The sequence below is a fragment of the Chlorocebus sabaeus genome, chromosome 16 (genome assembly GCF_047675955.1).
Source record: "Chlorocebus sabaeus isolate Y175 chromosome 16, mChlSab1.0.hap1, whole genome shotgun sequence".
Taxonomy (NCBI): Eukaryota; Metazoa; Chordata; class Mammalia; order Primates; family Cercopithecidae; genus Chlorocebus; species Chlorocebus sabaeus.
In genome coordinates, this window is record NC_132919.1 from 38,431,928 (window position 1) to 39,008,643 (window position 576,716).

The 576,716-nt window shown below is 41.4% G+C and overlaps 8 protein-coding genes, 2 non-coding genes and 4 pseudogenes across 25 annotated transcripts; 7 read left to right on the forward strand and 7 right to left on the reverse strand.

Annotated features, from left to right (window-relative positions):
* Positions 1–13,090: 13,090 nt before the first annotated feature.
* Positions 13,091–14,796, reverse strand: LOC103242816 (obg-like ATPase 1; annotated as a pseudogene).
* A 5,153-nt stretch (positions 14,797–19,949) lies between these two features.
* LOC119622147 (heterogeneous nuclear ribonucleoprotein A1-like) lies at positions 19,950–21,509 on the forward strand (annotated as a pseudogene).
* Positions 21,510–34,242: 12,733 nt separating this feature from the next.
* Positions 34,243–47,380, forward strand: RNFT1 (ring finger protein, transmembrane 1). 3 transcript variants are annotated; one of them, XM_008011230.3, is made up of 9 exons: positions 34,244–34,399; positions 35,725–36,182; positions 36,379–36,455; positions 38,820–38,920; positions 40,829–40,982; positions 41,917–42,075; positions 43,059–43,124; positions 45,484–45,585; positions 46,520–47,380. In XM_008011230.3, exons 1-9 carry the CDS (start codon positions 34,344–34,346, stop codon positions 46,652–46,654), a joined length of 1,308 nt encoding a protein of 435 aa, XP_008009421.1. In that variant the 5' UTR covers positions 34,244–34,343; the 3' UTR covers positions 46,655–47,380. The 3 variants fall into 3 exon arrangements, with proteins under 3 accessions (XP_008009423.1, XP_008009421.1, XP_008009422.1); XM_008011231.3 differs by having other exon boundaries at positions 35,725–36,077; XM_008011232.3 differs by lacking the exon at positions 41,917–42,075 and having other exon boundaries at positions 34,243–34,399.
* Positions 47,381–52,127: 4,747 nt separating this feature from the next.
* Positions 52,128–108,456, reverse strand: RPS6KB1 (ribosomal protein S6 kinase B1). Of its 5 annotated transcripts, XR_012088801.1 has the most exons (16): positions 108,235–108,456; positions 90,527–90,576; positions 88,415–88,535; positions 86,600–86,668; positions 73,481–73,628; positions 69,912–69,969; positions 69,654–69,728; positions 68,367–68,467; positions 65,844–65,934; positions 65,586–65,676; positions 64,808–64,915; positions 63,849–63,911; positions 63,586–63,663; positions 58,934–59,041; positions 54,080–54,192; positions 52,644–53,046 (listed from the first exon to the last, which is right to left on the reverse strand). XR_012088801.1 is itself a non-coding variant. In XM_008011238.3 (15 exons), exons 1-15 carry the CDS (start codon positions 108,373–108,375, stop codon positions 52,809–52,811), a joined length of 1,578 nt encoding a protein of 525 aa, XP_008009429.1. In that variant the 5' UTR covers positions 108,376–108,454; the 3' UTR covers positions 52,128–52,808. The 5 variants fall into 5 exon arrangements, 4 of the variants coding, with proteins under 4 accessions (XP_008009429.1, XP_072860985.1, XP_037849286.1 ...); XM_008011238.3 differs by lacking the exon at positions 69,654–69,728 and having other exon boundaries at positions 52,128–53,046; positions 108,235–108,454; XM_073004884.1 differs by lacking the exons at positions 69,654–69,728; positions 108,235–108,456 and adding an exon at positions 107,638–107,736 and having other exon boundaries at positions 52,128–53,046.
* LOC119622124 (small ribosomal subunit protein uS14-like) lies at positions 88,870–89,208 on the reverse strand (annotated as a pseudogene).
* A 190-nt stretch (positions 108,457–108,646) lies between the features above and the next one.
* TUBD1 (tubulin delta 1) lies at positions 108,647–140,439 on the forward strand. Of its 5 annotated transcripts, XM_037993363.2 has the most exons (9): positions 108,647–108,860; positions 110,531–110,741; positions 112,611–112,758; positions 117,467–117,683; positions 120,542–120,773; positions 124,314–124,478; positions 132,530–132,670; positions 135,735–135,918; positions 140,158–140,439. In XM_037993363.2, exons 2-9 carry the CDS (start codon positions 110,570–110,572, stop codon positions 140,258–140,260), a joined length of 1,362 nt encoding a protein of 453 aa, XP_037849291.1. In that variant the 5' UTR covers positions 108,647–108,860; positions 110,531–110,569; the 3' UTR covers positions 140,261–140,439. The 5 variants fall into 5 exon arrangements, with proteins under 5 accessions (XP_037849291.1, XP_072860986.1, XP_037849294.1 ...); XM_073004885.1 differs by lacking the exon at positions 135,735–135,918 and having other exon boundaries at positions 140,158–140,326; XM_037993366.2 differs by lacking the exon at positions 117,467–117,683 and having other exon boundaries at positions 108,704–108,860.
* LOC103242818 (NADH dehydrogenase [ubiquinone] 1 beta subcomplex subunit 8, mitochondrial pseudogene) lies at positions 113,205–113,956 on the reverse strand (annotated as a pseudogene).
* Positions 140,440–151,954: 11,515 nt separating the features above from the next.
* Positions 151,955–152,061, forward strand: LOC119622266 (U6 spliceosomal RNA). The gene has a single exon (XR_005238929.1). It is a non-coding gene; the product is annotated as a U6 spliceosomal RNA (small nuclear RNA).
* A 7,276-nt stretch (positions 152,062–159,337) lies between these two features.
* On the reverse strand, positions 159,338–294,721 carry VMP1 (vacuole membrane protein 1). Its single transcript, XM_008011244.3, has 12 exons — positions 294,578–294,721; positions 271,762–271,863; positions 267,505–267,640; positions 265,594–265,684; positions 264,243–264,353; positions 239,266–239,433; positions 229,054–229,185; positions 194,051–194,131; positions 191,386–191,502; positions 184,758–184,819; positions 161,541–161,643; positions 159,338–160,162 (listed from the first exon to the last, which is right to left on the reverse strand). The coding sequence occupies exons 2-12, from the start codon at positions 271,835–271,837 to the stop codon at positions 160,019–160,021; spliced, it is 1,221 nt and encodes a 406-aa protein (XP_008009435.1). The 5' UTR covers positions 271,838–271,863; positions 294,578–294,721; the 3' UTR covers positions 159,338–160,018.
* A 124-nt stretch (positions 294,722–294,845) lies between these two features.
* On the forward strand, positions 294,846–305,394 carry PTRH2 (peptidyl-tRNA hydrolase 2). 3 transcript variants are annotated; one of them, XM_037992999.2, is made up of 3 exons: positions 294,868–294,953; positions 302,840–303,836; positions 304,727–305,394. In XM_037992999.2, exons 2-3 carry the CDS (start codon positions 303,684–303,686, stop codon positions 305,264–305,266), a joined length of 693 nt encoding a protein of 230 aa, XP_037848927.2. In that variant the 5' UTR covers positions 294,868–294,953; positions 302,840–303,683; the 3' UTR covers positions 305,267–305,394. The 3 variants fall into 3 exon arrangements, with proteins under 3 accessions (XP_008009433.3, XP_037848927.2, XP_008009431.3); XM_008011240.3 differs by lacking the exon at positions 302,840–303,836 and adding an exon at positions 295,830–295,998 and having other exon boundaries at positions 294,891–294,953; XM_008011242.3 differs by lacking the exon at positions 302,840–303,836 and having other exon boundaries at positions 294,846–294,953.
* Positions 305,395–308,024: 2,630 nt separating this feature from the next.
* Positions 308,025–383,257, reverse strand: CLTC (clathrin heavy chain). 2 transcript variants are annotated; one of them, XM_008011246.3, is made up of 33 exons: positions 382,980–383,257; positions 358,747–358,954; positions 355,569–355,837; positions 354,828–354,989; positions 351,904–352,017; positions 346,916–347,089; positions 342,264–342,461; positions 341,294–341,494; positions 338,609–338,761; positions 337,707–337,829; positions 336,352–336,489; positions 335,946–336,110; positions 335,613–335,793; positions 333,362–333,525; positions 328,557–328,682; positions 327,523–327,665; positions 325,254–325,488; positions 322,922–323,044; positions 321,384–321,529; positions 320,965–321,148; positions 320,575–320,767; positions 319,973–320,130; positions 319,610–319,774; positions 319,390–319,497; positions 319,139–319,306; positions 318,867–319,016; positions 318,647–318,778; positions 318,418–318,528; positions 316,865–317,035; positions 316,284–316,505; positions 315,061–315,081; positions 311,380–311,455; positions 308,025–309,062 (listed from the first exon to the last, which is right to left on the reverse strand). In XM_008011246.3, exons 1-33 carry the CDS (start codon positions 383,019–383,021, stop codon positions 308,938–308,940), a joined length of 5,049 nt encoding a protein of 1,682 aa, XP_008009437.2. In that variant the 5' UTR covers positions 383,022–383,257; the 3' UTR covers positions 308,025–308,937. The 2 variants fall into 2 exon arrangements, with proteins under 2 accessions (XP_008009437.2, XP_008009438.2); XM_008011247.3 differs by lacking the exon at positions 315,061–315,081.
* A 6,163-nt stretch (positions 383,258–389,420) lies between these two features.
* Positions 389,421–390,028, forward strand: LOC119622083 (large ribosomal subunit protein eL21-like). The gene has a single exon (XM_037993001.2). The coding sequence runs from the start codon at positions 389,464–389,466 to the stop codon at positions 389,944–389,946; it is 483 nt and encodes a 160-aa protein (XP_037848929.1). The 5' UTR covers positions 389,421–389,463; the 3' UTR covers positions 389,947–390,028.
* Positions 390,029–395,889: 5,861 nt separating this feature from the next.
* DHX40 (DEAH-box helicase 40) lies at positions 395,890–441,327 on the reverse strand. 3 transcript variants are annotated; one of them, XM_037993002.2, is made up of 18 exons: positions 441,145–441,327; positions 440,151–440,318; positions 436,551–436,696; positions 433,949–434,068; positions 433,222–433,449; positions 432,935–433,001; positions 431,755–431,886; positions 429,937–430,036; positions 427,753–427,839; positions 427,439–427,621; positions 419,305–419,385; positions 417,218–417,375; positions 405,607–405,721; positions 404,984–405,092; positions 401,882–401,976; positions 398,715–398,784; positions 398,225–398,453; positions 395,890–397,191 (listed from the first exon to the last, which is right to left on the reverse strand). In XM_037993002.2, the coding sequence occupies exons 1-18, from the start codon at positions 441,254–441,256 to the stop codon at positions 397,052–397,054; spliced, it is 2,340 nt and encodes a 779-aa protein (XP_037848930.1). In that variant the 5' UTR covers positions 441,257–441,327; the 3' UTR covers positions 395,890–397,051. The 3 variants fall into 3 exon arrangements, with proteins under 3 accessions (XP_037848930.1, XP_037848932.1, XP_037848933.1); XM_037993004.2 differs by having other exon boundaries at positions 441,128–441,318; XM_037993005.2 differs by lacking the exon at positions 436,551–436,696 and having other exon boundaries at positions 441,145–441,318.
* A 28,995-nt stretch (positions 441,328–470,322) lies between these two features.
* LOC119622250 (U4 spliceosomal RNA) lies at positions 470,323–470,463 on the forward strand. The gene has a single exon (XR_005238914.1). It is a non-coding gene; the product is annotated as a U4 spliceosomal RNA (small nuclear RNA).
* Positions 470,464–576,716: the final 106,253 nt, after the last annotated feature.

A 576,716-nucleotide genomic window follows, 5' to 3' on the forward strand; every position in this document is an offset into this window, starting at 1 on the left:
AGAGGAGGGCACCCAGGCATTGCTTGGTCCTTGGATCAATACCACAGTATTAACCTCAGAACCTCATCCATGCCTTCTAATGTGAATGCTCATTCCCACTCGGAAGTAATGAAGACTACAAGCTGCTCTCCCTGGGGAAAGTACAAGAGGCCACATCCGAACGCACGAGAAAGAACTTACCTTGTCTCTCTCCCTCTCTCTTTTTTTTGTATTTTGTTTTTTGTTTTTTGAGACGGAGTTTCATTCTGTCGCCCAGGCTGGAGTGCAGCGGTGCGATCTTGGCTCAGTGCAAGCTCCGCCTCCCGGGTTCAAGCCATTCTCCTGCCTCAGCCTCCTGAGTAGCTGAGATTACAGATGTGCACCACTACACCCAGTTAATTTTTGTATTATTAGTAGAGATGGGGTTTCACCATCTTGGCCAGGCTGGTCTCGAACTCCCGGCCTCAGGCGATCCACCCACCTTGGCCTCCCGAAGTGCTGGGATTACAGGCGTGAGTCACCGTGTCCAACCAATTAACTTACCTTCTCTAGATTCACTTTCCTTATCTCAAAATGGAAGAAGAATGTGGAATTCACAGGGAATTGAACATTAAACATTTTGTTTTGTTTTGTTTTGTATTGTTTTGTTTTTGAGACGGAGTCTCGCTCTGTCGCCCAGACTGGAGTGCAGTGGCACAATCTCGGCTCACTGCAAGCCCCGCCTCCTGGGTTCACGCCATTCTCCTGCCTCAGCCTCTCGAGTATCTGGGACTACAGGTGCCCACCACCACGCCCGGCTAATTTTTTTTGTATTTTAGTAGAGACGGGGTTTCACCATGTTAGCCAGGATGGTCTCAATCTCCTGACCTCGTGATTCGCCCGTCTCGGCCTCCCAAAGTGCTGGGATTACAGGTGTGAGCCACTGTGCCCGGCCAACATTAAATGTTTTGATGAAATCACTTAGCACTCCAAAGAGGCTAAATGTTTATTGTATTAGTATAGAAACAGAACAACTTGCAAAAACAAAAACGTCCACTACACACTGAGTTCATGATATGATAAAACTAGCATTCTAGATCAGTGGGAGAAAGACGGTTTATGCATTAAATGTAATGAGACAACTGGTCTCATTAAAAAAAAACAAAACCCAAATCATTATGCCAAAATAAACTACATATGTATTAAAAATTAAAGATGAAATATGAAACCACAAAAGTACTAAGGGAAACATAGATAAATTTTTTCTAATTTTGGAGTGAAAAAGGCCTTTTAAAGCATGTGTTACCAAATTCAGAGGCTGTAAGGAAAAATTTTTTTATAAATTTGGCTACATAAAAATTCAAGACTTAGACCTTTTTAAAAGACATAAAAATCATACCTTTAAACGAAGGAAAAACATTCTATGTTTTTGAACAGGAAGAATTAGTATCATAAAGGTGCCAATTATTTTATTAACATATAAATGTAACATACAAATCCAAATTAGCATATAAGTGCAATCAGAATCAGAATACATCAATTTTTTTAAAAACTGGACAGTAATTTTAATATTCATATAGAAGAATAAAGGAGATGGTCAAGAATATTTGGAAAGGAAGACCAGCAAAGGGGACCTGTCTTATCATATATTAAACTTAAAATGAGGCTATGGTAAATAAAACAGTATGATATTGGCACAGGAATAGACATCTTGATCAGTGGCTCATACCTGTTCCAGAATTACAGTTCCAGAGCTTTGGGAGCCCAAGGCGGAAGGGTGGCTTGAGGCCAGGAATTTTTTTTTTTTTTGAGATGGAGTCACACTCTGTCACCCAAGCTGGCATGATCTTGGCTCACTGCAACCTCCACCTCCCAGGTTCAAGTGATTTCCTACCTCAGCCTCCCGAATAACTGGGACTACAGGCACCCGCCACCACGCCCAGGTAATTTTTGTATTTTTAGTAGAGACAGGGTTTCACCATGTTGGCCAGACTGGTCTGGAACTCCTGGCCTCTGCCCCGACTCATCCTCTCAAAGTGCTGGGATTACAGGCCACCACGCCCGGCCTGAGGCCAGGAATTCAAAACCAGCTTTAACAACAAAGTGAGACCCTGTGTCTATAAAAATGTTAAAAATTAGGCTGGGTGTGATGGCTCATGCCTGTAATTCCAGCATTTTGGGAGGCCGAGAGGGTAGATCACAGATCGCTTGAGGCCCAGAAGTTTGAGACCAGCCTGGACAACATGGCAAAACCCCATTTCTACAAAAAATAAAAATAAAACAGTTCCCTGGGTGTGCTGGCCTGTGCCTGTAGTCCCAGCTGCCCAGGAGGCTGAGGTGGGAGGATTGCTTGAGCCCAGAAGTTTAAGGCTGCAGTGAGTAATGATCATGCCTCTATATTTCCAGCCTGGGCAACAGAACGAGACTCCATCTCTATTTTTTAAAAAAAGAAAAATAGAACCCCAAAATTGATCAAACTACATGGCAACCTAATAAACGACTGATACGGTTTGGCTATGTCCCCACCCAAATCTCATCTTGAATTGTAGTTCCCATAATCCCCACATGTCGTGGGAAGGACCCAGTGGGAGGTAATTAAGTCATGGGGGCAGTTACCCCCATGCTGTTCTAGTGATAGTGAGTTCTCAAGAGATCTGATGGTTCTATAAGGGGCTTTTCCCCCTTCGCTCGGCATTTCTCCTTCCTGCCACCAGGTGAAGGAGGATGTGTTTGCCTCCCCTTCCACCATGATTGTAAGTCTCTTGAGGCCTCCCCATCCCTGTGCAACTGTGAGTTGATTAAACCTCTTTCCTTTATAAATTGCCCAGTCCTGGGCAGTCCTTTATAGCAGCATGAGAACAGACTAATACAAGGACCAAGATGACTTTTTATTTATTTATTTTATTTTATTTATTTTTTATTTTATTTTATTGTTTTATTTTATTTATTTTTTATTTTATTTATTTTATGGTGCTAGCATAATTGAGTATACAACTAGAATAAAATAAAGCTAGTTCCTATGGCAGACACCACTAGTTGCCTACCCAATTTTCATTCATAATCTTGATTTTGTTTAGGGCAGCAATGTGCCCAGACAAATCTATTTACCACCCTAGACTCTCTTGAAAATAAGAGTGGCCATGTCCCACTCAGTGAGACATAATTAGAAGTCTAACGGGTAGAGCTTCCAGGAAAGCTACTGTTTTATCGATAAAAAGAAAAGAAGGGTGTCCTTCACCCTATATTCTTCCTGCCCATAATGTGTAAATGTGACCCTTTTAGTACAGAAACTGGTTTGCCTGAAAAAGAAAATAATAGGCTGGGCATGGTGGCTCATGCCTATAATCTCAGCACTTTGGGAGGCCGAGGCAGGCAGATCACTTGAGGTCAGGAATTCGAGACCTGCCTGACCAACATGGCAAAACCCCCTCTCTACTAATAATACAAAAATTAGCTGGGCAAGGTACAGGTGCTTGTAATCCCAGCTACTCAGGAGGCTAAAGCAGAAGAATCACTTGAATCCGGGAGGCAGAGGTTGCAGCGAGCTGCACACCACTGCACTCCAGCCTGGGTGACACAGTGAGAGCGACCGAGCGAGACTCCATCTCAAAAAAAAAAAAAAAAGAAGAAGAAGAAGAATCTTATCTAATTATGTACTTATTTAGAAATTCCAGGGGCTAATTTTGAAACACATCAGGCATGAAGACCCAACCGCTAAATTCCAGAGATTACCTCAAGGCAGTTAATCTACAACCTGGCCATTGCTGAGATGACAGCAGCCCACGTGGGTGGACCGTAACTTAAGACAGCCCTGGAACCAGACACACAGACCTCGTACCCAGCACCACTCCTGCATGGCTCCCATTCCAAGTTCCCCTATTTATTTATTTATTTATTTACTTACTGAGACGGAGTCTTGCTCTGCCACCCAGGTTGGAGTGCAATGGTGCGATCTCGGTTCCCTGCAACCTCCAGCTCCCGGGTTCAAGCAATTCTCCTGCCCCAGCCTCCCAAGTAGCTGGGATTACAGGCGTCTACCACCAGGCCCAGCTAATGGTTTTGTATTTTTAGTAGACCAGGTTTCACCATGTTGGCCAGGCTGGTTTCGAACTCCTGACATCAAGTGATCTGCCTGCCTCGGCCTCCCAAAGTGCTGGGATTACGGGCGTGAGCCACAGTGCCCGGCCAAGTTCCCATAATTTCCTGGGTTTACAGGCTTGAGCCATTGTGCCAGGCCATATTATGTAATTTTTAAAGCCAGTGTTATGGTCCTCATCTGTTAGTTCAGAGCAGTGAGGTCCAATGGAAATATAATGTGTAGTTTAAAATTTTTAGCAGTCACATTAAAAACAGTAAAAGGAAACAGGAGCTCACATCCCAGATAAACACCCAGGTCTTTTTAAAAACTCGGGCGTGGCCGGGCATGGTGGCTCATGCCTGTAACCCCAGCATTTTGGGAGGCTATGGCAGGCAGATCATGAGGCCAGGAGTTTGAGATCAGCCAGCCTGGCCAACATGGTAAAACCCCATCTCTACTAAAAATACAAAAATTAGCCAGGTGTGGTGTTACGTGCCTGTAATCCTAGCTACGGGGATGCTGAGGCAGGAGAGTCGATTGAACCCAGAAGGTGGCAGTTGCAATGAGCTGAGATCACACCATTGCACTCCAGCCTGGGTGACAGAGTGAGACTCTATTTCAAAAAAAAAAAAATTCAGGCGTGCTAACAAGGGCTTGTAGTTCCAACTATTTGGGAGTCTGAAGAGGAGGATCATTTGAGCCTAGGAGTTACAGCCTGTAGCATGCCCTGAGTGTGCCTGTGAATACTGTGAATAGCTACTGCACTCCAGCCTGGGCAACATAGTTTTTTTTTTGTTGTTTTCTTTGTTTGTTTGTTTTTTTAAAGAGACAAGGTCTTGCTCTATTGCCCAGGCTGGAGTACAGTGAGTGGCATGATGATAGCTCACTGCACCTTGAACTCCTGGGCTCTAACAATCCTTAACACTCAGTTTGTTTGTTTGTTTGTTTAGACAGAGTTTCACTCTTGTTGCCCAGGCTGGAGTGCAATGGGTGATCTCGGCTCACTGCAATCTCTGCCTCCTGGGTTCAAGCGATTCTCCTGCCTCAGCCTCCAGAGCAGCTGGGATTACAGGTACGCACCACCATGCCTGGCGAATTTTTGTATTTTTAGTAGAGACGGGGTTTTACCATGTTGATCAGGCTGGTCTCAAACTCCTGACCTCAGGTGATCTACCCTCCTCAGTCTCCCAAAGTGCTGGGATTACAGGTGTGAGCCACTGCACCTGGCCAACACTTACTTTAAAAAATACCTCAGCCTCCCCAGCAACTGGGACTACAGGCATGTGCCACCATGCCCAACTAAAATTAATTTAATAACATGCTTTATTTAACCCAATATACCCCTAAATATTACCATTGCGACATGTGATCAATTAAAAAATTACTGGTGAGATCTTTTACGTTCTCTTTTATGTTCTAAGTCTTAGAAATCTGATGTGTATTTTACATTTACAGCATAATTCAATCCAGATTATCCACATTTCAAGGTTTTGTTTTATGGTTTTGTTTGTTTGTTTGTTTAAGACAGGGACTCACTCTATCACCCAGGCTGGAGTGTTGTGGTGCCATCATGGCTCACTGCAGCCTCGATCTTCCCAGGCTCAGATGATCCTGCCGCCTCACCCTTCCAAGTAGCTGGAACTACAGGTGCATGTCATCACACTTGGCTAATTTTAAAATTTTTTGCACAGATGGGGTCTGGCTATGTTGCCCAACCTGATCTTGAACTCCTGGGCTTAAGTGATCTCCTGCCTCAGCCTCCCAAAGTGCTGAGATAACAGGCATGAGCCACCATGCCCAGCCTCAAGTTTTCAATAGCTACTTGTGGCTAGCAGCTACTGCACTGGATGACACTAGTCTAGTCTAGGGCAGAGTCCATGATACATGGACATTACAGATGCAAACATATGATTTCCCCTGCCCTTTTTTTTTTTTTTTTTTTTTTTTTTTTTGAGACTGTCTCCCTCTGTCACCCAGGCTGGAGTGCAGTGACGCAATCTCGGTTCACTGTAACCTCTGCCTCCCATGTTCAAGCAATTCTCCAGGCTCAGCCTCCCGAGTAGCTGGGATTACAGGCACACGCCACCACACCTGGCTAATTTTTGTACTTTGAGTAGAGACGAGGTTCCACCATGTTGGTCAGGCTGGTCTCTTAACTCTTGGCCTCAAGTAATCTGCCTGCCTCAGCCTCCCAAAGTGTTGGGATTACAGGTGTGAGCCACCGTGCCCGACCTGATCAATCTCTTAAAGAGAATCCAGCTTTATTATTGCCAGTACATGACGAAACTGCTACTATATTTGCCCTGGGAAAAATGGACAAAGGGAAATACTGTTAATTCATGAATAAAAACTTTGCAGAAAATTAGCCAGTGTTTCGTTTTCAAAAACTTCCCTCTTTGTTCAGTAGATACCAGCTACTGATTACTACATATACTAGGGAAAGTTTAAAATTAGGAAATGCTGATTTCTCACATAGGAATTTCTAAATCCTGTGAAGAAAAGCTTAAAGAGCTTCTGAATATACAGAAGTTCCATTTAAGGACTAGGTCCTCCTTGTAGATGCATCAAAATATTACAAATTCCAAACTGAGACTTAATTCTCAAATGTGTTTTACTTGTTCTAAAACAATCCATCCACAAATATAAAACTATAAGTAATAGATTGTTATTTTCCCACTATGGGAATCTTTAGTGTGAAAAAGTATTCTACGAAAAGAATTTTTTAAAAAATAAATTAGGCCGGGTGCGGTGGCTCAAGCCTGTAATCCCAGCACTTTGGGAGGCCGAGACAGGCGGATCACGAGGTCAGGAGATCGAGATCATCCTGGCTAACACGGTGAAACCCCGTCTCTACTAAAAATACAAAAAACTAGCCGGGCGAGGTGACGGGCGCCTGTAGTCCCAGCTACTCCGGAGGCTGAGGCAGGAGAATGGCGTAAACCCGGGAGGCGGAGCTTGCAGTGAGCCCTCTCAAAAAAATAAATAAATAAATAAATAAATAAATAAATAAATAAATAATATAATAAAAAATACGTACAAAATGGGTTACAGAGGACAGATTTGTATATGCATAGATAAATATATGGAAGGTAACATACATAACTGTTAACAGGGCCAGGCACAGCAGCTCACGCCTGTTATCCCAGCACTTTGGGAGGCTGACGTGGGTGGATTGCTTGAGGTCAGGATTTCAAGACTGGTCTAGCCAACATGGCGAAATCCTGTCTCTACAAAAATATACAAAAAAAGGAAAAAAATTAGCCAGGCATGGTAGTGCACACCTGTAGTCTCAGCTACTTGGGAGGCTGAGGAACAAGAATCTCTTGAACCCAGGAGACAGAGGCTGCAAGACCGTGCCACTGCATTCCAGCTTGAGCGACAGAGTGAGACCCTGTCCCTTCCCTGCTCCAAAAAGTGTTCACAGTAGTTACTACTGAAAAATGGGATTTAGGATGAACAAGATAATTTTCCTTTTTTTAAAATTCCCTACTAATCTGAATATTTTTATAATAAACATGTATAACTTAAGAATAGAAGTAAAAAAAAGATAGATCATATGCAGATAGAATCTGAGTTTTCATTAAACTGTTTATAAGTTCAATATTTGTCTAAAAAAAGTCTCTAAAAGTATGCATCATAAGGTTGGATGCGGTGGCTCATGCCTGTAATCCCAGCATTTGGGAGGCCAAGGCAGGTGGCTCACTTGAGATCAGGAGTTCAAGACCAGCTGGCCAACATGGTAAAACCCCATCTCTACTAAAAATGAAAAATTAGCTGGGCTTGGTGGCCCACACCTGTAATTCCAGCTATTTGGGAGGCTGAGGCAGGAGAATTGGTTGAACCCAGGAGGCGAAGGTTGCAGTGAACCGAGATGGCACCACTGCACTCCAGTCTGGGTGACGGAGCAAGACTCTGTTTCTAAATAAATAAATAAATAAAATTATGCATCATAAAAGTAACTTTAGGTGTATCAATTAAAGACTTCAGGCTGGGCACAGACGCTCACAACTGTAATCTCAGCACTTTGGGAGGCCGAGGCAAGAGAGTCATGTGAGCTCAAGAGTTCAAGACTACCCTGGGCAACATAGCAAAATCTTGTCCCTAATAAAAATTTTTTTAAAATCAGCCAGGTGTGGTGCTGCCTGCCTGTAGTCCCAGCTACTCTGGAGGCTGAGGTGGGAGAATTGCTTGCACCTGGTGCCCAAGGCTGCAGCGAGCCATGGTTGCACCACTGCACTCCAACCTGGGCGACAGACCAAGACTGTGTCTCAAAAAAAAAAAAAAAAAAAAAAAGATTTCATAAACTTGCTGGTTAGACAGCATTAAAATTGTTAAAATTATTTTGTCAGGCTTTTAAATAACTACTTTCTATCAGTCCAGGAATTTTAAAAATCTTTGACTTTAACAGATTAAAACACAAAAAAGAAATATAAGCAATAAAAATATTAAATCAAAATAAAACAACGACGACAACAAAAAAATCCAAGAGTGCTTCCAAGTTTAGCTTGCCTTCCACTCAGGTGGGAGAAAGTTCAAATATTGCTGATCTATACAAAATATCAATAATTAGTATGTTTTTATAACTTACTCATTTAAATTCATAACTCAATGAGCAATAATAGAAGTTCATTTCCATTAATTGACTATGATTATTTAGCAGTCTGCAGTGCTAGAGAAAATATGAAAATCTAAAGCATATATATATATATATATATATATATATGTACAGTTTTTGAGACAGTGTCTTGCTCTGTCACCCAGCTGGAGTTCAGTGGTGTGATCACAGCTTACTGCAGCCTCAACCTCCCAGGCCCAAGCAGTCCTCCCACCTCAGCCTCCCAAAGTGCTATGATTACAGGTATGAGCCACCATCCCTGGCCAAAAGCATATTTCTTTAAAATGCTACTGCTACACTGGGTGCAGTGGCTCATGCCTATAATCCCAACACTTTGGGAGGCCGAGGAGGGAGGATCACCTGAGCCCAGGAGTTCCAGACCAGCCTGGGCAACATGGAGAAATCCCATCTCTACAAAACAACAACAACAACAACAAAAAGCCATAACAAACAAAAATTAGCCAGGCTTAATCTTGAGATGATTTAAAAGTATTATAGGAGGGCTGGCCATAGTGGCTCATGCCTGTAATACAGTCACTGGGGAGACTGAGTGGAAGATTCCTTGAGCCCAGGAGTTTATGATTAGACAGGGCAACATAGCGAGACAGCTCCCCCACTCCCCAGAAATAAAAAACTTACCTGGGCATGGTGGCACACACACCTGTAGTCCTAACTACTCGAGAAGCTGAGGCAGAAGGATCCCTTGCACCCGGGAGTTTAAGGATGGTCCATGCACACACTTCATCTGGGCCTGCAGTGAAATAGGCTGCTCCCTTCCTGACTGACTGGAGGGGCTGGGGGGAATCCCAGCAGGGAGAAAGCAATCCCTTCACCCCAGTTGCCAAACAGAACCTCCCACCCCCTGGATTTTCCTTCTCCCTCTATCTCTGATGGTTCTGGCTTTCCCAAACTGCTTTAGATCTTCTGATTCCTCTTGGGTTGAAGCAGACCAGTATTTTTTTTTTTAACAACATCCCCACTCCCCACCTGTTCCTCCCCGTTCCCATGCTGCCAACTTCTTCTTCCTCTTCTTTTATTTTTTTTAGTAGAGACGGGGTTTCATTGTGTTGACCAGGCTGGTCTTTAACTCCTGACCTCAAGTGATCCACCTGCCTCGGCCTCCCAAAGTGCTGGGATTACAGGCATGAGCCACCGCGCCTGGCCTCAGTGTGATGTTTTGATACATGTACTACATGAACATTTTCTTTTCTTTTTTTTTTTTTTTTTGAGACAGTCTTGCTCCATTACCCAGGCTGGAGTGCAGTGGCACGGCCGTGGCTCACTGCAACCTCCACCTCCCAGGTTCAAGTGATTCTCGTGCCTCAGCCTCCTGAGTAGCTGAGATTACAGACATGCGCCTCCATGCCCGGCTAATTTTTTGTATTTTTAGTAGAGATGGGGTTTCACCATGCTGGCCAGGCTGGTCTCAAACTCCCGGGCTTGTTGTACCACTGAGCCCAGCCACCACACCCAGCCAAAAATATGAGTGGTTTTTGTTTATTGATCTTGTACCCTACAATATTGCTGTACTTGTTTATTAGTTCTTATATAATTTTTTATTTTGACAAATAATAATCGTGCTTATTTATGGGGTACAATGTGATTTTTTTTTTTTTTTTTTTTTTTTGAGACGGAGTCTCATTCTGTCGCCTTGGCTGGAGTCCAGTGGTGCCATCTCAGCTCACTGCAACCTCCACCTCCTGGGTTCAAATGATTCTAGTGCCTTAGCCTCCCAAGTAGCTGGGATTACAGGTGTGTGCCACCACATCCAGCTAATTTTTGCATTTTTAGTAATGATGGAGTTTGACCATGTTGCCTAGGCTGGTCTCGAACTTCTGACCTCAGGTGATCTGCCCACCTAGCCCTCCGAAAGTGCTAGGATTACAGGCATAAGCCACCATGCCCAGCCTCAAGGCAATCCTATCAAAACCCCAGTTTTCTTTCTTACAGAAATTATCAAGCTGATCCTAAAATTCAGATTAAAATACAAGAGTTGGCCAGGCATGGTGGCTCATGCCTGTAATCCCAACACTTTGGGAAGCTGAGGTGGGAGAATTGCTTGAGGCCAGGAATTTGGGACCATACTGGGCAACATGGTGAGACTCTCTACCAAAAACTACTATAACAAAATTAGAGTGGTGTGGTGGCTGGTGCCTGTAATCCCACCTATCCGGGAGGCTGAGGTGGGAGGATTGCTTGAGCCTGGGAAGTAGAGGCTGCAGTGAACCATGTTCACACCTCTGCACTTGGGCCTGGGTATCACAGTGAGACCCTGTCTCTAAAAAAATACCAAAAAAAAAAAAAAACCCAAAAAAACAAAAAAAACAAGGGAACCTAGAGCAACCACTGAAAAAAGTTGTTAAAAAAAGTACAATGAATATACTAAGAAAAATATGAAATAAATAAAAAGAAAAAAATGAAGTCATATAAAATGGTCAGTTAAAACTACAAAAGGGGCCGGGCGCGGTGGCTCAAGCCTGTAATCCCAGCACTTTGGGAGGCCGAGACGGGCGGATCACAAGGTCAGAAGATCGAGACCATCCTGGCTAAACCGGTGAAACCCCGTCTCTACTAAAAAAATACAAAAAAACTAGCCGGGTGAGGTGGCGGCCGCCTGTAGTCCCAGCTACTCGGGAGGCTGAGGCAGGAGAATGGCGTGAACCCGGGAGGCGGAGCTTGCAGTGAGCTGAGATCCGGCCACTGCACTCCAGCCTGGGTGACAGAGCGAGACTCCGTCTCAAAAAAAAAAAAAAAAAAAAAACTACAAAAGGGAGAAAAATAGTGAAAGAAATACAAGGGACACAAAATAGACAAAACAACCCTGAGAAAGAACAAAGTTGAAGGACTGGCACTTCCTGATTTCAAAACAGCACCGTATTAGTCCGTTTTCATACCGCTATAAATAACTTCCTGAGACTAGGTAATTTGCAAAGGAAAGAGGTTTAATTGACTCACAGTTCAGCATGGCTAGGGAGGCCTCAGGAAACTTACAACCAAGGTGAAGGGGAAGCAAGGCACCCTCTTCACAAGGCAGCAGGAAGAAGTGCCAAGAAAAAGGGAAAAGAGCCCCTTATAAAACAATCAGATCTTATGAGAACTCACTGTCACGAGAAGAGCATGGGGAACTGCCTCCACGATTCAATTACCTCCACCTGGTCTCTCCCTTGACACATGGGGATTATGGCAATTAGGGGGATTACAATTCAAGATAAGATTTGGGTGGGGACACAAAGCCTAACCATATCAAGCACAAAGCTACAGCAATCAAGACAGTGTGGTACTGGTATAAGAACATTCAACATTCATATAGATCAATGCAATACAATTAGAGCCCAGAAATAAACCCTTACGTTCATGGTCAACTGATTTTTGACAAAGATGCTAAGAAAATTCAGTGAGAAAGAGCCTTTCAATATATGGTGCTGGGACATGTGAATTGCAAAAAAATTAATTTGGACTCCTATGTCACACCATACATAAAAATAAACTCAAAATGTAAGAAGTAAAACTATACAACTTATAGAAAAAACATATGTTTAAATTTCTTATTTATTTATTTTTGGAGACAGGGTCCCACTCTGTCACCCAGGCTAGAGTGCAGAGGTGTGAACATGGTCCACTATAGCCTTCACCTCCTGGGCTCAAGCAATCCTCCCACCTCAGCCTCCTGAGTAGCCGGGACCACAGAACTACGCCACCACACCTGGCTACTTTTTAATCTTTTTTTTTTTTTGAGACAGGGTCTCACTATTTTGCCCAGGCTAATCTTCAACTCCTGGTCTCAAGTCTCAACCTCCCAAAAGTGCTGAGATTATAGGTGTGAGCCACTATGACCCCCCAAAGTAAATTTTCTTGAGTTAGAGAATGGTTTCTTAGATATAACATTAAAAGCACAAGCAACCAAAGAAACAGATAGATAAACTGGTATTCATGAAAACTAAAAATTTTAGTGCTTCAAAAAATACCATCAAGAAAGGGCAAGTACCCACAGAATGAGAGAAAATACTTGCGAATCATATATCTGATATGGGACTTGTATTCAGAATATATTCTACAAAACTCTTACAACCCAATATTAAGATAAAACCCATAATTTTAAAAAAATGCATCTGAAAAGACATTTTTCAAAAGAAGGTATGCAAATGGACAATGAGCACATGAAAAGATTCTCAAATGTCACGAGCCACCAGAGAAATGCAAATCAAAATCATTCCCGGTAGAAAGGCTATAATCAAAAAGATAGATAGCAAGTGTTAGAATGTGGAGAAATCGGCACTCTCATGCACTGCAACTGGGAATGCTAAATGGTGCAATCACTTTGGAAAATAGTCTGGCAGTTCCTCAAAAGGTTATCATATGACCCAGCAACTTAATTCCTTGTACATATAATCATGAAAAATAAAAACATATATCCACATAAAAACTTGTACATAAATGTTAGTAACAGCATTGTTCTTAACAACACAAGGACAACCTAAATGTCCATCATCTGGGGAATGATTAAACAAAACGTAGTATATCCATACGATGGAATATTATTTGACCATAAAAAGGAATGAAGTACTGATACGTTCTGCAACAGGAATAAACCTTGAAAGCATTAAGCTAAGTGAAAAAAGCTGGCCGGGCATGGTGGCTCATGCCTGTAATCCCAGCACTTTGGGAGGCCGAGGCAGGAGGATTGCTTGAGCCCAGGAGTCTTTTTTTTTTTTTTTTTTTTTTTCCTCAAATGTTTTATTAAGTGTAGACGTCTGGAGTACTGTAAAACATGCATTATCTTTCTTCTTCGGTTGTTGAGGTGTGTTAAATTTGAAGAAGATCATATCTCCATCTTCAACAATATAATTTCTGCTTTGTCGTCTGTACTTTCCAGCAGCCTTGACTGCATTTTCAGAACCTTCCCATTTAAAATCTTCGTATTTCATTACTTCGGCCACAATGAATCCCTTTTCAAAATCTGTGTGAATATTTCCTGCAGTCTGATGATCCTTAGTCCCTTTCCTGATGGTCCATGCATGCACTTCATCTGGGCCTGCAGTGAAAATGTATTCTAGTTGGAATGCTGCAAACCCAGCCTTAATGATCTTTGGCAAAGCACTTTGTGTTGTGTTCGATTCCAGTTACTTCTGTCTCTCCTCAGCACTCAATTCTTGCCAAGGCCCCACTAAAAGGAGTGACAAAGGCACCTGGGTCATACTTGTCCACCCACTCTTTAATTTCCTTCCTTCCTTCCTCCCTCCCTCTTTCTTTTCCTTCCTTCCTTCCTTCCTTCCTTCCTTCCTTCCTTCCTTCCTTCCTTCCTTCCTCCCTCCCTCCCTCCCTCCCTGTCTCTCTCTCTCTTTCTTTCTTTCGACAGAGTCTTGCTCTGTCGCCCAGGGTGGAGTGCAGTGGCGCAATCTCGGCTCACTGTAACCTCCACCTCCTGGGTTCAAGCAATTCTCCTGCCTCAGCCTCCTGAGTAGCTGGGATTACAGGCATGCGCCACTATGCCCGGCTAATTTTTGTATTTTTGGTAGAGACGGGGTTTCACCATATTGACCAGGCTGGTCTCGAACTCCTGACCTTGTGATCCACCTTGGCCTCCCAAAGGTTTTACTTTTTTATCTCCTCCTCTCACAGACACCTTTTCTAGTTTGTCTAGTTTACCAATCATTTCCTCCTCTTTAAGCTGAAGCTCTTTATGTATAATTTCTATATCTCCAATAGGATCTACACTTCTTTCAACATGCATGATATCACCATCTTCAAAAGCACGTATTAGATGAAAGATGCCATCACAGGCATTAATATGGGATTAAAAAAGAGAGAGAAAAAAAAAAGCGTTCCCCAAGCCCTGCCCATTGTGAGCTCCTTTCACAAGGCCAGCAATATCCACTACATTTAGAAAGGCAGGAATTTTGCTTGCTGGTTTGTGGTACTGGCAAAGAAAGTCAAACCTTTCATCTGGCACAGGTACTCTGCTCTCATTAGGAGCAATGGTGCCGAAAGGGAAGTTTTCTGCTGAAGCCTGACTACTGGTTAATACATCGAAGAAAGTAGATTTCCCAGCATTTAGCAATCCACCAATACCAATTTTCAGTGGGGTTCCAAATCTTCCAATGATTGGGGGTGGTTTAATTCCATCACCTCCTTCTTTTCAGGGCATCGTGATTGGCCTTGGCGAAGACAGGGGTCCCAGCGGCTGCGAGAGGAAGGTCCTACCGGCAGCCGGAGGCGGGAAGAAGAGAATGCAGGCCCAGCACCTCTGCCAAGTACTATGCACTTCGGAGGCAGCGGCAGCGGAACAGGAGGGCCAGGCACCGAACGGCACCTCGAGCCCAGGAGTTTGAAACTAGCCTGGGCAACATAGCAAGACCCTGTCTCTAAAAGAAAAGAAAAGAAAAAAACAGGAAGAAGAAAAGGAAGAAAGAAGAAGAAGCCGCCAGTCACAAAGGCCACATAATTATGATTCCATTTATATGAAATGTCTGCAATAGGCAAGTCCACGGAGACAGAATGTAGATTAGTGATTGCCAGGTCCTGGGGGAATGAAGGAATGGGGAATGAATGCTAACGGGTATGGAGTTTTTGAGTTTTTTTTTTTTTTTTTTTTTTTTTAAGAGAAGAAAATGTTCTAAATGGACAATGGTAAATATTACACAACTCTGTGAATATACTAAAACCCACCAAATTGTGTACTTTAAAAGGGTGAAGTCTATGCTATGTGAATAATAAAGCTGTTATTTAAAAAACACACTTGGGGTTTGTTGTCTGGTACACAGAGGTGACTTTCAGATTTGTGCTGGTGACAAGAGGGGAAAACAACTGCAAGGGCAGCAACTGCTGCTAAAGAAACACCAGCAGTTTCTAATTTTACACTGTCCTATATTTTGCTGTGAGTTTCGTAGCTTTCGATAATGCTATACTAGAGGCCAAAACAGAAATGCCTTTTATATTTCATTATAACAGCTAAACTGGGAAATAAACTCACCAATTGGTTTTTTTAAAAAGGAAATGAGCTAAAAACAACATAGATGTAAGTGGAGCTTCAATAAACCTTTGCTTAGTAAGATGGATATTTCACAAGAGACGGAGAGTTTGGTAGTAAAAATAGTTTAAAGTGTTACATTATTTTAAAAAGCATTTTGTTTAATTTACTGTAGATGGCCAAACATCATTTTAAAACATATGGTAAATCTGTTGGGTAGTAAAAAGAAATGACATCTTGTTTCCATTTTCTTATTCTTTCCAGTTTATCTCTTTATTGTAAATCATCTTCCATTGTGGGAGGATATTAAATTTAAATCAAACTGAGGGGGAAAAAGCAGGACTTATGTTCATAAATTCATGTTTCTCTTAGTATTGCTGCCTCTTACAGCCATTTTATGAAGAATACTATGGCCTGAGTAGTTAATATTATTTAAGATTTTTCAAATTGGTCTATTCCTGGATCTAAACAAATTGGAAAATTGGAAGTTTCTTTTCTTTTCTGTCTCTTTTTTAGACAGAGTCTCCCTCTGTCGCCCAGGATGGAATGAGGTGGCACAACCTTGCCTCACTTCAACCTCCACCTCCCAGGTTCAAGGGATTCTCCTGCCTCAGCCTCCCCCGTAGCTGGGATTACAGGCGTGCACCACCATGCCTAGCTAATTTTATATTTTTAGTAGAGATGGGGTTTAGCCGTGTTGGCCAAGCTGGTCTCAAACTACTGACCTCAGGTGATCTGCCTGCCTCAGCCTCCCAAAGTGCCGGGATAATAGGCATGAGCCACCGTGCCTGGCTGGAAGTTTCTTCTCTTCAGCAAACAGCTCTTTTTATAGGTCAAGAAACCTATTTACAAAAAGAAACCAAAAAATTACGTAATTATGATATAAACATTTTAAATAAATTGTAATACTCTTTCATGATAAAAGATTCATGAACCAGAACTGGTAAAGATTTAAGGAATGATATTAAGGTCGATTTGTTTGTTTTTGAGATGAAGCCTCATTCTGTCACCCAGGATGCAGTGCAGTGGCACGATCTTGGCTCATTGCAACCTCTGCCTCCCAGGTTCAAGTGATTCTCCTGCCTCAGCCTCCCAAGTAGCTGGGATTACAGGCGCCCCCCACCAGGCCCAGCTGATTTTTGTATTTCTGGTAGAGTCGGGATTTCGTCACGTTGGCCAGGCTGGTCTCAAACTCCTGGCCGCAAGTGATCCACCCACCTCAGTCTCCCAAAGTGCTGGGATTACAGGCGTGAGCTACCGTGCCAGGACAATACTAAGGTTGATTTATAAAGATAAGTCATAATTAACATGTACAGTGCTTACCATGTCCTTAGACTATTCTAAATGCTCTGCATGTGAGTGTATGTGTTACCAAAACACCAGGGGTTCGTTCGGTCTAGGTCCTGCTGCTCTCTGCACAGAAAGCCAATCACTGAAACCACGATTACTGCCAAGGAAGAAGGCTTTAATTGGGTGCTGCAGCAGAGGAATTGGGAGCTCAGTCTGAAATCCAACTCCCTGACTAACTGTAACTAGGGGTTTATGTAGCAGAAAAGAAATGTAACAATGTATAAGAAAATGAGAGGCTAGGCACAGTGGTTTATGCCTATAATCCCAGCACTTTGGGAGGCCGAGGCAGGCACATCACCTGTGGTCTGGAGTTCAAGACCAGACTGGCCAACATAGTGAAACCCTGTCTTTACTAAAAATACAAAAATTAGGCCGGGCGCGGTGGCTCAAGCCTGTAATCCCAGCACTTTGGGAGGCCGAGGCAGGCGAATCACAAGGTCAGGAGATCGAGACCATCCTGGCTAACACAGTGAAACCCCGTCTCTACTAAAAAAAATACAAAAAACTAGCCGGGCGTGGTGGCGGCGCCTGTAGTCCCAGCTACTCGGGAGGCTGAGGCAGGAGAATGGCGTGAACCCGGGGGGCGGAGCTTGCAGTGAGCCGATATCGCGCCACTGCACTCCAGCCTGGGGCACAGAGCAAGACTCCGTCTCAAAAAAAAAAAAAAAAAAAAAAAAAAAAAAAAAAAAAAAAAAAAAAAATTAGCCGGGTGTGGCGGCACCTGTAATCCCAGCTACTCGGGAGGCTGAGGCAGGAGAATCACTTGAACCCGGGAGGCGGAGGTTGCAGTGAGCTGAGATTGCACCACTGTACTCCAGCCTGAGCAACAAGAGTGAGACTCTGTCTGAAAAAAAAAAGAAAAGAGAACAAGAACAAGAACAAGAACTAGGGAGGAGCAAGGCAGCAATCATGATGAATGACAGGTCCCTGAATCTCACCGTCTGGATGTGGTGACCTGGTGAGTTTCAGTTCTTTGATAATTTTTTCGAGAGGTCTAAAGGTAGTTTTTTGAGGAAAGAACTCAGATAAAACAAATGTGGCCAGGAGCGGTGGCTCACGCCTGTAATCCCAGTACTTTGGGAGGCTGAGGCAGGCGGATCACCTGAGGTCAGGAGTTCGAGACCAGCCTGGCCAACATGGCAAAACCCTGTCCCCACTAAAAAAAAATACAAAAAAAAAATTAGCCAGGCGTGGTGACGCACACCTGTAGTCCCAGCTATTTGGGAGGCTGAGGCAGGAGAATCACTTGAACCTGAGAGCCAGAGGTTGCAACCAGCCAAGGTGGCACCACTGTACTCCAGCCTGGGCGACAGAGTGAGACTCCATCTAAAAAAAGTTAAATAAATAAATAAATAAGTAAAATAAAACAAGTGTAAGTTTCAAATTTAAGACCAGAAGGTCAGTTTCTTTTTCTGTTGTTGTTCCAATTTCAGTATATGTGCTAAGCCAGCACAAGAAGGGTCAATTTCTATGTTTATCCCAAAAAACTTCTATGGGACTATGGGGTTGGTTTCATATATACATACATAAATACATGTATGTGCATATGAATGTGTATATTCCTCACAGTTATATAAATAAATAAAGTCTTCACCACCACAAACCCATTAAGATGAGGACACTGAGACCAAGCAAGGTTAAATAGTCTCTCCAAGCTAAACTCAAGGAAGTTTGGCATCAGAGTCCATGTTTTTAATAATTATGCTACATGAATATCAAGAGCTTGATATTCTTATGAATATCAAGAGAACATTAAGCCAACAAATCCTGTCTCCTTATCCGTGTTTTTTGTTTTTTGTTTTTTTGAGACAGAGTCTCACTCTGTCACCCGGGCTGGAGTGCAGTGGCACAATCTCAGCTCATTGCAAGCTCCGCCTCCCAGATTTATGCCATTCTCCTGCCTCAGTCTCCCAAGTAGCTGGGACTACAAGCGCTCGCCACCATGCCTGGCTAATTTTTTTGTATTTTTAGTAGAGATGGGGTTTCACTGTGTTAGCCAGGATGGTCTCGATCTCCTGACCTCCTGATCCACCCATCTCGGCCTCCCAAAGTGCTGGGATTACAGGCGTGAGCCACCACGCCTGGCCCCTTATCCGTGTTTTGATACTACACTGTATAAAACACCAAGTGCTTCCTTTGGACATAAGGTACATCTAAAGTTTATTATAAACTTCTTCTACAAGTAAAGGGGTGACTAATTTGTTTTGGAACCCTCTTTGATCTATGACAAAACTCTCTAGATTTAATGACTGATTTTAAGATTCCAAACAATTTGTCAATCTAAACTACATTACTTGTTGGATGCAGTGGTTTCACGCCTATAATCCCAGCACTTCGGGAGGCTGAGGCAGGTGAATCACCTGAGGTCAGGAGTTCGAGACCAGGCTGGTCAATATGGTGAAACATCGTCTCTACTAAAAATACAAAAATTAGCTGGGTGTGGTGGCACATGCCTGTAGTGCCAGCTACTCGGGAGGCTGAGGCAGGAGAATCGCTTGAACCCAGGAGGCAGAGGTTGCAGTGAGTTGAGATGGCGCCACTGCACTCCAGCCTGGACAACAGAGTGAGACTCCATCTCAAAAAAATTTAAAAATAGCTTTCTGCAGCCAGGCATGGTGGCTCACATCTGTAATCCCAGCACTTTGGGAGGCCAAGGCGGGCGGATCACGAGGTCAGGAGATTGAGACCATCCTGGCTAACACAGTGAAACCCCATCTCTACTAAAAAAAAATACATATATATATACACAAAAAAAATTAGCTGGATGTTGTGTTGGGCGCCTGTAGTACCAGCTACTCAGGAGGCTCAGGCAGGAGAATGGCGTGAACCCGGGAGGCGGAGCTTGCAGTGGGCCAAGATCGCGCCACTGCTCTCCAGCCTGGGCAACAGAGCAAGACTCTGTCTCAAAAAAAAAAAAATAGCTTTCTGCCTGTGGACACTGCCGAGGAAGCATCGTTAAAGTCTCTCTTCTGCTTACCATCATGTGTAAGTCAGAGTCTCCTAAAGAGCCCGAACAACTGAGGAAGCTCTTCATTAGGGGTTGAGCTTTGAAACAACTGATGAGAGCCTGAGGAGCCATTTTGAGCAATGGGAATGCTCACGGACTGTGTGGTCATGAGACATCCAAACACCAAGTGCTCCAGGGGCTGTGGGTTTGTCACATATGCCACTGTGGAGGAGGTGAATGCAGCCATGAATGAAAGGCCACACAAGGTGGATGGAAGAGTTGTGGAAACAAAGAGAGCTGTCTCAAGAGAAGATTCTCAAAGACCAGGTGCCCCCTTAACTGTGAAAAAGATATTTGTTGGTGGCACTAAAGACATTGAAGAACATCACCTAAGAGATTCTTTTTTTTTTTCAGATGGAGTCTTGCTCTGTTGCCAGGCTGGAGTGCAATGCTGCGATCTTGGCTCACTGCAACCTCCGCCTTCTGGGTTCAAGCGATTCTCCTGCCTCAGCATCCCAAGTAGCTGGGACTACAGGCACATACCACCACACCCAGCTAATTTTTGTATCTTTATTAGAGACAGGGTTTCACCATGTTGGCCAGGATGGTCTCGATCTCTTGACCTCATGATCCACCCGCCTCAGCCTCCCAAAGTGCTGAGATTACAGGCATGAGCCACTACGTCCGGCCAAGAGATTATTTTGAACAGTATGAAAAAATTAAAGTGATTGAAATCATGACTGACTGAGGCAGTGGCCAGAAAAGGGGCTTTGCCCCTGTAACCTTTGATAACCATGACTCCGTGGATAAAACTGTCATTCAGAAATACCATGCTATGAATGGCCACAACTGTGAAGTTAGGAAAGCCCTGTCAAAGCAAGAGATGGCTGGTGCTTCATCCAGTCAAAGAGGTCAAAGTTGTTCTGAAAACTTTGGTGGTGGTTGTGAAAGTGGTTTCAGAGGGAATGACAACTTTGGTCATGGAGGAAACTTCAGTGACCATGGTGGCTTTGGTGGCAGCTCTGGTGGTGGTGGATATGGTGGCAGTGGGAATGGCTATAATGGATTGGTAATGATGGAAGCAATTTTGGAGGTGTTGGAAGCTACAATTATTTTGGCAATTAAAACAATCAGTCTTCAAATTTGGGACCGATGAAGGGAGGAAACTTTGGAGGCAGAAGCTCTGGCCCCAATGGTGGTACAGGCCAATACTTTGCCAAACCATGAAACTAAGGTGGCTATGGAGGTTCCAGTAGCAGAAGTAGCTATGGCAGTGGCAGAAGATTTTAATTAGGAAACAAAGCTTAGTAGGAGAAGAGAGCCAGAGAAGGGACAGGGAAGCTACAGGTTATAACAGATTTGTGAACTCAGCCAAGCACAGTGGTGGCAGGGCATAACTGCTACAAAGAAGACATGTTTTAGAAAAATACTCATGTGTATGGGCAAAAAATTCGAGGACTGTATTTGTGACTAATTGTATAACAGGTTATTAGTTTCTCTTCTGTGGAAAGTGTAAAGCATTCCAACAAAGGGTTCTAATGTAGTTTTTTTTTTTTTTTTGCACCCATGCTGTTCATTGCTAAATGTAATAGTCTGATCGTAATGCTAAATGTCTTTTTTTTTTTTTTTTTTTTTTTTTTTTGAGATAGAATCTTGCTCTGTCACCCAGGCTGGAGTGCAGTGGCACAATCTCGGCTCACTGCAACCTCCGCCTCCTGGGTTCAAGAGATTCTTCTGCCTCAGCCTACTCAGTAGCTGGGACTACAGGGGCACACCACCATGCCCAGCCAATTTTTGTATTTTTAGTAGAGACGGGGTTTCACTGTACTGGCCAGGCTGGTCTCGAACTCCTAACCTGGTGATCCACCTGCCTCGGCCTCCCAAAGTGCTGGGATTACAGGTGTGAGCCACCACACCCAGCCATAAATGTCTTTTTTAAAAAATAATAATGACAATTTTTAAAAAATAAAGTACATTACTTTAGGATCAAATGTGGATATATTCAAAACAATGTACTGAAAATGGGTCTTTATTTTCCAGTGTCAGGCCTCTGAGTCCAAGCTAAGTCATCATATCCCCAGTGACCTGCACATATACATCCAGAGGGCCTGAAGCAACTGAAGATCCACAGAAGTGAAAATAGCTTAACTGATCTACAGAAGTGAAAATAGCTTAACATGTTGAACCCCATCTCTACTAAAAAAAAAAAAAAAAAAAAAAAAAATTAGCCAGGTACAGTGGCAGGCACCTGTAATCCCAGTTACACAGGAGGCTGAGGCAGAAGAATTGTTTGAACCAGGGAGGTGGAGGTTGCAGTGAGCCGAGGTCGTGCCACTGCACTTCAGCCTGGGTGACAGAGCAAGACTCTGTCTCAAAAAAAAAAAAAAGGCCAAAACACCAGTGGGCTATTTGTTAACTTCACAGTGGCTCTCCTTTGTCATTCTCCTGTTGCCTATTATTATTGAATCCAAAGTCTAGGTCCTCTTTTTACCTGCTTCTTAGCTAATCATTATATTCCTACACAAATTATTGTTAAGATAAAATTTTCATAAGTTAAAAACTTGTCCCTTACGCAAATATAAACAGAAAATAAGTCAGGCCAGGTGCAATGACTCACATCTGTAATCCCAGCACTTTGGGAGCCCAAGGCCAAAGGATCTGTTGAGTCCAGGAGTTTGAGACCACCCTGGCCAACATGGTTAAACTCCCGTCTCTACTAAAAATACAAAAATTAGCTGGGCGTGGTGGTGCACGCCTGTAATCCCAGCTACTTGGGAAGCTGAAGCAGGAGGATCACTTGAACTGGGGAGGGGGAGGTTGCAGTGAGCTACGGTCGCACCGCTACACTTCAGCCTGGGTGACAGAGCGAGACTCCGTCTCAAAAAAAAAAAGAAAATCAAATTACGATGCACACGCCTACATAATCAGATAATTCCCAGAGGGTCTAAACAACATCCTGCATTCCATGGAAAAGACTCAGTCATCTCTTCTGCTCATTTCCAAATTTTGAATATTATTTTCTTTCTTTTTTTTTTTTTTTTTTTTTTTTTGAGATGGAGTCTCTCTGTCGCCCAGGCTGGAGTGCAGTGGCCGGATCTCAGCTCACTGCAAGCTCCGCCTCCCGGGTTCACGCCATTCTCCTGCCTCAGCCTCCCAAGTAGCTGGGACTACAGGCGCCCGCCACCTCGCCCGGCTAGTTTTTTGTATTTTTTAGTAGAGATGGGGTTTCACCATGTTAGCCAGGATGGTCTCGATCTCCTGACCTCGTGATCCGCCCGTCTTGGCCTCCCAAAGTGCTGGGATTACAGGCTTGAGCCACCGCGCCCGGCCAAATATTATTTTCTTAATATTATTTTAAACTTTCATTATTATTATTATTATTATTATTTTGAGACAGGATCTCACTCTGTTGCCCAGGCTGGAGTGCAGTGGCATGATCATGGCTCACTACAGACTCAACCTCCAGGGCTCAAATGATCCTCCCACCTCAGCCTCCAAAGTAGCTGGCACCACAGGCGTGCACCACCATGCCTGGCTAATTTTTGATTTTTGTAGCTCAGGGTCTCCCTGTGTTGCCCCGGCTGGTCTCAAACTCCTAGGCTCACGTGATCCTCCTGCCTTGGCCTCCCAAAGTTCTAGGATTACAGGCGGGAGCCACAGCATGTGGCCAATTTTCTTAATATTCTTCACCCAGATAGGAAAATTTTACTTTCTCTTTTTCTTTGTACCAGTCTCTCTTTCCTCAGAATGTTTTTTCCTCTCTTCCTGCCCAGGTGTGTCCCTTACTTTCATTACATCTGGCCCCAGCTTGCTTCCTTTTAACACAAATTTCTGTTTCCTTCCTCTTTCATCCTTACATGAAACAGCTGATGGCTCAGGTATGCATTCCTGAAACATTTGAGGAGTAACTCGGAGTGTTAATTTTTCTTTTCTTTTCTTTTTTTCTTTGAGATGGAGTCTCGCTCTGTTGCCCAGGCTGGAGTGCAGTGGCATGATCTCTGCTTACTGCAACCTCCGCCTCCCAGATCGAAGTGATTCTCCTGCCTCAGCCTCCCAAGCAGCTGGGATTACAGGCACCTGGCACTCTGCCCAGCTAATTTTTGTGTTTTTGGTAGACGGTTACATCATGTTGGCCAGCCTGGTCTTGAACTCCTGACCTCGTGAATCCACCTGTCTTGGCCTCCCAAAGTGCTGGGATTACAGGCGTGAGCCACTGCGCCCAGCCTGGAGTGTTAATTTTTCATTTAGCGGATAATAAAATGGTATTATTTTTATTAAAAATGGCCTTCATTAGTTTGGCTTTTTTCCCCCCAGTTCTCATTTGGTTTAAATGGTTTGGCATACTTGTGTTATACTCCTAGTTTTGTTCTAACTTCCATGAGGGGAGAAAATAACATTTTTTTTTTGAGATGGAGTTTTCGTTTTTGTCGCCCAGGCTGGAGTGCAGTGATGCATATGTTGTTTCACATGTTCGTGTGAAGAGACCACCAAACAGGCTTTGTGTGAGCAACATGGCTGTTTATTTCACCTGGGTGCAGGCGGGCTGAGTCCAAAAAGAGAGTCAGCATGGGGGGTGGGATTATCATTAGTTCTTATAGGTTTTGGGATAGGCGGTGGAGTTAAGAGCAATGTTTTGGGGGCAGGGGGTGGATCTCACAAAGTACATTCTCAAGGGTGGGGAGAATTACAAAGAAGCTTCTTAACGGTAGGGGAGATTACAAAGTACATTGATCAGTTAGGGTGGGGTAGAAACAAATCACAATAGTGGAATGTCATCCCAAAGTGCTGGGATTACAGGTATAAGCCACCGCACTGCGCCACAAATAGCCCTTTGTATCCATGGGTTTCACATCTGTGGTTTCTGCATCTGTAGATTCAGCCAACCAAGGACTGAAAATATTTAGGGGCAGGCCTGGCATGGTGACTCACTTTGGGAGGCTGAGGTGAGCGGATCACTTGAGGTCAGGAGTTTGAGACCAGCCTGGCCAATATAGTGAAACCCAGTCTCTACTAAATATACAAAAATTAGCTGGGCATGGTGGCACACACCTGTAATCGCAGCTACTCGGGAGGCTGAGGCAGGAGAATCACTTGAACCCGGGAGGCAGAGGTTGTAGAGAGCCAAGATTGTGCCACTGCACTCCAGCCTATGTGACAGAGTGAGAATCCACCTCAAAAAAAAAAAAAAAAAAAAAAAAAAAAAAAATTTGGGTGGCGAAAAAAAGGATGGTTGTGTCTGAACTAAACATGTATAGACTTTTTTCCCTTATTATTCCCTAAGTAATAATAATATAATTACTATTTATATAGCAATTGCATTGTATTAAATATTTTAAGAAATCTAAGATGATTTAAAGCATATAGATGTGCATAGATTATATGCAAATACTGCATCATTGTATATAAGGGACCTGAGCATCCATGGATTTTGGTGTCCACATGGAGTCCTGGAACCAATTCCCTAGAGATACTGAGGGATGACTGTATCCACTCTCTTCTCGGATGAGGAAATGGTGACTGAACATTTATTATTCTCTAAGTTTGTACTTGTGCCTATGTGGGTGACTATGTAGGTGTCCCCATTTTCACAGCAATATCTGAAGCTGTAAGCTTAGGAAAGAAAGATTCTTTCCTAAACAATGACCTATAGTGTAGAATGCTACAAAACTGTCAAGCAGGACGAGGTTTGAAAAGTGTCCATTCATTGGTTTATTCCATAAATATTTATTGGCCACTTAGTATATGCCAAGAACTATATTAGGCATTAGATACAGTAATAAACAAAGCCAGGCCAGGTGCAGTGGCTCATGCCTGTAATCCTAGCACTTTGGGAGACTGAGGCGGGCAGATCACCTGACATTAGGAGTTGAGACCAGTCTGACCAATATAGCAAAACCCCGTCCCTACTAAAAATACAAAACTTAGCCAGGAGTGGTGGCGCATGCCCGTAATTCCAGCTACTTGGGAAGCTGAGACAGGAAAATCACTTGAACCCAGGAGGCAGAGGTTGCAGTGAGCCAAAATCATGCCACTGCACTCCAGCCTGGGTGACAAAGTGAGACTCCGTTTCAAAAATATAAAAATAAAAATAAAGCTGGGCTCGGTGGCTCATGCCTGTAATCCCAGCACTTTGGGAGGGCGAGGCAGGAGGATCACCTGAGGTCAGGAGTTCAAGACCAGCCTGGCCAACATGGTGGAACCACGTCTCTACAAAAATACAAAAATTTGCAGGACATGATGGTAGGTGCCTGTAATCCCAGCCACTAGGGAGGCTGAGGCAGGAGAATTGCTTGAAACTGGGAGGTGGAGGTTGCAGTGAGCTGAGCTCACACCACTGCACTCCAGCCTGGGCGACAGAGCAAGACTCTGTCTCAAAAAAATACAATACAATACAATATAAAATAAAATAAAATAAAATAGTTTAAAAAGTAAAATAAAATAGGCCAGGCACAGTGGCTCACGCCTGTAATCCCAGCACTCTGGGAGGCCGAGGAGGGCAGATCACTTGAGGCCAGAAGTTTGAGACCAGCCTGGCCAACATGGAGAAACCTCGTCTTTACAAAAAATACAAAAATTAGCTGGGCTTGGTGGCACACACCTGTAATCCCAGCTACTTGGGAGGCTGAGGCAGGAGAATCACTTGAACCAAGGAGGTGGAGATTGCAGTGAGCTGAGATCACGCCACTGCACTCCAGCCGAGGCTACAGAGTGAGACATCATAATACAATACAATACAATACAATACAATACAATACAATACAATACAATACAATACAACACAACACAACACAACACAACAAAATAAAATAAACAAAATCAGAATTGTTCCTGCTGACATTCAGTATAGTGAAAGAGACATACATTTAATGACTCATTTAAGAAATAAGCTGAATATGGTGGCTCACACTTGTAATCCTAACATTTTGGGAGGCCAAGATGAGTGGATAGCTTGAGGCCAGGAGTTCAAGAGCAGCCTGGGCAACAAAGCAAGACCCCGTCTCTATAAAAAATAAATTAGTGGGCCAGGCACAGTGGCTCACGCCTGTAATCCCAGCACTCTGGGAGGCCGAGGCTGGTGGATCACTTGAGGTCAGGAGTTCTAGACCAGCCTGGCCAACATGGTGAAACCCCATCTGTACTAAAAATACAAAAAATTAGCCAGGCATGGTGGCAGGGGCCTGTAATCCCAGCTACTCAGGAGGCTGAGGCAGGAGAATCACTTGAACCCAGGAGGCGGATGTTGCAGTGAGCCGAGATTGCAGCATTGCACTCCAACCTGGGCAACAAGAGCAAAACTCCGTCTCAAAAAAAAAAAAAAAATAGTAAACCAAAAATAAAAATAAATTAGTGGATGCAGTAGTGTGCACCTGTAGTCTCAGCTACTCAGGAGGCTGAGGCTAGAGGATCACTTGAGCCTGGGAGATTGAGGCTGCAGTGACAGTGCCACTGCATTGCAGCCTGGGGAAAAGAGTGAGACCCTGTCTCAAAAAAAAGACAAAAAAAAAAAAAAGAAGTATTAACATTTTAAGAGTCCAGTGGCAGTCGAGATGGAGTAGTCCACTATAGCTTATTTCTATTGCTGGTTGTAACTAAACACTCTGGAATAAATACAAAAAGCAACTACCTGTGCACTCTGAAAAGTAAACAAATGCAGAATCAAACTTGGAGAAAGGGGCCCACATGGGAGTGAGTTTCTGTGTGTGTGTGTATGTGTGTGTGTGATCTGAGGATACGCACGCAGTGAGCTGTGGCAGTGCAGTGTGGACAGCTAAAACTCCCAGAGAAGCCCTGTCTGTGTAGATCAAGGAACTCAGAAAGTGAGTCCCTAGGTCTCAGAGCTGGAAGGGAGAAATGTCCATTTATTCCCTCTCTCTCTTGCTGTGGCAGTGGCATGGGCAACTAACCCTCCTTGAGAAGCCCCATCATTCCGGCTCTAGGGCAGGCAGGAAGTTGAGAAGAATCCCAGAGAGGAGACCTAGAGAAGGGTTCTCCTGCTTCCGTGCACAAATAAGCATCTGTCCAGGGCTCATTCCTGAGGTGCATATACACAGAATACCCCAAAGCAGCACAGCAAAAGCCTCAAAAACTGAACAACAACACAAGGCACAAGTCCAAGTCTAACCCCCAAAGGGCACAGACAGATGTAGGATGATCTAAAGCAGCACAGGACAGGCTTTGAAAACTGTCTTGGCATTGGAATCCACAGGGAGAAAAAAAGGCAAGACAGACCTTGAAGTCTCAATCCAACCAGGATGACTGAATGCTGAAAACAACTAAAATCAGCATTCTCTGGAAGACTTTAATAGGACCTAGAGAGTCACAATGGAATATTCAAACTGTTCAGCATACAAACTGGTATTATTCAACATACAAAGAGTCGTGAAAAAGTGACCATTCTCAAGCGAAAAAGATAATCAACAGATACCAATGCCAAGATGATTGAATTATCAAAGACTTTAAGACAGCTATTATCATCTCATCATGCTCTATAAGATAAAAGTGAACATGCTTGAAGTAAATGTTGAGATAGAAGTTCTCAACAGAAGAAAAAACTGAAAAGGAACCAAACAGAAAGTTTACGACTGAAAAATATATCTGAAATAAAAAATTTCACTAGATGATATCAATAATAGGATAAAGATTACCAATAGAGGAAAGAGTTAGTGAAGATGGATCAAGAGAAATTGTCCAGGCCAGGCATGGCGGCTCACGCCTGTAATCCCAGCACTTTGGGAGGCCAAGGTGGGTGGATCTCCTGAGGTCAGGAGTTCGAGACCAGCCTGGTCAACATGTTGAAACCCGGTCTCTACTAAAAATACAAAAATTAGCCAGGCATGGTGGTAGGCTCCTGTAATCTCAGCTACTGGGGAGGCTGAGGCAGGAGAATCACTTGAAACTGGGAGGTGGAAATTGCAGTGAGCCGAGATCATACCAATGTACTCTGGCCTGTGCGACAGAGCGAGACTCCATCTCAAAAAAAAAGAAACAAACAGGCCGGGCGCGGTGGCTCACGCCTGTAATCCTAGCACTTTGGGAGGCCAAGGCGGGTAGATCACCTGAGGTCAGGAGTTTGAGACCAGCCTGGCCAACATGGAGAAACCCCGTTTCCACTAAAAATACAAAAGAATTTGCCAGGCATGGTGGCAGGCGCCTGTAATCCCAGCTACTCGGGAGGCTGAGCCAGAAGAATTGCTAGAACCCTGGGGGTGAGGGTTGCAGTGAGCTGAGATGGCACCACTGCACTCCAGCCTGGGCGACAAAGTAAGACTCCATCTCAAAAAAAAAAAAAAAAAAAAAAAAAAAGGAAACAAACAAATGAGCAAAACTTACAGCTGACATCCTGACATCCTTAATGGTAAAAGGTTGAATGTATTCCCCTTAAAATCAGGAGCATAGCACGGATGTCTACTGTCACCATTTCTATTTAATTTATTAATAACATCACATTGGCAGTTACAGTTAACACAATAAAGCAAGAAATAAAAGGCACAGGCATCAGAAAGGAAGAAGCTGTTTCTATTTGTAGACAACACAGTCTACAAAGAATCTACAAAAAAAGGCTCTGAAAATGCATAAATGAGAAATAGGCAATGTTATTCAAAGTCACAGCTTTTACTTCAAATTTTCTATCTCCAGATCCTTACATCAAATTGCCAACTGGATATCTTCACCTGTATGTTTCCCAGGAACTCCGAAGACTCAGTATTTCCAAGCCAAATTTATTGATATCTGTCCAAACTTGGTCTTTCAGAAAAATTCCCTATTCATCTGGTAATGCCACCAATTTACTAATTCTAATATAACTTCCCAATATTGATTTATCCATCTATCCATGCTAAAAAATGAAGATTTGTCTTAGACTATTCCTCTTACCTGCCCCATATACTTGGTTAGTTACGCTATCAGTTAATCCTGTTATGAAACCAACTGCCCCAAACCTAGAGGCTTAAAAGAAAATAATCTATAGGCCAGGGATGGTGGCTTATGCCCGTAATCCCAGCACTTTGGGAGGCTGAGGCGGGCAGATCGCAAGGTCAGGAGTTCAAGAAAAGCTTGGCCAATATAGTGAAACCCCGTCTCTACTAAAAATACAAAAATTAGCTGGGCATGGTGGCAGGTGCCTGTAGTTCCAACTACTCGGGAGGCTGAGGCAGCAGAATAGCTTGAACCCAGGAGACAGAGGTTGCAGTGAGCTGAGATCAGGCCACTGCCTTCCAGCCTGGGTGACAGAGCGAGACTCCATCTCAAAAAAAAAGAAAGGAAGAAAAAAAAAAAAAAGAAGAGAATCTATATTTCCTATAATTCTATGTGTAGACTGGCTCATTCTAGGATGGCCTCACACATATGTTTGGGGCTTCAACTGAGAATGTTGAGACAACTGGGAAGGCTGGGAGCACTAGGGACACTCTCAAAGTGGTCTTATCTTCTAGGAGGCTAGCCTTGATTTAATCAAATTGTGGCAAACGGTTGCCAGCAGTAAAAGTGTGAATCCCAATGTGGAAGAATTTTTCAAGTCTCTACTAACATTACAATTGCTATTGTCCCAAGGGTCAAAGCAAATCACTTAAATCAGTCTGGGAGGAGGCTACCCAAGGTTCTGGACATGGGTAGGTGTGAAAAATTGGTGTGGGTAGTGGAGGGGGCGACGGAGCTTAACTGCAACAATCTAGGACACTTAACCCTACTGATTCTATTTCATAACCTCTCCAATCTCATTCTTCCTCTTGAATCCCACTTCACTGACAAGTTAAAGACCTCATCTTGTACCTGAACTACTTACAATAGTCTCCTACTATTAGCATATGAATTTTCTGAAAAACACAAATCCAGTCACACAATTCTGTTGCTTAAAACTCAGTAGCTTCCCTTTGGCCATTAGAACAAACTACTAAGTGAGGCCCACAAGGTCATTTTCTAGCTCCTACTTACCTGACTTACCTCTTACTACTCTATGCACCCTACTCTTCCAAATATGAGAAACAGTCGTTAAAGGACCATGGTATTTCAATACCACCATTTTCCATATAATGTTTCTATCTACAATGCCCTACTACTGCTTGTGTCCTGGTAGATATCAACTTATTCTTAAGATTTCATCCAGGAGGCTGAGGCACTAGAATCACTTAAACCCAGGAGGCAGAGGCTGCAGTGAGCCAAGATTGCGCCACTGTACTCCAGCCTGGGCAACAAAGCAAAACTCTGTCTCGAAAAAAAAAAAAGATCTCGTCTTAAATATAACAAATTTAATAAAAGATTTCTTGCCTGACAAAGTTAAATGCTTCTACCTTTTGCTTCCATTGCATCTCACAGAAACTTCAATTATAGTGTTTTCTCCAAAATACTGTAATTATTTGTTTTCAGGTCTAACCATTTCCATCACCATGAGATGGAAACTGTTTTTTTTTTTTTTTTGAGATGGAGTCTTGCTCTGTCGCCCAGGATGGAGTGCAGTGGCACAATATTGGCTCACTGCAACCTCCGCCTCTGGGGTTCAAGTAATTCTCCTGCCTCAGCCTCCTGAGTAGCTGGATTACAGGCGCACACCACCAAGCCTGGCTAATTTTTGTATTTTTAGTAGAGATGAGGTTCCGCCATGTTGGCCAGGCTGGTCTTGAACTCCTGACCTCAGGTGATCCGCCTGCCTCACCCTCCCAAAGTGCTGGGATTACAGGCATGAGCCACTGCACTTGGCCCTAATTTTTATATTTTTAGCAGAAATGGAGTTTCACCATATTGGCCAGCCTGGTCTTGAACTGCTGACCTCAAGTGATCTACCTGCTCTGGCCTCCCAAAGTGCTGAGATTACAGGTGTGAGCCATCGTGCCTGGCCTGTGACTCTTTATTATGTCTCTCTCTGCAATATCTAGTATTATTCTTAACACTCAGTAAGTAATTGGCGAATGCTTTTTGAATTGGTTAATTAAAATTAAAATGTCTATTTCCAACAGTCCAGATGCCAGTGGAAAGAAAGTGGGAAGGGATATCATTAGGAGATATACCTAATGTAATGACGAGTTAATGGGTACAGCACACCAACATGGTACATGTGTACATATGTAACAAAACTGCACGTTGTGCACATGTACCCTAAAACTTAAATTAAAAAAAGAAAAGAAAATTTATCAGATAACGCCTGTCACCAGGTCAAATTTTATCAATTCAGTACTTTCTTTCTTCAAATATGTCACGTTTCAGTCAAGTTACTTAGGTGAAATGCAGCTCCAAGTGCACTAATAAACTTTTAATATACCTTCAGTGTTAGGAGTATGTTAACAGGAGAAATTTTTTTTTTTTTTTTTTGAGACAGGGTCTCACTCTATTCCCCAGACTGGAGCAATAACGGCTCATTGCAGCCTTGACCTCCCTGGCTCAAAGGATCCTCCCACCTCAGCCTCCTGAGTAGCTGGGACTACAGGCCCTTGTCACCATGCCCAGCTAATTTTAACATTTTTTTTTTCTAGCGACAGGGTCTCTCTATGTCGCCCAGGCTGCTCTCCACCTCCTGGGCTCAAGTGATCTTCTCACCTCAGCCTCCCAAAGTGCTAGGATTGTAGGAATGAACCACAGTGTCTCGCCAAGATGAGAATTTAAACACTACATTTGGTATTCTAAATTTACAAATGTACCAAACGTACCAAAATTATCAGTGTACTAATACATACTGGTGCTCCATTGTGGCTGTGGCTGAATTATATGATATTCTTTTTTTTTTTCCTGTTTCCTAAATTTTCACACATTTTAAAGTTTAAAAATATCCACGACATAGTTGAAACGTTAGAATACTTACACAAATCTCCTCGGAAAATTCACTATAGTTTGGAGCCTGGCTCTCACCCTTACTGACCCAGAAATCTGTCAGAAAGATTTAAATTAGTAAGCACAGAGAGACTTAAGTATGCCTTCCACCACTGCCGCCCATCCCCATCCCCAACAAAAAAAGAAAGCCAATTTTTTTCTTTTTTTTGAGACGGGGTCGCCTCTGTCACCTAGGCTGGAGTGCACTGCAACCTCCGCCTCCCGGGTTCAAGGGATTCTCCTGCCTCAGCCTCCCGAGTAGCTGGGATTACAGGCGACCGCCACCAAGCCCGGCTGATTTTTGCATTTTTGCATTTTTAGTAGAGACAGGGTTTTGCCATGTTGGCCAGGCTGCTCTCAAACTCCTGGCCTCAAGGGATCCTCCCGCCTCGGCCTCCCAGAGCGCTGGGATTACAGGGGTGAGCCACCACGCCAGGCCTCAACTTCACTTTTCTTTTTTTTTCTTTTTTCTTTTTTTTTTTTTGAGACGGAATCTGGCTCTGTTGCCAGGGTGGATAATTCCGGCTCACTGCAACCTCCGCCTCCCGCGTTCAAGTGATTCTCCTGCCTTAGCCTCCTGAGTAGCTGAAATTACAGGCCCTGGCCACCACGCCCGGCTAATTTTTGTATTTTTAGTAGAGACAGGGTTTCACCATATTGGCCAGGATGGTCTCGATCTCTTGACTCTGTGATCCACCTGCCTTGGCCTCCCAAAGTGCTGGGATTACAGGTGTGAGCCACCACGCCCAGCCTAAACTTCGTTTTCTTAATGATCTTTTAATTTTAGAACAGTTTTAGATTAACAGAATTTATTTATTTATGTATTTTATTTTTTGAGACCGAGTCTCACTCTGTTGCCCAGGCTGGAGTGCAGTGGCATGATCTTGGCTCACTACAACCTCCACCTCCCGGGTTCAATGCCTCAGCCTCCCAAGTAGCGGGGATTACAGGTGTGAGCCACTGCGCCCGACCTAAACTTCGTTTTCTTAATAACCTTTTAATTTTAGAACAGTTTTAGATTAACATAATTATTTTGAGGGCAGTAGTGTCCTCTATACCCCATACAAGACAGGTTTTTCAACTCTAACTTCTACTTCCACCCCACGCAGACTCCCTGCACCTCTAGCTTCTCATCTGTCTGGCGAGGCCTGATCCTCACAGACCAACTTCACGATTGTGAGGAAAGCTCAGCTCAGACCAAACGTCACCGCCCAGACAGACACAACTGGGTCAAGCGTCAAGCTCGCGCCCGAGCCCGGAAACCCTAACACTCCTCCAGGGGTTGGTTCTCGAAGCCTGAACATTTTTAACCTCAAAACGCCCAGGATCTCGGAGGCGTGTGGTGGATGCCACATAAATACATAACTCGTAACAACCACTTATTGTTTAGCGCCAGGCCTGCAGGTCTTTCTCCTGCGCAACTCGCTTGTTCTCGCAGCCAACAGACCCCTGCAGCCGCTAGCTCCCCTCTCGGCGCGGCGCGGGGGCGGGGCTAGGAGGCGAAGCAGGGGCAGGGTGCGCGCGCGTGAGAACGTCCGGGGAGCGCGCGCGCCGCCGCCGACGCTGCCGGGCTGAGAGAAGAGTTTGCGGGGTTTGCGGTTGATGGCTGCGACTGAAGGGCTGGAGGCGGCGTATGCCGCTGTTCTTGCTGTCGCTCCCGACACCTCCGTCAGCTTCTCGTCATGAGAGGTCAGGCCTGGGGGAAGCGGGCAGAGGAGGAGGCGGCGAGGGGCCGCGGCGCAGGGGGCTCTGGGGAGAATAGGCACTCGAGGCTCGGACGTGGGTGGAGAACTCTGCCCTCGGAGATTCCGGAAGAGTTGTGTTGACTTTTCTTCCCTTTTTTCTCCTCTTTCTTGTCTGTGCATGAAGGAAAGTGGGAGGGTTCTATGTTATTTGTAGAAAAGACACTGAAACCCTGCTGTCCAACGTCGCTCTTCAGAGTTTTGACGAAATAACACCCGTGGCGTCGGGGCCTCGGTGAAAGCCTTTAGTGAAAAGCACTGAAACCCAAACCGCCAGACACGGTGACTGCACCACTGTTCAGTCCTGGGAGTGAAATAGAATGACACAGAACATTCCCTGAAGTGAACTCTAGCCTACTCCTAGACAAACGGGAAAAGCACGGCGGCGTGGGATAGGCTCTGCGTATTGTCAGCTGGGATGCCCACTCTGTTCTTCTGGTTCCAGGAGGTCCACACTGGATCATTTGTTAGAGAGAGCTTTCTCTGCTAAGGCCCTCTTTCCTCACACCCCTCCCTCCGTAATACATACACCACCGACGGTGGCATTTTATTAGGTCGACTGTGTAACTGTGCTTATTCAGACTAAAGAGTTACCTAGCAATTACATGGTGACTCCCCACAGTATCTATGCTTTAAATGTATTTAGGTAACATTCTTTTGCGCGGGGAGGTAATATTCTTGGTAGCACTATTAATTATTGGAAACTTTATGAGCTTTGGGAAAGCTGCTTGAGCAGAAAATGTAATTTGTAGGTCACCTAAGTGCAGTGTTTATTATTAGTTACCTATGATGATAGTAAGGCATTAAGATTTAATGTCGTTTTTCTTCCTAACATTTCCAACCATTAAAAAATACTGACTCACTCTTCCTTATGAAACTTCTTTGATGTAGAAGCTACATCAGAGATGAAACTGCTCCAGTTGGGCAAAGTAAATGTACCAGAGTATCCAGTGAGGACTGATGCTTATTAACATCTGCTGGGCACCCATACTTCATGACTGTTTTGCGGATGCCTTCTGCCATTAGGGAACTGAAAGCATTTGCAGCTCAACTTTTTTTTTGGTAGCAAATGTTCCCTAAAAGATCATTTGTGTAGGGCAGCAGAGCCTTGGCATTAAGGGAGAAAGGAGGACTCCAGTGATAGATAACCTGAAAATTCATCTGCTGTGATTATTTGCTACTCCTGTAGTGAATAAAGGATACCCAGTGAGGAATATACTGACGGTATTTAACTGCCTGTTTACTTAGAGTATTTTCTATTTGATTTTTTAGGAGACAGAGCCCTGAAGCAAAGACATCTGGGTCAGAGAAAAAGTATTTAAGGGCCATGCAAGCCAATCGTAGCCAACTGCACAGTCCTCCAGGAACTGGAAGCAGTGAGGATGCTTCAACCCCTCAGTGTGTCCACACAAGATTGACAGGAGAAGGGTCTTGTCTTCATTCTGGAGATGTTCATATCCAGATAAACTCTATACCTAAAGAATGTGCAGAAAATACAGGCTCCAGAAATACAAGGTCAGGTGTCCATAGCTGTGCCCATGGATGCGTACACAGTCGCTTACGGGGTCACTCCCACAGTGAAGCAAGGCTGCCTGATGATACTGCCGCAGAATCTGGAGATCATGGTAGTAGCTCCTTCTCAGAATTCCGCTATCTCTTCAAGTGGTTGCAAAAAAGTCTTCCATATATTTTGATTCTGAGTGTCAAACTTGTTATGCAGCATATAACAGGTAGGGCATAATTGACTTGTTTTCATTCCTAAATTCAGTTAATTTTCTTTCATTATTGGTAATCTACTTAATGCATTCAGTTACTTATTTTCTGTTAGCTTTTATTATTGTGTATGTTTTTAATTTATGTTGTTAGTTTATATAATCCTCTTTGATTTTTTTTTCTTTCAATTAACTGGAACTTATTTTCTAACAGGAATTTCTCTTGGAATTGGGCTGCTAACAACTTTTATGTATGCAAACAAAAGCATTGTAAATCAGGTTTTTCTAAGAGTAAGTATAACAAGCAACTAAAAAATTATTAACTGTTTCTCTCCATAGATTTTAGAGAAATAATTTTGAGAGAAATAGGAAATAACTTTTGAAAGAAATAGGAAGTAATGGGATATATTGTAACATCCATGATATATTAAATTTGTTATCTAAATCCTGGAATAAATTATCTCTCCTAATGCTGAATTCCTTCACCTTACCTTCTTTGTAAGAAAAAAAAAATTGGTTACTGTTAAAGAAAAAGTAGTAAAAAGGATTAAAAGAGCTAGAACACACGATTTGATCTGATTTGGTAAGTCCTTTCATATTGTATGAGTTACTTTGACCATACTAAGTAATATCATCATTAAAAACTTTTAGTGGCTGGGCATGGTGGCTCACACCTGTAATCCCAGCACTTTGGGAGGCTGAGGTGGGCAGATCACAAGGTCAGGAGATCAAGACCATCCTGGCTAACACGTTGAAACCCTGTCCCCACTAAAAATACAACAAATTAGCCAGGCATGGTGGCATGTGCCTGTATTCCCAGCTACTCGGGAGGTTGAGGCAGGAGAATCACTTGAACCCGGGAGGTGGAGGTTGCAGTGAGCTGAGATCGCAACACTGCACTTCAGCCTGGGCTACACAGCAAGACTCCGTCTCAAAAAAAGAAAAAAAGACCTAGGCTGGGCGCAGGGGCTCATGCCTGTAATCCCAACATTTTGGGAGGCGCAGGTGGGCAGATCACCTGAGGTCAGAAGTTTGAGAACGGCCTGGCCAATGTGGTGAAACCCCATCTCTACTAAAAACACAAAAATTAGCTGGGCGTGGTGGTGCTTGCCTGTAGACCCACCTACTTGGGAGGCTGAGGCAGGAGAATTGCTTGAATCCAGGAGGCAGAGGTTGCAGTGAGCCAAGATCGTGCCACTGCAGCCTGGTGACAGAGTAAGACTCCGTCTCAAAAAAAAAAAGAAAAGAAAACTAAACCCAAGGAATTTTTCCGTAACATAAGTTACACGAGCCCTAGTCATATAAATCATTGGGAAAAATAGGATGAGTTTCTAAAATTTCACCTTTAAGCAACTTTAAATGGCTATGCCTGTGTAAAGTATGCATTCTGACCTGGAAATTTATAGTTAAACCTGTCAAACTAGAGAAATCTTAATGATCTGAAATTAGTAAACTTCATTAAACTTGACTTTAAAAGTGAGATTACAGGAAAGGCACAGTGGCTCGTGCCTGTAATCGCAGCACTTTGGGAGGCTGAGATGGGCAGATTGCTTGAGCCCAGGAATTGAAGACCAGCCTGGGCAACATGGCCAAAAATCCCCAATTCTACAAAAAATTAGCTGGGCGTGGTGGCATGTGCCTGTAATCTCTGCTATCTGGGAGGCTGAGGTGGGAGGATTGCCTGAGTCCAGGTGGTTGGGGCTGCAGTGAGTTGTGATCATGCCACTGCACTCCAGTCTGGGTGAAAGAGTGAGACCCTGTCTCAAAAAAAAAAAAAAAATAAAGGGAGATTACAGCTACTTGGGAGGCTGAGTTGGGAAGAATGCTTGCGCTTAGGAGTTTTGGGCAATATGTCGAGACCCCATATAAAAAAAGAAGTGAGATTAAAACATTAATTTATTAAATTCTTATAATCTGGGAATTTTTAAAATATAAAACCTTGACAAGTGAATCAAGGTTAAAATGCATTTTGAAATTTTCTTTTGTGGGTGGGTCCATTTTTTTTTCTGAGACGGAGTTTCACTCTGTCGCCCAGGCTGGAGTGCAGTGGCGTGATCTTGGCTCACTGCAACCTCTGCCTCCTGGGTTCAAGCGATTCTCATGCCTTAGCCTCCTGAGTAGCTGGGATTACAGGCATGTGCCACGGCGCCTGGCTAACTTATGTATTTTTTTTTAGTAGAGACGGGTTTCACCGTGTTGGGCAGGCTGGTCACAAACTCCTAACCTCAAACGATCCGCTGACTTCAGCCTCCCAAAGTGCTGGGATTACTGGTGTGAGCCACTGCCCTCGTCCTGGGTGGGTCCTTTATGTCAGCTTGTGGAAGACCTGGCTTCTTTTTTTTTAAAATTTAATTTAATTTTCATTTTTTTTTTTTTTTTTGAGAGAAGACTTGGCTTCTTTGAAACATAGGTAATGTTTTTCATACAGTGAAGAAACTTGTATTTTAAACATTTGTTTAATATATGAGTTGTGTTTGGTCACTAAAGTTGTATAAAACAGTAACTGTGATGATTATGTACAGTTTAACAGATACTCTATATTAAGATTAATTTAGAAAAATATTCTAAGTTAATAGTCATTAAAGTAAAACAGTTTAATGATATTTAAAATTCTGGCAAAATCAAAGTAACATTATAAAATTGTTTATCTTTCAGGAAAGGTCCTCAAAGATTCAGTGTGCTTGGTTACTGGTATTCTTAGCAGGATCTTCTGTTCTTTTATATTACACCTTTCATTCTCAGTCACTTTATTACAGGTAATTAGAGGTCCAAATACACAATTACATTTTTAATGTAATCATATATGTCATAGCAGTTTGTATCTTACTTCACATAGTACTTATTGTATTCAATTCAATTCGGTTTTTAACTGTCTCCTTTCACAAGTGAGAGCTTTTTTGAGGCGGAGTCTCACTCTGTCGCCCAGCCTGGAGTGCAGTGTCTTGATCTTGGCTCACTGCAACCTCTGCCTCTCAGGTTCAAGCAGTTCTCCCGTCTAAGCCTCCTGAGTAGCTGGCACCATGCCTGGCAAATTTTTGTATTTTTAGTAGAGATGGAGTTTCACCATGTTGGTCAGACTGGTCTTGAACTCCTGACCTCGTGAACCACCTGCCTCAACCTCCAAAGTGCTGGGATTACAGGTGTGAGCCACTGCGCCCAGCCTCATAAGAGAGAGCTTTAAGTGACTTACTCAGATTTTGTATCCCCAGTGCCTTGTCACATAGCAGATGCTCAATAAATATTTAATTTTTTGATACCTGAGTTTTTGTTTATATATTCCTTTTTTTTTTTTTTTTTTTTGAGACGGGAGTCTCGCTCTGTTGCCCAGGCTGGAGTGCAGTGGTGTGATCTCGCCTCACTGCAAGCTCTGCCTCCTGGCTTCACGCCATTCTCCTGCCTCAGCCTCCCGAGTAGCTGGAACTACAGGCGTCTGCCACCACGCCTGACTAATTTTTTGTATTTTTAGTAGAAACGGGGTTTCACCATGTTGGCCAGGATGGTCTCGATCTCCTGACCTTGTGATCCGCCCGCCTCAGCCTCCCAAAGTGCTGGGATTACACGCGCGAGCCACCGTGCCCAGCCATATATTCCATATTTTTAAAGTACCATTAGGTTGTTATTGTTGGTCTTTGTTTCTGAAAGTAACAACACTTACTAAATGACAGTAGCTGATAAGTTTCCATGTCAAATGGCAGTATTCTGAATTTTCAGCTTTTACTAGAATATTAGAAGACCTTGTTTCACTGGAGTTGGAGAGATGGGCAAATCTGGGATATAGTTTGGAGGTGGAGCCAGTATCCCTCAGATGGACTGGATTGGGTAGGTAGGTGGAGAGAAGCAAGAATGACCTCTGGGTTTTTAGTCTAAGCAGCTGGCTGGATGGTGGTGTCATTTCATTGGGTTGAGGAAGGAACTGATTTTGAGGAGAAAAATCAGTAATTTTGTTTTGAACATGTTAAGTTTGAGAGGCTAAGTAGAATTGATAAAAAAGTGGTACCAAATATATGTCATGAACTCAGGGTAGAGGTTAAGGCTATAAATTTTGGTATCAGGAGCATATGGTTATTTTAAAACCACAGGACTGGACAAAACTAACCCAGGAAAGAGAGAGTGTAGACAGAGAGCCCAGTACTGGACAGGACCACAATTAGAAGAGAAACAGCAAAGGAGACCAAGAAGAAACCAGCAGTGAAATATGAGAAATAGAAGAGTGTTGTGTTAAAAGTCTAGAAAGAAAATTATTCAGGGAGGGAAGACGGAAAAAGAGAAGTGACCTTGAAATTTAGCCATACAGAGGGAGTTGATGATCTTGACAAGCAATTCACTGAAAGGAAGAGATGGAATCTTAATTGGAATTGGTTAAGAAAAACATGACAGATGTTTGGTATTGATGAGTTTTTCTCGTTTACAGGCTAGAAAGGTGTCAACCAGGACAAACTGAAGACTTTTTCCTTATTCTATAAAGGGAAGATCTAAAATCCAAACATTCTAAAAGTCTCTCTAAAATAAGCAAAATGATCCTCCATTCCATTATTGTGAACTCTGACATCCTGCCAAATTCATATTTTTTACATATCAAAATATTTGTAGCAAATTAAAACCCTTTATTAATACTTTACCTTTGTATGTTGCTCTGGTAAATTCTGATGTTTTTCTTTTGGTAGCTTAATTTTTTTAAATCCTACTTTGGACCATTTGAGCTTCTGGGAAGTACTTTGGATTGTTGGAATTACAGACTTCATTCTGAAATTCTTTTTCATGGGCTTAAAATGCCTTATTTTATTGGTGCCTTCTTTCATCATGCCTTTTAAATCTAAGGTAAGAAACTAACTTATGCTTTATTGGAGTGATGTTAACGAATCACATTAATGCTATTTAGTCTTTGTTTAAATGAATCCTCCTTTTGGAATTTGTCAGTTTGCTAACTAGCTTTAATTATCTGTATTATTTCAGCTTGGCAACCATTTGTTGAGGCACTTGAACCTGATTATTAACCTATTTGGATAAAATCAGAATTATATTTGCTTCAGAATAATTTAAAAATCAGTCCCCACATCATATATGGGAAACTATTTAGATTTGTACTTCTGTTCTCCAAGGCATTATCAATTGACAGTTGACTATATACAATTATTCAGTGGTTTCCCATAGGCAGTTAAAACTGTTAAATTTTCATAGTCAGCAAAAACATACTCACATAGGTTTTATTTGCAATATACATAAAACATTTTCACTACATATATATATATGTGTGTGTGTGTATATATATATATATATATATTTTTTTTTTGAGACTGAGTCTCACTCCGTTGCCTAGGCTGGAGTGCAGTAGTGTGATCTTGGCTCACTGCAACCTCCCAGGTTCATGTAGTTCTCCTGCCTCAGCTTCCTGAGTAGCTGGGATTACAGGTGTCCACCACTACACCCAGCTAATTTTTGTATTTTTAGTAGAGTCGGGGTTTCACCATGTTGGCCAGGCTGGTCTCGAACTCCTGACCTTAGGTGATCCGCCTGTCTTGACCTCCCAAAGTGCTGGGAGCCACCATGTCCAGCCTAGAAATTCTTTCAAAGCAGACCACTCAGTGACTGCAATATGTGAGAACCAGCTTGAGGTTCAGTCATAATCATTATGAAGATTAATTTTATAGTTATTTATATTATTGTATCATATACTCAGTGTTCTCAGTCTAGTATTGTTTATGCTATGTAGTTAAGTAGTTTGGGTAGATCTATTTGTTTTCTTATTTTTTAGGGTTACTGGTACATGCTTTTAGAAGAATTATGTCAATACTACCGAACTTTTGTTCCCATACCAGTTTGGTTTCGCTATCTTATAAGCTATGGGGAGTTTGCTAACGTAACTAGATGGAGTCTTGGGATATTGCTGGCTTTACTCTACCTCATACTAAAAGTAGGTAACATTACAAATCTTGTCACTGCATGATTCATATTAATGATTACTGATACATACTACTGTTTTCCTCTTTAACAGTTTTATAGTTTATCTTTGTATCACTAGTTTGAAGTAATAGCAGGTTCTATTCTGTTTAGAAATGGAGAAACAGAAATAGACTATCTTAATCCAGCGGTCCTCAGTTTTCATTGGAGGGAACGGGAGTAGACTTTCACATAGCGTGGATTATCTAAGTAGGGAAAACAAGTGGAATAGAACATACCCATCCTCGGTAGTAACACTGTCATACACATAATTCTTAAACTAGTAGAGTACCTTGCCCTGTTCGCTCCATGCCTGTGCCCCTCAACCTAATAATCACTTTCTGAAACTTTAAAATCTAAATGTTGGCCAGACGCAGTGGCTCACGCCTGTAATCCCAGCACTTTGGGAGGCCGAGGTGGGCGAATCACGAGGTCAGGAGTTCAAGACCAGCCTGGCCAACATGGTGAAACCTCATCTCTCCTAAAAATACGAAAAAAAACTAGCCAGGCATGGTGGCAGGCGCCTGTAGTCCCACCTACTCAGGAGGCTGAGGCAGAAGAATTGCTTGAACCTGGGAAGCAGAGGTTGCAGTGAGCTGAAATCATGCCACTGCACTCCAGCCTGGGCGACAGAGTGAGACTCTGTCTCAAAAATAGTAATAAAATAAAATCTAAATGTTAAAAACGTGAATCAGATAAAATTACTTTGACTTTGACATAGTTGTTTGTATTTGTCTTGATCAAATTGTTACTCTAGGTTTTTAAATGTACTTCAGCTTGCTGAGATGGCTCAAATCTACAAATTGAATAAAATATTCAGCACAAAATGATTACTTGTGACATATATGAGCATTAAGTTAATATGAGGATTTGATGTTATGGGGTTTCAGCTTTGGTTTTTGGGTTTAGCAGATAGGACTGTTGAATTAATAAATGATCTCTTACTTCCCTTTTCAGCTTTTGGAATTTTTTGGGCATCTGAGAACTTTCAGACAGGTTTTACGAATATTTTTTACACAACCAGTAAGTACTTTTTATCAGTTAAGAAAAACACCTTCACCTTTCTTCATTGCTAAAATTTTTTTAGTTCAGCAGTTTTACAAGAATGGATTTCATAAATGGATGATCCTTTTCTTTTACTTTGATGATTTTCTAGTACTTTGGCACTTGGGGCTATAATAATTTAGGAATTTTAACTCTATGATCAGATTCTTGAATCACACATTGACAACCACCTGCTAATTGTTGGAGTGCTTATATATTTGAACTTGTCTCTTGCCCCTTCAATCCATTTGACATTTTTAAGGGCTTGTAAACCCTTAAAAATCTTATGAACTTTTGTTCCTCTTTTTTAATCCACAAATGGGGGCTTTGCGTGTTCCTATTGACTCCTTATTCACCTGTGAAAATCCTTTGACTATAATTTATTGTGTATGTTTAGAAAGCTCATTGCCAAAAATCATGTCTCTTGCAGTTTTCTTACTGGAGCAGATTTCCCCATTGCTCGATTATATGTGCACAAATAAGTTCATGGCATGAAATTTAACAATTAATTGAGACTCTGATGTCATTTATAATATGATTATGTGATTCTAATGATGTTGCAAATTGCAGTGAAAGGATGTCAATAGAGAACCCTAATTTACTACTTAGTAGCCTGAAAGGTTCCCAGTACCTACATGTGGTCACCAGATTTCAGGGTTTGATTCTCAACTTGGCAGTCATTTCACCAGGGCTCAAGGAGACTGACTTAAAAGAATGCCAACAGAGTAATATACTGTAAAAAAAAAAAAAAAATGTTTTATGTTTACAAAGTAAGCCAGACTAACTGGCCAGGGCATCTTTTCCCTAAGATAGAGCTAGCAATGTAGAAACAAACTTTGCTACATGCTATGTAAGCTTCTTTCTCTAGACAAGACATAATAAAATTCAGAGAGTTCAGCTTTGTCCAAGTCAGTTCAACTGATGATTATGTGAGCATCAACCATTTTACTATAATTGGTCTTGTAAGATTTGTGCCGAAATACTCTCAAGAAAATACCCTGATATTCTTTCTCTGAGACAAACTATAGAGAGGATATCAGTCATCAATACTTTGATTTGTTCAAGTCTCCTTTACCAGGGAAATGGCAGTTACTATCTGGAGAGGGAGTCTCCAAGATGCCAGATGAGTAATGTTTTAAAAGCTTGTCAGCATAATTATCTGCACATGTACTTTGCTAAATGATACTTTACTGAAGGGAAATTGACACCAAGATCATCTAACAGTATTCTGACTTGTTTCTGAAATCTTTATCACCAGTCTCAAAAAGACCTAACTTTTAATATCTTTTTCCTTTGAGTTTTACTTTGATTTTGATGTTGTTAGCCTGAGACGTTTAGTACAAGAAGTTTACGTAACTTCAGATATGTTAAGTCATGTTTTACCCTCATGACCGTGACTGAACTTGGGTGTTTTTACATCTCTTTAGTTACCTCTTCCCCATCATTTCTACAGAAAGCAGGTTTCATCTGTAACATTTTGATTTCTCCAAATTTCACTGAGGGTTATTAACGTCACATCTAGTTAATGACTAAGTTCTGAATCTGGTGAGGAATTTAAAATCTTAGAGATGAGAAACTTGTTATTAGGACATTAGAAGAGAAGAAAATTCAAATAATTGCATTTTTGTTCAGTTAGTTTTCACAGTAGTTATTCTACCCAAGCGACATTTACAGTTGCAGTTTCTCTGTAAAACTTTTTCATGTTTAGCACTAAATGCTTTTTATAATTTGGAATAATTTTTAGACCTAGCGGCAGAACACTCTTAAGTGGTCCCTAAGTCTTCTTCATATTGCAGTCACTTGGAGACCTTTCAAATAGTAGATTACTGGGTCACATCCCAATATGTCTGGTCCTACTGAATCAATATTGTGTGGAACAGAGGAATCTATTTTTAAAGCAAGCTTTCCACGTAGTTACCTTCAGCCAGCCAAGCTCTAGCTGGACTGATTTTATGAACCACTGCTGCAGGTAATAAGTGAGCTCCATTTGGCAGTCCAGGGTCAAATAATACATGGCTATAGATTTTATAATAGTTATGTTTCAGATTGCTTAGTCTCTTAAGCTAGTTATGTTGAATTTGAAGCACTGTCATCCTTTGGAAAGCTAGTAGATCTAACAATCTTCCAAAATCCTGTTATGTATTATCTAATGATTTCATCTTGGTACACTCAAGAGGTGGTTCTGTATATGTAGTTCAGTTTTGAAATGTTTGTATCCTTTGGGAAGGTTTTCAAATGCCTGGTTCCAGGGAGATTTGAGAAGTACAGCATCACTTATGTAATTTGAGAACAGGAAAGAAAGAAATTTGTAGATGAACAGAACTTACTATCTTCATAGAGTTATGGAGTGGCTGCCAGCAAGAGACAGTGTTCAGATGTGGATGATATTTGTTCAATATGTCAAGCTGAATTTCAGAAGCCAGTTCTTCTCATCTGTCAGGTAATTATATTTTTAAATTTAAAAACTTAAATACAACACTTTTCTGTGACTTGCAAAAGTCACATTTATGTTTGTTGTAAGGCAAAAAAAAATCTAGTGTTTAGTGGAAGGTAGCATTCAGTGTACATACTAGTCATTTATTCATTATCGGGGATTGGTGGATTGGCTTTGTCCCTTATATTCTGAAAATTTTTATGCAGAGGAGTGTTAGAAAGGGAAAAATAATTTAACCGGCAGATTGAATACCAAAGTGATTAAAAAACAGGCTATTTTTATAATTGGATACTAGCCATTTAGAACACCACCATTTGTTACTGGATTGTGGCCCTTTCCTACACTTTATGGCAGTTACTAGTAACTCCAAGACTTTAAGCTGTTATCACACTTAATCTTAAAGGTGTCACCTAAGTATAACTTTTATGGTTAAATGGATGGTACAGCCAGAACACTAGTGCCAATCATACTGCTCTTTGCTTCTTGAATGTCTCATACGTTCTCCATTTTCACAATTGTAAAATGAGGGGATTAGTGCTCTTCAAAATCCCTTTCAGGCTGGACACAGTGGCTCACACCTGTAATCCCAGCACTTTGGGTGGCCCAAGTGGGTGAATCACCTGAGGTCAGGAGTACGAGACCAGCCTGACCAACATGGTGAAACCCTGTCTCTACTAAAAATACAAAAATTAGCTGGGCATGGTGGTGGCAGGCACCTGTAATCCCGGCAAGTTGGGAGGCTGAGGCAGGAGAATCGCTTGAACCTGCGGGGGGCGGAGGTTGCAGTGAGCCGAGATGGCGCCATTGCACTCCGGCCTGGGTGACAGAGCAAGTCTCCAGTCTCCATCTCAAAAAAAAAAAGAATCCCTTTCATTCCCTACAATGTGATGGATTTAAAATTATCATCAAGTATAAAATCTAATTCTTAATTCCATTACAGCATGTATTTTGTGAAGAGTGCATTACCTTATGGTTTAACAGAGAGAAAACATGTCCACTCTGCAGAACTGTGATTTCAGACCATATAAACAAATGGAAAGATGGAGCCACTTCATCACACCTTCAAATATATTAAGTTGTATTAACTATTAAGGCCACAAAATACTAATGTCATTTGGTCATAACTTCTGATAAGGCATCAGAATGATTTTCAGGGCTGCAAGAAAAATGTTTCCAGATGGTTTTAGAATGTAAGACTTATGGTGCAATTCACCAAAAGATTAAATGAAAGAACCCTATTTTAAAATATATATAATGTTTAACCTAATGTGTATGCAACATTTATTCTATTCTAATTATTTGACAGGTAACTGCAGTGTTAAATTGTAAATGTGTTTTCTTAATGTTACCCAAAACAGCAATTTGAAATTAGAACTAGTGGATTTAGAGAACTCAGGTATTCTTTCCTGACATTGTTTTCAGAATAAAGAATATTTTTCATAATATTTTAAGATACATACTATCTAAAAGTAGAATTTTGTTCAGCATTGACTTTTATAATTCCCATCCTAAAAATTAATATTTTCATAAAATTTGTATTTTTAAATGAAAATTCTAAATGTTATATTTTATCAGTAACAGATTTTCTAAGTGAAGATTAATTTACTGAGGATGATACATTTTAGTACTGTATTATTCTCTGTAGTAAGACTAGTAATCAGTGAAAATAAATGGATTCATTTTGTCTGTGGACGTCATAAATTCTTCCTGCCATCAGCTTTAATGTTCATGATCATGCTTTTTGTATAGTACCATGGAGTATCTTGAAGTAACTATTAAAATAATTCATGTGGATTACAAACAGCTGGCTTACTTCATGATTTGAATAGTATAAAAAACATGGTGGCTCACACCTGTAATCCCAACACTTTGGGAGGCAGAGGCAGGAGGACTGCTTGAGCCCAGGAGTTCAAGACCAGCCTGAGCAACATCCCATCTCTATTTAAAAAAAAAAGAAAAAAGTTTCAAGGCAGATGCCCTAAAATCTTAGAAGAATTGCCCTTATAATTAGTCTTCTCCATAAAAGTTTTGGAATTTTATGCTTGCATCACCATCAATTGGAAGATTAAAGCTTGCACTGAGAGGTGGTCATGAGGTTTTATAGTGTGGTTTTTTTGCCTCTGGGTATTTGTGCAGGGTGTTAGAAAAGGGAATGAAGCACTTTCTCCCCTTGTTACCTCTAAGGAGGAATCTGAAATCTAAAACATGTCTGAAGGGCTGCTAGTGCTTATATCTAAGTTTAGAGTACATCTATCAGTTTGTAGTCGAGGAAAAGGTGGTAGAAAGGAGAACTTAGGAAGCAGAGATAGAAAACAAATTTGCTGTACCGGTAAGACAAAAGCTAAACCAGCACGTGGATTAATAAGGATACTGACCAACTGGTTATAGAAGGCACTTTCATGACTGTATGGCCATCGAAATTGACACATGAACATTAGCAAGCCTGTACCTTTTTTTCTCCAGGTAAATACTACCAGGTTGTAAGTACAACTGTATTCAATTATAGTATATTTCACTTTGTTATCTACTTTGAAACCCACTACAAATATTTAAATGGCTTTTTGGTGATGCTAATAGTTGTATTATTTAGGTATACAGCAGAGGATGGGTGAGAAAAACAATTTGGGATTACAATTCGGCTGTGACGGATAGCCAAGATGACTTCCTGTTCAAACACAAGAATAGCATTTTACTTCAGCCCTATTACAATGCCTATGTAATACATTTGTTTACCCTGTAACTATTCAGACAGTACTGTTTCTTAATGTGATTAAATAACCAAGGAGGTGCATGGTGGGTTTTTTATTTTTGGGGGAAATGCAGTTTACCTATAAATTGAAAAGGGAGAAAATCTAATGGAGCTATGCCATCCAATAACAATGCTGATGAACTGGAAGCATTTCTTCCATCCCTCTATTCCTTCACCTCAAAAAAAGGTAATATAGATTCAGAAACTCATTTATTCTGAATTCAAATCATGACTTCTAAAAGATTGTTTTACCAGTATTGGTATGCTACTATGTTGTATAGCAAGGTAAAATCAGTTTGAGAGCTTCTGTAGAGAAATTCCCTTGGCAAGTGTGGTATAATTACCTCACAGATAAGAAGTGGTTTGTGCAGAATACCCAGCTTACACTGGATATATTGAGACATTAAATTAAAACAGATTTGTTCACTACGTTATTTTGTGCATACACATCAAATTTTCAAATGTAGCTGACCAAGTATGGCTGAACAAATTGTTGATTGTTAGCACAAGAAGGTCTTCCTAGAGTTTTTTGTGAAGCTAGCTTTCACGTAGGTTGTTACATGTATTTTTTTTAAGTAAACAATTCATGTCTACTATCTGACATGAAAATCAAAGATGTGTAACATTTAACATAAAAATCAGTAAACTTGTTACATACTTAAATAGCTTCAATTTCTCAGCAGAACAGCTTTTAACCCATTCCTTACATAGTTTATTTATATGACAACTTGAACACATCTGACATGTTAATGAAAATAAATTTAAACCATTTATACACCTGATATATATACTAATTTCTTCCTATCGTAGGATAATAAAAAATAAATCACTTCTATTTTATGTTCATTCAAATTTGCATTTAATTTCTATTTACATTCATTCAATCCGAAATCAAATAATACAGTAAACTAAATACAAGATGAAAAGCAGAAAAGGTGTTACCCTCATAGCACTCCTAATAAGGCAGCTGAAGAATTTTATTTACTGATAGATGCAAAGCCAACTTGGGATAGGAGAAACAATAGTTTAAAGAGCAAACACAAACATAGACGAACCCATCTTTCAGATGTTATTCCAGATAATCCACTGAGATAATACTTGTGCTATAATGTTAAGAATCACACAAGAAAAAGTACTGTATTAATCAGCAACAGACCACAGGTTATGTGTGACAAATACTTTTGTGATAGTTTGTCCAGCTTGCTAGTGTCTACTCCTGTGAAAAAGGTAGATGTTTGGACATTGATGTTTTTGAAAAATTAACCATTTTCAAAGCCTTAAAATCTATTCTTCATAAATTCAACATTTCTCAAGGGAATAATCTTAGATCTAGCCCTTGTAAGCTAGGAACCATATGATTAACTGAATATTCAAAATAGGTCCTATATTAAATATATAATCCAAGGCTCAGTATATTAATACTATCTAAGATGCATCTTGTTTATAATCATTTATCACCTATAGTAAAGAATGTTGAATTTATGGAATATCATACATGCATCCTCCACCCCTCCCCTCAAATTATCCAAAAAATAGTATGGAAAAATCCTTCTTGAAGGATTCAAATTAGTTAAGACCATAAAAGGGGAAAAAGGAACATAATTTTCCTAAAAATCTGGTTCAAAGTTCAATAATTAATACTTTACATTGTTAATCACAGCTGGTTTATAAATCCCAGTTTAGTTACTCTGTAATGCTACAAACCTTATAAAATCAAATTAGTAAACTTCAATTCAGTGATTATATTTTAATTAAAAAACATCATGTATAAAATAAAAAAATATCCTGTAATAGCTGATTTTAAAGAAAATAATCAAGTGATGAAAAAAAAGCACTTAATCTCTTTTATACACTTACCTGGTATAATCATAAAGAACCCTCTTAGAAACTCAAGACTAGTAATATCGACATCATATTTTAAACTATGCTTGGATTTTTACAAATAAATATAGATAAGCCATATTGCATAGGTGTGTGCTTTCTGTCTGTGACACTAATGTGACACTTGACATGTTTTCACAGTCATAGTAGGGATATCCATTTATGAAACAAGTTCTCAATAAACTTTCCACAGCATGGGAAATAAATTTCACTTAATAAATGTGAAGTCAGAAAAACTATGTATTTGTGTGGATGATAGCTGTGCAATTAATGCTTTTTATGCAGAAAAGTTGCAGTGTTTGCCACTATTGCTGGCACTACTAATTATGAAAATGGTTTAACTGGGGTGGTTATAGCCAGCCAATCACAGTGCTCATGTTACTAGCAAATAGGACCTAGGAGGAATATTTTGGTGTATAAGTTTCACTGGAATTTGGTCAGGCAGTCAACACTACAGTTAGTAAACATATTTGAAAGTAAGTATTAAGAGTATCACAAGCCATTTACAGTCTGAAATAATGCCTGTACATATCACCATAGCTTTTCGGGTTCTGTTTTTTCAGATATCACAAATTGTCAGAGAACAAGGATCTGCACTTTAAAGTATAATTTCTGCCCTTAATTATTATTGTAGCTTCTAATTTACCAGCAACAGTCATAAAGTTCTCAGTAGGCTGCTGTAATAAGGGAGGAGGGGTAAGAGGGAGTGATTTTTTTTTAAAAAGGCTTTCTGTCCGAAGATGAGCTTTTATCTATTCTTTCAATTATTGCCACAATTGAAAAGGTATATTTCCAATCATTTTTCATGGTTCTGTTTTTGCTTACTGTCATAGGATTTCATCCCATCTCATTTGAGTTGCAATTTCAAAAAGCAAAGCCTTGCTCTTTTCTGACTGAATTCAACATGCATAAAGAATTTTATGGCTTGGATCCTATGGCTCAAAAAGGTTTGAAAACATAGCAAGCAGCATCTATTTAAAAAAATCCTAGGGTTGCAAAATACTACAAATTGACTTTGCACACTCAGACTGAAGACATTATAAAAGACAAACAAAAACAGGTGATAGAACTCAACTGCAACTGCATGATCATCTATTATACCAGTATGCACTGAAATATATTTTTATAAAGCTCTGCAGATATTAAACCCTTTCACCAGCTAAAGTCATGGAAATGCTCTCTTTAAGGCAGGAAATATTTAAGAAAGGTAAAGTTACCTTTATTTTTATTCTTTGTACCTGTAAATCATTTATGTAGATTTTGTTACAATTTCAAAAACATAGTGTCCTGTTAACATGTTTCCTAAATTAAGTCACTAAGTTTTCTTATTTACTGTGGAAGACATTCATCAAAAGGCCATCAAATATTTTTACAATCAAAAAATGTAGCCCCAGTATAGGAGAAAAAAAAATAGACCTTTTTTTCTTTTTAAAACTGTTGAGGAAAAAAATATAAGGAAAGTAGACAGCAGAAACAGTAGAAAGAAGTAAAACTGAAAATCTTACCAATTTGCTGTAAAGAGATTAGACAGAGAGTGGGCCACAGCAACACCCTCTTCCCCTGGATATCCCTATCTCCCTCACCTTGCCGACCGCAGTATGTATTTTTTATCCTGACTCTCTTGTTCTTCAGCCAAAGGCTGAGCACATTTGGCATCTTGAACCAAATACTGGTATAAGAACAGGTGGCGATTTTTTTTCCAGTGCAATGCAGGCCCGGGACAATGATGAAATGTAGGACATACAACTTATGCCCATTCCAAGGCTTCCAGTTAAGCTTAGCACATAGCAGTACTGCAAGTAGAAATGATTAAATAGATTCTTTTTTGTTTTCTCATATTACAGACAGGTATTGCAGCTGGGTTACTGAAAATAAACCCCAGGTCCACCCCAATCCCTCAAACGAGCCACAGCTGTGGTTAACAATGATTCATTTGCATTTTATTATTTCACCAAGAGAAGAAACAGAAGTTGTCTGGCTTTCTTCACACCAACCAATAATTTCGCATTTTAAAGTTTGGGATGTTTTTCATAATGAGCTGAATCAAAAATCTATTTGAAAAATATATATTTATATAAAAAAAAGATTCAGGTTGTTTGCACGTAAAACATCAATTGGTAAGTTTCTTTTGTCTTTGATTCCAAGTTGCTGGAAAAAGTTTGACCAAGCTTGCATGCTAATTTGTCCTTAGTTGCAAGTATTATAGGCAATTTTGTACTTTGCCTAATGAAAGGATAACCCTTCTTCGACACAATCAGAACTCAACAGTGATTCAGAAGCAACATCCTACCCTTAATACTGTCAGTTTCGAGTCATCAACATGAAAATCCTTGATAAGGTTGAGAAGATGTCGCGAGGAATCAATTACTTGATGTGCCTAAGAGTTCAGCAAATACTATTTTGCTTTAAGTTTTTTTTTCTTTTGCACCATTGATTGATTTTTTAAAATCCATGTTTATTTTTCCTCTGTCCAAAGTGTTCTATGTAATGACACTGACTGTCTGAAACTGCCATTTTGAGTCTTGTTTCACTTTGCAGGATGCTCACACATCGCCCTCTCCACCTTGTTTGCCTTAAATTCATTAAAAGCATTGCTCTGTCATAGATTCATACGCAGGTGCTCTGGCCGTTTGGAGATCATGGGAAAAGCTTGTTTTTTGTACGGCCCAGAGTTCGGCTGTCGTATTGGAAGTGGTGCCGATGCTTCCCCACTCATTGTCACATCCATCTGCTCTATGCCACTTGTTTCCATTGGGTATTCCACAGGTGTCTGAGGATTTGCTGTGCTGGCCGAAGCACCTCTTCCCCAGAAATCCCCAGGAGAAAATTTGACTGGGCTTTAAGACAAGGAAGAGCTATCATTCATTTGTTTAAGGGTCATCTCAACAAGACATATTTCCTTTACATTTAAAGGGAGTGGGGTAATATGACATTTATTTTCATTTAATTTTATTTTCATGTGGATTAGCACAAAGGCAAAAGTTGAACCATCTCTCGCCCGCCTAGATTAACTGCTAGAATTTCCTAACCAGTCTCTACCTCTACACCTGACCCCCAAACCCCTTAATGATATATATATTTAAATACATATTTTATATATATATATCATTTTACTCTCCCCTGCTCAAAACAGCTTTCTATTGCATTTAAAATAAAATCCTTTTCCAAACCTCTGCCCTTCTCCTCCTCACTCACCACACACTCCAGGAACAATGATCTCATTTCCAGGAAAAGGACAACTTTTCTCCTCCCTCAGGGCTTTTGCATTTGCTGTTCTTCTGCCTGCAACATTCTTAAACCTTCTATTTTTGTAGGGCTGGCTCTTTCTGTTCACTGCTAGATGTTACTACACCAGGGAGGCCTTTCTCTGACCACTGTGAGTAGAAGCCCCCTTGTTTTTCCTCTGCTGTCTACCACTACATTCCTTTTCCCCCCTTTTAAATTATAGCACTTAGCACTACTTATATTTTTGTATATTCTTTGTCTATTGTGACTCTCCCACTACATTGTAAGCCTCATCAGGACAGGGACAATTACTGTATTATAGTACTACACACACACACACACACACACAGAACATGCAGCATGCAGTGCTGGTGCTCTTGGTGCACAATAAATGCTGAGTGAATGGATAAAGAGAAACATTTGCCAGTGTGGCTGCTTGCTTTCAGGAGGGAAGGTAAACCATATAACATCACAGATTAGTCAGACTAGTCCTTTACAATGTGAGATACAGATGTTGTGCTTATGTCAACCAAAAAGAACATGACAGTCCTTCATTTATGTAACTTGGCATAAATTTCTTAAGCAAACACTCTCACTCATAGGTTGTAATAAAAAAAAAAAAGTGAAAATAAGAGTGTGAAATACCTGACAGGTGTTCGTGGGCTGCCAATAAATCTTCGAGGTGATCGGATTTTTGGTTCAAAGGAAAACTTTTCTTTTACACTTTCAAGTACAGATGGAGCCACATATGTAAAACCCTGAAAGACAGTAACAGTGGACTACAGAATGGCATTTTGCCATATATCTCAAGAAAATGGGGTTGTTCAGTCTGACATACCTACACGATGATGCACACCTAAAGCCACCAATGTGTACACTCTCCCACATCCTCAACCTCATTTTTAGACCTGTTAACTTCTTTCCAGCCATTTTGTGAGGCACACACTTCAAGAAAACAGAATTCTATTGAGCCTGATTGCTAGCAAACAAAATTCCACCCTACTGACAGGAACAGAAAAAAAAACAGGAAAATTCAGGCTCCATATGAAGATGTTAAATACGGCCAGGCACAGTGGGTCACGCCTGTCATCCCAGCACTTTGGGAGGCCAAGGCGGGCAGACCACCTGAGGTCAGGAGTTCAAACCAGCCTGGCCAATGTGGGGAAACACCGTCTCTACTAAAAATACAAAAATTAGCCATGCATGGTGGTGCACGCCTATAATCCCAGCTACTCAGGAGGCTGAGACAAGAGGATCACTTGAACCTGAGAGGCAGAGGTTGCAGTGAGCAGAGATCGCAACACTGCATTCTAGCCTGGGCAACAGAGCAAGACTCCATCTCAAAAATTAAAAAAAAAAAAAGATGTTAAATACTAGGAGAAATATAAAGAAACTTCTAGTGTTTCTAGCCACAGGCATGTAAGCAATTAAGTTTATCACCCCAAAACAGTTCCTCATAATTAGGCCAAAGTAAAAACAATTTTCTGACTTGGCATCAAAGTCAGATCTTGTGATCTTTCTGGTTTTATGCCAATGATTAGACAGAATTTGTGCTTTGTTTTGTTATAAGAGATGGGGTATCCCTATATTGCCCAGGCTGGAGTGCAGTGGTGATATCATAGCTCACTGCAGCCTCAAACTTCTGGAGCCAAGCTATTCTCCCACCTCAGCCCCTCAAGGAGCTGGGACTATATAGGCATGTGTGATCTCTGCCCAGCTAGAATTTGGTATTTTCTTGATGAATAAGTATCAACATTTCAAAACCTTTCAGTTGTAATAGGCAAAAATGCAGTTCTGTTCATTTTAGTTCTCTCTTGGACCTTACTATTAGGCTACCAGCTGTCATTTCTCTAGCTGTCAATGTTCATTCTTTTAACCGTCTTCACCTGTCTTCTATTTATCAAAATCTATGAGTAAGCATTATGTGTTACAATAAATAAGACTCAACAAAGCTCTGAGTGAAGGCCCAAAGAGTGAGGTGCAATTCTGAAGTGCATATGAATTGTGACAGTTATATGTGAACTTCAGAAAATAACTTTACAAACGTTCTAGTGAACTAAAGCTGTAACTATCATGAGGTACAGCCTGTGCCTTAATCATCTTTGAATTTCCTCTAATTATGTGATGGGGTCTTACAACAGGAATTGAATATTTGTTGAAATGAGGTTGCTAGAACCACATTATCCAGATAAGTGGGATATCACTATATATATATGTGTGTGTGTATGTGTGTGTGTGTGTGTGTGTGTGTATATATATATATGTATTTTTTTTTTTTTTTTGAGATGGAGTCTCGCTCTGTCGCCCAGGCTGGAGTGCAGTGAGGGGCATGATCTTGGCTCACTGTAACTTCCACCTCCCAGGTTCAAGCGATTCTCCTGCCTCAGCCTTCCCAGTAGCTGGGACTACAGCCATCATGCCTGGCTAATTTTTGTCTTTTTAGTACAGACGGGTTTTCACCATATTGGCCAGGCTGGTCTGGAACTCCTGACATTGTCATCCACTCACCTCAGCCTCCCAAAGTGCTGGGATTATAGGCGTGACCCACTGCGCCCAGCCTATTTTTTTATTAATGTTTAAAGAGATCTACTTTATGTACAGAATTCTGGCTACAACCTAACAAATGAATTGTTCTGTTCATCAGTTAGCCAATTTAAGTAATTATGAAAAGCTCAATAATACCGTAATTGGCAATGAAAGCTTCAATATCTCACTTTTACCGCCACAACTTTGGATTTCTTGGTAGCTAAATAAAATGCTTCTATTTTGTGGGTGAAAAACTGTCACATAAGTTGAAATTCTGCAATGTCCAATTGAGGAAAAGGTCTCTATTTTAAATCAAAGGTATAAATTCCACATCTGTAGTACATGAGAGAAAAAAAAAATGCCAAAATTAAAGTGATTCATGCCCACTTCCCTAACTGAACCTAAGATTTTACTAACAGAGATGCCGTAACTTTGATCATGCACCATCAAACTTGAATTTAAAACCATGCATGCACTCACTCATCTTATCTCTTATGTAATTAATACTGTAAGATTATATTTTTGCCTATGTGCTCTATATTACTAATTTATAGGACTATTACTATTCAGTGTTGTTTACTCAAACTATACTATACACAACTTTTGCATTCCATGCTAACTTTATTTTTTTATTTTTTTATTTTTTTGAGACAGAGTCTCTCTCTGTTGCCCAGGCTGGAGTGTAGTGGCCGGATCTCAGCTCACTGCAAGCTCCGCCTCCCGGGTCTACGCCATTCTCCTGCCTCAGCCTCCCGAGTAGTTGGGACTACAGGCGCCCGCCACCTTGCCCAGCTAGTTTTTTGTATTTTTTTAGTAGAGACGGGGTTTCACCACGTTAGCCAGGCTGGTCTCGATCTCCTGACCTCGTGATCTGCCCGTCTCGGCCTCCCAAAATGTTGGGATTACAGGCTTGAGCCACCGCACCCGGCAACTTTATTTTTTTTAATTATTTTTTTTTGATACGGAGTCTCACTATTGCTTAGGCTGGAGTGCAGTGGCATAATCTTGGCTCCTGCAAACCTCTGCCTTCCGGGTTCAGGTGATTCTCCAGCCTCAGCCTCCCAAGTAGTTGGTACCACAGGTGCATGCCACCACACCAGCTAATTTTTTTTTTTTTTTTGAGACGGAGTCTTGCTCTGTCACCCAGGCTGGAGTGCAGTGGCACGATCTCAGCTCACTGCAAGCTCTGCCTCCCGGGTTCACACCATTCTCCTGCCTCAGCCTCCCTAGAAGCTGGGACTACAGGCGCCCGCCACCACGCCCGGCTAATTTTTTTGTATTTTTTTAGTAGAGACGGGGTTTCACCGTGTTCGCCAGGATGGTCTTGATCTCCTGACCTCGTGATCCGCCTGTCTCAGCTTCCCAAAGTGCTGGGATTACAGGCGTGAGCCACCGCACCCGGCCACCCCCGGCTAATTTTTGTATTTTTAGTAGAGACAGGGTTTCACCATGTTGGCAAGGCTGGTCTCGAACTGCCGACCTCAAGGTTATCGGCGTGAGCCACCCTGCCCCAACTCCATGTGAACTTTAGAGCTTATTTCTCATCCCATAAGACACAACACTACTTCTATTACATAGTGAGCAGTGTGGGGAAGAAAAGCTTGAGAATTAAGTTAGTGACAAATCCAGCGAACTCAAAACAGGGAAAAAAACACTCCTAAACAATTATTTTACCCATATTCTGTTATCCCTAGAGGTAGTCCAAAAAGGAATGACAAAAGAAAAAAAAGGATACAAAATGAGATAGATGTTCATGTGACATATTAAGTACAGTAATAAAATCAACAAGCATGTGATATTTGAGCAAAATAGTATGCATTCATGGTCATCCGATATAAATCCATCATTTCTGTTGGCCAACATCAAAAACCTTTACTTTTCTGAGGAGACAAGCTATAAATCTATACAGGCATTTCTATGATGAGAATTCACTATTACATATGAACCAATATATTTTGATGTCAAATATTCACAATTAATGTTAAAAAATCCCCTACTTGGCCGGGCACGGTGACTCATGCCTGTAATCAGGCGGGTGGATCATGAGGTCAAGAAATCGAGATCATCCTGGCTCACATGGTGAAACCCTGTCTCTACTAAAAATACAAAAATTAACTGGGCGTGGTGACACGCGCCTTTAGTCCCAGCTACTCGGGAGGCTGAGACAGGAGAATCACTTGAACTCAGGAGGCAGAGGTTGCAGTGAGCTGAGATCGCACCACCGCACTCCAACCTGGTGACAGAGCAAGACTCTGTCTCAAAAAAAAAAAAAAAAAAAAAAAAAAATTCCCCTACTTACGTTAAGAGTACCAAAAATAGGGCCAGGAATGATGGTTCATGCCTATAACTGTGGCACTTTGGGAAGCCAAGGTGGGAAGATAGCTTGAGTCCAGGAGTAAAATAGTGAGACTCTGTCTCTACAGAAAAAAAAAACTTAACTGGATGTGGCACACACCTGTAGTCCAGGTACTCATGAGGCTGAAATGGGTGGATCACTTGAGCCTGGGAGGTCAAGGCTGCAGAGAACTGTGATCATACCACTACACCCTACACCCAGCCTGGGCTACTAGGTGAGACCCTGTCTAAAAAAAAAAAGGGATACCAAAAATCTACAGCTGTTTCAGGAATAAAATACATGTAGTTAGTGTGAGGTTTTTCTCCCCACTGCTATGACTAATTTTTGGTTGAGATGCTAAGCCAAACACCATTTTAAGTCTGTGGCCCAACCAAAAAAGGGAATCATACTCTCCAAAGAATTGTACATTCCCACTCTAATTGCTAAAATAAAATGTTGGATTATGAAAATCATTTTTGTAGGTATCAGTAAGTTACAAGGGCATCGCTAATGAAAAAAAAAAAAGTGGACCCAGTTACCTACATGAACTGCAAAGCAGGCAAACTGAATTTTCTTATCCAAGAGCCCATCCTCATACTTAAAATTTCCCATGACTACATGGAAATTGTTTCACTTACCAGAAAGACCTGATTGGCACTTTCACTGAGAGTTGAGTCATCTGGGCTGTCGACAGGTGTCTGACGTGTAAACTTGGAATCAAACTGACTTACATCCTCTTCAGATTGCTTTATACAAACAAAACAATTTAGAAAATAATAAATAGTCCATATTACATCAATCAAATGCACTGTAAGCTCTGGGAGCTCTTTTCGCAGGGGTGTTAGAATAGTCTTAGCAGGCACAGAATGAAGAAAAAAATGCAGGTGGAAAGTACTGAGTCAAATTACATCTTCAAATCTTAAATTTGCACTCTTGGCCGGGCGTGGTGGCTCAAGCCTGTAATCCCAGCACTTTGGGAGGCCGAGACGGGCGGATCACGAGGTCAGGAGATCGAGACCATCCTGGCTAACCCGGTGAAACCCTGTCTCTACTAAAAAATACAAAAAACTAGCCAGGCGAGGTGGCGGGCGCCCGTAGTCCCAGCTACTCGGGAAGCCGAGGCAGGAGAACGGCGTAAACCCGGGAGGCGGAGCTTGCAATGAGCTGAGATCTGGCCACTGCACTCCAGCCTGGGCGACAGAGCGAGACTCCGTCTCAAAAAAAAAAAAAAAAAAAAATTTGCACTCTAATAGATTTTAGTATAGAGTTATTCCCATTAAAAATGAGAATATATCAACTGCGCATGGTGGCTTACGCCTGTAATCCCAGCACTTTGGGAGGCTGAGGCAGGCGGATCACAAGGTCAGGAGTTCAAGACTAGCCTGGCCAACATAGCGAAACCCCGTCTCTACTAAAAATAAAAAAAATTAGCCAGGCATGGTGGCATGCTCCTGTAATCCTAGCTAGTTGGGAGGCTGAGGCAGGAACCTGGGAGGCAGAGGTTGCAGCAAGCAGAGATCCTGCCACTGCATACCAGCTCAGGCAACAGTGCAAGAGTATGTCTCAATTTAAAAAAAAAAGTGAATATATCGAGCTCAAAACAAGCTGGAAAAAATGTTAATATCAATTTCCCGTCTCACAAAGCTTCATTGTGCCTAGTCCACTGGCTAAATCCCTGTTTAGAGATAATTAGTTCAGTTGGCTACTGCAGGTTTGTAATGAACCTGAAAAACTCCTGAAGCAGAGTTAAAACATGAATAACACTGGTGAGATGCTCCAGTTGAAGTTTCTTCCCACAGCGTGTTTCATTCCTTTAGAAATCTAAAGGAGCAAAAATAATTTTCTATTCCACGTGGTTTGTAAGTTATATTTCCCTGTGAAAGTATAGTTATCACTTCAGTTCTAACCATGAGATCCATTTATTTAATTCCTTCTCTCCCAAAATATCTGGTTAGAGTCTTGGGCCAAATGTAGGAAGTAAATAATAATTTAGAATATCTGACTTAATACTGAAAGATGACCACACTGACCTTGTGATTCTCTCAGAGCCCAGACTGTGAACCTGCACTCCCTGGAGGAACGGCTGATTCCAAGTGTGGGGAAATGCACAAGATAAGCATAGAACACCAGTTTCCTTATTTTGCTCTCTGGTACAACACCAGCCCATGTGCTCATGTCAAAAGGACTCAGAAACCAACATGAAGATGCACCCAGCATTCACTGCACCCAGCATTCAACAAAGGGAAAAACTGAGCATCAATTATAACTGCCAGGCGTGGTGGCTCACGCCTATCATCCCAACATTTCGGGAGGCAGAGGCAGGTGGAGTGCTTTTGAGCTCAGGAGTTGATGACCAGCCTGGTGAACATGGCAAAATGCCGTCTCTACCAGAAACACAAAAATTAGCTGGGCATGGTGGTGTACCTGTGGTCCCCGCTACTCAAGAGGCTGAGGTGGGAGGATTGCTGGAGGCTGGGAAGTCAAGGCTGCAGTGGGCAGAGGTTATACCACTGCACTACGGCTTGGGTGACAGAGTAAGACCCTGCCTCAAAACAATAAATGAATAAATAAAATGAATAAATGAATCAATAAAAATAAAAATAACTGCAATGAAATGAAATACAAATATGTTAAAAGGTGTAAGTTCATAATATACTAAAAAAGAAAAAAAAATACACAAAGTTAATTGGTCAATTTTGGGAGATGCTAGGCAACTAATTCATTATTTTGAAAACTAGGAAAGAATCAAACATCCTGCCTTTCCTGTATGAACTATACCTTGAGTAACTAACTGATCAAAGAGTTTCTCTTTATGAAGAATTCGAGCTAACAAAGAAAGAAGAAATAACAGAATCAGACCATTTCACAAACACCTGATGAAATTATAAAAGTAGGCCAGAGTTTCTCAACCTCAGTGCTACTGACATTTCAGGCCTATTAATACTTTGCTGTGCTGACTCTTCCCCCTAAAAGTGCCTCAGCATTCCCTCCCCCACGCTGTGACAATCAGTGTATCTCCAGACATTGCCAAATTACCCTGGTAGTGAAATGCTGACACAGGCAATGATCAGTGACCACTAACATCACACACACACAGACACACACACACACAACTACACATTATGCCTCCTGATCAAAGCATGTAATACTGAGAGTTTAATCTGAATCAGATCAACCACCTAGATTTAACTACCAGTTTTTGGAAATTCAGGGAACAGATGAACATGGTCAGTGAAACTATGGGGATAATATCAGCAAAATCAAAATTTGAGAATTCTACAGGACAAATGACCCAGTTTCGTCAGTAAATCACAAGGGGAATCTGTAAATGACAAGAGACCTAAGAGACATAGTAACCAAGTTATATACAGACCTTGATTAAATCCTTACAAACAGGACGAGAAAAAAAAGAATGGAACAATAACAACAAAATTAGGTGGGGCAACACAGGAAAACCTCATCTCCAGAAAAATTCAAAACACTAGCTGGGTGTGGTGATACACCCCTGTGGTCCCAGCTATGCGGGAGGATCCCTTGAGCCTGGGAGGTTGAGGCGGCCACGAGCCATGATCATGCCACTGCACTCCAGCCTGGGCAACAGAGAAATAGCCTATCTCAAAAACAGAAAAAAAAAAAAACAAAAAAACCCGGCAAACTGTCAACTTCTGAGGTGTGATGCTGGGACGGCAGTTATGTTTAAACAAGGTGACCTCATCATGTTTTAAGCTGGGCGGTAGGTGTATGACAGTTCTCCTCCTTACAATTGTCTGTTGCTTTTTAAAGTGGGTCACATTAGCTCCATGACCAAAAATTAATCACCATCATCCTCCTCCTCCTTCTCCACCTACATCCCAAGGAATGGTAAAAGAAACTGTATTTTCTCAGATTCTGAGGTGGGAGAAAGACAATAACTAACATACTAACTCATTTACTCAAAAACATATTGCTATAGGTTGAAGAGTATGCCTTACCCACCCCCCAAAAAATTTCGTATGTTGAAATTCTAACCTCTAGTTCCTCAGAATGTGACCTTATTTGGAAAGGGTTATTGCAGATGTAATTAGTGAAGATGAGGTCCTACTGGAGTAGAGAGGAACCCTAATCCAATATGCCTGGTATCCTTATAAAAAGGGAAAATTTGGCCACAGATATGCACACAGGTAGAACACCATGTGAACATGAAGACAGAGATCCAGGTGATGCACCTACAAGCCAAAGAATGACAGAGATTACCAGCAAACCACCAGAAGCCAGGGGAGAGGCAGGGAACATACAGTTTCTCACAGTCGTCAAAGAAACCAACTCTAACAACGTGATCTAGAACTTCTAGTCTCCAGATCTATAAGATAATAAATTTCTATTGTCTAAGCCACCCGGTTTGTGGTACTTTGTTGCAGCAAGCCTAGCAAACTAATGCACATATATTCTATATTTTGAAGAAAAAATTCCCAGAGAATCGTATTTAAAATGGTTAAATTAAGCAAAATAAAACCAGAAAAAGAAAAGCACCAACTACCTGAAATATTTAATTGTCTTAGGTAACTGACTTAAAAATAGCTAATACAGTCAATTGCCACTGGCTTTAGTTCTTTAAAAGATAGTACAAAAATAAAAGATGCTTGGCTGGGTGCAGAAGCTCACACATGTAATCCCAGCACTTTGAGAGGCTGAGGTAAGTGGATCACTTGAGCCCAGGAGTTCGAGACCAGCCTGGGAGACATGGCAAAACCCTGTTTCTATAAAAAATACAAAAATATTAGCCAGACATGGTGACAGCTATAGTCACAGCTATTCGGGAAGCTGAGGTGGGAGAATCACGTGAGCCTGGGGAGGTCAAGGCTGCATTGAACTGTGATCGTGCTACTGCACTCCATCCTGGGTGACCGAGTGAGACTCCGTCTCAAAATAAAATAAAATAAATAAAAACAAAGATGCTAAAGAGAGGATAAACCAGAGATCTTTGCACTGCTAATAAAAATAATGTTTCTGTCTGCTCTGAGATTTTTCTTATTCTAAAAAAATACCAAGTGATCCTCCTGCCTCAGCCTCGAAAGTAGGATGGGACTTACAGGTACATGCCACCACACCCAGTAGAGTCTCTACTAAAAATTTTAAGTCTCTACTAAAAATACACACTTTTAAATGTTTTGTAGATATGGAGTCTTGTTATGTTGCCCATGCTGGTCTTGAACTCCTGGCCTCAAACAATCCTCCCACCTCGGCCCTTTAAAGTTTTGGGATTACAGGCATGAGTCACTGCACCCAATTATATGCTTTCATGTATACTTACCAACAGAGGTTTAAAGGGGGGCTCCACCTTTCGAGCCAGAAGTTCTTCCCAGTTAATATGTCTAAAGAATGGATGAGCCTAGGAAAAAAAAGCAGAAAGAAAAGTTGAGGGGAATAGACTTTGCTGGATTGATAAATTAATCACCTTTTTGAAGTTACAAGTCACAAAATAAGCTAAACTTATAAGCAACTACATATAACCCTCAGAAATACATAAAACTAGCATTATCTTCCCCACAAAACACCAAAGATGCCAAACCCTACCTGAACTTCTCCAGCGTCCCCAGGACCAGCTCCCAGACGAGAAGCAGCATTTCTTTTCAGCAGCTTGAAAGAGGGAAAAAAAGCCTGGGTAAAGAACCTTAGTCGAACTGATTTTTTTTTTTTCCTTTTTAGACTTTGCTTGTCTACTTTGCCTTGAGAAAATATAGTTTATTGGCCAGGCACAGTGGCTCATGCCTGTAATCCCAGCATTTTGGGAGGCTGAGGCAGGTGGATCACCAGAGGTTGGGAGTTCGAGATCAGCCTGGTCAACATGGTGAAACCCCTTCTCTACTAAAGATACAAAAACTAGCCTGGCGTGGTGGTACATGCCTGCAATCCCAGCTACTAGGGAGACTGAGGCAGGAGAATCACTTGAACCTGGGAGGCGGAGGTTGCAGTGAGCCAAGGTCATGCCATTGCACTCCAGCCTGGACAACAAAGCAAGACTCCATCTCAGAAAAAAAAGAAAATATAGTCTACTAATTACTACCGAATATTGTTTAAGGGTCTGTAATCCCAGCACTTTGGGAGGTCAAGGCAGGTGGATCACCTGAGGTCAGGAGTTCCAGACCAGTCTGACCAACATGGTGAAACCCTGTCTCTACTAAAAAGACAAAAATTAGCCGGGCATGGTGGCAGGTGCCTGTAATCTCAGCTACTCGAGAGGCTGAGGCAGGAGAATCGCTTGAACCTGGGAGACTGAGGTTGCAGTAAGCCAAGATCACACCACTGCACTCTAGCCTGGGTGACAGAGCAAGACTCTGTCTCAAAAAAAAGAACTAAAAAAAGAATATGAAAAGAAAGTCTTTAAACAAATCTGTACTTCGCGTTCAAAAATGAAAGACTTTTTTTGTTCAATATTTACATATGACTCTTTATTCAAAACATTCATTAAATTCTATCTAGTTAAATCCTAGTCATTGAATCTTACAGTGTCAGTGACTATTTAAGAACCTTACCTTTTTAAGCAGATCTCTGGCTTCTTGCGTGAGGTAGGGAGGCAAATTGAGTTTACATTTGAGGATTTTGTCAATTGTTTTCTTTCTGTTCTCCCCAGTGAACGGGGGCTAAGAGTAGAAGACAAGTGAAAAATATTAGCAGGGAGTGAAAAATATTAGTATATAAGAAATAAATTTTAAATAACAATATTATCCATTTCCTGAATTAGTTATGCATGGAGATCAGAAATGTATGCTGTGAAATAGGCTAACTGCTCAAGACCTTTATTTTGTTTTAGAGACAGGGTCTCGCTATGTTGTCAAGGCTAGATTCTATTAATAATCCTTAGCTCAAATGATCCTCCCGCCTCAGCCTCCTGAGTAGCTTGGGCTACAGGCGTGCACCACTGTGCCTGGCAGAAGTGCAGTTTTTAAGCAACAGGACAGAGGAAGTAGCAGTGTCCTGGAAGGAAGCCTGTGTTTCTGCCATTAACTTGCTGTGTGATAAGTGAGTTATGTGATTTTTATGCTTCAGTTTCTCCATTTATAAAATAAGGGCATTATCTGTTCAACATCTATTTCACAGGCCTGCCATGACATAGATCATTTAAATGAAAATGTTTCTGAAAGTATGGGATCCCATATAATCATAAAGCATTATTAGTGTTAAACTGCTAATAACAAATCTCTGGGCTTTGAAAACTCCACTGGTAACATTTTCCGAAAGCACAGGACAGGTCTCTTGCTACAGTGACTCAGCACAGACCATAATACATGCAGCTTTTAACTGTGCACCTACTGCTCCAGTCAGCATGTCATACATTAATGCTCCCAAACTCCACCAATCCACAGCACGATTGTGGCCACTTCTCATCAAGATTTCAGGGGCCCTACAATGAGAAAAATAATATGCTTAAAACTTCACCCATTTGCATATCATCTGAATTAGAATTTTAAAAACAATATACAGAGTCAATGAGGGTACAGAAAACAGATACTATTCCTTAAAAGAGGTAAAATTAGCTCCCAAACCAATTACGCTTAACATGCAGCTCACATGTATTCTATTGTTCCACAAAATGTGTGTGTGACTGTTCCATCATGAATAGATTCTTTGCATAGTCCAAAGTCTGTTAGTTTCACATGACCTACAATGAAAGATTACAGCATGATTATTCTCAGAATTCCAAGTATGGGCAGTGTTTGAACATGTCACATAACACCTTAATCTATCCTTCCATTTAACTTTTCTTGCCTCAAACTTTTCTCGCAGATGACAAGAACAAGGTACCATCCATAAAATGGGATGCTAACTGTTTAAGGCTAGGGCAAAGTCACCTTTTGCCAGTGATATAATCTAACTAGTAAAGAGAAAACATAGAGAAAAAAGTGAAATAACCTGTCTAAGGCTCTAGCTTTAAGTATACACAGAATCCTCTACCATCCCGAAAAAGAAAAATCCTGGGAAAACTGTTTTATGAAGTCTAGTTTAAGTACACAGATCCCAATAAACATATTCTATACCTTTGTGAGATAGTACTTCAAATATCTAGCTTTTATCACAGTGAACTGTGAAGAGTTCTGAAAATGGTCTCAGAAAGTCACTATAACAAGGTAGCTCACTCTGCCCAATGCTACCAATTAGGGGAAAGAAATAAAATTGCTAGATAGTACGAATCAATCATCACTGATCCAGAAAGTAAAAAACTTACCACCTCATACAAAGATCATTTCAGTTCAAGTTTAGCTTTCTTTATTGGACTGTCATAACAAGTGGTTCAACAACCTCAGGGACTCTAGTATTTGAGGTTCATTTCACAGAAAAGGCACAATGACCTATTGATTCAAATGTAAATATATACTACACTCTGATACAGAAGAAGTATGGCCTTTATTTTCACAGAACCATCTGATACACTCAACCTTATAAATCAAAGAAGTTAACTATTATATCGCTCCCCTTTTCTATCCTGTGACTTAGAATTCAGATCAGAATCCAGGTTTTGGGGAGTGAGGAGGTGTTGATGAGAGGAAGGAAGACACACTGATTCCTATGATATATTCAGTTAAGTATATAATTGCGCCTTAAAAAAAAAGGTGGGTGGAGGAGTATAATCTGGAATGTTTCTATGAGCCTCGGTTGTTCGCACATCATTTTCTAAGAGTCTGAACCAATTAACTACCTCATGGATTATTCTGTAGACATCTAAGATTAGCAGGGGCTACCACCTTCTAGATACCCTGGGTCAGCTGGTTGCTCCTCTGGGGTATGAATTGCCAAGTCTACCCACAGCCCAGATTAGCATAAGTTGAGCTGTCTGTAGCAGCATGCAGTTGTAGTCAAGGCTCACTGTGCTATATCTATAGCTGTATAGATTATCAGTCTCTCTGATGTTTATGTTTGTTGTTGCAAACAAACAGCAAGAATAAACTGATTCTGGCTGGGGGGAAGGGGGATTATGCCTGTAATCCCAGCAATTTGGGAGGCCAAGGCGGGCAGATCAATTGAGCTCAGGAGTTTGAGACCACCCTGGACAACATGATGAAACCCCATTTCTACAAAAAATACCAAAAATTAGCCAGGCATGGTGGTGTGCCACAGTGGCCCTAGCTACTTGAGGGCCTGGAGTGGAAGGTCACTTGAACCTAGGAGGCAGAGGTTGCAGTGAGCTGTAATCATGCCACTATACTCCAGCCTGGGTGACAGAGTGAAACCCCCATCTCAAAAAAAAAAAAAAAAAAAAAGAGTAACTTGATGCCTACTAAACATCATATTTCCAAAGTTTTATCAAATACTTTGATTCAATTTCAATCCTTTTTCCAGCATTAATAAAACCTACAGTAAGAAGCATAGCTTCTAATATTTACATATTTTCATTTTCTTTTTTCTTTTTTTTTTTTGAGACGGAGTCTTGCTGTCACCCAGGCTGGAGTACAATGTCACGATCTTGGCTCACTGCAACTTTCGCCGCCTGGGTTCAGGCGATTCTCCCACCTCAGCCTCCTGAGTAGCTGGGATTACAGGCACCCACCATCATGCCCAGCTAATTTTTTTTTTGTAGTTTTGTAGAGATGGGGTTTCACCATGTTGGCCAGGCATCTTGAACTCCTAACCTCAGGTGATCCACCCGCCTCAGCCTCCCAAAGTGCTGGGATTACAGGTGTGAGCCACTGCGCCCAGCCAATATTTACATATTTTCATTTTTAAAACTCGACTTATATAATTAATACTCACTTTTCAATTTAAGTAACAAGCCAAAATTAATGTTTAGACTGGCTTTTACAGTCTAAAACATTATACAACATTTTATGTAAGGATTTCAAAAATATGAAAAACTATGAGTAAGGATTAAACTAAAAAAGGCAGTTGAGCAACTATTATCCTCAACTTCTTTTACTCTCACCAAGCGTAATTACCTAAAGACTTAAAACATCAGCAAGTACTATGATGCCATAAATTCTGAGGGAGGAAATACACAAAATAGAGAGATGAATATGGGGCTTTGAAAATGGCCATGACCTGTGTGGGAGGATTTTAAGATGATTATTTACTATAGAATTGTTTACGGTATGTCTCCACCTTGGTGATTAAGCATGATATTCTCCGGCTTCAGGTCTCTGTAGATGATCCCCTTTTGATGTAAATGCCCCAAAGCCATGGAGATTTCTGCCAAGTAAAAGCTGGAAACAAAAGTGATTTAATAAAATTAAAAAAGAGTGTAATCTATCCAAAGCAGTTTATGTATGGAGCAAAATTCCTTGAAAGAAACAGACATGCACCGAAGACCAAATTAGTGGGGTAGGGAGATGTGTGGGAAAAAGAGATGGCATAGGATGCTGCCAAAAGGCATGGGGACATTTATGTTTCACTCATTTTAGTGAAACTATAAAGTGCTTTATTTTGCCATTAGAATATACTGCTAAAATTGCAAAGATGTCCAGAATATGCTAAACTGCCATTGGTCATGTTTTGTTCTGTCTGTGTAGGAATTAAGCTAATAGTCATTCATTTTAAAGCAAATTTCTCCCATCCACACCCAACTTTAAAATCCCACAGGAAATAGGAACTTCGTTATTCTCAGAGATCAAGTCTTGATTTCAAAAGGGATCTTATAACCTGACCCTTAGAAGCCCACTCATCCCTTACTTAATACAGCTACATATTTATAGACAGCTTAGGCCCACAGTATCTGCCCTCCCTCCTGCCAGCCAGCCCACAACTATAAACTGTGTGACACTCAAATTTATCTACCTCAAAAGAATAAAGGGCTGAATCAACCCTGTCTGGATTCGAAAAGCACAAGGCACTGCAATACTGGCTGCATAACAATGTTGCAATCCTGCAGATTACTCCAGGATGGAGAGGGTGTGTCCTAGAGGACTGAGGCAATTTCACAGCCAGCAGGACCACAAACAGCCTCCAACACGGCTCAGTGAGCCTCCTCCAAAAAAGGGCACTTCATCCCTAAGGCTCTTAAATGCAGCTTCTGTGTTAGAAAAGGCCTGAAATTAAACAATGGAATGCAGTTTTGGTAATCAAGGTAGGAAAAAACATTTAAGTGTTGTTTTCTATTAAATTAATGTGTAGGATAAACTGATTTATTGTGACCCAAGATTGTTGCTTCACAAAAGTATGTGCATATTTTTAATTTGAAGCAGATGACATGTTTAGAAATAGGAGGGTAAATCCCATCCTGACTATATAATCAATCCACAGATGATATGCCCAGGCTTATCACCTCCCTAAGACTGCACCTTGAGAAATAGCCTAAAAAAAAAGGAGATGATTTCTTATAATTTCCATTGTTCCACACATAAAGGTTCACTGGAAAACCACACTCACCCACAGCCAAGGCAGGCAGCTTACCAATTCAAGGAAAGAAAGCCGCAATGAGAATGGTTCTGTTAGGAACAACTGGTGTGAAGAGCGTTCCACTCAAGCCTAAGGGCAAAGGAATGATGTGACCTCCATAGCTGCCCAGTCCCAAAACTACTTCTCCCCCTTGAGGTCCTGAGTGACTGACTGGCTCCAGATCAATTTACTGAATCATGTGGATGCCCATAGTGGGAATGGGGCTTTGCTTGTAATTACCTGAATCTATGCAACCACAAAAAGTTCACTTACCAGGCAGTGTCTTCCATAAATATTCCCTCTCTTTCTAACTGCATAAATAGTTCTCCTCCTGTAAAGAAAAAGAAAAAACATTAGAAATAAAACAATATTTATTTCCAACCCACTTCTAATGAGAGAGTTTGTGCTTTCCTTCTAACCATAATTAAAAGACATCAGTTCCTTAAAAATGAAAAACAGATCCTAAAAATTATAGGTTTTAAAACTAAGTCCTCAGGATTCTATTTTTAGTAGCATTCTTATTCTTCTGTGACACACATATGTTTAAAAACTAGAACTGGCTTGGAATTCCAGGTTTTATATCTACAAACTTTAAAATATTTGTAGATTCCAGACCTGAGGTTAAAAAAAAAAATCTTGATTAAAGACTCTAACATTTTACCCATAAGTAGAAAAATGACAGTCTACAATTAAATCACTCTCACTAATTTTAGTGAATGCTCATATTTCATATTTTCAGAACCCTTAAATAAACAGAATGAACCTTGGCAGTGGCCTAGTAAAAAACATGGCACAATTTGAGTATCAAAATAAACAATGATAATAAAGGTTATATCACATTGAATGATATTAGAATACCTAAGTCCATAATAACATAAATAAAGGAATACATAAATTTTTATGGGGAAGAAGAATGCCAAGTAGAATTATAGTAGAATGCCAAGTAATAAATGAAGAAGGCATGATGGAATAAGAAAAATTACTTGCCAAACATCACAGTTAATTGTTGCAGGCAAGAATCAATGGATGTCAAAACTGAATGTGGGCCGAGTGCAGTGGCTCACGCCTGTAATCCCAGCAATTTGGGAGGCCAAGGTGGGCAGATCATCTGAGGTCAGGGGTCATCTCTACTAAAAATAAGAAAATTAGCTAGGTGTGGTGGTGCATGCCTATAATCCCAGTTACCCGGGAGGCTGAGGCAGGAGAATCACTTGAACCTGGGAGGTGGAGGTTGCAGTGAGCTGAGATCACGCCACTGCACTCCAGCCTGGGCAACAGAGTGAGTGAGACTCCGTCTCAAAAAACAACAACAACAACAAAAATGAACATGAAAGCTTGATGAAAGATATTTAAATCTCAAAGCATCTCCTCTAAAGATACTTATTAATTATAAAGGCAAAAATGTCACCAGGGAAAAAATCGGCAGACACCACTTTATATATGTGATCAAAGTTAACATCACAATTAATGGAACAAAGATATAAATATCATGTACCTCTTGATCTGAAGCATTAAGGAGGACACAATATCACTTCAATGGTCCTGCCAAAATTGCATAACCTGAATCTAATACTAAGGAAACATCAGCTAAACCCAAAGCATTCTACAAACTAACTGGCCTGTACTAATCAAAAATGTCAACATCATGAAAGTCAAAGAAAGACTGAGGAAATGTTCCAGATTAAAGGAAACTTTAAGTTATAATTGCATCAATGTTAATTTCCTATTTCTCATCATTTTAGTATAGTTATGTAAGATACTGTCCTTGTGTTTAGAAAATATACACTGAATAGGCTGGGCGCAGTGGCTCACACCTGTAATCCCAGCACTTTGGGAGGCCGAGGTGGGCGGATCACCTGAGGTCAGAAGTTTGAGACCAGCCTGGCCAACATGGTGAAACCCCATCTCTACTAAAAATTAGCCGGGCATGGTGGTGGGTGCCTGTAATCCCAGCTATTCGGGAGGCAGAGGTTGTAGTGAGCCCAAGATTGCGCCATTGCACTCCAGTCTGGGTGACAGAGTGAGACTCTATCTCAAAAAATAAAAAATAAATAAAACATACACTGAAATTTTAGGGGTAAAGGGAAATCATGTCTGTAACACTCTCTTAAACAGTTCAAAAAATTATGTATGCATGCATATATATATGTATACACATATATACATATCTATAGACAGATACAACAAAATAAATGTGGTGAAATGGTAACATTTGGGGAATCTAGGTGAGAAATATGTAGGAATTCTTTGAGAGAGAGTGTGTGTGTGTGACTGAGTCTTGCTGTGTTGCCCAGGTTGGAGTACAGTGGTGCGATCTCAGCTCACCACAACCTCTGCCTCCCAGGTTCAAGCAATTCTCCTGCCTCAGCCTCCCAAGTAGCTGGGATTACAGGAGCACACCACCATGCTGGCTAATTTTTCTATTTTTAGTAGAGACAGGGTTTCACTATGTTGGCCCGACTGGTCTCAAACTCCTGACCTCATTATCTGCCCTCCTTGGCCTCCCAAACTGCTAGGATTACAAGCATGAACCACTGAGCCTGGCATAGGAATTCTTTATACTACTCTTAAAACTTTTTGTGTTAAGTATGAAATTATGTCAAAATAAAGTTTTTCCAGGTGGGCATGGTGGCTCACACTTGTAATCCCAGCACTCTGGGAGGCCAAGGTGGGCAGATCACCTGAGATCAGGAGTTCAAAACCAGCCTGGCCAACATAGTGAACGCTTGGCTCTACTAAAAATACAAAAAAATAGCCAGGTGTGGTGGCGCATGCCTGTAGTCCCAGCTAATTGGGAGACTGAGGCAGGAGAATTGCTTGAACCTGGGAGGCGGAAGTTGCAGTGAGCTGAGATCACGCCTCTGCATTCCATCCTGGGCGAGAAGAGTGAAACTCCACCTTCAAAAAACAAACAAAAAAAGTTTTTCCAACAGCAATAGTCACAAAAAAGTTACTACATTCTGCAGCTTTCTGTTCCATGTTACATGTTACTGCAAAATATTTCTCAGAGAACTACACTGTGTTTGCTAGAAATAGATACCTGTGGCCAGGCGCAGGGGCTCACACCTGTAATCCCAGCACTTTGGGAGGCTAAGTCAGGTGGATCACCTGAAGTCGGGAGTTTGAGACCAGCCTGACCAACATGGCGAAACCCCATCTTTACTTAAAATTAGCCGGGCGTGGTGGCACATGCCTGCAATCCCAGCTACTCAGGAGGCTGAGGCAGGAGAATCGCTTGAACCCGGGAGGTGGAGGCTGCAGTGAGCCAAGATCACACCATTGCACTCCAGCCTGGGCAATAAGAGCAAAACTCCGTCTCAAAAAAAAAAAAAAAAAAAGAAATAGATACCTGTCATCTAGAAATGATACAGAAGCAACAAGTTCCTACGAGGTGGTAGGCCCTGGGAAATGTGGATGATCTCCATTGTAAGCTACATACCCCATCACTAAGGCTACATTAAACTAAAAGGTCTTGTTTAAAGACCCAATTCCAAAAATAGTCAGTATGTTAAATAATTCTCCCAATGATTTAAATTACAGTATCTTACCCCAGTACAATTTGATGGCTCTGCATCACTTAGGTATTTGTTTTTCTGTTAAGTGACTGATTACAAAGGAATTAAAATAAAATTTTACAGATGAGGGGAAAAAAAATCTTTAGTTTCCTCCATATTTGTCTGCCAATAGAAACGTGGTCACATCTGAATTTTGTCCTTCAGTGTACTCATCAATTTTAAGTACTATTTGATCATAATGGGAACAAGTATTTTTCCATTGAAAAATAACATTTTGACCCAGTTTCTGGAATCAATGCAAATAATTACACCAAACTGTGTACTGACCACTGAGATACTCAAGGATGAGGTAGAGTTTTCCACCAGTCTGAAAGGCATAAATTAAATCCACGATGAAGGGATGCTTTACTTCCTCCAGAATATTCCGTTCTGCTTTTGTATGAGCTGTATCTTTAGCATTTCTTACTATCATTGCCTAAAGGAAAAGACATGATCTATAAGAACAAAGTAGTGAACATTTTTATTCTATAGTAACTGGAAAATCTATTTTGTGTTTTTCTTGCCAATACTGAACTATTAACCATAGTTCCCACTAGAAACTGAGATGGGGTAATGGAAAATGTTCACTTTATATATGCTTCTGTGCACTTTGGATTTTTTGCAGTGAACATGTAAATGAATTACCTAAAAAGACTTTTTTAAAAAGAAATCTGTAATCAGATCAAGTTTGTTCATATATTCACAAACGACTAAGTATCTACCATGCTCCAGGCTGTGCCAAGAAAGCAGAATAGAAAGAATGCCCTGTCCATAGGAGCCCAAAAGTCAACAGGAGCCCAAAGTCTCAGGGAAAAAAAAAGGCAAGTCAATATAGGTAAGCGCAGGATGGTAAGGGTAAACAAGGGAACTACATCTGACCTACCAAAAAATCTTGCTTGAAAATTATTAAAATGAAATGTGGCGTGGACGCGGTGGCTCATGTCTATAATCCCAGCACTTAAGTGGGCAGAGGCAGGAGGATCGCTTGAGCCCAGGAGTTGAAGATCTGCCTGGTAACAAGCGTGACCCCATTCTCCACAAAAATGGTAAAAAAAAGTAGAAGGTAAAAAAAAGGCATTCCAGTGCAAAAGAGGCTTGATAGGACAGGATATGTGTGGGGAATCTACAAGTAGTTCAGTATGGTTAGAAGTAGTTAGCGATTAGGCTAGAGAAGTAGGTAGAGGCCAGGAAATGGAAGGTCTGGGCATAGGAAGGTCTGGGTGAAATGAACAAACCTTTGGCTTTATGAAAGACACATCTAGCAGCAGTAGGGAGTATTAGGAAAGAAATGAGACTAGTTAGGAGGCTAGTATAATAAACCAACTAAGAAGATCTGTAAGAAAATGAAGATAGAAAAAAATGAAAGGCTAATACATAATTTGCATTTGCTGACAAACTAGATACGAGAAGAAATGATGATACCTTTATTTCTGCATAATAGGATAGATAATGGTGCCATTCAGTATCGGCAAATGAAAGTGAAAAAGTTTTGGGAGAATGATGCCCTGTTTTAGACATGCCAGGTATAAGTTCCAGGAAGTTACCCCGATGGTACACCTCCATAAGTAATATGGAAAGCAAATACACAGGTTATTGGTTGCAACATTATCTGTGAAAGTGAAACACTGGAAACAGCCTAAATGCTCAGACATAGGATACTGGCCAAAAAACTATGGAATCTATACAACATGTAACAAAGCTATAAAAATAAGAAAAATCGGCCGGGCACGGTGGCTCATGCCTATAATCCCAGCACTTTGGGAGGCCGAGGCGGGCGGATCACAAGGTCAGGAGATCGAGACCATCCTGGATAACATGGTGAAACCCCCTCTCTAAAAAAAAAATTAGCCGGGCGTGGTGGCATGTGCCTGTAGTCCCAGCTACTCGGGAGGCTGAGGCAGGAGAATGGCATGAACCTGGGAGGTGGAGCTTGCAGTGAGCCGAGATCGCACCACTGCATTCCAGTCTGGGTGACAAAATAAATAAATAAATAAATAAATAAATAAAAATAAGAAAAATCTCTATAAAAACAAGATACAAAAGAGTATTTCAACATACAACAGCATGGATACTATGCTATCTACTGTACAAGAAAGGGGAAATGAGAATATATTTATAATATGTATCTGCTTATACCTGCAAAAATGAAGACAACTAAGACAAACTAAAAGCTAATGATAATGGAAGGGAAGGAAAAGAAATAAGACTTTTGAGTATACCTTCTGAGTAAAACCTCAATGGTTTTTTTTTTTTTTTTTTTTGAGACGGAGTCTTGCTCTGTATCCCGGGCTGGACTGCAGTGGCCGGATCTCAGCTCACTGCAAGCTCCGCCTCCCGGGTTTACACCATTCTCCTGCCTCAGCCTCCCGAGTAGCTGGGACTACAGGCGCCCGCCACCTCGCCCGGCTAGTTTTTTGTATTTTTAGTAGAGATGGGGTTTCACCGTGTTAGCCAGGATGGTCTCGATCTCCTGACCTCGTGATCCGCCCGTCTCGGCCTCCCAAAGTGCTGGGATTACAGGCTTGAGCCACCGCGCCCGGCCTCAATGGTTTTATCATACATTTTTTTCTTTCCTAAATCAATTACAGTAATTATAAAATGTAGATTTTTCTTTTTGAACCATATTAATGTTTAATATATTCCAAAAATAAAATCAACAAGGATGAGGGGTGGGAAGTACAACTGAATACAATAGGAATACATAAATTTAATTGACTATTACACCAACAACTTTACCACAGAAAGAGAAAGAGAAAAAAGACACAACAGAAAAATATTTTTTTCTTTTTTTAGATGATGGAGTCTCACTCTGTCACCCACACTGCAACCTCCGCCTCCTAGGTTCAAGTGATTCTCCTGCCTCAGCCTCCCGAGTAGCTGGGACTACAGGCACCCACCATCAAGCCTGGCTGATTTTTTTATTTTTAGTAGAGATGGGGTTTCACCATGTTGGCCAGGCTGGTTTCAAACTCCTGAGCTCATGATCCGCCTGCCTCGGCCTCCCAAAGTGCTGGGATTACAGGCGTGAGCCACTGCACCCAGTGAGAAAAAGATATTATTAAATCAAACTTAGTAGGTTTGTAGCTGGAAATACTATTGGTATTATAATTTTCATTATGCATATACTGTACAACTGAACAAATGACTGCATTTATGTTGTTACCAGAGATCCCACTGTAGAAAAAAGGAGATCCAAATATGAACTGAAAGAAGAATGTGGCAGGGCGCAGTGGCTCACACCTGTAATCCCAGCACTTTGGGAGGCTGGGGCGGATGGATCACAATGTCAGGAGTTCAAGACCAGCCTGGCCAAGATGATGAAACCCCGTCTCTAATAAAAATACAAAAATTAGCCGGGTGTGGTGGCAGCAGCCTATAATCCCAGCTACCCAGGAGGCGGAGGGAGAAACTTGCTTCAACCCAGGAGGTGGAGGCTGCAGTGAGCCGAGATCATACCACTGCACTCCAGCCTGGGGGACAGAGCAAGACTCCGTCTCAAAAATAAAAAAATAAAAATAAAGAAGAATGCTATGGAATTGGACTAGAATTAGGGCTAACAATATGAAGCACTTTGGGAAGCCAAGGTAGGCAGATCACCATGTTTGCCGGGAGTTTGAGACCAGCCTGCCCGACGTGGTGAAATCTCATCTCTACTAAAAATACAAGAATTAGCCAGGTGAGGTGGTACGCACCTGTACTCCCAGTTACTCCAAAGGCTGAGGCACGAGAATCACTGGAACCCGGGAGGTAGAGGTTGCAGTGAGCTGAGGCAGCCTGGGGTCCAGGGCTGTGGAGAGCCATGATCACGCCACTGCACTCAAGCCTGGGCAACAGAGGAAGACCCTGTCTCAAAAAAAAAAAAAAAAAAAAAAAAAAAAAAAAAAAAGGGGGCCAGGTGCAGTGGCTCACGCCTGTAATCCCAGCACTTTGGGAGGCTGAGGCGGGCAGATCATGAGGTCAGGAGTTCAAGACCAGCCTGGCCAACATAGTGAAACCCCATCTCTACTAAAAATACAAAAATCAGCTGGGTGTGGTGGCATGTGCCTGTAATCCTAGCTACTCAGGAGGCTGAGGCAGGAGAATTGCTTGAACCTGGGAGGTGGAGGTTGCAGTGAGCCAAGACCACATCATTACACTCCAGCCTGGGCAACAGAGTGAACCTCCATCTCAAAAAAAAGAAAAAAACATTTTAAAGGGAGTATAGGGCCAGGCACAGTGGCTCATGTCTCTAATCCTGGCACTTTGGGAGGCCAAGGTGGCTGGTCAAGAGATCAAGACCATCCTGGCCAACATGGTGAAACCTCGTCTCTACTAAAAATACAAAAAATTAGCTGGGCGTGGTGGCCCACGCCTGTAGTCCCAGTTACTCTGAAGGCTGAGGCAGGAGGATCGCTTGAACCTGGGAGGCAGAAGTTGCAGTGAGCTGAGGTCACACCACTGCACTCCAGCCTGGTGACAAAGCGAGACACTGTCTCAAAAAAAAAAACAAAAGAAAAAAAAAGGAGTATAAAAAAATCTTTACAGAAGAATGACAATATAGAAAAAAATACAGAAAAAATAGAAAAGTCTCCATTTTATAATCACTACAGTAATATTTGATTTGGGCAAGAAATAATCCAGATAAAACCATTAAGTAAAGATTATTATGGGACAGAATATTCACATTGTTTCTATCATTCCATAGATCACTTGTTAATTACAAAAGAAAAAAGAGGCCTGGAACGGAGGCTCACGTCTGTAATCCCAACACTTTGGGAGGCTGAGGAGGGCGGATCACCTGAGGTCAGGAGTTTGAGACCAGCCTGGCTAACATGGTGAAACACCATATCTACTACAATTACAAAAATTAGAGAATTTTTTTCTACGAGAATTGCTTGAACCTGGAAGGCAGAGACTGCAGTGAGCCGAGATAGGGCCACTGCACTCCAGCCTGGGTAAGAGGGCAAGGCTGGGTCTAAAAAACAAAAAATAAAATAAAATAGAATCAGGCATGGTGACATGTGCCTGTGGTCCCAGCTACTTGGGAGGCTGAGGTTGCAGGGTTGCTTGAACACAGGAGTTGGAGGCTGTAGTGTACTACAATCGTATCTGAGAACAGCCACTGCACTCCAACCTGGTCAAATAATGAGACTGTCTCTTTAAAAAAAAAAAAAAAAAGTAGAATCATAAATCAAAATATGGTAGTGAAAAAAGAATAATGCCTGTAATCCCAGCACTTTGGGAGGCCAAGGCGGGTGGACTGCTTGAGCTCAGGAGTTCGAGACCAGCCTGACCAACATGGTAAAACCCCGTCTCTACAAAAACAAAAATTAGTCGGGCATGGTAACACGCACCTGTGATCCCAGCCACTTGGGAGGCTAAGGCTGGAGAATTGCTTGAACCCAGGAGGCAGTGAGCCAAGATCACGCCACTGCACTCCAGCCTGGGTGACCGAGATTTCGCCTCAAAAATTAAAATTAAATTAAAAAAAACAAAAAAAACAAAAAAACAGGAAGTCAAAGGAAATCACGTCGGACATCCTTAAGTAGGAAGAGAGGCAGTTGGCTAAAAAGAGTAGAGGGGCTGATAGGAAAGGCTCCAAACAGTTGTAGAGAATGGAAGGATTTATCTAAGGATATGCAGAAAAATTGCTGGGAAGTGCTTAGGGTCGAGGTGAGTTGGGGTCATAGAGTTTTCCCAACAGCAATCTATAGGTTTGTGTGATTTCTGCTAGTAATGCTCAGTAGCTGAGATATAGCAATAAAGGCACACTGACAAGTGAGCTAATGCAGATTAGGGTTTTCCTGAGCAGAAGATCAATGGAGCTAGCAACTGATAAAGTGGCCGATTATGCCCATAAGGCTGGATTCAGAATAAAGTGAAATAAGAAGGGGTCTAAAAAGTTGAGGACAAAAACAGAAAAGTCAAAGAACTAAAGGGCTTAGGGCCAAAAAACAGGCATTGTAGGAATCAAGTAAGTCTAAAATGAGAAAGTTATTATTCTATGAAACCACAATATTTCAGAGGTGGAGAATATCTTTGGCCAAAGGTTCTAAAAGGTACAGTGGGAGGTGAACGAATGCTGTAGGCAATAGTATTTTGCTTCCACGTTATATTTTTGTTGCAACTGGTAGGGTCAGGTGATGACTGTTGATAGTCTTTTCCTCACTATTCCACTCTAAGCAAATACCTGAATGGTACATTCCTATAAGAAGTAAACAGTCCCAGGAAGACTAATAAATCCAGACAGAATGTCCAGATTGAAACAACTCACTTAAGGGGACATGTGGTTCTACTCTGATTTCATCTTAAAGGCTGGGGGAAGAGGTATACTCTTACCACACAGTCAGGTCAGAGGGGTTAGTACTCTGCCTCCAGGATAATTAAAATCAGAAAGAAGGAACTCAAAGGGAGCCTACAGTCATCTTACTTGAGGATTTAGGAAGGAAAGCCCTGAACTTAACCCTAATAACATCTTTATTTTCATTATTTTTGCTATAAGCTTGCTTTCAAGGACAAGGAAGGAGACAATATCAGATCCTCTAGCCAGGATTAAGAAAAGAACCCCAAGAATGGGAAACAATGGCAACCAAGCAAAACCAGAGGCAAACAGCTTAGGTCCTAGATCCCTGGGCCCCAAAATGAGGCCTGACACTTAGCAGTAATTAAGTCTATGGATTTACCAATATACCACCCCCACTTACCATGGATGGGGAAAAAAAAACCAATGCTCTTTTTTTCACTAGATGTGCCAAAAACATACTTCACCCAAGATCTAATTATGCCTAATATGGTCAGGCCTGATTATCCGATATAAATAACATATCACAAGGAATGAATCACTTAAGAATCTTGACCAGAGGCTGGGCACAGTGGCTCACACCCGTAATCCCAGGACTTTAGGAGGCCGAGGCAGGCGGATCACTTAAGGTCAGGAGTTTGAGACCAGCCTGGCCAACATGGTGAAACCCCGTCTCTACCAAAAGTACAAAAATTAGCCAGGCATGGTGGTATACACCTGTAGTCCCAGCTATTTGGGAGGCTGAGGCACGAGAATCACTGGAACCCAAGAGGCAAAGGTTGCAGTGAGCTGAGACTGCTCCACTGCACTCCAGCCTGGGTGACGGAGTGAGACTCTGTTTCAAATAAAAAAAGAAATCTTGACCAGTACTTCTTTCAGTATTTCTGGAACAAGCACTATTATGCTGCCTTCAATTCTATACCTAACATGTTTTACAGATTAAAAAATCATTAATCTAAAACAATTCCAACAGGAAAGTCAGATAGCAGGTATCAATGTCAACCCACTGAAGCAGAAACTGATGTTAAGAATAGCTAGATGGCTTTTTAAAGACAATTACCAAGAAAACTGTGGTAACAATATTTGTTCCTCAGCTTTCAAACTGAGGAGTCATTTATACTGCCTAAATAAAAATCAGCAAGAAGGACCAAAGTTTTACAAGTCTTATAATTTTTTAAAAAGTCATTTTGATTGTCTTTGAAAGTAGTTCTCCACCGGAAGTTTTGTTTTAAGTCAGTGGAGGCCGGGCGCAGTGACTCATGCCTGTAATCCCAGCAAAAGGAGGGTGGATCACCTGAGGTCAGGAGTTCGAGACCAGCCTGGCCAACATGGCAAAGCCCCGTCTCTACTAAAAATACAAAAATTAGCTGGGTGTGGTGGGTGCCTGTAATCTCAGCTACTCAAGAGGTTGAGGCAGAAGAATCACTTGAACCCGGGAAAAAAAAAAAAAGACAGTGGAATCTTTTCAGTAATCAATCCCAAACAAGAATAAGAAAACAAACACACACATAATCTATCAGTAATACTAGAAGACATGTGGAATCTCACACCTGAAAAGATAGAGTGGGGATAAAGCAATGGTCCATGATGTAGCAGAGTGGGGTAAGATCAAACCTAAGTGCCTGCAAAGGGGAATACACAAAAGAAGTTGAATCTATCTACAGAACCCCAGTAAAGCAAGGTTCAACATTAGAGGTAAAACTAGAAGAAAGGGAAAAAATTAGAGGAATTGGAGACTATAGAAGGCCGAAGATGGAGGGCTAAAAACAGGGAGATCATCTGCAACTCTGTATAAGGAACAGACAGACCAAAAAGACTCCCATCTCCACACTAAGTCGAAGAACTAACCCTAGGAGAGGTAAATTCTCCGAGACAAAAAAGAGTGAAAGATTAGATCCACAGAGTAAAGTGCTAATGTAAAAACTCGAGTTTGGCGAAAGCCCGCGTGTTGAGAGGTAAGATCTCCATCTTCTCTCACTCAGCTCCAGAATGCTTTTTCCAGGCAAAAGAACGGTGGGTCTTTCTTAGCACCAACTGATCCTCCCCAGAAAAAAGATCTACAGACAGTATTTATTTATTTATTTATTTATTTATTTGAAATTGAGTTTTGCTCTTGTTGTCCACGCTGGAGTGCAACGGTGCGATCTCTGCTCACTGCAACCTCTGCCTCCCAGGCTCAAGCGATTCTCCTGCCTCAGCACCCCCAAACCAGATGGCCAGGCTGGTTTTGAAGTCCTGACCTCAGGTGATCAACCTGCCTCAGCCTCCCAAAGTGCTGGGATTACAGGCGTGAGCCACGGCACCCAGCCCTACAGACACTATTATTTGAAGTTCTTGATGAAGTGCCAGCTAACCACTTGACTACCCTGCAGAGAAGCTTACACACACAGAACTTCTGATCAGCTTTTCAGAGTTCTACTCTGAAACATGAATAACTGGGCCAGGCACAGTGGATGGATTATTGAGGCCTAGGCGGACAGATCACTTGAGGTCAGGAGTTTGAGATAAGGCCGACAACATGGTGAAACCCTGTCACTACTAAAAATGCAAAAATTAGCCAGGCCTGGTGGCGCATGCCTGTAATCCCAGCTACTTGGGTGGCTGAGGCACAAGAATCGCTTGAACCCAGGAGGTGGAGATTGTAGTGAGCCAAGACTGTGTCACCACTACACTCCAGCCTAGACGACAGAGCAAGACTCCATCTCAAAAAAAGAAGAAAGAATAATCAATGAATGACACCAGACATCTAAAGAAGGCCTCTAACACGGAACAAAGTGACTAAAACTGACTAAATCAAAGTCAAAGAAAACAGAACTCAAAAAAGAACATGCATAAAACAAAAGAATATTTCAAATAATTATAATTAAAACTGAGGCAGGCCAGGTGTGGTGGCTCACACCTGCAATCTCAGCACTTTGGGAGGCCGAGGCGGATGGATTGCCTGAGGTCAGGAGTTCAAGACCAGTCTGGCCAACATGGTGAAAACCCATATCTGCTAAAAATACAAAAGTTAGCTGGGTGTGGTAGAAGGTGCCTATAATCCCAGCTACTCAGGAGGCTGAGGCAGGAGAACTGCTTGAACCCAGGAGGCAGGGGTTGCAGTGAGCCAAGATTGCACCACTGCACTCAAAATTGTGCAAGAGTGAGACTCTGTCTCAAAAAAGGTATTAAAATTAAAATTAAAAAAATAATAAAACTTTCAGAGGGATAAAAGAAGATATTATACTCGTAAAACAGGTTGCTATAAAACAAAAACAATACAAAGAATTCTGGAGAATCACAAATACAATAGCTTTAAAAAAAATTTAGTAGAATGGCTGGGCATGGTGGCTCACGCCTATAATCCCAGCACTTTGGGAGGCCAAGGCGGGCGGATCACCTAAGTCGGGAGTTTGTGACCAGCCTGACCAACATTGAGGAACCCTGTCTCTACTAAAAATACAAAATTAGCCGGGCGTGGTGGCGCATGCCTGTAATCCCAGCTACTCAGGAGGCTGAGGCAGGAGAATTGCTTGAACCCGGGAGGCGGAGGTTGCGATGAGCCAAGATAGCGCCATTGCACTCTAGCCTGGGCAACAAGAGCAAAACTTCATCTCAAAAAAAAAATTCAGTAGAAGAAAGTAAACAACAAGACAAAGAAATGGAAATGTGGAAAAGATAAGAAAAATTAGATGATCAGTTAAGGAGATCCAACATCCAACTAATTGCAATTCCAAGAAGAGAAGACAGTGGGAAGGAAATTATCAAATAAATCACCTAAGAAAATTTCCTAGAACTGAAAGACTAAAGCTTTAAGATTAAAAGAATAAAAATAGGCTGGGCACAGTGGCACACACCTGTAATCCCAACACTTTGGCAGCCAAAACAGAACAACTACTTGAGGCCAGGAGTTCCAGGTCAGCCTGGGAAACACAGGAAGACCTTGTCTCTATGAAACATTTTAAAAATGAACTGGGCATGGTGGCATGCGTCTGTAGTCCTGGCTACTCAGAAGTTGTGGCAGAAGGATTTCTTGAGCCCAGGAGTTACAGGTTACAGTGAGGTATGATCACACCACCTCACTCCAGCCTGGGAAACAGAGTGAGACTCTGTCTCTTAAAAATAAAAAAATTAATTAATTTAATTAATAGGCCGCTCACAGTGGGTCACACCTGTAATTCAATCCCAGCACTTTGGGTGGCCGAGGCAGGTGGATCACTTGAGCCCAGGAGTTCAACACCAGCCTGGGCAACATGGTGAGTGCCCATCTCTACATTTTTTTATTAGCCAGGCCTGGTGGTGTGTGCCTGTGGTCCCAGCTACTCAGGAGACTGAGGTGGGAGGATAGCTTGAGCCCAGGAGTTTGAGGTTGCACTTAGCTATGACTGGATCACTGCACTCCTGCCTAGGTGACAGGGCGAGACCCTATCAAAAACTAAATAAAAATAATAAAGTCAAAGCAAGACACATCACTATAAAAACTTAGATCAGAAATAAAGAGAAAATCTTAAATATTTCCACAGAAAAATAGGCCATGCGTAAAGGACTGGGAATCAGAATGCCAAAGCACTTCAACAGAAACTCTCGAGTACAGAAGAAAATTGAGCAAAATTCTAAGTGAAAATAATTTTCAACTCTAATAACATAATCAAGTAAATATAAACATAAAGAAATCTCAAATATACAATATGGATATTTTTTATTATAAATGTATCTTTATGTACCTTTTCTGAGGGAGTCACTAGTAGAGTGTCACCAAAACAAGGGCATAAACTAAGAAAAAGGAAAAGCTATGGGATCCAGGAAACAAAAGATTCAACACTGAAGGAGCCAAGAGGATTCCAGGGATTGTGGTGAAGAAAGAGTCCAGTCATAACAGTTGTGACTAAAGAGCTACGACTCCAGATGGGAACAGGTGGATAGAAACTTCCTAAGATATGCCTCTGGGAAATAAATGGAACTGATAGATTATCTTATAAGTCTGATCAAAGAACACTAGACTGAAAGGCATTTTACAAAATTGTTGAAAGGTATCAGAGGACAATAGTAGATTCAAAGAAAGCAAAACAAAATGAGAGGATGACATAAAGGAGGGTGAAGTAAACAAGATTGATATCCTTAACTCTCATAAAAGAAAGTTAATACAGCCAGGAGTGGTGGCTCACCCTGTAATCCCAACACTTTGGGAGGCCGAGGCAGGCCAATCCCCTGAGGTCAGGAGTTTGATACCAGCATGGCCAACATGGCGAAACCGCATCTCTACTAAAAATACAAAAATTAGCCAGGTGTGGTGGTGGGTGCCTGTAATCCCAGCCACTCAAGAAGCTGAAGCAGGAGAATTGCTTTAACCCGGGAGGTGGAGGTTGCAGTGAGTCGAGATCATGCCACTGCACTCCAGCCTGGGCAACAGAGTGAGGCTGTGTCTCTAAAAAAACAAAAAATTTGAAAACTGCTGAATTAAAAAGATAGCAGTTGGCCAGACGTGGTGGCTCATGCCTGTAATCCCAGCACTTTGGGAGGCGGAGGCAGGCGGATCACCTTAGGTCGGGAGTTCGAAACCAGCCTGACCAACATGGAGAAACCCCATGGAGAAACCACGTCTTTACTAAAAATGCAAAATTAGCTGGGCGTGGTGGCACATGCCTGTAATCCCACCTCCTAGGGAGACTGAGGCAGGAGAATCGCTTGCACCTGGGAGGCAGAGGTTGCGGTGAGCTGAGATCACGCCATTGCACTCCAGCCTGAGCAACATGAGTGAAACTCTGTTTCAAAAAAAAAAAAAAAAAGGTTGGCCGGGTGCGGTGGCTCACACCTGTAATCTCAGCACTTTGGGAGGCTGAGATGGGTGGATCACGAGGTCAGGAGATCGAGACCATCCTGGATAACATGGTGAAACCCAGTCTCTATTAAAAATACAAAAAATTAGCCAGGAGTGGTGGCAGGTGCCTGTAGTCCCAGCTACTTGGGAGGCTGAGGCAGGAGAATGGCGTGAACCTGGGAGGCGGAGCTTACAGTGAGCTGAGATCCTGCCACTACACTCCAGCCTGGATGACAGAGCGAGACTCTGTCTCCAAAAAAAAAAAAAAAAAAAGCAGTAGGCCAGGCACAGTGGCTCACGCCTGTAATCCCAGCAGTTTGGGAGGCTGAGACAGGTACATCACCTGAGGTCAGGAGTTCGAGACCAGCCTGGCCAGTATGGTGAAACCCCGTCTATACTAAAAATACAAAAATTAGCCAGGCATGGTGGTAGGCGCCTGTAATCCCAGCTACTAGGGAGGCTGGGGCAGGAGAATCACTTGAATCTGGGAGGCAGAGGTTGCAGTGAGCTGAGATTGCACCACTGCACTCCAGCCTGGACAACAGAGTGAGAGTTCATCTCAAAAAAAAAAAAAAGACAGAAAGAGAAATAGCAGTATATGCTTATTACTTAGAAATGAGACCAGAAACAGCAAAGAGTTACCTCAACAACTAATTGCAAGAGCTCTCTTTTCCACCCTCAACAAGCAGAAATAAAAATAGGAATAACAGTAATGAAACATACCTCACATTCTAAAAGGTATTGCAACTGTGTTAGAAATACATTTTTTGCTGGGTGCGGTGGCTCATGCCTGTAATCCCAGCACTTTGGGAGGCCGAGGCAGGCAGATCACCTGAGGTCAGGTGATCAAGACCATCCTGGCCAATACAGTGAAATCCCATTTCTACCAAAAATACAAAAAAGTAGCTGGGCATGGCGGTGTGTGCCTGTAGTCCCAGCTATTCCGGAGGCTGAGGCAGGAGAATTACTTGAACCTGGGAGATGGAGGTTGCAGTGAGCCGAGATCGCGCTACCGCACTCCAGCCTGGGCGACAGAGCGCGACTCCATCTCAAAAAAAAAGAAATACATTTTTTCTGTAAGACACTGGGTCTTGCCACATTGCTCAGGCTACCCTTGAACTCCTAGTTCAAGCAATCCTCCTGCCTCAGTCACCCAAGTATCCAGGTATGCATCACTGTACCTGGCTTGAGATACATTTTTTTGACTGCAAATTTTAGGCTAAAATGTTACAACAATTAAAAATATGAGGTGATTGCTTCTCAGCCTTTTGGCTAAGATCCAGTGTAAGAATACGGTGTGAGAGGACTAAAAACGGGGAGTGGAAATCACCTTTTTAAGCACCTTCATGGCAAATATTTTCCCAGTATTTGCTCCTGTTACTTTTCGTACTTGAAAAACCTGGATTAAAAAAAAGTGTGTGTTATTCAAAGGCAAACTATGTCAGGCATACTCCCTTAATTCCTAGTTATAAGAAACATACGCCACAGCAGTTTACATTATAAAAACTACGTGCAAAAATGATCAGCTAAAAGAACAGACCACATTAACGATCATGACTTTCCTGTTTGTTCTGCTGCCATCTGGTGGTAATGTTGGACAATGACCATCTAATAATAAACACTGTTACTTCATATTAATATATAAAATCCTACTTAGAACAAGCTATAACAGTGTTCCCAGAAGCATAATGCCACCTTAAAAATTATAAAATATTTCATAAATTTCTTTCAAGGTTGCCACTGCCTTTGCTTCACATAAAACTATTTAAAAATAGTTGACAAGAAATTACTGTTTACCTATTACTTAATATAGCTTGTACTTATACTTGGTCCTCTGAATCTATAGGTTCAGCAGCCGCGGATTCAACCAACCTCAGAATGAAAATATTTGCGGGGAAAAACAATAAACAATACAAATAATAAAAAATAATATAAATATGGCCAGGTGCGGCAGCTCACACCTGTAATCCCAGCACTTTGGGAGGCCGACTCAGGCGGATCACCTGAGGTCAGGAGTTCAAGACCAGCCTGGCCAACATGGTGAAACTTCGTCTCTACCAAAAATATAAAAATTAGCTGGATGTAGTGGCGCACACCTGTAATCCCAGCTACTCAGGAGACTGAGGCAGGAGAATCACTTGAATCCGGAAGGCAGAGGTTGCAGTGAGCTGAGATCGCGCCACTGCACTCCAGCCTATGGGAAAGAGTGAGACTCCGTCTCAAAAATCATAAAAAAGAAAATAAAAAACCAAGTATATGGGAGGATGCGTGTAGCTTATATGCAAATACTATGCCATTTTATATAAGGCACTTGAGCATTGGCAGATTTCATTATCTGCAAAGCTCTTGGAATCAGTCCCCCCTTATCCCTCCCCCATACTGAAAGACAACTATAAACATTTTCATGCAACACCTAAAGTATGTGAGATTCAAAGTGCATGTGTTGCACATTCAGGATGATTAGAAATTAGAATGTGTTCTTAAGCATAAGAATAGACTACAAATGTCTGCTTTGCAAAAATTAACACTACACAATAGCAAAAATAGTTCTTAAAACTTAATCCTAACCAAGTTGTTATCTAAATTATTTTGATAAGAGAATAGTTTGGTAAAAATTTTCATGGGCAGAACTCATAAAAGTGATGTCTTAAGTTATAAAGCCTTGGGCAAAACTGTGAAACTAAATAGTTTTCTTCAGTTTTCCTCCCCCTTTTTATATTCCTTCAGCTTCCTCAATTCTATTGTTCCAGATAACCAGCTGAGACTAAGGTCTCAGTAACAGATAACAACTTAGAGTGCCATGTCTCTTGTAAGCAAGGAGGAGTTTATTTTTAAAGAGGATACCATTTAACCAAAGTAAAGAATGAACCCTCTAATAATAGACTTTGCCTGGTATAGCTGCCTACTTATTTATTCCACAAATATTGACTGAGTACCTATTATGTGCCAGGCTTTTACATGTGTGGTGGTATGAAGGGAAGGGAAAACTGAACTTCTGTACATCCCTCAAACATACCAGCTAAGTGGTCATGATCATATCCTTTGCTGACAGCTGACAAAGATTAAAGATGACTGCTGGAACCAGGGCATAAAAATCAATCTATTCAAGACAGACAACAGCTCTCATTTCAAAAATATTGCCTACCTTTCCATAGCCCCCTTTACCAAGTACCCGAAGTAGCTCAAAACATTCTGGTCTGATTTTTTCTGGCCCTCTGTTCACACTAGTTTCTGAGATTTCAAATTTCTCACAATGTTCCATGCCACTGGGAAGAAAAGCAAAACCAAAAATAAATATGCAAAAAGTTAAATTACTTTCAGCATATAGTCAAGAAAAAGGAGAAAAAGAAATGTAATATAATTAAGTAAAAGGAAAAAAGTACATGACAGCAAATTATCTGTGCTCTAAACAAACAGAACAGCAGGTCAAGATGAGGGTGGCCCGATAATTGTTTACCTCCTTGTTCACAGAATGTGAATCAATTATTTACTTATTTTATAAATGTTTATTTTATGTACAAAGAGGTATTGTACAAAGAGGTATGTACAAAGAGGTTTTTCACTGGGTAGGTGCCTTGGATAATCCATTCAAGGAAGATCGCTTAGTCCAACTTAATGAAACCTATGTCCTTCGTGTACTGATGGAAACACTGGCGACACATATTGTGGCCGTATTTCTGGATCAGACCTTGCTGGTTTGAGCAGATGCAACAAGAGCAAGAACCCTGACTCAATTTTCACGGGTGACTCCAATACAGCTGCTGGTGACCCATCTTGCTCTTAGGAGTGCAACGATGTAAAAGAAGACAATTATTTATTTTCATAAGCATCAAGCACCCCAAAACTAAGGTAAATTAGAACAAGTTTATTAAATTGACAAAGAAAAAAAGTCTTCTAGTTATTCAAATTTACTTCATTCAAAATATCTATGAAATTAGGTATTATCCAACCTCATTTGGCAATGTCAGCAGAAAATCTGGGATCTTTCCAAAACTACCCAATTAGTTCACATCATGGTACAAAATTTCTTCTCTATATCTTTTTTTTTAAGTTATTAGCTTAATTTCAAGAATCCAACAGGCGTGGTGGCTTAATCCCAGCACTTTGGGAGGCTGAGGTGGGTGGACCACTTGAGGTCGGGAGTTCAAGACCAGCCTGGCCAACATGGTAAAACCCTGTCTTCACTAAAAATACAAAAATTCCAGCCTGGCCAACATGGGGAAATCCCGTCTCTATTAAAAATGCAAAAATTAGCTGGGCGTCGTGGCAGGAACCTATAATCCCAGCTACTCGGGAGGCTGGGGGACAAGAGCGAGACTTTGTCTCAAAATAAAAAAAAAAAAATTAGCCAGGTGTGGTGGTGCACGCCTGTAGTCCCAGCTACTTGGCAGGCTGCGGCAGGACAATCGCTTGAACCCAGGAGGTGGAGGTTGCGGTGAGCCAAGATCATGCCACTGTGCTCCAGCCTGGGTGACAGAGGGAGACTCCCTCTCCAAAAAAATAAAAATAAAGAATCCAAAAGGGGTAGCAATTGTCTCTGTCATTTAAATGTACATGAGTGATCTATCCTCTCACTCTCCTCCCACACCAAGGCTTTTTACTTGAGTGTACAATACAGAGCAGATTAACCACCATACTCATCTAATGGAGCTTGTCTAAAATGACTTTAAGATTATATGAATTTCATTTTTGTTGTCGTTGAGACCGAGTCTCGCTCTGTTGCCCAGCTAAATTTTGAATTTTTAGAAGAGACAGGGTTTCGCCGTGTTGGCCAGGCTGGTCTCGAACTCCTGACCTCAAATGACCCGCCCACGTCGGCCTCCCAAAGTGCTGGGATTACAGGTGTGAGTCACTGCCCAGCTGGATTGCATGAATTTCTGTTTGAATGACTGTATGAATTTGTTTGTATATTAAAGCAAAACAGAAAGCATTTGACTTTTTGAGGCATTTCTACAAATTTTTCTGTAAGAGAAGATTAAAACTGTGGCTCTCTATATTAAACTAACAACTCAGATTCATATTCAGTACTCTGAATCTGAATTAATATCTTTTCCTCAAAATTCATATATAATCTCAAAACTCTGATAGATTACAATATCGATCAGAGTTTGATGCCAAATTCAATACATCAAGTTGATAAATATGACTACATATTTAACAACAGGTTACTGGAATCACTTGATTGCTATGAAATAGAACTGATAAAACCTACTTGTAAGAAAGACAACACAATGAACATCTCTTCATATAAACTTACAGTTCATATGGTCCAACTCCCCCATGGTCCATGCTTTCATTTAACTGACCCTGAAAAATATGTTAAATTTCAGAAATAATCTCATAAACATAAAATTTAAAGGTTTAATTCTTTGTTTCATAACTGAAAGAGAATGAATGAAATAAACCAGTCTAAAAATTCTCTTATACTTCAACAACAGGCAAATATGGTAATGAATAAATATAGTACACAAACAACATTGTGTGAATTTCACTCTCAATTATTTTACAAATAGAGATGAGGTCTTTCTCCGTTGCCCAGACTGGAATGCAGTCAGTAGCTATTAAGGGGTATGATCATAGCATACCAGAGCCTTAAACTCCTCAAGTGATTCTTCTGCCTCAGTGTTCCAAGTAGCTGGGACTACAGGCACCCGTCTTTTTCTTTTTTTCTTTCCTTTTTTGAGATGGAGTCTCACTCTCTCACCCAGACTGGAGTGCAACAGTGCCATCTCGGCTCACTGCAACCTCTGCCTCCCAGGTTCCAGTGTTTCTCCCACCTTGGCCTCCCGAGTAGCTGGGAGTACAGGCATGTACCACCATGCCTGGCTAATTTTTGTATGTTTTTTTTTTTGAGATGGAGTCTTGCTCTGTCGCCCAGCTGGAGTGCAGTGGCGCAATCTTGACTCACTGCAACCTCCACCTCCCGGGTTCAAGCAATTCCCCTGTCTCAGCCTCCCAAGTAGCTGGGATTACAGGTGCCTGCCACCACACCCGGCTAATTTTTTGTATTTTTAGTAGAGACAGGGTTTCACCATGTTGGCCAGGATGGTCTCGAACTCCCAACCTCAGGTGATCCGCCCTCCTCGGCCTACCAAAGTGCTGGGATTACAGGCGTGAGCCACCACGCCCAGCCCCAGCTTTTGCTTTTAATTTTATATGACAGGCCAGGCGTGGTGGCTCACGCCTGTAATCCCAGCACTTTGGGAGGCCGACAGGGGCAGATCACGAGGTCAGGAGTTCGAGACCAGCCTGGCCTATATGGGGAAATCCCGTCTCTACTAAAAATACAAAAAGTAGCCAGGTGTGGTGGCACATGCCTGTAGTTCCAGCTACCTGGGAGGTTGAGGCAGGAGAATTGCTTGAACCCAGAAGGCAGAGGTTGCAGTGAGCCAAGATTGTGCCACTACACTCCAGCCTGGGCGACAGAGCAAGACTCCATCTCAAAAATACAAAAAACAAACAAACAAACAAACAAAAACAAAAGCTGGGTGTGGTGGCTCATGCCTGTCACCCCAGCACTTTGGGAGGCCAAGGCGGGCAGATCGCCTGAGGTTGAGGGTTCGAGACCAGCCTGACCAACATGAAGAAATCCCATCTCTACTAAAAAAATACAAAATTAGTCGGGCGTGGTAGCCCATGCCTGCAATGCCAGCTACTCGGGAGGGTGAGGCGGGAGACTCGCTTTAACCCAGAAGGCAGAGATGGCAATGAGCCGAGATTGCGCCATTGTACTCCAGTCTGGGCAACAAGAGCAAAACTGTCTCAAAAAAAAAAAAAAAAAAAAAAATTCTTTTACATGACAACTAAACTATAGAGGCTATTCATCACTAATCAAAAAATAAAACCAAGTGGATTATCCATCAAAATGTACATTTTATCTATTTGATTTATCTATATGAAAATGTGTATTTTCGGCCGGGTGCAGTGGCTCACGCCTGTAATCCCAGCACTTTGGGAGGCCAAGGAAGGTAGATCACCTGAGGTCAGAAGTTTGAGACCATCCTGGCCAACAAGGTGAAACCCCATCTCTACCAAAAATACAAAAATTAGCTGGGCGTGGTGGTGGGTGCCTGTAGTCTCAGCTACTGGGGAAGCTGAGGCAGGGGAATTGCTTGAATACGGGAAGCAAAGGTTGCAGTGAGCAGAGACTGTGCCACTGCACTCCAGCCTGAGTGACAGAGTGAGACTCTGCAACCCCCCCAAAAAAAGGAAAAAATATATGTATTTTGTGTATTAAGAAATTAAAGGCACTACATTCTGAGTATGACTTAACAAATCAAATGATTTACACACAGTGCTATTTTGATGTGCTTTTAACACACAGAGTAACATAATGCTATAAACTAAGCCTATGGTACCCACAACTAGTCCAGGGTATCTAGTGTAAAGTGCAGCCGATCAAGACAAAATAATTAAGCAACACTGTCAAACACTTAGAAGTCATGCTGGCCACACATTTAATCTGACCATAGAATAAATGGGTGCAAAATTTAAATAACCTTCTATATACTAGCAACGAACAACCCCAAAATGAAATGAAGATAACAATTCCATTCATAATACCATCACTAAGAAGTAGCTTAGAAAAAAATTTATGGCAGGTACAGTGACATAAATACGTCCGGAGGCCAAGGCAGGAGGATTACTTGGAGTTCAAGACCAGCCTGGCCAACCTAGTAAGATCCTGCCTCCACAAAAAATTTTTTAAAAATTAGCTGAATGTGGTGGCACATGCCTATAGTCCCAGCTACTTAGAAGATTGAGGTGGCAGGATTACTTGAGTCCAGGAGGTCATAGCTACAATGTGCCATGATTGTGCCACTGTATTCCAGCCTGCGCAACAGAGTGAGATTGTCTCAAAAAAAAAAAAAAACAAAAAACAAAAATCAACCAAAGTGTAAGACTTATATACTGAAAACAATGAAAACATAAAACATTGCTGAATAAAATTAAAGACAACCTAAATAAATGGAAAGGCATTCCATGTTTATGGATCAGAAGATTTAACATTGTTAAGATGGCAATACTAACCAAATTGGTCACAGATTCAACTGAATCCTATCAAAACCCCAGGTTCCTTTCTTGCAGAAATCGAAAAGCTGATCCTAAAATTCATATAGAAATGCAAGGGACAGTTGGGCATAGTGGCTCACACCTATAATCCCAGCACTTTGGGAGGCTGAGGTGGGCGGATCACGAGGTCAGGAGATCGAGACCATCCTGGCCAACATGGTGAAACCCCGTCTCTACTAAAAATACAAAAAAGTAGCCGGGCGTGGTGGCAGGCGCCTGTAGTCCCAGCTACTCGGGAGGCTGAGGCAGGAGAATGGTGTGAGCCCAGGAGGCGGAGCTTACAGTGAGCCGAGATCACGCCACTGCACTTCAGCCTGGGCGACAGAGCAAGACTCTGTCTCAAAAAAAAGAAAAAAAAAAAAAAGAAAAAGAAAGAAATGCAAGTGACCAGATGGGAAAGGTGGCTCACGTCTGTAATCCCAGCACTTTGTGGGGGGCCAAAGAACATGGATCACCTGAGGTCAGGAGTTTGAAACCAGCTTGGCCAACACAGCGAAACCCTGTCTCTACTAAAAATACAAAAATTAGCCAGGTGCGGTGGAGGGCACCTGTAATCTCAGCTACTCAGGAGGTTGAGGCAGGAGAATTGCTTGAACCCGTGAGGCAGAGGTTGCAGTGAGCGAGATCATTCCATTGCACTCCAGCCCAGGTGACAGAGTGAGACTCCATCTCAAAAAAAAAAAAAAAAGGAAGGAAGGAAGAAATGCAAGGGACGCAGGCCAGGTGTGGTGGCTCACACCTGTAATCCTAGCACTTTAGGAGGCTGAGATAGCTGGATCACTCGAGGTCAGGAGTTCAAGACCAGTCTGGCTAATATGGTGAAACCCCATGTCTACTAAAAATACAAAAATTAGCCAAAGTGGTGATATATGCTTGTAATCCCAGCTAATGAGGACTGAGGAGAAGAATGGCTTGAACCCAGGAGACAGAGGTTGCAGTGAGCTGAGATCGTGCCACTGCACACTCCAGCCTGGGCAACGAAGCTAGACTTTGTCTCAAAAAAAAAAAAAAAAGAAAGAAATGCAAGGGGCCCAAAATAACTGATACAATCTTGAAAAAACAAAGTTGGAGAACTGAAATGTCCCCATTTCAAAACATGTTACAAAGCTACAGCCATCAAGACAGTGTGGTAGTGGCATAAAGAAAGACATATAGATCAAGAGAACAGAACTGAGAGTCCAGAAATAAACTCTTATATTTATATTGTCAACTAATTTTTGATAAAACTTCCAAAAATATTCATTAGGCAAGAGGTAATCTTTCAATAAATGTGTTGGAACAACTGGATATCACATACAATTCAAATAATGATGCTAGGACAACTGGGTATCTATATGCTACTTCATACTCTACACAAAAATTAACTCAAAATGGAGCAAAGACCTAAATACAGGAGCTAAGACTATAAAACTCGAGCTGAGTGTGGTGTTGCGTGCCTGTAGTCCCAGCTATCAAGGAGGCTGAGGCAGGATGAACACCTGAGCCTGGGAGTTCCACTCCAGCCTGGGCAACATAGCGGGACCCCCGCCTCCAAAAAAAAATCCTCTCAAGGGCCAGGCGCAGTGGCTCACACCTGTAATCCCAACACTTTGGGAGGCTGAGGTGGGTGGATCACCTGAGGTCAGGAGTTCAAGACCATTCAGACCAATGTGGTGAAACCCCGTCTCTACTAAAAACACAAAAAATTAGCCGGGCATTGTGGCCGGAGCCTGTAATCCCAGCTACTCAGGAGGCTGAGGCAGGAGAATTGCTTGAACCCAGGAGGCGGAGGTTGTAGTGAGCTGAGATTGTGCCATCGCACTCCAGCCTGGGCAACAAGAACAAAACTCCATCTCAAAAAAAAAAAAAAATCCTTCCAAAACTTAACAAGAAAATAAAATTATTAGAAGAAGCATAAGAGGGGCCGGGCGCGGTGGCTCACACCTGTAATACCAGCACTTTGGGAGGCTGAGGTGGGCGGATCACGAGGTCAGGAGATCGAGACCATCTTGGCTAACATGGTGAAACCCCGTCTCTACTAAAAATACAAAAAATTAGCCGGGAGTGGTGGCAGGCGCCTGTAGTCCCAGCTACTCGGGAGGCTGAGGCAGGAGAATGGTGTGAACCCGGGAGGCGGAGCTTGCAGTGAATCGAGATTGCGCCACTGCACTCCAGCCTGGATGACAGAGCGAGACTCTGTCTCAAATTAAAAAAAAAAAAAAAAAGAAGAGGAGGAAGAAGCAGCAGCATAGGAGGGAGTAAATCTTCACGATCCTGGGGAAAGCAATAATACATGAAAGTTTCTTATATACATTACCCAAAGCACAAACAATTCAAAAAATCAATAAACTGATTTACTGAAAATGTAAAACCTTTGCATGTCAAAAGACACCAACACCATCAAGAAAGCTAAAAGAGACTGAGCACAGCGGCTCACACTTGTAATTCCAACACTTTGGGAGGCTGAGGTGGGCATATCACTTGAGCTCAGGAGTTTGAGACCAGCCTGGGCAACATGGTGAAACCTGGTCTCTACAAAATTAGCCAGGCATAGTGGCGCACATCTGTAGTCCCACCTACTCAGGAGGATGAGGTGGGAGGACTGCTTGAGTCCAAGAGGTCAAGGCTGCAGTGAGCCAAAATTGCGTCACTCCTGCCTGGGTGACAGACTGAGACCCTGTCTCAAAAAAGAAAATAAAAACCATAGAATAAGAGTATGTAAAGAATGTGGCCAGGTGCAGTGGCTCACGCCTGTAATCCTAGCACTTTGGGAGGCCGAGACAGACAGATCACAAGGTCAGGGGTTCGAGATCAGCCTGGCCAACATAGTGAAACCCCATCGCTACTAAAAATACAAAAATGAGCCAGACATGGTGGTGAGTGCGTGTAGTCCCAGCTACTCGGGAGGCTGAGGCAGGAGAATTGCTTGAAACTGGGAGGTGGAGGTTGCAGTGAGCTGAGATCGCAACACTGCACTCCAGCCTGGGCAACAGAGTGAGACTCCATCTCAAAAAAAAAAAAAAAAAAAAAGGAACACCAGGTGCAGTGGCTCACATCTGTAATCCCAGCATTTTGGGAGGCCAAGGCAGGCAGATAATTTGAGGTCAGGAATTTGACACCAGCCTGGCCAAAATGGCAAAACCCAATCTCTACTAAAACTATAAAAATTAGCTGGGCTTGGTGGTGGGCACCTGTAATCCCAGCTACTAGGGAGGCTGTGGCAGGAGAATTGCTTGAACCCAGGAGGCAGAGGTTGCAGTGAGCAGAGATGGCACCACAGCACTCCAGCCTGGGCAACAGAGCAGACTCCGTCTCAAAAAACAAAAATGATATATAAAGAATTACTCCGGGCTGGGCACAGTGATTCACGCCTGTAATCCCAACACTATGGGAGGCCGAGGAGGGCAGATCATGAGGTCAGGAGTTCGAGACCAGCCTGGCTAACACAGGGAAAACCCGTCTCTACTAATACAAAAAATTAGCCAGGCGTGGTGGCGGGTGCCTATAGTCCCAGCTACTCAGGAGGCTGAAGCAGGAGAATCACTTGAACCTGGGAGGTGGAGGTTGCAGTGAGCTGAGATCATGCCACTGCACTCCAGCCTGGGCAGCAAAATGAGACTCCATCTCAAAAAAAAAAAAAAAAAAAAAAAGAATTACTCCAACTCAATAATAAAAAGATAAATAGGCCAGACACAGTGGGTCACACCTGTAATCCCAGCACTTTGGGAAGCCCAGGTGGAAGACTGCTTGAGGCCAGGAGTTCGAGACCAGAACTTCAAAGTGAGATCTCATCTCTAAAATAAATAAATATATACACATAAATAAAATATATAAAGAAAAAGATGGCACACCCAATTTTTGAAAAATGAGCTAGGATCTGAATAGGTATTTCTCCAAAGAAAATATACAAATGAACAATAAGCAAATGAAAAGATGTTCAACATCATTAGCTGTTAGGGAAATGCAAATCAAAACCACACTAGGAAACTACTTCATACCCACTAGGATAACAATAGATAATAAAGAAGAAAAGTAAGTTGGGGAATGATGTAGAGAAACTGGAACCCGCATACAGTGCTAGTGAGAATGTAAAATGGTGCAACCATATTGGAAAAGTTAGTCTCTTAAAAAATTAAACATAGACTTACTACTGTATGACCTAACAAATCTACTCCAACATATCTACTCAAAAGAAATGAAAAGTATACGCTCCATAAAGATCTGGGCACAAATGTTCATAAATTTTTTTTTTTTTTTTTGAAACAAGGTGTCACTGTACCACCCAGGCTGGAGTGCAGTGGTGCGATCACGGCTCACTGCAGCCTCAACCTCCTGGGTTCAGGTGATCCTCCCACTTCAGCCTCCCAAACAGCTGGGACTACAAGTGCATACCACCATGCTCAGCTCATCTTTTTTTTTTTTTTTTTTTGAGATGGAGTCTCGTTCTGTTGCCCAGGCTGAAGTGCAGTGGTGCTATCTCAGGTCACTGCAACCTCCGCCTCCTGGGTTCAAGCAATTCTCTGCCTCAGCCTCCTAAGTAGCTGGGATTACAGGGACCCACCACCATGCCCAGCTAATTTTTGTATTTTTAGTAGAGACGGGGTTTCAGCATCTTGGCCAGGCTGGTCTTAAATTCCTGACTTCATGATCCACCCAGCTCGGCCTCCCAAAATGCTGGGATTACAGGCCACCGTGCCCAGTCTCAGCTCATTTTTTGTAGAGAATAGGTTTCGTCATGTTACCAGGCTGGTCAGGAACTCCTGGACTCCAGAGATCCACCGGCCTCAGCCTCCCAAAGTGCTGGGATTATAGGCACGAGCCCCACACCCAGCCTTCTAAAAGCTTTTTTCAGGCCAGGCGAGGTGGCTCATGCCTATAATCCCAACACTTTGGGAGGCAGAGGCAGAAGAACTGCTTGAGGCCAGGAGTTTAAAACCTACCTGGGGCTGGGCGTGGTGGCTCACGCCTGTAATCCCAGCACTTTGGGAGGCCAAGGCGGGCAGATCACGAGGTCAGGAGTTCGAGACCAGCCTGGCCAATGCGGTGAAACTCTGTCTCTACTAAAAATCCAAAAAATAGTTGGGCATGGTGGTACGCGCCTATAGTCCCAGCTCGGGAGCCTGAGGCAGAAGAATCGCTTGGACCCAGGAGGTGGAGGTTGCATTGAGCCGAGATCATGCCACTGCACTCCAATCTAGGCGACAGAGCAAGACTCCGTCTCCAAAAAAAAAAAACAACTTGGACAAAATCACGAGACCCCCAATTCTGCAACAAATCAAAAACTAGCTGGCAATGGTAGCACATGCCTGTGGTCCCAGCTACATGAGAGACTGAGGCAGGAGAATTACTTCAGCCCAGGAGGGCAAAGCTGCAGCGAGCTGTTTCACGCCACTGCACTAGAGCACGGGCAACAGAGCGAGATCCTATCTCCAAAAAAAAAAAGAAACAAAAAGTGCTTAATTCACAGTTCAAGTGAACATCTGAATAACTCAAATGAACATCAACTGGTGAATGGATAACCAAAATGCATTGTAGCCATACAATGGAATAACTATTTGGCCCTAAAAAGAAATGAAGTACTGATACATGTTACAACATAGATGATCTTCAAAAACATTATGTTAAGTGAAAGAAGCATCTGGGTGCTGTGGCTCATGCCTGTAATCCCAGCACTTTGGGAGGCCGAGGTAGGCAGATCACATGAGGTCAGGAGTTTCAGACCAGCCTGGCTAACACGGCAAAACCCCATCTCTACTAAAAATACAAAAATTAGCCAGGTGTGGTGATGCACGCCTGTAGTTCCAGCTACTCAGGAGGGTGAGGCAGGAGAATTACTTGAACCCGGGAGGCAGAGGTGGCAGTGAGCAGACATCACACTACTGCACTCCAGCGTAGGTGAAAAGTGAGACTCTGTCTCAAAAAAAAAAAAAAAACAAGGAAGGCCACCAAATATAAAAGGTCATACACTATGTGATTCCATTTTTCCATTTGTATGGAATGTCCAGAAAAAGATTTTTTTTTTTTTTTTAGAGACAGGGTCTCATTCTGTTGCCCAGGTTTTGAAAAGTGCAGTGGCAGGATCACCACAAACTCAACCTTGGAGACTCAAGCGATCATCCAACTTCAGCCTTCCAAGTAGCTGAGGCTACAGGCACGCACCAAGTTGGATAATTTTTTTCTATTTTTCATAGAGACGGGGTCTCACTATGTTGCCCAGGCTGGTCTCAAGTGATCCTCCTCCTGCCACGGCCTCCCAAAGTGTTGGGATCACAGGTATGAGCCACCATACTGGGCCTAGAAAAGCTAAATCTATAGAGATGAGAAATAGATTAGTTAGTTGGCTGGGGCTGAGGGTGAGGGTGAGAATCAGAAATAACAAAATTGGCCAAAAGTTTCTTTTTTTTTTTTTTTTTTTTCCTCCAGAGACAGAGTCTTGTTATGTTGCCCAGGCTGATTTCAAATTCCTAGGCTCATGGGATCCATCTGCCTTGGCCTCCCAAAGTGCTGGGATTACAGGCGTGAGCCACCACGCCCGGCCCCAAAATTTCTTTAGAAGGTGGTAAAATGTTTTTTTTTTTTAAAGATGGGGTCTCAGCCGGGCGTGGTGGCTCAGCCCGTAATCCCAGCACTTTGGGAGGCCGAGGTGGGCGGATCACGAGGTCAGAAAATTGAGACCATCCTGGCTAACACGGTGAAACCTCGTCTCTACTAAAAATACAAAAAAATTAGTCAGGTGTGGTAGCAGGCGCCTGTAGTCCCAGCTATGAGGCAGGAGAATGCGTGAACCCGGGAGGTGGAGCTTGCAATGAGCTGAGATCGTGCCACTGCACTCCAGCCTGGGTGACAGAGTGAGACTCTGTCTCAAAAAAAAAAAAAAAAAAAAAAAAAAAGACAGACAGGGTCTGACTCTGTCGCCCAGGCTGGAGTGCAGTGGCGCAATCTCGGCTCACGGGAACCTCCGCCTCCCGGGTTCAAACGATTATCCTGCCTAAGTCTCCCAAGTAGCTAGGATTACAGGCATGCACCACCACGTCTGGGTATTTTTGTATTATTAGTAGAGACGGGATTTTACCCTGTTGGCCAGGCTGGTCTCGAACTCCCAACCTCAGGTGATCCATCTGCCCTGGCCTCCCAAAGTGCTGGGATTACAGGCCTGAGCCACTGTGCCGGGCCGAGTGGTAAAAATTTCTAAAACCTAATCGTGGTGAGGGTTGCAAAACTCTGTAAATATACTCAAAGTCACTGAATTGTAGAAACAAAGAACAAGAAACTTGGCAGCAGAATTTCAGTTATTGACATTACAATATATAGCTTTAAAATGAATCTAACCTGATTATGAACTCTCAGTTTACACGAAAGGATACCAACTAATTGAAAACAGAATCTAGGCCAGGCGCGTGGCTCACGCCTGTAATCCCAACACTTTGGGGCTGAGGCGGGCGGATCACCTGAGGTCGGGAGTTCGAGATCAGCCTGGCCAACACGGAGAAACCCCGTCTCTACTAAAAATACAAAGATTAGCTGGGCCTGGTGGTGGGCACCCGTAATCCCAGCTACTCGGGAAGCTGAGGCAGGAGAATCGCTTGAACCCAGGAGGCGGAGGCTGCAGTGAGCCGAGATCGCGCCACCGCACTCCAGGCTGGGTGACAAAAGTGAGACTCCATCTCAAAAAAAGAAAATAGACTCTAAAAAATTACAAGTCTTTAAGCAACCGTGTCCAAATTTTAGAGTAATTAAGATATTAAAGTGAATAATCTTTCTTCAAAACTACCAGTACACAGCCAACATACACAACAAAAACAGGTGTGTGTGTGTGTGTGTGTGTGTGTGTGTGTGTGTAGCAACTAGATTTCTGTCACCCAGGCTGGAGTGCAGTGGTAGGATCACAGCTCATTGCATCCTCAAACTCCTGGGCTCAAGTGATCATCTCTTCTCAGCCTCTGGAGTCACTAGGGCCAAGTGTGTGCTACTATGCCCACTATTTATTTTTTTAATTTTCTGTACAGATGGGGTCTTGTTTTGTTGGCCAGTTTGGTCTCGAACTCTTGGCCTCAAATGATCCTTCCACCTTAGCTTCCCAAAGTTCTGGGACTACAGGCATGAGCCATCATACCCAGCCAAAAATTGATAGTATTCTTATAGAATAAATGTTCAAATGCCCCCAAAACACAAACTTTTAGTCATAACTCACTCACGGTGTGAACAAATGACAATAACATGTAATACCAGCAATGTACATTTCATGATTATACACAGGCAAAGAGATGGGGCAGTATCAAGAGGAATAAAACCAGTTCTCACCATTTTAACCAAATACAGTTTCTTTTGTGTGTGGGATATGGGGGTGGTCATGGTTAAAGGTTTTTTTTGTCTTTGTTGCCCTATATAATCACCTAGGATGGCTTCACTTTTATGACAAAAGACTAACTTCTTTCAGATGTGATAAAACTGGTATGACATAATTGTTTTTTCTTTAATGTTAGTTTTATTTAATTCTAAATTAAAGACTACAGAGTAGTTAAGACTGAACCATGATTTTGAAGCCACCTCACAAGACATGCCCTGTAGCTATGTTTCATTTCCTGAGCTGGCCAGACCTGTAATGCTGGCATCTGCATATTGTGCTAGTAACTTTTACCATTACCGTCTAGGACAGAAGCACTTGAGGCACAAATCTTTTCTGTTACTCAAATACCTTTAGAAATCTCACACAAGAAGTGTCAGCTGGCCGGGCGCGGTGGCTCACGCCTGTAATCCCAGCACTTTGGGAGGCCGAGGCGGGCGGATCACAAGGTCAGGAGATCGAGACCATGGTGAAACCCCGTCTCTACTAAAAAACAGAAAAAAATTAGCCGGGCGCAGTGGCGGGCGCCTGTAGTCCCAGCTACTCGGGAGGCTGAGGCAGGAGAATGGCGTGAACTCGGAAGGCGGAGCTTGCAGTGAGCCGAGATTGCGCCACTGCACTCCAGCCTGGGCAACAGAGCAAGACTCCGTCTCAAAAAAAAAAAAAAAAAAAAGAAGTGTCAGCTAACATTACGAAACACATACTGACAACTCTCTTTCACAGGAAACTCTTTACTCCTTTTTTTTTTTCTTGAGATGAAGTCTCGCTCTTGTCCCCCAGGCTGGAGTGCAATGGTGCGATCTTGGCTCACTGCAACCTCCGCCTCCTGGGTTCAAGTGATTCTCCTGCCTCAGCCTCCCGAGTAGCTGGGATTACAGGTGCCTGACACCAGGCCTGGCTGATTTTTTTTATTTTTAATAGAGAGGGGGTTTTCACCATGTTGGCCAGGCTGGTCTCAAACTCCTTACCTCAGGTGATCTACCTGCCTCGGCCTCCCAAAGTGCGCCCAGGGTGGCATGAGCCACCCTGCCCGGCCAGGAGACTCTTTACTCCTAATTTTTTTCTGCTGCCTTAAGCTTTATGGGCCTATCCAATGTCTTTGCTGTGTTCATTAGGATTGACAAGATTCAGTAACTTAGAGGAAATGGAAGAAAGGGTAGAACTTTGCCTAAACTCTTGGGTTATTTAAAAAATAGTTGCTGTGGCCAGGCACAGTGGCTCACACCTACAATCCCAGCACTTTGGGAGGCCGAGGCGGGTGTACCACCTGAGGCCAGGAGTTCGAGACCAGCCTGGCCAACATGGTGAAATCCTGTCTCTACCAAAAAAATACAAAAAATTAGCTGGGTATCATGGCGGGCACCTGTAATCCCAGCTACTCGGGAGGCTGAGGAAGGAGAATCGCCTGAATCTGGGAAGTGGAGGCTGCAGTGAGCCAAGATTGTGCCATTGCACTCCAGCCTGGGCGAATAGAACAAGAAGACTTCGTCTCAAAAAAAAAAAAAAAAGAGAATAAACCCATTCTGGAAATTCTATCAGTTCAACTAATGAAGATACAAAGCACCTTCCTATCCAGTTTTCTCCCATGCCCTGCTCCAAAGCCACTGTCATAGGGAACCAACATAACTGATGAGAGTATGGTATATGGTATACATAATGAAAGTAATCTCATATTTGAAGTAATCAAATATTTCAAATTCTGAATTACAGTACAAAGTGAGAATTTTTTAAATTGCATTACAGTTTTCTACTACTCTTAATGCTACAGAGAGCAGAGAAGATTCCAATATTTTTGCAATGTAATTAAATTATCTGAAGGAAAACTTCTCCTTAGTTTCAATTCACTGCCCCAAATGATATCATCAACAGTGAAACAAAAAAACAAACAAAAAGACACCCTCCCCCCAAAAACTCCCCTCTTACCAATAGGCTTTGATTATATTCCTCTGAGATATTTAAATAGAATCTTTTTTTTTTTTTCTGAGATGGAGTCTCACTCTGTCACCCAGGCTGGAGTGCAGTGGTGTGATCTCGGCTCACTGCAACCTCCACCTCCCGGGTTCAAGAGATTCTCCTGTCTCAGCCTCCTGAGTAGCTGGGACTAGAGGTGTGCACCACCATGACCAGCTAATTTTTGTATTTTTAGTAGAGACTGGGTTTCACCATATTGGCGAGGCTGGTCTCCAGCTCCTGACCTTGTGATCCACCTGCCTCGGCCTCCCAAAGTGCTGGGATTACAGGCGTGAGCCACTGAGCCCAGCCTTAAACAGGATCTTTTTTAAGTTAGGTAGCAGATATTCAACTTTGTCCATAAATGTATCAGTTTAGTCTCCTCATCTTTTAATCTCTGATGAATTAAATAAACTATGTAAATACCTATATTTACTAATGCATAGTCACTCTGTAATGTACCTTGAAAGGCACATCTCTCTAAATGGGATCAATTATTTAAAAAAAAAAATACACACTATGATACTACAGTTGTAAAACTACAGCACCTCTAGTTTAACTGCAATTATTAAGTCTCTAGGCATATGAGGGTAAATCCGAATGATTGGTTCCTTAGCGATAACAAGACAAGCTGTATTTCTGTGAACTAGCTAATTGCTTAATACACCAGGATATTTTGAGAGTACTGTACTTTATGTACTTATTTCATGTAACCCTCATGTTACAGAAAATGTCTGAGATTAAGGAATTTACTCCAGATCACAGAGTGAGTATGGCCAAAGGAATCCGAATTCACTTTTGACATACCACAAAGAGGAACTTTATAAACACGACTAGTAAATGCAGTGAAGAACCCGTGCAATGAAGCTTGCTGTCAGAAGACACTACCACTGTGCGATCTTTGGCTATCATCTGGCCCATGCCTCAGCTTCCTTACTATAAAATGAAGAAGACTACTCTGATATGCACCAATGGTTAAAAACTTTGTGTAATAAATAAAGGCTATAAATTCACAAATAGAACTATTAGAAGATTTTCTAAGAATCTAAACTTCTCTCATTTTCCAGATTTTTTTTTTTTTTTTAAATTTCAGGGTAATCTGGATGTCACTGAATCTCCTTGGATTGCCAACCCAATTCTACTCCAAATCTTCCATTATCCATCTTGAGGCACCTCTTAGAATAACACACTAAAAAGAAACATTTTCAACTCCAAAAAGTGTTGCTAAGACATATTTTACAGAAGTCTCTTCCTCAAAATCCTCTTTAATTGCCTTTGCTCTTTCCCCAAACTTTCTCTCCCCAAGGTCGGGTCTATATTTCTTTCTCTTTCCTATTTCCACCAATTTTTCTGACCTCCTCCTTGAACCCTCTCAAAATCCTACTTGCTTGTACCCAGCAGGAAAAAAGCCCTGGAACACCTACTGCTCTTGAAACACAACAAGAAAGTGAAAAGAAAAAGTCCCAGTTCATACAGGAATTTTAATGCAGTATTGTACTTTCAAAAACGAATAAACCTGGCCAGGCGTGGTGGCTCACACCAGTAATCCCAGCATTTTTGGAGGCTGAGGTGGGCAGATCACCTGAGGTTGGAAGTTCCGGACCAGCCTGACCAAAATGGAGAAACCCCGTCTCTACTAAAAATACAAAAATTAGCCGGGCCTGGTGGCGGGCACCTGTAATCCCAGCTACTCGGGAGGCTGAAGAAGGAGAATCGCTTGAATCTGGGAAGTGGAGGCTGCAGTGAGCCGAGATTGCACCATTGCACTCCAGCCTGGGCGAATAGAACAAGACGACTTCGTCTCAAAAAAAAAAAAAGAGAATAAACCCATTCTGGAAATTCTATCAGTTCAACTAATGAAGATATAAAGCACCTTCCTATCCAGTTTTCTCCTGTGCCCTGCTCCAAAGCCACTGTAATAGGGAACCAATATAACTGATAAGAGTATGGTATGTGGCATACATAATGAAAGTAATCTCATATTTGTTTCCCATTGTATTTAGTGTACCATTATGTTCGATTAAGAGGCTAACTGGAATTCCGTATGAAAACATCATTAAAAAAGCACACACCGGCCGGGCACAGTGGCTCACACCTCTAATCCCAGCACTTTGGGAGTCCAAGACGGGTGGATCACTGGAGCTCAGGAGTTCGGGACCACCCTGGGCAACATGGTGAAACCCCATCTCTACTAAAATACAAACAATTAGCCAGGCGTGGTGGTACGCGCCTGTAGTCCCAGCTACTCAGAAGGCTGAGGCACGAGAATCACTTGAGCCCGGGAGGCTGAGGCTGCAGTGAGCGGAGATCGGGCCACTGCACTCCAGCTTGGACTACACAGTGAGACTGTCTCAGAAAAAATTAAAATAAAATAAAATAAAATAAAAAGCCTGGTTGGGTGGCTCACACCTATAATCCCAGCACTTTGGGAGACCGAGGCAGGTGATCACCTGAGGTCAGAAGTTCAAGACCAGCCTGGGCCACATGGTGAAATCCCATCTCTACTAAAATACAAAAAATTAGCCGGGTGATGTGGCGTGCCCTTGTAATCCCAGCTGCCTCCTGAGACAGGAGAATCGCTTGAACCCGGGAGGCAGAGGCTGCAGCGAGCCAAGATCACGGCACTGCACTCTAGCCTGGGAGACAGAGGGAGACCCTGTCTCAAAAAAAAGCCAGGCGCGGTGGCTCACGCCTATAATCCCAGCACTTTGGGAGGCCAAGGTGGGTGGATCACAAGGTCAAGAGATCAAGACCATCCTGGCTAACAGTGAAACCCCATCTCTACTAAAAATACAAAAAATCAGCCAGGTGTGGTGGCATGCACCTGTAGTTCCAGCTACTCAGGAGGCTGAGGCAAGAGAATTGCTTGAACCCGGGAGGCAGAGGTTGCAGTGAGCCGAGATCACGCCACTGCACTCCAGCCTCGCTGACGGAGCAAGACTGTCTCAAAAAAAAAAAGAAAGAAAAGAAAAAGCACACACCTCAATATCCACTTTCTAAACCATGTGATTTTGATTTAGTCTCATTTGATTATGAAAAGAACAGTATTAGCCAGGTACGGTGATTTACACCTATAATCCCAGCATTTTGGGAGGCCAAGGCTGGTGGATCATTTGGGGTCAGGAGTTCAAGACCAGCCTGGCCAATACGGTGAAACCCCATCTCTACTAAAAATACAAAAATTAGCCAGGCGTGGTGGCACATGCCTGTAATCCCAGCTACTCGGGAGGCTGAGGCATGACAATCGCTTAACTGGGGAGGCTGGGATTGCAGTGAGCTGAGATCGCACCATTGCATTCCAGCCTGGGCAATAGAGTGAGACCTAGTCTCAAAACAAAACAAACAAACAAACATAACAGTATTATTTTAGGCCACTTAGTTTCTTAAAGTGTTCAAAGTTCTTTATATATACCATCTCAATCTTTTGTCAACAGTAGGGCAGGTGTCAGAGGAAAAAACCGAAGGTGAGGCAAGGGAAAGGAAGCCCCTATGTAATTAGAGCAAACATCTGACATCAGTCATTAACCCATGTATTCAACTAGACATTGGAATTCAGATGCTAAACTACCAAGAGGTTATCAACTGATGATCATTTGGTCCAGGATCAGTGGTTTAGTATGACAACATTTTTGAACTTAAAGTGCAATTTGTCATTTTTTGATAAATGTATCTAGGGAAAAAAAAAGATATTCCATAAAGATTAACAAACCACTAAGCCAGCCAAGGTAAAAGCAAGCTATGCATTAGGAATACAATTCTAAATTTAGTACCCTAAATTACAGCAAGGAAAGCCCTCATATCACCATTCACAAGTCTCTGTTCAGGCAACTTATTTCTGGCAAGCTAAATCAAGGCTGTCAACACTGTTTTTTTTTTCACCCCAAAATTACATTAATTATTCTGAAAAAAATATAGACATCTTCAACTTGGGGAAAGGTTACAAGTGCCGTGTGTCCTCATAAATGCTTGTTTTAAAAAGTCACACGGAAGGGGGTTTTAAAAAAAAAAGCAAACAAACAAACCCTGGAAGATTGGAAGATGCAGCAGAGCCCCCTTGCTCCCGAAATAAAACTCCTGGTGGCTGTAACAGCAGCGGCAGTGCTACTCCCGACAGAAGTTTTCAGCTGTCACTTCTAACAGCTGAGCGCTTCCTAGGAGAGAAGCGACAGGCCGAGAAGAGAGGTGGTTGTGGGAGGTCTGAAGATTTAATACTTGAAATTCTAGACTCGAAGGGAAACCCTCCACACTTCACCTGCACTTACGGGACACCCAGCAAGCGCAGCCCCCGTCTCCCCAACACACGCTCACGCCACCCGCGCCCCGCCACACTCAAGTCCAGCAGCTCGAGGAATCGACCACGCGTCCGTTCTCTTTCCCCCTTCGGACTGTTCGGGGCTGCGCTGACCTGGGGCTAAGGGTGCGACCTGCACCTGCGAGCCCCGCAGAGGCCTCACACCTAGGGCCATGTCCGCCCCGCCCGCTCCCCTGTCTCGGGCCGCGCGACCCTCAGCTCCTCAGGAGCCCCCCGAGTCTCCACGCTCTAGGACACACCGCGCTTCCTGCGCCCGCGCCGCCGCCCCGGCCCTGTCACCTCGGGCCCCCGGGGACCCGGGCCTCACCCCCTCCTCCAGCTCATCCTCTGAGCCCGCGTCCTCTGGCTGGTCCAGGTCTATGTCAAACACTCCTGCCATGTCCTCAGCTTCCCTGTCTCGGAAGTCCGGCGCTGGGTAAAAGCCGTCCCGCCTCCTTCGTCGCCTCATGGGCCCGGACCCGCCGCAGCCAACACCGCCGCTGCCGCCATCACCGGCTGCTTAGGCTCAGTGCGTCTGCGCCTAGGCCCTAGACTGGCTCCTAAAGTTCAGCGCAGGAACATGCGTACAGGGTTCCGTGAAGCCAAACTGTGGGCAGTAGACATGCGCAGAACTATCGCCAGGATCCAGGTGCTGGCAAAAACATGCGCAAAACACCAGCCGAAGCCGCGCATGGAGACTAGAGCACGCGCATTGTCAGCTAAAGCTTTCGGTGGACATTGAGCATGCGTACCATATCTGAAGTTCGTAAATTGAAATTGAACATGCGTAATTAATCTTTCTGAATAGGAAAAAATATATACACAACAAAAACTCTCCGTTTATGGAACATGCGCATTCGTTCTCAGGTGTTTCGTGTTGAAAGTGAGCATGCGCATGGTGAGTAGGTTGGTCCGAAGTTTGAACGGGACAGAAGTGCTTGTCCGCATCTGGCGGTGAGTGGTGTTACTTGTGGGGAACTCCTGGGGCCCGTGGGGAACGGGAGACCTTTTGGCTTTGCTGTTTACTAGTTCTGTGGCGTGGCCTTGGAAAAGTCAGTAACCTTTCAGAGCCTCAGTTTCTTTATCTGTAAAATGAGGATAATAAAATACCTACTTTGCCGTTTGACATTTTAAGCACAGAGTCTGTCTTCACAACCCACGGCTCATTTCCAGTGTTGCATAGACCTGATGTGAAGTCTTTATCAAAAATTATCTATTTTCCTAGGCAAAAATAATGAGGACCTGCTCTAATATTTCTTTTGCTTTCTTTCTTTTTAAAAAGGAGATAGGGTCTCGCTATGTTGCCCAGGCTGATCTGGAATCCCTGGGCTCAAGTGATCCTCCCGCCTTGGCCTCCCAAAGTACTGAGATTACGGCCATGAGCCATTGAGCCCGGTTAATATTTCATATGGTTTTCTTTCTCCAAGCTCCATCTTTCTTGCTGTCCTACCTGAGCTAAACACAAAATCTTTCTTACAGGTTTTACTAAAGTTACCAGGCTAGACTAGTGGAGAAAGCCTAAGTCATATTTAGAAGAGAGAAAATTAATGTTAATTGAATGTGCAATATTGAGCTCACTTCTGCGTTCTACATGTTCTTGTGGTGTGAAGGGTGGTACTACTAATTTCTTCAATCGACATCTGTTTTGTCTTGTTTTTATTTTTATTTTTTAATTTTTTTAATTTTTTTTTTTTTTGAGACAGGAGGATGTCACTCTGTCACCCAGGCTGGAGTGCAGTGGCAACATCTTGGCTCACTGCAGCCTTGACCTCCCAGGCTCAGGTGATCCTCCCACCTCAGCCTCCTGAGTAGCTTGGACTGCAGGCGCACACCACCACGCCCAGCTAATGTTTGTATTTTTTGTACAAACAGGGTTTTGCCATGTTGACTAGGTCTAGAACAGCCAGGCTAAGGTGATCCTCCCAACTCAGCCTCCCAAAATGCTGGCATTGCAGGTGTGAGCCACGGCACCCAGCCTCTTTTTTTCTTTTATCACACCTCAACTGAGGAGAATGTTTTGTTTTAAATGTATGCTTAGGAAAAAAGTGAGTATAAATCAGATTTTGGAAACTATTGAGCTGTGTATGAATGGATTCATGTACAGTAAATCACAAATCCCAAGACCATATAGAGAGTAAGATAACTTCCTTGAATGACTGGCTCCTTAGACAATGCAGCTGTTCCATCTCCAACATTATATATGTATGTGGCATTTTAAAATGACTTTTTGGGCCGGGTGCGGTGGCTCATGCCTGTAATCCCAGCACTTTGGGAGGCCGCGGTGGGCAGATCACGAGGTCAAGAGTTCAAGACCAACCTGGCCAACATGGTGAAACCCCATCTCTACTAAGAATACAAAAATTAGCCAGGCATGGGAGCACATGCCTGTAATCCCAGCTACTCAGGAGGCTGAGGCAGGAGAATCGCTTGAACCTGGGAGGTGGAGGTTGCAGTGAACCGAGAGTGTGCCACTACACTCTAGCCTGGGCGACAAAGCAAGACTCCATCTTGGGAAAAAAAAAAAAAAAAAGACTTTTTATTGATATATAATTAACACATATGGCATTTTATTTGTTCTTATTAGTAATGTAGTAGTTCTCAAAGCCTATTTTTTTCGATTACAGGTTGTTTTTAGAGGTAATACACCTAGTTTGTGGCTCAGCATGTCAATTGTAACAGTGCAACTTGGTCAGTGTGGCAATCAGATTGGTTTTGAAGTTTTTGATGCTTTGCTTAGTGACTCACACAGTTCCCAGGGACTCTGCTGTAAGAGAGAGAATGAGGCATATCAAGCATCTTGCAAAGAGAGATTCTTCAGTGAGGAGGAGAATGGAGGTAGGTGTGGCCCACAGTCCTCTCCTTTACTCTGATAGAACCAACCCCTTCAAAGCCAGGCCTTCCACATGGTTTTCAAACCCCATTCCTTTCCATCTCACTAGGGAATGACTTTCTTTTTGCTTTTCATTTCTATGTTAATAATCTTTGCTTTTCCAGTGGCATTTTCCCTTCCACATGCTCAGATCTCACCAATTTAAAACCAACCAAACAAAACTCATCTCTTGACTATAGCTTTCGTCTCCCTTGTTATCTCTTTGCCTTTCATCTAAGATTCTCAAAAGAGGACCCTGCTTAATCACCTATGATCCTGCTTCTGCCTCATAGCACCACTGAAGCTGCTCTAAAAAAGGTTTCCAGTGACCTCCGAATCACCAGATCCAACTACTGTTTTTCTTTTCTTTTTTTCTTTTTCTTGTAGAGACAGATTCTTGCTACACTATGTTACCCAGGTTGGAGTACAGTGACTATTCACAGGTCTCAGTCTCCTGAGTAGCTGGGACTACAGGTGCATGCTACCGTGCCTGGCTCTTTCTTTTCTCTCTCTCTCTTTTTTTTTTTTTTTTTTGAGAGAGTCTCGCTCTGTCACCCAGGCTGGAGTGCAGTGGCGTGATCTTGGTTCACTGTAACCTCCGTCTCCCGTGTTCAAGCAATTCTCCTGCCACAGCCTCCCAAGTAGCTGGAATTACAGGTGCCCACCACCATGTCTGGCTAATTTTTGTATTTTTAGTAGAGACAGGGTTTTGCCACGTTGGCCAGGCTGGTCTCGAACGCCTGATCTCAAGTGATCCGCCTGCCTTGGCCTCCCAAAGTGCTCGGATTACAGGCTCTCTTTCTTTTTTCTTTCTTTCTTTCTTTTATTTTTTTATTTTTATTATTTATTTATTTATTTATTTATTTATTTATTTTTGAGATGGAGTCTCGCTCTGCTGCCCAGGCTGGAGTGCAGTGGCCGGATCTCAGCTCACTGCAAGCTCCGCCTCCCGGGTTCACGCCATTCTCCTGCCTCGGCCTCCCGAGTAGCTGGGACTACAGGCGCCCGCCACCTCGCCCAGCTAGTTTTTTGTGTTTTTAAAGTAGAGACGGGGTTTCACCGTGTCAGCCAGGCTGGTCTCGATCTCCTGACCTCGTGATCCGCCCGCCTCAGCCTCCCAAAGTGCTGGGATTACAGGCATGTGCCACCATACCTGGCCAATTTTGTATTTTTAGTGGAGTCAGGGTTTCACTGTGATGGCCAGACTGGTCTCTAATTCCTGGCCTCAAATGATCCACCTGCCTCAGCCTCCCAAAATGCTGGGATTACAGGCATGAGCCACCACGCCCAGCCTCCCACCTGCCCTTTCTATGACTAGTTTGATGTCTTCATCTCCGTATTCCCAGCACAGTCTGTGGCACATCATAAGCATTCAGCATATGTTTGTAGTCTTGACCCAGGTACTCTTATTTATTTATTTATTTTTGAAACAGAGTCTCACTCTGTTGCCCATGCTGGAGTTCAGTGGTGCAACTTTGGCTCAGTGCAACCTCCATCTCCCAGTTTCAAGCGATTCTCCTGCCTCAACCTCCCAAGTAGCTGGGATTACAGTCACGTGCCACCACGCCCAGCTGATCTGATCCAGGTATTCTTTTAGGCCCGCACTGATTCAGCCTGCTTAGCAAATGCTGGGCTTGGTGGACATCTGCATATGCCTGCTGCTGCCCACTGGGATTTCTAAGCAGTATGGCAGATCTTTCTATCTCCAACCCCTGGGATTTTTTTTTTTTTTTTTTTTTTTTGGATTTGGACACTTAATGCTCTGAGTTACCCAAATAAGACATAAGAAATATTTTTTTCTTTTGATGTTTTTGTTTTTGTTTTTCCCCCTCTAGTTCCAATTGCCCGGGCTGTTCTTGTTGACATGGAACCCAAAGTTATCAATCAAACACTGGCAAAGGCTGCCCAGTCTGGCCGATGGAAATATGGTCAACATGCATGCTTCTGTCAAAAACAAGGTTCTGGAAACAACTGGGCATATGGGTAAGAATAATTCCTTGTGATTTTCAATTTAGTGACAGCTACACAGTCGGTTAATAGATAGCGAAGTTAGAACTGTACAGTTGATATACCAAGCACATAATCTTGAAATTGCTGTTTTAGATTTAGAATTTGATTTTACCCAGAAGAAACTCTCATTCCATGCCTATGTCTGTGCTTAAGGTACAGGTAATGTTGAACTCAAGGATCTCTTTCAGCAGGGTTTTCCATCTTCCTCACTGTCATGCTGCAAACTGACTTACCAAGATATAACAACTTACCAGATATAATATCCATATCTGGCAGATATCTCAATGATAGAAAATACTACAAGACAGTAGTTCCCAAACTATGCTGCATATTAGAATTTCCTGAGGTTCTTTGGAAAAGTCCTGATGCCTACGGTGCACTTCGAGAGATTCTGATTTTTTTTTTTTTTTTTTTTTTTTTAACCACAGCACTGAGTTTTATTAGGGATTCCATTCAGGTTAAATTTCTAGGAATGAGGGAGTCCTAGTTAGAGGACACAAAAGCCCACAAAGCCTCCTCAGATCTCATAGTGAACCACCGACTCAGGTTCTTTAGAGGGATCACTGCCTCGTTCCAGGTACAGATTATTGCAAGGATACTGCTTTGGTCCCACAGGCTGGTGGACAGGGTACATGTCCCCCACTCATAATGTGAATGTCATGAAAGCCATGAAGCCGAACAGCTGCATACACATGACATTCCAAGAAACAGGTGTGGGGGACATATCCACACGATTCCTGGTATACATGTCTAGGTGCCAGTGCGTTGGTTCACCCCAGTTCAACCTCAGGTCCGGCTGGTCCCAGCTATACCATGGATTCCTCTCATGCTGTGAGCGGTCAGGGAGCTTTGGGTAGTCGCCATACCGCATGCCATCATCCGGATAAGGCTCGTAGTCTCCCACACACATATTATACTTCTTGAGGGGGGCGGCCCGTCCTTCTGGGGTCCTAGGATAGGACGCTGGGAGCATGTCATTGGTCATGCGGGAGGCTGTCGGTGCGCCCAGTGGCACCACGTTCTGGGATGCCCTTTGTGGCCACTGGATTCCCAGGAACCCGGCCCTGGCCACCGCCATCTTCACCTTCATGTTTCCCTTCTGCCGAGATTCTGATTTAACTGATATGGGGTAAAGGCCTGATGTTGGGTTTTTGGTGTGTGTTTTTTTTTTTTTTTTGAGACGGAGTCTTGCTCAGTTGCCCAGGCTGGAGGGCGGTGGCGCGATCTCGGCTCACTCCAAGCTCTGCCTGCCAGGTTCACGCCATTCTCCTGCCTCAGCCTCCCGAGTAGCTGGGACTACAGGCATGCACCACTATGCCCAGCTAATTTTTGTATTTTTTTAGTAGAGGCGAGGATTCACCATGTTACCCAGGCTGGTCTGGAACTCCTGGCCTCCGGTGATCCACCTGCCCCCGCCTCCCAGAGTGCTGAGATGACAGGTGTGCACCACAGGCCCTGCCTGCTGTTGGGATTTTTTAAAGGTCCCTAGGCGACTTTAATGTGCAGCAAGTTTTTTGTTTGTTTGTTTGTTTGTTTTTTAAGACAAGAGTCTCGCTCTGTCGCCCAGGCTGGAGTGCAGTGGTGCGATCTCAGCTTACTGCAATCTCTGCCTCCCGGGTTCAAGTGGTTCTCCTGCCTCAGCCTCCCGAATAGCTGGTACTACAGGCACACGCCACCATGCCCGGCTAATTTTTGTACTTTTAGTAGATACTGTATTTCACTGTCTTGGCCAGGCTGCTATCAAACTCCTAACCTCAAGTGATCCACCCGCTTCCACCTCCCAAAGTGCTAGGATTACAGGCATGAGCCACTGCGCCCGGCCATGTGCAGCACAGTTTAAGAACCACTGCTTCAGGACCGTTGTTAGGAATATTAAATATTATACTGTATCATAAACTTGTAGAACTACCTGGTATTATTGAAAGCCCCAGGTAAAGGAATGGCCACTACTCACCCCTGTAATCCCAGCAATTTGGGAGGCCAAGGCAGGAGGATCACTTGAGCCCAGGAGTTCAAGTCTAGCCTAGGCAACAGAGGGAGGCCCTGTCACTACAAAAAAATTTTAAAAAGACATTAGCCAGGTGAGGCTAGGCACAGTGGTGCACGCCTGTAATCCCAACACTTTGGGAGGCCAAGGTGGTGGATCGCTTGAGGTCAGGAGTTTGAGACCAGCCTGGCCAACATGATGAAACCCTATCTCTACTAAAGATTAGGCCTGTCGCAATGGCTCACGCCTGTCATCCCAGCACTTTGCGAGGCCGAGGTGGGCAGATCATTGAGGAAAGGAGTTTGAGACCAGCCTGGCAACACGGTAAAACCCTGTCTCTACTGAAAAATGGAAAAAATTAGCTGGGCGTGGTGGTAGACGCCATCCCAGCTACTCAGGAGGCTGAGGCAGGAGAATCACTTGAACCCAGGAGGTGGAGGTTGTGGTGAGCCCAGGTCATGCCATTGCACTCCAGCCTGGGCAACAAGAACAAAACTCCATCTCAAAAAATAAAAAAAAAATTTTTTAATTAAAAAATTAGATGGGTGTGGTGGCCTGCGCCTATGGTCTTAGCTCCTTGGGAGGCTAAGGCAGAAGAATCACTTGAACCCGGGAGACAGAGGTTGCAGTGAGCCGAGATCACGCCACGGCACTCCAGCTTGGGCAACAGAGTGAGAATCTGCCTCAAAAAAAAAAAGAAATCAACCGGGCGGCTGGGTATGGTGGCTCTTGCCTGTGATCCCAGCAGTTTGGGTGGCCGAGGCGGGCGGATCACTTGAGGTCAGAAGTTTGAGACCAGCCTGGCCAACATGGTGAAACCATCTCTACTAAAAATATAAAAATTAGCTGGGCGTGCTGAACTGCATCTGTGGTCCCAGCTAATTGGGAAACTAAGGCAGGAGAATCACTTGAACCCAAGTGGCAGAGGTTTCAGTGAGCAGAGATCATGCCACAGCACTCCAGCCTGGCCAACAGGGCAAGACTGCATCTCAATAAAAAAAATTAGCCAGGGATGGTTGCATGCGCTTGTAGTTCTAGTTACTTAGGAGGCTGTGATGGGAGAATTTTTTGAGCCTGAGAGGTCAAGGCAAGGCTGCAGTAAGCTGTGATTGTGTCACTGCACTTCACATTTCACTCCAGGCTGGGTGATGGAAAAAGACCCTAACTCAAAAAGGAGAAAAGATGTGGGGTGAGGGGTGCCAGGCGCCATGGCTGATACCTGTAATCTCAACATTTTGGGAGGCTGAGGCAGGCAGATCACTTCAGGTCAGGGGTTTGCAACCAGCCTGGCCAACATGGTGAAACCCTCTCTGTACTAAAAATACAAAAATTAGCCAGGTGTGGTGGCGCTCGCCTGTAATCCCAGCTACTCAGGAGACTGAGGTGGGAGGATCACTTGAACCTGGGAGGCAGAGGTTGCAGTGAGCTGAAATGGTGCCACTGCACCCCAGCCTGGGCGACAGTGAGACTCCATCTCAAAAAACACAAAAACAAAATAAAAAAGGAGAAAAGGAATACCCTTAGCGTACAAAAGAGAACTTTTGGAGGAAGATTAAAAGAAGTTGCTCACTGGGCACAGTGGCTCATGCCTGTAATTCCAGCACTTTGGGAGACTGAGGCAGGAGAATTGCTTAAGGCCAGGAGTTCACAACCAGCCTGGGCAGCATAGTAAGACCCTGTTTTTTTTTGTTTTTTGTTTTTTTTTAAAAAAAAGTTGCTAATGGGTACAAAAATACAGTTAGATAGAAGCAATACACTCTAGTATTCAATAATACAGTAAGGAAATTATAGTTGATAATTTATTGTATATATCAAAATAGTAAAAGTAGCCAGGCGCAGTGGCTCACACCTGTAATCTTAGCACTTTGGGAGGTCGAGGCAGGCTGATCACCTGAGTTCAGGATTTTGAGACCAGCCTGGCCAACATGGTGAAACCCCGTCTCTACTAAAAATACAAAAATTATTATTTTTCTTTTGGTGTGGTTCGGGCACCTGTAATCCCAGCTATTCGGGAGGCTGAGACAGGAGAATCTCTTGAACCCAGGAGTGGGAGTGAGCCAAGATCGTGCCATTGTACTGCAGCCCCAGTGACAAGAGTGAAACTCTGTCTCAGAAAAAAAAAAAATAGCTAAAAGAGAAGAACTGTAATGTTCCCAACACGTAGAAAAGATAAATGTTTGAGGTGATAGATATCCCATTTACCCTTATTTGATCATTACACGTGTGTACACATACCCAAATATCACATGTACCCCCAAAATAAGTACAACTATGAAAACCCCAAATATTAAAGTATCTGATTAAAACCTCAAAAATAAAGAGAACTTTCTATACTCTGTAAATTCCCTCTGCTAGCAGTCCTGTTCACCTGTTAACCCATTTATGCCAGAGGTTGCAATTTTTTAAATTTTTGCATGAGTGAAAAATCAGACCTTAGTAATGGCCTTGAGCAATAGGTTATAAATAACTCCCACATGCTTAGCTTTCCAATAATGGAACACTAGGCATAAGTGGGTTAAATATATTCAACATATGTATTTAAAATTTTGTCAATCAGGATACCTGTACCTTTCATGATAGTTCTTCACTTCCATAGTTTTGAAAAAAACCTCTCTATTCTGTATCTCTCTCTGCATTACATATCTGTGGTTAAATTGAAAAGTGTTTGTGTTTGTTTCTTTTGCCATTGCATAGTTACTCTGTTCATGGACCCAGGCATGAAGAATCTATAATGAACCTAATCCGGAAGGAAGTGGAGAAATGTGACTCTTTCAGTGGTTTTTTCATCATAATGAGTATGGCTGGGGGCACAGGATCAGGAATAGGAGCTTTTGTTACACAGAATTTACAAGATCAGTACTCAAACTCATTGAAAATGAATCAGATTATTTGGCCTTATGGAACTGGTGAGGTATGGACATGTTAATTGAAAAGTTTATGTTTTATGTTCTTTGCAATAGAAATAAATGTGGGTAAAAGATTGCTCTCACCCTTTCATTGGAAATGTTAAGTTACAGCTTCCAGAATGTTTATATAATATGGTACTTTCATGAGTACCATATTATATGTGGTATATATGTATCTTCGCTTAAACTTTTCCAAACAGATGAAGTATCCTTGTTTTTAAAAATTTCAGAGAGGCCGGGCGTAGTGGCTCACACCTGTAATCCCAGCACTTTGGGAGGCCAAGGCGGGCAGATCAGGAAGTCAAGAGATTGAGACCATCCTGGCCAACATGGTGAAACCCTGTCTCTACTAAAAATACAAAACTTAGCTGGCCATGGTGGCACAGGCCTGTAGTCTCAGCTACTTTGGAGGTTGAGACAGGAGATTCGCTTGAACCTGGGAGGCAGAGGCTATAGTGAGCCGAGATCGTGCTATTGCACTCCAGCCTGACAACAGAATGAGACTCCATCTCAAAAAAAAATTTTTTTTAGAGAATGGCTGGACACAGTGGTTCACACTTGTAATCCCAGCACTTTGGGAGGCCAAGGTGGGTGGATCACCTGAGGTCAGGAGTTTGAAATCACTCTGGCCAACATGGAGAAACACCATCTCTACTAGAAGTCCAATAATTAGCTGGCTGTGGTGGCACACACCTGTAGTCCCAGGTACTCGGAGGCTGAGGCAGGAGAATCTCTTGAACCCGGGAGGCAGAGGTTCCAGTGAGCCAAGATCATGCCACTACACTCCAGCCTGAGTGACAAGAGCAAGACTTCTTAAAAAAAAATTTTTTTGGCCGGGCGTGGTGGCTCACACCTGTAATCCCAGCACTTTGGGAGGCCGAGGTGGGCGGATCATGAGGTCAGGAGATCGAGACCATCTTGGCTAACATGGTGAAACCCCGTCTCTACTAAAAATACAAAAAATTAGCCGGGCGTGCTGCAGGCGCCTGTAGTGCCAGCTACTTGGGAGGCTGAGGCAGGAGAATGGCGTGAACCCGGGAGGCGGAGCTTGCAGTGAGCCGAGATCACCCCACTGCACTCCAGCCTGGGCGACAGAGCGAGACTCTGTCTCAAAAAAAAAAAAAAAATTTTTTTTTTTTCAGAGAATGGCCAGGCCGGGGAGCTCATGTCTGTAATCCCAGCACTTTGGGAGGCTAAGGTAGGCAGATCATTTGAGGCCAGGAGTTCGAGACCAGCCTGGCCAACATGGCGAAACCCCGTCTCTACTACAAATACAAAACTTAGCCAGGCATTTTGGCTCCTGCCTATTGTCCCAGCTACTCGAGAGGCTGAGGCAGGAGAATCGCTTGAACCTGTGAAGCGGAGGTTGCATTGAGCCGAAATCATGTCACTGCACTCCAGCCTGGGCAACAGAGCAAGACTTTGTCTCAAATAAAAAGTCAGAGAAGGTGATTGTGCTTCTTCTCCCAGGAACCGATTCCTGAGAATGTCTCTCTTACTCCAGTATGTAAAGCAGACACCTTGACCTCATGTTGGGATTCATGGTGCCATTGCCACCTTCAAGTAATTTTTATTTCTTCACATTGGGAGAAAATGTCTTTTTTTTTTGAAACGGAGTTTTGCTCTTGTTGCCCAGGCTGGAGTGCAGTAGCGCGATCTCGGCTCACCACAACCTCCGCCTCCCCGGTTCAAGCGATTCTCCTGCATCGGCCTCCCGAGTAGGTGGGATTACAGGTGCCCACCACCACGCCCGGCTAATTTTGTCTTTTTAGTAGAGACGGGGGTTTTCAGTGTTGGTCAGGCTGGTCTCGAACTCTCGACGTCAGGTGATCCACCCACCTCAGCCTCCCAAAGTGCTGGGATTACAGGTGTGAGCCACTGTGCCTGGCTTGAAAATTTCTATATAAGCCAATTTCCTGTTGATCAACCTAGTTGAAGAAACAAATCAGGCGAGACAAGTCACTACAAGAAATGAAGTAGGAGGCCAGGCGTGGTGGCTCAAGCCTGTAATGCCAGCACTTTGGGAGGCCGAGACGGGCAGATCACGAGGTCAGGAGATCGAGACCATCCTGGCTGACACGGTGAAACCCCGTCTCTACTAAAAATACAAGAAAATTAGCCGGGCGAGGTGGCGGGCGCCTGTAGTCCCAGTTACTCAGGAGGCTGAGGCAGGAGAATGGCGTGAACCCGGGGGGGCGGAGCTTGCAGTGAGCCGAGATCGCACCACCGCACTCCAGCCTGGGGCACAGAGCAAGACTCCGTCTCAAAAAAAAAAAAAAGAAATGAAGTAGGAAATAAGTATGAAAATAATGGCCAATTTTTGTTGTGTCCATACAAGGTATTGTTCTAAGTGTTTAACTTGCATTGTGTCATTAATCCTTACAGTTCTAGGAAGCCATTACAAATGAGGAAACTGGCTGGGCACAGTGGCTCATGCCTATAATCCCAGCACTTTAGGAGGACAAGGCAGGTAGATCACTTGAGGTCAGGAGTTTGAGACCAGCCTGGCCAACATGGTGAAACACTGTCTCTACTAAAAACACAAAAATTAGCTGTGCATGGTGGCACAAGCCTGTAATTCCAGCTGCTCAGGGGGCTAAGACACAAGAATCTTGAACCGGGACGCCGAGGTTGCAGTGAGCAGAGATGGTGCCACTGTACTCCAGCCTGGGTGACAGAGCGAGTCTCTGTCTCAAAAAAAAAAAGGGAAACTGAGCATAGAGAGATGAAAAAACTTGTCCAAGATCATACAGCTAGAAAGTGACAGAGCCCGGATTTGAACCCAGCCAGGATGCCTTGAGAATCTGTAATCTTAACCATTATTCTCTCCTACCTTTCTTTTTTCTGACCTTTTCCTCTCCAGGTTATTGTTCAAAACTACAACTCCATTTTGACACTTTCTCACTTGTACCGATCTTCAGACGCCCTCCTTGTTCATGAGAATGATGCCGTCCATAAGATCTGTGCAAAACTGATGAATATCAAGCAGATCTCCTTTAGTGATATCAATCAAGTCCTCGCACATCAGCTGGGAAGTGTGTTCCAGCCTACTTATTCTGCAGAAAGCTCATTTCACTACAGACGAAATCCACTAGGTATTTGTCCCTCTATATGTTAATTATAGGAAAGCCTTATGTTCTGAAAGCTTCAAAGTTTATTCTTTCTGTCTCCTCCTCTACCTGAAGATACACTTAAGTCTTGCTTATCTCAAAACCCTTTCTTCACATCTGCTTAGTTCTCTGAACTGTCTTATTGAAAAACTGAGAAGTTGCTAAAGGGCAGTGGGTATCCACTGCTCTTCTTCAGGATTCTTTCTCTCTTTTTCTTTTTTTAATAGAAACCACATTGAGATATAACTCACCTAGCATGCAATTCACCCATTTAAAGTGTACAAGTCAGTGATTTTTCTTTTTTTTTTTTTGAGACAGAGTCTCGCTGTGTTGCCCAGGCTGGAGTGCAGTGGTGCAATCTTGACTCACTGCAACCTCCACCTCCTGGGTTCAAGCAATTTTCCTATCTTAGCCTCCTGAGTAGCTGGGACTACACTACAGGCACATGCTACCATGCCCAACTGATTTTTGTAGTTTTAATAGAGACGGAGTTTCACCATATTGGCCAGGCTGGTCTCGAATTCCTGATCTCAAATAATCCGCCCGTCTCGGCCTCCCAAAGTGCTAGGATTACAGGCGTGAGCCACTGCACCCAGCCCTAGCCTTTTCCTAAGTACGGCAGCCAGACTGAACTCTGGTTTTGCAGTTTTTAAAAGCGTAAGTCAGATCCTGTTGCTCCCCTTTTCAGAACCTTCCTGAGGTTTCCCGTCTCATCCAGAGTTGTCAATGTGGGCGTCACCATAGTGTGTGGAGATTGGGAATTCAAAGAGGTCTGAGTCTGCCATGTGGCGTGACTTTCCATAGTTGTGCTCTGACAGAAGGTGAGGAGTGGGGTTGGCCCAAGACTGGGATTTTGCCAGAAAGAGGAAGACTGATTGAAAGGCAGGCACTTCATGGATTAAGGTCTCAAGGAGGTTTAAGAATGGTTAAGGTGGCCAGGCGGGGTGGCTCACGCCTGTATCCCAGCACGTTGGGAGGCTGAGGTGGGTGGATCACCTGAGGTCAGAAGTTTGAGACCAGCCTGACCAATATGTTGAAACCCTGGCTCTACAAAACATACAAAAATTAGCCAGGTGTGGTGGCAGGTGCCTATAATGCCAGCTACTCAGAAGACTGAGGCAGGAGAATCTCTTGAACCTGGGAGGCAGAGGTTGCAGTCAGCTGAGATTGCACCACTGTACTCCAGCCTGGGCGACAGAGCAAGATTCCGTTTAAAAAAAAAAAAAAAACACACACACACACACACACAATGGTTAAGGTGTGTGTGTTGTAGCTACTCTTGTAGCTGAACAAGAAAGCTGGAAGGGAGAGCAGATTGCAACAATTAATAATTCATGCATTGGCTGGGCACCATGGCTCACTTCTGTAATCCCAGTGCTTTAGGAGGCCAGGGTGGGAAGATCACTTGAGGCCAGGAGTTCGAAGCCAGCCTGGGCAGTGTAGCAAGACCTTATCTCTACTAAGAATTTAAAAAGTGGCGGGATATGGTGGCTCATGCCTGTAATCCCAAAACTTTGGGAGGCCAAGACGGGCAGATCACCTGAGGTTGGGAGTTCGAGACCAGCCTAACCAACATGGAGAAACCTGTTTCTACTAAAAATAAAAAATTAGCTGAGTGTAGTGGCACATGCCTGTAATCCCAGCTACTTGGGAGGCTGAGGCAGGAGAATTGCTTGAACCTGGGAGGGGGAGGTTGCAGTGAGCCAAGATCACGCCACTGCACTCCAGCCTGAGCAATAAGAGCGAAACTCCGTTCCCCCAACAAAAAAAAAAACAGGCATTGTGGTGCGCACCTGTAATCTCAGCTACTCGGGAAGCTGAGATGGGGCTGTCACTTAAGCCCAGGAGTTCGAGGTTGCAGAGCTTTGATTGTGCCACTGCACTCCAGTCTGGACAACAGAACAAAACACTGTCTAAAAAGAAAAAAAAAGAATTCATGCCATAGTGCTCAGGAATTATTTTCTGACTACTGTATATTTACTTGTGCTATGCAGTAGAATTCAACTGTAGGTATTTTACAGAAAAGAATTCTACGTTTAGAGGACATTCCATTCGCACAAGCCCACCTGTGTAGCGTCTTATAGATGTTTGTGTCAAAATGTGTTGTTTCTTTAGGATGTATATTATGAGTTTGTACTCAATGGTATAAAGTTTGTTTCATATTATGGTAATATATTTTTCCCTATCCTCAAGGTATTTTCTATAAATATATGAGACAGCTGTGAATGTAAAGGAAATTAGCCTTTCTCCTTAATTCTATTTCATCGTAAATACAAGTTTCTAAAGATAGGCACATTCCTGTCTTAAGGAATATCTAATCTCGTCTTCTTTCCAAATAGAGTTTCATGTTAACTTTTGGTTTTTTTTGAGACAGAGTCTCACTTTGTCCCCCAGCCTGGAGCGCGATACACTGCAGCCTCCGCCTCCCAGGTTCAGGTGATTCTCCTGCTTCAGCCTCCCAAGTAGCTGGAATTACAGGTGCCCGCCACCATGCCTGGCTAATTTTCATATTTTTAGTAGAAACGGTGTTTCACCATGTCGGCCAGGCTGCCCTTAAACTCCTGACCTCATGATCTGCCCACCTCAGCCTCCAAAAGTGCTGGGATTACAGGCGTGAGCCACCACACCTGGCTTATATTAACTTTCCTATTAACAGGTTTTGATTTTCACCTAACCAGATACAATATGTAAAAATCTTGAGCCAGGCGCAGTGGCTCACATCTGTAATCCCAGCACTTTGGGAGGCCAAGGCGGGTGGATCACCTGAGGTCAGGAGTTCAAGAACAGCCCAGCCAACGTGGTGCAACCCTGTCTCTACTTAAAAAAAAAAAAAAAAATCTAGTAATATTCCTAAAAGAATATTTAGTGGGGTGGGTGCGGTGACTCACATCTGTAATCCCGGCACTTTGGGAGGCCGAGGCAAGTGGATCAGGGATTGAGACCATTCTGGCCACCATGGTGAAACCCCATCTCTACTAAAGTACAAAAAATTAGCTGGGCGTGGTGGTGGGTGCCTGTAGTCCCAGCTACTCAGGAGGCTGAGGCAGGAGAATGGCGTGAACCCAGGAGGCGGAGGTTGCAGTGAGCTGAGATCACGCCACTGCACTCCAGCCTGGCAACAGAATAAGACTCCGTCTCAAAAAAAAAGAAAGAATAGAACAATATTTAGTGAACATAGAATGACAGGAAAAGCGTATCAATTCTCATGTTTACTTTGTTTTCCTGGAGTTTACCTAAATATTTCATTCACATTTACAGTTATTCAGCTTCTAAATTGTAGTTTGCTTTTTGGCAAAGTGTATTTTCTCGCTCATGCTCAAGTCGGTGCTAAAATGAAGTGAAGAGGTGGTGTGTAATAGACGTTGTCTCTGAAATTGTATTCACATTAAAGATTAAATAATTCTGGTCTAAGAAGAGAAAAAAACATTTGGCCCAGAAAACCTTCAAATCATGGTTTTATGCAGACCATTGGCAACAATGTGGAATAAAAAAAAATTAGTTCAGATTTTTTTTTTTTCTTTACAGGAGACTTAATGGAGCATTTAGTTCCCCATCCTGAATTCAAGATGCTGAGTATTCGTAACGTGCCTCACATGTCTGAGAATTCATTGGCATACAGCACATTTACTTGGGCTGGCCTCCTCAAGCATTTGAGACAGATGCTCATTTCTAATGCAAGGATGGAAGAAGGTAAAGAGTAGTCCAAAATATGCAGCCCACAAACTGGAAAAAGTGTCCGTCCTGGAGTCTCTATATTTAGACTGTATACTGGCTTGGAGTAGTTGAGATAATGGACCTTTCTTCCGGCTAGGGAGACTCCAGCAGAAACTCACCAGGGCATCCTAGGAGGGTTTCTTAATCACTTCACAGTTTCATTACCAAAAGACATTTCAAATGAGTGCCAGATTTTTTTTTTTTTAATCAAAGTAATGAACATCGTTTAAAAAATCAAGTAGCCAAAACTCAAATATATACTTAAATCCATACATTGCACTGTATTTAAAGTATATCTTACTTTTTTTTTTTTTGAGACTGAGTCTCGCTCTGTCACCCAGGCTGTAGTGCAGTGGCGCCATCTTTGCTCACTGCAACCTCCACCTCCCGGGTTCAAGCCATACTCCTGCCTCAGCGTCCCGAGTAGCTGGGACTACAGGCCTCCGCCGCTGCACCCAGCTAATTTTTTATATTTTTAGTAGAGACGGGGTTTCACCATCTTAGCCAGGATGGTCTCTGTCTCCTGACCTCGTGATCCGCCCATCTCAGCCTCCCGGAGTGCTGGGATTACAGGCGTGAGCCACTGCACCCGACCAATTATATCTCAGTTTTTTAAAAGGTCAAGTAATGGGCCAGGTATGGTGGCTCATACCTGTAATCCTAGCACTTTGGGAGGCCAAGTCAGGAGAAGCGCTTGAGCCCAGGAGTTCGAGACCAGCCTGGGCGACATGGCAAAACCCCTCTACAAGAAATATAAAAAGTTATCTGGACACGGTGACATGGGCCTGTATTCCCAGCAACTTGGGAGACTGAGGTGGGAGAATCACCTGAGCCCGGGAGGTCAAGGCTGCAGTGAGCTGTGATCACACCACTGCACTTCAGCCTGGGTGACAGAGTGAGACCCTTTCTCAAAAAAAAAAAAAAGAAAAAAGTAATGTCTGGTATGATTTTATGACAAGGAAAACAGCAATCCTACACCTCCCCATTACACAGATGAAACTACTTTCAACGTCTTTAGCTATTTCATCTAGAATTTTCCTCCATAGTTATAAATGTTTTACTTATGTTGTTATCTCTTGCATTCCTAGTGTGAAAATTGAGAATTGGGCTGGGCATGGTAGCTAATGCCTGTAATCCCAGCACTTTGGGAGGCCGAGGTGGGTGGATCACCTGGGGTCAGGAGTTCAAGACCAGCCTGGCCAACATGGTGAAACCCCTTCTCTACTAAAAATACAAAAAATATTAGCCAGGCATAGTGGCAGGCACCCGTAATCCCAGCTACTTAGGAAGTTGAGGCAGGAGAATTGCTTGAACCTGGGAGGCAGAGGTTGCAGTGAGCCAAGATAGTGCCACTGCATTCCAGCCTGGGTGATAAGAGTGAAATTGCATCTCAAAAAAAAAAAGAAAATTGAGAATTGAATCATCTTACACTCCCTCTATATACACACACACACACACACACTCCCACATTCATATATATATACTGACACGTATGTGCACACTCACATACACACACTCATATTTACCTTCATCCTTCCTCCTAACATACTTGGGAGTTAGATCAGTTTTCAATGTTTGTATTACTTTTGCTATGTAAATATTAATTCATAGTAGAGCCTTGTACTGTGTACATAGATTATTTTTTTGTGTGTGTACAATTTATTTTTCCCTCCTGGAGTTGTTAATCATTATATTTATTTGGTTGATATTCCTTGTACCTATCACCAATTTATCCTCAAACTTTTCTGTAAAAAATGAATCCCTTCTCAGATGTGGTGGCTCACTCCTGTAAGCTCAGCACTTTGGGAGGCTGAGGCAGGAGGATCACTTGAGGCCAGGAGTTCAAAACCAGCTTGAGCAACAAAGCAAGACCCCATCTCTAAAAAAGTAATTTAAAAAAATTAGCCGGCCCATCACGGTGGCTCACGTTTGTTATCCCAGCACTTTGGGAGGCCGAGGCTGACAAGGTCAGGAGATCAAGACCATCCTGGCTAATGTGGATGTAGTAGAAACCCCATCTCTACTAAAAATACAAAAAATCAGCCAGGCATGATAGCACACACCTGTAATCCCAACTACCCAGGAGCTGAGGCAGGAGAATCTCTTGAACCCGGGAGGCAGAGTTTGCAGTGAGCTGAGATAGCACCCCTGCTCTCTAGCCTGGGCAACAGAGTGAGACTCTGTCTCAAAAAAAAAAAAAAAAAAAATTAGCTGGGCATAGTGGTATGCACCGTCCTAGCTACTTGGGACAGTGGGGCAGGAGAATCCCTTCAACCAAGGGGTTTGAGTTTAAAATGAGCCATGATCATGCCACTGCAGTCCAGCCTGGGCAACAGAGCAAAACCCTGTCTCAAAAACAAAAAAAAAGAACTCTTTCTCAATATTTTTAAACCCATCAGGTAATCGATTACTTCCATTATCTGCTTAGAGACATCCTTCTGGAAGGCCTTTATCTTCCCATTCCATTTTGGACTGACTGCTGTCCAGCTTGATAAGCAGCCAGCTCTGGCATCTCTGCTTGCCTCATCCTTATTTATACCTGTACCTCCTAGATTTCAAATCTGCTTTCTTGATTTATTCCCTCATATTGATGGACCATACCTTTCAGGAGCTCCCTAAGAAAGAATACAAGGAAAGTAAAGTGTTTGAGGCTACAAATATCATTCTGGCTGGGCGCGGTGGCTCACATCTGTAATCCCAGCACTTTGGGAGGCCAAGGCAGGCGGGTCATGAAGTCAGGAGATCGAGACTATCCTGGCTAACAAAGTGAAACCCTGTGTCTACTAAAAATACAAAAAAAAATTAGCCGGGCGTGGTGGCGGGCGTCTGTAGTCCCAGCTACTCAGGAGGCTAAGGCAGGAGAATCACTTGAACCTGGGAGGTGGAGGGAGGTTGCAGTGAGCCAAGATCGCGCCACTGCACTCCAGCCTTGGCGACAGAGTGAGACCCCATCTCAAAAATAAATAAATAAAAATAAATAAATATCATCATTCTGTTCTGCCGTTGTATTTGAATGATAGTTTGGCCAGGGATAGGATTCTAAGTTGGGAATCATTTTCCTTTCACTGAGTATTTCGAAGGCATTGCTCTATCATCTTCTTACTTGCAGCGTTGCTATTGGGAAGTCTCATGTTGTTCTGATTCCCAATCCTATTTTGTTATCTCTTGAAGCTTTTAGGATTTTCTCTTTGTCCCCAGCATTCTGAACGTACTTGACATGGGTCTTTGGTTTATCTCAATAGAAGGTAAGCTTTATTATCTACTTGGTTTACTGTTGCATCTTTGGAGCCTGGAACAGTAAACACTCAGTGATTATTTGCTGAGTTAGTTGCTCTGAGCACTGAATGGACCCTTATGGACGTTGCAGACTTGTGTGGGTTTCACAGTAAGGCGATCTGCCTGGCCATTTTATTGTTGGGCTTCCAAATATCATATTCAGCGTATCTTATCTCTTGATCAGTTGCTTCCTCCTCCATCTCTTTCCTGAACGCATGAGAAGCCTGGCTGCCAGCCTCTTCAGAGCTGGACGGGGAAGACATGGACTGTTAAGCTTTCCTGCGAAAGCTTCTACTTTGTGACCTGGTTTTCCAAAGGTTCTCTACAGAGCTGTGCCTGGTGTCACTGAGGCCAGAGCCTCCCAGATTTAGCCTTTTCACGGCAAAAACCTCCTTCTAGGGTAGAAGAGCGCACTCCCCCTGCCGCAGGGAGTGGGGAAGGGGCTCTCACTGCCTCTCAAACAGATTTTTAGTTAATCCTCCTGGTTTTTTTTCCCACTTTGATTTTCTTTTTTCTTTCTTTCTTTTTTTTTTTTTTTTTAGATGGAGTTGCACTCTGTCACCCAGGCTGGAGTACAGTGGCCTCATCTTGGCTCACTGCAACCTCCACCTCCCGGGTTCAGGTGATCCTCCCACCTTAGCCTTCCAAGTAGCTGGGATTACCAGTGTACCAATGTGTACCGCCACACCTAGCTAATTTTTGTATTTTTAGTAGAGATGGGGTTTTATCATGTCGGCCAGGCTGGTCTCAAACTCCTGACCTCAAGCGATCTGCCTGCCTCAAATTCCCAAAGTGCTGGGATTACAGACGTAAGCCATCGTGCCCAGCCTTTTTTCCGCTTTGAAAAGTGTCTGGTCTACTTCCAGGACCTCAACTGTGGGCAAACTTTTTAGCTTTTTCTTGTTGTGCAGTCAGTAACCAGTAGTTCATTTGCTCTCCAGCTTCCAAAATTTTGTTGCTGTTATATTCTCTCCTGTTCCCTTTTTTTCTTGTTTATGGTTATCCTTTTATTGATTAAGCAGGATCTGAGGAGAGAGTGGCAGGAAACTGACATGTTCAGTCTGTCATGTGTAACTAGAAATCACTACTAGGTGTTAATAGCATAGATTATACCACAAATTAAAATAAGTTAGGTTTTTATACTGAGAGTAGATTTTCTCAACATTTACTTGTAATATCTTACGGATTTTAGATTATAGTGCCAGAGGTTTGGAGATAAGTAAAAAGTTTACATGTAAAAATAGTGCTTCCTGAATTTTTTGGCCACAGTACCTGTTTTTCTAGCTATACCTGTTAATACGGCAAGGAACACAATGTTCCTTAGAGTCGTGTGAGACGTGCTGCTCTGAGCTCTCTTAGGTCAATAAACCACAGTTTGCTGAGTTCCCATGTGGAACTTCAGGGTGTCAACATTTTTTCTTTTCTTTTTTTTTTTTTTTTTGGCGGGGGGGATGGAGTCTCGCTCTGTCACCCAGGCCGGAGTGCAGTGGCTCTCAGCTCACTACAACCTCCGCCTCCCGGTTGAAGCGATTCTTTTGCCTCAGCATCCTAAATAGTTGGGACTACAGGTGCGCACCACCATGCCCGTCTAATTTTTGTATTTTTTTAGTACAGATGGAGTTTCACCATATTGGCCAGGCTGGTCTTAAACTCCTGACCTTGTGATTCGCCCGCCTTGGCCTCCCAAAGTGCTGGGATTATAGCCATGAGCCACCGCGCCCGGCCGGGTGTCAACATTTTTTCACAGTTGTATAGTTTGAACATATAAATGTTTTCATACACGTGTATGAATAGTATATGAATAAATATATATATGGCACAAGCCTGGTTGAAGGATCTAGTTTTATAACTCTTCATATATTCTCTGCTCTGTGGGAAGATTTTGTGCGTTTTGTTTTTGAGACAGGTTTCACTCTCACCTAGGGTGGAGTGTAGTGGCGCAATCATAGCTCAGCGCGGCCTCAAACTCCTGGGTTCAAGTGATCCTCCTGTTGCAGCTTCCTGTAGCTAGGACTACAGGTGTGTACCACCATAAGTGACTAATTTTGTTGTTTATTTATTTATTTTTTTTGAAACGGAGTCTCACTCTATCGCCAGGCTGGAGTGCAGTGACACAATCTTGGCTCACTGCAACCTCTGCCGCCCGGTTCAAACGATTCCCCTGCCTCAGCCTCCTGAACAGCTGGGACTACAGGCATGTACCACCTCGCCCAGCTAATTTTTGTATTTTTAGTAAAGACGAGGTTTCACCATGTTGGCCAGGATGGTCTCGATCTCTTGACCTCGTGATCTGCCCACCTTGGCCTCCCAAAGAGCTGGGATTACAGGCATGAGCCACCACACCCAGCCTAATTTTGTTATTTCTTTTATTTTTGTAGAGTTGGGGCCTCACTATGTTGCCCAGGCTAGTCTTGAACCCCTGGTTTCAAGTGATCCTTCCATCTCAGCCTCTCAAAGTGCTGGGATTACAGGCATGAGCCTCCGCGCCTGGCCTCTATGTAAAGATTTACCCCATTTCTATCGCCATCACTATCTGTTTCTACATGTTCTACCTTTAGGGAGAATGTGTGATCCAGGAAGGAGCAAGGCAGAAATTAATGACCCCCCCACCTTTTTTTCTTTTTGAGACGGAGTCTTGCTCTGTCGCCCAGGGTGGAGTGCAGTGGCACGATCTTGGCTCAGTGCAGCCTCTGCCTCCCAGGTTCAAATGATTCTCCTGCCTCAGCCTCGCAAGTAGCTAAGATTACAGGCACCTGTCACCACGCCCAGCTAAATTTTTTTTTTTTTTTTTTTGAGATGGAGTCTTGCTCTGTCGCCCAGACTGGAGTGCAGTGGCCGGATCTCAGCTCACTGCAAGCTCCGCCTCCCGGGTTTACGCCATTCTCCTGCCTCAGCCTCCCGAGTAGCTGGGACTACAGGAGCCCGCCACCTCACCCGGCTAGCTTTTTGTATTTTTTAGTAGAGATGGGGTTTCACCGTGTTAGCCAGGATGGTCTCGATCTCCTGACCTCATGATCCACCCGTCTCAGCCTCCCAAAGTGCTGGGATTACAGGCTTGAGCCACCGCGCCCAGCCGCTAAATTTTTTTTGTGTTTTTAGTGGAGATGGGGTTTCACCATGTTGGCCAGACTGGTCTCGAACTCCTCACCTCTAGTGATCCGCCTGCCTCAGCCTCCCAAAGTGCTAAAATTACAGGCATAAGCCACCATGCCTGGCCTTGAAGTTAATGCCTTTCGTGACCTAGCTTTGGAAGTTATTTCTGTAACATCCTTTTGGTTAAGGTCAGCCCTCTCCAGTGTGAGAGCATACTCCCCCAGGGCTTGAATACCAGGAAGCAAAGATGATTGGGGTCATGTTGGAGGCTGACTACTGTTCTCTGCGCTGTCCCTAAGTCATGTCCTCCCACATGCATGGTACATTCTTCCCCTCCCAAGGCCCCCAATAGTTACATACCATTAGCACATCGGTCCAAAATCTTATCCTCCAAAAGCAGCATGGATTCATACTCCTCAAGTGAGATTTCTCGCACTTTCACCCAGGCTGGAGTGCAGTGGCATGATCACGGCTCTCTGTAGCCTCGACCTCCTGGGCTTAGGCAATTCTCCCCACTCAGTTTCTCCGGTAGCTAGAACTATAGGTGCATGCCACAGATGCCAGACTAATTTTTGTATTTTTTTTTAGAAGAAGAGACCACTATTTTGTCCAGGTTGATCTTGAACTCCTGGGCTCAAGAGATCCTCCCACCATAGCGTACCAAAGTGCTAGGATTACAGGCATGAGCCATCACACCCATCCTAAGATATCTTGTACTCAAAGATAGCCCTTTGAGTACAATTTTTTGCCCCAACAAACTCTAGTGGAATAGGCATAGGAGAATTGATAGACCCTCCCTTTTAGACAGGAAAAATAATGCCTGTAGTCCCAGATACATGGGAGGACAAGGTGGGAGGATCATTGGAGCCCAGGAGTTCGAGGCTGCAGTGAGCTATGATCACACCTGTGAATAGCCACTGCACTCCAGCCTGGGTGGCATAGCGAGACCCTGTCCAAAAAAACTAACATACACATTCCACAAGACCATTTTCCTCCTCTCGTTCAGAGCCATTTATAAAATCTCTTGCTTTTGGGCTGGGTGCAGTGGCTCACGCCTGTAATCCCAGCACTTTGGGAGGCTGAGGCAGGTGGATCATTTGAGGTCAGGAGTTCGAGACCAGCCTGGCCAACATGGTGAAACACCGTCTCTACTAAAAATACAAAAAAATTAGCTGGGTGTGATGGCGCACACCTTTAATCCTGTCTCCCTGGCTACTAGGGGAGACTGAGGCAGGAGAATCGCTTGAACCCGGGAGATGGAGGTTGCAGTGAGCCAAGATCACGCCACTTCACTTCAGCCTAGGCAACAGAGTGAGACTCCATCTCAGAAAACTAAGTAAATAAATCCCAGCACTTTGGGAGGCCGAGGCGGGCGGATCACCTGAGGTCGGGAGTATGAGACCAGCCTGACCAACATGGAATAACCCCGTCTCTACTAAAAATACAACATTAGCCAGGCGTGGTGGCACATGCTTATAATCCCAGCTACTAGGGAGGCTGAGGCAGAATTGCTTGAACCTGGGAGGCAGAGGTTGCAGTGAACCAAGATAGCGCCATTGCACTCCAGCCTGGGCAACAAGAATGAAACTCTGTCTCAGAAAAAAAAAAAGAAAACTAAATAAAATAATATCTCTTGCTTTTTTTATTTCTTTTGGTAGGTATTGATTGGCATGTGCGGCCTCCTTTATCAGGACTTCCTTCTCTTGGTAAAATGTCTCTCAACAAGGACCTGCATTTTAACACTTCCATTGCTAACTTGGTCATTCTTCGTGGGAAAGATGTGCAAAGTGCAGATGTGGGTAAGAAATTCAGGTGAAAATTAAGATTTACATTTTGCACATGTACATGCTATATGGTACAAATGGTTTTTTAAAAGTCCTTGTATTCTTGGAGAAAGGAAAGTAATAACTATGTGTTTTAGTAGCAAAATTTGACCATGGTATCAGTTAGTATGTGGCTAGACACCAATATAGAAGTGGTTTAAACAAGATAAAAGTATAACTCCTGCCGGGCGCGGTGGCTCAAGCCTGTAATCCCAGCACTTTGGGAGGCCGAGACGGGCGGATCACGAGGTCAGGAGATCGAGACCATCCTGGCTAACACGGTGAAACCCCGTCTCTACTAAAAATACAAAAAACTAGCCGGGCGAGGTGGCAGGTGCCTGTAGTCCCAGCTACTCCGGAGGCTGAGGCAGGAGAATGGCGTAAACCCGGGAGGCGGAGCTTGCAGTGAGCTGAGATCCGGCCACTGCAGTCCAGCCCGGGCTACAGAGCAAGACTCCGTCTCAAAAAAAAAAAAAAAAAAAAAAAAAAGTATAACTCCTTTAGCCGGGTGTTGTAGCACATGCATGTGGTCTCAGTTACTTGGGAGGCTGAGGCAGAAGGATAGCTTGAACCTAGGAGGTCAAGGCTGCAGTGAGCCATCATTGTGGCACTGCCCTCCAGCCTAAGCAACAGAGCATGACCCTGTCTCTGTTTAAAAAAAAAGAATTGTATTCTGAACATCTGGCTGCCCTGTCACCCTTACTTTCCCATCTGGCTGCCTCCTTATAGAAATGAGCAGAGAAGGATCTGCCTCCTTTCCTGTTTTGTTTTTTTGTTTTTTTGTTTTTTTTTGAGACGGGTCTCACTCTGTTGCCCAGGCTGGAGTGCAGTGGTGTGATCTCGGCTCACTGCAACCTCCGCCTCCCAAGTTCAAGCAGTTCTACTGCCTCCGCCTCCTGAGTAGCTGAGATTACAAGTGTGTGCCACCACGCCTGGCTAATTTTTGTATTTTTACTAGAGACGGGGTTTCTCCACGTTGGCCTGACTGGTCTCAAACTCCTGACCTCAGGTGATCCACCCACCTCGGCCTCCCAAAGTGTTGGGATTATAGGCTTGAGCCACTGTGCCTGGCCAGGCATGCCTCCTTTTCTGAAAGTCCCATATCACACTTGAATTTCTGTCCCATTGACTGGGACTGAGTTCTGGGCCACACCTCACTGTAATTTCAGTTAAAGTTTAGGGGAATTGATACTAAGGAAGAAGGGGTGAACAGGAATTGCTAAGGAGCAGGAATTGCTGGACAACCAGTTGTATCTGTGACAAGCATTTTGTTACAAATTTTTCAGGAAGTTGAAAGAGCATTATTCTTTTTGTGTGTGTGTGAGACAGAGTCTCACTCTGTCACCCAGGCTGGAGTGCAGTGGTGCAATCTCAGCTCACTGCAACCTCTGCCTCAGCCTCCCGAGTAGCTGGGATTACAGGCGTGCGCCACCACACCTGATTGATTTTTGTATTTTTAGTACAGATGGAGTTTGACCATATTGACCAGGCTGGTCTCAAACTCCAGACCTCAAGTGATCCATCCGCCTCGGCCTCCCATAGTGCTGGGATTACAGGTGTGAGCCACTGTGCCTGGCTGAAAGGGCGTTATTCTTATTAGCTTTGTTTTTCTATGGCGATTTTCTGGGTTCATTTTATCATGACTTCAGCAAGTATCATGTTTGCTACTTCTTGTTGTGATACAAAGAAAACCAAGGCCTAGCATAGTGGCACGTATGTGTAATCCCAGCACTTTGGCAGGCTAAGTCAGGAGGATCACTTGAGGCTAGGAGTTCGAAACCAGCCTGGACAACATAGTGAGACCCCATCTCTACAAAGAATTTTAAACTTTAGCCAAGTATAGTGGTGCACACCTGTAGTCCCAACTACTAGGGAGACTGAGGCAGGAGGATCACTTGAACCCAGGAGTTTGAGGCTGCAGTGACCAATGACGGTGGTGCCACTGCACTCCAGCCTGGGTGACAGAGTGAGACCCATTATCAAAAAGAAAAAAGAAAACTGAACAATCTAGACCTTGTAATGTCCCTCAGAGAAAGAACAAATAATAGTATAAAATAGGGCCAGGCACAGTGGCTCTCACCTGTAATCCCAGCACTTTGGCAGAGGTGGGATGATTGCTTGGGCCCAGAAGTTTGAGACCAGCTTAGGCAACATAGTGAAATGCCATCTCTATAAAAAATAAAAATATTAGGCATGGTGGCATGGGCCTGTAGTCCCAGCTACTTGGGAGGCTGAGGTGGGAGGATCACTTAAGGGCAGGAGGTGAAGGCTGCAGTGAGAGCTGTGATAGTGCCTCTGCACACCAGCCTGGTGACAGACTAAGATCCTGTCTCAAAAAAAAAAAAAAAAATAGCATTATATTACTTGTATATATATACAATGAATATGGATAAATCATCCATATTCATTGTATAGAAAAAAAAGGGGGCCAGTGCAGTGGCTCATCCCTATAATCCCAGCACTTTGAGAGGCTGAGGCAGGTGGATCACTTGAGGCCAGGAGTTCAAGACCAGCCTGGCCAACATGGTGAAACCCCATCTCTACAAAAAGTACAAAAATTAGCTGGGCATGGTGGCAGGCACCTGTAATCCCAGCTACTTAGGAGGCTAAGGCGAGGGGATTGCTTGAGCCCAGGAAGTAGAGGTTGCAGTGAACCGACATCATGCCACTGTACCCCAGCCTGGGCAACAGAGTGAGACCCTGTCTCAAAAAAAAAAAAAAAAAAAAAAAGTAGTAATAATTCACACCTTTCAGAAAAGTGTTAAGAAGAATGCACACCACCATGTATAGCTAATTTTATTTTTAGTAGACACGGGGTTTTACTATGTTGCCCAAGCTGGTCTCGAACTCCTGAGCTCAAGTGATCCGCCCTCCTCCGCCTCCCAAAGTGCTGGGAGTCACCGCGCCAGCCAACACAAGTTTTAAAAGGCAAAATAAAAGATCTCTGATGAAGTAGACAAGAAAATATCTGTTTGTTTATTCGTTTTCACAATTACTAATTTATGCTATAAAAAGACGGCTTATCTTGTTTTTACTCTAGAGGGATTTAAAGATCCAGCTCTCTACACTTCCTGGTTAGTACCTGTTAATGCTTTCAACGTGTGGAAAACCCAGCGGGCCTTTAGCAAGTATGAGAAGTCTGCAGTGTTGGTCAGCAATAGCCAGTTCTTAGTAAAACCACTTGATATGATTGTCGGGAAGGCATGGAATATGTTTGCTTCAAAGTAAGTATAAAATAAGTCTACAAACTTTTCTTTTTTTTTTTTTTTTTAAACAGAGGCTCACTCTGTTGCCCAGGTTGGAGTGCAGTGGTATGACCTCGGCTCACTGCAAGCTCCGCCTCCCGGGTTTAAGCGATTCTCCTGCTGCAGCCTACTAAGTAGCTGGGATTACAGGCTCCCACTACCATCCCCAGCTAATTTTTGTATTTTTAGTAGAGGCAGGGTTTCACCATGTTGCTCAGGCTTGTCTCGAACTTCTTTTTTTTTTTTTTTTTTTTTTTTTTGAGACGGAGTCTCGCTCTATCGCCCAGGCTGGAGTGCAGTGGCGCAATCTCGGCTCACTGCAAGCTCCGCCTCCCGGGTTCACGCCATTCTCCTGCCTCAGCCTCCCGAGGAGCTGGTACTACAGGCGCCCGCCACTGCGCCCGGCTAATTTTTTTCTATTTTTAGTAGAGACGGGGTTTCGCCATGGTCTCGATCTCCTAACCTTGTGATCCGCCCGCCTCGGCCTCCCAAAGTGCTGGGATTACAGGCGTGAGCCACCGCGCCCGGCTGTCTCGAACTTCTGACCTCGGAATCCGCCTACCTCAGCCTCCGAAAGTGCTGGGATTACAGGCATGAGCCACCGCGCATGGCAGCCTTTCTAATCTTTAAGCAGATACTGTAGCGTTAAAGCATGAGGTATGATCTCGAGGAAGCATGGTTACCACTTTGTAGGTGTGAAGGTGTGAAGCCTTGGGCACGTGACTTCAGGCTTCATTGCCTCATCTGTGTAAGAGGATCCTAACTGAGGAAATTTCTGGTGAGGATTAGATAAGATAATCTTGTAAAACAGCTAGTACTGTGCCTGGCTAGTAAATGCTCAGTAATTGACATTATTAAAGTAGAATTTTATTATAAAGCAGGGACAATAAGATAGTTTTCAAAAATAAGATCTGGCCGGGCACAGTGGCTCACACCTGTAATCCCAGCACTGTGGGAGGCTGAGGCGAGCAGATCAGCTGAGGTCAGGAGTTCAAGACAAGCCTGGCCAACATGGTGAAATCCCATCTGTATTAAAAATACAAAAATTATCTTGGGATGGTGGTGGGTGCCTATAATCCCAGCTACTTGGGAGGTTGAGGCAGGAGAATCGCTTGAATCCAGAAGGTGGAGGTTGCAGAGAGCCAAAACTATGCCATTGCACTCCAGCCTGGGCAACAAGAGTGAGACTCCATCTAAAAAAAAAATGAAATTAAAAAAAAAAAGAGGCCGGGTGCAATGGCTCACGCCTGTAATCCCAGCACTTTGGGAGGCTGAGGTGGGCGGATCACAAGGTCAGGAGATTGAGACCATCCTGGCTAACACGGTGAAACCCCATCTCTACTACAAGTACAAAAAATTAGCTGGGTGTGGTGACAGGCACCTGTAGTCTCAGCTACTCGGGAGGCTGAGGCAGGAGAATGGCGTGAACCCAGGAGGCAGAGCTTGCAGTGAGCCGAGATCGTGCCACACTCCAGCCTGGGTGACAAGCGAGACTCCATCTAAAAATGAAAATAAAAAAATAAATAAATCCTTGGGAGACTGGAAGATCCTCATGTTCCTCAATAAGATATATGATTAAATTCAACTCAGTTTGATACTAAGAAATGTCTACTTCAAACTAACATGTTTTAGCAGATTTCTTGATCTCTACCAGTTACTTAAGTCAAAGCAAAATTCTTCAAATGACTGGACAAGGATTCTATCTATCTTTTTCTTTTATTTTTTTTTGAGATGGAGTTTTGCTCTTGTTGCACAGGCTGGAGTATAGTGGCGTGATCTCGGCTCACTGTGACCTCTGCTTCCTGGGTTCAAGCGATTCTCCTGCCTCAGCCTCCCAAGTAGCTGGGATTACAGGCATGCCCCACTACACTCAGCTAATTTTTTTGTTTTTAGTAGAGACAGGGTTTCTCCATGTTGGTCAGGCTGATCTCGAACTCCTGACCTCAGGTGATCCACCCGCCTTGGCCTCCAAAGGTGCTGGAATTACCAGCATGAGCTACTGTGCCCAGCCACCTATAATTTTCATTAGCTCGGATACCCCAGGGCCCAACCATCCTGCGTGTGACCAGTCCATAAAACCCCACTCGGGCTGGACATGGTGGCTCACGCCTGTAATCCCAGCACTTTGGGAGGCCAAGGCTGGTGAGTCACAAGATCAGGAGTTTGAGACCAGCCTGGCCAACATGGTGAAACCCCGTCTCTACTGAAAATACAAAAAGTAGTTGGGCATGGTGGCAGGCACCTGTAATCCCAGCTACTGGGGAGGCTGAGGCAGGAGAATGGCTTGAACCCAGGAGGTGGAGGTTGTGAGTAGAGATTGCGCCACTGCATTCCAGCCCAGGCAACACTGCGAGACTCTGTCTCAAAAAAAAAAAAAAACCCACTCCACAGGGCTGTGACCTCCGTCCTCTTTTGGTGTCATTCCCATCCTACTCTCATTAAATGGTAGCAGCCATTATTATGTCAATTTAATTCATATCTGCCCTTGATATTCTTTTTGCACATGATTTTTGTGCCTCAGAACATTTGCAGGGAGCAGTCAGGCGCGGTGGCTCACGCTTGTAATCCCAGCACTTTGGAAGGCCAAGGCAGGTGGATCACTTGAAGCCAGGAATTCAAGACCAGCCTGGCCAACATGGTGAAACCCCACCTCTACTAAAAATACAAAAATTAGCCTGGTGTGGTGGCGCACACCTGTAATCCCAGCTACTTGGGAGGCTGAGTCACAAGAATTGCTTCAACTCAGGAAGCAGAGGTTACAGTGAGCCGAGATCACACCACTGTACTCCATCCTGGGTGACAGAAACAGAGCAAAACCCTGTCTCAAAAAACAAACAAACAAAAAAGAAAGCATTTGTGGTGTGGGAGGGATCGAGAGGACCACCCTGGCATAACTACAAATTAAATGTCCTGAGAGCACCTGGGAGGCTTCACTCCATTCCTAGAACTGGATTGATGTGTTCTCTAGTTTCAAGCCTTATATGAAACTTCTCAGGTACTTTTCAGAGTTTATACTGAATATAGGGTGTTATATATATACTGAGTAGATAGCCAAATCTGAACATGCTGCTCTTTCCTGGGTGCCTCTTCTTTGCCAATTTTTTGGACACTAAAAAAACAGGGAGCTTGACATAAATTTTGAAAGTTCAGGCTGGGCACGGTGGCTTATACTTGTAGTCCCAGCAATTTAGGAGGCCAAGGCAGGTGGATCACCTGAGGTCAGGAGTTCGAGACCAGCCTAATTAACATGGAGAACATGGAGAAACCCTGTCTCTACTAAAAATACAAAAGCAGCTGGGTGTGGTGGTGCATTTCTGTAATCCCAGCTACTCGGGAGGCTGAGGCAGTCAAATCACTTGAACCCGGAAGGCAAAGGTTGCAGTGAGTGGAGATCACGCCATTGTACTCCAGCCTAAGCAACAAGAGCAAAACTCTGTCTCACACACACACACACACACAAGAAAAAAAGAAGGGCTGGGCACGGTGGCTCACATTTGTAATCTCGGCACTTTGGGAGGCTGAGGCAGGTGGATCACGAAGTCAAGAGTTTGAGACCAGCCTGGCCAATATGGTGAAACCCTGTCTCTACTAAAAATACAAAAATTAGCTGGGCGTCATGGCATGCGCCTGCAGTCCCAACTACTCAGGAGGCTGAGGCAGGAGAATTGCTTGAACCCGGAGGCAGAGGTTGTAGTGAGCCGAGATCATGCCACTGTACTCCAGCCTGGGCAACAGAGCGAGACTCAAAAAAAACAAAAACAAAAACAAAAAAAAAACGGGCCTGACGCAGTGACTCACGCCTATAATCCCAGCACTTTGGGAGGCTGAGTTGGGAGTTCAAGACTATCCTGGCTAACATGGCGAAACCCCATCTCTACTAAAAACAAAAAATTAGCCGGGTGTGGTGGCGGGCACCTGTAATCCTGGCTACTTGGTGGGGCTGAGGCAGGAGAATGGTGTGAACCCGGGAAGCGGAGCCTGCAGTGAGCTGAGATTTCTCCACTGTACTCCAGCCTGGGCAATAGTGCAAGACTCTGTCTCAAAAAAAAAGAAAAAAAAAAGGTTCACTAATCTTTGGAGTAAACAAAGCAAATGTAAGACTTCTGAAAGATGTGATCTTCAAATGTTCATGAGCTAGAAAAGGTCTGTTTATTGTTGAAGAGTTACTCATTTGCCTGACATTTTTTATTTTGTAATTTCTGGGTTTTTTTCCACCAGAGCCTACATTCATCAGTACACAAAATTTGGAATTGAAGAGGAGGACTTTTTAGACAGTTTCACGTCATTAGAGCAGGTTGTTGCCAGTTACTGTAACCTCTGATCGTGAACAATGGGAAAAGTACCTTAGGGCATTTTTGGACTAAAATATTTTCAATACCGTTTTCTCTGTAAAGTTTTCAAAGTTCCATTCTGTTAAAGTAACCACGTAGAATGCTGAGTCTGTTCTGCATACTATGCCCACAGAAAAGGAAGAAAACTTTTTAAATGGAGAATCACATGTTTTTCAATGAAAACATCCACTTGGTATTTCATTTGTAAGAAAAAAATGGTGCTTTTCTAAAGAACTTTGGGGAAACAATTTGCTGAGATGTTGGGACTCTGGAACTAGCCAAGAAAAGAGAATATTCTCTACATGTTCCTAAATCTTCCTTCTTTTTTTTTTTTTTTTTTTTTTTTTTTTTGAGATGGAGTCTTGCTCTGTAGCCTGGGCTGGACTGCAGTGGCCGGATCTCAGCTCACTGCAAGCTCCGCCTCCCGGGTTTACGCCATTCTCCTGCCTCAGCCTCCCGAGTAGCTGGGACTACAGGCGCCCGCCACCTCGCCCGGCTAGTTTTTTGTATTTTTAGTAGAGACGGGGTTTCACCGTGTTAGCCAGGATGGTCTCGATCTCCTGACCTCGTGATCCGCCCGTCTCGGCCTCCCAAAGTGCTGGGATTACAGGCTTGAGCCACCGCGCCCGGCCTAAATCTTCCTTCTTGACTCCAAAAACAACTCACAAAGCATGAACCAAACTTTCACAGCATAATTTCAAGCTAAGGAATTGTAATTCTGTACTTAATATATTCACGTTTGAAATGAATGCTTTGAACCACAGGAGGGAGATGTTGTCAAATGCTACACTGTGAACATGTATTTTGAATATTCTGTAACAGGGTAAGAGTTTCCACTCAAAGCAGCTATTTAAAAATAAATATGAGGATTTTGGTAATAAATGCTTATGCCTAACTACAAAAGTAAATAGGTAAATGTGTACTTAGTGTGCTTTTCTTAAACTTTTTGGGCATGAGAAAATTGGGTCAGATTTTGTTTTGGATCCTGGAATGCTAGAGCAGAAATTGATTTTATTCAATTATTGCTTTAAAATTACTTATAATGGGCTGGGCATGGTAGCTCACATCTGTAATCCCAACACTTTGGGAGGGCAAGGTGGGAGGATCACTTGAGGCCAAGAGTTTGAGACCAGCCTGAGCAATACAGTAAGACCCCCATCTCTACAAAACAAAAATTTTAATTAGCTGGGTGTGGTGGCAAACACTTGTGGTCTGAGCTACTCTGGAAGTTTGGGTGGGAGGATCACTTGAGCCCTGGGAGGTCGAGGCTGCAGTGAACTGATATCGTGCCTCTGCACTCCAGCCGGGGTGACAGAGTAAGGCTGTCTCAAAAAAAAAAAAAAAAAAAAAATGAAATTACTTACAGGTATTCAGCTAGTATGGATGATGGTTATATGCTTTTCAGTAAAAGGGATAAGAATTTTCACCTAAATTTTTCACTAAGTTAAGAAAATTATCACCAAGGAAATATAATTACTTGATGAAATTGACACACAAGATAATGGGTTTCACCCAAGACAAGACATGCTCGGAAATTGACAACTGAGTTTGAAGGGAATGTTGTATTTCCATAAAACACATCACATGCAATATATTAACGAATGTAAAATGAGAAACAAATAGGAACATTTGCCCTTTCTGCCAAATCTACCAGTAGTGACTTTTATATGGAAAAATGACAGTTCACAGCTTCACTGGTTCTTCCTTTTCTTTCCATATGGAAATGATTACCTTTTTGCTGTTTTTCTTATCAACTGTTGCTATGATTTAAAATACTGAACCATATCTTATTTCTAAGGAATGTAAAAAGTGGTCTGTTCTGCTGCTAAAAGGCACACCCCACTGCTGCATTTCGTTAACCCAAGTATACTTGAAAAATAATTAGATCATAATTTTTACAAAACAAGTTAAAGTAATTGTTTAAGCATTGAAGAGATCCACAGACTGAAACAATTTCCCAGACTAAACCAGCATTCATGAAGATCTGTAACTGAGTGTCTCACCCGGGGTCAATGCGATTCTGAGGAACCTTGCTAGAAGTTAACTTGAAAGAAAGAAGTTGAAATCATTTGATATTTGAGAAAATTCATGAGGTACCAATAGGGGCAAGTATATTTCTAATTTGGCAACTCATGGAATCATTAGCAGGTGAATATTAGAAGCAAATCCCAACTAGACAGAGCTCTGGGTCCATTTGCTTATGCTATTTGACCCTTTTTTATGATCCACAACTGCATTATTTGATATGTAAGGTTACCTATTATATATGTGTGTGTGTGTGTGTATATATATATATATATTTTTTTTTGGAGACAGGGTCTCGCTCTGTCACCCAGGCTGGAGTGCAGTAGCATGATCTCAGCTCACTGCAGCCTCAACCTCCCAGCTCACGCAATCCTCCCACCTTAGCCTCACTAATAACTGGGACTATCGGTGTGCACCACCATGCCCAGCTAATTTTTGTATTTTTGGTACAGATGAGGTTTCCCCATGTTGCCCAGGCTGGTTTCAAACTCCTGGGCTCAGGCCATCCACCTGCCTCAGCCTCCCAAAGTGCCAAGATTACAGGCATGAGACACCATACCTGGCCAATACCTAAATATTTTAAAGCTTGGGTTAAAACATTTACATGGAAAATAATTTTTTTCTTGTCTACTTGGAATAACAAAATTTTTGCTCTTAAAGTTGTGATTTTAAGTTAAAAATTAATACCAAGATGCTGATGTCAAAGCTTCCAAATGGGGTGGCATTGGAAATGTACTTTGATTTGTGTGGAGATAATGGCCAGTCAGCCAGGACAACATTGGCTGTCTTAGCTCCTGGGCACACAGATCCAGAAAACTTTGAAAGTGTAATTTCTTAGATTGTGAGGTAACTGGCATATTATGTTGTCAGACATGATCCTGCAGAGCCAGAATGCACCCCTATGGACAATGAGCACAGTGTGAATGCAAACTGCTTCTTATTGTCAAGCTCTTTCTCTCTTATCTTCCCCAATCTGTGCTTTTCTCAAGAGCTTACGCTGTAGAACCTGTTTTTTCCCATGAATTCGCCACTTCCAGCCCTGGGATGTCCCCGAAAACTCTCCTCCCCCATCAGCCGTTACTATTCAATCTACAACATCTTTCAACATCTTTCTCCTATATTTTACCCATCACTTAGAACTCACTAAGTATGCCAAAAATTCACTATTATCAGTCAGTTCATCCATTCCACCAGTATCCATTCAGTGCCAGGCACTGAGGAAGACGTTAGGGATACAGGGATCAGTGCTACCTTCTCTGAATGAAGAAGCTTCTTGGGATGTTTAGTGCTACAATTCTAGCGTCCTAATTATTGCTTGTTATCTTGCCTGTGTGCATATTCACATTTTTTCCAGGAAAGGATGTGGTCCAAGAAAGAACAATGAACTCAGAGCTCTGGTCTGGGCTAGACTTAAGTGTTGAAATGTCTCTTCACTGGCTCCGTAGGCTCTATAAACTCTGCTTTGCAGTGTACATACCAGTGATTCTTCTCCTGACCACCATGTGCATCACACTTGAATTCCTGTTCAAAATTTTCTTTTAAAAACGTACTGCATATGTCCCTAACCCACTGTCTTCTCTACTGAGCCCTAAGTTTGGCAGATACCCCTTTCTTGTTCTGCCACCTACCCACCAAATATGGCTTTAACCACTAGCTTGTCATTTTGGGCCAATAATCTTTTATTTTATTTTATTTTATTTATTTTATTTGTTTTTTTTGTGTGATAGGGTCTCACTCTCTTGCCCAAGCTGGAGTGCAGTGGTGCGATAATGGCTCACTGCAGCCTCAACCTCCGAAGCTCAAGTGATCCACCTGCCTCAGCCTCCTGAGTAGCTGGGGCTACAGTGATACACCACTACACTTGGCTAAATTTTTTATTTTTAGTAGAGACGAGGTCTGACTATGTTGCCCAGGCTGGTCTCAAACTTCAAGGCTCAAGTAATCCTCCTACCTTGGCCTCCCAATGGCCCTCCCTCCTGGGATTACAGGTGTGAGCCACCGTGCCTGGCCAACCAACAGTCATTTATGTGAAGAGATATTTCCTCAACTATATCAATCGTACTGTTTCCTATGGGTTTGAGGAATGTGAGCTAAAAGAAAACTGGCTTTAGCCAGGCACGGTGACTCATGCCTGTAATCCCAGCACTTTGGGAGGCTGAGGCAGGTGGATCACCTGAGATCCGGAGTTCGAGACCAGCCTGGCCAACATGGTGAAACCCCAGCTCTACTAAAAATACAAAAAATTTGCTGGGTGTGGTGATGCACATCTGTAATTCCAGCTACTCAGGAGGCTGAGGCAGGAAAATTGCTTGAACCCGGGAGGCAGAGGTTGCAGTGAGCTGAGATCGTGCCACTACATTCCAGCCTGGGTGACAGAGCAAGACTCCATCTCAAAAAAAAAAAAAAAAAAGCAAAAAACCGGCTTTATATTTTTAACTAAATAACTTCCTACTCCTACACCCTAAAATGTCTCAGATGATGCAATGTCAATCTTATTAATAGATGGAAAACCATTTCCGCAAGCAGGAATGCTTGCACAAGGAGTTAAGATAAACAACGTAAATATTTCAAGTTTCTGGGAAACATAATGTCAGGTCAGTGTATGGTGTTCCAGCTGTGGAAAAGGGGAAAAGATACAAAGTCCTAACCATTTAGACTCTAGGGAGCTAGTGAAACAGGAAGAGATGAAACGAAAGATCCGGGGAATTGATGATGCCCTCAAAGAACCGCTAAAAAAGAAACTTGATGGGTTTTAAATTATAAACTTTACCTAATATAAACCAAAAATAAAATTCTAAGCCTTCGAACATCTGAATGGATCCCTCATGTCGGCAAGGGCATTCCAAAGCTAACCTGAAAGGCCATGACGGAAAGGGGGTGGGATCCAAAATTCCCTTTTGGAATTCCTGATAGAACAGACTCTTAAGTCTGGTAACAAACATTTACACTCATTGTTCTCTCCTTCCAAAGCCTGCTACCTGGAGGCTTCATCTGCATAAAACCTTTGTCTCCACAACCCCTTATCTTAACCCAGACATTCCAAAGTTTTTACACAATAATGTAACTCTTTCAGCCCATTAACATTTTTTTTTTTTGAGACAATCTTGCTCTGTCACCCAGACTGGAGTGCAGTGGTGTAATCTCGGGTCACTGCAACCTCTGCCTCCCAGGTTCAAGCGATCCTCCTGCCTCAGCCTCCTGAGTAGCTGGGATTACAGGCCCATGCCAAAACACCCAGCTAATTTTTTTTTTTTTTTTAAGTAGAGATGAGGTTTAGTAGAGACGAGGTCTCCCAAAGTACTGGGATTATAGCCGTGAACCACCGTGCCTGGCCTTCATTATTATTATTTTTGAGACAGTCTCACTTTGTCACCCAGGCTGGAGTGCAGTGGCGCAATCATGGCTCACTGCAGCCTTGACCTCCTCCGGCTCCGGCCATCCTCTCACCTCTGTCTCCCGAGTAGCTGGGACCACAGCTGTGTGCCGCAATGCCGTGCTAATGTTTGTATTTTTTGCACAGACAGGGTTTTCTTCATTTTTACCAGGCTGGTCTCAAACTCCTGAGCTCAAGCAGGAGTCCTGAGCTCAAACTCCTGAGCTCCACCCGCCTCAGCCTCCCAAAGTGCTGGGATTACAGACATGAGCCACCGCACCTGACCTCACTTTTTCTTTCCTTTTTTTTTTTTTTTGAAACAGAGTCTCAGTCTGTCACCCAGGCTAGAATGCAGTGGCACAATCTTGGCTCACTGCAACCTCTACCTCCTGGGCTCAAGCAATCCTCCCACCTCAGCCTCCTGAGTAGCTGGGACTACAAGCAGGCACCACCATGCTTGGCTAATTTTTAAATATTTTGTAGAGACGAGGTTTCATTATATTGTCCGGGGTGGTCTCAAACTCCTGGGCTCAAGTGATCTTCCCACCTCAGCCTCCTAAAGTGTTGGGATGACAAGTGTGAGCAACTGTGTCCAGCCTTTTTTAATGCTTTTTGAAACATAGCAAGTAAATTGTTCGTTGTTACTGTTTTTGAGACAGAGTTTTGCTCTTGTTGTCCAAACTGGAGCACAATGGTGCAATCTCGGCTCACCGCAACCTCTGCCTCCTGGGCTCAAATGATTCTGCCACCTCAGCCTCCTAAGTAGCTAGGATTACAGGCATGCGCCACCATGCCCAGCTAATTTTGTATTTTTAGTAGAGATGGGGTTATTCCATATTGGTCAGGCTGGTCTCAAACTCCCAACCTCAGGTGATCCACCTGCCTCGGCCTCCAAAAGTGCTGGGATTATAGGCGTGAGCCACCGAGACTGGCAGTAAATTGTTTTAAAATTAGATATATGGGTTGCAGTATAGTTCTATGAGACACGCTGTTCTAAACATTTCAGGAGCAAACTGCTGGGAATTGTAGGAACTGGAGTTGAACAGAATTTGTCCTTACTAGGTGAGAGGTCATGGGAACATGATAGTAAGAAACATGACATAAGGCAAAAGATGGGAGTTTCCTTTCTGATGAAAAAAGGCCTTTGCTTAAGCTCGACTCTTGCGATGTGTATGAAAGAGGCAGGATGTGAGCTTAATTCAACAAACATCCACTGAACACCTGCAAGGAAGGACACTGTGCTAAGGCGGGGTAATAATGAGTTAGACCTGGCCTCCGGCCACTAGGAGGCCACCACTTGGCATATTCTTTGCTGCAGAGCATATACCTGACTCATGGTAAAGACTCCATGTTTACTGAACAGATTAACATCAACGTCTAAAAACTCTGGAAGAAATGTAAAGCAGCAACACTACAGGCACACAGTGAATTAAGCCCTTAAAGGCCCCATTATGAGACAATTTGAAGAGTAGAGGAATGTCTGGTAAATCAGAAGATGGTAATTAGTAGTAGTAGTAAGAGACATCTTTGGGCCAGTCACGGTGGCTCACGCCTATAATCCCAGCACTTTGAAGGGTTGAGGTGGGCAGATCACTTGAGGCAAGGAGTTTGAAACCAGCCTGGCCAACACGGTAAAACCCATCTGTACTAAAAATACAAAAATTAGCCTGGCATGGTGGCTCACGCGCCTGTAATCCCAGCACTTTGGGAGGCTGAGGTGGGCAGATAACTTGAGGTCAGGAGTTCGAGACCAGCCTGGCCAATATAATGAAACCCTGTCTCTACTAAAAATACAAAACTTAGCAAAGTGGTGGCGTGCACCTATAATCCAGCTACTCTGGAGGTGGAGGCATGAGAATTGCTTGAGCCTGGGGTGGCAGAGGTTGCAGTGAGCCAAGATCGCGCCAGTGCACTCCAGCCTGGACAACAGAGTGAGACTCTGTCTTTAAAAAAAAAAAATTATTCCGTAAATTGTCACATAGATGGGGTTTAGGAACTCCTGGACAATCCAGGTTCATCCAGGTGGCACAGGAAGAAGGAAGAAGTTAAAGATTAACTTTGGGGTCTTGACTATCTCAACATTTTCTTTTTTTTTTTTTTTTTTTGAGACGGAGTCTTGCTCTGTCGCCCAGGCTGGAGTGCAGTAGCGCGATCTCGGTTCACTGCAAGCTCCGCCTCCCGGGTTCACGCCATTCTCCTGCCTCAGCCTCCCCAGTAGCTGGGACTACAGGCGCCCGCCACCTCGCCCGGCTAGTTTTTTTTTTTCGTATTTTTTAGTAGAGACGGGGTTTCACCGTGTTAGCCAGGATGGTCTCGATCTCCTGACCTCGTGATCCGCCCGTCTCAGCCTCCCAAAGTGCTGGGATTACAGGCTTGAGCCACCGCGCCCGGCCAACTGTCTCAACATTTTCTAATGAACACTGCCTACTCCAGGGAAGACTAATAAATATACCACAAAAAATAAATGAAGTAGTCTAAAAAGAAGTATATAAAGTAGGAAAACTTTTGTGTATGAAAGAAGTTTTTACTTCTTCCTACAGGGACCAGGGAGTCTTTTATGCTCAGATGAATTCTTTATAATTGAAGAAGAAAATGCAGAACATCTGAAAACTCCTTTGATCTCTTACATTTTTGTAAAAGCAGTGCCCCCCCTTTTCCTTCTGAAATTGTGCAAAGTACTTTCATACACACTTTCTACCAGGAAGGCATCTCATTATGTCTGATTCCATCAGAAAGCCGGGAACAGTGACACCCCAGTCCTCCCAGGCTTTGAGAACGACGCACCCACGTGGGAGCGGACCATACAAGCAGATCTCTCCCTCTGAACTCTGGTGCTCCTGGAGAGTGGTGTCATTGTGGTCATATGTTGTTTATTCTGAGCTCCTAGCCAGCCAACTTCAATAAGCAATAACTCATTTACTGAAACATGTAAACAGCCTCAGCACCAAAGCAGCCAAATGGAAAGCCGCCTGGACCACATGCTCCAGAAGGTGTAACAAAGTCGTGATTCTGCCTTTTGGCTTGGCAAAGGCAGTTGGGAAGATGCCCTCACGCTGACTTAGGAGCACTCCTGACCTCTGGGTTCTAGGTGGCAGCCACTGCTGTCTAGGCTAGCACTGCTGGAATCTTGGACTCCAGTAGAAACATACAGGAAATCACATTGCCAAACTTTTCTCCTTATAAAGACAGATGATCTCTCCAGGAATTACCATCCTCTCAGTTCTAAAAGGGAGGGGTCATTGGTTAAGCCAGCAGGATACTGGGGAGAGGAATTTCAAAAGTTTACTGTGGCCCTAAGGTCCAGTCACAGTGCTAGCTCTTTAACAACAGCACCACATAACAAGGTTTAAGGACATATTACCCTGGAGAATTCTCTGAAGAAGTCCAGCTTATTCACTGACAGAAGTTACGGTGTGGTGTAAAGAACGGCTCATTCACTAGGAATTTAGGAGTTAGGAAACCTGAGATACAGACATATTACAGGCCCCACCATCCTTATTGGTCATTATCGCCCCTCCACATGTTCAAAACAGAGTAGTCTGTCTTCCTCAGACTTGCCTCCTTTATATTCCTGGCATGGGTGATGGGCACTGCTGTCTTTTCAGGGGCTCTTTGGATCCTTCTTCGCCTTCTTTTTTTTTCTCTCAGATGTAGTCTCTCTCTGTTACCCAGGCTGGAATACAGTGGCGCAATCTCGGCTCACTGCAACCTCTGCCTCCTGGGGTTCAAGTGATCCTCCCATCTCAACCCCCCAAGTAGCTGGAGCCACAGTAGGATTCCAACCTGCCCAGCTAATTTTTTTTTTTTTTTGAGATGGAGTCTCGCTCTTGTTGCCCAGGCTAGGGTGCAATGGCGCGATCTTGGCTTACCACAACCTCCGCCTCCTGGGTTCAAGCAATTCTCCTGCCTCAGCCTCCTGAGTAGCTGGGGTTACAGGCACCCGTCACCACCCCCAGGTAATTTTTGTATTTTTAGTAGAGATGGAGTTTCACCATGTTGGCCAGGCTGGTCTCGAACTCCTGACCTCAGGTTATCTGCCTGTCTCAGCCTGCCAAAGTGTTGGGATTACAGGCATGAGCCACCACGCCTGGCCAGTATGCAGTTTTGTTTTTTTTTTTTTTTTTTTTAAATCTTAGTAGCTGTCTTTTTAAGGAATAGAATGGGAGGCAGTTTTGCCCTAAGCAGTTCCCAGCTTGACTTTTCTTTGGCTTAGTGATTTTGGGGTCCCAAGATTTATTTTCTTTTTACCGGACTTATGTTCTAGTGTGGCAAGCAGCCCAAAGGCAAGAAAATAGACAAACTAGTTGTGAATTAGGTCGGTACTTTAAGGAAACTAAACAGCGAGCTAAGGCAGAGCTACAGAGGACTTGGGTGGAAAACCTGATCCTGTCTTTCTCCCCACCCTACACAGAGCCCTCTATTTGTTCTTTCCTGGTGTCTGAGTTTTTTTCTGGTTAGAATACCTTTTGTTTCACTACCCCTACCTTGTCAATTCAAATACTACTCCCTCAGGAAACTTTTTTTTGTTTGTTTGAGAGGGTCTCACTATGTCCCTGGTCAACCAGGCTGGAGTGCAGTGGTGCAATCTTGGCTCACTGCAACCTCTGCCTCCCGGGTTCAAGCGATCCTTATGCCTCAGCCTCCCGAGTAGCTGGGATTATAGACATGCACCACCAGTCCCAGCTAACTTGTATTTTTAGTAGAGACAGGGTTTTGCCATGTTGGGCCAGGCTGGTCTTGAACTCCTCATCCTCTTAAAGTGCTGGGATTATAGGCATGAGCCATGGTGCCCAGCCCTGTATTCACTTTTTAAATCCCCACTGGTGTGAGGTGCTGTGAAGAAGAGACAAAGGACGATACAGATCTCCCTCCAGGAGCCTGCAGTCTTCTTAGGGATTTTATGCCTGTATACAGATAACTATCATACAGAGTGAGGTGAGGGCCGTAAGAAAGGAAGTGTGACAAGATCATTGCTGATGAGGAAAGATCAGAACAGGGTTTCCTAGCCAAGTGCAGTGGCTCACACCTGTAATTCCAGTACTTTGGGAGGCCGAGGCAGGTGGATTGATTGAGCTCACGAGTTTAAAACCAGCGTGGCCAACGTGGTGAAACCCTCTCTCTACTAAAAAAAAAAAAATACAGAAATTAGCTGGCTGCGGGGGCGCAGTCCTGTAGTCCCAGCTACTGGCGGGGAGTGGGGCGACTGTGGTGGGAGGATTGCTTGAGCCTGGGAGGTGGAGGTTGCAGTCAGCTGTGGCTGTGATCGTACCACTGTACTTCATCTTGGGCAACTGAGTGAAACCCTGTCTCAAAACAAAACCCAAACTCAAGACATTAGTTTTTCTTTTTCATTGAAAAAGACAAAAAAGGACTGTAGAAATAGAAATTACTTTTACCCAAGTGTGGTGGTGAGTGCCTATAGTCCCAGCTACTCGGGAGACTGAGGCCGGAGGATGATTTGAGCCCAGGAGTTGGAGTCTGGCCTGGGCAACTTGGGAGACCCTATCTCCTTAAAACAAACAAACAAAAAACCTTGCTTTTAAATCATAATTAGAGTAAACACCACTCTGGGAATCTGCTGACATGGATGGCTAAGAATGGAGCTGGCTTTTTCCAACCCTGTGATACAGAGAAGTGTAAAGGCTGCTCATCTATTTAAATAGCAAAAATTCAGGTTGTGGCCTTGATTTTCTGTTATCTTCCTTTCTTCATCAACTACCTGTGATCACAAGATGAAACAAGTATGCTAAAGCTTGGACTTTTGCACTGATTTCTACAGAACAGAGTGGTTCAGAGCCAGAAGGCCTCTGCTGCCCGCTCTGCTTCCTTGTTTCCCTTGACAAATTACTGAACCACCCTGCCTTAATTTCCTCATGGGGTTGTTAAGTACAATACATGTGAAACAGGCCTGAAAATAATGCCTGGTACAAAGCAAACAATCATTATCAAAAGTTGTAGTAATCCACTGTGCTTCCTGGTACAGGGCATGCCAGAGTTCCTCGGAGCTAATCTTGATTGCTGGTGTTCCGTGTGGTTGTTGTGTACAAAGAAATTACCACAGAGGGAACATGGAGGTGGGAAAGGGCTGGTGCAATGGGCAGAATGAAGAGGTGTCTGAAGAACCAACAACATGACACTAGGCAGGAACATCTGGCAGCTCTGAGAGAGGTTTAGCAATCTTTACTCAAGTGCAAGTGACTGAGGTGCACTAAAAAGTGAAGGGCAGAGAAAGGCCTCCTTGCCTTAGTCTCAGCCTTCATCTTTTGAACTAATGAAAAGAAGCTGGGTGCTCGCTTTGGCAGCACATACACCAAAATTGGAACAATATACAGAAGATTAGCACGGCCCCTGCACAAGAATGACACTCAAATTCATGTTCTGGGCGCGGTGGTTCATGCTTGTAATCCCAGCACTTTGGGAGGCCGAGGTGGGTGGATCACCTGAGGTTAGGAGTTCGAGACCAGCCTGGCCAACACGATGAAACCCCGTCTCTACTGAAAAAAATTACAAAAAATTAACTGAGTGTGGGGGCATGCACCTGTAATACCAGCTACTCGAGAGGCTGAGGCAGGAGAATCGCTTTGAACCCGGGAGACGGAGGCTGTAGTGAGCCGAGATTGCGCCACTGCACTCCAGCTTCGACAACAAGAGTGAAACTCCATCTCAAAAGAAAAAAAAAAAGTTGGGAAAAACATGGTTCTCCAGGGCCGTGGCGAGCCAAGCTTCTGCACTACTGCCAAGAGGAGTGAACTTGAGCTGCTTTTTGTTTCCTCCACACAACATGGTGAGGAGCCAAAGGAAGACAGTGATCTAAGTCATTCCCCACCTTCAGGCGGCACCATCCCTGTTTTCAAATCCCTAACTGCCTCACTCCCCTACAGCATTTTTTCCCCACTAGAAACAGACAGGAACAAAATTAAGCAATGTTGATCACTGCTTCAGTCAAAAGTGGTCTGAAGGGAAAAGCTGATGTGTTTTGTCCCCCAAAGGGGATAGATGGCCTCGAAGGAAAATGCCACATTTGGATTAGATTTGTGGTAGGGGAGGAGTGACCTGCCAAGGGCTCCTTGAATAAACAAAACTGTTCCTCAAAGGGCTTTGGATGGAGGTCATCAAAGCAAGATGCACAGAAAGATCCTCCTCCCTGGTAACTCTCCAGGGATGGCTGACTGTGCGCTTACATAGGTAGCTCAGGGGTCCCACTTGAAGTCAGTTGCCCAGAATAAGCCAGAGCCTGCCCCCTCAAGAATTCAGGAATGTGGTTTCCAATGCAAATAAAGGCTAAATTGTAGAAACAGTGCTGGAGTGTGTTCAAGCCCTCCCTCTAGGTCCTCTGAGTCATTTGGAAATGGTTAACAAACAGGTCGGACACCTGGGTTGATTACTGCTGAAGGGGATTTCCACACAAACCCTATACTGTAAAATCATCCTCTTGCCTTCCCAAAGCAATTCGGTTCCACCTTCTAGACCGAATATGCCTTAAAGATTCCAAATGTCCTAAATCAGATCCTAGGGTTCCTAAATTAGAGCAGCAACTGCTGCTGACACAAAGAAACAAGGAGCCAAGCAACTTTGTGCTTTAAAAAAAAAAAAAAAAGTTTATTTTAAATTAAGAGGAACAGATGTCCAATGTTTCAAAAAGCCACACATTTGTGGATTTGGCTGACAAACCCTCTAAGCTGCATTTTATTTCTGTTCCCATAGAGTCAGCCAGCCACTTGCAACTGACTCACTTCTCTCTGGGTCACAGTTTGGGCCAGTCTCCTGACGACAGAATTAGAATCCAGATATCAAATGAATCCAGGGTGCTTGGGTGGAGAGCAGGTGTTAAAAGCCATCTAAAACCACCCCTTCCCTGCTTTAATTTAGGAGTATCAACACCCACACAGCAAACTGCAAGGCTAGTGGGTCAAAGAGAATGAGCAAACAGTTGGCACCTGCCAATCCCAGCACCATGCAATTTTAAAGGCAATGAGTAAGCAGCTGTCTGGAACAGGTTTTTGTATAACCCTTCTTAAGAGTACTGGTTAAATATGCAAATACATGTAGGTTATTTGCTGCAATTCAAGGCCTCACCCCCAAGGCAAACGCATTACCTCAGGTGAACTCTTGGCCTTGTTGGAAAGGGACATGATCCCTAGCTCCTGTCCACCAGACACAAATGACTCAATTGCTTCTCAAGTTTAAAGTACATGAGGTGCTTTTTTTTTGTTGTTGTCTTTGAGAATAAAGGAATTTATCTTCAGACACAAGGGTTTTGCGTGTAGTATCTCCTTTATATTGTGTAAATACTGGAGAGACTTCAATAAATGTTAGAGATGTTACTTGGCTTTCAAAAACTTTAAACTCCTGCTTAGTTTTAATTTTTTGTAGCACCTCGAACAATTATTTATGAATAAAATGAAGCAGTTTTTTTTTTTTTTTGTATTTTTTTAACAGAAATGAGATTCTCAGGTCTACTGAGGAAGATCTTGCATGCCATCAATTTTTTCATGGTTTAAAACCTATTTACCCAGCAAATCTCACTGGATTTTCTAGACTGACCTTGTAACAAGTGTTAAAAGCCGATACTCCCTTTTCTCCTCTTTACCTTCCAGATTCTTTAGTATTAATATATATATTTTTTGAGACAGGGTCTGTGTCACTCAGGCTGCAGTAGTGACACAATCACGGCTCACTAATGAGGTGATCCTCCCATCTCAGCCTGGGACTATAGGCACATGCTATCACACTTGGCTAACTTTTAAATATTTTGTAGAGAGGTCTCATTATATTGTCCAGGCTGGTCTCGAACTCCTGGGCTCAGGAGTGATTTGCCCGCCCTGGCCTCCCAAAGTGCTAGAATTACAGGCATGAGCAACCGTGATAACCAATATTCTTTATAATGAAAATAAATTAGTAAATGTCAATATTTTCAGGTGGGGAAGTTAAAAAACTTTTTTTGGTTTCTTCAGTAAATTTTTCACTTATCAAAAGTTTGATGGAGTATCTGCTAGAAAACAAAAGCGCATATGCTAAGAAAGCATCTTTTTTTTTTTTTTTTGAGACAGAGTCTCGCTCTGTCGCCCGGGCTGGAGTGCAGTGGCCAGATCTCAGCTCACTGCAAGCTCCGCCTCCCGGGTTTACGCCATTCTCCTGCCTCAGCCTCCTGAATAGCTGGGACTACAGGCGCCCGCCACCTCGCCCGGCTAGTTTTTTGTATTTTTTTAGTAGAGATGGGGTTTCACCGTGTTAGCCAGGATGGTCTCGATCTCCTGACCTCGTGACCAGAGTGCTGGGATTACAGGCTTGAGCCACCGCGCCCGGCCAAGAAAGCATTTTAAAATATATCTTTGTTTCTGGAGGAGTGAATGCAATGTCGTCAAATTCTTGCATGTATATCAGATGCTCAGTCTTTTTTTTTTTTGTGAGATGGTGTCTTGCTCTGTTGCCCAGACTGGAGTGCAGTGGCATGATCTCGGCTCACTGTAACCTCCACCTTCCGGGTTCAAGTGACTCTCCTATTTCCCAAGTAGTTGAGATTACAGGCATACGCCACCACAGCTGGCTAATTTTTGTATTTTTAGTAGAGATAGGATTTCACCATGCAGGCCAGGCAAGTCTTGAACTCTTGACCTCAAGTGATCCTGTCTTGGCCTCCCAAAAGGCTGGGATTACAGGCATGAGCCGCTGTGCCCCGCCTCAGTCTTTGGGAATGCCCAGCATGGTGGCTCACGCCCGTAATACCAGCACTTTGGGAGGCCGAGGCGGGATCGCTCAAGCCTGGGAATTTAAGACCGGCCTGGGCAAAATATTGAGACCGTCTTTAAAAATTTAAAAATTAGCCAGGTATGGTGGTTCATGCTGGTCCTTGCCAGGGAGGCTGAGGTGGGAGAATTGATTGAGCCTGGGAGGTCAAGGCTGTAAAGAGCCATGACTGGCTGGGTGCAGTGGCTCACGCTTGTAATCCCAGCACTTTGGGAGGCCGAGGCAGGCGGATCACCTGAGGTCGGGAGCTCGAGACCAGCCTGACCAACATGGAGAAACCCTGTCTTTACTAAAAATACAAAATTGGTCGGGCGTGGTGGCACAAGCCTATACTCCCAGCTACTAGAGAGGCTGAGGTAGAATTGCTTGAACCTGCGAGGTGGAGGTTGCGGTGAGCCGAGATCGTGCCATTGCACTCCAGCCCGGGCAACAAGAGTGAAACTCCATCTCAAAAAAAAAAAAAAAAAAAAAAGGAGCCATGACTGTGCCACCACACTCCAGTAGTAAAACCTCATTTCAAAAAAAAAAAAAAAAAAAAGCGTGGTGGGGGGAGGTGGTGGGTAACTTTTATTGCTGTACTTTTCTTTATTGAACTCTTGCTGGGATTATAGGCATGTGCCACCATGCCCGGCTACTTTTTTGTATTTTTAGTAGAGACGTGGTTTCTCCATGTTGGTCAGGCTGGTCTCGAACTCCCGATCTCAGGTGATCCGCTCGCCTCAGCCTCCCAAAGTGCTGAGATTACAGGTGTGAGCCATCATGCCCGGCCCTATTTATTGAACTCTTGGCCTCAAGGGATCCTCCTGCCTTGGCCTTCCCAAGTATTGGGATTATAAGCGTGAGCCACTGCACCCAGCCTATTTCAGTACTTTACATGTTACCGATTTATTCCTTAGATAAACTGTCCTTCTATCTCTTTTATTTTTATAAATGAAAAAAACCAAGGCTCTTTTAAACTTTCTCAGGTCACAAACTATGTGGAAGAAACCTGAACCACCATTAACACAGACTATTACACATGGGGGAAAATCGGTTTCAAAGTAATATATGGAAAAGCTTTTTGATACTAAAAGGTTGGGAAACTCTGTGACCTTCTTACACATGGGTCAGGCTAAACAATTCACCTCAGGGTACATAAGCCCAACTGGTTATTTTACTTAGCTAGTACATGATCCATACTCAAATTGAGTCATTGTTGAATGACTGCTGAAATGACAAAAAGCCTCATGTTGTCCTACTAAGGCTGTGGATAGCACAGAGCACACTGTGGGCAGAGACTGAGCTTGTTTGTTTAGGAGCACTCAATACTGCATATGTTTCAATAATTAACGAGTGTATTTAAGAAACTTCATTCTAGGTGGGCACGGTGGCTCACATCTGTGATCCCAGAACTTTGGGAAGCCGAGGCGGGTGGATCACCTGAGGTCAGGAATTCGAGACCAGCCTGACCAACATGGCGAAACCTCATCTCTACTAAAAATACAAAAACTAGCCTGGCGTGGTGGTGCGTGCCTGAAATCCCAACTACTCTGGAGGCTGAGGCAGGAGAATCGCTTGAACCTGGGAGGCGGAAGTTGCAGTGAGCCAAGATTGTACCATTGCACTCCAGCGTGGGTGATGGAGCGAGACTCTGTCTCAAAAAAACAAAAACAAAAACAAACAAAAAACCCAAAAACTTCATTCTAGCATTCGTAGGGAATGGAGAGGTGGCTACTATCCAAATGAAAGTAAAAACCTCTTCCTTCCCAGACTCATACTCCAGATTATGCATACACAGAGAATGCAGAAAACTATGGGAAAACTGGACATTGCACATTTTCATGTGACACGGTCTGTTTTTTTTTTTTTTGTCTTGCTCTGTCGCCCAGGCTGGAGTGCAGTGGTGCTATATCGGCTCACTGCAACCTCTGTCTCCTGGGTTCAAGCGATTCTCCTGCCTCAGCCTCCTGAATAGCTGGGATTATAGGCGTGTATCACCACGCCCGGCTAATTTTTTGTATTTTTAGTAGAGACAGGGTTTCTCCATGTTGGCCAGCCTGGTCTCAAACTCCTGACCTCAGGTGATCTGCCCGCCTCCGCCTCCCAAAGTGCTGGGATTACAGGCGTGAGCCACCGCACCCGGCTGACATTGTCTGTTTTAAGGGAGGTGCTCTTCAGCTCTTCAGTGATAAACTGCTAATGTATTGCACTGCTTGACAGTCACCAAGTTGGAACATGATAAGACACTGCAGATGTGTAAGGCACAAAATGGGACTTATACAAAGTAGAGATGGAATTGCAAGAATTCCCAGGCCCTATTTTTATTTACGGTGATACCAAACCATCCACTTGCAAATGCTCTGGTGTCTCATCAGCTGGAATTAAGTAGGTACTGTGTATCTTTGGGATCATGTAGTTGTCTCCACTTTGGTGGATATGAAAAAGGAAGGCACGAACAGCTGAAAAAGAAGGGTATCACACTGCCCCAGCTGGAATCCAGCAGGAACCTTTGGGCATGCCACAGCTGAACACTTAAAAGAGGAAAGAAGGAGAGCTGTTTTTCATTTATTTTGAAAGCAAATTCATTTGAAAGATAGTGCATAAACGGTCATCATAAGTCAAACGTATCAATTACACCTTCAACCTAGGGAACACGTATTTTTTTCTATTTAATAATACACCATACTGAAATTATTTGCCAACGAATCCCAAAGATTTGGTACAAATAGTACAATTCGTATTTGCTTTCCTCTTTCCTTTCAGACAAACACCAAATAAAATGCAGGTGAAAGAGATGAAACATGACTAGAGGCCGACTTAGAAATTTATGCTGACTTGATCTAAAAAAAATTATGTTGGTTAATGTTAATCTATCTAAAATAAAGCGTTTTGGGAATTCTTTTCGAAGAAGGTCAAGTAACAGTCATACTGCTAGAAAAGTCCCTGAAAAAAAAAATTGTTAAGAAGTATAATAACCTTTTCAAAACCCACAATGCAGCTTACTTTTCCTTATTTGTTTATTTGTGGTCATGAAAACTATCCCCATTTCCCCATAAAATCCTCCCTCCACACTGCTGCATTATGGCACAAAAGACTCAAAGTGCCACCAGACAGAAGGACCAGAGTTTCTGATTATATACAATGATGCTGGGTAATGTTTAAATGAGAACATTGGATATGGATGGTCAGATGAAAGATACCAAAATGTCAGACAGCCCATCGACTGGTGTTGCCATGAGATTCAACAGTCAACATCAGTCTGATAAGCTACCCGACAAGGTGGTACAGCCATGGAGATGTCACGATGGTAGGCAAAACAAGCAGACATTCAGGCAGGATTTGATAAAAAACAAAAACAAAAACAAACAAAAAAACCCAGGCATTTCCGGCCTGTTCAGATCGAACCCCAATTCTATTCTATTCTGACATAATGCTCATAATGCTCCTAAAGGAAAAAGTAAAATTGCTTATTTTCCTCCCAAGCAAAACAAAATGAACAAGTTCAATCAAAAACGTCCCAATGGAAAAAAATAACATTAAGAATAAAACACTTACAGAAAGGCAAGAAAACTAGGTTACATATAAATTTGTGTCTGTTGAAACCAGAGTACAGGCCAGAAAACATTAACACAGATACGACAGAGTGTGGTTCTTTTTAGAAATGGGTAATTTCTCTCTCCAGTATCCTTTCACTTGTATGAAATATCTCTCCTCTCCTATTTTCACAAACCAAGAAATTCCCAGGTAGGCCAATCCCAGAGGTACCATTTAGCAGTATGCAGCAGCCCAGTCTCAGCATAACAAAACATGCCTTGGTAGTGGCTCTCTCATGCAAATAAAAGAAGGCTTAAGAAATCTCGTTGTAGGTGGATTAGGCAAGGCTGCCATTCAGCTGGTATAAGCTAAAAGTAAAAAATCAAAACGCTCAAGAAAACGGACACAATTTTGGAATGATCAAAGATGTCTTTATAAAGTTTTTTTCAAGACTTCATTCTAAATATACAGAATAAAAAATGGTGTCAGCTCACTTGTAAGACACCAACCAGATTTTCCTTATACTGTCTCAAAATTTAAAGATCAATTTCCCCAGAGGGTGTGCAATGCATCATAAAATGGCCCTTTTTTGAGGGTGGGAGAGGAAGGTTGGGCAGGATGGAATATTAAATTGTAACATGATAAACATGCAAGACTGTTATCCAATCTAGATAATTTATATACATTTTGATGACTTAGGAAAACAAAGCAATCATTTGTGACAAGCCTAAAAAGCTTGACATATTTAACATACTTAGGAACTTTTTTTGTGTGGTGGGAATTCTCTAATTGTATCATGTGGGCCTTTTGAAAGTAACAAACAGAAGGCCAGTCTGTTGCAAGTTTGCTGCTGAACATCACATTCCACCCTAAGAACACACAAGGTGGACTGGATTGAGGGTGGATACCTTACCTTAGCACAGAAGGAAAAAGTATGTCAGTGCAAAGTATGGACTAAACTGCTTTCAGGAAAAAAGTTGTAAAAATTGATACAGGTTGGAAAAGGGAATTTTCCTTCCTGGCTTGGAGTCCTCCCAATTTAAGGCAGAACCCATCCACTCCAATTTCTGCAGTTTAAAACTTTCTCTGCTTATTTAGTTTTCTCCTCTGAGTTCAACCGCTGCTGGATTCGTTTGGCATAACTTTGTGCCATGGAGTTAATGATAGATAGGATGAAGTAACACACCATCACAACGACCAACTTTTCAAACATCCAGGACAACCAGTTTTCTCCCTGTAGAAATAAATGCAGAACAATGCAGTGAAAAAGGTTTCATTAGTTCAGTAGTAAAAAGAGGGTCATCTATAATGCTTTAAGGAAAATAATGAAAACTTGAAGTGTGTAACTTACAAAACCTGAAGAATTAAAACTGAAAAGTAAGCAACCCCAGCTACTCCAAAACACCCATTCCTCTCCTTTTCACACCCAACTAGCAAGATTTCACGTTGCTGGATATAAAATCAATGTTGATTCATATAGTTTAGAATGGGGTGAGTGTGAGGTTAGCTCTTCTACTAGGACCTAAGAAAAAACTCTTTGATTAAACTCAACTCCGTGCAGATATTTGTGAGTACTGTCAAGACAGTTAAATATTTTTGTTCTAGTATTAGGAGCTGTTTTTAAAACACATAAATGTATCTGTTTCTGATGTCATGTTTGGTCAATTGAGGGCAGCAAAGGTCCACACAAATAGTGCAAGGCCATTAAAAAAACGGTGCTTCTGGCCGGGCATGGTAGCTCACATCTGTAATCCCAGCACTTTGGGAGGCCAAGGCAGGCAGATCATCTGAGGTCAGGAGTTCGAGACCAGCCTGGCTAACAAGGTGAAACCCTATTTCTACTAAAATACAAAAAATTAGCTGGTGTGGTGGCGCGCGCCTGGAATCGCAGCTACTCGGGAGGCTGAGGCAGGAGAATCGCTTGAACCCGGGAGGCGGAGAATGCAGTGAGCGGAGATTGCACCATCGCACTCCAGCTTGGGCAACAAAAGCGAAACTCCTGTCTCAAAAAACAAACAAACAAACAAAAAATGAACCAAACCAAACCAAACAAAAAATACCGTGCTTCCCTCGAGTTTCCCATTTCAGGTTATTGCTTACTCATCCTCTTCTAGTCATTTCCCTTTGCCTCAGAATCGTTTACAGAAAAGACAGTCTAAGTTTTAAAGTTCAGCTATGGTAAGAACCTTGGTTTATTAAAAAATTATCATTTTCCCATGGGTGAAAAGAAAAACAGAGTGAAAATCAAAGGGAGATATTCAAGTCACCTCAGTAAGTCTAATACTTTGTTATGCTGTAAGTTTTAACTTTTTAATCCACCTGGGGAGTATATCTACTAATTTAAGATCAAGGCAACAACTCAGTCTATGTAACAGAACCATTGTTTTCCATTGGCTCCACCCTTGTTTTTGGGAGAAGATGTACAGAAGTACACTTTTTAGTTTAAGACAAAGACAAATTTCCCAGTAGAGCATACACAGATGCTCAGCTTCTGTCAAGGAACACTGGCAAACCAACCTCACTTATTTGCCTAAAAATGTGAGTGAGAGCTGTGAATGTAATTTCAGCCTGAAACTTCCCAGAGGGGAGAAGAAACCGGAATAAAGTCTTACCTGTGGTGTGCCCATTTCGCTTCTGTGGTGAAGCTTCTGCCGTTGAGCCTCCAGGTACTCCTGAAATGGCTTCTGCAGAGATGGACCTATGCCGGGGACAGCACTGGAAGCAGGCAGGGTACAGTAGCCCGAGGAAAAAGACACATTTGGGAAGAAAAGCAGGAAAAACGTTAAACAAAATGCACTTACCACCTGGACTCAAAAGGCAGGGATTGGATAGGAAGAGGAATAAAAATATAAAAATCAGAGAACTGCTGAAATTCTATGAGCTCTTTCTAGTAAAAAATAATAATAATAATAATAATTATTCCTTCTAACAACCCCTTAAAAAGCAAAATCTCTCCCACCAACACGTCTGGGAGAGACTAAGAGCTGTAAATCAGGAACCGCTCCCAGCAAAAGAGTTAGTCCCAGAGTAAGGCCAGCTCAGCTGATACTGTACTCTGGTGTGGCACAAAGAATAAAATGAATGACTTCTCAGAAGTCCCACATTTATCACCACCAGTTCCTGTAAGAACTGGTTTGAACCAATTAATAAGGAAATGACTTATGCTTGTGTCATCCCTAGTTAAAAAAGAAACTGCCCGCCCTCTCTCTGACTTGTCCCCTCTTCTCAGAGGGGGCGGTCTTTCTCAATCTAAGTCCTTATTAGGACAATCTGTGCGTCATCCTTATCCAAAAAGAATGCATTAGCAAACTTGGGAGGCACCTCCCACTAGTCAGAAGTCAGTGATTAACAAAGGAACAAAGAAGGAACTATGAACTTTGAATCATTTCATGGTTTATGGTAGACGGTTTGCACAGAAACTCCAGTACATTAGTAACAACTTGTTCTGAGATGACTGGGATAGTAATCTTTGATACATTTATGTACTCGGAGCTCCTTCTCACCCAGAATACATGGAGGCAGTGCTGTTAAACCGGTTTGGCAACTGCAGCTAACAGGCTCCTGTTTTAGACATGCTTGCAGGCGTTTTTAAAAATGGTAGCTTGGGGCAACTTAGAAAAATCAAACATCTCTATTTTCTGTACCTTTTAGTTTCTTATCTGTCACATAGGGCTAAGGACGTAAATAAGTTCAAACTCTTTCTTACAGCCAGCCAAAGAGATTCCAATATGTACTTGCAACACTGCCTAATGCTTGTCCTGTTAAGTATACTGACTCAAATTCACTTCACTTCTTTTTTTTTTTTTTTTTTGAGACTGAGTCTTGCTCTGTCGCCCACGCTGGAGTGCAATGGCGTGATCTCGACCCACTGCAACCTCCACCTCCCGGGTTCAAGTAATTCTCCTGCCTCAGACTCCTAAGTAGCTGGGATTAGAGGTGCCCTCCATGACACCCAGCTAATTTTTGTACAGACGGGGTTTCATCATGTTGGCCAGGCTGGTCTCGAACTCCTGACTTGAAGTAATCTGCCCACCTCAGCCTCCCAAAATGCTGGGATTACAGGTGTGAGCCATGACGCCTGGCCTTACTTCACTTTTTTTTTTTTTTTTGAGATGTAGTCTTGCTCTGTTGCCCAGGCTGGAGTGCAGTGGTGTGATCTTGGTTCACTGCAACCTCTGCCTACCGGGTTCAAGCAACTCTCTGCCTTAGCCTGCTGAGCAGCTGGGATTACAGGCGCTTGTCACCATGCCTGGATAATTTTTTTGTATTTTTAGTAGAGAAGGGGTTTCACCATCTCGGCCAGGCTGGTCTTGAACTCCTGACCTCGTGATCCCCCTGCCTTGGCTTCCCAAAGTGCTGGGATTACAGGTGTGAGCCACTGCACCTGGCCTTCACTTCTTTTCTAGAACAATTCCTTGCTACTTTTTATAACAAAAAGCAGGAGTAGAAGAGTTTTTGCTATTGTATTTTTATCAGATGCTAACACATCACTAAATTCTGGCTGAATTCTTTTCTTTAATCCTATTTATCTATCAGTCACCAAATACTTACTTGATTCCTTTTGTTGGGAAAAAAGCCAAAAAAACAAACTGCCCACAAGGAATTTAAAATCATTTATGGGGATTTGGATTCAAAACACAGGCAGATGCGCACGCGCATGCACATACACACACACACACACACACGAACTGATCTGGGAACAAAATAACGTACAATTCAATATTAAAGTTTTTGGTACAGAAGATATATACCAAAGGAATTGGAGGGAGAAAAGAGAGATCAGTGAGGGGTGAAGTTGTCAAAAAGGTCCTTTAGGCCATGTACGGTGGCTCGTGCTTGTAATCCCAGCACTTTGGGAGGCCAAGGTGGGAGGATGGTTTGAGCCCAGGAGTTCAATACCATCCTGGGAAACATGGTGAAACCCTGTCTCTACAAAAAATACAAAAATGAGTTGAGAATGGTGGCATGTGCCTGTAGTCCCAGCTACTCAGGAGGCTACAGTGAGAGCCCAGGAAGCTTAGGGCTGCAGTGAGCTGTGATCGCACCACTGTACTCTAGCCTGGGTGACAGAGACCCGGCCCCCCCCCCCAAAAAAAAAAAATTCTTTAGTGAATACTGAAGAAGTACAAAAGGCCTGAACAGACATAAATAATAAATGTGAATACTGCACTGATCAGATCAGAAGACCTGTGACAGACATCAAAGACAGTGTGAACAATCTAGAGAACTCATTACCTTCAGACTAGCCTCTCACTGAGCCACCGTGCCTGGCCCTGACTTTTAAGTGGCCTTATGTTAAGGAGGTAGACTAGTAATCTTTTCTTATATATTATGGGTGGGAATGCAAATAGCTCATCCATTTAGACTAGAAATAAATGACATGAATATAAAAAATATACAAAATATTTTAAACATATATAATTAAATATATGAATAAATATATGCACAAAAAAATTGACTTTGAAAACTGCAAATTTATGTGGCTGGGTGCGGTGGCTCCTGACTGTAATCCCAGCACTTTGGGAGGCCGAGGCGGGTGGATCACCTGAGCTCGGAAGTTCGAGACCAGCCTGACCAACATGGAGAAAGCATGTCTCTACTAAAAATACAAAAGTAGCCGGGCGTGGTGGCACATGCCTATAATCCCAGCTACTAGCGAGGCTGAGGCAGGAGAATTGCTTGAACCTGGGAGGCAGAGGTTGCGGTGAGCCGAGATCGTGCCATTGCACTCCAGCCTGGGCAACAAGAGTGAAACTACTTCTCAAAACAACAACAACAACATAAAGAAAACTGCAAATTTATAAGAAATTTCTTTTTCATAAATCAATTTTTTTCTCTTTAACAGTACTCTGGCCAGGCGCAGTGGCTCATGCCTGTAATCCCAACACTAGGGGAGGCCGAAGTGGGGAGATCACGAGGTCAGGAGTTCGAGATCAGCCTGGCCAACACAGTGAAACCCTGTCTCTACTAAAAACACAAAAATTAGCTGGGTGTGGTGGCACATGCCTGTAATCCCAGCTACTCAGGAGGCTGAGGCAGAAGAATCTCTTGAACCCAGGAGGTGGAGGTTGCAGCGAGCTGAGATCACGCCATTGCACTCCAGCCTGGGTGACAGAGTGAGACTCCGTCTCAAAAAACAAAAAACAAAACAAAACAAAAAACAAAAAACAACAGCCTGGCCAACATGGCGAAACCCTGTCTCCACCAAAAAGACAAAAATTAGGCCAGCTGCGATGATTCACGCCTGTAATCCTAGCACTCTGGGAGGCTGAAGTGGGTGGATCACCTGAGGTCAGGAGTTCAAGACCAGCCTGGCCAACATGGTGAAATTCTGTCTCTACTAAAATACAAAAATTAGCCGGGCATGATGGCGAGCGCCTGTAACCCCAGCTACTCAAGAGGCTGAGATGGGAGAATTGCTTGAACCCAGGAGATGGTGGTTGCAGTGAGCCCAGATCGCACCACTCCACTCCAGCCTGGGCGGCTGAACGAGACTCCGTCTCAAAAAAAAAAAAAAAAAAAAAAAAAAAAAAAAAAAATTAGCCGGGCATGGTGGCAGGTGTCTGTAATCCCAGCTACTTGGGAGGCTGAGATGGAAGAATTGCTTGAACCCGGGAGACAGTGGTTGCAGTGAGCCCACATTGCACCACTTCACTCCAGCCTGGGCAGCTGAGCGAGATTCCGTCTCAAAACAAAAAAACAAAAAACCCCCCCTGAAAACCAAAAGTAGCCAGGCATGGTGGCGCATGCCTGTAATCTCATCTACTAGTGGGGGCTGAGGCAGGAGGATCCGCTTGAACCTGGGAAGCGGAGACTGCAGTGAGCCAAGATTGTGCCACTGTACTCTACCCTGGGCAACAGAGTGAGACTCCATCTCAAACAAAAACAAAAACAAGGCTGGGCGCGGTGGTTCACACCTGTAATCCCAGCACTTTGGGAGACTGAGGCAGGTGGATCACTTGAGGTCAGGAGCTTGAGACCAACCTGGCCAACATGGCGAAACCCCATCTCTATTAAAAATACAAAAAATTAGCCAGGTGTGGTGGCACGCGCCTGTAATCCTAGCTAGTCGGGGGCTGAGGCGGAAGAATCGCTTGAACCCAGGAGGTGGCGGTTGCAGTGTGCCATTGTCCTCCAGCTTGGGGAAAAAGATGGAAACTCTGTCGCAAAGCAAAACAAAAACCAAAACCAAAATCAGTACTCTAAGTTGTAATTTAAATCTACCAGGGATAGCCATAGTCAAGCCATTATTTAAGAGAAAATTAAGAACCAAGACCCAAATGTTAGAAAGAGTAAAATGTTTTTGTTTTTTAGGAAAATGAGGAAGGGACTGGAAATAATAATTCTAGATTCCCTTCAAAATAATTTGAAAAGGTAAATAATTTGCCATTGTAAGTCCATTAAGAGATACACTTTTTGTACCCATAATTTAAAAAAGAGATATGCTTTAGCTGATAGATACATTGTAGCTGATAGAGTATATCACATGATGTGTATTCACATGATGTATAATTTATCTTGAGGATAATGCTGAGATTAATATATCAATTTGTTATGTGTCTCTATGTAGGTTTCCATGAAAGACTAGGAAAACAGCTGAAAACAGAGAAGAGGTTAAAAGTTTTATTTATTATTATTACTTTTTTCTTTTTTATATTTTATAGAGATGGAGTCTCACTATGTTGCCCAGGTTGGTCTCAAATTCCTGGCCTCAAAAGATCCTCCCACCTTAGTTTCCCAAATTGTCATCAAAATTTTAGTTACTTTTGTTTTCCATTTCTCTACCTCTACAAACAATGTCTTAGGCTACTGATGCCTCAGCTTCAACAAAGTACTCTTATACAATAGTTTGCTTAATTATCACTAAAGCTATTTTAGTAATGGACTAGATAAAAATAGAAATTACAGCTCTCACTCTTAACATGCATTTAAGGCAAACAATAATGCCAGCTCTAAATCTTATCCATCAAGTTATTCTCAAGCAGCAGACCAGAAGCAAGAGTCCATTCTGACGTTTAAGATTAACTTAAAGTGCACACATGGGGTGGGAGTAATAACTTGCAACACAGTTCAAAGGCTTTCCATAGTTGGTTTAGGAAATACCCTAAATGCCATTCTTCCCAAGCCATTACATTCTTGCAACCCTGTGCACCTTGCTAAAGACTCTAATCTCATCCCATAGTAAGTCGGGGAAGTCCTCCAATTTGCCCTTAAGCTCTGATTAAATTCAAATAATTACAATTTCGGCTGGGCGTGATGGCTCATGTCTGTAATCACAGCACTTTGGGAGGCTGAGGCGGGCAGATCACCTGAGGTCAGGAGTTCGAGACCAGCCTGGCCAGCATGGTGAAACCCTGTCTCTACTAAAAATACAAAAAAAAAAATAATAATAAATAAAAGTCAGGCACCATGGTGGGCGCCCGTAGTCCCAGCTACTCGGGAGGCTAAGGCAGGAGAATCGCTTGAACCTCGGAGGCGGTTGCAGTGAGCCTAGATTGTGTACTGCACTCCAGCCTAGGTGACAGAGCGAGACTGTCTCAAAACAAAATAAAACAAAGAATTACAATTTTGTGACACAGAAGAACACAAAGTAGGAGGAGAACAAACAGACACAGAACTATTTTTTCAGTCAACTGCACGACTAAAATATACCTAAACTAGCTATGTAAGTAGGTACTTGGCTCTAGGTGAGAAAGCTTTAGAAAAACAAAAAAAAAGGCTGGGTGCGGTGGCACACACCTGTTATCCCAGCACGTTGGGAGGCCGAGGTGGGCGGATCACAAGGTCAGGAAATCGAGACCATCCTGGCTAACATGGTGAAACCCTGTCTCTACTAAAAATACAAAAAAATTAGCTGGGTGTGGTGGCGGGCGCCTGTAGTCCCAGCTACTCGGGAGGCTGAGGCACGAGAATGGCGCGAACCCGAGAGGCGGAGCTTGCAGTGAGCTGAGATCGCACCACTGCACTCCAGCCAGGGCAACAGAGCGAGACTCCATCTCAAAAAAAAAAAAAAAAAAAAAAAAAAAAGAAAGAAAGAAATAAGGCCGGGCGCGGTGGCTCAAACCTGTAATCCCAGCACTTTGGGAGGCCGACACGGGCGGATCACGAGGTCAGGAGATCGAGATCATCCTGCCTAACCCGGTGAAACCCCGTCTCTACTAAAAAAATACAAAAAACTAGCCGGGCGAAGTGGCGGGTGCCTGTAGTCCCAGCTACTCGGGAGGCTGAGGCAGGAGAATGGCGTGAGGAGGACGCAGAGCTTGCAGTGAGCTGAGATCCGGCCACTGCACTCCAGCCTGGGGGACAGAGCGAGACTCCGTCTCAAAAAAAAAAAAAAAAGTAGTAGTTCTGGCACCATGACTCACGAGTTTGAGACCAGCCTGAGCAACATGGCGAAATCCTGTCTGTACTAAAAATACAAAAAAATTAGCCAGGCATGGTGGCACATGCCTGCAGTCCCAGCTACTCGGGAGGCTAAGGCACGAGAATTGCTTGAACCTGGGAGGTGGGGGTTGCAAATGAGCCGAGACTGCACTCCAGCCTAGGCGACAAAAAAAAAAAAAAAGTCGATCTCATTTGCTTTTCCTTGCTGTGAACCTTCAACACAGTGGGTAGAAAAATCTTAGTGGGTAGTAGTATCTTCATATTTTTATTCCTGGCACAAATATAACAGCATATATAAGATAAAAAAAAAAAAACTTTCCACTGGGCCTGGTGGCGCATGCCTGTAGTCCCAGCTAATTTGGAGGCTGAGCAGGAGGCTCTCTTGAGCCCAGGAGTTGGGATGGAGGCTTAGTGAGCTATAATCATGCCTGTGAATAGCCACTCCGTTCCAGCCTGGGTAAAACAGTGAGATCCTGTCTCCGAAACAAACAAACCCTTTTCCAACAAATGATGCTAGTGGCAATTTTTACACTTTTGTTATTGTTAACTTCTGTTAAAAAAAACTCAGGAATGCAAATAAAAGTTTTTTTTTTTATTTAAAGAAAAAAACATAGACTCGAAACCTACTCAGAGCTCAAAATTGGTTTCATGGGAACAATATTTTCCCATGCTTACATACCTAGAATCTGTTAAACAGACCTAAGACAAAGTTCTTGGCAAACTTAAATATCGTAAAAAAAAAAAATCGTAAAAAAAAAAAAAATATAGATATCCATTCAAAATAACATTTGGGCAAAATTCTGCCAAGAGCCCTAGCCAAATTGCAAACAAAATCTATTATTTTTCTATGGTTTTTAATGTATATGTTACTCTGCTTCTGGAAATCACTTATGTGACAAGAAATCTGTATTTTAGGCTGGGTGTGACGGGTCATGCTTGTAATCCCAGTACTTTGGGAGGTTGAGGCAGGAGGACTTGAGGACAAGAGTTTGAGACCAGCCTGGACAACATAGTGAGACCCCTGTCTCTACAAAAGTTTAAAAAAATAGCTGAGTGTAATGGCAAGTGCCTGTATTCCTAGCTATTCAAGAGGTTGAGATGGGAGGATCCTGTGAGCCTAGGAGTTCAAGGTTAAAGTAAGCTAGGACTGAACCACTGCACTCCAGCCTTAGTGAAAGAGCAAGACCCTGTCTCTCTCTCTCTCTCTCAATAAATCAATAGATTAGATAGATAATAAATAAATAAGATCTGAAATCTGGCCAGGCAGGATAGGGTGGCTCATGCCAGTAATCCAAGCACTTTGGGTGGCTGAGGTGGGAGGACTGCTTGAGTCTAAGAGTTCAAGATTGGCTTGGGCAACATAATAAGACTCCTGTCCCTACACCCACACACAAAATTAACCAGGTATGGGGCACACCTGTAGTCCTAGTTACTCAAGAGGCTGAGTGGGGAGGACTGCTTGAACCCAGGAGGTCAAGGCTGTAGTGATCTAAAATCACACCACTACTCTCCAGCCTGGGCTAGAGAGGAGAACCTGTCTCTTAAGAAACAAACAAAAAAGATTGATTCACCTTGTTGTTTAGTCCTATTTACAGAGTGTATACTTAAAGTCTAAGCAGTTGGCTGGGTGCGGTGGCTCACGCCTGTAATCCCAGCACTTTGGGAGGCCGAGGCAGGTGGATCACCTGAGGTTGGGAGTTTGAGACCAGCCTGACCAACATGGAGAAACCCCATCTCTACTAAAAATACAAATAAAACTAGCTGGGCATGGTGGTGCATGCCTGTAATCCCAGGTACTTGGGAGGCTGAGGCAGGAGAAGTGCTTGAACCCGGGAAGCGTAGGTTGCAGTGAGCTGAGATCGCGCCATTGCAGGCCGGCCTGGGCGACAGAGCGAGACTCCGTTTAAAAAAAAAAAAAAAAAGTCTAAGCAGTTGAAGTCTCTAAGCCTAAGAATATTTTACCAGCATTAATAAAGTAATTTTTTTTTTATTGAATGTAGGCTCTGCTCCTTTCTCAAATAATTTTTTGAGGATCTTAGCATTAATGTGAGCACATAGGTTACATTTACCCTTCTGAAAAACATTCTGACATAAATTCTAGTAAGGAGGCGACAGCCTCTTTACAAACAGTAATACGCCTTTTGTCTTAGAAAAAAGTCTGGGCACAACAGTTTCTTACCTTTATTCCATTGTTTGTGCTGGGTTAATATTCCCTCTAATGATTAATCACAAAGCCTAAAGAATCTCAGAGTGTCATAAGTCAGATGCCTGAAAGCTTATAAATGAAAAAAAAAATTTTTTTTTTTCAGGAGAAGATTCAGGTCAGGCTACTATAAAAAGTAAAGGGTGCTGGGCTTGGTGGTTCACTGTAATCCCAGCACTTTGGGAGGCCAAGGTGGGAGGATCACTTGAGCCTATGAGTTCAAGACCAGCCTGGGCAATATAGTGAGACCTCATCCCTACAAAAAATTTAAAAATTGGCTGGGCATGCTGGCATGCGACAGGAGGTGGGAGAATCACCTGGGCCTGGGAGGCAGAGGTTGCTCCAGCCTGGGCAACAGAGCTAGCCCCTGTCCCCGCCCCCACCAAATCTGAATAGCCCAACTTCAGGAGACTGAAAACCTGTGCCCTGAGTTATAAAATTTAATTATGTTCTAAATGAATATCAGGGTCTTTAGAATTTTCTTGATTGAATGACGACCACTGTATGTAAATCAATACATCAAATTTATCCTCTGACCCCAGAGAATTCTATCAATTGAGATTTGGCCCAGGAGCACAGGAGTAGACTCCTATATAGAAAATGGTTCTGTTCTAACTGAAGCCAACAACCGCCTCTTCTGCTGAAGAGACTGAATTTTACATTTAAGGCACTAGTAGGATACACTTTCAGGAATGAAATTAAAGTCCTTCCCTATCCTATTCTCATTACAAGCTGATCTGTTACATGTACAAAAGAGGCAAAAAGAGTGTATGGGAGAAGATGAGCAATAAGACAGCCTAGCAATTCCCTTTCTCGGTAACAGTCTTATAAATAATTCTCCGTCTTCAGAAATGTGCACATTTTAGTCAAACATTATAGAGTTAAATTTTCCTTCCTGCTCCCTAGGCAGTGATCTAAACAGGCTTAACGGCTAGTATTTTAATGAGTTGTCATTTCCTGTCTGATAAAGATTCTCACAGTATTTAACCACCAGTTTCCCTGGGGACCAACCAATACTAGAGCTCTATTCATAGTGACTCAGAATGGACCTCAGACTCTTGCCCTTATTCAAAAATGACAGATTGCCCTCCACATGAAACTGCCTTTCCTAGTAAGGTAGACTGCTCGGAAAAGGGTGGGGGAGTTTATCATGCAATCTTTCTGAAGAAGCCAAAGGCCATCATGCTGACTCATTAATATTTACAGCCTTTCAGCCCTTTATTAATCTAGAATAAGTAAATGAACAGGTGCTAACTGAAAATAAACTCATATTTAACCCAGTAAAAACAGGATCTAGTTATTCTGTGTGACTGGAATGAAAGTGTTATTATCTTTACCATTTAACTGAATAGAACACATGAATCTTTTTGTTTTGTTTTGTTTTTTGGAGACAGAGTCTGGCTCTATCACCCAGGCTGGAGTGCAGTGGTGCAATCTCGGCTCACTGCAACCTCCACCTCCCGGCTTCAAGCAATTCTCCTGCCTCAACCCTCTGAGTAGCTCGGATTACAGGCATACGCCACTACAACCGGCTAGTTTTTGTATTTTTAGTAGAGACAGGGTTTCACCATGTTGGCCAGGCTGCTCTCAAACTCCTGACCTCAAGGGATCCGCCTGTCTTGACCTCCCAAAATGCTGGGATTACAGGCATGAGCCACTGTGCCTGGCTGAGTATATGAATCTTTGAAGCTGATACTGTAAGAAAAAACTGGTAACTGATGTATTCTACTTGCTTTGGATCTGAAATGTGGTAGCCCCCTAATCATGTTTCTTTACATCCAGGATCTTGGAATGGCATCCCAGCATAAAATAAATTCAGGATGAAAATCACACACTATACTAGAAAATCTAGGGCTTTCTCATATATACAAGTTTGGACTGACAGTCTCTGGCACCTTCTAAAATTCATTGTGATTTGACACCAGGATTTGGGATTAAAACATCTTGAATTTCATTCACATCTGTGCCCTTTCAAATGATTAAAACCTCTTTTGTACTTAAGTTAGTCCACTGTACGTGGAGTGGTATTATGAACACATGACACCATGGGTTTCTTCCTGGCTATGTAGAAGGAAGACCATGCTTTCTCCAGGTGTATTTTATCAGGTATATTGTCTCTACTGCCTTACAGCATATTTTATCACAAAAGAATTTGCAATTGCCCTAGCTTTTGGAGATTTAGCATTATTTTCTGTAAGAATCAGATTGAAGGTTAGACCTCCTTACCATTAGCAGCTACTTTTTGAAATAAGCTAACATTAAAGAGAAGCTCTAGAAAACAAAACCTCATTTCAGAATGCAGACTTGAGCAGCGGGAGAAAAGCAGGCATTTGTGCTGGTGAATGTGGCCAGAGCTAAAGGAGTGGTCTGTAAGAACTAGGTAAAACTGATTGGTTGTCAAAACAAAACTCTGTTAAAAATCAACTGATTTCATTTATAGAAAATGACAGACTGGTGACAGCTTTTTTTTTTTTTCTTTCTGTGTTTTAAAGAGGTTGTGTTTCTTGCCTCAGTCTCCCAAGTAGCTGGAACTACAGACGAGTGGCACTGCACCTGGCCCCAGTGGCAGGATCTTGCTCTTTCGCCCACGCAAGAGTACAATGGCACAAACACGGCTCACTGCAGCCTTGACCTCCTGGGCTCAAGCAATCTTCCTGCCTCAACCTTCCGAGTAGCTGGGGCCACAGTAGCTAATTTTTAATTTTTTTTCTAGAGATGGGGTCTTGCCATGTTGCCCAGGCTGGTCTCAAACTTCTGGGCTCAAGCAATCTTGCCTCAGCCTCCCAAAGTTCTAGGATTACAGGTGTGAGTAGGTCTGGTGGCAGCTTTTTATACTGACAGATCTGCACTGGCTTGAAGACTCACTGAGTTCTAAAACTTAAAAATCAGGCCAGCACAGTGGCTCATGCCTGTAATCCCAGCATTTTGGGAGGCCGAGGTGGGTGGATCACGAGGTCGGGAGTTCGAGACCAGCCTGGCCAATATGGTGAAACCCCGTCTCTAGTAAAAATACAAAAGTTAGCTGGGTGTGGTAGTGCACACCTGTAGTCCCAGCTGCTTGGGAGGCTGAGGCAGATGAATTGCTTGAACCCAGGAGGCAGAGCTCGCAGTGAGCTGAGATCACGCCACAGCAGTCCAGGCTAGGCGACAGAGCAAGGCTTGGTCTCAAAAAACAAAAAACAAAAACAAACAAAAACCAAAAAAGTGACAGTATTGGCAGGACACAGTGGCTCATGCCTATAATCCCAGCATTTGGGGAGGCTGAGGCACGAGGATTGCTTGAGCCCAGGAGTTCAAGATCAGCCTGGGCAACACAGTGAGACCCTGTCTCAAAAAAGAAAAAAAAGTGACAGTATTGATTGAAATTCAATCTCATTTTAAAAAAGTTATGATCTCTGTCCTCAAGGAGCTCTATCTAGAAGAATGCTGGGAGAGGGGAAAAAATGCACTTAAATGTACACTACAGAAACACGTGAGTTTTTTTTTTTTTTTTCCCCGAGACGGAGTCTCGCTTTGTCGCCCAGGCTGGAGTGCAGTGGCCGGATCTCAGCTCACTGCAAGCTCCGCCTCCCGGGTTCACGCCATTCTCCTGCCTCAGCCTCCCGAGTAGCTGGGACTACAGGCGCCCGCCACCTCGCCCGGCTAGTTTTTTGTATTTTTTAGTAGAGACGGGGTTTCACCGTGCGAGCCAGGATGGTCTCGATCTCCTGACCTTGTGATCCGCCCGTCTCGGCCTCCCAAAGTGCTGGGATTACAGGCTTGAGCCACCGCGCCCGGCCGTGAGTTTTTCATTAAAAGTAACCACAGTAGTAACTACCTACAGCTGCACACAGGTGGATGCACGTGTGCACAGGCGAAGAGACAGAAAGAATTCATGCTGCATCCCTACCAAATTCACACAGCAGCTGTTTGAAACTGGTGCTCTAGTCTAAATTTCCAACTTCCAGCAAATGACCTCGCTGGCTTCCACAGTGCACCCTCAGTGTCCTCCTTCTCTGCCTCAAAACATCTTGGAGTCTTCACTCCAGTTTTCTTTTTTTTTTTTTTTTTGAGACGGAGTCTTGCTCTGTCGCCCGGGCTGGAGTGCAGTGGCCGGATCTCAGCTCACTGCAAGCTCCGCCTCCCGGGTTTACGCCATTCTCCCGCCTCAGCCTCCCGAGTAGCTGGGACTACAGGCGCCCGCCACTTCGCCCGGCTAGTTTTTTGTGTTTTTAGTAGAGACGGGGTTTCACCATGTTAGCCAGGATGGTCTCGATCTCCTGACCTCGTGATCCGCCCATCTCGGCCTCCCAAAGTGCTGGGATTACAGGCTTGAGCCACCGCGCCCGGCCTTCACTCCAGTTTTCAAGAAAGAACTGGTTCATGAGGATAATCAGTCCACCACAGATTGATCCTATCTCAATCATCTCTTATCATTTATATGAATTTAACTTATCTGTAATAGTACCTCATGGGTTTTGTTATGGATATGAAGTGAATATTTATGTAAAGTATCTGGCACAGTGGGTGCTTACTGAATGTTAGTTTCCTTCCCACATCCTTCCCTTTCTTCATTTGTATTTTCTATCTCTAGCATTTTACTAGTTTTCCCCTCAGCCTAAAATACACACTGGTCCCTCCTATTTAATGAATGAATGAATTCATCTGGTCAACAAATATTTACAGAACAATTAAAATGTGTCAGACATGACTTTGGCTTGACCTTTCCTCTAGCCCACAATTCCATGTAATCCAATATATTTGGGTTTTAATTTTCATCATGCTACTAAAATACTCCATTATGGTCAATAGTAACTTCCAAATACAATGCACACATTTCTCATCTAACAGTCTAACTCCAGAACTCCTGTTTTAACCTTTCTGCGGTCTCCCAATATCCATAACAAACATATAGAAAGGTGAAGTGCCGAAAGAGAAGGATATATTAACTACTATGGACATGAAGAGAAAGGGGTTTTCCCAAACTACAGAAAGAGGTTATGTTAGACTGTATAACTGAGTCTCAGCAGCTGGGGTTTAAACCCTATGTTAAGCCTTAAATTCTATCCTTTTGTCAGATAATACAAATGTTGGTGTCCCACACTTTCATAACTTTTTCTGATTGTTTTCAATGATCAGAGTCAAAGAGAAGCGAATACATGGATCATTTTATACTTTAAAATGAAAGGACAGATTTTCTTTCTGTAGAAGAAAAAGTCCAGGCTCACGTAGCTCATTCTGACCACTTTCCATAGAGTGAGGAATAAGAAACAACATTCGGATTCAAGCACTTAATTAGTCACTGGTTAAAATGATCTCTCTTGCCACAGGCAAGCCTGACTCTGAGGTCAAGCATCAAGTTAGCTCAGAAATCGGAGACAGCAAAGAAGAGCATGGAACATTCTGTATCTGGTAAAAAGTCCCTGTTCCAGCCAACACCATCCCCCAGCCCTCAAGTTCAATGATTGAGTTATGGAAACTTTTCTTGTGTGGTAAAACTGGGAACTTTGTCTTCCAATAAGACCCTGGCAACATGACAATCAGCCAATGTTCTGCATATGGTTTGCTGCTAGTCATATGCTTAATGTTATTTTCTGGGAATTCACATCCCCTATTTGGTGAGAATATGGGAACATGTCATTTTAATCATAACTTTAAAAGTTAGATTTGGTTATGCTCTTTAAGAAATATGTACAGGTCTCTCCCATTGGAGAAAGTCTAAAATTAAATAAAAATTAGTATTAAATCATAGAAAAAAAAAAAAAGGGCTGGGCACGGTGGCTCATGCCTGTAATACCAGCACTTTGGGAGGCAGAGGAGGGTGGATTACGAGTTCAAGAGTTTGAGACCAGCCTGACCAACATGGTGAAATCCTGTCTCTACTAAAGATAAAAAAATTAGTCAGGCATGGTGGCAGGTGCCTGTAATCCCAGCTACTCAGGAGAATCGCTTGAACATGGGAGGCAGAGGTTGCAGTGTGCTGAGATTGCACCACAGCGCTCAAGCCTGGGCAATAGAACAAAACTGTCTCAAAAACAAAACAAAACAAAACAAAACACAAGTAACGTAATGCCTTTTGAGCTAGAAAGTTCTCTAGTTCTTTGGTTCTATCACCTGACTTTGGGTCTTGCCATGTTGACCAGACTGGTCTTGAATTCCTGAGAATTCAACCGATCTATCTGCCTCGGCCCCCCAAAGTGCTGGGATTACAGGCGTGAGCCACCATGCTCAGGCAAAAAAAATATATATATATTTTTGAGACAGAGTCTTGCTCTGTCGCCCAGGCTGGAGTGCAGTGGTCAGCTCACTACAGCTCACTACAACGTCCACCTCCTGGGTTCAAGCAATTCTCCCACCCCAGCCTCTTGAGTAGCTGGGACTACAGGCACCCATCACCACACTTGGCTAGTTTTTGTATTTTTAGTAGAGGCAGGGTTTCACTATGTTGACCAGCCTGGTCTTGAACTCCTGACCTCAGGGGATCCGCCCACCTCAGCCTCCCAAAGTTCTGGGATTATAGGTGTGAACTACTGTGCCTGGTCTTTTTTTTTTTTTAAATTTTTATGTTTTATTTTATTTTTATTTATTTAGTTTTTTGAGACGGAGTCTCACTCTGTTGCCCAGGCTTGAGTGGAGTGGCGCGATCTTGGCTCACTGCAAGCTCCGCCTCCCAGGTTCACGCCATTCTCCTGCCTCAGCCTCCCGAGTAGCTGGGACTACAGGCGCCTGCCACCTCGCCCGGCTAGTTTTTTTTTTTTTTGTATTTTTTTAGTAGAGACGGGGTTTCACCATGTTAGCCAGGATGGTCTCAATCTCCTGACCTCGTGATCCGCCCGTCTCGGCCTCCCAAAGTGCTGGGATTCCAGGCTTGAGCCACCGCGCCCGGCCTATTTTTTATTTTTTAGAAGGAGTCTCCCTCTGTCACCGAGGCTGGAGTACGCTGGCACGATCTTGCCTCACTGCAATCTCCACCTCCAGGGTTCAAGTGATTCTCCTGTCTCAGTCTCCCAAGTAGCTGGGATTACAGGCGCCCACCCCCACACACGGCTAATTTTTTGTATTTTTAGTAGAGATGAGGTTTCATCATGTGGCCCAGGCTGGACTCCTGACCTCAGGTGATACACCTGCCTCGGCCTCCCAAAGTGCTGGGGTTATAGATGTGAGCCATCATGCCCGGCCCCAGCCAAAAGATTTTTGATACCCCCACCCCTTTTTTTTTGAGACGGAGTCTCGCTCTGTCACCCAGGCTGGAGTGCAGTGGCCTGAACTCGGCTCACTGCAAGCTCTGCCTCCTTGGTTCAAGCGATTCTCCTGCCTCAGCCTCCTGAGTAGCTGGGACGACAGGCACCTGCTACCATGTCCGGCTAATTTTTGTATGTTTAGTGGAGATGTGGTTTCACCATGTTGGCCAGACTGGTCTTGAATTCCTGACTTCAGGTGATCTGCCCAAAATGCTGGGATTACAGCCGTGAGCCTCTGCTCCCGGCCCGGGATTCATTTTTCATTCTTCCTTATTATCTCACAATTTTATTTTAAATTTGAACTGCTTCTGGCTTTTTTCTTGCTTGTCTTTTGATTTTGTTCTCTACCATGACAAGTTATCACTCCTTTATTTGTGACTGCAAGGTTTTAAATATCCTTCAAAAGACTGCATTCTGAAGTTTACTAATTTAATTTGATGATTTGCTATACCATTAAGGGACTTTTTTTTTTTTTTTTTGAGACAGAGTCTCACTGTCACCTAGGCTGGAGTGCATTGGTGCGATCTCGGCTCACTGCAACCTCTGCCTCCCAGGTTTGAGCAATTCTCCTACCTCAGCCTCCCAAGTAGCTGGGATTACAGGCATGTGGCACCATGCCCAGCTAATTTTTGTATTTTTAGTAGAGATGGGGGTCTTATCATGTTGGCCAGCCTGGTCTCAAACTCCTGATCTCAAATGATCTACCCGCCTCGGCCTCCCAAAGTGCTGGGATTACAGGCATAAGCCACCATGCCTGGCCCCATTCAGGGTTTTAGCAGTGTGAAGGGGAGAACTAACAATTAAAGGAGAATGTTTATTTTCTTTCTTCCTTTCTTTTTTTTCAAGAATCAGGGTCTCACTCTGTCGCCTAGGATGGAGTGCAATAGTATGATCATGGTTCACTGCAGCCGCAACCTCCTGCCTCAAACAATTTTTCCACCTCAGCCTCTTGGGTAGCAGGGACTACAGGCGGGTGCCACCACGCCCAACTAATTTGTTAGTGTGTTTTTTTGTAGAGACAGACAGGGTCTTACTATGTTTCCAGGCTGGTCCTGAATTCCTGGCCTCAAATGATCTAAAGGAGAATGTTTCTACAGCAGGTTAGAGACAGTATATCTAGTGAGGAAATCCAGCTGTTCACCTCCTCTTTTCTGAACTAAAGTACTAATCTATTAATTATGATATGAAATCATATATTTGGGTCTACTAAAAATTCGTTCTCTTTATTGAACTTAATCCCTATTTTAGCTTTGGTGAGGCTACCTATTAATTTTCATTTGAACACTTGTATTTAAAAACATTTCTGGCTGGGCATGGTGGCTCACACCTGTAATTCTAGCACTTTGGGAGGCTGAGGTGGGTGGATCACTTGAGGTCAGGAGTTTGAGACCAGCCTGACCAACATGATGAAATCCTATCTCTATGAAAAATACAAAAATTAGCCAGGTGTGGTGGTGCACACCTGTAATCCCAGCTACTCAGGAGGCTGAAGCAGGAGAATTGCTTGAACCTGGGAGGTGGAAGTTGCAGTAAGCCGAGATCACACCACTGCACTACAGCCTGGGCGACACAGCAAGACTCTGTCTCAAAAAAAAAAAAAAAAAGTATTTCCTACTTCAAAACATAAAAAAATCAATCATGTCATACTCAATTGGAGAATCTGATTAAAAGATAATGTTATTAATGACAAAGACTAAAAGGATACCCTTTGGGATCTGATAATAAAGCTTTACTAGCATCTGCTGAGTCTAATTATTTATACTGTTTAATACATTATCTAGAAAAGAATGGCTGGGCACGGTGGCTCACTCCTGTAATCCCAGCACTTTGGGAGGTCGAGGTGGGCGGATCACCTAAGGTCAGGAGCTTGAGATCAGCCTGGCCAACATGGTGGAACCCCGTCTCTACTAAAAATATAAAAATTAGCCAGGCCTGGTGGCGCACGCCTGTGATCCCAGTTACTCAGGAGGCTGAGGCAGGAAAATCGCTTGAACCCAGGAGGCAGAGGTGGCAGTGACCCGAGATTGTGCCACTGCACCCCAGCCTGGGCGACAGAGCAAAACTCCATCTCAAAAAAAAAAAAAAGGGCCAGGCGCAGTGGCTCACGCCTGTAATTCCAGCACTTTGGGAGGCCTAGGTGGGCGTATCACCTGAGGTCAGGAGTTAGAGACCAGCCCGACCAACATGGAGAAACCCCGTCCCTATTAAACATAAAAAATTAGCCGGGTGTGATGGCACATGCCTGTAATCCCAGCTACTCGGGAGGCTGAGTCAGGAGAACTGCTTGAATCCCAGAGGTGGAGGTTGGGGTGAGCCGAGATCCGAGATCCGAGATCGCACCATTGCACTCCAGCCTGGGCAACAAGAGTGAAACTCTGCCTCAAAAAAGAAAAGAAGAGAAAAGAAAACAGAAGTAGCTGAGGTAATCCCTGTAGACAGTGCTGGGAAAATGATAAGGACATCAAGACATTCCAACATCTGCTCCTGAAAATAATTTTTCAAATATGATACAACTCATTTAATTCAATACAAATCTGAATCCAGTAGGTCTTGAATATTTTAGCATAACTATATTCAAAACCATCTTATCTTTAAGAGTAAAGGATCACTGGAATTTTTTGAGGGGACACGCTAGTGGGGTTTAAAATAAATTACTGACTTTGAAAGACGTAAAATAGGTCAGGTGCAGTGGCTCACGCCTGTAATCCCAGCACTTTGGGAGGCCGAGGCAGGTGGATCACGAGGTCAGGAGATCAAGACCATCCTGGCTAACATGGTGAAACCCTGTCTCTCTTAAAAATACAAAAAATTAGCCGGGCGTGGAGGCGGGCGCCTGTAGTCCCAGCTACTTGGGAGGCTGAGGCAGGAGAATGGCGTGAACCCAGGAGGCGGAGCTTGAAGTGAGCTGAGATCGCGCCACTGCACTCCAGGCTGGGAGACAGAGTGAGACTCTGTCACGAAAAAAAAAAAAAAAAGGCATAAGATATTCTGACTTAACTACATTGGCCTAAGCTTAAAGGCATTTCTATTTACCATAGATAAATAATATAATTTCATAAAAACTCTAAAGGCTGGGGAAATAGAAGAATCTGGGCTATATCAATGATTTTCTAATTTGTACTGGTCATGTGTTCATTTATTCAGCAGATTTACAGAGCATCTGCTATATGTCATTCAAGATGCCAGGTTCGGTGGACATAACAGTAAACAAAAATAGACACAATCTTTTCCTTTGAGAAGCTTACAGGTTAACAGTAAAAAGACAGTAATCACACACTCCTACAAACATAAGTGTAACAATATAACTATAAGTGCATGTAGTATACTGTTGCTTTGAAGAAAGGCCCCTGGTAAAGATGGTATTAGATCAAGTCAGGGAAAGGTTTCTGAGAATGCAATGGCTAAAATCTAAAGGACATTGTTTAGGCCAGTGATTCTCAATGAGGGTGGTGGGTCTCTTCCCCATGTGACGTTTGGCAATGTCTGGAAACATTTGTGATTGTCATGATTGGAAGGTACTAGCAGCATGCAGTGAGCAGAGGAGAAAGATGGTGCTACATCTCTTATAATGCACAGGACAGTTCCCCATAACAAGTAATTATCTGGTCTTAAAAAAGTCAATAGTGCCAAGGCTGAGAAATCTTGAACTAGGCAAAGAGAAAAGCACAAGCAAAGACCAGTGGTGGGAGACTCAAATATGGACAAAGTGGTTTGAGCAGAGAAAACTAGGGGGGACAGATAACACAGGGAGGGCTTATAAACCCTGGTAAGGAGTTTTGGCTTTATCTAAAGAATGAAGGGGGCCGGGCGCAGTGGCTCAAGCCTGTAATTCCAGCACTTTGGGAGGCCGAGACGGGCGGATCACGAGGTCAGGAGATCGAAACCATCCTGGCTAACACAGTGAAACCCCGTCTCTACTAAAAAAAATACAAAACACTAGCCGGGCGAGGTGGCAGGCACCTGTAGTCCCAGCTACTCGGGAGGCTGAGGCAGGAGAATGGCGTAAACCCAGGAGGCGGAGCTTGCAGTGAGCTGAGATCCAGCCACTGCACTCCAGCCTGGGCGACAGAGCGAGACCCCATCTCAAAAAAAAAAAAAAAAAAAAAGAATGAAGGGAAAAACAAGTAAGTGAAGGGTTTCAAGAAGAGGAGGAGAAAGGGGGTGAAGACAGTGGTGATGATATGCTCAGATTAAAATTTCAAAAAGGTTAGTGACTGCAATATGGTGAATAGATTGGAAGAGAGTGAAACTGGATATATCGGTAGATGAAACAAGTAGCTAAGTAATTTAACTTCCTAGAAATTCCAAAGGCTGGGGAAACAGAAGGTGCTAGTGGTGAGGATGCAGGAGTAGCTGAAAAACTTCTTTCTACAAATGTTCAGTATAGGAAAAGAACAAATAATGCATGGTGTTATACGTACTGCGCTCTGCAGTCTCAAGGTAGAGCAGTAGTCTCTAAGAATAAATGAAATATTTTCCTTACATTTAAAAAATAAGGGGCTGGGAGCAGGGGCTTACGCCTGTAATCCCAGCACTTTGGGAGGCCAAGATGGGCGGATCACCGGGTCAGGAGTTTGAGACCAGCCTGACCAATGTGGTGAAACCCTATCTCCACTAAAAATACAAGAATTAGCTGGGCGTGGTGGCGTACGCTTGTAATCCCAGCTACTCAGGAGGCTGAGGCAGAAGAATTGCTTGAACCTGGGAGGCGGAGGTTGTAGTGAGCTGAGATCGCACCACTGCACTCCAGCCTGGAGCGAGACTCTGTCTCAAAAACAACAACAAAAAACAAAAACATAAGGGAAGGCCAGGCATGGTGGCTCATGCCTGTAATCCCAACACTTTGGGAGGCTGAGGTGGGAGGACTACTTGAAACCAGGAGTTTGACACTAGCCTGGGTAGCAAAGCGAGACCCCGTCTCTACAAAAATAAATAAACAAATAAATAAAAAATAAGGGACAAGAATATTTTTTGTCTTTATGTGATATATGGTGACATATAAAATACTTTATTTGTAAGGATTCAGGCAGCAAAAAACTAGAGTAAATTTAATTTTAAATGTAAATTTTAGTGTACAAGTTATAAATTCACACTGATAAGCTCAGGAATTAATGAAACTAATGACTGGCTCCACTGAGTACAATCTCAAGAATATATTTTTTCCTTATTAAAGCTGAACTAGCAAATATTAAAAACTATTTTATTACAAAACAAAGAAAAGAATGAATATATATATGACTAAAAAAACCAATAGTCACGAACTCAACACCAAGTGGCATTTTTTTTTAAATAGCAAAAATTTCCATAAATGTTTGCTCTGTAAGTGGCTTTTAAGATAAAGATTTACATTAAAACTAAACAAAGGGCACTTAAACTTGACACTTTTCCACCATGGGGCAGCTGTACTACTGAATGAAAAGAAAACCTCTCCCCTATAATAACAAATTAAAAACCTAACAACTTTTGGTCTTATTGCAATGTATTTTTTATTTCATTTGTTTTATTTTATTTTATTTTTTTGAGATGGAATTTCACTCTTGTTGCCCAGGCTGGAGTGCAATGGCACGATCTAGGCTCACCGTAACCTCTGCCTCCCAGGTTCAAGCAATTCTCCTGCCTCAGCCTCTCTAGTAGCTGGGATTACAGGCATGTGCCACCATGCCTGGCTAATTTTATTTTTAGTAGAGATGGGGTTTCTCCATGTTGGTCAGGCTAGTCTCGAACTCCCAACCTCAGGTGATTCCCCCGCCTCAGCCTCCCAAAGTGCTGGGATTAGAGGCATGAGCCCCTGTGCCCGGCCTTATTGCAATTTAATAGGCAACAGTGTTCATATTCCAGCTGAAAGTTAATCTGATTAATCCAACAAAATGTGCCTTTACTGTTTTATTAAACTGAACTCTATAATTTTGTGAGAATATCATTTAAATCTTATGTTAAAACTGGTCTTCATCACTTCTTAAAACTAAACACAAAAATAAAAGCTTTGGATAGTTTAGCCTTTTATTATTTATTTTTATATTTTATTTTTTGAGATGGAGCTCACTGTGTTGCCCAGGCTAGAGTGCAGTGGCAGGATCTCAGCTCACTGCAACCTCCGCCTCACGGGTTCAAGCGATTCTCTTACCTCAGCCTTCCAGTAGCTGGGACTACAGGCACCCGCCACCACCCCAGGCTAATATTTGTATTTTTAGTAGAGATGGGGTTTCACCATATTGGCCAGGCTGGTCTCGAACTCCTGACCTTGTGATCCACTTGCCTTGGCCTCCCAAAGTGCTGGGATTACAGACGTCAGTCACCGTGCCTGGCCAGTTTAACCTTTTAAAATAACCTAATTTTTCTCTAGTGAAGTAATAGAGACCTGACATATTTTGTTAATATTATGCCATCTAACATGACTTATTTAATGAAATGCTATTATTATTATTATTTTTTGAGATGGTGTCTTGTTCTGTCACCCAGGCTGGAGTGCAATGGCATGATCTTGGCTCACCGCAACCTCTGCCTCCCAGGTTCAAGCGATTCTCCTGCCGCAGCCTCCTGAGTAGCTGAGACTACAAGTGCCTGCCACCACGGCCAGCTAGGTTTTATATAAAATACTAAAATTTTATGTAAGATTTATATTTACATTAAATGTGGCTGTGTATCTGGCATCTAGTTTGGCCAAAAATCACAGCATTGTACTAAAGCACCACTAAACTGTAAGGATATACACATATCTTTTATATAAAGAGAGTTTCTTATTTCTTTGGTGGGGCTATAGATTCAAACCCCAAAGCTTCTTTTAAACCCAGAATTATATCACTTGATAGATGTTTGATTTACAATTAAACAGGGATAATGTGAGCTTTATCTTTCCCTACTACAGAACAAGAAAATCTTCATTTACTAATAACAGCAAGTTATTTTGGCTTCTCAAAAAATAAAGAACTATGTCAAAAATTCTATTTCAATTCAGTCTTGTACACATTTACTGCCATTTAAACAGTAATTATATTAATATTAGTCCTTAAAGAATTACTTACCCAATGAAAGCCACCATTTGCTCCACTATGTGCTTGCTGAATGTTATTATAACAAAAATTTTCTGTAAAGAAAACACCAGTTAAAATAAATTATTTAGTTATCAAAAAACCAACATAAATTCACAATTCTGGTAATAGTCGAAAGAGGTAAGATTGAGCCCCTAACTGCAATTTTAAAATTTCTTTAAAAATAAAATATAACATTTCCATCCTGGCCAACATGGTGAAACCCCGTCTCTACTAAAAATACAAAAATTAGCTGGGCATGGTGACATGTGCCTGTAGTCCCAGCTACTTGGGAGGCTGAGGCAGGAGAATTGCTTGAACCCAGGAGGTGGAGGTGGCAATGAGCTGGGATCGCACAACTGCACTCCAGCCTGACAACAGAGTGAGGAGACTCCATCTCAAAAAAAAAAAAATAATAATAAATAAATAAAATATTAATAAAAGATAACATTTAATTCAAACGTCATCAACTTTGTATTCCTTTTTTTTTTGAGACAGAGTTTCGCTCTTATTACCCAGGCTGGAGTGTAATGGCGTGATCTCAGCTCACTGCAACCTCCACCTTCCAGGTTCAAGTGATTCTCCTGCCTCAGCCTCCCAAGTAGCTGGGATTACAGGGATGCGCCACCAAGTCCAGTTAATTTTTTTTGTATTTTTAGTAGAGACGGTGTTTCTCTATGTTGGTCAGGCTGGTCTCGAACTCCCGACCTCAGGTGATCCGTCTGCCTCAGCCTCCCAAAGTGCTGGGATTACAGGCATGAATCATTGTACTCGGCCTTTTTTTTTTCTTCCTTCTTTTTTTTGAGACAGAGTCTCCCTCTGTTGCCCAGGCTGGAGTGCAGTGGTGCCATCTTGGCTTACTACAACCTCTGCCTCCCAGGGTCAAGTGATTCTCCTACCTCCAGCCTCCCAAGTAGCTGGGATTACAGGTGCACAACAACATGCCTGGAAAATTTTTGTGTTTTTAGTAGAGATGGGGTTTCACCATGCTGGCCAGGATGGTCTCGAACTCCTGACCTGGTGATCCACCTGCCTCAGTCTCCCAAAGTGCTGGGACTACAGGCGCCTGCCACCAAGCCTGGCTAATAACAGCAAGTTATTTTATTTTTTTATTTTATTTTATTTTTTTTTGAGACGGAGTCTCGCTCTGTAGCCCAGGCTGGAGTGCGGTGGCCGGATCTCAGCTCACTGCAAGCTCCGCCTCCTGGGCTTACGCCATTCTCCAGCCTCAGCCTCCCAAGTAGCTGGTACTACAGGCGCCCGCCACCTTGCCCGGCTAGGTTTTTTTTGTATTTTTTAGTAGAGACGGGGTTTCACCGTATTATCCAGGATGGTCTCGATCTCTTGACCTCGTGATCCGCCCGTCTCGGCCTCCCAAAGTGCTGGGATTACAGGCTTGAGCCACCGAGCCCGGCCTATTTTTTAACTAATTACAGCAAGTTATTAATTTTTTGAATTTTTAGTAGAGATGGGGTTCCCCCGTGTTAGCCAGGATGGTCTCGATCTCCTGACCTCGTGATCTGCCCACCTCGGCCTCAAAAAGTGCTGGGATTACAGGTGTGAGCCACTGCGCCCAGCCAACAGCAGTCTTCTTTTTATCCACTCACTATGAATCTCAGGAACCCGGACAGGTTAGACTAATGTACATTATTTCTGGCAAGAAGACTAATAAGGCAAAGGTATACAATTGGTGTGTGAGTATCATAAAGCTAACAAGGCAATTGTTACAGATAATTTGTGGAGAAAAGCAGGGGGTCTATACCAAAAACCAGTTATCTAGAGCTATAAATCTTCTATTAATCAACAGAGCTAGTAGTTGTTGCCTTTCAGTGATTTCATCACCATGAACTTTCCCTACCATCATTTCTTAACAATCAATGCCTAAATAATTGCACAATTTCAATGCAAACCAGCAAAACAAGATTTTCTTTTTGTATGTAGCAGCTTGCCAAGTCACTTCTGTGTAAGACAAAAAATGTGTCACACACCTAAGAACATATGTCTTAGCCTTTCAGGCTGGAGATCTGAGTGGGAATTCTACAAAATAAACAAAAGGCACAGACCACCAAAGAGCCCTCTTAACTACATGCATAGAATAAACAAAGGAAAGGGTAGAGGAGGAGAAAAAAGACATGGGAAGGAGGAACCAATTGTGCTAGAATGAACAAAGATGGAACCATCTGTAAAAGAAGTCCTTCATTGGAAAGAATAATTTTTTTTTTTTTTTGAGACGGAGTCTCGCTCTGTTGCCCAGGCTGGAGTGCAGTGGCTCGATCTGGGCGTGATCACTGCAAGCTCCACCTCCCGGGTTCACGCCATTCTCCTGCCTCAGCATCCCGAGTAGCTGGGACTACAGGCGCCCACCACCATGCCCAGCTAATTTTTTTAGTAGAGACAGGGTTTCACCATGTTAGCCAGGATGGTCTCGATCTCCTGACCTCGTGATCCGCCTGCCTCGGCCTCCCAAAGTGCTGGGATTACAGGCGTGAGCCACCGTGCCCGGCTGGAAAGAAGAATCTTAAGACAGATTCAGTTATTAAATATTTAGTGCCTACTATCTGACAGATGCTATTCTAGGCATTATAATACATCAGTGAACGAACAGACAAAAATATCTGCCCTCCTGGGAGTTTATAATACTGTGTGTGTGCTGGTGGGTGTGAACGTAGAGAGATAATAAAGAACACTGATGTATTTTAAGGGTACAGTAAGTAAATTAAATGGTACATGAAATAACATAAATGAGTATGTTGCCTTTCTTCATTATTTGGGACAAAGGTAATGTCTCTAAGGATACTACCTGTTTAAAACTTTTTTCTAAAAAGATACTCTTCTCGGCCGGGCGCGGTGGCTCAAGCCTGTAATCCTAGCACTTTGGGAGGCCGAGATGGGCGGATCACGAGGTCAGGAAATCGAGACTATCCTGGCTATCATGGTGAAACCCCGTCTCTACTAAATACAAAAAACTAGCCGGGCGAGGTGGCGGGCGCCTGTAGTCCCAGCTACTCGGGAGGCTGAGGCAGGAGAATGGCGTAAACCTGGGAGGCGGAGCTTGCAGTGAGCTGAGATCCGGCCACTGCACTCCAGCCAGGGCGACAGAGGGAGACTCCATCTCAAAAAAAAAAAAAAAAAAAAGATACTCTTCTCATGCCTTTTCCTATCTAAGGATACTTCTACAGACAGAGGACTTGACCCCATGCAGCGGAAGGGGAAATCTGATCTAACATTAAAGGTAGATTGATTTGAATCTTTTAGGGGAAGGTTAATAGGAAGACATCAATAAAAACAGCAATATTTATTAAAGAAGGTTGTCTAATTTTAAGCTGAGGAAAAAGGGAAGAAAGAAAAGCAGACAAGGAGACAGGTTTACTATTAGGGTAGAAAAAAATTGGTGTGTGTGTGTGTGGTTTTCCCACTATTATTTCAGAATGGCTAAAATGTTTATATTACTAATATTGTTTACCCATACAATGAGAAATGTTTGTTACCCTAAGCTACATCTGGATGTACATCAAGTGACATGCCTTTACAAAGTATGTCACCATGATACGATGGAACACAACAAACATATCCCATGGTCTTGGTTTAGTGAAGGAACTCAGATTCTTTCCTTTCAGAAACATAAATGGATTTTATCTTTCTTTTTCTTTTTTGCTTTCACATAGATACAGGGAATGAGCTTTATCTTGACAGAGCTTGGTTTGAATTCTAGGGCCTTAGGCAAGTATTTTACCTTCTCTAACACAGTTCCCTCATCTATGAAATGTGGTTAACAACGACCTCTCAGAATTGTCTGCCATGAGATAACCACTGCAAATTACCTTGCACAGGTCCTGATCAATAGCAGGCATTAAACAATTCAGTTTCCTTAATCATATCAATACATTAAAGTTAAGAAGGCAATGCAAAAGAATGGAAAGAACACTGAACCTGAAGTCAAAAGACTTGGGTTCAAATTCCAGCTGTTACTTACTCTTTTAAGCAACTATTACTTATTAACCTCCCTACCTCTGAGAATTACAGAATGGGTACAGTAATTCCTCTCTTCCAGGAGTGTAAGAATTAACTCATATAGATAAATGCTTTAAAGTGTGAAGTTCCATTAAAAAATTAATCATCAGCCAGGCGCAGTGGATCACGCCTGTAATCCCAGCATTTTGGGAGACCAAGGTGGGCGGATCACGAGGTCAGGAGTTTGCAACCAACCTGGCCAATATGGTGAACCCTGTCTCTACTAAAAATACAAAATTAGCTGGGTGTGGTGGCTTGTGCCCTGTAGTCCCACTTACTCTGGAGGCTGAGACAAAAGAATTGTTTGAACCTAGAAGGTGTAGGTTGCAGTGAGCTGAAATCGTGCCACCACACTCCAGCTTGGGTGACAGAGCGAGACTATGTCTCAAAAATAAATAAATAAATAAATAATCATAAATTGAAAAAATCTGAGTATGTTTAAAAATATACTAGTTTTAAATCTTTCTGAAATGAAAGGTCTGATAAGTTGCATATCTTACCACTACAGATAGGGTACTTATGGCATAATACGTTTTACCATAATTTATAGAAAGGCACTACATTCAAGAGGTATAAAGTAGGACACATAAAACATGGATTACTAGAGAAGTTCTTGTTATGAAATAAAATAATCCGTTATTTTTACTTAGGTATTAAGGACTCCAAGAAGCTAAATGACAGCTCTCTTCTAGAAACAACTCTAAAGATTAAAGAAAAACCTATTTTCAGATACATTGAAAAGAATGTATTATTGACCACATTTTATTATTTGAAAAAAATCCTGTATGGTATTAAATCTTTTTTTTTTTTTTTTGAGACAAAGTTTCACTTCTGTTGCCCAGGAGTGCAATGGCGTGAACTTGGCTCACCGCAACCTCTGCCTCCTGGGTTTAAGTGATTCTCCTGCCTCAGGCTCCTGAGTCCCTGAGCTGGGACTACAGGCATGCACCACCATGCTCAGCTAATTTTCGTATTTTTAGTAGAGACGGGGTTTCTCCATGTTGGTCAGGCTTGTCTGGAACTCCCGACCTCAGGTGATCCACCCGCCTTGGCCTCCCAAAGTGCTGGGATTACAGGCGTGAGCCACCGCATCTGGCCAGTATTAAATCCTAACCATAGTAACTAGCACTGTAATATTAAAAAAACTGTGTTCATTGATTGAACAAAATACTTAATTTAAATGGGAGGAAATATATTCCTTGAAGTAGGAAAAACATCCATGAAATTCTGAGTGGTTATGGCAGGAGAGTAGAGGACAGATTCAATAAACTTGACCCAAATGCCAAAATCTAAGATTATAAACTGGATAGGTAAGAAGCAGCTGAAGTTTTCCTGTTTCATTCTTCCCTTCTAAGAATTGGAAGTAGAGAGGTATGACATAGAAACTTTGGGGATAGACATACTTGCAATTATCATGGAATTATACAAGGGCAGAGAACTTCACTGTTCTTTCCTTTCTTTTTTTGAGACGGAGTCTCGCTCTGTTGCCCTGTTGGAGTGCAGTGGCGCAATCTTGGCTCACTGCAACCTCCGCCTCCCAGGTTCAAGAGATTCTCCTGCCTCAGCCTCCCAAGTAGCTGGGATTTCAAGCGCACGCCACCACACCCAGCTAATTTTTGCGTTTTCAGTAGAGACGGGGTTTCACCATGTTGGCCAGGATGGTCTCGATATCCTGACCTCACGATCTGCCTGTCTCAGCCTCCCAAAGTGCTGGGATTACAGGTGTGAGCCACCGCGCCTGGTTGTTCTTTCCTTTCTTTTGGTTAACACCGTTCTTTGTTACAAACCACACTGATTCAAAACACATTCTTTCCAGGTTAATTTCTATTTTATTCTATTGAGATCTGCCCTTAGAAGGAAGTAATTCATATCACAGTTCTAGAAGCACATATCCATTTTCCCTTCGTCTAAATTCTTAGCCTTTTCTCTCCTCTCTATTCATATATGCGTGCATACACACATACACACACACACACACACACACCCCCTCCATTCTAAAGATTTTGTTAAGAGTGGCTTTGAGGACTAGCAGATTCTCACTTCTCTGACCACAACCCACATCTCTTTGCCTCTTCAGAGACCCTCTTCTTCCCCATTCTCCTCCCACACTAACATCTGGCTGTTTTTCGGTAAAGGATGTTGGTGCCATGGGAGGAACTGCTTCACATACTCTCTATATATAGAGTATGTGAAAGAAAGTAAGAATTAGTGAATGGCAATATTCTCTCAGCTTCTGGTTGGTAAAACAAAACAAAACAAACAAAAAACTACATTTTTTGGGCTGTGTATATAAAAATGATGTGCATCTTTCTGCACACAAACACTATTTTTGTTTGGTAAAAGTCCTGGATAAATAGTTTCACAGGGCAAAAAATAAAGAAAGAGAGAAAAGAAGGAAAGAAGGAAGGAAGGGAAGGATGAAAAAAGAAGAAAAGAAAGAAAACAAGGAGATCGCTAATTCCAAACGACATTCTATGATTTATTACCTAAGTAAGCTACCAATCAAAAGAAGCAGAAACAGTAACTAAATAATTCACTTAGGAATGAGCATGTTTCATTGTCTTGTAATGGGTTCATCATCATTAGGCAGTTAATCAGGGGATATAATTACCTGGATATGCATTTTTATTATTGCTTTTCCAATTAGGGTTGCACCAAAGAAGGTCCAAAAAGGTACCAGAAAGTGTCCACATGTTATTCCAGCCAGATCAAATAGAGGATTTGGAATCTATAAAGAGAAAAAGAAGGACTTCCATATTATAATCCAAAGAACAATTTAATTTTATCATCCATTGATATGTGGTATTCTGCTTTTAGCCTGCTTACACTGCAAAGCAACATATGGGTTCCTTGATCAGTACTGGATTGTTCAAAAGGAGGTTAGGGAAACATCCTAAGGTATCTAGAAGCTGGGTCTCATATTCACCTTAGGTGTTCAATCTGCTCACAGCAAACCAAGGTGTCCTTTTGCTTATATTACTCATGGCTAAGGCACTGTGTGTGTGTTTGTGTGTGCACCCATCACATGAGAACTGGATGGATAAAGTAAGTGGACCTGCAGGAATTTAATCCCATTCAGTTGATTCCTAGCTATTTGGTGGCTGTTTTCTAAGGTGAGGTATGAGTGAAGAAAGAGCCTTAAGATTGTTTCAGCAGTGAGGGTTCTAAAATCTTTAGCTTGAAATGTGAACATTATCTGGAAAGCATTCATATCATTAACAAACATTCTAATAAATTCTCAAATACAGTTACGGGTAGATGTGCTGTTATTCTCAATGTAAAATATTAATAATTTGTATTTTATTTTATTTTATGGGACACCAAGTCTGAGGGCCATGTGATACAATTTAGAAAGAAGATCAAGTGTGGAAATATGAGAGTACACAGATTCAGATGTTTTGAATACTCAGTCCCAGACAAAGAAGTGATTCACAACAAATACCTTTTCCAAACATTCCCACATTTTAAGAATGCTAAAAGACATTTCATGTAAAAATGCAAAGAAGCCATAAGCTATTTCTGAGCACTTCATCCATTCTTCTCCTACAGAAAGTACTCTGACCTTGTGGCTGTTGGCTGAACCATTAATAAGACAATTAATTTATATAATTTCATTTTTGAACTTTGAAAGGCTAGTTATTTGAAAAATATTTGTCACATATGGTCTTTAAAAAACACATGATTAAATTAGAATTCAAGTATTCCTTTGTTAGCAACACTTGGATTCAATGACTCATTTTTGTTTTTCTCATCCAAATTCAAATGCTTTAGGATTATTTCATCTCTTACAATCATATAATAATATAATTTACACAGCACTACACCTGCCATTTCTTATATTTGCTCATGTGACTCTCATAACTCTATGAGTTATAACTTTTTTCCTTTATCATGAGGTTCCAACTCATGTTGAAATGAAAATGAATTTAAAGTATTTAAGATATGTAGGCTGGGCGCAGTGTCTCACGCCTATAATCCCAGCACTTCCGGAGGCCGAGGTGGGTGGATCACTTGAGGTCAGGAGTTCAAGACCAGCCTGGCCAACATGGTGAAACCTTGTCCCTACTAAAAATACAATAATTAGCTGGGTGTAGTGGCGCATGTAGCTACTGGGGAGCCTGAGGCAGGAGAATCACTTGAACCTGGGAGGTGGAGGTTGCAGTGAGCCGAGATTGCGCCATCGCACTCCAGCCTGGGCGACAGAGGGAGACTCTGTCTCAAAAAAAAAAAAAAAACAAACAAAACAAGGATTTAAGATACGTAAATCAGAGTAGCCATGAGCTAACATCACTTTACACAGGTTTTATATAAATTCTTCCTTGTAACTAATACTTGAAACTTTGGAAAAAGACTTCTTATCTATAAATTTGAGGAAAGAATGAAGTCATCCTTATTTGGTTAAATGTAGTTTGTTATATATTCTTTATGGGAAGAATGGATTTTCTCTCTTTTATTCTTACTGATTTAAACCATTTAGGTCTGAAGTCATCACTGCATGATGAAATACTTAAAAGCCAATAAACAAGATGTGAACCTATTCAACAGAAAACAGCTCATTTAATAAGTTGAATTGGGCTGGGTGCGGTGGCTCACCTGAGGTCAGGAGTTCAAGACCAGCCTGGTCAACATGGTGAAACCCCGTCTCAACTAAAAATACAAAAAAATTAGCTAGGCGTGGTGGTGGGCGTCTGTAATCCCAGCTACTTCGGGAGGCTGATGCAGGAGAATCGTTTGAACCCGGGAGGTGGAGGTTGTAATGAGCCGAGATTGTACCATTGTACTCCAGCCTGGGGCACAAGAGCAAAACTCTGTCTCAAAAAAAAAAAACAAAAAAAAAGTTGAATGGGCCAGGTGTGGTAGCTCATGCCTGTAATCCCAGCACTTTAGGAGGCCGAGGCAGGTGGATCACTTGAGCCCAGGAGTTTGAGACCAGCCTGGGCAACATGGTGAGATCCTGTCTCTACTAAAAATATAAAAATTAGACACGTGTGGGGGCACATGCCTGGAGTCCCAGCTACTAGGGAGACTGAGGCAGGAGAACTGCTTGAGCCTGGGAGACGGAGGTTGCAGTGAGCTGAGATCATGCCACTGCACTCCAGCCTGGATGACAAGAGGGAGACTCCGTCTTAAAAAAAAAAAAAAAAAAAAAAGTGAATGATTCACAAAATTACATACCCAATAAAAGTGACAGCATTTTTGCTAATTCAGGAGTATATATGGATCAAAATATAACACTACCACTTAGTAAAAGTTCTGTTTTAATACAATTCACTTACTGAAGCACAGGCCAAAATTCCAAAAAATCCAACTTTCTGTACTAGGTTCTGAACTGCCAGTTTGGCCCGGGAGGCAAAGTCCTGTAAAAAGGCAAATTTAGAAACATTAATGAAAAGTAGGAAAAGAAGGAAGATGGTTCTTTCCAGAGTTTATTAACAATCTCACAGTCTGATGACACTGATTAATAAGATGAATGATGAAAAAAATCACAGTAGGTTGTTCACTGAAACACAAGTAAAATAATGATAGAATATTATATCCTTAATGTTAAGCTCTTACCACATTTTAAGAATAAACCAAAACACTGTAACTTTAAATTTAGTATTCTCTCTGGATATTCTAGGGATTAACAAAATATTGTAAACTAACCATGAACCAATTTATTATTTTGGAAACACTGGCCTACAACATCTACCTTTTCCTCTCTTCTATAATTTGCCAGATTTCATATCTAATTGATAGCAGGGTAGAAAGTCATAGGAGTTTTCAAGATGGCCAATGAAGACATCTCTGCCGATCACGAGCCAGAAGATGGAAAAAACAGTTATATGGCAATAACTAAGCATTCATTATCCCAGAAACAAAAGAACATCCTACATTTGCACAGCTTGTGCTAGTTTTGTAAAACATTCTCACCATGTTTTTTTTTTTTTTTTTTGAGACAGTCTCACTCTGTCGCCCAGGCTGGAGTGCAGCGGCGCGATCTCGGCTCACTGCAAGCTCCGCCTCCCGGGTTCACGCCATCCTCCTGCCTCAGCCTTCCGAGTAGCTGGGACTACAGGCGCCCGCCACCGCGCCTGGCCAATTTTTTGTATTTTTAGTAGAGACGCGGTTTCACCGTGGTCTTGATCTCCTGACCTCGTGATCCGCCCGCCTCGGTCTCCCAAAGTGCTGGGATTACAGGCGTGAGCCACCCCGCCCGGCCTCTCACCATGATTTTATTTGAGCTTTCAACAATTCTGGTGTGTAGGTATAGTAGATATTATTATACCCAATCTATAGACCACAAAATTGCAACTCAGAAAGGGTAAGTGATCAAGATCATAATGTCAGTTAGGGACAAAGACAGGACATGATTCAATATTCAGACTGTGAAATCAGTGCTTTTTATTTCACTCTGTTACCTCCTCCCATGCTGAAACATGCATTCGGCTGGCTAGTTCTTTCAGTATGTTGATGCTACAAATATTTGAATTTAACTCTTTTCTGGTTTTGAAATGGCATATATTGGAATCCAAATTCCAATGAAAATAGTTTGTAAGACAAAAAATGAGCTAATGTGTAAACACTTTTTTTGTGTGTAAATGCTTTATTAAGAAGTCTTCATATCATAGAACCTCTTCCACACTCTTTAGTCCAACTTTCTTTTTTTTTTTAATTTTTTTGGGACAGAGTTTCACTCTTGTTGCCCAGGCTGGAGTACAATGGGACGATCTCGGCTCACTGGAACCTCTGCTTCCTGGGTTCAAGTGATTCTCTTGCCTTAGCCTTCCCAGTAGCTGGGATTATAGGCGCCTGCCACCACGCCTGGCTAATTTTCTATTTTTAGTAGAGTGGAGGTTTCACCATGTTGGTCAAGCTGGTCTTGAACTCCTGACCTCAGGTGATCTGCTTGCCTCGGCCTCCCAAAGTGCCGAGATTACAAGCGTGAGTCACCACACCCAGCCTTTAGTTCAACTTTCTAAAAGACAATAAAGAGAATATAGAAGCTGGACAGATCCATCATAGAGAGTAGAAACAAAGTTTAAAGTCAGAAAAGCAAACTAGTTGAAAAATATACTTCTCTAATTGGCACAGAATCTGTGTATCCCCACTTACAAAAACATTTTGACAAATAATACTGTGTAGAATAGTCCTACAAAGTTATCACAGTAGTTAATACTGAAATTAAAGCAAATAAACAAAAAACTTAACTCTACTTGTTGAAGATGATGAGAAAATCAAAGAAACCAAACCAATAAACTATATTTAAAAAAAAAAGATCAGTCAATATAAACACTTTCAAGTCCAAATACGTAGGCTTTCAAAGTTAACCATTAAATCCTACAACAAAATTTAGCAATTTTATAATCTATTTCCAAAGAGATAATTATTAATTTTTCTTTCTGGGATTAGACTTACTTTTTCACTAAGTCAATTACATCAGATTTAATTTTTTTTTTTTTTGAGACAAAGTTTCACTCTTGCTGCCTAGGTTGGAGTGCAATGGTGCGATCTCGGCTCACTGCAAACTCCGCCTCCCGGGTTCAAGCGATTCTCCTGTCTCAGCCTCCCGAGTAGCTGGGATTACAGGTTCATGCCACTACGTCCAGCTAATTTTTGTATTTTTAGTAGAGACAGGGTTTCATCATATTGGTCAGGCTAGTCTCGAACTCCTGACCTCCCACCTTGGTCTTCCAAAGTGCTGGGATTACAGGTGTTGAGTCACTGCCCCAGGCCTCAGATTTAATATTTTTAAACAACTGAACTACTGCAGCAAACGGCATTTTCTATTTTTATTTAGATTTCTAGCTGAAGGTTAATTTTTTTCTTAGCATCTATTGCATTAAGTGTGAAGTACTGAGTTTTATTGATTTAAAACCATATAAGAATATATAATCAAATCAGTTTTCCTATATAGCTTATTTTAAAAACAAATTAATTTCTACTTTTTATTACATTTTATTATTTACTGCTCCTCTTCACTAATCCTATCCTTCTGCAAAATCCATTTATTTTTAACAACTTACACAATTAGCCCCCAAATTACTAAGTTTATAATCCATTTGAAGCACTAAATAAAAACTGGTAAAAAGAAATGTTTTAATTGTCTAAAGTATCAACAGATACTATTAAATTAAAAACTAGTTATGAAATTTTAATTACTATAGCACAAGAATTAAATATATAAAATCAGAAAAATGCCTTCCTTTACAGTCCTTAAAATTTTCATAGCAAATCTGCTTTTAATGAGAGGGAAGATTGCATTCTTTCTTTTTTTTTTTTTGAAATGGAGTCTTGCTGGAGTACAGTGGAGTACAGTGGCATGACCTTGGTTCACTGCAAGCTCCGTCTCCCGGGTTCACGCCATTCTCCTGCCTCAGCATCCCAAATAGCTGGGACTACAGGTGCCTGCCACCACGCCCAGCTAATTTTTTGTATTTTTTTACAAAAATACAAAATACTGTGTTAGCCAGGATGGTCTCCATCTCCTGACCTTATAATCTGCCCGCCTCGGCTTCCCAAAGTGCTGGGATTACAGGCGTGAGCCACCGCGCCCGGCTGGGAAGATTGTATTCAATTGCTAAGAAAAGGTAAAGTAAACAACAACAAAAGCATACAAATTTTATTTTAAAGACAGCACAATTTTTATAAATAAGTTTTCTAAGTCAGATATATGTGGGAATATTTTTCTATCAGCATTAATGTCACCTTTAATAGATACAATTACAGAAAATTAGATTTCTCCATTAAATGGTATAGAAAAGATCTACAGGTATTGTATTTAGAAAGTCTCATGTCCTCCTTTCATTTATATTAATTTCCTTTCTTTTTTTGAGTTTGCCAAAGAGCATTATCTTAATTTTAAGGCTTTAGAATTTTCTATTTATTTAAATCAAGTGACTAAGATTGTGCTATCATTTCAAACTGATGGCATTTTTCTACTCTATAGAATCATACATACACGTACAAACTTAAATAGGAAAACAGGTGCAATTATACCAACTGGTTTATGTAAAGAAAAAAATGATTAAACATTATGCAGATCACCTAATAATATACAAAGATATTTAAGACTACAGAAGATCAAGAAAACCTGGTTTAAAAAACATCCTGAAAACAGGTCAAAACACAGTGATCATTACTAACAAAGACGAATAACAAGTAAGGAGCCATTTTCCCCTTTTAGGGAAGAGTATCTTTGCTTAACAGCAATTAGGCAAGAACAAAAAACAGACTTCTTGTTCTTTCAGATGCCTGGGTGCTCCTCATTAGTTATCTTTAAGGGAGCTCTAACAATCTTTATTTGAGCAAAAAGAGTTAATCTATCCAAACACGTGAAGCTGAAACCTCCTTTTACCTTTTTTATTTTTTAAATTTGAAGCTGGCATGTATTATAAGGAAAACAAGTAAAGCGTCTTTTTAATGGAGAGCTTTACTTTTTAAAAAGAATGAAAGTCATCTACTGAAAAAGGATTTCACAAATTTTATTATGTATTTAACATAAACAGTGACCATGCTACTTTCAGTTCCCATAATTTTTTTCCAGGTCTTTCACAATATTCTCAGAATTTAAATTACATTACATATCAAATAATCTACAAACATTTACTGAAATCATATTAATATGAAGTATGCACAGTTGTTTTTATTTCAAGAAAATAAACATTAGCATAATATGCAGCTTGATGGAGAGTATTTTCTTGATTTTTTTCCTTGCCAGTGTAATGAAAACAAAACCAGAAAAGCACTATATTGGTATTTTAGAATAGTAAAATAACTAATGTTTAGATTTCATAAACACGAACATATTTTATTGTTTCTTATTTTAAATTTATTATTATTTTTTAGTCGGAGTCTCGCTGTTGCCCAGGCTAGAGTGAAGTGGCGTGATCTTGGCTCACTGCAACATCTGGCTATCTGGTTCAAGCGATTCTCCTGCCTCAGCCTCCTGAGTAGCTGAGACTACAGGCACACACAGTCACATCTGGCTAATTTTTTTGTATTTTTAGTAGAGATGGAGTTTCACCATGTTGCCCAGGCTGGTGTCAAACTCCTGAGCTTAGAAGATCCGCCCTCCTCAGCTTCCCAAAGTGCTAGGATTACAGACTTGAGTCACTGCGCCAGGCCCAAATTTATTTCACTTTTAAAGTCACATATATAAAACTTACTTATATGCTTTTAACAGCTTTATGTAATAATTTTATTGAAAACATTATTCTTTTATTGTTCAAAATGTTTTACATGTTATGTGCAATTTTGCTTTCCTTGTTGCTCTGTAGTTTTAAAAGTTCTTTGCTTTTCTAAAAACAACTTCAGTATTTTTTCATTATTTGTATAATTTGGCAGCTCTTTCTTATGTTGATTTTAGAATAATATTGTCTATTAACTAAAATATGTATATTCTTACTTGCTTTTATAATGAGAATTTTATTCTATGTGTATTGTTAATAAAGTTGACTCTATTACTCACACACCTAACACCACCAAAAAGCTAAATCAAAACCAAAAAAATCCCTTTTATAAAATTAAAAACAAATTTTAAACAAATTTTGCTGTTCTTTTCAGTCCAAGTAAAATAAAAAAGCTAAGTAAAAATACACACTAATAATACACAATATTTTTAAGAAAAACTAAATAAAATATTACAAACAAATTTTGTTAGGTATTCAATGTTCCTGTTAAATGTTAAAAAAAATTAATATTTCACTTGAATAGTTTTGGAGTATTGTGGGAACAATGTAGCATGTCCAATTTGATTAGTTCCTCACATGTCATTTTTCACTTTTTCAAAAATACATCAACTAAAAACAAACTCCTTTTATCAGTTTCATTTCTCTGTATTTACATTTCACAACTTAAGTGCCTGAGATAACAGTTTCATTCTCTAAGTCTACCTAAATATGAAGCATGCATTTACAATTAGCAATTACAAATTATTTTCTACTTTTCTTCTTTCACAAAAATAAAACCAATTATAGGTAAATAAATTACCTTTTCTACCACCACCCATAGTGATTATATATGTAAACAATCATGCTTCTGAAACAAGAGATGCAAGAAACATTTTCCCAAGCACTACAAGACTAATACAAAAAGTCACAGCAATTTCTTACCACTGAATTTCAAGATTAAATACAGAAAGACAAAGCCTTAAACTATGAATATGCCTGTACCACTGTTGCTTCACACTTCTTTTTCTTAAGAAAGATATTTATGATTGAGAGAGAAGACAAACTACAAGGCTAATAATAATTAGTCTGCAAAATATTAATCTTTGAATCTAATGATGTCAACATGAATGTAAATATATGAAATAACTTTTATCTTCAAACGGTAACAGTAAACATTTTCATTTTCCTGAGGAAGCCATATGAAAAGATATCTTTAAAAACAACAGAAGGCCATATGCGGTGGCTCACACCTGTAATCCCAGCACTTTGGAGGCCAAGGTGGGCGGATCACCTGAGGTCAGGAGTTCCAGACCAGCCTGACCAACATGGAGAAACCTCATCTCTACTGAAAATACAAAATTAGCCGGGCGTGGTGGTGCAAGCCTGTAATCCCAGCTACTCAGGAGGCTGAGGTGGGAGAATCGCTTGAACACGGGAGGCAGAGGTTGTGGTGAGCCAAGATTGCGCCATTGCACTCCAGCCTGGGCAACAAGAGCTAAACTGTTTCTCAAAACAAAACAAAGCAAACCCAGAAAATCAGTCAGGCATGGTGGCTGGCGCCTGTAATCCCAGCTACTCTGGAGGCTGAGGCAAGAGAATCGCTTAAACCCGGGAGGAGGAGATTGCAGTGAGCCAAGATTGTGCCACTGTACTCCAGTCTGGGCAACAGAGTGAGACTCCGTCTTAAAATAAATAAATAAATAAATAAATAAATAAATAAATAAATAAATAAATAAAATTTAAAAATGAAATAAAAGTAACAGAAAATCCCTGAACATGTAAAACCAATGCAATGTTACTGAAGATAAATGTGTACTTGGTTAATATCTTATGGAAGTTAAATTACCTGCCTTTATAACCCATTGCAGTCACGTGTGGCTTATATGTTCTGAGAAATGGGTTGTTAGGCGATTTCATTGTTGTGTGAACACCATGCAGTGTATTTATACAAATCTAGATGTTATAGCCTACTACACACTTAGGCTATATAGTATAGCCTACTGCTCCTAGGCTACAAACCTATACAACATGTTACTGTACTAAATGCTGTAGGCAATTGTAACACAATGGTAAGTATATGTGTATCTAAACATGTTTTTATTTTATTTTATTTATTTTATTTTGAGACAGGGTCTCGCTCTGTCGCCCAGGCTGCAGTGCAGTGGTGTGATCTTGGCTCAGTGCAACCTCCACCTCCTGGGTTCAAGCGATTCTCACACCTCAAACTCTAGAGTACCTAGGACGACACGTGCGTGCCACCATGCCCAGTTAATTTTTGTATTTTTAGTAGAGATGGGATTTCGCGATGGTGGCCAGGCTGGTCTTGAACTCCTGACCTCAAGTGATCTGCCCACCTTGGCCTCCCAAATGCTGGGATTACAGGCGTGAGCCACTGCACCCAGGCTAAATATGTGGTTTTTTTTGGTTTTTTTTTTGTTTTTTTTTTTACAGAATTTAGCTCCTTGCCCAGGCTGGAGTACAATGGCGCAATCTTGGCTCAATGCAACCTCTGCCTCCTGGGTTCAAGCAATTCTCCTGCCTGAGCCTGCCAAGAAGCTGGGATTACAGGCGCCTGCCACCACATCCAGCTAATTTTTGTATTTTTAGTAGAGACGGGGTTTCATCACATTGGCCAGGCTGGTCTTGAACGCCTAAGTTCAGGTGATCCGGCTGCCTCGGCCTCCTAAAGTGCTGGGATTATAGGCGTGAGCCACTGCGCCCAGCCTAAATATGTTTTTAAATATAAAAAACATACAAATATAATATGGTATATAAGATATTTTGGGCCAGGCACAGTGGCTCATGCCTATAATTCCAATAATTTGAGAAGCCAAGGTGGGAGGATCACTTGAGCCCAGGACTTTGACAGCAGCCTGGGCAACATAAGGAGACCGAGTCTCTATAACTAATTAAAAAAACAAATTAGCTGGGTGTGGTGATGCATGTCTGTGTTCCCAGTTACTTGGGATGCTGAGGCAGGAGGATTGCCAGAGCCCAGGAAGTTGAAGCTGCAGTGGGTGGTGATCACATCCCTGTACTCTAGCCTGGACAACAGAGCAAGATGATCCTGCCCCTTCAACGTACACACACACACACAAAATAAAAGTATAGTACAGTAAATATATAAATCAATGACACAGTTCATTTACTGTCAAGTATTATGTACTATATACACTGTATGTATACACAATTCAAGCAATTCTCCAGCCTCACATTCCTGAGTAGCTGGAATTACAGATACGGCCCAGCTAATTTTTGTATTTTTAGTAGAGATGGGGTTTCACCATGCTGGCCAGGCTGGTTTTGAACTCCTGACCTTGTGATCCACCCACCTCAGGCTCCTAACATGCCGGGATTACAGGCATGAGCCACTGTGCCCAGCCTGTATGTGCTATAGTTTTATATGACTGGTAGCGTAATAAGTTTGTTTACACCAGCATTACCACAAACATGTGATAATGTGTTGTGCTACCTTACCATGTCACTAAGTGATGGGAATTTTTCAGCCCCATTATAAACTGTCAGACATGCAGTTCATCACTGACTGAAAGGCTGTTATGTGGTATATGACTGTATATATTAAAACTACTGAGCTAATAATGCTTTCTTTTGGATTTGGAGCTGAAGTGATTTAACAGCCTATATTAAAAGCCTCAGAGCAACTGTTTCAATACTGATTCCTCATGTGTAATGGAAATTTATGTTAAAATATAGTCTATTTGTGAAACTCTTGTGCCACCTAAAAATTAACTGCTGGTTTCTGCGTGCTAGTCAAATATGAACGCCAATCAATGAAAACTATAAAGCAGAAATGGAATGACTTGTCATGATGACATAATAATTTAGGTTTTTTCACCATAGCAGACAATGAGTCTGAAACAATAACTTGCTATTAAGACTCTAATAACCATGTCATTAAATATTTTCTAAAATGAAATACATTATACAATTAACTATTATCTTTATAGAAACTGCAATGTAAAATTTTCTGTAATGCAGTTATAACTTCAAATCTTTCTTGAACATAAACTAAAAAGTGTCTTAATCACTATTTTCTACCCATTATCAGGGCTCTACGAGTTATTTTCATTAAAAAATATAGAGCATTAATTTAATTCAAAGTGAACAAAATATTCTTACTGTTGACTTCCTCAACAATATCATTAAAGCAATTGCTTATATTTTAATATTGCATATTTGAGTAGGTCCTCTTTAAATAAGTGAAGCTTTTTTTTTTTTTTGAGATGAAGTCTCACTCTTATCCCCCAGGATCCCAGCTCACTGTAACCTCCGCCTCCTGGGTTCAAGCGATTCTCCTGCCTCAGCCTCCCGAGTAGCTGGGATTATAGGGGCCTGCCACCACACCAGGCTACTTTTTATATCTTTAGTAGAGACGGGGTTTTACCATGTTGGCCAGGCTGGTCTCAAACTCCTGACCTCAGGCGATCCTCCCGCTTTGGCCTCCCGAAGTACTGGGATTACAGGCGCAAGCCACTGTGCCCGGCCAGGTGAAGCATATTTTTAAGTCACACATTATTTATTGTTATTCAATTATAATAAAGTCACAGGATAAAGACTGTGGTTAGGAAATAAATTCTAGAATTACCAAAAAAGTAGCGATATTGTTGAAATAAAAGTGATTGTAAAAGTAAGAAAATAGTTAATAAATTTTAAATTATTACCTATAAGATGTTGGATAACAAAATGCACACCCATTTAAGAACAAAAAGTGGGCCGGGCGCGGTGGCTCAAGCCTGTTATCCCAGCACTTTGGGAGGCCGAGACGGGCGGATCACGAGGTCAGGAGATCAAGACCATCCTGGCTAACACGGTGAAACCCCGTCTCTACTAAAAAATACAAAAAAAACTAGCCAGGCGAGGTGGCGGGCGCGTGTAGTCCCAGCTAATAATGTAGTCCCAGCTACTCGGGAGGCTGAGGCAGGAGAATGGCTTAAACCCGGGAGGCGGAGCTTGCAGTGAGCTGAGATCAGGCCACTGCATTCCAGCCTGGGTGAGAGCGAGACTCCATCTCAAAAAAAAAAAAAAAGAAAAAAAAAAAAGAAAAAAAATTAATTAGAACTGAGTTGTGTAACTATTCCTGAAAATGAAACGTTTTAATATCCAGCTGATGCCTTACACAGTTAGATAAAGCCAACTGTAAAATCAGAGATGGTCACTGGTATTTCTATACATATCATAAATTAGGGTAAAACTCTACATAATACTCTAAGCAGAATACATCACATGAACACATTTCATAAAAGCAAGGACATTTTATTCGGAAAATAACTTAGAAATTTAGAAGTTTTGAAAAGAGACTATATATAAAACACGCAATATAAACATAAGTTCTCATATCTATCAAAATCAATGCAGGTATAACTAAAAACTACCAGAAGCAAAGAAGGATCTGACTGTTCTCTGAAACAGTAAGAAACATTTATTTTGTCAACTAGCTAAATTTATTAAGTATTCAAAAACTAGATGTAACTAGAAATCTGAAAACAAAATTCAGTCTGGGTTTCTGTTTATACTCGTATTTATATTATCTAGGGCAGTTTCATTAAATTAAAATGTGGTGTGAAAATTTAGTTGGTAACAAATTACATCTTGCTTTTTCTTTTCATTTTTTTCTTTTGAGACGGAGTTTTGCACTTGTTGCCCAGGCTGGAGTGCAATGGTGCAATCTCGGCTCACTGCAACCTCTGCATCCTGGGTTCAAGCAATTCTCCTGCCTCAGCCTCCTGAGTAGCTGGGATTACAGGCATGTGCCACCACGCCTGGCTAATTTTATATTTTTAGTGGAGACGGGGTTTCTCCAATGTTGGTCAGGCTGGTCTGGAACTCCCGACCTCAGGTGATCCGCCCACCTTGGCCTCCCAAAGTGCTGGGATTACAGGCATGAGCCACCATGCCCGGCCTTACATCTCGCGTTTTAATGAACAGAATAATATGGTGAGACCTCATAAGCAATGGAAGTAAATACTGTTTCACGAAACATTTATTCTAGTTACACACAAATTGGCCCTGGGTTGCTAAGCACAATGTATTTTGTACTATTGGCTACAGTTTAAAAAAAGAAGTAAAAAAGTCATTGATCTAGAGGCAGCTGTGCCTGTAGTAGGTCTCATGATGCTTTATCCAGATTATACCTTTCAGAAATTACGTGAGAACTGATCAACATAAATTGCTTTCACTTATACACACAGGAAATATATAATCCACTGTGAACACCACACATTTCAGAGTGTTGTGCCAAAAATAGGATGCTATCAACTAGTTCTGGGTTAAGATCAGGATTAAATGGATTTCTTGATGTATAGATGTATTTCTGTTACCAACTTTATGTGGGCAGGGTACAGGACAGAATAATATGAGTTTTTTAATCTAAGGCATAACATATACAGTAAAGCATACAAATCTAAAATATACATCTTAATGGAAATTTACAACACACCCATGTAACCACTACTGAGATCCAGATATAGAACATTACCAGAACTCCAGAAACCCTGCTGGTGGCACTTCTAGTAATTACTCCCTGCAAAATAACCACTAACATTGGCTTCCATTACCACAGATTTAGCTTTTCCTATTTTTGAACTTTATTTTTAAAATTTATTTTATCATATTTTATTTCATTTTTTTGAGATGGAGTTTTGCTCTTGTTGCCCAGGCTGCAATGGTGCAATCTTAGCTCACTGCAACCTCCTACTCCAGGGTTCAAGTGATTCTCCTGCCTCAGCCTCCTGAATAACTGGAACTACAGGCCTGTGCCACCACACCCAGCTAATTTTTGTATTTTTTTTAGTAGAGATAGGGTTTCACCACGTTGGTGAGGTTGGTCTTGAACTCCGGATCTCAGGTGATCTGCCTGCCTCGGCCTCTCAAGGTGCTGGGATTATAGGCGTGAGCCACTGCACCTGGCCTGAACTTTATATAAATGGAATCATACAGTATGTCCTCTTTTATGTCTGGCTTCTTTAGCTTAACATTATATTATGTCCAGGTGATTCATCCATGCTGTTGCATGTAGCAGTAATCAATTTGTTGCAGATGCTACATATTATTCCATTGTATAGGTATATCACAATTTATTCTATTGTTGTTGGACATTAGGGTTGCTTCCAGTTTTGAGCTATTATTTTAAAAAACCTTTTTATTTTTTATTTTTCTTTTCTTTTTTTTTGTTTTTGAGACAAAGTCTTGCTATGTCGCCAGACTGGAGTGCAGTGGTGTGATCTTGGTTCACCGCAACCTCTGCCTCCCGGATTAAAGCGATTCTCCTGCCTCAGCTTCCCCAGTAGCTCGGACTACAGGCGCGTGCCACCATGCCCGGCTAATTTTCGTATTTTAGTAGAGACGGGGTTTCATCATGCTGGCCAGGCTGGTCTGGAACTCCTGACCTCGTGATCTGCCTGCCTTGTTTTCCCAAAGTGGTAGGATTACAGGCGTAAGCAACAGCGCCAGGCCTTATTTTTCTTTTTTAAGCTATCTCCTACAGGAAGGAAATTTTGAGTTACTATAAATAACGCTGCTATGAACATGCTTGTACGTGTCTTCTGGCATATCCTTCTGGTAAGTATAGACTTATAAATGGAATTGCTGGATCATACAGTATGTGTATGCTTAACTGTAGTAGACGGTGCCAGTTCTCAAAAGTGACTATAAATCAAATTATTCTTAATATTGCTTCCATTTTGCCAACTGATAATAACTGTCAATTGAAAAAAATCTAAGTGATTTTCCTTTTGTACAGATGGTTCTAAAGAGTGTGTCTGTCGGAATTAGCATGAGGATTGAATAAGCTAAAGCAAGAAAATGAGGAATGAATAGCTTTAAATATTTTAAATGCTAAGTTTTAGAAAAACAACTTATAACATTTTGAAAGTTACTTCCAATTTCCTTAGGAAAAGAGAGATAATTACTTAGAAAAAATATGTACTTTTTTCTCACACTCAATTTGGGAAGACAAAATTCAAATCTTTTTCAGAAATCAGAATTCTTAGTTAAAAGCAATTAAATTTAACTGAATAAAGCTGATAACTACTATGTGCAAGGTAATAAGGAATCCAAAGATGAGAACATAGTGATTCTTCATACATTCATTCAGTATATGTTTAACAAGTGTTTACTACATGCCAAATGTTGTAGGAGCTGAGAAGTGGCGGGCGCCTGTAGTCCCAGCTACTTGGGAGGCTGAGGCAGGAGAATGGCGTAAACCCGGGAGGCGGAGCTTGCAGTGAGCTGAGATCCGGCCACTGCACTCCAGCCTGGGCGACAGAGCCAGACTCCATCTCAAAAAAAAAAAAAAAAAAAAAAAGAGAATACAACACTAAATCACACTGATAACAATCTGGAACCTCATGGAGTTTATATTCTAGTGGGAGGAGATGAAAACTAAATAGGACAGTCAGGAAAGGCTTCAGAGGAAAGGTAATCCAAAACATCAGAATTCTCAAGGAGGTGAGAGAGTAGGTCATGCTGACAATCTATGAGAAGAGGGTTCTGGCGAGTTTTTTCCCTTCAGAGATACCTAATCTAGGGTATGTGTATGGAAGCAGAGGGTGCAGTAAGTAAAAACGGAAGACGAAAGAAGGATGGATGAAACCTACAAAGCAAGGGAGAGCAAAACCAAGAAAGATAAAAAGTGCTATAGAGAGGAACAATACAAACACCAGCAATTACATGGTTTTTAATGATATCAAAATGACACAGCATTGATAAAAATCATGTGATAAAAAATGATTTTAAGTGATAAAAAATCTTCTATATCACTAAAAACGATTTAGTGATAACACTAAATCTTTTAGGTTCTCTGAATCACAGTTTGTTCATCTTTTCTGTAAAATGATGATAATAATATCTACCACCAAAACCAAAACTGATTATGAGACAAAATTGTTTAGATTGAAGTCATACTGCTTAGTAAATGTCAAGAGACAAAAAACACCTGATATTCAGTGAAGTAAAATATCTTGCCTGATTTATTTTATCTACCCAGTTGGACTTTATAATGAGCACAATTACTAGTGCAATCTTACAACGAAAATAAGAGATTTTTGTTTTGTTTTAAATTTTATTATTATTTTTTATTTTTATAATTTTTAAATAGTAGAGAGAGGGTTTCACCATGTTGCCCAGGCTGGTCTTGAACTCCCGAGCTCAGGTGATCCTTAGGGAGGCTTGGCCTCCCAAAGCGCTAGCATTACAGGCATGAGCCACCATGCCCGACCATTGTTTTTAATTTTAAAAAACATAAAAGAAACATGTTCATATCAAAGACATAAGGGCTCTGTAAAATGGAAGGGAGAGAAAGAAGGAAAATATATTAAGAATCAAAAAATGATTGGCCAGGCACAGTGGCTCCCACCTGTGATCCCAGCACTTTGGGAGGTTGAGGCGGGTGAATGACTTGAAGTCAGGAGTTCGAGACCAGCCTGACCAACACGGTGAAACCCCATCTCTATGAAAAACACAAAATTTAGCCGAGCATGGTGGCGCATGCCTGTAATCCCAGCTGCTCAGGAGGTGAGAGAGTATGTCAGAATTCTCAAGGAGGTGAGAGAGTAGGCATGCTGACAATCTATGAGAAGGGAGTTCCGGCTGAGGAAGAATCGCTTGAACCTGGGAGCTGGAGGTTGCAGTGACCCAAGATTGAGATCGTGCCACTGCACTCCAACCTGGGCAGCAAAGGTGAAACTCTGTCTGAAAGAAAAGAAAAAAAAAAAAGGCCGGGCGCAGCGGCTCACGCCTGTAATGCCAGCACTTTGGGAGGCTGAGGCGGGCAGATCACCCAAGGCTGGGAGTTCAAGACCAGCCCGACTAAAATGGAGAAACCTTGTCTCTACTAAAAATACAAAATTAGCTGGGCGTGGTGGCGCATGCCTGTAATCCCAGCTACCTGGGAGACTGAGGCAGGAGAAGGTTGTGGTGAGCCAAGATTACGGTATTGCATTCTAGCCTGGGAGACAAGGGCGAAACTCCATCTCAAAAAAAAAAAAAAATTATCAAATCTGCCTTGTAGTGCCAACGATGAGTTTACCAAATCCTCCAACACAAGAAAGTAGAAATGGGTGCTATTACTTCTCCTGAATGTTGGTCCTTTAGGAGGAAATTGTTTACTTATTTACACCTGTAATGATTATTTCACTATGATTACTAATCTTAAAACTCACAAATAACCTAGACATAAAACATTTCTTGTATAGTCTAGAAGGAAAGATGAGATGGAAGAAACACGGTTTCAGGAGGCCTTCTCGGGGGCTGGCTCTAGTATTTATTACCATGTTCAGATATAAAGTAAGTTATTCTTAGAAGTTCACACAAGCATACAGTGCTCTCTCTCCCTCCTTTTCTTATTCCAGCCCAGTTACCAGCATTAAAATTGGCCAGTATCTGCAGCTTCCTTTTCCTCTCTCTACTTAGACTTTTGTTCAAAAAAAAAAAAAAAAAAAATGCAGGGCACGGAGACTCACACCTGTAATCCCAGCACTTTGGGAGGTCGAGGCGGGCAGATCATGAGGTCAGGAGTTCAAGACCAGACTGACCAACATGGTGAAACCCCACCTCTACTAAAAACACAAAAAATAGCCAGGCGCGGTGGTGCGCGTTTGTAATCCCAGCTACTCAGGAGGCTGAGGCAGAACTGCTTGAACCCGGGAGGTGGAGGTTAGAGTGAGCTGAGATCTTGCCACTGCACTCCAGCCTGGGTGACAGAGTGAGACTCTGTCTCAAAAAAAAAAAAAAAAAAAGAAAAAAAGGCTGGGTGCGGTGACTCACGCCTGTAATCCCAGCACTTTGGGAGGCTGAGGTGGGTGGATCACGAGGTCAGGAGATCAAGACCATCCTGGCTAACACAGTGAAATCCCGTGTCTACTAAAAATACAAAAAATTAGCTGGGTGTGGTGGCAGGTGCCTGTAGTCGCAGTTACTCAGGAGGCTGAGGCAGGAGAATGGTGTGAACCCAGGAGGCGGAGCTTGCAGTGAGCCGAGATTGCGCCACTGCACTCCAGGTTGGGCAACAGAGCAAGACTTCGAGTCCAAACGCAGTAGCTCACGCCTGTAATTCCAGCACTTTGAGAGGCCCAGGCAGGCGGATCACGAGGTCAGGAGTTCAAGACCAGCCTGACCAACAAGGTGAAACCCTGTCTCTACTAAAAATACAAAAATTAAATGGGCGTGGTGGTGTGCGCCTGTAATCCCAGCTACTCAGGAGGCTGAGGCAGGAGAATCGCTTGAACCCGGGAGGTGGAGGCTGCAGTGAGCCAAGATCACGCCACTGCACTCCAGCCTGGGCGACAGAGCAAGACTCTATCTCAAACACAAACACACACACACACACACACACACACACACACACACACACACAAACACGGTAATTCTTAGGCAGCTGGCATCCACTCAAACTCAGATGGGTGCCTGCCTAACTTCTATTAGGAATAAGAATGGACTCTGTAGCCCAAGAAAGACAAGTGCTCTAGACACTCAGTGAAAATATCTGAGTATGCAAGATTTATTACTGCATAGAAATAAATAAAGGGATATATTACACAAGTAATTTCCTTTTTCTCTCTTTTTCCTGTCTGAAGCCAGTAATTCCTCATATAACAGTTTTCCAAAATTCTTTTTAAAAAAATTAATAGAGGCCAGGCGTGGTGGCTCATGCCTGTAATCCCAGCACTTTGGGAGGCCAAGACGGGCGGATCACCTGAGGTCGGGAGTTCAAGACCAGCCTGACCAATATGGAGAAACCCCATCTCTACTAAAAAAAAAATTACAAAATTATCTGGGCATGGTGGCGCATCCCTATAATACTAGCACTTTGGGAGGCCAAGGCAGGAGAATTGCTTGAACCCGGGAGGCAGAGGTTGTGGTAAGCCAAGATTGTGCCATTGCACTCCAGCCTGGGCAAGAAGAGTGAAACTCTGTCTCAAAAAAAAAAAAAAAAAGAGATGGGGGTGTTACTATTTTGCCCAGTCTGGTCTTGAACTCCTGGGCTCCAAGTTATTCTCCCACCTCAGCCTCCCAAAGTGCTGGGATTACAGGCATGAGCCACCATGCCCAGCCACTCATCTGATAATTATTTAGATCAAACTGAAATTAAAAAAAAACAGTAGAGGACAATCTGCTATGTATAAAACATAACAATAATACTAGTCTGTGGAGAAAAAAAGAAAAAAGTCAAAATAGTGAGGTAACTTGACTTAAACATGCAAAGCTATGAAAACTAAATCTGTATGGAATTCACAAAACGGTCAGAGACAGGAAACTTAAGAGACTGAAAACAAAGGAAAAAGATAAATGGGAACTTCTCTATTATGGGAAATGTCAACAGTGACATTCTTTTTTTTTTTTTTTTTTTTTTTTTTTGAGACGGAGTCTCGCTCTGTCACCCAGGCTGAAGTGCAGTGGCCCGCTCTCTGCTCACTGCAAGCTCCGCCTCCCGGGTTCACGCAATTCTCCTGCCTCAGCCTCCCGAGCAGCTGGGACTACAGGCGCCCGCCACCTCGCCCGGCTTATTTTTTTGTATTTTTAGTAGAGACGGGGTTTCACCATGTTAGCCAGGATGGTCTCGATCTCCTGACCTCGTGATCCGCCCGTCTCGGCCTCCCAAAGTGCTGGGATTACAGGCTTGAGCCACCGCGCCCGGCAACAGTGACATTCTTTTCTGAGGTAGAGCCAATCTTTCTTTTGGTTTTGAGACAGAGTCTTGCTCTGCCGTCTAGCTGGAGTACAGTGGTGCCATCATAGTTCACTCCAACCCTGACCTCTTGGGCTCAAGCAATCCTCCTGCCTCAGCCTCCTAAGTATCTGGGACTATAGGTGCATACCATCATGCCTGATTAATTTTTTAACTTTTTTTGTTTTTAGACATGGGGTCTCACTATGTTGCCCAGGTTGGCCTCGAACTCCTTGGCTCAAGCGATCCTCCTACCTCAGTATCCTGAAGTGCTGGGATTATAAGTATGAGCCACGGCACCCAGCCAATAGAACTAATCTTAACAAATTTATAAATGGCCCTGGAAAAAGAAATGTAGAGTTTAAGTTCCAAATCTACAGTTGAAATTATATCTAAAGTAGGAGATGCTAAATTCATGACAGTAAACTGAAAGACTTTGCACACTTCAGCAAACAAGTGGCAGGTCATCTTCAATACAGACAACGGTAAGATAACATGTTTAGGGAAAACTTATTTAAACATAAAACAATGGGGCCAGGCATGGTGACTCATGCCTGTAATCCCAGCATTTTGGGAGGCCAAGGTGGGCAGATCATTTGAGGTCAGGAGTTTGAGACCAGCTTGGCCAACATGGTGAAACCCTGTCTCTCCTAAAAATACAGAATTAGCTGGGTGTGGTGGCCTGTAATCCCAGTTACTAGGGAGGCAGAGGCAAGAGAATCACTTGAACCAGGGAGGTGGAGGAGTGAGCACTCCAGCTTGTGTGACAGAGTGAGACTCTGTTTCAAAAAAAAAAAAAAAGAGAAAAAAAAAAGGGAACTGGGAGCAATCTTAAATTGTTTATTAAAAATGTCAGCAAAATGCATTGCTAAACAGGCCCATGATTTTAGAAATATGAAAAATGAGTACAGTTATGTGGCAATTGCCTCTGGAAAATCATGTGCAGTTGTGGCTTTCATCATGTGCAGTTATGATTTCATGCTAGGAGAGATATAAACGGATTAGATAAAGGTCCATGGAAAAAATAATTGAGATTTGGGGGCTGTTGGACACAAACTGAATAATTACATTCTCTAGAAAGGCTGAAGAGGAAGCTAAGTGAACTCCATAAAGCTATGAAAAATATGAGAGGAAATGAGAAGTATCTGACAAATTTTACAATATCAGAATAACTGCGTGTAAACTTTATAACCTTTTTTTTTTTTCTTTTGAGACGGAGTCTTGCTCTGTCGCCCAGACTGGAGTTCAGTGGCGCGATTGTGGCTCACTGCAGCCTCTGCCCCCTGGGTTCAAGTGATTCTCTTGCCTCAGCCTCCCCAGTAGCTGGGATTACAGGCACATGCCACTACTGCCTGGCTAATTTTTGTATTTTTAGCAGAGACGGGGTTTTACCATGTTGGCCAGGGTAGTTTCAAACACCTGAACTCAAGTGATCTGCCCGCCTCGGCCTCCCAAAGTGCTGGAATTACAGGCATGAGCCACCCTGTGCCTGGCTAAACTTGATACCTTAAAAGAGGTAAATTTAAAACAAAATGGAAGCACTGCTTTATACGATGGGCTATCAACTTACTGAGTCTTTACTACAAGTAGTAAAAATATAAATTTTTAGAAATTTGGATAAGTTAATCGATGCAGACTCATGTCAGGGAATGGGACAAAAAAGTCTAAAATAGATCCTTACTTTTGAGGGGAACACTGAACGAATTATCATGCCCATTTCTTTAGATCTCTTCATAGGGCCTTAGTTTAAAAGCATGATAGTCATATTTTGAAGTTGTAAGATAGCAAAAAAGGGAAGGAGACTCTATTGAGAGAAATCTCCTTAAATACTAAGCAAGAAAGAACTGCAGATTGGAGCCAAGTACGGTGGCTCATGTCTGTAATCCCTGCACTTTGGGAGGCTGAGGTGGGTAGATCACCTGAGGTCAAGAGTTCCAGACCAGCCTGGTCAATATGGTGAAACCCTGTCTCTACTAGAAATACAAAAAAATAGCTGGGCGTGGTGGCGTGTGCTTGTAGTCCCAGCTACTTGGGAGGCTGAGGCAGGAGAATCGCTTGAACCCATGAGGTGGAGGTTGCAGTGAGCCAAGATCGCACCACTGTACTCTAGCCTGGGCGACAGAGCAAGACTCCGTCTCAAAAAAAAAAAAAAAAAAAAGACAGAAAGAACTGCAGATTGATCGTGACAAACCAAATATCTTGGCTAATTAGAAAGAAAGGCACTTTTGCAAGAGGAAATGAGCAAAATAGTTTTCTGCTGTCCAGGTCTCCCATTAAACTCTGATGTACCCCTCAAAGCACTCAGCAGTTATATAACAGGGTGAGTTTGTACTTAGCATGTTACTGATTTACAAACTCATAAAAAAGCAAAAATAAAGAAGTGTAAGTAGTCTGTTGGTCCAAGTTTCAATAAAGGGGCCTTTTTTTTTTTGAGACCTGTTTTGTCACCCACGCTGGAGTGCAGTGGCACAATCTTGGCTCACTGCAACCTCTGCCTTCCAGGTTCAAGCAATTCTCCTGCCTCAGCCTCCTGAGCAACTGGGACTACAGGTGTGCACCACCACGCCCAGCCAGTTTTTGTATTTTTAGTAGAGATGGGGTTTCACCATATTGGCCAGGCTAGTCTTGAACTCCTGACCTCGTGATCTGCCCACCTTGGCCTCCCAAAGTGCTGGGATTACAGGAATAAGCCACAGAGCTCAGCCAAAAGGGGCCTTTCTTTTTTTCTTTTTCTTTTTTTTTTTTTTGAGATGGAGTCTCGCGCTGTCGCCCGGGCTGGAGTGCAGTGGCCAGATCTCAGCTCACTGCAAGCTCCGCCTCCCGGGTTTGCGCCATTCTCCTGCCTCAGCCTCTGGAGTAGCTGGGACTACAGGCGCCCGCCACCTCGCCCGGCTAGTTTTTTTTTTTTTTTGTATTTTTTAGTAGAGACGGGGTTTCACTGTGTTAGCCAGGATGGTCTCAATCTCCTGACCTCGTGATCCACCCGCCTTGGCCTCCCAAAGTGCTAGGATTACAGGTGTGAGCCATGGTGCCCGGCCCAAAAGGGGCCTTTCTAAAGGCATTTTATAAAAGGTGTTTGAAACACAAAACTGAAAAAACAAAAAAACAAAAAAACAAAAAAAAAAACCTTTAGTTTAACAAAGGTAACCTAATGCTTATCCAGTGCTTTTTCCGCCCCCATATCTGCAAACAGGTGTGGAAGTGAAAAGAACACGCCAACATAACAGAAAATTATTTTCTTTCTTTCTTTCTTCTTTTTTAGATGGAGTCTAGTTCTGTTGCCCAGGCTGGAGTGCAGTGGCGTGATCGCAGCTCACTGCAACTTCTGCCTCTGGGTTCAAGCAATTCTCCTACCTCAGCCTCCCAAGTAGCTGGGACTATAGGCACCCACTAGCACACCCAGCTAATTTTTTTGTAGTTTTAGTAGAGACAGGGTTTCGCCATTATTGGCCAGGCTGGTCTGGAACTCCTGACCTCAGGTAATCCGCTTGCCTCGGCTTCCTTTCAAAGTGCTGGGAATACAGGCGTGAGCCACCATGCCTGGCCACGAAACAATTTTCTTTTCTCTTCTTTTTTTTTTTTGGAGAGTGAGTCTCTATCACCCAGGCTAGAGTGCAGTGGCGGGATCTCAGCTCTCTACAACCAACACCTCCTGCGTTCAAGTGATTCTCCTGCTTCAGCCTCCTGAGTAGTTGGGACTACCGGGGCCCTCCAACAACCTGAGTAATTTTTGTATTTTTAGTAGAGATGGTGTTTCACCATCTTGGCCAGGCTGGTCTGGAGCTCCTGACTTTGTGATCCGCCGCCTCAGCCTCCCAAAGTGCTGGGATTACGGGCCTGAGCCAATGCGCCCGGCCCAAAACTATTTTCTACTCCAATGTGCAAAGCAACCTAACAAGAAAAACCTTAAATATTTATTCTTACTTTCCTTGTTAATGATTAGGCTGTATTAACCTCTTATTTTCATTTGAAAGTCATCTGGTTTCAATGATAATTGCTTTGTCATCAAAACAAATAATTTTTTAAAAATTTAGTTTGATGACTGACAGCATGGTTAGAACATAAACAATTTTAAACTTCATTATTGTATATTTTTTTCCTGTGAGGAATAACTAGCTTCAACATTTTCTAGAATGTTTTTCCTATTTTGTTACAAAAGTGTAAGCAGAATAAAAGTAATTTTTAGGAGGTTGAGTTTAAAAGTTTTCACTAAATTAATTATTATTATTATTTTTTTGAGACAAAGTTCACTCTGTCACCCAGGCTGCAGTGTAGTGGCGCGATCTCAGCTCACTGCATCCTCTGCTTCCCTGGTTCAAGCGATTCTCATGCCTTGGCCTCCTGAGTAGCTAGGATTACAGGCGCCTGCCACCACGCCTGACTAATTTTTGTATTTTTAGTAGAGATGGGGTTTCACCATGTTGGCCAAGCTGGTCTCAAACTCCTGACCTCAGGTGATCCACCCGCCTTGACCCCCCAAAGTGCTGGGATTACAGGCATGAGCCATTGTGCCTGGCCTAAATTAATTTTTTAAATAAGTAAGTCCAGCTAAAGGTGACAAGGCTAAATACAGTAATGTGCATGTAAAAAGAAATGAACTCGGGAATGTATGGTGAGAAGACAAGTTTCCCATTGACCATTCAATTAACAGCTTGCATCACATTGCAACTGTCTTTCCTTGTTGATAATATGTGAATGAGTTAAAGAAATAGAAGAAATTAAAAGGGAGAAAGATTAAAGTCTGTGAGTGAGGTAGCAAGAGTTCAAAATAAAGTAAATGCTTCTAGAGAAAGCAAGTAAAAGGGGCATGAAGAATTCCACTATAAATCATGCTAAGTGTGCTCAGACACTACAACTCCAGAATTACTCTAAGTGCTACCTTTTCTTGATGAATAAAATGCAAGTAAGTTACCTTTGGTACCCACACCTAACTGCGTGAATAGTCAAAATATCCTGCAACAGAATCGATCAAGACCACTTAAAATTGCTTAATTTTGATGGTACTTTGTGATAAAATCATGAGCCAACTATGAAAGACTATCTACCAGGCCCGCCTTTTCAAAAACTAAACATTATTGGGGTGTGGTTGGTTGATTATGAAAAGAGAAACTACACTAATTCTTGGTAGTTTTGACAATGCCTTTAATGATAAAGAAGTGTGTTTAACATGTGTCTCTCATATTCACTACGGTAAAGTTTATCAGTTTAACTCTTTGCAAACAAGCAAGAGATCCTGCAAGCAGGAAGCTTTTCTGTGGAACTCCTGACGGAACACAAACCATAACAGTTACTGCAAAGCTTAATGCAAACCCTCTAGAGTCCACGTTGACAAATTCTTTAACAAGCCCTGTGGTTACAGGGAAGCTGGTTTCACTGTGACTCACTCCTGCTCAAACAGTTTACTGGAAATGAAGGGGAGGGGGAATTTTCAGAGAAGTCATGTGATGGCCAGATAAACCACAACCAGTAAAGGTTCATCAGAGTCAAAAACAGGTCCCAGCAACAATTGACACCCGGAGTGTTCAAATGGTACTAAAGTGTATGAAAATGTGTCCTGTTTAGTTTCAGATCATCTACACCATAAACTCTTTCATGAATCTGTATATGTAAAGGAAAAACTTCATAGCAGGAAAAACTGGCAGGCATTGACACAGTGTAGGCAACTGCAACTGCACACACTTCATAGGAAAATGTGCTTAAGAGAATAGCATTAGTGGAACGCCAAAGCACTTTTTCGTGAGTATGTAAATAATCTTATCAATTCCTTTCCCATAGTCTTTAAACTCAAATGATCAAACACATATTCTATCATTATCAAAAGAATCCTTCACTTTGACCCTATACTTTGGAAAGGGATGTTCACTAGATAAATGTCTATTTTATTTTACTACATTAAAAAAAAAGCATTGGTCATAAGAATGAGAACTACCATTACAATGGATAAACTGTTTTTTGGTTTCATATTTTCACTAGTAAAATAATGTAAATAGCTAGAAACTTCTGAAAAGGACAAAGATCCTATTAAGCTAAAAAATAAGACTTTTTTCAGCCTTAAATTTAATACAAATTAGTAAGGTAAAAGATGCTAGTATTAAAACTCAATTTGGGGATTTAGCTTCAATATACAGAGTAGGTAGCAATTATTGAGTATTAATTACTTTAATTACTATAGTCCTAAATAGAACCTAAAAATGTTCCCTTAAAATAAGATTAAATTCTGAAACTACAAAATAGCCTTTGGGGAAACATTCAGCCTAAAATGGTCTGCAGACTCATGAACAATACTCAACAGAAAGACAAGCTAATTGATAGGAAAATAGAGGAAAAAAAACTCATATTCTTTTTTCTTGAGATGGAATCTCACTCTGTCACCTAGGGTGGAGTGCAGTGGTGTGATCTCGGTTCACTGGAACCTCCGTCTCTCAGGTTCAAGCAATTCTCCTGCGTCAGCCTCCCAACTAGCTGGGATTACATGTGCCTGCCATCATGCCCAGCTAATTTTTGTATTTTTAGTAGATACAAGGTTTCACCATGTTGGCCAGGCTGGTCTTGAACCCCTGACCTCAAATGATTCACCTGCCTTGGCCTCCCAAAGTGCTGGGATTACAGGTATGAGCCTGAATATGTTTTCACGATATTCTTTGAAAACGTGAAGTTTTAAGACTTTTACGTTTCTGATTTAATTTTAAATTTCCTATTCTGATAGCAGTAAGAAGCAGCAGGAAATTTCACATAGTCAGCAACCTAACACTGTGAGAAAGAATCCAAGTAGCAGGTCATTAAAACAGATGGCATTTAGGAAAGTAAACTTATTCAAAACATATTCTTGTAAGTAAATATGTACAACAACATTTCTCCTCTATTGTGTAAGCTTTAAATACAAAACTACCACAACCACTCCCAGACTCCTCCATTATTTCAGTAATACTGGCTGCCCTAATTTTTCAGGACACATCATGCAAATAAGTTCTTTTATTTTTCAAATTCTTTTATTCCTAAAGTATCTTTAATTTTCCTTTTTGGTTATATAGCTTAGAGAATAAACAAATCACAAGAATCTTCATTTATTTCTAAAGTATAAAGTATATAATTTTACAAAAGTTGTTTTACTCAATGTGAATTAAAATTTCCAAGTCTAAAAAAATTTTAAAAATTAAAAAAATTTGCAAGTCATTTAACTTAGTGTCTTTTACATTATCTTCAGATGACAATTGCTCTCAGATGACTATTAAACTCAAAGATGCAAAACAGTTAAATCTTCCTTTCTTTGTAAAATTACTGGTGTTCAATTACATTTTACATTTTGCAGCAAAATAAGACTGAATATTAACGGACATGTTTCATGTAATGCTACACTTTTTTTTACTGTTATTTCATCATCTATTCAAAGTATCCACTGCATGAGTAGTATGTGCAAGAGTAGGCGGGCATTGTTGAAACTACATACATTTTTAAGCCCCCTTCTGAAGGACTTTATAGACTCCTAGAGAGATAAGAAAAGTCTATAAATAGTTTTAAAAGAAGGTAGAATGTGATAAGTGACACAAGAAAGACATAGCTGGGCTGAGATAGGAATTCAGAGACAATTTGAGAGGAGTGAAGGGGGTGAGGTAGGGGTAGGAAGGGAATCATAAAATAGTTCACAAAGAAGCCAGCAGCACATAAATCAAAAGGTAAGAAAATTAAAAAGTAGACATGCAGATGGGAAGAAATGACACACTAAGTAAAGTTATGAAAAAGAACAATACCGCATAGTGGTGGAGGAAAAAGTTAAATTATTGCAAATGATCAGGTCAGTAATTTTTAAACTTAAAAACTTCAGAGTTCTTTAATTAAAAGAAATCTCTCTCCCTCTTCCTCCCTCCCTCCTTCTCTCCTTCCCTCCTTCTAATTACACACACACACACACACACACACACACACACACACACACACACAATTTTTGATGTTGAATGGGTATTCTAGCAGCTTTTTAAAGTTCAGCTTGAAAACCATCAATGCAGAGGATAAAAAACTGTTAAAGGGAAATCAGAAATAGTTGTAGGTTGGGGCCAAGTAATGAAGAAAATTGGGTTAAATAGTTTAGATTTCACTCTATACACAATGGGAGCCATCACAGATTTTTGAGCAGCAACGTTCCACAAGTAGAGATATTTTTCAGAAAATTACTTTGGTTACTTTGTGTGGGAAAACATTGGGAGAAAAAAACTAGTAAAGAGTAGACCTACTAGGAAGCCGCTGGCAATACTTAGGTAAGGGTTGATAATAAAGGCCTGAACCAGTAGTGGGAAGGGAGAAGAGAGGGCATATAAGATACTATGGAGATAGAATCAACAGGCCTTAAAGAATTAATTACTGGGGATGGGAGGAAAGGCGGGAGTCAGATGACTCAGATTTTGACCCAAAGCGATTGTTAGGATGGTGATTAACATTAACAGAACACAGGAACCAAGAAGGAAAAGAAAATCATAAAGATAATAATTAAACCTTGCATAAAATAGTCAACAAAGCACATAAACAGCTATCTAGACCTAACTTTTATAAATGACGCTAAAATTGCTCAAGGTCAGAGGAAGCTACATTCATTCATGTCTGCCTCTCACAGACATCTAGTGGAAACATGATAGAAAGCCAAGAGCAAAAGGAAGTCAGCTTAGTGGAAAAATACTGCCTAATCTCAACATTGTACTCAGAAAAATACAGCAGGTATCATAATAAATCAGAATACAAATAAATGCTTTAATCATCTTTTTTTCCCCTTAAAACATCTATAGTATGACATCCAACCATTAGTCAACACTGGAATTTAAGCAAACAAAATTGTTTCATAACAACAATTTCTTTTTTCTTTTTTTTTTTTTGAGACGGAGTCTCACTGTGTCGCCCAGGCTGGAGTGCAGTGGGGCAATCTCGGCTCACTGCGAGCTCCGCCTCCCAAGTTCATGCCATTCTCCTGCCTCAGCCTCCAGAGTAGCTGGGACTACAGGCGCCCGCCACCACGCCCGGCTAATTTTTTGTATTTTTTAGTAGAGACAGGGTTTCACCGTGTTAGCCAGGATGGTCTCGATCTCCTGACCTGGTGATCCACCCGCGTGAGCCTCCCAGAGTGTTGGGATTACAGGCATGAGCCACCGCGCCCGGCCACAACAACTTCTTAGTAAAATCACATACACCATTTAACCTAGTTGGAGAGCACATGGCAAAGCAATGAGAGCCAAGTGTATTTTTTTTTTTTTTTTTTTACTTTTTTGGCTGATAAACTTATTCTACTAAAGGGTTTTCCTTTCAAGAATAAAAAACCATATTTTCTAACTCATTCTCATGCAATCTTAAAATTTAAATTTCCACTCATAGTTACTGATTTTACTTAATTTGCTGTTTTAGCTACAGTTGACCCAACTTTTCCATATTTTATTGCTTCTATCAAATTGGAGGTTTTACCAAGTACACGTTATCTATAACCAGATCCCAGCAACAAAGTCAGATAAACTCTGGATCTTTGCTAAACTGATTACTATAAGAATTTGTAAATGATAACCAATAAGCTGCGATTAGAAAGATGTCGGTAAAATTATAGCTTAGCAAATAAGAACCCAGTATCTTTTAAACTAAGATATTAAAATCACTTGGAAAACAGTGTTGGAACAATATACAGTTAGTTAATTACTTAAGAAAGAAAAAAGATTCCTACATCATATCATATGTAAAAATATTTTCATAGATTAAAGACTTAAAACATAAAAGAATAAAACCATAAAAGTATTAAAAGAAAATACAGGCCAGGCGTGGTGGCTCACGCCTGAAATCCCAAAACTTGGGGGGCCGAGGCTGGCAGATCACTTGAGGTTGGGAGCTCGAGACCAGCCTGGCCAACATGGTGAAACCCTGTCTCTACTAAAAATACAAAAATTAGCTGGGCGTGGTGGCATGTGCCTATAATCCCAGCTACTTGGGAGGCTGAGGCAGGAGAATCACTTGAACCTGGGAGGCGGAGGTTGCAGTGAGCCAAGATCACGCCACTGCACTTTAGCATAGCGACACAGGGAGATTCTGTCTCAAAAAAAGTAAAATATAACAAAACATACCCAGTAAATGACATGGAAATACTACTGGGAATAAGGAAAAATACTGGTAGCATATGACAAAGAGCATCTTCTTAAATATGTAAACCAGTAAGAAAATGAAAAATACGTTATAAAAAATAGATACATGCACCAGTTAGATGAACATTCTATTTCTTCTTTTTTATTTGTATTTTCAGCATTTCATTATAATAAACACACTTTGTAATAAGAAAAAAACTTGTTATAGCAAAGACGTAAAAATATTTGATGGAGTGGAAAAATGTTCACATTTTTAGATTCAAATCAAGTCACAAAACAACAAACAATATGATTTCACTCTTAGGTATATAAAAATTTATAGAGAAAAGACTAAAGGGCACTCACCAATTTTCTACAATGAGATGTATCACTTTGTAATAAAAAATAATTTTATAATAACATCGGTATCACATGTCTATGATACTGTGAAAAAGGAACTTGTGACTAAAATTTATGGTATGATTCTAATTTTTATAAAAAGTTATGTATGCAAAGAAAGCAGTCTGGAATACAGTGATTATTACCCTACTATGCTGGGGAGAAGGTATGTGAGCTTTCACTTTTTACTTTACAATACTTCTGGAATGTAAGAATTTTATTACTAAAAGCACTTGTATAATTAAGACATACGCAGATCTGTAAAATGTAATATAAGCAAAGGGACTAAGACAAATTCATGATTGAAAGCATTGAAAATCTTCTTTGCCAAGCCATAGCAAGAAACTCTCCTTTGAACAACAATTAAAACATTAGTACCCTTTCAGATAATTTATAACACAGAAAACCGCAACAGTCTCTTTCCACCTATTCTCCCTCACCCCTTCAACTGAAAAACAACTATAAACAAATAAATAAAAATTAAAAATCTTATACAACTTATCTGTAACTGGGAAAAAGTATGTAAGGAAAATTATATCCACATCCACTGAAATCTGTAATAAGCCACAAAATTGATGGAAACTGGTGAAAAAATCATGAAAAGGAATAAAGAAAAGAAAAATCAGGCTGGGCACAGGGGCTCACGCCTGTAATCCCAGTACTCTGGGAGGCCCAGGCCGGTGGATCACCTGAGGTCAGTAGTTCCAGACCAGCCTGGCCAATATGGTGAAATCCCATCTCTACTGAAAATACAAAAAATTAGCCAGGTGTGGTGGTGGACGCCTGTAATCCCATCTACTTGGGAGGCTGAGGCAAGAGAGTTGCTTGAACCCAAGAGGCGGAGGTTGCAGTCAGCCGAGATGGCACCAGAAAATATTGCTACATTATGGTATGGTAAGCACAGTACTACTACCATGCCCAGCTAATTTTCTGTATTTTTGGTAAAGATGGGGTTTCACCACATTGGCCAGGCTGGTCTCGAACTCCTGACCTCAAGTGATCCGCCCGCCTTGGTCTCCCAAAGTGCTGGAATTACAGGTGTGAGCCACTGCACCAGGCAACAGTATATGATTGCTAACAAAGAACATGAAACAGTATGTGTGTACATTTTGCTCACTGGATTTTTCAATATAGATAAGCAAATATGAAATTAGGGACTGAGAAATGTACAGTTTATCTTAAAATAGTGATTTTAATTATTGGCTTTGCAGGATGAAAATAGCCAAACCTCATAACCAACAGAAGTATTGTGTGCAGTCTGGTTTCCATGACTCAAAGAAAAAGTGGAATTAGAGAAGATCCCCTCAAAAAGTAACTAATCAGGGACAGAAGAGATGTAAGAAAAAGATTATTACCCCAACAGTAGATAGATAAAGACTGAGAAAAGAAATGGTCAAAGTCTTCAAGAGCTCAAATTATATGGATAAAATAAAGAATTCTTCATCAAATCCTAGAAGATCTTAGTTTTTGGAATTGAGCTTTTAGATGGCAATAAGCTTATGAAATTCATTATTTAAAATTCTAAAATCAAAACCCTGCAAAGAATGAAATAAGTCTTCTAGTCTGATATTCTAGCCAATGTAGGGTGTGCTATGGATGGGATCCCTGAGAGATATCACACAGAGACAAGGCACTCACTGCACTCCGTGAACAATACGAATGACTTTTCTTAGTTTAAACCACTAAATATTGAGGTGATTTGTTACTCAGTAATAGACAACTGGAATACTCTTTGTTCTAAAAACCCCAAAACATAGAAAACAGAAACGAGAACTCAATATTTGATGAAGTTAGCATTAATAAATGAGGACAGGACAAATAGAAGAAAAGATTATACCCGAGAGCGTACAGGGGAGGGATATGGAAGAGAAGCAAAATACTTTGCCCCACAAAACTCCAAAAGAGCTCTTCAGCAGAACTGCCAGTAGAGGCTGGCATAGGGCTGAAAACAAGGAGAATGCAAAAGACTCCCAGGTCCCATCCCTACTCAGCACAGCCAGGCAACTCTCTCTCCCATATCAGTAGGAGACATAGTCTCTAGACAAAAGTGAATGTTCTGGGCTCTGGACATACTTGTGCTTGTGTTTGTGTAGGTATTCACAGATGGAACAGAAAGTGAGTTAAGCAACAGTCCACATACTAAATGGAGATCTCTAATCACTCTTCCCCAGTCAAGCTTTAGCATGTTAGCAGCAAGGCTGATACAGATGTTCTTTGACTTACAATGGGTGACGTGTCTCAACCCCTTTGTAGTTGAATACATCATAAATCAAAAATGCATTGAATATGTCTAACCTACCAAACATCATAGCTTAGCCTAGCCTCCCTTAGACATCCTCAGAAGACTTACATTAGCCTATAGTTGGGCAAAATTACAGTATACTGCAGAGTATGGACGTTTACCCTCATGATCACCTGGCTGACTGGGAGCTGTGGCTCACTGCTCTACCTGGCATTGAGTGAGAGTATGGTACCACGTATCGCTAGCTCGGGAAAAGATCAAAATCCAAAATTCGACCTATGGTTTGTACTGAATGTATATCACTTTCATACCATTGTAAAGGTGAACAATCATAAGTCGAACCATGGTAAGTCAGGGACTGTCTGTATTGCCTAGGCAAGAAATTGAAGGATCCATCATGGAGAAACTGAACTATCCCCAAGAAAAGATCAATAGACACTGATACATGGAGGTTCTCAGTAAATATTAAGCCTGGATGCCACTTGACTGTACAATAGGGAAGCCTCACCATCCTACACCTGGCCTCTACACACACAGCTTCCACTTAGCTTTTAAGTGTCTTATTCTCATATAAACAGACAAATAAGGATTATCAGGCTTTGAGGAAAGCCTCAAACTCCAAATTGAACAAATAGAAAAGATGATGCCTGAAAAATACATACAAATTGCTTTTTGAAAATAAATATGTAACAGCAGAAAAACATTTCGATATAGGACTTAGAAGATAAACTTGGGAAATCTCATAGGTAGTAAAATGAGATAAATATTAGAAGCAAAAAGGTTTAAAAAATTAAAAGGATGGGCATAGAAGGCCTAACATTGAAGCAACTAGAATTCCAGGAAGCAAGAATAGAGACTAAAGAGGGAAAACTCTCACATAAAAAATACAAGAATATTTCCCAAAACTAAGGAACAAGTTTTCTGAGCACCTATCACAGTACATTTTATTTGTTTTTTGTTTTGTTTTGAGATGGAGTCTTGCTGTGTCATGCAGGCTGGAGTGCAGTGGCATGATCTTGGCTCACCACAACCTCCGCCTCCAGGGTTCAAGCAATTCTCCTGTCTCAGCCTCCCAAGTAGCTGGGACTACAGGCGCGTGCTACCATGCCCAGCTAATTTTTTTTTTTTTAGTAGAGAGAGGGTTTCACCATGTTGGCCAGGCTGGTCTTGAACTCCTGACCATAGGTGATCCACCCACCTCGGCCTCCCAAAGTGCTGGGATTACAGGTGTGAGCCACCGTGCCAAACCCAGAATACATTTTAAAAAGACTATACCTCAGATAATGAACCTAAAAGCTTCTAGAGAGAAAAACAAACAAGCAAAACAAAAGTAGACTGCTTATAAAGAGGACTCAGAAGGGCATCAGTCCTCTGGATACCAATTACAGAAACTTGAAGACAATTGAACAATGCCTTCCAAATTCTAAGTATAGAAAGTGATTTTCAACCCACAATCCTATATTCAGTTAATTAATTGTGAATGAAGAACATGTTAGTTTAGAATGTAAGGTATCACATTTTTCCATTTACTCCCCCTTTCACAGGAAGCTACAGCAGAATACGTTCAAGCAAAATGAGGGTGTAAATTAAGAAGGAGGAAGACAATAAATCTAAACCAAGACAGAAGCAACTGTGCAGAAGGCCAACTGAATAGCAATTCCAGAATGAAGTCGGAGCAGGGAGGGCTCCAGAGATATCACTTCATGAAAAAAAAAATGGAGTTGATATAATTTTATTTGTGTTATCATGAGGTGTTTTTATAGAGCTGTTGGAGGGGAGAGAAGGCAAGCCAGAGATTTAAAGAGATTATGCAAATTTGAAAATGTTAATTCCAAGAAAAAAAGCTTTTTTTTTTTAAAAAAGGAGAAATAATCATAGTACCTTAGATTACTTATGAGAGAATAACTCTCATACCCATTTGGAATCCAAGTCATAGCATTAAAATGTGTAGCTGTAAGCCACCTTATACTTATTCCACTTCAACTTGCTGATTTCATATAGATAAAAAAAGAATTTTAGAGATGTTAAATGATATACATTAGTTAGTGCCATAACTCAAAGAACTATCAGTTGTCACAAGTCTCACCCATCTACTTCTGTGGACAGACTGGCTTCAGTAATTGGAATATACCAGTAATGCTGGCATTCTGAGTTTTTGTTCTACCTATAAGTATGTGAAATTTGGGAAGTAACAACTAGATCTACAGTTTTCTATAAAGTTAGAAGAATGGTACCTTTCCAAACTCCCTCAGAGTTAACACAAGGGTCATATTAGATATTGGATTTTTAAAATGCTAAAAATAATTTAAAAGTTTATATTTGTAATAATTATTAGCATTAATATAAACATTATGATGTCATGACAGGCATAATATTTGGTTGGCAGATAAGGCAAAGCAGATACCAGGGCAACTTGCTCTTTTCACAAAGAGCAGATGTTCATGGCTCTTTATTTCATTTGTTTTATATCTGGCTATTCTAAATTCACATTTGAAAGTTTTGTATTTAATTAAAAACTATAACCATACTTGGTTGAATTCTATTTCATCATGCTTCTTGTTTGTTTGTTTGTTTGTTTTCAGGTGGGGTCTTGCTCTGTTGCCCAGAGTACAGTAGTGCAAATGTAGCTCACTGCAGTCTCGACCTCCTGGGCTCATGCAATGCTCCTGCTTTAGCCTCCCAAGTAGCAGGGACTACAGAAATGCACCATCCTACGCAGCTAATTTTTCATTTTTTGTAGAGATGAGATCTTGCCATGTTGCCCAGGCTGGTCTTGAATTTCTGGCCTCAAGCAGTCCTCCTGCCTCAGCCTCCCAAAGTTCTGGGTAATAATGCATTTTTTAAAAGCCTATCTGACTTGAAGATGGAGATTCAATCTTTCAACACTGTTCTTAGGAATTTTCCTGAAAACAAAACACTCTGTTGAGATAATTGAGATAGAGGCTGATACACAGATTGTGATTAGGTCAAAAAAGCCTCAACCAATTATGTTATTGCTTGCCTAGGCCTAGCATTTAGTAATTTTCTGTTTTGAAAGTTTACCTTGCTCATCTTGAGGACACTGTCTAGAATACTCCAGGGCATTCATTAATCTGACTGAGGCAAAGGAAAGACTGAACTGCTGAATAGTTTGAATTGTTAAATATTATTCAAAAAGAAAGTTCAGGTCAGGCGTGGTGGCTCATGCCTGTAACCCCAGCATTTTGGGAGGCCAAGGTGGGAGGATCACTTGAGCCCAGGAGTTTAGATGAGGCCAGCCTGGGCAACATTGTGGGACCCTGCCTCTACAAAAAATAAAAATTAGCTGGCCATAGTGGTACATAACTGTAGTCCCAGCTACTTGAGAGATTGAGGCTGGTGAATAACTTTGTGTTTTTTGAGACACTCCCATTCTGTCGCCGAGGCTGGAGTGCAGTGGCACAATCAGGGCTCACTGCAATCTTTGCCTCCCAGTCTCAAGAGATCCTCCCAACTCAGCCTCCCAAGTAGCTAGGACTACAAGCATGCGCCACTAGGCCCAGCTAAGCTTTTTAAAAATTATTTTTATTTTTTTATTTTTATTTTTTGGAGGGAGTCTGGCTCTGTTGCCCAGGCTGGAGTGCAGTGGCACGATCTCGGCTCACTGCAAGCTCTGCCTCCCAGGTTCACGCCATTCTCCTGCCTCAGCCTCCCGAGTAGCTGGGACTACAGGCACCCGCCACCATGCCCGGCTAATTTTTTGTATTTTTAGTACAGACGGGGTTTCACCGTGTTAGCCAGGATGCTCTTCATCTCCTGACCTCGTGATCCGCCCACCTCGGCCTCCCAAAGTGCTGGGATTACAGGCGTGAGCCACTGCGCCCGGCTTAAAAATTTTTTTGCATCACTGCACTCCAGCCTGGGTGACAGAGTGAGACCCTGAATCAAAAAAAAAAACAAAAAACAAAAAACAAAAAAGGAAGAAAGAAGCAAAGAAAGAAAAAGTTCTACTATTACTATTGTCATATATACTACTACATACTGCTTATTAAAGTTTTAGTAACTACTTAAGAATTTGATATAATTCATATACTCCCTTAGCAAACATTTCAGCAGCTCTGCACACTCTGTGGAATACAGAATGAAGCTGCTTTCAAGGGAGGAAAGGGCCACTATAGATACAGCCATATAGTAAGATTTCTTTCTTTCTTTTTTTTTTTTAGAGACAGGGTCTGTGGCTTAGGCCAGAGTACAGTGGGATGATCATAGCTCACTTGCAGCCTTAAACTCCTGGGCTTATGCAATCCTCTTGCCTTGGGTCCTCAACGTGCTGGGATTACAGGAGTGAGCTACCACATCTGGTCTTTGATGTCATGTTTAACAATTAATTCAGAAGTTCTATTATTTTGGACTCAAAGCAGCAGTCTGCTTGGTAATATCTCTAAACAAACAATGGAGAAAGCAGGTTTCAGCTCCTTAACATTACTGGCAACATTAATTTACCCTAGTTTCTGACAAGGTGTTTTAGTATATTAAGAGTTGTCTTATTGCATTTTTCTGTAATTTTCTATTCTAAGATCAAGATTATCTTTTATATTTTGACCTTTCTAAATATTCTATCTCAAGTAGTATTTTTCTTTCTTTCTTTCTTTTTTTTTTTTTACTTTAGCAGTTTTGTTCTTCAGAGTAACTACTAACAGTTTTACCTTAATAGCCTCTTTAGGAATAAGTAAAGTGTTCTATTTTCTATCCCCACTGTTCTTACTTGTGCAGACTCTGCATGTTCCAGCATCTCTTCAAATTCCTGATACTCTTCATCATCTGGTTCAGCACCTGAGAGGCGAGCTGCTCTGGCCATGAAATATGGAGGCAGCTCTCCAATTGCTGTACCGATACCCTAGGTGAAAAACCAAAATACTTACAATGAGGTTCTGTTCTCAACGGTGACACTTAATAGATCAAACCCATACTCTTCTGTATCACCAGAAGCATTTTGAGACGCAATATATTGGGGGAAAGTATATGCTACATAACCAAAATAATAAGAGTTTGAATCCTGGCTCTAATTCTGACCTATCTGATGCTAGGCAAGATAATACACATAAAACCCTTAAGACAAGCCAGGCACAGTGGCACGCACCTGTAGCCATAGCTACTCAGGATGCTGAGGCAGGAAGATCACCTGAGCCCAGGAGTTTGAGGCCAGCCTGGGCAACATTGTGAGATTCCTGTCTATGGAAAAAAAAAAAAAATCTTGAGACAACACCTGGCGCATCATAGACATTAAGTAAATTTTAGTTCTCTAGAATCTCTACTTAGACTCTGTTATTTTTATCATTTGTGCCCCCCCACCTTTCTGATATCTAAATGATCTGGTAATAAGAATTCACCAGTGGCCGGTCATGGTGGCTCACGTCTGTAATCCCAGCACTTTGGGAGGCCCAGGTGGCGGATCCCGAGGTCAAGAGATCGGGACCATCCTGGCCAATGTGGTGAAACCCCATCTCTACTAAAAATACAAAAATCAGCTGAGTGTGGTGGCGTGCACTTGTAGTCCCAGCTACTTTGGAGGCTGAGGCAGGAGAATTGCTTGAATCTGGAAGGCGGAGGTTGCAGTGAGCTGAGATGGCACCACTGCACTCCAGCCTGGCAACAGAGCAAGCCTCTATCTAAAAAAAAAAAAAAAAAAAAAAAAACCGCTGGGCGCGGTGGCTCAAGCCTGTAACCCCAGCACTTTGGGAGGAGGCCGAGACGGGTGGATCACGAGGTCAGGAAATCGAGACCACCCTGGCTAACACGGTGAAACCCACCCTGGCTAACACGGTGAAACCCCGTCTCTATTAAAAAATACAAAAAACTAGCCGGGCGAGGTGGCGGGCGCCTGTAGCCCCAGCTACTCGGGAGGCTGAGGCAGGTAGGAGAATGGCGTAAACCGGTGAGGCGGAGCTTGCAGTGAGCTGAGATCCGGCCACTGCACTCCAGCCTGGGCGACAGAGCGAGACTCCGTCTCAAAAAAAAAAAAAAAAAAAAAAAAAAAATTCAACAGTATAGATAAAAATTTTCTAGGAAATCTTCTGGAACTTCAGAAGTTGCTTTAATTTAAATACAGCGTTTCTTCTGTTGAGTTAAAACTTTTAACAAATTGTGGTCAGGAAGCCCTTTGAAAACTAAACATTAGGATGAATAAGTTTTCTTTTTTTTTTTTTTGAGATGGAGTCTGGCTCTGCCGCCCAGGCTGGAGTGCAGTGGCCAGATCTCAGCTCACTGCAAGCTCCGCCTCCCGGGTTCACACCATTCTCCTGCCTCAGTCTCCCGAGTAACTGTGACCACAGGCGCCGCCACCACGCCCAGCTAATTTTTTTTTGTATTTTTAGTAGAGATGGGGTTTCACCGTGTTGGCCAGGATGGTCTCGATCTCCTGACTTCGTGATCCGCCCGTCTCGGCCTCCCAAAGTGCTGGGATTACAGGCGTGAGCCACCGCGCCCAGCCCAGGATAAATAAGTTTTCTTTTTCTTTTCTTTTCTTTTTTTTTTTTAGATGGCTCTCACTCTGTCACAAAGGCTTGAGTGCAGTGGCACAATCTTGGCAATTCTCCTGCCTCAGCTGCCCCAGTAGCTGGGGCTACAGGTATGTGCCACCAGGTCCAGCTAATTCTTGTATTTTTAGTAGAGTCGGGGTTTAACTATGTTGGCCAGGCTGGTCTTGAACTCCTGACTTTAGGTGATCCACCCACCTTGGCCTTCGAAAGTGCTGGGATTACAGGTGTGAGCCACCGCACCCAGCAAGTAAGTTTTCACTACAGGAAAAATGTTTATTTCCTCATGACATTGACTCATATTCTACTCACTTGGTGGACTTTTTCCTTTTTGTGTGTGTGTGTATTTCTATCATGAGATACAATGTCTGTTCGTCCTGTTACCCAGGCTGGAGTGCAGTGGCGCGATCTCGGCTCACTGCAGGCTCCGCCCCCCGGGCTCACGCCATTCTCCTGCCTCAGTCTCCTGAGTAGCTGGGACTACAGGCGCCCGCCACCTCGTCCAGATAATTTTTTGTATTTTTAGCAGAGACGGGGTTTCACCATTTTAGCCAGGATGGTCTTGATCTCTTGATCCGCCCGCCTCCGCCTCCCAAAGTGCTGGGATTATAGGCGTGAGCCACTGCGCCCGGCCCAACTTTTTCCTTTTCTTTAGAGATAGTGTCTCTCTCTGTCACCAGGCTAAAGTGCAGTTGCACGATCATAACTCACCGCAGCCTCAACCACCCAGGCTCAGGCTCAAGTGATCCCACCTCAGCCCCCTGAATAGCTGGAACTATATGGATATGCTACCACGCTCAGCTAGCTTTTTTTAGAGACGGAGTGTCACTCTGTCACCCAGGCTGGAGTGCAGTGGTGCTATCTTGGCTCACTCCAACCTCTGCCACTTGGGTTCAAGCGATTCTCCTGCCTCAGCCTCCTGAGTAGCTGGGATTACAGGTGCCTGCCACTGCACCTGGCTAATTTTGTAGTTTTAGTAGAGATGGGGGTTTACCATCTTGGTCAGGCTGGTCTTGAACTCCTGACATCATGATCCACCCACCTCAGCCTCAGCCTCCTAAAGTGCTGGGATTACAGGTATGAGCCACCGTGCTCGGCTGCTCAGCTAGTTTTAAAAAAAATTTTGGGGCTGAGGCAGGAGAATGCTTGAACCTGGGAGGCGGAGGTTGCAGTGAGCCAAGATCGTGCCAGCCCGAGTAAGAGAGCAAGACTCTGTCTCAAAAAATTTTCTTTTTTGTAGAGACGAGGTCCTGCTATGTTGCCAGGGCTGGTCTCGAACTCTTGGGCTCAAGTGATCCTCATGCCTTGGTTTCCCAAAGTGCTGGGATTATAGGTGTGAGCCAGTGTGCCCAACCAGGATTTCTGTTTTCTGTTTTTTTTTTTTTTTTTTTTTTTTTTTAAAGAGATGAGGTCTCACTATGTTGCCCAGGCTGGTCTTGAATTCCTGGGCTCAAGTAATCCTCCCACCTTGCCTCTCAAAGTGCTAGGATCACAGGCATGAGCCACCGTGACCCGCTGTGACATTAAAGATAAGGAAAACAAAGGTTTATGAACTAGTAACTTGGTTTGGACTTAAATGGCTTAAACACAGGATAATTAATAATGCAACAGGCACATAGTCTCTAGGGAAATTCTCAACTTTGAGCCATACACAGTGAATGAAAAAGCTCTGCTAGTTCTTAAAAAGCAATGTTAAGCATTTCAGTTTGCTCTGTCTTATGGTTCTGCCTCCAAATGCCTCAAAAAGAATTCCCAAGGGACCAAATCAAATTCAAACATTTTGTATTCACAATGGGTGGAACCAACAATTTCCATGTGTAACTACATTATCCACACTTGAAACAAGAATTTTGAAAGAGTCCAGGCGCAATGCCTCATGCCTGGAATCCCAGCACTTTGGGAGGACGAGGCGGGTGGATTGCCTAAGCTCAGGAGTTTCAGAACAGTTGTCTGGGCAACATGGCGAAACCCCGTCTCTACTATAATACAAGAAATTAGCTGGGCGTGATGGTGCACACCTGTAGTCCCAGCTACCTGGGAGTCTGAGGCATGAGAATTGCTTGAACCCAGGAGGCAGAGGTTGCAGTGAGCTTATGGGTGACAAAGCAAGACTCTATCACCAAAAAAAGAGAAAAAGAATACTTAACTGCCAAAAGATTAAGCCTATATTTAGTCAAAAAACAGAGAGAGAAGGCAGGAGAGACATATATACATGGATATAGGCAAAAACCAAATCATATATATTGCTAAACAAGAAAAGTTGGTCAGACGTCATGGCTCACACCCATAATCCCAGAACTTTGGGAGGCTGAGGTAGGCGTATTGCTTATGTACATGAGTTCAAGACCAGCCTAGGCAACATAATGAGACTGTTTCTACAAAAAATTATGCACTTGTGGTCCCAGCTACTTGGGAGGCTGAGGTGGGAGGATCACCTGGGCCCAGGAGGTCCAGGCTGCCATGAGCTGTGATCAAGCTACTACACTCTAGCCTGGGTAACAGAGTGAGACTCTGTCTAAAAAAAAAAAACACACACACACACACACACAAATCGGTAATGTTGGACAACGTTGGAGGATGCTAGAGAACCAACTTATTATTTTAAAAATTGGTATAATAAAGATCAAGTATTTATCTTTTTCTGATATAAACTATATCTCAGGGTAACTAAATTAGTGACAAGGAAAAGTTACTTCCTTCTTAACTTTAAGGAAATTTGTCATGAGTTTGAATCACATGATTGCTTTCAGAACTGTTAAACATTTGACTTAACATTTGAACTTAGGAGAAGTTCATGTTTTGAATAAAATGTTACACTTTCTGTCCTACTTTTTTCTATGGGAGATTTTCCAAAGGTGCAGAGAATTATAAAATGAATTTAATATACTCTCACTTAACTTCAGCTAATATTAACTAATAGTTTATATTGTTGTATCTATACCCTTTCTCATTCTCTTCTCAATTATCTTGAAGCTGATCCCAGATGACATAATGGACTGAAATGAAATCAAGAGCTGTATACTGTCTTACACGTAGTTGACTATATTTACTGTTATATTTTAGTTTAATTCTCCTCGTGTTTTCCCACATTAGCAAGAAACAATGGGAATCATGAGTCAGTACTCTCTAATTATGCAAATAAATACAAGGGAATTTAGTCATCCAGGCAGGTGTCCCAAAACACATTATACCCTAGACACAGACATTTATTTATCTCAAATTAGATATTGAAGTCTCATCATTTCATAATCCTTACAAAACAATTTTATGATTCTCTACAAAATTCAAATATATATTTGTATAAGACACAAATACAAAATTCTTTACATTTGTTTATATGCAAAACAAAACATAAATTGTTGGAACACTAAAAACTGTCAGCCTGTTTACATCTGTTTATATGTAAAACAAAACATAAATTGTTGGAACACTAAAAACTGTCAGCCTAAGTTTAATTAAGGAGAGAGAATGACTGGCTTCCTTATTGCAAAATAAGTGGTATGTATAGTCAACCAATAATTCAGAAAGCTCTCCTCCAAACCATCTACTACATACAAATGTATTACTCTTCAATCCTTCTTGAACTAGAGAAGAATTTAATACGCACAAAATATGCAAACCAACTGGTAACACAACATCTTCTTGGGGTGCTAATTTTATTCAAAGATTTTAGGGAAGACAAAAATTCTGAATTTGTACTTTTAAAAAGTTTTGTTGGGTGAGGTGGGGAAAAAACATTTTGTCAAGTGGACTCACAAGCAAATCTGCAGCATGGTGCTTTTATTTATTTTTTTTATTATTATTTTTTTTTATTATTTTTTTTTTTGAGACGGAGTCTTGCTCTGTAGCCCGGGCTGGACTGCAGTGGCCGGATCTCAGCTCACTGCAAGCTCCGCCTCCCGGGTTCATGCCATTCTCCTGCCTCAGCCTCCGGAGTAGCTGGGACTACAGGCGCCCGCCACCTCGCCCGGCTAGTTTTTTGTATTTTTAGTAGAGACGGGGTTTCACCGTGTTAGCCAGGATGGTCTCGATCTCCTGACCTCGTGATCCGCCCGTCTCGGCCTCCCAAAGTGCTGGGATTACAGGCTTGAGCCACCGCGCCCGGCCTAGCATGGTGCTTTTATATTAAGAAATGTAAGTTTAATGATAAAAATCTGGAGAGCAGGAATTTAAAAAAAATCTATCTTTTTCATCGAGAAACCCTGTCTCTACCAAAAATACAAAAAAATTAGCCGGGCATGGTGGCGCATGCCCATAATCCCAGCTACTCAGGAGGCTGAGGCAGAAGCACTTGAACCCGGGAGGCGGAGGCTGCAGTGAGTGAGATTGTGCCATTGCACTCCAGCCTGGGCAACAAGAGCGACAAACTCTGTCTTAAAAAAAAAAAAAAAAAAGTTTTTATTTATTTAATTAATTAATTTATATTGTTTTGGAGACAGAGTCTCACCCTGTTGCCCAGGCTGAAGTGCAGTGACACGATCTCAGCTCACTGCAACCTCTGCCTCCCGGGTTCAAGTGATTCTACTGCCTTAGCCTCCTGAGTAGCTGGGATTACAGACATGCGCCACCATGCCCGGATAATTTCTGTATTTTTAGTAGAGACAAACTTTCACCACGTTGGCCAGGCTGGTTTTGAACACCCAACCTCAAGTGATCCACCTGCCTCAGGCTCTCAAGTAGTTGGGACTACAGGCGCCCGCCACCATGCCCAGCTAATTTTTTTGTATTTTTAGTACAGACAGCATTTCACTATGTTGGCCAGGCTGGTCTTGAACTCCTGACCTCATGCTCCGCCTGCCTTGGCCTCCCAAAGTGCTGGGATTACAGGCGTGAGCCACCGCACCCAGTGAATTAATTCTTACATAGGGTGTAAGGTAAGGGTCCACGTTCATTCTTTTGCATGTGGATATTCAGTTTTTCCAGCCCACTGCCCCTCCACTTTTTTTTTTTTTCTTTGAGACAGAGTGTTGCTCTGTTGCTCAGGTTGGAGTGCAATGGTGTGATCTCAGCTCATTGCAACCTCTACCTCCCGGGCTCAAGCGATTCTTCTGCCTCAGCTTTCCAAGTAGCCGCAATTACAGGCCCCCACCAGCATGCCCAGCTAAGTTTTATATTTTCAGTAGATGTGGGGTTTCACCATGTTGGTCTGGCTGGTCTTGAACTCCTGACCTCAGGTGATCCACCTGCCTTGGCCTCCCAAAGTGCTGGGATTACAGGCGTGAGCCACTACACACAGCCCACAGCACCATTTGTTGAAGACTGTCCTTGTAAATGTTGAGAACAATATTAACAAATTTAAACATAACTTAGTGTGTGCTATATTTTTAATATAACTAGACAGTTACAAAGAAGGAAGAGCAAACATTTGACCTATTAATCAGTATTTATTGACATTCCTATACTACATGCAAAACTTTTTCAAAAAAATTAATTAATTTTTTTTTTTTTTGAGACGGAGTCTCGCTCTGTTGCACAGGCTGAAGTGTAGAGGTGCAATCTTGGCTCACTGCAATCTCTGTCTCCCGGGTTCAAGTGATTCTCCTACCTCAGCCTCCCAAGTCGCTAAGAATACGGGTGTGAGCCACCATGCCCAGCTAATTTTTTGTATTTTTAGTAGAGATGGGGTTTCACCATGTTGGCCAAGCTGGTCTCAAACCCCTGACCTCAAGTGATCCACCTACCTCGACCGCCCATAGTGCTGGGATTATAGGAGTGAGCCACCGTGCTCAGCCCTATGTGCAAAACTTGATGCTGATTACTGTGATGCTAATACATTTAAGGTATATTTAATATTTTTTAGGATCCTAAATATTATTTGGAGAAGAAAGCCACCATACCAGCCAAATTAATTTAAAACATGTAAAAGCCAGGCCTAATAAGCACTACAGACAATATATACTATAGAAATTTGGAGGAGGCAGTTATCGTGGCCAGCTGAGATCGTGGTTTTCATTTGTTGGCCTTAAGGTTAATCCAGCAATGTAAATAATTTTTGAAAGAATAAAAGTATAATATTAAGAAAAAAAGACAAATTTACATACAAAGTCCCTTTTCTAGCATGTTCCAAGTATCTTGTTATTCTAACATTTTTTTCATCAAAAGACTAATGTCATCAAATTTATAAAGCATATGCAACTAGTATAATAAATTTGTTTCCAGTGTTTATAAAAGAGCAACAGGAAACATGACAATTTTTCCTGTCTTTCGTATTCAACAAATTCAACATTATGGTATTTCCTTCATAATTCTTTTAAAGCAAAACATAATTGCTAACACTTAACTGTGTTTCAAAACTGCTTCTTCTGAGGGTATGGTATTCATGCTCATTTTAATGAGTTAAGATCTGTAAGTGATCTGTTCCATAATCTTTAATTTCCTAAGAAATTGTTAGTGGGAAAAAATTACAGGAACATAACAAATCCAATGAGTTTTTAAAAAAACTCAAATGGAAACAGAAGTCTTTAACCAATGAATTATTCCTATGGATACCTGAATAAATTTAGGCATACAGGGCTGGGTTAGGAGGCTCACGCCTGTAATCCCACCACTTTGGGAGGCCGAGGCAGGCAGATCACCTGAAGTCAGGAGTTGGAGACCAGCCTGCCCAACGTGGAGAAACCCCGTTTCTACTAAAAATACAAAAAATCAGCCAAGTGTGGTGGTGGGTGCCTGTAATCCCAGCTACTAGGGAGGCTGAGGCAGGAGAATCGCTTGAACCTGGGAGGCGGAGTTGCAGTAAGCTGAGATGGTGTTACTGCACTTCAGCCCTGGGCGACAGAGCAAGACTATCTCAAAAAAAAAAAAAACATTTAGGCATAAAAAAAAATTGTGTAGATTAAAACCCATCTGCCACTTAACATGCTGTCCAAAGAATTTTATAAAATAAACTTAAGCAAACCACAAAAAGAACAACTGGAACAACTAAAAGTAAAATTGCCATATACGACCATACAGCCTGATACCTTCACTATAATAAGGCTTGGTTTATATTAAGAAATGTCTGACCTTACTTTAGTTAGCATTATAACAACTCAGAAAATGAAATGAGTCCTCTAAGAACACAGTATTTTCTTGTTGTTATTGTTGAGATATAGTCTCGCTCTGTAGCTCAGGCTGGAGAGCGGTGGCGAGTCTCGGCTCACTGCAACCCCTACTTCCTGGGTTCAAGCAATTCTCATGCCTCAGCATCCTGAGTAGCTGAGATTACAGGTATGCGCCACCACGCCCGGCTAATTTGTGTATTTTTAGTAGAGGCAGGGTTTCACCATGTTGACCAGGCTGATCTCGAACTCCTGGCCTCCAGTGATCTGCCTGTCTTGGCCGCCCAAAGTGCTGAGATTACAGGGATGGCCACCAGGCCCAGCCAGAACACAGTATTTTAAATCTAAAACTAAGACATATGGGGAGGATCACTTGAGCCCAGGAGGTTGAAGCTGCAATGAGCCGAGATGGCACCACTGCACTCCAGCCTGGGCAACAGAGCAAGACCCTGTCTCAATAAACAAACAAACAAACAAATAAATAAATAAATGCATACATACATATACACACACAATTTTTATTTGCCAAATAAAAATAAAATTTTAAATTAAAAAAGACATGACATTTGCCAATCTAATAATGATATATAACTATATATTACCAATCTAATATTTATATATATTTTATATAACTCTTAGACAAATTCTAAGAGTTTATCAGGTATAGAAATACTGGAACAGATTTTATAATGTAGTATACAGTTGACCCTTGAACAACATGGATTTGAACTGTGCCAGTACAAGTTATAATCAGTGTGCCTCTCATGGCTCCCCATCTACCTCCTCTACCTCCTTAGCCTCTGCCACCCCTAAGACAGCAAGACCAACCCCTTCTTTCCCTCCTCCTCCTCCTCAGTCTCTTCAACATGAAAATGGAGTGGAAATGATGATCCATTCCCACTAAATTAATAATAAATATATTTCCTTTTCCTCATGATTTTCTTTGTAACATAGTATATAATACTATATTAACACATGCAAAATATGTGTTAATCTACTATTTATCATTAAGGCTTCTGTTCAACAGGAAGCTATTAGTAGTTAAGTTTTTGGGGAGTTAAAAGTTATATGTGGATTTCCTACTGCACAGGGGGTTGGCAACCCTAACCCACACATTGTTCAAGGCTCAGCTGTAGTTCCATCATCTGTACTCCCTTTCCCTGCTGGAGTCTACTTGGCCTCAGTTGCTTTGTGATACATATGGTTCATGCCTTTCTTCCCAATGCCATTCATGAAGAGGAGATGCTCTAAAAGGTTTCTTTTGCCTTAGAAGTAGGTAGCTGGTTACTTACTGAATCATTTACTGACAACGAATATGTTTAGATTCTATTTCAATAAGGTACAACACACTATCAAGATGGTGAGGTTAGTTTTAAACAAATATGAAAATGCATATCTTACCCACATGCAGGCTTCAATCCTAACTTTTGAGATGATACTCCACAAAGAAATGGTTCCTTCAGTGCCCTCTTCATCTGGACAAATAATCTGATCAGGATAGGGTGGTTCAGGAAAATTAACTGAATTGCATTCATAAGCAGCTAATGTAACTGAGGCTATATGTGGACCCTATAAAACAAATACAAGAAACTTCTGATGAGAACTACTAAAAAATTATCAATACACGTTATTTTAATAGTATATTAATTACCATATAATAAAAATCTTAGCTTTCAAAGAACAAAATAATTCTAAATAATTTCAAGATGCAGGTAGTAACATGAAGAAAATAATCCTTCCCAGAATCTCTTCCTGGTTGACTTAAAAAAAAAAATCAGATTTATTGAGGTAAAATTTACACATAATAAGTCACTTATTTGAGGTCTACATTTCAATTAGCTTTGATGAATACATTCAGCCACATAACTACACCAATCAAGATACAGAACATTTCCATCACTGCAAAAATCATCCCTTGGCCAGGCACGGCAGCTCATGCCTGTAATCCCACCACTGTGGGAGGCTGAGGCAGGAGGACTGCTTGAAGCCAGGAGTTCAAGACCAGACTGGGCTACAAAGCAAGACCTCATCTCTACAAAAATTTTAAAAATTAGCCATGCACTGTGGCATGTGCCCGTAGTTCCAGCTACTCGGGAGCTGAGGCAGGAGGACTGCTTGAGCCCAGGTGTTGGAGGCTTTAGTGAGCTATAATTATGCCACTGCACTCCAGTCTGGACGATGGAACGAGGCCCCATGCCTTATTAAAAAAAAACATCTTGTGTTCCTCTGTGGCCAATTCCCTCCCTCAAGTCCTAGTCCCCGGCAACCACTGATCTAATTCCTTGCTCGACTTTTATTTTATGTATCTATATTTCTCATTTGTTAGATTATTCCTTTTATTAAAAAAACAACTTTCTGAGCCACTGTTCTTTTAGGCACAATTTGAGAATATCACTTTATGTCCTTACTTAAAAACAGTTAGTGATGTACCACCTCACGTAACCTTTCCTAGTGAGATCATAAAGCAAAAATGTAACTGTGAAACCAGTATCAATGAGTTTTACACAATGGTTCCTAAAAGCACAAGACGAAGAGTCCGCATACTAGGGAGCTGGTTAAAATATAAATTTCTGGGTCCCTTAAGCATAGGTTGATAGATGCCCTCTAGCATACAGTAACTAGCAGCCATGAGCTATTATGAAGAGAAATACTTTATTTGTAGAATAAAATTATTTACATATATACACACACGAGATTTTATTAGTAACTATATTGTGCGAGTATTTCTGAATCTGAAGATTTCTGTTAAAGATTTCTCCAATGATTTTTCATAAATGAGTCAGTCCCACAGAAAAGTAAGTCGGCTCTGTGTATAAGAAAGTATTTTAAGATCACATGATGAAAGAATCTGTGGTTCAAAGTACATAAAATCTAGTGATAAAAATAAAACTAAGATATTCTACTACCAAGATAATAAAATTTTGTTTGATGTTAATATAAAATACAAAGTCATTCACACACGTGATACTTATCTCTAAATAGAATCGGCATTTTCTGTTAAAATAATACCTAAAAAACGAAATCCTTGGCACTGAATCAGTTAATTATTAGTTTTTTTCTGGATCAAAAAAAAATCGATGTGAAGTTTTAGCCTTTGTTCCTCTTTTGGGGGACTTTTAATTCTTGGAAATGTAGAAATATTAACTATTAAAATAAGTATAGAAGATTTTGAAAAGAATACTTTGATTAGGTTTTTGAAAACTTATGATTAACCATGAAATTTACAATTGTTTCTTTAAACACTAGGTGCACACAAGAGATTTCACAGTTAAGGGAAAAAAGAATTATTTTGTGATACTATAAAAAAACCCCCAAAGTTTGTGATATTCAAAATAACTGCATAGTTTGTGAAACATTTCTCCTCATACAATTATAGCTGTCAGACGTAATTTAAAAAAGATAAAAAGAAATCAGCTGTAACTTCCACCTTTACTGTTAGAAAACACAAAAGAGACATATGAATGCCAATAAGTGAAAAAGAAGAAAATTTAAGAGTTTGTCCATGCTGTCCCCATGTAATGTCCTCTTTGGCTACAGGTACAGTCTACAGCTAAAGTTAGAAATGAGTTTCAAGCGAACAAAAAATAAAATTGCCCTGGGAGCTAAAATAATGAGATTTCTGGGATATATAGGAAAGAAAAAACTATATTTGCATTCCAGAAATATAAAAAATGTATCCTAACAGATTAAACACATTATCCAATAAAATAAAAGTTCTTCATAGTTTTAATTTTTAGTAATTCTGAAAAGGGACATTTTCAACAATCTGATTTGAGAATGTTTTCTCAAGTCTCCGATTTGAGAATTCTTTCTTCTAAAGAAGTCTGTTCATTCACTCAACTAAACTGACATATATTTTCCATAACCACACTAATAAGTCATGATTACTCAGCCTTTGAGGCAGATGTGGTGGTTCCCAGACAAAATGAACATTAACAACTCAGTTTCTTGTCCTTTGTTCACAGTTTAAACTATATTAAGTGATAGGAAACCTCACAAGTTCTATTCAACATTATAGCTTAACGGTTTCTAAATATAACCAATTTGAATGAAAAAATACGTTTATATGAAAAATCCAAACAAAAACTAAAAAAATTTTTTGATTAAAAGTTTTAAAAGTTACACAGAATTCAAACTACTTTTAAAGTATATTTTCTAAAAACTACAAGTCTCACTACAATATAGCAAATATGTGTCACATTTTTAATCATACTAAACAAAGAAAAAAGAGAGTAAAGACCCAAACAGCTATAGTATTAATTGAAAAGCTTAATTGGATAAAATCTGCCACAGGATATAAAATTTATACATTTACTGAGCAGCAGGTTCCAACTCTTCAGGGAACATGGGTTAAGGATCCTGGTCGATGGCTGAAGGTTTTCTGCCTCAGGACCGGATGAAGTAATGGATACTAGACTTTCATTTCCATAGCAAACAATTAGAAAACTGGACAAAATATATGGGACAATTCTTTTTAGACATTGTACTATAGGTAGTACAGGGCTTTGATTACCAAGAGAAGGGATAAAAATGAAGAAACCATACATTGACTCTGGCTTCTTGTCTGTAGACACATTCCATGCCTGCCAAAAATGCCATGGTCAAAAGAGGAAAAGCCCAAACAAAGCATGTTGCTCCTGCTGAATTGAGAATGAGATTGGGGTTCACGAGTTCAGGATTCAGGGAGGCTGAGGCAGTCAGAATTTATGAGGCAGTATACCAGAAAAGAGAAAGCTACACAGAGAGAAAGAACTCTAGAAATCTGCACAGGGGTCCCCTTCAGACTCTGGCACACAAAGCTGCACTGTATGCTAAGGTGAGAACACAAGTCCAGGCAAAAAACCACCGGGAAAAGAACAATTACTGGGGATTTGTAAACTGACCAATTCCCAGAGTTCACACAGGCCTGGGAAACATCTGTGATCAACCAGCTAGAGTAGAGAGACTCAGCATTCAATCCAGAAAGGTCATGCTTGCGTAGGTATGACCTTTCCTTCTGGTCCTAAGGTGAAAGCCACTCTAGTCTAACCCTAACAGGGTTTAAAACAAGTCTTAAAAAGATCAAGCTGATCCACAGGTAACTTAATTGCCCCCTTCAGAACCTGCCCACACATCAGTGTTCTATAGTGGAAGACAAAATCCACACAAGCAACAATTTAACACTACATATCTAGCATTCAATTAAAAACTACTAGCACTCAATATAATATTACTAGACATGCGAGGCAGCAATATATAACTCATAACCAAAAGAAATATTGCTCAATAGAAACAGATCTAGGTTTGATGAAAAATATCAATCCATAGACTTAAGAAACTGAACAAATCCAGTCACGATTGACACAAAGAAAATAAAACATATAGGCTGGGTGCAGTGGCTCACACCTGTAATCCCCGCACTTTGGGAGGCCAAGGTGGGCAGATCATGAGGTCAGGAGTTCGAGACCACCCTGGCCAACATGGTGAAACCTATCTCTACTAAAAATACAAAAAATCAGCCGGGCGTGGTGGCAAGTGCATATAATCCCAGCTACTGAGGAGGCTGGGACAGGAGAATCACTTGAACCCAGGAGGCAGAGGTTGCAGTGAACTGAGATCTCACCACTGGATGCCAGTACAAAAAAAAAAAGAAAAGAAAAAGCAAAAAAAGAAAGAAAAAGAAAAGAAAACATATAGGCCGGGCATGGTGGCTCACACCTGTAATCCTAGCACTTTGGGAGGCCAAGGCGGGCAGATCATGAGGTCAGGAGATCGAGACCATCCTGGCCAACATGGTGAAACCCTGTCTCTACTAAAAATACAAAAATCAGCTGGGTGTGGAGACTGAGGCAGGGGAATGGCTTGAACCCGGGAGGTGGAGATTGCAGTGAGCCGCGATGGTGCCACTGCACTCCAGCCTGGTGACAGAGCAAGAAGCCATCTCGAAAAAAGAAAATAAAACATAATCAAACTGCTAAAAATCATCACAATTATGTCACAATGAAATTGCTGTAATTCAATGATAAGAGGAAAAGTCTGAAAAACAATAGAGGAGATAGGCTGGGCACAGTGGCTCAGGCATGTAATCCCAGCACTTTGGGAGGCCGAGGAGGGCGGATCACGAGGTCAGGAGATCGAGACCATCCTGGCTAACGCAGTGAAACCCCTTCTCTACTAAAAATACAAAAAATTAGCCGGGTGTGGTGGCAGGCGCCTGTAGTCCCAGCTACTCGGGAGGCTGAGGCAGGAGAATAGCGTGAACCTGGGAGGTGGAGCTTGCAGTGAGCTGAGATCGTGCCACTGCACTCCAGCCTGGGTGACAGAGCCACTCTGTCTCACAAAAAAAAAAAAAAAAAAAGAGGAGATAAAAATAACACATTATCTACAGAGAAAAATAGGTCAGACTTTTCATCAGAAATACTATGCAAACCAAAAGACATCAGAATTACTTCTTTAAAGTGTTGAAGAAAAAATACCTGTGAATCTGGGCCCTAGGGAAAATATATTTCAAATAAATATATTTCAGAACAGTACTGTGGGTTTATGACATATGAGGAAGTAAAATGTATAAGAAGTAAAATGTATGACAAGTAAAGCATAAATTATAAATTATGGGAGGAGGAAAATGAAGAACATTATTATAAGGTTGTTTGTTACATTATATACAAAATGAGAAAATAATACTTCATTGTTCACCCGGTAAGTTAATGGAGCATATTGCAAACCTTAGGACAACCACAAAGTTTTTAAATTTTTTTTTTTTTGAGAAAGGGTCCCACCCTGTTGCCCAGGCTGGAGGGCAGTAGTGTGATCACAGCTCACGGACTCTTGACTGCCTGGGCTCATGAGATTATACCTCAGCCTCCCAAGTAGCTGGGACCACAGGCATGCATCACTACCCCTAACTATACCACTAAAAATTTTAAAAGAAGTAGAACAAACAAGCAAATAAATTCAATACCAAAAAAAAAAAACCTACAAAAAAAACAAAACAAAAAAACCCCCCCTCAGTCCAAAAGAAGGCAGAGAAAAAAGAAAAAGGAATAAAAAATTAGATACAACAGTTTGAGGGCAGACTTAAACCCAATCATATTGATAACTACATTACTTGCAAATGGACCAAACATATGAATTCAGGTAGAGACTGTCAGACTGGATTAGTATATGCTGTCTGTAAGAAACCCACTTTAAATATTAAGAACCCAGAAAAGAAAGAGTAAAGAGACGGGAAAAGAAAAACCATTTAAAAAAATCTATTAAAAAAAATAAAAATAAAAAATAAAATAAAAAAATAAAATAAAAAAATAAAAAATCTATAAAAAAGATAAAGTAGCTAAATTAATATTAGACAAAGTAGATTTAAGGACAGGGAATATTAACAGATTCACAGGAACATTTCACAATGATAAACGGTCTAATTCTCAGGAAGTCAGACCAATTCTAATTGTGTGAATAACAGAGTGTGAAAATACATAAAGCAGGGCGGGCGCGGTGGCTCAAGCCTGTAATCCCAGCACTTTGGGAGGCCGAGGCGGGCGGATCACAAGGTCAGGAAATCGAGACCATCCTGGCTAACACGGTGAAACCCCGTCTCTACTAAAAATACAAAAAAACTAACCGGGCGAGGTGGCGGGCGCCTGTAGTCCCAGCTATTCGGGAGGCTGAGGCAGGAGAATGGCGTAAACCCAGGAGGCGGAGCTTGCAGTGGGCCGAGATCGCGCCACTGCACTCCAGCCTGGGGCACAGAGCAAGACTCCGTCTCAAAAAAAAAAAAAAAAAAAAAAAAAGAAAATACATAAAGCAAAAACTGATCCCTTGAACTGAGTTTGAGACCAGCCTGGAAAACATAGGCAGACCCTGTCTCTACAAAAAATGGAAAAATTAGATGGGGCCAGGTGTGGCGGCTCACACCAGTAATCCCAGCACTTTGGGAGGCCTTGGTGGGAGAATCTCTTGAGCCCAGGAGTTTGAGACTAGCCTGGGCAACATAGGGAGAACAGAGAAATGAACAAATCCCCAATTATAGCTAGAAATTTTACTTTATTTTAATTTTAATTTTATTTTGAGATGGAGTCTCACTCTGTTGCCCAGGCTGGAGTGCAATGCTGCGATCTCGGCTTACTGGAACCTCTGCCTCCCAGGTTCAAGTGATTCTCCTGCCTCAGCCTCCCGAGTAGTGGGGTTTCAGGCACCCACCACCACACCCAGCTAATTTTTGTATTTTTGGTAGAGATGGGGTTTCACCACGTTGGTCAGGCTGGTTTTGAACTCCTGACCTCAGGAGATCCACCCGCCTGGGATCACAGGTGCAAGATACCACATCCAACTAATTTTTTTTCTTTTTTTCTTGAGACAGGGTCTCTTATTCCATCACCCAAACTGGAGTGCAGTGGCATGATCTTGGCTCACTGCAGCCTCAACCTCTCGAGTTCTGGTGATCCTCCCACCTCAGCCTCCTGGGTAGCTGGGACTTCAAGTGTGCACCACCATGCCTGGCTAATTTTTTGTAGAGATGGGGTTTTGCCTGTTGCCCAGGCTAGTCTCTAACTCCTGGGCTCAAGTGATCTATCCGCCTCAAAGTGCTGGGATTACAGGTGTAAGCCAAAGTGCCCAGCCCAGCTAATTTTTTTTCATTATTTGTAGACAGGTCTCCCTATGTTGCTTAAACTCCTGGGCTCAGGGGATCCTCCTACCAACGCCTCCCAAAGTGCTGGCATTATAGGCGTGAGCCAGTGCACCTGGCCCAGATAATTTTTTTTCATTATTTTTAGAGATGGGTCTCCCTATGTTGCCCAGGCTAGTCTCAAACTCCTGGGCTCAAGAGATTCTGCCACCAAGGCCTCCCAAAGTGCTGGGATTACTGGTGTGAGCCGCCACACCTGGCCCCATTTAATTTTTCTGTTTTTTGTAGAGACAGGGTCTGCCTATGTTGTCCAGGCTGGTCTCAAACTCAGTTCAAGGGATCCTCCTGCCTTGGCCTCCCAAAGCACTGGGATTAGATGTGAGCCACCATGCCTGGCACATACATAGTAGAAAACTTCAACATCTATATTTCATTAATTGATAGAACAACTATACTGATAATTGTATGGACACAGAAGATTTGAATAATATAGAAAATACCACCCAACAAGAGCCAAATATATATTATTTTCAAGTACACATGGCATATTTGCCAAGACAGACCATATGCTGTGCTATAAAATGAGTCTGAACACATTTAAAAGGATGTGACATGTGGCAAGGTAAAAATCAATACAGGGAATATGTCTTAAAGTGGCAAATAGGCCAGGCAGGGTGGCTCACGTCTGTATTCTCGGCACTTTGGGAGGTTGAGGCTGGAGAATCACTGGAGCCCAGGAGTTTTGAGACCAGCCTGGGTAACACGGTGAGACCCTATCTCTTAAAAAAAAAAAAAAAACAAATTAGCTGGGTATGGTGGTGTGCATCTGCAGTCTCAGTTACTTGGGAGGCTGAAGTGGGAGGATAGCTTGAGCCTGGGAGGTCAAGGTTGCTGTGAGCTGAGATCGCACCACTGCACTCCAGCCTGGTCGACAGAGTGAGACCCTGTCTTAAAAAAAAAAAAAAAGAAAAAGAAAAGTGGCAAATAAAGGTCTGTTTTATTTTTGGTAACTCAGTATAGTTATTCTAGATGAAGTCAAATCAACAAGATAGCTCGGTTATTTTCAACATATTGGACATCTGGATTTGCTTCATTTCAGAGTTCCATATATCTAGTCTCATGAGCTGTATTACATTGTATTTTCCAAAGACTGGTAATGGAATAATTTTGCCTTGTCCAGGATAAAAGATGTAGTGCTTGGCCAGGCAAGAGTATGTCTGGGTGAGAGCAAACCATACTTAGATGAAAGGGTAAGATTTCTAATAAGAGCAGATGTAGGTATTTGTCTGTGGAAAAATATATTTTATCTTTCAAAAACTCTTTTTACATATGTTTAAAAAGTTACATTTCCATGATTTACATTCTTTCATGAGTTTTAGTGATTAGAAAAAAACCGAACTGAGGTAAGTCTATGTAATCAATTTTTACTCTAGCTTCAAGAATAATGATAAGACACTATTAGTTCTTCTAATTAAGAGAAACTTAGAATTAAAAAAAATTGTCCTAGAAAGGTAAAATTATACAAAACCACATCTCTCTCTCTCTCCCTCTCTCTCTCCATCCTAATCTGATAGTAAAGAGTTTTAAATAGTTTTCTGATAATAATGTAGTATCTATGTAAGCCCAGAGAAAGAAATCCTTGTGCTACAAACACTAATTAGGGTCATAGTAAGAAAGGGGTGAATATATTCATACTTTAATTTGTGAAAAAATCATATTAGTAAAATGATAAACTAGAATGTACACTGCTGCTTAATTTTAAGTAAGTAAAACATTTTCCGGATTTTGAACTTTTCAGGTTCTTTGGATTTATATTATAGCAGCTCGCTCATGATTTACTGTAATTCTTCACACACTTTGTAGCATTTAAAGGATTGAAAAGGTTATACTCATGTCTATGTTTCATCAAGAAAAACAGTATATCATCCAAAAGACCAAAGATAGAATACTGTTGGGTTTACTTTATGGTCCTTTCTTACAGAGACATCTTTTAAAAACGAAAGACCTAAAATGTTCATATTAGTTAATTTATTAGCCTAATTTAGGCAAGTATATTTATCAACCAAGATGAAGAATACAACATCATATTAAGATTGCAGAATGTGTGTTGTGTGTGTATGAGTATTTTTAAGGAAGGCGAGCAGACAAAACAGACAGACATTCTTCCACTCTAGACGGCTCCCTCAGAACTGATAAAACATTCCTAAAGACTGGAGTTGTTTGGACAACATCTGTAATGTCAATTCATAGCCTAATCCATCATCTATACACAGAAGTCAAGTGAGATCCCAAAGGCAAAATTTCCAATTAGTTTTGTCTGGAAAGTTTAGGGCAAAGGTAATAAAATCAAGAATCCTGTGCTGATTCACTGGGAAAACATTTATTTGCCACACTTCTTCACTAAGGAACAAAAGCAGTCAGTGGTTAGTCTGGAATGTGATTCATTAGGAATATCTGGGTGATAAACAAACAAAAGAAGATGACAAATCGTTGTTTGTATGACTTGCAAAACCTTTGTTTTCTTTCAGGGGACTTCAGAAACCCTTTTGCAAACACAGAAATTCTCCTTAGAATTTTTTTAATCATTGTTTTTATCATTAGAGTCAAAAAACAAGGTTATAGTCTACAGCAAATAAATCTAGAAGGCTAGAGTGTAAAATATTGATTCCCAATGGGCACTGACAAGTTTAACCAGTGTTTATATTCTTTTTGTGAAGAAGGTCCCAAGTTATGCCTCTGGTTCTCTCTTTACAAAATGCACTAAAGGCTGGGAACAGTGTCTCACGCTTGTAATCCTAACACTTTGAGAGGCCGAGGCAGCAGGATCACTTGAGCCCAGCAGTTCAAGAATAGCCCGGACAACACAGTGAAATTCTGTCTCTACTAAGAAAAAATATTAGCCCAGTGTAGTGGCATATGCCTGTAGTCCCAGCTACTTGGGAGGCTAAGATGGGAGGACCACTTGATACCTTGAACTCTGATACCAGGAGTTCAAGATTGCAGTGAGCTATGATCATGCCACTGCATTCCAGCCTGAGCAACAGAGCCAGACCCTGTCTAAAAACAAAAACAAAAACCAAAACAAAAAACCAAAAACTAAAACAAAAAAACAAAGAAACAAACTGTCAAAAAGCAGGAACCTGGGCATGCATTAATGTGGATTTCAGTTTTCTAAATCTGTTGGTAAATTACTGTTGGTAACTTCTATCTCATCTCCTTTGTTTAACAAAAAGCCTAATAACGCCAGTTACCTAGGTCATAGGGTAGAAATATGAGATTATACTATAAAAGTGCAAGTATAAAATTGCTGGACAAAACAAAAGAAATATGAACTCTATAGTATTAGTTCATGCTCCAAGTTATAAGGTACTGTCTTTGAAGCTATTTTTATTATGTTGAATTAATCCATATTAAAAGGCATATTTGGCCAGGCGTGGTGGCTCACGCCTGTAATCCCAGCAGTTTGGGAGGCCCAGGCGGGCGGATCACTTGAGGTCAGGAGTTCGAGACCAGCCTGGCCAACATTGTGAAACCCTGCCTCTACTAAAAATACAGATCACGCCATTGCACTCCAGCCTGCGTGACAGAGTGAGTCTCCATCTAAAAAACAAAAGAAAAAGAAAAAGAAAAAGAAAACAAGGCATGTTTCGCCTTTGTTCTCTAGACCCAAGCAACTTTTGATCATACAGTTGACTGAAGTATTCAGGAGAAATGAACTACATATTTATGAGAGTGCTGTTAAAAAAAGGGGGGGCTAGTATAAATTGTTTAAAATGTATGCCCAACAACAAATGTAAGCTAAACTAAATTTTCTTGTCTTTCATTTAAGCATACATTAATAAACTTAAGGGCAGGAAGTTACCCAGTCTGTGCATACCCCTTTTCCTTGGCAAAAACCCAGCCCAATGTCCTGAAGACCTTGGTTTCTTCTTTTGATGTGGTGATGCTCAGCAAAGTTAATATATGAGTCATTCCTTAGGGAAAGACAGAGAGAAGAGCTTTCATGCCTTCATCAAACAAAAGGCAAATAGATTTTTTTCTAAGAAGGGTCTGTTGGTCTTCCTGAAACAGCACTGAGTCAGCCATACATGCTTACAGCCATAGTTATAAGCGTCTGGTATTAAGTCATACCAGAGCCTTAACTTTTGGTAATTTCTTTTTTGTCTTAAAAGGAGGATAGACAAGTGAGCAATAAAGCAATATTCAGAAGTCAAGCTGAATTGATAGGGAAGAGGCTGGCTAACAATTTTTTTTTAAAAGAATGATTCCACTTTATGGTATTAACAACTACTACAATATTTCACTTACTGAAACTATTTCACTATTTTATTTCAACCCATATCAATGCAGTTTTCCAAATAATATTTACTTTCAGCAATAGCCAAGAGTCAAAAAATATCAGAAATGTCTATACCTAAGGAAAAAACAGCTTTTAAAAAGTGCAGAATACTATACAGTACTTCCTCCTTAGGGTGCCATGTACCGAGGAGGTTATAAATATGAAAAAGCAATTAAGACGTCAGATTTTTAAAATGTATATATATATTTTTTGTTTTCATTTTAGTCATCAATTGACCTGCACTTCAGGGTTAATGTACAATTTTTAACACATATTTTAATAATGAAAGAATCCCAAACTTTAAAGCAGAAACAGGCCTCTGAATCTTACACAGGGGCACATATCTCACAACTTTCTTTGTATCTAATTGATAACAAAGAGTCAAGTTTTTTCTATAAAAATGGTCATATGAAACAAATGGCTCACAGATATCATTCAAAGGATAACTCCTTGATGTTACAGTTTCTAATAAAACCTGATCTATTCTACAATGTAACTGAATAGTTCCCAACTTTTCTACTTCCAAACTGCTTCTAGAAAGTAAAACTCTAACACTTAAAACATGAGAAAATCCAATGGTTAAAATATATAGCAAACAGAAAAATTGTAAAATATATTTAGCCTTCTACTTATAGCTAAATATTTGGGCATCTTTTTAAATTATAAATGATTGTCGATAGTTTTTCTTCTCTTTATAATTTTTTGTCTAGAAGCTGGGCTTGATTGAAAGGGATATAGGGCTTTGTGAAGCCTTTTGCCAGGAAACTGCTCCACCTAGTGTCAAAAATTGTACATCACATTATATAGGAGAGTAAATTGTAGCTCATGGACTCCTTTGCTATTAAGAACAGCCTTTATAAATCCTTAATGTTACATACAGTTTACAAATGGTTCTTTAATCATCTTTTTGTCTGGTAACTTGATGAATCATAATGTACATGCATATAAGGAGCATGTCCAGAATACATTTCTCATAGTCAAGTACCGAAGTTCCTGTTTTTGTTAACCTGGTTAATTACAGAATTATGAATCATATTTCTCTGTTAGTGGGAAATAATTACAAGGTGGCTACGGAAATAACCCCATCACTTCTCCTAATTGTGTACAACATCTACACTTTTTTTCTGTTCTTGAGACAGGGTCTCATTCTGTCGCCCAGGCTAGACTGCAGTGGCGTGATCATAGCCTCCTTGGCTCAAGCGATTCTCCAATCTTGGCCTCAACCTCCACCTGAGTAGCTGGGACTACAGGAGCATGTCACTACATCTGGCTAATTAAAAAAATTTTTTTTGTAGAGACGGGGTCCCACTAGGTTGCCCAGGCTGGTCTGGTCTTAACTCCTGGCCTCAAGTGATCCTCCTGCCTTGGCCTCCCAAAGTGCTGGGAATACAGGTGCGAGCCATTGCACTTGGCCTATGTTTTTTAGAAATAAATTTTATTGTGCATAATTGAGGCTTACAATATGATGCTATAGTATACATACAGATAACAAAATGGTTATACTATAGTAAAGCGAATTAACATGTCTATCATCTTACATAGCTACTTTTTAAAAATAAGAACAGCTAAAAATCTACTTAACAAAAATCCCTAATCCATTATAATTTTAGAACTGTGCTACCTTAGATCTTTGGAAATGTTCATCCTACACATGACATCTAAACTTAATCCATAAGTTATTTATTCCTCAAAATAGTTGCAATCTTATAAAATCTGGTATTTAAGAGGAATTGAACATACCAATGGTTACATGAAACTGGAACCAAATCTTCCTGTCATCAGACAACTCATTTGGAAGAAATTTTTCTGCTTTTCCCTTCATAAAAAGCTTTTTTTTTACTCAATTTTTTTTTATACAACTCAAGCATATGCACAACTATATTCTTTTCTAAAGCATCATGTTAAACCTGTTATTTCTTGATCAAGAAGAGAGAAATGATAGTACTTATTTGGCAAATGGGTGAACCAAATACACAGATGTCATATAAAAATCCTTAGAAGACAGCTAGCTCTAATTAAGGCTGCCAGGCTCAAAATGTCTCTTCTGGTGTACTATTGTCATTTAATTAGTTAGCGCAGGGGTTAACAAACTACAAACTGCAGACCAAATCCAGCCTGCTACCTATTTTTATGAGCAAAGTTTTACCGGAAAACGGCCACATTCATTCATTTATGTACTGTCTGTAATTGCTTTCTCATTACAATGACAGATCTGAGTAGTTGCACAGAGACTGGATAGCCCATGATGTGTAAATAGCTACAGATCTGACCCTTTACAGAAAAAGTGAGGCTGGATACAGTGGCTCATGCCTGTAATCCCAGCACTTTGGGAGGCTGAGGTGAGAGGATCTCTTGAGTCCAAGAGTTGAAGAACAGTCTGGGCAACATGGAGAGACCCCGTTTCTACCCCTAAAAAACAAAAAACAGCTAGGTGTAGTGGTGCACACCTGTAGTCCCAGATACTTGGGAGGCTGAGGTGGGAGGATCTCCTGAGCCCAGGAGGTTGAGGCTACAGTGGGCCATATTCATGCCACTGTACTCCATGCCACTGTACTCCAGCCTAGGCAACAGAGAGAAACTGTCTCAAAAAAGAAATGAAGATAAAAGAAAACGAAAAAGAGAAAGTACGCTCTCTAGCCCTGGGTTAGACCTTTTTTTTTTTTTTTTGAGACGGAGTTTTGCTCTTGTTGCCCAGACTAGAGTACAGAGGAGCAGTCTCAGCTCATTGCAACCACCGCCTCCTGGATTCAAGCGATTCCCCTGCCTCAGCATCTCCCGAGTAGCTGGGATAACAGGTATGTGCCACCATGCCTGGCTAATTTTCTTTTTTTTTTTTTTTTTGAGATGGAGTTTTGCTCTTGTTGCCCAGGCTGGAGTGCAATGGCACAATCTTGGCACACCACAACCTCCACCTCCCCCGTTCAAACAATTATCTCGCCTCAGCCTCCCGAGTAGCTGGGATTACAGGCGGCACCCCCCCACCACGCCCAGCTACATTTTTGTATTTTTAGTAGAGACAGGGTTTCACTATGTTGGCCAGGCTGGTCTCAAACTCCTGACCTCAGGTGATCCACCCACCGCAGCCTCCCAAAGTGCTGAGATCACAGGCATAAGCCACCGCACTGGTCTAGACCATTATTAAGGTAGAAATTTTGACTCACAAAAACAGGTTGCATAGAGATGAACCAAAGAGGTCAACAGCAGCTATGTTCTCTTTATGCAAACATTAACTTATTATTCTTACTCGGGATATAATTTCCACTACATGAGAGAATAAATAAGCATTCCTGATCGCTCATGCACCAGATCTTCTAAAAGGAAACCTGAATGTTTGCTAAGACTAAAATAAATCTATCAATGGATTTTGGGGAATTAATATGCAATAAAAGAGAGCTTAAAAAATGCTATCTTGGAAAAATCTGCCAGCCCCAGAAGCTTCTTTGCACCTAATCTACATATAAACTCAAATAAGGTAAATGAATGAAATTTGTAACCTGCACTACTTGCTAGGCAAAATTTGTTCAAGGCAGATAGCAAATAAATGAACAAAAATATGCCTGCATAAGAACTAAAAACAGAGGAAATGCAGTTTACAAATGCTATTAATTTCTAATTTCAAAGTACAATATACCTCACTATAAAGATAAACCAGAGACATAAGCATATTAGTATATATTGAATAAAATGATTTTAAAAATCACTCATTGTGGGATGGGCGTGGTGGCTCACGCCTGTAATCCCAGCACTTTGGGAAGCCGAGGTGGGTGGATTACCTGAGGTCAGGAGGTCGAGGCCAACCTGGCCAACATGGTGAAACCCCATCTCTACTAAAAATACAAAAATTAGCCGGGTGTGGTGGTGGACACCTGCAATCTCAGCTACTTGGGAGGGTGAGGCAGGAGAATTCCTTGAACCCAGGAGGCAGAGGTTGCAGTGAGCCGAGCTGGCACCACTGCACTCCAGCCTGGGCAGCAAGAGCGAAACTCCATCTCAAAAAAAAAAAAAACAAAAACAAAAAAACACACACACTGCGCCTTTTTTTTGTTTAAATTTAAGTAAACTGAATGCAAAGAGCATAATGTTTACACAGCAAGAAGTAGATGCACTTTTATTTGCTGAAGAAATAAAATGATGTACTGATATATAATATAAAACTATTACGCAAATTAAGAAAAAGCTATATATAGATTAGGTCATTTTTCATCAACGGTCACAAATAAGACTCAGATGTCAGGAACAGACTGTTTTGCCAATAAAAGAAGTACAGTTATTCTATCTCTCTTCTCATAGGCTTTGCAAAGATTCTGTTTTACATTAATATATCTAACATATATTTGTCGAGCACCTATTGAGTACTAGGCTCTGTTCTAGACAGCTGGAATACAACAGTAAGTTAAGTAAAGGTAATGTAAAACCTAGGATGATTTTATTTTCCTCCAGACAAGTTTGCTTCTAGTGGGTAGATGGGCTGGGCCACTTACAATTCTAAGCAGACAGTAAGAGTAGGCAGGGCATGGTGGTTCATGCCTGTAATCATAGCACCCTGGGAGGTTGACGAGGGTTGATCACCTCAAGTCAGGAATTGGAGACCAGCCTGGCCAACATGGTGAAACCCTGCCTCTACTAAGACTGCAAAAACTAGCCAGGTGTAGTGGTGCATTCCTACAATCCTACCTACCTGGGAGGCTGAGACATAAGAATCACTTGAACCCAGGAGGTGGAGGTTGCAGTGAGCTAAGATCACACCACTGCACTCCAGTTTGGGTGACAGAGCGAGACTCTGCCTCAAAAAAAAAAAAAAAAAAAATTTAAACTTGAGCTTCAGTACCCGTGAAGTTTGACTTTTATCTAGTTCATCACTTCTTTTAAAGTGTGGCTCTTTAGAGTTCAAATTCAAAGCCTGCAGGTTAATCAGGGCCTATCCTTGGTTAGTCTCTCTTTTTTGGGTTTCCTGTATAACTTAGATCTTGGTCTTATAATTCTTTTACTCTCTTCTAACACTATGATATCTTTAAACATATATTAAAAAATTTATCAGCTGGCCGTGGTGGCTCACGCCTACAGGCACTTTGGGAGGCTGAGGTAGGCGGATCACAAGGTCAGGAGTTCAAGGCCAGCCTGACCAACATGGTGAAACCCCAGCTCTACTGGGTGGTAGTGGTACGAGCCTGTAATCCCAGCTACTTAGGAAGCTGAGGCAGGAGAATCACTTGGGCATGGGAGGCAGAGGTTATTGTGAGCCAAGATTGTGCCACTGCACTCTAGCCTGGGCGACAGAGTGAGACTCTATCTCAAAAAAAAAAAAAAAAAAAAAGAAAGAAAGAAAAAACAAAAAATCGGGGTCTTGCTTTGTTGCCCAGGCTTGTCTTAAACTCCTGGCATCAAGTGATCCCCCTGCTTCTCTCTCCCAGTGTGCTGGGATTACAGACATAAGCTGGCTAGAAAGGCAGACTATTAACTGCGGAACTAATTAATGAATGAATGCGAAAACTATTAAGAAATGCCCTTTTTACTTACATGCGTAAACTCGTTTTAGGCAAGCATAAATACAGGTAAATAACAGAATACGTCTCCTAGCTTAGTAGAGCCATTTGATGGCTTGGTTTTTGGGTGAAGTTGCTCTACACACATATATTTATCCAGAATAGAAACTGCAAATATAATACAGTATATTGGCTGTATTAGCAATGCCACCTAGTGGCAGCCAAACATAGATACATTTTTTAAAAAGTTCTAGAAGAATGGTTCTTAACATTTCACAGTCTTTGGAGAATCAGATGAACACTATAGGCTCTTTCTTGCTAGAAAAAAAGCTTATTTGCAATGATATATAACAAACATAGTGCTTTGGGAAATTAACAGGCCTCCTGAAACCCACTTTTTAACTATTAAAATTAATAGAACAAACCAAGTAACCCAGTAGCCCAACCAACTCTCCATAATACATGGGCAGAAAAAATTTATTTACTTCCCCTTCATCTCTTCCTTTCTGGTTAGCAACCACTATTCCTGCATAAACAGTATCTTAACTTGTCCCTCTGGGCTAGGTTCTTGGTCTCTGCAAATTACTCGATTTACACTTTACTCAAATCAATTTACAAAACTTGATGGTTAGTAATTTTTCCCTGATGATTTTCATTAAATTTAATGATCAAATAAACACTAACTTTTATTTGCAACATTTGAAGAATTGATGAGGACTTCTAAGACATCTTAATTTCAAGTTATAACCTTTCAGTTATATCTAAAAATATTGCCAGGCATATTGACTCACGCCTGTAATCTCAGCACTTTGGGAGGCTGAGGCGGGTGAATCACCTGAGGCCAGGAGTTCAAGACCAGTTCAAGATTTTGCCAGACCAACATGGCAAAATCCTGTCTCTACTAAAAATACAAAAATTAAGTGGGCGTGGTGGTACACACCTGTAATTCCAGCTACTTGGGAGGCTGAGGCACTAGAATTGCTCAAACCCGGGAGGCGGTGGTTGCAGTGAGCCAAGATCACACCACTGCATTCCAGCCTGGGTGTCAGAGCGAGATGTTGTCTCAATAAATAAATTTAAAAAAATATAAATGTAAATGAAATTGTTTACAGATAAACTTAAGATAAATTCTCCATTTTAAAGCCAAACACGCAGGTATCTAATATTTTAGGAAATTTAGTAAGTCTTTTAGGTGACTGGTACACAACCAATTATAATTTACTAAATGATATTTCCAAAAAAGATACCTTCTACACTCTAGGAATCATTCATTCTAAACACAAATTTCAAAAACCTAATTGGGAAATTTTGCCTATTCAGAAAAAAAATTTCATATTTCACTTTTAAGTTATGATTTCCGGTAAAGACAGCCATAATAAATAATGAATTACATTTTTTCTGTCTGTTAAAATTGGTTTCTTTTTCACCACAAACTATTGTCAAAAGGAGGCCCATATTTCTCACCAGACTACTCTCCCAATATGATCATTTACTCTCTTTGTTGAGGGTTAGTTATATGGGTATATGGCAGAGGTGCCTGTTTCATCAGCACAAAACAGAATACGAGAATGTCACATTTCCCTAAGAGAGGATTATGTTAAGCCTGGAAAATGAAAGTAAGTGTAATTAGGACATCCTAAACACAACTGCATTTCCTACATACAAAAGAAAAGAAATAGTGACCAATAAGGATAAAACTCTGTTGATCACTCATCAGCAAGAAAATGGTATAAGCTTAAAAAAATCTAACCAGATTATTTGAAATTGCTTCTATTAAGTAAAAACCCAGATCAAATTTTGAAACTTTTGACTCTGCTTTGCTTCTGGTTTATTTTACTCTTTTCTATAATTGCCAAAGTTCACAAGTAAATAGTTTACACTTATTAATTAAAATTTTTACACTTGCTATTGTTTATTGACTAGCTTGGCTCTTGGGAGGACTAAGTGAGATAATTCATTTAAAGTGATGCTCACAGAGCCTACCACCTAGTAAACATTCAATAAATGTTAGCTGTCTGTCAGTCAGGATAGGTTAGATTATGACGTAATAACAAACAATACAAAGATCTAAACAACAGCTATCACTTATGCTCACATTTCATTGGTCAAAGCAAATAATATGGCTGGAGTTCAGTAAGGTAGGGATGAAAAATCTTCCCATAGGAATGGGTACCACAAAATGGCCACCAAACATGAGTAAAAATAAAAGAACTGACCAGCTAGTATTAGCATGAGTATGACAATGATGTTTGCCTTTTTTGCTGTTAGTAGTGCTTAACCTCTTGCAAACTGATTTCCACCCCCACCAGTCAATTAACAAATAAAGACCAGTGATAACTTTTGTTTTTCTTTTGCTTCTCTGCAAATTAAATTTTATAAATGCTCTTTCCTCTTCATTCTCCCTGTTAAACCCAGGGGATCCTAAATGGAAGTCAGGATCAAAAAGGTCTAAGAACTAAAGGTCATTTGGTTAAATGGAAATGGCATATACTAGATCTCTCTTTAAATTTCTTTTATATTTAACAGATTTCTCCCCAAGCTTCCAAATATTGAATTTCTTTCCTTCCTTCCTTCCTTTTCTTCTTTCTTTCTATCTCTCTCTTTCCTTCTTTCTTTTTTTTTTTTCTGGCAGAGATGGGGTCTCATTATGTTGCCCTGGCAGGTCTTGAACTCCTGGTCTCAAGCAGGGATCCTTCCTTGGCCTCTCAAAGTGCTGAGATTACAGGCATGAGCCACCATGCCCGGCCTTTATTTCTTTTTAAAATATTGGCTTTTTTTTTTTTTTTTTTTTTGAGACAGAATATCGCTCTCGTTGCCCAGGCTGGAGTGCAGTGGTGCAATCTTGGCTCACTGCAACCTCCACCTCCCGGGTTCAAGTGATTCTCCTGCCTCAGTCTCCTGAGTAGCTGGGATTACAGGCGCCTGCCACTACGCCCGGCTAATTTCTTGCATTTGTAGTAGAGATTAGTTTCATCATGTTGGCCAGGCTGGTCTCAAACTCCTGACTTCAGGTGATCCACCTGCCTCAGCCTCCCAAAGTGCAGAGATTACAGGTGTGAGCCACCGCACCTGGTCAAATATTGGCTTTCCAGACACTATCATCTGAAACAGTGGGTTTTGGGGGACAAAATCCAACAGATTAATGATTAAAAAAAAAATAAAAACCTCAGCAAACTTGGAATAGAGAGGTACTTCCTCAACTTGGTAAATAATATCTACAAAAATCTACAGCTAACATCATACTTAAGGGTGAGAAACTAGAGGCTTTCCCATTAAGGTTGGGAACAAGACAGTATGGCCCTTTCATGACTCCTCTTCAACATTATTTTGAAAACCTAACCAATGCAATAAGACACGAAAGAAAATAACATGTATACAGATTAGAAAGGTAGAAAAACTGTCTTTGTTCACAGACGACATAATTATCTACGCAGAAAATCCTAAGGAATCATCAAAAAAGTATTGGAACTATTAAGCAATTACAGCAAGGTTGCAGGATATAAGGTTAGCAAACAACCTTAAACAAGCCAAGTTTTTTCTATATATTAGTAATTAATACTCATGTTCTATCAATAGAGTATATATTAATACTCATGATCTATCAGAAAATAAATATATTTATATATATTTATAAAATAGCATATATATATAGCAGTTTTTAAAAAAAAATTGCCAAACATGGGAACAAACAAGATATCCTTCAATAAGTGAATGGATACACAAACTGGTGGTACATCCATACAGTGGAATATTATTAAATAGTGATGAAAGGAAATGAGGTATCAAACCAGAAAAAGACAAGGAGAAACCTTAAATGTATATTGCAAAGTGAAAGAGGTCGGTCAGAAAAGGATCATACCCTGTAATTCCAACTATAGTGTCTTGTGGAAAAGGCAAAACTATAGAAACAGTAAAAATATCAGTGGTTGTGAAAGGTTTGGGGGCAGCTGGGGAAATGAAAAAACAGGTGAAGCACAGGGCATTTTTAAGAAAGTGAAACTATTATGTATGATACTAGAGGTATACATATGATATTACGCATTTGTCAAAACCCATAGACCTGTATAACACAAAGAGCAGATCCCATAAACTATAGGTTTTAGGTAACAATGTATCAGTATTGGTTCCTCAATTGTAACAAATAAATTACAGTAATACAAGATGTTAATAATAGAGGAAACTGTGTGGTGGGGAAAGGTGTATGGCAGTGGTCCCCAACCTTTTTGGCACCAGGAACCAGTTTCGTGGAAGACAAGTTTTCCACAGACTTGTGGACGTGGGGGATGGTTTTGGGATGAAACTGTTCCACCTCAGATGATCAGGCATTAGATTCTCATAAGGAGCATGCAACCTAGATCCCTCGTATGCTCAGTTCACAATAAGGTTCAAGCTCCTACGAGAATCCGATGCTGCTGCTGATCTAACAGGAGGTAGAGCTCAGGCAGTAATTCGAGTGATAGGGAGCGGCTGCAAATACAGATGAAACTTCACTTGCTTGCCAGCCCACTGGCTCACCTACTGCTGTGTGGCCTGGTTCCTAACAGGCCAGGGACCAGTACCGGTTTGTGGCCCAGGGATTAGGGACCCTTGGTGAATTGGAACCCTCTGTCTTTTCTGCTCACTTTTTCTGTAAACCTAAAACTACACTAAACAATAAAGCCTATTATTATTATCATTATTTTTGTTTTTGAGACAGGGTCTCGCTCTGTTTCCCAGGCTAAAGTGCAGTGGTGCAATCATAGTTCACTGTGACCTTGAGCTTCTGAGCTCAAGCAATCCTCCCTCCTTAGCCTCCCAAGGACCTAGGACCACAGGCACATGCTACCACACCCAGTTAATTTATTTATCTTTTATTTATTTATGTGTTTTTTAGAAACGGGGTCTTGCTAGGTCTGGTCTTGAACCCATGGTCTCAAGCAATCCTCCTGCCTTGGCCTCCCAAAGCACTGGAAGCATAGGAATGAGCCACTGTGCCCAGCTCTAATAATTTTTTGTTTTGTTTTGTTTTGTTTTGTAAGCATTCTTAGTCCTTTATAAATTTCCCTTCTCTTTCCATTCAACCACAGGCACCAGCAACCCACCTGGATAAAGTGAAGATCTCATTTAACTTGCAGCACAATTACAGTATACCTTTAAATTTATCTTTTCACATACTTATAATTAATATGTATTAAATGTGAACAAGTGAACATATAACTGTTTTCTATACAGTTAATGGCATCAAAACCTACCCAGTCACTCAAGTAAAAAACCAATAACTACACAGAAAAATGTTGCAAGATCTCATTTATAGAGATAGAGATGGGAGGAGACGTAGATCAAAGGATACAAAGTAGCCAATATACAGTTGGAATAAGTCAAAAGATCCAATGTACTCTACATACACTATGAGGACTATAGTTAATAACAATGTATTGTATTCAAAGTTTTTGCTAAACTAGTAAATTATAGCTGCTCTTGCCACAGGGAGTTAAAAACTTAAAAACGTAAAAACAGTAACTACATGAGATAAAGAATATGTTAATTTTTTCCACAATAGTAATCATTTTACTATATATATTTCTATCTTATAACATCATGTTATATACCTTAAATACACATGAAACATATTAAAACAAAACAAAAGGAAATCCAAGAGTTATCTTTCATTCCTTCTTCCTCCATAATAACCTACCACACTCTTGATTGTACTACTAAAATTTCTCTCAGATTTGTCCTTTTTCATCTCAAACGTTATTGCCATTCTGAGCAATCTTTTAAAACATCAAACATCTATACCATATTTTGTCTTCATTTTGCTTGACTTCTCTCTACAAATTCTTTTTATAAACACTCCTTGCTATTCATTCTTCCTGTTACTTCCTGAGAAGCTTGTGTCTCTCATAAGGATTATCCTAACTGTTACTCTTCTCTCCCACCTTCAATCTATCTCCCATACTATTATAGCCAGGGTTATATATTCATAAATTGCAGATCTGGCTGTTTTACATATACTTAATTTTAGGGCATTTAAAAGAATTTTTTTTTTTTTTTTTTTTTTTTTTTGAGACAAGGTCTCACTTTGCCACCCAGTTTGGAGTGCGTGGTGCAATCATAGCTCACTGCAGCCCCTATCTCCTGGGCTCAAGCGATCCTCTCGCTTCAGCCTCCTGAGTAGCTGAGACTAACAGTCCTGTGCCACCACACCTGACTAATTTTTGCATTTTTTGTAGAGATGTGTTGCCCAGGCTGGACTCAAACTCCTAGGCTCAAGTGATCAGCCCGCCTGGCTTCGCAAAATGCTGGAATTACAGGCATGAGCCATAATTTGAATCTCTTTTGACATCCAGCAGAATCTGCTATCTGGGTTGCTTTTCAGAGGCTTCCAAATTAATTAAATGCTGCAAATGAGTTTCTTAATCTGGTTTTCCCAAGGAATATGAGGACAGGTCTAGACACCAACAGAAAAGTATCCTGTAACCTGTAATTCCTTCTTTTCCTCTCTCCCTCAACCTCTACTAGTGAATGTAGTGTTATTCTACTATGAATGCAGTTATTAGAAAAACAGTGATATGGGTTAATTCCCTAGGATTTATGTCCCTGTTTGAGTTAAATCACCAAGCAAACATGAACATAATTCTAAAGTTCCAAGTTTTAAACTCCCATAAACTTGGAGAAGTGATATAGATTAATTCCCAAAGCATTCGTCAGATCATTAATTCAGTACCCGTCTGAGGCAAACAGACAATCATTCCTTAATACTTATCCTAGCTGCTTCAGAAACGAATTCATTATAGCACAGAGATTGCAAGTGCTTGTAGTGATGTGATGGATTTTATTCAGCAATGGGTACTGCTTGACACCCTTTCACCTGTTTTTCCCCAATGAAGATCAAACTGCTTTCAAATATGGAAGTGTTTTCAATTTATTATCTAGGGACAGGAATAGCGTGAACAACCAAGGCACGTGGGGCACGAAATTTAATGAGGCACTTACTCATCCATTCTGTATCTGCATGACCCTGAAAGTGCCTATTTATATTTTGTGCCCTCAGTATCTAACTCAACCTCTCCCTAGTTCTAGCTCTGACATTATTCCAGTATATTTGTGAATGTTCAAAGGAAAATTGATCTTCATTCTCTCTTATTTCAACTAGTAAAATAATATTATTCAGAAGGGGCACTTTTTTTTTTTTTGAGACAGAATCTCGCTCTGCTACCCAGGCTGGAGTGTAGTGGTGCGATCTTGGCTCACTGCAAGCTCCACCTCCCGGGTTCATGCCATTCTCCTGCCTCAGCCTCCCGAGTAGCTGGGACTACAGGTACCTGCCACCACGTCCAGTTAATTTTTTGTATTTTTAGTAGAGACAGGGTTTCACCGTGTTAGCCAGGATGGTCTCGATCTCCTGACCTCATGATCCGCCCGCCTCAGCCTCCCAAAGTGCTGGGATTACAGGCGTGAGCCACCGCGCCCAGCCTAGAAGGGGCACTTTTTATACTTTGGTTCAAAGGGCTTAAGAAAGCATTTAGTTCTACATGTTAATACTCCATCAATTACATTCAATAAGAATACCAAAATAAATATCCAAGTGTGTATATGATGTTAGAGGATGTAAGGGAAGACATCATTTCTCACATGGAATTTTGTATATTTAAATGGACTTCATTTATTAAAATAACAATTGCTTAAGCAATTAAATCTAGAAGGAAAAGAAAAACCTTTCAGCCTAAACTAATTTAAATAAACAACCTTATCTGCTTAACTGGGGTTTTCTCTTTACTTTTTAAATATTAACCCCAAAGGAAAAACAAAACAGAACTCTAAGTCAAACTTAAAGCACTGATTGGAGGATCAGAATGCTTACAAAACACAAAGGTAATTAAAACAAATCTTAGAATTTTTACTTCTGAAGTAAAAGCACCAATAAAAAGATAGGAAATTTCATTTTTGCTTATTAAAATAAAATTATTCTTACCAGGTAAAGCAGAAAGGTATGCAGCCCTGTTCCAAGCCCAACAGAAGACAAAATTCCTAAGCCTATCCAGTAGGCATACAAAAGAAACTGTTTCTCTATACGTTGCACATACTGAAAAAAAGGGATGAGGTGAAAAACGTGAATTCTCTGTACAGAAATGCGGCATTTATAAACTATCATCAAAATTAAATAAACCAACTAAGTTTCAAATAGGAAAAAACTAATACAATTAAAAACCCTTCAGGCCTAATTTGTTTAATATACAATGGCAAAGATGACAAAAAGATTCATCTAACTGGAATAAAGGTCTTATTTCTAAACTTTTAATAAAAGCTTTGTTTCTAAACCTTTAAAGTCCTACTATTTATAGGACACAGGAAAAAGCAAATTATGAATAAGATAATTTGAGGATATTTTAGATATATTTAAAATAAACGCTTTTAGAACTATAAAAACTTCTCTGTGATTGGCAGTAAACTGTTTTAAAATACCATTCTAGAGCCATTTCTGTGACTGGCAGTAAACTGCTTTAAAATACCATTCTAGAACTATTTCCTGTTAAATACATTAATGTTTTGCTATTTTAACAAAAGAGGTTAACAAAGCATTCCATTTTCCCATCAATAATGTTGTACTTGTAGACTACAGGCAAATGAACCTGTCTTTTTATACAAATAAGACGTAATCATCAACTTTGGATGAGAGGCCTCCCTATTTGGATGGGTCACAAAAATATGTTAGAGAAAATAAGAAAACTTTGGCAGTGATTAACGGATTCATGCTACTGTAACTGAAAACCTTCAGGAAAGTTACATTTAAGTCTTTGAAGGTAGGGCCAGGCAGAGTGGCCTGTAATCCCAGCATTTTTGGAGGCCAAGGCAGGCAGATCACCTGAGGTCAGGAGTTTGAGACCAGCCTGGCCAACATGGTGAAACCCCATCTCTACGAAAGTACAAAAAAAATTAGCTGGGTGTGGTGGCGGGCGCCTGTAATCCCAGCTACTTGGGAGGCTATGGCAGGAGAATCGCTTGAACCCAGGAGGCAGAGGTTGCAGTGAGCTTATATTGCGCCTCTGTGCTCCAGCCTGGGTGACAGAGCGAGACTCTGTCTTAAAAAAAAAAAAAATCTATGAAGGTAAAAGGAATCACATATACCAAATATAAATGCTCAGCAGCCATAAAACATCACAAGAATATTTTTAGCATATGCCTTTAAAAGTAAAACGTTTGAGATACTAGTTACGAGATAATGTTGAGGGTAGAAATTCTATAAAACCCACATTCATCCCATTTGAAACTAATTAGAGAATTAGAATGTGCAAGACTAGAAACAGAACTGCTTGACCTCTCACCTGTTGATGCGCTCCTTCAACATAATACGTAGCTATAAGCACAGCAAGCAGCAGTAAAAAAGACACCACAATGCTTTGACGATGCCATAATCTTAAAAACAAATAAAAAAAAAGAAATATCTCACAGTCTCACTTTCAGCATTCATCATTCTCAAAACAATTTCTTGCTGAAGCAGTTAGGTTACCTAGCTCAGCCGGGCTGAGCTCTTTTCCTTAAACATCATGGCCTCTTGAGGAACAGAACGGGGTCAAGGGAAGACACATAGGCAGAGAACCCAAGTTCTTATCATAAACCCATTGCAGCCTTTTCCTTACCCAAAGCCTGATCTTACTAAACCTCAACTTATAATATGGAGAAGCATTATAGTATAATAGAAAGAGCACTGGCCTTCAAGTCAGAGGACCTGGGTCAGAGACCCTTCATGTTGCACTTTGGGCCAGAGACTTAACCAATCTGATTCTGTTTCTTGTTTTTAAAATCTTTATTTACTTATTTTTATTTATTTTTTTGAGACAGAGTCTCACTCTGTTGCCCAGGCTGGAGTGCAGTGGTGTGACCTCAGCTCACTGCAAGCTCTGCCTCCTGGGTTCAAGCTATTCTCCTACCTCAGCCTCCCAAGTTGCTAGAACTACAGGCACGCACCACCATGCCCAGATAATTTTTGTATTTTTAGTAGAGACGGGGTTTCACTATGCTGGCTAGGCTGGTCTCGAACTCCCGTCTTAGTGATCCACCTGCTTTGGCCCCTAAAAGTGCTAGGATTACAGCCGTGAGACACCATGCCGGGCCTTTGTTTCTTTTTTTCAGAGACAGGGTCTTGCTCTGTCACCCAGGCTGGAGTGCAGTGGCGTGATCTTGGCTCACTTCAACCTCCTGGGTTCAAATGATTCTCCTGCCTCAGCCTCCTGAGTAGCTGGGATTACAGGCGTGCACTACCACGATGGGCTAACTTTTTTTCTTTTTTTTTTTTTGAGACAGTCTCGCTCTGTTGCCCAGGCTGGAGTGCAGTGGTGAGATCTCAGTTCACTGCCACCTCTGCCTCCCACATTCAAGTGATCCTCCTGCCTCAGCCTCCTGAGTAGCTGGGACTACAGGCACATGCCACCATGCCTGGCTAATTTTTGTATTTTTAGTAGAGATGGGATTTCACCATGTTGGCCAGGCTGGTCTCGAACTACTGACCTCAGGTGATCCACCCATCTCGGCCTCCCAAAGTGCTGGGATTACAGGCATGAGCCACCACTCCTGGCCTAAAATGTTTATAATGATATACTTGTTTTACCTTCTTGATGGAGTTGCCCTAAGGATCAAAATCAGCTGAAAATGTTACAAAATACTTTATAAACTCTTAGTACAATAAAAATGTTAAGATAATAGTACAGATAATAACTTGGAAGGGCATGCAAGAAGATAAGGCATGTAAAAGTTCAACTTGTTCTTTATGGTACTTGGAACAGGGCTTACAAGTGCTAAATTTAAAGACAGAACACATTTCCATGGCAGAGTCCTTTTTCATTGGCTCAAACTATCAGTAAAACTGCCACGTATGCTGAACCTTGTCCTGCTAAAGAATCAGTGTATCTAAATTACACAGGCCTGATTTCTCCTGACGGTAAAATCAGGAGAGAAAATAAAAATCGTATTTTTCAGCGCTCTCCATTGCAGATTCAACATGAAAACACAGTAGAGAACTGTGATAATACAGTAAGCAAACAGCAAATTGCAATGTCTTTCCCTAATCTATTTTTCTTCAACATAAAGAAAGAAGAATAAATATGTTCCTATGGTAATATTCTAAAGGTAATTAATCTATTTTGATGCAGTAGAGGGCAGAAAGTAAGAGATTACTGATGATTTTTTAAATGAGTAAATGAGGTGTATGCAAAAGGCAGTGGGAGAAGACCCTTTACTTTGAGGTCCATTCCTTCAAGATTACAAGGATTTCCAGAGAAAAATACTGCAAGGTAATCAGTGGCTGTCTCCACAGGACAATATTCTGCCTTTCTTCCCGCTCCCGCCTCTTCTTTTCGTTCACTGAAGAGGGGTCTGAAAAGCAATAGTGCAGAGATTAAAACAGAATTTCTAATATTTATGCTTATTCTCTTCAATCACTTTAGATGAAAAGAGTTTTGTTTATTTCCCAAATAACAACTAACAGCAAGTCCTAGAGTCTTATGAAATGGCAACTGGTAGTACCTATAATCTCAGCACTTTGGGAGGCTGAGGAGGGAGGATCACTTGAGGTCAGTAGTTGAAGACCAGCCTGGCTAACATGGTGAAACTCCGTCTCTACTAATAATACAAAAATTAGCAGGACATGGTGGTATGCGCCTGTAATCCCAGCTACTAGGGAATCTGAAGCACAAGAATCCCTTGAACCTGGGAGGCAGAGGTTGCAGCGAACTGACAGTGTGCCACTGCAGATCAGCCTGGGTGACAGAATGAGACTCTGGTCTCAAAAAAAAAAAAAAAAAGGCAACTAGTCCAAACTCAGTATGGAAAGGAGATGAATGACAGTAGTCCCCCTTATCTACAGTTTCAGTAACACATGGTCAACTATGGTCTGAAAATATCACATGGAAAATTCTGAAAATAAGCAATTCATAAGTTTTATTGTTTTAAATTTATTTTTATTTTTTTTAAGAGACAGGGTCTCCATTCTTTTGCCCAGGCTGGAATGCAGTGGCATAATCACAGCTCACTTTAATCTCCAACTCCTGGGGTCAAGTGATCCTCCCACCTCAGCCTCCCAAGTAGCTACGACTACAGGTGTGTACCACCACACTCAGCTAATATTTTTGGTTTTTGTGAAGATGCAGTCTCACTACTTTGCCTGGGCTCATCTGAAACTCCTAGCCTCTAATGATCCTCCCACTTTGGCCTCCCAAAGTGCTGGAATTACAGGTGTGAGCTACTGCAGCCAAGCCCCTAAGTTTTACATTTTATCTGTTCTGAGTAGTGTAATAAAATCTCACCAGTCCTGCTCCATCCAGCCCAAGACCTGATACATCCCTTTATTTAGTACATTCGCGCTGTATATGTTACCCCATTACTATATACAGAACAACACAGTGTTTTTCCTATATCCACTAGGGGTCATGAAACGTATCCCTCATGGATAAGGGGGCTACTATATTATAGTTGCCATTTCTTAAGGAGTGTTACCTAGAGAATAACTGAGGCAAAACCAACTCCCTGCCTTGATAAACATCAGAACCTTCTGTAGAGGATGTCCTAAAGAAATGGTACTGAAAATTCTAGCCGTTGAATTTGGGATAGAGCTATAGATTTGGGGAAAATTAATGAAATAAGTCTAAATTGGTCCACCTTCTATGAAGGGCATTCTATCAACCTAGGATCATATTACAGAACAAAGTGGTTTAGATCACAAAATGCTGAGGCAAACTAGTTGGTTCTAAACCTGGCTCTGCCTTCTACTAGTAATTTGATCTTGGGCAAGTTAGTTAATACTTTTGTGTCTCAGTTTTCTCTTCTGTAAAATGGGGATCACAATAGTACTTGTGTACACAAAGTACACAAAAGTACTGAAAATAGTACTTTTCAGGATCATTGTAAGGATTAAATGAGATCATATATGTAAAGTTCTCAGAAGAGTTTAACACTTAGTAAGTGTCCCATTAAGGTTAGCTATTAATTGTCACCATCCATTGAAATTACGAAATGCTTTTTTTTATGAGACAGGGTCTCATTCTGTTGCCCAGGCTGGGGTGCAGTGGCAGCACAATCTCGGCTCACTGCAACCTCCACTTCCCTGGTTAAAGCCATTCTCCTGCCTGAGCTTCACGAGTAGCTGGGATCACAGGCATCTGCCACCACGCCCGGCTAGTTTTTTTGGTATTTTCAGTAGAGATGAGGTTTCACCATGTTGGCCAGGCTGGTTTCAAACTCCTGACCTCAAGTGATCCGCCCATCTTGGTCTCCCAAAGTGCTGGGATTACAGGTGTGAGCCACCATGCCCGGCACAAAATGCATATACACTGTAAATTGGTAATTCCATTTCTAGGAATGATTAGGTATAAGGTGAAATGACTTGCACAACTTTATTCACCGCAGCATTATTTGTACTAGCAAAAAATAATCAATAAGTTATATATTACCAATAGAGGACAGAAGAGTGATTAAAATATGGCACACTCATTAAATGGAAAGAAAAACTAAGCAGCCATAATAAAGAATATTTCTTTTTTTTTTTTTTTTTTTTGAGACAGGGTCTCGCTCTGTTGCCCAGGCTGGAGTGCAGTGGCTGGATCTCAGCTCACTGCAAGCTCCGTCTCCCGGGTTTACGCCATTCTCCTGGCTCAGCCTCCCGAGTAGCTGGGACTACAGGCACCCGCCACCTTGCCCGGCTAGTTTTTTTTTTTGTATTTTTTAGTAGAGACGGAGTTTCACCGTGTTAGCCAGGATGGTCTCGATCTCCTGACCTCGTGATCCACCCGTCTCGGCCTCCCAAAGTGCTGGGATTACAGGCTTGAGCCACCGCACCCGGCCTTCTTTTTTTTTTTTTTTTTTTGAGACAGGGTCTTGCTCTGTCGCCCAGCTTGGAGTGCAGTATTGTGATCACAGCTCACTGCAGCCTTGTGGGCTCAAGCGATCCTCTCACCTTAGTCTTTCCAGTAGCTAGCTAGAACTTCAGGTGCATACGATCACGTCCAGCAAATTTTAAAAATATTTTGTAGAGATGAGGTTTCCCTGTGTTGCCCTGGCTGGTCTCAAACTCCTGGGCTCAAGAGATCCTCCCGCCTTGGCCTCCCAAAGTGTTGGGATTATAGGCGTGAATCACCATGCCCAGCCTAAGAATAAGTTTTTCATGTACAGTTATAGCACAATCTCTAAAATGTTAAGTAAAAAATACATGGTACAAAAGAGTAAGTGTGACCTGCTAATGTTAATTTTAAATTCCAACGGGGTGAGCAGTAGAGGAAGAATATACAAACATATGTGCTCACTAAAAGGAAAGAAAAAAATAGCACACAAAAGCTCCTAATGGGAAGACACTATGATGCCTATCTCGGAATCCTGAAACTCTTGGTGAAATTGCCAAGTTTACTGATGACCAAAGTAACCCAAAAGGCAGATCAGTGCTGCAGAATGTCGTCCGCAAGGCAATACGGTGATTAAAACAAACAAATGAGGCTGGGCGCAGTGGCTCATGCCTGTAATCCCAGCACTTTGGGAGGCCAAGGCGGGTGGACCACCTGAGGTCAGGAGTTCAAGACCACCCTGGCCAACATGGTGAAACACCATCTCTACTAAAAATACAAAAATTGGCTGGGCGTGGTGGCACATGCCTTTAATTCCAGTTACTCAGGAGGCTGAGGCAGGAGAACTGCTTGAACCTGGGGGCAGAGGTTGCAGTGAGCTGAGATTGCACCATTGCACTCCAGCCTGGTGACAGAGCAAGACTCCGTCTCAAAAAAACAAATAAACAAATGAAAACTACTATTTCAGATAGCTTGCACTTCCTCTAAAAGAGGAGAATTGCTGTGAAAATACTGCCACGCTAGAGTATTATTTGCAATGTGTTTGAGATGTCAAACAATTCAAAAGCTAAAAAAACAACAGCATGATTACTAGAAAAGAAAAACTTTTCTTTCATTTTCCTTTAAATGCATGAAGGAAAGTTTCTACTTAAATCATCCATATTAATAAAGGTCATCATTTTCAGGGTAACTGTATAAACAGGATTCAAATACACTGAAATTTACCACAAATTCCAATCTGGCTAAAATACAAGTTTATTCATCTCAAACTATAATTTTAAAATACATTTTTAAATGATATTCACATTCTAACTTTTTTGATAATGGTATACTTAAGAACAGTGTAGTAAGTTTATAATCTACTTCTAGAATTACAAAATAGCACAATAAAATTGAGCACTGAGCAAAGCCAAATAAACACTGACCATACCATAAGATTAACAAGTAATCTTGCACCTGGAACACTGTTTATGTGATTGTAGCCAGGCTGCTTCTGCCATCACTGTGAAAAATCACCTTACAGGCCCTGACTGACCCATAATTTAATTTACTAAGAAATTAATATAAGATTAAAAATACAAGAAGTAATATATCTCTATTTTATTCCAGTGAAAACTATATCATTTAAACCCATAGCACTCCTCCCTCCAAACCATCAAAATTTACCTGTGAAATTTCCATTATGTTGTTCCTTGTTCATTGCTACACGTCTCTGGTCACAATTTTTTCCATTCTCTGCCATTTCATAGATCAGTAACTCTTGAGGAGCTAATACAGCAAAATAAAATCCAGCAATACGTTACAAACTTCTGCTGTGTAGCCATGACTGAATAAAACTGAATACAGGAATAACATCACAGTAATAACCCACATGATATGTATGATGTGTTTACACTTTTTTTCTTTTATAACCAAACTTTGAACAATTTATATAGATATTCCAATACAAATAGTAAAAATATAAAAGCCATATAGTTGTAAACCTTTTCCTAGTAGTTATTTCAGAGATTTTCCAGATTGAAATTTGGAGGTAATTTGTCCACAGAAGGAGGATATCAAGCACTAGCACCTCCAAATGTTAACACACTAGAAGGTCTAACATCTTTCTAATTTACAATTTAATATCATACTACTATGTACTCAGAATTAATCTTATCATTTTTACCTTTTTACCATTTTCTTTCATATTTCCTTTAACATTATTATATAAAAATAGAATATACTACAAAAGATGCTGCAAATGTTGATACATAAATCTAAGATCACAGACCAGTTTTATTTAGGAAACAATTCTACTGAATAAAATGATATGGGCAAAAAAAATTTTTTTTTGAAATGTTGATAGTTAAATGTACTTTTGTTTAAGATAGTTAAATGTAACTAAGATAGTTAAATGATTTATAACATGCATCATACTACAGATATCAGTGCTTCTACTTTAAATCACTGTAATACAACATATAAAAACCAGATTGCCTGTGATTGTATCATTCTGCAGGTGTTAGTAAAGCAAAACTTTCACTCAAAAAGTACATCACTTCAATAAAAGGCTAAAATGCTGAGTCCTTAACACAGTATTAAAACTTGCCCAGAGACTTATAAAAAGACAACTGGGGCCAGGTGCGGTGGCTCATGCCTATAATCCTAGCATTTTGGGAGACCAAGGTGGGGTGATCACTTGAGGTCAGGAGTTTGAGGCCAGTCTGGGCTACACAGTGAAATCCCATCTCTATATACGATAAATAAAATAGCCAGGAGTGATGACCCATGCCTGTAGTTCTAGTTGCTCAGGAGGCTGAGGTGGGAGGATTGCTTGGACTCAGGGGTTCAAGGCTACAGTGAGGTATGACTGTGCCACTGCATTACAGCCTGGGCAAGAGGGAGACCCTGCTTAAAAAAAAAAAAAGAAAAAAGAAAGTGAAAATAAATACAACCCACAGGGGAAAGTATTCACAAATCACATATATTTCATAAAATGCATGTACCTGGACTGCAAACTCTTATAACTCAGTAATAAAAAGCAAATAATCCAATTAATAAACAGAGAGGAGCTGCACAGATATTTCTCCAAAGATAAACAAATTGTTAATAAGTACATAAAAAGATGTCTAACATCTTCAGCCATCAAGGAAATGCAAATTAAACCACAATGAGATACAATCTCATACCTGTTAGCATGGTTATAGTAAAAAAGACAGATAATAGGCTGGGTGCGGTGGCCCATGCCTGTAATCCCAGCACTTTGGGAGGCCAAGGCAGGCGGATCACGAGGTCAGGAGTTCAAGACCAGCCTGCCCAACATGGTGAAACCCCATCTCTACTAAAAATATAAAAATTAGCCAGGTGTGGTGATGAGGACCTGTAATCCCAGCTACTCGGGAGGCTGAGGCAAGAGAATCGCTTGAACCCCAGAGGCAGAGGTTGCAGTGAGCCGAGATTGTGCCATTGTACTCCAGCCTGGGCGACAACAGCAAGACTCTGTCTCAAAAAAAAAAAAAAAAAAGACAGATAATAATTAATAACAAGAGTTAGTGAGGATGTGGAGAAATCGGAACTGCTGGAGGGAATGCAAAAGAGTTCAGCTGCTTTGGAAAACAATCTGTCAGCTCCTCCAAAGGTAAAATACAGTTATCATATGACTCAGCAATTCAGGAATGTTCATAGTGACACTGTCAACAGACAAAAGGTGTTATTTTTTTATTTTTATTTTTTTTGAGATGGAGTCTCACTCTGTTGCCCAGGCTGGAGTGCTGTGGCGTGATCTCGGCTCACTGCAACCTCTGCTCCTGAGTTCAAGTGGTTCTCCTGCCTCAGTCTCCCAAGTAACTGGGATTACAGGTGTCTGCCACCATGCCTGGCTAATTTTTGTATTTTTAGTAGAGACAGGGTTTCACCATGTTGGTCAGGCTGGTCTTGAACTCCTGACCTTGTGATCCACCTGCCTCAGCCTCCCAAAGTTCTGAGATTACAGGCGTGAGTCACCGCACCCAGCCTATAACCCAAATGTCTTATGAACTGATGAATGGATATAGGAAATATGGTATATAGTATATCCAAACAATGAAATATTAATCAGCCATAAAAAGAAATAAAGTAGTAATACATACTACTGCATCAATGGAGTCTGAAAATATGCTAAGTGAAAGAAGTCAGTCACAAAAGACTACATGTTATGATTCCCATTTATATGAAATTTCCAGAATATGCATATCCATAACAACAGAAAGTAGCAAATTAGCTGGAGAAAGATGGGGAGTAGCTGCCAATGAGTTGTGAGTTTCTTTCTGGGGGGATAATGTTCTAAAATTGTTTTAATAGTTGCATAGATGTGAACATACTGTTTAAATGGGTGAATTATATGATATGTGAATTATGTTTCAATAAAGCTGTTTAAGAACAGTTACCAGCAGGAACTATCTGAACTTCCAAATATGTTGTGAATACATATGAATAATATATTCATAGAAAAAGAATGGTATAATGTTCTACAAATCTCATTTATTCATTCATTCATTTAGTTATGTTGCCCAGGCTGGTCTCGAACTCCTGGCCTGAAGTGATTCTCCTGCCTCGGCTTCCCAAAGTGGTAGGATTCCAGGCATAAGCCACTACCCAGGCTTGTCTATATTTAATAGAAGACCCAAGAGTATTAGGAGTATTCTCATGGCCAAATGGCTCAAATTTTTATATTTTATGAGCAGATTTAGTGACAGTCTAGAATTGAAAGTCAGATATATGAGTTAGGGGGTTATATTATTAAGAAAGAAAACTCGCGAAATCACTTGATAAGGTCTGTTTACCCATTCACCCAAAAAATATTAACTGAACACTCTGTATGTGCCAAGAGTCATGCTAGATTTATATTTAGCTGATCAGAATATGATATGGTTACGGGTCCAATCTTCCTGTAGTTTGATAGCTGGTGCTAATTTATTCCTTGACTAAACTATAATTATTGTAAATATTTTCAAACTTTATGCCTCATAAAGGAAAACAAGTGAAAGACTACAAAAATGACGGGAAAAAAAGCATACATTCATCTGTGTAATATTCTCCTTTTTAAGATACAATCCATTTGTGGATACCTTTGTTTTGTTGTCTTCAATGCTGAATAAGCAAATAAACATATCAAGAAATAAAATAAAGGTTTCTATTAGTATAGCTATCCTTAAGTAGACAATCATAAGATTTAAAGTCTGAAAAATCTGGATTTGATCCCAGATTTGCCACTAACTAGCTGTGTGATCTTAAGCAAAGTTTCATTTTCTTTAGGGCTTGATTTTTTGGATTCACAAAATGAGGACAATAATTGCCGCTTTCAAATGATTGATGTGTAGATGAAGTAATCTATGTATGTATATATATGTTTGTTGATATGCATGCATGTGTGACTATAAATGCCAATACATCAAAAGGGTAGGAGGTAATAAACCTACAAAATGCCTAAACTAGAAAAACAACTTCACGGCACATGCCTCATTGTTACCGTATCAGTGATGCCAGTGTTGTTCATTCAGCTCTCATTTTAAAAGTTCTTGGGTCTCCAATGGGCACTGAGGATACAAATATGAATAGGATAAGGAGGTCCCTGTCCTCAAAAGGATCACAGTCTGGTAAAGAAGCCAAATGAACACAAGAAATCAATTATAACAGAATGGGATGAAATAGGCATTTAAATAAAATTAGATGAAAAGACAATGTTTTAGTCAGGTCTTAAGAGTCCAACAGGGCCAGGCACGATGGCTCACGCCTGTAATCCCAACACTTTGGGAGGCCCAGGTGGGCAGATCACAAGGTCAGGAGATCGAGACCATCCTGGCTAACATGGCGAAACCCCATCTCTACTAAAAATACAAAAAAATATCCGGGCGCGGTGGTGGGCGCCTGTAGTCCCAACTACTTGGGAGGCTGAGGCAGGAGAATGGCATGAACCCACGAGGCGGAGCTTGCAGTGAGCCGAGATCGCACCACTGCACTCCAGCCTGGACGACAGAGCAAGCAAAAAAAAGAAAAAAGAGTCTAAAAGACTGGAGAAATTTGTAAATCTATCTAAACATCAGTTTTTCTTAGTTTGTAAAACAGAGATAATATGACACACATCAGAGGGTTGAGAATTAAACAAGGTAATGTACATAAAATACTAACATATTGCTTCACCTTTCATGTGACCTCAACATATACTAGCTATGATGAAGACCATGAAGTAGAAAATACTATGGGAGCTCAGAGGACGATATATTCAGACGAGTTCATAGAAGCTGAAAGTTTGACTTTGCAAACTTAAGTCATACTTGTGTGAAGATTCAGCAAAAAAGATAATGTAGCTCAAGCAATTACAAAACAACAACAACAAAAACCAAAGATGTTAGAGCATCACAATAGGATTACAAAATGGAAATCTATTTCACAAATCTGAATTTTATTAATAAAAAAATCAACTGAGGATGTTTGAAATGGAACCATATAAAAAGGTTAATGATTTTCCACCTGCCATTTAACTTGAAACTATACTTAAGTTCTGCAAATACTTAAAACTATGTGAGTTTGGCTGGCTGTGGTGGCTCATGCCTGTAATTCCAGCACTTTGGGAGGCTGAGGCGGGCAGATCACCTGAGGTCAGGAGTTCGAGACCAGCCTGGCCAACATGGCAAAATCCCATCTCTACTAAAAATACATAAATTAGCTGGGTGTGGTGGCTTGCGCCTGTAATCCCAGCTATTTGGGAGGCTGAGGCAGGAGAATCACTTGAACCCAGGAGGTGGAGGTTGCAGTGAGCCAAGATCGCACCACTGCACTCCAGCCTGGGCAACAGAGCAGGACTCCATCTCAAGCAAAAAAAAAAAACAAACCTATATGTGTTCATATTCAACCAAATCTTATAGGCAATATCTTTTAAAAATATTTTAAAGATATTTAAACATTTGTAAATATCTAAATATATGATATTTACATATAAGATATTTAAGGATATTTAAGATATTTTAAAGCCAGCCATTCATCTCTATCACAGTAAGTAAAATTTATTTAATCTGTGATGAAAAGATAAACAGGGCACAAAAGGGTTTGCTTTACAAATAACATTCTAAAACCTTTCCCTACAAAACACTGACAATTGAACTCATTTGCCCCTATTTACTCTTTCCCACAGTGTCATTGTTTTACCCAAAACATTTTGGGTCTATGAGTGTGTACTTATAACAATGGTATTGCACAATTATTTGAACGTTTTGTTTTTAAGCTATTGCAATAGTGGTTTTCATTTGAGCAAATAATGTGTTCTTACACAATGTGCTAAAAAAGAAGAGCATACTGACATTTTCTTCTCCAAAATTCTGTTTAGAAAACATAATAGTCTGAAATTTTGTTTTGTAAGAAATAACCCAGGGAATGAAGTTATTTTCATCAGTCTATTTCTTCATGAACAAAATAAATTCACAGTTTAAAAAACAACTTTTCAAAACCTTTTTGTCATTCCCAAAAGAAGGAAATATAGCGTAAGGCCAAACAAGAGGGCCACTGAGGTTTTAAACAGTTAAGCTTAAAAAGAATCAAACCCGTTTACTTTTTTATTTTTTTTTTTTTTTGCATTTTGACCATTTAGGATGATTTAAAACCATCCCAAGTATGAAACAATCAAAATAAAACAACCACTAGTGTTCTAAATAGTTAAGCTTATAAAAACTTCAAAGCTTTTCTGTATTTTAACCATTTTGTAAAGGATTTTACATTTTTCCTTGCCTTTCAAAATTCCCTTGAAAACATCCTCAATTACTTTGCCTCTTCTTCCCCCAATCATACATACTGTAAAACTTTGCAAAACTGCAATGCCTCCAGAATCCTCTGCATTCTTATGATCTGTCTAGGCAGCTGAACATAACTGAAGAAAATCACACAATTACACAGCCACTTCAAATTCTTAATTCAACAAATATGTATCAATGGTCCATTATGTGCCAATTATTATTATTATCATTATTATTTTGAGACAGTCTCACTGTGTTGCCCAGGCTGGAGTGCAGTGGCATGATCTCAGTTCACTGCAACCTCTGCTTCCTGGGTTCAAGTGATTCTCCTGTCTCAGCCTCCCAAGTAGCTGGGACTACAAGCACCCACCACCACGCCTGACTAATTTTTGTATTTTTAGTAAAGATGGGGTTTTACTATGTGGCCAGGCTGGTCTTAAACTCCTGACCTTGTGATCAACCCAACTCAGCCTCCCAAAGCGCTGAGATTACAGGCGTGAGCCACCGTGTCCCGCCTATTATTATTTTTGAGACAGAGTCTCACTCTGTTTTGCAGGCTGGTGTGCAATAGCACAATATTGGCTCACTGCAACCTCCGCCTCCCGGGTTCAAACAATCCTCCTGCCTCAGCTTCCTAAGTAGCTGGGACTACATCTGTGCACCACCATGACAGGCTAATTTTTATAGAGATGGGGTTTCGCCATGTTGTCCAGGCTGGTCTCAAACTCCTGGGCTCAAGTGATCCGCCCATCTCAGCCTTCCAAAGTACTAGGATTAAAGGCTTGGGCCACTGTGCCCAGCCCAGTTATTAAGATGCCAAATCTCAAACCTAAAATTGATGATTCCTGCTAATCTTTTTTTTTTACTTTGACAATATTTCATTCTTTGTTCTTGCTCCTAAAATGTTTTACCCTCTTTTTTCCTTTCTTATTTTCAGACGCTGACTTTTTTTTTAGACAGGGTCTCACTCTGTCCCCTGAGCTGCAGTGCAGTGGTGCAATAATGGCTTACTGTTCCCTCGACCTCCTGGGTTCAAGTGATCCTCCCACTTCAGCCTCCCAAGCAGCTGGAACTACAGGAACATGCCACCATGTCAAGCTAATTTTTGTATTTTTTTTGTAGAGACTGGGTTTCCTCATGTTGCCCAGGCTGGTCTTGAACTCCTGGGTTCAAGTGATCCCCCAGCCTTGGCCTCCCAAAGTGCTGGGATTACAGGTATGAACCGTGTCCAGCTCTGTCACGTTTTTTTAAATAACAAAAGCAGTGAGAGAATTCGCCAATCCCACTACTACTAAGCCTACTAAAATATTTACACTTCACCCATGTCAGCATTCTTTCTCTCTTCATGACTCGGCAGTGTCCTCTACTTACCAAAGGCCATTATGTCAATATATATATCATTCCCTTCCTCCTTCTCAGGGACTTGACTCCTTCTGTTCTCACTGTGTAATCAATCTTTACCCCTTTATTCTCACCAGAAAATAAGCATTATTCAGTATTTCCCATTTTTCATTCCTCCTTCATAAACAGTTCTCAAAAGAGTTGCCTACATACAGTCTCCACTTACTCATCACTATATTTCTGCCTGATTCATTGTGGTATGACTTCTGCCCCGACAAATAAAAATAAATTGCTTTTGTGAAGATTACTGATTACCTCCATTTGCCAAATCCAAAGGACACATCTTACTGAACCGCTTACCTTCACTGAACACGAGTATCCACTCTCTATTTCTTGAAATACTTTCATTTTTCTTCCTACTTCTCTGACGGTTCCCCCTGCTCTACGTCCTGAGGTTCTTCAAAGCCTGGTCCTAGATTCCCTTTTTGTATTCCCTTTATACTCTCTCCCTAATGATGTCATCTATTCACTCAGCCTTAAATACCCTCTACATACTGACAATTCTTTCTTTCAAAGGCAAAATGATGTGGCGATACTGCTTTATGAAAGTGCTTTATGAATATGCTGTAAGAATAATTAGAATCACAGAAGGAACCTTAGAGAGTATCAAGCCTATTCTACTTATTCACAGATAAACATCTCAGAGGTAAGTGACTTGTGTAATGTCACAGAACAAGCTAGTGACAAACCTGGAGGCAGGACCCAGATACAACGGTCATCTTAGGAGTACACTGACCTATTGGGAAGACAACCCCACCCTCCAAACTAATCAAAAATTATTTTTCTGAGAATATTGAAAGGGACAAGCTCAATCTAGAAAAGTGAGGTAACATAAGAGCTGGCCCCAAAATGTGATTTAGGAGTTAAAGACTCAAATCTTTTTTCTTGAGATCGTCTTTCTCTGTTACCCAGGCTGGCGTGCAGTGGAGCAATCACAGCTCACTGCAACCTCCACCTTCAGTGGAGCAATCAGAGCCCACTGCAACATTTGCCTTCCAGGTTCAAGCCATTCTCCTGCCTCAGTCTACCCAGTAGCTGGGATTACAGGCATGGGCCCCCATGCCCGGCCAATTTTTTTTGTATTTTTTAGTAGAGACGGGGTTTCACCATGTTGGCCACGCTGGTCTTGAACTCCTGACCTCAGGCGATCCGCTAGCCTAGGCCTCCCAAAGTGTTGGGGTTACAGGCATAAGCCACTGTGCCTGGCCTAAGACTCAAATCTAATCAAAATGGGAGTACAGGTTGCTGTAAGTTTTTTATGTTACACTGGGGGGCATTATTAGGCTGGATTCATAACCATAAAATTATTAACTAAACTGCCTGAAAAAAATAATTTAAGGGGACTGGTTTTATGATAAAAGAGAAGTTAAACAAAACAAAATGGTAACTCTATCTCCAGCACAGTGCTAGCCTATAAATCTCATATTTATTGGGGCACACAGCATGATTATCAAGGCCTTTGATCATCTCACCATCCATCTTTGAATTCATGCTCCCAAATAGTATTTTGTATATAATCTGACTTCTCACGCCAACTGGCTATAAGGAGAGTATATGCTTGTAATGGGTTGAATTGTGCCCCCTCAAATTCATATGGCGAAGTCCTAATACTCATGTGACTATAATTTGCAGATACTGCCTTTAAGAAGCTAATTAAGGTTAAATGAGGTAATAAGGGTGGTACCCTAATAAAGACTCACGTCCTTATTGGAAGAAGTACCAGACAGTTTTCTCTTCTACCTGGACACAGAGGAAAGACTACATAAGGACACAGAGAGAAGGTGGCTGTCTGTAAGCCGGGAAGAGAGTCCTCACCAGAAATAAACCCTGCTGGCACCTTGATCTTGGACTTGCAGCCTACAAAACTGGGAGAAAAACAATTTCTGTTGTTTAAACCATCTGGTCTGTGGTATTCTGTCATGACAACCCTAGCAGAGCAATACAATGATGATTAGTATAAATAAGGGTATCCAGATTGCAGAATAGTTTTGTTTGTTTTGTTTTGTTTTTTTGTAGAGACAGAGTCTCACTATGTTACCCAGAGTGATCTTCTGGGTACCAAGTGATCCTCCTGTCTTGGCCTCCCAAAGTGCTAGGATTACAGGTGAGAGCCATCTTGTCTACCTAGACTACCTTTTATCCAGAAAAACCTGATGAATTTTACTGCATGTGTCTTCAAACTGCAACAGTGACTAATCTAGCATCAACACACCCTGTTAATCTTACTTATTATCATCTTCATCATGACCCATTTTATAGGGAAAAAGGAAAACTTGGTGGCTGACAGATGCCAATATGTCCTGACTTACTAGTTATACGACTTTAGGTTAAATAATTTGCATTTGTGCATATTTATAAAATATCTCCATCCTTATTTTTCTTTTTTGAGATGGAGTTTTGCTCTCATTGCCCAGGCTGGAGTGCAATGGCGCGATCATGGCTCACTGCAACCTCCGCCTCCTGAGTTCAAGCGATTCTCCTGCCTCAGCCTCCCGAGTAACTGGAATTACAGGTGCATGCCACCACACCCAGTTACTTTTTGTATTTTTAGTAGAGACAGGGTTTCACCATGTTGGCCAGGCGGGTCTCAAACTCTTGACCTTAGGTGATCTACCCACCTTGGCCTCCCAAAGTGCTGGGATTACAGGTGTGAGCCACTGCGCCCAGCCCCCATCCCTATTTTTATGTCACCCTTAAATGTTTTTGTTTTGTTTTGGGGGATTCTCAACAAGTTAGTTTCTCTACTTTAAGATAATTTATTTTTGAGACGGAGTTTCGCTCTTGTTGCCCAGGCTTGAGTGCAATGGCACAATTTCGGCTCACTACAACCTCTGCTTCCTGGATTCAAGTGATTCTCCTGTCTCAGCCTCCCAAGTAGCTGGGATTACAGACGTCTGCCACCACGCCCGGCTAATTTTTTGTAATTAGGAGAGATGGGGTTTCACCATGTTGGTCAGGCTGGTCTGGAACTCCTGACCTCTCAGGTGATCCACCCGCCTCAGCCTCCCAAAGTGCTGGGATTACAGGTGTGAGCCACCACGCCCAGCCAAGATAAATTATATATAAGTACACAACAGAGGGACTGGCACATAGTAGTCACTTAATGTTAGTTTCTCCATGCTCTTTAATATTTTTAATGGAGTATCATACCCATTAATCTCCATGCTTCTTCAATGTCACAATTTTCCAAAAAAATCATAGTAAATGCTGCCCTGAGTATTCACTTACAGGTACTTCCTTTCCATATTAGTATGCTATACAAAAGCCTATGTAACTGGTTTCCACAGACTACATAACAGAAGTAGCCACAGATTTAGAACAATCTTAGTTTGTGTTGTATAACAAAAATGAATTATTCTTCATCAATCTAAACATCTTGAAATGTACTACAAGGATAATCCATCAAAAATTATTATGAGGTAAAAGGATTCTAGTCTATCCACATAGCTAAAGTAAGATGAAATAATCATTTTTAAGGAGAGCCACTTTTCAAAATTCAATCAAATAGCACTAATTTTTGAAATCTGTGATGAAAGAATGTCAGTGAGATTCCTAGATGTAGGAGTAAATCCAAGTATTCCTAGTCTGTTTAAAATGTTGAAATGTCCTCAAACAGAAATCTAACACATATTCTTGACCTTCAGTGGCATCTACTTTGCACCGAGTGCACGTTTGTAAGTTAGTTTTGTTTGTAAGAATGAGGTTGCTGAAACAAATCTTATAGGTCTGTGGATGGGGTTGAGAAGACAGAAACCGGGCAGAAGCATAACGCAAACATCAAATAATTTTCATTTTGAACACTTACATAGATACAAGAAATGCATTAAAAGAGTGTAACAGACCTTAACTGAAGCTGAAGCATTTAAAACAGAGTTAACATTAAATGTGGGGTTTTTTTTGTTTGTTTCCTGCAGAAGTGCTTAGAAAAAATCAGCTCACAAAGGTTCTTTGTAGGCTGTATATCCAGTACTAAGACTATAATACTCCATTCATTTTAAACATTAGCCACACTTGTAATACAAAAACAATGTGCAAGTAAATTACTGAGAGTCCCCCCCAAGCAAAACAAAAAACATTTATGGATAACATGATGAAAGCATCTCCCTGAGTAATATAAGAGTTATTGGAAAAGTTAACAAGGTAGAAAAGGAAAAGAAAGTGAGAGTAACAGAACCATTGACTTTCATTTTCTTAGCAACATAATTCCAAAATAAAATGAACATACTTCCTTTAAAAAAAATCATCTATCCAGATGAATTTTACTTTCTCAAGTAAAAAATTATGTCAGTGTGCTCAATAAAACACATTGTTCTTCATACAAGGCACACAAAGACAGCCAATAAGTATTACCCTTCTCAGTAACCTTTCTTGCTTTCAGAAGTATCCATATTTTTTGTTGTTTGTTTGTTTTGTGACAGGGTCTTCCTCTGTCACCCAGAGTGCAGTAGCACGGTCACAGGTCACCACAGGCTAGAACTCGGGCTCAAGTGATGCTCTGGCCTCAACCTCCAGAAGTATCTTTTCTTAATTGGATTAGACTACTCCAAAATAGCTGTAGATTTCCCTAAAACTGTTAAGATTAAGGAACTGTGACTTACTCTTGGACACAAAATAATCTGAGTAATATATCTTGACAAACGAGGCTTTGATACAGTTTTCCACTTGTGCAGGGGTATAAGGCCAAAGATAATTCAAATAGAATGCACAATATCAGAATAACTATCAGATCATCTGACACTCTGAATCAGATAGCAGTATCTACCATGTGGTTGTTCCAGTTAAACAACATGTACTCTGAAAATTCATAATGATGTGAATGGGAATATATTATTTAATCTTTTTCAACTTTCTAAGGTCTTGGGAAGGGCTGGGCATGACGGCTCACACCTGTAATAATCCTATCATTTTGGGAGGCTGAGACAGGAAGATCATTTGAGGCCAGGAGGTCCAGACCAGCCTGGGAAACATAGTGAGACCCCATCTCTTAAAAGAAAAACAAAACAAAACAAAACAAAACAAAAAAACAATTAGCCAGGTGTGGTGGTATGTGCGTACAGTCCCAGGTACTTGGGAGGCTGAGGCCAGAGGACTGCCTGAGTCCAGAAGTTTGAGGCTGCAGTGAGCTATGATTGTGGCACTGCACCTCAACCTGGGCGATAGAGTAAGACCGTGTTAAAAGAAAAGAAAAGAAAAGAAAGGAGGGAGGGAGGAAGTGAGGGAGGGAGGGAAGCAAGGAAGGAAGTCAGTCAGTCTTGGGGAATTAGACAAATTAAAATGCCAAATTAGGATACAATTTAAAAGCATCCAGAATCTCCGTAAATCTCCCAATAATGGATCAGCAGGTTATGAGGGTACGTATTTCTGGAGTAAAAAGTTCCTCAACTTAAATCTAGTGATGTATAAAATACACTCAACTCATCACAGGTTTCTAACTGCTGAAAAATTAGAAACTGTCCTGGGTCTAATTTTTTTTTTTTTTCCTTTTAAAAACAGTCTTGCTCTGCTCTGTCACCCAGGCTGGAGTGCAGTGGTGCCATCTTGGCTTACCACAACCTCCACCTCCCAGGTTCAAGTAATTCTCCTGTTTCAGCCTCTGGAGTAGGTGGGATTACAGGCATGCGCCACCATGCCCGTTAATTTTTGTATTTTTAGTAGAGACAGGGTTTCTCCATGTTGGCCAGGCTGTTATCAAATGCCTAACCTCAGGTGATCTGCCTGCCTTGGCCTCCCAAAGTGTTGGGATTACAGGCATGAACCACTGTGCCAGAGGTGGGAGGTAGGAGGATCGTTTGAGGCCAGGAGTTCGAGACCAGACTGGCCAACATTGTGGAACCCTGTTCGTATTAAAAATACAAAAGTTAGACGGTAGTGGTGGTACAGGCCTGTAGTCCCTGCTTCTTGGGAGGCTGAGGCACAAGAACCACTTGAGCCTGGGAGGTGGAGGTTGCAGTAAGCACAGCTGGCGCCACTGTGCTCCTGCCTGGGTGACAGAGCAAGAGTCTGTCTCATAAATAAATAAATAAATAAAGAGATTAGAAAAAGAAAAATCCCATTTCTCATTTTTTCTTAATCTACTTCTAAATGTTCATGCAGTTTTTCATTACCAATGCAATCTTAGCAAAACATTTTCATCAAAAAGATGGGGGACTAACAGTAAGGTCAAGAATTAAGATAATGAAGGAATACCAGACTAGAGTTGGGAGATCTGGCTAACTGTGAGACCTTGGCATTGTCACTTCACATGCCTGATTCTCTTTTTCCTCATTCAATTATTAGACACACGGAGTAAATGAGTGCCATAATTTCCTTTCTAATTGTAAAAAAAAGTCCAACTAGCACAAGGGTAGAGTTTTGGATGTATGTAATAATAACTACTTGTGTATAGCGATTTATAGTTTAAAAATAGTTAACAAACATAATGCTAACAGCCGTCTGTAAGGGACAGTTATTTTTATCCTTGCTTTTTTACAAATGAGAAACTGAGTGCTCCAAGGGCCCCAAATAGCAAGTCGGCAGCATATAAATGTCAAAGTAGGAGTTCAATCTTGCTTGTCCAAGTCCAAATTCCATAGTTCTTCTACTATACAAAACAGTCCAGTGAGAGGATTTTCAGTGGTCACTGAGGAATTCCAGAGTCACACACATATGCACACAAGATAAAAAAATAGTCCCAGAAGTTTAGCTTGTCCTAGTATTTTTTCAAATGTTTCCCATTACTAGAATTAACAGAACACTCATCCCTATTGATTCTTAGGGATGAGTGTTCTTAACAAGTCAGTTAACACTTAAACTGACTATCTATGAAACTCAGATAATATCTATGAAACTCCCTACTTTACTGTCCTTAAATACCTGGGACATTTATACTTGTGTAACTGGGGTGAAAATACTCTCACTGGACTGTTGTGTACAGTAAAGTAGAACTACCGAATTTGGACTTGGAAAAGCCTGGGTGAATATCTGCTCTGACATTTATATCCTCTATTCTTTCTATTCTAAAGCAACACCACTGTAGGAATACGAAACTTTTTCATGAGCCACACTTACGATTAAGCTAAGAAACAAGTCTCAAAAAATTGCTAAGAATGGGCATTATAAATGACAATCTCTGATAAGCCAGAAATTACGTCAATCTTTAGTACACACACACAAAAAAAGAAATAAAAAATTTCTAGGTAGTTAGAAGTTAATGCACACAGTCCTAAATAACATAGGTCAAAATAAAAGAAAATTTTAAAATGCTCAGAACTACTAGAAGAAAGTGAATTTAGCAAGGTCACAGGATAAAAGATCACAACTAATACTTTCTGCTACATACTTGGAATAAAAACTGGACTATTATATACTTGGAATAATTTTTTGAAATTTCAGGTTCAGTAACATCTGAAAATATAAAATATTTAGAGACAAATTTAACAAAATATAAGCAAAATCTAAAAAGAAATAAAGAAAGAATAAATTATACAGAGCCTAAATAAATGATTAGCATGTTTTGTTGATTGTTTGGAAGACTCAATATTGTTACCATGTCAATTTCCCCGATATGATTTGGCTCTGTGTCTTCGCCTAAATTGTAATACCGATGTGCCCAGGGAGGGTCCTGTAATCCCCGCATGTGGAGGGAGGGAGGGAGGTGATTGGATCATGGGGGCGGTTTCCCCCATGCTGTTTTCATGACAGTGAGTGAGTTCTCATGAGATCTGATGGTTATGCGTTTGACAGTTCCTCCTTCACACTCTTCTCTCTTCTGCTGCCTTGTGTAGAAGGTTCCTGTTTCCCGCTTCCACCATGATTGTAAGTTTCTTGAGGCCTTCTCAGCCATATAGAACTGTGAGTCAATTAAACCTCTCTCCTTTACAAATTACCCAGTCTCAGGTAGTATCTTCATAGCACTGTGAAAACACACTAACACATCCCCCAAAGTGATGTATAGCCTTAATGAAGATCAATCAAATTCAAGCAAGTTTTATTAAAAAAGCAATTCAAATTTTTACAGAAATGCAAAAACTTAAAGTAGCGAAAACAATTGGGATAAAGAACAAAGTTGAAGGACTTGCACTAACTGATGTCAACAATTACTATAAATCTACAGTAATCATGACAGTATGGTATTGGTAAAAGGATAGTTAGAAGTCAATGGAAAATAATAGAGAATACAGAAATAGGCTGGGCACAGTGGTTCATGCTTGTAATCCTGGCACATCGGGATGCCAGGTGAGAGGATCACCTGAGTCCCAGAGTTCAAGACCAGCCTGGGCAACATAACAAGACCCCATCCCTACCAAAAAATTTACTCCTGTGTGGTAGCATGCACCTCATGGTATCTGTGGTCCCAGATACTCAGGAGGCTGAGGTGGGAGGATTGCTTGAGCCTAGGAGGTCAAGGATGCAGAGAGCCGTGATCGTGCCACTGCAATCTAACAATCTAGCCTGGGTGACAGAGATCCTCGCTCAAGGCCCTCTCCCCGCACCGCTCCCACCCTCCCAAAAAAACCCAAGAACAACTTTCATGTGCTTTAAAATAATTATATATATACATTTGAAAAAAGTGAAAAACCTTGCTCCCCACTCTCCCTGCTAGATGTAACCATTTTTATTAGTTTTGGGTATCTGACCTTTCTTTTTTCAAAGACTCCTGTTATGGTTTGAGTATGTGTCCCCTCCGAAACTCATGTTAAAATTTAACCCCTAATGTGGCAGTCTAGAGAGGCAGGGCCTTTAAGAGGGTCATGGAGGCTCAGCCCTTATGAATGAATTAATCCATTCATAAATTAATGGATTGATGGGTTATCATGGGGGTAGGACTGGTTGCTTTATAAGCAGAGAAAAAGAGAACTGAGCTTGCACACTCACCTCCGCCTCCATGTGATATTCTCGGCAACTCTGCAGTCCCACCTGCAAGAAGGCCCTTACCCAATGTGGCCATTTGATCTTGAACTTTTCAGCTTCCACAACTATAAAAATTAAATTCCTTTTCTTTATAAATTACCCAGTTTCAGGTATTCTGGTATAAGCAACAGAAAATGGACTAAGACACCTTCTCTTTTTTTTTTTTCCTTGTGAGACAGAGTCTCACTCAGTCGCCCAGGTTGGAGTGCAGCGGCATGATCTTGGCTCACTGCAACCTCTGCCTTCCGGGGTCAAGCAATTATCCTGCCTCAGCCTCCCTAGCAGTGGGGATTACAGGTGCCCACCACCACGCCCAGCTAATTTTTGTATTTTTAGTAGAGATGGGGTTTTACCATGTTGGCCAGGCTGGTCTTGAACTCTTGACGTCAAGTGATCTGTGTACCTTGGCCTCTCAGTGTTGGGATTACAGGTGGCTCACAACACTGTAATCAGGGCACAGTGCCTGGCCATAAGACACCTTCTCAGTCTCCTTTGCCAGATCTTTTTTTTTTTTTTTAAATTAACTCTCTCTTAGACCCTTATCTGCTGCCTTCCTAACAATTTTTATTTCCCATTGTTTTCCCCAGAACCTGGTGTAAGGCCTGGAACACAAGATGTTTGTTCACTGACTGGATAATGAACAGATAAGGCAATAGATGTCACTGGAAAATGATTTTCCAAGAAAGTGCTAAAAGACATCAATAATTTTTTTTTAATTAAAAAAAAAATAAAGACGGGGTTTTGCTATGTTGTACAGGCTGGTCTCAAACTCCTGGACTCAAGCGATCCACCCAACTCAGCCTCCCAAAGTTCTGGGATTACGGGCATGAGCCACTGCACCCAGGCTAGATCTTTCTTTTACCTGACCTCGGCCCTCTCCTCTTCCTATCTCCCCAAGTGACTCATCTGGTCCATGGTTTAAAATACTATCCCATATTTGTATTTCTGGTTTTGACCTCTAGATTTATATATGTAAATGTGCACGACTTGGATGATTCTTAAGTGTCTCAAAATTAACATGTCCTTTTCTCCCTACACCTACCCACCTTCTTGTAACAAACAAACCTGGTCTTCTCCAAATCTCCCTTCTCCCAGTACCTGGCACAACCACCCACCCAGTCACTAAATCCAGAAGCTTAGTCATCCCTGACTCTTCCCTTTTCCTTACCACTCATCTAATCCAGGACCAAGTCCTATACCAAATATATCTGGTATCCACACACTACTGTCCATCTTCTTTGCTACCCTTCTAGTCCAGACCATCTTAGTCTTCTACTTGGACTACTGCAGTGGACTCTCAACTTCTCTCTCCATTTCTATTCTTGCCCCCTTCAATTCATCGTTCACACATGAGCAACAATCAACTTTTTATAAATCCTATTACTCCTCTACTCCTTAAAATTGCAGAATGATTTCCTACTGCACTCAAAATCAAATTCAAACTCATTCCCTTGGCCTGCAAAGTTTTACATGACCTGGATCCTGTATATATTTCCCATATCATCTCATGTCAATGTATTCCAAGTCTATTATGCTCCAGCCTCAAAGAAGCATATATCCACATTGTTAACTCTCTCTTAGACCCTCATCTGCTCCTTCCTAACAATTCTTATTTCCCATTGTTTTCCCCAGAACCTGGTGTAAGGCCTGGGACACAAGATGTTTGTTTACTGACTGGATAATGAACAGATAAGGCAATAGATGTCACCGGAAAATGATTTTTCCATTCCAAGAAAGTGCTAAAAGACATCATTAAACATCAAAAGTTTCAATTGCCAAATTCTGTGTTATTGCTTACACAGATAATGTAGTCTGTTAATACCAAAAGGTTAACAGAATGGCCCAAAATAATGCCTCATTTGGTTAGGAATCTCACTATGTTGTAAAATATACACAAAATGAAGTGTATACTCAGATATTTATTTACTGGAACTTCATTAATAATGAGCAAACAACAAATAAGCAGCAACATAAAGCTATGCTTTTAAAAGAGGGCTGGGAAAAAGTTCTTGGCAATAGCTTAGGGGGCCACATGATGATAATGATCACAATCATGGTTAACTACATACTACAGACACTGTTCTAAAGGCTTTATTTAAACCTATTCATTTAATCCTAACAAGAAAGGTATTGACCTCATTGTCTAGGAGGAAACTGAGATAGCAAGAAGTAAGAAGTAACTAATCCAAGGGTTGCATAGTAACAGAGTTGGAATTTGAAAAAGTCTAGCTTTATAGCCCTGGCTTTTAACACTACCTGCCTAGTCCTTCCAGATAATCTATAAAGAACAAAGTCATCATCAAAAAACTTAAGGACAACAGAAAATACTCCCATGAACTACTGAAAATATTAAGTAGTCAAGAATACGAACAAACTCTTGAGCAATTATAGGTATATTAGCTGTGATATAATTACTCAATGGATTGCCCTTGCTTAATTTAAATATGCCTTAATCTTTAAGTATCACCTTTTATCTGACACAGAAAATTATCTCCTATTCAAATTTCCTTGATTCTGCAAACCAAGGAGCATATTTTAAAATGAGCTTTATATAAGGGTCTACATAATACCTAACTTCAGTTCAGCAAACTCTATCTAAAGCTGCTTTCCCACACAAAATAAGGAATTTCTTGAGGCAATAGGCTCTTAACAATTCACTACTCCCCAAAATATTTGCAAGGCTTTGTGAAAGCCGATTAACAATTTACAAAACCACAATAAAGTTATCACTTCAATTTGTCCTGTTTATTAGGATTCTCTAATCTAGAGTTCATTTCCACACCAAAATGGGAGACACGCCAAGGGCACCTGGACAAAACAGGAATGACAGTAGCACCTAGCACCATCATCTTCGAGAAAGAATAAAGAGACTAAAAAGTTTGTGAAATCAATGGAACCAAAAAAAAGAGTACCCAACAATGCAAAGAATTAACTCTTCTACAATGACTATTTACCCGGAATTAAATAACTAGAGAAATGGCTCTATATATAATAGATAATTAACATAACAAAATATTAAAATTACAAACAGCTTGCAGAGGGTTTGGTTTTTTTTTGTTTGTTTATTTGTTTTTCAGTACGAGCAAATAATACAGTGCTCTCCTACTGCTTTTCCTTTTTATTTTCCTGAGATGGAGTCTCCTCTGTTGTCCAGGCTGGAGTGCAGTGGCACAATCTTGGCTCACTGCAACGTCCGCCTCTTGGGTTCAAGCTATTCTTGTGTCTCAGCCTCCTGAGTAGCTGGGATTATAGGCGTCTGCCACCATACTCAGCTTTTTTTTTTTTTTTTTTTTGTATTTTTTGTAGACACCGGGTTTCACCATGTTAGACAGGCTGGTCTCAAACTCCATCTCAGGTGATCTCCCCGTCTGGGCCTCTCAAAGTGCTGGGATTACAGGCGCAGGCCATGGCGCCTGACCAGTTCTCTCCTACTCTTTAGCAACAACATTCACGGCAGACACGTGTTACAAGGCTCCTCTGTCATTTCCACTTGCCAGAAAGAAGATAACTCAACACATGACAGTCATGAAGCATGAACGTGGACAAACTATTCTGAAGAATATAACTGATTTTCTTTCCTTAACTATTACACTTCAAATCTAGCCAAGTACAGTTTTTGTTATGCTACAATTTATAAGACTAAACTAGCTAAAGAGGGAAAAAAGGTCTGTAAATAAGGTTTAAGTGTCTATGTGTATATTCATGTGTATATGTGGATAGATCCCGTTAATACCTAAGAGTAATTATTTTCATGTGAACCAGGAAATATTACCAAACCATAATGAGATGCCTGGATACAACCCTGTTAGAACAGAAAGAACACTTCAGACCTTACAGTTCAGGTTTTAGCACTACCTAAACCAGATGACTGCAAACAAGCCAATTACTAATTACTGATTGTTTCTGAGTCTTAATTTTCTCCTCTGTTAAATAGGAATCTATACGTTCACAGAGATTCCTTCTAATTCTAAATACTGGTTTCAGCGAAATAATAAGGTTTCTTTTCCTTTTTTTTTTTGAGACGGAGTCTGGCTGTCTCCCAGGCTGGAGTGCAGTGGCGCAATCTCGGCTCACTGCAAGCTCCGCCTCCTGGGTTCACGCCATTCTCCAGACTCAGCCTCCCGAGTAGCTGGGATTACAGGCGCCTGCCACCATGCCCAGCTAATTGTTTGTATTTTTAGTAGAGACGGGGTTTCACCGTATTAGCCAGTAGTGTCTCCATCTCCTGACCTCATGATCCGCCGGCCTCGGCCTCCCAAAGTGCTGGGATTACAAGCCTGAGACACCGCGCCCGGCTCAATAATGTTTCTTATTCAACGTAAGAAAGATAGGACTACTTCTACTCTTTAGTTAACCATACATCAGCAAAAAACTTCAGCTTTTTCTGCACTTGGAAATTCTCAAGTGACAATACATGACAACCAAAAAGGATCAGATTTAAACTCCCAAATGCAAAACTATACTCATTTTCCAGGCACCTATTTATTAACCATGGTGACTAATTCAATGGATCACAGTATCAAACTATTCTTTGCTAACTTTACTGTGTTCATCTTAGAAATGTATGTGATAATATTTTCAGATAATGATGCAAAGAAATAGTATTCTACACTGACATATCTCCAGTTCTAAGAATGAAGTGATAACATATTTTCATTTATATAATAATTTCATGTTTACTATCTCATTTAATCTTTGTGACAGTTGTATGAAAGAAAGTGAGCAGAATTTTCATCAACACAATCTAGACCAGCTCAGAATGTTAGGTAACCTATTAGCCATTAACAAGTGTTGGAGCCCAGACTTCAATCCAGATCTTCTGATTTAAAGTTTAACAGTCACCAAAATCCTAAAAAGTGGTGATTCAAGCCAAAAGCAAGAAGTTGGAAAAGGGAGAAAAACTGGATAATCAGTCCTTCAATTGAACATAAAGAATATAAGATCAGATTTGGCAGTTATATAATCAAGAAGCAAATTTATCGAATGTTAAACTAATGATACATCTAACTATCATAATTCTATATCTCAAATTTCGTCACCTTGTTTCAAAGCCAAGCATGAACAAATTTTCAAACTCAAAATAAGAAAAATATGTAAACTGACAAATTGATTAAACTAGTTATAGGTAAACTGGTAAAAGGCATCAAAACATGGTTCTATGTATATTTTCTTCTGGAATGTGACTCACAGAAATTAAACTGTATTAATCAATTGTAATCAAGTAGGATATATCCCTCAAAAGAAAAAAGCAACCTTCAGTGCTTTAAGATAATGTAGGCAAAGTAGTAAAATAAAAAATTTCTACTTGAGAGAGTCACTTCATACCTACACAAATCAGTCACATTTGTCTCGGTACCACCATCCCTCTTCCAAAATAAAACATAAGCTACAATGCATACAATGATGCCTAGTAAATAAGTTTCTTCCTTTCATCATTTATGCTAACAACACACAACTAATATCAGAACTAATGACAATACAATTAGTAGGTAGTAGCAATTAGAATATTAAATTCTCTATCATGACAACACTAGAAACACTTGTACAAGCTTCTTCAAATGATCAATGCAATCTGTCCACAAAAATCTCTGACAAGCCCCAAAGTAGAAATGAAAGACGTTAACATTAGGACAAGGAGCGATGCTGCCAAAATACGTCAACAGCGGCCAGTCTATGTGTATTATTAGATTTTTACATGGAGTTGCAGGTAAATAAAAGATGATTGTGTAAAATCTTCTGGAGGTCATTAGTAATCTAGCAGTGTGACACAGGGCCACATATGGTTTCTCGAATTTTAGAGATTAAGTCGACCTTCACGTTTTACTGCAAATACCTCCACTGTAATAAAATATAGGGGTTGGGGGTCAGGGGTTTGGAAAGGCAGACAACTCTTTTTCATGAAAGCAGTGAAAATGAGAAGTTCCTCTCCCAGGGCTCTGCGGAGCGAAGGCCCATTCCCTTGGCTACCCTGTATCACCAGCGCTTTAGATGGCACTTGCACGCCTGGATTTCGTTTAGAAGCGAATACATCTAGCATCATGCGCTAGAGGTTCGGGAGAGCAAAAACCAAACTGACAGATCCTGAGAAACAGCTCAGTCATCAGCAGGGAAGACCTTCCCCACTTACTCCAAGGTCCTGGACATCCCGGGACTAAGATGTTCTCTAAAGAAGCCTAGCAAGGCTTCCAAGTCCGCGGAGAGGAGAACGAACAGCCGGGAGTCCTGTGTCTGGGTTCAATGTCCGGGTGACCAGCCATGAGGAGGTGTCCCAAATAACCTGGCTACCGCCAGGGTGAGACATCCAGTCAGCAGCGTCCTAAAACACTGCTGGAAGTCGGAATCACAGTGCCCCAGATCTGCAATGCCTAAGTAGGAGAGTTCCGGAAGACGCCAAGCTCTGAGGACAGCCTCAGGCTTCGGTCCCCAATTCCCTGAGTTAGTTTACCTACCCGCTCCGACCCCGGCTTCTCCGGATCTCAGGATCCTGGAAGCTGCTCCAGACCGACTCTCACACCCGCCGCTGGGCTCCGGCCAACCGGAACCCGCTCACGTCACTTCCGGTCCGGTCTCTCTGCCCCCCGGAGACCGCCTCCAGAAGGGAAACGTTCCTCCCTGCTTTCGTCGAGCTCGGTTGATCCTCGCGGGATTTCAGTTCGGCTCTTAGTGCGGACCCTGTGGGTGTGGCAAGAGGAAGAATGACTGCTCGCTTTGCGATTCTTGATCCGGAACTTGTTACCCAGGAACCCCGGAAGAGGTAGCTCAAGCGATAGAAACGTGTTCGCTGCCCAGAAGGGAAGGCGCGAGTGAGGAAAAGAGGTCCTGTAGGTAGGTTGGTTGGCTCCTTACAGGGCGAAGGAAACCAATATCATTATTCATTCTTTCTCCAGCAGGAACGTTTCTTTTCACTTCATTACCTACCTTCTTCATTTTCTCCTTTATAAACTGTCTTCCGCCCAGGGGCCGCTGAGCCCTCTGTTCCTGTTCTGCGAACCGCCCTTGGGAAGAAAGGAGCGGACTGCTGGGGAGGGGAGGACTGAATTTCTAGTTCCCAGCATAGCCTCCATGCAGGCAGTATCGATGCTGTCTCTCTGAAATTGATAAAATGGCGAGCAGGCCTCACACCCGCAACTGGGCACTTAAGAATACCCCCAGCGTTTCGAGCTGTCGAGCTCTGCTTGGAAAGAAAAGGTTTCTAAGAATATAGTCGAAAATTTGGGGCCGGGCGCGGTGGCTTACGCCTGTAATCTCAGCAGTTTGGGAGGCTGATGTGGGCGGGTCACCTGAGATCAGGAGTTCGAGACCATCCTGGCCAACATGGCGAAAACCCATCTATACTAAAAATACAAAAATTAGCCAGTCGTGGTGGCGCGTACATTTAATCCCAGCTACTCGGGAGGCTGAGGCGGGTGAATCACTTGAACTCGGGAGGCGGAGGTTGCAGTGAGCTGAGATCGCTTCATTGCTCTCCAGCCTGGGCGACAGAGTGAGAGACTTCGTCTCAGAAAAAAAAAAAAAAAAAAGAAAGAATAATTTCCCCCGCTTATCACACAAAGAGATTGCCTAGAGAGGTATTAATCCTTACTAACATACCCCAGACACTGTACTAGACTCAGGGAATATGCTGTGCAGGGAAAGTGAGACAGTGGCTTAAGGGTCAGAGAAGATTTGGGAAAGATTTGTTTGCTTATTTGTTTTTTTTAGGTTGTAAACTGCAGACTGGCGCGGTGGCTCACGCCTGTAATCCCAACACATTGGGAGGCTGATACAGGAGGATTGCTTGAGTCCAGGAGTTTGAGAACAGCCTGGGCCACGTAGTGAGACCCTGTGTCTTAAAAAAAAGATTATCAGGTGGAGCATGGTACAGGAGGAGGTAATGGGATCAACAGCACTACTGAAATGGGTTTACTGAGGCAGGGGAATTAGAAGGCACCAAGAGGAGGATTTTACAGGATGTACTTATTTTGTTCTGCTCTCATTGCCCAGAATTATTTATGAGACCAAGAATGGTTATTTGTTTTACCTTAGTCTCAGGCACTGAGCTTATTGCTACGCTTGTAGTAAGTATACAGAAAAAGAGACAGACATGTTCTTTTAGAGGAGTTCGATGATAATCTGATCAGAGTAATATGAGATTAGAACATCCTAAAGAACAAAAATCTGTGTTAATTTTAGCATTTTTATGATTAGACATGCCATTGAGATATGGGACATAAACAATAAATACACTTGTTAACTTTTGGATCTTTCACTGACTGTTCTCTGTTTTTTATCTTATTCGTGTATTTTTTTTATTTTTTATTTTTTGGAGACGGCGTCTTGCTTTGTTGCCCAGCCTGGGGTGCAGTGGCACGATCATGGCTCACTGCAACTTCCACCTTCCAGCCTGAGGCGTCCTTCCACCTTATCCCCTGAGTAGTTGAGAGTATGGGCATGTGCCACCACATCTGGCTAATCATTTAAATTTTTTGTAAAGATGAGGTCTCACTATGTTACCCAGATTGGTTTAGAAGTGGACTCAAGAGATTCTGCTGCCTCGACCTCAAGCAACTCCTTGAGGCCCGGAGTTCCAGACCAGTCTGGGCAACATAGCAGACCAAGTCCATTCAAAAATAAAAAATTTTTTAAAAATTAGGAGGGTGTGGTGGCATGCGCCTGTAGTCCCAGCTACTTGGAAGGCTGAGGTGGGAGAATTGCTTGAGCCCAGGAGTTTGAGGCTGTAGTGAGCCTCTGAACTCACTCATCATGCCCCTGAACTCTAGCCTGGGTGACAGAGGGAGACCCCTTCTCTTAAAAAAAAAAGAAAGAAAAAGGCACCTTCTCTGTTTGATTCTCATATTTCTCATCTTTAAAATGAGGCTAATATATCTTCCTTTTTTTTTTTTTTTTTTTTTTTTTTTTTTTTTTAAGATGGAGTCTCGCTCTGTCACCCAGGCTGGAGTGCAGTGGTAGGATCTTGGCTCACTGCAAGCTCCGCCTCCCAGGTTCATGCCATTCTCCTGCCTCAGCCTCCCAAGTAGCTGGGACTACGGGCGCCGCCACCACGCCCGGCTAATTTTTTGTATTTTTAGTAGAGATGGGGTTTCACCCTGTTAGCCAGGATGGTCTCGATCTCCTGACCTTGTGATCCGTCCACCTCGGCCTCCCAAAGTGCTGGGATTACAGGCATGAGCCACCGCGCCCGGCCAATATATCTTCCTTTTTATGTGTTCATAGCAACAATAAATGAGGTAATGGATATAAAGGATTTAGTGTGTTATCCAACACATAATAGCTTTTCTATATAGAGCAGTTCCTTCTCTAGACAGTACCTGAATCTGTGTATAGGATATTTGGTTACTTTGCAACCTAGAAATTATTGCAGAGAATCCTAATTGTTGACATAGAGGTTACTATACCTTTTTAGAAATAATTGAATATTTGTTCAGTTTGGAGTCTGGTTGTTAGATTATCAAAGAAAAGTCCTGCTGATATGTAAGCATCAAATAGAAACTTGGCCAGGCGTGGTGGCTCATGCCTGTAATCCTACCACTTTGAGAGGCTGAGGCAGGCAGGTCACTTGAGGTCAGGAGTTTGAGACCAGCCTGGCCAACATGGTGAAACCTGTCTCTACTAAAAATACAAAAATTAGCCAGGTGTGGTCGCGGGTGCCTGTAATCCCATCTACTTGGGAGGCTGAGGCAGGAGAATTGCTTGAACCCGGAGGCAGAGGTTGCAGTGAGCTGAGATGGCGCAACTGCACTCTAGCCTGGGTGACAAAGTGAGATGCCGTCTCAAAAAAAAAGAAAGAATTCTCTCTGTTTTGGGAGGTGAGGGCTGTACAGGCACTGGAACCATAAGTACTATGTCTGAGCAGCCCTGTCACTGTATTTAGGCACTTGAGTGGAAGAGCACTGAAACTAGGTGCTCTACAGTTTACCCTATGTGACCCTCCTACTCTTGGTCATGCCATGTTAGTCTCCTTTGATTCCTAATGTTTATTTCCTCAGGATTATGTTTTAGTCCTTTCTTCATTCTACATATTTGTCCAAGTGGCCTCATAACTCTTCCATCTCTTCAGTAATTTCAATTATATGGTAAGGTCTCTCCAATCTATATTTCCAGCCCAGACCTTTCTGACTTTAAACTGATGTATCCTATACCCTTTAAGCTGATACATCTTTTTTTAATTCTTCTTTCTAGATATCTCTGAGATGTCTTTTGTTCAGAGCAAAACTAATTCAATATCTTTTCCATTCAAACCTGGTATTTCACCAAAATTCTCTGTTTGTTCACATCTAAGTGTCATTAACTTCTCCCTTTCTTTTATCACCAGACTTCCAGTCAGTCACTAAATCAGACTGGTGTACCTTAGACACTTTTTTCTTTCTCTTTCTCACTACTGTTGTCTAAATGACCATCATCTCATCTAGACTGCTGGGAGAGGCCTGATATAGTAATGTTAAGAACAAGGGCTCGGCAGGGCATGGTGGCTCACGCCTGTAATCCCAGCACTTTGGGAGGTCGAGGTGGTGGATCATCTGAGGTCAGGAGCTCAAGACTAGCCTGGCCAACATGGTGAAACCCCATCTCTACTAAAATACAAAAATTAGCCGGGCCTAGTGGCACGCACCTGAAGTCTCAGCTACTTGGGAGGCTGAGGCAGGAGAATCGCTTGAACCCCAGAGGTGAAGGTTGCAGTGAACCAAGATCGCACCACTGCACTCCAGCCTGGCAACAGAGCGAGACTCCATCTCCAAAAAAAGAAAAAAAAAAGAACAAGGGCTCTGCAGGGCACGGTGGCTCACACCTGTAATCCCAGCACTTTGGGAGGCCGAGGTGGGTGGATCTCCTGAGATCAGGAGTTTGAGACCAGCCTGGCCAACATGGTGAAACCCCATCTCTACTAAAAATACAAACGATTAACTGAGCGTGGTGGCGGGTGTCTGTAATCCCAGCTATTTGGGAGGCTGAGGCAGGAGAATCGCTTGAACCTGGGAGGCGGAGGTTGCAGTGAGCTGAGATGGTGCCATTGCACTCCAGCTTGGGCGACAAGAACAAGACTCTGTCTCAAAAAGGAAAAACAAGGGCTCTGTATTAAGGCGACCACTTATGAGCTAGGCAAGCTATAACTTGTGTACCTAATTTTTCTACATCTGAAAAATGGGGATCATAATTATGTATATAGATGCTCCTCAACTTAGGGTGGGGTTATATCCTGATAAACCCATCATAAATTGAAAGTACCATAAATTGAGAGCCAGGCACAGTGGCTCATGCCTGTAAACCTAGCTACATGGGAGGCTGAGGTGGGAGGATCATATGAGGCCAAGAGTTGGGCAACATAATGAAACTCCTGTCTCTTAAAAAATTTTTTTTTTTTTTTTAATTAGCAGGGTGTGCTGGTATGTGCTTGTAGTCCCAGCTACTGGGGAGGTTGAAGTGGGAGGATTGCTTGAGTTCAGGAGTTCGAGGCTGCAGTGAGCTATGATCACTTAACTGTATTCCAGCTTGGACAAAAGAGTGAAACCCTGTCTCTTAGAAAACGAAATATACATTGGAAATAAGTGTAATACACCAAACCTACCAAACATGGTAGTTTAGCCTAACCTACCTTAAACATGCTCAGAACACTTAATTTATTAGCGTACAATAGGGCACAATCATCTAACATAAGGTCTACAAATGTTAAATATTTCATGTAATTCGTTAAATACTGTACTGAAGGTGAAAAACAGAATGTTTGTATGGGTGAAGTTTCTACTGAATATGTATTGCTTTTGAACCATTGTAAAGTCAGAAAGCTTTTGAACCATTGTAAAGTCAGAAAGCTTAAGCAAAACTATAGTAAGTCCATGACCAGCTCTGTTTACCTTGAAGTGCTGTTGGGTGCATTAAAGAAGACAATTGCTATAGAGTGTTTAGCCAATGTGTAGCAAAACACTTCATAAATGTTAACTATTACTACATTATAGCAGCCTCTGAAATGATCTCCCTGTATCTATTGCCAACTTCTAGTTCATTCTTTACATTGAAGGCAGGTATCTCTTAGAACAGGCATCCCTGTGGCCTGTTAGGAACTGGGCCACACAGCAGGAGGTGAGCGGTGGGCAAGTGAGTGAAGTTTTATCTGTATTTGCAGCTGCTCCTCATTGTTCACATTACCTCCTGAGTTCCATCTGATTAGCGATAGCATTAGATTCTCATGTGAGTGTGAACCCTGTTGTGAACTGCCCATGTGAGAGATCTCAGTTGTGTACTTCTTATGAGAATCTAATGTCTGATGATCTCACTGCCTCCCATCTCACCCCTGATGGGACTATCGAACACCTTTTTGTAACATTTACCAGTCTTGGAAGTATTTGTCTTCACTACTCATCTGTGAACAGCTGACAGTGGCCCGTATTCATCACTATATCCTCAGCTTAACAAGGTGCATGGCTGGCACATAGATAGCCAGTAAACATTTGTTTTATTGAACTTAACTTCTCTTGGTCTGAATTTCTTCATTTTTGATATGGCAGTAATCCTCATTCTCAGTGGAACAAATAACACAATACATGTCAAAGTATTGTGGAAATTTTGAGCTATAAAAGCAAAGTTTTGGCCAGGTGCGGTGGCTCACGCCTGTAATCCCAGCACTTTGGGAGGCTGAGGTGGGCGGATCACGAGGTCAGGAGATTGAGACCATCCTGGCTGACATGGTGAAACCCCGTCTCTACTAAAAATACAAAAAAAATTAAAATTAGCTGGGTGTGGTGGCGGGCGCCTGTAGTCCCAGCTACTTGGGAGGCTGAGGCAGGAGAATGGCGTGAACCTGGGAGGCGGAGCTGGCAATGAGCTGAGATTGCGCCACTGCACTCTAGCCTGGGCGATAGAGCAAGACTCTGTCTCAAAAACAAACAAAAACCACAGTTTTAAAACAGAATGAAAGAAATTCAAAATTGGGATTGGACCATTTCAAAACTATTGCTAAAGTGTAAGTTTCATTAAGGAAAGGACTTTTTCTGCTTTGTGCACTCCTGTATCCCTTAGACCCTAGAACAAGGTCAATCAGTATTTGTGGAAGGGAAGCAGTATATCATAAAACTAAAAGAATTGAGAAAGTAGAAAGTAGTCACACTTCTATTTCAGATACCCATTCCTATAGCTATGCTCTGGGCTTTGTATCTCTTTGTAATCATTCATCTCCAAAATCAAAACCCCATGCATCGCTCTAAGTCTTTCCAGCTTACTTTCATCACGCCTGTTCTTCAACAGCATGTCTAGATAAATAGCATCCATCACTTTGTTGTCCGTAAATCAGTCTTTGATAATACAGGTTGCTTTTTATCAGGTAGGCCAAAAGAGAAAAATGTAATAACACAGGTTGCATGGTCTATCATGTCAAACATTCTTTCTTACCCTCATCCTAAATTCCCTTGTACCATTCTTGGGGCTTGCTCCTGGCATAATTTAAACTCAGATACATCCAACTACCATTCCAGTAGGAGGGGAGAGCAAAGGATGAGTGTGGATGGAGTGAGTTTGTATGTTTGGAGGAAGTGATTATTAGTCTTTTGGCTTCTAAGTACTACTGGAGAAAATCACGAATAGTATGTTGCTATTAAAAAGTCATCATTTATCTTAACCATGCTGTCAATATTCCTCTGCAATCCTGCCATATTTTGCCACACCTTTTATTTCAGCCTTTCTCTTCTCTACTCCATTTGAACTTCTGTCTGAGCACCTTCCCTCCGGGAGAATACTTTCCTGCCTTCAAATCCATGGACCTACCTGATTTAAAACTCAAATTGGGAAAGGTGTCCTTTTTCCTTTCCAAGACCAAATCCCTTTATAAAGGCTTTCTCTATCTTGAGCATTTACCTGCCTGCCTTCTGGCTCCATCCCATTAACATTTAAATATGCTTATCCTTTCTTCTTAGGAGAAAAAAAAAATTCCTTTTCTTTGTCACCTTATATCCATTGCTTTTTCTTTTTGCTCTGTCTCTTGACCCCACCTCAAACGAATTTCTGCCCCACCAAAGACAATAACCCCTTTTATGTTAAAATTAGTGGAAAGAATGTTCATATAATGCCCTCACTTTAAAGAACATAAAGGAAATTTATAAGTACTTCCGGGGCTGTCATCTATGCCGTGTCAGTCATGCACTGCACAATTCCAAGGGCACCACTTTACATTACAAATACAGTTCATTACAAATATAGTGGCCCCGTGTTTATAAATGCTTAGATAATAGTCCACTAGAAAAAGAAACTGATAGTTGCTTGCACCTCTACATAGAAGCACTGTGAATCCAGCAGCCTCATTTGTAGACTGATGCAAGTGTTTTATTGGTGACTCAAATATTATGAACAGCTTTGCCGAAGTAGCAGCATTTTCTAAAATAATAAAGGATGACATTCCTTTGTTTTATGATGGTTACACTTCTGGAAAATTCAGTATGGACAGTCTCCGACTTAAGAATTTTCGACTTTAGGATGGTATGAAAGCGATACCCATTCAGTAGAAACTGTACTTCAGGTTTTGCATTTTGATCTTTTCCTGGCCTAGTGATAATGTGGTACAGTACACTCTTGTGATGCTGGGCAGCGGCAGCGAGCCACAACTCCCAGTCACCCATGTGATCACGGGAGTGAACAACCCATCCTCTAGTGTGTACTGTGTTGTCAGCTTTTTTGGATGTTGTGTTTTGTGTTTTCACATTCCATCATGTCTACAAAATGTCCATCAGTGTCTCCTGTTTCTGGTGAGATAAAGAAGAGGAAGGCAGTTACTCTTGAAACGAAACTCAATTGCCCAGCATGAAGGTGGCAAGCCAGTAATGGCCATTGCGCGTGAGTTAGGACTTTCGCAATCCACGATTTCAACCATCTTAAAGGATAAGAAGTGAATCAGTGATGCAGCGAAATCGTCAGCATCAGTTAAATCCACTGTCATCACAAAGAAAAGGGCTGGACCCATTGATGATATGGAAAAATTACTTGTTATGTGGATGGAAAACCAGATACAGAAGCACATACCACTCAGCCTACTGATGATCCAGGCTAAGGCAAGAAGTCTTTTTAATATGCTAAAAGACCGTGCCAATGATCCTACATATACACAAATATTTAAAGCAAGTCATGGATGGTTCCAGCGCTTCAAAAGGCGTCATAATTTTCACAATGTAAAGATCAGTGGTGAGGCAACACGTGCTGGTAATGAAGGTGCCATAGCTTTTAAGGAACAGCTGCATGGGATAATTGTGGCTGAAGATCTTTGCAATAAGGAGCTGATTGCACTGGAGGAAGAAAGAAGTAAAGGAGTTGAGGCAGTGGAAGAAGTTATACCCACGGCACCTAGAAAGTTCACAGCAAAGAAACTGGCAGAGGCATTTGCTGCTATCAGCAGCGGCCTACAGATGTTAGAAGAAATGGACGTCAATTACGAGAGATTCGCCACAGTTGACAGGCAGATACAGGATGCTCTTGCTTGCTACAGAGAAATATATAATGAAAAGAAACAAGCTGTACAGTCAAAACTTGGTATATTCCTGAAGAACAACACTATGCTTGCTAAACCGTCAACTAGTGTTGATGTCCCAATGCCTTCTACCACCTATTCTCGATGTTCATCAGAAGACAGAGAAATTGAGGACCCTATTGCATCCCCATCATCCAGCAATTAATTCATTTCAGTGCTTCAAACATTTTTCAGGACCACTGTGCTTTCAGCTGTGTACATTAATGGTGAGTACCCATACAACCATTCTGTTTTCTACTTTCAGTACAGTATTCAATAAATTATAGGAGATATTCAACACTATTATAACATAGTCTTGTGTTAGATGACTTTTGTCCAACTGTAGGCTTATATAAGTGTTCTGAGCACATTTAAGGTAGGCTAGGCTAAGTCATGATGTTCTGTAGGTGTATTAAATGCATTTTTGGCTTACGATATTTTCAATTAATTGGGATATAACCCCATGGGAAATTGAGGAGCACCTATACATAGTAAAACTATGCAAAAAATATTTTGTGTTCTTATGTAAAATGATGTTGAGTTCTCATCTCAGTTATTAAGTTTTTCAGCTGCACTAATGTCCAATGGGACAACTTTTCCTTTTGTAAGATTTTTAGCATCCTTGCTCAGGCTTAGTAAATTTCAGCATCTCACTCCAGGCCCATTAATGTGACAGTGAGGTTCTTCTAGGGTAACTTATTTGATACCATCTCCATTGAGAACCCAGAGCATTGTGAAAACAGATTAGCACTATATTCCAGGAAAGGGGTGAGTTATTTTTGGTTTCTTTAAATCTTAGGCATCTTGGTAAAACAGAACATCTCCACAAGACTAAGGGAAGACTGAGGAATAGAGTTTTTGAACTTTATGCAACTTTGTTTACATCAAGTTTCAAAATGACCTAAACTGTTTCATGTGGATGCTTGAATCTTTTCTAGTACACTGGTGGTGGGCAAGGGGGTGTTGGAAACAGGGCACAGGCATAAGATCCAAGATGTGTTTTGCCTTTTTTCTGGATGACCTCATTAAGTGTATAGTCAAAATGTTTCTCTGATAAGCCTATACCTCTGTAAGTTGTTACTGCCGGATAGTGATAACTGTTTTCCTTTCCCTTAAGATGCCCTCCAAATCCTTGGTTATGGAGTATTTGGCTCATCCCAGTGCACTTGGCTTGGCTGTTGGAGTTGCTTGTGGCGTGTGTCTGGGCTGGAGCCTCCGAGTACGCTTTGGGATGTTCCCCAAAAGCAAGACGAGCAAGACACACACAGATACTGAAAGTGAAGCAAGCATCTTGGGAGAGAGTGGGGAGTACAAGATGATTCTTGTGGTTCGAAATGACTTAAAGATGGGAAAAGGGAAAGTGGCTGCCCAGTGCTCTCATGCTGCTGTTTCAGCCTACAAGCAGATTCAAAGAAGAAATCCTGAAATGCTCAAGCAATGGGAATACTGTGGCCAGCCCAAGGTGGTGGTCAAAGCTCCTGATGAAGAAACCCTGATTGCATTATTGGCCCATGCGAAAATGCTGGGATTGACTGTAAGTTTAATTCAAGACGCTGGACGTACTCAGATTGCACCAGGCTCTCAAACTGTCCTAGGGATTGGGCCAGGACCAGCAGACCTAATTGACAAAGTCACTGGCCACCTAAAACTTTACTAGGTGGACTTTGATATGACAGCAACCCCTCCATCACAAGTGTTTGAAGCCTGTCAGATTCTAACAAAAGCTGAATTTCTTCACCCAATTTAAATGTTCTTAAAATGAAAATAAAACCTATTCCCATGTTCTATGGTTGGCAGTTGTCATCTTGGGCTTAAAAAAAGTAGTTGGTTAAATGATCTTAGTGGTTCAAGTGAGAGGCTGAAACAAATATTTAAGATGAGAGAAACAGGTCAATACAATTGGACTAAAAGGGAGGAAACGGCATTTCCCTATACATGGTTAGGTCCCTTTGTGTGTTGGTAGCCCTTCCCCGAGACTACGTCCCCCTGGAGGTCGAGGTTCAAGGGTATTCCCACTAGAGGCAAGCTGCAGTTTGTTCCCCTGCTGTCACTTTTTGGGTGACTGATAGCCTACTTTATTAATAGATACGGCCATCCTCAATGGAGTCCCATGGTTTATAACCTGTTTGAATTTTTGTCTAAAGGTTGAGGTTTTATAGCATTGATACAACCTGCTGTGCAGTGTTTCATATTCACCTTCCCTGACCCATACTGGCCAAAGGTTATCAGCAGTGGTTCTAAATCACAGCCTATTAAAGGTTCTCACTTCCCCCCTTTCTTGTAACAATGAAGCCATTGAAACTTGTGGAGTAACCTTATCGACCTTACAGATGGAAATGGGTGGGCCCGAGTAAGAATTTATGGTAACTGTAAAGTGAATGTAGTTTGTCATCCCTGCTAGTTTTTTTTTTTCCTAGAACTTAAAGAACTAGACAGTTAAGGGTGCCTTTTTTACCTTTTAATCTTTAGATATACTTGATACAATCCTAATAATTACTGTTATACCAGTTACCTGGAATATGAGGCAGAGGGTCCCAACTCCCCAAGCCACAGAGCTTCCTGATAGTCATCTTGTTAGAAACTATTTTTCTTTAAAGCCTTCTTTTAGGAGGATACTGACAGTAATTTCTAAAATCAGTGTATCCCCAAGAACGGTACTGATACCAGGGAGAATTTTGATAATAGGCCCATTTTAAGTGGCTGTACCTCTCTATGGTTAACTGCAATATAAGCAGCATTATAGCACAATCTCAAGGTCTGAGGCCATTGGTGGAATATTGGGGGGGGCAGAACACTAAAGACAGTCTTGAAAGTTCTAATATTTGATTCATTTCATACACTTCGCACAGGCATACGACAGCACAGGAGAAAAATTGCAACTGTGAATGATGCCACAATAGCAACTATTTCTAAACAGAATGTTTACTGGCTCCAGAATTGATGCAACAAAATGCAACATTAGGACTGAGTTGAACTCAGTGCTAAGTGCATGATTCTGGCTCAGGTAATTTCTGAGGTTTGCCTCAGATAGACTGATGGCTCCAAATTCAAAGATAGTGGCATTCCCAACAGGATGGCATGGAGTGGCTAAGTAACTCATCAGTGATGGCATATCTACTAAAAGTAACATTATGAAAATTCTGGTAATTGTGGATATATGCTTGTTTTCTAATTCATCTGTACTTAGTATTTTATAGAACTCATAATCTTATAGTCCTCAAAGTATACTCTGCAGAACCCATGGGGTCTCCACAGAGTCAAAAATCTTTTCATAATACTATTTTTTTTTTCTCTGTGTTATTTGCACTGATGGTACAAAAGCAGTGGTGGGGAAAACTGATGGCACCTCCCACATATCAAAGCAGGGGCACCATTGTATTCTTCACTGACCTGCACTCACATTAAACACTTTCACTTAATGTCCTGGATGAAACTAAATAGGTTTTTTATTTTTTGAGACAAGAGTCTCGTTCTGTCACCCAGGCTGGAGTGCAATGATGTGATCTCGGCTCACTACAACCTTTGCCTCCCAGGTTCAAGTGATTCTCATGCCTCAGCCTCCTGCCTCCTGAGTAGTAGCTGGGATCTTACAGGCGTGTACCTTCACACCTGGCTGATTTTTTATTTTTAGTAGAGCACGCCTGGCTGATATTTTATTTTTAGTAGAGATGGAGTTTCACCATGTTGGTCAGGCTTGTCTCGAACTCCTGGCCTCAAGCAATCTGCCTGCCTCAACCTCCCAAAGTGCTGGGATTAAAGGCGTGAGCCACCACAGCTGGTGCGACAGGGATTTTAAGTTTTAAAAAACTCTTCTGTGGAGCTTATGGTAGGCAATTTGCCTAAGAGTTGTAAAGCAGTGCAACACTAGGCGAGGGGCTATGTGTAGCTATTGAGGATTAAGGGATGGTGAAATGAACTTTAGGAACATTCTCAGCCATAAGCAAGAGCTGGATTCACACAACCAATTTTTCAGAAAAAATCAACTTAAGATACCCATAATTTGGGTACCTTTATAATTCATGATGAGAAAGAGCATGTTAACTACATGTTTAAATATATTTTATTTCAAGTTAATATAATAACAACCATGATTTGTTCATTTAAGTGAAATGCCTAGATAAAAACCTCAAGTGTCACTTGGCTAAAATGTTGGAGACAGTAAATGTAAGCCACTAGAGTAATGACTCTGGTTCTTTAGACTACTGCATGTACCTTACTGAACTACAGGAATGCACATTGATAAAATGCATAATGTCTTCACATGTCTCAATCCTCATTCCTCTTCCTTTCATGCCTCCCTGTAATGCCTCAGTATCCAATATAAAACTACAAAAACTACTGTTCTTTTGGTTTGAGTGGTATTTAATTAAGTTCTTTTGGTTTGAGTGGTATTTAATTAAAACTTCAAATCTATGTTATTTCCACAGTCCAGTAATTTATTTTAAATTTGAGTAATTTCAAATTCCACAAACAAAACTGAATAACAGCAATATTTTGTTTGAATTTCTCTCTTCTGTACACTCAGTGATCTAAAACACCACAATATCCAACATACACAAACCTCAGGGAAGGGTTAGTAAACACACACAAGATTGGAATCATGGTGCTCTTTGCTCCTGAATGGAATGGTCCCACAGAAAAAGCACAGGATACAGCACAACATAAGGGCACCTGTTACATATGAAGTGAGCAAAACATACTAGCATTTTCTATATGCATAATGGGGAAACCTGCATAGGTTAGAGGGCCTTTTATGCTCATTTAAAAATCAGGCAAGTTGTCTGTAACATTTTTCAAATAATCTGGAAAGCACTGCAATCCAGTGTAGGATGTGCTGATTAGTGTTGTCTTTATTGGCATTGACAGTCTTGCATGGTCATATGCCAGTATTTTTGCTTTAACTTTTCTTTGAATAAAACAGATTTAAATGCATTTAGACAATACATATTTGTAAGCTGTTTACATACACTAAATTTAAGAGATTCAATATTAGAGTTTGTTTATTTAAACACTACAGAGTGCAAATCAGATTCTTCACAACAGATTAAATATTAAGCAGTTCTTTAAAGAATGAGGGGGAAGAAAAAAAGCCCAAGTAAATAAAACATTGAAACTATTCCCCTTCGAAAATAAATTCTAAAATGATGTGGAATGTGAAATAAGGTTTTAACATAGGTGATCCAAGTTTATAGTTAGAAACAAAAAGGAGTCCTTCATGAAATAAAGGTTACAAGAACACGTTGCCTGTTTCCCCCATTATAAACAGAGAAGTGGGTAGAGACGATGTTTCAGTACGAAAATAGGTGACTACAGGATCAGCTTTTCATCTCACATGCTGTACCCAAAGCCAGGCTGTGGCTGTCCATATGGTGGTGCGGTATAACCATAACCAAAAGGTGCCTGGGGAGGGACGGCAACACTGGGTCCTGCTGTCAGCATCAACTGGGGCTGACCTAAAGTAGAAGAAAATGAAAAGGAGCAGGGGCAGGGTGAGGAGGCAGGACAGACTGTTAGCATTTAGAACACCCCAATCTCCTCCACTCTAGCAACATAATCTCACCCTCGAATGAGTTGTGTATGGGGAGCACATTTGATTGCTACAATTTTGGGAGGACAGTCTTACTCTAAGAAGGTTCCTACCTAAAAAGTCAACAAATAGTGCAGGGCCAAAGGCCAGAACTGCTTATGACTGAACACAATATGCCTGACACTGTATACTTGACACATACCTACATGCATATTACACTAAATGACACAATAAAATTAGCACAAGAAAACTTAGTTTTTAAAAAGACTTTTTTTTTTTTTTTCCAAAGACATAATCTTGCTGTGTTGCCCAGGCTGGAGTGCAATTGTGCAATCTCGGCTCACTGCAACCTCCGCCTCCTGGGTTCAAGCGATTCTCGTGCCTCAGCCTCCCGAGTAGCTGGGATTACGGGTGTGTGCCACCATGTCCAGCTAATTTTTGTATTTTTAGTAGAGACGGGGTTTTGCCACGTTGGCCAGGCTGGTCTTGAACTCCTGGCCTCAAGTGATCAGCCCACCTTGCCCTCCCAGAGTGCTGGGATTATAGGCGTGAGCCACCATGCTTGGCCTAAATGACATGTTATTAACATACTTTTACAGGTAAATTTCTGATTTAAACATGTCTAAATGGCAGTGAAACCAAATTCATTTATAGATGATCCAGTACTGATTTAGAGACAGCAATTAAAACTAAGACACATTTGGGCCAGGCGCGGTGTCTCATGCCTGTAATCCCAGCACTTTGAGAGGCAGAGGAGGGTGGATCATGAGGTCAGGAGTTCGACACCAGTCTGGCCAATAGGTGAAACTCCGTCTCTACTAAAAATACAAAAAAAATTAGCTGGACGTAGTGGTGTGCGCCTATAATCCCAGCTACTCAGCACGCTGAGGCAGGAGAATCACTTGAACCCAGGAGGTTGCAGTGAGCCGAGATAACGCCACTGCACTCCAGCCTGGGTGACAGAGCAAGATGCTGTCTTGGGGGGCGGAAAAAAAGACACATTCAGATATTCTTTAGGTGTGAAATACATTAGAACATACACCCTCTATCAAATACTATGTTGACATTCTTTCTTACAAAGTTTAAATCGTTGTTGGTCATATACAGAAAACATGACCTGTAGAGAACTTGGCTTAGAGATGGAAAGCAAGTAACACCTCTCTACCCCTACAAAACAAATATTCTTAACCTCCCACTACAGTGTAAACCTAGATCAAGATTTCTCCTACACAAAGGACTTCATGTCTTTGCTTTTTGTGGTTAACAACCAAAGCTGTATTTAGCAAACAAATTAATTTTGGAAACCAATTTTATTTATTTTATTTTATTATTATTTTTTGAGACTGAGTCACACTCTGTCGCCCAGGCTGGAGTACAGTGGCGCCATTTCAGCTCACTGCAGCCTTTGCCTCCCAGGTTCAAGCAATTCTCCTGCCTCAGCCTCCCAAGTAGCTGGGACTACAGGCATGTGCCACCACGCCTGGCTAATCTTTTGTATTTTTAGTAGAAACGGGGTTTCACCGTGTTAGCCAGGATGGTCTCGATCTCCTGACCTTATGATCTGCCCACCTCAACCTTCCAAAGTGCTGGGATTATAGGCGTGAGCCACCGCGCCCAGCCATAATGGTCATATTTTTATGTTCCCTCACCTGGTTACTGTGCTTCTACCTATACTCTTCAAAGTGATTGTTCAAATGAATCTGTTCACCAACTATGAAATGGAAAGGGGCAGTAATTCAGACATGTAGGTTTAAGAAGACATGAAACTGTCTTAAATATTCACTTGAGAGTTTGAAGATCCTATCTGGAAAGTTCTCAAATGGAAACTACCCAGTTATCTGCCCCAGTTAGAATTTAAAATGAGGATGTATTCTTTATGTAAAGCATACTAAAGACAGCCTGGGCATATTCTCTCATCTTTTGCTCTTTTGAAAATGGAATTCATCAGTATTTCTTTTTCAGTAATTTATGAGCAGGTAATGAATGAGGGACCAGATGATAGGAAAGATTCATGTTATGATCTTAAATGACTGTTTTTGAGTTTTCTTGTATTTAGGATTATTTTAGTGAATAATATCAACACCTGCTTTACGACTTCTCAGAAAAAAAAAAATTATAGAAAGCAGTATTTCTTAGCAAGCCTTTTGCACTTTAGAAGCTTGTTGTATTCTATTTTGAGGCACAGTCTCTAAATAATTAAATACTTGTCTAATGAATTTTTTGAGGTTACAGAGAGAGATTACCATAAACAATGGGTTGTGTCTCTGTAGCTTGTTCTTCTTCTTTTCTCAGTGATTCTGAAGCATCTAATTTATCCACCTGGAGAAAAACACATCATGTTAATTAGCATCCCAAAAGTATTATAAACCTAGGTTTATGGCAGAGAGTGGAAAAGCCTTAGTATGTTAAATTCTGTCAAAATAAAACAGACTAGAAAGAACATTCTCAGGCCCCCTCAAATTCAATGGCAATGTTCATACTTCAGTCCAGGTGGTTTTCAGCACTGTCATTATAAACCCTCAGGAAGGAGGGATTTATAAATGCCATAAAAGCTCACGCCAGACTAAAACTGGGCATGCTAGGATGCAGCCTGAGGGAGGGAGAAAATGAGAAGGAACCACTTTTCAAATGAAGTTTAAAACTGATCAGAGGTAATAATGAACTCATGGTCTGGCAATACTTCCCTCCCCAGAGGAAATGGTATTCAAAAAAGTTAAATGAGCCTAGTGACTGGACAAGTACTTGTGCACAATAAGCTGTTCTTTTGCCAGTTGTGTATAGCTTCTGATGATATTGGTTATAGCTGCAGACTGAAGTTTAAGATTCAAGTGGCTCCATATTCAATCTTTTTGTATAAAGAAAGGCTGCATGTTTAATACTGTGTGTGCTCTGTTATCTAAGAAGTAATCAGTAAAGCCTGATTTTGTCCCAAAAATGTTCGCTTTTAATTAAGCCAAAAGTAAATGGCTACTGTATGCTAACTACTCTTCAAAGTGGATAGTATCAGAAGTAATTCTGTAGAGCAGTCCAAATGTATTAGTGAAAGAAAGGAATTAGAATGCCTAGATCCTTCCACTGACTTGTTGTGTGACCTTGGCAAATCATTGCACTGGCTCTCAAATTTCCTTCTCTATATAATGAGAAGGTTGAACAAAATGATCTGCAGTTTCTTCTAGGCCTAACATGATTTGTTTCTGTAATTCTGTAATGAAATAGATAGAAGTGACATTACAACACTGAGACTAGAGAATCTCCTTCACTATACAAATTCCATTGCCTTTTACACTATATTTGTCTTTCAATATTTAAAAGCTGGTCTCTCAACCAAAGCCTTATACTTGGTCTATCATTATAGCTAAGTAAAACTAAATTTCAAACCTCAATGTTATCTATTACTGGTGGTTTTCAAGGTCATAAATGTGCTGGATGAGATAGGAGGATCAAAGTGCAGGGGGGAACACTTTCTGAATGTTCACTGCATGTTCTTCAAAAAGGCAAATTGTGAAAAATCACTTCAAAAAAAAAAACTTCAGTGGAAAAGTTTGTAAAATCCAGGTCCTAAAAAGATTCAGGCAGCACCTCATTTCTATTTGAAACTATTAAAAAAAGTATCTTTCAGTCTTTGCATAGGCCATTAAGGTTAGGGCACTGTTTTACATTTAATTGTTTCATATTAAATACCACAAATATGAGTCTAATCCATCTTAATTTGTTAGGGAACTGAAAGTTTGAGAAAAGTAAGCCTAAGTAGGCTCCTTCAGATGAAATGTGGTTTTTCTAGCCTAGGAAGATGGATTAGTTTACTTCTATACACGATTATCCTATTTTATAGTCTAAATGATGTGTTACAAATTACCCTAATACCAAATTAAAGACTATTATGTAGTATAAGTACCAGATGAAATGCCCATTTTTTGGCATCCACACTTAGAACAAAAATTATTACATTTATAGAACTTAAAGCACAGCTCTGTGCCATCAAGGGTCAGATGGGGTTTTGCTAACTAACCAGTATTCAAGAATGAGCTATAGAAGTTATAAAGAAAAATACATGGATGTCTGTACATTAGTAACTTCTAAGAAGAAAAATGAAACAACCAAAAAGCCACCACTGCATAATACATTTCCTGACTTTCGAGGAAAAGAATCTGAAGTGAACATGTGTTTAAAAGTTAAGGTCTGAATCAGATGTTGAACACAGAAGTCCTATTAGAGAAGCACATGGAAGACTTAGAAGAGCTGGCAATATCACAATGCCCTGGCATACACATAGGAAGTTTGGGCATGGGGGAAGAATTCTGAAGGAATAGCATCAAGCTAAGCAAAAAATTCTGATTCTTCTATATGATGGGACAGCCTCTGGCACAGGGACTTTCAATTTTTGTTTCCACTGATCCAATTTAGATTGCTCAAAAAAAAAAAAAAAAAAGCATAGAAGACTTTTAAGAACACAAGCTTTTGTTAAGAGCTGTAACAAAAGTTTCTGATCCTTGGATTTAAAAAGAAAAATTACAGGTAAGCATGTCAATGAATTCAGTTCCATCTGTACTACTGAAAATTCACTAAAATGTAAAAGGCTTTTCCACAAAGACTGCAATATGCTGCAGAGGAAAAGTAACATGCAGTCAGTTATTTTCGTGTATGTGTGCATGAAAAAAAGGCAAAAGTACTGAAGCAAGAAGTGAGATCTGAAGATGACTTGCTATACAGGCTCTCAAGAAACACACACAGCCCACAGCAATGCTATAAGAGTTTCAAAAATAGTATGATGTAATTGCAATGACTGTTGTACATGCTCCATTTAAAACAATGCATAACACTGCAGTTCAATTACCTGTTTTTCACACACACGCTTTCTAACTGCCTTGCTTACTAGCTGCTGAAGGGTCTCACACACAATGCATTTTACTCAGGTTTGCCCTAAGTTCCAGTGGTGACTCCAGTTTGGTTCAACATAATCCCAAGGCATTGTCCCCCACCCAAATTCTTTTCAATTTGTTTCAACTCTCCTTTACCTTCCCACCCTTTTCTAACCACAATTCGATAACAGACGTAAGTTTGTTTCATTCATATTGGGATGGAGACAAGCCAATGAAGGAAGCAGCAACCAAAAGGTGCCTGAATTTGACCTCCTTGGACAAGCCAACTGATAAATAGGAGAGCAAATTTTAGGTAGCTTCAGTGGTATGCCTTATTACAGAAAGTAGAAGTTAATACTTTGTTAAAAGTAATTCATGTTGCTTAGCAACAATTATAGCAAGCTTGGCTCTCATGATTAAAAAGGTTTTGATTCCTCTTAAAAATGGACTAGCACCATAAGAACTGGACACCTGGAGAAACATGAGGAAAGTCTCTTCGGAAGCAGCTAGTATCTCTTGTATCTACTTTCAGCAAAAAATTAGTAAGAATCAAGAGATCAGAAACTGGATCACAGTCCTTCAATACCAAAAAAAAAAAAAACCCCAAAAAGCCTTTTAGGGCATGTATATACATATATAAATTCAACAACTGTCAGGCAAGCTCACAAAGTAAAACCAGAGGCTGTTTTAATTTACTTCAAGTATTATGATAGTCCTATTAGGGTCCAGATACCCTGACAGGGAAGAGAAATTTCCTGTTACTTTGGAATTAATATGGAAACTCACCATACTCAGTTTTTCATAATATATTTAAGAGAGACTGTGAACCAACTACTGATTAGCCTCCTGCCCTTCCTAAAGCCTATTAGCCGATTAGTAGCAAACGTCTACTAATGTCCTACAGTTCTATTAAAGTTATGTTTCAAGGGACTTGCAGAGGCTTTAGTGAAAATTTATTGGGGGGAAAAAGCAGCAGCAGCAGTGTAGAAAAGGAAGGAAAAAAGTCATGCAAATTCCTTAGACTTAGTTCTCCAGACTTAAAGATGGAAAAGAATCAACTTTCACCTTTTCCTTTATTGCATCAACCTGCAAAGGAATTCAGAAGGTGCAGCTTAGAAAAAAAATCAAATTCCATATTGAGCATAAAAAGGTAGAATCAGCAACAAAGGTTTAGGGAAGAAACATCTAACCACTAAAAAGGTATGAGAGAAGTGAAAATAAAGGGCATACTGGAAGCAAAATTTAGATTTTTCTGTAACTTCAAAGCTTACTGCAGAAGAATTTATGCTACAGTATGAAAGAAAGCAGCTTAATCACTAGTAAAATTTACAGCACTTAGGTTAACAGCAGCTTAGAGACAGGTCTCACAAGTTGGCATTATGTTTAAGAAGCTATTCTCATCTATGGCTAAAACATGTTGGCTAAGACAAGGCAACATGTTTTTTCTTACAATGAATACAGAAAATGTTAATTCTTTAAAAACTTGAAACAGACACAATGGTATGCAATTAAATGATATCCTGAGGAAAAATTCAGTGTAGTAGGGGTTGTTGGTAGTGCTCCCACTCCCCCAACCCCCGCCTTAACTCAGGCAGGCTGAAGGAATCAGTTGGGAGACTCATTTTAATCATGTTTTTTGCTTTGACAAAAAGGATCCTCTAAAACCATTTAAAAATGTTCTACAGAGAGAAAGCTAGTAACTGCTGAAGACAGAGTGAGTAAATTCTTACATCAAAAGGGACACTAAGATGAATAGTGAATTTTATAAGGCAATTAGACCCCCAGCTTGTTTAATGTGTTCACCTCCTATGTTATTTTTAAATCAGGGGTTAAATTATCAAAAAAAATTGTGAAGATTAAAAGGATGTTAAGAATATACATGCAGCTTCCCCAGGGGAAACAGGCATAGACATCACTAAAGTCAGGAGCCAACCAAATAAAAGGGAATCTACAATACTAGTTATGATTATTTGAGTTACAAGAACTGAGTTTGAGAAAAATGCGACTTTGAAATAAAATTTATCGAATAGTTTTTAAAATAAAAAAACAAAATATAGATTATTTTCACCCTCATAAATACACTGAGGGTAAACAGCTACATTTGAGTTCCCCTTCCAATCAGTGTCATTTATCAGCTATTAAAAAATTTTCAAAAGAACAGGAATATTTTATGATCGACTAAATGACTTACTTCTACTAAATAAAAAAATTTAAAAAACTAATGTGCATGTAGAATTTTACATATCTGCAAGAAAACTACTTCTGAATACACTTAGAAGAGTCATTACCTTTGTCAAGTATTCCTTCATGACCTGGATGAAATAGGGCATGGCAAAATCCATGATATTGTGCCTCCATGCAGTTTCTAGGACAACATCTGGCCTTAAAAGATCGTAACAGGTAAACAGACAAGCTCCAAAGCACTCTCTTTTTTCTTCCTGCAAAAACCACTGCAGGAGTTCTTCAGCCAACTCAGTATCTTTAGATTCAGAAGCATACTGCATTGCATCCTATTCAAAGAAAATAGTGAAAGTCAAAAAACATTAGACCCAACATACTAAACTAGTAAACCAAGAAAAACAATGGAACCTTTCCAATATAAATCTGGTTTTGCAAGGGGAAAAAAAGCCTAGTTGTATCATTTAAATTAAAATTTTCAAAGAACAGATAAGCTAAAGGCCTTTTTCCCTCCCCAAACAAGTTTGACCTTAACATAAGAGAGCCCCTAGAATCAAGAAATCCATTAACTTAAATTGCCTTAAAGTCAGTTCTCATATTCACAAAACCAATACTTTTATTTATAGAAATAATCACTTGTAACATCATTTTAGGCCTGGTTTAACAGCCCCCTCCCCGCAACTTTATCAACCTTGTAAAGGCTGTCTTTCTTGCACAGCTCTACACTCTGTTTCCAGCGATTGTTGCCTTTGAAGAGATAAGCAGCAATTCTCCTGAACTCAATGAGTTCATGTTTTTCCAAACGCTGAGCAAGCGAGATATTGTCAAAGTTGTCATAAGCATCTATTGATGTTCGCAGAGCCTTAAAAAAAAAAAAGCCATCCAAATGCCAGATCAGTATTTTGTTTAACATTATATTCTGTCCTCGATCAATGAGCCCCTTAGATGGTAACATGTAGTATGACACCTAGATTCAAGCATCAAAAGGTGTTTTTTCACCTTACCTAAAGATAACATTTTCTCCAAGATATTTCAGTATCAAGGACTAACATAAGGCTATGAAACTGATGAGATTTCTAATTTGGAGGGCAAGATTTTTTTTTTTTTTTTTTTGAGATGGAGTCTCCCTCTGTTGCCCAGGCTGGAGTGCAGTGGTGACGCAATCATGGCTCACTGCAACCTGCCTCTAGCATTCAAGCGATTCTCCTGCCTCAGCCTGCCAGGTAGCTGGGACTACAGGCACGTGCCACCACACCCGGCTAATTTTTTTTGTATTTTAGTAGAGACGGGGTTTCATTGTGTTAGCCAGGATGGTCTCGATCTCCTAACATCATGATCTGCCCGCCTCGGCTTCCCAAAGTGCTGGGATTACAGGCGTGAGCCACTGCGCCTGGCCTGGAGGGCAAGATTTTATTCTCTAGAGAAACTTCTGATAAAACTCAGCATGGCGGCCGGGCGCGGTGGCTCAAGCCTGTAATCCCAGCACTTTGGGAGGCCGAGATGGGCGGATCACAAGGTCAGGAGATCGAGACCATCCTGGCTAACACATTGAAACCCCGTCTCTACTGAAAAAAAATACAAAAAAGTAGCCGGGCGATGTGGCGGGCGCCTGTAGTCCCAGCTACTCAGGAGGCTGAGGCAGGAGAATGGCGTAAACCCGGGAGGTGGAGCTTGCAGTGAGCTGAGATCCGGCCACTGCACTCCAGCCTGGGCGACAGAGCCAGACTCCGTCTCAAAAAAAAAAAAAAAAAAAAAAAAACTCAGCATGGCAGCAGTAAGATCTGCATGCACTGAGCCTCAAAGAAAATCAAGAGAGAGAAAAAAAGGCAAGGAGCTTAAGCTTCACTCTACTTGACTTTTGCTTATGCCAAATCCTTCGTAAGAGAAAGTTTATACAAATACTAGTAAAACAGTAGGCAAGAAAAATGGTGAATATAGTTAATATCAAATAAATTTTATGAACTAGTTAAGTGATCAAAGACATTTTTGACTCTACCTATAATCTAGATGTTAAAGTAATCATATCTTTTTTCAAAAGCAGTATCTTATACAAGATCTGAGCAAAATTCTGAAAACTTGGCACTTAATTAGAAGATTTACCAATCCTGAAATCTTACTAAATTTAGATCCTAGGAATGCAAGCAACTACTGTTTACAATCCTAAATGATAATGGATTTTTGGAAAAATAGGAAAATGTAACTTTATGAGTCTTAAGATTATGTGCAAGAATCAAAAGGTTTTACCTGATAATCTTCTTCTGTAATAAAGAGGTTGTTCAATGATTCATTCACAGATTTGTTGTTATGGTTCTGAACTGAACGCAAATATGGTTTCACCAGTGGTAGCTGTTTAACCTTTAAAATAAAGAGTTTGTTACAAATATAGCACATTATTGAAGTCCCAGGGACAAAAGTTATCCTAATATGTCCTAATTCCTTGCTATGAAGCTTTGGTTTAAAATTATTACTTTACCTTGCTGAAATAATTGACTGCACGAGTGTGATCCAACCGTGGAGACAGCACCATCAGCAAATCATTTAACAACAGAGGCTTGAATTCTAAATAGAACTGTATTGCTCTGTAGTATAGTTCCACATTGGCAACCTATAATGGGAAAATCCATATATAAGTCAGTTACTTCCTAATGAGCTTTCTCCTTCTGAATCCTTTATCTTTTGAAGAAAGTACACACCTTGGTAATGATATCTTTGAACTGCCCTTCTTTCCAGGCATCAGTTGGATGATTCATCATGGTAATTATGGCATTATCATATTCTTCATACTTGTCATACAAAAACACCAGTTCTGCCCAAAGATGAGCTTGTTCTGCAGCTCTTAGCACCTGCATAAGAAAGACTTAATTGCTTTAGATATGAGTCTAGCTAACAGCCTTAAAAAGAATAAGATATTTTGAAGTATTAGTTTTAACTACAGTTGCTTCACTGTGTTACAATGACTGGTTACCTTGGGAATATTCACTCTAGACCAGAACAGCTCCAGGTGCTCCCTCATTTTCTGAGGCTTAAATTTAGAGTATAGAATAGCTAATTCAGTAAACATTCCCATGTGAGCTCGCTCAAGTCCCAGTGCTGCTTCCAACATGGTAATCAGCTCTTCAAAATAGCCACGATCCTGAACAAGAGAAATGTGCAGTTAAAGATAAGAATATCTATGGTAAAAGATCTCAGGTCATACAAAAGTTTCTTGTTAATTACCTGATAGTAGTTGATAAGTTCTTCTAATTCATCTGCGTGTACAACAATATGAAGTCCACACATCTGAGCAAGACGGAATTCTTTCCCATCTACACAGGCGAAGCAGACCTAGAATAAACATTTCCTTTCTGTGAACTCAAATGTAAACATGGCTAAGTATTTAAACTAATGTTTACAGAGCGTTTCTTTAATTCTTCACTCAAACTTGGGTTTAGATTACCTCTTTCCATGTTCGAGTACTGTTAGCTTTCCTAGCCCCGTCAACAGCTGCCTGATATTCACCCAGGTGAACCAGGGTAGATGCCAAACGTCCAAAATTGGAAACATTATTGTACAACAACTTAGCAGCATCATACATTTTTTCATCATAACAACGGTCACCAACCTGGAAAAAAAAAGGTAACGCATATTCAGTAAGATATTAGTGTGAGCTTAATCCTCTTTTCAAATTCATACCTTCACACTGAGAAATAATTTTTTCCTGTAGATTTTTCCTTGGAATTCTTCAGTTATGATGTTTTGATCCTACCAAGCTAATCAAGTAGCCCAACTAGTTTTTCTTAAATCTGAAAAGGAAACCCACTTGTTGGATATGAGCATTATTTGGTCCATTGATAAATTCTTCTAACTCTGCAAGGCGGTTTGTTTTAGCCAGCGCAAATATCAATTCTGTCTCCACGTAGGACTCTCGAGCCTTCTTACGGGCCATCTGCAAGTACTTCACCAGTTCTTCCCAGTTTCCTAAGTATAGAAAAAGAAAAAATATATCCAAACACTAACATCCCAGTTTATCTTTCACCCAAGTAAATGAAAATTGCTCTTCATTTCCTTTTCAAGGAAACATGGATAATGACAAATGTAAACTGTGCAATATTTCACTTCTGTATTATCAAAGACCAAATGAATAGAATAATTATCTTTTTCCTTAAAGTTGTAAGATTAGAGCACTATCAGGATTTTATGAGACTTCACAAACAGAAAATTCATCTTCCCCACTTGTAAGTTTTGTGAACTTACAAATTCACAAAATACAGCCTCTTTTTATCTGGACTAAGATGGAGTACTAAAAGTTTTCACAGGAAACCATGCAGTATCCAACTCTTCTACAATTCAGAACAGACAGATATCTTAATGCTTAGCTTAATCATTTTGTGAGGTCTCAATACATAAGGTAAGAAGTCATACCACTAGTATTGGCAGCCTGAACAACTTCCATGTAGGAGGAAGGATCGTCTGCTTTGATATAAGAATCAATGGCTTCTTTCACCATTCCTTTCTGCAACTGGGCTTTTGCAAGTTGACTCCAGACCGCAGGTTCATTGCAACGTTCAGCAAACTCATATGCCCGATCCAAGTTTCCAATATGTTCAATTAAGACCTAAGTACCCAAGTTTGAAATTGGGGTTAGAGTAAAATCAATCCTACCCAGAGCAATTACATTTAAGCTGTTAGTATTTTATTGCTCTTCTATTGCCATAGGAACCAATTAGGCCCACCCTCACAGGACAGTGCATACGCTGAATGAGTAGAAGACATTACATTTAGTAATTCAACTTAGGTAATCTAAAGATTTACCTGAACTGCTGAAGTATTGACATCAAATTTCCGGAAAATGGCAAATGCTTCTTCAAACAGCTCATTGCTGATGGCGATATTGGCAATGTCTGGGGCATCATAATTATCCAAGCGGTTAATATACTCCATAACACGTGTACGGTCAGCTTTAATTGCGGTGAGGATAAGGAGATTTTGCAGATTCCTTTAAGAAACAAAAGAATATTTTAAATGCAATATTTTAAGTTTATCAGACATAAAAAAAAAAACCACTGTGACTAATAGAGAGGTTTTTGTCTCAAGAGAGAGTGAAGGAGGGGGGATATTAGAAGAGTGAGAATTCAGGCAACTTTCTCTGATCTTTTTGTTCCTTCCCAAAACTGATGGGCCATTATTAAAGACTGACAATAAACAGCCAATGGATCCCTCTGAAAGCATACCTGTGTTCACTGAATACAGAGTTATCAAGGACAATTTTCTCCAGCAGTTCAATCAGTTCATTAGGAAGGTCTGCAGTCATGAAAGCCTTGACAGTTACTGACACTTCTTCAGGGTCCTGAGTCTCAGACAAAGCTGTTTGTACAACCTACAGAGGATATATGGGACATAAGTATTGAGAATCAAGTTGGTTTTAAATAAGGATAAGTTGGCCTCTCATTAGAAAACTTGAAATAGGCAGAAAAGAACGAAGTAGGAAAAAGACCTTTAAATTTACACACAGAGGTCTTTCTACACAAATCTATACAATATGTGTAATTCTACTCTCTTGAAAAATTACTCTAATTATATAATTTCTATCTTTTCCCTGATTAAAACATTATCCAGGCTAGCAATCATCATTATCACTTTAGTGGCTACACATAATTCAAAATTCAACTACACAGATGTGGAACTATAGTATCGGTAATTCTTCTAGTTTTGCCTATTTGCATGGCTTTCTAGATGCTGCAATGATTTCCAACCACCCCCTCCACATCCTTCCCCTAGGAAGCTTTGTAACTAGTTGGAATGTTCCTTAGAAATGCTTCCTAGGAAAGGAATGAAATATTAATAGCCTTCAAGCTATTTGTTTCCAAAATGTTTTATTTATACTTATTTCAGGAGAATTTTAAGACTCATTATTAACAACCCTTCAATTTTTAGAGCTTTTAAAATATGTTGTCTATTTTATTTAGGTATAAAAGCCCATCTCATGTGCAGTTCTATACTTCTTGTTAGTAAGATATAACAGATGCACTTGGTGTTTTGTATTTTCTCTTATCCTTATCTTTTGCTGACTTATCATTGTCTTGAAGTTTCTAATCAATTTAGCCATTTCTTAGGCGTTAATAGCAATCCTTAATGTTTAGTTTGTTATTTTCCTTTTAAACTATGATGAACCGAGAGAGTTTTATGTAATTAAGTCATGTCTTTTGGGATGTGTTTTCTTTTTTTTTGATACAGTCTCGCTTGTCACCCAGGCTGGAGTGCAATGGTGTGATCTTAGCTCACTGCAACCTCTGCCTCCCAGGTTCAAGCGATTTTCCTGCCTCAGCCTCCCGAGTAGCTGGGATTACAGGCGCGTGCCACCATGCCTGGCTAATTTTTGTATTTTTAGTAGAGACGGGGTTTCACCACATTGGCCAGACTGGTCTCGAACTCCTGACCTCAGGCAATCCGCCCACCTCGGCCTCCCAAAGTGCTGGGATTACAGGCGTGAGCCACTGCACGCAGCTTATTTTTCTTAATGTATGTTATATACATATTTATACTTATATAAATTTACATTAATTTATATATAACGTATATAATCAATTTACATTCATTATATACAAATGAATGTAAATTGAATGTATATAAATTTTAATTTCCTTCTACTTTGTATTGCTTTCTCTCCTAGTTAAATATGATCCATTTGAGTATATGATGAGGGAATTGTATCCATAGTTAAAAATGTATAATTTTTACTGACAGTCATAAACATGTTTGCCAATGTTACCTGGTCAATTAGGGGTCTCCTGTAAGGATTGCTTTCCAGCAGCACGCTGCCCCACAATTCTGGATCCTTTCGACGTACCAGGTAGCGAGAAAGACTTTTGAAGAGGGAATTCTCATTGCAAACCTAAAGAAGATATGACAGATCAATTTCAAGGTAAAAAGTAAAAGACTTTTTATAGCATTTTAGAGGTTATTTCCTATTGTTTAAACTCTGTTTATTGATAATCTTACTGATATTGGATCTACTTTTGGACTTTGATTCACGTACCAGTAATATACTGTTTTAATTATACAGGCTTTGTAATATACAATTTAACATCTGGTAGGACTAGTCCACTTTTACATTTTTCAGTGTTTTACTAGCTGTTCTTGTGTGTTTATTTTTCCATGTGTATATGCACATGTATGTACATAAGTGAGCATATGTATGTACATAAATATAACTATTTCCTAGCTCTGACCACTGAAAGATCTTAGAAGCAAATATACCTAAGCTCAGATCTTGACTTCTAATATTTTCAGAAAATAGGAGTCTTGCTCTGTTGTCCAGGCTGGAGAGTGCAGTGTTGCGATCATAATTCACTGCAACCTTGACCTCCTGGGCTCAAGTGATCCTCCTGTTTCAGCCTTCTGGGTAGCTTGGAACCAAGTGCATGGTACCTCCCCCAGCTAATTATGTAATTTTTTGTAGAGACGGGCTCACTATGTTGACCAGGCTGGTTTCAACTCCTGGCCTCAAGTGATCCTCCTGCCTCAGCCTCCCAAAGTGCTGGGATTCTAGGAGTGAGCCACTCACCTGGCCCAGATCTTGATTTCTAATACCATGCCCCAGTAAAAGGTTCCCTAGAGAAATGACTGACTCCAGGGCTGCAGAAGGTACAAAATGAGCTTGGTGTATTGTGTGCCAGAAAATAAGTTAAAATGCTCAAAGAACAATGAGCCCATGACACAAAGACACAGACTGAAGATGTTCTCACCAGCTGGGACAATTTGAGCATCAAAATAAATAGTAATGGATTGCACCCCATCGAATAAAATCCAAGAGTTCATGAATGCATGAGTGTTAACTGACAAATGTGGAGAAACTGCTAGAGTTTGAAAATTTTTCATTTTGCAACCAACACATTAAGAATGTTTTAAGCAAGAATCAACAGATGCTAAATTAAGGGAGGGGGTAAGAGGATATTTGCATGGTCTTAAGTGTCTACTTATAGACTGTTTAATATCTGCAAGAGGGTAATAATTATATAATAAAGAAATGTTACAACTTGATAAAAACTGACAAAAGGGACAAATGAACACTGCGTGCTTCCGGATATAATACCATGAGAAAAACAAACCACCACTGAAGCAGTATTCTGGGTGGAAACGTATAATCTAAATCTAACCTTCAGGAACCATCAGAGGAATCAAAATGAGACACATTCTATTTTTTAAAAAGAGACTTTACATTTAAATTAAATATAGAGAATAGGCGAATCCATAGAGACAGAGTACAGTCTGGTGGTTGTCAGGGGCTGGGAGGAGGGGGTATGTGGAGGAACTGTTTAAGGAATACAGGGTTTCCTTTTGAAGTGATGAAAAATTGGAACTAAAGGTGATTATATAACATTGTAAATGTACTGAATGTCACTGAATTGTTCACTTTAAAATGGTTAATTTGATGTTGCTTTAAATTTCACCTATCTAAAATAGTTACAAATAGAAAAAGCAACTCCCTGTTTACAAAAATATCAGTGTCATAAAAAACAAAAGACTGAAGAACCATTCCAGAGTACAGGAGACTAAAGAGACATGAAAACTACATGTCATATATAACCTTAGACTAGAGGGGAAATAACTGCTACAAAGGATGTCATTGGTTAATTGACACAACTAGAATAGAACAGATTTTTAAAGGTATCCTGTCAATGTCAAACTGACTGAAGCTGGTACATTTCATGTGGTTAATGAAATAGAATATCCTTATTCTTAGGCCATACACTCTGAAGGGGTATAAGGCCATGATGCATTCAACTTATTCCCACGTGGTTAAAAAATAATAGATGTGTGTATACACATATGTATGAATGGTGTGCCTGCGTGTAAGAGTGTGAGAACACAAATGGTAAGGCTAATGGGGTTAAAACATTAACAAGTCAATCAGAATAAAGGGTATATAGACTTTATCCACTATTTGGGCACTTTCAGATTCACAATTATTAGCAAATAAAGTTTTTAAAAAGCACCCACTGTCCCCAAATGTCCCATATTACCTAAAATCACCCTGAACCTCTCATATAACAGGTTTTTAAAAGTGCAGCTTTTTTACATATTCAGCTAGCAGTACTCACATTAATAAGTTCCAGATCACACTGGCCACGTTCATAAGCAACACAGGCCAGATGTGGATCTCTCTTCTCACAATACTTTCCAACAACGCGACTGTCATAGTAGGGATTTTCACGAAGAAATCTCTCTGGGTTGTTATTACTGTCTATGTAGATTTTGGCTAAGGCATTGTGAGTAGCAGGCTCCTCACAGCCCTCATGAATTCTGGCCTCTAGCCAAGGCAGAAGCAGTTTCAATCTAGGAAAAAGGGGAAAAAAACCTCACACACACATACTGCATTATAAATAACACACTCTTGACATGCTAACTATGTAAATACCTTATGGTCTACAACGTGCTTTCACTTTCACATACTTTTTTTCCCCTCGAGTACTGCTACATTGCCCAGACTGAAGTGCAGTGGCTATTCCAGCCATAATCATTGTACACTACAGCCTTGGGCTCAAGTGATCCTTGGACTCAAAAGATGATTGAATTGCCCAAGAATAAAAAGAAGGTATATAAGGCTATTTTCACTCTCCCAAGATTTATCTGCTATATGATATACCTACCTGCTTACATCTGAATAAAAGATTAGAGAGTCACACAGTGTTCTTTCTTTATAACACGCAAAATATCTAGACTTTAGGAAATTTTGTTTATGGATAGAATGGGGAGGTGATATTATATAGGCCAGATTATCTGAGAGTTCTTTCAGCTCTTAACACAGTTAACTTACAGCATTACCTACAGCCAAACCCTAAATACATACTGGGAATAAAATCTGGTAGCTTTAGAAGCTCTGGGTTTAATGGTTGTAGCTGTCATATAAACACTCCATCAAGGAGCACAGTTTTGCTATACTATAGCTTGCTTTGGTAGTCCTGATGACCATGCCTCCTTTTATTTTTATTTTAAAGCCAGGGTCTTCTGTTGCCCAAGCTGGAGTGCAGTGGTGGGAACATGCCTCACTGCAGCCCTGACCTCCTGGGCTCAAGCAATCCTCTCACCTAAGCCTCTCTAGAAGCTGGGACTACAGGCACAAGCCACCACGCCTGGCCCAAGCCTCTTTTACCAATGATTTAACATTAAAAGCTGCCAAAGAAAAAGCATTATTCTGTTATTTTGTCTACCAATTCACATGGTTATTATGAACACTCCCATTAGGGAGAAGACAATTTTAATAAATAGAGGCAAATATCCAGCTCCTAAAAACATGTGCAATCCAAGATGTGCCATGTCAACTTAAGGAATAAAAAATAGCTAAGGCATGTCTAGACTAGTGACTTAGAGGTGAATCTAGCTTTTCACAATATAATTTGTCACTTAAAGACTAAATTATCTAACTATAACTGCCATTTGCTTGGAATATACAATAAGATTATTTTCAGGTAATAGATCTAAGACTCAACTGAACCTCTTATTAAATGTTAAATTGTTATGACATGAAATTACTTGAAAGTAGGCTCAAACCTTTAAGTCAGTATTAACTGTATATCTCTATTACCCTTAAATGCAAAATTTTTCCATGTTTGAAACATTCTAATACAAATTCTAAGAATATAATTAGTAGATCACCTATACCAACTCAGGTTAAAATGAAATCCCACAGACTTTCTTAATTTCTTCTTATATAAACAGCAGAACTTCCCACTAGCATACCACCTCACCACCCTCATTTACATCAGTACTTCCTAAACACTAGTTCCTCAGAATGTTCCAGCTAAAAAAAGACTTCACAGTCTGTAAGTTTTAGAAGCACTTACACTATATTCTATTGGAAATCCATATTATCATGTATTATCATGTTAAGGTACTATAAATTAAACATCAGTTGAATTCAAGAGTTGCACAGGGAACTCTTTTGCCTCATACTTAAATAAACACCACGCTATTTGTTTTTATTAAGCAGCTTTCTCAGGTTGGAAACACCACACTATTGATCAGTAAATAATTAGTTGTTAAATACATAGGTATCACACCTAACTAAACAGGAGACTTAGTACATAGTTTATATTAAAAACACATAAAGTCAAACTACATAGCTGTAATTATAAACATGCCAAAAAAAAGGATCAACCAGGTTAACAGATATGCTATGACAGCTATAATGTTTCAGAAAACAGATTTTTTTTGGGCGCTATTAGCTAGCTTATCACCTCTACGTGAGGTGTCTTCAGGAAATTATTCTCCACGTGTTGTTGAGTAGTTTTGGAACAACTGACTACCTATATTTTTATCTATTGCCATGCTAAGAAAGAGTAACTTATCCCCGTTAAAATGGTACTACACCTGTTTCTTTTTTCAACCTCAGCAACAAGCTCATCAGTAGAGAATTGACCTCTTACAACAAGAATCAAGTTTTTTATGACATCTTCAGAACAGTCAACATCAAGTAATCCTCCAATAACCACAGGAAGTCGACTTGGATTCACCTGTGGTTAAAAAAAAGTAGAAGAATGTCACTGTTATTTGAAAAAATAAAACGATTTATCTCTATCGCCTTTAAGCTCAGTTTTTCTTTAAGTTCAGTTTTTAAATTCAGTAATAAACTGAGGGTCTAAATTTGCAACTAGATAGAGGAATTTAGCAGGAGGTCCAGCTAAAAGCAAGACTTCATGGTTTAATAAGTATTGAAAGCACATATACTATATTCTCTATTAGTTACCCAAGCATTGTTCCATATGATAAATAAGTCCAAAGAAACTACAGTCAAAGATGACTATGCAAGACTATCTAATTAAAAGGCTCCCATGATAGCAATACTGCCTGTTTCTACAGTTAGAAGGTGAAGTATCTAATAGCTGTATTTAAGATGGTTTGAAAACTCTGCTTTGGAGTCTAGGGCATCTATATGGATACCTCAAGGCCTATCAAGTTAGTAGGGCTGTAGGCCACCCAACTTTTTCAACAATAGCAGTTCTATTCTTATATTTTACACACTTGGCATGCATTTCTTTTCCCCTTCCGAGTCGGCTTGCTAGGAAAGCACGTAGAATTTTAATCCAAGAAAGGATTCTGCTGGGGAAAAAAGTATTAAAAGCAGCTGGGCATGGTAGTATGCACCTGCAGTCCCAGATACTTGGGAGGCTAAGGCAGGAGGATTGCTTGAGCCCAGGAGTTTAAGGTTAGAGTGAGCTATGATTGTGCCACCGTATTCCAGCATGGGTGACAGAGCAAGACCCTGTCTCAAAAACAAAAACAAAAAAACCCACGTTAAAAGCTGCAGACCACTCTTATTGAGCACAGAGTTTCAAAAGGATTTCCAGAATATGAGAAATAAAATCTATAGTAAGATTATACCTTTACATTACCTACATACTTACCTTCTGTACATATATCTCTATATACTTTTGAAGATTATTTCTATATAAATAGAGCACCAAATCATGGACAAAGTCAAATCGATCACACACAATGATAAGTGGTAGCTGATCTGTTAGTTTCGCTTCCTGAAAAAAAGACAAACAAAAGGAAGCTTTAACTTTCTCCTTCTATGAGGTATCGAATCTATGTAAAATATGAGAATCTGTTCTACACTAACAAGAGAGGCTCACACAAGCATGGCTCTTCTGTTAAAGAAAGAACGTCCCAATAGTTGAGTGTGTACATCCCAGTTTCAGTAAATTTTTACTAAGCAATACTTGGATTCACACAGCAAGATACCAGGTCCTTCCCATACACACCCTTTACCAGAAAACAAAAGTAACAAATTAAGATACCTGAGCCAGCAGTGGCTCTCAGATGAGAGCCACTCATCTGAGAGTCACCACACTGGGATTTTCATTGGTAGTCACACTTCCATTGTATTTGAAATCAACTTAATAACTATAGTCACATTGTCAAACATATGGCATAAATGGCTCACATTTGTTTCAAACTAATGATTTTCTATCCCTCCCCACATCCAATCGAGACAACCAGTCTCTAATACTCTATTATAACAAAGCCTACAAGGAGCAGCATGATGGTGACTACATGTGGCCATAAGAACCGCCCCCCACCCCCCAAAAAAACCAGCATTTAAAGAAAATACCTCTTTAAATTGCCAACTGCTTTTACCATTCCATTACAGATACCAAACTACAATCCTACTTATAGATTGACATAGAAGATGTTACAGACAGGTAAGTAAAACCTGTACTGGGCATTTACCTGATACATGTCCTGTTACATTCCACAGACATAAGGTAGAGCACAAAAAACAACAGTTTCCATCAGGAATTCATTTATACACAGTAAAACATTCCTCAATAAATGATTCCTCTAACATAGTCTACTAGGGAAGCAGAACTAAGTAGGGTAGAACTTTCCCCAGTGATGGCCACTAAGAACATTATTTTCAAGGTTAGAATAAAATGGCTCCTGAGACTAGGGGATATTAGTTACTCAATTATAAATAATACAAAGACTAGTCTATGAAGTGTTCCAAGAACACCAAGGTAAATCTTAATTTAGCCATCCTAAATTAAAAAATAAAAATGTCTGTAAAGCTGCACATTTTCCACATTAAGGAAGGTTTTCTAAAGCAAGTATTAACACCATGGAAACTCTGCACTAATAGCTGTTACAATCATTTCTAGAATCTGTCTGCATCTATCTATGCAAAAATTTTAGTATGTTATGTTTTTCCTACTAAATGAACATCAAAAAAGTATGGATCAACACACTAGTCATCTTACCTACACATATATAAAATATTTTTGTTACCTTTATCACTTACAAATAATCTAGGATTACTTTATTTTCATGCATAGGTGTTTAAACTTCTGTGGCAAATAAATTCCACTTTTGTGGAATACTAACTGTATTCCAAAAGAAAATTTCAGATTTAAAAAGACAAAATCTAGGTTATTTTCTTGATTGCTAAAATTTGCACATGATTTTATACATGGTAGAAATGTTATTAACACTTTAATAATACTAAATTACCTACTAAATGTTTAATTAACCGCCAGTTACAATGGTTAAAGATTTTAAGATCAAACTTGAAATTATATTAACATAGAGGTTTTCTTCAACACAAATTTGTTCATTTAACAAATATTTATGAGTGCCCAAGTATCAGACTCTGTTCTTAGTTACTGGAGATACTGCAGGGAACAAAGGAAGCAGAGTCCATTCTATCAAGGAACTTACATTCTAGTGGGAGGAGACGTACACAGTGGTGTTATAAAGAAAAACAAGCAAAATGGGGTAGGAATGGGTTCTATTTTAACAGGGCAACCTGAGACATCCTCTCTTATGACATTCAATCAGAAACCCAAAGAAGGAAAAGGAGAAGGTCATGAGAGAATAAGTAGTACAGGGCACAAGCAAAGGCCCTTGGGCAGGACAGGGTTGGGGGAGTTCCAGGAATAGCAAGCAGGCCAGTGTGGTTGAAGATAAACCAGGAAAGAAGAAAAAAAGAAAGGTAGAAAATAAGATCAGAGGTAGCAAGGAGCAGATCATGGGTCTGATGAACAGTTACATGCTTTCTACAGAGAGTTTACAGTTCTACAAACTTAGGGCATAAGCCATGTGATGCTAATGACACAACTGTATCCTGCTCACAGGGTACCTTAAAGGAGAAGTTATGTTCTACCAATCTCTTTATTCCTGGTGGCTAACACACAATTGGCACTTGAATATTCAAGATCAGAGTCAACGGTATTTTTCTTATGACACAGGGTTTACTTACACCACCAGTAAATTATCATGTAGCTAGTACCTCTAAAATTAAGTTTAATGACAGTGGTAAGAGGCATCGTAACCATGTACTACAGGTTAACAAGGAATTTATTATGTTCATCAACACTGGCATCAGAGGATAAATGTGATAGTTGCATCTTAGTATTGAGCTCCCATCTCAAATTATGTAGACATAAGACACTAAATTCACCTCTAATCCTGGCTGGAAGTAAATTCCTTCAAAGAGTCAGGTACAAATTGATATCAAAGAGAAATAAATACCTGCCTGACAGAAATCCCATTTAAGCTGACTCCACCTTTTTCCAAGGCTTATCACTTATCAGTAATAGTTACTACCTCAACATCTATAGTATACAAAGTACTTGATAAATAAACATTGCTTATGGTTGAAGAAACTGAGGCTGAGGCACATTCATTAACTTGCCTGAGGTAACAGCTAGACATATACTGAATGAACAAACAATGGCTAAGTAGAATTTGAAACAGGTCTGACTGACTCAAAAGCTCATAATCCACATCCACACCCCTACTATATCAGGCTTGCACGAGGCTTCACGAGTGTGGAGGGGAAATCTTCATCTGATTAGATCCCATGGGATATGCAAACCTAAGGCAGTACCATCCTAGTACCCAGAGGATTATTTTTTATTTCTTTACTAGAGGATTTTTTTAAAGCTCAAGAATGTGATAATTAAATGATAGTAGTTAACTTCATTTTGCCTTCCATATATGTAACTCAAATATTAAAATCCAAAGCTAAAGAAGTTACAATTTAAGCATAAAAGCTGAGGGCTCAATAAAAACAAAAATCATGTAAGAATCTGGTAGTATTAACACAGGAACTGAAAACCAAATACTGCATGTTCTCACTAGTAAGTGGGAGATAAATGATGAGAACACATGGACACAGAGAGGAACAACAGACACTGGGGCCTACTGAACGGTGGAGGATGGGAGGAGGGAGAGGATCAGGAAAAATAACTAATGGGTTGTAGGCTTAATACCTGGGTGACGAAACAATCTGTACAACAAACCCCCATGACACAAGTTTACCTATATAACAAACCTGCCCATGCACCCCCCTGAACTTCAAAGCTTAAAAAGAAAAACAACAAAAAACCCCCAACACCCCCTGCCCCCAAAAGAATCTGGTAGCATTTTTTTTTTGAAGGAAATAGTAATGATACTCACAGAATGAAGTGCATCAGTAGTATGGGTACACTAGTCAAGCATAGAGTATCAAATCTTTCTCATCTGGAGGGGTTTTTTGATACCAGAAAGTTTTGGTCCAAACATAGCATACTAGCTAGGTTACCCAGAATATTCATGATGGCCAAAGACATTATAAAGCTACACTTTTTTGAAAAGTGTATCTTTTAATCTAAAATGTAGAGCAATTTCAACATTTTGACTACCTCATTACACTAAAATCCCTAAGGGTTTTGCTATTTCATCTAGAGCCCAGGTAGTAAATTCTTCAAAAGAACAATCTGCCAGTGCAACCACAGGCACAAATGATGATGGTCTGGGAGCAGGAAAAGCCTACTTTTCATACTGTATTCTACAATAAACATTTTGGTTTCACTTGTAATTTAAAATTCTTCCAAGACAAAAAATACTTCAGCACTTTCTATAAAGTCTCAGGAATCATTTTATATATATATAAAATACACACACACACATAATGGGCAGTGAGAGAGCAGTAATCTAAGTGTTCTGTAGTTTTCCTGGTCTTTTAGAGATAGCTATCAACTTTAAAGTTTTATTTCCCTCACAAAGTAACTGGTAGAATAAAGCTAAAGCTAAGTTAAACATTAAACAAAATTAACTGCCCTTAGGGATCTTCTAGAGTTCAGAATGTCTCGACCATTACTCCTCCCTGCAACACAGGTGGTCCTTACTTCTCTATAACTCATTTCATGTATCACAAAGCTGAGCGTTTTGTTTGATCTTACCTTTAATTTATGAATTATATATGAATAATATTTTAGTTTCTAGAGTTGGGCAAACTTGATGAAAGAGGTAAGCCTATACATTCCTTAGATAACAGATCCCTTTGCCTACCATAGAGGCTCCTCAAAATGGTATGAAGAGCAAGCTGATGTTAATATTCAAAAGCCTAAATGATTCTCAAATGATACTGAAAGTATATAACCACTTTTCTAAATTTTTCCATCCAAAATTAAAATAAAGGAAATTCCTTTGAAATAATGCTATTTTTTTTCTTCTTTTAAACAGATGGTCATTCTTACTCACCAATTTCCTTCCGTATTTCAAAGGAAACCACAGAGTATTATGTTTGGAAGAAATAATCCAGCACACAACTTAAGAATGCTAACAATTTCACATTTAGGGAAAAAATATTTTTGAACTACGACCAAACCCTTGTAGAACTGCTAAACTGGAATCCAACCAGAAAACGTTACTCAAAACCACTTACCTTAAGAAAATTCTTGACTCGCTCAGGGTCATAGCAGTTGCTTTCTCTACAGATTCTTTCTACTTCTTTGATTTGCCCAGTCTTGCAAGCTGCCTGAATATATTTAAAGTGCACATCTGGGTCCTGGCTAAAGTTAACAATGGATCCCAGAAAATAAAAGAGACCTTAAAGAAACAAGTAATTACAATTAAGCATAGGCACACTTTTGAGAATGACTGAAAAGCATTTATGCAATTAAAAAACTGTTACATTGAATACTCCCAAATATAAGTTGGTTGCTTAAAAAGCTTGATAAAAATACTAATTATTCCATTAATCAGATCAGTAAAATGGATTTGCACTTTAATCCTAAAGAACAGACAATTCAACCCAATGTTTCCTTTTTTTCTTTTTTATTGAGGCAAGTCTCTGTCACCCAGGCTGGAGTGCAGTGGCACGATCATAGCTCACTGCAGCCTCAAACTCCTGGGATCAAGCAATCCTCTCACCTCAACCTCCTAAGTAGGTAGGTGCATGCCACTATGCCAGGCTAATTTTTAAGAAAATTTTTGTAGAGATGGGGTCTTGCTGTGTTACCCAGGCTGGTCTTGAATTTGTGGCCTCAAGCAATCCTCCTGCCTTGGCCTCCCAAAGCACTGGGATTATTAAAGGCATACACCACTGTGCCCCTATATGGGAAATTTTAAATGAAGACCCCAATACCTGGTGTTTTTCAATATGCAGTTTATAGGAAACATACAAAATAATTTGGGAAGAATTTAGTGCAGTATTGTCCAGAAGAACTTTCTACAATGATGAAAATCTTATCTTTGTCCCCCGATGTAATTGCCACTAACCACACGTGGCTATTAAGCACTTGAAATGTGGCTAGAGTGACTGAATAACTAAATATTAAATTTAATTTAATTTTAATAACTTTCGATATAAATAGCTGCTACATGTGGCTAGTGACTGCTGTACTAAACAGTGTAAAACTGTGAAAACTAAGAAAACTAGTAGACTCTCTTACTCCTTCTCAATAGAGCACTACTACTACAAAGAGGAGAGAAAGGCAATTGAGGACCAGAACTTAGCCACCCAACAGTGATACATTAGTACCCTGCATAGCAGTGGTTCTCAACTGAGGTGATTTTCCTCACAGGTGACACTGGCAATGTCTGAAGACATTTTTGGTTGTCACAACTGGTGGAGCTGACGCTACTGGCATCTAGTGGGTAGAAACCAGGAATGCTGCTAAATATTCTACTAAATATTCTACATCTACAGGAATACGCCTCTACAATGATTATCCAGCCTTAAATGTCTATAGTACTAAGGTTAAGAAATTCTGCTAAATAGCAACAAATCACAAAATGCCCTTGGCGAGAATCACCTGCTATTTTAAGAGTCAGACATATAAGCATAAAATGTTATTATACCCGATCATTAGTACAGATTGAGTATCCCCTATCCAAAATACTTGAGACCAGACATGTTTCAAATTTTCAACTTTGGAATATTCGCTTTATAATTACCTGATCAGTATCCCTAATCTGAAAATCCAATTTCTGAAATGCTCCAACAAGCATTTCCTCTGAGCATTATGTTGGTGCTCAAAAAGTTTCAGGCTTTGGTCCATTTTGGATTTTCAGATTAGGGACACTCAACCTGTATTTTCATTTTATACAATTACAACACCACTACATATTTTTCCTCTTAAAATTCTACCTTTCATTCATCTATAAAATATCCAAACAGATGGTCTTGTTCACGGCACATCCTTAGGATCCAACATAAAAGGGCCTTGACAACATTTATTGAATAAAAATTAAAATGTCCCATAGAACAAATTTTAGAAAGACAAGATTTCCAGGCCGGGCGCGGTGGCTCAAGCCTGTAATCCCAGCACTTTGGGAGGCCGAGACGGGTGGATCACGAGGTCAGGAGATCGAGACCATCCTGGCTAATATGGTGAAACCCCGTCTCTACTAAAAAAAATACAAAAAAAACTAGCCGGGCGAGGTGGCAGGTGCCTGTAGTCCCAGCTACTCGGGAGGCTGAGGCAGGAGAATGGCGTAAACCTGGGAGGCGGAGGTTGCAGTGAGCCGAGATCCGGCCACTGCACTCCAGCCTGGGCGACAGAGCGAGACTCCGTCTCAAAAAAAAAAAAAAAAAAAAAGGAAAGACAAAATTTCCAATAGCCTGATCATAAGCATACCTCTTCTTGGCTATCTTAAGTACTTTTTTAAAAAACTCAAAAACTCCTACTTACCTTCAAAACTCTTGAAAGATTCAAAAAGTTCAATCAGAGACTGAGTTGACAGTTGTTCATGATATTTAGAAGCCACTTGAACACAGATCTGCAGATTCTGACGAATGTTGGCAGACAGCATGGCTCTGAGACATTCTAGGGAGTCTTCTACTGATAAGGAACCAAAGTAGTTGACTAACCACTACAAGACAAAATAAATGAATGAATGAATAAATGAAATAACGTTGAACCTCATGGTGGTATGAAATCATTAATATTTAGTACCACAAACACATTTTCAGTGTACCTATTAATCACAACTAACACCATCTATCAGGTAAGAAACTGAAATACCTCAGGGTTAAGAAGATGGGTGTGAACGACTGCACGTTTTATATCATATAAATCAGTGAAGTGTTCTAATGCACGCTGCAGTAGGCCAGCCTTTTCACACAGTTGAGCAATGTGAGCCCGGTCATAATGTGTGAACATCTGATTGCCTAGAATAGCATCTGCAACCTGTAAAACCACAAACAAGGAAAGTTAATTGTCGACTCCATTTATATGAGTAATTCAACATCCATTACAGATTAAGGTTTAATAGTGAACTGTTAAAGAAAGTACGAAAGAATATTATAATAGCTAAATTTTCTTATATAAGGAGTAGGCATCTCAGTACCTTTGCATGACAATCTGAGATGCTCTGCACAACTACTAAAACAATGCTGGAAACATGCCTAAAAAGCATTAAAACACATACTTGAGGCGCGTGCATAAGGTTCATCTCAAGTAACCGCGTCTGTAAAGGACCTTCAGATGGGCGATTATTCTTCAGAGCATCAAGCAAGAATGCAGTACATTGCTGAATTAGATTGTATTCCATAAAGACATCTACAATCTACAAAAAAAAATAGATTTAAAAGAAATTGTTTTAAGATACTATGGAGAGTATGTAGACAAAATTATGCACGAGCTCTTTCTTTACCTGAGAATTTTATTTGGACAATATGAACACTTTAAGAACAAATTTTTGTCCTCTAGAGAACACAGTTATTTTCAGTTCTGATAAAAACTACAAAATATTTCAAGATATTACATAATAGCAGAATACAATTGAACCAATAGACCTTTATTTTATTATTTTATTTATTTTATTTTTTTGAGGCGGAGTTTTGCTCTTGTTGCCCAGGCTGGAGTGCAATGGCACGATCCCAGCTCACTGCAACCTCCGCCTCCCGGGTTCAAGCGATTCTCCTGCCTCTGCTCCCAAGCAGCTGGCATTACAAGCATCTGCCACCACATCTGGATAATTTTTTGTTATTTTTAGTAGAGACAAGGTTTTGCTATATTGGCTAGGCTGGTCTCCAACTCCTGACCTCAGGTGATCCGCCCACCTCAGCCTCCCAAAGTGCTGGGATTACAGGCGTGAGCCACCATGCCCAGACTGACCTTTATTTTTATAAACTTTTGAAAAACAACAGCATAAACAATATGAATGAAGGACTCTGACTCACACTTCCAAATGCATCTCTTCCCTCTCCCCATACCCAGTGGCAACTACTATCCTGTTTTATCATCCCCATGTATTTTTCATATTTTTAATACATATACATCTCTAAATAAGATGTTTGTTTTGCATGTATTAAAACTACATGCAGATGGTTTCATATTATCCATTCTTTTGCAACTTGCTTTTTTTGCAAGGCATTTGAGGTTTATCCATATAGAGTGACAAAGCTTTAATTTCTACAAACTCTAAGTTTTTTTTTTTCCTTTTTTTCTTTTTAAGAGAGTCTCACTCTGTTGCCCAGGTTGGAGTGCAATGGCATGATCACAGCTCACTGCAACCTGGACCTCCAGGCTCAAGCTGTCCCTCCACTTCAGCCACCTGAGTAGCTGGGACGACAGGCATGTGCCACCACACCCAGCTGATTTTTAAATTTTTTGTAGTTACAGGGTCTCACATGTTGCCCAGACTGGTCTTGAATTCTTGGCCTCAAGCAATCCTCCCACCTTGACCTCCCAAAGTATTGAGACTACAAGCGTGAACCACCACGGCTAGCCCCCACTCTCCATTTCAATCAGCTTCTACAAAATACATTGTAATCACATTACCTGTGTGATGTCAGCAAGAGGCTCTTCATCTTGAACTAACATTTGGGCAAACTGCTGTCCCTGATCTGGACTGATTCGCATTACATTTCTCAGCAGAAATATCCAATCTGGAGTGTATCCAACCTATAAACAAACAAAGACTTAAACGCTGCTTCTAAGTTTCAATTTCATAGCATTTAAAGACTTTTTCTACTATAAAATCTTGCTAATATAGAACTACTCGTGAAAGCACAAATTCATTTTCGATTTAAGGTGCCCAGTTAGACCCTGATGATGACATATTTGAATAAACACCTGTTAATTTTTATAACTGGCTTATCCATTTTCTTTTTTTTTTTTTTTTTGAGACAGGGTCTTGCTTTGTCATCCAAGCTGGAGTGCAGAGGTACAATCTCGGTTCACTGAAACCTCTACCCCCTGGGCTCAAGTGATCCTCCCACCTTGGCTTCCTGAGTAGCTAGGACCACAGGCACACACCACCACGCCTGGCTACTTTTTTGTATTTTTAGTAAAGACAGGGTTTTACCATGTTGCCCAGACTGGTCTCAAACTCCTGAGCTCAAGTGATCTGCCCGCCTTGGCCTCCCAAAGTGCTGGGATTACAGGCGCAAGCTACCACGCCTGGCCTGGCTTATCCGTTTTCAATAAATGAGTATTTCAAAAGTTTGTTCTAACATGTTAAACATGTCTGCTATCTTAAATTCTGATAAGCCATGCAAGAGTAATTGTCTCAATTTAACAAGTATGAATTTGATATGAGGGGTAAGAGAATTTTTATACATTTCAAAGTAAATCAAAATGAAAGGAAATTCACTATTAAAGTAACCAAGAGTTAATACAGGCTAATTTCTCTGTCAATGCTTCGATGAATTCATGCTGAGAATCTGTTTCATTGAACTCACTTTTTTAGCATATAAAACAATCTTCTGGACTTGACCTGTTTCTGCAAAGCACTGAATGACTTTATTTGGGACGTTAGCCCTTAGGTACACACTAAGTGCCAATGTAGGGTCCACAGATTTCACAAGATCACCCAGTTCTTCAGAACATTCCAGCTGTCCAAAGGAAAAAGAGATTGTTTAGTGATCGATCACCTGTTTTAGAAATGAGCAGTTGACACTATATCCACTATAATAATTAGTATGAGAAGTACTTAGTTTCACAGAATATACTATAAATATGCAGGGGTTGTGGCTGGTAGACTCTTAATCTTGTATTCACAGCAATGTCTCAGTAGAATTCTCCACAAATCTTATTTAAAGATAAAAAGCTCACCTAGACTGCAATCTTATAGATATTATCAACTACCTTGTTAGGGATTTAAGTACTTTAAAGCAGAATCTTCTACCTCTTATACTCCTAACTACTAAGAATATTCAGATATCAGACTCACATCACATGGCCCCAATTTTTCAAAAACAAAAAGCAACTTTTTTTGTTTGTTTTTTGTTTTTTTTTTTGAGACAGAGTCTCACTCTGTCGCCCAGGCTGGAGTGCAGTGGTACGATCTCAGCTCTCTGCAAGCTCCGCCTCCCGGGTTCACGGCATTCTCCTGCCTCAGCCTCCTGAGTAGCTGGGACTACAGGTGCCCACCACCATGCCCGGCTAATTTTGTTTTATATTTTTAGTAGAGATGGGGTTTCACAGTGTTAGCCAGGATGGCCTCGATCTCCTGACCTCATGATCCGCCCGTCTCGGCCTCCCAAAGTGCTCGGACTACAGGCATGAGCCACCGTGCCCGGCAAAAAGCAGCTTTTAATGTAATGTTATCAACTGAAAATTTGATATTGAAGGAGCCAGATGAGGTTTACCATAAGGACAGTTATTAAATCACAGTGTAACCTATATATGTCTGAAGAATCTAAGTACCACTATCTTCTTGACTTGGATTTAAGCTTATAGGGCAGGAAGGACACTCTTAAGAAATTTTTGGTAGTATACAAGCAAATACCATCTTCTGTGTTATTCAGTCTGCCTTACTCATTGAGCTGCCCAATCTGGAAATTCATTTCCTAAGAGTTCCAGTTTACATACCAAAGTTGACTTTCTACTTTGGAGACTAACTCTCATAAATGATATTTAATGCCAAAAATAGAAAGTTGTATGAGTCTATAATCTTAACTGAACATGCTAATGAATAGTTGATGTCTCTTTTATTAATACCACAAATGGTCCCATTTGACTGTTCACAGAAAAGGGTAATGATATCTAAAAAGCTTTCACCCTATTACACAGGTTAACTCAGTTACCTTGGCTGTTCTCATCCTCCCTTATCTTCTTAAAAAATAGTGTGTATTTATTTAATAGGGTCTCTCTGTGTTGCCTAGGCTGGTCTCAAACTCCTTGCATCAAGTGATAATTGTGATCCTTTTGCCTCGGCCTCCCAAAGTAGTGGGATTACAGGTGTGAGTCACCGAACTCAGCCCTGCCTTATCTTAATCAATTAGGATGGACCTCAGATACTCGCTAGTGTGGCTGTTCTTCATCAGAGACTCCTGTCCAAGCATCCCAAATCTAATAAACTATTCTCTAGTATCTTACAAGATTGCCAGAAACTGGATCAAGAAACAAGGACTTAGAATTAATAATATAAAAACAGTACTAATATATACTAATGCTGAAAGAATAACAACATTAAATATTATTCACTATTCAGAGTGCTTTAAACAATACTACTTCAGTTCTTGACAATGGCAATTCCATACTACAACTTTGAGGAGAAAGGTTTTTTTATATGGTGGTATGAAAGGAATTAACACTAATGGACAGCTAAAACTTGTCTGTTATCTTAGAAACAAAAAACGCCCTTTGGCTGTTTCTCAGTCACTATTCCACATTAAGAATAATGTGCTCAGGAAAACGTACTACCATTATATGCTCTCTGTAAAGAGAAATGAGTAAGTACTGAGTGAATATAAAAGGCATCGAAAAGACCTACAGTAAAGAAAGCTAGTTAACATTTAGAAAAGGTTCGTATTTAAATAAATTTCAAGAAACCAAGTTAAATATTTTTCCATGTAACACCAACTAACATTCTGTGAAATCACTGGGAAACAGTATTTCATTGCTAATTAGACAGCCATCCTGTCTTGTTAAGATCCAACTTTTTTTTTTTTTTTTTTTTTTTAAAAGACTGAGTCTCATTCTATAGCCCCGGCTACAGTGCAGTGATGCAATCTCAGCTCACTGCAACCTCCACCTCCCGGGTTCAAGCGATTCTCCTGCCTCAGCCTCCCGAGTAGCTGGGATTACAGGTGCTGCCACCACGTCCAGCCAATTTTTGTATTTTTAGTAAAGACGGGGTTTCTCCATGGTGGTAAGGCTGGTCTCAAACTCCCAACCTCAGGTGATCCGCCTGCCTCAGCCTCCCAAAGCGCTGGGATTACAGGTGTGAGCCACCACGCCCAATGAAAAAATAAATGTATTTTCAAAAGGAAATAAGTGAACCCATCTTATGCAATGTATGTTTTTGTTCTGTTTCTACCAGCAGTAATGGAGACATTTTGGTGCAGCCTAAATGATTTTAACTTGCTAATATCATATTTAATGCAATCAAAGCAAGATTATGTCAACACAATTTAAAGTACCTTATCTTCTTTTAACCATTTCTCCAAAAGCTGTTTTCGCCCTTGCTGAAGTACAGGCCTACAAAGCTCTAAGGATTCGTATTTGTTGAGCTGTCCCTGGTCCAAAAGGATACCAAAGTACTGAAGTAGAGGAGAAGTTTGACCTGGCTGGGCTGGGACACTCTGGAACCGACGGATAGTGTCTGGAGTACGAAGAATACCCTTTAAGAAGAAGAAATGTTAAACACACTTTAAAAGTGATCCAAACATCACACTAATCACCCCATAGAGATCAATCTCTTAGGTCAATCTTAAAGGAATGAATCCATCTATTAATATGAAGTTTCAAATCTTCTCCATCTAGAGTAAATATTTAGTCACTATCTTTCATACCCCGGTTCAATGTTATAAGATTATCCAGAATCAAAAATAGATCAACTTAAATTACAATGTCAATGTATAAGAGAATAGTTATAATCATAACATAGTTATAGCTAGGTATTATCCCAAGTTCATATTAAATTAAGTACAAATTTCATAATGAATATTGGTCAGGAATATAAGGTGTTAATTCAGTCCACCATAAACCAACATCAAAAGTGATAATAAATTCAGCCTAATTTTGACAGCTCTCCCCACCAAAAAATTGGACAGTATTTATTTCATGTCCAACTTATGGAAATAAAATCAGTAACCATCATCTATGAGGTCAAATAGTATTACACCTAAATAACTAAACATTATTACATCTATGTAAATCAAAAGCTTGCTAGAACTACATATCCTTCTAACAATCTGGGTTTTAAAAAACTAATCAAATCCAGAGAAAATTAACCAAATCTAGAGGCACTGACAAGGAATTCTACTAAAGGAAAATGTAACCCAAATGTAATCTAAAAACAGTTTCTCTCTAGAAAGCTGGTTCTAGCAATATGAGAAACAGAATATTAACAATGGATTAATGTCACGACAACTTTTCATAACGCTTTACCTTTGGTGCATTAGCAGCCACCTTTGCTGCCTCTGAGTAATTTCCCTGGGCAAAAAGAGCATTAAATTTCCGGGCAAAGAGTTCTTCAGCACCAGCTAAGTTGTTACGTACAGCCATTCTCAGAGCCAAATCAGGATTTTGTAGAACATTGGTGATGTAAGGAATTATGTTTTCTTCTTCCACACACACTGAGAGAACCTGCAATTTAAAGAATAAAATATAGCTGCAATGTGTTCATTTTGATACAAATGATACCAAGTCTATTTAGAACAGGTTAATACTGAGTCACAAAGGTAATGAAATTGTGACAGCTGTTTTCTTGCTGCCATTAAAAAAATAATAAAAGAAAGGAAGGAAGGAAGACAAGGAGAAAAAAAATTAAGGAGATTTGAAAACAAATATCACAGGGTGCTAGGCCATTATGTGGTTCCTAAAATATGGCTATTCTACAATCTAAATAACTTCTTACTTCATTGTCCAAACTAACTGCTTTGATACCATCTATTCATTCTTAACATAGTATCAAAGATTAACATTCCCATTTAATTGAGCTCTGAAAGACAACTCCACATAATTTAAAACTTCCTGAGGACTTCAATCTTGATAACCTACAGAAAATGACATTGAAGAAGCTATGATATCTAAATGACATTTAAGGTTCACTTGCAAGTTGTTTAAGGTATATTCCTTTTAATTTTAGGATTTTTTTTACAAGAACTTTACAATAATTTTTGTTAATTACATTTTCATTCCTAGAGACCAGATTATATACTCAATGAAGGGAGGGACCACTGAATCCTCAAGCAGCTAACATAATGCAAGGAATATGGTAGGTGCTTGAAAAATAGGCCGGGTACAGGGGCTCACGCCTGTAATCCCAGCACTTTGGGAGGCCGAGGCAGGTGGATCACAAGGTCAGGAGTTTAAGACCAGCCTGGCCAACATGGTGAAACCCCACCTCTACTAATAAAAATACAAAAATACGTGGTGGCATGCGCCTGTAGTCCCACCTACTAGGGAGGCTGAGGCAGGAGAATCGCTTGAACCCAGGAGGCGGAGGTTTCAGTAAGTCAAGATGGCGCCACTGTACTCCAGCCTGGGCAACAGAGGGAGTCTCAAAATAAATAAATAAATAAATAAAAATAATAATATCAGTAAAGGCCAATTTCTACTTGCTTGTTTGCAAAAGTTACCTACCCTCAAACTTCCTTAACACTCAATGCCACAGAATACTTTCTGGCTTGCCCCAAAAGCTGAACTACTGTCAACTGCCATAGAGAAAGGGAGTCCTTCTCTACCCATCCATCCCTTTCCCCAGTGCAGAACTAGTCATATGCCCTAGCTTATAAACTACTCATATTACCCATAACAGCACTTCTCAACCTAATATAATTGTATAATTGTTTCTCAGTCACTGTTCACATGAGGAAAAGGGGCTTCTCTTTGTTTAATTGTATTACTAGCAATATGCAACTAGTGTAGCATAAAACCATTTAATTTGTTGAATAAACGAATATAGGAAATGGCTGTCCCCAAATCAATAAGAATTGAAAAATACTTGAGAACTCAGTGAACCAAATAGATAGGTAACAGTCTGCCCTGCCTATTCTACTACTCCTTTCAGGGAAAATTAAGAAATTTTAACCTCCAAGATTTTATTTCTATAGGTCCGATCTCCATCCTCAAGGCTTATTTAAAGGAAGTAATAATTACTTTCTTTATAGTTATTTGCATTCCTGAGCCCCAACCTTAACTTAAATCTTACCTCCTATAAAGAATGAGAAAGATAAACAGAAAATCCAGTTCCAATTACATTTTCTGAAGCTTCCTATTGATTGCTGCCTTAGGTTTCCCCAAATACTGAATCCACAGTTTCATCCTTATCATAAAGACTGTTTTAGCAGATTTCTAGCAACCAGTACTTAATAAGATCTCCTACAGGGAACAGAAAAGGTTCCAGGTTCCAGTGTCTTCTAAAGTACTCAGTTCTATCAAATTCAGATTTTAAGTCAGATGTTGACTATAACATCACTTTACTTGATTTTGCTTTTTCAACTGATAGAAGCCACATACTCATCGCTTCAGGGAATACGCCGAGTTAGTAGACTTTAGCGAAGACTAAAAGAAAGCCCTAACGTTAGTGTAAATACCTCTTTACTCAAAGTAGCTGGCACATAAAATTTGGGAGGAAGGGAAAGTAACAATCAACAAGTTCCCAGAATTAGAGTTATGAACACCCAGAATGTATCATGAAATTGTTTAAGGTACTTTAGGTTAAGCATTATCTTAAAACAGCACAATAGCAGAAACAAAAAGGGGCCAGGCGTGGTGGCTCATGCCTGTAATCCTAGCATTTTGGGAGGCCAAGGCAGGATCATCGCTTGAGCCCAGGAGTTCAAGACCAGCCTGGGCAACATCGCAAGACCCTGTCTCTCTCTCTCTTTTTTTGAGACAAAGTCTTGCTTTTTGAGACGGAGTCTTGCTCTGTCACCCAGGCTGGAGTGCAGTGGCACGATCTTGGCTCACAGCAACCTCTGCCTCCTGGCTTCAAGCAATTCTCCTGTCTCAGTCTCCCAAGTAGCTGGGACTACATGTACCTGCCACCACGCCCGGCTAATTTTTTTTCGTATTTTTAGTAGAGACAGGTTTCACCATATTGGTCAGGCTCATCTCAAACTCCTGACCCCAGGTGATCCACCCATCGTAGCCTCCCAAAGTACTGGGATTACAGGCGTGAGATACTGTACCCGGCCCCTGTCTTTTTTTTTTTTTTTAAGAATTTTTTTTAAAAAAAGGTCCCTGGTTTCACAACTTCATGATTATTAAATTATCACTAATCTAATTCACCAAAAAAGGCCAATATATTCTTGATTTTCCTCTTTTTTTAATTTCTTTTTTGAGACAGAGTCTTGCTCTGTCGTCCAGGCTGGAGTGCAGTGGCGTGATCTTGGCTCATTTTTTGTAACTTCTGCCTCCCAGGTTCAAGTGATTCTCTTGCCTCAGCCTCCCAAGTAGCTAGGATTACAGATATGCACCATCATAGCCAGCTAAGTTTTTGTATTTTAGTAGAGACGGGTTTTCACCATGTTGGCCAGGCTGGTCTCGAACTCCTGAGCTCAGGCAATCTGCCCACGTCACCCTCCCAAAGGGCTGGGATTACAGGTGTGAGCCACTGCGCCTAGCCTTATTCTTGATTTTTCTAAGAGAGAGACTCACAACTGAATACTTGAAAGCTACTGAATTTTTAAAACTGCTTTTGTCCCAGACACTGACTGGTGCTAGAAATATAATTTACTAAAGACAATCCGTTTTTCTAATGAAGAATAGAGACTGTGACAGCTAAGCAGGCAATTTTAGTAAGTATGTTAAGTGTTATGAGGAGAAAGCCGTAAGTTAAGTTCTAGGAGTACAGAGCAGAAGCACCTAACCAGGTCTGGAGTTAAGGTGGGGCATGGGTAGGTAGGGATGGACTCCCTTTCCCTAGAGGAACTGTCTCTTCATATACGTAACATTTTTCAAAAATTAACTGAATGAAGGAGAAACAAAACCCATCTACTTCCTTTGCTTATTATCTGGGAAAAATACTAATTTGGAAGAAAACGACTAAAAGGCAAGACCAGTAACAGTATTAAGTTTTAAAATTTTTAGCCACTTTTCAGAAAATTAAGATACCTCCTGGTAAAATATTCTTATTCATATTAAAATAGGCCGTGTGCTGTGACTCACGCCTGTAATCCCAGCACTTTGGTAGGCTGAGGCGGGTGGATCACAAGGTCAGGAGTTTGAGACCTGCCTGGCCAACATGGTGAAACCCCGTCTCCACTCAAAATACAGAAATTAGCTGGGTGCGGTGACTCACACCTGTAATCGTAGTTACTCGGAAGGCTGAGGCAGGAGAATTGCTTAACCCCGGGAAGTGGAGGTTGTAGTGAGCTGAGATCATGCCACTGCACTCTAACCTGGGTGACAGAGCGAGACTCCGTCTCAAGAAAAAAAAAAAAAAAAGAAATTAAAATAATATGATGACAGAGAAAGAATCGCTTGCTAGACGGTATTAACAGGTTTTTCAAAAATGACAAATTTAGAATGGATAATATTTTTCCTACCAAATTGATTAACTTTCCAGGCATCCCACAAGAGGTACTGAAACATATCACCTTCTAACATGTAATAGTAATGCTTAATTAAAGAGCTAGGAAAAGGGATGTAGGTAGAATTCTTTTCCCTGTAGTTGATAATCGCTCTGCCTTGGAGAGATAACAGAAAACTCCTTAAAAAGAATAGTCTGTCAAATATGACCCTAAATTGTTTTTTTCTGTGGAGAATCACTTCTTTTGACAGTAATGCATCTATACAGTCCAAGATGGCTATAAACCAGTTTCTCTGAAACAGGATTAAAGACACACTTTGTATTCATACACATCTCTATTTTTAGGTATATATTATTTTCCTTTTTTATCAGCTTACATCATGCTTTGATATATATTATTTTCTAATATCCAAAGTTACCATTTACTTTTTGGAAAAAAACTAACAGTAATGTGTTTATTTTCTATTTTATTATTTTTGGGAGTAATTTCTCAAAAGTACAGGATTGTTCCCAACTCATCAGGTTATCTTATTTTATTGCTTAAGTTTCAAGGTTTCCTTACTTGTCCCTTTCTGTTTACTCCAATTATTCCAGCTGTGGCTTCATGAGGTGCAGTAACAAAAATCGTTTCTCCACTGATTCTATTCATGTAGATGCAGGTACCAGTCTCAAGATCATAGAGATGGATATAACCATACTTGGTTATCAAGAATACCACATCATGCTTTTCACTGATCTATAGAAAGAAAATCAACACTTTAGTGAAATAATGAATCTATAAACAGAAAATAAAAACATTCAGTCTAATTCCATTTCAGAGATGGTAAAATTCTAGAACAAGAGGGTTATTTGAAAAATTATAAGCTAATATTTAAAGTTTCCTTCATTTTTATAGCACATTTAAATATGGATATCCTAAGCTCTTATATAACACAAGAATATGAATGAAACTGATAAAAGGAAAGACAATTCAAAACTTAGGATAGCACAGTTTATGTATTACAGGCATACCTCATTGTACCGCACTTTGCAATGCAGATGAATCTTTACGAATGGAAGGTTTATGGCAACCCTGCATCGAGCAAGCCTATGGGCACTATTTTCCAACGGCATGTGCTCTCTTCGGTGTCTCTGTGTCACGTTTTCATTAATTCTCACAATATTTCAAACCTTTTCATTATTATATCTGTTATGTTGATCTGTGACCAGTGATCTTTGATGTTACTATTGTAATTATTTTAGGGTGTGATGAATCGCACCCACATAAGACAGCAAACTTAACCGATAAATATTGTGTGTGTTCTGACTGCTCCAGCAACCAGCTGTTCTCCCATTTCTTTCTCTTTCCTTGGGCCTCCCTATTCCGAGACACAACAATAATGAAATTAGGCCAATTAATAACCCTACAATTGCCTCTACACGTTCTACATCTCATTTTAAATCAAAAGCTAGAAGTAATTTTAAGTTCAGTGAGAAAGACACGTCCAAAGCCAAGATAGGCTGAATGGTGGGCTTTTTGACCCGGTCAAGTTGTGAATACAAAGCAAAAGTTCTTGAAGGAAATTAAAAGTGCTACTGCAGTGAACACATGAATGATAAGAAAACCTAACAGCTTTTCTTGCTGATATGGAGAAAGCGCACTGGTGCAGTGGCTTACAAATGTAATCCTAGTCTCATTTTCTCACATCTAAGAAAACGACCACAGACAAAGTCAAACTCTAGTACTTGCCACATTGAGGTAATGTTTTGCAGGCCAAAGAGAAATAAAACGATTCTACTTTTGAATTTATGTAACTATATAAATGAGCAGTTTTTTTTCTCTTTTAAAATGTTATAGGCCGGGTGCAGTGGCTCATGTCTGTAATCCTAGCACTTTGGGAGGACAAGGTGGGTGGATTGCCTAAGCTCAGGAGTTTGAGACCAGCCTGGGCAACACAGTGAAATTCCATCTCTACTAAAATACAAAAGAAATTAGCCAGGCATGGCAGCATGCACCTGTAGTCCCAGCTACTGGGGAGGCTGAGACAGGAGAACTGCTTGACCCTGGAGGCGGAGGTTGCAGTGAGCCGAGATGGTCCCACTGCACTCCAGTCTGGGCAACAGAGTGAGACTCCGTCTCTAAAAGAAAAATGTTATACACAGCTGGGTGCAGTGGCTCATGCCTGTAATCTCAGCACTTTGGGAGGCTGAGGTGGGTGGATCACTTGAGGGGAGGAGTTCGAGACCAGCCTGACCAATATGGTGAAGCCCTGACTCTACTAAAAATACAAAAAAATTACCCAGGTGTAGTAGTGCATGAGATTGCGCCATTGCGCTCCAACCTGGGTGACAGAGTGAGACCCTGTCTCAAACAAAAATACAAATAAAAATGTTATATACTAGCCAGGTGCAGTAGTATGTGTCTGTAGTCCCAGCTACACAGGAGGCTGAAGCACAAGGATCACTTAAGGCCAGGAGTTTAAGACCAGCCTGGGCCAGGCATGGTGGCTTACGCCTGTGATCCCAGCACTGTGGGAGGTCGAGGTGGGCAGATCACTTGAGGTCAGGAGTTCGAGACCAGCCTGACCAACATGGCGAAACCCCGACTCTACTAAAAATACAAAAATTAGCCAGGTGTGGTGGCAGGTGCCTGTAATCTCAGCTACTCGGGAGGCTGAGGCATGAGAATCGCTTGAATCCAGGAGGCAGAGATTGCAGTGAGCTGAGACTGCACCACTGCACTCCAGTCTGGGCAATAGAGAGACTCAGTCTCATAAAAAAAAAAAAAAAAGGCCAGCCGGGGCAACACAGTGAGACATTGTCTCTAAAATACTTTTTAAATAGCCAGGCGTAGTGGTATGTACCTGTAGTCCTACCTACTCTTAGCTACTCTGGAGGCTGAGGCAAGAGGATCAATTGAGCCCAGGAGTTCAAGTTCAAGGCTGCAGTGAGCTATGATCACACCAACTGCATTCCAGCCGGGGCAACAGAGGGAGACCCTGTCTCTTTAAAGAGGGAGAGGGAGGGAGAGAGGGGGAAAGTGGGAGAGAGAGGGAGGAGGCCCGGCGCAGTGGCTCACACCTATAATCCCAGCACTTTGGGAGGCCAAGGTGGGTGGATCACAAGGTCAGGAGATCAAGACCATCCTGGCTAACACGGTGAAACCCCGTCTCTACAAAAAATACAAAAAAATTAGCCGGGTGTAGTGGTGGGCGCCTGTAGTCCCAGCTACTCGGGAAGCTGAGGCAGGAGAATGGCGTGAACGCGGGAGGCGGAGCTTGCAGTGAGCTGAGATCGCGCCACTGCACTCCAGCCTGGGCACAGAGTGAGACTCCGTCTCAAAAAAAAAAAAAGAAAAAGAAAAAGAAAAGAAGAGAAGAGAAGAGAAGGAAAGGAAGGGAAAGGGAAAGGGAAAGGAAGGAAAAAAGATAGGCCAGGCGCGGTGGCTCAGGCCTGTAATCCCGCGCACTTCGGGAGGCTGAGGCAGGCGGATCACGAGGTCAGGAGATCGACACCATCCTGGCTAACACAGTGAAACCCCGTATTTTGTATTTTGAAAAAATACAAAAAAATTAGCCGGGCGTGGTGGTGGGCGCCTGTAGTCCCAGCTACTCATGAGGCTGAGGCAGGAGAATGGTATGAACCCAGGAGGTGGAGCTTGCAGTGAGCCGAGATCCTGCCACTGCACTCCAGCCTGGGCAACAGAAGGAGACTCCGTCTCAAAAAAAAAAAAAAAAAAAAATTCAAACCAGCTACAGCATTCTCTTAAGCCAAAACCTAATCTAGTGTAAGGCCCTAACTTTCCTCAATTCTGGGAAGACTCAGAGCGGTGAGAAAACAACAGAAGAAAAATTTGAAGGTAGCAGAAGTTGATTCGTGAGGTTTAAGCAAATAAACTATCTGTACAATATAAAAGTGTAAGGTGAAAACCAAGTACTGATGTAGAAGCTGCAGCAAGTTATATGGAAGATCTAGCAAAGATCATTGAAGGTGGTCACACTAAACAACAGATTTTCTCTACAGAGAAGTCAATGCCTGACTTTAATGGACAGGCTGACTCTCTTATTAGGAACTAATGACGCTGGTGACTTTAAGTTGAAGCCAATGCTCATCTGCTATTCCAAAAATCCTAGGACCTTCAATAATTATGCTAAATCTACTTTGCCTATGCTATAGAAATGGAACAGCAAAGCCCTGATGACAGCACATCTGTTTACAGCATGGTTTACTAAATATTTTAGTAATTTAGCCTGCTGTTCAGACCTACTGCTCAGAAAAAAAAAGATTCCTTTCAAAATATTACTGCTCATCGACAATGCACATAGTCATCCAAGAGCTCTGATGGAGATATACAAGGAGATTAATATTGCTTTCATGTCTGCTAAGACAGCATCCATTCTGAAGCCTATGAATCAAAGAAGCAATTTTGACTTACAAGTCTTCTTATTTAAGAAATATATTTCATAAGACCACAGCTGCCCTGGATAGTGATTCGTCTGATGGATCTGGGCAAAGTAAATTTAAGTGAATCTGGAAAGGATTCACCACAGTACTTTTAAGTAATGATGAATCTGGAAAGGATTCATCATTCTAGATGTCATTAACAACATTCATGATTCATGGGAGGAAGTCAAAATATCAACATTAAAAGGAGTTTGGAAGAGGCTGATTCCAACCTTCATGGATGATTGAGGGGTTCAAGACTTCAGTGCAGCACATACGGGCAGATGTGGTAGAAACAGCAAGAAAACCAGAATTAGAAATAGAGCCTAAAAATGTGATTGAATTACTGTATCTCCTAGTAAAGGAGCTGTTTCTTAAGGATGAGCAAAGAAAAGTGGTTTCTTGAGATAAAATCTACTGCTGGTGAAGGTGCTGTGAACATTGCTGAATGACAACAAAGCATTTAGATTATTACAGAAACTTAGCTAGTAAAGCACTGGCAGGGTTTGAAAGAACTGACTCCAATTTTGAAAGAAGATCTACTGTGGGTAAAATGCTATCAAACAGCATTGCATAGAGAAATCTTTTGTGAAAGAGTCAACTGATGCAGCAAACCTCTCTGCTGTCTTATTTTAAGAAACTGCCACAGCCACCTCAACCACTCTGATTATTCAGCAGTCACTGACACTGAGACAAGACTTTCCACAAGCAAAAAGATTAAAACTCACTAAAGGCTCAAATAATCATTAACATTTTTTAGCAATAAAGTATTTTTAAATTACAGTATGTATACGGTTTTTCTAGAGATATGCTATTTCACACTTCACAGTAGACTACAGCATAGTGTAAGTGTAACTTTGATCTGCACTGGGAAACCAAGTAATTCTTATGACTCACTTTGTTGTGGTATTTAATTTATTGTGGTCGTCTGGAACCAAACCTCATAATATGCCCAAGGTAGGCCTGTACATGAAAGGCCAAGGTATTATTTTACAAAGCTTCACTAATAAACTTTGTAAGAGTATTCTTTTAAGCATCACTTAAATTATATCTACCACGAATAGTCTTTGGGTTAATTTCTTTTAAGAGGAGAGATTTTTAAAAAGTTATTTATTTTGCTTAAAATACCTGCATTGCAACAGGAAAATCATTTTGTGCTTCTGGAGGAAAGAAAACATCCACTGCCTTCTTTGGAAAGGGCTGGTTCCCTGTAGGCGGTGTGCCAACTTCAATAATATGTAACTGTTCAAAAGAAAATCAAAATGTATATAAACCTACACATTAGCAGTTGATCACAGAAGCTTTATTTGTAGCCCCCAAATGGAAACAACCAACATGTTCTACAGAAGATCAATGTTAAATGGTTTTGGTTACATCCATACCATGGAATACTTGGTAATAAAAAGGAACAAACTTTCATGAACATCGTGGTGAGTGAAAAAAAAGAAGCCAATCTTAAAAGGTCACATACTGTATGATTCCATTTATGTAACATTCCTAAAGTGACAACATGATAGAGATGGCGAATAATTAGTGGTTGCCAGGAGCTAGGGATGGTGTGAGAGAGGGGGAGTGGGTGGGACTCTACAGTCATAAAGGAAATCACTGTGGTGATAAAATAGTTATCTACTCATGATAAAATGACACAGAATCATACAATTGTACCAATGTCAATTTCCTGGTTTTTCTACTGTACTACAGCTGTGTAAGATGTAGCCATTGGGAGAAACTGGATAAAGAACACAGGGGACTGCTCTGTACTGTCTTTGCAGCTTCCTATAATCTGTATTATTTTAAGATAAATACATTTTTTAAAGTCAGCTGATACTCAGGAGGCTGAGGCAGGAGAATCGCTTGAACCCGGGAGGTGGAGGTTGCAGGAAGCCGGGATTGTGCCACTGCATTCCAGCCTGGGCAACACAGCGAGACTCCATCTCAAAAAAAAAAAAAAAGTCAGCTGACTATCTGAAATAATCATACCTCAAATAATCTACCTGAAATAAATGGTATAGAAGGGTAATACATTACCTACAAAGGTATTTTTCTCCTAGCTTTCAATTTTAATTTAGTATTTCCAAATAGAAATGTAAGTTGTTTAATTCTTCTCTACCTATACATATACACTAAAACAGAAGGAATGTATATACCTAATTTGAGTTGTCTCTCTAATCACAAACATCCCATAAACTAAATGAGAACATTTTGGTTTAAAATATCCAATGCTGCACGTAAGCCAGGCAAGAGAAAAGTAAATAATCTCAATGAAAAAGCACTATATATTTTCCTTAGTCATGTCAGAAATGAACTCAGACAAAAAATAATTCAGTATCCAAGACACATACCATATGAGAATGTTATAGGGTCTCATCATCCTTCATTAGGATGACTAGCCACACTGAAAAAAATTGGTATCTTCCTTCAAAAGCTGTGGCAGACAGGATAGCACTATGTAATAAATAACAGGCTCAATAACCTATAAACAGGTTTCCAGATACTGTTCAAAATGACATCGAAACTTTTTTCTAGTAGAACTTTTCAATAAATATCCTGGCCTTATGTTTTAAGGATAATATCTAATTTCTAAAACACATAGTTTTTTTCTGTTTAAATTCCATCAATTCAGATCTAAATATCAGTGCTTTCTACCCTTGTCACATTGAGGTATTGGCAGCATTATTCCTCAATTCAGGGGCTATGTGAAATTTTAAGCAGAATTGTATCTCCTTACTTACTATTTCCTCTCTCCTGACAGGCTACAGATGATCATATTTTAAGCAATCTCTATCTCAATTTTTAAAAACTGCTTACTTACCAAGAAAAAGAGACACATGTCCTAACGAAAGTGAAGTTCAAATTTTTTGGTCTGCCTAGAATCTAAACCCTCTTCCTGATGGGACAACAAGAGGGAAGATACTCTTTACAAGTTTTGTTGGTGGTAGAACCAGCCTTCTGTTTTAGGAGCACCAAACACCAAATAATTATTTCCAAACCTCTCAGACGTAAGATGTGGGCATCTGATCTTGCCTATAACTGGACTTCGAACAGGGAGCTAGGAACACAAAGGTATTAGGATTTCAGAGATTCTACTCTGGTAGTGGAAATGGCAGTTAAATCGAATTTCCAAGCATCCAGCAATGCAATCATGGATCCAGAAGTGTCCTCAGAGTTCTATGGAATAGTTGTTGACTGAGACCCTGACCACTGCTAATTTTCCATTATTTCTCCTCATTTCCTAGTCTTGGTTTTACAGCCTCCCTAGCTGTTGTAAACTATCCAATATCCTTCACTAAATAGACCATTGCTCCAATCAACCAGACCTTGTTTCTATTACCTGCAACTAAGTCTAATACACACAGTACTACAATTTGTCCAGGTGATTCCAATGTGTAGCCACCGCTGAAAACCACTAACTTATGGCAATGTTATTCAACTATAGTCTACATTACCTCTATATCAAGCCATATAGGGTATTTAAAATGCAGATTATACTAGGAGACCAAGGCGGGAGGATCACTTGGACCCAGAGGTTTGAGACCAGCCTGGGCAATATAGTGAGACCCTGTCTCTACAAAAACACCAAATTTAGCCAGGCATGGTGGCACGTGCCTGTAGTCCCAGCTACTTGGGAGGCTGAGACAGGTATCACTTGAGCCCAGAAGGTCGAGGCTGCAGTGAGCCCATGACTGCGCCACTGCACTCCAGCCTAGGCAGGAGAGTGACACCCTGTCTCAAAAAGCAAAAAATAAACAAAAAAACACTATGGGCACCACCTACTAAATCAAACTCTCTAGATGTACAGCATATAAATGTGCACTTTGGCAATCAAAATAAAGAATATAAACAGCCAATAGAACGAGTTGTGAAAGAACATTATTCATTTTAGACAAGTATCACTAGATGCAAAATTTGAACAAATTAAGTCACCACAAATGTGAATACTAAAAATAAATTACTTAGGAAAGGAGAAGGCTATTTTGAAATTAGATGACTAATTCGTAGCAGAAAGTCAAATACAAGTTCTCATTAAAATAATTACCAAAGTCAAAACTTACCTTCCCTCCAGCTTGGCCCCGTACTGCAAAACAAAATAACGTTGATTCTTCTGCATTTCCTTCCATCTTAAACTGTGCGAAGCTAGCTGCATGTCCTTCAATGGGCTGAGACACTTTCCTATCTACAGAATATAGCTGCATAGCTCCCACCACACGATTTTGCTATAAAGTATCAAAGAGAATAATGTTTGGAGACCCATAAACCAAAAATCTCTCAGATTCATCAAGTAATGAAATAACTAGAATGCTTTGTCATCTTTAGCAGGATTTATAATTATTTGTGACTTCATCTTTCAATATAGATTTGATACTTCTTAACTTAAAATCAGCCCCAAACATTATCTTGTTAAAGCTTAACATTAATGTTTAAAATGTGCCTCATATACGTCTTAAACAAAAAGGTACAGAAGCATTCATTTTGCAGTAAATACTCCATAATAAATCCCAAATCATTCTTACAGAAACTCAGTTTCTACTCAATCTCCACAGAAGAGCTCAAAACGCTTGATAAGAGCATTCTGAAATTATATGTCAGAATAGCAAGGGAGCGAGGAAGGAAGAAAGGAGGGAAGAGAGGAAGGAGAAGAGAAGGGGTGGGAGGGAGGAAAAAAAAGGTCTTCCAAAATAAGTGAAATTCAACAGGATTGAGTATAGAAAGACCTAATCTCAAAATAAAACTGCATTCTGGGCACCACAGTTTTCTAAACCTCTTCTTTATAAAAAAACTAGTTAAAATGTTACCTGTGCAGATATACCAGTCAGAAGTAACCACTTTTGTTTTGCATCTGTACGGTAATTGATAATCTGGCACCCTGCAAGGCTAGAATGGCGATCAAACATTTTCACTGGCTGAGACTCTCCTTCCATACTCCAGTGATAAACTGCATTATCCGTAACAAGAGCAACCGTATTCAAAGAGATCCATTTCCAAAAGGTGACATCATCAGTCATAGTATGAGCCTTCATTTTACTTTTCATTTCAATGTTAAAAATCTGAAGAGTTTTCCCAGCTAAAAACAAAATCAAGAATTATAAATCATTAAAAGCGTAAAGTTTAGAATGAATACCTACCTAGACTAACTCTGTAACTTCCAAACAAAAATATTTATATTACGAGACTAATAACTACAGGAGTTGCATCAATACAGCAGCAACCATTAAAGAGGTAACAGCTAAGACTAAGCAACCTACATCTACATTTTAAGCAAAAACTGTATTACCTCTAATAAACACACTTTAAACAGATAGTATGACTTCCATGGAATTCTAAATCCCAACTTAAAGTAAGTCTAATGAATAATTTTCTTAACAATAATTGAAAACAAAGCCATTAACTTCATACTTGTAATTAAGTATGTTTACACATAAACTTAGTTGCATGGACACAAGACAAAGCAACTCTGATAACAAACACGTAGGGGAAAGAAAATGTACTTTTTTAAAAGCAGTCATCTCTCATCCAAATAAATCTTGTGGAAACTGCTTTTTACAAAGAGGATCTGCTTCAATTCTGTCTTGTTGCCACTAGCACATAAAAGAAGTGCATGCTACATTTAACTGGCTTAAGATAACAAAGGGAAGGTAGAGGCGCTGGAGGAAAGGAGAGGGAGACAAAGGAAGAGGATAGTTTCAGATGCTGTTAATATACTGGAGGTAAGAACAAAGTTCAAGCTTCATCTAACTAAGAAAGCAAGGATTTAGTTAAAAAAAAGGATGAAATTTGCCTTGAGTGTTAAGAGTCACCAAGTCAGATGCAAAGGCTTGTACTTGTAATTTGAAATCCATCAGTTCAAAATGTGATTTGGTATAAATTAATAGAGGCCAAAGTCCACAACTATCACTAGGCTATCAAGATTAGTCTTTAAAGACTAAGAAAAACACCATTCCTGAGACACAGAGAATCTGGCTCCTGAAGGACCGAAATTTTAAGATTCAGGTGCTGGGGCGACACAGAAGGGGGGCAAAACATACAGCTTTGTACTACAACCCTCCTTACCACATGTGCAAAAATTTCTTTCATAAAATGAAGAATGTTATTCCCATCCCACACAGTATGTAAACCACAACCAGACTTGAAAAATTGTGAGAGTTACAGTCCTGTTTATAAAAAGAAGCCAAGAGGTTCAAAACTGGCTTCAGAGGGAAGCAGGATTTTGGACTGACTGACTTTCCTTTGCTGCCTTCCTCAATCCCCAGATTATTCGGGATTGGAGTATATATATAAGTGTAGTGGTTTGGGGAGGGGGACGAGAGATGACAGCTTGACTCCATAGTGCAGACATATAGGGACAAATCTATGATGCTATTGTACAATGCTCCGAAAATATTTTCAATTTATTCTTTTCATAGAACAGGACAATAACTAACACAATCTAATTTAAGATAACTCACCATCTGCACACATAAGAAAGCGTTAAGAAATGTGATAAGATAACAATAACATTAAAAATAGAAAAGAATTTTGGCAAAATTAAAATTATGGCCTTTTAATAGAGAGGTATGGGAACTGCTAAGGACCTGAATTTAAATTCTTTAAAGAGTCTGAAGGAAGCTTAATACCCTAAATAGAAGTAACAGAAGTAAAACACTTACTGTCACAAAACATCTGGTCCTATGTGAAAGCTGGACGATTTTTCCTTGAGATGAGATGAGCTTCTATCTTAGATATGTGATAGTGACTTACGTGTTTGAATATGCTAGTCCTACCCAACCCTATTTACTCTCCAACTAGTATTATTACTACATACAAAGTTTAAATCATGTAAAGCAAAGTCAAAGTTCAGCACCTCTAACAACTCAGTCACAAATTTATCAAGAAATTACTGGGAACTTGAACTTTTCTTCCTTCTATCAAAATGAGAAACAAAGCAAAAAAATAGGCAATCAAATGCCTTTTTAAGAGTCAGTTTTTCACCGAGCCCTCTTAAAAACATCTGTTTTAATGGGTCAATTAGTCTCATCCTAAAGTTCAAAGGAATACAGGCTCCCTGACAGTCTAAGAGTCTTTGAACTCTGTTTATTCTAAGCTGCACAGTTCCCTTGTTGGGACAATTAAAAAGTTAGTCTGAATAAACTCAAATACGCTTCACTCAAGAGCTTTAATATCCACCTAAATACAAACACACTTTAAACAATTACTGTAAATTCAAGCCCTTTCTAGAACCCAATAATCTAAGTGAAACACAAGCCTGAAGTACAAAAAAAAGCACAGAATCAAAGGCAAGTTTATTATTATACAAAATTCTGCAATGTTTAGGTGCTAATATTAGTAAAGTATGTTCTATTCCAGAATATGAATCACTAATTTGTTTTCTCTGTAGAGAGATATGTTTAGCACAGTCTTATACCAGATAAAAAATATAAATGCATTTATTCTAAAACTTAAAATTATTCTAAGTAGATCTATGTTAAGATATTCCACAGATACATTCCAAGTAAAAGTCATTAAAGTGGTTTAAATCAAGTTCGGTATCAGCAGATCAATTTTCTTTAACCAAATTTAATCAATATACTTAAAAACGTAAACTCTAGTTATTGCACTTGCATAAATACATAGGAAGAGTTGGCTGGGCGTGGTGGCTCACGCCTGTAATCTCAGCACTCTGGGAGGCCGAGGCAGGCAGATCATGAGGTCAGGAGTTTGAGACTAGCCTGGCCAAAATAGCGAAACCTCATCTCTACTAAAAATACAAAAAAACTAGCCAGTGGTGGTGGCAGGCATCTGTAATTCCAGCTACTCGGGAGGCAGAGGCAAGAGAATCACGTGAACCTGGGAGACGGAGGTTGCAGTGAGCCAAGATCGCACCATTGCACTCCAGCCTGGGCGACAAGAGTAAAACTCTGTCTCAAAAAAAAAAACAAAAAACAAACAAAAAAACAAACAGGAAGAGTTTTAAGAAAAACCGACAATTTTTTATACCTTTCAGTGCAATTACTTTGCTAGCTGGATTCATGATGGCGCTGTCTGCTGAAATTGGTCTTCGAATTGGATTACTTGGGTCATTCATATCAATGATTACCACCTGGGCCTGCTCTCCTACTTTTTCTCTAATGCAGATGAATTTGTCAGACTCCATAGTCAGGGTACTGAAGCCAATGTTTGCTGGGTTGATACCCAGGTTCTGGAGCTAGAAAATATAATAATAAACCATGTTACCAAGTGTATTCCAAAGAGTTGACATTCATATATGCTCATCAACACAAATCCTCACTTAACATTAATGCTTCAAGGTCACAATAACATCTACATTATGTTAATTAAAGTGAGATTATTAATAGCCAAGTATTGGACCTTCTCTTCTTCCAACAAACATGGCATTCAACTGTTTCAAATAAGAGGTAGAACAAATACAGATGAAGTTAAAGGAAAGAGCAGTATCTGCAAGGCAGCACTCATGGTTCAAGCGATTTGAGGTAATTGAGTTTCTTGATTTATTTTAAGATCTTGGAACTATTGGACCAGTCCTCTCTTACCCCCCTTAACATGTAGCTGTTATTTGTTCACGCTTCAAGAATCTGAAAAATTAAGTTACAAGCATAAAAAGATTTAAAATGTCACAGAGTTCTTGATCTAAATAAAGGAACTTGAATAGCAAGAGCAAACAAGTTCTAATTCTGTGCAAAAAGTGCCAAAACAAAGATATGTAAGAGGGATCTTGTCAAAGGCTACATAGCTAAAGCAATGTGTTCAAGGGAGGCAGGCGAGATAATTCTCAATAGAAAGAGCATGTGGTAAAGCACAGAGATGTAAAAGTGTGGTTGGCTATGGGAACTACAAGTACTTTTCTAACACTATTGGCTTGAGGGAGTACAGAATTAAGGTTAGAGAGATGAGCAAGGGCCAGACTGACAAGCTAAACATACCTCAGTAAGAATCCTGAGTTTATTCTACAGGCAAAGGGAGCTACTTAAGGATTTTAACAAGGAAAATAATGGAATTAGATTTGCTTTGTGTACTCAGAAAATACTAAAGTATCTGCTAAACAAATATAGAGGATCTAAAGATGGTAGGTCTTTGCAAACCAATTAAGCATGTAAGAACAAAAGTCACCAGTTACTAGGAGGAAATCTCTACCAGAGTGGGTTATTAATACTCTGGGTGACTAACTATGGTATAAGATTAAGTCCTACTAAAAGAAGCTACAATGGAGGTTTTATTTTATTAGCCTTGGCCAGACTAGTTTTATCCCCCTTTCCTCCAAGGATAATATAATAAATTCACATGGTACAAAATACACACACACACACACACACACACACACACACACACACCCCAGAAAAGAAAAAGCATGGGAAAAAAAAAAAATCAAGTCTTTCTGTCACCCTTGTCCTCTAGCAATACAGTTTCCCTCCACAGACACCACCACTGTCACTATTATCTTATGGACTAAACCAGCCAAGTTAACTGTATTTTATTTAAATTCTTTTGTCAAACTCTTCTGCTAATAGTGCTTAAACATAACCAGGCTAGGCTCTGAATAAGATATAAGACTACAAGGCTACATTTTACTTTCTCTTCACTCTTCTATCTCAATTACTGCTGGTATTGAGTTATAAATGTTATAACTCAGTTATAAAGTGTAGTTACAGTAACTCAGTTACTGAATACAGCGGGCAAGGAGTCAAACAACTGTCTAACCATTAATACAAACATCATAATAAAGTAGAAGATTAACGTGCTTTACAAGCTCAAGTATATGCTGTAATGCAAGGCAAATACAATAGCTTCAAAGTATGTAACTTACATTTACTTATAGTAAAGGCTTATAAACCATTAAATTTAACTTCTTCCTGACTTTAACTTTTCTTTTGAGACAGGATCTCACATCTATTTTTCTGAGTAGAGGGTCCTTAGACTCGTTAAGTTTAATTGATAATCAGCCTTTCCAATAATTGGAGAAAATATTCCAGTGGGCTCATAAAGTTCATAAAGCTATAAACCTAAAAGCAATTAAGTTATCCTGTAAGAATCCTAAGCTACCCTGTAAGAATTCTATGTTTCTAAGTCTCTACCAAGCCTTCACCTAAGGCACTGAGTTTCACCTGTCACAGTTTAAGTCCCACAGTGTTTGAGGAAGTCAGAGTAAATACAGTGTTAGTCAAATAGTGAAATTAAATTCAAAACCACGAAAGAAAGTTAACCACAGACACTACTAACTGAACCCCAAATGATTCTAACAGATTCCTTCCTACTCCTCAACTTCAGAGGCAGGTGAAAGATGACTTTAAGAAAACACTATCAGAAAATAAAGAGGAGGAAAAACGAAAGTCAAAAACTTGTGTTTCCAATTCCTTGTTAGATGCCCAGAAAAAAAAGCAGTAAGAAAAACACGTTGCATCAGTTAGCCATTACCTTCAGCCTCAGGGTGTTTTACTTGTAGGAAAAAAACCAAAGATTTGGCCTGGCACCTTGGTTCACACCTATAATCTCAGCACTTCAGGAGGCTGAGACGAGAGGATCACTTGAGCCCAGGAGTTTGAGACCAGCCTGGGCAACATAGTGAGACCCCATCTCTGCAAAAACTTTAAAAAATAAGTAAATAAAAGATCTGGCTTTAAAGGGACAGAATTGCCTGCAACCCTAATCTATGTAATCCTTATACTACTTTCTCAAACACATGCTACCAAGAGAGCTATGCATATATATTTTTGATCTCCTTCAGGAATATATTGGTACTACTCAAAATAATCCATGTGGAAAAGACATAAATCCTTTATTCAAAAAACACAAAATTAAACAGGAGAAAAGTGACAAACTTTTTTTTTTTGAGATGAGTCTTGCTCTGTCGCCAGGCTGAGTACAGTGGCTCGATCTCAGCTCACTGCAATCTCCCCCTCCTGGGTTCCAGTGATTCTCCTGCCTCAGCCTCCTGAGTAGCTGGAACTACAGGAGTGCGCCAATGCACCCAGCTAATTTTTTGTATTTTAGCAGAAATGGGGTTTCACCATGTTGGCCAGGATGGTCTCGATCTCCCGACCTCATGGTCCACCCGCCTCAGCCTCAGTCTAGACAAGAACAGAAAAGTATCCTGTAACATGTAATTCCTTCTTTTCTTCTCTCCCTCAACCTCTACTAGTGAATGTAGTGTTACTCTACTATGACTGCAGTTATTAGAAACACAGTGATATGGGTTACTTCCCTAGGATTTCTGTCCCTGTTTGAATTAAAACACCAGCAAACATGAACATAATTCTAAAGTTCCAAGTTTTTTTTTTTTTTTTTTTTTTAAACTGAGTCTCGTTCTGTCACCAGTCTGGAATGCAGTGGCGCAATCTCGGCTCGCTGCAACCTCTATCTCCCCAGTTCAAGAGATTCTCCTGCCTCAGCCTCCCAAGTAGCTGGGACTACAGGTGTGCACCACTATGCCCAGCTAATTTGTGCATTTTTAGTACAGACCTATTCCTACTGGCTAACAGAAGGTTAAATTTGCTTCCACCTCTTCAAATAAGGTAGGTAAGATTGTTTTCCTTACTGATGTTCCTTGCAAATGAGAATGTTTAGAACACTCAGCAATTCTTCCCGTATTTTCCTGTTATATATTCAAAAGAGAAATACGCCAAAGCACACAATAACAGGACAAGTCACTCTCATTAACTGCCAGTCTGGTTTAGGTATACCCTTACAATAGGAACATATAACAGGGTTGCCAAACTATATAACTATGTCTACTAATATCAATATAGATTAAAACTTTTAAAATGCAACACATTTTAAAACAGGTTTTATTTTCAAAACAGCACATACTAAACATAAAGTATTCTCAGTCAGTTATAAAGGTGTGATGGTATATAAACTATACCACAGAAACTGTATTTTTTTTCTTTATTTATTGAGACAGGGTCTCACCTTGTTGCCCAGGCTGGAGTGCAGTGGTACCACTAAAGCCTCAACCCTCCAGGATTAAGTGATCTTCCTACTTCAACCTCCTCAGTACCTGAGACTACAGGCGCCACCATGCCTGGCTAATTTTTTTTTTTTTAAAGACAGGTTCTCCCTATGTTACCCAGGCTGGTCTCGAACTCCTGGGCTCAAGCAATCCTCCCACCTTGACCTCCCAGTGTTGGGATTACAGGTATGAACCACTGTGCCCAATCAGAAACTGAATTATAGACTATGGAACTAAGCACGGATAAAGTCAAAGGACATACCCAACATTCTCTATGAACCTGCAGGTATTTTCAGAGGACATATCTGAAATACATGTAGTATATCTGGATACATGTAGTATCCAAACTACAGCTACATTTTATTATCCTCTTAATCTGCAAAATGTAGTATATTTGGATACATGTATCCAAACTACAGCTACATTTTATTATCCTCTCAATCTGCAAAATGCCATTAGTGTTGAAGCTGGGGATATCCTATTTTAAGACATGCTTGGAAATTCCTATGATAAAGTTTTTTTTAACTTAAAAGAATTTTAATTTTGCTGTTACAAGAATATGGAGTCAGTAAACTAGGGTCCAAAAAAGGGGCTTGTTTTTTTGAATAGTTATCATGTGCATACAGTAAAGCACTAAAATCTCACAAAGGTTATACTACGAAAAGTCACCCACCCCATCTTTCCAGTAATACCCTTCTCCCCTAAGCAATTAGAGATACTTTTGCATCTCAGACCTATCCTGTAGCATATGAAAGTATGTATTTCCTCCGCCCTTTGCCAACAGAATGGCACAAGACACAAAAGTATACAAATAAACTGCTTCCTTGTTTTTATAGAAAAGCACCCAAACTTTGTAACTCATTTGGTTTCCAGATTAGATTTTGGCCTGCAAGTGGCACCTAAACCTGGATCTAAAAAGGTAATTAAACAAATTTATTCCCTATTTATTCTTTAAAACTCTGAAGTACCCTGGAGTTACATGTTACAAATGATTTTAAAATGCTTCCTTTCCCTGGCATCTCCTTCCTTCTCCATTCCAACTTCCATTAACAGGGGGAGGTGGGAAGTAAAAGGTAGGATTCTGTTTTTATAATGAGAAAATAGTACTTCGGCTTCCTCATAATCTAGAGCAGGGGTCCCGAACCACAGGCTGCGGACCAGTATCCGTCCGTTGCCTGTTAGCAACTGGGCCACACAGCAGGAGGTGAGCAGCCAATGAGCAGGCATCACTGCCTGAGCTCTACCTCCTGCCATTTCAGCCACAGCATTAGATTCTCATAGGCACGCGAACCCTATCGTGAACTGTGCAAGCGAGGGATCTAGGATGCTCACTCCTTATGAGAATCTAACTAATGCCTGGTGATCTGAGGTGAAACAATTTCATCTGAGACCATCCCACCCCACTCCCACCCCCAATCAGTGGAAAAATTGTCTTCAACAAAACGGGTCCCTAATGCCAAAAAGGTTGTGGACCACTGATCTAGAGAACAGAGGCTGTGTTTATGTTTCCTCATCTGAAACATCTGAGATGACATTATATATCTCAGAGGTGTGAAGATTTAATGTGAATGCAAAGAATAATGCCTGACATCTAACAGCTCAATAGATACTGCCTTTTGTTTCATTTTTTTTGAGATAGGGTCTCACTCTGTCACCCAAGCTGGAGTGCAGTGGTGTGATCATAGCTCACTGTATCCTTAAACTCCTGGGATCAAGCAATCCAGAGCTCACTAATATTAACTATTAACATATACAATGTATCAGTACTTTAAGCCACCTCAAGATTAGCTTTTTAGCATTTGCATTTTATTATCTGCTTAATTCAGCTGTCCATAGGTTGGCTGAAACTCTGGGTGTGAATTTCTTTTAACTACTGATAATAGATTTGTGGTCTCTGGCTGCTTAACTGACTCGGACACTATGAAATGCTTTTTTTTTTTTTTTTTTTTTTTTAAAGTTTGTTTTTGTTGGGGAGGTGAGGAGAAAAGAAAATTACACTTTAGGACTTCCAATTCTTTTTTTTCTGATACATGGTCTTGCTCTGTTGTGGCCCAGGGTGGAATTCAGTGGCCCGATCATGTGTCACTGCAGCTTCAAACTCTTGGGCTGCTTAATTCAGCTGTCCATAGGTTGGCTGAAGCTCTGGGTGTGAATTTCTTTTAACTACTGATAATAGATTAGCCTTCCAAATAGATGGGACCACCCATACGCCACCATGCCCAGCTAATTTTTTTTTTTTTGTAGAGACAAGGTAGCACTTTGTTTCCCAGGCTGGTCTCCAACTCCTGGGCTTACGGGATCCTCCCGCCTCGGCCTCCCAAAGTGCTGGGATTACAAGCAAGAGACACCGGGGAGGGGGAGGGCGCCAGGCCAAAAAAAAAATTTTTTTTTTTTTTTTTTTTTTTTTTTAAAGAAACTTCAGGTTGGGTTTGGGTGGCTCAAGCCTGTAATCCCAGCACTTTGGAAGGCCGAGACGGGCGGATCATGAGGTCAGGAGATCGAGACCATCCTGGCTAACACGGTGAAACCCCGTCTCTACTAAAAATACAAAAAATTAGCCGGGCGTGGTGGTGGGCACCTGTAGTTCCAGCTACTAGGGAGGCGGAGGCAGGAGAATGGCGTGAACCCAGGAGGCGGAGCTTGCAGTGAGCCAAGACTGCGCCACTGCACTCCAGCCTGGGCGACAGAGCGAGACTCCGTATCAAAAGAAAAAAAAAAGAAGAAACTTCAGAGACGTAACTGAAAGTAACATGATCATTCCTGGATTCTGATTTAAACCAAACAATATTTAGGGACAATGAGAAAATATGAATATGGACTGGTTTTCTGATAGTTCTTAAATATCAGGGCGCTATAAATAAAATAATAAGAAAATGCCCTGGCGAGATGTGGTAACTCATTCCTGTAATCCTAGCACTTTGGGAGGCTGAGGCGAGCAGATTACCTGAGGCCCAGAGTTCAAGACCAGCCTGGCCAACATGGTGAAACCCCATCTCTACTAAAAATACAAAAACAAACAAAAAAAATTAGCCAAGCATGGTGGTGGGCACCTGTAATCCCAGCTACTCGGGAGACTGAGGCAGGAGAATCGCTTGAACCCAGAAGGCAAAGGCTGCAGTAAGTCAAGATTGTGCCATTGCACTCCAGCCTGGGTGACAAGAGTGAAACTCCATCTCAAAAAAAAAAAAGAAAGAAAGAAAGAAAATGTCCTTATTTTCTAAAGATGCAAGCTGAAGTATTTACAGGTAAAATATGATAGCCTGAATTTACTTAAAATGTTTAAGCAAAACAAACAAAGACAAGCAAATACAAGACTGGGCATGGTGGTTCACACCTGTAATCCCAGTGCTTTGGAGGTTGAGGTAGGAGACTAGCTTGAGGCCTGGAGTTCAGTTCCAGACCAGCCTGGGCAACAAGGGAAGCAGAGGTTGCAGTGAGCCGAGATTGCACCACTGCACTCCAGCCTGGGCGACAGAGCAAGACTGTCTCCCAAAAAAAAAAAAAAAAAAAAAAAACCAACCAAACAAAAAAACACATCAGCAATGAGACTCAGAAATCTACGTTGAATGCTCATCAGTTTTTAATGCTTTAAACTTTGTTTTTCCTGTCCTGGTTTTGAAAATATACTCCATTTGACTGTAAATATGGAAAATGGAAAGGCAAAAAGGTATCCATCCTTACTTGAGAGGGAGCAAAGCAGCATGCCTAGGTGCTACCTGAAAGGTTAAGGTGATTTAACACACATCAAGCTCTTAGTGTGGGAGCACAGAGCACTCTATTATTTGATGAACTTCTAGTTCTGGGACTATGGTATTATAATATAGACTGTTCGTAGTTTTGCTTTTGTTGCCCAGGCTGGAGTGCAATGGTGCGATCTCGGTTCACAACAACCTCCACCTCCCGGGTTCAAGCCATTCTGCCTCAGCCTCCCAAGTAGTTAGGATTACAGGCATGTGCCACCATGCCTGGCTAATTTTGTATTTTTAGAGAGACGGGGTTTCTCCATGTTGGTCAGGCTGGTCTCAAAGTCCTGACCTCAGGTGATCTGCCCGCCTCGGCCTCCCAAAGTGCTGGGACTGCAGGCATGAGCCACCGCGCCCAGTCGATATAGACTGTTCTTAAACAGACTGGTTTTGGCATCATGCTACTGTTATATACTCAAACCTTACCTGGGCTAATTTGCTTTGTTCACATGCTCCTAAAGAGAGAATGGGGAAACCCTGATACATAAGGAATCAGGAAACTTAGTGGTGTTGCATGAGCATCTTAACAGAATATATTAGTGATCAAACTATGAAAATATTGTTAAGAGGAGCAAAGAGGCCATGGTCCTATTGATATATTTAATTCAATACTATATACATTAAGGGCAGAAAATGCTAGCTTAAAACATACGACCAACTAAAATCATAATTTTTTCAAGGCCTAATTCTTTAACTACCTAAAGACAACTCTCCATTAGCACCAAGGCGCACTCTCAGCAATCATTCACAATCTATGTTTGTGCCTACAGACACCACATAATTAAAGGAGTAATAGATTTGCTTTGAGCATACTAATTTCAACCATCAGTTCTCACATTTGATCAGTTAAGAATAAACTCATTAGAAATTGGCTTCTCTATAAGTATACCTAAGAGTTTGTTTCCTAATGAATGACTCATAAACTTGTAGTATAACTCATTCACCAGCTGTATCAGCTGAAAATCAAAATACATGAAAACCAGTTTATGACAGCATTACTAAGGACTTATGTTTCACAATTATTGCTTGGCTTCACACTTTCCAGGTCCTCCTTGTTTCATCTAAATAGGGAAAATGTAAATGAAGTATGTATGAGCTACTATATTTCAGATGGAGCAATTTTCTGCAAATGAATTTTGTATCTTACCAAGGACTTTAGAAGTGTTACCACTATAGAGTTAATAGGTCAACAATCTGAGAGACCTGATGATATTAGTATGTCATTCTGATACCATTAATCTCTCAATACAAGAATTTTTAAGTCAGTACTTAAAGATTTGGATAACTTCCTAACCCAAGTATTTCACTAAACATAATTTCCTTTAAAAGCTCCTAAACATCCTCTACCTTCTCTAGTATCAATTACGGTGAAAAAAGATGCTGACAGCAGTCACTTCATTGAGCCCTTCCTGGAAACTAGCAGAATGTCAAATAAAAACTGCAGTTGCTGTATTCTACAGGAAATAAGAAATGCTGAGAATGCAGCATTCCTTTAGTTCTTCCATCAACAGGATACCAGCCACTCTTTTCTGTAGGCTCCACAGATTTCAAGCAACAAATAAAAATGCCTTTAATGCTTGCTGTCCCCACACTTAAACATGTAGTTTTTTTCTACTCCATGTTAGCCTTTGAGAGAATCACCGTCTCTCAGAATTTTTGATTCTGGTCACAAACTCCAAATTTAAGCAATATATTCAGGAAGCATCCACAGTTGGAGAGAGGTTGTCAGACTATTAGCTTTGGTAAACTACCAGGAGGCTCAAAGACAAAGAATTTTTCCTACTTGTAATCAATTGCTGATTGGAAATTTTCAAAAACTTTATATTTAATGCATTCTTAAAAAAGTAATCCAACAATTACATGATATCAGATCAATTAGGCCAATGTTAACCAAGCTGCAGGGAAATACAGGAGTTTTTATGCCCCAAATCTTGGAGATGGATATGACTTACCAAGATTATGCCCCTGTGTAAATGCAATTCAGCAGCCCAAAACAACCAAATGCTGCTACCATAGCTACATTCAATGGAAGGGGCGAGAAGTTGTGCAGAATATATCTGAACCTACCATTCGAAGAACCAGAAACGGGTTTACTTTGAGGGTTCAAGGCCAGGCACAATGGCTCATGCCTGTAATCCCAGCACTTTTGCAGGCCAAGGTGGGAGGACCTCTCAAGCCCAGGTGTTCAAGACCAGCCTGGGCAACATGGCAAGACCCTGTCCCTACAAAAAATTTAAAAACTGGCCATGTGTGGTGGTGTGTACCTGTAGTCCTAGCTAGTTGGCAGGCTGAGGTGGGAAGACTGTTTGAGTCCAGGAGACAGAGGCTGCAGCGAGCTGTGATTGCACCCCTGCATTCAGCCTGGGTGACAGAGCAAGACCTCGTCTGAGAAAATATATATAATACTTATTGCTGACTTAGCATAAAGGATGTTATAAATGAATGTAACCAGGCAGACATTAAAGGCTTGGTTTCCTGATAAGAATAAAACGTCTGGACAGTCCCCTTAATATTCAAGTTATAAAGATCCCTGAGAAACTTCATTCTATGACACAACTTCCCAGCGACTTCACAAATATACATTTAAGTGGGAGCCTAGTATTACATTCCATCAACCCTATCACTATTGTATATATTCATGTATCTTTCTACCCTATACTGAGGGACCCCAGGAAATTAGACATTATGCTCTATCCCACATTATTCTAGTTAGATCAATCATTTAAAGCACACTCAGCCTACCCAGGTGCTACAAGTTATAAGACTAGAACCATTTTATTTTACAATTGGGTCACTAGAGTATTTTCTTTTTTTTCTTTTCTTTTATTGAGATTGAGTCTTGCTCTGTCGCCCAGGCTGGAGTGCAATGGCACGATTTCAGCTCACTGCAACCTCCGCCTCCCAGGTTCAAGCCATTCTCCTGCCTCAGTCTCCTTAGTAGCTGGGACTACAGGAATGCACCATCACGCCTGACTAATTTTTGTATTTTTTCAGTAGAGACGGGGTTTCACCATGTTGGCCAGGCTGGTCTCAAACTCGTGATCTCAAGCGATCCACCCACCTCAGCCTCCCAAAGTATTGGGATTGCAGGAGTGAGCCACTGCACCCGGCCTGGAGTATTTTCCTGTGAGCTTAAATGCCACAAATACTGTTTTCAAATAAGTGAATGAAATAACAATCAGCATGAGGAGTTACAGATTATCTCAAAATGATTTAATATTAACAAATTCAGGGAATTCAAAATGACATTAAAATGATTAAAACACTATGATTTGCTTTCAATTAATACATATCGAGCATCCATTATTTAGCAACTTAACACAAACTCAATATTTCATGTACGATTTTTGTGTGAAATTGTCCCCTTTGCTAATTTTTGTGCCGACTGTAACTTTGTCATTACTAGTGAGGAAACAACCTACGGGAGAAAAAACAGGTTTTAGGCTCTCAGAGGCTCTTTGGGGGTTCAAATGAGACTCATGTCTTCTAAAAACAAGATACTTTCCATCTCAAAAACTATAGACATTGCTTCACTATCTAAAATTCAGGGTTAAAAAACTACTATTACCTTGATTTTTTTGGTCAGGAAGAGGATGTGCCCTAGATGCTCATAGTTTTGGGGATTTTTTTTTGTTTTTGAGACAGAGTCTCGCTCTGTCGCACAGGCTGGCATGCAGTGGCGCAATCTCGGCTCAGTGCAACCTCCAGCTCCTGGGTTCAAGCAATTCTTGTGCCTTGGCCTCCTGAGTTTCTTTTGTTTTTTTAAATTCATGGTATTACAACTTCCTCAGGCCTGTTCCAAACACTAAACCCTTTTAATTTTGGTTCTTTCAAATTACAAAAGTTTTCTTTCATTGAAAAGAGCTTCCATTCCAATTATTTTGGTTTCTAAAATTCTTAAATTTGTAACCTATTCTGTCACACACACACCACTTTTACTTAATTCTGGGATTTACTTCTAATTTTTTTTTTTTTTTTTTTTTTTTTTTTTGGGACAGGGTCTCACTCTGTCTGCCAGGTTTGAGTGCAGTGGCATGATTTCAGCCTACTGCAGCCTCTACTTCCCAGGCTCAGGTGATCCATCCACCTCAGCCTCCCAAGTATATGGGACTGCAAGCACATGCCACCACACCCAGCTAAATTTTGTACCTTTTGTAGAGATAGAGTTTGGCCATGCTGTCCAGGCTAGTCTCAAATGCCTGGGTTGAAGCAATCCACCTACCTCATGAGCCACTGCACCCAGCCTAAATTCAAAATCTTAAAAAAAAAATCATATTACTCCTTCCACATTGCTGATTCATTCCACAGAGTAGGAATTCCAGTTCTGCTCTTAACTGATTTCAAAACCAATTGTTTCAGTATGTTTTATGTTATTACATCCCATTATCTCCATAGGTCTTTCTGTTCCTTTTACATCAACTTTTGCTGCATGCCACAGATGATGTCAACGATTTTCTAAAGTTTTCTTCTGATTCCATCGGAAAAAAATTTCTAGTATTTCTTCAGATCTCTCCCTAGCTCTGTAGTTTTCCCAATTATCATATATTTAAAAAATTCCTGAGCAGCTACTGTGTGCCCGACACTACACTAATGCACAGAGAGTTCTACAGCAAATGAGAAACTCCCTTCCACTCAGTATATGTAATAGCTACACAGCAATTACAACAATGCCATGAAGTTACAGGGATGTATGCCTAGCACAGATACATGTAGGGGTATATGCAGTGTCTCAGAAGAAATGGAAACAATCTAAAACAGGACACACAATGTAAGGGAGGGCAGGGCTACAGAGTTTGGGAGTGGACACAGAATTAAAAATACCATATAGGCCCAAATAAGGTACTTATTTTCCCAGTTAGACTGATCATCCCAACACCCCAAAAAGCTGTCAGAAGATGTGAAGAAAACGGAACTCTCATATATTGCTAGTGGGCATGTCAAATGGTGCCACCACTGTGGAAAACAGTTTCGTGGTCTCTCAGAAAGTTGAAAGAGAGAAATTACCATATGACCCAGCAATTCCACTTCTAAGTATACATCTAGAAGAAATGAAAACAGGCATTCAAACAAAAACTTGTATATGAATGTTTGCAACAGCACTAGTCACAACAGCCAAAAGGTAGAAAGAACTCAAATGTCCACCAACTGATGAAAGGACAAATAAAATGTTGATATATTCATTCAGTGAAGTATTATTCAGCCATAAAGGAATGAAGTCTGATATATGCTATAACATGGAAGAATCTCCAATACTATGCTTAGTGAAAGTAGGTAGAAACAAATGGCCACTTATTGTATAATTCCATTTATGCAAAATATCCAGAATAGGTAAATCCATAGAGACAAAAAGCAAATTAGCAGTTGCCAGGGGATGGGAGGAAGGGGATGGGAGAGAGACTGCTTCACGTGTATGGGGTTTCCTTTTGGGGAGATGAAAATGTCTTGGAACGAGATACAGGTGTTGGCTGCACAACACTGTGAATACACTAAATACCACTAAATTGTTCACTTTAAAATTGTTAATTTTGTTATTTGAAAAAGTTTTGATCCCTTTACATTATAAACTCTTAGGGATTAGATATATTTAATGTACAATTCAACTAGTCATTTCACTTACTTTACAGACATTTAAAATCAGGCCACGCACAGTGGCTCCCGCCTGTAATCCCAGCACTTTGGGAGGCCAAGGCGGGCAGATTGCTTGGGCTCAGGAGTTCGAGACCAGCCTGGGCGACATGGCCAAACCCCGTTTCTACAAAAAATACAAAAATTGGCTGGGTGTGGCGGCACATGCCTGTAGTCTCAGCTACTTGGGAGGCTGAGGTGAGATGAGAGGATGGCTGGAACCTGGGAAGTCGAGGCTGTGGTGAGCCATGATCTCGCCACTGTACTCCACCCTTCATGACAGAGCAAGACCCTGTCTCAAAAAAACAAAACAAAACACACCAAACAAAATTATATTTAAAGTCCTCATATGCATTTTTGACATCAGCACTAGAAAGTCATCTCCATTTCACAATGCTTTTCAAAAATCCATTAGAGTGCAATCATACTGATGCAATTTTATAACATCAAATCTATCTGCATATTAGGAGAGTTGTTTTTCCCTTATCTTTCTATGTAAATTATGATCTCTAGGTTGGGTGCAGTGGCTCATGCCTGTAATCCTAGCACTTTGGGAGGGCGAGGCAGGCAGATCACAAGGTCAGGAGTTCGAGACCAGCCTGGACAACATGGTGAAATCCCGTCTCCACTAAAATTACAAAAATTAGCCAGGCGCACGGTGGCGGGCACCTGTAATCCCAGCTACTCGGGAGGCTGAGGCAGGAGAATCACTTGAACCTGGGAGGTGGAGGTTGCAGTGAGCCGAGATCACACCACTGCACTCCAACCTGGGTGACAGAGCAAGACTCCATCTCAAAACAAAACAAAACAAAAAAAAATCATCTCTAGAAACATGTCCGAATGGACTGCTTTTCAAGGGATATTTAAATCATCTGCTTATAACATCCAACAGTTCCAACTGTGAGGTCATACACAGGAGAATTGTAGATGTGTAAAATTTGTCTCTCACTAATCCAGTTGATTTCAAGCCTACAGCAGCCTTTGCCAAACAGCATTCGGGTGCTCACAATAGAAGCAACTGTGACAGGACATAATACTATGGAGATTCAGTAAGACTTTTCATAAGGAGATTCTTTCCTGAGGGTATTTGTGGTTTAAAAAAAAAAAGGAACCCTGCCTTAGATTTTCATAGTTCAATATGACCAAATATAGAGTATTGCAGAGACTGGAGAAAGAGATGAGTTTTTGTAAACCATGTTCTCTCTACTCGTCTTTTCTCCCTTATTATTCATCTTTAAATAATGAGATCTATCCAAAGTCAGCTGTTTGCCAAGCACAGCATATACACTGAGTCTTTAGCTTCAGTCTGTCCACTCTGGGGTTTTTTTTTTTTTTTTTTTTTTTTTTTTTTGAGACGGAGTCTTGCTCTGTCGCCCAGGCTGGAGTGTAGTGGCCGGATCTCAGCTCACTGCAAGCTCCGCCTCCCGGGTTTACGCCATTCTCCTGCCTCAGCCTCCCGAGTAGCTGGGACTACAGGCGCCACCTCGCCCGGCTAGTTTTTTGTATTTTTTTTAGTAGAGACGGGGTTTCACCGTGTTAGCCAGGATGGTCTCGATTTCCTGACCTCGTGATCCGCACGTCTCGGCCTCCCAAAGTGCTGGGATTACAGGCTTGAGCCACCGCGCCCAGCCTCTGGTGGTTTTTTTAAGCCATCTTTCTCAGATGAGCAGCTAATCAGAAATAAATGCAAGTTGGCCAGGCGCGGTGGCTCACGCCTGTAATCCCAGCACTTTGGGAGGCTGAGGTGGGTAGATTATTTGAGGTCAGGAGTTTGAGACCAGCCTGGCCAACATGGTGAAACCCCATCTCTACTAAAAATACAAAAAAAAATTCACCAGGCATGGTGGTGGGCACGTGTAGTCCCGGCTACTCAGGAGACTGAGGCAGGAGAATTGCTTGAACCTGGGAGGCGGAAGTTGCAGTGAGTCAAGATTGCACCACTGCACTCCAGCCTGGACGACAGCGTCAACTCCCAATCCAATTCCCGTTTTTTCATCTTCTATGACTCCCAGTTTCAACCCAGGGTCACGAAAAACTAAACCCTGAGACCCCGCAGTGTGCATCACTGAGGAACTCCAGAAATCGATGGATGCAGAAAATGAGAAATTAGAGAGTCTGGTGTAACTTCAAGATCTTGGCTTCAATAACTGGGTAGATGGTAGTTTTTCTCCTTTAGTATGACACATATATTCAACTCAAGTGGACAAAGGGAAACTCTTCCAGGGTGGAGGGGAAGAACTAATATTTGAGTGTCTGTAAAGGGTTAGGCTAAATATTATACTGTAAAGACAAACACATACTGTAGTCTAACTTTAAAATTAACCGGAAATATTGTTTTAATAAATGAGGAAGTTGAGACAAGCTGAAAACCTGACAGAATCAAATAGATAAGCCCAGATTAAACATCTGAGACATTTTCCAGAATAGCACACTGCAGAGTTTAAATTTTTTAACATAACAAAATACGGCTTTAATGGATCTGGTTCCTATTGTTTCAGAAATAATCTTTAAAACTGTTTTACTTCAGAACTTAAAATCCTTATTTACTTAAGGATTAGGAACAAGAAGTATTAACAGTACTGGCAGTCTGCCTCCAAAGCACAACCCTGCAAGTCCGTAACCATTTTCCCTTCTACCATGATGCTACTCAAAATGAACAAATATATTCCATTGTCACCTTCCTTTCCTATCCCCTTCATGCACAATTGCCTTCCTTGAGTTCAAGCTTCTATTTTTTGGTACAAACACAAAAACATGAATTTACAGTAAAACAGAAAGCAGAAGCTTCCTCCTTTCACAAGTGGCTTCAGACTGGAACACATTCATTCTTTTCTGTAAGAAAAAGTCTACAGGAAAGTGTGACAAGTTCAGTCTTCTGAGAGGGATGTAGACAATCCTGGTTATAAGTTAACCGGATCCCAATCATCCTGCACAATTTTCCAATAGGAAATAGGATAAAGTCTTTAAAAAATATATACCTAAATAATAATTCAAGGCATAAAGTCAGATGTTAGTTTGCTGTCTCCTACTTTTCTCATAATATAAAAAATATTTCCCGAAAAACAAACAACAGTACTACTAGAATCAAAGACCATCACAGCATAGATACAAACAATTGTGGTATATTTTGCAGTTCAAATGATACAGACCATTTACCAAATGAGGCAATGAGCCAAATGAAAGAACAAGTATTAAAAATCTGACTGCTCACTAGCTGTGTGATTCTAAAAGTTACCTGCTATGAACTTCAGTTGCCCAATCTCTACAATAAGGCTAATCCGACCTAAGCACAAGGGTTCCCTTGCTAATTAAATGAGATAATAAACATAAATATTTAATACAGTTCTTGGCACATAACAGGTGCTCAAACAGCTATAATGGTCAATGTATTTTGATTTTATGGAATAGATATCTGGACAATTAAGATTTGAAGAGTTATTGCCTCAAAAATAGGACAAGGCTTGGTGTCTCACACTTGTAATTCCAGCACTTTGGGAGGCTGACGCAGCAGACTGCTTGAGCCCAGGATTTTGAGACCATCCTGGGAAACATGGCAAAACCCCAACTCTACAAAAAAATACAAAAATTAGCTGGGTTTGGTGGTGCACGCCTGTAGTCCCAGCTATTTGGGGAGTGCTGAGGTGGGAGGATCACCTAAGTCCAGGGAGGTCAAGGCTGCAGTGGGCCTTGATCATGCCACTGCACTCCAGCCTGGGTAACAGAGTGAGACCCTGTCTCAAAAAAAAAAAGATAGGACAAAATATCTTAAATTATATCTTAATTTAAGGAGATAATACAAAAGAAGAGACTCACAAAAGTTTGACAGATGGGTTTTGCATAATACATTTAGGTCCAAGCTTACAGCCATCTCCTGAGTTAAGAGCATTAGCCACGGGCACTTGACCAAGCGAAGAAAAGACACCCAGAGCTGTAAACTTTGCTGTAGCTCAGAAGACAGGTTTATTTCATGAAGTAGTTTTCGCATGGCATATACGTACATGAACTTAAAGAAGCAGCCTCATTCTAATATACAGGAGTAAAATATCAGCTATGAATCTACTGCTTATCTAAGTGAGAAGATTCACTTCAACACTACCACCCTAAAAAAGGACACATACAATGATGGAACTGTCTGCTAGCTACATAGGGATATTGAGCACTTGAAATGTGGCTGATGACTGAGGAACTAAATTTTTGCTTCAATTTCTTTTTAATTAATTTAAATATAAATAGCCACAAGCGACAGCTGACTCTCATTGGACTGCACAATTATAGGCCATGCTGATGTGTTTTGTAAGTTTGAAGATTTATTTCACCACTTATGTTTATGTATTTAGAATATTTCGTTAGCTAAAATTAAAATGCTCGTTCGAAAGTTTTAACTGAATACTGTCTTGGAAAGTGGTGGTGATGAATGATGACTAGCAGCAGACTTCTTGAGACCTTATTATGTGCTGTAAATTTGGCTAGGTACTTTCAGATCTTCACTCAGTCCCCCTAGACACCTTTCTAAAAAGTGAGACTCAAAGTAGTGAGAATGCTGTCCGAATGGGATGTGTACCTGAGTCTTCTGACACAAAATATTTGGACACATACAACAACTCTAACAAAGGCCTGACCGGCACTCCATATGGGTATTTTATCCGATATGATTCATTAAGATTTTTTTTCAAATATGTCTGATCAAGGAACCCTAATTTAAAATGTACCAGTGGCACACAATGAGACTCATGGGACATAATAAAAGGTTTATTTAAAAGTTTTTTGGGGGCAGTTTCAGAGTGTACTCAACTTTGTATCATATCAATTATTTGTATTAAATTGTGCACAATATCAAATGTTCAAATACATAAAAGATCCACAATCAAGCAGACAACATCGATGGTTGGAATGACAAGTGAACAGCCTTTGCCAACTCATCAATGGAAGCATGAATACAAGGTGTAGTCCATCCTGTTTACCACCTTGTCCCTAAGGTCTAACACAGTTCCTAATCTGCAGTAAGTACTCAAATATTAGGTAAATGAACTAACCCCAAATACTTATGCACCATAAAATGCTGGATCTGCAAATGAATATTGTGTCATTGGTTGAGATATCTGAATAAAATGTACTAGACAAAAATTATTTAGTCAATAATTAATGCTCCTAAAGTGCTACATAAAGTACTTTCACATACATGATCTCAGATCCTCATAATAACTTTGTGAGATAGTATGCCCATTTCCCAGAGAAAAAGAAGCAAGAGGTTAGACTTAACCTGTGTTGTCCAATATGGTAACCACAAGTCACAACCCACATACGATAATGAGCACTTGAAATGTGATTACCATAATTTTAAAGTAACTAAAATTAAATAATAACCAGTAAGTGATTCAATTACTGGAAAACTTAAATATGTTTGGGATCACTGAAGTATTGCATATCTGCTTTTTTTTCCTTCATTTTTGTTTATTTAATATAGAGATGAGGTCTTACTCTGTTATCTAGGCTGGTCTCGAATTCCTGGGCTCAAGCAGTGCTCCTACCTTGGCTCACAAAGTGCTAAGTTTACAGGCATGAGCCACTACCCCCAGCCCCAAATCTGTCTTTCTAACTGTAAATTTTATGAACTCTAAATATGGACCAGGATTTCCAATGAAAATAGGGTCTGAATTGATATGTGATCTAAGTATAAAACATATATAGCCAGGCGTAGTGGCTCATGCCTGTAATCCTAACACTTTGGGAGGCTGACAGGCAGATCACAAGGTCAAGAGATTGAGACCATCCTGACCAACATGGTGAAACCCCATTTCTACTAAAAATACAAAAATAAAATAAAATAAAATAGCTGGGTGTGGTGGCACGCATCTGTAGTCCCAGCTACTTGGGAGGCTGAGGCAGGAGACTGAACCCGGTTGGGGGAGGTTGCAGTAAGCCAAGATCTGCCACTGCACTCCAGCCTGGCGACAGAGCAAGACTTTGTCTCAAAAAAAGAAAAAAAAACACACACTAGATTTAGAAAATTTAGTATGAAAAAGAATGTAAGGTATCTCATTAGTAAAATTTATACTGATTACATATTGAAATAATATTTTGCATAGCCCAAGTTAAATAAAATATATTAAATTTAATTTTATCTAGGCAGGGCATGGTGACTCATGCCTGTAACCCCAGCACTTTGGGAGGCCAAGGCGAGGGGATCACTTCAGCCCAAGAATTTGAGACCAGCCTGAGCAATACAGCGAGACTGTCTCTACCAAAAAAAACCCAAAATTAATTAATTTCATCTGTTTTTTCACTTTTAACATGGCTGCTAGAATACTTAAAATTACTTATGTGAAGCCAGGAGCAGCAGCTCATGCCTGTAATCCCAGCACTTTGGGAGGCCGAGGTGGGCAGATCATTTGAGGTCAGGAGTTGACGACCAGTCTGGCCAACATGGTAAAACCCCATCTCTACTAAAAATACAAAAATTAGCCAGGCATGGTGGCAGGCACTTATAATCCCAGTTACTCAGGAGGCTGAGGCAGGAGAAGAATCACTTGAACCTGGCAGGTGGAGGTTGCAGTGAGCCGAGATTGTACCACTGCACTCCAGTCTAGGTGACAGAGTGAGACTCTGTCTCAAAAAAAAAAAAAAAAAAGTATGTGGCTCACATTATTTTTCTGTTGGACAGCATTAGTTTCAACAACCCCTAAAGCCCTGTTCTGTCTACTATACCACATCGTTAATCTATAAACAAGTAGAGAGAACTCACCTCTCTGGGCCTAAGTCCAACAGAAAAAAAGCACTTTAGGATACTGTATAACTTCTCTTTTTAAGGCCAAATATTTTGTGTCAGAAGACTCAGGTACACATCCCATTCGGACAGCATTCCCACTACTTTGAGTCTCACTTTTTAGAAAGGTGTCTAGGGGGACTGAGTGAAGATCTGAAAGTACCTAGCCAAATTTACAGCACATAATAAGGTCTCAAGAAGTCTGCTGCTAGTCATCGTTCATCACCACCACTTTCCAAGACAGTATTCAGTTAAAACTTTCGAACGAGCATTTTAATTTTAGCTAACGAAATATTCTAAATACATAAACATAAGTGGTGAAATAAATCTTCAAACTTACAAAACACATCAGCATGGCCTATAATTGTGCAGTCCAATGAGAGTCAGCTGTCGCTTGTGGCTATTTATATTTAAATTAATTAAAAAGAAATTGAAGCAAAAATTTAGTTCCTCAGTCATCAGCCACATTTCAAGTGCTCAATATCCCTATGTAGCTAGCAGACAGTTCCATCATTGAAGAAAGTTCTATTGGACAATAACTCAAAGAGAAAAAGCCACAACAGTTAACAATGACAGGAAAAACATCTTGTTAAATATAATTCGAATAACATATAGAGTTAAACAAATGTATGGAAAAAACAATTTTGCAAAGAAGCTGAGGACTCGATATAAATGGAACCTTTTACAAGCAAGGTACAAATTCCAATTATGCTAAGAAACAATTGTCCAAGAGCAACTACCAAGGTTCCAGAAATGTGAATTTTCCTAAATACTCAAATGAAAAGGACTGTGTTCTACACACACCATTCTGTGTCTTATTTCCTTATCAGAGTGAAAGCACTTTCACTAAAATTAACCACACACTGAGTAAACTGACTATCAAGAAAATTCTGAAGAATATGATACATTTTAGACTTAGAAGCTATTCCTATGAGACTGCAGCATAATTTCAGGAAGTTTACCTCTTCCAGAGAGTACAACTAAGCATGTAGTAAATCCCAGTACTTAGCATTGATTTCTATTTGCAACCCAAACTAACTATAGCAAGAATCCCTAACATTTGACTCAACAACACATTCCATGCCTGCATTTATGCATCAATGGGGAAAGAACAGGGTAGGGAGATTTTTAATTGAAGACCCAAAGAATCTAGGAATACAATGGTATGTGTCAAGTGGTCTAAAGATACTTAATGTGCCAAAAAATTGATAATCACCAAAAAATTGAGAATCACAGGCAATATTTTATATATGTAGCCTAGGATTTTTATAGAATCTGCAATTCCAACAATATCTTGCTCAAATAGGCACTGATTTATTAACTGCTATCAGTCTAAACAGTCTAGGAAAAAAAGAAATCTTCATTTATTGACATTCATTTGCTGTAGGTGCATGCCTTGATGACAACAGATCCTTCAGTTGGATAATGCAGTTAAAGGGTATAAAAATAAGTTCATTTACAGTTTCACAAGCTAACTATACTCATACTTAAGTTCCTCATTTCTTGTTTCCAGTTTTTAATCCTACGTGTTTCAGAAAGCAAACTGGTAGAAGCTCAGAGGTCAGAGACCTAAGACGCCAATTAAAATAATCCTTATTAGTTGGGCTCAGTGGTTCACACCTATTATCCCAGCACTTTGGGAGGCCAAGGCAAAGGATTGCTTGAGCCCAGGAATTCGAGACTAGCCTGGGCAACATAGTGAAGCCCCATCTCTACAAAAAATACAAAACTTAGCCAGGTGTGGTGGCTCATGGCCGTAGTCCCAACTACTCAGGATGCTGAGGTGGGAGGATGGCTTGAGCCCAGTAGGTCAAGGCTGCAGTGACCTGGGATGGTGTCACTGACCTCCAGCAAAAACCCTATCTCTTCAAAAAACAAAAACCTTATTAATTTCTCAAAAGGTAGGAGATAATGAAGTCAGGAGATATATTATCATGGAAGAGGCTGTAGTTATTTGTGCTCTGCAATTAATCAGCTGGAGCATACAGTCATATTAGCTAAGCAAGCTTAACTTTAGGCATGACATAGCAATCCAAAACACAGAGGGCTGAATTTTTCAATTTGCAAATCTGCTTTATATTCAAAATCTTCAAATTATTTGAGAAGAAAATGGCTTCATTCAAGTATCTGCTGAAACTTTGAGCCAGTTACAAAACAGACATGTATTAAATTTGTCTTCAATAAGTGACAAGGTTGGGTTCCAATCTCTGGCATCATTTAACAATTCTTGTCTCCTCTTTAAAAGAAATGAAAAGCTATTACTTCAACCACCACAAGATTTAGTAGTGAGCTATACATCTGCCATGGAAAATAAACAGCAGCTGTACTTGATTCTTTGTGTGGTTTATAAACATTTGTCTGCAGAAAGATATTTCAGATGCAGCTTAGTATGAAAACAAGCCCGCGTTTTCCCCTCACACTTAAGAACGGCACTTTCTCAACTCTCCACATTCATTTGCCACCCCACTTTAACAAAAGTAACTACAGCAATTAAACTTGGATTGATAAAAAAAAAATTCCACTTTGTTATTTAACATTTTTAACCTTCTGTAAAAGTTTTTATTATTGGCATAAATATATTTATATATATGCCAAGGTATATTCCATTACTTCAGATGAGTTATTTGAAAATTATAGATGACTTAAGAAAGTGCATTATTTAACTCATTTTATGGGTAAAGATTTATTATTCTTTACATTTCAAGCCTTAAAGGAAAATAAGTCCTTGCTAGTGCAAACATGGTAATACCTGCAAAGAAATATGAAATTATGTTACTTATAGCCTGAATATTAAAACCTTTTATTAACAAGACTCTTTTATGTATGTTATACCAATGGGGGAATGTAAATAAAAATGGTCTTCAATGGTAAAGTGTCTAATAAGTCACTGGTATTAGTGTCATGTCAAACCACTGCATTCTCTGTCATTATGGAATTAGCTCTTCAGACGATAGAGCTGAGGCAGGTTTCTTTAAGAGGATATTTGGGAAGAAAGCAAATTAACAGGAATAAATTATTTCAGCTACAGTAAAAATCAGGATTAGTGACACAGGAAAATCAAAAGCTCTGAAGAGGTTTAATTCAGTGAAGCCTTCCAATGGTCACCTGCCTAGGCCAGCGATTGGCATGCTGCCAGATGAGACAACAATATGTTGCCTCCAGGATAAGGAACCATGGGAAAGAACTCTAGAACTTACTAAAGGGAAGCCAGTTACAGACCAAATAGCCCCGCAGGTCTCAGAGCAGCTGTGCTCTGTCCCCAGGGCTCTGTTCAATTCCATGCGATCCTGAGGAAGATATTCAAAACTACCTGCTACTACTCGAGAAGACTATAAGATAACCTCTGTATCACTCTTTCCTACCTTCTAGAACCAAAGAGGGGTTAAGAGCCACAACATCCCCAAAGAAATAAAAAAAGTGGGGAGGGGAGGCGAATTTCCTTAGGGAGCTCTACCCCACACACTCTGAGATTGACATCGCTCTGAGAAATGCGTTCTCCCATTCTACCCTCGTTTCGTTCTTTCAGTGACCTTCTGTCCCTACTGCCTCAAGGAAGGCAAGAGACAAGCCACCGCCTCACCACCACCCCCAACCCCCACCACCGGAGAAGGTGCCTTTCTCAGTTGAGAGCCGCAGAGGGAGGAAAAAAAAAAAGGTTGCTCCTCCCCAACCCACCCGCCCCACAACTCCTGGGTGCAGACACGAAGAGGGAAAGAGGAGAGCAATGGAAGGTGACAGCCCCGCACTGGCCCAGGGGATAAGAATCCTTGCTCTGGTAGAAACAAGAGAGAACGCCCCCTCCCACTCCCCTACCCAAATGAATGAACTGAACAAAATGGGGAGGAGAGAGTTTGTACGCGCAGTTCTGGCCATCCAGGAAGCAAGATCGAGAGGCCTTTGGATCCAGGCCTGGTCTTTGCAGCCCTTTGCACCCCAACTCCTGTCCTTTCCATCCAAGCCCCACATCATTTAACCGTTTAAGCTTTCTAAGATAGTGCCCCCTCCTCCATCTACCCCAAAGACCGACAACCCCCCCACCCCTCCAGCTCCGATCCTGCTCGGGCCCAGACTCCAGCTTCTTCCACTATTCCTACCACCTTCTCCACAGCCCTCACCAGCCCGGGCCCGACCGCACCTGGAGATGCTCCTGAAAACGAATTGGCAGAATCTGGGCCATGGCGCTGTCGGGGGGAATGGTCTCCTCCTGTCACTGGGGCTGCGGGGCAGTGGCTGCCCGGGCTCTCCGAGGGAGAGGAGGAGAAGGGGAGGGGGGAGGCTGGGCTCAGCAGGATCCTCTCCGGGGACGCAGGAAACTGGCACGCAGACGAAAGAGCTCAGGTCGGGGGCGGAGGCTCCACGGGCCAGGAGAGCCGCAATGGCGGAACCGGGCGCAGCGCAGACTCCGGAAACGGCTGAGCCCAGCGGAAGGATCCCGGCGACGGAACTCCGCCCAGTCGCCTCACCCCCTCCGCCTTATGTACCCCTCCACGGAGCGGTGCGTGCGGCGGGCGCAGGGATTCCGGGCGCTGTGCGCCCGGAGCCTCGCTTCTGACGCCACACGGGGGGCAACAGAGGACCGGAGGGACTACTTTTTTAGACTCATCACTTTCGCCAATCTTTTTCTACCCCCACTTTTTTTTTTTTTTGCATTTTGCCACATCATGCGACTCGGGGCGACCGACGTCACTTCCGTGGGCGCTTTAGGTCCCACCCACGTACTTCCAGGTGCACGTGATACTGATGGGGAAGGGTCGGCTGATTGCTGCCAGAATGGAGAGCGCGTTTTAAGGATATGCGGCGTCTCCTGGGAGTGAAGTGGCTGTTGGGCCACCTTGAGGCATGACGGGTGCCGCTTCCTTCCCCTGCGACCCCTGCCTGTTTGGACTGAGCCCCTTACAGGAGGACGTGGCGGGGCAGACGGGGGCAGCCTCCCGCCCTCTCCGTGACTCAGGGAAACGGCCTCGCCGCAGAGCGCTCCCTCGGCAGCTGGCTGCAGCACTCCTCCCCCGCCGGGCTTCAGAGTGGGTGGTTTCCTACAGCCTAGGGAGGGGGCCTGAAACGGGGTTTAAAATCCTCCCTGCCCTCACACACGCCCTTCTGACGGTTGGAGAACCTGACGCGCGGATTCTAACTAGAACCGGCACTCTCTTCGGGTGTTAGATAATTAGCTCAAAGGACAGCGAAGGCCATTTATGATGTCTCTCAAGCTGGCCTTATGACAGCTTCTCTTAACGTTTCTGCGGACATTTTGGCGGGCGGACATGTGTCAGCCTAGCTCAATGATCAGTTTCGTTAAAGAATTCGAGTATCAGAACGTACGAGGATTGGACTCAAATTCTAGCAGGAGGATTTTTAGCCACATCAAATAATTTATGTCTCAAAGATTTAGATAATTAGGGTAAGGATGCTTGGTAAAACCTGAAGGTTCCTGGAGGAAATAGATGAACTGTTAGTCGTGTATTTCCGTGGGACCACCTCAACATAGGTTCCTGTAGGTTAGCAGTGTAGAAATGCAGCGCTTCAAAGCCGGAGCATCCTGTCTTCAAAGAGCATGAAGGTATCAACGGCATTCATTGTCGATTAATAATAACCTTCCCAGTACTTTCTTGCTAAAGTATAAGCCATAATATTTCATAATCGCACCAATACAAAAAAGGATGAAAGACTTTAATTCTGTGCCTTTTATCTTTGTAAGAGAGGTGATTCCCCACCCTCCCCCGAAAGAGAAAAGCTCAAGTCCACAGTAATTATTTTTAGTGCCCTTTTCAGTTAAAGGACATAAAACCCTACTGGGTAGACAATAATTTTGTGTGCTAAGTTTGAGTTAGGGTGAGAAGTTTGCCAATCAGTTGCTTTTAGTGTTTTTCCCTTTTACTTAACTGTCTCATGCTGAGCATGAGAGAAGAATCTGGCAGGTAACAGAGCAAAGATTGTTCTGCAAAGAAAAGTCTTACCACCATGTTGTAAGAGTGAATATTTATAGTTACAAAATATCTTTTTGTATTGTTAAGCTAAATACACGAAGATCCTCTGTGTTCCGCAACGTTTGAAATGACCTAATGCCAGTCTGATAGTAACTGCTTTAAACCCTTTTTGGAAGTAGACAAATTGTAAATTAAAATTCTAAGGGAGTAATTGTTTTATTACAGTAATTTAATAGCTTGATCAAGTTACATTTTCAGTCTCAGAATCTGGAGATACAAGAGCCATATCATGAATGGGCCACCAAAATTTAATTTATTAATGTGTCTGGTATTTTCATACAGACCCTGTAACTTTAGAATCCCAAAAGCAGTTGATTTTAGCTATTGGGTGTGGAGTATCTAACCAAAAAGTGCGCTGAGGTTGTTAGTGACTGTTAGGTCATCACACACAGAAATTACATTGTTTTGAGAAATAATTTAGGAAAAGGAAAAATAGATTGTTATCCTGGATCATTTTGAAATGACCTTCAAATTAATCCAAAAATTTTCAAGAGAAAAAAAAACCCTATGCCTTTTTAAAGATGAATAATTTGAGTAGAGTAATAAGAGATTTTTTTTTTGTGATGGGAGTCTGCTGTTCTTGGTAACAGTATAAAGGCAGTTTCACTGGTTTCACTGGTTTAGTTACCTAAGCAATACCTGAATGGCTCTGTTTTCAGACATTACCTTAAGTTAGAGGGGAGAACAGATAACCTAATAGACCAGGAAGCAAATTCTACCACCCAGAATGGTTTTTTCTATGATACAGTATGACATAGTCTTTTAATAAGACAATGCTATGAATGATCACGCTAGCTTTTGGTTTCAGAAAATGTTTTAACAAGATAGCCATGTTAATAAATGGTGAAGATAAAGCTATTTTTGTTGGAATGCTCATCAACAGTAGGTCCCTATCATGAGTCACAGCAAGTGCCATTAGCAAAAACTACATTGCTTCGTCTGTTATTTTGAGGACTGCTAGTTTCTCAAAACCTATACAAGAAACCTGTATTGTGTCACTAATTTTAATGTTACGCCAACAACTAGAATATATATATATATATATATCCTAGAATGACACCTCAAAACAAACAAACAAAAAACCAACCTCTTTCACTGTAGGATTTCTCCATAGCTGTTCATCTTCAAGCAGCCCTGGCACTAATGCCCCTGCCTTTTAAAAACTTGACCTTTTAAAAACAGCCTGAATTCACTGCACTGCAAATGTCACAAAGAAAAGGCATATCTCACATACTCAGAAATTAATTTTAAAGCGGAACTTTAACCCACGGTACCAAATGTTTACAATTCAGATTCTAATAAAGCCATAAAGGACATATTTTAATATTTTCCAAATAAGATACTTAGTTTTGCCCTTTAAACAGCAGCTTTGAAGCATCTCAACCCCTCTGAGGCCACTGATATGAATCCCAGTAGGATTAGACTAGCTAGGTCTTTATCTTTTCATGCAAGATGAAGAGCAGCCTATCAAATGCCAGTAAACAAATATACAAGTCACTGACTATCGGCAAGGCTCCCCACTCCAAAATGAAAAAAATGAAAGCAGCATTTACAAAGCAAGAACAATATTTATTTATTTATTTATTTATTTAAGATGGAGTTTTGCTGTTGTCACCCAGGCCGGAGTGCAATGGCGTGATCTTGGCCCACTGCAACTGCCACCTCCCAGGTTCAAGCAATTCTCCTGCCTCAGCCTCCCGAGGAGCTGGGAGGCACCAGCAACAACACCTGGCTTATTTTTGTATTTTTTGTAGAGATGGGGGTTTCACCACGTTGGGTAGGCTGGTCTTGAACTCCTGACTTGAGGTGATCTGCCTGCCTTAGCCTCCTAAAGTGCTGGGATTACAGACATGAGCCACCAAACCCAGCCCCACAAGAACAAAATTTTAATGGCATTTTAATTTTACTATGAAATATACCTGACATACTCTTGACACCCACTGCTCAGGCTTGTTTTAAACCTTTAAATATTTAGACAAGTTTTATAATGTACCATGGATAGCAATAAGATCTATAGTGAGTCTTTACTTTGTATCAGCACTGGGCATGTTCCAAGTGAAAAGCCAAGACTAGCTCTGTGGGGATCCGATGTGGAATCAAGTCACATTATATAGGGTCCACCCATGTTTTTGAAGGGTTGAATCAGACCCTGGCAGAGGAATGAATTGGTTCATGCTATTACCTTAAAAAGCCATCTCACAAAAGTTGGTTTAGGCAGGGCGTGGTGGTTCAGCCTACAATCTCAGCACTTTGGGAGGCCGAGGCGGGTGGATTACCTGAGGTCAGGAGTTTGAGACCAGCCTGGCCAACATGGTGAAATCCCGTCTCTGCTAAATATACAAAAATTAGCCAGGTGTGGTGGCAGGTGCCTGTCATCCCAGCTACTTGGGAGGCTGAGGCAGGAGAATCACTTGAACCTGGGAGGTGGAGGTTGCAGTGAGCTGAGATCACACCATTGCACTCCAGCCTGCGTGACAGAGTGAGACTCAGTCTCAAAAAAAAAAAAAAAAAAGTCTCTGGATGCCTTCAATTTCCCTTTCCATTTATTTTGTTTTTTGAACCTCCCTGCCACCCCTATTTCCCGTTCAATTATAGACAAGTTAAAGGAAACATTCCTATTGTAAGTATACCTTTAGATAGAACTTTTAAGAAAGGTGTTTATTAATAGGGGGTTTTATATCAGAGGATCAGATAAATATGTCTTCATTGGCCACTGTACAGTGTGCCACTGCACTCCAGCCTGGGCAACAGAGCAAGACTCCATCTCCAAAAAAAAAAAAAAGAAAAAAAAGCTGGTTTAAATATAGCAATTCACAGAACATTGTGGACAGAAAAACCCAGGAGGATTTTAACCCTGCTGATCAATAGGGAGTCAGATGCCATGTCACAACATCTTGGGACAAAAGTCACAAGCTTGAGAGCATCTATAGAATGAAGAGGCAATGAGGGTGAGAGTGTGGGAATAATTGTTAAGGGCTGTTTCTTTTTGTATTTCTAAACATGTAGAACGTTCTGTGTTCACCTCCTAGAGTTACTACTGTCTCCAGTCCAAAGCAAAGTATGACCCACAGATATGTTCCCTTGGGAAGTATAAAGTTTTGCCACTCTCTAGGGATAGTTCTGCCAGTAGCAGTGTACATCTGCAGCTTTGTTAATGGTAGTAAACCTCTCACTTCTTCACAACAGAATAGCTAAGAATTGAGATCTGGTAACATTTTGGTTAACTCAATTTTTTTTTTTTTTTTGGAGACGGAGTCTTGCTGTCACCCAGGCTGGAGTGCCGTGGCGCAATCTCGGCTCACGGTAAGCTCCGCCTCCCAGGTTCACACCATTCTCCTGCCTCAGCTTCCCGAGTAGATGGGATTACAGGTGCCCGCCACCGTGCCCGACTAATTTTTTTGTATTTTTAGTAGAGACGGGGTTTCACCGCGTTAGCCAGGATGGTCTTGATCTCCTGACCTCGTGATCCACCTGCCTCGGCCTCCCAGAGTGCTGGGATTACAGGCGTAAACCACCACGCCTGGCCTCAATAATAAAGTTTTAAGGAATTATAATCTAATTTCTTCAACAGATATTTTCCAGTACCTACAATGTAAAATTAAATACTCAAATGTTAAATCCTTTTGTAAAGCCTTTTTTGAAAAAAAACAATTAATATAGGGAAAGCAGTTCTGAACCTCAAAGGCCTCAGATTCATCAAAGTGAACAGTTGTTGTATAGTACTCCTGCAAATGTATCCTAATCCGAGTATGTACCAAACCTAGGATACACTAGGTATTACTTTTTTTAAAATGCCATACCTCATCCTGTCCTGACTATTAAAAGTAGATTACTATGTAAAGCAAACCAAATAGCTGGTTATTTTCTTTTCCTGGTTGCTCATATTCCAAATAACTATGAGTTTAATGTTGTATAGTATAAAACCCATACAACTACTTTTCATTCCATAACACTGCAGTGATGAAAAGTATGCAGCATTCATATAAGCCTACCTTAGATTTATTGATATAAATTGTTTTTCTTTTCCGAGTCAACCTTGTTAGCACCAAGAGTCATGAAAAGGTCTCCTTAGTTTAAGTCCACCAACCACTCAAATATGTAGTCCTCCATTATCCACAAGGGATATATTCCAAGACCTCTACAGAGGATGCCTGAAACCACAGCTAATACTGAACCCCATACAGTATACACTATGTTTTTTCTATACATATATACCTATGATAAAGTTTAACTTATAAATTAGGCACAGTAAGATATTAACAATGAAAATAGGACGATTATAACAATGTACTATAATAAAAGTTATGTGAATGTGGTCTCTCTCAAAATATCATATCGTAGTCACCTATTTTTGGACACAGTTGAACACAGGTAACTGAAACATCAGAAAATGAAACCTCAGATCATAAGGGACTACAATATAAAGCATTCTACAGGCATGGTGAAAATAAAAACTAACGTGGCGAAGACAGCTATTACAGTCTATTTTAGTTACTATATAGTTGACCCACCTGATCAGATGTAGAGGTAAGATTATACTTATTACTGAGGAAGGCTTAAACATTCCATTATTAATTTATTTAAAAAAATGCTTTCCTTTCGGCCGGAACCGCCATCTTCCAGTAATTCGCCAAAATGACGAACACAAAGGGAAAGAGGAGAGGCACCCAATATATGTTCTCTAGGCCTTTTAGAAAACATGGAGTTGTTCCTTTGGCCACATATATGCGAATCTATAAGAAAGGTGATATCGTAGACATCAAGGGAATGGGTACTGTTCAAAAAGGAATGCCCCACAAGTGTTACCATGGCAAAACTGGGAGAGTCTACAATGTTACCCAGCATGCTGTTGGCATTGTTGTAAACAAACAAGTTAAGGGCAAGATTCTTGCCAAGAGAATTAATGTGCGCATCGAGCACATTAAGCACTCTAAGAGCCGAGATAGCTTCCTGAAACGCGTGAAGGAAAATGATCAGAAAAAGAAAGAAGCCAAAGAGAAAGGTACCTGGGTTCAACTGAAGCGCCAGCCTGCTCCACCCAGAGAAGCACACTTTGTGAGAACCAATGGGAAGGAGCCTGAGCTGCTGGAACCTATTCCCTATGAATTCATGGCATAATAGGTGTTAAAAAAATAAATAAATAAAAGACCTCTGGGCTGAAAAAAAAAAAAAAAAAAAAAAAAAATTTATTTAAAAAAATGTTTAACCTTTGCACAGTAGTAAAAATCCAGTTTTTAAAAAGGGAACTAAATGAAGTAGCAGACACGTACACAATGGCACATGATAAAAAGAAAATCCCAGCCCAAGCTACTTAAAAATTTTTCTATCTGTAGGAATGAGTGACACTCAAATTATTCTCCCTTTGATCTATTAGTGCTAACCCAAGATACAGACTGGACATTGCAAAACCCTTCCAAAAAATCCTCCTCAAAGTGACACCAACTTTTCCATCGTTTACATCTGGTTCCTCTCCCCAACCACACAAATTCTGTCTCCCTTTTTGTTTCAGTCTAGGTCCTACTCTTCCCTCAAAAACTCAGCTTAAAATCCATTTACTGGCAAGGCACGTGCCTCATGCCTGTAATCCCAGCACTTTGGGAAGCCGAAGTGGTGGTGGATCATTTGAGGTCAGGAGTTCAAGACCATCCTGGCCAACATGGTGAAACCCTACCTCTACTAAAAATACAAAAATTAGCTGGGTGTGGTGGTGGGCGCCTATAGTCCCAGCTACTCGGGAGGCTGAGCCAGGAGAATCGCTTGAACCCGGGAGGCGGAGGTTGCAGTGAGCCAAGATGGCGTCACTGCACTCCACCTTGGGCCACAGAGTAAGGCTCCATCTAAAAAAAAAAAAAAAAATTCCATTTACCTTACTTCTCCAGCTATTAAAGCATTTATTGATTATACCACCCATTTAATTTGAAGCCTAGGCTACTTCACATTGTTAGTAATTTGCATCTGGAGTTGGCACAACAATCATTTATAAATAATTACCTCCCATATACAAAGCACTAAACAGGGTGCTGGGCTGTATTTTGGGTTCACTCATCTCATTTCCTATGTTTTAGCTGAGAACCAAGTAATAATAGGTGAAAAAAATATGTGGATTTTACTTGGACAAGGAATGTGACTAATCTTTTTTTCTTTTTTTTTTTTTTTTGAGATGGAGTCTTGCTCTATCACCCAGGTTGGAGTGCAGTGGTACGATCTCAGCTCACCGCAACCTCTGCCCCCACGGGTTCAAGTGATTCTCCTGCCCCAAACTCCTGAGTAGCTGGGTTTACGGGCACGCACCACCACACCCAGCTAATTTTTTGTATCTTTAGTGGAGATGGGGTTTCACCATGTTGGCCAGGCTGGTCTCGAGCTCCTGACCTCAGGATCCGCCCACCTCGGCCTCCCAAAGTGCTGGGATTACAGGTGTGAGCCACCATGCTCAGCTGTGACTAATCATTTTCTTTGAAAAATCTTTAACAGCTTCACGAGGGAATTTTGTTTTATTCATGTATTAAGTTTAAAGAAACAGCTAACAAGTAATAAGGATTACTTTAAAAATCTTTGGAAGAATAAAGATTACTATTTAAATTTATTGATTCCTTGATATTATGCTGTTTCATCAACTCTGCTATGAAGAAAAAGTAAAAGCCAAAAAAATCTGACATTTCATTAAGACCTTTTCTTGCAAATGAAGTGATCATTTAAGTTAGAATGGGAATATAAAAAGTAGCTTTTCTAGATTCAAGTACAAGTGGTAAAAAACTGAAATTGGCCAGGTGCAGTGGCTCACACCTGTAATCCCAGCACTTGGGGAGGCCAAGGCAGGCAGATCACTTGAGGTCAGAAGTTTGAGACCAGCCTGGCCAACATGGGGAACCCCATCTCTACTAAAAATACAAAAATTAGCTGGGTGTGGTGGCATGCGCCTGTAATCCCAGCTACTCAGGATGCTGAGGCAGGAGAATCACTTGAACCTGGGAGGCGGAGGTTGCAGTGAGCCGAGAACGTGCCACTGCACTCCAGCCTGGGTGACAGAGTAAGACTCCATCTCAGAGGAAAAAACCTGAAATCACAACAATAATCCAGTCATCTCTTAGTATCAGCTGGGGTTTGGTTCCAGGACTTCCCCGAGGATACCAAAATCTGGCTGATGCTCAAGTTTCTCATATAAAATGGGTAGTATCTGCATATACGCACATCTTCATCTGCATACTTTACATCATATCTAGATTACTCACATCTAATACAATGTAAATATTGTTATACTCTGTTGTTTTTTCTTTATATTATCTTTCATTATTGTATTATTTTTATTGGATTTTCTTTGGAATACTTGAAATCTGTGGTTGGTTGAATCTGTGGGTGAGGAACCTCAGATACTGAACCCCCAGATACAGGGGGCTGACTGTATTTCCTGACATGTGAAATCTGAATTTCATTCTCCATAGTTTTATTCCAATAAATATCACACAGTGATATTCATTCACGTACTGTCTGTTGTTGCTTTCATACTACAACATCAGAGTAGCTGCAACAGAAATTACACATCCAGAAAGCCTAAAATATTTACTATCTGGCTTATCAAATTCAAATCAGATAATTTTATTATTCCCTACAGTTTGAACATATGGAAAAAGCATTAAATATCTAAATATATAAATTAAGGGAATAATGAGGCACCTTTTGTCAATAATTAGAAGACTGAGGAACTATGAGGTGTAGTAAGACTGGCATTTTCATATATTGCTCATTGGAATATGAACTGGTTCATCTGTTCTGCTAAATAGGAGTACACATCAAGAACCTCAAAAATCACTTTCACTGCTGTAGAATTCAACAGTAAGAACATATCACAATTTATTAAACCTTTTCCCTCCTGATATAGATATATATAGGTGCTGTTTTCAGATTTTATCTATTAGAAACGATGGTGTATTTCACATTGTAATGAATGCTGTATTTAACATCTTTTATGGCCGGGTGTGGTGGCTCACGCCTGTAATCCCAGCACTTTGGGAGGCTGAGGCGGGCGGATCACAAGGTCAGGAGATCGAGACCACAGTGAAACCCCGTCTCTACTAAAAATACAAAAAATTAGCCAGGCGTGGTGGCGGGTGCCTGTAGTCCCAGCTACTTGGGAGGCTGAGGCAGGAGAATGGCAGGAACCCGGGAGGCGGAGCTTGCAGTGAGCCGAGATCGCGCCACTGCACTCCAGCCAGGGGGACAGAGTGAGACTCCGTCTCAAAAACAAAAAACACAAAAAACACATCTTTTATGTATTTATCATCAGCAATTAACGCTAAACCTATAGGAGTCCAATTTTATAAGGCACAGAATATTGTATATAGTCTGGGAGTTCCTAGAGAAACCCCTAAGTCTAAATGTGGACTTACTGGGTCCACCCTAAGTAATCAAAACTAGTATCACCAGTAAGGGGCAAATGCCATGTTCCTCCAGATGTGATACACTAGTCAAAGACCACCTAAGTCTAGAGGTGGACTTATAGGTATCAGGTTGTACACAGCTTCAACTTTACTAGATATTACCAAAATGTTCTCTAAAATAAGAGCTGGCCTGGGCATTGTGGCTCATGTCTATAATCCCAGGATTTTTGTAGGCCAAGGCAAGAGGATCATTTGAGCCCAGGAGTTCCAGACCCAGACTGAGCAACATAGTGACACCCCATCTCTACAAAAACTGAATTTTAAAACAATTAGTAAGCCAGGTGCGGTGGCTCATGCCTGTAATCCCAGCACTTTGGGAGGCCGAGGCAGGTGGATCACCTGAGGTCAGGAGTTCGAGACCAGCCTGACCAATAAGGAGAAACCCCGTCTCTACTAAAAATACAAAATTAGCCGGGTGTGGTGGCACATGCCTGTAATCCCAGCTACTAGGGAGACTGAGGCAGGAGAATCGCTTGAACCCAGCCTGGGCAACAAGAGCGAAACTCCATCTCAAAAAAAAAAAACAAAAAAAAAAACCATTAGTCAGGTGTGTTGCCACACACCTGTACTCTCAGCTACTCAGGAGGCTAAGGTGGGAGGTCTGCTTGAGCCTAGGAGATCAAAGAAGTAGTGAGTCATGATCATGCTGTACTCCAGCCTGGGCAACAGAAGCTGTATGAAAAAATTAATTAAATAAGAACAATTTATTCTTCACCTCCAACACTATTCAGGAGTATTAATTATTGCTAATCTGATGGAAATGAATGCCACCTCCCTAATTACAAGTTAGGTTCATTGTCTTCTTTTATTTATTGACCTTTCTTGTTTCCCCTTTTATAAAAGGACCAGCCATGTCCTTTGCCCATTTTTCTATTATAACATTTGTTGGAGGGGCGCAGTGGCTCATGTCTGTAATCCCAACACTTTGGGAGTCCAAGGTGGGTGGATCACGAGGTCAGGAGTTCGAGACCAGCCTGGCCAGCCTGGTGAAACCCCGTCTCTACTAAAAATACAAAAAAATTATAGCCAGGCGTGGTGGCACACACCTGTAATCCCAGCTACTTGGGAGGCTGAGGCAGGACAACTGCTTGAACCCGGGAGGCCGAGGTTGTGGTGAGCCGAGATCGTGCCATTGCACTCCAGCCTGGGCAACAAGAGCAAAACTCCATCTCAAAAAAAAAAATTTGTCTTTGATTCTGTTTTGTTTCATTTAGTAACTTGAAGGTGTATTCCCATTCTTTTAAGAACAAACTCCTCCATAAAACCCACCTTTCCTCCAAGGCTGCTTCCACATTCTTGCCTTAACTAGATCCAGCATTCCCTTGATACTACTCCTCTCACAGTCCTCTAAATGCAAACTGAGATACAGAAATTTTTTATCAATAACACTGTCACAGTTATCACAAAACTGTAATGACGTCCTTCCCTTCTAACAAATCCATAAAGTAATTCCAAATTCCACAGATTGGTTTTCAAAGCTTTCTATAATCTGACCTCAACATTTTCAGCCACCTACTCTCCTATATATATTCTATGCACCAAGTAAACTCAACTGTTCGCCACCATCTCAAACACCCTCTATGCTTTCTATAAATAATTCTCTGTCTTGATCTATGCTCTTCTTAGCACCCACCTGTTTATCAGACATTCATCCTTCAAGGAAAACTCTTCCTTACAATATAATACCAACAAATATAGAAAAGAATTAGAAAAAAAAAAAATCACCATTTTGCAGCCATAAGAATAAAACAGATTCAGGCAAGAACCATCAATTGATGGTAAATCCAAAATGTCATATTTTATAAGGAACAATATATTTTATATAATAAAAGTATCTCCCCCTCACATTATTTATGAATTATAAGGATAACCAAGTTGATATAATTTAAAAAGCACCCTAATAATTAAAATTAATACCACCAGTAAGGGGAAAATGCCATGTACCTCCAGATGTGATACCATGACACTACTCCTTATGCAGTATTCTAGTTAAAAATGCATAACCATGAAGAAACATTGGAGAAACCCAAATTGAGAACATTCTATAAAATAACTAGCCTATATTATTTTACAATGTTAATGCTGTGAAAGATAAGGACTGAGGCCTCTTTCCAGATTAAGAGACTAAATACAATACATGATCCTAGACTAAATGTTGAACTACAGAAAAATGCCATAAAGGACATTACCAAAACAACTGATATAATTTGAGTGTGATGTGTAGATTCAGAATGTTTGCTTAATATTTACTAAACTAGAAGAGCTTTCATTCCAAGAATCCACACACACTCCCACCACGTCTAAGGAAACGCCCTTATACAATACACCTGAGAAGAGAGACTGACAGAACTAAATGATTAATATGTGCTAATAACAGTGTCTAGAGCACTAAAAATAAAAATGAACAAATTAAAACACTGGAAAGGTTTGGAGAAACCATCATCACTCACCTTACTTTAGGGACAAATACATGAATTTGGGTCCTTGTGATTTTTGATAAAGATTTCAAGTTTCGATTATTGAACATAAAACTAGATTCCAAAGGAAATAACTAGAAGAGTTATTGATAAATTTAGATTCTTAACTTTTACACAAAATATCTAAAAACACACATTATACTGTCTTTTGAATTTTAATGACACTAATAGCTTTATTTAACAAACATTGAGTGACTACTATGTGCAAAGCACTATGCTAGGTGCATGAAAGATACAAAGATGAAAATAGACAGTCCCTGCCCACGAGGAGCGTATAATCTAGTGAGGGAGACAAATACACAAATAACTAGAATACAAGGCAGTAAACAAGAGTGGGCAAGTGCTGAGTGTGGCCTGAGTGTGATACTAACTAGCCTCAAGGTTCCAATTTGAAACATGATGAAATAGTGTTGCCTGCTTTGAAAATCCCATCCCAAGTTTGGCATAATGGAAGTTAAATGGCCCTTCCCAAGCAGGTGGAAATAACAGAGTAGGCCAGGTGGAGGGGCTGCTTGAAAGTACTATCACACCTACATACATGGTGCTGATATAAGTACGTAGGTACAGCTAAAAAAGAACTTATATGTGTATATATATATATATATATCATCTGTCCTTTGGTTAATGGCTATAGCTACTGTTTTAAACAATATACTTTGATATAAAAAGGAATTTGTATAATCCCAGAAAAATCAATTTAAGGATTAATATTAATTCAAGAAAGAATCCTGCCATAGGCAATTTTATTTACTAACTGATTAAGTCTTTTCTCTAAGTATCTATAAAGCTCTGTAGCAATTAAATGGTTAGACATCTAAGTATTGCTGAGTAGAAACCTCTTATGTTCAGCCTTCTGAAAGAAATGGTCACATACCTGATATATAGCACTATTCTAACAGCAACAAGAAGGCCTTAAAGAGATTTTAAGGAAAATAATTTTTAATGCTTCAATGCAAATGGAGTACACGCTGATTAAATACAACTCAATGTTCTTTGAAAACATCTCAATGACAGCGTTTGATACCAGTTAAGGCCAGCAAAACTGTACTGAGGAAAATATTACATGTACTGTCTTTCATTGGTTTCATGTATCATTCCTTATGACTATGGCAACCCAATCTTTTCTTTGACAATTGCATTTATGGGAACTGATGAGCTTTGATTTATGAGCTTTGATTTCCTTTAGTTCATAGGCCAATAACAAGTGCTGACCACTTCCTCTTGGTAGTGCTGTCTGAAATAACTGGCAAAGTAGAAGCACATTTCCTGGCTGCTTTTTCTACTTCCTGAATTGGAGGATTCACCACTTTAGCCTGTTTCCTTCCGTGTGTCACTGTGGTCCTGGGTCCTCTGCTGCTTTCTCTCAAGGAAACGAGCCCGTGCATCAGATATGGATTTGTCATCATTTCTTCTTTGCATTTTCTTTAAGACGTCTTTTGATATTCCATCTGAAAACATTATAAATTAATCCAATAAAACTTAGCTTTGAGAATCAGTACTAGAAATGTTAAAAGAAAGAGAAGCCCTGATTTTTCAATGTTAACAAAGTAAAAAGAATAAAGAGAAAATTAAATTTTGCCCTTTCAAAAGCAATGTAGTCTACGGTTACAAAATTAAGAGCACCAAGGTCAATGAGTCAGAAAAACTGACCCTAATTCAAGCATGTGGCACAGTGTTATAATACTGTAATACAACACCTAGTGGCTAACATTTCTAAAGACTTTTCTATGATTTCTTGGGCAAAACTCTTCACCATTCTATTTTTCAGTGATGTCAAATAAAGAAAATACAACATGCTTCATGATTCAACCTCAAAAAGCTTTACTAAAAAGTTTTCTGTATATGTGAGCTGATAAACTTTCTGTCCTATTTCAGTACCACAACTATTTATGCCTCCCAACTAGGGTCCTAATATTTCATAGAAAAAGCCCCTTGGATATACAAAATTAGCCAGGCATGGTGGCGCATGCCTGTAATCCAGCTACTCAGGAGGCTGCGGCAGGAGAATAGCTTGAACTGGGAGGCGGAGGCTGCAGTGAGCCAAAATCGTGTGTCTCAAAGAAGAAAAAGAAAGACGAGAGAGAGAGTGCCCCTTGAAAACAAAGGGAATTCTGAGTTAATAATGCACAAATCATATATATAGATGTGTATATGTGTGTGTGTGTATATATATATTTTTTAGAGATAGTGCCTCACTCTGTCACCCCCAGGCTGGAGTGCACTGGTGAAATGACAGTTCACTGCAGCCTCAAACTCCTGGGTTCAAGCGATCTTCCTGCTTCAGCCTCCCAAGTCACTGGGACTATAGGTGCACACCAACATGCCTGGCTAATTTTCTTTTTTTTTTTTTTTTTTTGATAGAGATGGGGTCTCACCACATTGCCCAGGTCGGTCACAACATTTTTATAAACAAAAATAGTAAAGTACTACTAGGAAGCAGTATGGCATAGTGCTTAAAAATAGAACAAATGATTTACTCACCCTTTAGCTGCTTTACATTTTCCTTATTTGTCCATCTCCTTCTTGCATCTTCTCTCACTTCACGTCGGGCCACACTGCTCAAATCATGTGCATTAAACTCATGCAACTTGGGTAACAAGTCTCTTACCCATTCATAACGGATTGGGCATACAATTCTTGCGTAGACTTTGGTGGTAACCAATACCTCATGAAAAATGATCCATTCAAGTTTGGTTTCCTGTTCATGAAGCTATACAAAACATTTCTTTTAAGGATGATAACTCAATAACCTGCCCTATTCCACATTAGACCAACCAGATAGTCCAAACCCTTCTCAATTAATTCCTATCTTCTTCAATCAGGAGGCATGGGCCAACCAATACCCTTATAGATCTATGTAATATAGATATATGTACGTTTAACCCCAAAGTGAAAAGTAGAAGACATTTGTATATTACTTATTTCTACAACTTTACAAATTTCTTCCCTTTATTAAAAATGAACTACTTACTGCTGAGGAAGGATGAATGTGAACTGGGCTTCCACGCCCATCCATTGTGCAAAATGTTCTCCCAACAGATCTATAAACAGAAAAACAAAATGATAAAGACTACAACAGTAAAGCAATGAAGTAAATGAAGCATTACATTCAGCAATGAACAATTACAGTATGTTCTATTATGAAGAGCATTATAAGCAGAGGCTTACATTTATTCAACTGTCACTACAACCTCTGTACCAATTCATCTTAAATTAATTATACAAGTTAAACAGTCACTACAATTAGGTATAAGGAATCAGTAGTAATATTAACAATAATCTGTGAGCTTTGAGAGCCAGGAACTTTATTAAAAGGTCAAAACTGAAACTCAAATAAATTAGCTAGACTTCTCAAGATCATCAGCGCTAACGCATGGTAAAACCAAGTCCTAAACGGTTCTTCTGACTTAAATACGGTTTATGTTATATTATGCTGCATCTCTTTTTAAAGGGATGATTTTTCACTACTCTAGAACTTGACAATTAGTTAATCTATCATTTTTCTAATTCATGCCCTTATTTTCGTCTACATTTCCCTACCTATTATTCCAAAAAACTTGTCAAAATAATAACCCTAGTTCGTCATAATTTATTTCCTATAATACTTTGTATGTACTCATAGTATAACCCAGATCAGACTGCATTGTAATTATTCACTTACATATCTGTACCCTCCATTAGACTCAGGTATCATCAAGAATGATGTAAGGACTCATGTTACTCTACCTTTCTATTTTTAGTACCTGCCCAGTGTTTGGCATACAGCAGGTAATCAAGACATACCATATTTTTAAAAGTGTGAAACAATCGGAATTTACAGAAAAGGTGCAAGTAAAAAAACCTTTTTTTTTGTTGTTGAGGCGGAGTCTCGCTCTGTCGCCCAGGCTAGAGTACAACAGCACGATCTGGGCTCACTGCAAGCTCTACCTCCCAGGTTCACCCCATTATCCTGCCTCAGCCTCCCGAGCAGCTGGGAATACAGGCACCCGCTACCACGCCCAGCTAATTTTTTGTGTATTTTTAGTGGAGACGAGGTTTCACCACGTTAGCCAGGGTGGTCTCAATCTCCTGATCTTGTGATCCAGCCACCTCGGCCTCCCAAAGTGCTGGGATTATAGGCGTGAGCCACCGTGCCCGACCAAAAAAATAATTTTTACCTGAATCATTTGACAGTAAGCTGCCAATCTAATACCCCATCATCCCCAAATACTTGAGTGTGCACTTCCTACAATCAACAATCAAGAACATGGCCGGGCGCAGTGGCTCACGCCTGTAATCCCTGCACTTTGGGAGGCCGAGGCGGGCGGATCACGAGGTCAGGAGATCGAGACCATCCTGGCTAACACGGTGAAACCCCGTCTCTACTAAAATACAAAAAAAAAAATTAGCCGGGCGCGGTGGCAGGCGCCTGTAGTCCCAGCTACTCGGGAGGCTGAGGCAGGAGAATGGCGCGAACCCGGGAGGCGGAGCTTGCAGTGAGCCGAGATGGTGCCACTGCACTCCAGCCTGGGCAACAGAGTGAAGACTCCGCCTCAAAAAAAAAAAAAAAAAAAAAAAAAAAAAAAAAAAAAAAATCAAGAACATTCTCTGACATGACTATAAGCATCAAAACCAGAAAATTAACACTGATACATTACTAACATCTAATCCTCAGACCCCACTGACATTTCACTGAATGTCTTAATATCCTTTATAGCAAAAGGATGTAATTCAGAAGCATACATTGCCTTTATTTTTCATTTCCCTTTGGTCTCCTTCATTCTGGAATACTTCCTCAGTCTTTGACTTTCATGATCTTGGCACCCTTAAAGATGTCAAGGCTAGTTACTGTGTGGTATGTCACTCAATTTGAGTTTGTCTGTTTCAGGATGATTAGATTCAGGTTATGCATCTTTAGCAGGAATATCACAGACATAATGCTGTGTTTTTCTCATTGTATCTTATCAGGAAGAACATGATTTTGATTTACTTCATTATGTTCACTTTGATTGCTTGATTTAGGTAGCATATGCCAGGATTCTCCACTGTAAAGTTACTTTTTGCTTTTGTAATTAACAAAAATTTTATGGAGAGGTGCTTGTAAACAATTCCATTTCTCATTAAACTTTTACTCCTTTATTTATACCATGATAGACATACGATTTCACATTTTATTAAGTCCATAATAATCCACTATTATCATTACTTATTTTGATGCTTAAAGTGTCTCATATTTGATCACTTGGGGCCTCTTCATGCTGGCTCCTATGTTCTTCTGACATAGCCTCAACCTTTGGTAATCACTTCTTTACTTGCTGGCAAAATAATATGTTCTGGGCTCATCTTGGATTTTCCCAGCCCCATTTCTCCAAAGACCCCTGATTCCTTTAAGTGGCAGATGGATGTCCCAAGTCAAGATCTGAGCACTACATCTATTCATTGTTATTATCTCAGAGCTAGAGCATATACACATATAAATATTTACATACATACAAATACACATATATACACCCACTAACATCTATTTTTATTCTAGTGTCCGTCCATGCATCCATCTATAATGAAACCCATAACTTCATAATGATACTCTGCAATTTCAATCCAACAGCACAGAGATCATTCCTATTTTCTCACTTTCGGTATTTCTAACTCCCTTCACCATTATCACTTACAGAGTTATGTGATCAATTCCTCTGTATTTAATGAATCTCCGTCACCATCACTGTTACCCTTTATCTATAAAGATGCCTTCCTCACTACACTCAGACTGATGCCCCAAACCAAATAACCCCTCCCTACCCTTGCTCAAGCCCTAACACTCCATGCCAAGCTACCCTTCCTCAGGGATGCTATGCTCAACCTACTTGGCTTTCACACTGTAGACAGGGCCACCCCTCTGTAAGAAAACTCTTGTTACTTGCCTTAAGTGAACATAACCCATGCTGGACAGCCACCCTACAAACATACCCCTCCTACCCTACTTGAGCTCTAATACTACATTCTGAGCCACTGCAGCTGTCCCTGGTCATTGTAATTCACATCATAATCATCACAGAGCTTAAATCAAATCTTCAATGTTTAATATTAAATAGTCCAATATTATAGTTAGTCAAATACAGTATTATATCTTGATCCATCTCTCAAGTCCTTATTGCTTACCTTCGAGCTACATTTTTGAAATAGCCTGCACAAAGACACCTTCGTAGTACTTCATGTTTAGGGCCTTCAAAGGTCTCTCTTGGGAAATCACTTTGCTGTAAAAAGAATATATAGAGTGGTAAATCTCACAGTACAATTTGAAATAACCTTTTATTTTGAAAAACCCCCATTTCTAAAGACCTCTGTTTCTGGCCAACATAGATTAAGAGAGACCAGATTTACCCTTACACCTAAAACCAAAAAAATGGACAAAACATATGAAATAATGATTTCCAAAACACTGTAATATCAGGCAATAAAGGACAGAGACAGGAAATAAATGCAGTACGCCCAACAACTGCCTCAACTTCAGCCTTAAAAAAGACTGCAGACCAAGATACAGGGAAGTGAAGCCCAAATGGAACTCAGAGAACTCCCTGGGTTAGGGAGACAAAGCTGGGAGTCCAGGAAGACCAACATGGCTAGAATTCACAGGCCAAGAGTTCAGGAGAGAAGTGTACAAAGACACAACTCCAGAGAGATGCAGAAGGTCCTCCTCAAGTGTTGAGCTGAATAGTGATTAGCACATGAATGTGAGGAAACTACCAGCCCAAGAAAAGAACCACTTCAAAGGATAAGAAGTAAGGGCATGGTGTTTTCACAGGGCTAGTAATGGTGCCTGTTCCTATAAGCCACATGAAAATACTACACCACAATAATTCATGTGATGTTAGGAAGAGTACTCAGATGGGCCTTGCCTCAGTAGAGGGGAATAACTAGCACTGCACTTAGCACTGCTCTGATTCCACCTAACAAATCATGCAAGCAAGACCCAAAAAGAAAGATCAAAGACCATTTTCAAATAACTAGAACACAAAAATATCCAGCACCCAACAAGGTGAAATTCACAATGTTTGGCATCCGCTGAAAAATTATCAGGTATGATGTAAAGCAAAAAAGCACAATCCATAATGAGAACATCAATCAAAATCAACCTAGAACTGACACAGATTTAATTATATTTTATTATAATTTTCTGTATAGCTGGATTACGTATGTTCAAAAAGTAGAGACCTGAAAAATGTAAAAATTTAAAGACTGAAATCCAACATCTGGAGATGAAAATACAATACCTGAGATGACAAATATACTAGATGGGATTAATGGCAGATTAGACTAGACACTGCAGGAGAAAAGATAATGAACTTGAAGACAAGGCAAACAGAAAACATTCACAACGAAACAGAGAAAGTATAATAGTGGTTTCCAGAGATTGGAGAAAGAAGATAATGGGTAGGTTTTTTTGTTTTTGAGTCAAGGTCTTACTCTGTCACCCAAGCCGGAGTGAAGTTCTGTGATCACAGCTCACTGTAGCCTGGATCTCCTAGGCTCAAGCAATCCTCTACCACAGCCTACTGAGTAGCTGAGACTACAGGTGTGTGACACAACCCCTGGCCAATTTTTTTTTTTTTTTTTTTTTTTTAGTAGAGACAAAGTCTGGCTGTGTTGCCCAGGCTGGTCTCAAACTTGCTGGGCTCAAGTGATCCCCCCACCTCGGCTTCCCAAAGTGCTAGAATTACAGGCGTGAGCTACCATGCCCTGTCTGGAATGGGGACTTATTGTTGAATGGTTATGGAGTTTTATTATAGTATGGGATGATAAAAAAAGTTCTGGAGATGGAGAAGTGGTAAGGGTTGCACAACATTGTGAATGTTTTAAGTGTACACTGACCTGTACACATAAAAACAGTAAAAAAAAATTTTTTTTTTGAGACAGGGTGTTGCTCTGTTGCCCAGGCTAGAGTGTGGTGGCATCATACCTCACTGCAACCTCGAACTCCTGGGCTCAAGTGATCCTTCTGCCTCAGCCTCATGAGTAGCCAACACTACAGGTGTGTGCCAACATAACCAGCTAATTATTTTAATTTTTTGTAGAGACAGATCTCACTGTTTTTCAGGCTGGTCTTGAACTCCTGGCCTCAAGTAGTCCTCCCACTTTGGCCTCCCAAAGCATTGGGATTACAGGGGTGAATCACCAATGCCCAGTAGAGGTAAATTTTATATTAAATATTTTACCAAAATAAGATATGTAAATTGAAAAACTAATAATCATGAGGAATAAAAGATGCCAGACAAAAAAAGAGCATATACTGTTTGATTCCATTTATGTAAGATGCTAGAAAACGCAAACTTATATACAGTAAGTCCTCAATGTCAATAAGTTCTTAAAAATTGTAAAGTTAAGCAAAATTTTTAAGATTTTTTTTTTCTCATCAGTGTTAAAACAATGGTGAATAAAGCAATATTTTTCTAGGGCCTGCTGTATATCATTTTGCTTAAAGTCACGGTTTCCAAGAAACTACTGATGACATTAAGTGAGGACTTACTGGATAATGACAGAAAGCAGATCAGTGGTTACCTGAGTAGGTGAGGCAGGAGGGCCTGCTAGGTGAGACAATGGATTATGAAAGGGAATGAGGCCAGGTGCAGCGGCTTATGCCCATAATCCTAGCACTTTGGGAGGCCAAGGCAGGTGGATCACTTGATGTCAGGAGTTCGTTGAGACCAGCCTGGCCAACATGGCAAAACCCCATCTCTACCAAAACTACAAAAATTAGCTGGGCATGGTGATGCAAGCCTGTAATCCCAGCTACTTGGGAGGCTGAGGCAGGAGAATTGTTTAAACCTAGGAGGCAGAGATTGCAGTGAGCCAAGATCATGCCACTGCACTTCAGCCTAGGTGACACACTGAGACTCGGCCTCAAAAAAGAAAAAAAGGGAGGGAATGAGAAAACTGGAAGATGATGGATATGTCCCATTATCTTGATAACTGTTTTATGCAAATGTCAAAACTCATCAAAGTGTGTATCTTAAATATGTGTAGGTTATTGTACGTCAATTATATATCAGGAAAGCAATTTTTAAATATCTTCATTTCTGCACATACAATTCTTTTATTACTACTAGAAATCTTTCATGGGGTCAGGGAGATGGCTGTACATAGAAACAAATAGAAAGGAAGGGTGGTAGAATAGAAAGGGTGCTAACGTACATCAATGAAAATTCAATATGAAATATTTAGGTCCAAAATGCTATTCAAGAAAAAAAAAATTACGGCAATCACCTGTTTAAGCTTCCTGATTAGTTCTCGAAGTTGAGCTTCCACACGAAATGCAGAAAATAAGCACCTCCAATGAATCCAGTGTTTTTGGCACCATGAAGCTGGAGCTCCACTGCAAAACAAAAAACTGGTATCTTTAAAATATCTTCTCTAAGTAAAAGACAATCTAAAATTCTCATTTCTATTACAAAAGTGGAAACCCATAAACAACTGTCAGTTCCTTCGGGAGACCTGTCCAAGTACTAAAAAAAATTTTAGGAAATTTGAAAACCATAATTAAATTAATGAGGGTGCCCCTGACTAAATTAATAATTTGTAAATGAATTTCTTTACTTATATATGCAATAGCAAATATTCAATCATTTTTTAATGTGGACTACCTATATAGAAGCAAATTCTATAAGGTCATTTTCAGGAAAGGTTTGAGGAGAAAAGAAGATAATCAATATTATATAATAAATGCCTACTAAGCAACAGTCATCTGACATAGATAACTTCACTGAAATTCAAAATACCTTGAAGTCAATATCATCTTCACTGAACTTTAGTGTCACAAGCCACATAGGTACATATTGGAACCATACATCAAACTGACATTTTCCAGGACAAAGGACTACCTTACATACCTTGATTTGCATTGTTCAAAGATGACAGCTAAAGTTGCAAAGTCATTAAATCCTCCAGCTTTAGCTGCCAATTCTCGATGTCTCTGTTCTGCTTCCTTCTGGTACTCTGGATCAACTAAAAGAATTGGAGAGGCAATTCAGTTATACTTTACAGTAAGTGCCGACAATCACTTTGTTTTCAAAAACTTATTAAAATCTGCCTCATCCTCTAGGGTGAAGTAAGGTAGAACTATATTAACTCTTCTTAACTCCTCTTGGGAAGCTCTAATTTCTCCCACAATTCCTTTTTTTCTTTTAATATCACTTTGGAGATTTTACCTGAATGACAATATTATTTCTCCCAATCTATTTGTCTTTTTAAAATAGTATTTGTAATTTACTTTTTAAATTAGTTTTGTTATAAGAGTAATCCATGCTTACAGTTAAAAAAAAGAAATGTAATGGTATAAAAAAAAATTATGTGAAAGTTCAATGTTCCCCAGTCACACTATCCATAACACAATCTTCAAGGCTAACTACTGTTCATTATTTAGTGTGTGTACTTCCAGGTAATTTCTATGTATATACAAGCATATGTACATAGTGTTTCATTTTTCTATAAATGGAATATATAATCTGAAAATGTTTATTCATTTAATAACAGCTCCATTATCAGTACATATAGAATTATTCATTCTCAAAAATAGCAATATAGGGTCAGGTGTGGTAGCTCACGCCTGTAATCCCAGCAATTTGAAAGGCCAAGGCAAGTGGATCAGTTGAGCCCAGGAGGTCAAGACAAGTCTAGGCAACAAAGCAAGATCCTGTCTCTACAAAAACTACAAAAATTAGCCAGGCATGGTGATGCACGCCTGTAGTCCCAGCTACTCAGGAGGCTGAGGTGGGAGGATCACTTGAGCCTAGGAGGTTGAGGCTACAGTGAGCTGTAATCACATCACTGCACTTTGGCCTGGGTAACAGAGTGAAACCTTGTCTAAAGAAAAAAAAATGATACAGTATTCCCCAGGAGTATGGGGAACATAACACAATTTAACCAGTTCTTATTTATCCAATTCCCAATTGTGGGCAATTAGACATGATCTCCATATATGCAGAACTGACCTACTACGAACATTTTCTTTTTTAATGTAATATTGAAGTATAACATGCATACAGAAAATTACACAGGACATAAGTGTGTAGCTCAATATTCACAAACATAACATACCAATGTACCCAGATCAACAAACAGTATCACTGCCATCTCAACAGCCCCCCTTTATGCCCTCCTTCGAGTAACTACCCATTCCCTTCCACAAGAGTAACTATATCCTGACTTCTAATCCTACAGATGGATTTTGCCCATTTTTAACCTTTGTATAAATGAATCATATAATATGTACTTGATATGTCTGTTTTCTCTTGCTCAACATTATATTTTTGAGATTTATCTGTTACTGACTTTGATACCACTTCCCCTGACCCCATTCAGGACTGATGTGCTCTCTGATTGCCCAAATTCCCCATATAGCACTTTATCCAGGGCTAATCTTTCAGAGTCCCATTTTTTCAAAACTGCATAGGGACCCTTCCTTCGATCTAACACGTCACATCACAATTCCTATTCCCTATACTTATCACAGCTAGATTTAGCAGAGGCACAATGTTGCCTGATTCCAGGGAGCAGCACTTACTATAAAATACAATGTGAATCTGCAAAGCAGCAGTTCCTGTTACTAGGAGGAAAGCAATTTGATTAAAGAAAACACTGATGAAGGTATAAAGTCTTCTATCTCATGCTTTAAGTAGCTTCCAACTATGTTACCTAGGTAACAACTGAATGAAGCAGCTAGAAACAATTAAAAAAAAAAAAAAGAATATGATTTATCTCAGACCATACAAATGACCCTGGTAAGGAAAATATATAAATGATTATTAATCTCCATTTCTTGAACTGCTCAGGGATACTAATTTTGTTTTTTGGGTTTTTTGTTTGTTTATTTTGTTTCGTTTTTTGAGACAGAGTCTCACTATGTTGCCCAGGCTGGAGTGCAGTGGTGCAATCTTGGCTCACTGCAACATCCACCTCCCAAGTTCAAGCAACTCTCCTGTCTCAGCCTCCCAAGCAGCTGGGACTACAGACACACACCACCACACCCAAATAATTTTTAAATTTTTTAGTAGAGATGGGGTTTCACAATATTGGCCAGGTTGGCCTTGAACTCCTGACCTCAGGTGATTCGCCCACCCCAGCCTCCCAGAATGCTGGGATTACAGGCTTGAGCCAACACGCCAGCCAGGGATACTAATTTTTAACCCAAAATATTTCATTTCAAGCACCTAACTGCCATCCCCCAGAAGATATCATGCCAAAAATCAAACTGCACTAGACTCCAGCATCAACCCCATCCTGGCTCTCAACACTAGGAGGCAAGCCTACCTATGAGTCAGCGCCTCCTGGAATCCCTAGAATCACGGCACCATGCAGTCTGTGTTTGCATGCATTTTTGATAAATTTAACTTTTCATAATAGATTTGTATATATTTTATGGTAGTAAATTATAAAATAGACTAGTACTGGAATAGGAATTAAAAGAAATTAAAAACTGTATAAGCAAAAACTCAGTTGTATGTAAGAAAACCTACTTCCCCCTGAGGAAGAGAAAGAGATGGAGTCCTTTAAAATTAACTGATTGTTTTTCTCTCTGTGGCTTATGGGAGTGAGCCTTATCTCTCCCATTCCCAGGCATTGTGAAGACTCCGTTTCTCCAGCTGTGCAGCTGTAAGGTCACTAGACAGATAATCTCAAGTCGTAAAACATGTTGTTCCTTGAACCAAGAAATAAAGTAATGCATGTCTTAATTAAATAACTGTCTTTGTTTCTCGCTTCTATAATATGCCTCCCCCTGCACAGATCTCCCCCCACCCCACGAAATGCTTAAAAGGTAGCTTGACTCTTTGTTCCGGGCTCAGTCCTTTGGATGTTAATCCAACTGAGTTGGTGCACCTAAATAATTAAGTAAGTCCTCCTCAACCCCTCAGTCTCTCTGATTCCTTAATTATCCCGCAGCATTTCCTACACATATTTTATGTTTTCATGACATATGTTTTCTTAATTTTTTTGATATTTCCAGGCTATGGAGTTCATCTGTGAGTTTTTTCAAAGTGTCACAAATCTCTGAAAACTTTTCCAATATATTTATTGAAAAAACTGGCCGGGCACGTGGCTCACACTTGTAATCCCAGCACTTTGGGAGGCCAAGGCAGGAGGATCATCTGAGGTTGGAAGTTCGAGACCAGCCTGACCAACATGGAGAAACCACATCTCTACTAAAAATACAAAATTAGCCGGGCATGGTGGTGCATGTCTGTAATCTCAGCTACTCGGGAGGCTGACGCAGGAGAATCACCTGAACCTGGGAGGCGGAGGTTGCAGTGAGTTGAGATTGTGCCATTGCACTCCAACCTGGGCAACAAGAGCGAAATTCTGTCTCAAAAAAAAAAAAGAAAGAAAAAATCTACAAATAAGTAAACCTCCACAGTTCAAACCTGTGTGTTCAAGGGTCAACTGTATTGGGAATGGTAGTGTGACGAGTTAGGTAAAACTTATTTTCCAGAGAGACATCTATTAAACTAATCAAAATTACCAAAGACAATCATTCAAAGTCTCTGGAGATTGATTAAAAAGCTTAAGACAAGCCTAATCTATGGAATTCGGTAAGGACAGTAGGAAGAAGGCCCCACTCTCCACAGCTGTGTGTGTGGAAGGGCTATGCAAGAGCCTTCAGGGCAGCCTGAAAGTGGCAACTTTTCCCTGACTCCTAAATGCTACTCGGTACGGAAGATCAAAGTGTAACAGCTAATGACAGCTTATGCAGTCCTCTATTCCCCACAGCTCTGTGTTGCAGAAGAGTTGTTCCACTGGATTCAGCAGCTCAGTGGTAGTTCCCACTACTCCCAGTTTCCTAGAGCTATTCCAGGTTTGTATGTTTGCAACCAGTGAACATCCAGAGATTGCATCTCACAAGGCTTTGTGCTGAGGAAGATGCAAAGTGAGCCGCAGTATCAGCTCCTAACTCCCCAACCCCAAGCTTCTGCTATTTAGGGAGGACCCAGATAGGATAGCCAGTGAATAACAGGGCCCCATTACCACCACCACCCTCTCCACCTCCTGCTTCATAGCACAGAGATTGTTTCCAGGAAAGGATGGGGAAAGGATTATCAAAGACTGGCAATATCTTGCCCCTGCCGAGGTGCCCAACTTTATTTGGATCAAGACTACGGAGCAATTTATGCCCTGGGCACTGTCAAAAACAACAGAGCCAGCAGCTAGCAATCAGTGGTGACTAACAACTTGCTGTGACACCAATAGAGACAGACCAGTCAAAAATTCAATGGAGAAATCGGTGAAGGAAAGAGAGACCTGCTAAGAGCATAGTCTTCCTGGTGAAGTTCTAGAAGGCTGTTCTCATGCCCAAAGCTGAGCCTTCTGAGAAGTAAATAGAGAAAGAACATCTGAGCCTCTACTCTTTAGCTGAACACAGTACAAATGTATCAGCTCTCTCAACCATGAATGTAGTCTCCGAACCACAAACACAGATTCAACAGTAAAAGGTGAAAACATCACTGGCTTAAATTAAAAGGCTTAGGTACAACCTCCGACGAATCACTGACTGACCACTGGAGTTGACAAGGACAAAAAACAAAATGAAAACTGCCATAAAAGGACTCAACAGTAGATTTGGGCTGGCAGAAGAAAGAATCCATGAATTAAAGTTTTTTTTTTTTAAATTTAAGACAAGGGGCTGGGCATGGTGGCTCACACCTGTAATCCCAACACTTTGGGACACCAAGGCAGGAGGATCACCTGAGGTCAGGAGTTTGAGACCAGCCTGGCCAACATGACGAAACCTCATCTCTACTAAAATTACAAAAATTAGCTGGGCATGGGGATGCAAGCCTGTAATCGCAGCTACTTGGGAGGCTGAGGAAGGAGAATTGCTTGAACCCGGGAGGCAGAGGTTGCAGTGAGCCAAAATCATGCCACTGCACTCCAGCCTGGGCGACACAGTGAGACTCTGTCTCAAAAAGACATGGGCAAAATATTTTAACAGACACATCACAAAGGAAGACAGATAAATGGCCAATAAGCACATGAAAAAGTGCCCAACATTATTAGTTCTCAGGAAAATGCAAATTAAAACCACAAGGAGGTACATAATAGAATGTGTAAAATAAAAGTGACTGGCAATACCAAATGTTTAGAAGGGTGTTTAGTGCAAGCTGTACGCTCAAACACTGCTGATGGGATTTTTAAATGGTACAACTATTTAGGGAAAAGGTTGGCAGTTTCTTAAAGGTTCACATATACCTACTCAATGGCACAGCAAATTTCTTTCTTAGGTAATTACCTTATCTAAGAGAAATGAAAATAAACACCTATAAAAGTTTTGTGCAAGAATGTTCAAAACAACTTTACTCAAAAATAGAACTAAACAAGAAACAATTCAAATGTCCATCAACAGGATAATGCACAACTGTATATTCATAAAGTGGAATACTAGTCAACAATAAAAACAATAAAGTATTCATACATACAACAGTATGAATAAACCTAACATACATTATGTTGACCAAAAGAAGTCACACACAAGAAAGGAGAGTGCATAATTCTATTTATATGAAGTTTTGGGCTGGGCACGGTGGCTCACACCTGTAATCCCAGCACTTTGGGAGGCTGAGGCCGACGCTGACGGATCACCTGAGGTCAGGAGTTCGAGACCAGCCTAGCCAACACAGCGAAACATTGTCTCTACTGAAAATACAAAAATTAGCCAGCCATGGTGTCGGGTGCCTGTAATCCCAGCTACTCGAGAGGCTGAGGCAGGACAACTGCTTGAACCCAGGAAGTGAAGGTTGCAGTGAGCCGAGATTGTACGACTGCACTCCAGCCTGGATGACAGAGCACGACTCTGTCTCAAAAAAAAAAAAAAAATCTATTTATATGAAGTTTCAGAAGAGGCAAACTAATCAGAAAAAAATAAGAAAAGTGTTTAACCAAAGGTAGGTAGAGTGATACCTGACTAAGAAGTGGCACTAAGGGAACTTGCTAGAATGATAAAAATGTTCTATATAGTGATAGGGCTTGGGTTATATGGGTATAAGCATTTTACAGAATTCACTGAATTATACACATAAAATTTATGCATTTCACTATATGCAAATTTTACCTAAAATTAACTGTAAACAAATATCAAACTGTAGTTACATAGGGTTGTTTTTCACAGTACTATAACTTACCATTTCTCAAACTACTTTCTGTAGATTCTAGGGAAAATGGACAATTTCAATATGGATACAATATTGTATTTTATATCTTGTATATATATATTGTACAGTAGTATTGTATCAAAGTTAAATTTCCAAACTTTAGGCTGTGCATAGTGGCTCATACCTGTAAACCCAGCACTTTGGGAGACCAAAGCAGGAGGACTGCTTGGGCCTAGGAGTTTGAGACCAACCTGGGCAACAAGACGAGACCTCATCTCTACAAAAAAAATTTAAAAAATTAGCCAGGCAGGGTAGCATATGCATGTGGTCCCAGCTACTAAGGAGGCTGAGGTGGGAGAATTGCTTGAGCCCAGGAGGTCAAGACTACAGTGAGCCATGATCCCACCACTGCACTCCCGCCTGAGCAACAGAGTGAGACTCTCTCTCAAACAAAACAAAACCATTTCTTAATTCTGATTAAGGTACTATGGTTAAATGAGAGATTGCCCTTGTTCTTGCCTAATATAGATGTAAACGTTTTGTGGTAAGGGAGCACAATGCTTCCAATTTATTCTTAAATGATTCAGAAAAAGAAAAAAATCCATTTATATATACATACATAGAGGGAGACAGAATAATAAAGCAAAGGGGGTAAAATGTTAAAAATTGCTGAAACTGCATAGCAGGTACAAAGGAATTCCTTTGTTATTCTTATTTGAAATTATATAAGAATAAATGTCACCCAAAAAAGGCTAACACCAAACTGATTTTATCTATTTAAATATTCCAACATGGAAAAAACATTTTTCTTTTTCTAGCCTTAAAAGACTATTAGAGTAGGTCACCTTAATCCAGCTTCTTGGTTTTACAAATGAAAAATGAAATCCAGAAAAGCTAGGGCCATGGTCAGATAATTAGGTAGTAGTGGAGCTAGACAGAACCCTGCACTCAATACTTCAATACTCTGTAATAGGGTTTGAAATATTTTAGCTTCTCTCTTTCTCTCTTTCTCTGTCTCTCTGTCTCTCTCTCTCTCTCTCTCTCTCTCTGTCTCTCTCTCTCTCTCTCTCCCCCCCCCCCCCCTTTCTCCCTCTCTCTCTCTTTCTTTTTGGGGATGGAGTCTCACTCTGTCAACCAGGCTGGAGTGCAGTGCCATGATCTCGGCTCACTGCAACCTCCGTCTCCTGGATTCAAGCAATTCTCCTGCCTCAGCCTCCCCAGTAGCTGGGAACACAGGTGCACGCCACGCCTGGCTAATTTTTATATTTTTAGTAGAGACAGGGTTTCACCATGTCAGCCAGGCTGGTGGTCTCAAACTCCTGACCTCAGGTGATCCACCTGCCTCAGCCTCCCAAAGTGCTGGGATTACAAGTGTGAGCCAGCACACCTGGCCTATTTTTTGATTTCTTATTAGAGATGGGGTTGCCCAGGCTGGCCCTGATTTTGTGGGCTCAAGCAATCATCCCACCTCAGTCTCCCAAGGAGCTGGGATACCACTGTGCCCACTGGTATTTTTAGCTCTGATACTACCTCATGAAAACCAGTTAATATTACTTATTTTTACACAGCATTGTTAGAACAAAAAATTGCAATTAGGAGTATTACTATTAGAACAAAAAATTGCAATTAGGAGTATTACTAGAATTAAAATTCTGACACTTCAGACTGCAACTGCTGGGTGCAATGGCTCATGCCTGTAATCCCAGCACTTTAAGAGGCCAAGGCTGGTGGGTCACTTGAGCTCAGGAGTTCAAGACCAGCCTGGGCAACAGAGTGAAACCCCATCTCTACAAAAATACAAAAAATTAGCCAGGCATAGTAGCAAGCACCTGTGGTCCCAGCTGCTCAGGAGGCTGAGGTGGGAGGATCACTTGAGCCTGGGAGGCAGAGGTTGCAATGAGCCAAGATCATGCCACTGCATTCCAGCCTGGGAAACACAGTGAGACCTTATCTCAATAAAATTTAAAAATGTTTTAAATTAAAAAAAAAAAAAAAGATTGCAATCTATTTGAAATAGTACACTGATTATTTTTATAGAATAATGTATCCTCCATTATAATCATGGCAATAATAAAATAATCCGGAACCGATACTTCCAGCCTACAAAGGGATAAAGCCAGTGAGCTAACATATTCTATTGTCTGCCTGCAGACAAGGTATACTGTTCACTTGGAAGCTCCTTGAAAGAAAAAATTATTCCACTGCATGAAAACAAATCTAACATATGTCAAATTAAATTGTGTCCTATACTGACATGCCAAGAAAAGAAAGAAGCAGAAGTTTAAAGACATGGAAACTTCAAAAGAATTCTCTAAGGATGCAAGGGCTAAACTACCTTTTCTTTTGATCCTACAAAAAAAAAAAAAAAAAAAAAGATTAGTATATTACTAATGTCCTATAAAAGCACTTCCTTTACTAATGAAAGGAAATTAACTCTCGGCCAGGAACATTATATATTCTTTGTGCCAAAAAACTAACTTAAAGGATAACAAAACATAAAACTTGTTTATCCGGGCTGGGCGTGGTGGCTCATGCCTGTAATCCCATGGCCGAGGTGGGCGGATCACCTGAGGTGAGGAGGTCGAGACCAGCCTGACCAACACGGTGAAACCCCATCTCTACTAAAAATACAAAAATTAGCCGGGCATGGTGGCGTATGCCTGTAATCCCAGCACTTGGGAGGCTGAGGCAGGAGACTCACTCGAACCTGGGAGGAGGAGGTTGCAGTGAGTTGATCACACCATTGCACTGCAGCCTGGGCAACAAGAGTGAAACTCCGTCTCAAAAACAACAACAAAACTTGTTTATCCTTAGTTTTCTGTCCTAGGACTAAGGCATGGTAAACCCTCAGCAAATGCTCAGTGAATTACTGGCAGTCTAAATAAATGAAGAGATATTCCATGTACATGGATAGGAAGACAATACTGTCAAGACGTCATTTCTTCGCAACTTGATTTTTTTTTTTTTTTTTTTTTTTTGAGACGGAGTCTCGCTCTGTCGCCAAGGCTGGAGTGCAGTGGCCTGATCTCAACTCACTGCAAGCTCCGCCTCCCGGGTTTACACCATTCTCCTGCCTCAGCCTCCCGAGTAGCTGGGACTACAGGCGCCCGCCACCTCGCCCAGCTAATTTTTTGTATTTTTTAGTAGAGACGGGGTTTCACCGTGTTAGCCAGGATGGTCTCGATCTCCTGACCTCGTGATCCACCCATCTCGGCCTCCCAAAGTGCTGGGATTACAGGCTTGAGCCACTGCGCCTGGCCCAACTTGATCTATCTTAATTACAACACAATCCCAATTAAAATCCCAGCAAGGGCCGGGCGCAGTGGCTCATGCCTGTAATCCCAGCACTTTGGGAGGCCGAGGAAGGCGGATCACAAGGTCAGGAGATTGAGACCATCCTGGCTAACACGGTGAAACCCCATCTCTACTAAAAATACAAAAACTTAGCCAGGCGTTGTGGCGGGCACCTGTAGTCCCAGCTACTCAGGAGGCTGAGGTGAGAGAATGGCATGAACCCAGGAGGCGGAGCTTGCAGTGAGCCCAGATCAGGCCACTGCACTCCAGCTTGGGCAACAGAGAGAGACTCTGTCTCAAAAAAAAAAAAAAAAAATCCCAGCAAGTTATTTTGTGAATTTCAATAGACTGAAGTTTATATGAAAAAGACCCAGAATGGCCTAAACAATTTTGAAGAGGAAGAACAAAACTTCAAGAGTTACTATAAAGCTCCAATAACCAAAAGAGTGTGGTATTGGTGGAAGAACAATCAGATAAATGGAACAAGATACAGAGCCCAGAAACAGACCCATATAAGCATCATCAGCTGATATTTAACAAAGAAGTGAAGGCATTTCAACAGAAAAAGGATAGTGTTTTGAACAAACGGTACCGCAACAACTGTACATCCAAATACTAAAAGACAATAGACGAGAAAATCTAGATGACTTTGGGTATGACAATGACTTTTTTAGAAACAACAATAAAGACACAATCTATGAAAGAAATAATTGATAAGGTATACTTCATCGAAAATAAAAACTTCTGCACTGCAAAACGCAATGTCAAAACAATTAGAAGATAAACCAGGCTGGGCGCGGTGGCTCATGCCTGTAATCCCAGCACTTTAGGAGGCCGAGGCGGGCAGATCACGAGGTCAGGAGATCGAGACCATCCTGGCTAACACGGTAAAACCCCGTCTCTACTAAAAATGCAAAAAATTAGCCGGGCGTGGCGGTGGGCACCTGTAGTCCCAGCTCCTTGGGAGGCTGAGGCAGGAGAATGGCATGAACCCGGGAGGCGGAGCTTGCAGTTAGCCGAGATCGCGTCACTGCACTCCAGCCTGGGCGACTGAGAGGAAAAAAAAAAAAAAAGAAGATAAACCACAGACTGAGAGAACATATTTACAAAAGATATATCTGTTAAAGAACTATTTAAAATATGCAAAGACCTCTTAACAATAAAAAAAAAACCCGGCTGGGCGTGCTGGCTCATGCCTGTAATCCCAGCACTTTGGGAGGCCAAGGTGGGCAGATCACCTGAGGTCAGGAGTTCGAGACCAGCCTGGCTAACATGAAGAAACTACGTCTTTACTAAAAATACAAAATTAGCCAGGCATAACGGCACATGCCTGTAATCCCAGCTAAAACCATATAGCACAAACAGTGATCCCTTTAATTAATAATAATGTGTCAATATTGGCTCACCAATTGCAACCTATGTGTCATACAAATGAAAGCTGTTAATAGGATAAATTGCTGTGGGAGGTTGAGGGGAAGAATATGAACCCTCTGTACTTTCTACTCAATTTTTCTGTAAACTTAAAAATTCTCTAAAAAATAAACTCCAAGGCCGGGCGTGGTGGCTCAAGCCTGTAATCCCAGCACTTTGGGAGGCCGAGACGGGCGGATCACGAAGTCAGGAGATCGAGACCATCCTGGCTAACACGGTGAAACCCCGTCTCTACTAAAAATACAAAAAACTAGCCGGGCGAGGTGGCGGGCGCCTGTCGTCCCAGCTACTTGGGAGGCTAAGACAGGAGAATGGCGTAAACCCGGGAGGCGGAGCTTGCAGTGAGCTGAGATCTGGCCACTGTACTCCAGCCTGGGCGGCAGAGCGAGACTCCGTCTCAAAAAAAAAATAAATTAATTAAAAAAAAATAATAAACTCTAGTAATTTTTTTAATTGTATTTTTCCTTTTTTAGTAGAGACAGGGTTTCACCATGTTGGTCATGCTGGTCTTCCAACTCCTGACCTCAAGCAATCCACCCTCCTTGCCCTCCCAAAGTGCTGGGATTACAGGCGTGAGCCACCGTGCCCAGCCAAGTTTATTAATTTTAAAAAACACAACTTAAAATAAACATCTTACCAGGTCTAATGAAGACGTTTTCCACAGACAACATTGCTGCTATTGGAAGTAGTAGATCTTCACAATCCAGGGAAGCAGCTTTTATTACTGCACATGTCAGATGTGGAGGCAAAGGAAACTCCACCATAGACAAACCCAATCTGGTGACATGGCCACTCCTTAATACAAAGAAAAAGTTTTTAAGTCTTTCTACATTGGGAGAGTGCAAATGTAACATTCATCATTCAGAATAAATCAAATATAATTTACATTACCTCCAATCACCTCCAGAAGTTCAATTTAATTTAAGAAAATTAGGCCAACCGTGGTGGCTCATGCCTATAATCCTAGCACTTTGGGAAGCTGAGGCAGGTGGATCACCTGAGGTCAGGAGTTTAAGACCAGCCTGGCCAACATGGCAAAACCCCATTTCTATTAAAAACACAAAAATTAGCTGGGTGTGGTGGCATGCACTTGTAGTCCCTGCTACTTGGGAGGCTTAGGCAGGAGAATCACTCAAACCTGGGAGGCAGGAGTTGCAGTGCGCTGAGATCGTGCCCCTGCACTCCAGCCTGAATGACAAAGCCAGACTCCTTCTCAAAAAACAAAAAACAAACAAACGAAAAAAAAAAAAACAAAAAAAATTAAATACTGTGGTTACTGCTAAGAGAAACATGAAGATAAATCCCTACTGTCAAAAGTTATAATACATCCAGTAAGCAATGAGGCAGAATAAACGAATATAATAAAAGATACAAACTTGTTACAAAAGCATAGAGGGGCCCAGTGCAGTGGCTGACACCAGTAATCCCAGCACTTTGGGAGGCTGAGGTAGGTGGATCACTTGAGGTCAGGAGTTCGAGACCAGCCTGACCAATATGGTGAAACCCTGTCTCTACCAAAATATAAAAAAGTTACCAGGACATGGTGGTGCACGCTTATAATCCCAGCTCCTTGGGACCTGAGGCAGGAGAATCGCTTGAACCTGGGAGGCGGAGACTGCAGTGAGCTGAGATTGTACCATCGTACTCCAGGCCAGCCTGGACGACAAGAGCAAAACTCTATCTCAAAAAAAAAAAAAAAAAAGAAAGAAAATGTCTTTGAAGACATGAGAGAATAATAATTGTATTTTTATTTTATTTTACCTTTTTTTTTTTTTTTTTTGGAGACAGAGTCTTGCTCTGTCCCTCAGGCTGGAGTGCAATGGCACAATCTCCTCAACTCACTGCAACCCCCACCTCCGAAGCTCAAGTGATCCTCCCACCTCAGCTTCCTGAGTAGCTGGGACTACTGGTGTGTGCCACCACAACCGTCTAATTTTTGTATTTTCAGTGGAGATGGGTTTTACTATTTCCCAGACTGGTCTCGAACAACTGTACTCAAGCAATCTGCCCGCCTTGTCCTCCCAAAGTGCTGGAATTACAGGCGTGAGCCACCACACACATCCAAGAGAATAATAATTATTATTATCAAACTTTACCCCATCACACAAACATAAAAACAAGGACTCTGGCTCCTTTATCATTTTTATGTATCTAGCATAATGCCTGGCACTAAAATGGTACTCAGAAATTACTTGTTAAACAATACCAATATTTATTAAACAAAAGGGGTTTTATCTTGTAGTTTTTCTCCCTCTTTTTTTGTTTTTTTTAGACGAAGTCTCACTCTGCCACCCAGGCTGGAGTGCAGTGGCACAATCTTGGCTCACTGCAAGCTCCACCTCCCAGGTTCACGCCATTCTCCCGCCTCAGCCTCCCAAGTAGCTGGGACTACAGGCGCCCGAAACGATACCCAGCTAATATTGTTTTTGTATTTTTAGTAGAGACAGGGCTTCACCATGTTAGCTAGGATGGTCTCGATCTCCTGACCTCATGATCCACCCACCTCAGCCTCCCAAAGTGCTGGGATTACAGGCGTGAGCCACCGCGCCAGGCTAGTTTTTCAATCAGAATTGTGATGAAAGACTAACGACAAATTCTAACTTCAAGTAAAACAATCCATTCAATGTAAACAAATTATTTTCTACTGATAGAGAAAGGTATTTAGAGCCCTGTTTAAAAAGAGATCAATATCTGTTTTGGTTGTGCGTTGCTTTTTTTTTTTACCTGTCAATAGCATCACACTGGTAAAGTTGTTTAAGAGCTTCTAAAATAAGTCTCTCATTAGGTGGATCCAAATAGGGAAACCTGTGTGTTTAAATAAGATATGAAGTGAGAGGCATTCCTTGAACATGGTAGGATTTTATATAGATATGACGAAAATTTCTTTAAAAGGTTTTATTTCTATTTTTCAAGTCATCTTTTTCTAAAAAAAAATTCTATGATCATGATCAGCATTCAGCAAAAGAGGAAATAATTTTTTTCTGAATCACACTCCTCTACTTCAAGAAGTGATTCTTTTTGACTCCCCTTAGCTGAAATACTCTCACCAGTCTCTCTACTTATCCTAATCCTGCCCCACCCGTCCGTCGCAGCCAATGTCAAGTGTACTCTTTTCTGTACTCCATAATTTTTTTCCAAACTTTTACAAAAATAGTAGAAAAATATTAATTGAAAGTGGCTGAAAATTATAAATTGTTCAATAGTACCTTAAAATGCTTTTTTTCTTTTTGGAGACGGAGACTCACTCTGTTGCCCAGGCTGGAGTGCGATGGCACGATCTCTGCACACTGCAACCTCCATCTCCCAGGTTCAAGCAATTCTCCTGCCTCAGCCTCCCGAGTAGCTAGGACTACAGGCACATACCACCACGCCTGGCTAATTTTTTGTATTTTAGTAGAGACAGGGTTTCGTCGTGTTGCCCAGGCTGGTCTTGAACTCCAGTGCTTAAGCAATCCGCCCACCCTGGCCTCCCAAAGTGCTAGGATTACAGGTGTGAGCCACCACACCCGGCCTCAAAATACTTTTTAAATTTAATTGAATTTTTTTTTTTTGAGACGGAGTCTCACTCTGTTGCCCAGGTTGGAGTGCAGTGGCGTAATCTGGGCTCATTGCAAGCTCCGCCTCCCGGGTTCACGCCATTCTCCTGCCTCAGCCTCCTGAGTAGCTGGGACTACAGGTGCCTGTCACCACACCCAGCTAATTTTTTGTATTTTTAGTAGAGACAGGGTTTCACCGTGTTAGCCAGGATGGTCTCAATCTCCTGACCTCGTGATCTGCCCACCCGGCCTCCCGAAGTGCTGGGATTACAGGCGTGAGCCACTGCACCCGGCCTAAAACAAATTTTTTAAACAGAGCCATAGCTCTAAGTTCATATTAAGTTTGTGATGATCTGATAATTTCAGATCTCTACCACATGTATGTGCTATTGTACATCCCAAACACAGGATATAAAATATATCCTTTCAAATGTATACCCTGTTGATTTTTGCCCATGGTTCTAATCTGTTAGTCATTTTAAAGTTTGGTTTTACCTGCTCCGGAATGACTACTTGGTAAATAACGAAATGAAGGCAGAAATAAAGACGTTCTTTGAAACCAACGAGAACAAAGACACAATATACCAGAATCTCTGGGACACATTTAAAGCAGTGTGTAGAGGGAAATTTATAGCACTAAATGCCCACAAGAGAAAGCAGGAAAGATCTAAAATTGACACCCTAACATCACAATTAAAAGAACTAGAGAAGCAAGAGCAAACACATTCAAAAGCTAGCAGAAAGCAAGAAATAACTAAGATCAGAGCAGAACTGAAGGAGATAGAGACACAAAAAACCCTCCAAAAAAACCAATGAATCCAGGAGCTGGTTTTTTGAAAAGATCAACAAAATTGATAGACCACTAGCAAGACTAATAAAGAAGAAAAGAGAGAAGAATCAAACAGATGCAATAAAAAATGATAAAGGGGATAACACCACCAATCCCACAGAAATACAAACTACCATCAGAGAACACTATAAACACCTTTACGCAAATAAACTAGAAAATCTAGAAGAAATGGATAAATTCCTCGACACACACACCCTTCCCAAGACTAATCCAGGAAGAAGGTGAATCTCTGAATAGACCAATAACAGGCTCTGAAATTGACGCAATAATTAACAGCCTACCAACCAAAAAAAGTCCAGGACCAGACAGATTCACAGCCGAATTCTACCAGAGGTACAAGGAGGAGCTGGTACCATTCCTTCTGAAACTACTGCAATCAATAGAAAAAAAGGGAATCCTCCCTAACTCATTTTATGAGGCCAGCATCATCCTGATACCAAAGCCTGGGAGAGATACAACAAAAAAAGAGAATTTTAGACCAATATCCCTGATGAACATCGATGCAAAAATACTCAATAAAATACTGGCAAACTGAATCCAGCAACACATCAAAAAGCTTATCTACCATGATCAAGTGAGCTTCATCCCTGTGATGCAAGGCTGGTTCAACATACGCAAATCAATAAACGTAATCCAGCATATAAACAGAACCAATGACAAAAACCACATGATTATCTCAATAGATGCAGAAAAGGCCTTTGACAAAATTCAACAGCCCTTCATGCTAAAAACTCTTAATAAATTAGGTATTAATGGGACGTATCTCAAAATAATAAGAGCTATTTATGACAAACCCACAGCCAATATCATACTGAATGGGCAAAAAATGGAAGCATTCCCTTTGAAAATTGGCACAAGACAGGGATGCCCTCTCTCACTACTCCTATTCAACATAGTGTTGGCAGTTCTGGCCAGGGCAATCAGACAGGAGAAAGAAATAAAGGGAATTCAATTAGGAAAAGAGGAAGTCAAATTGTCCCTGTTTGCAGATGACACGATTGTGTATCTAGAAAATCCCATCGTCTCAGCCCAAAATCTCCTTAAGCTGATAAGCAACTTCAGCAAAGTCTCAGGATACAAAATCAATGTGCAAAAATCACAAGCATTCTTATACACCAAAAACAGACAAACACAGAACCAAATCATGAGGTAACTCCCATTCACAATTGCTTCAAAGAGAATAAAATACCTAGGAATCCAACTTACAAGGGATGGTGAAGGACCTCTTCAAGGAGAACTACAAACCACTGCTCAACAAAATAAAAGAGGATACAAAAAAATGGAAGAACATTCCATGCTCATGGATAGGAAGAATCAATATCATGAAAATGGCCATACTGCCCAAGGTAATTTATAGATTCAATGCCATCCCCATCAAGCTACCAATGACATTCTGCACAGAATTGGAAAAAATTACTTTAAAGTTCATATGGAACCAAAAGAGTCCACATTGCCAGGTCAATCCTAAGCCAAAAGAACAAAGCTGGAGGCAACACATTACCTGACTTCAAACTATACTACAAAGCTACAGTAACCAAAACAGCATGGTGCTGGTACCAAAACAGAGATATAGACCAATGGAACAGAACACAGCCCTCAGAAATAATACCATACATCTACAACCATCTGATCTTTGACAAACCTGAGAAAAACAAGAAATGGGGAAAGGATTCCCTATTTAATAAACGGTTTTGGAAGAACTGGCTAGCCATATGTAGAAAGCTGAAACTGGATCCCTTCCTTACACCTTATACAAAAATTAATTCAAGATGGATTAAAGACTTAAATGTTAGACTGAAAACCACAAAAACCCTGAAACCCTAGAAGAAAACCTAGCCAATACCACTCAGGACATAGGCATGGGCAAGGACTTCATGTCTAAGACACCAAAAGCAATGGCAACAAAAGCCAAAATTGACAAATGGGATCTAATTAAACTAAAGAGCTTCTATACAGCAAAAGAAACTACCATCAGAGTGAACAGGCAACCTACAGAATGGGAGAAAATTCTTGCAATCTACTCATCTGACAAAGAGCTAATATTCAGAATCTACAAAGAACTCAAATTTACAAGAAAAAAACAAACAACCCCATCAACAAGTGGGCGAAGGATATGAACAGACACTTTTCAAAAGAAGACATTTATGCAGCCAACAGACACATGAAAAAATGCTCATCATCACCGGTCATCAGAGAAATACAAATCAAAACCACAATGAGATACCATCTCACACCAGTTAGAATGGTGATCATTCAAAAGTCAGGAAACACCAGGTGCTGGAGAGGATGTGGAGAAATAGGAACACTTTTACACTGTTGGAGGGACTGTAAACTTGTTCAACCATTGTGGAAGACAGTGTGACAATTCCTCAGGGATCTAGAACTAGAAATACCATTTGACCCAGCCATCCCATTACTGGGTGCACACCCAAAGGATTATAAATCATGCTGCTATAAAGACACATGCACATGTATGTTTATTGCGGCATTATTCACAATAGCAAAGACTTGGAATCAACCCAAATGTCCAACAATGATAGACTGGATTAAGAAAATGTGGCACATATACACCACGGAATACTATGCAGCCATAAAAAATGATGAGTTCATGTCCTTTGCAGGAACATGGATGAAGTGGAAACCATCATTCTCAGCAAACTATATATCACAAGGACAAAAAACCAAACACCACATGTTCTCACTCATAGGTAGGAATTGAACAATGAGAACACTTGGACACAGGAAGGGGAACATCACACACTAGGGCCTGTTGTCGGTGGGGAGAGTCGGGAGGGATAGCATTAGGAGATATACCTAATGTAAATGACGAGTTAATGGGTGTGGCACACCAACATGGCACATGTATACATATGTAACAAACCTGCACGTTGTGCACATGTACCCTAGAACTTAAAGTACAATAAAATAAAAAAATAAAATAAAGCTTGGTTGTAATAATCTACCTATTAGATATTAAGATATTTTCCAGAAAAAATAATCATGACTTCAATATTTTTATTCAATATCATTATTAAAAATGTTTATCAAGAAAAAACTAAGTCCAGCACAATACTAGTAAAACCTTCACCTAGTCTACACTAAGCAATTAATTAATACTTTTTTAGAGTGGGCTATTTGGCAACTATAATCAGCAGTACTGTCGATCTACAGACGACTTTTTTATTCACAAAGATATCAAATGCAGTATTGTTAAGTACTGTGCTGAAAATAAAAGACATTAGGTTAACTTTCAATAAATTCTTGTGGAGCACCCATTATGTGGATGGTCCTGAAAAGGAAATGGCTTATAATGACATATTTGGCCAGGCATGGTGGCACACGCAGGTAATCCCAGTCACTCAGAAGGCTGAGACATGAGAATCGCTTGAACCTGGGAGGCAGAGGTTACAGTGAGCTGAGATTGCACCACTGCTCTCCAGCCTGGGTGACAGAGTGAGATCCTGTCTCAGAAAACCAAAACCAAACACAACAACAACAAAAAATAACATATTCATTGTGAACTTTTAAAATTCATACTCATTAATCATTATTAAATTTCCTTAAACCATTCTCAATAAGTTTATATAAGTAATAGAGTTCCCTAGTAATCAATGTCAAGCTTACTGGGTAGTTGTTTCCAGAACCCGCCCTTTTTACTAAATGAAAAAAATCAAGACATTTGCCTTTCTCACCATTTTCTGATAACCTATTCTGCGTAATTTCTCACAGATGACCTACGACTCTGACACTAAATCTGCAAGTACTTTTAGCACCACAGAAATAATGTCTAAATGCTCAAGACAAAATCATTTATGGTGGTTGGGTTTTCCCTCATTATTTCCTAATCCATCTTTGTCATCAATTCCTTCTTATTCAGACCTGTTCTTGCATTTTCAGTTTTAAAATCATTCTTCCTGATGGAAGAGAAAGGGAAAGTAAAATAATAACTGAGAAGCTCCATTTTCTTTCTGTCATCTGTGAATACTATACTATCTATCCCAAACACTGGGTCTACCTCTCCTTATTCTTTATACTTTTTAAAAAGGAAGCCTCTGTTTGTTTTTTGTTTCAAGCATTTTGAAACAAAATTTTGCGATTTTTAGTACACATAGGTTTTAAGACTTAAGACGGAAAAATAATTCAGCGCAAATGATATTAATTACTGTTCCTATTTTTCTAATATATACTCATTCTTGGTTAGAGGCTGCTCTGCTATCCTTTGTGAATATACTAGGAGTCAATATTAAGCTTACTGAGCAACTATTTCCAAAAATGGCCCTTTTTCCCCAAATGAAAAAAATCAAGACATTATTTTAAAATCTAGGTTCATCTGAAAGTTTTGTTTGGCTATCTGGATTTCTTTACATGGCTCTTTCCTTCTTTTCACTGGTATAATTTATTGTTACAGTAAGAATTTCATGTATTACATGCTTTTCTCTTTCTAGTATCTACATATTCTCATGCAGAAAATCTCTAGTCTAATGATAACTATCAAAACATTTTGAAATTGGCAAATTGGCTTTCCAAGAGTATACAATTGAGTATTTGTGGGTTTTGGGGTTTTTTTGTTTTTCGTTTTTGGAGGCAGAGTTGCACTCTTGTTGCCCAGGCTGGAGCGCGATCTCGGCTCACTGCAACCTCTGCCTAGCGGGTTCAAGTAATTCTCCTGCCTCAGCCTTCCAAGTAGCTGGGATTACAGACGAGCACCACCATCCTGGCTAATTTTGTATTTTTAGTAGAGATGGGGTTTCACCATGTTGGCCAGGGTGGCCTTGAATTCCTGACCTCAGGTGATCAACCCATCTCAGCCTCCCAAAGTGCTGGGATTACAGGCATGAGCTACCACACCTGGCCTACAATACATATTTGGATGCACCTAATAATCACTTACTATGAATTTAAAAACTGCACGGTTATCCTCCCCCAAAATTCCTGAACACTTTTAAATTCCAAGGGAATTAAGAACAAAATAAAGAACAAGATAGCACTTTCCTCCATTAATTCCTCTACCATGTATGATAGAAATTTCAATCTACAACAATATTCTATCCCATACCAATAAATTATATTGTTTAACATTTGGCTAATTTAACTGTTCTAAAGGATAGAACTGTTATTCTATCCTTTATTTCACATGTCTGAGCCTTATTTCCCTAACATAACTTAAGCTTAAGCTTAGTGAAAGCAAAAAACTACAGAGTATTACTCTGTCTTTCATGGTATATAGTATAATGCTAGCCATACAAAAAAAACACTCCACTTTCCAACGTATACCCCTTTTTTTTTTTTTTGAGACATAATCTCACTCTGTTGACCAGGCTGGAGTGCAGTGGCGTGATCTTGGCACGTTGCAACCTCTGCCTCCTGGGTTCAAGTGATTCTCGTGCTTCAGCCTCTGGAGTAGCTGGGACTACAATCACATGTCACCAAACTCAGCTAATTTTTGCATTTTCAGTAGCTACAGGGTTTCGCCAGGATGGCCAGGCGGGTCTCAAACTCCTGGCCTCAAGGGATCCTCCCACTTTGGCCTCCCAAAATGCTGGGATTACGGATGTGAGCCACTGCACTCAGCCCCTTTCTTTTGAAACAGGGTCTCACTCTGTTGCCCAGGCTGGAGTGCGCTGGTGCAATCATGGCTCACTGCAGCCTCTACCTTCCAGGCTCCAGCGATCTTCCCATCTCAGCTTCCAAATATCTGGGACTCAAACATGCACCATATCAGACTTTTTTTTTTTTTCTTTTAATTGTAGAGACAAGGTCTCACTATGTTGCCCAGGCTCATCTCGAACTCCCGGACTCAAGCAACCTTCCCACTTTGGCCGCCCACAGTGTTGGGATTACAGGCATAAGCCATTATGCCCAACTCATTATATACCTTTCATTACAAATAAACAGTGGTCATTAAGTGATCCAAATAAACATCAGCACAACCCCCCAACGCCACCATTAAGCCAAGGTTAATCATGAGCAAGAGATCCTACTAAAGCAATGCAAGGAAGTCTTCTGTGTTAGTTTAATTGAAAAGCAACCAACAGGACCAGGCACAGTGCCTGTGTAATCCCAGCATTTTGGGAGGCCAAGGCGGGTGGATCACCTGAGGTCAGGAGTTCGAGACCAGCCTGACCAATAAGGTGAAACTCCATCTCTACTAAAAATACAAAAATCAGCTGTGCATGGTGGCCAGTACCTGTAGTCCCAGCTACTCAGGAGGCTGAGACAAGAGAATTACTTGAACCCAGGAGGCGGAGGTTGCAGCGAGTGGTAATCATGCCACTGCTTTCCAGCCTGGGCGACGGAACAAGACTGCATCTCAAAAAAAAAAGAAAAACAACCAATATAAAAACCAACCTCTAAAAGAGGTTAGCCTAAACTCTCAGGGATGTATGAGTCAAATATTTCAAAATAATTTTTGAGCCAATAACTTGGCCCCATGCTAACAAGTTTTTCTTTTTTTTTCTAGTTGTCTACGTACCTTATGACATCGTGTATGGCAAGGCACTTTAAGGTCAGAACTACAGATGTCAAACTAGTTCTCTTAATTTCAGGGATCACATGGTCAGGCATACACTGGTTCCAAAAATCTTTGCTATAGATCCGAAAGCATTTTCCTGAAGAAGTCCTGCCAGCTCGGCCACTTCGCTGTAATGCCTCGCTCCTACAGAAGGAAAATAACACAAAAAGTCTCCAAAACGTTCTGTGGGTTTCTCAGGTAATTTACTTTCTCTCCCCAAACCAGCTAGAAATTACCTAATCAGTTGGTCAAAAAGATTTGACATAGAGACTTACTTTGAAATTGGAACCACCTCCAGGATGTCCAACCCTAATCTGGGGTTGTGATTTAACTGCTTCACAAAGCCACCATCTACCACATATCTAAGAAGAATCAAAGCAAGTTAAGTTTCTGGAAAATAAAAGAAGACTTGTTAATTTTTAAACACTTTGGTTTCTCCTTTTCTAGCAAACTAGCAAGTACACAATGCCTTTTATGTTACGTGTAAAACTTGAAAGTCAAGAAATTGGAACCCTCATATGTTGCTGATGGGAATGTAAAACGGTTCAGCCAAGGTGGAAAATTGTTCAGGGGTCCTCAAAAAGTTAAACACAAAATGACCACATGATCCAGCAACTCTGTTTCTAAGTATACACCAAAAAGAACTGAGAACAAGTACTCAAACAAATACTTATAGACCAATGTTCATATTAGCACTATGAATCATAGCCATAAGGTAAAAACAACCTAAATGTCCATTAACCATTCATTAATGGATGAAGGGATGAACAAAATGCTTTGCATATATGTATGCAGTATATATACACACACATTGAATATATATATACACACACACACACTCACACTATGCAATATTATTCAGCCACAAAAAAGAATGAAGTACAGATAGATGCTACAATGTTGACAAACCCCAAAAATATTATGCTAAGGGAAAGAAAGCAAACACAGAAGGCCACATATTATATGATTCTATTTGTATGAAATATTCAGAATAGAAAATACATACTGCTTCCTGCTGACACATCTAAAGAATTTTAAAAAAAAGAAAACACATACAAACAAAAAGTAAGGCTGGTAGTTGCCAAGGGCTGGGGTCGAGAGGGGAATGTGGAGTATGCGCTTAATGGATATGGGGTCTTATTTTGAGGTGTTGAAATATTTTAGAACTAAGAAGCAGCAGTGGTTGCACAATACTGTAAATGTACTAAGTATTACTTAATTGTTCATTTTTAAATTATTAATTTTATGTGAATTTTGCCTCAATAAAAAAAATACACAAACTTGAAAGTCAGTTTCAGACCATTTTAACAGATTCAGAATCTAATTTCAACTAGCCCTTAACATGCCATTCTAAGCCAATTAAATGGGGAACAAGTCAGGTAAGGAACCAAAGCAGGATAGCAGTAACAAGACAACATTCTGAATCTTGTTATTTAATGGCTTTTGCCTGTGTAGGAAACAGAAAACTACAGAGGTTAATTTACCCAGGAGAGCACTCCCTTAACCCCTTAGCGTTATTTTTAAAGTAACAAAGAAAAGCAGAGTAAATTAAGACTTCCTCTCAGACCTGGGTGATCATTTTACCCAGAAGAAACACACAGGGTCTCTGAGATTCAGGTTCAGCCTTCCTTAGGCAGACAATCAGACTTAGCTAAAGACATAAAATATATTGGGTAAATGATAAATAACCCAGTCTTAAAGAACTTTGCATTAGTTATCAGTCCAGACTTAAAATTTCTTAGTGTTCCCTTACTACATTTACTCAAAAATTTGATAGCACTATTTACTACATCCAGAAAAGATAAGGGACCTGAATCATAGTTAATTTTCACAAAAAGATAAAAAGTCAGAGACAATACATCCAGATAAACACTGGATATACAACTAACTCTACCAAGTAAGGCCGCAAGGTAGAAGGAAATATCAAATCATCTAAGGTATATGCTTATAATGGGAGTACAGAAAAATAGGTTTGGCTTCCTATTTAGTGAAACCCATGAAGCATTATACATAATCTACATAATCTTAAATTTGAAAAGAGGAAGCTTCAAGTTGCCAAGCAGTTAAAAAGTGTGAACAGCCAAGTATGGTGACACATGCCTGTAGTCCCAGCTACCCAGGAGGCTGAGGCAGGAGGATTGGTTGATCTCCCTTCAAGGCTGTAGTGTGCTATGACTGCATGCCTGTGAACAGTCACTATACTCCAGCCTTAGCAACATAATGAGACCCTGTCTCTAAAAAAAAAAGGGTGAATAGGAATATAGTATGTACCTCCTACTCCATTTCGTGCTCAAAGCAATCAATTACAAAACAAAATAGGTGATTACATGTTAAGAACATTAAAAAGTAGGAGAGAAGGGAATTAGTGGAGGGCACAGAAAAGCAAACTCAGTAATGTTTAGCTAACGTTTAGTAATGATAGGTTTCCTTGACTTTAACAGAAAGTTCAAAAGTTATACCTGATTCCATCTATTGTCAAAGATGTTGCAGAAATATTGGTGGATATGACACATTTTCTAATTCCAGGTGGAGGTGGCAAAAATATTCTCCTCTGTTGATCTAAAGTATATATAAAAAGAAAATACCAAGTTAAAACATGCATGTGTCAAACTCAAGTTTCGAAAAACTCAATTTTTCACTAAAAGTCATGTTTCTAGGCCAGGTGCGGTGGCTCACGCCTGTAATCCCGGCACTTTGGGAGGCCGAGGCAGGAGGACCTCGAGGTCAGGATATCGAGACCATCCTGGCTAACACGGTGACATCCCGTCTCTATGAATTGCTTGAATCCAGGAGGCAGAGGTTGCACTGAGCCAAGATCGCACCACTGCACTCCAGCCTGGGCGACAGAGCGAGACTTCATCTCAAAAAAACAAACAAACAAAAAAAACAGAGGCAACAGAAGATCCAGAACATTATTTTCAATGTGGCAGTAAGAAAGATGAAATTATTTACTCTGTACAGAAAAACATATGTCTATGTATATATTTAGTTAATGGTTAACAACAAACCAAACATAATGGGTTTTTTATCAGTTACAAAGTAAATTATAAAAGCATTGGTGAACCAAATCTTGAGAAAACAATGAGAACCTTAAACAATGATCCTACGAATTTCCCTGAAGATGTAAAAATCTAAAATAGATATCTATGCTTCAATAGAAAGGAGCTAATATCATCATAAAAGAGATTTCCAAAATAACACATCTATGTTCTTTATTGACACATATATTCCAAAACTTTGTTAATATACGGGTAAGAATCACCCAATCAACAAAAGCTGTTAATACACATACACGTAAAATATAAAAACATTTAAATGCTAATTCCAACTCCAAATAGGAGGCTAAGGTTAATTTCCCTTTAATTTTACAAGTTAAATTCCATAATAAAAGTTTTACAAAACAAATTCTAAACCTCATTCAACAGTATTTACTATGACCAAAATGTCAAATCAAGAGTTTGTATCTGCTCTTGGAATTCACCAAAGAACAGGATCATGCTTGAAAAGCAGACTAAGGCATGGCTACTTTAAAAGGAAAATGATCCACAGCCGGGCATGGTGGCTCACATCTGTAATCCCAGCAATTTGGGAGGCCAAGGCAGGCAGATGACCTGAGGTCACGAGTTTGAGACCAGCCTGGCCAACATGGCAAAACCCCATCTCTATTAAAAAACAAACAAAAAAAACTTAGCGAGGCATAGTGGCAAGCACCTGCAATCCCAGCTACTTGGGAGACTGAAGAAGGAGAATCGCTTGAACCCAGGAGGTGGCGGTTGCAGTCGGCTGAGATTGCGCCACTGCACTGCAGCCTGGGTGACAAGAACGAGACTCGGTTACAAAAAAAAAAAAAGGAAAACAATCCACTGTGTTTAGACTTAGATATACCTGGATATATACAATTTCTAAAAATTCTGTGGCAATGGCAAATTAGGTTTGACTTACAGTAATACCAGCAAGAAACTACTGTCCTCATTTCAAAGAATTCTCACCAATAGTTTTGTTTTGCTAGGAGAAACAATACTCTTAACGATAATAAGGGGGATATCCAAGGCTCTCGAAAAAGTGAAATGTAAAAAGACTTCAGGCAAAAATCACTTCTCTCAAGGAATGCTGGTTCTCACTGATTTGTTTCACGATCTAGATGTGGGTTACAAAGGTGAGGTTGGTTTGTGAAACTTAACCTAACCACTTAAGACCTGAGTGCTTTTCTGTAAACCTGATTATTCAATAAAAAGTTTTTTTAAAAAATCAAATTTTCTATTCTAATGAGAAATTACCTGTTGTCATAGATCCATAACATGGCAATATTAACAAGCCATCGAGGGTGGTATCTTGAACATCGTAATCATAATCAACAGACTCTGCCATCTGAAAAAGTAACTCACAACTTTTCTCGATTTCAAACTGGCCTAAAACAGAAAAAAAAAAAAAAATTCAGCAACTGAACAGAAAAATTAATTTAAGAATAAAGAAAATGTCAAGATTAAAATTAATTTTGCCTAGAAATTATTGTAAATCTCTCATTTAAAGTAAAGGAGATGAACACCTAAGCTGTACCATATTTCAACCAAAAAATCTGAAGTAGAAGAAACATCAGTTTCTAAGGAACTTAAATCTCTAAAGGAATAAAAATATTTATCATCTTCAAGTTTTTCACCCTGTTAACACAGTATTTGAGAAGACTCACTAAATTGTTAACAAAGGGGAAAAGCTAGTCCAGGTGCTATTGCATTTGGGTAAATTTCAAAATAAGTAATCTCCAAAAGGCAAAGATTGTTACAATCCCTCACTTCTAACATTAGTACAAGGCAGAGGAAAAAAGTAAACAAGGAAACTACTAATTCCTATTAGGAGGGTGCTGCTACTTGAAAAGTTACACCACTAGTTTAGGATTTAACTATTTTATTTTTGATCTCCAAAAATGCCACATGCTTGTCTATGATACATAGATTCTACACCTTATGTGTTGTTATCACACAGTACAATGCCACCACCCAAAGAAGAACCTGGTGAGATGTCCTTTGAAATAATGGAATTAACCCAGGTCTGTTTAGTCAGGTTACATTTCTATCTAAGACAGACCAATAAAAACAATATTTCACTATTTAATTTCTTTCAATTAAAAGGTCAGTGTGTTTTACATATATTTACTAATGAGCTTGATGTCTTTGACATATGACATATATACGTGGGTGTGTGTCTATATATATACACACTACTATGCCTTTGACATAAAATATATATATACTATTATGTCTTTGACATACATATATAATTCTCTTTGGCAGCTAGCTTACAATTCTTATATATCTTTTACCTAAAATTATTCAGATAATCAAAAAAAGCTAGGGCAACACTTGAGAAGGGCACAGAATTCCCAACAAAGGTAGCACTCTACTGGGTGTCACATTCCTTACTTACAAATAGTAAGTTTTTTAACTTGATACTAATGCTCACCAGTCAGAAAAACCAAGATGTCTCCAGCCATTTCATTCAAATGGATATCCATGGTGACTTTCACAATCTGAAGCAAGAAATGCAGGCATAATATGCTAGTGGAAATACAGTCATTCCCTTACCACCACTTCCCTTGCCCCACAGAAAAATTAAACTTGGTTCTTAAAAATTCTAGGACCTGTGAGAGCTGTCATTAAAATAGTAGGGAACAAACGAATTATCAAACTACCTAATTAGTAAGAATCACAGATATTAAAAAAAGACATTAAATGAATGCCAAGTAATACCGCTTGAATATACGCAGTATTTTCTCTGTCTCGTGGACCAATCAAATTGCAGAATTTCTCTCTGACTGGATAAAGCCTTCCAGGTATATCAAATATTGGACAATTTCCAAAGAATGCAGAGAGCTTGGCTAATTCCATAGTTGCTGACATTACCACCACTTTTAAATGCTCCTTCCTATTAGGAGACTTCTCCTGAAATAGCTTCTTCAATAAACCAAATAAGATATCCTGAAAGAAAAGTAAATTTCTAGTAAGTCACAAGTGCACTTAACAACCAAACTATTTTAAATACATTGCTATTCTATCCAAGGAATTCCTATTTTAATAGATTAAAAAATAAGAGCCAAGTGCAGTGGCTCACACCTGTAATCCCAGCACTTTGGGAGGCCAAGGTGGGAGGCCAGGAGGTTGAGACCTGCCAGGGAAACAAAATGAAAGTCTCTACAAAAAATGTTCTTAAAAATTAGCCAGACATGCTGATGCACGTCTGCAGTACTAGCAACTCGGGGGGTTGAGGTGGGAGGATCACTTGAGCCCAGGAGTTCAAGGGTGCAGTGAGCTATGATCGTGCCACTGCTCTCCAGTTTGGGTGATGGAGCAAGACCTTATCTCTAAAAAATTAAACTAAATTTAAAAGTAAGAGAAGGCAATTCTCTATATAGTAAAAAGCTACCCAAACAAGTAAACTACTTGCTAATAATAAAAAAAAATAAAATAAAATACTCACTGTAGTTAGAGTTCTTTCATGGGCTTCATCCAAAATAATGACACTGAATTTGGTAAGATTTGGATCTCCAAGAATATGTTTCAGTAAACATCCATCAGTCATATATTTGATTGCTGTCTCCTAATGTTCAAATAGCAGAGTCACAGAAATTCACCACTACTTTCCCAACTAAATTTTTCCTCAAGAGGTACAAACATTAAGTGATCAAACCAATCTGACTAAACAAAAGGGTACCTAAAATAGTCTAACTTATGTAGACAAAATGATGGTAAGTCACAAAGCATGCTGTCTATACAAAAAAAGGGACAAATAACTCACTTGGGTATTCTTGGACAAAGCAACAAAAACCACCAATAAGGAGATACAATAAAGTCAGAGGAAAGTGGCAAGATGATGCAATGGCATTAGGTGAGCAAGTTGTGGGAAACAACAGTGAAATGAGATTTATCTTTCTGACTCAGCCCCTATTTCAGAAGATTCAGGGAAAATGAGAAAATGGTAGGTGCATACTTTCCACCCACTCTCTCCTCTTCTCTACCCCACTGTCCTACTAAAAAATGTGTTACTTAGGTCAGACACGGTAGCTCAAGCCTGTAATTCCAGCACTTTGGGATGCTGACGCAGGCAGATCACTTGAGTCCAGGAGTTCAAGACCAGCCTGGACAACAAAGCAAAACCACATTCCTAATAAAAATATAAAAATTAGCCAGGTGTGGTGGTGCACACCTGTAGTCCCAGCTACTTGGGAGGCTGAGACAGGACTGCTTGAGCCTGAGAGGCAGAGGCTGCAGTGAGCTGAGATCATGCCATTGCACTCCAGCCTGGGTGACTGAGCAAGACACTATGTCCAAATAAAAATGTGTTACTCAACAAGCATTAAAACAGGGTGAGTAAAAGGTCCAAAGGCTAGGAATAACAGCAATGACATCCATAAAACAAGGGAAGGAAGAAAGAAAAAACAGTGACCACTAAGAAGGCAAAGATAGTATTTTGGGGGGTCAACTTGTGCCATATTTGATGGCCATTCCTATTAGGGAACATATGTAAACCAGGGATTGTTTTGTAGCTGGGACAGGATTAAGAAATTCACAGGGAATATAAATTATAATATTCACTATTAAAAAGAAAATCTTAAATTTGTTGGTGCCATGAATATAGAAGATGCTTAACACTTGCTGATTTTGTTAATTGATTGATTTTGTTAACTCAGCTTTCCACTGACTTCAAGAATACAAACACACAAAATAAATGAACCTGAAAACATAATCAGCGAAATAAGAGAGACACAAAGTACAAAATACTGTGTGATTCCACTTGTATGAGGTACCCAGAGTAGGCAAATTTGTAGATACAGAAAGTAGAATAGAAGTTACAGCAGGGCACGGTGGTTCACCCTGTAATCCCAGCACTTTGGGAGGTTGAGGGGGGCGGATCACGAGGTCAGGAATTTGAGACCAACCACATCTCTACTAAAAATACAAAAAATTATCTGGGTATGGCGGTAGGAGCCTGTAATCCCAGCTACTTGGGAGGCTGAGGCAGGAGAATCACTAGAACCTGGGAGGCGGGGGTTGCAGGGAGTGGAGGTCGTGCCACTGCACTCCAGCCCAGGCAACACTGTGAGACTCTGTCTCAAAAAAAAAAAAAAAAAAAAAAAGTTACCAGAGGCTAGGTGGAGGGAGAAATGGGGGTTTTAATCTATTGTTTAACAGATAAGAGTTTCTGTTTGGGATGATAAAAAAAAAGTTCTGAAAGTAGAAATGGTGATGGTTACCCAACATTGTGAACACATTTTTTTTTTTTTTTTTGAGATGGAGTTTTGCTCTTGTTGCCCAGGCTGGAGTGCAGTGGTGCGATCTCAGCTCACCACAACCTCCACCTCCCGGGTTCAAGCCATTCTCCTGCCTCAGCCTCCTGAGTAGCTGGGATTACAGGCATGCACCACCATGCCTGGCTAATTCTCTATTTTTAGCAGAGACGGGGTTTCTCCATGTTGATCAGGCAGGTCTTGAACTCCCGACCTCAGGTGATCCACCCACCTCGGACCCCAAAGTGTTGGGATTACAGGAGTGAGCCACTGCACCCAGCCCATTGTGAACATACTTAATGGCACTGAATTGTATATCAAAATGGTAAAATGGTCAATTTTAAGTTATATATATTTTATTACAATAAAGCATTTTAAAAACCTACATGTCAAGAAACCTTACAGTTAAAAAACATAAATAAGAGAATCCTAAGAAAATAAACTGTCATTTATAAACTAAGGAAGGAAAAAATAGAATGAATATCAGACACTTGAAAGCTAAAGCATTAACAATGAACGACAAAAATAAATTATTTAAAATATATATTGAACTTTGAAATTAAAAACCTTTCAGAACTCTCTCCACTCTTTCCGTTAAGTTTATAGTATTAGCTGGGCATGGTGGCATGCTCCTGTAGTCCCAGCTACTCAAGGAGCTGAGGTAGGAGGTGACTTGAGCCCAGAAGGGTAGAGGTTACAGAGAGCCATGATTGTGCCACGCACTCCAGACTGGGCGACAGAGCGAGGCCATGTCCCAAAAAAGAAAAGAAACAAATACCAACAAGACTTTTGTACCTTAGAGCTGCAATCATCAAAACGAACTTGGTATCCTACTTTGGATCCCAAAGTGCATTTCATTTCTTCAGCTACTCTCTGAGCAACTGATATAGCAGCTACTTTTCGTGGTTGAGTTACACCAATCATACCATGTTGTGAAAACCCTATCAAAACCAGAGATAAAGAAATACAACAATGTTAGCAATTGTCTTCCTATTAGAGCTAAATTGTTTTTGGCCAATGAATACAAAACTGCTTGAATGTTTCCAAAAGAATATCCTGCAAATTAAAAACACATTGCTACATCTGCACCATGAAAATTTAAATATTAATTTAAAATAATACATATTAGTAACCACTCAAAGAAAAAAAATACATATATATATGTATGTATTATTATTTTTTTTTTTGAAACGGAGTTTCACTCTTGTTGCCTAGGCTGTAGTGCAATGGTGCGATCTCAGCTCACCACAACTTCCACGTACCAGGTTCAAACGATTCTCCTGCCTCAGCCTCCCAAGTAGCTGGGATAACAGGCTTGCGCCACCATGCCTGGCTAATTTTGTATTTTTAGTAGAGACGAGGTTTCTCCATGTTGGTCAGACTGGTCTCATACTCTTGACCTCAGGTGATCCACCTGTCTCTGCCTCCCAAAGTGCTGGGATTATAGGCGTGAGCCACCACGCCCGGCCAAAAAAAAAAAAAGAAAAAAAAAACTATATATATATGTTTTTTTTTTTCTTTTTTGAGACGGAGTCTTGCTCTGTCGTCCAGGCTGGAGTACAGTGGCGCAATCTCGGCTCGCTGCAACTTTCACCTCCCGGATTCAAGCAATTCTCCTGCCTCAGCCTCCTGAGCAGCTAGGATTACAGGCGCACGCCACCACACCTAATTTTTTTTGTAAAAAATACATTTTTTAAATTAGATTTCAGGCTTTGTTTGGTTTTGTTTTTTGTCTAAAAATCTACTCTAAAGGTAAGCCAAGAATTTTGACACATAGGAATTCATAAAATTCCACACACTTCCCAAAATAAATTTACCTTTGTCACAAGAGTAAAACTGGATTTATTTATTTATCAGATAGAGTCTTGCTCTGTTGTCCACGCGGGAGTGCAATGGCACAATCTCGGCTCACTGCAACCCCTACCTCCTGGGTTCAAGCAATTCTCCTGCATCAGCCTCCTGAGTAACTGAGATTACAGGCGCAAGCCACCACACCCAGCTAATTTTGTATTTTTAGTAGAGATGGGGTTTCACCATGTTGGCCAGGCTGGTCTTGAACTCCTGACCTCAAGTGATCCACCTGCCTCAGCCTCCCAATGTGCTGGGAATACAGGCGTGAGCCACCATGTCCGGCCTAAAACTGGATTTAAATATGCCACCTTTCTGCTGGGAGCAGTGGTACATACCTATAATCCCAGCTGCTCAGGACCCTGGCTACTCAGGAGGTTGAGGTAGGAGGACTGCTTGAACTCAGGAGTTTGAGACCAGCCTGGGCAACACAGTAAGATCTCATCTCAAAAAAAATATCTATATCTATATCTATAGCTATACACCTTCCATATAGCATTTTCATATCTTTGGGAATGGAGCTGCATCTTAAAATTGATGGCGTGTTTCCATTCTTACTAATACAGTAGTCCCTCTTTACCCTTGGTTTTGCTTTCCAATGTTTCAGTTACCTACAGTCAATGGAGATCCAAAATTACAGTACTTTGAGAGACAGAGAGAGACCACACTCACAGAACTTTTACTACAGTATACTGTCATAACTGTTCTATTTTATTGTGGTTGTTGTTAATCTCTTACTGTGCCTAATTTATAAACTAAACTTTATCATAGGTATGTATGTATGTACAGGAAAAAACATAGTATATGCAGGGTTTGGTATTATTGGCAGTTTCCAGCATTGAGTGGTCTTAGAAGGCATCTCCCAAGGATAAGAGGGGATTACTGCATATAAAATAGTGATATATCTTAATAGATGGCACCTTAGATTTGAAGCATTAGAATAATATATTTATTTTTTAAGGCAAATCATATTCAATATAATACTGTTCTTTACAAACCTTACAACAGAAAGTTCTGTCATACTGAAAGACACTTGTCAAAAGACAAAATTACAACAAATTTAATTTTTTTTTTTTTTTGACACAGACTCTCACTCTGTCTCCCAGACTGGAGTGCAATGGCATGGTCTCAGCTCACTGCAACCTCCGCCTCCTGGGTTCAAGCAATTCTCCTGCCTCAGACTCCCGAGTAGCTGCGATTACAGGTGCCCGCCGCCATGTCTAATTTTTGTATTTTTAGTAAAGACTGGGTTTCACCATGTTGGCCAGGCTGGTCTCAAACTGCTGACCTTGTGATCCACCCACCTTGGCCTCCCAAAGCGCTGGGATTACAGGCTTGAGCCACCACGCCCGGCCTAAAAAAATTTATTTTATTTTTATTTATTTATTTATTTATTTTTTTGAGACGGAGTCTCGCTCTGTCTCCCAGGCTGGAGGGCAGTGGCGTGATCTCCGCTCATTGCAAGCTCTGCCTCCTGGGTTCACGCCATTCTCCTGCCTCAGCCTCCTGAGTAGCTGGGACTACAGGCACCAGCCACCACGCCCGGCTACTTTTTCTTTTTGTATTTTTAGTAGAGACGGGGTTTCACTGTGTTAGCCAGGATGGTCTCGATCTCCTGTCCTCGTGATCCGCCCGCCTTGGCCTCCCAAAGTGCTGGGATTACAGGGGTGAGCCACCGTGCCCGACCAAAAATTTTTAATTGGCTTTTGTGATTCCAACTCTGGAATCACATCAACCCATCGTCTCATAAAATAGAATGAGTGTTCCAATGAGCTGAGCAGAGGAGGCTGATTGTATAGACAGAAAAGGGCTGAGGGAAAGTAGAAACAGAAAATAAAAAGCAGATTGCTAATTTCAAAGTTACTTTTTTTGTAAAAGTTAAAGCAGAGTAAACTTCTTGATGCTGGCTAAAACTGGTCTGTTTGGAGATTTGGCTATTATCTCTTTCTCCTGATTTCTCAGAAGATTAGATGAAAAATTTAGTTTCTAGACTTGGTGGCGTGGAACTTCAGTATGAGTAACTCCATTCTGGTTTGGTCTGTTGGGTCTAATGCGGGGGATCAGTCCAAACCAAAGGCCTCCTATTAATTTTACTTAACATATTTTAAAGGTAATTTGTTAGTTGGCTTGTGCTGGCAAAGTCGGGGGATAAATATTTACCTGATAATGCTCTAGAGAAAGAACCAAGAAGTACTAATGGCAGCAACAGATATCACATATCTCTTCCCTCTCAAAATTGTTTCAGTATCCAATGGTTAATAGTTTACTGCTAGACAACCTTATTCTATAAAATGGAATTAATATCTAGATGTAATTCTATTTGAGATTATTATGGTAATTAAAAATGGGAAAATCTGCCATCCCAACTAATTCCTGAACCTGAAATAGACCATAAAGAAGCGAGGGAGACATAGGGGAAGGGGGTGTGCCAAGAGAAGGGGGACTATAAAGCAAATAGTAGGCAACCATAGAGTACAGAAGTCCTACTGGCCTTTAAAAAGAAGATATTTTAAAAATATTTCCAATGTTAGAACAGAAAAAAATCACCTGCTTCATACAGATATTTTGGAAGTTGAGTTGTTTTACCACTTCCTGTATTTCCAGTAACAATAAGGAATGAATTGTCCCTCACAGCTTGAATAATCTTTTTTCTTTGTTTCTGAATAGGAAAAGTTGGAGTAGTTCCTCCCTCCTGGGACGTGCATCCTTTCTCTTCTGTAATAACAGAAAAACAAGTCAATTAAAAGACTTGTAAAGATATCTCTGACTCAACTTCTCAGGACTGAAACCAGAAAGGCAATATTGAATTTTAGGGCTAGAAGGGATCATCCATGACTTCTCAGTTAAATCGCTCATGTACAATTTGTAAGTGAGGGTTAATGAGCCCAGAACAACTTTTTGGTGAAATTCAGCAACTTGAGCATTTGTTCACGCGTAACTCAAAGTACTTTTCAAAGCAAGTATAGCTCAAGGCAACGTATACACATGTATACTTACACAGAAGCACAAAACCCAATTTTATTTAACAATAGACCAAAAACTGGAACACAGCAGAAAATTCTCAGCTGGATTAGAAGCCACCTGTGTTTGCTTCTGATTCATGGTTCAAGTTAGGTCCCTGTTCAGAGTGACTGATATCCCAGAAGGCCAAGTGGTGGGTAACCATGGAAACTGGCTCCTGGAAACTGGCTCCCTTCATACCGTACCCAAAGGCAGGCTGGCGGCCCGACGAAGGAGGGGGGAGGATGAATGGGTAGAGAACAAAGGGTTTGTGAGCCTGTTTAAGAACAGAATGCATTTCGGGCGTTGGGGTTCACTTTTTCGCCCCCCAGTAAGGTTTTCGCCCAACTTGGATATGGGACCGCCCCCCTCTAAGGCAAAGTGCTCACTGGACGCAAAGTTCGCCTCGGGCTTGGAAAGCCAGGAGAACGCCACGGCTTCCTCACTACTCCTCTCAGCCGGCCAAAGGCGTACTTTCATCCCCCCCAAAACCCCCACGCCGTAACTCCCGCTGGCTTCCGTACCGTCCCGCGGACCGCACCTCTATCGGCGATACAAACAGCCGGGGGCCGCTCTTCCTGGAGGTCTCTTGACCGCTCACCCTCCTCCTGCCGCCTTGGCGCCCTGCCCGCGACTGCGGGAAACCGGGACATAGACCTGGCCCCGAGTGGAGGCGAGCACGTCCACCGATCTGAGGAGATGGGAGGGGAAAGGCGAGGACGCTCACTGATGACGTAGAGGTGTTTACTTCCGCGCGTGCGACTTGTAGCAAAGGGAGGGGGAGCTGCTCGATGACGTGGCACGGGGCGGCCGGGCCGCGAGCCAAGGCTCCACCCCCCAGGGATTTCCCGCCAACTGCCACGTGCGCTTCGCCTTGGGCGGCTGAGGCATACCTGAGGGCCCGAACACCCCCGCTTGTTTCGCCTCTGCGGCGCCAAAGGTCGCGACCACACCTCTTTTCAACGCCACAGTGGTCTCTGCAGGCTATTCTGTCTTCGCACACCTGACACGATGTGACCCTCTGCCTGGAGCTGGAACCATGGTGCTGCGTTTGGCAACTCATTCTTACTTCAACTTTCCTGATCTGGTATGACCTGTCCAAGGCACACAGCTACTGAGCTGTGGAGCCGAGCTTTTAGTTATGTTATTATAAAAACTTAGGTTGCCGAGGCTGTTCATTTCCCTCACAGGACCCTGAATTTAATTTATTTGCATGTTTCCTCTTCTGCCCAGCTAGATTGTAAAGCCCCCCAAAAGAGCCGGAGTATGTAAACACCACTACATCCAGAGTCCCAGTGATTCAAGGTGGGCTGTCAATATTTGTTGACTTTGCTGAAATGGAAGAATGAATAATTGACTTCCTTAGGAATTCAGCTCATTTTTGATAGAGGTGCATTCCTTGGAAACCACAGTAGCTGAAAAGTTCAACAGATACACAACATCTGAGGCAGGGCAACTTTTTCAGAAAAGGTACTTTGGGGACAGGTCTTTCTGTTCTAGAGCCTGCCAATTTTTAAATTATTGTCAACTGTAACAAAATCAATGCAATGTGAACAAGATTGTTTCTTGGACTCCTGAATTGTTCCTGCTGTGAGAATTAACCAACACTTACTACCAAAGAAAACAACTCAAAACTGTCACTTCACCATCACCTAAAGACCCCACTGTCTGACCAGGCTTCAAAAGATGTGCCATAAGGCTGTTGGACCCCCAGATTTTTCTGTGCTCATTTGAAGTGAAGTCACGGCCGTGCATGGTGGCTCATGTCTGTGAGGGGTTGAGCACCTTGGGAGGCTGGGACAGGTGAATCACTTGAGATCAGGAGTTCGAGACCAGCCTGGCCAATATGGTGAAACCCAATCTCTATTAAAAATACAAAAAAAAAAAAAAAAAAATTAGCCCAGTGTGGTAAGATGTGCCTGTAATCCAAGCTACTTGGGAGGCTGAGGCAGGAGAATCACTTGAACCTAGGGGTAGGGGTTGCAGTGAGCCAAGATCATGCCACTGCACTCCAGCCTGGGCAACAGAGTGAGATTCCGTCTCAAAAAATAAAGTAAAATAAAGTGAACTCATACCAACTGTTCTTTTTTTTTTTTTTTTTTTTTTTGAGATGGAGTCTGGCTCTGTCGCCCAGGCTGGGGTGCAGTGGCCAGATCTCAGCTCACTGCAAGCTCCGCCTCCTGCGTTTACGCCATTGTCCTGCCTCAGCCTCCGGAGTAGCTGGGACTACAGGCGCCCGCCACCTCGCCCGGCTAGTTTTTTGTATTTTTTAGTAGAGACGGGGTTTCACCGTGTTAGCCAGGATGGTCTCGATCTCCTGACCTAGTGATCCGCCCGTCTCGGCCTCCCAAAGTGCTGGGATTACAGGCTTGAGCCACTGCGCCCGGCCCCAACTGTTCTTAAATGGGACTGATCAACACTACTTAAAATGCAAGCTCATCAGATTTTGAATGATACCAAATAAGTTGGAACTTTGTGACAACTTTATATCTCAAAACCTGGGTATGAGAGGAAACAATCTGGCAAATAGGAGAATATTCCAGGTTTCTCTCTTTCATTAGGAGCATCTCCCAGCCTTCTGGATCATGTTAGGAATTCAAAATACAGAAACAGAATTCAAAATATAGAAACAGAAACCAAAACGGCAAAAATACATTTGTAGTACAGGCAAGGTATTGGTAATCTCAGTATTTTGGTATAGGGCATCTCTATCAGTGATATAATAAAGTCACTTTCTAAAAATCATCATTCCAGACCAATGATGATTACCACTTAGCTCATAGTAGTCAGATCTTTCCGATACAGTTGACCGTGGAACAATACAGGTTTGAACTTCACAGGTCCACTTGTAGGCAGATTTTCTTCTGCACCTGCTAAGCTGGAGATAGCAAGATCAACCCTTTGTCTTCCTCCTCCTTCTCTTCAGCCTACTGAACAGGATGGAAACCTTTATGATGATCCCCTTACACTTAACGGATAGTAAATATATTTTCTCTTCCTTATGATTTTCTTAATATTTTATTTTATCTAGCTTGTTTTATTTTAAGAATACAATATATAATACATATACAAAATATGTATTAATTGTTTATGTTATCTGTAAGGCTTCCAGGCAATAGTTGGTATTAATAGTTAAGCTCTGGGGAATTGAGTAATACACAGATTTTGGCCCAATGCAGTGGTTCACACCTGTAATCCTAGCACTTTGGGAGGCCAAGGCGGGCAGATTGCCTGAGTTCAGGAATTCAAGATCAGCCTGAGCAACATAGCGAAACCCCATCTCTCCTAAAAATACAAAAAAAATTAGCCAGGTGTGGTGGTGTGTGCCTGTAGTCCCAGCTACTTGGGAGGCTGAGGCAGAAGAACCACTTGAACCTGGGAGATGGAAGTTGGGGTGAGCCGAGATCGCGCCACTGCACTCCAGCCTGGGTGACAGCGAGACTCTGTCTCCAAAAAAAAAAAAAAGTTATATGCAGATTTTGACAGTGCAAAGGGTTCGTGCCCCTACCCCCACCTTGTTCAGGTTTCAACTGTAAATTATTTCCTTTATTTTTCACAAAAATTCACAGAATTAGGTTATTACTATCCCTAATTTTTGTGTTAGAAACTTGCCTGTGGTGACAAACCAACTAAGAGGGCCAAGATTCAAAGTCACACTAATAACCACTAAACTGCATTGGGAGATGGAACTATTTAGATCTTGGTGCCAAAATAATGTATCTTCTTCCAATGTTTGTAACTCTGATAGAACTGACCCCATTCTTGTATGAGAACCACCTACTGAGAGTATACAATATAAAACCTGCAAGCCAAAAATGAAGAAAAATAAAAGCAAAAAATTCAAGTGATGTTTAACATTGTTCATTTTATAACCAAGGACATTTAAAGCATGTTACCATTAATAACCATGTGCTTGGGGCTATTCTAAATTAGAAGACCAACAATTATTTCCTACTCAGTGAGTTTACAAATTACAATGACAAACAAAACTCAAGTACAGAGTAAAAATAGAAAATACATGGGTTGAATCTGGGAAGAAAGGTCAGTGTCCCCAACGACATTGAATCTATTTCTTTTCTTTGGGTTACATTAAAAACCTGAGGCCAGGCCTGTTATCCCAGGACTTTGGGAGACTGAGGTGGCCAGATCACCTGAGGTCGGGAGTTTGAGACCAGCCTGGCCAATATGGTGAAACCCCATCTCTACTAAAAATACAAAAAAATTAGCCTAGGATGGTAACAGCCACCTGTAATCCCAGCTACTCAGGAGGCTGACGGAGGAGAATCACTTGAACCCAGGAGGTGGAGGTTGCAGTGAGCCAAGATCTCACCACTGCACTCCAGCCTGGACAACAGAGTAAGACTCTGTCTCAGAAAACAAACAAACAAACAAAAAAGACACCTGAAAGAACTGGTATTTAAAGAAGTGTGAGAAGTCTGAATTGCCCCCTGCTGCTATTGCTTCATAAGCAGTCTTTCAAAATATTCTACAATCCAAGCAACCTGTTTCAGAGCATGCAAAAGAGACAGGAAAGAGGCTCAATATTAAAGATTTACAAAAATGGAAGAAAATGTTTAAATCATCTTCAGGAAAGAAAGTATAGGACCACTGTTGTGATGGTTAAAAGGAGTAAGTAAAACCCACACAAGAAAGGAAAATTATCAAAAATATTATTACAATCACAACCAGAAAGTTTAAAATGCTAGAAAAATGGTGATATGTACAAACCTAATTAATAACAGAACCTAATTGTTCACAGGAGTGAGCAATGGTATCAAACTACATGGATTTCTTAAGAACTTGTTAAGTGGACCAAAACAAGACTTGTCTTGGTAAAGAGAAGCAGACAGAAGCCAGATTGTGAGTAAATGAGAATTTGAGAGTAAACTAAAAATGTACCTAATACACTTGGGGATGGCTGGTTAGAATCAACTAGGGTAAATGAAAGGGAGAGAAAAGAATAGCTGGAAAAAGATGCTGCTACTACTGCATATGTGATGATTAAGAAAAGACTTGGTCAATGAAAGTATTGGGGTATAAGGAGAAGATGTGTTCAGGAGAGTTGAAACAGAGATACTGATGAGGGAGAAATACCAAGTTCACATTTTGAGGAAGGATATAGGACTGGAGGAGACAGAACAAACTTTTAGTCCAGATAGGTATTATAAACTTGCATTTGTGGTGGATTTTTATCCCAAATGTGAATCTGATTGTTTTTCTGTATTTTCCTCCCCTTTTTCTATCTCACTGGTAACCCATAGGCCTATCTTCCTCTTCAGCCCTCAACAAAGCAGAAACAAAAATCCAAAGACTCTTGACCTGAGGTCCCAAACCAGAGCCTTCTGTGCATGCTCAAATTACTGATTACTTCCTATCTCCAATGGATAAGACTGGGCCTAGGCAGAGGGCAGAGAGTGGGAAGGATATGACAAAGGAAGGACTGACAGAAGAGATAAACAGCCCTCCTAGGGGGCAGGAGAAAGATCATCTTTTGTTAGAAAGTTCTAATGGGGCCAGGTGTGGTGGTTCATGCCTGTAATCCCAACACATTGGGAGGCCAAGGCAGGTGGATTGCTTGAGACCAGGAGTTTGAGACCAGCCTGCGCAACATAGTGAGACCCCATCTCAAGACTCATCTCTACAAAAAATACAAAAATTAGCCAGGCTTGGAGGTGCATGCCAGTATTCCCAGCTACTTGGGAGGCTGAGGCAGGAGGATCACTTGAGCCCAGTAGGACAAGACTGCAGTGAACCGTGATGGTGCCATTGCACACCAGCCTGCGTGACAGAGTGAGACCCTGTTTCAGAAAAAAAGAAAAGAAAGAAAAAAGAAAGAAAGAAAAGTTCTAATGGAAGGAATTCAAGAAGATAAACCATTCTCAAGTGTGGACCATTCCCTTCCCAATTAAAAATAAATCAGAAACAAACATCTATGACCAGTTTTTCATCTAGTAGTCCTGGATACATGTAGACCTTGAAAGAGAGGGAGGGGAACTTCATTCTAGAGAGAAAGTAAACATGAAAGAAAACCTCACGCCCTAAACTAGGTGGAACTAGACAAAAAATTTGGGAATTTTTCTGAGTCATATAGTGGTGGACTACATACCACAGTTACATATTTTATTAACAAGCTTATAGTATATTAGCAACTTGGGAGTTTGGAGGAAAATAATTAGATGGTATGGCCATATCATAAAACAGAGAAATATCTAACTTTCAGTCCAAAAGTAAAAAATATCAGCCAGGTGTGATAGCTCACACCTGTAACCCCAGCCCTTTAGGAGGCCAAGACAGGCAGATCGCCTGAGGTCAGGAGTTCAAGACCAGCCTGGCCAACATGGTGAAACCCCATCTCTACAAAAAAATATAAAAGTTAGCCGGCCATGGTGGTACTCGCCAGCGATCCCAGCTTACACAGGAGGCTGAGGCACAAAAATCGCTTGCACCCAGGAGGCAGAGGTTGCAGTGAGCCGAGATTGTGCCACTGCACTCCAGCCTGGGCGACAGAGTGAGACTGTCTCAAAAAAAAAAAAAAAAGTAAAAGATATAATCACACTTTCTTCTCTTTAAGTGTCTAGATATTAAGATTTGAGTAGTTATCACAGAGCCAGTCACCAAATAGTCATTAAATCATTCATCAACAATATTGTTTGAGAGCTTAATAGAGATTGAGACACTGCTAGTTGTCAATGAAAATTGCGCATATAATCTTTAATACATGTGTAGAATTCCCATTAATTTACTAGTAAAATGGGGCCTCTTCCAAATGAAAGCTCAATGTTTACTCTAGCTTCCTATTTATTAATTCATGTGTTCATTCAGTATATATTATAATGCACAATTCCTTTTTTTTTTTTTTTTTTGAGATAAAGTCTCACTCTTGTCACCTAGGCTGGAGTGCAATGGTGCGATCTCAGCTCCCTGCAACCTGTGCCTCCCAGGTTCAGGCAATTCTCCTGCCTCAACCTCCTGAGTAGCAGGGATTACAGGCGCCTGCTACCATGCCCGGCTAATTTTTGTATTTTTAGTAGAGACGGGGTTTCACCATGTTGGCCGTGCTGGTCTCGAACTCCTGACCTCAGGTGATCCAACCACCTCGGCCTCCCAAAGTGCTGCGATTACAGGCATGAGCCACCGCGCCCAGCTAAAATGCGCAATTCTTATATGCACCCTTTTTAGTAGCCACGCAGAGGCATAAAATATGTGTAGGACATAGTTATTACCTTCAATGACATTACACGTAATCAAGGAGATAACATATTTAGAGGAGGAAAAACTGGCTAGAGTGATCAGTGAAGCCTTCTAGGAGTTAGTGACATTTGAACTGAGCTTTGAAAGTTGGGAAGATTCCAGTAAATGCTAGGGAAAGATTCTAGATAGAGTGCATTTGACAAAGGCACAACAGAGCGATCAAGATATTATTAATTATGGATTATTGAGAAAGATGCAGTATTAGTGTTCTGACTATGGTCTCTGTAAATCTTTCAATGGCCTGAAGGTGGCAAACTGGGTTTATTTGAGAAATTTCAGCATCAACATTATTTAAAAGAAAAATGAAACAGTACTATTTATCTGAAAAAAATCTTTCATTGACATTTAACTCATAAAATCAAAAAGTGAAACCAATTGAAACATAAATAAACATTTATTGCTTATCTTTAGTAGGACTTACCTTAAGGCACACAGATTTTGTATTGCAAATGCTTTCCATTTTATATTTATTTATTTATTTATTTATTTATTTTTTGAAATGGAGTCTTACTGTGTCACCCAGGCTGGAGTGCAGTGGTGAGATCTCAGCTCACTGCAACCTCCACCTCCCAGGTTCAAGCGATTCTCCTGCCTCAGCCTCCCGAGTAACTGGGACTACAGGCACACGCCACCACGCCCGGCTGATTTTTGTATTTTTTGTAGACACAGGGTTTTGCCATATTGGCCAGGCTGGTCTGGAACTCTTGACCTCAAGTGATCCATCTGCCTCAGCCTCCCAAAGTGCTGGGATTACAGGTGTGAGCCACCACACCTGGCCTCATTTTTATATCTTAATTTTTATTATCCTTATTGATTTCTCAGTTATGATATAATTTTTTCATAGCAGAAAAAAAGGAACTTATATATTTAAATATTGTAAGAGTTAAAGAAAGAGGAAGGAAACATGAAAAGCTGCTCAACAGTCAAAGACAGGTTTATTTTAGAGAATATACCTGAGAGGGGTTTTTGGCCGATTTCAGTCAGGGGCACTCTCTTACAGACTAAGAGTATTTAAGAGTTCAGGGCTAGAGAACTTATCACAAGCTTGGAATGTTTCTGTGTGGGGGAGAAGTTTATTGCGGGGTTGGAATGTCTCTGGTTGGATGGAAGGTTATCTTGGGGCTGACATCTCTCCAGTCAGGGAGGGGTTAATCTTATGGTTGGAATGTTTCTGGTCAGAGATGTCATTTGTGGTTTATGGTCATGCTGACCTTAGCCATCAGGCTGATGCCTTTTGGATTTGGGCGGTTTTGGATCAAGGGGAACTTTAGAATGGCAGTGCTTGTCCAAGATGGCGATATTCCTGCTCTGTCAAGTATTACCATTAAAATCTGAGGAAAGACCAGCAGCGGTGGTTGGTGCCTATAATCCCAGCACCACTTTGGGAGGCTGAGGCAGATAGATCATCTGAGGTCAGGTGTTCCAAACCAGCCTGACCAATATGGTGAAACCCCATCTTTACTAAAGAAATACAAAAATTAGGCCGGGCGCGGTGGCTCAAGCCTGTAATCCCAGCTTTGGGATCCCACTTTGGGAGGCCGAGACGGGCGGATCACAAGGTCAGAAGATCGAGACCATCCTGGCTAACACGGTGAAACCCCGTCTCTACTAAAAAATACAAAAAACTAGCCGGGCGAGGTGGCGGGCGCCTGTAGTCCCAGCTACTCAGGAGGCTAAGGCAGGAGAATGGCGTGAACCCGGGAGGCGGAGCTTGCAGTGAGCTGAGATCCGGCCACTGCACTCCAGCCTGGGTGACAGGGCGAGACTCCGTCTCAAAAAAAAAAAAAGAAAGAAATACAAAAATTAGCTGGGCATGGTGGCGGGCACCTGTAATCCCAGCTACTGGGGAGGCTGAAGCGTGAGAATCCCTTGAACCCCAGAGGCGGAGGTTGCAATGCCCCCAGATCTCAGCACTGCACTCCAGCCGGGCGACAGTGCGAGACTCCATTAAAAAAAAAAAAAAAAAAAAAAATCTGTAAAAAGCATTGTGAGAAGGCTTTTTGGGGGGCGGTCAGATTTATCGGGGCATAATTTCCAAATGTTATAGTTTTAGTTATAGTTTTGTTACCCACACAATGAGTAGGTTTGATCACTTAGCCAGTGATAGTCCAATACCACAACCAAGGAAGATTTAACAAGGGGATTTTATGACTTAAAACAAGTAAGGAGGCTATCGGGGATAATTCCCCAAAGCAGTGTCTCCCTAAACCAAGGTGACAAAAAGGCTTTTCTTAGGCAGGTTAGCTGAGTCATCATATGTAGAGGTGTCCAGGCAGCTCAGGCCCAGTCTGAGATCAGGCTTCTACATACAAATGGAGAATAGCTCCTTCCTGGGTGGATTTTTAGTATGCTAACGAGGAGAATTCTCCAAAGTTCATCTCCAACTCAGGCATCTCTGGATCAAACTGGTTTTTGTTTTGCTGTGGCTGGACTTCTTCCTTGAACTTTTATTTATTTATTTATTTATTTTTTGGAGACAGAATCTCTGTCGCCCAGTCTGGAGTGCAGCGGCACAATCTCAGCTCCCAGGTTCAAGCGATTCTCCTGCCTCAGTCTCCTGCGTGGCTGGGATTACAAGTGCGCGCTACCATGCCCAGCTAATTTTTGTATTTTTAGTAAGACAGAGTTTCACCATGTTGGCCAGGATGGGCTGGATCTCGTGACTTTGTGATCCGCCCCCCTCGGCATCCCAAAGTGCTGGGATTACAGGCATGAGCCACAGTACCCGGCCCCTTGAACTTTCTTGAAACAACAAAACCTTCAGCAGTTACAACTGGATGCTTTTTCTTTTTCTTTTTTTCCCTTTTTATTTATTTATTTATTTTTTTTGAGACAGAGTCTTGCTCTGTTGCCCAGGCTGGAGTGCAGAGGCGTGATCTCGGCTCACTGCAAGCTCCGCCTCCCGGGTTCACGCCATTCTCCCGCCTTAGCCTCCCCAGTAGCTGGGACTACACGCGCCCGCCGCCACGCCCAGCTAATTTTTTGTATTTTTGGTAAAGATGGGGTTTCACAGTGTTAGCCAGGATGGTCTCAATCTCCTGATCTTGTGATCCGCCGCCTCGGCCTCCCAAAGTGCTGGGATTACAGGTATGAGCCACCGCGCCCGGCATAACTGGGTGCTTTTTCACAATATGTTCTGGAAAAGGAAAACCCTGGAACTCTGGGTTACAGTTTTTTGAGTTTTATCAGTTTTGACAAGTGCATATGGTTGTGTAACCACAACTATAAATATAAGATAAAAAATGGTTTCATAACTTTAACAAATTCCCTTGTACCCCTTTATGGTCACCCCTTCCTTTACCTCCAGGTCCTCAAAACCACTGATTTGTTTTCTGTCTGCATAGTTTAGCATGTCCTGAAATGTCATATGAATGAAATTGTGTAGCATGTACTCCTTCTTTGGTCTGCCTTCTTTTATCTCCAGCAATATTGCTTTGAGATTCATCCATGTTGTAATGTATATCAATAGTTGAATCCTTTTTATTATTAAGTGATATTCCATTGTATGGATGTACCACAATTTACTTATTAATTCAGTAGTTGAGAGACATTTATGTTGTTTCCAGTTTTGGGTGATGACATGTACATTCACTATAAACATTCATATATAGGTTTTTGAGTGACAAAGTTTTCATTTCTCTTGGGTAAATACAGAGGAGTGGAATTGCTGGGTCAAATGATAAATATATGTTTATAAGATTGCAAACTGTGTTTCCAAAGTGGCTGGACCGTTTTGCACTTCTGTCAGTCATGTATGAAAATTCCAGTTGCTCTGCATCCTTGCTAGGACTTGATATTGTCAGTGTTTGTTCATTTGTTTGAGCCATTCTAATAGGAAATAATGGTGTTGTTAAAAGTATTTAGACAGGCATGAGCAGGGCAGGAGAGGGCTCTCCCCCTCCAACAGGAATGTCAGGAAATGGTTCGACAATTATCATATTGCCTCTCTAAAAGTGACAAATTGGCAGCAGTGACATATTGGCATAATTAGATGGCATGGCCATATCATAAAACTTAGAGAAATACCTAACTATCAGTCCAAAAGTAAAAGATATCATCATGTCATCATCACAATTTCTTCTCGTTCTTTCTGAGTGTCCAGATATTAAGATTTGAGTAATGATCACAGAGCCAGTTACCAGTCATTAAATCATTCATCGTCAATATTGTTGATGAGAGGCTGATAAATTGCCAGGGAAAAGCCATTTCCTGATGGTTTACACCTGTCGCTCTAAAATGTTAGTTGAATGTAGACACCAGGGAGAGGCAACTTCCTTGGAATGCCCTTTAAGAAACAAAATGATGGAGTATGACCTTCCCAGGCAGTCCACCGGAAAAGGAAAGAAAGCCTTAGATGAGCATGCCTACAACTTCCTAAACACACTGTGCGTGCTCACCTCCCAAACACATAGAGGGCATTGCGCCTGTGGGCAGCCCACCCTAAGGGAAATATCGTGGGAAAGGGGTACTAGACATCAGAAGTGGGCCAGTCTATAAAGTTCTAGGATCGGCTGGGCACGGTGGCTCATGCCTGTAATCCCAGCACTTTGGGAGGCTGAGGCAGGCAGAACACGAGGTCAAAAGATCAAGACCATCCTGGCCAACACAGTGAAACCCCGTCTCTACTAAAAATACAAAAATTAGCTGGGCGTGGTGGCTCACACCTGTAGTCCCAGCTACTTGGGAGGCGGAGGCAGGAGAATCGCTTGAACTCAGGAGGCGGAGATTGCAGTAAGCCGAGATCGCGCCACTGCACTCCAGCCTGGTGACACAACAAGACTCTATCTCAAAAATAAAATAAAATAAAATAAAATAAAATAAAATAAAATAAAATAAAATAAAATAGTTCTAGGATCAAGGTTAAATGTCGCACTTGACTGTCTTGGTGCCCGTTTGGGTCTCTTCCGCATGTACTTTTCTTTCTTTCCTGCTCTAAAACTTTTTAATAAACTTCCACTCCTGTTCTGAAACTTGCCTCGGTCTCTTTTACTGCCTTATGCCCCTCAGTCAAATTCTTTGTTCTAGGAGGCGAGAATTGAGGTTGCCGCAGACCCATAGGGATTCGCCACCAGTAACTTGGACTTTCTTCCACTGTTAATGGTATATTATTACAGCTTTAATTTGCATATCTCTATGACAATATCAAACATATTTCTACAAAAGGTGTTGATTTGTAGTCTGAACAACTTTTTTGTAAAGTGTCTGTTCAAAACTTTTGCCTGCTTGTACGTGTGTGGGAAGCGTTGCCTATTATCTTACTGAATTTTGAGAATTCTTTATGCACTTTGAATACAAGTTCTTTGTCGGAAATATGCTTTGCAAATACTTTGGCCTAGTCTATGTCTTGTCTTTTAATCTTCTTAATTGTGTCTTTCAAAGAGTTCTCAATTTTGATAAAGTTCAATTTATCAATTTTTTTTCCTTTTATATATTGTGCTCTTGGTGTGGTATGTAAGAAATCTTTGCCTAATCCAAAGATGTTTTCATATATTTTCTTATTTATTCCTTTATTTCTTTTTCTTTTTCTTTTTTTTTTGAGACAGGATTTCTCTCTGTCTTCCAGGCTGGAATGCAGTGGCACGATCACACCTCACTGAAGCCTCGAACTTCTGGGCTCAGTGAACCTCCCACTTCAGCTTCCTGAGTAACTGGAACTATAAGCATGTGCCACCATGCTCGGCTAATTTTTGTCCTTTTTTTGTAGAGACTGTTTGTTTTTTTGTTTTTTTGTTTTTTCATGTTGCCTAAGCTGCTCTCAAACTCCTGGGCTCGATCGATCCTCCCATCTCAGCCTCGAAGTGCTGAGATTACAGGTATTAGTCATTGCACCTAGCCAATGTTTTCTTCAAGTATTTTTATAGTTATACAACTTTACGTTGAGATTTGCAATCCATTTTTAGTTGAGTTGATGTTTTTACATGGTACAAAGTATGGTTCAAGGTATACACACACACACACGCACACATATATATACACACACAATTATTTTAGAACCATTTTTTTCCATAGGTGAAAATTTCAACCAAGGAAGGGACTTACACTCTTTTTTTTTTTTTTTTTTTTTTTTTTTTTTTTAGACATAGTCTTGCTCTGTCGCCCAGGTTGGAGTGCAGTGGCGCGATCTCTGCTCACTGCAAGCTCCACCTCCTGGGTTCACGCCATTCTCTTGCCTCAGCCTCCCAAGTAGCTAGGACTACAGCTGCCCGCCACCATGCCTGGCTAATTTTTTTGTATTTTTTTAGTCGAGACGGGGTTTCACTGTGTTAGCCAGGATGGTCTCCATGGCCTAACCTCGTGATCCACCCGCCTCAGCCTCCCAAAGTGTTGGGATTACAGGTGTGAGCCACCGCGCTCCGCTGGAAGGGACTTACACTCTTAAAATTTACAATTAAAATCTGAGATAGGTCTTGTCTGAGAGTTTCTTCAACTTTTTTTGGTTGGTTTTTTTTTTTTAACTTTATTTTCCAAACATTACATTGTATTTAAAAGGAACAATTTGTGTGTTGGTTCTTTTCGGGGTTTTTTTGTTTGTTTGTTTGTTTGTTTGTTTGTTTGTTTGATACAGAGTCTCACTCTATCAACCAGGCTGGAGTGCAGTGGCACGATCTCAGCTCACTGCAACCTCTGCCTCCTGGGTTTTAAGCAGTTTTTTCTGCCTCAGCCTCCCAAGTAACTGGGATTACAGGTGCCCACCACCATGCCCAGCTAATTTTTGTACTTTTTTTTTTTTCTGAGACGAAGTCTCACTCTGTCGCCCAGGCTGGAGTGCAGTGGCTGGATCTCGGCTCACTGCAAGCTCCGCCCCCTGGGTTTACGCCATTCTTCTGCCTCAGCCTCCCAAGTAGCTGGGACTACAAGGCGCCCGCCACCTCACCCGGCTAGTTTTTTGTGTATTTTTTAGTAGAGACGGGGTTTCACCGTGTTAGCCAGGATGGTCTCGCTCTCCTGACCTCGTGATCTGCCCGTCTCGGCCTCCCAAAGTGCAGGGATTACAGGCTTTAGCTACCGCACCCGGCCTAATTTTTGTACTTTTAACAGAGATGGAGTTTCTCCATATTGGCCAGGCTGGTCTTAAACTCCTGACCTCAGGTGATCTGCCTGCCTCGGCCTCCCAAAGTGCTGGGATTACAGGCGTGAGCCACTGCGCCCAGTCGTACCCTGGTTTTTATCCCTTTCATTTTATTCCATTAGAAGTATCAGGATTTTAAGACATTTTCAAATGACACTGTCTATCTCTGCACTATCTAGAATAATGCAATTTTAAACTATAGAGACTGCCATCCCCATTTGTAGAGATGAAGAAACCGAGACTTTAAGATCTTCAATGACTTGCCCAAGGTCATACAGCATAGAGCCAGAACAAAGTCCAGGGTGCAGCTTCCCAAATCTCTAGGCCATTGCTCTTTCCGCCAACTGTTTGTGGCCTTCGTATTGAATGTTTCACTAACTTGATTTCTATTTATTATAGACAATTGATTGCTTCAATAGTAGGCTTTTATCTAAAATTTCATTCTAGTACATAAAGTTCAGTAAAGCAAAATTAAACTGAATTCTTTTTTTTTTTTTTTTTTGAGACAGAGTTTCACTCTTGTTGCCCAGGCTGGAATGCAATGGCACGATCTTGGCTCACCGCAACCTCTGCCTCCCAGGTTCAAGCAATTCTCCTGCCTCAGCCTGCGTAGTAGCTGGGATTATAGGCATGTGCCACCACGCCTGGCTAATTTTGTATTTTTTTTTAGTAGAGACGGGGTTTCTCCATGTTGGTCAGGCTGGTCTCGAACTCCCGACCTCAGGTGATCCACCCGCCTCGGCCTCCCAAAGTGCTGGGATTACAGGCGCGAGCCACCGCGCCCGGCCTGAATTCTTACCAGATGTCTCTAAGGTTTACCCAATGCCACTGGATTTACAATCTCATTATAAAGTAAGCACACACACAAAAAAGGAAGCAGTCTAGACACTAGGGATTACCAAAATGCTGAAATTTTAATTCATAATTCTAAGACTTCGCACAGATGCATAATTTTTACTTTACATATTAAGTTAGCTATGTCTCTTCATTTAATTGTAAATTAGACAGAAATTTTACCTTTTTTTGCTGCATGGGACTTTCAGCAGTCTGGTGAGTTAAGTCTGGATGATCCAGTCTCATCTGATGCAACAAAAATATAGATATTCTTGATAAAATATAAGAATCTTCAGATGCCAGAAATGAAAAGGGAATGCAAATTCCCGAGAAAATGCAAAGCTATTCTGTGGGGACAGTATCCTGTGAGAAAACAGAGGATGGGATGGGAAGACCCAATAGATGTCTAAAAGGAGTTCCAGAGTGATGGAATATGTCTATTTGAATAGAAAGAAAAGCAATATTTGAGTAGATAATCGCTGAGCCCCAGACAGGAAAAAATAAAAACTACATACACCTGAACAAAATGAAACATCGACCATGCTGGAAGGAGAGAAAATCTTAAAAGCAACAGAATTAAAAAGATTTCCTATGAAGGAACAATAACACATTATCAGCAGATTTCTCAACAAAAATAAAAAAGACTACACAATGATAGGCATCTCCACATTATTAAGCGAAAATAACCAAGAAGTCTATACTCAAAACTTTCGTTCAAGAGTGAGACTGAAATCAAGATATTTTCAGACAAACACTAAAATAATATACAGTAACAAGTCATTGCTTTAAAAAAAAATTCAAATATACACTTCAAATGAAAAAATTAAACTGGCGGCCAGCCCTGCTGCACCAGGCCTGCTCCGTCTGCCTCTTGAAAAAAAAAAAGAAAGAAAGAAATTAAACTCGGGAGAAAGGACCTGGTGTAAGTACTAATTTTAAACAGAAAAGTTAGTAAAAATACTGGTAAATCTATACTGACTGTTAAAAAGCAATAATAGACTGGACACAACGGCTCATGCCTATAATCCCAACACTTTTGGAGGCCAAGGCAGGAGGATTGCTTGAGGCCAGGAGTTAGAGACCAGTCTGGGCAACATAGCAAGATTCAGCTCTACAAAAAAAATATTTTTAATTAGTGCCATGTGGTGGTACATGCCTGTGGTCCCAGCTACTCAGGAGGCTGAGGTGAGAGGACTGCTCAAGCCCAGGAAGTCAAGGTTGCAGTGAGCTGTGTTTATGCCACCACACTCCAGTGTGGGTGACAGAGAGAGACCCTGTGTCAAAATAAAATAAAATAAAAGCAATAATAATAAATACTGAGGCCGGGCATGGTGGCTCACATCTGTCATCCCAGCACTTTGGGAGGCCGAGGCGGGCAGATCACTTGAGGTCAGGAGGTCGAGACCAGCCTGGCCAACATGGTGAAACCCTGTACTACTAAAAATACAAAAATTAGCCAGGCATGGTGGCATGTACCTGTAATCCCAGCTACTCAGGAGGCTGAGGCAGGAGAATTGTTTGAGTCCGGGAGGCAGAGTTTGCAGAGGCAGAGGTTGTAGTGAGTCGAGATTGCACCACTGCACTCCAGCCTGAGCAACATGAGTGAGACTTCATCTCAAAAATAAATAAATAAAAAATAGGCCGGGCGCGGTGGCTCAAGCCTGTAATCCCAGCACTTTGGGAGGCTGAGACGGGCGGATCACGAGGTCAGGAGATCGAGACCATCCTGGCCAACACCGTGAAACCCCATCTCTACTAAAAAATACAAAACACTAGCCGGGCGAGGTGGCGGGCGCCTGTAGTCCCAGCTACTCGGAAGGCTGAGGCAGGAGAATGGCGTGAACCCGGGAGGCGGAGCTTGCAGTGAGCCGAGATCTGACCACTGCACTCCAGCCTGGGTGACAGAGCAAGACTCTGTCTCAAAAAAAATAAAAAATAAAAAATAAAACTAAAATTAAAATAAATTAATTAATACTATAAGTTGAGAGAGTTTTTGAAAAGGTGAAACCAAATTACTATAATAACAGGAAGAATGGGCGGAATAAAGTTTCTCAGATTGTATGTTGTTCAAAAGAGGCTGACAATATCTTAGACCAAGTTGAGCCACACATGTTATAAATTTAAGAGTAACCATTGATTGAATAAAAGAAAGTGATGTTGTTTTTATAAATAAAAAAAGCAAAAGTAAGTTCTTGTTAATTTTACCACTGTGAGGAAAATATACTTGATAACTATGAACTTCCCACCAAAGGGAAAGTATACAAGGAAAAATGGATGAAACAAACAAGAAAAATTTTAAGCTTCTATGTAATTACAATGAGGAAAAGATTGATTTCAAAATTGTGTAAGCCTGTAAGAAAATAGCAAGCTTTGTTTACTGATACTTTTTTCTATATCACATAAAACTTTATGTTATAAACCTGAAACCCCACTTTTTCTATCAGAGAAACTCCTTTATAATCCATAATAAGTAAAGGTTAATTTTTAAACACAAGTTTCAAGTCAGTAGAGGTGAAAAATAAATCAGTAACTCAATAGAAGGTAGGAAAGTATTAAAAAAAATAAAGAAAATACATAGTAAAGAACATTAAATAAAAGACAGTAGAAATAAATTACTTTTGCAACTTTACTGACAAAACAGAGAACTTATTTCTACTGTATAAATAGTTAGAGATATGTGAAGGAGTGAAGAATGTGCCATCCCCAAATATGCCAGATTGGTATAGTAATTATTTCAAGTTGAAAACAGTTGAGAAATTGTAATTTCAGAAAGGGTGAGCTGACCTGTCTCTTCCTCCACGCAGCAAGAGATACAGATTCCTCTGGGAGGGGCACCCTGTCCATACCAGGGCAAGAAAACCCTTATCACCAGAGACTTAGAATTGGAGGCTGCAGGCCAGTCACAGTGGCTCACGCCTGTAATCCCAGCACTTTGGGAGGTCCAGGCGGGCAGATTGCCTGAGGTCAGGAGTTCGAGACCAGACTGGCCAACATGGTGAAACCTCATCTCTACTAAAAATACAAAAATTAACTGCGTGTGGTGGCAGGCGCCTGTAGTCCCAGCTACTTGGAAGGCTAAGGCAGGAGAATCGCTTAAACCTTGGAGGCGGATGCTACAGTGAGCGAGATCGCACCACTGCACTCCAGCCTGGGGTGTAGAGCGAAACTCCACTTCAAAAAAAAAAAAAAAGAATTGGAGGCTGCAACGGACCTGAATAAATGTACTTGATGAAGTCAACCTTATCTTCCACCTGTTGCACATCCTCCATACATCTCCTAGTAACTCCCCTAGAAAATTTACTGCCCCTGGTCGGGTATTCTTTGTCCTGTAATTTCTTTTCAAATGTATCATTTTTTTGTCTAAAAATACAAAAGCATCTTGCTTTGGCTACTTATTCAGACTTCACGCTCTTGTGAATATCACCATGTACATGTAGAACTAATACAATTTGTATGCTTTTCCCTTGTTAATCTGCCAGGTGTCAGTTTGGTTTCTAGATCTAAAGAGGTCACTAAGAGCAAAGGGGGGGTTGATCTCTGGCTCCCCTAAACATGCACTCTGGTATAGAGACAAATTTGATCCTGAGACCCCCACATAGATGTGAGGCTCTTCCTCTCCTTGCCATTCTAGATCACAAATCCTTCTATATAACTAGACGTTGTTTTGAAGAGAAGCAGAGGGAAGCAAGAAGAAATGTGAAAGATTCTGCATTTACCCAAAAGAAAATGTGTTATTCAAAAGTGATCATTTATTTATTTACTTTATTTTTATTTATTTTTTGAGACAAGGTCTCAGTCACTCAGGCTGGAGTACAGTGGCACAGTCATAGCTCACTACAGCCTTGAACTCCTGGACTCAAGCAATCCTCCTGCCTCAGCCTCCTGAGTATCGGGGACAACAGGTGTGCACCACCACACCCAGCTAATTTTTAAATTTTTTTGTAGAAACGGGAGCTTGCTATGTTTCCCAGGCTGGTCTTGAACTCCTGGCCTCAAGCCATTTTCCTTCCTTGGTCTCCCAAAGCACTGGGATTACGTAGAGAAGTAAGCCACCACACAGGGCCAAAATAAACTATTTAAACTAAAAAAGGTTGTTGCCTGGAATTGACAAGTTTAATGTTTGGTTGGTTTTTATCCTCTCATTAGAGCGCAAGGTGGAAGCTTGCAAGGAAAAATTAGGTCCATGATAGAAATTAAAAAGTAGTATTTTCTTTGCACATTAGAATTATAATGTGGTAAATGTTTGACCCCACTATAAACATTTTTGTAGGATTATTTTTGCACATTGTGTTTTTCCTCCTGGTGTTAATATTTTTCTGCAATTTGCATGTGTCACCCCTTTTGAAATTAATTGTAGTCCCCATTGTATAGACCAAGGAGCCACCAAAGGCTTTGTCCACTCTGGAAATGGCAGGTGTAAAGCATAAAGCAAGGGGCAGAAAGGGTAAGAATAGACCCAGTTCTTTGCAATCATAAGAAAGTGTCCACCCAGCCATTCTGCCCTTTTTAATTTGTTCCTTTCCTCGGATCTAAATGCACTGACAATTAGGACCATAGAAAACCATATGCATCGTGACCACCATTACTCACTGCCCTGACCATTCCCCTGGGTAACACAGAACATTTAATAGGCCTGTCCCAGCATCTGATAACAAAGGAAAAACATATGGCAGATCACGATAATGATTTTGTGTCTTTCTGTAATGATGAAAGAAAAACCTGATCCTGCATAATAATCGCTTTGTTATTCATAGAACTTAAACGGCATTTCCTCATGAATTTTAATGTGCTATCCATTTTCTCACTACTTATCCCGACAATTCTTTGTGAGCCTTTGCAGAACATTATTCTCTTATCTCTGTCTTTCTTACAGTGATGTAATTATTCTGTCTATACTATAAGACTTTAGGATGTCTTTTTACTGCATTGGTCACACAGGGCTGGTCTAGGTTGCCATAAATAATCTGAAAAGATCAAGCTGTGAACTTAGGATTTCTGCACTTCTGTTTCCTGTACGCATGTTACTTAATTTTAAAGGGTTTACTTTTTAAAAATTATCTGGAAATCCTGTAATCATAAATTTGTGCCTTTTAAAATAAATTGTAATTAATTAGTGGCACTCATGAATCTTTTGTTTACTATTCTAAAAGTTCAGGGAGCATTTGCAATATTTTTTCTTCCTTATTCTTCTTTAGTGGGCATAATTCATATTGAAATTCAGTCCCATATTATGTGTAGACAGAGTAATCTCAAAATTATATATGACTAGACTAGATTTTTAGCTATTTAAGGACATAAACTGAGTCTTACTTATCTTTGTATTCTATGAAGTATCTATCCAGCTCAAGGATTTCTAAATAGAAGGCCCTCATAAATAGTTGCTTAGAAAGTAAAAAGTATCGTTTGCAGACAACAAATCAGTGGTTGCCAGGGGCTGAGGGTAGACGGGGAAAATTGCTTTCAAAGAGTTACAAGGGAACTTTTTACAGTGAGAGAAATATTCTACATATTGATTGTGATGCTGATTACAGTGTGCATTTGTCAAAAATTATACACTGAAAATTGGTGAATTTAATTACATGTAAATTATATTTAATTATGCATAATTATAATTAATTTATGCCTTAATAAAGCTGATTAAGGCAGAGATCTTGTGATGACATCATTATTTCCTTATAGGAAATAACTAACAACAAATGTTATTAATAAATAACTACCACTTTCTTTACATGAATGAATAACCTGGTTTCAGACCAACCTTAAAAATTCTTAATGTCTTGATTGAATGACCAACAATTTATTAAATATTACCATGTATCTGGTCCTGTACTAAATTATTTATTTGTTTATTTTATTATTTATTTTTTGAGACAGGGTCTCACTCTGTCACCCAGGCTGGAGTGCAATGGTGCCATCTCAGCTCACTGCATCCTCAACCTCCCAGGCTCAAGCATCCTCCCGCCTCAGCCTCCTAAGTAGCTGGGACTACAGGCACACATGCCCAGCTAACTTCTATATTTTTTGTAGAGATGGAGTTTCACCATATTACCCAGGCTGGTCTCAAACTCTTTGGTTCAAGTGATCTGCCCACCTTGGCCTCCCAAAGTGCTGGGATTATAGGCATGAGCCACGGCAACTGGTTCTCTTTTCTTGTGCCAATAAATGCTGTCAAGTGATTATTGTTTCTGATTTTTACAGGAATAACAATTTTACACTTAGGCTCTGAGAGGTTAGGTAAGCTTGTCTAAGTCCAGATGTTTTATTTTTTAAAAAAATCAGCTGGGCATGGTGGCTCACGCCTGTAATCCCAGCATTTTGGGAAGTCAAGGCTGGCAGATCACCTGAGGTTGGGAGTTTGAGACCAGCCTAACCAACATGGAGAAACTCCGTGTCTACTAAAAATACAAAATTAGCCAGGCATGGTGGTGCATGCCTGTAATCCCAGCTATCTGGGAGGCTGAGGCAGGAGAATTGCCTAAACCCTGGAGGCGGAGGTTGTGGTGAGCTGAGATCACGCCATTGCTCTCTAGCCTGGGCAACAAGAGTGAAACTCTGTCTCAACAACAACAACAGCAACAACAACAAAAAATCAGTGCATGCAAGAATATGGTTTCAAAGAGGCTAAACTAGCTGGATGTGGTAACTCCTGCCTATAATCCTAGCTACTCCAGAGGCTGAAGCAGAAGAATGGCTTAAGCCCAAAACTTCAAGGCTGCAGTGAGTTATGATTCTGCTACTGCACTCCAGTCTGGGTGACAGAGGGAGACCCTGTCTCTAAAAAAAAAGAATACTACAGCTACACTAAATATATATTTGTGATTAGGAATTTTGAGGAGTCAGGTGATTTTCTCCAAAACGTACCCATAGTAATAAAAATAAAAATTTTAATTCAACAAATAAGTATTTACTTTGTGACAGGACTGTACTAGATATTTCAAGGACTATCATGCTAAAAATATGTAGACTTTGCTTTCAAAGCATATACCACGTTAGTCAGGCACCATGGCACATGCCTGTAGTCCCAGCTACTTGGCAGGCTAAGGCAGAAGAATCCCTTGAGCCCAGGAGTTTGAGACCAGCCTGGGCAACATAGCAAGACTGCCTCTTAAAAAAAAATCATATGCCAAATTAAATGGATATGAGATGTGCAAATAAATAGCAATAATACCAGACAAAGTATAGGGCTAAAATAAGACTAGAAGTAATTTTGGGCAGGGTGCAGTGGCTCACACCTGTAATCCCAGCACTTTGGGAAGCAGAGGCAGGCAGATCTCTTTTTTTTTAAAGACGGAGTCTCGTTCTGTTGCCCAGGCTGGAGTGCAGTGGTGCAATCTCGGCTAACTGCAAGCTCCGCCTCCCGGGTTCATGTCATTCTCCTGCCTCAGCCTCCTGAGTAGCTGTAGCTACAGGCACCCGCCACCACTCTTGGCTAAATATATATATATATTTTTTTTGTATTTTTAGTAGAGATGGGGTTTCACCATGTTAGCAGAGGCAGACAGATCTCTTGAGGTCAGGAGTTGAAGACCAGCCTGGGCAACATAGACCTCGTCTCTACCAAAAAAAGAAAAAAGAAAAAAAAAAAGTAATTTTGCATTCAAGAAGGAAGAAGTGCCTTCAACTTTGGCTAAATTGACTAACCAGCCAGAAAGAAGAATTTAGGAGAGATTCAGGCTTAGATGTTTTTGTGATTAACAAAAAAAGAAGAAGGAAAGGCAAAAACTTTTCTTCTTCTCTTGCTCTATGTATTTATTCTCAATTCAAAGCGAATCTGACAAACAACCTATGAGTATATATGGTTAAAGTAGATGCTATTTCTTAGACTTCTACACTGATACTTCCCTCATTCTGATCTCTGCTTAAGTTTCCTTCCCAGAGAAGCCTTTCCTGATGATGCTACCTAAAAGAGTATCTCATCACTCTTTATGTGTTCTTCTTTCTTTTTCTTTTTTTTTTGAGACGGAGTCTCGCTCTGTTGCCCAGGCTGGAGTGCAGTGGCACGATCTCAGCTCACTGCAAGCTCTGCCTCCTGGGTTCACGCCATTCTCCTGCCTCAGCCTCCCAAAGTAGCTGGGACTACAGGCGCCCACCACCACGCCCGGCTAATTTTTTGTATTTTCGGTAGAGATAGGGTTTCACCGTGTTAGCCAGGATGGTCTCGATCTCCTGACCTTGTGATCCGCCCACCTCGGCCTCCCAAAGTGCTGGGATTACAGACGAGAGCCACCACGCACAACCTATTTTTCTTCTAATCGTTGATTACTATTTGATTATATATACATATACACACTTTGTTTTGTTTTTTTCTTTTTGAGACGGAGTCTCATTCTGTCACCCAGGCTGGAGTACAGTGGCACGATCTCAGCTCACTGCAACCTCTGCCTCCCAGGTTTCAACGATTCTCCTGCCTCAGCCTCCCGAGCAGCTGGGATTACAGGTGCATGCCACCGTGCCTGGATAATTTTTGTATTTTTAATAGAGATAGGGTTTTGCCATGTTGGCCAGGCTGGTGGAACTTCTGACTTCAAGGGATCTGCCCACTTTGGCCTCCCAAAATGCTGGGATTACAGGCATGAGCCACCGTGCCTGACCAATATTAAATATTTTTTTATTTATCGTTTGTCTCCCCACATTGTTTTTATGCTCCTTTCAGAAGGATCCATATGTCTTGTTCACTGTTGTGTCTCCAGCACTTAAATTAGTACTTGGCAGTCTGTTGAATGAATTAATTAATTTTACAAAAGGGTCTTTCTGACTACAACAACTCATCTCCAAGTATTCCAGTCTTCACTTGAAGTTCTACCAATTTTTCATTTTATGGTTATTTGACTTTTGCTACAGATATATCTTAACTATATCGAAGTAGAAATATACATTTTTGAAGCAAGGTACATGAAAGAAGATTTGAACCCTAAGACATGCCTGTGGTTTCATGTAATCTTTCTGAAAGTGAATTGTTTCAGAATACTTCCCTCTTCTCTCGGCTGCAGCCTGGGTTCCCTGGAAAACAGAACCTGAAAAAACGCTCATAGAGCTCATTTTTATTGTATGTAAGGAGAGGAAAGAAGAAGAGTACCATCCTAGAGAAGGAAGAATCAGGGCTACAGCTTCTCAAAGAAACACAACTGGCTGCCTGATCAAATGGGAACATCTCTGGAATGGCTGTATGGGTCTCAATAATCTGTTGGAGGACACAGAAGAAGAGTAAATAACTCATCTCCCGTGAGTCATTACCTGACTTCTCCAAGAAGCCACTAGGGAAGCCAGAGCCTGCATACATTCAGTCATGAGAAACTAGGTTCCGAAAACTGCTGCTGCAGCCCAGTTCTCACCCCCAAGAGGTTGCCTCTCCCTATTCCTTTGGTTGTAAAGCCCTGGACTCAGCTACCATCTCCTAATACTCCTCTGGCAAGGAAGAAAGCCAAGTGACCGAGATCCTGGGAGGAAGACAGAGTCAAGCAGATCAAGGAGGGCATTTTTGTTAGTTTGTTTTCTTTTTTGTTTGTTTGTTTTGAGGTGGAGTCTCACTCTGTCGCCCAGGCTGGATTGCAGTGGCTCTCCGTTCACTGCAATTTCCGCCTCCCGGATTTAAACAATTCTGTCTCAGCTTCCCGAGTAGCTGGGACTACAGGCATGTGCCGCCATGCCTGGCTAATTTTTATATTTAGTAGAGATGAGGTTTCACCATGTTGGCCAGGATGGTCTTGATCTCCTAACCTCATGATCCAACCGCCTCCACCTCCCAAAGTGCTGGGATTACAGGCATGAGCCACTGCGCACTGCCAAGGAGGGCATTTATAAACACATCCCATCCCCAGAAATTATTCAGAGCAATTATTTCTAGCAACCAAAGCCCAGGCACATGTGTGACATATGGATACATGTAGATTATCTCCAAGTGCTCACTCTTTGGTGATATTTTTAGTATAAATTCCCTAATTCTACACCTCGTTTCTTCTAAATGCCTACATTTTCTTCCAAAGTAGTACGTTTATTTTTGTTTTTTAACTTTGAAAATTTTGTTCAGCAATTTGAAATGATGAAAAACCCTATGCATGGTAAAGTTATGCTTGAATATCCTTTCTTATATCGATTTGGCATCATTAATTCATTCAACAAATATTTAGTGAGCACCTACTATATTGTAGGTACTATATTAAGCGCTAATACTACTACCATGAATAAAACAGACACACATTCCTGGATCCCTGAAGCCTACATTTTAGTGAATGGAATCACAATAAACAATGTAAACAAAATATGTATATTATGTTGAATGATTATAAGCATTAGGAAAAAAATAAAGAAGGGTGATTTTCTTTTTGATTCAGTGATCTTTTGAATAGACAATCCATAAAAGCCTTCAGGGAGAGGGGAAAAAGATGTAAATGGGGCATTTAGGGAATGAAGTGTTCTGTAGGATTAGAACTCTGAGTTAGGCCTGTGACCAGGGAGTAAGGAAGTAGCATGGAAGATGTAGAGCATGGTGGCGGACACAACTTTTCATAACTTTCTCCAAGGAAGTAATAGGCAAGACACATGACACAGAGTAATGTCTCTATGTAAGATACAATTGCTATTAACTCAGCTTTACTCCACAGATTATAGGAAGTACACAGAGAGCTGAATTCTATCAGTTATACAGAAGGAAAATACATATTTTTTTCTATATAACTGATGAAACCGCCTAATAACTCCAAATTACTCTTCATGCTTACAGCATGAGGTGTAAAGCTACAGAACTGGAGTGAGATACTGAGAAGCAATACTTAATTCTCCAAGATTTCCTGAAGTACATGCTGCACCAAGTTTTATGTTCCTTCTCTACAAATACTGGAAACAGAGCTATCATTTCCAAGCAGGGCACTTGAAATGCCCTTAATCATGAGAAGAACTTGGAAAGCCTATAAAGGACCCATATTGTTGGTGACCAAGAGAGCTGAGGGGAAGAATTCTCATGTGGTAAATATCAGGTTGCTCTCTTAGGTGGAGATGAAGGACTTTTCAGAGAATCAGATGGCAGATGTCAGTCATTGATGACCTGTTTGATGTGGACATCTAGAAATGAGTATCTTCAAGTAAGACATCATGTAAGCTGAATAGGTATTTGATCCCAGAATGGTAGAGCTGAATGGTCTTAACCAAACTAGATGATCAACTCTCATGATGCCAGGATCAGAGTAAAGTTTGGAGTCCCGGAAGCCAAAGAGTACAAATATTAAAGTTTACTCTCTTAGACCACTGTGTAGATAATTCATTTCCTAATGAAGGATCTCATTTGTTCATGTATTCAAATAATCATAAGTGCTTACAAATTACCAGTGCCAGGTACTTTGCTAGGTGTTGGAAAGACAAAGGTAAGCAAAAATTGACATGTGTCTTGCCCTTACAGAGTTTAGTTATAACTATAATTCTAACAAGGGCAATTAAGGAAAGCTTGAGACGGTGCTGTGGCTCATGCCTATAATGGTAGCACTTTGGGAGGCCGAATCAGGGGAATCACTTGATCTCAGGAATTTGAGACCAGCCTGGGCAACATAATGAGACTTCTTCTCTACAAAAAATTTTTTAAAAATCGACCAAGCATGGGGTGCATGCCCATAGTCCCAGCTACTCAGGAGGCTGAGGTGTGAGGATTGCTGGAGCCTGGGAGATCGAGACAGCCGTGGGCCATGATTGCACCACTGAACTCCAACCTGGGCAACAGAGCAAGATCCTGTCTCAAAAAAAAAAAAAAGAAAAAGAAAAAGAAAAAAGATTGAGAGAGAGAGAGACAGACTAAGGATTGAAGGTTTTTTAAAAGTCATTAGTAATTTTGATTTTTATTCAAAGATCAGTTGCAAATCTATTACACGTTTTTAAGTAGGAGATTTGAATTTTGAAAAGATCACTCTGGATGTTCACGGAGAGAAGATTGCAGATGGATAGGAGGGGTTCACAGACACCATTTAGGAGGCTGTTGCGGCAGTTTCAGGCAAGAGATAACGGTTGCTTTGACCAGGGAAGTAAGCCACTTACTCAGCAGAATTGCTTTTGAAGTGAACTTTATAATCAGCATTGTTCTTCAGCCTCCGTCTCTTTCCCACCACTCCCCCATCTACTTTGTGTTTGTTGTTGTTTTGTTTGTTTGTTTGTTTGTTTGAGGCTCCCAGGCTGTAGTACAGTGGCACCATCTTGGCTCACTGCAACTTCCGCTTCCTGGGTTCAAGTGGTTCTCGTGCCTCAGCCTCCTGAGTAGCTGGGACTACAGGCACATGCCACGCCCAGCTAATTTTTGTATTTTTAGTAGAGACGTGGTTTCGCCATGTTGACCAGGCTGGTCTCCAACTCCTGGCCTCAAGTGATCCGCCGGCCTTGGCCTCCCAAAAATGCTGGGATTACAGGCGTGAGCCACCATGCCTGGTTCCCCATCTACTTTTAAAACTTGTTTACGGCCAGGCATGGTGGCTCACGCTGGTAATCCCAGCACTTTGGGAGGTCGAGATGGGTGGATCACCTGAGGTCAGGAGTTCAAGACCAGCCTGATCAACATGGTGAAAACTGTCTCTACTAAAAATACAAAATTAACTAGGCATGGTGGCATATGCCTGTAATCCCAGCTACTCGGGAGGCTGAAGCAGGAGAATCGCTTGAACCTGGGAGGGGGAGGTGGAGGTTGCAGTGAGCCGAGATCGCGCCATTGAACTCCAGCCTGGGCAACAAGAGTGAAACTCCGTCTCAAAAAAAAACCAACCAACCAACCAAACAAACAAAAAAACTTGTTTATAAGGACATCCAGCCCTTACCACTGTGAGGTCACAGCCCGCAAAACACAGATTACTAAAGGTTTTTAAATGTCTTTGTCTCCATTTTGTACTGATTCCAATAGATGCTCTCTACAAGCATCCACACATTCTATGAGGTCATTTCAGGCTAATGTGTGTTCCTTGAACAGCACTTTATCGCTCTAAATAAAAAAATTGAAAGAACATAACATATTTTGTAAGAACTTAAATGGAAGGTGTTGCCCTCTTTTCTGAGAAACTCTTTAAGGAAAAATCCTGCTTTCTATTCAGTCATATAAACCACCTGCTTAGTATGGACACTGTACAGCTGTACAAACTGAGGCTGCAATGATAAAAAATAAAAATAAATGAAAAATTTAAAAAACAGCCCTTGCTCTCACAGATCTTACATTCTAGAATGGGAGGAAATTATAATAAAATACATTAAGCACTATAGGATATGAAGTATAGGAGACTAAGGAGACAGGATAACTAAATTCAATATGCTATCCAAGATTAGATCCTAGAACAGAAAAGGGACATTAGTGAAAAAAATTAGTGAAAGCTGAATAAAGTCTGTAGTTAACAGTATCATAACTGTGTTCATAACTTAGTTTTGATCATGGTGCCATGGTTATGTAACATGTTAACATTAGGGAAGCTGGATGAGGGGTACATGGGAGCTCTGTGTACCATCTTTGTAGCTCTTCTTTAAATCAAAAATCATTTCAAAATTAAATATGTAGTAGAAGAAGGAGAAGGGGAAGAAGAAAGAACAAGAACAAGAAGAAGGAAAAAGAAGGAAGAGGAGGAGGAGGAAGAAGAAGAAGAATAGGATGAGGAGGAGGAAGAGGAAGAAGAAACGGAAGAGGAAGAAGAAAAAAGAAAGAAGAAGAAAAAGAGAAAGAGGAGGAGGAGGAGGAAGAAGAAGAAGAGGAGGAGGAGGAGGGGGAAGAAGAAGAAGGGAAGAAATAATAATAATAATACAGGATGATTTGGGAGCTCCTGGCAGGGCACTCAACCTAATCTGGGGGTGGGAAAGGCTTTCTGGGGAAGGGATGTTTAAGCTGAGACCTGAAGGACAAATAGGAATTAACCAGACAAGAGATATTGAAAAAGACATCCAGAAATAGTATGTAGAATGTTTACAGTGCCAGAAGCAAGAGAAAGCATGACAAATTATAGATATTAAATAAAATTAAGTATGGCTAGAGCTTAGAATAGGGTGGGAAATGGAAAGGAGAGGAGTGATAGAAGATAAACCCAGAGTGGTAGGACACCAAGTGCCTTAAAAATCATGTTGAGAAATTTAGAGTCTAAGGACAATTTCAAGAAGAAATAAAAATGACTAATAAATATATATATTTTAAAACCTTCTTTACTGGTAGTCAAATAAATGGAAATTAAAATAATTGGATAATATTTTAACTTACTCAATTCCCAAATATTTTAAAATTATAGTATTCTTTGCCTCCAAGAGTATGAAAAGAGAATTTCTTACATTCTGCTGATAATATTAATATTTCTGGAATGCTATTTGGCAATTTAAATACAAAGTTCCAACAACAATGTTCATATCCCTTTATCCCTTCAGTTTTATGTCTGGGATGTTATTTTAAGGAAATAGCCAGAAATATATTTTTAATTAATGTAAAAAGATGTTTCTCATCATTATTTATAACCGTACAAAATTTAAAACAAAATTTAAAAAATTTAAAATTTAAAACAAAATAGGGACATAGTTAAATAAATGGTTATGTTTCCATATGATGAAATAGTATGTATTAAAAATAACATTTACAGCTTTGTGCAGTGGCAGTATTGTAGCCAATGAGGTTTATCCGAGGTGCGATTATTGCTAATTGAAAATTTTTCCCAATACCCCACCATAATGACTTGAAATATAGTTGGCATTGGCAATTTTTGACAGTCTCTATGGAGACTGAACATAAAAAAGAAAAAAAGACAGATTATAAATATAATGTACATATTATATATAATATATATCTTACATGTATATGTTAAGTATATATATAATTAGTGTGTGTGTGTGCATCATCTGTAGACAGAACTGGCTGTGTAATTTGCAGGGCCCAGTGCAAAATGAAAATGCAGTTCAAAATTATTAAGAATTTTAAGAAAGCAACAACAGAACCTCAAATCAAGTGTAGAACCCTTTTGAATAGGGGCCCTGTGTGACTTCACAGGTTGTACGCCCTTGTAACTGGCCCTGTCCCTAGAAAAAAAGATGAAAGGAAATATCCCAAAATGTCAATAGGGATTATATTTGGTTTGGGGATTACTGATGATTTTTATTTCATGAATTTAAACATTTTTTCACAATAGACATCTTTTATAATCAGAAAAAAAAACCAGTCTGTATCTTTTTTTTTTTAAAGTCCCAAGTTACACTAAAAGCAGCACTACAATGAATTACATTATATTTTGCTTTTAGGCTCTTTTAAATATCCCTTTCGGGCCACTGCGAATAACAAATTCTATTTTTAAAGTTTCTATAATGTGTTTTTAAGTCACTGTAGAGAATAGAGCAGGATATAAAAATGAAATCAGTTCTTTGCTAAGTTTAAAAAAAAGCAAGCACAAGTTGAACTACAAATAACACATTTCCATCTATTTTTGTCCCATATAGAATTAGCTATTTGGTTGGACATTGAACATTTGCTTGAATGGTGTAATGCTGAAAATTCCTTCTCTAGCCTCCTTAGACCTATATTCATATAATTGGCAGCCCACACTGGCAAAAAGAAGGCCTGCACCTTAAGAGGCCTATTGCATCCTTGTCCAATGAAGGATTTAGCAGTATTTTTTTATTTTAATTTTTATTTATTTGTTTTTGAAATGAGGTCTCACTCTTTCACCTAGGCTGGAGTGCAGTGGCATGATCTTGGCTCACTGTGACTTCCACCTCCTGGGCTCAAGCAATTCTCCCACCTCAGCCTCCTGAGTAGCTCGAACTACAGGCGCCTACCACCATGCTGGGCTAATTTTTGTATGTTTTTGTAGAGATGGGGTTTCACCATGTTGCCCAGGCTGTTTTTTTAATGAAGAAAGGTTGTGTCTGGAAAGCAATAAAAGACCCCTTAAATGAGAGCATTAAGTGACTTAAAAAATCATACAGATAGGCTGAGCACAGTGGCTCACGCCTGTAATCTCAGAACTTTGGGAGGCCAAGGTGGGCAGATCACTTGAGGTCAGGAGTTCAAGACCAGCCTGGCCAACATGGCGAAACCCTGTCTCTACTAAAAATACAAAAATTAGCCGGGCTTGGTAGCGGGCGCCTGTAATCCCAGATACTAGGGAGGCTGAGGCAGGAGAATTACTTGAACCCAGGGGGCAGAGGTTGCAGTGAGCCGAGATTGTGCCGCTGCATTCCTGCCTGGGCCTGGGCAACTGAGCAAGACTCCATCTAAAAAAAAAAAAAATGTACAGATGGTATCTGCAATGTGAGAAAGAAAAGAAATTTTTTATCTGAGAAATGCAAGCTCCGCTTTAAATTATCAGGCCCAGAGCACTGAAATGTGACAAGAGTCACGCTTCACTCCCCCTTGAGCTAGGTAATCACTTCATGAAGCTACTTGCTATTTGGGCTCTAGATTTACTGACCCCAAGTAGCTATAAATTAACCTAACAATGCCATACACTGGACACCATAACTCATACTCTATAGTTCAGCAATGTATATTGCCAATCATTAATCAATATTATTTCTATAAACCAATGAAAATTCCTCACAAACAACTTTTGTCATCACCGCCTCTCCTGATTCATTATTTTTTCTTTAAAAGCGTAAGCCTCTCTTTTGTTCTCTGGAGCACTTCCCAAGGTAACTACGAAGTATTTCCAGGCTGCAGTCCTCAACCTTGGCCCAAATAAGCTCTCTATATTAATTTTGCCTCAGTTTCTTTCATTAGGTAGACAAATGCATTCTTTTAGAAGTTACATAGAGAAGCCTTAACAAGTTGAGCTGCTAATGACATAACTAGCAAGTTTGGCACAAATGAAAGCCAAGACAAATCATTTAATACTTTTAGTGCCCCCAAAGGACAATCTGCCTAGTTACACAGGATTGTCCCTGCAGACCTCTTGAATACAGGCTTCATATATATATATATACACACACACACACACACACACACACACACGCTTATAAATATTTATAAGGTATACATATAAAACAAAACTATATATACATCGTTTTGTTTTGTTTTTTGAGACAGGGTCTTGCTCTGTCACCGTAACTGGAGTGCAGTGGCACAACCCAGGTTCACTGCAGCTTCGACTAACTGGGCCCAAGTGATCTTCCCAACTCAGCCTCCCAAGTAGCTGGGACTACAGGCACACACCCACCTCGGCCTCCCAGAGGGCTGGGATTACAGGGGTAAGCCACCACGCCCAGTCTTTTCGGTATAATTTGTATTGTTTTGCACTAAATGCACTACTGTTTTACGCACTCAATTAATCTGCTGCCCCACTTTGTGTAATCTCCAACAGAAGAAATATGAAAAAGAAAAAGAAAAATGATTATTTGTCATCCCTTCCTCTTTCCCATATTCTATTAATTGTGTATCCTAAAGAAAAGCTTTTCTTTAGAGTATTTACTGAGGAAGTAGAGATGCAAACGGAATAACCCAGAAGGGGGTCACTTGTTTCACTTCAGAAAAGGGAAGAGACCTACAGGGGAAGATAATGGGGAAAAAGAGGAGAGGGAGAGGAAGTATGAGGGTCAAAGACAGGGAGGGAGGCTGAACAGATTTGAGAGAAAGAAGACAGAGGCCAGGAATGGTGGCTCACACCTGTAATCCCAGCACTTTCGGAGGTTAAGGTGGGCAGATCACTTAAGTTCAGGAGTTCGAGATTGGCCTGGGCAACATGATGAAACCCCGTCTGTACAACAAATACAAATTTAGCTGGGCATGGTGGTGCACATCTGTGCTCCCACCTACTCAGGAGGCTGAGGTAGGAGGATCATTTGAGCCCAGGAGGCAGGGATTATAGAGAGCTAAGATCATGCCACTGCACTCCAGCCTGGGTGACAGAGTGAGAAAAAAAAGAAAGAAAGAGAGATTGAGAGAGAGAGAAAGGTGTGTGGCTCTCTCTAGGGAGAGAGAAATGCTTCAGGTAAGAATTGTTTATTTGTTTGTTTGTTTTGAGACAAAGTTTCAGTCTTGTTGCCAAGTCTGGAGTGCAGTGGCATGACCTCGGCTCACTGCAACCTCCACCTCCAAGGTTCAAGTGATTCTCCTGCTTCAACCCCCCAAGTACTTGGGATTACAGGCGTGCGCCACCATGCCCAGCTAATTTTTTGTATTTTTAGTAGAGATGGAGTTTCTTCATGTTGGTCAGGCTGGTCTCAAACACCCAACCTCAGGTGATCCGCCTGCCACGGCCTCCCAAAGTGCTGGTGTCACAGGTGTGAGCCACCGTGCCTTGCCTCAGGTAAGAATTTAAAAGTTGCTGCTAGTGGTGTATTTCATAACTTCCTCTTCTCTCTCCCTTGAAACCTTCAGTAAAAATATTCGTTACTCTCCAGTGTTTTTGTAGTGGAATTTGCATTGTTTGGATGAGATGATCATTTGAGAGTGGCCTTCCTAGGGAATCACAGAGTGCCGAGGAGGCTCAGGTACATTCACATTACAGATCAGAGAGGGGAAAGGAAGGACCCCATTCTTTCGTGTTTATTTGTCACAGACAAAGAGGAGATGCACACTCATTTGTGTTTAAATTCATCTGGTCTGCAAATGTGCACACATTTAAATTTAATTCATTCACTTATTACTCATCAGCTTAACAAATATCACTACAGCTCCCATTGTTTGCCAGGTACTGTGCTAAGTTGTTCCTAGGGATAAACACCAAGTAATACAAACCTGCTCGCTGTCTTATTGTAGCTTACAGTTTAACACTATATAGTCTAGTGTGAGGACAAGACCCAAAAGAAGTTATGAATAAATATAGTGTGTAAAGATACTATAATGTATGTTGTTGTTGCTGTTATTTTTAAAAAAGCAAAACTGGCCGGGTGTGGTGGCTCATCCCTGTAATCGCAGGATTTTGGGAGGCCAAGGTGGGTGGATCACCAAAGGTCAGGAGCCTGACCAACATGGTGAAACCCTGTCTCTACTAAAAATACAAAAATTAGCCAGGCATGGTGGTGGGCGCCTGTAATCCCAGCTACTTAGGAGGCTGAGGCAGGAGAATCACATGAACCCAGGAGGCAGAGGTTTCAGTGAGCTGAGACCACGCCATTGCACTCCAGCCTGGGCAACAAGAATGAAACTCTGTCTCTAAGCCGGGCGCGGTGGCTCACGCCTGTAATCCCAGCATTTTGGGAGGCTGAGGCGAGCAGATCACGAGGTCAGGAGATCGAGACCATCCTGGCTAACACGGTGAAACCTTGTCTCTACTAAAAATACAAAAAATTAGCCAGGTGTGGTGGCGGGTGTCTGTAGTCCCAGCTACTGGGGAGGCTGAGGCAGGAGAATGGCTTGAACCCAGGAGGCAGAGCTTGCAGTGAGCTGAGAGATCGCATCACTGCACTCCAGCCTGGGCAACAGAGCGAGACTCCATCTCAAAAAAAAAAAAAAAATTAAACTTTGTCTAAAAAGTAAATAAATAAGATTAAGAAAATGTGGCACATATACACCATGGAATACTATGCAGCCATAAAAAAGGATGAGTTCGTGTCCTTTGTAGGGACATGGATGCAGCTGGAAACCATCATTCTTAGCAAACTATCACAAGAACAGAAAACCAAACACCGCATGTTCTCACTCATAGGTGGGAACAGAACAATGAGATCACCTGGACTCGGGAAGGGGAACATCACACACCGGGGCCTATCATGGGGAGGGGGGAGGAGGGAGGGATTGCATTGGGAGTTATACCTGTTGTAAATGACGAGTTGATGGGTGCTAATGAGTTGATAGGTGCAGCACACCAACATGGCACAAGTATACATATGTAACAAACCTGCACGTTATGCACATGTACCCTAGAACTTAAAGTATAATAATAATAAAAAATAAAAAAATAAAAAAGCAAAACTTTTTCAGGCAATTTAGTTATAAGCAAATTACAATGTTTTATTACAATCTGCAGGAAAAAGGCCTCTAGCAGACCAATCCAAAGATTCACTCTTGGCAGAAATATTTTATAGGAAAACAGAAAGGTTAATCACTTTCAGATTAGATACAAAAGAATGTTTGTTTAAGGTCACTCTATCCGGTTAAATGGCCGGGTGATTGGTTTTCCCAGAACAAGTTGTAATTTAAAGTTCAGAAAAATTTCTTAAGTAATTTATCAGGAATGCAATTCTCTCCCCAGAAGGAGCTTGTGAATTGTATTCCAAAAAATATTCCATCCCAGTCCGGGTTTGGAACAATTTTTCTCCTATTGAATATTTTAAAATATATTTCTACAAGATGGTTCAATGTACTTCTTCAACTCAATTTTTAGCAGCAAATACATGTCATTTCCTTATGTCAGTCCATATTTAAAACATAGTAGTTGTTCCTTTCAGTTGTGAAACAAACAAAGAGTTGAGATGGAGAATCCAAATGGAAGCCCTGGTTTAAATAGAACGGACTGGGAAGACCTCTCTGAAGGGATAAGTTTGAGTTGCGGAAGTCACATTTAAGTTGAGGTCTAAAGGGAGACAAAGAAGCTACTCAAGTGAGATGATAAGGAAACATATTTCACAGGGAAACAGCTTATACAGAGGCCCTTAGGAAAGAAAAGTGACTTTGAAGATGGTGTTACCTAAGGAAACCAACACAGAAGGTTGAAATTGATGCAGACAGTTCAGAGATGGGTTCTGATTGGTCCATTCTGATGGGTTTTCTCTTCAAACCAACCCTTCCAGGTACAGTACTAAGAGTAGTATGGGAAGAATTAGGATGAGGTACTATTAGCAGAGGAAAGGGGATCAGAACCCAAGAAATGGGGAGGAGGAGGAGGGAGTGACTCTCCTTAATATTTCCATATCCACAGACAAAAAGGAGACTTTTAGAAATAGACTCCCTGGCGGTCCACAGTGCACTATCCTTGCCTGCTCCTCCTTCAGGGAAAGATGAGTGACTTTCCTGATTGGTGACATCAGGACAAGTCATTAGAAGCAGGAACCAGGAGCCAGGCATTGAAAAGGGGGCTTGCTGTCTCACATACACTTGCTATGCTATCTCTTCTGCAGTGCAAGGGTTTATGAAACAGATCGTGATCCTATGCACTTAAGGAGTGCTTAAGGAGTGTCTTCCTGGCAGAGCCAACTCTTTTTAAAGATAGATTGGAAAGCCTGGATGTGAATAGAATTAGTGAAAGCCCTACTTCAGCTCTGGCCTTAAGCCACATTGCTTCAACACAAGTTATAAGGAAACTCTCCCCAGATCTGCTTTCGGAGGGGTGGGATAGAGCTTGAAGGGAAAGAAAAAGAAGAGCTTAGCCCTCAGATCCCTAACATGTGGATTTTGGTTAGATATGTGAATTTCTTTCTTTCTTTTTTTAAGCTGGAGTCTCGCTGTGTCACCCAGGCTGGAGTTCAGTGGAGAGATCTTGGATCACTGCAACCTCCGCCTCCCAGGTTCAAACAGTTCTCCTGTCTTAGCCTCCCGAGTAGCTCGGACTACAGGTGCACCCCACCACACCTGGCTAATTTTTGTATTTTAAGTAGAGACCATGTTTCACCATATTGGTCAGGTGGGTCTCAAACTACTGACCTCAGGTGATCCACCCACCTAGGCCCCCCAAAGTGCTGGGATTACAGACGTGAGCCACTGTGCCTGGCCAGATATGTAAATTTCTTGAAATACGGGGCTATATTAGTTGGGACTCTTCATTATAAGGACAAAAATTCAACTCAAGGTAGCTTAAGCAAAGCAAAAAAAAAAAAAAAGTGGTTTATTGGCTCACATACTGGGAAGGACAGGGTTGTGTGTGTCATTACGACGTTCTGCCTCTTCTTTGTCATCTCTACTTGGCTTGACTTCATTCCCTGATTTCTTGGTGCCTTCAAGCTTTCTTCAGGATGACTTCAAAGGTCGGGGAAGATAGCTCAGTATAGCCTAAGTACCTCAGCTTTTCTCTCCAAACATGTACACATCAAATCCTAGGGAAAGTCTATGAATCAAATGGGTAAGAGTTAGTTCCCACATAGTAAGGGGCACTCAAGTATCGAAATAAGGGGAGGAAAAGGGCTGGACACTGTGGCTCATGCCTGTAATCCCAGCACTTTGGGAGGCCAAGACAGGCGGATCATTTGAGGCCAGAAGTTCAAGACTAGCCTGGCCAACATGGTGAAACGCCATCTCTACTAAAAATACAAAAATAAGCCAAGCGTGTGGTGTGTGCCTGTAATCCCAGCTACTTGAGAGGCTGAGGCACAAGAATCACTTGAAACCAGGAGGCAGAGGTTGCAGTGAGCTGAGATCATGCCACTGGACTCCAGCCTGTGTGACAGAGTGAGATACTGTATCAAAAAAAAAAAAAAAAAGATGGTGATGGGGGTGGGGTAGGGAGGAGAAAACAGATGCTGAAGAGACAAAAATGACAAACTTTGGAATAATAAAGGAAGTTAAGGATAAATTGTCTTACGAGAGCAGCACAAAAGAAGTGTAAAAATCATATGCTTTACTCTCCCACCACCCAGTTAAAATACTCTTCCTAAAGAGTAATTTTTTTCATGAAATGAAACTCAGGTTATTGAGAAACTGCAGCAGGATGGGAAACAATCTTGCTTTCCTCAGAGGTGTAGAGAAGGGCAAGAACTGGAAGAGTTTCTCCACCAAGGTAAAATAGGCATGGAAAGGGACAGCGATGGGCACAGGTATCGGGGAGGGTAAATCGACTTTGGGCAGGTACAGCGAGAGACATTAGGTAACAATCCAAGAAAAGTCAGTACCCATAGCCTGGGCAACATGGAGAAACCCTGTCTCTACAAAAAATACAAAAACTAGCCGGGTGTGGTGGTTCAAGCCTGTGGTCCCAGCTACTCAGGAGGCTGAGGTGGGAGGATCTCCAGAACCCAGGTAGGTCAAGGCTGCAGTGAGCCGAGATCGAGTCATTGCACTGCTGCCTGGGCAACAGAGTGTGACTCTGGCAAAAAAGAAAAAAAAAAAAGGCCAGTCTCAGTGGCTCACACCTGTAATCCCACCACTTTGGGAGGCCAAGGTGGGTGGATCACCTGAGGTCAGGAGTTCAAGACCAGTCTGGCCAACGTGGCGATACCCTGTCTCTACTAAAAATACAAAAATTAGCTGGGTGTGGTGACACATGCCCATAATCCCACCTATCAGGAGGCTGAGGCAGGAGAATCGCTTGAACCCAGGAGGCAGAGGTTGCAGTGAGCTGAGATCGCACCACTGCACTCCAGCCTGGGTGACAGAGCAAGACACCATCTCAAAAAAAAAAGAAAGAAAGGAAGGAAGGAAGAAGAAAAGTCAGTACCCATCATCTCAATACAAAGAAGAAGGAATGTCTCAGATGGTAGATGTTAAGTGTTTCCCTGCATAGATCTCCAAATATGGAAAGTTATCTGTCAGATATTTAGGCTGAAGTTGTGGAGCACACCTTCTGTCCCTAGGTATGATAAGAATAGAGACTGATAAGAACAAGGCAGGCCTCCGGGTCTAGAGAAAGTATGGTTCTCAGTAGGTTTCTAAGTCAGGGATCCAGGCACAGGGAACAGACAGGGATGTAGTTACAAAAACTGGTTACCAGAAGGCCTGGTCTTGGAGACAAGTAGGAAGTCCAGTTATTGGAGCGTGTCAGAGCTAGTCTAGCAATGAGTATGACTTTGTGTGCCAAATCTCTGGATGATGGACATGAGTGCCCTCCTGGGGCTGAGATTTGTTTTAGGGGCCGAAGGTTGGTATCTGTTGGGAGACGAAGGATATAGAAGTAGGGAGTTAGACAGATTCTGACAGACACAAGGAAAGATTTTACTATGTGAGTTGAATAGCATGTATTTTGATCAGATCAATTCTGAAGCTATAAAGTACAATAAACGAGATGTTTTAAAAGTAAGAGGCTGGGCGTGATGGCTCACACCTGTAATCCCAGCACTTTGGGAGGCTGAGGCGGGTGGATCACTTGAGCCTGGGAGTTCAAGACCAGCCTAGGCAAACCCAGTATCTACTGAAAATACAAAAATTTAGGCAGGCATGGTGGTGCATGCTTGTAGTCCCCGCTGCTCTGGAGGCTGAAGTGGAAGGATTGCTTAAGCCTGGGAAGTCAAGGCTGCGGTGGGCTGTGATCATGCCACTGCACTCCAGCCTGGTCAACAGAGTGAGATCCTGTCTCAAAAAAAAAAAAAAAAGAGGAAGAATCCACATCTAATTTGAAACACCCAGAGCTGTGGGAGTATCATGACCAGAGCGCAAGAAGTACAATATTGGGGCACATTTAGATAAGGATAATTTGTATTATTGATTTGTATTCATCTCTAAGATGTGCCTCTCACTGTGAAGTTCCATGGATAAAGATTTGGCTTCAGTTTCTGTCTGGAAACCTGGCACCATTTACTTACAAATTAAAAATACAAGTGAATCATTTACATATCTCCTAGAAACCAAAGAGTTTGTATGTTATACCTCAAGTAATTTGGATAATGCTGTGGGTTGCGGTTTTTTTTCTTTTTTAAATTATAATTAAGCCATCCATCACTTCAAGGTGATAATCTTCTCAAGTATGCTCTTCTTAAAACGATTGCATTTTATTTAGTATGTTATAGCGTGAGGAATTTTGACTCCTAGGGAAAATCTCATGTAAGTGATCATCTGTTATTTTGAGGGGAGATGATGGGGAGGAGTCTTTTCTGATCCTCTTCTTTTGAAAGTTATCACCCTCCCACTCTATGGGATTTAGGTGGGTCTGTCAGACACATGGGTTTAAATCCAGAACCTGCTTGATTCCCAACTTCTGTATCCTTTCTCTCCCCACAGATACCAACCATCTGGCCCTAAAACAAATCTCATCAGTTTATGAACCAAGCAGCCCAATCAGAGTGCCTAATTCTCCCTACCACACAATTGGTCAAGGAGGAAGCAAGTGACATAATCTAAATTCTTTCCAAAGATGGATGCAGATGCTAGGAAAGCAAGAGTTGAATTGCTAGCCATGAGGAAAACGTAAGCCTGAGCTGTTTGCTGGTCATCTTTGCTTCCATATGGAGACAGTCTGCGTGGAAATGAAGCCACACAGAGAAAACAGAAGAGCAGTGAAGAGAAAGGTAAAAGGAGAGATCCCATGACATGATTTGCACTCTTAGATCCAGTTATGCCTGAAGCAGGACCCACCCCTTGGACTTCCCATTTCCAGGAGCCTATGCATTCTCTGTTGCTAAAACTAGATTGAGTTGAGTTTCTATCACCTACAAGTTGACAGAAAATATCAACAGTCCAGCCACATGGAGCCTCAAGGCAATACCACTAACCCTGGTCACCACACAAATACTGACCAGAGGTAAGCATTATTAGCTTCTGCTTTGTTGGAGGAACATTTGAGAGTCTATTTTGTGTTATGTAATTTTACTTTTTGCCTCCAATGTCTACTTGTTGCAATTGCATGCAGTGAAGGAACACAAAATAGACTGAATAATAAACAGGTTTCATTTTAATTTAGCACCAAGGAGTTAATATCAAGCCACAAAACTTTAGACATTAACTTGCTTTGCTAATCATTTTTGATGACAATATTTTGAAAGAATTTAGTTCACATGTGTGCTTGCAAATAAGGTGTAATCTTGCAAGGTATTCAAGATTGCTCTGTCATTGGTCGTGAATGAAAAAGGTTTCTCTGTATCATTGGGCATTTGAAAGAATGTATAAAAAGTGCAGGATGTCTCCTTACTGGTATGTAATGTTTCCAACTTTGCTGTCGTAGAGTTCAAAGCCAGTCTGACTCTTGATCCTTAAATACATGTTTTTTCTCCTCTCCAGAAGCTTTGAAGATCCCTTTGTCTCTGATGTTCTGAAGTTTCACAGTCGTGTGTGTTGGCATGAGTCTTTCCCCATTCTTGTTCTGAGTGGATCCTTACACTCCGGAAATTGATTTCTTGCAGAACTATTTATTGACGGCCTATTGTGTGTCTGGTTCTATTTTACGCAATGATCAAACATACAAAATCCTTGCCATGGAGGATTTCACATTATAGGCAGATATTGGACAATCTGCGGTGATCCAATAGCTTCCTTATTTTTTTTTCTCTTCCATTTCCACCTTCTTGTCTTTTCTTTCTTCTAAGAGTCTTCAACTTCATCTTCCAACTTCTTTATTAAAGTTTTTGCTCCTGCTATGTGTTCAATTTCCAAGGGCTCTGTATTATTTCATAAGTGCGTATCTTCTCTTATCTCTCTGAAGACGTCTTTAACAGTTTTACCATTTATTTATTTTACTTCTTGCATTATCTCAATACCTCTACATTTTGTTGTCCTGTTCATTTATTTTGGTCTCTGTTTTTTAATGATAAGAACTTTCTTTCTCACCTATTTGTATTTAGGGGGCTACAGAACTGAGAACGTACTGACAGCTCTGTTGAGAGTATGGGATTTGTGAACTGGGCTTCATTAGTAAGGTGACTGGGCAAAACTTAAATTTCACTGAGGTTTTCCTCCCTCCATATTGTCTTATCTATAGTTAGTTGCCAGTGTTTATACATGATATTCTAGCCTCAAGGTAGATTTACTCTAAAATTTATTTTACTCAAGCTTAACACAGAATGTTTTAAATTTTTGTTTGTTTGTTTGTTTTTTGAGACTGAGTATCTGTCATCCAGCCTGGAGTGTAGTGGCACCATCTTGGCTCACTGCAACCTCTGCCTCCTGGATTCAAGCAATTCCCTTGCCTCAGCCTCCCAAACAGCTGGGATTACAGGTACTGGCCACCATGCCTGGCTAAATTTTTTTGCATTTTTAGTAGAGACGGAGTTTTGCCATGATGGCCAGGCTGCACTTGAACTTCTGACCACAGGTGATCTGCCCACCTTGGCCTCCCAAAGTGCTGGGACTGCAGATGTGAGCCACCATGCCCAGCCTTTAAATTTTTATTCTACATAATAAAATCAAATTACAGAGCAGCTGCCTGGTACAATTTGTATAAAAAACTTATATTTGGGCCGGGCACAGTGGCTCACACCCGTAATCCTCGCACTTTGGGAGGCCGAGGTGGGAGGATCACTTGAGGTCAGGACTTTGAGACTAGCTTGGCCAACATGGCAAAACCCCATCTCTACTAAAAATACAAAAATTAGCCAGACATGGTGGCACACGCCTGTAATCCCAGCTATTTGGAAGGCTGAGGCAGAATTGCTGGAACCCAGGAGGTGGAGGTTGCAGTGAGCTGAGATCGTACCACTGCATTCCAGTCTGGGCGACAGAGCAAGACTCTATCTTGAAAAAACAAACAAACAAAACAAACAAAAACCACTTATATTTGGGAAAAAAAAAAACAAAACAAAGCAAAACAAACAAACAAAAAAAACAAGACTTTATTGCAGAACTGCCCAACAGGTATGCCACATGCGAGTTATAAATGTTCCAAGGTATGGACCCCTTCCCTTGGGTCAATAAGGTGAAAGTACATGTGTAACAACCAGCTCTCCATGAAAAAAGCCTTGATTTGTAGCATTTGTTAATTTTATCTTACTTTTTAGAGATAGAGTCTTATTATGTTGCCTAGGCTGGCCTCAAACTCCTGGGCTCAAGTGATCCTCCTGCCTCAGCCTCCCAAAGTGCTGGGATTATAGAGGTGAGCCATTGGGCCCAGCCTGCATTCAATAATTGTTTTTATTTCCGTGGTGTAAGTACTCCTACCACAGACAATTTCAGACTGCCAACAAGCTGTCATTAAATGCAGATTGGGGAAGATATATGTACACAGTTGGCTCTTGGGAGCTGGTAGGAGCTGGCTCCAGCACATTTCTGAACACTTAAACTCTCGGGAGTGCTGGTGGATGTCTCAGGTGAGCAGTGCCTGCCCTGGGTTATTGCCTTCTGCTGAGAACAGTCTTGTCAATTTACCCCAATGTGCTGTTCAACTATTATCATTCATATATATATATATATATTTTTTTTTTTTTTTTTTTTTTTTCCTCATGACATGAGAAAGGCTGGAAGCCCTTCTCCATTGGATTTTTTTGTTTGTTTGTTTTTTGTTTTTGTTCTTTCTTTTTTGAGACAGAGTTTCGCTTTGTCACCCAGGCTGGAGTATAGTGACACAATCTCAGCTCACTGCAACCTCTGCCTCCTGGGTTCAAGCGATTCTCCTGCTTCAGCCTCCCGAGTAGCTGGGATTACAGGCATGTGCCACCACGCCTGTAATTTTTGTATTTTTAGTAGAGACAGGGTTTTGCCATGTTGGCCTTGCTGGTCTCGAACTCCTGACCTCAGGTGATCAGTCCGCCTCAACCTCCCAAAGTGCTGGGATTACAGGCATGAGCCACCATGCCTGGCTGGATTTGTTTATTTCTAAAATATTGTATGTTTGTATCTATCTTCACACATGCAACTCAATTCACTAAAATATATTAATATTTTCTTGCAAGTGTATAGATGATATTACTTTTGTGGCCATACAAGAAGTTTCTTGAAGTTCAAACAACAATTCATATAGAATATTCGATAACCCTGTTTTTCTGGATAAAGCTTGAAACCGTGGAGAAATGAAACATCATCCTACCCTCAGAGAGCACACAGTCTAGGAAAAATGATTCCATTTGAAATAATTCAAATACATTTTAGGCTCAGTAGGTTTATTAATATTAGGCAACAATAAATGACTGCTTAGTATTCTTCATTTTATCCTTTAAAAATTTTGGCATTTTGATTTTTCTTTATTAAAAAATATACTTTAAAAATTAGAGAGGGAAAATATCTTTTAACCTCACTGAATAAAAGAAAATAATTGAAACTTTAATTTTCATTTTAAAAGTAATTACATGCAGTGATAGCCTAATTTTGATGGCATGGTAGTTAACAGACAGCTGCTTTTATTTTAAATGGAATTGCATTTTTAACAGAAACTACTCTCATTGTTTGCTTTCATCTTCTAAATAGGAAAGCCAATTTGAGGGTTGAATATTTATCTGGTGCGTTTGATGGAGCCAATTAAGATAATTCAGGTTAATAGAAAAAAATAATTTAATATGTTTCTCACTTAGCTGATTCATAAAGTTGACAATGACTTCTATCTACAACAGCTATTCCAAAAAAGTCTATGATAAATTCAGCCTTCTTCTTGAAGGAAAAATAAAATACTGTAAATTTTACTCAGAACTCATATTTTTAAACTTCATTAATTGTACACAATAAATTGAAGTGACAATATTTATATAATATAGATTTCAAGATTATCTTCTCAGCATGTATGAAGATTGATTATGATGTTTCATTATAGCTATGCACCTACTTACATTAAAATTAATGTATCACAGCAGTGTCTTTCAGGCAGTAGTTAAAATAAAAAGAAATACTTCACTAGATAGGATAAATACTAACAAGAGGTTGCTGCAGACCCCAAAGTGCAACTTTTTTTTTTTTTTTGAGATGGAGTCTCGCTCTGTTGCCCAGGCTGGAGTTCAGTGGCATGAACTTGGCTCACTGCAACCTCTGCCTCCCAGGTTCAAGCGATTCTCCTGCCTCAGCCTCCCGAGTAGCTGGGACTACAGGCGCACACCACCACACCCAGCTAATTTCGTATTTTTAGTAGAGACGGGGTTTCACCATGTTGTCCAGGATGGTCTCAATCTCTTGACCTCGTGATCCATCTGCCTCAGCCTCCCAAAGTGCTGGGATTACAGGCGTGAGCCGCTGCACCTGGCCTGATGATTAAGTATCTTAATTTTTACCTGGGAGGCTAGAGTCACTCGTGTGACTACAACAGGGTGGGTATTTGGTTATTTTTGTGATTGTTTAATGTGTTTGTCTGTGTTCATGTTCAGATTGAGTAAGTTGCAATCTTGTTATTGTCTTGTTCCACCATGGTTACAGAGTGACCTTGTATGATTATCGTTGTTATTCTGTGAAAACTGCTTATCTTGCATGAGGGAACGCTACAGACTAGTTAGCTGTCAGCTGCAGGCTGTCAGGGTCATCTTGTTGTTTATCACATTCTCAATCAGCTATTAAGCTTGGACTCTGACATGTGCTTGTTTCCACAGAGGACTTTAGGAAACCCAGGTCACAACGTGTGACCAAGAATTGGGAAGAGGGATAGTCCCCCTGTTTCCGTAGAGTTTCCATGCAATGACTTTGAGAGTTTGCTGCTTCAGGAATGCTCTGGGCCTGATGGCAGCATCCTCTTCAGGGCTGGGGTCGGGGGTAAAAGGGAGCTGCTGCCCTCAAGTGGCTGTCTGGGAAATTACATCAGTGACTGTTCCCCCAACACACGGTTAGATTTTCTGGGAACTTCCCTGAACATGGCAAGGCAGAGCAGAAGGAAAGAAGATTTGCCTGGGAGTAAAAGCCAGCAAGTTTTCAGGTATTACTGTTAATATGGCCCCGTTAGTACTCTCAACTTGGTGAAGCCTGGAAAAATGTGGATTATGTGACTGTAGGTTTTTGGTAATTATATATTGTGTTGCTTTTATAATCAGAGAAGGTATCTGTTGAGGATAGAAGAATAAGAACTTAAATATTTGTGGCCAGGCTGGGTGGCTCATGCCTGTAATCCCAGCACTTTTGGAGGCCAAGGTGGGAGGATTGCTTGAGGCTAGGAGTTTCAGACCAGCCTGGGCAACAAAGCAAAACTCCACGTCTAAGGAAATTCTTTTTTAAAAATTAGATGGACATGGTGGTGCATATCTGTAGTCCTAGCTACTTGGTAGGCTGAGGCAGAAGGATCTCTTAAACCCAGGAGTTCAAGGCTGTAGTGAGCTAAGATCATTCCACTGGACTCCAGCCTGGATGACGGAGCAAGACCTTGCCTCTCTATAAAAGGACCATGCAACTTAGAAATACAGCACAATTAAAGATAAGAGGGTTAGAAAAGTTTTTAGTATCAAGGATTACATAAATAAAGATTAAAATTTCACTTAAGTTAGAGAGGATGCTGAGAAATTGGAATCATTCTGCATTGCTAATGGGTGTGTAAAAATGTGAAGCTGCTGTGGAAAACTATGTCAGTTTCTCAAAAAATTAAACACAGAATTACCATATGATCCAGCAATTTCACTTCTAGGTATATGCCCCAAAAAATTGAGAACAGGGATTCAAACCGATATTTGTACATCTGTGTTCATGGAGGCATTATTCACAGTAGCCAAAAAGTGGAAATAATCAAAATGTCCATCGACAGATGAATGGATAAATAAAATGTGGTATATCTATTCAATAGAATATTATTCTGCCTTTCCAGAGGAAGAAAATTCTGGTACATACTACAACATGGATGAGTCTTGAAGACATTACACTAAGTGAAATAAGCATAAACAAAAGGACAAATAGTGTATGATTTCATTTATATGCGCTACCTAGCACGGTTGAATTCATAGAGACAGGAAGTAGTATGGTGGCTGTCAGGGGTTGGGGAGGGGAGAATAGGGAGTTACTGTTTAATGGGCACGGAGTTTCTATTTGGGAAAATGAAGGAAGTTCTGGAGATGGGTGGTGGTGACGGTTGCACAACAATGTAGGTGCACTTAATAACACTAAAGTGTACACTTACAAATGATTAATATGTTAAATTGTATGTTTTGTATATTTTACCACAATTAAAACAACAAAAACAAAGACAAAAAAACCTGATTCTGAGCCCTAAGCCAAACCAATTGAGTTGGGAAGAACAAAGGGGGAGTAAGGGGGTAGGGTCTGAGTGTAGGCTTTTTAAAAAGCTTCTCAGCCAGGCCCGGTGGCTCATGCCTGTAATCCCAACATTTTGGGAGGCAGAAGTGGGTGGATCACCTGAGGTCGGGAGTTCAAGACCAGCCTGACTAACATGGAAAAACCGCGTCTCTACTAAAAATACAAAATTAGCTGAGTGTGGTGGCGCATGCCCGTAATCCCAGCTACTCGGGAGGCTGAGGCAAGAGAATCGCTTGAATCTGGGAGGTGGAGGTTGCAGTGAGCTGAGACTATGCCATTGCACTCCAGCCTGGGCAACAAGAGTGAGACTCTGTCTCAAAAAAAAAAAAGGAAAAAAAAAAGCTTCTCAGGTAATCCTCCCATGCATAATGAAAATAGAGAACCCCTGACCCAGATGATGTCTAAGATCCTGTTTTGCTTCAGCGGTCCATGATTCCAAGTAAAATGACCCAGCAAGACTGCCAACATTTTGCCCCAGTTTCATAAATAAAAGTAGCAGCTTCATTTGACAAATTGTCTGAATCCAAGTTGCTAATGAACATACAGTGCTTTTTTTCTAAGCTATTTTTTTCTGCTTATTAATTTTACTTCTTTTCCTAAAATGAATTGATCTTTTCCACAAAGTTTCATTTGACAGATGTACAAGTTTCCACTCAAATAAGACTTTTATATGCAACAACAGATTCTGACATAAGTTGTTCTTATAGAGAGAGGATGCTGTATGTCTACATTCAGCAAGATGTTTCTTTGCCAAAGCTAATCTGTTTTGAAGCCTGGCATTTCTGTTTTACTTGTCACAAATATCCAAATATGTTTTTTACCCGAGGCTTTATTTTACAGTAATACTTTCGAATAATTTTTTTTCTTGATAAGTTCTTGTAAAATAATTGATTAGTAAGCATTAAAAGCACTGAGAAAGTTTTCAATAATGAACATTTGAAGTGACATAACGGAAGAAAAACATAGGTTAGTTTTCCAGAAGTTTAATTGTTTTATAAAATAGTTGTTTTGAAATATTTCATTGTCCTTATGCAATAATCACAGAATGTTGAGAAAGTCTACAAAATCAGGGCTAAGTCAAATTAAAGATGAAATGAAAACTATTTTTAAATGTTTCATATCTAAAATGAGAGAATTGATGCATGTGAAATAAAAAGTAATAGCTTTCCATTCTAGGAGATTTTTTAAATGTACATAACATATACATCTTCTAATGAGTTTCTTTGCATTTTCTAATGAGTTTTGAGTAAAAATTATTCTTAGCAAAACAAGCTTAATTGAATCCAAGCTTCTAGAAGTCAATATTTAAAACTTTTTGCCTTTCTCTGTTAGAATTCTGACTTGAAAATTTCACTTTAAAACACATAAGTTCTCAGTGAACTACGTGGCTTAAATGTGCTTTATCTCGACGATCACTATGGAATCATTGAATCAATTTGCACTAACAAAGGAGCATATTTTTGTGCTTTTAAACCACATCAGATACTGGATTCAGACAAGGCATTTATTCTTGAAATCAGTTCAGAGCAGTCAAAAGTCCTGATAATGAAATGTATGATTTATCTGCTTCCTGTCCTGGAAAGAAAGAAAAGTATGGTTTCAAAGAATAAACACAGTATTCTCTCTCTCAATCTCTTTCTTTTTCTTTCAAAAAAAAAATTTATTGAACATCTATGTGCCTTTGCTCACTCCTATGTATACAAAAAGAATACATCACATTCTTTGCCTTCAAAGAGCTCACAATGACATGGAGGAAGCAGACAAATAAACATATAATATGCAATGATAAGCCTAAACAAATAAATACATACTATGCGTATATGCAATATGATTAGATGCACATGGTATTTCAGAAGCACAGAAGAGAGGTACCTATACTGGGAAGAGAGAAAGGGAAGGACGCAGAGAAGGCTTCCCTGGAGCAGGGCGCATCTGAGCATGTACTATTTCTTTGAATTAATATAGAGAGTTTCTTATAATTTGTGATTAAAAAGCACAAAATATACTTTTTTTTTTTTTTTGGAGGCAGACTCTCACTCTGTTGCCCAGGCTGGAGTGCAGTGGGTGCGATCTGGGCCTCAGCCTCCTGAGTATCTGGGATTATAGGCGTGCACCACCCTGCCTGGCTAATTTTTGTATTTTTAGAAGTTTTAGTAATTTTTGTAATTTTGTATTTTTAGTATTTTTGTATTTTTAGTAGAAACGGGGTTTCACCATGTTGGTCAGGCTGGTCTCGACCTCCTGATCTTGTGATCCACCCGCCTTGGCCTCCCGTAGTGCTGGGATTACAGGCATGAGCCACCGTGCCCAGCCAACATACTTTTAATGTATTTTCGGGTTTCACTATTTTACATTTAAACATTAAGATCTGATTTTGTATGGAAAGCATTTAGTGTTACAAAAACAAAGTAGAATGTCCTCTTTGGTTTGAACAGAAAAGGTCTCGAGAAGGAAACGACAGCCGCTCCAGTCTTTCTCAGCCATTGCCTGTGAGGCCCACCTCTCTATCTGGGCTCTCTCGTTTTGATTCCCTTCACTAAAATTACCACCCCTGTTCCCAGCAGTGTGGCAAATGTCCTTTTGCTGAGAACCAGAGAAACAAGTCTCCCATTCCTCCATGATACCCCACTGAGTCTTGTCTAAAATTTAAAAATAATTAATTTCAGTAAATAGGCCGAGCACAGTGGCTCATGCCTATAATCCCAGCAGTTTGGAACACTGAGGAGGGCAGATCGCTTGAGCCCTGGAGTTCAAGACCAGCCTGGGCAACATGGTGAAACCCTGTGTCTACAAAAAATACAAAAATTAGCGAGGCATGATGGTGCACACCTGTGGTCGTAGTTACTCGGGAGGCTGAGGTAGGAGGACCGCTTGATCCTAGGAGGTTGAGGCTGCACCACTGCACTACAGCCTGGATGACAGAGACACCCTGTCTCAAAAAAAAAAAAAAAGGTCAGTAAATATAAATATAATAATATATTATAGTATGCAATATATAAATATATACTAATGTATAAATATATAAAATATATATGATATGATAATATATTAAATAGAAATAAGAACCAAGGCAGTCTAAAAAGTATCTCCATTGATCTCTATTTCTTCACATGGCATTCCAGGATTTTCATAGCCTGGCCCTCGCTTTCTCTCCAGCCTTATCCCTTGCTATTTCTCATTGTATATTTTGCACTTCTACAGTGTCTGATTGCTCTCAGTGTCCTAAATAGGTCAATGCTTGCTCATACTTTCACACCTTGGAACACAAGGATAGGGTCCCCTGCTGGGGTGTGAAATAACTTCTGTTCCTGCACCTCCTCTTCAGCTGTCACCTTCTCTGTGAGGCCATCCTTAACTTCCCAGGCTGAGTAGACACCCCACCTTAGGTTTCTTGAGCATTTGGGCACACACCTTTACATCTATGCTTCCCAGACTTTCCTGAATAGACGACTCAACTATAGTGTTAGTTAAAAAACAGATTCGGGGCCGGGTGCCGTGGCTCATGCCTGTAATCCCAGCACTTTGGGAGGCCGAGGCAGGCGGATCACAAGGTCAATAGATGGAGACCATCCTGGCCAACATGGTGAAACCCTGTCTCTACTAAAAATACAAAAAAAAAAAAAAAAAAATTAGCTGGGTGTGGTGGCACGCCTGTAGTCTCAGCTACTCAGGAGACTGAGGCAGGAGAATCGCTTGAACCCGGAAGACAGAGTTTGGAGTGAGCAGAGATTGCGCCATTGCACTCCAGCCTGACAACTGAGTGAAACTCCGTCTCAAAACAAAAACCAAAAAATAGATTCTATAACCCCAGAATTTCCATGGCAGAAGTCTGGTAAGTTAAGTTCCATATTTAACAAGCGGTCCTGGGGATTCCCATCATGAGAAAAGTTTTGAAAACATTGCTCTGTGTCATGGCACTTCTCATATTGCATTACAACTATTTGAATTACTGTACTCTTAATAGCCTGTGACCTGCATCTGTTCATTATTGTATTCCTAGTCCCAATACAACGCCCAACTCATGGAAGGAAGCAAAATTTGAATGAATGAAAATTTGAATGTGTATGTTTAATTTATTTATTCATTTTTATTTTATTTTACTTTGAGACAGAGTCTCACTGTGTCACACAAGTTGGAGTGCAATGGCATAATCTCAGCTCACTGCAACCTCCGCCTCTTGAGTTCAAATTATTTTCATGCCTCAGCCTCCTAAGTAGCTGGGACTACAGGAATGAGCCACCACTGCCAGCTAATGTTTGTATTTTTAGTAGAGATGGGGTTTCCTGATGTTGCCCAGGCTGGTCTCAAACTCCTGGGCTCAAGCAATCCTTCCACCTCAGCCTCCCAAAGTACTGGGATTACAGGCGTGAGCCACTGCACCCAGTAAGTTGCTCTAAACTCTGTTTGTTCCTCTTTCTTAGCACCTCAACTAGCGACTTCTTTTCCAGTATCCAGATGCTTCACCTCACCAAAAGCTCACCAGTGGTAGGATTATGACTCAGTTTTCTTTGTATGAAGGGAACGTTAATAGTTCCTACTTCATGAGTTTTTTTTGTGAGAAGTAAATGGAATAATATATGTAAAACACTTAGCACAATGTCTAATATTAGGAAGTGCTAAATAAATGAGGTAATAATAATGACAAAGACCAGTCAGACAGAGTCACTTGGGAGATGTCATTCCCCTTGTGAAGCCAAAGTACAAAAAAGGAGCCCACAAAGTGATGCTTTCAGCCATCTTGAAGGATACACTGGAAGATTTAAAAACCCTTTCTAGCTGATCACGGTGGCTCACGCCTGTAATCCAGCACTTTGGGAGGCTGAGGCATACTGATTGCTTGAGCCCAGGAGTTCAAGACCAGCCTGGGCAACATGGTGAAACCCCATCTCCACTAAAAAGACAAAAATTAGCAGGGGAAGGTGGTGCCTGCCTGTAGTCCCAGCTACTCGGGAGGCTGAGGTGGGAGGATTGCTTGAGCCCAGGAGGTGGAGGTTGCAGTGAGCTAAGATGGCATCACTGCCCTCCAGCCTCCGTGACACGGTGAGACCCTGTCTCAAAAAATAAATAAATAAAATACAAACCCTTTCTTCTGTTGCCAAATTTCAACATCCTTTCTGATTCAGCCTCTCTTCCCCATCACTATAATAACCCACATTTCATGGCAAAAAATAGTATTATCAAGAGAGACAAGAAGAGTTGGCACACGAATACAAACTTTGTTCCTACCTGGAAGAGTTTGTTCTTGGAGATTTTCTCTAAATATTTGTCTTTTGAGTTCTTAGCTTCTTATAATGTTTAGTACCTTCCCATAACCATAAACACTGATTTCCAAAGGATTAGAACTTTAATCACTATCTTGACATCTCCCCGCAATGTCAGGTACCAATACATCAATACCAGAATGTCATTGTTTCTGTGCTAGGGGAAAGATGATGGCCAAGTGTTCTGGGTCCAGAGCAAATGCAGGTTATTGACTCTGTTTAACAGACAAAGAAATGCAAAATGACAGAAGGCTGCATTGTTGCCTAATCCTGGACAACAAAGGAGAAGAAACATTAACCCAAGAGATTTGGCCCCATGCCCAGGCTGCTTAAGTGCTAATTCACAATAGCTCTCTGCTCTGACTGGTTATCCCACCCCCTTTTAACCTCCTCACACAGCACAATTTTCCCCTGCTAAAGGCCGATCTCCTTGAAAATATAATCTTTACCTACTTTAAACTGCCAAGATCCTTTAGGAGCTTCCTAGTTAACCTTTTGACGTTGACACTTCACAACATATTTGCAGAGTCTTTCCAAGCCTAGGCATCTGCTCCAGCCTACTCTGGTGCCTTCTGTAAGATTCAGATCAGAATCACCTAGGAGAAGATCTAGGTCTAGGGGGAGTCGTCTCCCCAAAGTATATCTATCTATCTTATTACATTATAATGTAATGAGATTTGAAATGTAGAATCTATAATAAGACACAAGGTTCTTTTTAAAAGCCTGAAAGCCAGCTGGGCAGGGTGGGTAATGCCTCTAATCCCAGCACTTTGGGAGGCCGAGGTGGGCGGATCGCTTGAGGTCAGGAGTTCAAGACCAGCCTGGCCAACATGGTGAAACCCCGTCTCTACTAAAAATACAAAAATTAGCCGGGCCTGGTGTCACATGTCTGTAATTCCACCTACTCGGAGGCTGAGGGAGGATAATTGCTTGAAGCCAGGAGGCAGAGGTTGCAGTGAGCCGAGATTGCACCACTGCACTCCAGCCTAGGGAACAGAGTGACTTTTTCTCAAAAACAAAACAAAGCAAAAGCCTAAAAGCCATTACATTTTATTTATTTATTTATTTATTTATTTATTTATTATCTTTTTTGAGACAGAGTTTTGCTCTTGTTTCCCAGGCTAGAATACAGTGGCATGATCTTGGCTCACCACAACCTCTGCCTCCCAGGTTCCAGTGATTCTCCTGTCTCAGCCTCCTGAGTAGCTGGGATTACAGGCATGTGCCATCACACCCGGCTATTTTTATATTTTCAGTAGAGACGGGGTTTCACCATGTTGGCCAGGCTGGTCTCGAACTCCCGACCTCAGGCGATCTGCCTGGCTCAGCCTCCCAAAATGCTGGGATTACAGGCGTGAGCTACCGTGTCTGGCCAGCCATTACATTTTAATGTGAAACCACCATAATAGCAACACTATTCTGAATATGTTACCATCCTTATCCCATCTTGAGACACACTCAAGTGCTTTTAGTTGGAAATGCAGCTAACTAGCAACATTTCCTTTTTTCTGGTATTTAAAGTTGTGAGACTGAATTTAGACAGAGTATAGACAGAGAAAAGACATAATAAATCACTTCTCAAATAAATGAAACTTCCTATATCAAATGACTTAATTATCTGCATTCAATTTGTCTGCCATTGTGTTGTCTGGCTCATGTGACCCTTCCAGATTTACAAAGCATTTATTGAATGCCCGTTATGTACTGGACATGGTTCTGGGTAAAATCTCAAATGTTATCTTATTATTATCCATCATCTTTTAGGCATAAGAAAACAAAAGTTTAGTGAGTTTAAATACCTTGTCAGATTCTGAACATAATTCAAAACTGGTGCTACACCATTACTTCCTCTACCAAAATATAAAAAAGCAAGGTATCTTTGTACAAAGAGGAATTGAGAAATAAAATTTCCTCTTCTTTGTTTTCATAATTTTCTTTTTTTTTTTTTAAAGACAGTGTTTTCGCTCTTGTTGCCCAGGCTGGAGTGCGGTGGCACAATCTTGGCCCACTGCAACCTCTGCCTCCTGGGTTCAAGCAATTTTCCTGCCTCAGCTTCCCAAGTAGCTGGGACTACAGGCGTGCACCACCACATCCAGCTAATTTTTGTACTTTTTAGTAGAGACGGGGTTTCAGTATATGTTGGCCAGGCTGATCTCGAACTCCTGACTTCAAGTGATCTGCCCACCTCGGCCTCCCAAAGTGTTGGGATTACAGGCGTGAGCCACCGTGCTGGCCCATTTGAGAATACTTATTGAACACTTATTATATGCCAGGTACTGTCCTAGACAATAGGAATGGAGTAGCAAATGAAATAGAATGTCACAGAGCTTACAGAGCTTACATAAGAATGGGAGCAGACAGAAAATAAGCAAATGTCAACAGGTAGTATATAAATAAGATAGCAGTAAGTGTTAAAAGCTCCACATTGCTCAATCTAGTAATACATTTCCTGTCCTCATTTTTCTTGTCCCAGAAATCAGCACCTAGCACACCTCGTGCACAGCTGATCACTCCCTCCTTGATGCATTTTCTTCACTATATACAGCGGCAGCTACCCCAATGGCTATTCTTTCTTAGTCTGCCTTATTGGTTCCTCCTTATCTTCCTGACCTCTAAACATGGGAGTCCCAGGACTTGGCCCTCATATCTATTCTCTATCTATACACATGTTTCATTCATTCTTGCAGTTTGATTTTATTTTATTTTGTTTTGAGACAGAATCTCGCTTGGTCATCCAGGCTGGAGTACAATGGCATGATCATAGCTCACTGTAACCTCAAACTCCTGGGCTTGAGTGATCCTCCCGCCTCAGCCTCCCAAAGCACTGGCATTACAAGTGTGAGCCACTGCACTGGGCCTCATTCAATCTCACAGCTTTAAATACTATCATGCACTAATGAGTCCCAAATATATATTTCTATCCTAGTCCTCTCCTCTGAATGTCTGAGTGTCAGACCTTGGATATCTAATAGGTATCTAATAAGTAACAAAAAAGAACTGGCCAGGCGCAGTGGCTAACACCTGTAATTCCAGCATTTTGGGAGTCCGAGGCAGGTGGATCACTTGAGGTCAGGAGTTCGAGACCTGCCTGGCCAACATGGTGAAACCCCATCTCTACTCAAAATACAAAAACTTAGCCGGCTGTAGTGGCATGTGCCTATAATCCCAGCTACTCACGAGGCTGAGGCAGGAGAATCACTTGAACCCAGTAGGCAGAGGTTGCAGTGAGCTGAGATCATGCCACTGCACTCCAGCCTGGGCAAGAGAGCAAGACTCTGTCTCAAAAAAAAAAAAAGAAAAGGACTGAAACTTTATCCCAAACTTCCAGTTGCTTAGGACAAAAACTCTGGAGTCATCCTTGACTCTTCTCTTTCTTTCATCCCAAAATCCAATTTATCAGCAAATCCTGTTTATTCAGCAATCAAAATATACCTCTTATCTGTCTGCCACTCTTCATTTCCACTGCTACCACCCTGCCCTAGCCACCAACATCTCTCATCCAGATCATTGCAATATTCTCCTCCCTGTATTCCTGGCTTCTGCCCTTGCCCCCTCCATTCAACAACCAAATTAATTCTTTTAAAATATTTTAGCACATGTCATTTCAAAAAGAAAAACACCTGCCCAGTGGATTCCCATCTATGTTGAGTAAAACCATAAAGCTCCAATGTCTGTGAAGGGCCTGGATGGTTTGAACTTGTTACTTCTCTGAACTCATCTTCCATCCCACCTTCCTTCCCACTACACTTTTAACACTCTGAGTTTTTTGTTTTGTTTTTCTTTTTGTTTTAGTTGAGGCAGGGTCTCACTCTGCTGCCCAGGGTGGAGTGCAGTGGTACCATCATGACTCACTGTAAGCTCGAACTCCTGAGCTCAAGTCATCCTCCCACCTCAGCCTCACAAGTAGCTGGGACCACAGGTATAGGCCACTGTCTCCAGCTAATTTTTAAATTTTTTGTAAAGACAGAATCTTGCCCCGTTGCCGGGGCTGGTCGTGAGCTCCTGGGCTCAAGTGATCCTCCTGCCTCAGTCTCACAAAGTGCTGGGATTACAGGTGTGAGCCACCAAGCCTGGCCATGTTTAACACTTTGGCCTCACTGTGCTGTAAGCATCCACTCTACTCAGGGCCTTTGAATTTTCTGTTTCCTCTTGCTGGAACCCTGCAACCACTCATGGCTTACTCTCTCACATATTTTAGGTCTCTTCTGAAAGTTACCATATCTGTGAGATGTTCCCTGAATCCCTTATAACACTTCCTTCCCCTTGTCCAGCGTACAGAACTTTTCATAACTGATTCACAATATACCTATTTATTTTTTCTCCTTCTTCTTTTCTTCTCACTAGAATGTCAGTTTCTTTTCTTCTTTTTTTTTTTTTTTTTTTCTGAGATGGAGTCTCACTGTGTCACTTAAGCTGTAGGGCAGTGGCATGATCTCGGCTCACTGCAACCTCCACCTCCCAGGTTCAAGTGATTCCCTGCCTCAGCCTCCCGAGAAGCTGTGATTACAGCCCCGTGCCACCATGTTCAGCTAATTTTTGTATTTTTTTTAGTAAACACAGGGTTTCACCATGTTGGCCAGGCTGGTCTCAAACTCCCAATCTCAGGTGATCTGCCCACCTCGGCCTCCCAAAGTGCTGGGATTACAGGCGTGAGCCACCACGCCCAGCTGAGAATGTCAGTTTCAAATGCGAATCTAGGCCCACAGGGAGTTGTCTGTCTTATTGACTGCTGTTTTCCTACACTTGGATGATACCTAGCACACTGAAGGTATTGAATATTGACTGACTGAATGATTCATGGCTAGGAGTTAGTTTCAAGTAATAGAAATCCCAGCTGCAACTATTTAAAGCAGCATTCCCCAACCTTTTTGGCACCAGGGACCCGTTTTGTGGAAGACGATTTTTCCATGGACCGTGAGGGATGGTTTCTGGATGAAACTGTACTGTACTGTTGGCAGTACAGTTAGTACATCAAGCATTAGTTAGATTCTCATCAGTAGCCTGCAACTTAGATCCCTCGCATACTCAGTTCACAATAGGGTTCGTGCTCCAATGAGAATCTAATGCCGCTGCTGATGTGACAGGAGGCGGAGCTCAGGCGGCCATGCTCACTCCTGTTTGCTAGCCACTCACCTCCTGCTGTGCTGCCCTGTTCCTAACAGGCTGTGGACTGGTCCATGCCTAGAGGTTGAGAACACCTGATTTTTTTTTTTTTTTTTTGAGACAAAGTCTTACTCTGTTGCCCAGGCTGGAGTGCAATGGCATAATCTCGGCTCTTGCAAGTCTGCCTCCCAGGTTCAAGCAATTCTCCTGTCTCAGCCTCCTGAGTAGCCGGGATTATAGGCATGCACCACCATACCCAGCTAATTTTGTATTTTGAGTAGAAACGGGATTTCTCCATGTTGTTCAGGCTGGCCTCAAATTCCTGACCTCAGATGATCTGCCCACCTTGGCCTCCCACAGTGCTGGGATTACAGGCGTGAGCCACCACACCCGGCCAAGGACACCTGATTTAAAGGAAGAAAAAGGAATTTATTGGCTTGTGGAACTATCAAAGAACAAAATTTCAACAAATCAAGTTTAAAGACACTTTTGTTGATAATTCATGAATTGGGCAGCATTTCTTCTATAAAATACAAAGGCACCCTGAGGAGCTGAGCAGAGGAGCTGGGCTTTACAGGCAGAAGAGGCAGAAGAAAGCAGAAACAAGGAATAAAAAGCAGTTTGGTTGTTTCAAAGTCACTTTTCTTATAGGATTAAAGCAGAAGGGACTTCCTTATCATGCTGGCCCAGGTTGATGGGGCCTCTTTGGATTGGTTGCTGTGAATCTTCCTTTTCTTTGGAAAACTGATCCACTTCTAAGTTCGGTTTGACTACGTAACAGCTAGCGTGAGTGACTCCATTCTGGTTTGGTCTGATATGTTGGGGCCCAGTGCAGGAGCTCAGTCCAAACCAATGGCCTCACTGTAAGTTTTACTTAACAGAACTAAAAAGCCAAGGGATATACAGACTTCAGGTATACCTGGAGTCGGGGCTCAAATGATGTTACCAGGACCACTGCTCTCCTGATGTCTCTGTTTTTCCTGCCTCTATTCTGGCTTTATTCTGAGGCATACTTTCTTTTTATGTGAGGCAGATTGTAACCAGTAGTGGCAGGTGGTTTATGACCTTATAGAGCTACAGGCAGAAAAAGAGAAAACTTTTCATTGCCATCAATATAAAGTTAAGTCCAAGCTGGGCTTGGTGGCTCACACCTGTAATCCCAACACTTTGGGAGACCAAGGCAGGTGGATCACTTGAGCCCAGGAGTTTGAGACCAGCCTGGGCAACATGGTGAAACTCTGTCTCTACAAAAATTAGCTGGGTAGGGGGGCGTGCACCTGTAGTCCCAGCTACTCAGGAGGCTGAGGCGGGAGGATCAATTGAGCCTGAAAGCTCCAGGCTACAGTGAGCCATAATCACACCACTGTACTCCAGCCTGGGTGACAGAGCCAAGACCTTGTCTCAAAAATAAAATAAAATAAAACAATATAGCCGGGCGCGGTGGCTCAAGCCTGTAATCCCAGCACTTTGGGAGGCCGAGGCGGGCGGATCACGAGGTCAGGAGATCGAGACCATCCTGACTAACATGGTGAAACCCCGTCTCTACTAAAAAATACAAAAAACTAGCCGGGCGACGTGGCGGGCGTCTGTAGTCCCAGCTACTCGGGAAGCTGAGGCAGGAGAATGGCGTAAACCCAGGAGGCGGAACTTGCAGTGAGCTGAGATCCGGCCACTGCACTCCAGCCTGGGCGGCAGAGCGAGACTCCGTATCAAAAAAAAAAAAAAAAAAAAAAAACAATATAAGTTAAGTCCTGGGCCCGACATGAATTGGCCTGAATTGTAACATGTCTCCTCTCCCCAAAACCCATCACTGTGGCTGGGAATGCCATGATCTGATTATCCAGGTGCCATGCACATGCCCCCTCCCAGAGCTGAGGGTGGAACCAACATGGCAGAATTCCATGGATGAAAACCATGATGCTGCCAGTTGACTAAAGTTTAATAGATGCTGAGTCAACAAATAATGAGTGTCCGTTAGATCACCTGTTGCTCATTAGGCAGTCTCTAGTCTCTAAAGTAGCCACACAGCAGAATCACAGTGGTACCAAAAACAAAGGAGAGCCCAGCCTAGCTGCTGGAATGGGAATCCACAGGAAAACTGCAAGCCTGGCTTTGCTGAAACAGGTCAGCCACAGTGCATTTTCAGTGTTGGCAGTACAGCCTAAGGATGTGACGAGATCCTCACAAGGTGACTCACAGCCACATGGCATTTCTAAATGTGAGGAGAAAAGCTGAATGTCCCGATTGTGGCCGTCAACTTATTGCCTCTTTGAGGATAAAATAATTCCCAGCTTTGGTTTCCTCCTCAGGAAACTGCAACTGGTAATACCTACCTTGTGAGTTATTGCAAAGATTAAAGAGGGGATCATGAGAAAATAGTGTTATAGCGCCTGGAAGAGAACAGTCATCTAATAAAAGTTAGTTTCCTTTCCCTAGACTTAACTACTCTGCTCTATTTTAATATAATGTATGCGAGTCACGTATTTATGACATGCTAAACAGGCAACGGTTATAGGGCACTGACGAAGGGTTGGCCAATGGTCTAAGGACTTTATATTCAATAATCCATTTAATTTTTGGTTCCTCCCCACAAGTCTTTGGGGAAGAAAACATTATCCCCATTTTAGGAGATGATGTGCTGAAAGGTTGGATAACTCACCCACGGTCTCACAGCTAGTTTGTGGCAGAAATTATTTCAAACGCAGGCATTCTGACTGTAGGGCAGATGCTCTAAACCAGGACACCATACAGCCTCGTCCTGAGAACATCTATTTCTTCCACTCTGAGCTGTTTGTCTTATGTCTCCTGTCAAAGGACACCACACAAACCAGCACTTAATAAATGTGTGAATTTTGCCCTGGCAGATGGTAGAGGAAGGAATAAAGATGCAGAGGGAAGTGGACATGTTGGAATAGATATTTTCTGTGAGGCCAGAAGACCTCCAGAGGATTATGCTACACACATAGGCCCAGAGCTTATCCTTCACTTGCCAAGGCCATCAGGAATACTCCAGGGAGAAGGTGCCAGCATCAGTGAGAAGTTCAGTGCTAGCGAGGGCTGTGGGTAGGAGATGCTGTCACAGAGCTTGGTTCATGGATAGCAATGAGCAGGTGGGCTCCTGAAGCAAGAGGCCAGGGGGCAGCACTTAACCACTAGAAGCCAGAGGGTTGTAATTATAGTAATGGCCAGCAAAGCAGAATGGCAGCCAAGGGAGCTTGATCCAAAGAGAGTTGTGGAGATAGTTCACAGAGTATGGTGTCCCAAAGGACAAAGTCAATGACCAGTCAATGGGGATGCTGCTTAATATGCACCATCAAAAGAAAGTAAGAATGAGGCTGGGTGCGGTGGCTCACACCTATAATCCCAGCACTTTGGGAGGCCAAGGCGGGTGGATTGCCTGAGGTCAGGAGTTTGAGACCAGCTTGGCCAACATGGTGAAACCCTGTCTCTACTAAAAATACAAAAATTAGCCAGGCATAGTGGCACATGCCTGTAATCCCAGCTACTTGGGAGGCTGAGTCAGGAGAATTGCTTGAGTCCGGGAGGAGGAGGTTGCAGTGAGCCAAGATAGCGCCACTGCACTCCAGCCTGGGCAACAGAGTGAGACTCCATCTTAAAAAATAATAATAATAATTAAAAATAAATAAATAAAAAGCAAGAATGGAGGAGCAGGAGGCTGCGAGAGGTTGCGCTAATGAAATGTCGTGGTTGGGGAAACAGCAAGAGTTCCATTTGAACTATAAAATATGGCTCCTGCCCTGGCATTTTGAATTCTTCGTGACCATGAATCAGCAGGTAAGAAGAGTTGCCATCTTGGTAAGGGTAGTTGCTCCTGATTAGCAGGAGGAGTTTGTGTTGCTGTTACAAGTGGGGACAATGAAGAATACGTAGAGAACTCACGCAGTCCACTTGGGTGCTTTATGATACTCCCTGGCCCAACTGAGAACATACATGGATGAGTACAGCAACCCCAGCTTGAGATAAGTATGGTTACCAGTGGTTTCATTAAAAAATGAAAGTTTTGTCACACCATCAGCAAGTCACTGAGACCACTAGAGAAGGTAACTGAGGGAGAGTAAATTTGGAATAGATAGTGGAGAAGGGAGAGGATAAGTATCAGTTGCAATCCCAAGATCAACTGCTGTGACAAGGGGTATAGTTCATCCCACTGATCTGCCTCTTTTAAGTTTATCTGCAAGAAGAGAGGCACACTGGAACCCTGGAGGAGCTGTTCCCTAAATGGGAAGGGAGTTGCATGGTGCACGGGGTGGACCGTGGTAGTTGTGAAGACACACCACTTGGCTCTCCGTTCAAGAAATAACTTCCATTCAGCTGCAAGGAGAGTGGTTAGTTGACAGCCTCCAACTGCAGCAGCTTCAGACCACCTCAGTTTTCAAGCTAAGGCCACACTCTTCCTGAACCGTCTCCAGATAATAACCAAACATAGTGGAAGTACTAGGGGCTGGCTATTTCTGGCCAAAGCGGATATCTTCCAATCGGCAGTCTTTGCTCTGGTGTTTCCCATTGAGTTGGCCAAAACTGTCAGGTGTGCATTGTATTCTGAGGTGCTCCTGTTCAATCCTGTTTCTTCCCCACTTTTTTTTTTTTTTTTATGAGACAGAGTTTCGCTTTTGTCGCCCAGGCTGGAGTGCAATGGCGCGATCTCAGCTCATTGCAACCTCTGCCTCCGAGGTTCAAGTGATTCTCCTGCTTCAGCCTTCTGAGTAGCTGGGATTATAGGCATGTGCCACCATACCTGGCTAATTTTGTATTTTTAGTAGAGATGGGCTTTCACTATATTGGTCAGCCTGGTCTCGAACTCCCAACCTCAGGTGATTTGCCCACCTCGGTCTCCCAAAGTGCTGGGATTACAGAGTGAGCCACCGCGCCCAGACTCTTCCCCACCTTTTTTGTTTGTTTGTTTTTCTTTTTTTTTTTTTTTTTTTTTTTTTTTTTGAGACGGAGTCTTGCTCTGTCGCCCAGGCTGGAGTGCAGTGGCCGGATCTCGGCTCACTGCAAGCTCCGCCTCCCGGGTTCACGCCATTCTCCTGCCTCAGCCTCCCGAGTAGCTGGGACTACAGGCGCCCGCCACCTCGCCCGGCTAGTTTTTGGTATTTTTTAGTAGAGACGGGGTTTCACCGTGTTAGCCAGGATGGTCTCGATCTCCTGACCTCGTGATCCACCCGTCTCGGCCTCCCAAAGTGCTGGGATTACAGGCTTGAGCCACCGCGCCCGGCCAGTTTGTTTGTTTTTCACAAGTATCAGATTAATATCATGGCCCAAAGGCTTTATCTGTCCAAGCTGCTGATTCTCCCTTTTTTCTTTAACAGACATTTCACCTGAATCAACTGTTTGTGTTCTTCACTTGGTCTCCTCACCTGCTTCCTGGAAGACCCAGCTGACACAGATGGTTACAAGAAGTGATTTCCTCCCTATAAAACTTTAGGTAAATAAACTCTCTGAGCTTCACTTTTCTCCCTGTAGAAGGAGCATATTATTAACTCTCTCGCTGGGTAGTTGGGAGGCTTAAATATATAAATTTTAGATTTTATGAGAATTAAATAAGGGAATGTGTGTGAGATGTTTTGCAAACAACCTTGCACATAGTAAATTCAATAACTTATTCAAATGGAAGAGATAAAGGCAGCCATGTGTGGGAACTTATTAGTTTTCTTTACTCCTGATGGATAGGCCATTTGCCTAGCACTGGAGAAGCGTTATTTTTTTCCCCATTGCTATTAACATCTTTGCCTGCAGTGAGAAAAGAAGTAATGGTTATGCCAAACCAAGAAGATGAGACTAGACTTTAAGTACAAGCGATTGTAGTGGTTTTTAAAAATATATATATAGTATATAATATTTAAAATATATATACACATATATATTTGCTGATAATATTTAAAAATATATATACATATATATATATACATTTTGAGATAGGGTCTTGCTCTGTCTCCCAGGCTGGATGGAGTGCAGTGGCATGACCACAGCTCACTGCAGCCTCAAGCTTCCGGGCTCAAGTGATCCTCCGAGGTTAGCCTCCCAAGTAACTGGGACTACAGTGCATGCTACCATGCCCAACAAGTTTTTAAATTTTTTTGCAAAGACGGGGCCTTGCTATGTTCCCAGGGCTGGTCTTGAACTCCTGGGCTCAAGTGATCCTCCTACTATGGCCTCCCAAAGTGCTGGAATTACAGGCATGAGCCCCTGTGCTCAGTTATATATTTTTAAATGATATAATAATGACAATGAAAATTTCAGTTGGAGATTGAATTGTGATTATGTAACCAAATGATTTAAATCTGCAATGTTAAAACAGGAAGAACACTATATATTTTCCATATCTGAAGACTCTATTACAAGATTGGGTAATTTATTCTTCTGCAATGAATTTTGATGTAGCATTCACAAGTCCATAACCAAGATATATTTTAGTTTTCAATAATACGTGGTTTCCTTTTTAAATCACAACGTTTCATTTGATTTCATTCTCATGTATAAAAATGTACACATCACTTTGGGCTAAGTTTTCAGCAAAGGTAGAAAGTGGAATACCATTAGGAACTTTATCCAAATGCTTCGAAGAGCATAGCTCAGCAAAAAAAAAATTTCCCCATCTAGGGGCTATAAACTGCCTATGATAAGGTTTGTACTGAGTTTAAGTCACATCCAAAGTACATTTATGGTACAGGCATTTATTAAAGTATTTATTACTTTCTCTAGCAAGCCCTTCAGCTAGTGGAATTTTAAGACATGTAACCTGGAGGATTGACTTAATTATATTCTGTATTTGATTTTAATGGAGAAACTAATTATTACAGTGCATGAAACTACGAGACAGAAATAACCATCCTTTAGGAGACAGGCTAAGCTTTTTATGTTTAATTTGGTAATTTTCTGACAGCCACACCATTTTCTGCACCTGTTGTTTAAAAAATTAATTTGGAAGAAATTTCCTTACTGTAGGTGGACAATTTGAAAATGAAAAATTCTTACCCTGTGAATTTCTCACCCGGAGCACTTTAACTTTTCCACCAAGCATGTCCCCCTCCCTTCAACTCAAATCAATGTGAATTAACAAGTTTGAATGCACATGCTCTTCCTGAAAAAAAAAAAAGAAAAAAGATTTTTTTTTTGTTATCTCTGTTGGTCTTGCCAATTAGAATAAGAAGACTGCTCTTTCTGTTTCTTAGAATATCATCCTAAATTTCTGTTTCAACCACTGTCCTAATAACCTCCCTGAATGATCAGTTGGATATAAAATCATAAAGACATACCTGGTTTGGAATAATAACCACATTTCCCCCACTCTTCTACTTTAAAAAGATGTTAGACCTTAACATCATATAATCCACATATTCCATACCTAGTCATTAGTTGCTATTCACAAAAGTAAAATCATGTCACTCATGTAATATTTCTTTCTGTTCCACTGCTCCTGCCTGCAAGTGTTTAGAAGCTCTTCCTATCCCTGTCCTTGCTTCCAACATTGCACACATTTTCTTCTCGTGCTTAAAAATAAATGTCAAGTTCTTGATCTTTTGTTAAAGATTCATTGCCAGAGATGGTTTCACAGCAGGAGCCTTCCTAGGGAGAGAGTTGGCTCACATTCCTGCTAAGAATGTAACCTGGGAATGATGGAAAAATAATTATAATCAATGTCAGAGAGCATATGGGTTTCTACCGAGAAGCCTGCCAAGTAGGACCTGCACTAATCCTTTCCATCCATTATCAGCCAGTTGACTCTAACAGACAAATTCCTCATATTTGGATAAATGAAAGTCCAAATCTCACACATATTTCTCCCACATCTGAGAGGTTTCTGAGTGAAACCAGTGAATGCCTTGCATTTCTGAAGGTTAGTTTCCATAAAACTACATTATTGTGTTTTCTTGTCTGTAAATGTGGGATTGCCTTATTTCTACTGCATCCTTTAATGTGGGTGACCCTCTAAGGTCAGTACACACATAGTGAAAGACATGAGGCCATTCTAATATGTACATTGAAAAGAACCACATTTTAAAAGCTTTGTGGTGATGTGTGTTTCGGCTGGGTACACCCCAACAGTATGTGTCGTGTTTTTAAAAGAGGAATTATGCTGAGTTAATTAAGTGGAAGCAGAAACACCTGGTGCATATCATTATGGAATAAGGCCCTGGGTGATTTAATTAAGATCTTTATGGTTACCAAGTGGCTTTCCAAGTATTTTTCCACTGAACTTATATTTTACTTTACCTTCCACCCTGCTTCTCTTCAGATATATGCCAGGTGGTATATAGTTTTTTTTTTTTTTTTTTTTTTTTTTTTTTTTTTTTTTGTGAGACAGTCTAGCTCTGTTGGCCAGGCTGGAGTGCAGTAGTGTGATCTCGGCTCACTGCAACTCCTGCCTCTCAGGTTCAAGCGATTCTCATGCCTCAGCTTCCCAAGAAGCTGGGATTACGGGCGCATGCCACCAAGCCAAGCTAATTTTTGTATTTTTAGTACAGACAGGGTTTCACCATGTTGTCCAGGCTAGTCTCGAACTCCTGGCCTCAAGTGATCCACCCATCTTGGCCTCCCAAAATGCTGGGCCTACAGGCGTGAGCCACTGTGCCTGGCCAGTATATAGTTCCTTTTAGGAGAGAATTTTCTCTCTGTAGAATCTCTGAATACGGGAAACCAGACATGAATTTGAATTCTCCTTATAAGCCTCTGTGATTCAAGGATTAGAGCAACTTGCCTCTTTTCTATACGGCAGAAAGATAAAATTCAGTCCATCCTAAACCAACATTCTTTTATTTTCTAAGCATCAATAAATCAATAAACACAATAAATATATTGTATGCCTTCTTGTTAAAAAATGCAGAGTAGACAAAGCGGGGCATTCTAATTTAGAGTAGATGATTCTTCCAATATTTAGAACACTTCCAGCAAGGAGAAAAATGAACTGGAAATGAGGTTGCTGTTTGCTAGTATGGAACCCCATTCGTAGATCTAGCACTCAACACAGACACAATAAATTGGGCAGTGGCCTCTCAGTCCTCTCTGCTCCAGTGGAAATGTTCAGTATGGCTGTCCAGCTCTCAAGTCATATGCTAAAACAAAGATTTTAAAAGATGAGTTGTATATTGATATTGTGATGCCACTCAGCCATATAACTTGGCCCCAGATCCCACTGCTAAAGTTGTAAAAATGAAATGATTTTTGGCTGGGAACAGTGGTCGCACCTGTAATCCCAGAACTTTGGGAGGCGGAGGCAGGTGGATCACTTGAGCCCAGGAGTTTGAGACCAACCTGGGCAACACGGTGAAACCCTATATCTATTTAAAAGAAAAGAAAAAAAAAAAAGAGGCTGAGCTCAGTGGCTGAAATCTGTAATCCCAGCACTTTGGGAGGCTGAGGCAGGTGGATCACTTGAGCCCAGGAGTTTGAGACCAGCCTGGCCAACATAGTGAAACCCCTCTCTACTAAAAATATAAAAATTAGCTGGGCGTGGTGCTGCGTGCCTATAGTCCCAGCTACTCGGGAGGCTGAGGCAGGAGAATCGCTTGAACCTGGGAGGCAGAGGTTACAGTGAGCTGAAATCATGCCACTGCACTCCAGCCTGGCGACAGAGCGAGACTCTGTCTCAAAAAAAAACAAAAAAAGAGCCAGGTATGGTGGTGCATGCCTATAATCCCAGCTGCTCGGGATGCTAAGGCAGGAGAATCGCTTGAACCCAGGAGGCAAAGGTTGCAGTCAGCCGACATCGTGCCATTGCACTCCAGCCTGGGCAACAGAGCGAGACTCCATCTCAAAATAATAATAATAATAATAATAATAATAATAATAATAGTAATAATAATGAAAGAAAAGAAAGAAAGAAAACAAATCATCGACCCCAATGCTGCATTATCAGCTTTCAGGAAGACTTGTATTTTACTTCTTATTCACCCCCGCTCCCACCTCACCAGCATGTATCTGTAAAACCTATGAAAACTTCAAGGTGACAAATACCCCTAAAATACGCCTGGGTGCAATTCTGTATTTGTAGAGTAAAATGAGTCAGATATGGACATCCTCACATAGCAACTGATCAGAGGAGGATGAAAACCAGAACTCAAAGACTTAAAGCATTTTTAACTGAGAAAAAAAATTCTAGCTATATCTCTGCAACTGGTTTGACAGAACCTAGAAATCAAATTTGGCAAATACTGGTCCCATGTATTTTGTGAGGATACTATTTTTTTTTTTTTTTTTTTTTGAGACGGAGTCTCGCTCTGTCGCCCAGGCTGGAGCGCAGTGGCCGGATCTCAGCTCACTGCAAGCTCCGCCTCCCGGGTTCCGGTCATTCTCCTGCCTCAGCCTCCCGAGTAGCTGGGACTACAGGCGCCCGCCACCTCGCCCGGCTAGTTTTTTTGTATTTTTTAGTAGAGACGGGGTTTCACCCTGTTAGCCAGGATGGTCTCGATCTCCTGACCTCGTGATCCGCCCGCTTCGGCCTCCCAAAGTGCTGGGATTACAGGCTTGAGCCACCGCACCCGGCCGAGGATACTATTTATATCATCAAAAGACTCCATAGTTCGTTTGATGTGGTGGCCAAATAAGATTATAGAAGTTTTCTTTTTCTTGAGTAGGCTGTACTGTGCTTATTAATAATAAAAACACTTCACCCACTTGTTCAGTATAAAGGCAGGCTCTAATGCCCTAGTGAATTGTGTTGTCAGGTTTATTAGTAAGTTGTTTATTTAGAAATCAAAATTCTATAAACCCAGTGGTATAAATGGTAGTTAAATTCCAAGCATAAGTCCCAAATCGGATTGACTTCTAAGTCATGGGAGCAAAACCAAGGCTGAGTTCCAGCTGCTGGGAGTGAACACCTGTGCCAGTTCTTCTCCATTTATCACCTGCTCAGTGCTCTGGAAGGCCAGCTTCCTACAGACTGATTTGTTCACCTGGGCTTCCTTGCTGGCTGGCTTTCAGTTGGCTTCAGTCAAGAAGGGGCACAGACTAGAAATAGGAGACAAGATAAGGTGGGGTGTTTCTTCATCTGTTCCTCTCCTGCTTAGCTGCCAGCAACCTGGCAATGGCTATGTCCCTCCAAGACTACATTTCTAGCTGGGAAGCCTCTTCCACAGCCCCAGCTCTTAGTGGGCTCTGGGAATATGGTTCCTTCCCTTTGGCCCCCAGTCTTGGGGGTATAACAACTCCTTGCTCTTGCTCCTCTCAGGTATCTGAACATCCTGTGTTGGTTTTCTTTCTTTTTTTTATTTTATTTATTTTTTATTTTTTTGAGATGGAGTCTCGCTCTGTTGCCCAGGCTGGAGTGCAGTGGCCGGATCTCAGCTCACTGCAAGCTCCGCCTCCCGGGTCTATGTCATTCTCCTGCCTCAGCCTCCCGAGTAGCTGGGACTACAGGCGCCTGCCACCTCGCCCGGCTAGTTTTTTGTGTTTTTTTAGTAGAGATGGGGTTTCACCGTGTTAGCCAGGCTGGTCTCGATCTCCTCACCTCATGATCCGCCCGTCTCGGCCTCCCAAAGTGCTGGGATTACAGGCTTGAGCCACCGCGCCCGGCTGTGTTGGTTTTCTTAACCCTGTCCTTGCCTCAGAGAATAATCTCTTCATTACAGTTTCTTCATTTGTGCCATCTCAGGAGAATTTCATTCATCAAGATCCTGACCAGCTGGGCGTGGTGGCTCACACCTATAATTCCAGCACTTTGGGAGGCTGAGATGAGGAGTTTGAGACCAGCCTGGCCAGCATGGTGAAACCCCGTCTCTATTAAAAATACAAAAATTAGCTGGGCGTGGTGGCTTGAGCCTGTAATCTCAGCTACTCGAGAGGCTGAGGCAGGAGAATCACTTGAACCTGGGAGGTGGAGTTTGCAGTGAGCCGAGATAGCTCCATCTAAAAAAAAAAAAAAAAAAAAAAAAAAGGCCCTGACCAAGAAACTGAAGGAGGAAAAAGAGGAAAAAAATATTTCATGTTTCTTTCCTGAGTGCAGGAATCCCTGGTGGAATTTCAGACAGGATAATTCATGGATCTAACAGGTATTAATCATGTTCCTCTTATATGCCATTCATAATGAATAAAGTAGATCCAGTTCCTGCCCTCAACAATAAACACACACATGAATAACCAAAATAGGTACATGTTTTGGAAAATCTTACGTAGGAAATAAACAGGGTGCACTGATAGAGAGTCACTCATGGGGGAGAGCAGTTTTGGATGGGGTGGTCAGGGAAGGCCTCGCTGAGGAGGTGACATGTAACTGAGACCTCAGGGTTGAGAAGGAAACAGCCACCATACAAAGATCAGTCAAAGCACAGGGAACATGTGTTCCAGGCAGAAGGAACTGAAGGTGTAAAGGTTTGTAGGTGGGAAAAGAGCTTTGTGGGAAAACCAGGACGTATGGCAGCTGTTTGACTTTGGAGGAAACAAAAGACATATTTGCAAGCCACATGGAGAGTGGAAGGAATACAAATGTGACTGGAGGAGGGGCCAGGTGGAGAGTGGGAGAGACGAAGCTGGACAGGAGCTCAGAGAATGCAGGGCAGGCCCTGTAGGCCAGGGTGAAGACGACGGTTTTTATTCCAAGTATAGTGGGGAGCCAAGAAGAGTTTTAAAGAGCAGAGTCATACAATCTGGTTTATCTTTTTAAAAGATCGCGCTTGCTGCTCTGTGAAGAAGGACTGGGCGAAAAAGAAGTAGAATCAGGGAGAACAGTCCGAGGGTGATCAAAATAATCCAGACGGAAGACGACTACGTTTTAGTCTGAAGTGGTGGGAGTGGTGATGGAGAAGAGCAGACATCTGCGAGTTTTATTTTGGAGATAGAGCCACAGGACTTGGTAAGGATTGGGCATGCGGGGAGGCAAGGGGAAGGGAAGAGTCAGGGAAGCCTCCCAGGTTGCTGACTTGGGCCTCTGTCTGGAGGGTGAAGCTGTTTATGGAGAGGAGGAAGACTAGGGGAAGAATAAGGATGGAAAGATTTTTAAGATGAAGATGTCCACGAGACATCCAGGGAAATATCAAGCCGGCAGATGGCTGCCTGAACCTGGAGCCCAGCTGACAAGTTTGAGCTGGAGGATCTTTTTTTCTAATCTGTTAGTGGTCAAGTAGCCATCTCAGGTCAACCCGGCTTATGCCAAAAGAGACCTCCATGAGGTCTGTATGAACCTGTTAAAACTCTATTCGGGGCTTAGACATGAAGCCCCACTTAGTAAAAAGCATCCCTCTACCCTGCTTTGTCATAAGTGCACATATTTTCTTTGAAGAAAAGGATTGCTAGTCAAAAACAAGATTTGAGAATTCCTAGGTCCCTGACTAAATACTGTCATAATCTTGCCCCTAGAGTTCCAATTTTAACATGACTTCATGGTATATTTAAAGAGCAAGCCCCAGAGTCCAGTTGGAGTGACAGACAATAATGTCCTCATGGGGAGACATAGGCCCATAGTAAGAGATAAGGTTCCAAAGCTTTTCCTTCTGGCTGTCATGGCAACAGCAGCAAGAGCTCTGGAGGTGGGAAGGAGGACAAGGAGGAGAGAGGAGCAACCAGAAGCTGTGGTGGCTGTTAGTCTGCAGAGAATAATTCAAGACAGATATTTGCAAGCTGCGTGGAGCACAAGCCCTGTACATCCAGGTTAGTTGTAAGTATACAGTTTGTAAGTGGACAATTTGTTCATTTTAAGAACCAGAGATACACATAAAAGCTTTGTCAGACTAGGGGGCTAGGAGTACATCATGCATCTGTTTTATCCCTTGTACTTAGTGTACTGCCTGGGGCTCCATGTACTTGAATAAATGAGCAAATGAGGTCTCAAAAGAAGAGTCACCTGCTTATTTCATATGGGTTCAAAAGTTGCCAGGTGGATAGAGACTTTGGATAAAGATTTTAGTTTACATCAGAACCACATGCATATGGTGGTCAGTGATTACAGAGTGACAAGCCTGAAAAGAAAACTAGCCCCCAAGCCAAAAGCCTGAGTTGGTTGGGGGTGGGACGCAGGTCTCGTTCCCCGAGACTGAAGCTGAAATTATTCACTAACCATGGATAAGTTATATAATTGTATACTTCCCATCAGGATCCAGTTAATGATAGATTTTGGACTACTTTTTTTTTTTTTTGAGATAGAATCTCACTCCGTTGCTCAGGCTGTAGTGCAGTGGGGTGATCTTGTCTCACTGCAACCTCCGCCTCCCAGGTTCAAGTGATTCTCCTACCTCAGCCTCCCAAGTAGCTGGGACTACAGGCGTGTGCCACCATGCCCTGCTACTTTTTTATTATTATTATTTTTAATAGAGATGGGGTTTCACCATATTGGCCAGGCTGGTCTCAAACTCGCGGCCTCATGTGATCCTACTGCCTCGGACTCCCAAAGTGCTGGGATTACAGGTGCGAGCCAACACGCCCGGCCTGGACTAGATTCTTGAGGTGATTAAATATCATCTATAACTGGGAATGTAACAAAGGCTGTGGAAGTAAGGAAAGGTGATGGTGTGATAAAAGAATACAGACAAAAGGGCATGGATTCCTGCCTACCCTAAAAACAAGGAGACTTGAGGAGTTAAACTTTGTTCAAGAGAGTTTAGTATATCTGATGCTCACAAATATCCAGATATTTGAAAAAGAAAATCCCCAGTGCTGTGGACCCTTGGAGAGCCTATGTCACATATCCCTCAAGACCTTTCATCTGTCTTTGTTCTAATTCTGTACTCACCAAGCAATCAATATTTTCATCACTAATTCTGTTTCTTTATATGCTGACAAGGATACCCTGAATAAAAAACATGCATATCTGATAATAGGAAAAGTATATTCCCCTCTCTAAATTGCACTGATAATAAAATTCAGACACCTGATTATCAAGGTCTTCCAGTCCTCCTGATTTGCCTCTGATGACCTCTGTGATCTCAGCTGCTGTCACTCTCCCCTGTGGCACTAGGCTCTAGTCACCATGGCCTTCTTTCCATTCCTGCAATACCATAGACATCCCGCTCAGTCTTCCCCTTCCAGTTTCACCTGCCAGCCCTGCTCTTCCCCCAGATATTCCCATGCTTGGTTACCTCTTTTTTTTTTTTTTTTTTTTTTAAAGCCCAGTATTTTTTTTTTTTTTTTTTTTTTTTTTTTTTTTTTTTTTTTGAGACGAAGTCTCACTCTGTCGCCCAGGCTGGAGTGCAGTGGCCGGATCTCAGCTCACTGCAAGCTCCGCCTCCCGGGTTCACGCCATTCTCCTGCCTCAGCCTCCCGAGTAGCTGGGACTACAAACGCCCGCCACCTCGCCTGGCTAGTTTTTTGTATTTTTTTAGTAGAGATGGGGTTTCACCGTGTTAGCCAGGATGGTCTCGATCTCCTGACCTCGTGATCCGCCCATCTTGGCCTCCCAAAGTGCTGGGATTACAGGCTTGAGCCACCGCGCCCGGCCCCGCTTGGTTACCTCTTACCTGCCCATCAGATCTTAGGTCAAACATCACCTCCTCAGAGAGATCTCTGTGCCCATTGTTGCAACCTTTCCCCATTTTACCTTCCCTAATGGTCACTTTCTATCCCTTAGACTGTTTTCTATTTCACTAAATAATATCTTATTTGTGTACTTCCTTATTATCTGATTCTCTCCATTGGAATACAAGTCCAATGCCACTGTAGCCCCAGCACTTAGCACAAACTCAAGACTCAACAAGTATTTGTTTAATGAATGGAATGTGGGAAAGAATAAAATATGAGCTGCTATAGATGAGAGAGAGGAGATACAAATAGGGACCACATATGAGGTAAACAGAACCTTCCCGTGCTCTCACACTGTGACTTTTGATAGAGACAAGGTCTCACTCTGCCAACCAGGCTTGAGTACAATGACATGATCATAGCTCACTGCAGCCTCAAACTCCTGGGCTCAAAGGATCCTCCTGCCTTGGCCTCCCAAGTAGCTGGGACTTCCAGCGTGCACCACCATGCCTCGCTAATTTTTAAATTTTTTGTTGAGATGGGGTCTCACTATGCTGCCCAGGCTGGTCTCAAATGCCTGGCCTCAAGTGATCCTCCCACCTCAGCCTCCCAAAGTGTTGGGATTACCGTGAGCCACTGTACCTGGTTCTACTTCACTTTAGACTGTGAACAACTTGAGGACGAGGACCATCTTGTTCATGTTGGCATCCCCATGGCCAAATAAATGTCTGTGGCACCCTTTAATGCCCCTCTGATGGAAATGGGAAGTTCAGAGACAATTTTGAGAGTTTCTACTGGGTGAGCTTAGCTTAACTGGCTGGGTGAGAGCCTGCCAGAAGGAGCAGTTTTTACAAGACGAAAGAAAAAAGATGTGTGTGGGTAGTGACAGCACCAAAAGATAGCCTAGGGTCGGTCCGTTAGCCCTTCCTCCTCTGTAATCTCCATCAGCATCCTCCAGATCTAAAAAGATTCCAGGGAATTGCCTCAAACTTCCCCCATTGTGCTGCCCTGATTGCCCCCAGATTGCTGCCCTGAGCTTTTCCTGGCTAAAAATACCATAGCCTCACCTACCACCAGGGATAGGGTTAAAAACATAAAAATAAAAATAAAGAAGGAAATGCCAGAGCCATCCCTGTACATAAAACTTAGACAGGGCTGTGTGCGGTAGCTCACACCTGTAATCCCAACACTTTGGAAGGCCAAGGTGGGAGGATCACGAGGTCAGGAGTTCGAGACCAGCCTGGCCAACATGGCAAAACCCCATCTCTACTAAAAATACAAAAAAAAAAAAAAGCCAGGTATGGTGGCATGCGCCTATAATCCCAGCTACTCAGGAGGCTGAGGCAAGAGAATTGCTTGAACCCGGGCGGTGAGGTTGCAGTGAGCTGAGATCACACCATTGCACTCCAGCCGGGGCAACAGAGTGAGACTCTGTCTCAAAAAAAAAAAAAAAAAAAAAAAAAAGAAACAGCTTTCACTTGACCAAAGTCCAGAAATGGACATAAGAAGACAGGCCAGCTAAAAACAAGGGTGCACAAAAGAGCACCAGTGAGAACCAGCATTCAACAAAGAGTGACTGGAAAGAACTGTTTAACATTTCAAACATTACCAGCTGAGTAACATGAGAGCGAACTCGTTATTTAGCTCAACTATATATAGTTTGCATCCTGGAATCCACTCATACTCATACTATATATAGTAGAGTTTTATGCGTGCACTTGAATTGATTGTGTGTGCTGGACTGGACTGAAGTGTTCCTGTGGTGCCAGAAATGAAGAGAAAATGGAAATCTTCCATGGGCCTATGGGTATGTTCATTACCACTGTTGCCATTTTCACAAACGTGTGACGGTGGCAGAAAGCTAATTGAGACCAGCCATGGAATAACAGGGCAGAAACTGGCTAAGGAATACTTTGGTTTGAGAATTTCTCTTGGAAAGATGCCTCCTTTCCATCTATTCCTTGTGGAGTATTTAAAGACTGCCTATGGTCATTGATCAGAAATAATACATATTAAAAGAAAGTTTCAAGGTCTAAATAATACCGAGGTGTTATACCAAAAAAAAAAAAAAAAAAAAAAAAAACACAAAAATAATTTATTGTCTGGTCTAACTCAACAAAACAGTTCTATCAAACTACTCATCATTCCCTGGCTCTTAAACTTCAGTTTTTGGAATATAAGCACTTTTTATGAACTTCTGCTTTTTCTTGATTAGAACAGCAATTTTTCTGACCTGCTTTGAAAAGTACAGTGTACTCTGGATAGCCCATTTCAGGCCAAAAAAAATCCCTTATTTTAAATCAGGAGTCTCAAATCTCTTTTGAAAAGCTGCTTTTTTAGGTCAGGCGCAGTGGCTCATGACTGTAATCCCAGCACTTTGAGAGACTAAGGCGGGTGGATTACTTGAGGCCAGGGGTTCGAGACCAGCTTGGCTAACATGGTGAAACCCCCATCTCTACAAAAAATGCAAAAATTAAGCAGGCGTGGTGGCTCATGCCTGTAGTCCCAGCTACTTGGGAGGCTGAGGCAGGAGGATCACTTGAGCCTGTGATGCAAAGGTTGCAGTGAGCCGAGATGGTCCATTGCACTCCAGCTTGAGAACATGGTAGTGTTTTTTGGTTGTTTTTTGTTTTGTTTTGTTTTGTTTTGTTTTGCGACGGAGTCTCACTCTATCACCCAGGCTGGAGTGTAGTGGCTGTAATCTCGGCTCACTGCAACCTCTGCCTCCTGGGTTCAAGCGATTCCCCTGCCTCAGCCTCCTGAGTAGCTGGGATTACAGGCACCCGTCACCATGCCTGACTAATTTTTGCATTTTTAGTAGAGATAGGGTTTTGCCCTGTTGGCCAGGGTGGTCTCGAACTCCTGACCTCAGGTGATCTGGCAGCCTTGGCCTCTGAAAGTGCTGGGATTACAGGCGTGAGCGACCATGCCCAGCCAAGAGTAGTGTTTTTACTGTCCAATATCTAACATCCCTTCCTGACAATATACCCCAGTTTCACTTTTCTACCTATGCACTTCAAATGAAGCACTTCATTCCTGTACCCACAGTGGGGCACGTAACCTAGACTAGGCCAATGATGGCATGCTCTGTTTGGCGACTGTGATTGATGAGATGGGCAAAGGATTCAAACTGGGCCAATCAAAGCCCGTAAGACTCAATTCTGGAACTTTTATGGAAGCTATTAGAGGAAAAGTGGATCTTTCTTCTGTAATTGGTTGTCGTAATGTTAATAGCCTGTAGCTGCTGGTGACCACTGGCAGGGTCTGAGAACAGAACCAACTCTGAGGAAGCAGAGCTGTGGACTGGATCCTAGTGTTCTCTAGCTTAATTCCTGAGTCAAGCTGTGCCTGAAGGTCTAGGCCTGGACTTTTCAGTTTACCTCAATCAATTCCCTTTCTTTGCTTAATCAGTTGGGGTTGAGTTTTCTGACACCTGCATCAGATGCACGTGGAGCTTGCAGGAAAATGTGGTGCTTGAGGAGGAGAGGATTCACTGGGTTGAGAATTCATGGAGCCGGTGGGAGCAATTGGCATGAGGGTCTACCAGGAAAGGCCTAGAGATAGCTCTATGGATCTCAGTCTACTGATTGAAGATCCTGATCTTCCAAGTAATTTTTATTTTAATTGTGTGTTTCATGATTCAAAAATCAAAACTAAATAGGAAGGTATACACAAATAGGTTCCATTCCTTCCTTTGCCCCTCTTTCCTCCATGGGTAACAATTCTTATTTTTTGGTCTATTCTTCAGTGTTTCTTTATGCATCTACAATCCAATATGAATATATTTTTAAAAGATACTATGCTTTGCTCTGTTCTACATGCATTTTGTTTCTTCAATATATGTTCATTCAAAGAGTATCCTTCCTTGAAACTCTATAGTGCCTTTGAATATTCCTGGTCACCTGCCACATAATACTTCAGGTGGCTCAGAGCCTCATCTATCAAGCCCTACCACTTCTCTGCTCTGTTACCCTAGAGACACCTTGGTTTAATACTGGAGAATCCTATTTCACTGGTGTCATAGAATTACAATCAAGCAGCTAAAATATGGATGTGACTGTAAGTTAAAAAAAGAAACACATTTAGAAAGTCTAATATGAATAATACTAACAAATAGAGACTATTACAAGGGGAAGGGAATTGCTACAAAAATTAAAAAGCTATGAAAAAAATCTAAATTTTTGGCCAAAGAGAGATTAACATTGACGGACAGGTACATTGGCAAATATCCCAGAAAGAAGAGTACTGTATTAATTGCCACCAAATGATCTATGATTTTGAATTCAGTCAAAATTCAGTCCTCTTAGTTGGGCAAAAATCCCTGATCAAAGCAATGCAGTGACCCACATGCTTTTAACATTCACAGATGTCTTACTGACCCTTTCAACAGACTGACTTAAACAGGGCTTAGATCCGGCCTGACAGCCTTGGAACTGAAAACGCAGGATAATTCACTTAGGGCAATGTGAAAGAGAACATTTCAAACTGAGCCTACACAGTGGAAGATCTAAAATTAGTCTTTTTCTTAAAAGTTATATTCAGCCTTTAGTATGCGAGAAAATATCTAAAAATAGGAATTTCAGTGAAACGATGGAGTGAAAATGAAAGGTAATCTACAGATACACGTAAGATTCACTGCAGACAGACTTGATAATTCACCCTATTCTGTTAGGCATTTGGCATTTGGATGGACTGAGCCCAGTGCTTGGCATGGCCTGGTTGCTGACTACGTCTTTGTGGGTGAATGAACGCACGAATGTCTCTGCATATTTTCCCGTAATACGTAGGGGCAAACCACCATCTGTAGATGATAACTTCGTGTGTTTGGGTTCTTATGCAAGGGCTTCTTAGCTGTATTTGATAGGAAAAAACTATTGTAAGAAAAGGAAATTGCCATTGGATCTCATTTTTCTGGCCACGTTTTTTTTCTTATATTACAAAACTGTGTATTGATACACCTAGGAGAGGTTGATGTTTTCTCTGGATTTGGTTAGATTTTAAATGAGTTACATAAACTTATTTCTATTTTTATGGTCTCATGCAGGTCTTAATTAGAAGTAAATGAGTCAGGGATTATGTTCTTTTATCCTATAATACATTAGTGTTTATTTTTTCCTTTCCTTCTGATCTTCTGAAATTCTAACTAGGGAGTTAGAAGACTCGGGAGAAAAACATTTTTAAATTTTTAGATAAATATATTTGCCATTTGTGTTTTACCAAGCTACAAAACCCAAGGAATAAATAAAAACGCAAAGCAGACATTTTCAAAGAAAATAAGCCTTATAACAATATATTGCAGTTTCTGTAAATCATAGCCTTAAAAATTAGGGTTAAAGTTTTATCTTTTTGGTCTGAAAAATGAAATACTTGTTTGTTGTACAGATGATACTGTGAATGCATTTCCAGATGCTAGGATCTTGGGAACAATTGTGGAACATACTTTATTATATAATATGTGCTATTTTTAATTAAGATATGTGGTTTATGGTATTGCCAAATTGCAATAACTTTATTTTGGGTGCAATAAGGCAATCAAATAACATGTATTTTGGAGCTAATGCTATTATTCTAAGAAAGCACATTTATAAGGGTTAATTCAGCATTAAACTTATTCCAGTCATAAATCCATAGACTCAAAATGTGATTTAGCTCATGGATTTACACTTGTAAAATAAGCAAGGTTTTAATTAAAAGTCAATAGATTATGTCTAAGCATCAATGAATTTTTTGCCCTCGGGCATAAACCATTTCTATATTAGGTAGCCTAATAGAAAACACTTTACTTTCAAGGTTTTATTTCTTCACCAACACACCATGTGTGAAACAATCCATTTTTGGCACAATATATTATACAATGTAGCTTGATTATTTACATATGTTTCTGCCATTTACAAAACCCATACTGTCCTCAGAAGGTAGTACAGAGTATATTATGCTACAGACTACAAACAACAGAAAAATAAGTTGGTCCACAATTTGAATAGACTAGAATGTATAACCAAGGAACAATGGAGACACTCCTTGTTTGTGGCTTTTTTAGAATGTAGTAAACAACTGTCTTTCAGGATGGGCCACCAACCAAAAATTGTAACAAAACAAAATCTTAAGGAAGCCTTGCAGAAGAGAAACTAGTGCATTAGATGAGCAATCCAAAGAGAAAAAATAGAGACTATGAAATGCGCAAGAAGGTTTGGCCATGAGAAATCAGAACTTTATGTGTACTTAACTAATCCAAGTCTGATTCTGTTATGATGCAGACCTAACAATCTAAAAACAAGTACCAGATCTAAAAACACATGGATCTAAAAACAACTACAGCAATTAAAACCTTCCACTCTATTTATTCTCTCCTTTTTTTTTTTTGAGATGGAATTTCACTGTTGTCACCCAGGCTGGAGTGCAATGGCACGATCTTGGCTCACTGCAACCTCTGCCTCCCAGGTTCATGCCATTCTCCTGCCTCAGCCTCCCAAGTAGCTGGGATTACAGGTGTCCACCACCACGCCCAGCTAATTTTTTGTATTTTTAGTAGAAACGTGGTTTCACCATGTTGGCCAGGCTGGTCTCAAACTCCTGACCTCAGGTGATCCACCCACCTTGGCCTCCCGTAGTGCTGGGATTACAGGCGTGAGCCACCATGCCCAGTCTATTTCTTCTCTCCTAACAGCTAACTGTGCCTTTACTGAGGTTCCACTTCATCATACTTTGCTCATCAAGGATCTTTGATTTACTTTTACTCTTTACTAATTTAATTGACAATGATGGTGTTATAAACATCAAATTATTCTTCATGAAATTATCTACTTTATAATGACTAAATGTCACCATTAAATTCTAAATCCACTTCCCTTATAAAAATGTCTTTGTGGAATGAGTCATTTTTCTTTCACTGTTTCTTAGAGCTTCTTATCAGGCATAATTTAAAAAATAGTATCAGGGCACAGATCTGCTAGGTCTCCAATCATTTTACTGGGCATTTAAGTCTAATACTGCATTGTGCCCCTGTTGCATTTGTGTTAGAGCTGTTTGTACTGGACCTGAGGTTTTATGAAGCAGCCAATGCGGGATTAAATTTAGTTTAGGTTAGGTTTTTTAGTCACTGGCTATCATAATATACGTTTTCTTTTTTCTTTCTTTTTTTTTTTTTTGAGACGGAGTCTCACTTTGTCGCCCAGGCTGGAGGGCAGTGACAGGATCACGTCTCATTGCAAGCTCCGCCTCCCAGGTTCATGCCATTCTCCTGCCTCAGCCTCCCGCGTAGCGGGAACTACAGGCGCCCACCACCACACTCGGCTAATTTTTTCGTATTTTTAGTAGAGACGGAGTTTCACTGTGTTAGCCAGGATGGTCTTGATCTCCTGACCTCGTGATCCACCCATCTCAGCCTCCCAAAGTGCTCGGATTACAGGCATGAGCCACTGCACCCGGCCTTTTTTTTTTTTTTTTTTTTTTTTTGAGACAGAGCCTTGCTCTGTCGCCTAGGTTGGAGTGCAGTGGTGCGATCTCGGCTCACTGCAACCTCCACCTCCCAGGTTCAAGCAATTCTCCTGTCTCAGCCTCCTGAGTAGCTGGGACTATAGGCTCATGCCACCACGCCCAGCTAATTTTTGTATTTTTAATAGAGACGGGGTTTCACCACATTGGTCAGGCTGGTCTCGAACTCCTGACCTCAAGCGATCCACCCACCTGGGCCTCCCAAAGTGCTGGGGTTATAGGCGTGAGCCATTGTGCCTAGCCTTACATTTTCTACTATGTGCATATTTCTGTACATTTCTGTAACATCATGTTTTTGCTGTCTAACTTTGTGGAATTTGCAACTCTAATTATTTCAGAGAATTTTTTAAATCCTTAAAACAAGATTAAATCACTTACATTTAAAAATATAATACATGTATTTTTAAACAAATAAATACATTATACCCTCTTTGTAGAGAGAAGGAATAACTCCAAACTAAATTCAAATAGATGTGGACATTTCTTTGCCCCAGATTCAGTTACTTAAAACAGAGAACTCTTTGTGTAGTTCTCATGGTAAAGGAGAAGTCCTAATGATCAATATTCCACAGAATTCTATCCAACCAACCTGTATTGAGTTGCCTTTTTTGGGAATGTTGTTTGCATAGTTTAGGCAAAAAAAGACAGGAAATGTCCAGAAAGCAGCAATGGGAGAGGAAATAAATTCCTGTAATGTTAAGTTCGTATACATGCACTCTAATGATTTAAACATTACCGAGCACACGTGCTGGTCAGCTCAAGTTGCTAAATAAATATAGGTCCCAGGAGGTTAATAAGCCTACCTGTCACCTTTGGAGAACTCTTGTTACAGGTCAACCATTTCCTCTTCCTGTCCCTACCTCTCAATAAGTGACTTCTGTTTTACATTATCCAGAGTAGCAAAGTCCAACTTAAGTAAAACTTCATGGTTGTTGTTTTTTTTTTTCTTTTGAGATGGAGTCTTGCTCTGTCACCAGCCTGGATTGCAGTGGCGAGATCTTGGCTCACTGCAACCTCTGCCTCCTGGGTTCAAGCAGTTCTCCTGCCTCAGCCTCCCGATTAGCTGGGATTACAGGCATGTGCCACCACACCCAGCTAATTTTTGTATTTTTAGTAGAGATGGGGTTTCACCTTGTTGGGCAGGATGGTCTCAATCTTTTGACCTCATTATCCACCCACCTCAGCCTCCCAAAGTGCTGAGATTACAGGGATGAGCCACCGCACCCGGCCAACATCATGGTTCTTAATGAGAAGAATTTCAAACGGCTTCATAGTTAGCTTTCCGTGAACAGCCAGGACTAAAGAGCTGTTACTGAAATAGCTGTATTTTCTTTATAACCAGTTCTTGCCCTGGGACTAAATCATGTTTGGTTAAGGATACTAAATTGAGACAGGCTCCTTCATTTAAAAAAAAAAAAAAAAAAGATTAGGACAAGTTCTGCAATGTTTTTGTAATAATTCAAACTGAAAGCAAATGTTCCATTTTTCAGCCATACAAAAAAGAACGAGTGTATACTTCATCTTATTTATTTTTCAAGTTATTGCCAAGAAAAGACAGTTCTTTACACAAACTTATCTGGACTTAGAGGTAAAAGAAAATGGACTCAGTACTTGTCTTAAGAAGAAGGACGCTGTGGACCCAAAACAGAGGAGACTGAGAGGAAATGGCAAAAATGTTACTCACTCAGACCTGAAGGGGCAATCCCTGATTTGAGATACTTTAGAATATCTTTAGAATATATACTTTTTTTTTTTTTTTAAAGAATATTCTGGTAGTGTTTATCTTTTTATACTTTTCTCCTTTGAAACCTGGCACTCTCAAATCCAATTACTGTGATGATGATGATGATGATGATGATGATGATGATTTGAGACGGAGTTTTGCTCTTGTCGTCCAGGCTGGAGTGCAATGGTGTGCTCTCTACTCACTGCGACCTCTGCCTCCTGGGTTCAGGCGATTCTCCTGTCTCAGCCTCCCCAGTAGCTGGGATTACAGGTGCCTGCCACCACGCCTGGCTAATTTTTGTATTTTTATTAGAGATGGGGTTTCACCATGTTGGCCAAACTGCTGAGATTACTGGCGTGAGCCACCATGCCGGCCTATTATTATTATTATTATTATTTTAGTGGCATGGTCTCGCTCTGTTGCCCAGGCTGGAGTCCAGTGGCGTGATCACGGCTCACTGCAGCCTTGCCCTCCTGGGCTTGAGCGATCCTTCCACCTTAGCCTCTCAAGTAACTGGGACAATAAACGTGCACCACCATACTCTGCTCATTTTTACGTTTTTTTGTAGAGATGTTGGGGTGGGGGTCTCACCATGTTGCCCAGGCTGGTCTTGAACTCCTTACCTCAAGTGATCCTCCCACCTTGGCCAATTATTATTTTTATTCTCACTCCTGGACAGCTATACATGTCTCCCATTACCTTCCCTCCACCTCTCATACGATATGGCTTCCTAGCTCCTCCTTGATCTCTTCATTTTACCCTTCTTTCCTCTTTCTTACCTTTCCTCCTGAAGACGCTTATTACTAAGCAGTGTTTCCAGGTCGTCTGTCATGTCCCAAGCACACATCTTAGGATCGCCTCAGGCTTTTCCTTTCCTCTGCCCACCATGGGCAGCCATGTGCTTGCTGCCCAGTCCTGTGATTCATGAATTCCTCTTAACCTACTCTGTCCCTTTTCAAATGATAAAGGCGCTCTACGCCTGAAAACACCTCCAACTAGAATGAACATGAAAACTGGCCAAAGAAAGAGCCTTCATTTCCCCTTCTCATGTTTAGGAGGAAATACATGATGTGAGTCTACATCTGTGTTAGCTCGTTTAGTTTATACAGTTCGTTCAAAAAAGAGTTTTGATTCTTGGCACTGCCACTTACTGTCTGGGTGATCTTGGACAATTTACTTAACCAGATGCCTGAAATCCTTTCTGGAACAAGGCAATGCTTTAAATAAATGAACTTGCTCAAACTTAATTTCCTAATTATGGAGGAAATCTAGCATAGAGATTAAAAGCATAGGCTCTGGACTTAACTCTAGTTGGGTGGGAGTCCTGGAGTTTCCAGTGACTTGATAGGTGGCCTTAGTTTCCTCATTTGTGAAGTAGGTCAAATAGTTATGCAGTATCAACCTAATAAGGTTGTGGTGAGCACTGGATGAAAAATGCATAGAAAGCTAAAACAGTGCCTAGCAGTGCATAAATGTTAACTATTACTATCACGAAGGCTGTTATTCTTAATACGGTACCATTGGGCTGGGCACGGTGGCTCACGCCTGTAATCCCAGCACTTTGGGAGGCTGAGGCGGGTAAATCACCTGAAGTCAGGAGTTCACAACCAGCCTGGCCAACATGGTGAAACCCCATCTCTACTAAAAATACAAAAAATTAGCCAGGTGTGGCACTTGCCTGTAATCCCAGCTACTTGGGAGGCTGAGGCAGAAGCATCGCTTGAACCCGGGAGGTGGAGGTTGCAGTGAGCCAACATCACACCATTGCACTCCAGTCTGGGCAACAAGAGTGAAACTCTGTCTCAAAAAAAAAATAGGGTACCATCATGACAATTAAAAGCTCACTGGCGGCCGGGTGCGGTGGCTCACACCTGTAATCCCAGCACTTTGGGAGGCTGAGGCGGGTGGATCATGAGGTCAGGAGATGGAGACCATCCTGGCTAACCCGGTGAAAGCCCGTCTCTACTAAAAATACAAAAACAAAATTAGCTGGGTGTGGTAGTGGGTGCCTGTAATCCCAGCTACCCAGGAGGCTGAGGCAGGAGAATGGCGTGAACCCGGGAGGCAGAGCTTGCAGTGAGCCAAGATTGCACCACTTCACTCCAGCCTGGGCAACAGAGTGAGACTCTTGTCTCATAAAAAAAAAAAAAAAAAAAAATGCTCACAGACTGTATTGTAAAGTTAAAAGTGAGATACCATACTTCTAATCACCAGGTCTATAGAAGAGTTTTAAAAAATGTGAGAGATACCATTTTATGGAAATAATCTAAATCAAAAGAATTTCAAGCACATTTAAATAATGAGTCTACTTTGTTAGCACTCTCTCTTTAGTTTTTGATTTTCTGATTTTATTTTATTGTTCATTTATTAATTTGCTTATTTATTTATGTTTTAGAGAGCAGGGTCTCTAAATGACCATAGCTCATTGCAGCCTTGAACTCCTGGGCTCAAGCGATCCTTCTGCCTCGTACTGCAGGCATACGCCACCATGCCTGGCTGATTTTTTGTAGAGATGGGGTCTCACTATGTTATCCAGGCTGGTTTTGAAATCCTGGCCTCCAGCAATTCTCCCTCCTCAGCTTCCAGAAGTGCTGGGATGACAGGTATAAATCACCTTGCCTGGCCTTTTCTGATTTTAGAAGTGAAAACGCGCTTGCTTGCCAAAGATTTAAGTTCTTTTGAACTTTAAAAATACATATATAGGTCAGGCTCTGTGACTCACACAGGTAATTCCAGCACTTTGGGAGGCCAGGGCAGGCAGATTGCTTTAGTCCAGGAGTTTGAGCCCAGCCTAGAAGCGTGGCGAAACCCTGTCTCTGCAAAAGATACAAAAATTAGCTGGGTGTAATTATGCATGCTTTGGTCCCAGGTTCTTGGGGAATTGAGGGGGAGGATCGCTTGAGCCCAGGAAGTTGAAGCTACAGTGAGCTGAGATCGCATCACTGCACTCCAGCCTGGGTGACAAAGTGAGACCCTGTCCTCCCCTCCTCCAGAAAACAAAACCAAAAAAAATGCATACATATATATGCTGAGTGTGGTGATTCATGTCTCTCATCCCAACACTTTGAGAGGTCAAAGCAGAAGGATCTCTTGAGCCCAGAAGTTCAAGACCAGCCTGGACAACATAGCAAGACCTCGTCTCTACCAAAAAAAAAAAATTAGCCAGTTGTGGTGGCAGGTGCCTGTAGTCCTACCTACTTAAGAGGCTGAAGCTGGAGGATTGCGTAAGCCCAGGAGTTTGAGGCTGCAGTGAGCCATGACTGCACCACTGCACTCCATCCTGGGTGACACAGCGAAAGACCCCGTCTCTTAAGAAAAAAAATTACAGGCTGGGAGCCATGGCTCACACCTGTAATCCCAGCATTTTGGGAGGCTGAGGTGGGCAGATCACTTGAGGTCAGGAGTTCAAGATGAGCCTGGCCAACAAGGTGAAACCTGTCTTTACTAAAAAAATATAAGAATTACACAGGAGCATTGTTTGAACCTGGAGGGAGGCGAAAGTTGCAGTGAGCCGAGATCGTGCCACCCACTGCACTCCAGCCTGGGCAGCAGAGTGAGACTCCATCTCAAAAAAAAAAAAAAAAAAAAAACCATATGTATATTAATTTTTTAAAACTAGGGTCAAATACTGTTTATAGCCTACCTTTTTCATTTAACAATACAAAATGGACATGTATCCATGTAAACAAATGGGAGTCTACAACATAATTTCTAATGGCTATAAAGCACTTCAACATATGGTTATATCATCATTTATTTAACACATTTCCTATTGTTGGCAATTAGGACATCTCCAATTTTGCTACTGTAAATAAATAAAATAAACAACTATCTTTATTTTTGCTCACTCAATCAATTATTTTCCTTAGAAAAAAATCTTAAATGTGTTTCTCGATTAAAGAGTATGTCCAAAAAAGAAAAGAAAAGAAAGAAACAAAGAAAGAAAAAGATTTGGTATGTTATCTAATTGACTCCCAGAAAAAGCAGGAGCAATTTACTTGCAACAGTGGTGCATGGGAGCACCTATTTACACACTTCTGCCTCAACAACAGGTCTTAGTAAACATTGTCTTTGCCAGTCTGGCTACACTGATTCAGTCAAAGAGTTGCCATGTAACCCAAGCTTGGCCAAACTCCCTCCAGGAGTTTGAATCTTGTTTGGAGTGACACAGAGATGGAAGAAACCATAGGGTTGAGCAGTGGGTGAGCAGTTCCTATTACCAAGACATTCTGGAAGTGCCAGGTCATGTTCTGTCTTCTTCGGCCTCCTTAACCTCTCCCATTCCTATTACTCTGTGAGGTCCTCACAGCTTTCCAATAAATTTCCTTTTTTTTTTTTGGTAGCTAGACTTAGTTTTTGTAGCTGGTAATCAAACAGAAATACCAAGTTGGTTGTTGAATATGCAAGTCTGGGGCTCAGCCGGGGGTAGCCTGGGCAAGAGATGTAGATTTGGGAGACACTAACAGTGCTATAACTGATAAACATACTGAAGAGAATATGAACTCCAGGAGGAGATGAAGTTCTTTTTTTTTTTTTTTTTTTTCTGAGATGGAGTCTCGCTCTGTCAGGCTGGAGTGCAATGGCACAATCTCGGCTCACTGCAACCCCCGCCTCCCGGGGTTCAAGCGATTCTCCTAGCTACTTAGCCTCCCGAGTAGCTAGGACTACAGGCACGTGCCACCACATCTGTTAATTTTTGTATTTTTTGTAGAGATGGGGTTTCACCATGTTGACCAGGATGGTCTCGATCTCTTGACCTTGTGATCTGCCCGCCTGGGCCTCCCAAAGTGCTGGGATTACAGGCGTGAGCCACCATGCCCAGCTGAAGTTTTCTTTCTAATTCCTTTTGTTGTTGCTGTTGTTTGAGATGGGGTCTCACTCTGTTGCTCAGGCTGCAGTGCAGTGGTGCAATCTCGGCCCACTACAACCTCAGCCTCCTGGGTTCAAGCAATTCTCCTACCTCAGCCTCCCAAGCTGGGATTACAGGCACCTGCCACCATACCCAGTTAATTTTTGTATTTTTTTAGTAGAAACGGGGTTTCACCATGTTGGCCAGGCTGGTCTGGAACTCCTGATCTCAAGTGATTCACCTGCCTCAGACTCCCAAAGTGCTGGGATTACAGTTGTGAGCCACCGCCCCCAGCCCCTCCTTCTAATTCCTAACCTAGTTCTTAGTAAAGTACTATATATATTTTAAAGACATGATCTTGCTCTGTTGCCTAGGCTGGAGTGTGGTGGCCCAATCATAGCTCACTGGAATCTCGAACTCCTAGGCTCGAGGGATCCTCCCGCCCCAGCCTCCCAAGTAGGTGGGACTATAGGTGTGCACTACCACACCTGGATAGTACTAATTTCTTTAGAACAAGTTTGATTTTGTATTTATTTTGCTGCCTTAGGAAACTATCAGAGGAAGCAAACTAACCATATTGGTTGACTTAAATAGCGTAGATGTGTTTATTTATTTATTTATTTTGTTTTGTTCTGTTTTGGTAGATGTGTTTTATATTGGAAAAAATACACACATGCATTCATAGGATAAACTTTGTAAAACTGTTTTTTTTTTTTTTTTTTTGAGACGGAGTCTCGCTTTGTCGCCCACGCTGGAGTGCAGTGGCGCAATCTCGGCTCACTGCAAGCTCCGCCTCCCGGGTTCACGCCATTCTCCTGCCTCAGCCTCCCGAGTAGCTGGGACTACAGGCGCCCGCCACTGCGCCCGGCTAATTTTTTCTATTTTTAGTAGAGACGGGGTTTCACCATGGTCTCGATCTCCTGACCTTGTGATCCGCCCGCCTCGGCCTCCCAAAGTGCTGGGATTACAGGCGTGAGCCACCGCGCCCGGCCTGTTTTTTTTTTTTTTAAATAAAACCATGTCAGGCAAACAACATTTTTGAACTAGAGTCCAGGTTCAAATTAGTCTGTCTTAGGCCTGTATTCTCCCAGTATCACCTAGCAAATAAGACATTAACACTTCATTTGATTTAGATCTTCTCATTTCCATTCTGAAAAGAAAGCCCAAACTCCAAAATATCAGTCCAGAAATGTACCCTAAGAATCCCAAACAGTATTGTGTAGAATAATATATTTTATTTGTTTTGAAGCAGTTTTGCCATGGAACTACCGGGAATGTAATGCCAGTTTCCTCAATATTTATATGCTCAAATGAACAGAATTCAGTATCATATATGGTAGTTACAGAAGAAAAAGATCTTCTCTTCTGAAAAGATGAAAAACCATGAAAAGAGTGTCATAGTGCTGACTCTATTAAGCCTGCAAAAGCATGAAGAGGGTTGGGAGAAGGAGCAATTAGAAAGTCAGGTGGCCTGCTCTGGTTATACCATGCCTAAATTTGGATAAATGGGTGCCCTTAAATGATCTAAGAACAGTGCCTGGCAACTAGCAATAGTGCCTGGGTCAAATATATGTTGAAAGAATGAATAAGTTTATTAGTTATTAATAAATAACAAATGTTTAAATAAAAGTTTGCATATAAGTGAAAACCCAGGTGAGTAAGATAAACATCTGCCTACTTGTTATTGATTAGAAAAGTCTTGGCGATGCACAATGGCTCACACCTGTAATCCCAGAGCTTTAAGAGGCCAAAGTGGAAGGATCACTTGAGGCCAGGACTTTGAGGTCAGACTGGGCAACATATGGAGACCCTATTTTTACAAAAAATGGGAAAAAAATAGAAGTGACTTAAGTCTCTTTCCACACCTCAATTTATGAGTGAGAATATAAATATCCAGAGAGATTAATGACATTTTCAGTCACAATGTTAATACTTTTGAAAAGTTAATACTTTTAAAAAGCAATTTTATTGTTCGGTATATCCTTAATTTTGGTTCTTATAGTTGATCATGGTTTCAGTTACTATTGCTGCATAAAAAATTACCCCAAAACATAGTGGTGTAAAAAAAAACTGTTTTTGTTTTTTGTGGGTTTTTTTTTTTTTTTTTTGAGAAAAGGTTTTGCTCTGTCACCCAGGCTGGAGTGCAGTGGCCTGATCATAGCTCAGTGCAGGCTCAACCTCCTGGTCTCAGGCAATCCTCCTGCCTCAGCCTCCTGAGTAGCCAGGACTACAGGTGCATGCCACAATATACAGCTAATTTTTGATTTTTTGTAGAGACAAAGTTTCACTGTTATGTCGGCTGGTCTCACACTCCTGAGGTCAAGTGATCCTCCCACCTTGACCTCCCAAAGTGCTGGGATTACAGGAGTGAGCCGCCACACCCAGTCAAACAAAACCACTTTATTTTGCTCATGATTTTGACAGTCAGGAAATTGGGAAGAGCACTGATGGGCAGTTTGGTCTCGGGATCCCTCAGGTGGCTGCAGTCAGATGCTGGCTGGAGCTGCAGTTGCTTGAAGGTGACATTGGGCTGCACATCCGAGATGGCTCCCTGCCTTGGCTGGCAGGTAGTTGATGCAGGCTATTGGCTGGGAGCTCAGCTTGAACTATCTCCTGGATTGCATACACATGGCTTCTCTAGCAGGTGGTCTCAAGGTTGTCAGACTTCTTACATGGTGGCTGACTTCCCACAGGACAAGGGTCCCAAGGAAACCAGGAGGAAGCTGCAGCACCTTTAATGACCCAACCTCAGAAGTCACACACCAGCACTTCCTCTGTACTATATTAGGCAGAGCAATCACAAGATTCAAAAGGAGAGGACATAGAGCCCACTGCTTAATGGGATGAGTGTCAAAGAACTTGGGGACCATTGTCCTAAAACCACCACAGCCAGGTTGAGCATTTTTTGGCATAGGTAGCCCATGCTTTAGAAGAGCTAACTTAGTTTGCAGTATAACTATCTCTAAATTACATTTTTAAACTTTTTATTATGGAGACTTTCAAACATATATTAAAGCAAACAGAATGGTATAATGAACCCCTGTGTGCCATTTCTCAGCTTCAATAATGATCAACTTTGTTTCGTCTGTACCTCCACCTGCTTGCCCCGTCTCAAACTCCCCTATTATTCTGATGTAAAGGTAATACATCATATTTATTTATCTGTAATTATTTCAGTACATGTCTTTAAAAGATAAGGATTTTTTAAATAGTTGGATTAGTTATAAACAAGAATTGCTTAATATGATCAAATTTAGTTGGCACTTAAATTTTCAATGTCTCAAAAATGTCATTTGTTTTTTTTTTTTTTTGAGATGAAGTCTCACTCTGTCATGCAGGCTGGAGTGCAGTGGTGCGATCTCAGCTCACTGCAAGCTCTGCCTCCTGGGTTCACACCATTCTCCTGCCTCAGCCTCCCGCATAGCTGGGACTACAGGTGTGTGTCACCATGCCTGGCTAATTTTTTGTATTTTTAGTGGAGACGGGGTTTCACTATGTTAACCAGGATGATCTCAATCTCCTGACCTCGTGATCTGCCCACCTCAGCCTCCCAAAGTGCTGGGATTACAGACGTGAGCCACTGCACCTGGCCACAAATGTCATAATTTTATATTTGTTTGAGTCATGATCAAAATAAGGCCCACATATTGCAATTTGTCAATTTATCTTTAAAGTCTCTTTAAGGCTGGCTGCAGTGACTCACGTCTGTAATCCCAACATTTTGGGTTACTGAGGTGGGAGGATCATTTGAGCCCAGGAATTCGAGACCAGCCTGGGTAACTAAATAGTGAGACCCTGTCTCTAAATATTAAAAAGAAAAATTAGCTGGGCATGGTGGGCCTGTGGTCCCAGCTACTCAGGAGGCTGAGGTGGGACGATTGCTTGAGCCCAGTAGGTTGAGGCTGCAATGAGCCATGATTGCACCACTGCACTCCAGCCTGGGTGACACAGTGAGACCCTGTCTTTAAAAATATATATATATAATTATACAGGCCAGGCACAGTGGTGCCTGTAGTCCCAGCACTTTGGGAGGCCAATGTAGGAGGATCACTTGAGCCCAGGAGTCTGAGACTAGCCTGGGCAACATAGGGAAACCCCATCACCTCAAGAAATACAAAAATTAGCCACGCTTGGTGGTGCACGCCTGTAATCCCAGCTTACTGAGGAGACTGAGGCAGGAGGATCATTTGAGCCCTGGAAGTTGAGGCTGCAGTGAGCCGTGATTGGGACACTACACTCCAGCCTGGGTTACAGTGAGACTTTGTTTCAAAAAAAAAAAAAAAAAAAAAATTACAAAATGGTGTTATTTTAGGCTGGACACGATGGCTCATGCCTGTAATCCCAGCACTTTGGGAGGTTCAGGGAGGTGGATCACCTGAAGCCAGGAGTTCGAGACCAGCCTGGGCAACATGGTGAAACTGCATCTCTACTAAAAATACAAAAATTAGCTGGGAATGGTGGTGGGTACCTGTAATCCCAGCTACTCAGGAGGCTAAGGCGGGAGGATCGCTTGAACCCCGGAGGCGGAGGTTCCAGTGGGCCGAGATCGTGCCACTGCACTCCAACCTGGGTGACAGAGCGAGACTCCATTTCAAAGAAAAAAAGGTGGTGTTTTAACTCAAACATTCTTACTTGTTGGATGGAAGAGTTTAATAAAGAGAAAATTTGGCCGGGCACAGTGGCTCAAGGCTGTAATCCCAGCACTTTGGGAGGCCGAGACGGGCGGATCACGAGGTCAGGAGATCGAGACCATCCTGGCAAACACAGTGAAACCCCGTCTCTACTAAAAAATACAAAAAACTAGCCGGGCGAGGTGGTGGGCGCCTGTAGTCCCAGCTACTCAGGAGGCTGAGGCAGGAGAATGGCATGAACCCGGGAGGCGGAGCTTGTAGTGAGCTGAGATCCTGCCACTGCGCTCCAGGCTGGGCAACAGAGCGAGACTCCATCTCAAAAAATAAATAAATAAATAAATAAAGAGAAAATTTTCCTCAATTTTCCTCATCTGTAAGTTTGTTACTCAAGGATACAGTTAGAACACAAAAAGTTGAACGGCAGCATTATGCTTGGTTTGCTCTCTTTAGTTTCCAATTGTTGAAACAGTGAGTTCATAGATTACTTTAAAAAATCAAATAGGGATTTACTTTGAAAAAAAAAACTAGAAGGTATAGTTCAGCACTGGTGTGTGTGTGTGTGTGTGTGTGTGTTTCAGTTGGTTTTGTTTTCTACATTTTAATGACTCATAAAAATAAAAAGCTAGGAATTCCCAGACTGTCAGTTGCATGCAGCTCTTGAGAGCACTCTGCCCAGACAGAACAAAGGAAGGTTCTGGAAGAGTTCCAGGAAAACTATGGAAATTACATGTGTGAATATTGGGGAGACATTTTGATATGTAAGTAACAGAGGTATTGAAATGCTTGGGGAAAAACTGGATGGGTTCATGGGCAAATAGGAAAATGAAAAAACATGGCATTTTTTTTTTTTTGAGACGGAGTTTCACTCTTGTTGCCCAGGCTGGAGTGCAGTGGCGCCATATTGGCTCACTGAAACCTCTGCCTCCCAGGTTCTAGCAATTCTCCTGCCTCAGCCTCCCGAGTAGCTGGGATTACAGGCATGCACCACCACACCCGGCTAATTTTGTATTTTTAGTAGAGACAGGGGTTTCTCCATTTTGGTCTCGAACTCCCAACCTCAGGTGATCCACCTGCCTAGGCCTCCCAAAGGCTGGGATTACAGGCATGAGCCACCACACCCGGCCAAAACATGGCAATTTTTAATATAGGAAAAATTAAAATACAAGAAAGGAGGTGTGGTTGAAAATAGAATACTCTTTAATACTGTTTGATTTGGTTGTCAACAATATTTGCTTGGCCATAATAATATAAACACTGACTTTGAATATAACATAAAATGTCAATATGCTTAGGTAGAAAAAGAGATATAAGATGTTGATATGCTTACGTAGGGAAGGTGGGAGAAAGGGAAGTGGAAAAGGTGATATGGAAAAGGGAAACCCTCATCTATGATGGTGGGAAATCAATAGATTATACCTCAAGTCTATCAGCTAAGAAGTTAAATAAAAACATATTATTTAGAAAGCAGTTATAAATGTTAGAAGGAACAGCTGAGAGTTGAGGTGATTGTCTCGAGAGAGTAGAAATGTATAGGGATCAGGCAGGGAACTGATTTTTTTTTTAATTAGAAATCTTTAGACAATGCTACCCTTTTATACTATTGTGTACAGTCATGCACTGCTTAATGATGGGGAGACATTCTGAGCAATGTGTCGCTGGGCGATTTCAACATTGTGTGAACATCGTAAAGTTTACTTACACAAACCTAGATGCTATAGTATAGTGTACTATACACATAGGCTATATGGTATAGCCTATTGCTCCTGGGTTACAAATCCGTACAGCATGTTACTGTATTGAATACTGTAGGCAATCATAAAATAATGGTAAGTGTTTGTGTATCTAAACATATCTAAACATGGAAAAGATGCAGTAAAAATATGGCATTATAATTGTATGAGGTCACTGTCATATATGCAGTTCCTCATTGCCCCAAACCTCATTATGCAGCACATGACATTACATGTATAAAAACAGAAATTAACCTGAAGGCTGGGTGCAGTGGTTCACACCTATAATCCCAGCACTTTGGGAAGCTGAGGTGGGTGGATCAGTTGAGCTTAGGAGTTCAAGACCAGCCTGGGCGGCATGGTGAAACCGCTTCTCGACAAAAAAAAAAAAAAAAAAAGTACTTGGGTGTGGTGCATGCCTGTAGTCCCAGCTACTTGGGAGGCCAAGGCAGGAGGATCAATTCAGCCCAGGAGATCGAGGCTGCAGTGAACAGTGATCACGCCACTGCACTCTCGCCTGGGCAAGACCCTGTCTCAAAAAAAAAAAAAAAGAAAAAAGAAAGAAATTAACCCTAAAATACAGGGCTACATTTTCCGTTCAATGTGAAAAATGTAGAAAAAGGGGAGCTACAAAGTAAAGATTACTCTAAGGTCAGAAAAAAAAAACACACAAATGTTTCAGCTTGTATTTTACATGTGGATTTAATGATGATCTCTTTTCACCAGATGGACTTAACAGTGATTTCCTACCACTTTAAAAACCAGGATAATTTTGTTTTTTCTACTTCTAGTGCATTCTCAGTCATAATCACTAGCTTTCATTTCACCTCTTCACAGATTATTCAAAGTCACTTCATTTTATAATCTCATTCTTAACCCTAAGCATGATTTCAAACTAAATCCTTTCCTGGAAATGACCTATAATTCCATTGATCTCACTGGACTACCCCAGGCCATTACGGAATAGTGGTTAAGGACTTGGAGCTCTGGAATCCAACAGACCTGGTTCCATCCCCACGGGGCCACCTGGGGATTAGATGACTTCAGGAAAGTTGCTCTCTATAGATGCCTCAATTTCTTCCTTCATCTGTTCATGGAGGTAGTAAGAGCACCTATCTCACAGGTACAAGGATTAGAAGAGGTAGTATCGGTAAACAGAGTAACACTTCCAAATAAAGACCGAGCTAGTGTGCATTCAGGGGCACCTCTGCTAACTCTCTTCTAGAGAAATTCAATGCAGTGTATTCCTGAGCAGGTGAACTGGAGAAGTTGGTTTATAGAATGCCTGTGATGGACTAGCTCATGGTAGGCACTGGAGGTATGGAAGATGAGTAAGACACATCCGCGTCCTTCAAGAGGCCTAAGACCAGAGCCGGGCGTGGACAATAGTCCCCCCAATTATTCGTGGTTTTGTTTTCCCGGATTTTAGTTACTCATGGTCAACAGGGGTCTGAAAATATTAAATGGAAAATTCCAGAAATAAACAATGCATCAGATGTTTTAAATTGTGTCACTCTGAGTAGCATGATAAAAAGCTTGTGCTGGCTGGGCGCGGTGGCTCATGCCTGTAATCCCAGCACTTTGGGAGGCCGAGGCGGGTAGATCACGAGGTCAGGAGATCAAGGCCATCCTGGCTAACACGGTGAAACCCCGTCTCTACTAAAAATACAAAAAATTAGCCGGGCATGGTGGTGGGCGCCTGTAGTCCCAGCTACCCAGGAGGCTGAGGCAGGAGAATGATGTGAACCCGGGAGCTGAGATTGCGCCACTGCACTCCAGCCTCAAAAAAAAAAAAAAGAAAAGAAAAGAAAAGACATACAGATATCTGCAGTGCAGACAATGTTCTCTTTCCTAACTGGATGGTGTTCAGTTTACAATTATTCATTAAAGTGGCCGAGATCACGCCACTGAACACCAGACTGGGAGAGACAGCGAGACTCAGTCTAAAAAAAAAAAAAGTAAAGAAAAGCTTGTGCTGTCCTGCCCTATCCCACCAGGAACATGAATCATCCCTCTGTCCAGCGTATCCAGGCTGATAGGCTCCCTGCCCTGTTAGTCACTTAGTAGCCCTCTTGGTTATTGGTTATCAGATCAACTGTCATGCTATCACAGTGCTTGTGTTCAAGTAACCTTTATTTTACTAATAATGGCCCCAAAGTGCAAGAGTAGGGAGGCAGTTGATTTGTGCAAGGGCATTTGAAAGGCAGTTGTAGACTCCTCCCCTAGTGCCACAAAGGGAAACTCTTTTTTTTTTTTTGAGACGGAGTTTTGCTCTTGTTGCCCAGGCTGGAGTACAGTGGTGTGATCTCGGCTCACCACAACCTCTGCCTCTCTGGTTCAAGCGATTCTCCTGCCTCAGCCTCCCGAGTCGCTGGGATTACAGGCATGTGCCACCATGCCTGGCTAATTTTGTATTTTTAGTAGAGACAGGTTTTCTCCATGTTGGTCAGGCTGGTCTCGAACTCCCGACCTCAGGTGATCCGCCCACATCGGCCTACCAAAGTGCCGGCATTATAGGTGTGAGCCACCGCACCCAGCCGAGAAACACTTTTGTAAAGCAGATGTCCCTTCCCAACAATGGAATAAAGACATGAAATTTACCACCACAGTAGCAGGGATAGTGGTTGCAGTGGTGAATCTTGCAATGGGTAAGAGCTGGTAAGCTGACCATAGACAGAAGCAAATGTCTCCTGAGCTCCATCCCACACTCGAATGGACACATGGATGATAATAGCACAGTGCTGGCCAGGCAAGACAAGCACGAGGAATACAACCAAGTGGGAAGGTCTGGTAGATGCTAAAGGAGCAAAGTAGTTGTATAATGAAAAATTAACCTGCCCCAAAGAGAGGTCTGGCCATTGTCCATGGCTACCAAGAGGTGATCTCTAGACCCCTGGAATGTCCTGCCTGATAGGACTGTTTTTGTTTGCTTACAGGCTTTGGCCATTGGGCAGTCTAACTGTGATTTATGATGAAGGCTTTGGGTCATGTCACATCAGTTCTGATCTCTGGAAAGGACTAGATACCAAAATTTGTTATAATTGAATTCCCATAAAAACTCTGAACACCAAAGTTGTAGGTGACCTTCTCACGTTGCAATACAGAAGGTCTCTGACTTAGGATGGTTTGACTTAGATTTTTTGACTTTATGGTGATGCAAAACTATTACAATTTCTATGCAGTATTCAGTATTTAATAAATCACATGAGATATTCACCACCTTATTACAAAACAGGCCCTATATTAGATGATTTTGCCCAAATATAGGCTAATATAAGCATTCTGAACACAATTAAGGTAGGCTAGGCAAAGCTGTGATGTTCCATAGTTTAGGTGTATTAAATGCATTTTCGATTTGCAATATTTTCAATGGGTTCATCGAGAGGTAATTCCATTGTTAAGTCAAAGGGCATCTGTACTATGTATTATCATACATTATGGTCAAGACTCCATGATTCCATGGGGAGATGATAACCAGAAGCTCCTCAAGTGGATATCGTTTGAAATCTGCTCTTGCATCTCTTCCCTTGGCTGATTAGAGTTTATATTCTTTGCTATAATAAAATTGTAACCGTCTAAGTATAGCACTTCCTGAGTTCTGTGAATCATTCTATGAGGGGGGTTTTGAAAACCTTTGAGTCTGTAGCCTGATAGTCTGAAGTGAGGGTGGTCCTGCAAATCCGCAAATTTGTGGCTGATGTCTGCAGTGAAGGCAGGCTTGCAGAGACTGTTCCCTCCAGCTGAACAGTTAACTAAACTCCAGTGCAGCAGCTCAGCACTGGGGAGCTGCCAGAACAGAAGGACCACATGGGAATGGAAGGCCCTTGTAGGTGAGTGTCAGGCCCTGCTTTACTCTCCAAACTCTGCCGTGCCCTCTCCTCACATTTGTAACCACTGAGTACCCACCTCAGGCTTAGCACCTCTTTCCCACAGCTCCAAGTCTCAGAGACCAATGCTGACCTTAGATTGCAGGCGTTTAAGAAACACTAATCTGGCTGGGCTGGGCATGGTGGCTTACACCTATAATCCCAGCACTTTGGGAAGCCAAGGTGGGCGGATCACCTGAGGTTAGGTGTTCGAGACCAGCCTGGCCAATGTGGTGAAACCCTATCTCTACTAAAAACACAAAAATTAGCCAAGCGTGGTGGCATGCACCTATAATTCCAGCTACTCGTGAGACTGAGGTGGGAGAATCGCTTGAACCCAGGAGGTGGAGGTTGCAGTGAGCCAAGATTGTGCGACTGCACTTCAGCCTGGGCAACAGAGCAACACTCTGGCTCAAAAAAAAAAAAAAAAAAAAAAAGCGCTGATCCAATGCTCTGGGACTCAAATCACTATGCTGGCTGGAAAACAGGTAGAAGAGTAGCATGGGAGTTCAGGCTAAAGCCTTCAGCAGTACACAGACCTGGTATAGCAGTCACAGTCTTACTAGAAAGACCATAAGTCAAGAAGGATTTATTATAGAGAGGCTTCCTACAAAAGATGGGTACTGGACAACCACAAAAGATAGAGCAGTAGCAGCCCTAGATTCAAATACACAAAAAAGGAAATGGAGAAGATTATATAGAGAGAGCCACTTTGTGGCACTGCAAGCCAAAAGCACCCTCTCCTTTCTTCCCTCTTGTCTGTGGGGCTCTCCACTAACAGACCCAACTGGTGCTAGCGGGGAAAGGGAGGCTGTTGATGCAGCTCATAAGATCAGCCTCTGTGGTGGAGAAGGATGGCAAGCTCAGCTGGAGGGGATAAATGGAAGGTATTCAGCGCCTGGGTTCAAATCCTTGTTACCTACTGGCCGTGTGATCTTCAAGGTGTCACATGAGTCCTCCATCTATAAAACTGAGTGCTTTGGTAAGTAGACAAGGACCAAAGGAGGTAAGGCACATGAAGTGCTTGCTGTAGCACCTGCTTCATAGGAAGGGCTCAGTGTCCAGCCGACAGTAATACTAGGTTTGCTGCTCTGCCTCTGGCTCCATGCCCAGCTATAATAACTGGGCTTCCAACTTGCTCCTGAAACACAGTTACCCCCAGTATCCCATTCTGATAATTGGATCCAGATTATTTTCATTGTGCCAGAGGCCCCCTGTCTTGCTGTTTGCTTAATCCAGGGGTCTCCTAGGAATGGCACCTTGCTGCATGCTTGTAGGTAACCATGGAAACTGGCTGCCTTTGTCAGATAAAAGGCAAGTTGGTAACAGCCTGAATGGTGATGGGGAGAGAGGCTGAGAACAAAGATTTTTATGAGTCATGTTAAGCAAAATCCATGCTCCAGACTTGAGGTGAAACATTTTCATCCCTCAAGAGAGTTAGTACCCAGTTCTACATTGGGAACCCTCTCCCTTAAACCACATTGAACATAGGACACACACTATCTACACCCTGCAAGGTGGAGTGTAAGGTCCCTATACTACTCTGCCTGCTGACTTCTGATGAGCTCTACATACCCACAAGCTCTGCTGGAGCCGTTTTTATTGAAAAGCTCTCTGCAGATCTGCCTCCTCTGAAGCCTGGGTTCAGGAAACCAGGACTAGACTGGCCAGAAGCAGACTGGAACAGGCCTACGGTTTTAGAGAAAAGAGGTCCATTTGTTTTCTAGGGCTGCTGTAAGAAAACACCACAAACTGGGCCGGGCGTGGTGGCTCACACCTGTAATCCCAGCACTTTGGGAGGCCGAGGCGGGCAGATCACGAGGTCAGGAGTTCGAGACCAGCCTGGCCAACATAGTGAAACCCCATCTCTACTAAAAATACAAAAAATTAGCCGGGCGTGGTGGTGGGCACCTGTAATCCCAGTTACTCAGGAGGCTGAGGCGGGAGAATCGCTTGAACCTGAGAGGCAGAGGTTGCAGTGAGCCGAGATCGCACCACTGCACTCCAGCCTGGGCGACAGTGCAAGACTCTGTCTCAAAAAAAAAGAAAGAAAGAAAGAAAGAAAAGACCACAAACTGAGTGTCCTCAACAACAGAAATGTACTGTCTCACAGTTCTAGAGGTCAGAAGTCCAAGGTCAAGGTGTCAGCCGGGTTGGTTCCTTCTGTGAGCTGTGAGATCAAATCTGTTCCATGCCTCTCCCCTCGCTTCTGGTGGCTTGATGGCAATCTTTGGCATTCCTCAGCATGTAGAACCATCACCCTGATCTCAGCTTGGTTTTCACACAACCTCCTCCCTGTGTGTGTATCTCTGTTTCCAAATTTCCCTTTTTTAAAAAGAAATTATCTATTTATTTTGAGACAGGGTTGTAAGACTGGCTAATTTTTTTATTTTTGGTAGAGTCAGGATTTCGCCATGTTGGCCAGGCTGGTCTCAAACTCTAGGGCTCAAGCGATCCACCCGCCTTGGCCTCCCAAAGTGCTGGGATTACAGGTGTGAGCCGCCGCGCCTGGCCCAAATTTCCCTTCTTATAGGTATACCAATTATACAGGATTAAAGCCCACCTGAATGACATCATCTTAACTGCATACATCTGGAACAACCCTGTTTGCAAATGAGATCACATTCTGAGGTCCTGGGCCTTAGGGCTTCAACATAAGAATTTGGGGAAGACACAATTTAACCCATAACAGGGGGAAAAAGAGGAGAAAGTCTACCCTATGACATCTATCCTGGCTCTTAAATATTGATCCTTCTTGAATTCTCAACCCAGTGCTACCTTGTTATCAGAAAGCCTCTGATATTCTACGTTGTGCCTTTTGCCCTATGACATCTAGTCCTGGCCCTCTACCTGTCCACTTTGGCAATCTAATTCTATGTAGTTCCAGCCCTCACTCCTGGACAGGCATCTCAGTATCCCTTTTCTGCCAGTATTTGTTCTGCCAGCCATAGGAGACTTCCTCCGAGTTGAGCATGTTCCCCTTAGAACTGGCCTTGCCTCCAGCTGGGCACAGTGGCTCACACCTGTAATCCTAGCACTTTATGAGGCCGAGACGGGTGGATCACCTGAAGTCAGGAGTTCAAGACCAGCCTGGCCAACAGGGTGAAACCCCATCTGTACTAAAAATACAAAAATTAGCTGAGCATGGTGGCGGGTGCCTATAATCCCAGCTACTCAGGAGGCTGAGGCAAGAGAATCGCTGGAATCCAGGAGGCAGAGGTTGGGGTGAGCTGAGACTGTGCCACTGCACTCCAGCCTGCTGGGTGACAGAATGAGACTTCGTCACAAAAAAGAAAAGAAAAGAAAAGAAAAGAACTGGCCTTGACTCACAGGGTGCAGCTAATCCAAGTCCTTGTTTGTTTAGTTCTGCCCCAACCTCTGCAGGGGCCAAACCCAGCTGCACCCTAAGGGAAGCCAGTGGGGTTTGAAATGCAGGGTTTGAAGTGCCTGGAAGTAGGGACAATAAGCAGGTATTTAGAGGCAGACAGGCAGGGTTCAGAGCTGGGTAGAAGCAGGCTGCAACATGGCACAGGGGCAGGGCTAGAGTGCAGCCTAGTGGATCCAAGGGTGTTTACTCTTGGCTCTGTTTCTACTGCCCCTTGTATGGATGATCCAGGACCACAAGGTTGGACATGGCCACAGGAAGGTCTGCAGGTGAGTCTTGCCCAGAGTAAAGCAGGAACAGTCTGGGGGTGGTTAGAAGCATCAAGTTTGCTCACTGAGCCTCAATTTCTGCATCCATAAAATAAGACCTTTAACAAAACTCATCCGATGGGATTTTTGTGAGGATTAAATGAGTAATGAATATATAGCCTTTTTTTTCTTTTTTAAAAATTTGTTTTATTTATTTATTTATTGGAGATGAGGTCTTACTCTGTCGCCCAGGCTGGAGTGCAGTGGCACCATCTTGGCTCACTACAACCTCTGGGCTCAAGTAATTCTCCCACCTCACCTTCCCAAGCAGCTGGGATTATAGGCATGTGCCACCACACCCGACTAATGTTTATTTGTTTTTGTAGAAATGGAATTTTGCCATGTTGCCCAGGCTGGTCTTGAACCCTTGGACTCAAGCCACATGCCTCTGCCTCCCAAAGTGCTGGAATTACAGGCGTAAGCTACTGTGTCCGGCCAATATATGGCCTTAACTCAGGGCCTGGTACAAAGTAAGCATTCAAAGCTGGGTGTAGTGGCTCATGTCTGTAGTCCCAGCTACTCAGGAGGCTCATTGGAGCCCAGGAGTTTGAGGATACAGAGAGCTATGATTGCACCACCGCACTCCAACTCGGACGACAGAGCAAGACCTCTGTCTCTACAAAAAAACAAAGTAACTGTTCAGCACATGTTAGCCATGGTGATCATCATGACCCCTTAACACACAGTATTTTACCGCCTCCACAGAGTTTCACGATATTGGTTATCAGGTAGTTTCTCGGTATGACAGACTAAAGCAGTTGCTCCTTTCTTGTTGAAATAATGTACTCACACAAAATTAAACAGCCTCTCGGGAAAATGATGGCACTTCTTTGAGATATTTCTTCTTCTTCTTTTTTTTTTTTTTTTGAGACAGAGTTTAGCTCTTGTTGCCCAGGCTGCAGTGCAATGGCACGATCTCGGCTCACCACAACCTCCACCTCCCAGGTTCAAGAGATTCTCCTGCCTCAGCCCCCCGAGTAGCTGGGATTATAGGCATGTGCCACCACAGCCGGCTAATTTTGTATTTTTAGTAGAGATGGAGTTTCTCCATGTTGGTCAGGCTGGTCTCGAATTCCTGACCTCAGGTGATCCGCCCATGTTGGCCTCCCAAAGTGCTGGGATTACAGGCTTGAGCCACTGTGCCCGGCTTCTTTGGGATATTTCTCAGTGTTCTTGGATTATGACCACTGATCCAGGACAGGAGCTATCAATGTGCAATTTACTTTTTGTGTGGGGGGATGTGTGTGTGTGTGAGACAGTGTCTCACTGTGTCACCCAGGCGGGAGTACAGTGGCACGATCTTGGTTCACTGCAACCCCTGCCTCCCAGGTTCAAACGATTCTCCTGCCTTAGGCTCCTGAGTAGCCGGGATAACCGGTGCTCACCACCACGCCCAGCTAATTTTTGTATTTTTAGTAGAGGTGGGTTTTCTTTTTTTTTTTTTTTTTTTTTGAGAGGGAGTTTCACTTTGTCACCCAGGCTAGAGTGCAGTGGCGCAATCTTGGCTCACTGCAACTTCCGCCTCCCAGGTTCAAGCAAGTCTTTTGCCTCAGCCTCCCGAGTAGCTGGAACTACAGGTATGTGCCACCATGCCCAGCTATGTTTTGTATTTTTAGTAGAGATGGGGTTTCACCATATTGGCCAGGCTGGTCCCGAACTCCTGACCTCGTGATCTGCCCACCTTGGGCTCCCAACGTGCTGGTATTACAGACGTGAGCCACCATGCCTGGCCTACCTTAGTACTTTAAGCAGCTTACTGCCACGTGTAGATATCTTTTCTTTCCTCCCCAGGAAGAGGAGGGGTTTTTGGATTCCTGATTTTTTTTTTTTTTTTTTTTTTTTTTTTTTTTTTTTTTTTTTTTTGAGACAGAGTTTCACTCTTGTCACTCAGGCTGGAGTGCAATGGCATGATCTCGGCTCACTGCAACCTCCACCTCCTGGGTTCAAGCGATTCTCCTGCCTCAGCCTCCCAAGTAGCTGGGACTACAGGCACACGCTCCCACACCCAGCTAATTTTTTGTGTTTTTTTTTTTAGTAGAGATGGGATTTCACGATGTTGGCTGGGCTGGTCTCAAACTCCTGACCTCAGGTGATCCACCCGCCTCAGCCTCCCAAAGTGCTGGAATTATAGGTGTGTGCCACCACACCCGGCATTTTTTATTTATTTTTTATTTATTTATTTTTTTGAGACAGGGTCTTGCTGTGTCTCCCAGGCTGGAATGCACTGGTGCAGTCTTGGCTCACTGCAACCTCCATATCCCAGGCTCAAGTGATCCACACACCTCAGCCTCCCCAGTAGCTGGGACCACAGGCATGCACCGCTATGTCCAGCTAATTTTTGTATTTTTGGGTTTCGCCATATTGCCTAGCCTGATCTAGAACTCCTGGACTCAAACAATCCTTTTTCTCAGCCTCCCAAAGTGCTGGGATTACAGGCATGAGCTACTGTGACCAGCCGGTTCCCAAGATTTTAACACTGGGCTAAAACTAGGTCCTCTAAGTGCTAGCAATTATCCTTCACACTTCCAAAATTAGCTCAAAAATGCCCACGCTCTTAAGATCAGGGTCAGGAGCACCTGACCATTTTGAAGAGATAATTTCCTCAGATGAGAAGCCACATAAGTAGTCATTATGTGCATCCCCTCCTGCCCCATCTTAGAAGCCAAGTATGATTTAATGTATTTTAGGAACTAAAGTTCAAAATGTGAATTTCCCGTGTAGAAAAAAAAAATCTGTCAGAAAGCACTTAGGAAAAGACATGGCAGTCAGATCAAATAGTGTTCAAAAATCTGTCCTTGGCCCTCTTTTCTGATTTTCCTTGACAATGTCATTCAAACTCAAGCTTGTGATAGAGGATCACTCCCCTGCCTGTGGCAGCAGCCTCGCCCCATCTCTGGAGAGCTGGGTTCCAGTCTCTATCGCCCACTGGAGATCCACCTGTAACACTGTGAAATCAACATATCTCAGAGGGAAGAGACCATGTCTCTGCTCTTCCAGCCAACCCTACCTCCTTATGTCTTGCCTGGGACCCCTACTTGCATTCATGTTACTACCATCCTATTGGTCATCTAGGCTTGAAAACACTAAGTCCGTGATTTTTAACCTTTTTTTTTTTTTTTTTTCTTGAGATAAGGTCTGGCTCTATCACCCAGGCTGGAGTGCAGTGGTGCAATCTCAGCTCACTGCAACTTCTGCTTCCCGGGCTCAAGCCATTCTCCCATCTCAGCCTCCCCAGTAGCTGGCACTACAATACAAGCACGTGCCACCACACCTGGCTAATTTTTTAATTTTTTGTAGAGATAGGGTTTTGCCATATTGCCCGGGCTGGCCTCAAACTTGTGAGCTTAAACAACCCACTTGCCTCAGCCTCCCAAAATGCTGGGATTATAGGCTCCAGCCACCACACCCGGGCTTCCTTAGCCTTTGTTGAAATCTCAGACACCTTTGAGGTTGGATGGGAGGTATGGACTCTCCCCAGGAAAAGCAGCATTCACACAAATATTCGCTCAAAATTTCAGGAGGTCTTTAGGCTCCCCTAGCTAAGCAATCTTGATTACTCTTTTATTTCCTAATAATACCTGCTCAAAAACCTTCAGTGGCTCCCCACTATTCATAAAATATGTCCATGTTTCTTAACTTAGAGCAAACCACGATCTGACTGCAGCTTCTCTTTCTAAAATAAATGGGTTAGGCTGGGCACTGTGGCTCACGCCTGTAATCCCATCACTTTGGGAGGCCGAGGTGAGTGGATCATTCGAGATGAGAAGTTCAAGACCAACCTGGCCGATATGGTGAAACCCCATCTCTACTAAAAATACAAAAATGTGCTGGGTGTGGTGGTGCATGCCTGTAATCCCAGCTACTGGGGAGACTGAGGCAGGAGAATCGCTTGAACCCAGGAGGCAGAGGTTGTGGTGAGCCGAGATTGCACCACTGCACTCCAGCCTGGGTAACAGAACGAAGCTCCATCTCAAAAATTAAAATAAAACAAAACAAAACAAAACAAAATAAAATAAAACAAAACAAAATGAAATAAAATAAAACAAAATAAAATAAAACAAAACAAAACAAAATAAAATACAATAGTTAACACGTGCAAAACCCGGTAATAGCACCAGGTGAACTGTGGAAGTGTTAGCTATTACTGCCGTTGTGTCCTGTGTTTCAGCCCACCTAATGTCTCACTTGTCCCTTTACCTTTGCATGTCTTGTGTTCGCTCCCTCTGTGTCTTTTTATTCTCTCCCTGCCAATCACGTGTCCCAGTATCCCTAAGTCCCCCAGCCTTCTCAGATCAGTTTCCTTAACTGGAACCCCCATCCTATAGGAAACTCGATCTCTTCTTCAATATTTCTTAACCCACCCAGGGCTATTTCACCTTCTCCAGAAGTAAGCATTCAGTATATGTTAGCTGAATGGTAAGTGGTCATCATGACCATCATAGCTAACCCGTGCCCAATGCTTACTTCTGGGGTTTATCTCCTCCTGCTATGAATACCTGTCCTGGCTTTTTCTCCAGAGACTCTGGCTGTTGCACAGCTGTGGGAACCCCCAACTCCTTGTCACCAAAAACATGAACACAGCCTCCCCCTCATCTCCCCCACTAAGCTGTGTTATTGTATGTAACCTGGCAGCCACAGCCATTTTTTAAAATGTCATAAATCAGCTTGTCACTCGTCTAATCAGAACCTTTTAATAGCTTCCCATCATACGTAGAATAAAATCCAAATCCCTTCTTTAGCAGCAAACCATATATCTTCTTGCACCTAGGGAAAGATTTAGGTTTTATGGGTCCTGGAACTTACACAATTTATGGAGGGAGGAGCCTCTTTACGAAAAATAAAATAAAATCACAAATATTCCTACTTTTATTTTTATTTATTTTTAATTAATTTATTTTTCTTTTTTTTGAGACAGAATCTAACTCTGTTGCCCAGGCTGGAGTGCAGTGGTGCGATCTCAGCTCGTTGCAACCTCTGTCTCCTAGGCTCAAGCGATTCTCCTGCCTCAGCCTCCCGAGTAGCTGGGATTACAGGTGCACACCACCACACCCAGCTAATTTTTATATTTTTAGTAGAGACAGGGTTTCGCCATTTTGGTCAGGCTGGTCTCTCCTGAACTCAGGTGATCCGCCCACTTCAGCCTCCCAAAGTGCTGAGATTACAGGTGTCAGCCACTGTGCCCAGCCTAAACACAAGTAAAAAACTAAATTGAAAATGAATATTTAGGCCGGGCGCAGTAGCTCACGCCTGTAATCCCAGCACTTTGGGAGGCCGAGGCGGGTGGACACGAGGTCAGGAGATTGAGACCATCCTGGCTAACAGGGTGAAACCCCGTCTCTGCTGAAAAAATACAAAAAAAATTAGCCGGGCGTGGTGGCGGGCACCTGTAGTCCCAGCTGCTTGGGAGGCTGAGGCAGGAGAATGGTGTGAACCCGGGAGGCAGAGCTTGCAGTGAGCCAAGATCGCACCCCTGCACTCCAGCCCGGGTGACAGTGCGAGACACCGTCTCAAAAACAAAAAGAAAAAACAAAATGAATATTTAGCTGGGCGCAGTGGCTCACGCCTGTAATCCTAGCACTTTGGGAGCCTGAGTTGGGAAGATTGCTTAAGCCTAGGAGTTCGAGACCAGCCTGGGCAATGCAGGGAGACCCCGTCTCAAATAAAAAGCAAATAAATTAGTTGACTATAGTGGTATGTCCCTGTAGTCCCAGCAACTGGGGAGGCTGAGGCAGGGGTATCCCTTGAACTTGGGAGATCCAGGCTGCAGATCTCTCAGGCTACAGTGAACTATGATTGTGCCACTGCATCCCAGCCTGGGCAACGAGCTAGACCCTGTCTCAAAAAAAAAAAAAGGGAAGAAAAGAAAGAAAATGAATATTTGTTTAGAATCCAAGAAGAAACCACAATAAATTTCACATTTTCAAAAACTTGCAAAAAAACACCAAGTTTAGGAAAATAACTATAATTATATATTTATTACTATATTATATATTTATTACTACATATATATGTATATAATTTTTTTTAAATGAGAGGGGTCTCACTCTGATGCCCAGGCTGGTCTTGAACTCCTGGGCTCAAGCAATCCTCCCACCTCAGCCGACCAAAGTGATGGGATTACAGGTGTGAGCCACTGCACACAGCCCAAAATATATTTTTTAGGAATTAACTTATTAACACAACTAGAATACTTTTTGCTACATTTTTTGGCTACATAGTCTTTGTCTCTTCATATGACAATTTAAAATATCTTTTTTTTTTCATAGCTTACTGCAACATCAAACTCATGGGCTCAAGTGATCCTCCTGTCTCAGCCTCTTGAGTAGCTGGGATTACAGGCACATGCCACCACGCCTGGCTAATTTTTGTATTTTTAGTAGAGACGGGGTTTCACCATGTTGGCCAGGCTGGTTTCAAACTCCTGACCTCGTTATCCGCCTGCCTTGGCCTCCCAGAGTGCTGGGATTACAGGCGTGAGCCACTGTGCCCAGCCTTCACCCTGTCTTATGGTGCTTATATTCTACTAATTTTTAATCTGAAAGTTTTACAGTTTCCTAATAAATAAATGTAAAAATTTCAAAACAAGGTACCCTTCATATTCAAGTCAGGAGTCTGTGGCTTCTTGCTTTTCGGTTGACATGTTACAAAATGTCATTTCATTCACTTCATGGGTAAAAATCAACCTCCTTGTGTTCCAGTGCATGTTCCCAGCCTCCCCCACGGGGTGCTGCAGCCACCTGGCCATTGAGTTCTTTGAGCAAGCCAAGCTTCTTCCAGCCTTGGGGCCTTTGTACTGATTGAGATCTTTCCCTAGAATGCTCTTTCCTCCAGATTTTTACTTACCTAGCTGCTGATTACCATTCAGACCTCAAATGGTGAAAGTTCTGGGATTACAGGTGTGAGCCACCTCTTCAGAGAGGCCTTTCCTGGCCATCCTGGTCTTAAGTAGCCACGAGTGATTATATTAACCTACCTGAAAGTTTTACAATGCAATTATTGCTATCTATCATCTGTTTATCTTTCTGTTTCCCTCACTAGAATGTAAGCCCACAAGAACAGAAACCTGATCAGTTTTTTGTTTTTTTTTTTTCTGAGGTGGAGTCTTGCTCTGTCACCCAGGCTAGAGTGCAGTGGAACAATCTCGGCTTACTGCAACCTCTGTCTCCTGGGTTCAAGCGATTCTCCTACCTCAGCCTCCCAAGTAGCTGGGATTACAGGTGCACGCCACCACGCCCAGCTAATTTTTGTATTTGTGGTAGAGACGGGGTTTCACCATGTTGGCCAGGCTGGTCTCAAACTCCTGACCTCAAGTGATCCGCCCACCTCGGCCCCCCAAAGTGCCGGGATTACAGGCGTGAGCCACTGTGCCCGGCCTATTTTGGATAACAGAAGTGTTTAACAGGTACCGCCATTGCTGAAGTCGTTGGCTCCTCCTGCCATGGGGAATTTAGTAGCTGGCCCGCTCTTCTTGACCCACAACATGTTGCCCTTTGCTGACTTCTCTTTTTTCATAGAATTTCATTGCCTCCTTCCTCCTTTGAGTTCTAAGCGTCCTGAACTTCTGTTCTGAGGCCCGCCCAAAGGACATAAATATCATTTTACATTGCAACAACATCCGTCTCAAGAAAGACAGATTTATTGGCTTCTCCAGAGGAATTCAGCTTCCTCTAGACTTCTACTTTCCCTCTCTTCCCTAGGGCTTGCTTTTCAAAACCAAAAGACCCATCCATGATTTCTCCTACAACAGGAGGAATTCTGTAGCATCCCTCATAATGTGAAAACTATTGCCATCAATTTTTTTTAATACAAGTAGTAATTTTTCCTTCCTTTGACACTTATTTCTGCACATCCAATTTTTTCCTCCAGTCTCTCTAGTCCCAAGTATGAGGACTACCTTTTCCACAAGGCCTTTCCCAACTTTCCAAGTCAAAAATCAATCTTTTCTTGAACTTCAATTGTACTTTTTCTGTATGTGCTTTATAATACTCACTGCTTTCCATATTATGTTCCTTTATATACATATCTTATCTCCCCTGTAACATTTTAAACTCCTTCAGGTTAAGATCCGTGTTTGTTTGATAGGGCACAGTGACTTGAAAACAGTGGATGCTGCCTTTAGGGTTAATCGTGACCATCCAGAAGATCTCAAGGATACCCCTAAATAGTAGGATATTCTCAGCCGACACAGTTTCCACTTCCTGGATAAATGAAACTGGGATGATCTTGGAAAACAGTTTCTCTTGTGAGTGGGACAAGTGATTTTAATCTCCTCACCATTACTTAGTGTTAAAAGATACCCTTCAGAATTGGGAGCCAGCTATAGAGAAGATCTGCTGGTGAACAGGTGTTTTTAAATTTATTTTTATGTGTGTGTATGTGTGAGACAGGGTCTCACTCTGTTGCCCAGGCTGGAGTGCAGTGGCATGATCACGGCTTACTGCAGCCTGGACCTCCCTGGGCTTAAGGGATCCACCAATCTCAGCCTCCTGAGTAGCTGGGATTACAGGTGCATGCCACCATGCCCAGCTAATTTTTGTATTTTCAGTAGAGACAGGGTTTCACCATGTTGCTCAGGCTGGTCTCAAACTCCTGACCTCAAGCAATTCACCTGCCTCTGCCTCGTAAAGTGCTGGGATTACAGGCATGAACCACCAAGACTGGCCTATATATTTTTTAATGACATTAAAATTTATTAACAAAGGAGATTCACTTCATCATTTTTGTACTAGAGTGGGAACTTAAGAAAATGGATATAGGATGGGAATATCATTAAATACTAAGCAAAATAACCCTGGAAAGTAGAATGTCTATATAGATTACTGGAACAGGAGTTAAAGAGAAGAAACCCAGTATTTGCTCAGATAGAGATATGCAGAATAAATAATAATGAGGAGGAAGAGGAAAAAAAGTATTTATTGAGTTATTCCTATGTGCTGGGTACTACAGGTACATTATCTCATTAATCCAGCAAGTGTTAAGAGACTGAATGTTTGTGTCTCCTCAAAATTCATATGTCGAACTCTAAACCCCCAATGTGATGGTATTAGGAGGAGGGCCTTTTGGAGGTGATTGGGTGATGAGGCTAGTGAGATTACCTCATCATGAATGAGATTAGTGCCCTTAGCAAAGAGATCCAGAGATCTCTCCAGCCCTCTTTCTGCCATATGAGGACACAAGCAGAGGTCAGCAGGCTGCAACCCAGAAGAGGGCCCTCCCCGGAGCCTGACCCTGCTGGTACCCTGATCTCAGACTTCTCGCCTCCAGAACTGTGAGAAATAACACTGTTGCTTCTAAGCCACCGAGTCTATGGTAGTTTCCATAGCAGCCTGAACCAAGACAGGTAGGAAATATTCATTACACAGGTCACTAAATAGAGATGACTCAGAATGTACGTCATGCAGCTGGAATTCAAACCCAGTCCTGTCTATTTCCAGGGCACAAGTTCTTAAGTGCTCAATGGGCAAAACATGTTAGAAAGGAGTGGGCTCCCAGAAACTAAAGACGCCAGGACAGGTCAAAGTCCCTCTCCCTAGCACTCCTGCCAGCAGCTGCAGGCATCCCAATCCCCCTGCTTAGCCTCCCCAAAGAGCAAAGCTCACTGCACGCCTAGGAGAGTGGGGGCAGGGAGAGGCGTCACCACCAAGGCTGAGAGAGAAGAAAGGGACCTCACTGTGTTCACAGTGTTAGGTGATGTTGGCTGGAATTGTTTGCCTTCACCTCTAGCTGGAAAAATGGAATTTGCAGGCAGAGCTATTTTACGATATGCAGCTGTGTGCCAGGAACAGTACTATTGAGTCATGATGATGCAAAACAGCCCAGTTTTACCAAATGTTTTAGATTCTGTTTCTTTTCTTTTTTTTTTTCTTTTTTTTTTTTTGAGACGGAGTTTCACTCTTGTCGCCCAGGCTGGAGTGCAATGGCACAATCTTGGCTCAGTGCAACCTCCGCCTCCCAAGTTCAAGCAATTCTCCTGCCTCAGCCTCCCGAGTAGCTGGGATTACAGGCGACTGCCACCATGCTGAGCTAATTTTTGTATTTTTAGTAGAGACGGGGTTTCACCACGTTGGCCAGGCTGGTCTCGAACTCCTGACCTCAGGTGATCCGCCCACCTTGATCTCCCAAAGTGGTGGGATTACAGGCGTGAGCCACCATGCCTGGTCTAGGTTCTGTTTCTGTTGTGACATTCTCACTAAGAGCCAGACACTGTGCTAAGAGTGATACGTGCCTTATCTCATGTAATCTTTACAATAGCCCTTGTGACACCAGGGTTGTGTTAACTGATAAACAACTAAACTTTAGAAAGATTAAGGAATTGTCCCCTGGGTTTTGCCGCTAGAAAAGCACATTTAGCAGGGAGTGGTGGCTCGTGCCTGTAGTCATAGCTACTCTGGAGGCTGAGGAGGATGATCTCTTGAACCCAGGAATTTGAGTACATCTTAGGCAACATAGTGACAACCTGTCTCTTAAAAAAAAAAAGAAAAAAAGGCCAGGCGCGGTGCTTCACGCCTGTAATCCCAGCACTTTGGGAGGCCGAGACGGGCAGATCACAAGGTCAGGAGATCGAGACCATCCTGAAGGTCAGGAGATCGAGACCATCCTGGTTAACACAATAAAACCCCGTCTCTACTAAAAAAATACCAAAAAATTAGCCGGGCGAGGTCGTGGGTGCCTGTAGTCCCAACTACTTGGGAGGCTGAGGCAGGAGAATGGCGTGAACCCAGGAGGCAGAGTTTGCAGTGAGCTGCGATCACACCACTGCACTCCAGCCTGGGCGATAAAGCAAGACTCCATTTCCAAAAAGAAAAGAAAAGAAAAGAAAAAAAATGTAGCAAGCGGAAGCCAGGTCTATTAGGAATTTTATTGATCTCTCTGCTAACTCCTCATGAAGTTGTAACTCACCATAATCTCTGTCAAAACAGCTCATGTGATCCAGCTTAGAAATATCCAGCCATTGATGCTGGGTGTGGTGGCTCATACCTGTAATTCCAGCACTTTGGGAGGCTGAGCTGGGTGGATCACTTGAGGTTAGGTGTTCGAGACCAACCTAGCCAACATGGTGAAACCCCATCTCTACTAAAATACAAAAATTAGCCAGGCGTGGTGGTGTGCGTCTGTAGTCCCAGCTCCTTGGGAGGCTGAGGTATGAGAATCATTTGAACCCAGAGGCAGAGGTTGCCGTGAGCCAAAATTGTGCCACTGCAGTCCAGCCTGGGCAACAGAGGAAGACTCTGTCTCAAAAAAGAAAAGAAAAGAAAAGAAAAGAATAAAAAAAGAAATATCCAGCACAGGCTGGGCACAGTAGCTCACACCTATAATCCCAGCACTTTGGGAGGCCAAGGCAGGAGGATCACTTGAGGCCAGAAGTTCAAGACCAACCTGGGCAACATAGCAAGACCCTGTCTCTACAAAAATAAAACATTAGCTAGGCGTGGTGGTATGTGCCTGTAGCCCTAGCTACTATGGAGGCTGAAGTGGGAGGATAGCTTAAGCCCAGGAGGTTGAGGCTGCAGTGAGCCACCGATTGCATCACTGCACTCCAGACTTGGTGACAGAGCGAGACCCAGTCTAAAAAAAAAGAAAAATAAAATCCCAGCTACAGTCTTTGTACCAGCAGTACCTAACAAAGTGTTTTCTACATAGAAACTGAATTGAAGCTTAGGCAACTGAGCAAGACCCTGTCTCAAAAAAATAAACAACTTTTTGGTAGCTTAAATAGTATGAAAAAAAGGAAACTGGCCAGGCGTGATGGCTCACGCCTGTAATCCCAACATTTTGGGAGGCCGAGGAGGGTGGATCACCTGAGGTCAGGAGTTCTAGACCAGCCTGGCCAACATGGTGAAACCCCGTCTCTACTAAAAATACAAAAATTAGCCGGGCACGGTGGCAGGCGCCTGTAATCCCAGCTACTCGGGAGGCTGAGGCAGGAGAATTGCTTGAACCCGGGAGGCAGAGGTTGCAGTGAACTGAGATTGCACCATCGCACTCCAGCCTGGGGGACAAGAGCGAGACTTCATCTCAAAAAAAAAAAAAACAGAAAAGAAACTAAATTGAATTAAAAGATGCTGACAGATCTCTTTAATTATAGATGTCAATGTGATCGTTCACAAGCACATTGAAAAATTCACACCATGGAAAAGAACTAAAGTCCCATCCTAATTCATCAGAGCCTTCTGTTTCCTGTAACAAAGAACTCACAAGATCAGGATTCCAAGGTGATGCGTTTTTCTCTAAAAGTACAAATGAGTCAGATGCTGTAATTGCTGCTGGAGATAGTAGTTAGGTAGGCATGTCTGTCTTCGTGAACAGCGTCCTCCTCAATGCTTCCCCTGCAGTGATGAGGAAAGAGAGTCTCAGCTGCCTGCTTTGGCTCCCCCTGTATCCCAGCTGCTAACACAGTCCCTGGCAGGTATGAAGCTCTAGGTAAATCTGTGTGGAAGGTCATTGGGCTGTTCTCAGGGTACTGGGACTGGGAAAAGCAATTCATATTTATCGAGCACCCACCATGCATGAGTACTATGCTAAGTGATGGGGGTACAAAGGTGCATTCAGGACACCTACACCATTTTTTGCAGGGCCCAGTGTAGAATGAAAATGAGGGGCACCTAGATTTTATTCAGACACCGTAGTATTAAAAATTTCAAGACAGTGACAGCAGGGCATTGAACCAAGTGTGGGGTTCTTCTGCTCATAGGGTCTTGTGAGACTGCACAGCTTACATGATCGGAAAGCTGGCCCTGTGTGAAATGTGTGTGTGTGTGTGTGTGTGTGTGTGTGTATATATATATTTTTTTTTGTAGAGATGGGGTTTTGCTATGCTGCCCAGATTGGTCTCAAACTCATGGCCTCAAACAGTCCTCCCTCCTTGGCCTCTCAAAATGCTGGTATTACAGACATGAGCCACAGTGCCTGGCCTATTTTTGATTTTTATTATTACTATTATTTAATTAATTTATTTATTTAGAAACAGAGTCTCATTCTGTCACCCAGGCTGGAGCGCAGTGGCGCAATCTCGGCTCACTGCAAGCTCCGCCTCCCGGGTTCATGCCATTCTCCTGCCTCAGCCTCCCGAGTAGCTGGAACTACAGGCACCTGCCACCACACCTGGCTAATTTTTTGTATTTTTAGTAGAGACAGGGTTTCACCGTGTTAGCCAGGATGGTCTCGATCTCCTGACCTCGTGATCCACCCACCTCGGCCTCCCAAAGTGCTGGGATTACAGGTGTGAGCCACCACACCCGGCCTATTATTACTATTATTTTTAGGGACTGGGTCTCACTCTGTCACCCAGGCTGGAGTGCAGTGACATGATCATAGTTCACTGCAGTCTCTAACTTCTGGGGTCAAGCGATCCCCCCACCTCAGCCTCCCATGTAGCTGGGACTATAGGCATGCATCACCACACCGGGCTATCCCTGGATGAATTAGAAAGTTTCTGTCGTCATTGCTGGGCGCAGTGTGCAACCAATACCACGATACATTTTAGAGCATTTTATCACTCCCAAAAGCAACCCCATACCCATTAGCAGTCACACCCATTTTCCTTCATTTCTCCCACTCCCTGGAAACCACTCATCTACTTTCTGTCTCCATGGATTTGCCTGTTCTGGACAATTCATATAAGTGGAATGACACAATATTCTTTTGTGACTGTCTTCTTTCATTTAGCATAATATTTTCAAGGTTCATCCATGTTGTAGCATCAGTATTCTATTTCTTTTTGTTGCCAAATAATATTCCACTGCATGGATATACTGCATTTTATGTATCCATTCACCAGCTGATGAACATTTGGGTCATTTCCACTTTTTGACTATTAAAAATAATGCTGCAGCCAGGCACAATGGCTCATGCCTGTAATCCCAGCACTTTGGGAGGCTGAAACAGGAGGACTGCTTGAGTCCAAGAGTTTGAGACCAGCCAAGGCAATATAATGAGACGCTATCTCTATAAAAAATAAAAAATTAGTCAGGCTTGGGGCTGGGCACGGTGGCTGGCACCTGTAATCCCAGCACTTTGGGAGGCCAAGGCGGGTGGATCACCTGAGGTCAGGGGGTTGAGACCAGCCTCACCAACATGATGAAACCCCATCTCTCCTAAAAATACAAATATGAGCCTGGTGTGGTGGTGCACACCTGTAGTCCCAGCTACTTGAGAGGCTAAGGCAGGAGAATCACTCGAACCTGGGAGGCGGAGGTTGCAGTGAGCCGAGATCGTGCCACTGCACTCCAGCCTGGGTGACAGAGTGAGATTCTGTCTCCAAAAAAAAAAAAAAAAAAAAAAAATTAGTTGGACTCAATGATGCGGGCCTGTATTCTCAGCTACTTGGGAGGCTGAGGTGGGAGGATTGTTTGAACCCAGGAGGTCAGTCAAGACTGCAGTAAGCCACAATTGCACCACTGCACTCCGGCCTGGACGACAGAGCAAGACATTGTCTCGAATAAATAATAATAATAATGCTGCTATGAACATCCATGTCAAGTTTTTGTGTGGGCAAGTTTTTATTTCTTTTTCAGGTATATATCCAGGAGTGGAAGTGCTGAATTATATGGTATGTTAGTCCGTTTGTATTGCTATAAAGAAATACCTGTGGCTGGGTAATTTATAAAGAAAAAGGGTTTATTTTGGCTCATCGTCCTGCATGCTGTACAGGAAGCATGGTGCCGAAGCTGGCGAGGGCCTCAGGGAGCTTATGATCATGGCAGGGGTGAAGGAGGAGCAGGCACGTCATGCAGTGAAAGAAGGAGTAAGGGCTGGAGAAGTGCCATGCTCCCCCAAACAACCAGATCTTGAGTGAACTCATAGAGTGAGAACTTGCTCATTACTGTGAAAACAGCACCAGGCCATTCATGAAGGATCTGACCCCATGACCCAAACACCTCCAGTTAAGGAGGGCCTTCCAATCACCTCCCAACATTGGAGGTCACATTTCAATGTGAGATTTAGAGAGAACAAAACATCCAAACCATACCGTATGGTCACTCCATGTTATTGTATTTTTTTAAATAAGAACTTCATTGAGATAGAATTCATTTACCATGAAATACACCCTCTTGAAATGTACAATTCAGTGGTTTTTAATATATTTACCAAGTTGTGCAACCATTATTATCTAATTCTAGATCATTTTCCTCACCAACCCCTGCAAAAAAAAAAAAAATTCCCCATACCCCTGAGGCAGTCAATACCCATTCCCCACTTCCCGCATGACCTGGCAATCACTCATCTATTTTCTGTCTTTATGGATTTGCGCGGAGACCAGCACAGTCGGGGAAACCCTAACCCAGCGGCGCTAGAGGAATTGAAGACACACACACAGAAATACAGAGGTGTGAAGTGGGAAATCACGGGTCTCACAACCTTCAGAGCTGAGAGCCCCAAACGGAGATTTACCCACGTATTTATTAACAGCAAGCCAGTCATTAGCATTGCTTCTATAAATATTCGATTAACTAAAAGTATCCCTTATGGGAAATGAAGGGATGGGCCGAATTAAAGGAATAGGTTGGGCTAGTTAACTGCAGCAGGAGCATGTCCTTAAGGCACAGATGGCTCATGCTATTGTTTGTGGCTTAAGAATGCCTTTAAGCGGTTTTCCACCCTGGGTAGGCCAGGTGTTCTTCGACCTCATTCTGGTAAACCCACAACCTTCCAGCATGGGCGTTATGGCCATCATGAACATGTCACAGTGCTACAGAGATTTTGTTTATGGCCAGTTTTGGGGACAGTTTATGGCCAGATTTTGGGGGCTTGTTCCCAACAGATTTGCCTATTCCAGACATTTCAGAGAAATGGAGTCATAAAATATGTGACCTTTTGGCCAGGCGTGGTGGCTCACGCCTGTAATACCAGCACTTTGGGAGGCCAAGGCTAGTGGATCACCTGAGGTCAGGAGTTTGAGACCAGCCTGGCCAATATGGCAAAACCCCATCTCTACTAAAAATACAAAAATTAGCAGGGTGTGGTGGCACGTGCCTGTAGTCCCAGCTACTCAGGAGGCTGAGGCAGGAGAATCGCTTGAACCCAGGAGGCAGAGGTTGCAGTGAGCCGAGATCATGCCATTGTATTCCAGCCTGGGTGACAGAGTGAGACTCCGTCTCAAAAATAATAATAATTTTTTTTTAAAAAGAATATGTGACCTTTTGTGTCTAGCTTCTTTCACTTAGCATAATATTTCCAAGATTCATCCATGTTGAAGCATATATATATGTGTGTATGTATAATGTCCTTTTTATAGATGAGGCAATCAAGACTCTTGGAAGCTAAATGATTTACTCAAAGTCACACAAGTGGCAAGTGGCAGTATTAAGGTGACCAACCCATCCCAGTTCACCCAGGACTATCCCAATTTTAACACTGAAAGTCCCATATCATGGGAAACCCCTTAGTCCTGGGCAAACCAGGAGACCTGGTCACCCTAGTTGGGATTCAGTAAAAGATAAAAGAGAACCAGTGTATTCCTAGTGAGGATTCAGAATTGGCGTGCCTGAAATGCACACTAATTGTGAACACTAACTAGGAATACTTGAAATGGCTTTGTGTGATTAAAAGGTGCAGTACTCTTCAGGGGAAACCAAACCAGCGTATCCTAGAATAAGAGAAAATTTGGACATTATCTCAATATCCCCCAAATCAATCTCTGAGCTTCTTTCATTTATTTACCTAAGTCTCCACTTTAGTATTTCCCAAATTGTCCCCTAACTCCTACTCGACTGTTTTTTCCCACAATTTATTTACTTATTATGTTTATTGTATGTCTGTCTCTCCCCACCAGGATATAGGCCTCACAGGACCAGAGATCTCTGTTTTGTTCATTCAAGTATCCTAATTGCCTAAAAATTTGAGTGTGGCTTGTAGTAGGCCACACTCAAATAATCTTTACTGAATAATGCTTAGGTGACACTTAGAGCTTGTGTCAGAATGTCTAGCATTTAATATCTCCCAGAAGAATAACAGTTACAATAAAATTCCGAGGCATAGTATGAAGTTTCTCTTTTTGGAAAGTTTTACGCTTCCAAACAAGCTGGAATAATAGTTCAATAAACATCCTAAACCTTTTACATATATTTACCAATCATAACATTTCACCACATTTTCTGCTACACACATGTACACACACACAGCACACTTTATTTTTTTTTGAGATGGAGTCTCGCTCTGTCACCTGGGCTGGAGTGCAGTGGCGTGATCTTGGCTCACTGCAACCTGACAGGGTTTCACTATGTTGGCCAGGCTGGTCTCGAACGCCTGACCTCGTGATCCACCCGCCTTGGCCTCCCAAAGTGCTGGGATGACAGGCATGAGCCACCGTGCCTGGCCAGCACAGTTTTTTAAAGGTAGGATGCAGCTGTCATGACACCTCACCCCTAAATATCTCATTATGGACCTCCTAGGAAAAGGTCATTCTAGTAAATAACCACAATAGCACTCACTACAATCAGACTAAGAGAATTAACATCAATTCAAGAAGATGATTTAATATACTATCTCCAGTGATCTTAAAAATGTCTAGCAGGCTTTCCTCCTCCCATCCAGGATCTACTCGAGGTTTACATATAGTATCTGGTTATCTCCTTGGTCTCTCTTAGTCTCAAAAAATCCCCACCTGTTGGTGTTTTCCATGACATTGAAGTTTTTGAGAATCCAGGCCAGTTAGCTTGCAGATTTTTCCAGATTCTGAATTTCCTTAATTGTTCCCTTATGTTTATTTGCAGGTTAAACAATCCCAGCAGAATTCTACATAGAGGTGTTGTGTGTCTTCTTAGTGCATTATAATAGGAGGTCATCCATTGCTTTACTATTAGTGAAGCCAAGTGTGATTGCTTGGTTAAGAGGGTATTCACCAGATCTGTCCGTGGTAAAGATACATTTTTCCCTTTGAATTTATTAATTTTTTATTTTGAGGCGGAGTCTCACTCTATTGCCCAGGCTGGAGTGCTGGAGTGCAGTGGCGCGATCTCGGCTCACTGCAACATCCACCTCCTGGGTTCAAGTAATTCTCCTGCCTCAGACTCCCAAGTAGCTGGGATTACAGGCATGCACCACCACAGCTGGTTAATGTTTGTATTTTTAGTAGAGATGGGGTTTCACCATGTTAGCAAGGCTGGTCTCGAACTCCTGACCTTAGGTGATCCGCCCACCTGTAATCCCAAAGTGCTGGGATTACAGGCGTGAGCCACCGCGCCCAGCCTGAATTTATTAATTGATCTGTGGGGTACAACTTTGGAACCATGTAATTATCGTATTCCCCAACATCCTTTCACTCAATTATTTTATCATTGATAATAACCAGACTGAATCAATTATTACATTGGCAGTTACAAACTCAAATTCTATCATTTGTCTACATTTATTAGCTGGCATGCTTCTGAATCACTGTGAATTCATAGAGCTGTTTTTTTTTTTTTTTTTTACATTTCATTTAACAGGTTATAATCCATTATTTTTTGATGTACAAAATACATCAAATTGTCCTAACTTTGGCAAGTGGGAACTCTGATGTTTGAAAGATCTTTATAATCATCTAATGTATATGTCACAAAACATGATGAGTTTGGAGGACATAAAACTCTAAAATGTAGCTGGGTGCGGTGTCTCACACCTGTAATCTCAGCACTTCGGGAGGCTGACGCAGGCGGATCACATGAGGTCAAGAGTTCAAGACCAGCGTAGGCAACATGGTGAAACCCCATCTCTACTAAAAATACAAAAATTACCCTGGTATGGTGGTGGGCACCTGTAACCTCAGCTATTCAAGAGGCTGAGGAAGGAGAATCACTTGAATTCGGGAGGTGGAGGTTGCAGTGAGCCAAGATCATGCCACTGCACTCCAACCTGGGCAACAGAGCAAGACGCTATCTCAAAAAGAAATTTTAAAACTCTAAAATGTAGACTATAGTCATATATATTTGTAATTTATTTTCATTTATATATATTTTTTGAGATAGGGTCTCGCTCTGTCCCCCAGGCTGGAGTACAGTGGTACCATCTTGGCTCACTGCAGCCTCCACCCTCCGGGCTCAAGCAATCCTCCCACCTCAGCCTCCCAAGTAGCAGGGACTACAGGCACATGCCACTATCTCAGGCTAATTTTGTATTTTTTGTAGAGATAGGGTTTCACCACATTGCCCAGGCTGGTCTTGAACTCCTGGGCTCAGGCAATCCTCTGGCCTTGACCTCTGAAAGTGCTGGGATTACAGGTGTGAGTCACCATGCTTGGCCCTATTTATATATTTTTTAAAACATTTTGGATAGTTTGTTGGCATAAAATGTTTTCTACCTGAAACAAGTTCAAAAAAATCTGTTGACAATCCCTTTGATTTTCTTAGAAGATGTATTATAGAACATTTTCTTTGAACTCGATGTTGATGTGTTGTAATAAGACTTCTTCCTAAGAAACTCAATGGATTTTGATCTTTATATGTTATTTGAGTTTGTAACAAGATTTTAAATAACTTTAACCTCAACTTTTTAAAGTGGCCCAGGAAGAGTTGGGGAGTTAATACAACTGCATTGCATGTCAGATCGCTGTTGCATTTTCATTTCCTGAGCAATGTTGATGGACTGTGAAAATAGGAGAAAACTCTATAGAGCCCCAAATAGAAAGGCTTGGGTTAGGCTGCAGGTAATAGAAAACCAGATAACAATGGTTTTACTCCATGGAGACTATATTTCTTCTCATGTAATAAGAAACTCAAAGGTATTCTACTCAGGGCTAGTGGAGCTGCTCAATGATATCATTAAAGCTTCCTCTTTCCACTCCACCATCCTTAGTTTGTTGTTTTTGTCCTTGTGGTCACAAAATGGCTGCTGAACCTCTAAGCTATTGCATCTGTGTTCTAGGTCAGGAAGAAGAGGGAAGGGTCATGAGGCCAAATGGAATCATCCCTATTAAGAAACTTTTTCAGAAGCTCTAAGCAGATACTTCTGTTTATAGCTTTTGGCTAGAATTGGAGCACATGCCCCCTTACTTGCAAGGGAGTCTCTAGTAGAAGAAAACAAAGGAGAAAGGGGCTACAGCCAGGCACGGTGACTCACGCCTGTAATCCCAGCACTTTGGGAGGCCAAGGTGGGTGAATCACGAGGTCAGGAGTTCGAGACCAGCCTGGCCAAGATGGCAAAACCCCGTCTCTACTAAAAATACAAAAATTAGCTGAGTGTGGTGGTGGGCGCCTGTAATCCCAGCTACTCGGGAGGCTGAGGCAGGAGAGTCACTTGAACCCATGAGGCAGAGGTTGCAATGAGTCAAGATCGTGCTACTGCATTCCAGCCTGGATGACAGAGCAAGACTTCATCTCAAAAAAATAAAAGAGAGAAAAGGGAGACTACAAATAGCTTTTTGATACCCAGTAAGACAGTATCTTCCACAGTCATGTAAATAGCAAGGTATCCTTAGTTGACGTTTCAGGAAAAAGAGATATAAGAAGTTAACATGGTCATAGTCTGTGTGTCTGCTACTCATAAAGCAAAATCATTGGAACATGTTCTATGCTACTTCATTGGGAATGTAAAGATTGAAATTATATACTGCCGGTCAGGCAGAGTGGCTCATGCCTGTAATCCCAGCACTTTGAGAAGTTGAGGCGGGTGGATCACCTGAGGTCACAAGTTTGAGACCAGCCTAGCCAACATGGCGAAATCCTGCCTCTACCAAAAATACAAAAATTAGCCGGTCATGGTGGCGGGCACCTGTAGTCCCAGCTACTTGGGAGGCTGAGGCAGGAGGATTGCTTGAACCAAGGAGGTGGAGGTTGCAGTGAGCCAAGATCCCACCATTGTGCTCCAGCCTGGGTGACACAGCAAGACTCTGTCTTCAAAAAATAAATAAATAAACAATAAAATAAATAAAATAAAATGATATACTGCTTCATTTGCTCTCTTTAGAACATATTTTTGAAAGCTCCAAGTTGGAAGTTCTAGGACTCTGGACAATCAAGTGTACTCAGCTTCATGTTGCCTCTTCACTACAGTTTCTTTTCTGTTTTTTTGTTTGTTTGTTTGTTTTTTGAGACAGACTCTCTGTCATCCAGACTGGAGTGCAGTGGCGCAATCTCAGCTCACTGCGACCTCCACATCTCAGGTTCAAGCAATTCTCCTGCCTCAGCCTCCCGAGTAGCTGGGACTATAGGCGCATGCCACCATGCCCAGCTATTTTAAAATTTATTTTATTTTATTTTGTTGTGTTTTTAGCAGAGACAGGGGTTTCACCATGTTGACTAGGCTGGTCTGGAACTCCTGACCTCTGTTGATCTGCCCACCTCGGTCTCCCAAAGTGCTGGGAATACAGGCATGAGCCACTGTGCCTGGCCTCTTTTTTTTTTTTTTTTTTTTTTTTTGAGACAGGGTCTTGCTCTGTCACCCAGGCTGGAGTGCAGTGGCACAATCTTGGCTCACTGCAACCTCTGCCTCCCAGACTCAAGCAATCCTCCCACCTGAGCCTCCTAAGTAGCTGGGACTACAGGTGCGAACCACACAACAGTTTCAAGTCCAATCAAAACACAGAGGAATTGAACCACTCCACTGAAGTAACTATTTCAGTCAGAAATATGTTCTTGGCCAGCCATGGTGACTCACCCACCACTATGGGAGGCCAAGGCAGGAGGATCAATTGAGCCCAGAAGTTTGAGACCAGCCTGGGCAACATGGCGAAACCCTGTCTCTACAAACAATACAAAATTAGTCAGGCGTGGTGATGCATGCCTGTAGTCCCAGCTACTTGGAAGCCTGAGGGGAGGATCGCTTGAGTCCAGGAGGTTGAGGCTGCAGTGAGCCATAATGCTGCACTCCAGCCAGGGGGACAGGGTGAGACCCTGTCTCAAAAAAAAAACAAAAACAAAAAAACAAAACAAAACAAAATCAGTGTTGTCGCTCAAAATATAACTTAAAAACCATAGCGATATTACTCTAATTCCTTGTCTTAATAGGCAAAATATAAACATGTAAATTTTGTTTTGTTTTGTTTTCTGAGATGGAGTCTGGCTCTGTCGCCCAGGCTGGAGAGCAGTGGCCCCTCTCAGCTCACTGCAAGCTCCGCCTCCCGGTTTACGCCATTCTCCTGCCTCAGCCTCCCGAGTAGCTGGGACTACAGGCGCCCGCCACCTCGCCTGGCTAGTTTTATTGTATTTTTTAGTAGAGATGGGGTTTCGCCGTGTTTGCCAGGATGGTCTCGATCTCCTGACCTCATGATCCGCCCGTCTCGGCCTCCCAAAGTGCTGGGATTATAGGCTTGAGCCACCGCGCCCGGCCATAAATTTTTTAAAATAAAACTGTTGCATTAGGCTACAAGCTCTCTTACATTTTTTACATCTGAGATTGGCAAACTATGGCTTACAGGCCAAATTTGGACTACTGCCTGTTGTAAATAAAGTTTTATTAGAACACAGCCATATCCATTAGTTTATGTATTGTCTAAGGCTGCTTTGTGACCGCAAAGGCAGATCTGAGTAGTTGTGATGGAGACTGAATGGACCTCAAAGCCTAAAATACTTATTATCTGGGCTGGGCATCATAGCTCATAACTGTAATCTCAGCACTTTGGGAGGCCAAGGCGGGTGGATCACCTGAGGTCAGGAGTTCAAGACCAGCCTGGCCAACATGGTGAAACCCCGTCTCTACTAAAAATACAAAAATTAGCCTGGCGTGGTGGCGGGCACCTGTAATCCCAGCTATTCAGGAGGCTGAGGCAGGAGAATCGCTTGAACCCGGAAGGTGGAGGTTGCAGTGAGCTGAGATGGTACCACTATACTCCAGCCAGGGGCACAGACTGGGACTTGGTCTCAAAAAACAAAGAAACAAAGTAAAATACTATCTGACACTTTTTATAGAAAAAGTTTTATCTTTTTAAATTTTCATTTATTTATTATTTATTTATTTATTTATTTATTTAAGACAGAGTCTCACTCTGTTGCCCAGGCTGGAGGGCAGTGGCACGATCTCAGCTCACTGCAACCTCTTGCCTCCCAGGTTCAAGCAATTCTCCCTGCCTCAGCCTCCCAAGTAGCTGGGATTACAGGTGCCTACCACCATGCCTAGCTGATTTTTTTTCTTTTTTCATTTTTTCTTTTGTATTTTTAGTAGAGACGGGCTTTCACCATGTTGGCCAGACTGGTCACAAACACCTGACCTCCGGTGATTCACCTGCCTTAGCCTCCCAAAGTGTTGGGAATACAGGTGTGAACCACGGCACCCGGCCTATTTATTTATTTATTTTTAAGACAGGGTCTTGCTCTGTCATCCAGGCTAGAGTGCAATGGCACCATCACGGCTCATTGCAGCTTTAATCTCCTGGGCTCAAGTAGTCTTCCTGCCTCAGCCTCCCAAGTAGCTGGAACTACAGGCATGCCCCACCACATCCAGCTAATTTTTTAAATTTTTTGTAAGATGAAGATGAAGAGATGGAGTCTTCCTGTGTTGCCCAGGCTCTTCTCGAACTCCTGGGCTCAAATAACCCTCCTGCCTCGGCCTCCTAAACTGCTGGGATTACAGGTGTGAACCACGGCACCCGGCCTATTTATCTTTACTTTGCATATATTAGGTGCTCAATAAATGTTTCATGATTTATTGAACGAATATATTGGAGCTTTCCAGTTGGACATAAAAAATTAACAAACTAGCTCTTTATATACATTTCTAGGCACAATAGTCAATTTTAACAAATCATAACACAAAGCGTTTTACAGTTCCCCAATTTACCTGGCATTTGCTTGTTTCCTTGTCATTTGTTATTTAGAAGAAGACCACATGCCTTGAAAAAATCGTGTTAGTGCCTTAGCATTCCAGATTGCAAAATCCTGTGTATTCAAGTTTTCAAAGAGTTGGCCTTTGAGCTAAATATGTCTCATTGATATGTTTTATTTGGCTCACAGAGTACTGTTGTTTGTTTTTAAGCAACATTAGCTGCCAACATTTAAAAATAAGGTGACTTCACATAATAATCCAAGTTTCCTGCTTCTCCTGAAAATTTGAAAGATCTAGCAATGTGGGTACACGGTTTGGTTAGGCCCATAATCACCTGGGCCTGGTTGCTTCTGCTTCCTTAGATGGAGTGAGTACTCTCCTGTTTACCACAGTCCCCACCACTCCCAACAGCCTTACCTCTGGCTGCTTCCATCCAGGTACCATATCTGTGTGGCCTTTCTATAGACATTTGTATTTCGGATCCTTAATCTAGGGGAGTATCATTTGCTACAAAGGCCCCTGAACTGCAACAGTAGCTGAAAACCATATATTTGCTTCATTTTCCAGACTTGAAAACAGATTTGTCCGTCTAAAGACAAAACAGGAAAGAATGACAATGCTATTAAGATGATGACTTTCATTCCAGCTAAAAGGCAACTTCATCCTCCCACCCCCTCTTTCCTTTTTCAAACAAGCCTGAGGACTTCACCCTCTTGCCTTTCCGTTATTCAGCTCCTTCCACCCACTCCATCTCCTGGTGTTGTTTACCTCAAACCCTGGGGTACTGCCTCTCTCCAGTTCCCTGCTTCCTTGCTGACCTTAAAAACAACCTTGGTCATTTTTGTTTTTAGAGTTTTACTGCTAATCGCTGCAGCGAAACAGACAGGAAATAACAGTACAGAGGAAAGTATAAAGTTTAGAAGACCTTGTAGTTCTTAGTCATAGTCCCTGACTCCCTTAAAGCGGTGGCACCTGGAAGTGCATTATTTTTAGTCTCTCCTGTTAGCTGGTGGATGGAGAAGAGAAAGGAAGAGTCTATCCTGCCTTGATAGAAGAGGAACCACTAGGTGGCAGCACAGGGCGTGTCTTTTCAGGTCTTTCTGCAACAGGCAGGCGGATGTGAGGCACCAAATTTTCTGGGAAGGGAGAACTTAGTACCATATCCGGGCAAGCATTTGGGCTGAGACCAATGGGAGAATACAAGTCAGCCAAGAGACTCCAGTCACATTGTGCTGTCAAGTAGCCAGCGGTGGAATTCTTGTCTCTTGGCCTTTCTCCTGATAAGTTGGCTGTTAGTTAACCTGTTGGGGCTGCTAGGAATCTTCCAGCCCAATACCTTCATTTAACAGATAAGTAAACCAAGGTCCTGAGAGATCTGACTCTCCTTTTTTTTTTTTTTTTTTTTTTTTTTTTTTGCGAGACAAGGTTTTCTTCTGTCACCCAGGCTGGGGTGTAGTGAGGCAATCATAGCTCACTACAGCCTTCAACTCCCAGGCCCAAGAACCTCAGCCTCCTGAGTTGCTGGGACCACAGGCGTGCACCACCAGGCCCAGCTATTTTTAAAATTTTTTTGTAGAGATGGTGGGGGGTCTTGCCATGTTGCTCAGGCTGGTCTCAAACTCCTGGCCTCAAGCGATCTTCCCAGCTCAGCTTCCAAGGTATGAGCCATGGCACCTGGCCTTGACTTTCCTCTTGTTGGTGTCATGCTAGGAGTCCAGCCAAGTGTCTTTCTGGTTTCATTAGTGCCAGCTTATCCTTCTGGTCTGTCCCTCCCAGTTAAAAAGCATTTATTGGCTAGGATCATGCCTGTAATTCCAACACTTCAGGAGGCTGAGGTGGGAGGATCACTTGAGCCCAGGGGTTTGAGACAAGCCTGGGTAACATAGTGAGACCCTATCTCTATTTAAAAAGAAAATAGAAAAACATTTATTGAAGTCATTTAGTATGGTTCAAGACTAATTTTCCTAGCTTCAGAGGTGAAACTAAGAGGGAATTCTTTGCCTCTGATGAAGTGGGACTTTCCACAGGAAACAGAGGCTTACCAGGCACAGGAAAATAAAAGCCTTATGTGTGCTTCCAGCTACCTAACCCACCTGGGGGAAAAGCAAAGGCCCCTGGTCCAGAAGGGGGTGTTACAGCTGTCAGCACTCTATGAAGGCTAGACTGTTTTCCCTTTTTATGGGATCAGCTGGTATAATTGTGGCATTTATCAAGAGAATCCTAGCATTGCAGGGCTAGGCCATGCATACCCAAAATAACTCACCAATCTTCTCAAATTACATTAGTAAAACTATTTGTATTCCTAGATTTAAATGCGAATTCAAACAACTGCACTATAACAAAAGCATGTCCTCAGGCTTCAGTTAATTTAGGGGCAGTCTAGTGATCAAAGAGGAAATGCCTTATTGCAAGGTAGAATTTGCTTGAAGGGCTTGGGCCTCAGAAGGGAATTTTAATTTTCCTAGAATACTACCAAAAGTCTTGCTTGCTTATGTTGAAGCACTATTCTGGGAGTTACAAAGCCTTGCCACTCAAAAGTGTGGTCCTCCAACCAACAGCCACACTGAGGTTGGCAATGCAGAATCTAGCCAGGCATGGTGATACACGCCTGTAGTCTCAGCTCCTTTGAGAAGCTGATGTGGGAGAGTTGCGTGAGCCCAGGAGTTCGTGGTTGCAGTGAGCTATGACTGCACCACTGCATTCCAGCCTGGGCAGAAAGGCAAAACTCCATTTAAAAAAAAAAAAAAGGAAAGAAAGAAAGAAAACGAAGGAAGGAAGGAAAGAAAAGGAAGAAAGAAAGAGAGACAAGAAACAAAGAAAGAAAGATAAGGAAATGCAGGATCTCAGGTCCAACCCATTCCTACTAAATCAACTCTGAATTTTAATAAGAAGCGTTTAACATTAATAAACATGTAACAGTTAACATTAATAAGCATATAACATATAACAGTAATAAGCATTTAACGTGCTTGTTAAAGTTTAAGCAGCAGTGCTTTAGGATATCCAAGAGAAAAGGCCAAGAACAACAGCAACCAAACAAACCATACCCTTTCTCCTCCCAAACAGTCCCCACTTTAAGGAGCTCGTAGACTGGTTTAGGAACACAAACCACACATATGGAAAGTGGCATGAAAATGATCATTAGGTGGCTCACGCCTGTAATCCCAGCACTTTGGGAGGCCAAGGCGGGTGGATCACAAGGGCAGGAGATTGAGACCATCCCAGCTAACACGGTGAAACCCCGTCTCTACTAAACACACACAAACATACACACACAAAGAAAAAAGAAAAAAAAGAAGGATGTCATTAATGCCGTGTGGGCTCCCCTAGGACATGTAGGACACACACATTTGAAGAGGGTGCAAAAGAATGATTACAGTTAAGAGGCCGGGCGCGGTGACTCACGCCTGTAATCCCAGCACTATGGGAGGCGGAGGCAGGCAGATCACTTGAGGCCAGGAGTTTGAGACCAGCCTGATTAACATGGTGAAACCTCATCTCTACTAAAAATACAAAAAAGCCAGGTGTGCTGGCGTACACCTGTAATCTCAGCTACTCAGGAGGCTGAGGCAGGAGAATCGCTTGAACCCAGGAGGCGAAGGTTGCAGTGAGCCCAGATAGGACCAGTGCACTCCAGCCTGGATGACAGAATGAGACTCTGTCTCAAAAAAGAAAAAAAAAAAAAAAGACTGATTATAGTTAAGAGGGGTCAGTCTGGGCAGTCTTCCTGCAGGTGGTGAGATTTTCCTTGGCTCTTGAATAAGGTGATAAGCATGTATTAATGGAGATGGAAAGGACAGAGAAGGGCATTGCAAGTGGACAGATCAGGACAAATCTGGGAGGAGGCAAATTGTAAATTCTAGACAGTGGCCTACAAATACTTAATTCTTTTATGCATGTTCCCAGACTTTCATTACATCCTTGCAGCTACACACATGTCACACATTAATGGGGCTGCACACACATGTTATTTCATCGCATGTTACATTTTAGTCAGTGGTTCTCATGGGACTTCTTCAGATGTGTTCACCCACATACAGACTTTTTTCTTTGGATTCATACAGGCAGGTCTTCACCTCTTCCTCTCTTGTGTCTTCAGCTGTGTTTTCTAGCTCTTCTTTCTAATCCGGTGGAAGGAAATCCCTTACATGTGCATTCTCCTGAATTGCTAGAGCCTTTCTTAACAGTGGTGCAAATCTTCTCTGTAAAGCTCTTAATCAGATCTCATAAACGATTAGCCCAAATACGTTTTCAGTTTCTAAAGTTAATCATCCTCGAGGGCCAGGAGTTAACATGAAAATGGGGAACTTGCGGTTGTTCCCCTGTCTTAACATCCAGATTTCGTTTGCAAAGTAAAAGTCATTACACAGAAGATGAAATCAAGAGTCTCAGCGCGTATTTTCCAAATGAGGTGGCGTGATTGTATCCTCCTCATCCTTGCACATATGTGGCAACCTAAAGAGTTGTCCCGGAGGTGAAACAGTGGGATGAAGTGAAGACTGTCAGAGCAGCCCCCTGGGCGCCTGAGGGGAAGCACACAAGGGGAGCTGACCCCACAGCTTCCTGAAGCAACACCAGGAAATGAGACTCCGGATCATTTGGGAGGACATAACACCCTTTATACAGTTCTTTAGAAGAGTTTACCCAGGCTGGGTATGGTGGCTCTTGCCTGTAATCCCAGCACCTCTGGAGGCTGAGGCAAGAGGATTGCATGAGCCCAGTTCAACACCAACCTTGGCAACACAGGGAGACCCTGTCTCTGCAATTTTGTTAATTAGCCGGGCATATTGGCACACGCCTGTGGTCCTAGCTACTCCGTAGGCTGAGGCAGGAGGATCGCTTGGGCCCGGAAGACAGGCTGCAGTGATGCAGTGAGCCAAGATCATGCTACCTGGATGACAGAGCAAACCCCTGTCTCAAAACAAAACAAAAGGAATAGTTCACCCATAAGCTGAGAGCCTCTTCCCTTGTCTGAGCCTTGCTGTGGGTTGCTGAAATCAGCGTGGAGCACTGGGTCCGTTGGGGTGGTGTATGCTCATCGGCTTCAGAGCTGTAGATTCCTTTGCCCAGCAACGCCCTGGCAAGGATAGTGTTGACTGCCCAACAGCAGCCAAGTATTCATCTCTGTCAGGGCCTATCGGCAAGCAGCTTGTCACCAGCTGCCCAGCACACCCGGAAAAAAATGGTTCCTGTGTTCACACAGATAATTTGGGTTGATAGGAATAGCATCAGGGGAAGACAATGGTGTCACCAGATCAATACTTGTGCTTCACAAATTAAAGTCTTGGCTCTGGCCCTGAGTTTATATTCAGGAGGGCACGACTCCCGGACAGAGACTAACTGCAACAGACATTTTGCTCCCAACAACAGCAAATTCTCTTTTCTTCATAAGGAGTCAACTAGGGACTTGATATATTAAAGAAAATCCATTGAGGCTCATGCCCATAATCCCAGCACTTTGGGAGGCCGAGGTGGGTGGATCGCTTGAGCTCAGGACTTTGAGACCAGCTTGGACAACATGGTAAAACCCTGTCTCTGCTTAAAAAAAAAAAAAAAAAAGCAGCATATATATATATATATATATAGAGAGAGAGAGAGAGAGAGAAAGAAAGAGAGACAGACAGAGAGAGACAGAGAAAATCCATTGAGAGCATCCATTAACTGTGAATTTATGTTTGTTGTGGCATCTCTCTAGAAAATAACGTCGGTAAGCTAAAAGAGGGGACCTGCATGCTGGCATAAATGAAGATTTCTACACTCATGTTTGTAGCAGCATTATTCACAAAAGCCAAAAGGTGGGAGCCAATCAAGTGTCCACTGATGGTAAACAAAATATGGTAGATACATACAGCAAAATATTAAACTTCAAAAGGAAGGAAATTTCAACATATGCTACAACATGGATGAAACTTGACAACCTTATGCTAAGTGAAATAACATAGTCACAGAAAAGCAAGTACAGTATGATTCCACTTCGATGCAGTACCTAGAGTAGTCAAGTTCGTAGAGACAGAAAGTACAATGGTGGGCCAGGCACGATGGCTCATGCCTGTAACCCCAGCACTTTGAGAGGCTAAGGCAGGCGGATCACGAGGTGAGGAGATCGAGACCATCCTGGCTAACACGGTGAAACCCCGTCTCTACTAAAAACACACAAAAAATTAGCTAGCCGTGGTGGTGGGCGCCTGTAGTCCCAGCTACTGTGGAGGCTGAGGCAGGAGAATGGCGTGAACATGGGAGGCGGAGCTTGCAGTGAGCTGAGATCGTGCCACCGCACTCCAGCCTGGGCGACAGAGCAAGACTCCGTCTCAAAAAAAAAAAAAAAGTAGAATGGTGGTTGCCAGGGGCTGGAGGGAGGGGGTAATGGGGAGTTATTGTTTAACATGTACAGAGTTTCCGTTTGGGAAGATGAAAACACTAGCGATGATGTAGTGATGGATGCACAACAGTGTGAATGTCTTTAATGCCACTGAACGGTACACTTAAAAATGGTTACAATGGTAAATTTACGTTATGTACATTTTGCCACAATAGGAAAAAAAAAAAAAGAATGATTCTTTTACTCATCAGCCAGAGAGCAAGTCTTGTATTTAAATGGATCACAACATCGTGGGCTCTGTGGAGATTTCTTAGAAATGTACAGTAGAGTAGAAAGGGTTTAGCCTCTGGTTGAGTTTGCTTTTGGACATATATTAGTAATCATAGAGGCTGACAAACTGATTACTCATCAGTCAGTCATGCAAAACAAAACACAGACTGCAACACAGTGCCCTAAGTTTTACCAACTAGGCAGTTTTCCTATCTTGTAGATCAGGGCTTTTCAAACTTGAATGTGCATGGAATCACCCAGGCATCTTGTTTAAAACGCAGTTTTGGATTCAGTATGTTTGGGGTGGAGCTTCAGATTTCTGTCTGTACAACCAGTTCCCAGGGGATGCTGATTCTACTGGTCCAGGGACCCAGTTTCAAGCAGCAAGAGTGTAGACCTCTTTGTAATTAAGATTCCTTTCTTTGCTTGTTTGGCCAGAAAAGAAAGGTTCCTGTCCACACCTTGGAGGTAACAGCCTCCTCATTAAAATCGAACACAGGCATCTCCAGATTCAGATGGAAGAAAAGTCTGTGGGAGATAGGAATTATTCCTGGGATCCTCTCGTTTTGTTACTTACTGCCATCAAAAGTCAGGTTTCAGGGATCAGCTCCATCTTTTTCTCCACCAAACCACGGATATACTGTAAATAAATCCCTTGCACTTATTCTCTTTAGGTATAGACCAGATCAGCTGCAATTTCAAAAGAAAGAAAGAGAGAAAGAGAGAGAAGAAAGAAAGGAAAGAAAGAAAGAGAAAGAAAGAAAGAAAGAAAGAAAGAAAGAAAGAAAGAAAGAAAGAAAGAAAGAAAGAAAGAAAAGAAAAGAAAAGAAGAAGAAGGGAGGGAAGGAAGGAAGGAAGGAAGGAAGGAAGGAAGGAAGGAAGGAAGGAAGGAAAGAAAAGAAAGAAAGAGAAAGAGAGAGAGAATGGGAAATAAGAAAAATATGAGACGCAAAGGACTTCCTTTGAAGTCCTCTAACATAATCATTCAGCATCTCCTCATTGCTTTTAGGCTCAAGCTCCGAATCCTTAGAAGGGCTTCTGGGGTCTGATGAGGTACCTGCCCACCCGACTCATCTCTCACTCTTCCCCTCCTTGTACTCTGTGTTCAGTCATATTGAATTTTTTTTTTTTTTTTTCCTCACAGTTGTTGTCACTTTGATCTGGAAGCTTGTCCCTCCTTGTAACACCTGGCAGGCATTGTCTCTTCTGGAAAGACTTTACACCACTGCCCTCGTTTGCTGCCCTCTGAGTTAGGTTGTCTTTGGCTGTCTTCATTTGCACACTGTGCTTACCTCTGGCACAGCACTTCTCAATACATTTCCATTGTATTCCCCTGTCTATGTCCCCCACTGAACTGTGAGCTCCTTGAGGGATGGAAAGATGTCTTTTGCCCCTAGCACAGTGTCTCGAACATATGAGGTGCTCAACATTGAAAGAATGGGCAAATGAAAAAGAACTGTAACATTGTATGACATTTGAAGAAGACATTGCTGGCTGGGTGCAGTGGCTTACGCCTGTAATCCCAGCACTTTGGGGGGGCCGAGGCAGATGAATCACTTGAGGTCAGGAGTTCGAGACTAGCCTAGCCAACATAGCAAAAACTCATGTCTACCAAAAATACAAAAAATTGGCCGGGCGCGGTGGCTCAAGCCTGTAATCCCAGCACTTTGGGAGGCCGAGACGGGCGGATCACGAGGTCAGATCGAGACCATCCTGGCTAACACAGTGAAACCCCGTCTCTACTAAAAAATACAAAAAACTAGCCGGGCGAGGTGGCGGGCGCCTGTAGTCCCAGCTACTGGGGAGGCTGAGGCAGGAGAATGGCGTAAACCCGGGAGGCGGAGCTTACAGTGAGCCGAGATCCAGCCCCTGCACTCCAGCCTGGGCGACAGAGCAAGACTCCGTCTCAAAAAAAAAAAAAAAAAAAAATACAAAAAATTATCTGGGTGTGGTGGCATGTGCCTATAGTCCCAGCTACTTGGGTGGCTGAGGCATGAGAATTGCTTGAACCTGGGAGGCAGAGGTTGCAGTGAGCCACAGTCACTGCACTCCAGCCTGGGCAACAGAATGAGGAATAAGAAAGAGGAGGAGGAGGAGGAGGAAGAAGGAGGAGGAGGAGGAGGAAAGGGGGAAGGAGGAGGGGAAGGGGGAGGGGGAGGAAGAGGAGGAAGAAATTGCTTAGTTCCTAAAATACCATGATGTTGCCCTCAGAAAGACTTTCGTAAAGGCCAAACACATTGACACCAATTTCTGTGTTCCAGCAACTGCAACTGAACTCCTCTGTTCTGATAAATTATATTACCCCAGCTTCCTCATTTTATATTGCTGACCATGTATCTTCTCCTGAAGACCAAATATAAAGAAATACACAAGGCGGTAGTAGTAATTTTTAATGGAATTTGAGGAAAGGTAGAATCTCTTTTAATATTGTACGGTTTTTGTTGCTAATTTGACCCTAAAATAACACTTTAAAATTGCGATGTTTCCAGATTTGAGGTCTCTGGGCATCTAGCAGTTACTAGCAGTCTCCAAATTGGTACATCTATATGTCTATCTATAGATCATGGCACAGATACTGCCTGCTTTATACAAAGTACTGTGCCAGGAGTTCCTACTGTCACAGGCTTTGCTCTTTAATGGGGAAATGTCACAAATGCTACACTAGAATTCTCAGCAGCTCTGACCTACTTGACTGCCTCCTCCTCCTCTTGTCTCCTGTGCCTTCTAAGATGTTGGTCTCTGCCAGTTCTCCTGGCTGTTCTCTGGACATCTCTTTTTACTTTCCTTTTCTGGCTCCCCTTTGATCAATCCATTTATATTAGTGCTCTGTAGGGTCTGTGCTGGTGTCTCTTATCTTCTCACTTTCCAGCTGTACTTGGTGGGTATATACCCTTTATGTCCGTAGCCTTGGCACCTATTTATTCCCAGCTCAGTCTCTAGCCTCCAGCTCTCTCATTAACTCTAGACAGAGATTTCCAACTGCCAGTGGGGCTTGTCCACTTGAATGTTGTGCAGGCATCTTAAACACAGCAAGTCATTATCCTGTCTTTATCTTTCCTCCTGTTCTTCTATACCCTACTGTGGTTAATGGCACCTTTGTTTCCTCAGCTGCATGGGCTACTGGCTTCTAAGTCATTCTTTTATTTATTTATTTCAGACAGGGTCTCACTCTGCCACCCAGGTTGGAGTGCAGTGGCTCAATCATTGTGCACCACAGCATCAACCTCCTGGGCTCAGGTGATCCTCCCACCTCAGCCTCCTGTGTATCTGGGACTCCAGGCATGTGCCACCAAGCCTGGCTAATTTTTTGCTTTTTTTTTTTTTTTGTAGAAATGAGGTTTCAGCCATGTTTCCCAGGTTGGCCTTGATTTCTGGGATCAAAGGACCCAACTACCTCAGCCTCCGAAAGTGTTGGGATTACAGGCGTGAGCTGCCACACCCAGCCCCAAGTCATTCTTAATGCCTTCTTTCCCTACATCATCTTCCTTCCAACCAATAACCAAGCCTTGTTGATTTAATCTCTTAGTTCTTCCTTGAACCCATTCTGTTCCCTCTTTTTCAATCATCAAGATGTTACCACTTTTCACCTAGATTAGTGAAATAGCCTCCCTGTTGATTTCTTGGCCTCCAGTCCTTCCCCACTACTACTCTTCCTTCAGACTGCTGCCAGAACATCTTTCTAAAGCCCAGATTTGATCTTGTCAATCATTTACCTAAAATTCTTCAACAAATCCTTTTGTCTACACAGTTGAAAGCCCATAGCAAGATCTGTGAAGCTCTATGTGACTTACCTTTTAGCCCACTTACGTTTTCAGCCTCCTCTACTGACACTCTCCCTCCATACCCAAAGATCCCCATATACCAAACCACTCAGCATTTCCTCACACACCATTCTGGCTCCTCTTTCAGGGGCTTTCCAGCTACTTTGGAAATTCAGCCTAGGAAACTCCTGTTATTGTCAAGATCCACTCAAATATCACTTCCTTTGGGAAGACTTCACCTCCAAGCACTCAGGGCGTATTTCTATTATAGCACCTCTCATGTTAGATTATATATATTTTTTCTTTTAGAGACAAGGTCTTATTGTGTCACTCAGGCTAGAATGCAATGGCACAATCATAGAGTACCACAATTTCCAACTCCTGGCCTCAAGTAATCCTCCTACCTCGACCTCCCAAAGTGCTGGAATTGCATGTAGAAGCCACTGTGCTCAGGCTATAATTATGTTTTATATGCCTCCTCCCCTCCTAGACTGAGCTACAGAAACCGTGTCTCACTCTATTTTGCATCCTGGCCCTTGGCACAATACTTAGCACATATCAAGCCCTGCATCAATGTTCAATGAGTAACCAAATAATTGAATGAATAAATAACCCACTGTGATACAAGTTAGAATAAGAGCAGTAGGCAAGTTGCACATAAACTGCTGCTGTAGGGCATTCAGAGGACTGGGTCACATTTCTTTCAGCAACCAAACAAGACTTCATATAATTGATTGCCATCTCTCCATTTACCCCTATATCTTTGTTTATGACTTAACACAAAGTCGGTTCATTCCATCCCAGGTATAGCCCACTTCTTCTTCAGCCTCCACCCAAATACTGAAACTAGTTTTCTCTTTTCTGTCTCTTGTATAATAGATCTTTAGTTCATTTTAGCTTTGCATATAACTTTTATAATAATTTACCTATTTATAAAGGGAGGTCCCTTCTTTATTCTAAGAAGGATTTTTTTTTTTTTTTTTGAAATAGAGTCTCACTCAGTCGCCCAGGCTGGAGTGCAGTGGCGCAATCTCGGCTCACTGCAAGCTCCACCTCCCAGGTTCATGCCATTCTCCTGCTTCAGCCTCCCAAGTAGCTGGGACTATAGGCGCCCGCCACCACGTCCGGCTAATTTTTTGCATTTTTAGTAGAGACGGGGTTTCACCCTGTTAGCCAGGATGGTCTTGATCTCCTGACCTCGTGATCCGACCGCCTCGGCCTCCCAAAGTGCTGGGATTACAGGCTTGAGCCACCGTGCCCGGCCTCTAAGAAGGATTTAGTGCCTGCCTCATAACTGATTGTCTGTTTTTATTATAGCTTCTTGTATAGAAGATATCCCAAAAAATGTTTGCTGAATGAAGAAATAAAGGATTGCTCAGGCACCACTGGCACTTCAACTTGCTTAGCAAGTACTCATGCCTCTTAAGAACTGGCCAAGGGCCGGGTGTGGTGGCTCACGCCTGTAATTCCAGCATTTTGGGATGCCAAGGCGGGCAGATCACAAGGTCAGGAGTTCAAGACCAGCATGGCCAACATGGTGAAACCCCATCTCTACTAAAAATACAAAAACTTAGCCAGGCGTGGTGGCGTGTGTCTGTAATCCCA

Bases quoted from the DNA above. Each gene is read 5' to 3' on its own strand.
- RNFT1 (XM_008011230.3), top strand. From the start codon at position 34,344: ATGCCGCTGTTCTTGCTGTCGCTCCCGACACCTCCGTCAGCTTCTCGT. The intron at 36,456-38,819 runs GTAAGTATAACA...TTTATCTTTCAG, and splicing joins TAAATCAGGTTTTTCTAAGA to GAAAGGTCCTCAAAGATTCA. The intron at 38,921-40,828 runs GTAATTAGAGGT...TTCTTTTGGTAG, and splicing joins TCTCAGTCACTTTATTACAG to CTTAATTTTTTTAAATCCTA.
- DHX40 (XM_037993002.2), bottom strand. From the start codon at position 441,256: ATGTCCCGGTTTCCCGCAGTCGCGGGCAGGGCGCCAAGGCGGCAGGAG. The intron at 417,376-419,304 runs GTAAAAAAAAAA...CTTTGTATTAAG, and splicing joins CAGTGTGATGCTATTGACAG to GAGTGGCCATGTCACCAGAT. The intron at 397,192-398,224 runs GTGAGTAAATCA...TAATGTTTTCAG, and splicing joins AAATGTAAAGCAGCTAAAGG to ATGGAATATCAAAAGACGTC.
- LOC119622083 (XM_037993001.2), top strand. From the start codon at position 389,464: ATGACGAACACAAAGGGAAAGAGGAGAGGCACCCAATATATGTTCTCT.
- PTRH2 (XM_037992999.2), top strand. From the start codon at position 303,684: ATGTCCCAATGCCTTCTACCACCTATTCTCGATGTTCATCAGAAGACA. The intron at 303,837-304,726 runs GTGAGTACCCAT...CTTTCCCTTAAG, and splicing joins TTCAGCTGTGTACATTAATG to ATGCCCTCCAAATCCTTGGT.
- TUBD1 (XM_037993363.2), top strand. From the start codon at position 110,570: ATGTCAATTGTAACAGTGCAACTTGGTCAGTGTGGCAATCAGATTGGT. The intron at 110,742-112,610 runs GTAGGTGTGGCC...TTCCCCCTCTAG, and splicing joins CAGTGAGGAGGAGAATGGAG to TTCCAATTGCCCGGGCTGTT. The intron at 132,671-135,734 runs GTAAGAAATTCA...TTTTTACTCTAG, and splicing joins TGTGCAAAGTGCAGATGTGG to AGGGATTTAAAGATCCAGCT.
- RPS6KB1 (XM_008011238.3), bottom strand. From the start codon at position 108,375: ATGAGGCGACGAAGGAGGCGGGACGGCTTTTACCCAGCGCCGGACTTC. The intron at 68,468-69,911 runs GTAAGTGAACTT...TTTTGTTTCCAG, and splicing joins TTTATGGAAGACACTGCCTG to CTTTTACTTGGCAGAAATCT. The intron at 53,047-54,079 runs GTATTTCACACT...CTTGTCTTAAAG, and splicing joins AGCCCACGAACACCTGTCAG to CCCAGTCAAATTTTCTCCTG.
- CLTC (XM_008011246.3), bottom strand. From the start codon at position 383,021: ATGGCCCAGATTCTGCCAATTCGTTTTCAGGAGCATCTCCAG. The intron at 337,830-338,608 runs GTGAGTTCAATG...GTTTGTTTATAG, and splicing joins TTGTTTTATATGCTAAAAAA to GTTGGATACACTCCAGATTG. The intron at 309,063-311,379 runs GTAATCTCTCTC...CTTCTACTTTAG, and splicing joins GACACAACCCATTGTTTATG to GTCAGCCCCAGTTGATGCTG.
- VMP1 (XM_008011244.3), bottom strand. From the start codon at position 271,837: ATGGCAGAGAATGGAAAAAATTGTGACCAGAGACGTGTAGCAATGAAC. The intron at 239,434-264,242 runs GTAAGAATAATT...TTTGTTTTATAG, and splicing joins ATACCTTTCTGCTTTACCTG to GGTCCACATATAGCCTCAGT. The intron at 191,503-194,050 runs GTAAGTGAATTG...TTCTCTTTATAG, and splicing joins GAATTTTGGCCTGTGCTTCA to ATTCCAAATCCTCTATTTGA.